Raw genomic sequence first — 572,837 nt, 5'->3', positions numbered from 1 at the left:
ATAATCCTCCTGCGGATTCCTCACTGAGGGATGGCCAGGGCAGAGGCCAGCAGCTGGAGGACACCCTGATCATGGCTGGAATGGAGCAGTGGACCTGGGGGATTGAGTCATGGAAAGGGAAAGGCAGAAGGTAGGGACAGGGAGTTTGAGAGACAAGAGAAGAGAAGGGAACTTTTATACCGACTTCAGCTACATTTCTGTGTGAACAAAAGGGGATTCTTGTCTCCAAGGGTGGGGAAGAGGACTGGCAAAAAGAGAGAGTGACATTCTCAGCTCAAGTGCCCAGGATATCTGCCTTGCTCTTGAATACCTAACACAGGAAGCCCGTGCTTTCTGTCATCATTGGAACTGCAGCTCGTACCATTTAGTGAAAATCCAATTATGAAGCCCTCATCATTAAAGTAGTGCAACAAAATTACATGAAGAGACACAGAGATACAATACAAGATAAAGCCCAACAGTAGACCGAAGGCAGTACTTACAGGAATATAGACTATCAGAAAAGGAGGTATCCCAAAGCAGGCATTCAGACACCTGGGCAATACCTGAAAACATAAAAAAATGTAGTCGTTTCCTCAAAATAAACATTAACGTTGGACACAAAGGAATCCAAAGGAGTTTGTACTACTAAATCAGTAGTGATTTAAGGATTAGAGAGATTTCATGGTGCTATACCCATGAGATCAAGTCTCATCAAATTATACCCTTTAATTTGAAGCTATTTGTTATATGTAAATTAAGCCTCATTAAAGATAGTTTCAAAACATAAAATACTAGAAAAAACTGTGGGAAAATTCCTTTCTAATCCTGAAGTCCATGGGTGATATGAGTCTCTCTGACCATGTCTCAAAAGTCCAAAAAAAATTAAGACATTTAAAAAATTAATAGTAGCAGAGTAGGAGGACCCTGAGCTCACCCTGTCCCATGTTTTCAACTACATAACATCCACATCCAAGTCCATAAACCAGAGAGCGATCCAAACACTGGCAGAACAAACTCCACAATAAATAGTGAGAAGCTGCATCTGAGAGGTTAAGAAGGTCAGAAAGGTGGAGGGTGAATGCCTGCAGAGAGGGCAGAGAAACTGAGTCCTCACACCAGGGAGCTCACACAGGGAAGACTAATCCCCTACCAGAGGGGCTGAATTCCTTGAGCTTGGATCCTGGAGCTTTGTGGTCAGCTGACTCAGCACTGGGTGATCCAGGAGGATGAGTGATAGCCAGGTCCTTGCTTGTGTAGAGAGGGAATGTAAACATGGTAGTTTACACAATGCCAGAGGCAACAGGAGACAGATCTGTTCATGCTGATTTCTGAGTGGTTGGGGACTTCTCCAGAAAAGAGGGATGCTCACAGGCATCATTCTTCCCCCGCCCCCAACCAATAAACACAGAAGCACCTACCATGGGTTGGGCTGCACAGACACTTGCTACTGAACCCACTAGCAGTGTGCCAATCCCAAGAGTTCTCTGGGGGACTCACTCACTCCGAGGCTGCTGGCCTCAGGACAAACTTTGTTAAATCCACATGGGTACCCTGTCTGGTCTGCTGCATGCAAAGCTGCCACTGCACGCTGTGCACATCTGCACTGCACCGAGCTGTGCACCCCCTGCTGCCCTCATATGTCTCACCCAGCCATGTGTCCCCAGCCACCAGCGCACTCTGTGAATAGCCTTGAGCCCCTGGCTGCCCTGGTGCATAGACACTAGCCACCAAAGGACAGCTACAGATTTGTCAACAGAATCTTGGCAAGCCAGAAGTGAGTCACATGACATATTCAAAGTGCTAGATAGAAAAATCAGCAGCAAAGAATACTCTATCCAGTAAGGCTATCTTTCAGAATAGGAGACCAAGAGTTTCCTAAGCAAAAACTAAAGGAGTTTGTCCTACTAAATCAGTCCAGCAAGAAATATTAAGAGGGATTCTTTGAGAGGAGAGACCAAAAGTGACAATAGAGAGGTAGAAAACACAAATCCAGTAAAAATGAATATTTCTGTAAAAAATCAGTCAAGGAACTCACAAAGATGGATATAAAATATAACATGTACCAAAACATAGGGAGGAGAAAATAATGGTTTCAAAGGTAAATGACCATCAACTTAAGACAAACTACTAAACACAAAGAAATTATGTGAAAACTTAATGGTAACCATATATCAAAAACCACTCATAAATATGCAAAGAATAAGGAGAAGGAAATCAAAATATATCACTAAAGAAAATCAGCAAAACATGAAAGAGAGTAAGACAAAGGATGGAGAAAAACATGAGAAACCACAACAAAACAGGTAATAAAATGGCAATACATACATACATATCAATAATTACTTTGAAGGTAAATGGAATGAATGCTCCAATCAAAAGACATAGGGTGTAAAAATGGATGAAAAAACAAAACAGATTTATATGCTGTCTACAAGTGACCCATTTTCGACCTGAAGACACCTACAGAATGAAAGTGAGAGGATGGAGAAACATCATGCAAGTGAATGTAAAAAGAAAGCTGGGGTAGCAATTCTTTTATCAGAGAAAATAGACTTTAAAACAAAGAACGTAATGAGACAAAGGACAAAACCACATAACACTAAAGGGTACAATCCAATAAGAAGATATAACAATGGTAAATATATATGAACCCAACATAGGAACACCTAAATACATAAAAGTTAACAACATAAAGGAACTAATTGGAAAATAAGACTTTCACACCCCACTTACACAATGGACACATCATCTAAACAGAAAATCAACAAGGAAACGATGTCTTTGAATGACATAGGGGAATAGATATATTTGACAGATATGTTCAGGACATTCCAGTGTAACACAGGAGAATATACATTCTTTTTAAGTGCACATGGAATAGATAGAATAGATCACATATTAGGCTCCAAAACAAACCTTAACAAATTCAAGCAGACTGAAATGACACCATGAATATTTTCAGACCACAATGCTATGAAACTAGAAATCAACCACAAGAAAAATTCTGGGAAGACCACAAATACATGGAGGTTAAATAACATACTACTAAAAAAATGAATGGGTCAACCAGAAAATCAAAGAAGAGATTTTAAAAATACATGGAAACAAATGAAAATGAAAATGAAAAAACAATGGTCCAAAAACATTTGGAATGTAGGAAAGTGGTTCTAAGAGGCTATTTCAGAACAATACAGGGCCTACACCAAGAAGGGAGAAAAATCTCAACTAAAGAACTGAACCTTACACCTAAAGGAGCTAGGGAAAGAACAACAAACAAAACCTAAAATGGCAGAAGGAAGGAAATAAGATTAGGGCTGAAATAAATGACATAGAAACTAAACAAACAACAGAAAAGATCAATGAGAGCAGGAGCTGGTTCACTGTGGAAAAAAAAAAAAAACATTGATAAACCTCTAGCTAGACTTCTCCATAAGAAAAGAGAAAGGACTCAAATAAAATCACAAGCGAGAGAGGAGAAATCACAACCAACACCACAGAAATACAAACAATCATAATATAATATTATGAAAAATTGTATGTCAACAATTTGGACAATTTAGGAGAAACAGATAAATTCCTAGAAACATGTAAATTACATAAATTGAAACAGAAAGAAATAGAAAACATGAACAGAACAATAACCAGTAAAGAAATTGAGTCAGTAATAAAAAAAAAAAACCTCCCAACAATCAAAACTCTAGGACCAGATGACTTCACAGGTGAATTCCACCACGCAGCTAATAAAGAGTTAATACCTAATCTTCTTAGGCTATTCCAAAATATAAAAAAGGATGGAAAACTTCCAAATTTATTCTATGAGGCCAGCATTGCCCTGATACCAAAACCAGATAAAGAACCACTAAAAAAGAGAACTCCAGGCCAATATCCCTGACAAATATGGATGCAAAATTATCAATAAAATACTATCTACCAAATTCAAAAATACCTTAAAAAAATCATTCGCCACAATTAAGTGGGATTTATTCCCAAGCTTCAAGCATGGTCCAATATTTGCTAATCAATTAATGTGATATATTATATCACCAGGAGAAAGGATAAGAACCATATGATTGGGTTTCCTGGTGGCTCATTCCTTGAAGCGTCTGACATTGGCTCAAGTCATGACCATATGGTTCGTGAGTTCAAGCCCTGTGTTGGGCTCTCTGCTGAAAGCTCAGAGCCTGGAGCCTGCTTCAAATTCTGTGTCTCCTTCTCTTTCCCCCCCTCTCCCACTCATGTTATTCATTTTTGTCTCTCAAAAATGAATAATCATTTAAAAAAAGAGCCATATGATCATTTCAATACATGCAGAAAGAAGCATTTGGCAAAGTACAATATCCATTCATTATTAAAACCAAAAAAAAAGTAGGTTTAGAGGGAACATACATCAACATAACAAAGGTTATCTATGAAAACCACACAGTTAACATCATCCTTAATGGGGAAAATCTGAGAGCTTTCCCTCTAAGGTGAGGTACAAGACAAGGATGTCTATTCTCACCACTTTTATTACACATAGTACTGGAAGTCCAAGCCACAGCAATAAGACTTACATACATACATACATACACACACACACACATAAATACATGGAATCAAAATCAGGAAGAAGAAAAACTTTCACACTTTGCAGATTACATGACACTATATACAGAAAACCTTAGAGTCACCCAATAACTGCTAGAACTGATAAATGAATTCAGCAATGTCACAGGATACAAAATCATTGTACAGAAATCTGTTTAATTTCTACACAATAATGAAGCAGTAGAAAGAGAAATTAAGAAAACAGTCCCATATTCAATTGCACACCAAATAATAAGGTACCTATGAATAAATCTAACCAAAGAGGTGAGAGACCTATACTCTGAAAACTATACAACACTGATGAAAGAAATTCAAGATGACACAAAGAAATGGAAGGACATTCCATGTTCATGGATTGGAAATACAAATATTGTGAAAATGTCCATACTTCCCAAAGAGATTGACACAATTAATGCAATCTGCATCACAATATCAACAGCATTTTTCACAGAACTAGTACAATCCTAACATTTGTATGGAACCACAAAAGACCCCAATCTTCAGAATAAACATCTTTTATGTGAAGTGATAATTATGGATGGCATTATGCCTCTGGATCTTCTCTCCAAAACACATTAATGCTGGTCTAATAATTTGAAACAAACATTAGACATAATCCAACCAAGAATCATTCTACAAAATGCATTCTACAAAAGTACCCTCAAAGCTTTGCAGATGATGAAAAATATGGAAAACCTAAAAATCGTCATGGCCAAGTGGAGCCTGAGGAGACAGGATGACTGAATGTAATGTGCTATCTGAGATGAGTCTGGAACAGAAGAGGTTGAAACCTAAGAAATATGAGTAAAAATAGAAACGTTAGTTAATACCTCTTCTGGATATTGATTGTGGTAATGTACCAACTGATATGACATCCATAGTCAGAAAACAGTCTGATGTATGTGGAGACTCAGTACTATCTTACCAATTTTTTTGGTAACTAGAAACCCATAATGAATGAAAAGATTATTAGTAATATTAGTAATCATGGTTTTATTTTTTCAACACATGATATTATAATAGTATTAGTTACTAGCGATTAACATTTACCTATTCTTATTGTCCTCACTATTGTTTAAATAATAGCACTCATGTTATAGAAAACTGAATGCACAATGTTATACAATTCATAGAAACATCTATTTTACATATTTTAAGATAATAACATAGGTACATAACACTGTAAGGCTAAGACCCAGAAGTACAAGAGGGAAAGACAACACTTTAGGAAGAGGTGACTTGGAAAGGGTGCTTCTGTGCCTAGGTGATGACTCAGCAGCCTGGCTGGGGGCCAAAAGGCCAGCGGTAACTTAGACTCACAAGTATCTTAGTAACTTAGATCAAAGTAACTTAGACCGACAAAGATCTTAGAGCCAAAGAGTTGATCTCCACCTATGATTAGAAGGTCATAGTTTCATAGAATACGAAAATCAGGCTGGCAATAGATGGCTAAAATGTTATTTAGGGCTTTATTTTTAACAAAAAAATGGATGTGTAAAAATTTGGGTTTGGAATGTTAAGAAAAATCACAGGCCCATGATGGAGACACTTACATTAAGGCCCCATGTCACCAAACCTAGTTTCATTCCTCCAGGAATGTAACCTTTAACCACTTAACATAGAATTTCCTAGTCAGGGCTAGAAATCTTACTGATAGAACCCTTCCATTCTCCTTAGGGAGGCAAATATGCCTAATAATGTATTCCTTGTCACTAAATTTTAAAAAATTTTAATTTTTTTAAAGTTTATTTTGAGAGAGACACAGAGAAAGAGAGCACATGCAAGGGAGGGGAAGGGAGAGAGGGAGAGAAGAATCCCATACCCACAAGATCTGTATCAAGAGTCAGACACTTAACTGAGCCACCCAGGCATCCCAAGAATGTGGAATTTTAGAAGTTAGCAGGCTCGGCTGAGATACAGTCCTGAGGGCACTGCCCTACTCCTGGAGAGAAGGCAGCAAACAACTTGCAGGTAGATGGCATGGAAACAGTGATCTCTACAACACCTGGAGCACACAATGGGGAGATTACACACTCTTCTTGGAGCACATTCCTGAGAGACAGGGTTCATAAAGATGCCTCTCTAGGGATGAGAGCTTGATGCCACCATTTCCCTCCTCTGCCCCCCAGCATAAACACAGAGCCACCTGCTGGAAACAATGCGCTACCCACACTGGCTACCTAACCTGCTTACACCAGGGAGGAGCCAAGATGGCGGAACAGCATGGAAGATTTTTGTGTATCTCGCATCCATGAAATACAGCCAGACCAACACTAAACCATCCTACACACCTAGAAAACTGATTTGAGGATTAACACAACAATCTACACAACCTGAACCATAGAATTCAGCAGGTACATGATGCAGAGAGGTGAATTTGGGGAGGGAGAAGCCGTGAAAGGTAGGGAACCACTTTTGTGGGTGGAAAGAGGACAGAAACTGGGGAGGGGGAGAGAATATGGGAAAAGCACCCCTCCCCAAAAGCAGCTGGAGAGAAAGTAGAAAATTGGAAACAGCCGCATGAACTAAACTAAAATGGGAGAAAGGAGAAAGGAGAGGGTTTAAATTCCATTAAGACTGTAAACAAGGGGAGCGCAAAGGCTGCAACTCCGCAGCTCGATATCTGGCGGTGCTCTGGTGGGAAGGGCAAATCCCCAGGAACAGAGTGGTGTCCGGGAGGTTCTCAGACCACATGGGGAAAAGCAGTTCCACTGCTGCAAGGGCATTTGGTAGAGACTGTTGAAGGCACCTGGTCCCAGCAGACCCCAGAAAATGGCCACATTCGCTGGTGCTGGAACATGGTCATTAAGGGTGAAGACTGGTGTCAGATGTGTGTTGTGATTTTCCATAATCCCTGAAATGCTGCTGCTACATTGTCTCGTGAACTTTTTCTGGGACAGACTGGCACCTGACAGCAGCAGGGTCTAGCAAGCATTCCTGAGTGCAGCCAACATTCAGCCATTGCTCATTTGGCCATTGCGTGGTGAGACCCTTGCGTGGTGAGACCCTCCAGGGAGGGGCAGAACAGGTCAGAGCCGCAGTCCTTCAGAAGTAAGGGGCCGGGGAAAACAGCTGCATCTGAGACAAAACTTGAGAGAGAGGTACTGCCTGGGTCTTGATCATGGCAGGGAGTGAATGAAAGCTGAAGACAGGACAGGTTCATGATTGCTGATCTGGGAGAACACACAGTGTAGCTGGGTGGCGCCATTTTCACTGCTCCCGCGCATGCGCATAGGCACCTACGAGCACTGCAACAATCCACCCCCAGTAGGCTAGCAGCGCCATCTAGTGGAGAGTGGAGCTGTTACACTGAGCCCTGCCCAACTGGGCCAACTTTGCTCTTCAAGAACACAAGTCTCACTGCCAGTTTAATTTATGGACTATAAAGAGCTACATAGACTGACTGCTAGGGGAAAACGAAGCAATTTCAGTCCTACTTCAATCTTTTAGCAGGTTCATCTATTCAATTTTCTTTCTTTTTTTTTCTTTTTTCTTTTTTTTTCTCTTTTACAATTCTTTTATTTTTCTTGAATAAAGAGAAAAAAATAATTTTTATTTTCAATATTTATTAAAAATATTTTTCTTTGATTTTTATTACTATGTTTTTTACTTTTGTGTAAATTTTTTCAAATTCTACTTTACTTCCATCATTTTATTTTAGTCTACTTCAGTGTATTAGCCTTTTCAAATTTTCAATTTCCTTTTTTTTCTTTTTTTCTTTTTTGTTTCTTTTCTAATTCTTGAACGCAGAAAGAGAAAAACTTCATTTTTACTTTCAATTTCTATTAAAAATATTTTTTATTTAATTTTTATTACTATATTTTTTGCTTTTATGTAAATTATTTCAAATTCTATTTTACTTCCATCTGTTTAGTCTACTACAGTGTATTCACTTTTTCAAATTTTCAAACGATTTTTTTAATCTTTTTTCTCTTGTTTCTTTTTTCTTACATACAGAAAAAGAAAAATTCATATTTATTTATTTTTTTAACTTTTTTTGACATTTATTTATTTTTGAGACAGAGAGAGCATGAACAGGGGAGGGTCAGGGAAAGAGGGAGACACAGAATCTGAAACAGGCTCCAATCTCTGAGCTGTCAGCACAGAGCCCGACACAGGGCTTGAACCCACGGACCGCGAGATCATGACCTGAGCCGAAGTCGGATGCTTAACTGACTGAGCCACCCAGGTGCCCCGAAATATTCGTATTTATTTTTAATTTTTATTAAAAACATTTTTAATTTTTTCCTACTATATTCTTTACTTTTGTATATATTTTTTCAAATTCTATTTAACCCCCATCATCTCATTTTAGTCTACCTCAGAGTATTCATTTTTTTCAAATTCTCAATTTCCTTTTTTTTTCCTTTTTCTCTCCCCCGCTTTTTTTATTCTCTAACCTGTCAAACCACTTTCTTTTTTTTATTATTTTTTTAACGTTTATTTATTTTTGAGACAGAGAGATACAGAGCATGAATGGGGGGAGGGTCAGAGAGAGAGGGAGACACAGAATTGGAAGCAGGCTCCAGGCTCCGAGCTGTCAGCACAGAGCCCGATGCGGGGCTCGAACTCGTGAACCACAAGATCATGACCCGAGCTGAAGTCGGACACTCAACCAACTGAGTCACCCAGGCGCCCCACCACTTTCAACACTTAGACCAAAACACACCTAGGATCTAGCATCATATATTCCATTTGTGTGTCTGGCATGTGTAATTTTTCATTTTAATATTTTTTTAATTTTAGTATTTTTTAATTTCGATTTTTCTACCTCATTAATTCCTTTTCTCCCTTCAAAATGACAAAACTAAGGAATTGACCCCAAAAGAAAGAGCACAAAGGAACGATAGCCAGGGATTTAACCAACACAGATACAAGCAAGATGTCTGAACCAGAATTTAGAGTTACAATAATAAGAATACGAGCTACAGTTGAAAATAGATTAGAATCCCTTTCTGCAGAGATAAAAGAAGTAAAAACTAGAATGAAATTAAAAATGCTATAACTGAGCTGCAATCATGGATGGATGCAGCAGCGGCAAGGATGGATGAGGCAGAACAGAGAATCAGTGATATAGAGGACAAACTTATAGAGAATAACAAAGCAGAAAAAAGAGGGAGATTAAGGCAAAAGAGCATGATTTAAGAATTAGAGAAATCGGTGACTCATTAAAAAGGAACAACATCAGAATCATAGGGGTCCCAGAAGAGGAAGAGAGAGAAATAGGGATAGAAGGGTTATGTGAGCAAATCACAGCAGAAAACTTTCCTAACCTGGGGAAAGACACAGACATCAAAATCCAGGAAGCACAGAGGACCCCCATTAGATTCAACAAAAACTGACCATCAACAAGGCATATCATAGTCAAATTCACAAAATACTCAGGCAAGGAGAGAGTCATGAAAGCAACAAGGGAAAAAAGTCCTTAACCTACAAGTGAAGACAGATCAGGTTTGCAGCAGACCTATCCACAGAAACTTGGCAGGCCAGAAAGGAGTGGCGGGATATATTCAGTGTGCTGAATCAGAAAAATATGCAGCCAAGAATTCTTTATTCAGCTGTCATTCAAAATAGAAGGAGATTAAAATTTTCCCAGGCAAACAAAAATTAAAGGAGTTTGTGAGCACTATACCAGTCCTGCAAGAAATTTTAAGGGGGACTTTCTGAGGGGAGAAAAAGATGAAATATATATATATATATATATATATATATATATATATATATATATATATATATATATATATATATATATATAAAGACCAAAAGCAACAAAGATGAGAAAGGACCAGAGAACACCACCAGAAACTCCAACTCTACAAACATTATAATGGCAATAAATTCATATCTTTCAGTACTCACTCTAAATGTCAATGGACTCAATGCTCCAATCAAAAGACATAGGGGAACAGAATGGACAAGAAAACAAGATCCATCTATATGCTGTTTTCAAGAGACCCACTTTAGACCTAAAGACACCTTCAAATTGAAAGTAAGGGGATGGGGAGCCATCGATCATGCTAATGGTCAACAAAAGAAAGGTAGAATAACCATATTCTATCAGACAATCTAGACTTTAAAATAAAGCCTGTATCAAGAGATGAAGAAGGGCATTATGTCATAATCATGGGGTTTATCCACCAAGAAGACCTAACAATTGTAAACATTTATGCATCAAATGTGAGAGCACTCAAATATATAAATCAACTAATCACAAACATAAAGAAACTCATCGAAAGTAATACCATAATAGTAGGAGACTTCAACACCCCACTCACAACAACTGGACAGATCATCTAATCAAAAAATCAACAAGAAAACAATGGTTTTGAATGACACATTGGACCAGATGGACTTAACAGATATATTCAGAACATTTCATCCTAAAGCAGCAGAATATACATTCTTCTCCAGTGCACATGGAACGTTCTCCAGAATAAACCATATACTGGGACACAAATCAGCCCTAAGTAACTACAAAAAGATCGAGATTGTACCATGCATATTTTCAGACCACAGCACTATGAAACTCGAAATCAACGACAAAAAAAAATTTGGAAAGGTAACAAATACTTGGAGACTGAAGAACATCCTACTAAAGAATGAATGGGCTAACCAAGCAGTTAAGGAGGAAATTAAAAAGTATATGGAAGTCAATAAAAATGATAACACCACATCCCAAAACCTCTGGGATGCAACAAAGGCAGTCATAAGAGGAAAGTATATAGCAATCCAGGCCTTCCTAAAGAAGGAAGAAAGATCTCAGATACACAACCTAACCTTATGCCTTAAGGAGCTGCAAAAAGAACAGCAAATAAAACCCCCAAACAGCAGAATACAGGAAATAATAAAGATTAGAGCAGAAATTAATGTTATCAAAACCAAAAAAACAGGGGTGCCTGGGTGGCTCAGTTGGTTGAGCGTCTGACTTCGGCTCAGGTCATGATCTCACAGCTTGTGAGATCGAGCCCCACATTGGGCTCTGTGCTGAAAGCTCAGAGCCTGGAGCCAGCTTCGGATTCTGTGTCTCCATCTCTCTCTGTCCCTAACCCACTCACATTCTGTCTCTATCTCTCTCAAAAATAAAAATAAACATTAAACAAAATTTTAGAAACCAAAAAAAACAGAAGAGATCAATGAAACCAGAAGCTGATTCTTTGAAAGAATTAACCAAATTGATAAACCACTAGCCAGCTTGATCAACAAGAAAAAGGAAAGGACCCAAATATATAAAATCAAGAATGAAAGAGGAGAGATCACAACCAACACAGCAGAAATAAAGACAATAATAAGAGAATAATATGAGCAATTATATGCCAATAAAATTGGCAGTCTGGAAGAAATGGACAAATTCCTAGAAACATATACACTACCAAAACTGAAACAGGAAGAAATAGAAAATTTGTACAGACCCATAACCAGTTAGGAAATCAAATTAGTAATCAAAAATCTGCCAAAAAACTAGAGTCCAGGGCCAGATGGCTTTCCAGGGGAATTCTAACAAACATTTAAGGAAGAGTTGACACCTATTCTCTTGAAGCTGTTCCAAAAAGTAGAGATGGAAGGAAAACTTCCAAACGTTTTCTATGAGGCCAGGATTACCTTGATTCCAAAACCAGACAGAGACCCCACTAAAAAGGAGAACTATGGACTGTTTTACCTAATGAACATGGATGCAAAAATCCTCAACAAGGTATTACCCAACCAGATGCAACAATACGTTAAAAAAATTATTCACCACGACCAAGTGGGATTTATACCTGGGATGCAGGGCTGGTTCAATATCTGCAAAACAATTAACGTGATTCATCACATCAATAAAAGAAAGGACAAGAACCATATGATCCTCTCAATAGATGCAGAGAAAGCCTTAACAAAATACAGCATCCTTTCTTGATAAAAACCCTCAAGTAGGGATAGAAGGATCATACCTCGAGATCATAAAGGCCAAATATGAACGACCCAATGCTAATATAATCCTCAATGGGGAAAAACTGACAGGTCAGGAACAAGACAGGGATGTCCACTCTTGCCACTGTTATTCAACATAGTATTGGAAGTCTTAGCCTCTGCAATCAGACAACACAAAGAAATTAAAGACAACCAAATCAGCCAGGAGGAGGTCGAAACTTCACTCTTTGCAGATGACATGATACTCTATATAGAAAGCCCAAAAGATTCCACCAGAAAACTGCTCTAACAGATCCATGAATTCAGCAAAGTTGCAGGATATAAAATCAATGCACAGAAATCGGTTGCATTCCTCTTCATTCCACCAACAATGAAGCAACAGAAAGAGAAATCAAGTAATTAATCCCATTTACAGTTGCACCAAAAACCATAAATACCTAGGAATAAATCTAACCAAAGAAGTGAAAAACCTGTACACTGAAAACTGTAAAAAGCTTATGAAAGAAAGTGAATAAGACACACAAAAAAATGGAAAAAGATTCCATGCTCCTGGATAGGAAGAACAAATATTGTTAACATGTCAACACTACCCAAAGCAATGTACATATTCAATGCAATCCCTATCAAAGTAACACCAGCATTCTTCACAGAGCTAGAACAAATAATCCTAAAATTTGTATGGAACCAGAAAAGACCCCAAATAGCCAAAGCAATCTTGAAAAAGAAAACCAGAGGAGGAGGCATCACCATCCTGGACTTCAAGCTATACTACAAAGCTGTAATCATCAAGACAGTATGCTACTGGCACAAGAACACTCAAATAAATGGAACAGAATAGAGAACCCAGAAATGGACCCACAAACGTATGGCCAACTAATCTTTGATGAAGCAGGAAAGAATATCCAATGGAATAAAGACAGTCTCTTCAGCAAGTGGTGCTGGGAAACCTGGACAGCAACATGCAGAAGAATGAACCTGGAAGACTTTCTTACACCATACACAAAAATAAACTCAACATGGATGAGAGACCTAAATGGAAGACAGGAAGCCATTCAAAATCCTTGAGGAGAAAGCAGGCAAAAACCTCTTTGATCTTGGCCACAGCAACTTCTTCCTCAACACGTCTCTGGAGGCAAGGGAAACAAAAGCAAATATGAACTACTGGGACCTCATCAAAATAAAAAGCTTCTGCATAGCAAAGGAAACAATCAGCAAAACTAAAAGGCAACTGACAGAATGGGAGAAGATATTTGCAAATGATATATAAGATAAAGGGTCAGTATCCAAAATCTATAAAGAACTTATCAAACTCAACACCCCCCAAAAAACCCCAAATAATCCAGTGAAGAAATGGGCAAAAGACATGAATAGACACTTCTCCAAAGAAGACATCCAGATGGCTAACTGACACATGAAAAAATGTTCAACAGAATTTGCACTACTAGGTATTTATCCAAGGGATACAAGTGTGCTGTTTCGAAGGGACACATACACCCCCATGTTTATAGCAGCACTATCAACAATAGCCCAAGTATGGAAAGAGCCCAAATGTCCATTGACGGATAAATATGGATAAGGAAGAAGTGGCGCGCGCGCGCGCGCGCGCGCGTGTGTGTGTGTGTGTGTGTGTGTGTGGAGTATTACTCGGCAATCAAAAAGAATGAAATCTTGCCATTTGCAACTATGTGGATGGAGCTGGAGGGTATTATGCTAAGTGAAATTAGTCAGAGAAAGACAAATATCATATGACTTCACTCATATGAGGACTGTAAGAGACAAAACAGAGGAACATAAGGGAAGGGAAACAAAAATAATATAAAAACAGGGAGGGAACAAAACAGAAGAGACTCATAAATATGGAGAACAAACAGGTTACTGGAGGGGTTGTGGGAGGGGGGCTGGGCTAAATGGGTAAGGGGCACTAAGGAATCTACTCCTGAAATCATTGTTGTACTATATACTAACTAATGTGGATGTAAATTTTTAAAAAATTAAATTAAATTAAATTAATTAAATTAAAAATATAAATAAATAAATAAATAAATAAATAAATAAATAAATAAAATGCCAAAACCCCCCACATACATGTAAAAACTTAATGCTCTTTAGAGAAGGAAGGGATTGTAGTACGAAAATGGCAGCAAAGGAGGAGAAGCCTGAGTGATCTAGCAGAGGCATGGAAGGAGGCAGCACTGAAGAGTGATATGGGCACAATTATGTGGTAAATGTCTTTATCCAAGATGTGCTAGAGGAAGGGCACCCTCAGGAGGGGTTAGAGGACAAAAAATTACATCCTGATGCTATGGAAGAGATGGTCTCAAGAGAAGGACAAATCCAGAAGGATAGAAAAACTGTGGATAACCAGGAAGAAGATACTTTGTCTATTTATCAACCAATCTATCTATTTATCAACCAATCTTTCTGTTATCTATCTATATAAAAGAGATCATATGACATAATTTGCTTTTCTCCATTACATGTGTATTAGAAGACTTCTCATTTTTAACAAATATATTTCTATGCCATCATCAATGTTAGTGACAAAATGTATGAATATAATTTTCTTTATCCCGTGACTTACTTTTATGTATTTAGACTGCTTCTTTCTTTTAAATTTTCTAACTGATAAATGCCTCAAGTATTTTTTTGAATGAATACACTGAATACTACAATAAAAATTCATTATATTAATTTTGACACATTTGTTTACTTATTTCCTTATGAAGGTGGAATGCTTAGGCAACTAGTATTCATACTTCTTAATTGCAGCACTTACAATAAGTAAAAACCCATTTATCAATTTGTTCTGGGTTTCAATGTGTGGATGACAATTGAGTTGAGTACATTCCTTAATTGGGAGATAAGATCACATTCAGAACATCTGGGGTACATTTGTAAACATACCAGCAGGATTTAACTCCTAAAAATTTCATCTGGGCTATGTATTTATTTAAAAAAAATTTTTTTTCAATGTTTATTTATTTTTGGGACAGAGAGAGACAGAGCATGAACGGGGGAGGGGCAGAGAGAGAGGGAGACACAGAATCGGAAACAGGCTCCAGGCTCTGAGCCATCAGCCCAGAGCCTGATGCGGGGCTCGAACTCACGGACCGCGAGATTGTGACCTGGCTGAAGTCGGATGCTTAACCGACTGCGCCACCCAGGCGCCCCTCATCTGGGCTATGTATTTAAAGTAAAGTAAAATTGCAGTTCTTTAAACAGTTATGAATAGAGGCCTAAAGTAGGTTTATTTTTATTTAAAGTTTTAGATATGAAATATAGACCTGATATATAAATTGAACAGAGGTTAAAAGCTAAATTGATCTGCATTAAAAGGTTAGCAAATCATGTTCAAATACAGACCAGCTGTTCTAGACCTACTGACAAACTATCATCCTTAGAACTCCTTTCACTGAACTTTTGAGTTTACTCTTCTCTTTCTTAGAGCCTATATTTTTTGTCTGGATATGACAGTAACAATTTCAGAAACAGTGCATATCAAGTAAACTTGCTGAGTGCTCGTGTGTTTGAAAATGTTTTTATCTGGCCTTTGTTCTTGATAATAGTTTAGCTGGATATATAATTGACAATTCAAAATAACTCTTTGATCTTTAAGACATGGTTTTATTGTATTCTACCACTAAAGCATTGTTAATAAGAAAAAGAAAAGAGAGAGGTATACAGTAATACAGACCTTCCTAAAAAGGAAGAAAGGCATCAAATGCACAACATAACCCTACACCTAAAGGAGCTGGAAAAAGAACAGCAAATAAAGCCCAAACATAAGAAGAAGGGAAATAATAAAGATTAGGGCAGATGTCAAGGATATCGAAATAAAAAATATCAGTAGAACAGATCAACAAAACGAGGAGCTTGTTCTTTGAAAGAATTAACAACATTCATAAACCCCTAGCCAGCTTGATCAAAAAGAAAAAGGAAAGGACTCAAATCAACAAAATGAAAGAGGGGAAATGAAAGAGGAGAAATCACAACCAACACTGCAGAAATACAAACAATAATAGAGAAATTATATGCCAACAAATTGAGCAATCTGGAAGAAATGGACAAATTTCTAGAAACATACAAACTACCAAAAATGAAACAGGAAGAAACAGAATATGTGAACAGAGCCAAAACCACTAAATAAATGGAATCAGTAATCAAAAATCTCCCAACAACCAAGAGTCCAGGGCCAGGTGGCTTTCCAGGGGAATTCTACCAAAAATTTAAGAAGAGTTAACACATACTCTTTTTTTAAAATTTTTATTTAATTTGATTTTTTTTAATTTACATCCAAGTTAGTTAACACATATAGTTAACACCTATTCTTTTGAAGCTCTTCCAAAAATAGAAATGGAAGGAACACTTACAAACTCATTCTATGAGACCAGGATTGCCTTGAGTCCAAAACTGGACAAAGACCCCACTAAAAAGGAGACCTACAGAGCAGTTTCCCTGATGAAACTGGATGCAGAATTTCTCAACAATAAATTAGCAAACTGAGTCCAAAAATACATAAAAATAATTATGAGGGGCACCTGGGTGGCTCAGTTGTTTAACCGTCTGACTTTGGCTTAGTTCATGATCTTCTGGTCTGTGAGTTCGAGCTCTGTGTCAGGCTCTGTGCTGACAGCTAAGAGTCTCAAGCCAGCTTACAATTCTGTGTCTCCCTCTCTTTCTCTACCCTCCCCCTCTTGCACTCTCTCTCTCCTTCAAAAATAAACAAACATTAAAATACACACACACACACACACACACACACACACATATATGAACTATTCACCACAATGAAGTCACATTGGTTCCTGGGATGCAAGGCTGTTTCCATATCTGCAAATCAATTCATGTGATACATCACATTAATAAAAGAAAGGATAAGAACCACATGATCCTCTCGATAGTTGCAGGAAAAGCATTTGACAAAATACAGCATCCTTTCTTGATTAAAAAAAAAAAAACAACCTCAAGATAGGAGGGATAGAAGGATCATGCCACAACATCATAATGTCCACATATGAAAGTCCCACAGCTAATATCATCTTCAATGGGGAAAACATGAGACCTTTCTCCAGAGATAAAAAAACATGACAGGGATGTCCACACTCGCCACTGTTACTCAACATACTGTTGAAAGTCCTAACCTAAGCAGTCAGAAAACAAAAAGCAAAAAAAGGCATCCAAATTGGCAAGGAGGAAGTCAAACTTTCACACTTGGTAGACTAGAAACTCGCATGGAAAACCCAAAAGGCACCACCAGAATACTTCTAGAACTAATACAGGAATTCAGGAAAGTCTCAGGTTATATAAAATCAATATATAGAAATTGGTTGCATTGCTATGCACCAATGATGAAGCAGCAAAAAGAAAAATCAAGGAATCAATCCCATTTACAATTGCAGTGAAAACCATAAAATATATAGGGATAAACCTAACCAAAGAGGTAAAAGATCAATACACTAAGAATAATAGAAAGCTTATGAAATAAATTAAAGAAGACACAAAGAAATGGAAAAACTTGAGATTATAGGTAGGAAGATGGCAGCGTAGGAGAACTCTGGCCTCACCTCGTCCTGCTGATCACATAGATTCCACCCACATCTGCCTAAATAACCCAGAAAACTGCCAGAAGACTAGCAGAAGGGACTCTCTGGAGCCAAGTGTAGACAAGAGGCCCACGGAAGAGGGTAGGAAGGGTGGAGAGGCAGTGCGTGCTACACGGACAAGCAGAAGGGAGCCAAGGAGGTGGAGGGGCAGACTGCCCTGCAAGGCAGAGCACCTGAAGTCTGGCTTGCAAAAGCAGAGAGGCTGGACTGTGTGAGTTCTGACAGCCAGTGGGACTTAACATCTGGAACGTTAAAGGTCAACAGGTCTGCTCTCAGAGAGCAGGGAGGGTGGGAGGGCACCGGGAGGGAGAGTTGCTGAGCCCTGGAGGACAGAGTTCAGCTTGGTGGGGAACAAAGGCACTGGCAAGCTCCATATCCCTTTCCCATCCCCCAGCCAAAATCCCAAAGGGAACCAGTTCCCATCACCAAACTTGCTTTCACTGTGCAAACACCCAACGCTATACTTCTGTGGATCCATCCATCTGATGGGTCTGCCTCCGTCCCGGTATTAGAGGGCCCTTACTGCAGGGGACCACCTATGGCAAAGTGAGCTAAGCCTGGCTCTCCCACCCCTGTGCACCTTGCGGCCCGGCTAATATGCCAGATCCCATCAAAGCAGCACCACAAGCCTGGCGGTATGCAAGTAGCCCAGACAGGGGCCACACCACTCCACAGTGAGTCCTGCTCCTGGGAGAAGGGAAGGTAAGGTACACACCAGTCTGACTGTGGCCCCATTGGTGGGCTGGGGACAGACATCAGGTCTGACTGTGGCCCTGCCCACCAACACAAGGTACACCAGACAGCACAGGGGAAGTGCCCTGCAGTTCCACGCCACCCCAGGGACTATCAAAAATGACGAAGCAGAAGAATTCTCCTCAAAAGAAACTCCAGAAAGTAGCGACAGCTAACGAATTGATCAAAAAAGATTTAAGCAATATAACAGAACAAGAATTTAGAATAATAGTCATAAAATTAATCGCTGGACTTGAAAAAAGCATAGAGGACAGCAGAGAATCTATTGCTACAGAGATCAAGGGACTAAGCAATAGTCAGGAGGAGCTAAAAAATACTATAAATGAGGTGCAAAATAAAATGGAGGTGACCACAGCTCAGATTGAAGAGGCAGAAGAGAGAATAGGTGAATTAGAAGATAAAATTATGGAAAAAGAGGAAGCTGAGAAAAAGTGAGATAAAAAAAATCCAGGAGTAGGAGGGCAAAATTAGAGAACTAAGTGATGCAATCAAATGGAACAACATCCATATAATAGGAGTTCCAGAAGAGGAAGAGAGAGAGAAAGGGGCTAAAGGTGTACTTAAATCACAGCTGAGAACTTCCCTAATCTGAGGAAGGAAAAAGGCATTGAAATCCAAGAGGCACAGAGAACTCCCTTCAGACATAACTTGAATCAATCTTTTGCATGATGTATCATAGTGAAAATGGCAAAATACAAGGATAAAGAGAAAATTCTGAAAGCAGCTAGGGATAAACAGGCACTAACATGTAAAGGGAGACCCATAAGACTAGTGGCAGACCTATCTATTGAAACTTGGCAGGCCAGAAAGGAATGGCAGGAAATATTCAATGTGATGAACAGAAAAAAAATATGCAGCTGAGAATCCTTTATCCAGCAAGTCTGTCATTCAGAATAGAAGGAGAGATAAAGGTCTTGCCGAACAAACAAAAACTGAAGGAATTCATCACCACTAAACCAGCCCTACATGAGATCCTAAGGAGGTTTCTGTGAGTGAAATGTTGCAAGGACCACAAAGTACCAGAGACCTCACTACAAGCATGAAACCTGCAGACATCATAATGACTCTAAATCCATATGTTTCAATAATAACACTGAATGTAAATGGATTAAATGCTCCAACCAAAAGACATAGGGTATCAGCATGGATAAGAAAACAAGACCCATCTATTTGCTGTCCACAGGAGACTCATTTTAGACCTGAGGACACCTTCAGATTGAAAGTGAGGGGATGGAGAACTATCTATCATGCTAGTCAAAAGAAGTCAAAAGAAAGCTGGAGTAGCCATACTTATATCAGACAAACTAGACTTTAAATTAAAGGCTGTAACAAGAGATGAAAAGGGGCATTATATAATAATTACAGGGTATACCTATCAGGAAGAGCTAACAATTATAAATGTCTATGTGCCAAATATAGGAGCCCCCAAATATATAAAACAATTACTCACAAACATAAGCCACCTTATTGATAAGAATGTGGTAATTGCAGGGGACTTTAATACTCCACTTACAACAATGGATAGATCATCTAGACACAGGATCAATAAAGAAACAAGGGCCGTGAATGATACATTGGATCATATGGACTTGACAGATATATTTAGAACTCTGCATCCCAAAGCAACAGAATATACTTTCTTCTCAAGTGCACATGGAACATTTTCCAAGAGAGATCGCATACTGGGTCACAAGACAGCCCTTCATAAGTATAAAGAACTGAGATCATACCATCCACACTTTCAGATCACAATGCTATGAAGCTTGAAATCAACCACAGGAAAAAGTCTGGAAAACCTCCAAAAGCATGGAGGTTAAAGAACACCCTATTAAAGAATCAATGGGTCAACCAGGCAATTAGAGGAGAAATTAAAAAATATATGGAAACAAATGAAAATACAACAACCCAAACTCTTTGGGATGCAGTGAAGGCAGTCCTGAGGGAAAATACATTGCAATCCAGGCCTATCTCAAGAAACAAGAAAAATCCCAAATACAAAATCTAACGGCACACCTAAAGGAAATAGAAGCAGAACAGCAAAGACACCCCAAACCCAGCAGAAGAAGAGAAATAATAAATTTCAGAGCAGAAATAAACAACATATAATCTAAAATAAACTGTAGAGCAGATCAATGAAACCAAGAGTTGGCGTTTTGAAAGTAGAAACAAAATTGATAAACCTCTAGCCAGGCTTTTCAAAAAGAAAAGGGAGATGACCCAAATAGATAAAATCATGAATGAAAATGCAATTATTATAACCAATCCCTCAGAGACACAAGCAATTATCAGGGAATACTAGGAAAAATTATATGCCAACAAACTGGACAACCTGAAAGAAATGGACAAATTCCTAAGCACCCACACACTTCCAAAACTCAAATAGGAAGAAATAGAAAACTTGAACAGACCCACAACCAGCAAAGAAATTGAATCAGTTATCAAAAATCTCCCAACAAATAAGAGTCCAGGACCAGATGGCTTCCCAGGGGAATTCTACCAGACATTTAAAGCACAGATAATACCTATCCTTCTCAAGCTGTTCCAAAAAAAAAAAAAAAAAAGAAAGGGAAGGAAAACTTCCAGACTCCTTCTATGAAGCCAGCATTACTTTGATTCCTAAACCAGACAGAGACCCAGTAAAAAAAGAGAACTACAGGCCAATATCCCTGATGAATATGGATGCAGAAATTCTCAACAAGATACTAGCAAATTGAATTCAACAGCATATGAAAAGAATTATTCACCATGATCAAGTGGGATTCATTCCTGGGATACAGGGCTGGTTCAACATTCACAAATCAATCAATGTGATACATCACATTAATAAAAGAAAAGAACAATGTAATCCTGTCAATTGATGCAGAAAAAGCATTTGACAAAATTCAGCATCCTTTCTTAATAAAAACCCTTGAGAAAGTCGGGATAGAAGGAACATACTTAAACATCATAAAAATCATTTATGAAAAGCCCACAGCTAATATCTTCCTCAATGGGGAAAAACTGAGAGCTTTCCCCCTGAGATGAGGAACATGACAAGGATGTCCATTCTCACCACGGTGTTTAACATAGCATTGGAAGTTCTAGCATCAGCAATCAGATGACGAAAGGAAAGCAAAGGCATCAAAATTGGCAAAGATGAAGAAGTCAAGCTTTCACTTTTGCAGATGACATGATATTATACATGGAAAACCCTATAGACTCCACCAAAAGTCTGCTAGAACTGATAAGTGAATTCAGCAAAGTCACAGGATACAAAATCAACATACGGAAATCAGTTGCATTCTTATACACTAATAATGAAGCAACAGAAGGACAAATAAAGAAACTGATCCCATTCACAATTGCACCAAGAAGCATACAATACCTAGGAATAAACCTAACCAAAGATGTAAAAGATCTGTATGCTGAAAACTATAGAAAGCTTATGAAGGAAATTGAAGAAGATATAAAGAAATGGAAAAACATTCTGTGCTCATGGGTTGGAAGAATAAATATTGTTAAAATGTCAATACTACCCAAAGCCATCTACACATTCAAGGCAATCCCAATCAAAATTACACCAGCATTCTTCTCGAAGCTAGAACAAGTAATCCTAAAATTTGTATGGAACCACAAAAGACCCCGAATAGCCAAAGTAATATTGAAGAAGAAGACCAAAGTGGGAGGCATCACAATCCCAGATTTTAGCCTCTACTACAAAGCTGTAATCATCAAGACAGCATGGTATTAGCACAAAAACAGACACATAGACCAATGGAATAGAATAGAAACCCCAGAATTAGACCCACAAAAGTATGGCCAACTAACCTTTGACAAAGCAGAAAAGAATATCCAATGGAAAAAAGATAGTCTCTTTAATGAATGGTGCTGGGAGAACTGGACAGCAACATGTAATGCAGAAGGATGAAACTAGACCATTTTCTTACACCATTCACAAAAATAAACTCAAAATGGATAAAGGACCTGAATGTGAGACAGGAAACCATCAAAACCCTAGAGGAAAAGCAGGAAAAAACCTCTCTGACCTCAGCCGCAGCAGTTTCTTACTTGACACATCCCCAACGGCAAGAGAATTAAAAGCAAAAATGAACTATTGGGACCTCATGAAAATAAAAAGCTTCTGCACTGCAAAGGAAACAATCAACAAAACTAAAAGGCAAATGACGGAATGGGAAAAGATGTTTGCAAATGATATATTGGACAATGGGCTAGTATCCAAAATCTATAAGAAGCTCACCAAACTCCACACCTGAAAAACAAATAATCCAGTGAAGGAATGGGCAGAAAACATGAATAGACACTTCTCTAAAGAAGACATCCCGATGGCCAACAGGCACATGAAAAGATGCTCAACATCGCTCCTCATCAGGGAAATACAAATTAAAACCACACTGAGATACCACCTCATGCCAGTCAGAGTGGCTAAAATGAACAAATCAGGAGACTATAGACGCTGGCAAGGTTGTGGAGAAATGGGAACCCTCTTGCACTGTTGGTGGGAAAGCAAACTGGTGCAGCCACTCTGGAAAACAGGGTGGAGGTTCCTCAAAAAATTAAAAATAGATCTACCCTATGGCCCAGCAATAGCACTGCTAGGAATTCACCCAAGGGATGCAGGAGTGCTGATGCATAGGGGCACTTGTACCCCAATGTTTATAGCAGCACTTTCAACAATAGCCAAATTATGGAAAGAGCCTAAATGTCCATCAACTGACGAATGGATAAAGAAATTGTGGTTTATACACACAATGGAATACTACGTGGCAATGAATGAATGAAATATGGCCTTTTGTAGCAACATGGATGGAACTGGAGAGTGTTATGCTAAGTGAAATAAGTCATACAGAGAAAGACAGATAGCATACGTTTTCACTCTTATGTGGATCCTGAGAAACTTACCAGAAGACCATGGGGGAGGGGAAGAAAACAAAAAGGTTAGAGTGGGAGGGAGCCAAACCATAAGAGACTCTTAAAAACTGAGAATAAACTGAGGGTTGATGAGGGATGGGAGGGAGGAGAGGGTGGGTGATGGGTACTGAGGAGGGTACCTGTTGGGATGAGCACAGGGTGTTGTATGGAAACCAATTTGACAATAAATTTCATATTAAAAAAAAAAGAAACGGAAAAACTTTTAATGCTCATGGAATAGAAAGGCAAATATTGTTAAAATGTCAATACTACTCACAGCAAGCTACACATTCAATGCAATCACTATCAAAATAACACCAGAATTCTTCACAGAGCTAGAACTACAATCCTAAAATTTGTATGTATTGCAAAGACCCCGAATAGCCAAAGAAATGTTGAAAAAGAAAAACAAACTTGGAAATATCACAATTCTGGACTTTTTGGTCTATTACAGAGCTGTAATCATCAAGATAGTATGGTACTGTCACAAAAACAGACACACAGATCAATGGAACAGAATAGAGAACCCAGAAATGGACCTTCAAACATATGGACAACTGTTGGGAATAAGCTTTGAAACACCCTGGGCTTACACCAATGGGTTAACAAGGCATAAAGAATTACAAAGCCATAGGATGCTCACACCCAAGTTTGGGTAAACAAGATTAGGTAAATAAGTATAGGGAAGGTGGAGCCGAAGCCCCAGTATAGAGAGGGCAGGGCAAAGGCCCCAATATAGAACATAGGTACATAAAATAAATAAGATTAGGTATTCAGGGCAGAAGCGCCCCCCCCCCCCCCCCAAGTTAGCACTATAGCAGAAAACTGCTTTCACAGGAAGAAAGGACTAAATTAGGTAAAAAGGTAACTCGGGCTATAGACCACTGCTCTGTGGGTAATGCTGCCGAGATGGGAGCTGATTAACAAAAGAAAAGGTGCCTTGTTAACCCTGAGGTTATTTTCTCTGTTTCATCCCCTAGGCTAGCTAAGATAAACAGAGGTGGTGCCTCACGTCTGCTGTCAACAATAATCCACCCGGCTTCCTGGGCCAGGATTTTGTTTTCTATTAACCCAAACCCCTAATCCCGAATATCTTCAAGACCCCCTTTCCCTCACGCCCATGAGTTAATGTTCACAGTTTCATTGTCTCTTTGTTCATGTCCATCACCATGTTTATAAGCCGTCTGATCCTAATAAAAACAGGGCAAGGACCCTTATTCGGGGCTCTTGTCTTTTCCTGGACATTAGCCATCTCCCGCATTTTAATCCTGCATCTGCTCTCTTGCTGGCCAAGAGAGAACTTTAGACAGAGTCTATGACAGACAACTAATCTTTGACAAAGGAAGAAATAATATTCAATGGAAAAAGAGTCTCTTCAGCAAATTGAACTGGGAAAACTGGACAGACACAAGGAGAAGAATGAACCTGGACCATGTTCTTACACCATACACAAAAGTAAACTCAACATGGATAAAAGATCTAAATGTAAGACAGGAAACCATCAAAATCCTAGAGGAGAAAACAGGCAACAACCTCTTTGACCCCTGCCACAGTAACTCCTTACTTGACATGTCTCCAGAAGCAAGGGAAATAAAAGCAAAAATGAACTCTTGGGACCTCATCAAGATAAAATCTTCAGCACAGCACAGAACACAATCAGCAAAACTAAAAGGCAACCAACAGAATAAGAGAAGATATGTGCAAATGACATATCAGATAAAGGGTTAGTATCCCAATAAAGAACTTATCAAACTCAACACCCAAAACCAAATAATCTCATGAAGAAATGGGAAAAAGACGAGAATAGGTACTTTTCCAAAAAAGACATCCAAGTGGCTGACATATGAAAAGATGCCCAACCTCACTCATCATCAGTGAAATACAAATCAAAACCACAATGAGATACCCCTCACACCTCTAAGAATGGCTAAGATTAACAACTCAGGAAACAACAGATATTGGCAAGAATGCGGAGAAAGGGAACCCTTTTGGACTGCTGGTGGGAATGAAAATTGGTGCAGCCACTCTGGAAAATAGAAGGAGATTCATAAAAAAATTTTAAAAATAAAAATAAACTAAAAATGGAACTACCCTATGACCCAGCAATTGCACTACTAGGTATTTATCCAAAGGATACACAAATGCCGACTCACGGGGGCATATGCATTCCAATGTTTATAGTAGTATTATCAACAATAGCTAAGTTATGCAAAGAGCCCAAATGACCAGCAACTGATCAATGGATAAAGAAGATGTGGTATGTGTATATACAAAAGAATATTACTCCACAATCAAAAAGAATGAAATCTTGCCATTGCAACAATGTGGATGGAAATAGACTGTATTACGCTAAGTGAAATAAGTCAGAGAAAGACAAATATACGATTTCTCTCATCTGTGGAATTTAAGAAATAAAACTGACAAACATAGTGGAAGGGAAGCAAAAATAAGACACAAACAGAGAGTCAAACGAGAAGAGACTTTTCAATACAGAGAACAAACTGAGGGTTGCTGAGGTTTATTGAATAGGGTGATGGGCTACATGGGTGCTGGGCATTAAGGAGGGTACTTGGGATGAGCATTGGGTATTTTATGTAATTGACAGATCACTAAACTCTACTCCTGAAACAGTGTTATATTATATGTTAAGTAACTTGATTTAAATTTAAAAAATATATTAAAAATAAATAAATAAATGTAATAACATATAAAAGAAGAGAATGTTTAAATGGGACTCTTTGAGTGGAAAGGAAAGACCAAAAGTGATACAGCTAAGAAAGGATCAGAGAAAACATCAAGAAAAAGTGGTAAAACAAATGATAAAATGGTACTAAATATATACCTATCAATAATTACTCTGAATGTAAATGGACAAATGCTCCAATCAAAAGATATCAGATAGGGTGTCAGAAGGGACCAAAAAAGAAAAAAAAGAAACAAACAAACACATACCTATCTATATGATGTCTATAAAGGCTTATTTTGGACCTAAAGTCACCTGCAGATTTAAAGTGAGGGCATAAAGAAACATTTATCATGCCAATAATGTCATAGAAAAGCCAGTAGCAATATTTCATTCAGACAAAACAGACTTTCAACTCAAGACTGTACTTTTGTACGATTTGGGTAAATACCTAAAAGTGAAATTGCGTGCACCCCAATGTTTATAGCAGCATTATCAACAAGAGCCAAACTATGGATAGAGCCCAAATATCCAATAACTGATGAAAGTATAAAGAAGTTGTGGTGTGTGTGCACGCATGTGTGTGTATGCACACACACACACACACACACGTGCACACACAATGGAATATTACTTAGCCATCAAAAAGAATGAAATCTTGCCATTTGCAATGATGTGGATGGAGCTAGAATTCATCATGCTATGCAAAATAAGCCGATCAGAGAAAGACAAATAAATGATTTCACTTGTGGAATTTAAGAAACAAAAAAGATGGAAACATGGGAAGGGGGCAGGAAAAGAGCATAGTGGAAAACAAACCACAAGAGACTCTTAATTATGGAGAACAAATTGAGGGTTGATGGAGGGAGATGGGTATCAAGGAGAGCACTTGTTGTGAGGAGCACTAGGCATTGTATGTAAGTGATGAATCACTGAATTCTACTCCTGAAACCGATATTGCACTATATGTCAACTAAAACTTAAATTAAAAAAATAAGTAAAACACTAGCAAGAGATGAAGATGGACACTATCTCATAATAAAGGGGACAATCAAACAATAAGAGCCAACAATTGTAAACTTTATGCAACCAACATGCAAGCACCGAATATATAAAACAATTAACAAACATAAAGGAACTCATTTATAATAACCTAATAGTAGGGGACCTTAACACCCTACTCATATCAATGGACAGATCCTCTAAACCGAAAATCAACAAGGAAACAATGGCTTTGAATGACACACTGGACCAGACCAACTTAACACATATATTCAGAACACTCCATAGTAAAATAGCAGAATACACAGTTTTTTCAAGTGCACATGGGACAGTCTCCAGAATCGATCACATACTAGGTCACAAATCAGGCCTCTACAAGTACACAAAGACAAGCTCAGACCAAGCATCTTTTCTGACCCAAAGCTAGGAAACTTGAAGTCAACCACTAACTAACTACCTACCTAACTAAATAAAGGGGTTGCCTGGGTGGATCAGTCAATTCAGTGTCCGACTTCAACTCAGGTCATGATCTCATGGTTCATGAGTTCAAGCCCTGCATAGGGCTCTGTGCTGACAGCACACACCCTGGAGCCTACTTTGGTTTCTGTGTCTCCCTCTCTCTCTGCCCCTTTCCTGCTCGCACTGTCTCTCTCATGTCTCTCAAAAATGAATAAATGTTAAAAAAATTTTTTTTAAAGACCACAAATAATGGGGGGTTAAACAACATGATACTAAACAAGAATGGGTCAACCAAGACCTCAATCAGAAAACACATTGAAACAAATGATAATGAAAATGCAGTGGTACAAATCTTTGGAATGCAGCAAGAGCAGTCCTAAGAGGAAAGTATATAGCAATAAAAGCCTACCTTAAAAATAAAAATCTCAAATAATCCAAATTTATAACTAAAGGAATGAGAAAAAGAACAATCCAAGACTAAAGACATCAGAAGGAAGGAAATAATAAAGATTGAAACAGAAATAAGTGAAATAGAAACTAAAAAACAAAAAAAAAAAAACAAAAACAAAAAACAAACAAAAAAAAAACACTAGACCAGATCATTAAAGCCAGGAGCTGGTTCTTTGAAAACATTAATAAAATTGATAACCTCATAGCCAGACTTATCAGAAAGAAGAAAGGACTCAAATAAATAAAATCACAAATAAGGGAGGAAATAACAACTGAGACCACAGAAATACAGTTAGAAGAGAATAGTATGAAAAACTATATGCAAAAAATTTGGACACTCTGAGAGAAATGGATAGATTCCTAGAAACACATGAACTACCAAAACTGAAATAGGAAGATACAGAAAATATTAAAGTAGAAAGAAATTGAATCAGTAATAAGAAATATCTCTCCCAACACAAGAGTTCAGGGCCAGATGGATTCACTGATGAATTCTACCAAACATTTAAGGAAGAGGTAATATTCTCAAACTATTACAAAAAATAGAAAAGTTAGGAAAACTTACAAATTCATGCTATGAGGCCTGCATACCCTGATACCAAAACAAATAAAGACTCCACCAAAAAACAAAACTTCAGGGGCACCTGGATGGCTCAGCTGGTTGAGTGTCCAACTCTTAATTTTGGGATGGTCATTATCTTGTGGTTCATGCATTTGGGCCCCACACTGGACCCTGTGCGCACAGTGCAGAGCCTACTCAGGATTCTGACTCTCTCTCTCTGCCCCTCCCTCACTTTTGTGTTCTCTCTCTCTCTAAGGAAATAAACAATTAAAAATATATTTAAAAAAATTTTTTAAGAAAACTACAGGCCAATACCCTGATGAATATGTATGCAGAAATTCTCATTAAAATAACTTCAAGTTAAATTCAACAATACATTAATAGCATCATTCACCATAATCAAGTGAGATATATTCCGGGACTGCAAGGGTGGTTCCACATTCACAGACCAATCAACGTGATGCACCACATTAATAGAAGTAAGAATAAGAACCATATGATGCCATCAACAGATGCAGTAAAAGCACCTGACAAAATGTCACATCCATTCATAAAAACCCTCAGCAAAGTAGACTGAGACTCAACATACCTGCACATAATAAAGCCTATCTATGAAAAACCCACAGCTAATGTCAGCTTCAATGGGGAAAAATTGAAAGCTTTTCCTCTAAGGTCAGCAACAAGACAGGGATGTCCCCTCTTACCACTGTTATTCCACATAGTACTGGAAGTCCTAGCCATAGCAATCAGACAACAAAAAGAAATAAAATGCATCCAAATCGGCAAGGAAGAAGTAGAACTTTCACTATATGTAGATGACATGATGCTCTATACAAAAAACATGAAAGACTCCCATAAAAACTGAACTGATATACGAATTCCGCAAGTGACAATATACAAAAATCAATGTACAGAAATCTATTACATTTCTATAGACCAATCATGAGTTAACAGAAAGAGAAATTAAGGAATCTATCCCATTGACAAGTGCATCAAATACCATAAGAAACTAGGAATAAACCTAACCATATCAAATACCATAAGATACTAGGAATAAACCTAACCATAGAGGTGAAAGACCAGTACTCTAAAGGCTATGAAACACTGAAGAAAGAAATGGAAGATGACACAGAGAAATGGAAATACATTCCATGTTCATGGATGGGAAGAACAAATACTGTTAAAAATGTCTACACTACCCAAAACAATCTACACATTTAATGAAATCCCTAGCAAACTAACAAAACATTTGTCACAGAACTAGAATAATCCCCAAATTTGTATGGAACTACACAAGACCCCAAATAGCCAAAACAAACTTGAAGAAGAAAAGCAAAGCTGGTGGCATCACAATTCCAGACTTCAGGTTATATTACAAAGCTGTAGAGATCAGAATAGTATGGTACTGGCAAAAACAAAACAAAACAAAACAAAGCAAAACAAAACAGACACACAGATCAATAGAATGGAAACCTAGAAATGAATTCACACCTGTATGGTCAATTAACCCTCAATAAAGCAGGAAATAATATTCAATGGAAAAAAAGATAGTCTTGGGGCACATGGGTGGCTCACTCACTGAAGCGTCTGATTGTGGATTCAGCTCAGATCATGATCTCAGGGTTCATGAGTTTGAACCCTGTGTCATGCTCTGTGCTGGCAGTGTAGAGCCTGCTTGGGATTCTCTCTCTCCATTTCTCTCCCCCCCCCTCCTCTGCATGCTCTGTCTCTCTCTCTCTCAAAAATAAATAAATAAACTTTAAAAAAGTCTCCTCAACATATGGTTTTGGAAAAACTAGACAGCAACCTGCAAAAAAACCAAAACAAAACAAGAACAACAATGGACCGCTTTCTCACAACATACACAAAAATAAATCCAACATGGATAAAGACTTATGTGTGAAACCTGAAACCATAAAAATCCCAGAGGATAACACAGGCAGTATCTTATTTGACATTGACTGTACACAATTCTTTGTAGATATATCTCCTGAGGTGAGGTAAACACAAGCAAAAATAATGGGACTTCATAAAAATTAAAAGCTTCTGTCACCAAGGAAACAATCAACAAAACTAAAATGCAACCTACAGAATGATAATTGCAAAACATCTGATAAAGGGTTAGTATCCAAAATATATAAAGTTATACACCACCCAAAAAATGAGAAATCCAATTAAAAACGGGCAGAAGACATGAATAGACATTTTCCCAAAGAAGACATACAGACAGCCTAGAGACACATGAAAAGATGCCCAACAACACTGATCTTCAGGGAAATACAATTCAAAAGTACAATCTGTCAGAATGACATCCGTCAGAATGACTAAAATCAATGAATGATGAAACAACAGGTGTTGCCAAGGAAGTGGGAAAAGAGGAACCCTCTTGCACTGTTGGTAGGAATGCAAACTAGTGCAGCCACTCTGGAAAACATTATGGAGATTCCTCCAAAAAGTGAAAATGAAAAGTGAAACTACCTTACCATCCAGCAATTTCACTAAGAGGGATTTACACAAAGAATACAAAAATAATACTTCAAAGGGATACATGCACCCTGATGTTTATAAGAATATTTTCTACAACAGCCACACTATGGAAACTGCCCAAGTATCAATCAACTGATGAATAAATTGAGATGTAGTATATGGAATGGAATATTATTCAGCCGTAAAAAATGAAATCTTGTCATTTGCAACAAGGTGGATGGAACGAGGGAATGTTATGCTGGGTAAAATAAACCTGTCAGAGAAAGACAAATACCATGATTTCACTAACACATGGAAATGAAACAAAACAAAGGGGAAGAAAAGGAGGCAGTGACAAACAGACTCTTAACTAGGAAACAAACTGGGGTTTCCACAGTGGGGTGGGGGAATGGGTGAAACAGGTGATGGGGATTAAGAAGTGCACTTGGGATGAGCACTAGGTGATGTGTGGCAAGTGTTGCTCTATATTGTACACCTGAAACTAATATTACACTGCATCTTTACTAACTGGAACTTAAATTGAAAAATAACGAAAGGTTTATTATACCTAGCTACCAGGTTTTCTCTAGTTTCCAATTACTTCACCATGTTGGGAAAATAACCATTAAATTTTTAAAAAGCACATATGATGTGGGGGACAGTTTGTGCCCTTACCTCTGTCTCTGGTTCCAGCAGGACGTGGAAAGTGGGTCCCAGCTCATTCTTCTAGAAGGTCCTGAGACTGAGCATTTCACGTATTCACATCCCAACTGAATGCAGCTTCCCGTTCTTCTGAATTTGTCAGGATTTCTCCCCGGAAACAAGCCTGAATCTGGAACAAACCGTCCACTGCATCTATGATGTTGTGGGGCCCCTCAATCCGCGGATCCTTTAGTAAAATGCGTCTTGTTCAAATACCGTCAGGGAAAGTGAGGAAGGAAACATGGGAACAGCCCAGAAAATGCAAGAGACTGTGCTGCTCACCAACCAGTGCGCCCAGGGAAGCCACCCAGCGCTCCCTCCTCAGCACTCAGCGCAACAAGGCAGCTTCTCTCTGGCGACTCAGGAGACGCCAAGTTGCTGCATAGCTCCCAAGGTCTCCCCTGGGGCGGGAGGTGGAACCTGCTGGAAACGCAGCTCTGAGTCTCTGTCCTGAGGCAGCGGCAGAGGCAGAGGCCCTGAGTCCTCTGGAGGCAACCGAAGCCTTTCCTTCTCTAAGGGGACCCTGGATCAGAAAAGCCCCTAGCGCGCCCTAGTCCGGCCCCTCCGGATTTGTGGTGCTCGAGCGCCCTCTGCTGGCCATCCTAGGGATTCCTGCAATTCTCAAGGCCATGGCCACTCAGCTGGAGGCACTGAAGGTGCTCTGGGCAGCTGAGCCTGTTCAGACTGGGAAGGGTCTTAGTGACAGGGCCTCGAACACAAATCTTTTCCTTCTCCTTTCTTCTGAGTGAAGAATGAAACTGAATTTATTAATGTAATGACATCATTTGTAATGCTTTAAGCAATGATCACAGAAAAATAGACTACCAATTTACATATGCTGAACAACAGGTAATTAATTGTGTTTACCACCAAAATACTTCGGTTAGATAAAAAATTTATACCTTTGAGAGAGAGATACCGGCTTCCCGCTATGGAATGAACAAGTCATACAGATACAAGGGACAGACTATGGAACATAGTCAATCCTGTAATAATAGTGTTACATGCTTTCACATGATAGATAGCTACACTTGTGGTTAAGTACAACATAATTTATAGACATATGGAATCACTAGGATGTATGCCTAAAACTAATACAACAAATGTGTAAAATTGTAATATTTCAATGTGAAATATTCAAATGTGAAATTGTAATATTTCAATTAAAAATTGATATCCTTTATACTGTTTTTAATTTCTCCTTCTTTGCCATTAAAAAGTCATTCCTGGGATGCCTGGATGGCTTAGTCAGTTAAGCATGTGACTTCAGTTCGGGTCATGATCTTGCAGTCCATGAGTTCGAGCCCCACATCAGGCTCTGTGCTGACAGCTCAGAGCCTGGAGTCTGCCTCAGATTCTGTGTCTCCCTCTCTCTCCACCCTCCACTGCTTCAGATTTGTCTCTCTTAGCCAAAGCATAAGCGACTCTTAAAAACTGAGAACAAACTGAGGGTTGATGGGGGGTGGGAAGGAGGGGGGGTGGGTGATGGGTATTGAGGAGGGCACCTTTTGGGATGAGCACTGGGTGTTGTATGGAAACCAATTTGACAAAAAATTTCATATATTGAAAAAAAAAAAAAAGATTTGTCTCAGGGTGCCTGGGTGGCTCAGTCAGTTGAGTGCCCGACTTCAGCTCAGGTCATGATCTCAAGGTTTGTGGGTTTGAACCCTGCATCGGGCTCTGTGCATCGGGCTCAGAGCCTGGAGCCTGCTTTGGATTCTGTGTCTCCTTCTCTCTCTGTACCCTCCCCCACTTGTGCTCTATCTCTCTGTCTTTCAAAAATAAATAAATGTAAAAAAATTTTTTTTTTAAAGATGTCTCTCTCTTAAATAAATAATAAATTTTTTTAAATCATTCCTAATTTAGAATATGTGAAATTCCATTTATACCAGATTCTCTAACATCACCATCTTGATGTTGACAGCTTATCTTAAAAGTCACTAATAATATCTTTAATGACACATATGTGACAAGGTCAGAATGCAACTTACAGGGAGCTATACATCTGTTATGAATTTACTGCATGTATCCTGGCTAATATTTTCAATGAAGTGTGCTTTAGGGATGCAGATGAATGAAATAATGTCCATCAGTCAATTTCCTATAGGACCATTATGCCTTTAGTTACTAATTGCCATCTCTTCATAATGAAAAGAAAGCTGGGAGAAGAAAATGTCTTCTAATTTGATGTAAGAGAAGATTATGGTGTTTAAAAGGGTTCACTTACTATTTGGCATCCTCCGACAGGAGAATAGCAACCCACTATTTTGATGCACATTTCAATTTCCAGAGGGAGAATATGGACCTTATTGTCAAATACTTTTTATCCATATCAGCAGTCCACCTCTGCCAGGTCCAGGCTGCAGGACCTGGGGGCAGCACAATGCTTGATGCCTGGGTTCAGAACATGAGGAAGGCCAGCTGGTGTGGGGGGAATGCAGCAGGGCCTGGGGCAGTGAGGGAGATGGCTCAGGGTCACCTCCCTACAGGGCAGGCTTGAGTTTACCTGTCAAAGAGCAGCACACTTTCCCTCAAGACATACCTCTCCATGACAGAATCTGAGGCTGAGCCCCACAATTTCAGGAGAAATGAGGCATGCCCATCTTTTAAAATGCAATGGCCTCTGCAGAACTTGGCCCCAGGGAAGTTGGAGTCTTGGACTCACAGAACTCTGATGCCCATGATACCAGTCTTTTCTGCCCCAACACTCAGAGCCACCTAATACATCCCCTCTTCCCTAGCCCATGTCACCCGTCCAAATACCTGGACCAGCTCCCTGCTTTCCTCCTTGCAATTCCTTTGTCTGTTTTCTTCTAACCCTGTCTCTCTCTCTCTGTTTCTTCCTTTCACTTTCTAGGACTTGCCCAATTCCCCCCATCACTCATTCAGTGTCTCTCTCCCTGGCTAACTCTGTCTCCACCTCTCACCAGGCCCTCAGGCTATCAGCTCTGTGCATGCAGCCCTGTCCAGGAACACAGGTCACTCCTGTCTCTCCCTCTGTCCTGTCATGTTTTGTCCCAGGCTCTGATCACAATGGAGGAGAATCCCCCGTACAGCAGCTGCTCATGTTGGCATTTGCTCTAGCAATGCTGGCAGCATGTGGACAGTCAGACATTCACCCTCGGTGGCCCAGCCATGACCCAAAAGCTGCTGGATGGCTGGCTGCTTCCCTCAACTGGGAGGAGAAAGGCCCTTACAGGGTTCAGGATCCCTGGGGGTAAAGTGGAATGGACTGGCAGATGTAGAAGGAGCCATATGCTTAAACCCAACTCTCCCGGGTGGTGTGGAAGGAACCAATCTCATACCATTGATCTTTGCCCTGCCCAGCCCTCAATAAGGAAACAGGGGGAGGTTTATGGGACATCATGTGACTCACTTGAAAATTGCTGCCATTTGCTCCCTTGGAGGCCACCTGGATTGGTGCTATTGGGGGAAGCTGGTAAGGTGGACAAGGGCACAAGAGCTGGATTAATACAGGGCCTCCTTACTGGTCTCCTGAATCCATTCCTCAATATCAGAATAGACCCTTGTCTGGAGACAGATACCTGCCCTGGTTATCAACACAAACCCCATAAACTAGCAGGCGCCATGTGCTCATGAGTATCTACAAAATTAACAACTACCGCCAGAGCTCCCTATAGGATGTGTCCAACTCCTCAGATGGAACTATGGGTCCCTTCTAGGCAATACAACCCCAAAGGATGATCTGTCTTCTTCCACCAATACTATACATTCTACGGGGACCCCAGAGTGTACACTTGGTGGAAAAAGTCAAGAATGTCAATCTTCTGGGAAGCAGACACTGACACAAAGACACAACTGTGACAAGTGTATTATGGGACACTAGGAAGGACAGCGGAGGGGACAGGGTGGACAAGGACAACATTCAGACCAAGGGGCAGATCAGACACCATCTCTAAATATATAGTCACCACAGCTGGTTTGTAATGGTTCAGTGTCCTCTTCAAATTTCAAACTGTCCTCTGTCAAAGATATTTTGAGTTATTGCAATGGGATCTTCTGTTCTCTATGCATTTTGTCTTCTACAATACATCGGTGGCCTTGGATGAACACCTAATTGTGTGTCTGCATCTGTGCGTCTATCTGTAATGGAAGAGGAGTGTCTTCAGATCATAAATATAGATCCCTGAATGTACACATTCTCATACTTTTCTCTTCCTTCTTTGTAAAGTAGGACCTGAATTTTAATAGAAAAAACACAGGGGTCTTTGCCATATCATTGAAACAGGGACTGCCAATCTCCCAGCCTCAGGCACTATACCCTTAGTTTAACGAAATTGAATGCACATCTTTAGATGATCTTCGGTGTGCAGATACATTCATTTACACACTGAGAAAGGTGAGTGCCCACTCATCCCATGTATTTTACAAATTCCTTATGTGCTTATAATCTCTTCATTGCACTGATCTCAGAAACCAGCATTGTCCCTGCTTCTCAGATAACAAAGCTGAGGCTCTGAGATGGCCCCACTGAAAGCTGGTATTAAGGCTGAGACAGCAGGAACACAGGCAGGCCTCAGGATATTGTGAGGGAAGTTTCAGAGATGCAAACCTTCAGGCAGGGCGGTGACAGCAGATGCAGTGGTGTGGTGATAGGAGTCCAGCAGGGGCTGTTCTTGGTCAACCCTGAATTCCCCGCTAAGAGTCTGACTCAGCCTAAAGGCCAAGGAAACCACAGAACTGATCTACAACCTTTCTTCGCATTTAGTCTCACAGAGGCACGCAAACATAGGCAGACAAGCATCCCATAAGAACCAAGTTAAACTACAAATCTCCAGGGCATTCTTTCACACATATCCAGAACCTTCAGAAAACCAAGGGAAACAACAGTCTCTATTTAGATAATGAACTAGGTGCACTTTGGCCACAATGACATTTGAGAGATGATAACTACATGAACTGTGCTTGAACCCATGCAGCAGCTCTGCAGACCTCACACTGCCCTCATGTTCCCTGCCCAGCCTGTGGGCCTCGCCAGAAATGGCCTCCAATTCCGTCTCACTGAGCTCAACACCCTCCCCCCTGCATCATCTCAGCTCTTCCTTCTCGTCCACAGCCTCCAATTCATTCCCATGAAATTCACGTCTCCGGCTCTTGTACTTGAAGACCCATTACTGGAGCTTCCACTATTGTAGCTCAGAAGTTCCGTGTGATTTAATGCATGGGACTCTCTCCCTGTTATGACACCTGAAGCCCCTGATGGTAGGGGTGTGCCTCATTTCTCACAGAGCCAGGAACATGGACTCCGTACAAGGCACATCTGCAGAACTGGTATGTCTGCTTTTTTATAAAAAGACACCTGCAGCCCAGCTCAGTCAGGGAAAATGACACAGCCCAACATATGTATGTCCCGAGAAACTTGAGGAATCTTAACAGTGTCCTCAGCCAGCCCTATCCTTGCATTGCAAAGCCTGTGAGGCCATCTCTACCCCTTCTCAAAGACTCAACAATACGGAAGCTGAACAAGTCAACTCCTACTGTTCAGATCATCTAACAAATAGTCGAGGTGGAGGTGGTGAGTCCTGTCCCAGAGAACACCAGGGTGCTAGAGGTGGCTCATAGAGCCCATGAATGGTGATAAAGGGGGGTCTGTGGGGAAGGGCCTGCAGGGTGGTCCTGGTAAATGAGGAGGTCCTCTTGCATCCATAGGGACCTACAGAACAGAAGGCACTGGTATATTGGTATGCCAGACAGAAGCAGAATGCCCACAGGAGCTGAAACCCAGTGAAGCAGATGACAGCACCTGGCTCCTTGTTCATTCACAGGTTTTAGGAGAACAGAGCATCAGTACCAGAAAACTCTACCCTCATATGAGGTCCCACCTACAGCTTAAGGGTACCAGATGCCATGAGGAGAAACTACTGTCACCACACATCACTGCCCATGTTTACAAATGCAGAAAGCCAAGGCATCCTGTTCTAGAAGATTGATGCTAGTCTAATAAAGGAGCATATTCCATAGATGCAGGCATCTATGTCCAGGACCCCTATGGTGTCCTCTTCCACCACATCTGCAGACTTTTTATTTGCACATTGAGAACAGACAGAACATGAAGGCATGAAAAGCCCAGCACCACACAGAGATTCAGAGTCACCCCAGGGTCAAAGCTCAGCGTGCCAGGCCATGCCTGTCCTTGCTCTGTTTCCCCCCCCCTGCCAAAGGCATTTTCTCTGCAAGGCCACCGAGACCTCTGAGGAGATGGGGATTCATGGAGTCCTGCAGGGGGCCTGGAAATGTGTTTTCTAAGAGAAACACGTTACCTGTACACATTCATTGGACTCAGGTATGTTTATCTTAATTCACAGGTAATTCTGAGTTTAAGTACAATATGAGTTGCAGAGCTATTTTGTCCCATTGTAAAAGGGAGGTGGAAATTCTACATGAAAGAATTAACAGAAACATGTCTCGATTTGAGGTGGAAAACTCCCATAAGGTATCATGAGACAAAGTACCAGTTACAACAGCTCCCGGGATACAAGAGAACCCGCTCATATAAACACAACTGAAGGACTCTGTGAGGTACTGGCCCTGCAGGTAATCACTGATTCTCTCCCTTCACGACTGCAGTTCCGGCATACATTTTCGAGTACATGTGCCGCTTCCGATAATTCAGTGTTTCCACCTACTGGACAACTGCAGAAATTCTCTATTGCACATTGACCAACACAGAAGGACCAGTAACGAATTCTGAAATTTACCTAAGAACAGTCAGCACTGCACAAAGCACACAATACAATGTTGGAAAGAGTTTTCATCTTTTCCAGTCCCAAGGCTCATAGCAGACATTCTGAACAAGTTCATCACCTACACTGAAACAGGAAAAAATGAAAATAGTAACAATAATCCCATGTAAAGAAGGTGCGGAAGGAGTCAGCCACGCCAGAAGACTTGAGTGTGGAGTGAATGTCATCCTCCTCAAGTTATTTCCACAACCACAAAGTGAGAGCCACGTGGTCCTCAGCCTCCACGCACCTGTGGCTTCCTGAGGCACCAGCTAACATGATGATCTTAAACTGGAGAAGCCTGGAGGCTTGTGAGGAAGAAGTAAATAAAATAGGAAAGATACCATAGGACATAGAAAACAAGACAAGGCCAGATAAAAGTTTCCAGAAATCATTACAACTGAAAAGGGCAACAGATTTTACTTTGTCTTTCTCTGCATCCTTGGTAGAGACACAACTGATGTTTCCCATGGGAGCTGCACCACATCCTGGGTCTCATAAAGGCTGGAGGTGGATGGAGGTTGATTCTGACTTGCACAGACTTCGTGGAAGAAAAACAAACCGTCCACAACATGTTTCATTATATTCAGCTCTTTCCAACTCTCGGGTCCCTTACCAGGGGCAGAGGGTTTTTCAGGTGACTCGGGTGACCCTTGAGGACAAGAGGGAGATCTGACCCTGTCCCTTGAGGTAGGTTCCACAGGGCCATGGTTCAGGTGTTTTTATAACTAATCAAGCAGCTGTGAACAGCTCAGGTCTCAACTAGCTAGAAATAAAGTTAGGGGTGTGTCTCATCCCTCAGAGAGCCCAGCACATGGTCTCTGTACAAGCCACATTGTAGGGAGTGCTATGTCTGTCAGCCTGTATAAGGCCTCTTTCCTTCTCTATAAGAGACACAGGCTGCCCAGCTCACTATGTAGAAATGACAGCCCATTTCATACATGTCTTGAGAAACTTGAAGAATGTTACAATGTCCTCAGTCAGGCTGACCTGAAAGCCCTGTGGTGACATCACTGCATCTTCTCCAAACACTCAACAAGAAAAAAGATGAAACGTGTTTTATAAGTCAACTCATATTGTTCAGATCATCTTACCAGATGGTAGAGGTGGAGATGGAGGGTGAGATCCAAGAGGCCACCAGGGTGGAGAAGGTGGTTGTGGCTCAGAGCCCATGATGGTGATAAAGGACAACCCATGGGGTATGGAATGGAGGGCCCTTCTGGGAAAGGAGGAAATATTCTTGTAGCCACATTGACCTTGCTGGACAGAAATTAAATTTCTGAGATGTGTTTAGGGTAAAAGGTCAAAAATCCAACACCAACACCAACACTAACATAGCTGAACCCCAATGAAGCAGGAACAGTACCTGTCTCCTTCCCCTCCATCTGGTTTCAACAGGGCAGTATCAGTGCCACAAAACCCCACCCTTCCAATTGGGCCTCACCAAGAGCTTCTAGGAGTTTGAGGAGACAAGGCAGTACATTGCTGGCAGCGTGCATAGTACTGGCTGTGTCTGCAAACGTAGGGAAGGAAGTGGCCGGTCCTAGAGGATCAGAGAGAGAATTCCAGACTACTAAAGAAAGTCTGTTCCACATACCCAGGCATCTATTTCCAGGACTACTCTCCACTCAGCCCTTCACCACCTCAACAGCTCCGTCTTGGCATAATAAGAGCTGAAATAATGAGGAAGAATTATGGTTTCGTATCATTCATTTACATCTTTAATCCATTTCAAGTTAATTCTTGTGAGTGGTTTAACATAAGGTTCTAAGCTTTATTCTTATACATGTAAATATGCAATTTTTCCAGCACCAGTTATTCAAGAGACCTCTTTTCTCTACTGTGTAATCTTGACTCCTTGTCAAATACTACTTGACCGTGTATGCATGGGTTTAGTTTGGGCTCTCAATTTCTGTTCCATTGTCCTGTGTGTGTGCTTATGCCAGTGACATAACTGATTAGTGTTATAATGCAGCTTGAAATCAAGAAGTGTGATCTTCCTGTCTTGTTCTTTCTTGCTTTGGGTACTTGGGGTGTTTTTGTGGTTCCAAATACATTTTAGGATATGTTTTTCTAACTGTGTAAAAATTGCACTGGAGTCTTGGTAGAGATTGCATTGAATCTCTAGATGGCTTTGGATAGTATGGACATTTTATCCATATTAACTCCTCCAAAAGATGAACATGGGATCGCTTTTCACTGACTTGTGTGTTCTTCCATTTCTTTCATCCTAATTGCATTTCTTCCATTTCTCCACACAGGTTTTATGGTTTTCTGTAGAGAGATCTTTCACTTCCTAGGCTATATTCCTATATATTTTATTGTTTTTGATGCTATTTAAAATGAGGTTGTTTACTTCTTTTTAGATAATTTGGTGTTAGTGTATAGGAATGCTACAGAATTTAGTATGGCAATGTTCTAGTTTGCAACTTTACTGAATGTCTTGCTTTTTATTTCATTCTTTTACCTTATTTTAAAAAATCATTTTATTTGGGAATAGCTGACACACTATGTTACATTAGTTTCGAATGTACAACATAGTGATTGGACAAGTGTATACATTCTGATATGCTAACACAGATGTAGCTATCATCTGTCACCATACATGGCTATTCCAGTACCATTCACTATGTTCCCTATGCTGTATCTTCTACCTGTGATTTATTCATTCCATAACCAGAAGCCTGCATCACCCAATCCCCTTCACATATCTAGGGCATATGTGCCTGATCTTAGAGGAAAATCTTTCACCGTTTCACTGTTGAGTATGATGTTAGCTGTGGGCTTCTCATACATGGACTTTCTTATGTTGAGATATGTTTCTTCTACACTGAATTTTTAAAGAGTTTTTTTTAGCACAAATGGATACCAAATTTTCTCAAATCTTTTTTCTGTGTCTGTTGACATGGTCATGAGTTTTCTTTTTAATTTTTAAAATTTATTTATTTTTGGTTTAAATTTTTACACTATTTAGTATTTATTTTTTCAAGTTTTTATTTAAATTCTAGTTGGTTAACATACAGTGTAATATTAGTTTCGGTATAGAATTTAGTGATTCATCACTTACATACAACACCCAGTGTTCCTCACTAGTGCCCTCCTTAGCCCATCATCCATTTAACCCATTCCCCTGCCACCTCCTGTCTAGTAACCCTCAGTTTGCTATTTAGAGTTAAGAGTCTGGTTTCTGGTTGATTTTTCTTTCATTCAATTATGTGAGGTGTCACATGTATTGATTTGCATATTCGGAAACATCCTTCCTTTACAGGGAAAAAAACCCCTTCATCACAGTAAATGATCCTTTTAATGTGCTGCTGAATTTGATTTGTCTGTATATTACTGAGAATTTTTCATCTATATTCATCACAGGGATACTGGCCTATAGTTTTCTGTTCAGGTAGCATCCTTTTCTGGCTTCCTAACACGGTAATTCCCAGTTTCATGAAATGGGTTTGGTGGTGTTCATTCTTCTTTAATTGGTAAGAGGACTGCTGTTAGATTCTTCTACAAACGTTCAGTCAAATTCACCACTGAATCCACCTGGGCTTTTCTTCACTGGGAGATTTTTGATTGCTGATTCAATTTACTTGTATTGGTTATCTTCTTGTATTGGTACAGTCTTCCATTAATTGGTCTGTTCAGACCTTCTATTTCTTCCTGATTCAGTCTTGGTAGGTTGTGTGTTTCTAAGAACCTATCCATTTCTTCTAGGTAGTCGGTTTGCTGGCATATAATTTCACCACAGTCACCTCTTTGTCTCCTTTAATATTTCTGTGGTATCAGATGTAATGTCTTCTCTTTCATTTATAATTTTTTTGATTTGGGTCCTCTCTCTGTTTTAGCATAGTCTATATACAGTCTTGTCAATTTTGTTTAACTTTTCAGAAAACCCACTGTTGGTTTTCTTCATATTTTCTATTGATTTCACGGTCTCAGTTTCATTTGTTTCCACTTTCATATGTATTACTTTCTCCATTGTGAGAACATTGGACTTAGATTGTTGTGGGTTTTTTTCTAGTTCTTTGAAGTTAATGTTAGGTTGTTCATTTGAGCCCCAAATCTCTCCTCCACACATGAAAATCCAGTGACTCATCAGAGAACCTTCAGTAGGTCTTTCCTGTCCTATCTCTGATTGTCAGAACTCTGATAAAAAGAACCAGAAAACTTATTTGAAGACATAATAGATGAAAACTTTCCTAATGCAGGGAAGGAAACAGATCCAGAAGCAGGAGGCACAAAGAACCCCCAATACATTCAATGGAAGCAGATCCACACCAGGTCATATCATAATTAAAAAGCAAAATGTAGAGAGAAGCGGCAAGATGGCGGCTTAGGAGGACGCTGGGCTCACCGCGCGTCCTGCTGATCACTTAGATTCCGCCTACACCTGCCTAAATAACCCAGAAAACTGCCAGAGGATTAGCAGAACGGAGTCGCTGGAGCCAAACGCAGACGAGAGGCCCACGGAAAAGGGTAGGAAGGGAGGCGAGGCAGTGCGCGCTCCATGGACTGGCGGGAGGGAGCCGGGGCTGAGGGGCGGCTCGCCGGCCAAGCAGAGCCCCCGAGTCTGGCTTGCAAAAGTGGAGGGGCCTGACGGACTGTGTTCCCACAACAAGCGCGACTTAGCGTCTGGGAGGTCATAAGTGAACAGCTCTGCTCGGAAAGCGGGAAGGCTGGAGGACAAAGGGAGGGAGAGCTGCTGAGCCCCCTGACGACAGAGCTCAGCTTGGTGGGGAACAAAGGCGCTCGCCAGCGCCATCTCTCCCGCCCATCCCCCAGCCAAAATCCCAAAGAGAACCAGTTCCTGCCAGGGAACTTGCTCACTCCGCGCAAACACCCAACTCTGTACTTCTGCGGAGCCAAACCTCCGGCAGCGGATCTGACTCCCTCCCGCTGCCACAGGGCCCCTCCTGAAGAGGATCACCTAAGGAGAAGCGATCTAAGCCTGCCCCTCCTGCCCCCCTGCACCTTGCCTACCCACCCTAGCTAATAGGCCAGATCCCCAGCATCACAAGCCTGGCAGTGTGCAAGTAGCCCAGACGGGCCACACCACCCCACAGTGAATCCTGCCCCTAGGAGAGGGGAAGAGAAGGCACACACCAGTCTGACTGTGGCCCCAGCGGTGGGCTGGGGGCAGACATCAGGTCTGACTGCGGCCCCGCCCACCAACTCCAGTTATACACCACAGCACAGGGGAAGTGCCCTGCAGGTCCTCACCATGCCAGGGACCATCCAAAATGACCAAGCGGAAGAATTCCCCTCAGAAGAATCTCCAGGAAATAACAACAGCTAATGAGCTGATCAAAAAGGATTTAAATAATATAACAGAAAGTGAATTTAGAATAATAGTCATAAAATTAATCGCTGGGCTTGAAAACAGTATACAGGACAGCAGAGAATCTCTTGCTACAGAGATCAAGGGACTAAGGAACAGTCACGAGGAGCTGAAAAACGCTTTAAACGAAATGCATAACAAAATGGAAACCACCACAGCTCGGCTTGAAGAGGCAGAGGAGAGAATAGGTGAACTAGAGGATAAAGTTATGGAAAAAGAGGAAGCTGAGAAAAAGAGAGATAAAAAAATCCAGGAGTATGAGGGGAAAATCAGAGAACTAAGTGATACACTAAAAAGAAACAATATACGCATAATTGGTATCCCAGAGGAGGAAGAGAGAGGGAAAGGTGCTGAAGGGGTACTTGAAGAAATAATAGCTGAGAACTTCCCTGAACTGGGGAAGGAAAAAGGCACTGAAATCCAAGAGGCACAGAGAACTCCCTTCAGACGTAACTTGAACCGATCTTCTGCACGACATATCATAGTGAAACTGGCAAAATACAAGGATAAAGAGAAAATTCTGAAAGCAGCAAGGGGTAAACGTGCCCTCACATATAAAAGGAGACCTATAAGACTCGTGACTGATCTCTCTTTTGAAACTTGGCAGGCCAGAAAGAATTGGCACAAGATTTTCAGGGTGCTAGACAGAAAAAATATGCAGCCAAGAATCCTTTATCCAGCAAGTCTGTCATTTAGAATAGAAGGAGAGATAAAGGTCTTCCCAAACAAACAAAAACTGAAGGAATTTGTCACCACTAAACCAGCCCTACAAGAGATCCTAAGGGGGACCCTGTGAGACAAAGTCCCAGAGACAAGCATAAAACATACAGACATCACAATGACTCTAAACCCGTATCTTTCTACAATAACACTGAATGTAAATGGATTAAATCCGCCAACCAAAAGACATAGGGTATCAGAATGGATAAAAAAACAAGACCCATCTATTTGCTGTCTACAAGAGACTCATTTTAGACCTGAGGACACCTTTAGATTGAGAGTGAAGGGATGGAGAACTATTTATCATGTGACTGGAAGCCAAAAGAAAGCTGGAGTAGCCATACTTATATCAGACAAACTAGACTTTAAATTAAAGGCTGTAACAAGAGATGAAGAAGGACATTATATAATAGTTACAGGGTCTATCCATCAGGAAGAGCTAACAATTATAAATGTCTATGCGCCGAATACCGGAGCCCCCAAATATATAAAACAATTACTCATAAACATAAGCAACCTTATTGATAAGAATGTAGTAATTGCAGGGGACTTTAACACCCCACTTACAGAAATGGACAGATCATCTAGACACACGGTCAATAAAGAAACAAGGGCCCTGAATGAGACATTGGATCAGATGGACTTGACAGATATATTTAGAACTCTGCATCCCAAAGCAACAGAATATACTTTCTTCTCGAGTGCACATGGAACACTCTCCAAGATAGATCATATACTGGGTCACAAAACAGCCCTTCATAAGTTTGCAAGAATTGAAATTATACCATGCATACTTTCAGACCACAATGCTATGAAGCTTGAAATCAACCACAGAAAAAAGTCTGGAAAACCTCCAAAGGCATGGAGGTTAAAGAACACCCTACTAACGAATGAGTGGGTCAACCAGGCAATTAGAGAAGAAATTAAAAAATATATGGAAACAAACGAAAATGAAAATACAACAATCCAAACGCTTTGGGACGCAGCGAAGGCAGTCCTGAGAGGAAAATACATTGCAATCCAGGCCTATCTCAAGAAACAAGAAAAATCCCAAATACAAAATCTAACAGCACACCTAAAGGAACTAGAAGCAGAACAGCAAAGGCAGCCTAAACCCAGCAGAAGAAGAGAAATAATAAAGATCAGAGCAGAAATAAACAATATAGAATCTAAAAAAACTGTAGAGCAGATCAACGAAACCAGGAGTTGGTTTTTTGAAAAAATAAACAAAATTGACAAACCTCTAGCCAGGCTTCTCAAAAAGAAAAGGGAGATGACCCAAATAGATAAAATCATGAATGAAAATGGAATTATTATAACCAATCCCTCAGAGATACAAACAATTATCAGGGAATACTATGAAAAATTATATGCCAACAAATTGGACAACCTGGAAGAAATGGACAAATTCCTGAACACCCACACTCTTCCAAAACTCAACCAGGAGGAAATAGAAAGCTTGAACAGACCCATAACCAGCGAAGAAATTGAATCGGTTATCAAAAATCTCCCAACAAATAAGAGTCCAGGACCAGATGGCTTCCCAGGGGAGTTCTACCAGACGTTTACAGCAGAGATAATACCTATCCTTCTCAAGCTATTCCAAGAAATAGAAAGGGAAGGAAAACTTCCAGACTCATTCTATGAAGCCAGTATTACTTTGATTCCTAAACCAGACAGAGACCCAGTAAAAAAAGAGAACTACAGGCCAATATCCCTGATGAATATGCATGCAAAAATTCTCAATAAGATACTAGCAAATCGAATTCAACGGCATATAAAAAGAATTATTCACCATGATCAAGTGGGATTCATTCCTGGGATGCAGGGCTGGTTCAACATTCGCAAATCAATCAACGTGATACATCACATTAACAAAAAAAAAGAGAAGAACCATATGATCCTGTCAATCGATGCAGAAAAGGCCTTTGACAAAATCCAGCACCCCTTCTTAATAAAAACCCTTGAGAAAGTCGGGATAGAAGGAACATACTTAAAGATCATAAAAGCCATTTATGAAAAGCCCACAGCTAACATCATCCTCAACGGGGAAAAACTGAGAGCTTTTTCCCTGAGATCAGGAACACGACAAGGATGCCCACTCTCACCGCTGCTGTTTAACATAGTGCTGGAAGTTCTAGCATCAGCAATCAGACAACAAAAGGAAATCAAAGGCATCCAAATTGGCAAAGATGAAGTCAAGCTTTCGCTTTTTGCAGATGACATGATATTATACATGGAAAATCCGATAGACTCCACCAAAAGTCTGCTAGAACTGATACAGGAATTCAGCAAAGTTGCAGGATACAAAATCAATGTACAGAAATCAGTTGCATTCTTATACACTAACAATGAAGCAACAGAAAGACAAATAAAGAAACTGATCCCATTCACAATTGCACCAAGAAGCATAAAATACCTAGGAATAAATCTAACCAAAGATGTAAAGGATCTGTATGCTGAAAACTATAGAAAGCTTATGAAGGAAATTGAAGAAGATTTAAAGAAATGGAAAGACATTCCCTGCTCATGGATTGGAAAAATAAATATTGTCAAAATGTCAATACTACCCAAAGCTATCTACACATTCAATGCAATCCCAATCAAAATTGCACCAGCATTCTTCTCGAAACTAGAACAAGCAATCCTAAAATTCATATGGAACCACAAAAGGCCCCGAATAGCCAAAGGAATTTTGAAGAAGAAGACCAAAGCAGGAGGCATCACAATCCCAGACTTTAGCCTCTACTACAAAGCTGTCATCATCAAGACAGCATGGTATTGGCACAAAAACAGACACATAGACCAATGGAATAGAATAGAAACCCCAGAACTAGACCCACAAACGTATGGCCAACTCATCTTTGACAAAGCAGGAAAGAACATCCAATGGAAAAAAGACAGCCTCTTTAACAAATGGTGCTGGGAGAACTGGACAGCAACATGCAGAAGGTTGAAACTAGACCACTTTCTCACACCATTCACAAAAATAAACTCAAAATGGATAAAGGACCTAAATGTGAGACAGGAAACCATCAAAACCTTAGAGGAGAAAGCAGGAAAAGACCTCTCTGGCCTCAGCCGTAGCAATCTCTTACTCGACACATCCCCAAAGGCAAGGGAATTAAAAGCAAAAGTGAATTACTGGGACCTTATGAAGATAAAAAGCTTCTGCACAGCAAAGGAAACAACCAACAAAACTAAAAGGCAACCAACGGAATGGGAAAAGATATTCGCAAATGACATATCGGACAAAGGGCTAGTATCCAAAATCTATAAAGAGCTCACCAAACTCCACACCCGAAAAACAAATAACCCAGTGAAGAAATGGGCAGAAAACATGAATAGACACTTCTCTAAAGAAGACATCTGGATGGCCAACAGGCACATGAAGAGATGTTCAGCGTCGCTCCTTATCAGGGAAATACAAATCAAAACCACACTCAGGTATCACCTCACGCCAGTCAGAGTGGCCAAAATGAACAAATCAGGAGACTCTAGATGCTGGAGAGGATGTGGAGAAACGGGAACCCTCTTGCACTGTTGGTGGGAATGCAAATTGGTGCAGCCGCTCTGGAAAGCAGTGTGGAGGTTCCTCAGAAAATTAAAAATAGACCTACCCTATGACCCAGCAATAGCACTGCTAGGAATTTATCCAAGGGATACAGGAGTACTGATGCATAGGGCCACTTGTACCCCAATGTTCATAGCAGCACTCTCAACAATAGCCAAATTATGGAAAGAGCCTAAATGTCCATCAACTGATGAATGGATAAAAAAAATGTGGTTTATATACACAATGGAGTACTACGTGGCAATGAGAAAAAATGAAATATGGCCTTTTGTAGCAACGTGGATGGAACTGGAGAGTGTGATGCTAAGTGAAATAAGCCATACAGAGAAAGACAGATACCATATGGTTTCACTCTTATGTGGATCCTGAGAAACTTAACAGGAACCCATGGGGGAGGGGAAGGAAAAAAAAAACAACAGGTTAGAGTGGGAGAGAGCCAAAGCATAAGAGACTCTTAAAAACTGAGAACAAACTGAGGGTTGATGGGGGGTGGGAGGGAGGAGAGGGTGGGCGATGATGGGTATTGAGGAGGGCACCTTTTGGGATGAGCACTGGGTGTTGTATGGAAACCAATTTGTCAATAAATTTCATATAAAAAAAAAGCAAAATGTAGTGATAAAGAACAATTTTAACAGCAGGAAAACAAAAGATGACAGTTACTTACAAGGGAAACACCACAAGGTTATCATTGGATTTTTTCAGAAGAAACTTTTAAATCAGAAGTGAGTACCATGGTATGTTAAAGGTGCTGAATGGAAAACATCTGCAGCCAAGGAGATTCGTCTATCCAGCGCACTATCATTCAGATGGAAGGAGAGATCAAGAGTTTCCCAAATAAAAACTAGGGAATTCACAACCAACAAACCACCCCTGCAAGAAATGTTAAAGGGGACTCTTTGAGTGGAAAAGAATCACCTAAAGTGACAGTATTAAAGTGCAAAACACTAAAGCAATAAAAATGAGAATTTCTGTAAAAAAAATCAGTCAAGATATTCACGATGTAAAAGGCTGTGTAATATGATACACAGGGATATGATATCTACAACACAGGGAGGAGAGCAGTAAGAACTGCTTCAAACTTAACCATCAACTTAATATAGACTTTTATACACAGAAGTGGTTATATACAAACCTATATACCACAAATCAAATACCACTAATACATATGCAGAAAATAAAGAGAAAAAATTCCAAATGTACTAATAAAGAAACCCAGCAAACCATCAAAGAGAGAAAGAGAAGAAAGGATCAGAAAAATTCAGAAACAACCAAAATCAAGTACTAAAATGACAGCAAGTACATATCTATCAATTACTTTGAATGGAAACAGACTAAATGCTCAAATCAAAGGCACTGGGTGACAGATAGGGGCATCTGGATGGCTCAATTGCTTGAGACTTCGACTCTTGATTTTGGCTCAGGCTATGATCCCAGGATCATGGGATTGAGCCCCATGTTAGGCTCTGCACTGAGCATGGAACCTGCTTAAGATTCATTGTCATTGTCATTGTCATTGTCATTCCTCTCTCTCTCTCTCTCTCTCTCTCTCACTCTCTCCTCCCCACTCCTCTGCCTTCCCATGCCTGTGCTTTCTCTCTTAATAATAAAAGGCACTGGGTGGTAGAATGAATAAAAATATAGGACCCATCTATCTTTTACCTACAAGAGACAAATCATAGAACTAAAGATACCTACAAATAGAAAGCAGTGGGATGGGGAAACATTTAGCATGCAAATGGGTATCAAAAGAAAACTGCAGCAGCAATACCTATATCAGACAAAATAGATTTAAAAATAAAACCGTAACAAGAGACAAAGAAGGACATTATAATTAAAAAAAGGTACAATCCAACAAAAAGAACAATTGTAAACATATATGCACTCAATGTGGGGGCATCCAAATACATAAAACAGTCAAAAACATAGTAGGGCACTTTAACACCCCAATTACATCAATGGAGAGACCATTCGATTAGAAAATCAACAAGTAAGTAGTGACTTTGAATGATACACTGGACCAGATGGACTTAACAGATATATTTAGGACATTCCATCCTAAAACAGCACAATACACATTCTTTTCAGGTGTACATGGAACATTCCCCACACTAGATAAAATATGTCATAAAACAAGCCAAAACAAATTCAAAAAGATCGAAGTCATACCATGTATCTTTTCATACCACAATGCCATGAAAGTATAAGTTTACAACAAGAAAAAAAATCTGGAAAAAGCACAAAAACATGGAAGTTAAATAACATGCTCCTAAACAATCAATGGGTCAACCAAGAAATCAAAGAAGAAATCCAAAAGGACATGGAAACAAATGAAAATGAAAACACAACAATCCAAACTTTTGTAAAGCACCAAAAGTGGTTCTAACAGGGAAATTTACAGCAATACAGGTCTGCCTCAGGAAAAAAAAAACAAAAAAACAAAAAAAAAAAAACTCAAGTAAACTACCTAATCTTATAACAATAAAAGCTAGACAAAGGACAACAAACAAAACTCCCAAACAGCAGAATGAAGAAAATGATTAAAAGCAGAGGAGAAATAAATGATATAGAAATTAAAAACACAGCAGGATAAAATAAATGAAATTAGGAGCTGCTTCCATGAAAAGATCAATAAAATTGATAACCCTAGCCAGACTAATCAGAAAAGGAAAAAGAAAGGACTCATATAAATAACCATGACAGAGAAGAACAACCAACACCATGAAATACAAACAATTTTAAGAGAATATTGTGAAAAACTATATGCCAACAAACTGGACAAACTGGAATATATGGATCAATTCCTAGAAACATGAAACCTACCAAAACTGAAGCAGGATGAAATCGAAAATTTGAACAGATTATTTACTAGCAAGGAGACCGACTCAGTAATCAAAAAACACTTAACAGACAACACACCAGGACTGGAGGACTTCACAGGCAAATTCATCAAACATCTAAAGAAAAGTTGATGCTTATACTTGTCAAACTATTCCAGAAAACAGAACAGGAAGGAAAATATCCAAATTCATTCTATGAGACCAGCATTACCCTGTTCCAAAACCATGTATAAAGACACCATGAAAAGACAAAACTACAGGTCCATATTGTTCATGCACACAGATGCAAAAGCCCTCAACCAAGATTTAGCAAACGGAATCCAACAACACATTTGAAAAATCGTCCATCAGCATCAAGTGGGATAACTTCCAGAATGCAAGGGTAGTTTTATATTAAAAAAATCAATCAAACTGCTATGGCACAGTAATAAGTGAAAGGATAAAATACATATCATTTCTACAGACACAGAAAAATTATTTGATAAAGTACAACACCCATTCATTATTAAAACTCTGTAAAAGCAGGTTTAGAGGGAACATACCTCAGCTTAATATAGTCTACCTATGTAAACCCACAGCAGACATCGTACTCAGCGGAGAAAACTGAGAACTTTCCTCCAAGGTCAGTAACAAGACAATGATGTCCACTTTCACTACTTGTATTCAACAGAGTACCGGCAGTCCTATCTACAGCACCTAGCCAACAAAAAGAAATAAAAAGGAATCCACACTGGGAAGGAAGAAGTACAATCTCACCACATGCAGATGACGTGATACTCTATATAGACAATTCACAAGAGTCCACAAAAAAAACTACCAGAAATGATACCTGAATTCAGTAACGTCACAAGACAGAAAATCAATGTGCAGAAATCAGTAGCACTTGTATAAAATAATAATAAAACACTAAAAGGGAATTAAGGAAACAATCCCAATTACATTTACACAATAAAATAATAAGATACTTAGGAATAAACCTAAGCAAATAAGTGCAACACCTTTGACCACTGTGAAACACTGATGAGAGAAACTGAAGACAACATAAATAAATGGAAAGGCATTCCATGCTCATGCACAGAAAGAAGCAGGGGCACCTGGGTGGCTCAGTCGGTTAAGCTTCCAACTTCAGCTCAGGTCATGATCTCACGTTTGTGGGTTTGAGGTCCACGTTGGGCTCTGTGCTGACAGCTCAGGGCCTGGAGCCTGCTTGGGATTCTGTGTCTTCCTCTCTCTCTCTCTTCCCCTCCCCCACTCACGGTCTGTCACTGTCTCTCCAAAATCAATAAAACGTTAAAAAAGATTTTAAAAGTTGGGGGCACCTGGCTGGCTCTGTTGATTAAGTGTCCGACTTCAGCTCGGGTCATGATCTCACAGTTCCTGCATTCGAGCCCCACAACAGGTCATGTGATGACAGCTCAGAGCCTGGAGCCTGCTTGGGATTCTGTCTCCATCTCTTTCGGCCCCTCCCCAACTCACGCTCTGTCTCTCTCTCAAAAATAAACAAACATTAAAAAATGTTTTAAGTAAATAAATAAATAAATAAATAAGCAAGAACCAATACTTTTGAAATATCTACACTACCCAAAGCAATCTACAGATTTCATGCAATCTCTATCACAGTACCAACAGCATTTTTCACACAACTAAAACAAAAATCCTAAATATATGTGGGACCAGCAAAGATCCCAAATTACCAAAGAAGCTTTGAAAAACAAAAGCAAAGCTGGAGGGATCACAACTCAAGACTTCAAGTTCTAGTGCGAAGTAGTAGGCAGTAAAACAGTATGGTCCTGGCACAAAAATAAACACATATGTTGAGGGAACAGAATAAATTATCCAGAAATAAACCTGTAATTTTATGTTCAATTCATCTTCAACAAAGCAGCAAGGAATATCCAATGGGAAAACCCAGGCTCTTCAACAAATGGTGCTGGAAAAACTGGTCAGCTATAAGCAAAAGAATAACATTGTACCACTTTCTTACACTATACAGAAAAATAAATTCAAAATGGATTAAGGACCTAATGTGAGACATGAATCCATAAAAATCCCAGAACAGAGAACAGGAAGTAATGTCTCTGGTAACTACCATCGCAGCATTTTTCTAGATATGTCCCCTGAAGCAAGGGATATAAAAGCAAAAATAAACTATTGGAACTACACCAAAATAAAAAGCTTCTGCATAGCAAAAGAAACAATCAATAAAAACTAAAAGGAAGCCTACTGAATGGGAGAAGATATTTGCAGACGACATATCCAAAAACAGGGTTAGTATCCCAAATATATAAAGAATGCAAATAAACCCACACAAAAGTATCCAATTAAAAAACGAGCAGAAGAAATGAACAGATCTCTCTCTAAAGAAGATACAGAGATGGCCAATAGACACATGACAGCAGAAGACGCCAATGAAACAAGAAGCTCATAGTTTGAAAGATTAAACAAAATGGATGCACCTTTAGCCAGACTCATCCCCCTTCCCCTCAAAAGAGGACTAAACTAAAAGCAGAAATGAAAGAGGATAAATAATGACAGACATCACAGAAATATAAAGGATAACAGAATATCATGAAAAATTATATACCAGCAAAATGGACAACCTAGAAGAAATGCATCAATTTCTAGAAACATCACATCTAAAAGTGAACCTGAAAGAAATAGAAAATTTGAACGGACTGATGAATAGCAATCAAATTCAACCAGTAATCAACAAACTCCCAAAAAACAAAAGGCCAGGATCAGATGGCTTCAGAGCTGAATCCTTTCAACCATTGAAACAGTTAATACCTATTCTTAAAATATTCCAAAATATGAGAGTGGAAGGCAAGTTTCCAAATTCATTCTATGATGCCATCATTACCCTGATACCAAGCCACATAAAGATATAACAAAACAATAACAATAACAAAAACAGGCCAATACCTATGATGAACATAGATACAGTAATTGTCAAGAAAATATTTGTAACCCAAATCCAACAATGCATTTAAAAAGTCATTCACCTCAGGTGCCTGAGAGGCTCAGTCAGTTAAGCATCTGACTCTTGGTTTGGGCTCAGGTCATGCTTTCACAGTTCTGGAGATCAAGCCCCTCACTGGGCTCTGTGCTGAAAGAAAAATACCATATGACTTCGCTTCTACATGGAATTTTGGAAACAAAGAAACAAAATGGAGAGAAGCAGACAGACAAAAAACAGACTCTTAAATATACAGAGGAAACTGGTGCTTACCAGAGGTGGGTGTGGGGATGGGTGAAAAATACGGGAAGGAGATTAAGAATAAACTTATGGTGAGGAGCAGGGAGTCATATAAGAATTGTTAAATCATTATATTATACACCTTGAAGAAAATATAACCCAATGTTAATTACATCGGGTTAAAAATTAATAGAATTGAATGTTAAAAATTAATATAAAACGGAAAGACTCTTACAGCAATAGAAGATAAAAGATTCAGTTTTATAATCTTGGAATAAAAAGTTATGTACTCAGCTTATGAAATCATTAATAAATTGGAAAAATGAGACATTGTCACAAAATTGCTCATAAACAGATACATAATTGAGTAACTACTGCAGGCATATAAAAACTGTATGCCATTCTTTCCCCCTGAAATGGTTATTCCCTGGCATCTTTCTCAGAAAATAGCCCTAATTTCACATGCAAAAATTCTACATTTATGAATTCAATATGCAAATCTTATAATTTTACATTTAGGATGTAAATTTTTCTTTCAAATTCAATTATATGTGGGATTTCCTCATTTTTAAAACATCTAATATGCATACACATAAGGTATCAAATGAAGAAATCAACTATAATGAAATGAAATCATACTGGTGCACATAGACTACATTTTTTATGGAACTACGCATGGTGGGATGGTATTTTCAACTGGGTGGAAAAAGTTAACAGACACCTACAAAAACAAATCTTGAGGTTACAGAAAGCTGCATGCTCATCAGAACGTCTGTCTTCTTTCTTACAGGGACAGAAAGGGGCCTTGAAACTATGTGTGGTGAATGTAAAACTCAGTCAGGTCTACGAATATCTGAATGAGAAATGAGCAAAAAAGAAAAAAATTTTAAAAAGTGGAAATGTATCCAACAGGGGATAGAAGCATCAATTTTAATAAAGACAAAATAGCATCAGGCTTTTTCTTCTAAAACTGACTCACAGTGTTTGCTTAGTACAATCTTCCCTACACTGAGAAGTGGCCTTGCTACGTTCTTTGACCAGTAGTAGTCACAGGGGGATCCTGTGAAGGAGCTTTTAGTAAAATCTGCTATCAATTTAAAAGTATTTCAGATTTTCATGAGTTTATGAGAAATTAGAAAACATGCCAAATCTCAACTGAAAAGGAAATAAGGTAACGAGTATGTTTTTAAGGTATTATTGATAAGATTTCTTCCAATGAAAACAAGAAAGGATAATTGTAACAAATTCTGTTGCAGGAATAATATTGAATATTCAAACAACGGGAGGTTCATGACACAATCTAAGTGTCAGGTTTTCAGTTGTTTTCAACGACTACAACATTGATGGAAAAAACTCCCACTGAAAATTAATAAAAGCATGTATGATGTGGAGGGCACATTGTGTTTTTACCTCGGTCTCTGGTTCCAGCAGGACTCGGAAAGTGGGTCTCAGCTCATTCTTCCAGAAGGTCCTGAGAGTCAACATTTCCTGTCTTCACTACCCAACTGAATGCTGCTCCCATTCCTCCAAATTTGTGTCAGGATTTCTCCCCCCAAAACAAGCCTGAATCTGGAACAAACCAACCCCAGCATCTCTGACGTGGCATTGCAGGACCCCCTGAATCCACGGATTCCACGGACTGAAAAACATCTTGTTCAAATATCGGCAGGGAAAACGAGGAACAAACCATGGAACAGCCCAGAAAATGCAAGTGGCTGAGCAGCTCACTGAGCATCAGGTGCCTCACTGACCATCAGGGAAGCTACCCAGCGCCCCTCCTCGCTACTCAGCCCCACCACTGAGGAGACGCCAAGTTGCTGCGAAGCGTCCAGGGTCTCCCCGAGGCCGGCGGCGGGACCTGCTGGAAACCCAGCTCTGGCTCTTTGCTCACAGTCACAGGCACTGGGTCCTCAGAAGCAACGGGAACCTTTCCTGCTCTGAGCCGCCCAGGATCAGAAAAGCCTAATTGGGGGGGCGCGCAGGAACCGGCCCCTCCCTGTTCGCGGTGCGTGCGCGCCCTCTGCTGGCCTCCGTGGGAATTCCTGCAATGCTCAAGGCCATGGCCGCTCAGCTGAAAGTATTGAGGGTGCAGCTGGTCCAGTTAAGCCTGTTCTCCAGATTAGAATGGGTCTTAGTCACAGGGCCTGGGACCCAGAAAGAATCTTTTCCTTCTCCTGTTTAGTGAGTGAAGAACGAAACCGAATTTATTAATGTCATGATATAATTTGTAACGCTTTAAGCAACATTCAAAGAAATCCAGACTACAAATTTACACATGCTAAACTACAGGTAATTGTGTTTACCACCAAAATACTTGGGTTAAATAAAAAATTGCCACCTTGGAGAAAGAGATACAGGCTTCCAGCTATGGAATGAATATGTCACTGAGATACAAGGTACAGCCTATGGAATATAGTCAATTCTATAATAAAGTGTTGCATGCTTTCACATGATAGCTACACTTGTGTAGGTATATGGAGAGCATAACGTATAGACACAGAATCACTATGATGTATACCTGAAACTAATACAACATGGTGTGTCCACTATATTTCAATAAAAAATTGACATTATTTTAAATTTTCCTTCATTAAAAAAATTATTTCTAATAAGAACGTATGAAATTGCATTTATACCACAGTCTCTAATGTCACCATCTTGATGTTGAGAGCTTATTTTTCAAGTTGTCAATAATATGTTTGATGACACAAATGTGACAATGTCAGAATGCATACCTAGAGGGAGTTACACATCTGTTATGAATTTCCTGCCTGTATATGGGTAATATTTTCAATGAAAGGTGCTTCAGGGATGAAGACAGATGAAATAATTTCCATGAGACTCATAGGTAGATAATTGTGCCTTCAAATGATAAATGCCATCTCTTCACAATCAGAGGAAGGCTGGGTGAAGAAATAGGTTTCTCCTTTCATGTGAGAGAAGGCTGTGCTGGTTTAAACTGCTCACTTACAATCCAGAATCCTGAGACCAGCAGTAGATGCAAGAATAGCAACCCCCTATCATGTTGCACATAACTAGTGCTAGAAGGAGAATATGGACCTTATTCTCAAATACTTTTGGTTGAGATCAATAATCCATCTGTGCAAGTTCCAGGCTATAGGCTCTGGGGGCAGCACAATGCCTGACGCCTGGCTGTGGAACATAAGGAAGGTCATGCTGGAGCAGTGGGGAAGGGAGCAGGGACTGGGGGAAGTGGCGGAGACAGATCATGGTTACCTCCCCATGGGATACACTCTGGACTTTACCTGCTAATGAAATGCATGCTCTCCCTCAAGCCATTTCTCTCCATGACCGTCCCTGAGACTGGGCCCCAACACGCCAGGCAAAATGAGGGGGACCCATCTTCCCAGGGGCAATGGCCTCTACAGAGCTTGCCCCAGTGAGGTTGGAGCCTTGAAATGAGGGAACTGTAATACCCAGGTTTCCTACCCTTTCTGCCTCCGACCCTAAGAGCATCTTCACAGAGCCCCTTTTGCGTGGCCTATAGCCCCCTCCGCACACTGTACCAGCTCCGTCCTTTCCTGTGTGCTTCATTTCTGTCTTTGCTTCTCCCTACCCCTGTCTCCCTCTGTTTCTTTCTCTCACTCTCTAGGACTTGCCCAATTCCCCTGTCACTCACTGTCTCTTTTCCTGCCTGTCTCTTTCTCTGCCTCTCCCCAGGCCTTGTGCCTTCTGTTCTGTGCAGCCCTGTCCAGGGATCAGGGCACCACATATCTGTGTCCCCCTCTCTCCTGTCATGTTTTAAGCCCAGGCCCTGATCACAGTGGACGAAAATCCTCTTTATAGAAGCTGCTCATGATGACGTTTACTGCAGCATTGCTGTTCCCAGACACTCCCGGGAAGCATGTGGACAGCCAGACCTTGACCCCTGGGTGGCCCAGCCATGATCCCAAAGATGCTGGAGGGCTGGTTACCTCCACAACCTGGGAGAAAGGAGGGCCCTGCAGGTGTCAGGGGCTCCAGAGAAGAATGCATGGGGTTTGAGGATCTGGAAAGAGCCAGATGCTTACAACCAACTCCTCCATGGTGGTGAAGAAGGAACGGGTATCATGTCATGGACCTCTGCCCTGCCCATCCCTCACTAAGGAAACAGTGGGAGGAGGGGAGCCTGCGTGGCTCAGTCAGTTAAGCGTCTGACTTTGGCTCAGATTTGATCTCGTGAGTCGTGAGTTTGAGCCTCTGGTCGGGTTCTGGGCTGACAGCTCAGAGCCTGGAGCCTGCTTTGGATTCTATGTCTCCCTCTCTCTCTCTCTCTGCCCCTCCCTTGCTTGTGCTCTGTATTTCTCTCTCATTCAAAAAAATAAACAAACATTGCAAAAATTAGAAGAAAAAAAGAAAGCACTGGGAGAAATATGGGACATCATAAGGCTCACCCCGAAAACTGCTACCACTAGTCTACCTCAGCTCCCACCTGGATTAGTGCTACTGTGAGGTAGCTCGTAAGTGGGAAAAGTCCCCAACACCTGGATTAATGCAGGGTTTCCTCATTGTTCTACCAGAGACACTGCTGACCCCTCATCCATTTCTTGTAATCAGAAATCAGCCACTCCCTGGGGACTGATGGCTGTCTTGCTGATCACCACACACCACTGTGACTAGCAGGTGCCATGTGCTTGTGAGTATCTACTGAGGAGTGAACACAACCATCACCAGATCTAGATGAAGGTTGTGTCCACCATCCCAGAAGGATCCAGGGGGACATGTGCAATCAATACAATTCAAATAATGACTTGTCTTCTGTCCCTATTACTGTAGATTCTACCTGTTTGTGACAGTGTATACAGGAGTCACACTGTGTGCATCGAAATACAATGACCGTAGGTCCTCCTGGAAGGAGACACTGACACAGAGGCAGAGCTATGATGGGTTTATTACAGGAAAAGAGGACACACAAAATAGAGGGGACAGGAATGGTCAGGGAAAGGATTCATTCAAATACGCGTATCAGACAACTTTTCTCAATATATCACATCGCCACAGCCTATTGGTCACAGTTTAGGGTCCTCTTCAAACTTCAAGTTGTCCTGAAAGGCAAAGAGATTTTGGGTTATAGCAATGGGATCTTCTGTTCTCCTCTATGCGTTTTGTCCTTGAAAATATACCTTGGACGAACACTTAATTGTGTGGCTGCATCTGTGTGTCTACCAGTAATGGAAGATGATTGTCTTCAGGTCTGAGATATAGATCCCTGAATGTACACTTTCTCATAGTTATCTTTTCCTCCTGTGTGAGGTAGGACCTGGACTCTAATAGGGAAAACACAGGGGTCTTTGCTGTATCTTTTGAAACAGGGATTGCCAATCTCTCAGCCTCAGGCATTATACTCTTAGTTTAATGGAATTGAATGAACATCTCTTGATGAGCTTCTGTGTGGAGATACCTTCATTTACACACTGAGGAGGGTGAGTGCCCACTCATCCCATTTATTTTACAAATTCCTTATGTGGTTGTCACCTCTTCATCATACTGATCTCAGAACCCAACACTATCCCTGTTTCTCAGATAACAAAGCTGAGGATCTGAGATGGCTCCACTGGGAGCTGGTATTAGGGATGAGACAGCAGGAACACAGGCAAAGCCTCAGGATATTGTGAGGGAAATTTCGGAGATGCAAACTTGCAGGCAGGGTGATGACAGCAGATGCAGGTGTGTGGTGACAGGAGTCCAGCAGGGGCGGCTTCTGGTCAACCCTGAATCCCCACTAAGAGTCTGACTCAGGCTGAAGGCCAAGGAAGCCGCTCAGCTGATCTACAACCTGTCATCACCTTTAGTCTCACTGAGACACACAAACTTCGGCATTTCCTAAGACCAAGTTTAATTTCCCAAATCTCCAGCACATTCTTTCATACGTGTCCAGACCTTTCAGAAACCCAAGGGAAACAACAAACTGTATTTAGATTATGAACTATGTGCACTGCGGTAATGTTGACATTTTGGAGATAATGACTGCATTGTACACTGTGCTTGCACCCATGAAGCAGTTCTTTGCAGATCTCATGCTGTCCTCAAGCTCCCTGCCCAGGCTGTGGGCCCTGCCAGGAATGGCTTCCAACTCCAACCTACTGTCCCCAACAGCCTCTCCTCCACACCTCCTCAAACTCTGCTTACCTTCCACAACTTTCCTTCTATTCCTGTGTGATTCAAGTTTCCCCCATTCCTTCACTGGTGATCACAAGATCTGTGTCACATAACGCATGTGATCCATTTCACACAGGACACCTGAGGCACCTAAATTTAGGGGTGCACCTCATCCTTCACAGAACCCACAACATTGTGTCTGTAAAAAACACACCAGTACCTCTGATACCTCTGCCTTTGTGTAAACATCCTCTTTCTTTTCGACAAGAGAAACCTATAGCTCACCTCATTACAGGGAAATGACACAGCCCATTGTATGTAAGTCCTGAGAAACTTGAGATATGTTACAGTGTCCTTAGCCAGGTTTGCAGGTGGGTTGCCAAGACTCAGAACCATCATTACATCATTCCCACCAAGTCTTTCATGAAGAAGATGCATGTGCTTTACCAGTCACTCATCCAGGTCAGGTCATCTTACCAAGTGGAGTAGGTGGAAGAGCTGGTGGAGGAGGGGAAGGTGGCCCACAGGCCATGGCTGGTGATAAGGGGCCATCCATGTGGTAGGGCCTGCAAGGCCATCCTGGGAAAGGACCAGGCCCTCTTGCATACATAATGGCCTGCAGAACAGAAACGAATGCTGTGTTCATAGGACAGAACAGAGCATCAACACCAGCAAAAAGTGGAAACCCAAAGAAGCAGTGCTCATCTCCAGCCAGCTTTCCCCCCACCAGGTTCCAAGAGGGCAGCATCAGTGCCAGGGAGCCTCTACCCATACTTTGGGTTCCACTTACAGCTTTTGGGGTGGGTAATGGATGCTATGGGGATAACCTAGTGTCCTCACATGTCTGCAAATGTAGAACAGCAAGGGCTCTTGTCCTAGTGGATTTATGGTGTGAATGCCAAATTAACAAAATAGCATATTCCCAATAGGAAGGCATCTAAGTCCAGGACCACCCGCCACCTCTCATCCCCCTCCACACACAGGCTGCTTATTCGTAAGTGAAGAACTTCTGAATGGGAAGGAATGACAATCCCAGGCTCCACACATGGACTCATAGCCCTCATGGCTCAAAGCTCTGCCTCTAAGCCCTCGCCTGTGCCCAATCTGCTTCTCTCCCGACAATGGGGTCTTCTCCTGTGTAGAAGTGCTATCCACGGGCACAGAGACACATAGAGGGGTGGGGATCCTGAGGTCCTGAAAAACATCTGGATGCATATTCTTAGAGAAACATGCTACCGATCTATACATGTTAGTTAAGCTTAGCTAATTCATTTTAATTCAGAAGTACTTCTCAGTTTAAGTACAGTACAATTTGCAAGGTAATTGTGTCCTTTAGAAAAATGAGCTGAAATTCTAAATAACAGAATTATCACAAATGCACATTTGTTTCTGCTGTAAATGTCCATGTTCCACCTGTAAGAGTGACCCAGGACACAAGAGAACCTGCTCATGGGAACCCAAATAAAGGACACAGTGCAGAATTACAATGCAGGTAATTATGGATTTTCTCTTCTTCACCACTCATATTCCAGTGCATGTTTCAAGGACAAATATGTCACAAAAATAGTTCAGAGTATTTACACCCGGGGCACACCTGAAGGGATTCTGGACAGCACATTCACCAAAAAAAAAAAAAAAAAAAAAAAAAAAAAAAAAAAGGCTGAAGGCTGATGGGTATGAAATTTAGTTTGTCTAAGACCACTCTAAATGACACATACAAAAATCTAAGTTGGAGTGAAGGCAGTTTGCATTTTCGAACCATAAGGATAACCTTAGATTTTGTGAACACGTTAATCCCCTAGACAGAACCAGGAAAGGAAGAAACAGCAAGAGCAATGATTCCACATTGAGGAGGTCCAGGAAATATGAGGCATGCCAGGAGACTTCCAGGTGAAGTGTGGGGTCATCCTACTTGGGTTATTTCCAGGAACACACTGGAAAAGTCCTAAGGTCCTCACCTCTAAATACGTTTGGCTTCTAAACTTACTATAAGGAGTTGACAGGCAGAAAATAGAGAAGCCCATAGACACTTGGGTTAAGGTTGTGCATTTGGTAAATAAGAAAAACAAGCAGACGTATCATACAACACACAAAACAGACACAGTGCCAGGAGAGAGCACTGAACAGAAAAATAAGAGTTTCCCAGAAGAGTTTTACTGAAAACGGCCATGGCGTTTACCTTATCCTTCTTGGCCCTTTTGGTAGAGTCTGTGTTGTTCTCACTCACAGGAGCAACTTTGGGATCTGCAAAAGGCCCTAGAAGGGATGGAGGTTTATTCTGATTCGAGGAGATTGTGCAGAGATTAAAAAAACAAACCCTCCCCTCATTCCTCAAGCATCTTAAACTCTTTGGCCCAGTCAGATCCCAAGGCACATGCAGAGGGTAGCCCCACATGCTTCAGGTGATCCCAAGGCAAAGGGGAGAACCACCCCTTAAACCTTGATGGAGACCCATAAACGCCCTGGTTCAGGTGTTTTCATAACTCATCAAACAACTACGGATGGCTGGTGGCTCACCTGGACAGATACACCTTAGGCTGAGCCTCATGCCTCCCATAGCCCAGCACATGGACTGTGTACAGCACACATCTGCTGAAGCCCTATGTCTGCTTTTGTGTATACAGCCCCATTCCATCTCCACAAGAGACACCTGTACCAACACAGGGTGTGGGAAATGACACAAAGATGATATGTCGATCAAGAGAAACTCAAGGAATGTGGTTATGGCGGCAAACGCTTTTCCCTCGCATTGCAATGGTCTGTGGTACCACCTCTGCACCTTGTCCAAGACTCAACAACAACAAAAATTAGATGAAGGTGCTTTGCAAGTCAACTCATACTGCTCAGATCATCTTACCACGCGCTGTAGGTAGAGAGGTCCGGGGTGGTCCCCAGGGCCACCAAGGTTCAGGAGGTGGACATGCCCTATAGCCCATGGGGGGACCTCTAGGGTAGGGTGTGCAGAATCTTCCAGTTAACAGAGGAGGTCCCCATGGATCCACGCTGCCCTGCAGAACAGAAGTGGCAGCTATGTGCATATAGCAGACAAGAGAACCAATACCAAAAGCAGCTGAAACCCAGAGAAGAATATGTCAGCACCTGCCAACTTCTCAGCCACCAGGATCCAAGGGAGTAGCATCAGTACCTGAAAACCCCATCTCTCCCACTGGGTACCGCCTACAGCTTAGGCAAATAAATGCTGCAGGTTAAACTACGGTCACCACACGTCCCTGCCCATGTCTTAGAATGTAGAACAAAATGATGCCATCTTAGAGGAATCAAAGAAGTAATTCCAGTCTAATGAAGTAGCATATTCCAGACAGTCAGACATCTATGTCCAGGATCACCCTGCATCCCTCCACTACAGTGACTATAGAAGCTCTGGTTTTGGCATATTCCAAACACAAAAAAAATTGAGTGCAAATAAACACCTGATTCTCTGCACACGAAATCACAGCTACTACTGGGGGTAAGTTCTTCCTGCTGGCTCCTTATTTTGTCCCCTCTGCTTCCCTCCCTGTGAAAGGGGTCTTCCCTCTCTGGAATTGCTGTCAAAGGCCACAAGACCACTGGGGAGTTGGGGATGCCTTGACTCTTGCCAGGGAACTGAGAAAGTGTTTGCTGTGAGGAACATGTTACTTGTCAATGACTACTAAGCCCACATGTGTTTACCTGAATTCATAAGGAATTCTGATTTTGAGCACAGTACAAGACACAGAGTAATATATACCCTATGGAAAAAAAGAGGTTGAAATTCCTGTAACAGAATTAATGCAAATGTGTTTTCATTTTGGTATAAATTTCCATGGATGTGTCATAAGCGATGGTATCAGCTCTAACACTGATTGGAGACAAACAGAACCTGCTCATATGAACACAACTGAAGGACCTCGTGTTCAGAATATTTTTACCTAAGATACATTTTAAAGGATTCCCAACAGTTCATTTACCAACAAAGATGTGAAGGTGGTGAAGGTGGTGAGTTATGACAATGTCTTTGTGCATTCTAAGTTGTACAAGGCACACAATGTAAAGATAGAGGGAAGTCTTTCCGCATTTCCAATTAACAAATAGCTTTAACATGTTAATCACATGACAAGAAAGAGGAAAACAACAATAACACTGATCCCACAGAGAGGCGGTATAGTAGTAGTCAACAAGCCTAGAGACTTTAGTATGGAGTGCAGTGTATCTTCCCGGGGTAATCTCCAGAACACATGAGAAAAGCCATAGGTCCCTCAACCTCTAAGTTCCTTTGGCTACTAACCGTTCCAGAAAACGATGACAGGCTGCAAAGAGAGGAGCCTGTAGACTCTTGGGTTAAGGCTGTGCATTTGGAAAACAGAAACAGGCAGACATATCACACAACACACAAAACAGGGAAAAGGCCATAGAGCCTGCTGTACTGCAAAAGAGAGTTTCCCAACAGACTTACAACTGAAAATGGCCCCAGCATTTACCTTGTCCTTTTCTGCATTTTTGGTAAAGTGCTTGTTGTGACTTACGGGAGCGACACCAGCTGCTGGATCGGCTAAAGGCTCTAGAAGGGATGGAGGTTTATTCTGGTTTTAATAGGCTGTGCAGAATTCAAACAAACACCACATTTTGTGACATCTTAAACTTTTCCCCACACTTCAGACCATGAGGAGAGGCAGAGAGTAACCCACAAGGCTTAGGTGACCCCAAAGATAAGTGGAGATCCATCCCATCTTGTTAATGAAGAAACCATAGGGCCCTGGTTCGTGTTCTTCATAATTAGTCAAATAACTTGCAACAGGTCAGTTCAAATAGAAATCTGGAAAGCGTCACCAAAATAGCCATTTCTCAATGTACATTAGGGGTAATAACTCACCATCTCATTACAGATAAGAATAAAAATGAGAGCACTGATTGGGATAACATCAAAAACCCTCCACAGAAGAGCATGGGTGTGTTTCTTCTGGCTCCAGGCGAATTGTTCAATCTTCCAGCTTATCTATAAGCTGCCTTCCACATGTGAGCAGGTATTATGTAACTATTTCTGAATAGAAATATACTTGACTGATATTATACTAATGAGAAAAGTAAAACTGTGGGAATTTAGCACTGAAGCTTCAGACTTGCACTGATAGCATCAGGGGACTAAGCTATATGGAACCTGAACTTAGGAATGTAGGAATATGGTTCAGAAAAAATAAGGCAAAAATAAGGGAACATAAAAAATAGTAAATAAATGACCTTCTCCCCCCAAAAACTAAAATAAAATTGAGTCAAGGTAGGAAGAAGGATGAGGCCCATGTGCCATGTGACATGATGGCATGTCACCCCTCCAGACTCATCTCTTTAGTTAGGGGATGCTGGAGGAGGTAGGAGGGTCTGCAGTTGGGGGAAGGGCATAAGCTCCACAAGTCACAGGGACAAGTGCCCCACTGCCTGGAGCACCCTCCTATCACCCCTTCAGACAACCTGATGTCCTTAGTGCTTGTGATTCTTTCCAGGCCCCAGGAACAGGCTACACAGAAGAAGTTAGGTTGCTGCCCATCACCATGTGCTCCTTACCTCTCCTTGGAGGGTTCAGGGTCTGTGGTCTTCCAGGCATTGGTTTCTGCCTCATGTATCCCTCAAGCAGCCTCTTTCCTTCCATCATGTCCAGTCTTGGATACAGAAAAAGAATGGACTTCCATAAGAGTTGCAACACCACGTCCTCTACAAGACACTAAACAGCACAAGTGTCATCCCTCGACACACCATTAAAAACACGTCAAGATCACCCACCTGTGTTTCAAGTGGGCCGCCTCCCTCCTCTCCTCTGCCATCGCCCTCTCCCAGATCTGAGTCTTGATCTGGGGGAGAAAAACACATCCACCTTCAGTCATGCCAGACTGTGCACCAAAGAGACAGAGGAGGAAAAAAGAAAACACTTGCCCAGTTGTGCTGAGCATTCTTCTCATAAACTGCGATCTGAAAAAGCCAACAACGAAAAGCCCATGTTTAGGGATTCCAAGGGCCACTACACTCGCCAGCATGAGGTGCTAAGGGTTTAATATGTCAGGCAGAACTCAAGTTACCTGGTGTCTGAAGGTGAGCTCTGCCCGTTGCAGCTGTTCTCGTCTTTGTTCAATTTGTTGCCTGTGAGTTACAATTGCGTTCGTCAAATAAGGCCTAATATTGCGCAGGATTTTAAATCATCTGCCCATGTTCCCATCAACTTCATATCTGTCTCCTAATACAATTTATCCTTACACATGAAACACTTTTCACATAATTATAAATGTACAGTAGGACCAAAGTGATTGTTCCATCCTTTCCTTACTCATTATTCCCTGCCTACAGAGTTCAGAGTTTGTTGAATTCCTTCCCATTTTCAATCTTTCATCATATGACAAGTGCCTTACATCATAAAGCTCTATTCTCCTTTAACTTTGTACTCATCATGTTTCCCAGGGTTGCAACAACCAAGGCCATCAAATGGCACTACCATGTTGATGGGTATGATTTCATCCTATAACAAACTGCTTTCCTATAGATTATGGCATTTGACACCACCCCTCAGGAATATTGGCATGGATGAAGTTTCCACATGGTCAGGCCAGCACTGGAGATGTGGAAATGTTTAGTAACTTAATTGTTTTATTCTTTCTAATAGTTATCTTTTTCTATCTGTTAATTCCCTATAGATATGTCCTCTGAATTTGTGTTTGTATACTACGTTAATGGAGTCCACCCATTGTACCAAGGTTCAAACTAAGAAATGAACAGGGGTTTCATGAGCTTCTGCTAATTAGTATCTGAACTCACTTGTACTTGTGTATTTCCTCTGTAGCTATTTTCAGATTTTCTTCTGCAGTTGCCATCTGATTCTTCACTGCAGCTAGTTCACAGTCCATCGCATCCAGCTTTCTAGGATGAGAAAGATATATACATAGTCCAGGAGCCAAGGTCCAGAAATTCTGCCTTTTAACTTCCCAGTTCTCTTGAAGGCCTAGATTCAAATATCCCTACACTGTCCTCCCATAGATGCACAGACTGACAACACAATCAGAGAAATGAAGACCCCATTTAAGGTTAAAGAAAAATCAACCTCTGTCTGCTGCCAAGTCACCTGAAATCAGAGCGGTCTTTCGAGGTCTCTGCTTCTACTCCATCATAAAGTCATCAAATAACATTGTACTTTGTGCCTTCCTAGAGTTGGTCTTTTGTTCGAGATGGTGAAGGCTCATTTCAGTTCAACGTGAAAAACTATGCCTGACCAGCTATACCCATTAGGATGAAGCAGGGGATCATTATTGCCTTATACCTCCAGGGGGCAATGCACTGAGTCTCAGTCCAAAAGTTGTACCCGGACACAGACACTCACTATGAAAGATAGCCTTCCAGGATATGGTTTCACCAGCATTGCAAATCGCTCCCACACAGGAGTTACAGGAGTGTAGCCCCTGCCTCTTCCTTCAAAGATCCTGGTGGAGGAAAAGGCCAATCTTAGAGTGGCAATATGTACTGAAATATAACATGATGTGAACTGTCCCACAGTCAGGCTGTTATCTCCAGGAAATAGATTTCAGATGGAAAACTATCAACTTCATGGAGTCAATCCAGTCTTTAACAAGACTGAGTTTATTGATAGTGAAGGCAGCAAAAGGCAATGCTTCAAAAGTCTGGTTTCCTGTGCTGCCCTCAGACTACTTAGTTCATGGTGTTGCTTTAAAGGGTTTCAACTTGGCACTGGATATACTCAAGAATCACATGCAAAACTGAAAGACTCTTAGAAACTGAGCAAAAGCACTAGACAGAGAAAGGCACATGCATTTCCTTCTGGCCTCTCAGGCAGTCCTTCAGCAAATGCTTTGGCTGGTCTGTGGCTGTAATGTAGTGGCTCTGTTGTAAGGGGGTAAAGATAGAGAGGTGGTCAGAGCTTACAAAGTAACAAAAACAAGATGTAAGTGAGACAGAGAAGCCCCCACCCCAGGTGTGAGAAGGACTAACACAAAGCTGAGTCTCAGGGAAGAGAAGGAAGAGTTTACTTTTCAATGTGAATGAGGGACTTTAAGGTCCCTGATCTCCTCCTGAGAACAAAAGGAAATACTGGACAAAAGAGGAAACATGTGAGTGGTGCACCAAATGTGTAATGAACCCATGAGACACACGTCCTGCAAATCTCACTTGCAGACTGGATGAAGGGATCCAGACTGATGGCATCCCAAACCACTGTCCATTGTTTCTACAGCAAGATAATTCCATTTTTGCCATAGATATTTTTGACACAAGTCTGGTGCTGAACAAAGATGACCTAATTCCCGGCTGATAGGACAATGTGATGGGATTGAAACCTATAGGACAATGTAAATGGATCCAGAGGGAATCCAGGTATCAATGTGATTAATGCCTTCCCTCGTCCACCCTAGGTGCATGACACAACAACGTGTGGCAAGCACTAAGGACAGAAAGGAAAATGCAGGTTACAGAAAGCAAGGTAGGAAGGGCAGGCACAATTCTACTGAATGCATTTGGCAAAAATACTCTGGATCCAATTCTAAAAGAAGTACATTTACCTATACTGGCCACCACATGCCTTCATACAACAGTACTTGGGACTCTTATCACATGAACATCTTACTTTTCTATAGCCACTTTTCTTTCTTCATAGAATTCTTCAAGGATGCCTGCTTTCTCCTTCAACTGTCTGACTTTGGCTTCCTTGGCTGCTTTCGCAGACCTCAACGCATTACACTTGTCCTCCAGGGCCTTCTTACTTTCTGTCAAGAAATGAATTTTATTTTTGTGTGTGCACATGACATGAGACTTGGTTTTGGGGTGACAGGAAAAGGGCAAGTACCACGAAGGCAGGAAGCTATTCCTTCCCTTCCCAAAGCAAACTCATTGCCACCATACGGGCATTTCTCCCCAACAGACAACATACCTTCCAGTTCACAGTTATTGGACATCACGGCTCTCAGTTCTGGATCCTCAAATTGACCGTTTGCATCTTGTGACTTTAAGACAGATATGAAAAAAGACATTCAAGAAATCCTGACCGCATAACAATGTGAGTGTACCTAACACAGCAGGACTATGCATGGCAACAAAGAAAGATCCCAAAGCATAAATATAACAATGAGAAGGCAAAGAACATGGAATATAGTTCAAGTCAAAGAGCTCACAAATGGCTTTCTTAGGGGAATATTCACACTGAACATTGTTCAGCATTAAGGGAGGAGGGCAGTGTACGATTTGGCTAGTGCCCTTCATCTCTCAACTGTCTTGGGGGATTTTCTCCATATGTTGGGAAGGCAGGGCTGAATGAGGTGGTAATTACCCAGCTATGAAAATAAAAGACACTTGCTAGTCCTTGAAAGAGCAAAACTCCTCAGGGTTGTCCTAAGTGAAATTCCAGGTCCTTGTGAGGATGGAGGTTTGGCTCCCAGAGGCCCACTCTCTACTGTGGTAAACAGCAAAAGAATATGCTGTGCTCACCTCACCCAATGAACAAAAAGCCTCCAAAGCCAAGTTACAGTAAAACTCAGCAGCCAACTCATCACTTCCGGATTCTTGACATTCCTCTCTCTCTCTCTCTGATTGCAAGGTAGCAAGTGCACTTTGAAGGGTGTCATTTAAATTTTAAATAAAGTGCTCAACTTTTTTTGATGTGCTCCTTCAACAAAACATGTTGAATGAGTAATAATAATTCATTATTTTACTTGTGTTTTTAGAATGCAATCCAGGCAAAGAAGGGATTCTTACTTTCTTTTTTTTTCTTTTTATTTTTTAACGTTTATTCATCTTTGAGAGACAGAAAGAGACAGAACATGAGCAGGGAAGGGGCAGAGAGAGGGAGACACACACAGAGAGAGAAGCAGGCTCAAGGCTCCAGCTGCCAGCAGAGTCCCACACAGGGCTCAAACTCAGGAACTGTGAGATCATGACCTGAGCCAAAGTCGGATTCTCAACTGACTGAGCCACCTGGGCACCCCATGGGATTCTTACTTTCAATTTAAGAGCTTCAGCGGAGTGAATGTTACTTCTTCTCTCAGCTTCTTGAAGACGTATCTTTGATTCACTGATCTATATATAAAACATATGAAAAAGGAATCAGAATTCAAAAATAGCATCATGTAGATAAACCTATCTCTAATGTGTGATTCCTTTCACAAATATAGAGGTAGTTCTTTACATTTGTGAAGCTTGTCTTGAATTGGGAGTGTTTCTACAGCACATGAACTAGGTCAGTAGGATGAACTACCAGAGGTGAAATAACTGAAATAAAATCACAAAAAAAATATTTGAAAGGGCAATACTACCTTCAGTTCCCAAATGGATATTGCTTCAGCCAGCTCTCTGTTTTCTTTCTTCACTGTGTTGATCTTTTCAGTTATTTGCTTTAAATTAACTAAAAAGAGATAAAACAATTTCTAAGGTTGTTACCAAACTGGTGACATCGAATAATCCCACTGTATTAGCAGCAGAGACACATTATCTGACATTAGTGGGTGTAGTTAGTGGGTGTAACTAACTTTTTTGCTTTCTTATTGTGCCTGAAGAAAGCAAGTTTTAGTAGCATTTTAAACCCAAGGAACCTTATTTCACTGAGATCACTATACATGTAAGCTCTAGAACACTGACTCCTCTAACAAGCTCAAAGTGCAAACTTCTCTTCCAGTAGCCCAGTGTGAGAGCTCTCATGCCCTGAGTTCGCTCTTCTCACCGCGACCAGTGCTGCATTCACAGTGATGAGCACCCGCCTTTGAGGGCTTACTAAGTGTCAGGCAGCCACCCTGGCTCTCAACACACAGTGCCACAGAATCACCACAGTCTATAGGGCCCATGCAGAATACATTACCCCCATTTGCATCAACGTTCACTTCTCATTCTCCCCTGGCATGAATGGCTCCCTCCACCTCAGACTCAAAACCATGGTTCAAACCTCTCTTGTGACACACACCCTGCCTGGCAATATCTGGCTTCTTCTCTAAGCTTAGGCCACTTGATAGACTCAAAGAGGGTTTTCTCATCTTCACATTTCACCAAGAGCCATGTCATGGCAAAGTACTCACTGCAAACCTCAGACTCATATCATCACTTGTTTCCTAACCATTCCTATGCAAAATTACCCTCATCCTGTTCTCCTTCCTCCTATGATGTTTTCCTCCCCTGGTCTCTTAAGAGATGCCAAATCCCTCCACATTGTCACTTAGCCTCCAAACAGGGAAGAGAAAGATTTTCAAGAGTTAACAAGTCAATTAGACATCAGAAGTCACCATATTTATCCCTAGTTAAAAAATTAAAACCCACATCAAACACCAGTACTGAAAAAAACTTACAAAGAATACTTAAACCTTAAATCTTACCTTGATATACTTGAGGCTCTATCTGAGAGAGGAAGAAACAAAATAAGTTTGAGGTCAAACATATTATTAGTAAAAACGTATTCTTTCTGATAAAATATTAAATGTAAAGCAATGAAATTACAATGATCATTTTGTTCAGCCTAATGAATTCATAATATTAAATATAAGCAAAAATTAGAATTTCATATATAGTAAATGATTCTTTATAAACCATTTCTGATAAAAGCATAAAGATTCATGGTGTATTTTCACTAAAAGATAGATTTACATTCTATTCCATAAACATCAACGTATTCAATTTTGTCAGTGCATAATGCAGACAGTTTTAAAAATATATAAATAAAATATTTGTCTGATTTTTTTCTCCTGTAGTCAAACCCAATATCCACACTGAAATCCAGAACCTAGGATCATTTGAAAGTGCAAAAGAAAGAAAGAGAGAGAGAGAAAGGGAGAGAGAAATAAAGAAAGAGACCCATGGTGGGGGGGGGGAGATGGAGGGGAGGGAAGGGAAGGGAAGCGAAGGAGGAAGGAAGGGAAGAGGAAAGAAAAGGAAAACCTTTGTAGTAAGATATGCCTCTTTCATTTTCTAGAAAGCTTTCTGAAATCGTACAGAGTTGGCTGCTCTCTGAATCAATAAACAATTACAACATGTCAGGTGCTATGATTTTCCTAGATCACTAAAAACAGAGGGTCTTCCAAAAAAAAAGTCATCAAATGAGAAAGAGAGTGGAACATGACTAGAGAAAAAGCACAGGCAACAAAAGAAAGATGGCTAACATTTCAAAAAAAAAAAAAAAAAAAAAAGGAAAAAGTGTTCCTCGTAAGAAGGTATAAGAAAAACAAAAGGAACTTCACTCTTGTAGAGGCAGTGGTCTGAGGCAAGGGTTAAAAGCTTCCATACCTCCTTCTGGAAACGTGAACAAAAGAGAGATCACAGGTATTAGGGAGTAATGGTTGTCTGGGCAAAATTAGAAGTAATAATTTAAAGCCTGACTGCACAAGTATTTCTGTTTTCTAGGAGCCCTAAAAGAATGTCAACCATGGAAAACCATCCTGTGATGGTCTTGTGTCCACTGAAAAGTAACAGCCACAAGATAATGACTGTGGGACTAAAGGATGCTTCCCCACTCCCAGCCCCTCACTCTTTGGAAAAGTGCCTCTATAAGCCTGGCACACTACCCCTTTAGGGAGCGATATGCCTCTTTCTTGTTGGCCTCATTGTATACGAGCTATCTCTAATAAACTCTACCTGCTTTGTTTCCCTTGAGTTCAGTGTTCATTCCTAGGACACTGAGACTCAAGAACCTGGTCTTGGGGATCCAATAACACCCAGACCCGAGTCATCCCCTGGTGAATTATAGCTCAGTAAAATCTAGGCCAGACTCTACTTTAACAAAAGGTAAAGACACATTTTCCTGACTCCTAGAATGCATATCCCTACTCAAAAGTTTTAAATGGGGCTGAAGCTAGCCCCAACATCTTGCCAGGATATTGGAATATCAATGTGTTATCAAAAAGCAAGTCATAATAATGTTGTCATAGGAAAGTGTATCTATGGAGGGCAAATAGAAAACCATGGATAGTCCTTTAACATCACATGTTTCCTTTCCTAAGCAGGGGAAATGGAAACAGAGATGGACTTACAAATACATAACATTTATATTTTCCTTATGAGGGGAAAGATTTCTAAATTGGCAGGAAAAGAGGAAAAACAGCCATTTAGACATAAACTCATGGTATTCTGTTCTTCCTTAGAAGGCCTGCCCTCAAGAGAAACTATTTCTCCAAAACCTAATGGGGGTTTTCCTAAACACAAGCAATGCAGATGAAGGGAAATACTCAACTACAGTGCTCTTCCTCCTTCCTGTCTCACAGGGGAGTAAACTCAGCCTAAAACCTAGCCAGGTAAAGACAAAACTTCACACTCAAGGCCTATTCACCTCAGTTTCTTTAAACAAGGATGTGACTCCCAGCTCTCAAAAACACTTACAAGGTACCCTAAAAGGAAAAGCCACATATTTTGAACACAGAACGCAAGCATTAGACTCATATTTCCTATGGCAGAGATGTTGGGATAATCAGGCTGGGAATTTAAAACTGCTCTGATTAATAGGAGAATAACTCTAATGGGAAAAGTGGTCAGTATGCAAGAAGAGGTGGTGAGTGTGAGCACAGAAATGATAACTCTAGGATCCAAGAGATTTTGGTTCTAGAAATCAAAAACACCATAACAGAAATAAGAAATGCCTTTGTGGATATATTAACACACACAATATAGCTGAGGAAAGACTCAACAAGCAGAAGGAAATATCGAGTAGAAACATCTGAAACAGAAACACAAAGAAAATAATTAAAAATACAACACAGAACATCCAAGACCAGTGGGACAATTACAAAAGGTGTAACATACACAAAATGGGAATACCTGGAGAAGAAGTGAAAAGAAGACATATTTGAAGTGAAAATGACCATGAGAATTTTCCAAAACTAATGATAGTCACAGACCAAAGATCCAGGAAACTAAAAGAATTCCAAGCAGGATAAATACCCCCCCCCCAAAACAAACCCTACCACAACAACTACAACAAAAAACTACCCCTAGACATATACTATTCAATCAACAGAAAACTGAAAACAAACAACTTGGAAGAAGGTAAGGGGAAGTGTTGAGGGCTGGCGTTACAGGGAGAAGGGAGAAATAACACCGTACCCAAGAGGAACCAGGAAAAAAAAAATACTCAGAATTCAGAAACCATGCAATCAAGAAGAATGAAATGTTTATATTGTTAAAAGAAAAGAACCCATCACCGAGAATTCTGTGGCCACTGAAATTATCTTTCAAAACATTCTACAAAGTAAGGAAAATTATCGGACATACTGAGGTCAATAAAAAAGGCTTAATTCTCCAGGGAAACATATTCCTTAATGTGCATGTATTAACAACAGAGTGACAAAATACATGAGGCAAAAACTGACATAACTGCTAGGAGATACAGACATACACATTATTATGGCTGAAAGAATTCAATACCCTCTATCAGTCATTGGCAGGTTGAGCACACAGACATTCAAATTTAAGAACACAGTTGGACTGAACTGCATCATCAATCACCTGGATGGCATTACCATCTGTAGAACACTTCAACAATAGACAACTACACATTCTTCTCAAACTCACGTAGAACATTCACTGACATGGACCATATTCACGGTCAGAAAATACATCTTAACTTAAAGTCAACAAAATCATAGACAATATGTTCTCAGAACACAAATGCAAGCTAGACATCAATAACAGAAAAACAGGTGGAAAACTACAAAAAAATATTAGAGATATTCTAATAGAAGATGGAGAATAGAGAAAAAATAGAGATATTGGAAAAGAAGTGGGTTAAAGAAGACAATTCACAGAATTTTAAAAATATTTCCATCTACATGATAATGAACATTGGAATTATTACAATTTGTGGCTGCAATGAACGCAGTGCTTAAAGGGAAATTTGAAGTACTGAATGCATACAATAGGTCTAGTTAAAAATTTGTGCTTACCAAAAAAAAAAAATTCTGCTTACTTATGATTACAAGCCTATCTATAAGGTACTTTAGTATACTCACAGCAAGGACAACTCTCCAGAGGTAAACCAGACATGCACAAATTGCAAGGGTGGCAGTAATAATGGTAAGCTTCCACAGAATCCCAAATACACGAGAGCCAAAAGGGAAATGGCCAGCCAAAATATGGACAAGCTGAAATATTTGAGACAATGAGGAATATCAAAGACATTTATAATATCTGTTACAAAGAATCATCTTTATAAACCTTCAACCAGCCTCCAGGAGGTTATAAGCACATCTCTCCAATGCCTCCTCATGAAGGACAGGGCGGACACAAGGCTTACAAAGGAGCAGGGGCAAACTTGTGGGAGTGATGACTGTTTACTTACTATGGCAATGGCTTCATTGCTTCTTACCTATATCACATACCAACAAACTGTAATCTTACAAAGGTCTTGTTATTATACATAAGTTATACCACACTGCAGCTGTTGGGAAATCTAATAGGCCCTCTTAGAAATTCTATAGTGCTGACAAACACACTGGAACAATTTTTAAATAGTTAGCAGAACTTAAGAATTTATCAGCCAACTTAAAATTGAAAAAAAAAACAAAATAAAAAAATAAATGCAAACTTTTAGTAGACAAGAAGTAAATGACTTCTGTTGTACATTCATGAAGTACCTGGATAAAATACTTTGGAACATTTCCAAAAACACACCAAAGTTTGTAGAAGGATGGGAGGAAGTAACAATGAAAATGCACTAGAGGTTCAAATGAGATTGTTATAGAGCCAGACGTTTACAGATATGGATATGACTGAGAGAGATGGGAAGCTGTTATTATAATAATATGGGATTATTCCAGCAAAAATAAATTTCACATTACTGTTTAGTTTCTAAAAACACGGAGGTTCTCTTTTTTCTAATGTTTATTTTTGAAAGAGAAAAAGAGTGGGGGAGGAACAGAGAGAGAGGGAGGCAGAAAACCCAAAGCAGTCTCCATGGTGTTAGCACACAGCCTGATGCTGGGCTCAAACTCACAAACTATGAGATCATGACCTGAGCCAGAATCAAGAGTTAGATGCTTCACTGAGCTATCCAGGTGCCTCATGAGATTTTACTTTCAAGGTTTACTTTGAATCTGAATCACAGCTCAGGTTGTCAGATTTCTGAAGTAAATAAAGATTTGCATAATCAGGTGATCTTGTCTATTTTGATGAAATCTATGAGATTTTAAGTTATTTGAACACACATCTCCAAATAGCCAATACAATAAAGTCAAGTTCCTATTTCATAGTGTTGAACCTAAATCAATCAATAGCTACTATGAAAATTACTTTCTAAAAGAATACAAAAGTCCTGAATATGGTCACCAAAACAACAGAACACATATCATTTTACTAAAACTAGGCTTACCAGTATTTTAGGAGAAATAGACTCAATACAATGCAATTCATACTAATTCACATACCAAACTTTAATTTTGTGCCAATAAATCTCTCTAGAAAGCAGCCTCCAAAATGGGTACCATTTGTATCTTCAGCTCTCAGAACTGAGGTCACTAAAATGTGTGCTGGTGGGAAATGTACACTGTCTTTGAGTGGCCACTGTCTAAAAGAAAGCAGGAGCTGTCCGCTCAATGATTGATCATGGGGATCAAATGCACCAAAGACAGAGGCCATCTTGACACCAATGGTAAACATTCTAAGTCCTGGGAACTCTTGATACCTCTGGCAGCTATATGGAAGCTGTTATCAGTAGTTACTCTTAACTAGATTAGATCCAATGGGGTCAATAACGCCAGGTTCTCACAGACGATGGCCATGACTAGGTGGAGGTGGGAAATGCAAGACAAGTTAGTTTATGGACGAATTCAGAGATGAAGGAGGGAGAGAGAGCTGAACTGATCTGTGAGATGCATTCTAGGTAGAGGGGGGAATTTCCAATAAACAGAACCAAGAAATTTCCTCCTTCATAGACTCAAAAGAAATAGAATAGATTCTGTTTTGACTGGAGGTATTCATGTAGGAGGATTCTGTCTCAATTTAGGTTGTTCCTGACTTGGGACTTTGTAGATCCCTCTCTAAGAATCTGGTGCATGCTAATCTAAAGAAATCTACTTCTCTCTATGGGTGTTCCCTGTCTCTCTGTCTCAGGCTCCTGGGAGTACAGGTTTTTCTTTTTAATGATAGAATGAAACATTCACACTGGGAACCAGGTATTTCTTTATAGTTGGACAATCATAAGGACATTCGAGACCTTTTTGGATTTGAGTAAATCAACCCTCTGCACATGTTTGGCTAAAGAAAGGACAAGAATTCATTCACTTCCTGATCACATCACTCATAGTGATTTTCCTATTATAAATGTCCAAGCAGGGTGAGGCCACTTCATTGATGTTGAGCTTCTAATCTACCTGTTTGGACACACAATTCTTGGCAGCAGCCTCCAAGACCAGGGGGAGAGGGCTGATTCACAAGATCCTAAAAGCGAACAAACCAGAAAGCACAGAGCACAAAGGACATTTCACTTTTTAACTCTCTAGTACCAACACCAATGCTTCAGATACCACTGTTCCCAGGGCTACCAAACTGCACAAATATGAACGATGTGCTGATAGGAAAACAAACTACATATAAGATGGACTGTAAGCTTACAAAGCTTGGAGCAGGATCTTGACAGCACTTCCAGGAGCCAGTCTAATACTATGAAATACTATTAATACTATTAAATAGCACCTATTAAATGTTTCTGACATTTTTAGAAACAGTTTTAATGAGGTATAATTCAAACATCATACAGGCCCCTTATTTAAGACAAAGATCTCAGTGGCTTTTAGTATCTTCACAGGTCCTTCTTTCTTGACACTATGAAGCTCAGGTTTCCATCCTGTCAATGTTACTCTTTTTGTACCAAGCGGCCCAGACAGGATCCACAGCTTGATGTGGACAGTTGTGGCCAGAACAAGCTGGTCGAGAAACCTTGGCCCTGAGGTCCTCGGTTTTCAGAAAGAACCGAGTTCTCATCAAGGATTCTATGGAAAAGCTGTTTTTTAACCACAGTCTCCAAAAATAAATAAATAAATAAGGAAGAAACCACTGATGTAGGATGTGTACTCACATTCGTGTTTGGGTAACCGGGATACCCAAGTAAGAGGATACAGAAAAACAGCTTCTGAACCATTATGTCCTAGTCCTTTCAGGGGGAGCTGGGGCGCCAGAGAGGAGGTGCAGATGGAGGTGGAGAGGAGGTGGGGGTGGGAGGGGAAGGGAGGGGGTGGGAAAGGGGGCGGAGTGGTAACTGAGGTTGGGGTGGGATTTAAATAGGGGTGGGATTGGGGAGGGGGGTGTGTCAGGAGTAGAAGGGAGTCAGGGACAGTGCCAGGAATGATCAAGTACAAGAGGGGAGGGAGGAGGGTTAGAAAGGTTAGTAGGTCAACAGATCAGTAAATCACTAGGTGAGAAGGACACAAGTAGCCGGTTAAGTAAACTGTCAGGAAAAGATGGAGCAGAGAAAGATCCCTCTCCGTCCAGGTCTTCACCTGTTTGAGCGTTGCCCTAGCAATCCGGATGCTGTATAGCCTCTCTCCACCAATCAGACGCCTGAGCCCCTGATAGATCACAATGGACACCCCGCGTGACCACATTTTTCAAAAGCCCCTGCCCATTATGTACGTTTTCAGGGACATGTGTGTCCATATGGGAGTGTCTACGTATATCTGGGTTTTGTATGTGTGTATACTAGTTACGCATGTGAATTTGCTGCCCCTTTGGGTCTTCCTGATTGTATCTGTGTGTGTGCGTGTGTGCGTGTGTGCGTGTGTGTGTGTGTGTGTGTGTTTTCCTCAGGGTGTCGTTGGCCATGTCTGCAGTGTGGGTCTGTGTGTGGGTCTGTCTGTAAGCCTCATACCTGAGTTCCCAGGTGAGGCTGGTGTGATTCTGTGCTTGTGGTGTCTGTTTATTTCCCTGTGAGTGTGGGTGTCTATGAACCTCAGAAATGAGCTGCCACAGAAGGGACTCCCCAGAGGTGACCCCCAGAGATGGGTGGATATGAGACAATCTATCTCTTCAATAGATACTGTTGGGGAACCTGTATATCCATGTGCAAAAGAATGAAAGTGAACCCTTCCCTTACACGACACACAAAAATCTACTTAAAATGGCTTAAAGACTTAAATGTAATACTGAAACCATCACACTTCTAGAAAAAATGAAAGAGGAAATTTGGCACCAAAAGCAAAAGCAACAAAAGCCAAAATGAACAATTGGCACCACATGAAACTAAAAAGCACAGGAAAGGAAGGGAAGGAAAGCATCAACAAAATAAAAAAGCAACCTACAGAATGCAAGAATATATTTGCAGACCATATCCAAGAAAGGGTTAATATCCAAACTATATAAGGAGCTCATATGAATAGTTTACTCTTAAAAATAAAACTGCCAGTTATGTTACCAGTTAAAAAAAAAAATTGGCTTATTCAGCAATCGCAGAGAACTGCCACTCGGGACAAATAAGCTATAGCAAGTCTGGAGAACAAAGGAGAGGAACACTTTTATAGACAAAGGGAGAAGTCAGGAGGGCTATGGTATATGAAAAGTCATTGGAGTAAACTAGGAGATCCAAGTAGAGTAGCTTTTCATTGCTTAAGTTGTGACAGTCTCTCATTGGCTGGGCTGTCATCAGGGAAGAAGAAAGACCTTTCTTCCTCTTGCTGGGGTAGTAAAGCAGTATGAAGTAGTATCAGTTTACAAGGTATGTCTCCTTCTGGTGGGTCTGCAATAAATGATACATAGTAGAGCCTCTGAGCTTCCCCCTTCTGGCCCCCTGACACCATTTTATTTTATTTTTTCTCTAAGTTTTTATTTTCTTTCCATTTGTTTCAAGTATACAATATAGTAATTCAACACTTCCATTTTAAATAAAGTTTCCTTTTATAATTTTCACAAACTCAATAGCAAAGAAACCATATAACATGGTTAAAAAGTGGGCAAGGACACGAGTAGACATTTTTCCAAAGAAGAGTACAAAAGGCTAACAGGTATATGAAAAGATGCTCACCATCACTAATTATCAGGGAAATGCAAAGCAAAACCACAATGAGCTCTTACTTCACACCTGTTTATTAGGATGGTTATTCTCCAAAAGTCAAGAGATAACAAATGTGGGCAAGGATGTGGAGGAAAATCGAACCCTTGAGCACTATTGTCGGGAATATAAATTGGTACAGCCATTATGGAAAACAGTTTGGAGGTTTAAAAAAAAATTAAAAATAGAAATATCATATGATTCACCAATCCCACTTCTGGATATATATCACTATCTCAATGAGACATCTGTACTCCCATGTTCATTGCAATATCATTCAGTCGCCAAGATATGGAAACAACTTAAGAAAAATGGCTTATACGTTTAGTGGAATATTATCCAGCCATAAAAAAGGAAGAAATTCTACCATTTGTGACAACATGAGTGAACCTGGAGGATGTTATGCTGAGTGAAATAAGTCAGACACAAAAAGACAGATATTGTATGATCTCTCTCATATGTGAAACTTCATTTGAAAAAAAAGTTAAACTTGTAGAGACAGAGTTGAAGGGTCTCAGAGGCTGGGGGATAGGCAAAAGGGGAAGATAGTGATCAAAATGTAAAAACTTTCCATTATAAGATGCACAAGTTCTAGAGACCTAGTGTATAGCACCGAGACTGTAGTTAATAATACCATATTGTATACTTGAAATTTACTAAGAGAACAGATCTCACGTGTTCTAACAATACCAGAGAAAAGAAAAGTAGGTATGGTGGTGATGGATATGTTAACTACTTTGATTGTGGTTATCATTGCACAATGTATGCATATATCAGCACATCACATTGTACGTCTTCTTAAATATAGAAAATTTTTATTCCTCAAAAATAAATAAATAAAAATCAAAATAAAGAGATAAATAAATAAAATTCCAATGTGTGGAAATAACTTCATATAATGCCTGAAGCATAGTGACAGCCAGCAGAGATACAAGAGGACCTAGGACATAGGTATGTAAATGTTGTTTCAATATGCCTGGAACAAAAAGGTGAGGAGAGAATGCAGGCTTATTTTAAGAGATGAAGCTGGAGAAATAACAAAGCCTGTTTCTGCAGGACCTTGCAAACCAGTTAAGAACTTTGTGCTTTTTCCTGAAAGTACTGAGAAGCCATTAAAGAATGTTAAGTAGTCACTGACTGATTGCTGAGCTTTCATTTTTAAAAGATCACTCTGAGCGGAGGTGGAGAATGAATTGACGTGAAATGGAAGTGGGAGGTAGTAAAAGCACACAGGCCAATTTTAAGGCTGTGCATGAGATGATGGTGGCCTATGTTAGTTGCATGAGAATGGAAATAGTGGGAAGATTCAGCAATTGTTTCCAGACATAGACCTGAGAGGTCTTGATGATTCGATATTGGGCTTGGGGGAGAGGGAGAGGTCTAATGGATCAGATGCTACAATGGGATTGAGAAGGTCAAGAACAGCTTTCACTGAGCTATGACAAGGTGACCTTGGTGGGAATGATACAAATGAGGTGAAGGCCAGAACTCAGATGACCATATGTTGAGGAGAGGGTGGGAAGTGAAGAGTGGAGTCAAGATTATTGACTTGATATCAACTATACTGTTTGTTGCCACCTGACATCCATTCCCACTTTCTTTCTCATAGTGAGATAATTCCTGAGTTTTAGTTGGCTACACGATTATGTAGAACATGGTATAAATTACCATGAAATTTTAACTTATGGTCAACAGAATGCAAATGGAAGTGATGTGTGCTATGGGCAATGGCATTAAGAGAAAGTGTATGCTCTCCCCTCCCCATTTTCCTTCCTTGCTGGCTGCCAACAGAGCGGATGTGCTTAGTCATTTTTGACCTTGTAGGTAAGGAATGACAGAGCAACAATACTGACTGAATCCTGGGTACTTGACACCATAGGGTAATCATTCCAGTGTTGAACTTATACCTAGACTGTTACATGAAAGAGAAATACACATTTTGTTGAAGCCACAGTTATTTACAGCCCCTGTTAGAGCAGCCCAAACTATATCCAAACTTTTACAGAATTTGGTACTAGAAGTGAGTGGCTGAGAGTTTAGAACCCAAAATAGGTAGATAGTTTGGTGGGCAGGCATTAGGTGGAGATGAACAGATATTAAAGCCTGAAAGTTTGGTGACTCTTTTTATGTTGTGACAAAACACTAAGCTATTGTCTACAGTCATTCTCATGGCAGATCGCATGCCATCAAAACCTGAAACTCAAGGAGAAATTAATAGAAACATTTGGAATATTGGTGTGTGTTGGATACATTTTGCCACTTTCACCAGCAACTTGCCACAAATAGATCTCAGGATAGGGTCAGCCAGCCTGCCAGCATCTATGCAAGGGAATACAGCTTTTCTAAGGGAGCTTTTTCTGCCTGTAGACAACAATCCAGTTTGGTGGAGAGTAGAGTGACTGGTGCCTCCAAGGACTGAAAGAGGCAAAAACTTCTGCACCCCAAACTGAAACAATTATAAGTGGCTTTCAAGAGATAGCCTGAGCAGGACAGGACACCCAAGCCTTTCTCAGTCATGTCCCCAATACGACTGACTTAGAGCAAATTGGGTAAGTGCAAAATAGCTGTCATTAATTTAGTAGGGAGGAGGCTTGGTCAATCCCAGGAGAAACTATATAGAAGACCAGAGTTTTCAGGCCCAAACACTATGCCTGAACAAAATATTTCAGTATGATTATTTATATATGGAATTTAACAGACCTAAAAGTAGACCAGAAGCCTAACTGTGGGAAGGATTTTTTTTTGCAACTTAAACCATAAGCCTGGGGAAACCAGAAGCCTGGAAAATGGGGAGGGGAGAGAATATCCTTTCTTTCAACGCCATTGCCCATAAAGCATAGACTAGTTTGACCTCTAATACAATCCCTACGATCCCCTTTCTGCATTAGCAGGAAGTGGGCTGCGATAACCATGCTATCTTCAAGAAGAGTATATTCTTCCAAATGGCCACTTCAGATTTATCCACAGAGCATGATGAACATGAAAGAATTTTCCAGAGGGAAAGACAAGAGCTAAAAATTACAGCAGAGGAATGAATGCCTCCCAGCGAGCAGAATCAGGACCTGCTGAATGAACTGAGACTCCAAACAGTGCTGGGACAGAGTGCTTTCATAATTCCTGCCCACGGGAGTTGGAGCATTGCTATGGACTTATGTTAGTTACCTCATTATTCACTCTTCTCTTTCCAATACTGGAGTTTTTAAAGCAATATCCAACTCCAGGGATGTGTGTTGGTTGGTTTGGAGAGTAGGGATAACTCATACTTTAGTTTATAGTTTGTCAGATAGGGAGCTCTATCCCTGTTGAATGGAGAGAACCACACAATAACAGACACTAAATTTTGACTCAGATGTAGCCATTCTATGACGCTTTGAGGTTATATTTCTTGAAGATGACAATATTCTATGTGTGGGGATAATGCTCTGTGTGTATTCATGGGTAGTTGTTTAATCAAAGGGGTAAACCCTGACAGAAACGGTTAGTGGCCACTCAGTAGTCATGCCCTCAGCTCTCTCATAGAAATGGAATCCCCCATTTCTGGCTGAATACATAACCACTCAAAAAGAAAGACCACATTTCCCAGCCTCTCATAAAGGTATGTACAGCCATGTGACTAAGTTCAGACCAATGAAATGTGAGCAGAAGTGATATGTGAAACTTTATGGTTATTCACTGAAGCTAACGACATGTCCTTCCCTTTCCCATGTTCACTTCCCACTCCCTGGATGTGGACGTGATGCTGAATCCTCTCATTTCTACCCTAGAGGTGATGGAGCAACTTCACAGAAGGAACCTGAGTCCCTGAGAGGGTGGAGCTGCTAAGCCAGCTATGGACTGCATATGCCCAGACAATTCAGGAAGGAAGGAATAAATTATTGTGTATCTTTGTTGAAGCAACCAAACCTATATCTAACCAGACATTACTGTAAAGAATTTATTCATATTAAAGAGTAGGAAGCTAATGACATCATTTGCACTCTCATGATTTGTTACAAGTATTTTTAGTTCTAATGTTGAGTAAACTTATGATATGCCAGTATCATCAAATCAAAATGACTAATCCTGAGTTTCTAGAACTTGAATAAATATATAAATAACCCAAAGCAGTCATTGTTTACTCTTTTCTATGTTTGCAAACATGGGTGGGAATTGGGATGAAGAACTCAATCACCTGAAACAGATAAATTTACACATCACACGGTTAGAAAAATAAAGTGAAAATTCCAAGAAAAGGATACATGTTCAGTATTTTTTTAAACACTGGGACTCCTTTGAAATGTATATTATCAACACCTCCTTTTAAATAACCTTTTTAGATTTTGCTAACTTGAGACTCTAAGGCCTACCTTTCCCTCTTCTGCCAAGTATCATGAGTTCTCTTCTCCTTATCTAAATGCCACAAACCTTCTTATGAGACAATCTCTAGAGGGCTTTAAATGTGCCAGTTTTTAAAAGAAACCCTGACATTTTCATGCATTCAGTGTTCAGAGCTCAGTGCACTTGTGACTGATGAGCAATCTCTTTCGTCAGTGCAAGGCTTCGTGATAAAATCTTACTTAACTTCTGTGTCTGTTATCTTATATTCTAACAGTTGGCATTATAGTCTGTGATCTATTTCTCCTCACATACTATTAAAAATCAAGATATACTCATTATTTCATTTTACCTCACAGCCCCCAAACCCCACCTTCCACAGGCAAAGGAGATTGTCTTTTAGGCCCAGGAGCCAATGAAAGTGATCCAGGACTTGGTTTGTTCCAAGGCTGGGAAAGTCCCTCTTGCCCCAGAGCTAGCACCTAAATTGCAAAAGGTAAACAGTTCTCAGAGGAGACAGAGACAATAGCCCCCCATCCTCTAATATCTGAAGTCCCTGAATAGAGTCTGTTCTTGAAGTTGGTAGATATTTGTGCTCACTTTCTTTCTCTCTAGTAGTCAACTTTTGTTTGTGTTCATAAAGAAACTGTTGGCCTTATGGATTCATTCCCAGCACAAAGATTATCTCTCTGAGCCACCTACATACACAATACCTTTTCTCTAATTTGCCTGAGGTGTTCCCCGTCTGAGCCAAATGTGGAGCCGGTTTCAAATCTTCTCTGTGACTTGGTGTGTCTGGTGCAGACCAAAGAGAAAAACTGCCACTTGGACCTTCAAACTTTCTGACCCCAAGACCCTAGGCCAAACAATTCCCCAACACTAAATTTTGCAAAGGATGTGCTAGACCAATGGTCCCAACTGGAAAAAGTAAAACAAAAAAAGTTTTTTAACTTTGAAATATTGGCAAAGACCCACTAGTAAAGTGTCTGTTGCATAATCAAAGATCATGAGATTCAAACCCCATCTATGCCTGGCACTAGAAAGTACAAACTCAGAGGAAAGATGTTACAGCAAAGTGACTAAAAACACAGGCTTGGCAGCCAAACAGGTTTGTGTTTAAATCCTCGCCCTGTGACTAAAACCGTATGTCCTTGTGCAAACTGCTTATGCCGTAGAACCTTAGTTTTCTTATAAATCAAATGGATATATTAATGATACCTGTTTCATAGTGTTGTTGAAAAGTTTAAATGAGATAATCAATGAAAAGTGCTTAGCACCGGACTTGACATCTTGCAAGCACTCAGTAGAAGCTTTTATTATTACTCATAATATTATTGTCAGAATGATATGATTTGTTTCCAATCAACAAACATTTTTGCGCCTCTTTTGGCACATGCAAAGTTTTAGAGGCCAAAGACAAAAGAGCACAAAATGGAGTGTTTTTGTTTTTGTTTTTGTTTTTGTTTTTTTGTTCTTTGGCTTTTTTTAGCAAAAGATAGTCACAAAGCGCTGAAGGGTAGGAAGTGGGGGTATAAAAGGAAATAAGTTTGCATTTGGATAATGGAATTTAGAAACCTTGGTACATGATATAGTATCTAGTGGATCCTGAGGAATGGGTAGGATTTCAACAAAATGATACAGGAAAAGGAGCTCCAGACAGAGGCAACTGTATGAGTAGACAAAGCAGTAAACACTATGAGGAGTATTCAGCAATGGATTGGCTGGATACGGGGTTGCACTCAAGAGTACTGAGTTATGAGGAGAAAAAGACAAGAAGCTGTCAAAGTTGGAAAGGCTCAGAAGACTGAGGTAAGGAGTTTGGAAGTGATTTGATGGACTGTGTTGAGCCACTGAAGGTTTTTGAGTGACCTGTGCACAGCTGCTGCATGAGTTACACAGGGATATTATAGACAGGGAATGAGAATTACTCCCACAGCCACAGGAATAAAATGATACCACAGATATTATCATCATTAGCAGTGCAAATCACAAACTTAAGGAAGCTTGCAAAGAGCCAGACCCATGACCTAGCCCCAGAATTCAACAAAAGGTGGTTGACAAGCAAATAGAAAATTAAACTGGCAGAGGGGATAGTTGTTTTTGCTGTTACTGCTCAAGTGAAGGAGAAGGGGTAGGGCTATACCCCCTTGCCCACCCCCACTTCTCACTGCTATAATGAGAGCTTCTAAAATGGTCAGGACAGAATAAAGATATTATGGGCTGCCCAAGGCAAGAGAAGAAAGGTGAAAGAGATGGAAGGAGGAGGGAGTTTGTAAAGGGAGAAATAAGGGAAGTCGGGAAAGAAGGGAAGGAGAGCTGAGGGGCAGGAATGAGGGAGGGAAGAAAGGAAAAAGGAAGGGAGGGGTCCTTTTTTCCTTGATCATCAAGGAAGAGAAGGACATAAACCTTTCAATTTGGCACAGAGAGGAAACCTCAGTTACAACAGAGATGCTTTTAAGGTTCTAGATATCTTCATTGGTGCCTTCATTAAGCAGTATTGGAAAATAAATAATTTCCTGATCAAAAGTTGCACCACTGAAAAATAAATTGCAATGGACGATTTAATAAGGTATGTTTGGCAGCAGGAATAGAGGCAGAATGGGGGAGGAGGAAGGCACTTTTTCTCTAATAACAGGATGGTGCCCTGAGAAGTCAGCCATCTTTTCAGAAGACCCTGTCCACATCAAATGTTGAGCACTCTTGGGACATTCTTTCTGAGAATCAGGACTGGCATTAGTTGAAACTCATTGTTACTGTCATGCCAGTCATTTAAACATTAAAATATTTCCTTATCAATTAAGGCATACTCACTGACTCCAAAATCCCAGACATCCTGGCCTTTCTTCAAGATCTACCCACTCAAGGGTGGTGTCTAACAAATAGGAGCCTCCTGTATCCAATGTTCATGCTGATTAATATCAAATATTTTGGATACCATCATGCCTAGAATGGACTCAGGGGACCTTACCCCGCACTCAGGGAGGTCAACGCCAATGGAGAAGAAGACAAATGGAGCTTTGAAAGGATGACTCATCTCTCCCAGAAAGTGGCCAGCATCCTCTCTGACACATCGGCCCTCAGCCATGGGGACCAACTGATGGTATTCCTGCCCCCAGCACCAGAAACTTACTGTAGCTGGCTGGCCTGTATGCAATTGGGTAAGACATGGGAGAGAGACCCCTGGGTCAGAGGCTCCTATGGGATTCCACTCTCAATCATTCACAGAATGTAGAGACGGTAAAAGGATGTCCATCCCATGTCCAAATTCTTCCTATAGTTTGGGGGTCTATAAACAGGCCTAAGTTTGACTCTCAGCTCCACCAGCTACCACCTTTGTAATATAATCCCTCTCTGAGCTTCAGTTTCCTTGTTTGTGCAATGGGCACAGTAATAGTTTCAGACTTACAGTGTTTTTGTGAAAATGAAAAGCAAATAATCCATAGAAAGTGCTTAGCTACCTTGTAGGCCATTTATCACCTCCAGGAAGTCTAAGCCTCTGAGCAGGAAAACCTTGCCCAATCTAGGTAGGTCTCAGCTTCCCCCCATAAAGGGGGTCCTTCCCCCATAAAGGACCATCTCTAAGGATGCTCTATACCAAGTATTGGAGAGTTCTCGAGGGTCACACTAAATGATCTCGGGATCAGATTTTGGATACTGTTAGGATAGAGCTACTCCTTGTGGGCATCCCATCCATGCCTTTGAGGCTCACTTCCACAACATAAATACCCCCAGCAGGGAATGCTTCAGTCATGAGCCACTTCCAGTAGTGAGAACAAAAGGATATTGGAAAGGAGCCAACCCCTAATATCAGTCCCTTTTGTCTGCTATGGTACATGACAGCTGTCTTCCCACGAATAGAGGCATAGAGCTTTTTTTTCTTTTCTTTTTCTTTTCTTTTCTTTTTTTTTCTTTTGAGGGGGGAATTGGGAAGCTCCTATGAAAGTCAAAGAAAGGACTCCTTCTCTGGTGTTTTCCCATTAATTTTTTTTTTGCCATTGTAAGTTGTCACAAATGGCTTAGTCTATTGCATTTGCCTACTAACAGGGACTCTAATTAAGGAAAACCCTAAAAAGTATTCAAAGAGCAGATGTCCCTAAGAATGCCAGGTGTGGGAGGCACAAAGAAGAAAAGACAGGAAGTAAACCATACTGTCATGCCTACTCAGACTCTCAAAGTTTTCCCAGGTTCCAATGGACTGAGTTACGCTAAGGGAAAAGTGATCCATGTCTTAGAAAGGAGATGGACCACTATATTCATTCATTCTTCTCCCAAGTTCAGTGAACATCTTTATGACCATTACTTTCAACTCTTTATCAGGTAGTTTACTTATCTCCATCTCATTAAAGTCTGAGGTGTTCTCTTGTTCTTTTCTTTGGAACATATTCCTCTGTCCCCTCATTTGCTTGACTCTCTGTGCTTATTTCTACGTATTAGGTAAAACAGCTACCTCTCCCAGTCTTGAAGGAGTGGGATGTAGGAGATGAAAGTTGTCATGCATCTTTGCCCTGGCTTTTGCTTATTTCTTGGACCTCTATAATTGCCCAAGAGCCTGATTTGCTCTTGACCGATCCCAGTTGTTGAGGGTGTGCCAAAACCTGTTACTGTTCCAAATGGAGAGATCTCAGAGATCATCTAGTTTTAGGCTAATTGTAAGCCAGATCCTCAGGCAGCAGCTTCTAAAGCATGTGAATATATACAGTCTTGCGGGTCCACAATTGTAAACCCTGCTGACTTCCATAACAGGAGATCTGGGGGTGTCCCCTAAACAACAGTAGCAAATATTGCGACTTTATACCTTATATAAGCTCCTTTCTGGGAGATACCACCGAACTGTGGCAAGGCAAAGGGAGGATGCTAATATGGCATCTTTCCGCTTATGTTCTCTGGGAACTCCTCTGTAGCCTCTGGACTAGTGGCAAACCTGAAGCCTGCCCCTCATGCTGAAGCTCCAGGGCAAGAAAATAGGCCTTTTCCACAAAGACTGGGAGTGTGTTTGTGCAGTGCCTTGGGGTGATAGCCTGTCAAGCACTATCTCTCCAATTGTTTTAGACCCATGGGGCCCAAGAATTCAATCCTCCCTGGCCACCAAAGCTGGGTGCCCAAGGGGCTGGCTGTGGAAGAACAGGCCATGACTGTGGTGCATGGGGACAGGGTGCTCATACGTGGCTGGTATGGCCAGCTGCAGCTGGGGTGTGTTACGTAGGGCATTCCCACGGAGCTAGTAGGCTGGGTGTGTGAGGGTTGCAAACATGGTGTCTAGAAGCACTGGCACCCACAAGGTGGAAGGAAAATGCAAAAAGAGTGCCTGCCAGTGTCTCCATCCCTACAGTAAGTCTCTACAAGTTTCTGCCTCTCTGGCAGAAGCTTTAAGATTAACAAATGAGTCTCCTTTGCTGGCTGGGCACCTTTCAAATTGCTGCTTTGGGGTTGAGTCTTGGGTGAGTGTGGGCCTATATGTGAACCTAGTAAGAGCAGGTTTTCTTTTCCTTATAGCTATATGGTTCTTTAGGAAGTAAGTCCTATTTTTTTCAAAGCCAGCTGTTTGGAGGCTCATCTTGGTGGTGTAGTTCCCATAAATTGGGGTGTCTGATGTAGGTCACAAACCCCTGACTCCTCATGGACAACTTCTATATTATGAGATCCTCCTGACTATGGGTCACCACACCTGGGGTGGGGTTTCTTGTGAGATTGTGTCTATGCCTCTCCTACCTGTTTCCATACGGCCCTTTTATCCTCTGTTGTAGAGACACTGTTCAGCTGTCTTTCAGGTTCTTTTCAGAGGGTATTGCACCATATGTAGCTCTTGAATTGTTGTGTGCATGGGAGGAGGTGAGTTTAGGATCCTCCCATGCTGCCATCTTGACCCCAGCTACACAGTCCATACTCTAAACCACATGTGAAATAATACGGTTTTAAAACCACTATTTGGGCAAATAACAACAATATTTTTCTTCTTAACATTTACTCTGCAATGTTACCAAAAGTCTAGAAAGGAAAATCACTGAGCTAGAAGCTGGTGTTATAAAGATGAATGAGACAAAGTTCTTACCCTCAGATGGGGCTGAAACATCCCTATGGGAGGTGAGATCAATGAAGGAACAATTTAATGGAATCAGGAAGGTCCTAGATAAATTGCCAAGGAGTTCAGCTAACTCCCTTCAGCTGAAAAGAAACTCCCTTCAGCTAAAGAATCAGGAAAGAATTCTGCAAGAAGCTAGCACAACATTCACATTCCCACTGCAAAGAAGCCATTCTGGGGGAGTATACCTTTGTTGTCATTGTATTGCTTCTCCTCAAAAATATTTTAGGATAATACTTGGGGAAAGGGTCACCAAGAAAGGCATACTCATTACCCTAAACTTTCTTACCCTAAATTAAACTAAGCTCTCATTACCCTAAATGTACTTTTTTATTCAAAAGTATATTTCCCAGTATGAGGTTTCAATATCCCACTTTCAATCATGGATAGTACAACTAAACAGAAGATCAACAAGGAATAGGAGAGTTGAACAACATTAAAACGACTATGTTGATTCAAAGTGAACAAAACTTTTAAAAAATTTTAGGGAGACAGAATAAGCTGAGGGTTGATGGGGGGTAGGAGGGTGGGGAGAGTGGGTGATGGGCATTGAGGAGGGCACCTGTTGGGATGAGCACTGGGTGTTGTATGGAAACCAATTTGACAATAAATTTCATATCAAAAAAAATTTAGGGAGAATGGAGAAGACTTGTATTTGATCCCAAGATAACTGCCCAGGATATACAATCTTCACAAAGAAGAAACTTCTCTGAGAGAGGAACAGTCAGTGCAGGGTTACATATATTTTTTCACATAAAGTGTTACAAATCATCATGACATTCCAGAAAGTTACAGACTTTAGCTTATGTTTTAGTATCTGCAAGACTGTATGACTTTAATCATATGGAAACCAGGGAAGTGTTTTTCTTTATGTTTGGAATGTTCCTTTTTTGGCTATTTATCTTTATTTTTATTTTTTGAAGCTTTCAATTTTTTTATTTTTTAAGATGAAATTAACAACACTTAAAATCCATCATTCTGACCATTTCAAAGTGGACAACTCGGTGTCTTTTAATATAGTCCTGATGTTGCACAACTATCACCACTAATTCTAAAATATTATTATTATCCTGAGAAGAAAGCCCATATCTCAATTCCTCCCTCCTCCATTCCTTGGCAACCAAAAATCTACTTATGTCTCTTGGATTTTCCTGTTCTGAAGATTTCATATAAATGGAATCATACAATATGTGGACTTTGGCTTCTTTCACTTAGCACAATGTTCTTGAAGTTCATCCACACATGTAACAGCACTGGATGCCTTTTTATGGCTAGACAATATCCCACTGTATGGTTATACCACTTTGATGCATCTGGTCATTGGTTGATAAACATTTGGATTGTTTCCACATTGTAGGAGTTATGAATAATGCTACTATGAACATTTCTATACAAGTTTTCATGGGAATATATGTTTTCAATTCTCTTGGGTATGTGTCTAGGAGTGAAATTGCTGTGCCATATGGCAACTCCATTTTTAACTTATTGAGAAATTTCCAGGATGTTTTCCAATGTAGCTGTACCATTTTACATCCCCAACAGCAGTGTTTGAAGGTTCTGATTTCTCCACATCTTTGTCAATGCTTCTTTTTTTCCTCCAAGATTTTATTTAAATTCAACTTAACATATAGTGTAGTATTGGTTTTAGGAGTAAAAGTTAGTGATTCATCACTTACTTATAATATTCAGTTGTCATCACAAGTGATGTCCATCACCCATTAAGCCCATCCCCCCAACCATCTCCCCTCCAACAACCCTCAGTTTGTTCTGTATAGTTAAGGTCCTCTCAGGGTTTGCCTCCCTTGCTGTTTTTACCTTATTTTATTTTTCCTGCCCTTTCCCTATATTCACCGTTTTGTTTCTTAAATTCACATATAGTGAAATCATATGATATTTGTCTTTATTTGACTGACTTATTTCACTTAGCATAATAAACTCTAGTTCCATCCACATCATTGCAAATGGCAAGATTTCACTCTTTCTGATGTCTGAGTATATATATATATATATATATATATATATATATATATAGTATATGTATATATGCTGAGTATATATGTATATATATATACACCACATCTTCTTTATCCGTTCATCATTCAATGGACATTTGGGATCCTTCCATAATTTGGCTGCTGTAGGCAATGCTGCTATAAACATCAGGGTGCATGTATCCCTCTGAATTGGTATTTTTGTATTCTTTGGATAAATACCTAGCAATGCAATTGCTGAATGATAGAGTAGTTCTATTTTTAACGTTCTAAAACTATTAATTTTGAGAGAGAGAGCATGCATGTTAGTGGGGGAGGGGCAGAGAGAGAGGGAGGGAGAGAGGATCTCAAGCAGGATCTGTGCTGTCAGCATGGAACCCAATGCAGGGCTTGATCTCACAAACATGAGATCAAGACCTGAGCTGAAATCAAGAGTTGAATGTTTAACTGAATGAAACACCCAGGTGGTCTTATTTCAACTTTTTGAGAAACCTCCATACTGTTTTCGAGAATGGCCATAGCAGTTTGCACTCCCACCAACAGGGCAAGAGGTTCTCCACATCCTCACCAACACTCGTTGCTTCTTGTGTTATGGGAACCATCAATTTTGAACATTGATTTTTTTTTAATTGTGCTTAAGATATTTCAATGTGAGGGGCGCCTGTGTGGCTCAGTCTGTTGAGTGTCCAACTTCGGCTCAGGTCATGATCTCACAGCTCGTGGGTTTGAGCCCCGTGTCGGGCTCTGTGCTGACAGCTCAGAGCCTGGCACCTGCTTTGGATTCTGTGTCTCCCTCTCTCTCTGCCTCTAACCCACTCACATTCTGTCCCTGTCTCTCTCAAAAATAAATAAACATTAAAAAATAGAAATAAGATATTTCAATGTGAGAAGCAAAAGACAAAGGTGGAAGATGTGACCAAGGCCAACACCAGCACACCAGATCTTTTTCCAAAGCCAATAGGTCTGTAATAGGGTATGTAAGCATTAGTACAACAGAGACATTGTTACCATCAGTTACTGCCAGAAGTATTCTAGTTCTCCAAGCCTGTGAAGTCAAGGGAAGCTTCTGCTTGACCCAATCATAGAACAACTTGGGGCAGACAGATGTATCCCGCATGTACCAGTCACATAATAGGCCCCAAATATGTGTTAAATTGGATGGAAGAAACATTACACAACAGCCAGAAAAAAGAGGAGGGCATTTGTGTCCAATGCAAATCCAGCAATCCATAGCAGCAGCTATTTTCATGCAAGAGGGAACAATACAGAGGAAGTTTCCACAACCCCCTTGCATCACACAGTTTCAAAATCAGGCTATATTTCAAATGGCAAGTAACCCAAAACCTACCCATATAAATTATTGACTGTTTGAGGGGAAAAGATAATGGCAACAATGCTCAGTGGGCTCAGTGCCTTGCCCCTACCATTTCTACCAAAGCTGCCATTCGGTTGCTGGCCCAATGGAGAGGTTACAGCCTAGAAGGCTAGTATTCAAAGAGACCTCATGTGCCTGCCAGGATGCTTGAGGAAATGTCATCTTTAAAGGAATGACTGAAGCCTTTTTATTTGGCATTTTCAGGAATCACCTTTGTGCCTGGAACCCTTCAACTGACTGTCAAGGACATTTTCTATTTCACACATCTAAGGCCCAGTGAATTGTAGTTAATAAGGCTATGGACCTGCATGTGGACCCTGTTGTGTCCAACCTATGCCCCCTTGACGACCAAGCTCTTGGTATCAGATAAGAGCTATGATGGGTGTTTAAATTTCAAGGAGTTGATTCAGTGAGTGGGAACTAAAAACAAGATGCTTAAACAAGAAATCGTCTATTTTGGAAGATGCGATGATGTGTGAGAAGTGTTCATGTAACTTGGGTGGTGTAAGAGGAGAGAGAAGGAAGCTGGACAGCAATCTCTAGTTCTTATTAGTTCTCAGTCTGAGTGGAAGGTCACATCTCCTAATTCATACCTAAGTGTTAATTCTGGGAGACAGCCAAAAAATAGTTGATAAAAATATGAAGGACCAGTAAGCATATTAGAAACAAAACCAATACTCATCCTCACCAGTAAAAGGGGGGAATACTTAATAGAGCAATGGGATGATGCCACCACGTTCACCCTTAGGTTAACCAAATATTGAGTTTGATCATTATAAATGTGGTCTCTAGTTGGAGACTCTGAGCTTATCTCATCCCTGAAATGCAGCCAGATCAGCACCAAATCATTTTGAACATCTAGGAAACTGATCTAAGAGTTAACGCAACCATCTGCATAACTTGAGCCACAGAACTCAGCAGGTATATGGTACGGAGAGGTGAACTGGGGGAAAGAAAAACTATGGAGGGTGGGGAGCTATTTTTGCTGTGAGGATAGAGAAAGGGAAAGGGGGAGAGTGCAGCTTAATGGGATCGTGCAAGAAAAGCACTCCTCCGAAAGCAGCTGGAGAGAAAGATAAAGAGTGAAAACACTCTCAGGGGACTGAACAACAAATCTGTTCCCCCAAAACCATTGAGGGGAAGACAAGAGAGGGTTTCAATACCACCAGGATTCTATAAACAGTGGAGCACAGGGCCTGAACATTCAGAGCTCAGTGTCTGGTGGTCCTCTGGTGAGGAAGCAGGGCGAATCCCCATGAGTAAGCAGACTAGTCTGAGAGTTCTATGTGCCACTCAGGGCGAAGAGGTTCTCCTGCTTGGAGTGCATTTCATAGAGGCCATACAGCATCCCCACAGGCAAAGATCCCAGCAGACCCAGGAGAGCAGCCACATTTGCTGGTATTGGGAGGAAAATGCCAGAGTGCAGTGAAATCTGCAGCCAGCTGTGTGTTGTGATTTGCCATAATCTCTGAACCTCTGCCACTGTGCGATCACAAGAACATTTTCTGGGGCAAGCTGGCACCCAGCCATTGCTCAGCAAGACCCTCTGTCAGACAGTCAGCATAGGTCCAAGCTACAGGGGTCTCTGAAGTGTGGGGTTTGAAACACACTCTGGATGGAGGTGCTGCCTGGCAGGTGGAAAGCTTGGACATAGGGTAGAGGTGGGGAGAGAACAGAGAGCTGAGACAATGGAGGGGTGCTTGATCATGGGTTGCTGAGAGCACAGTGTTCCTGTGCTAGACAGTAGGAAGCTGGATGAAGCCATTTCCACCTCTCCTGCACACATGCGTACATACACATGCATGTGCACCACAGTGATCCACCCCAGTAAGCTAAGTAGCACCACCAGCAGAGAATGGAGCCATTACAGCAAGCCCCACTCAGCCATGCCCTCCAAACATATCTGCTAGAAAACCAGCACAAGTTACTCCACCTGCATAGTTTATGGACTATAGAAGGCTTCATAGTTTCAGTTCTAGGGGAAACTGGACGTAACTTCATTCAGTTTTCATTCTGTTCACTGGCTCATTTATTTGTTTGTTTACCTTGTTTCTGTTTTTCCTTAAAATTTTTTCTCCCCTCCCCCTTTCTTTTCTTCCTCATCCTGGATACAGAAAGAGAAAATTTTACTTTTATTTTTATGTTTTTACTTTATTTTTTATTTTTTTAATTTTTTATTCTTTTTCATTTTCTTTATTTCATTTTATTTTATAATTTTTTATTTTTTTCTTACATTTTTTCCTTCTTTCCCTTTTTTCTCTATTCTATCAAGCTTCTTTCAACAATGAGACCAAAACACACCTAGACTCTAGCTTCCTTTATTTGATTTTTTGCTTTGTTTTTGATTTTTTAATTTTAATTTTTTACTTTATTAGTTTTTTCTCCCTCCAAAATGAGAAAATGAAGGTATTCACCCCAAAAGAAAGAAGAGGAAGAAAGGACAGCCAGGAGCTTAATCAACATAGAAATAAGCAAAATATCTGAACTAGAAATATGAACCATGGTAAGAATATTAGCTTGAGTTGAAAAAGCATAGAATCCTTTTCTTTGGAGATAAAAAATAAAATCTAGTCAGGATGAAATTAAAAGTGCTATAACCAAGATGCAATCTCAAATGGATGCCAAGACACCAAGTATGAATGAAGCAGAGCAGTGAATCCACTATTTAGAAAGCAAAATTATGGAAAATAATGAAGCAGGAAAAAAAGAGGGAAACAAAGGCAAATGATCACAACACATGACTTAGAAAACTAGGTGATTTGTTAAAAAGGAATAATAGCTGAGTCATAGGCATCCAAGAAGATGAAGAGAGAGAAAAAAGGACAGAAGTTTTGTGTGCACAAATTATAACAGAAGACTTTCCTAATCTGGGGAATGACACAGACATAAAAATCCAAGGAACACAGAGAACTCCCGATAGATTCAACAAAAGCTGACCATCACCAAGGCATATCATAGTCAAATTCACAAAATGCACAGACAAGGAAAGAGTTACGAAAGCAGCAGGGGGAAAAGGAAAAAGTCCTTAACCTATAAGGGAAGAAAGATCAGGTTCACTGGAGACCTATACGCAGAAACTTGGCAGGCCAGAAGGAGTGGCAGAATATATTCAACAGGCTGAATCAGAAAAATATGCAACCAAGAATTCTTTATCCAGCAAGGCTGACATTCAAAATAGGAGAGATAAAGAGTTTCCAAGACAAACAAAAACTAAAGGTGTTTGCGACCACTAAACCAGCCCTGCAAGAAATTTTAAGGGGGACTATTTGAGTGGAGAAAGACAAAACAAAACAAAAAAGACCAAAATCAATAAAGACTAGGAAGGACCAGAGAACATCACCAGAAATACCAATTCAAAAGGTGACACAATGGCGCTAAAATCTTATCTTTTAGTACTCACTCTAGATGTCAATGGACTAAATGCTCCCATCAAAAGACATAGGGTATCAGAATGGATAAGAAAATAAGACCCATCTATATGCTGCTTACAAGAGACTCATTTTAGACCTAAAGACACATGCAGATTGAAAGTAAGGGGATGTAGAACCATCTATCATGCTAATGGTTGTCAAAAGAAAGCTGGTGTTGCCATACTTATATCAGACAAACTAGATTTTAAAATAAAGACTGTAACAAGAGATTAAGAAGGGCATCATAAAAATTAAGGGGTCTATCCAACAAGAAGATTTAACAATTATAAATATTTATGCCCCCAAAGTGGAGAAGTCAAATATATAAATCAGTTAATCACAAACATAAAGAAACTCATTGATAATAATACCATAAGAGTAGGGGACTTCAATACCCCACTTACAACAATGGACAGATCATTTAAGCAGAAAATCAACAAGGAAACAATGGCTTTGAATGACACACTGGACCAGATGGACTTAACAGATATATTCAGAAATTTTCATCCCAAAGCAGAACACACATTCTTCTCGAGTGCACATGGAACATCCTCCAGAATAGATCACATACTGGGTCACAAATCAGCTCTCAACAAGTACAAAAAGACTCAGATCATACTTGGCATATTTTCAGACCACAACACTACGAAACTCGAAATCAACCACAAGAAAAAATTTGTAAAGACCATGAATCCTTGGAGATTAAAGAACATCCTACTAAAGAATGAATGGGCTAACCAAGAAATTAAAGAGGAAATTAAAAGTACACGGAAGCCAAGAAAATGAAAACATGACAGCCCCAAACCTCTGGGATGCAGCAAAGGCGGTCTCAAGAGGGAAGTATATAGCAACCCAGCCCATCCTAAAGAAGGACTAAAGGTCTCAAATACACAACCTAACCTTACACCTAACAGAACTGGAAAAAGAACAGCAAATAAGGCCTAAAACTATCAGAAGGGAAATAATAAAGATTAGAGCAGAAATAAATGATATTGAAATTAAAAACAAACAAACAAAAAAGCAGTAGAACAGATCAATTAGACCAGAAGTTGGTTCTTTGAAAGAATAACAAAACTGATAAATACCTAGCCAGATTGATTAAAAAGAAAAAGGAAAGGACCAAATAGATAAAATCATGAATGAAAGAGAAGAGATCACAACCAATACTGCATAAATACAAACAGTAATAAGAGAACATTATGAGCAATCATATGCTAACAAATTGGGCAATCTGGAATAAATGGACAAATTTCTAAACATATATAAAGTACCAAAATGAAACAGGAATTTGAACAGACCCATCACCAATACAGAAATTGAATCAGTAATCAAAAATCCCTCAACAAACAAGAGTTCAGGGCTGGATGGCTTTCCAGGGGAATGCTACCAAACATTTAAAGCAGAGTTAACATCTATTCTTTTGAAGCTGTTCCAAAAATATAAATGGAAGGAACACACCCAAACTCATTCTACAAGTCCAGAATTTTCTTGACTCTAAAACCAAAGACCTCACTAAAAAGAACTACAGACCAAATTCCCTAATGAACATGGATACAAAAATTCTCAACAAGATACTAGCAAACCAGATCCAACAATACATTAAAAGAATTATTCACCACAATCAAGTGGGATTTATTCCTGGGATACAGGGCTGCTTCAATATGTACAAATCAGTCAATGTGATACATCACATTAATAATAAATAGCCCCCAAATAGCCAAAGAAACCCTGAAAAGAAAACCAAAGCTGGAGGTATCACAATGCTGGACTTCAAGCTGTATTACAGAGCTGTAATCATCAAGACCATATGGTACTGGCACAAGAACAGACACATCGATCAGTGGAACAGAATAGAGAACCCAGACATGGACCCACAAACATATGGCCAACTAATCTTTGACAAAGCAGGAAAGAATATCCAATGGAAAAAAGACAGTCTCTTTAGCAAATGGGGTGGGAAAACTGGACAGCAACATACAGAACCTAGACCACTTTCTTACACCATGCATAAAAATAAACTCAAAATCGATGAAAGACCTAGATGGAAAACAGGAAGCCATCAAAATCCTGGAGGAGAAAACCGGCAACAACCTTTGTGATCTCAGCCACAGAATCTTCCTACTTGACATGTTTCTAGAGGCAAGAGAAACAAAAACAAAAATAAACTCCTGGGACCTCATCAAGATAAAAAGTTTCTGCACAGCAAAGGAAAGAATCAGGACAACTAAAAGGCAACCAACGGAATGGGAGAAGATATTTGCAAATGACATTATCAAATAAAGGGTTAATATCCAAAATCTGTAGGGAACTTATCAAACTCAACATTCAAAAAAACAAACAATCCAGTGAAGAAACGGGAAAAAGACATGAACAGACACTTTTCCAAAGAAGACATTCAATGACTAACAGACACATGAAAAAATGCTCAACACCACTCATCATCAGGGAAATAAAAACCAAAACCACAATCACATACCACCTCACACTGGTCAGGGTGGCTAAAATTAACAACTCAGGCAACAACAGATGTTATTGACGGTGTGGAGAAAGGGTAACCCTATTGCACTGTTGGTGGGAATGCAAATTGGTGCAGTCACTCTGGAAAACAGTACGGAGATTCCTCAAAAAATTAAGCAACCCAACAATTGCACTACTAGGAATTTATCCAATGGATACAAATATCCTGATTCAAAGGGGCACATGCACCCCAGTGTTTATAGCAGTGCTATCAACAACAGTCAAATTATGGAAAGAGTCCAAATGTCCATCAACTGATTAATGGATAAAGAAGATGTGATACACACACACACACACACACACACACACACACACACACACACGCACACACACACACACAGTGGAATACTACTCATCAATGAAAAAGAATGAAATCTTGCCATTTGCCACAACATGGATGGAACTGGAGGTTATTGTGATAAGTGAAATAAGACAGTCAGAGAAAAACAGATATCATATCATTTCACTCATACATGGAATTTGAGAAACTTAACAGATGAACATAGGGGAAGGGAAGGAAAAATAAGATAAAAAAAAGAGAGAGAGAGAAACCACAAGAAACTCTTATATACAGAGAACAAACTGAGGGTTGATGGGGGCTGGGCTGGAGGTGGGTTAACTGGGTGACAGGCATTAAGAAAGGCAGTTTTCGGGATGAGCACTGTCATATGTCAGAGGTGAATCACTGGGTTCCACTGCTAAAGCCAAAACTACACTGTATGTTAACTAATTTGAGAATAATAATAAAAAAGATTCAATTCTGAAAAGTAATGAAGGTGAAAAGAAGATGGAGGGAAAACTATGAGATCACATATATAAACTTAGAGAACTCAGTGATTCCATAAAGCACAATAATATCTGTTTCATAGGGATCCCAGGAGAGGTAAAGTAGGAAACATGGGCAGAAAGTTTTTTTGAACAAATTATAGCTCAGAACTTCCCTAATCTGGGGATGGAAACAGGTATTCAATTCCAAGAGGCACAGAGAACTCCCCTCAAAATCAACAAAAACAGGTCAACACCAAGACACATCATTGTGAAAATTACAAAATACAAAGATAAAAATAGAATCCTGAAAGCAGCGAGGGACAAAAGGTCCTTAACCTATGAGGGGACACATGTAAGCTTAGCAACAGACCTGTCCACAGAAACTTGTCAGGCCAGACAGGAGTGGCATAGTATATTCAATGCCCTAAATAAGAAAAATACGTAGCCAAGAATACTATATCCAGCAAGGCCATCATTCAGAATAGAAAGAAAGATACAGAGTTTCCAAGACAAGCAAAAACTAAAGGATTTTGTGAACACTAAACCAGCTCTGCAAGTAATATTAAAGGAAACCTTTGAGCAGGAAAGAGAGACCAAAAGCAACAAAGACTAGAAAGGAACAGAGATAATCCAAGGGAACAGCAACTTTATAGATAATACAATGACACTAAATTCATATTTATCAATAATTACTGAATGTAAATAGACCAAATGTTCTAATCAAAAGGCATAGGGTACCAGAATGTATTAAACACAAAACCCATCGGGGCGCCTGGGTGGCTCAGTTGGTTGAGCGTTCGACTTTGGCTTAGGTCATGATCTCACAGCTCATGAGTTTGAGCCCTGCGTTGGGCTCTGTGCTGACAGCTCAGAGCCTGGAGCCTGCTTTGGGTTCTGTGTCTCCCTCTCTCTCTGCCTCTAACCCATTTGTCTCTGTCTCTCTCAAAAATAAACATTAAGAAAAATTTTTAAAAAACACACAAAACCCATCAATAGGCTGCTTGCAAGAGACTAATTTTAGACCCAAAGACACCTTCAGATTGAAAGTGAGGGGGTGGAGAGTCACTGATCATGCAAATAGACATCAAAAGAAACCTGGAGTAGCCATATTTCTATCAGACAAACTAGATTTTAAGCCAAAGACTGTAATAAGAGATGAAGAAACACACTATATCATAATAAAGGGGTCTGTCCAACAAGATCGAACAATTATAAATATTTAGGCCCCCAACTTGAAAGAAGCCAAATATGTAAATCAATTAATCACAAACATAAAGCAACTAATTTATAATAATACAATAATAGTAGGGCTCTTTAACACCCCACTTATAGCAATGGACATATCTAAGCAGAAGATCAATTAGGAAACAATGGCTTTGAATGACACACTGGACAAGATGGACTTAACAAATATATTCACAACATTCAATCACAAAGTAGCAGAATACACGTTTTTCACTTGTGATGAACACCTGGTATTGTATGAAAGTGCTGAATCACTGAACACTAAATTGTACACCTGAAACTGATATTAAACTATATGTTAACTAATTTAAAGAAAAGCTTTTTTTAAAAAGTTCCATTTGCTCCACACCGTCACCAACACTTGTTGTTGTGAACCTTTTAAATTTTAGTCATTCTGGTATGTATGCCATAGTATTTCATTATAGTTTAATATAAATTTTTAAATGCTTATTTGAGAAAGAGAGAGAAAGAGAGTTTGAGCAGGGGAGGGTTAGAGAGAGAGAGGGAAACACAGAATCCAAAGTAGGCTCCAGGCTCTGAGCTGTCAGCACAGAACTCAATGTGGGGCCCAAACTCACAGACTGTGAGATCATGACCTGAGCCAAAGTTGGACATTCAACTGACTGAGCCACCCAGCCACCCCTATAGTTTAGTATGATTTTAAGGGCCACATAGTAGTTCATTCTGTCAAAATGGTAAAGTTTTTTACTTTACTAATCTCTTATTGTTGGACATTCAGAGGGCTTTTTTTTTTCTTTTTTAAAGTTTATTTATTTTGAGAGAGAGAGCATGTGAGCAGAGGAAGGGCAGAGAGAGAGGGGGAGAGAGAGAGAGAGAATCCCAAGCAGGCCCCATGTTGTCAGTGCAGAGCCCAACTCCAGTCTCAAACTCATGAACCATGTAATCATGACTTGAGCTGAAACCAAGAGTCAGACACTTAACCAACTGAGCCACCCAGCACCCTTGTTTTGTTTTTCAATTTTTTTACTTTACAAACACTCAGATGATCATCCTTTACCATAAAATTTTTGTTTGCCAAAATCAGAAAAAAAGGGGTTATTACTACAGATATCACTTACACATATTAAAAAGATAATAAGAGGGGTGCCTGAGTGGCTCTGTCGGTTAAGCATCTGACTTCAGCTCAGGTCATGATCCCATGGTTTGTGAGTTCAAGCCCCACGTCGGGCTCTGGGCTGATAGCTCAGAGCCTGGAGCCCACTTTGGATTCTGTGTCTCCCTCTATCTGCCCCTCCGCTGCTTGCGCTCTGTCTCTTGCATTGTCTTAAAAATAAATAAACGTTAAAAAAAAAAATTTTAAAAATAATAAGAAAATACTATGAACAGTTTTGTGTCAACAAATTCAACAATATAGATGAAATGGAAAGATTCCTTAAAAAATTTATAACTTACCATACAAAATAAAACAAAAAGCCTGAAAAATCCAATATGTATTGTAATAACTGAAATATTTATTAACAAACTTACCAGAAGGAAAGCCCTAGTCCCAAGTGGTTTTACTGGTAAATCCTATCAACAATTTATGGGAGAAATAACACCAAATTTACAAAAACTCTTTCAGACAATAGAAGAGCAAGTTACACAGGATATTATCAGATTTTAAGTTTTTGCCATGTGACAAGTGAAAAATATTGCATGCTAGTCTTATTTGTTCTTTGATTATTAGTAAGATTGAAATTTTTCTTATGTTTATTGGTCTCTCTCTCATTTTAATATATGAATGTTTGTCTTTTTCTGATTGATTTTTAAGAGCTTGCTACAAACTAAAGATAGTATCCCATTAGCTATCAAATGTGCTACAAACAGAAGCTACTTTTTAAAACTCCACATAGTATAATTCATATGAAAGTTATGTGTGCAAGAGATAATAACATAGGGTGATGTGGTGATTATGAAATTAAAAGTCCTTAATATACAGTCCTTCCACTTACATGCTATGACCTAAAATACCTGCTCGCCATTAGAGAACTTTGAGTACAGGTATTATTATCTCAAAGATCAAAACTGGGGGAGAAATGGATCATTAATCCAGTCATTTCTTTACATGATGAAATCACTTAGCAGATTTTCAGTAGTGCCCTGAGGCACAAGGAGACAGGATAGGTTGGTTTTGATGGAAAAGGAGACAGGACATGAAAATCCAGAATATAAAAACCATAACACTCCCACAGGACAGAAGGAGGCCTTATGCAGCCAGATAAGGGAGAGACAATGAAGTGAGACAACCCCCAAATGGGGAAATATTTCATTACAGACTAGGGCCTACAACATATTTGTCTGGGGCTTAATCTATAAAGGGAACCAGAAATGTAATAAGACAAAGAAATATGTAGTATTATAATTCCTCTCAGAGAGACTGAGAGTGTGTGGCTGGAAGTAATTTGGGATACTTTGTAAGAATCCTAATGTTTTCACTCTTATGTGAAACTTATCCTGAGAAACTTAACAGAAACCCATGGGGGAGGGGAAGGAAAAAAAAAAAAAGAGGTTAGAGTGGGAGAGAGCCAAAGCATAAGAGATTCTTAAAAACTGAGAACAAACTGAGGGTTGATGGGGGGTGGGAGGGAGGGGAGGGTGGGTGATGGGTATTGAGGAGGGCACCTTTTGGAATGAGCACTGGGTGTGTTTGGAAACCAATTTGACAATAAATTTCATATATTGAAAAAAATAAACAAAAATAAAACAAAAATAAATAAATAAATAAATAAATAAACATTAAAAAAAAGGAAAAAAAAAGAATCCTATAAAAGACAGATGAGAAAAAGCAAGTAGTTGCAACACACCCAACTACGGAAAGTAGTTCAGACCAACTGCAGAGCTTCCATTCTGGCTAAGAGGGGCATGCAAGTCTGGCGGCACAGCTGATTTGCTTGGAACTCTGGGGATGAGGCTGCATGCTGTCACCTACGCCCTTCTTTTTCACCTCCCCATACAGCAAACAGCCTTTTCCCCAAACAGATGTTGAACAAGTGTATAACAAATATTGGTTAAATGTTGGTTATAAAGAATACTGGGCTATCAGAGGGGCTACACATCTCAGTCTCACCCCGGCTGCAGGCGGGGGAAGGGAAGAGAAGGGGAGAGACACCACAGTTTTCATGGGATTCACTTGAATCCTCACGCTCTGAAGTTTGCTCCCTCCTCCCTGCCTTACAAAACGAAGAGAAAAAGAAGAAAAGGATAAAAGTCAGAGGATGTGTTTTGTTAACAAAGAAACAAACACCAAAACTCCTATCCCCTCCCTATAAAGAAAGGGTGATAGAGGTCCAACATCTCTTATCTACCATTCCGAAATCTGAGAAGCTCTGAAAATCAAAAGTGCTTTTCATATCTCATTTGGCAACAAAACCCAACCTATCAGGAAGTGAAACCATGTATAGTCTTTATTCGTTCTAATTAATAGGAATATTCACCAATGCAGAACTATTTATGAGTATGATCTCAAGATGCAGCTTCCGATCCTGCAAGGGGAGTAGCATGGCTCTAGATATCATTATCACCTTAATAAAAACTGAAAAATACTGAATTTTAAAACATGTTAGCCATGTAGATTTCAGGTAAGAAATAATATTCAAAGACATTTTATGAGCTGCAAATGAGAAAATGTTCAACCAGAACAGTGCCTGACAGCTGAAAAACATGAGTTCCATTTTCTTCTGCCCATATTTTGCTTGTGTGAATAGGAGCCCTTCTTCAGAAGTTAGCTCCAGGATGGTTAATGGGGGTCAGATATTACAAAGGAAGTACTGAGTAAAAATATTGACAAGTTACATAAAAATAGAGAGTTTATATCCCTGATATATCCAGAATTCTTAAAGAAGAAAAATATCAAACTTGATAGGAAATTAGGCAAAATACATGAATAGACAGTTTACAGGAAAAGATAAACAAATGTTCCTTAAACATTAAAAAAAAACCTGTAATGTTAATTTTGATTTGGAAATTGTTTTTCTCAGTTCTGTATGCTTAAAAGGTCCTCAAAACAATGGTGTCTAATAGTAATGAATCAACATAGAGCCTAGATCATGACTTCTAAATACCATTCCCTTTTCAAGGAGATCCTGTGAGAAATTGATGTTTCCAAGTGTAGAGCAGAGAAAATACCAGGTAAGCCTGCGACCTCTTGTTATATCAGAAAGTACAGAAGTAATCAAATAATGATGGGGGCATGTCAAAGGGCTGTCATTGACCTAACTTGATAAAATTTAGGCATCAAAAAGAATAATCATTGCAATTGGTTAAAAAACATTGTAGTTTTGGGCTGCCTGGGTGGCTCAGTCAGTTAACTGTCCAACGTTCGGCTCAGGTCATGATCTCACAGTTTGTGGGTTTGAGACCACAGTTTGTGGGTTCAGGCTTTGTGCTGACAGCTCAGAGCCTGGAGCCTGCTTTGGATTCTGTGTCTCCCTCTCTCTCTGCCCCTCCCCTGCTTGCACTCTGTCTCACTATCTCTCTCAAAAATAAATAAATAAAAAATAAATAAATAAATAAATAAATAAATAAATAAATAAATAAATACTATTAGGTGATCCCTAATAACCTCCCAAAGTCCCCACCTCCTAATATCATCACCTTGGGGGATAGGATTTCAAAACAAATTTGGGATGGGAAATGCAAATATTCAGACCACAGCAATGAGGAAACAATCACACACATGCAGTATGTGAGATATTCAACAAGATTACTCACCTGGATTCAAAGACAATGGCATGGGAACCAAAGCAGAAGGATTTGTCCAGGTTAGAAAAGACCAACAAAACATAACAACAAAATGCATCACATGGATCTTGTTTGAATCCTAGATCTTTAAAAAAAAAAAAAAAAAGACATTTTGAGACAATTGAGGAGATTTTAGTTTGGAATGGGTATAAATTGTATTAAGGAATTATGGTTAATTATTTTAGGTGTGAAACAGTACTATTGTTATACAGGAGAGTGTCCTTATGTTTCAAGGATGAATGCTGAAGAATTTAAATGTGAAGAGAGTAATGTCTGCAACTAACTTTCAAAAGATTTAGAAAAAAATGTGTATATACATATATATGTGCATATTCATATGTGTGTATGTATGTCTGTATATGCAAATAATGAGAGAAATAATGCAAATAGGGTAACAAGTTAAAGTACCCCAAAATGACTCTGATTCTAAAGATCCCCAAAACATACTTTGAAAACTATTAAGCTAGGCAATGTTCAAACTGGATTCCCCAAAGTAGTATTTCTGATGGTGGCTGGTAGAAGCTCCCAGAAGCCAAAGGATAATCCATATCCCCATGCATGTCTCTCTTAGTGCCTCAATTCAATCATGGTAATATCTGGGATTTCTTAATACACTTTCATGAATGGACTTGTTCCCACTGGCTTTCTTCTCTGGCTTTTATAATCTTATATTCTGCTTTTTTCTTAATCTTATAATACAAGGCTTTCCTCATCATGTATATCAATACAGACAATGTCTGATCTGCCTCAGAAATGTCTGTTTCAAGAGTCAGTAACTCTCAACTGAAATTGCAGTGTGGGAGCAGGTGACTTTTTCCTTTGATTTCACAACCTCTCAAGGCAAGTAGATATTATTTCCTTTTCTTTTGTTGGGTAAAGTGTCTGGAGCTCTATGGTGCCTTCTACTTCTAAACTTCTAAAGTTCCATCCTTCAATACTGACTGGTCCAAGAGAAAATTGTACAATGTGAGAGCATGAACAACTTCCTAAAACATGAAAATAAAATGCACACATTTTTATATAATTATTTAGAAGAGTAGGCTGGTACACTGGAAGAGGTCAGAATTTAGCACCAGAAGACTGATGAAAACGTTACCAGTATGATCCTAATTTTTACCAGTAGTGTGGCCTTGGACAACTTATACCTCAACTTCTAAGATTAGGTAGATAACTTCTAAATGCCCAGACTATGAGTTGACACTCTTACTTCTCACTTGAAACACAATTTCCTCCCTTAGAAGCAGAAGGCAACATCTAAGGCAGCTGGGTGTTCTCTTCCGTAAACAGGTAATTATGACCACCTAGGTAATGTGGCATGTACAAAGGGATAGAAGGAGGTAACTTGCAAGCTCTGAGACTGCAAGGATGTTTTCACAAAAGGCATCCCACATGTTTTCTCACTCATTCTGCAAACACCTGTATGCACTGTGATTAGTCCCGTTTTAGAAATGAGAAAATGGAGTCTAAGTGAGACGAAGCAGAAGGCACCGAGTATTTATACTTGACTAAGGGGGATTCTCATAGAAATACCTGTATAAAAGCAGTGACATTATTTCATCAAAATCCCAACTATTCATTTATTCAGGTGATCTGTCACCAAAAGCCTCAGTCATTTCTAAGTCACTGCAGCGATCATACACCGTGAACCATGAGGAAGCAAGAAGGACACTTTAAGGGAATTTGAGAAACAGACAGAGGAGTCTGGGGATGACAAGTAAAAGAGCCACCAGGTTCCCAAGGAGGGCAGAAATACAATGAACACGATTGCCTCAATAAGAGGCTTGGCTAGAGTATATTTATGGTCCAGAAGAGAGAAGGATGGAGGTAGGGAGACTGAGAAGGAGATCCCTTCCCCGATTCTTATACAATAGCAGGAGGGACAGAAAGAAATGGCAAAATTCTAAGTGGTATTTTGAATGGTACATCTTTTTAATGTATTTACTGAATCTTCACAACATACAAGGTAATTTTACCTATAGTTTCTCATTTTATTTTATACAATTTTTTTTTTTTTTTTTTTTTTTTTGTGATAGGAGCTATTAGTGTCCTGACTTCATTAACAGGCTCAGAGAGGTTACGTGGTTTCCCCTGGTAAGTTTCCGGGGCAAAATTCGAACTCAAACCTTTGACTTCAAGTTCCATGCATTTTCTTCTTCTTAATGATCACTAGAGAGAGGAGTTTAGGGAAAAGCAACTTCAATGCTTCCCAACCCAAGAAATCTTTGGAATGATGGTAACCAGCAAGAGAAAAAAAGTAGGTACAATGGAAAACTAAATAGGCTAAAGGTCATAGTATAAGATAGTAATAACAATGGATATGTATCCAGATTGTTTCTTTTTTCTCCCTATAACAAATAGTTAATATAAATTGTGTAAAGGAGCATGGGACATATAGAAGCTGCAAGACTTGCTCATAAGGAAATAATTGTTTTGTAAATACATCATAAGAATTTATTGTTAAAATGATGTTATATAATGATATCAGTGAACAGCAGACAAAAATAATTTATTGAACAAATGTTTATTTAAGTATCTCTTATGTCACATACTGTTCTATGCCTTGGGCATACTATAGTGAATAAATCGGATAAAGTCTTTACCTTTGTAGATCTCATATAATAATGAGAGATAGTCAAGGGCACCTGGGTGGCTCAGTCAGTTAAGCATAAGACTCTTGACATCAGCTCAGATCATGATCTCAAGGTTGGTGGGATCAAGCCCTGTGTCGGGTTCTCTGCCCCTCCCCTACTCACACTCTCTCTCTCAAAATAAATAAATAAATAAATAAATAAATAAATAAATAAATAAATAAATAAATATTTTTTAAAAACTCATTAGGATAGTGGTACCTGGGTGGGTCAGTCGGTTTTGCATCTGACTTTGGCTCAAGTCATGATCTCGCAGTTGGTGGGTTTGAGGCCCGCGTTGGGCTCTGTGCTGACTGCTCGAAGCTTGGAGCCTGCTTCAGATTCTCATCCTCTCTCTCTCTCTCTCTCTCTTTCTCTCTCTCTCTCTCTCTCTCCTGCTCGTGCTCTGTCTCTGTCTTAAAAATAAAAAATGTTAAAAAATTAAAAAAGAATAATTAGGATATAGGCAGTAAACAAGCAAATTAATCAGCAATAGCTCAAATACCATGAAGTGTTAGAAAGGAAATAATGGGGCGCCTGGGTGGCTCAGTCAGTTAAGCATCCGACTCCCGCTCAGGTCATGATTTCACAGTCCGTGAGTTCGAGCCCTGCGTTGGGCTCTGTGCTGTCATTTCAGAACCTGGAGGCTCTTTCAGATTCTGTGTCTCCCTCTCTCTCTGCCCCTCCCCCACTCATGTTCTGTCTCTCTCTATCAAAAAATGAATAAACGTTAAAAAAATTTGTAAAAAGGGAAATAATACAGGATGAGGGGTGATAATGTGACATTCTAAAAATGTGACATTTGAGTTGATAACTGGTGAACAAGAATCAGTTATATGAAAATTTGAGTTGAAAATTTGAGTTGATGTATTCCAGGCTAAGGGAACAGTGAATGCAAAGGCCCTGAAGTAGGAACAACTTTGGCATGTTCAATGAACAAAAAAGATGGCTGGAGCATGGTGGGCAAGGGAGCGAAAAGTGGGAATAGATAAGGCTAGAGAGGTAGGCAAGAGCAAGGATATGTAGAGCAGTGGTTCTCAGTCCTCTCTGCTCATTAGAGTCACTAAGAAGTACTTTCTAAATGGGGCGCCTGGGTGGCTCAGTCGGTTGAGCATCCGACTTCGGCTCAGGTTATGATCTCACGGTCCATGAGTTCGAGCCCAAGGTCAGGCTCTGTGCTGACAGGTCAGAGCCTGGAGCTTGCTTTGGATTCTGTCTCTGCCCCTCCCCCACTCACGCTCTGTCTCTATCAAAAAATGAATAAACGTTAAAAAAATTTAAAAAAAGAAAGAATTACTTTCTAAAAATACAGATGACTGTGTCCCCTCTCTCAGAGAGTCTGATTTAATTGGTCTGAAGTGGGACTCAGACGTAGGTGCTTTGAAAATCTTCCTGGAGATTCTGATAGATATTTAAGGTTCAGACTCTCTAATACTAAGACTTCTAGACAGTCTGAAGTAAGGAGAATATGTGTGGAAAGATTGTGGGTGGATGCAGAAAATTAATGAATTCTAAATGGAGTGAGCTGAAGAATCATTTCAAAAGAACTGCTCTTTCAAGAACATTCTCCCACAGAGAAATGTGAGCAATCTTAATTGCCAGCCCTCCAGAGAACATAAAAGCATTGTCTGCCAAGAACACTTAGCCCAAGAGGCACCAATTCATAAAATATTAAGACTTTTCCATCTTTCAAGCTAGCTAACAGGTATTGAATTGGTCCAAAGGTGTTGGACACCTTTCTACATAATTTCATTTTTTATTCACAACAATTTCATCCTGTTAAGCATTTTAGAAATTAGAATACTAATCTTAGAGACACTAAGGGGTTTCAGAGACACTAAAACCCCTAGTGTCTAGTTTAGAGACACTAAAACACTAAGACACTAAGTGTCTTAGAGACACTGTGGGGTTTTACATAATACCCCACAGCCACTATGCAGCAGAGCTGAAATTTGAACTTCATTCTCTCTGATTCCAAAAAGTCTACGGTTGTCACCACTCTACTGTATGTAAGATCTAGTTTGCTAGGTTTACAAAATGGTAAGTCTTTACTTTTTTAAGTATTGCTCCTCTGGAAAAGTTCTACTGGGTTATGTTATGAAAGACTTCTAAAAATAGAATGAATCTAACATATTCTTGAAAAAGGACAACTATGGTAGTCACTACCCAGCTATTCATCCCCCAAGTAATGTGAGAATATGCACTCTGGCCAAGGGGCGAGTTCTGACCAATGAGTAGGAATGATGTCCATCTTTTCTAGGCTAGAAGATATAATTGTTTACTCTTCCACATCTACTGGCAACCCTTGAAATAATTGTTGTTCCATCAGCCAGGTCACTGAAGACCCATCATGGACAAGTAGCAAGAGCAAAAAAATAAAAATAAAAACAAAAACCAAACAAACAAAAACAAAGCAAACCTTTGTTATGCCATACACCACCAAGATCTGAGTGATTATTTGATACACAGCATAGCATAGTTTATCCTGATACAAATTGGACCCTCTCTGAGTTTTACTAGGGATGACAAATTAATAGTTTTACTAGGAATGACAAATCACTAGTTCTATTTATGTAAGACACATGCCCACAGAAAACATTTGTATGTGTGTATATGTATGTGTATATGTGTGTATGTGTATGTTACTAATAAGTCCATTCAAAATTAAAAACTCCAAGTCCATTAGTGGAACACACTCCTCTAGGTATTTTGTCAGTATGACCGTTCAATCTGACAGGCAGCTGATAATGGAAAACCAAATAATAGTTGCATTCAGACCACAAACACCTCCTTGGAAGGAAAATTCATATGTGAGCCAAGCAAGGGCAAAAAGAATGTCTCTCAAAAAAGAGCCTATCCATGTTAATGTTTCTGTGGAAGATATACATTAATTCATTCAACAAACACTGGGAAAGCTACCTTGTGCCAGGCATTACCCAAAGTGCTAGAGATAGAATAGTGAACAGAACAGACAGAAACCCCTCCAAAGGGTTCTATTCCAAAGGAGTAAGGGAGGAAAATGACATAACTCCAAAAATATTTAATTGTGCTGGTACATTCTCTTCTTATTTTTCATGATCTGAACATCCATCTGAATAAATGAGAAATGCGGCAAACCAAAAACCTCCCTCATGCCTCAACATTTAGGGTAAAGTGTGAAACAATATGCATGTTAATCTAACCTACACTGTCTGAGGCCCTGAATTGCAGGTCACTAATTTGGCTTAAACTCTTAAATACTAGTTTTCATTTCCCTTCATAGGAAACAATAGCTCTTTCTTTTTCTGGCTGCACCTGGTGTCCTGCCCACTGGCCTAGAGAAAGAAGTGGAGTCCATGTTTTAATCATCACATCTGGCATCTAAGTTTCCTTTCATCCCCTTGGGAACTCCTGAAGATATTACTCTGCCTAGGGCAATTAGCCACTCAGGCCAGAAAGCTCCAGAGCTAGAGTTTAAAGTCAATGGTAGGGGTGCCTGGGTGAGTTAATCGGTTAAGCATTTGACTCTTGGTTTTGGCTCAGGTCATGATCTCAGGGTTCATGGGATTGAGCCCCGTGTCGGACTCTGTGCTGACAGCACAGAGACTGCTTGGGATTCTCTCTCTCCCTCTCTCTCTCTGCCCCTCACCTGCTCGTGCATGCAGTCTCTCCTTCTCAAAATAAATACACTTTTTAAAAAACAATACAGTCAATGGTAACAACATTTGTTACTCTAACTGGTATGTTTGCATAGAAAATACTGCAACTCATGGTCAACTATCATTTAATGTATGTGCCATCTCATCCAAGGGTGACAAAGACAGTAACAGTACCACCTCATTTATTTTATTTAATAGCTATGAGCTATACCCTTTCTGATATAGTGCACTATTGGCCAAAATGCCCCAGTCACTGTTCTAATACTATACTATAAGGCCAAATCTGATTAGTCAGTCATTCTTATATTAATAAAGCACAACAGCAAGTGGATGTTAATTAACTGGTTGTAAAATATCATTTTTCATTGAAAGAAACCAGGACTCCTTAGAAAAATGGCTGATTTTAGAACCTTGACAAGAAATGTACAAAATAAGCCTGGGACATCTCATTGTGCCAGAAAGCAAGCAAGCTTTCAAAGACTGATGAGGTCAGTCAACAGGTCATATCAAAAAAAAAAAAAAAAAAAAAAAAAAAAAAACAACAACAGAAGCCAGACTGAACGGGCTCCCATGAATCACTCTGAGACTATTCAAGCTATAAAAAAAAAAAAAAAATTACTTCATTAGACTGAAACACTGTGCGTGTGTGTGTGTGTGTTGTGTGTGTGTATACATTAATATATATAATTATATATTTCAGTTTACAATCTTATTTCAAAAATTTATTAGTCAAAAAAATTCGTTTGTCATCATTACAGTTTGCAAGAGCCCCAACTCATGATGCTGGAAATTGATGACAATAACAAAGAGAAAGAATCAAGCATTAAAATAATACGTAGGCTGAGGCAACTACTTAGCCTCTCAGAGTTCCAGTTTCCTCATTTATAAAATAGTACTAGTAGTGCCTACTTCATAGGCTTTTTGTGAGGATTACCTGAAATAATAGCATTTGAGATCTCAAGAAATTATAAAGTACTATATACATGTAAAGGATAGTTGTTATTACTATGTGGACAGTTTCCAAGCAAAACAGATCTCTGGGGGGTTTTAGATGCCTATCTTCTGGATTCTTATTCTTATCGAACCCTGAGGAGTGATTCAACATTCTCAGCCTCTGATCCAGTAAGTTTACCTAAGGGGTTAAGTGTAGATTGTCGATTCTGATATAATTTGCAATCTCCCCCTCAAAACCTATGCTGGATTATAAGTACTACCTCTCACTTGCCAGCGATGAAGTATGTTCCCAAAAGGCCTAGCTAATGGTGCAAGCTGCATGTCCATATACTCCCTGAGGTCTCCAGCATAACAAGGTCCCTGGTGATTGTCATCACTGGATGAAATCTTGGACCTTCCAAAGGAACCATTAGAGGGCTGGTGGCAATTTAACAGTGGTGGCTTGTTACCTTGCCTTCCTTGCTTAGGTAAAAAGCTCCCGTAGGACACTTGTGTAACCAAGTGAAAAAGCATAGAGTACATATTGCCCCTTGTAGGAAGGAGAATTCAGCTCTTACAATCCCAACGAAGCAAAGACCTCAGAGATGCTCAAAGAGACAAATGGATCCCAAGTGAACATGGTTGGATGACTGTGCCCCAAATTTTGAATGAAAGCAGTAAGGAGAGAAAATATCTGAGAAGTGGAATTCAAGAGCGAGTCGTCCAGGAATTAGTGATTGTTTTTCATGACATCCTTGAGAGAGAATACTGAGTACTGTCTCACAACCCCAGCTCCTGGCCCTGAGACTTGTGTGTAAAAAAACATGTAATAAGTGAGGCAGATATCTAGGATCGTCTGCATAACAACCAACTTCTTAGAATAGCCTATCTCCTCAACTATATGACTATCATGACATCATCCATGTGGAGCAACCTAAAAATCACTACCTCAGCCAGGTGATCAAGGTTAACATCATCAGCGACAGGTCAAGTTAATAGCAGGCACCCTTGATATGGCACTGCTGTGATCTTCTTCCCCAACAGCAGTGACCCCAGTCTAGCCAAGGAAATAACATTCCCTGGAACTCTCTGTACTGTCTTTGCAAGTTTTCTGTATATTGAAACTATTCTAAAATAAAAATTCTTATTAAAATGATATTCAGGTAAATAGAACAAAGAATGGATTCAATCTCTTTTTTTGATAAGAACTGTGTGAAAAGCATTGTGGAAGGGGATGATGGTGGCTATCACTAATATGATACCAAAGTTGAAAAGCTGTGCAGTGCCTAATCAGGAAATAATTGTGGTTATAGAGGTATGGAATAAAATATTTTTCTTTAGAAAAAGGAACTGGGGCGCCTGGGTGGCTCAGTCAGTTAAGCGTCTCACTCTTGGTTTCGGCTCAGGTCATGGTCTCAACGTTCATGAGTTCAAGCCCCACATCAGGCTCTGAACTGACAGTGTGGAGCCGGCTTGGGATTCTCTCTCTCCATCTCTCTGCCCCTACCCTGCTTACACTGCCTCTGTCTCTCTCAAAATAAATAAAAATTTTTTAAAAACTTAAAAAAAAATGAACTGAGGAAATGAATACAAAATAGGGTAGGAAATGAATATATAATGAATACAAAATAGGGTAGAAAAGCCAGATGAAAAACCAGAGTGAGATGAGTATATAAAATGTATGCCACAAAGACCTATCCATTTTCCAGAAGTGTGCCAGAAATTTGGCTAGAGCTTTCCTCCATCCAGATGAAAGAGGGAAAGAGGCATGATTGGGCACATGTAGTGTCCATATGACAAATACAGACCAGGTGTCTAGAAAAAAATCCCATTTTTTCCTGATATTCAGGTCAGAGAGAAAGTTTTCTCCTGCATCTTCCTGTGAACATCATATTTGTCATTCTACACTAAATTCAGCAATGAATTTCTCTTTGGTTCATTTCTGTGCCCGAGGCAATATACATCTCAGCAATACACAGTTTTGATAATAGCAAATTATTTGAAGGTTTAGAAGCAGACACATAACTATAACACAGCCACTAAGTCAAGATAGCCCATTGAGGTGGGAGTTGGACTGACATCCTCTTCAGAAATTCAAGGAGACTGATAAGAACCATATCAACTCTACACAGAGACAAGCCAAAGGAGGGGGGGCAGATAATTAGTTGACACTACAATATTGCAGGCTATGCAGTAGGAATGAAGGTGTCATGGATGAATAAGACATGGCACCTGTCCTGGAGGCCATTACATTCTGGGGAAGAGGTATTTAAAGAAGTTAGCCACCAAACTGTTGCATGTCATGTGACAAGTTTAAAGAGGGAGTAGTTGATTATACCCTAGTGGTGGTAAGGAAGGTGATGTGTGAGATAGGAAATGTTTTTTAAAGAAGAGGTATTTAGGATGGCTACCTGGTGATGTTGTAGTGGATCTATAGGAAGTGAAGATTCTGGGGCACACAGGAGTTGGGGGTGCCACCGAAGTGAAATAGATTGGTTGACTTCTAACTCCATTTCTAGCCCACAAACTGGAAGGAACCAAAACTATACTAGTCAATAACTTTTTTGATTGTAAGTAACTGAATCCCAAACTATATTGCTTGAGGGGAGAAAAGAATTTTCTGGCTTGGTGAATCAAGAATGTATGGATCAGCCAAACCACGGAAGATCCAGGTATAGCTGGGCCTTCTCCATGTTGTGGTCCATTTCTGAGATGCCTGCCTGCTCTCTTTTCCACCTACTCATAGTCCTGCCATCTTCCAAAGCCCAACTCAAGTTTCATCTCCTCTAGGAAACCTCTCTAACACACACCCCTACCCAGGGGGATGGAATGTGCAAGGGAGGAGATTGCCACCTCCTAATGAGCACTGTTATTGGTTGAACCAGTGCTATTTTCCAGGTGCTGTGCCAGGTGATATCAGCCTCTTATATTACATCACGCCCACCCAGATAAGCTAGGATAATCACCCCATCTCAAGATCCTTAACACCTGCAAATTCCCTTTTGCTGTATTAGGTAACATACAGTTTCTGGGGATTAGGACATGGATATCTTTGGAGTGCCTTTATTCAGTCTACCACCCTGGGCTCGGTCTTGGCCTTTATTCGTTAAAGGACCAAGGAGCCCTGTTGATGTCTGAGCCCATGAGAGATACTCTCTTCTGGATATCATGTGGGGTAACAATGAACTCTGAAGGTGAAAAATGTCACTGTTTGATCATTGTCATCAACAAGCAACTTTTAGCCACAGACTTCATGAAACCCAATCCTTGTTGCCAGCAACTGACATCCACAAAGGTACAAGCAGGCAAAGTTTATATTCAAACCAGTCAGTAACATTCTCTCAAAATTATTTCCAAGTGAGATAATGTCAGGACAGTCACCTAGTAGTGAGGTGTGACTTCAGATATGATTCCTTTAGCTGTCCTTTTCCAGGTTTGCCAAGCTACATCCAGCTATATCACAATAGTCAAGCATGCCAATGTTCTAGACTGTTTGGAAATCATGCCATGAGGCTCTGATTATAGGTCATCTAAGCACAATGGAACTTGATATTATCAACTCCATGGACAAGAATAATCCACTAATGTGCTGGGGCTTAGCACTGAACCATAAAGGGAAGTTGTTCCTGCATTTCCTCTCTCCCCTCCTAGGTGTCTCTTATAAGCTGCTGTCCCTTTAACCACAGGTTGTCCAGAGAAACGTCAACTCCCCTCCCAAGGGATTATGATCCTCCCAATTGTGCACCAGAGTCTCAGGACTACAATGGAACAGATGCCACCAAAAGAAAAGAAGGAAGGAACCAATTTCTTGGCTGATGCAGAGCTGAGTCTTATGAAGGAGTCGAAGGCCTTTCTGGAACAATAATACCATCTTTGGGTAAGAGAAATAATGCATGTTGTAACATGGAAGTGACTCTAATAATGAGAACTTGTGCAAGTGTGTTTAAATGTATAGAACAGCAGTAAGAGAGGTCACACTGCCTTGCTATAATCGGATAAGTGCTGATCCAACACTGAATAAAAGTCTCTTTGATGGGAAAATTGACTCTTCTACTTTACAAAGATTGATAGAAATATAACAAATATTTATGATAGCATTTCCTTGGATTGCCTTTGGAGACAAGAAATGCAGGCTAGAACTGATGCTGCTAGCTAGATGAATAGCTTTTGGTAAATCACTTACCTCTCAGTGCCTTGGTCACTTTATATGTAAAACAAAATGCCTGCGTCCAAGAGGTGTTAAGAGAATTAAACAAGATAGTGCATAAAAATACTTCACAGTGCTGAATGCACACCAATTGCCTAAACATCTTTCCACTGTTAAAGTTTCCCTTAACACATTGGAAATCACTAAGACTTTAAAAATCACCTATTTCGAATCTCTCACTTTTACAGATATCATCTGGAAATATTTTGTTAAACATGTGTATGTACTAATTTCTACATAGATAATGTCTTGACCTAAAAAACTCAGTGATTCTCATATTTGACCCTGGAATCATATGGACTTCCCACAGGATCCAAAGCCAGGAAATGGCTATGTTCAATGCAAAATGGCGGCTCCTCAGAGATTCGCGGTCTCCTTAAAGGCCTATCCATACAAATCTCAGAAAATCAAAAGCAGACCAAAGAGATAGAAAGAAGAAATGTTACTGGCAAAACAATTTTACAGTTTAACTGAAAAATTCTACTCTGTGATATCTTGATTTGTATTTTATTAGTAATGATTATGTTTGCATATGCAAGACCTATTTCACTGATTAGGCACATAACATGGGTAATGCTAAAGTGTATATTCAGATCAAATCTGTTTTATGATATTTAGTTTTTGATTTATTGTTAGTTTTTTATTTAGTTTTGATTTGTTGTTGCAATGTATAGCCTCTACCCACACCATCTAGATAGGTTACAGAGGTATGGGAAATCAGAACAATTCATGAAAAATCATTTTTCAATTTGGAGGAGAAGATGAAGGAGATGTGCATTAAAACTATCTGCTCTATTATCTGCACTATTCTTCTTAGGAAGCAAGAATGTTCCAAGTATCTCATGTCTTGAGAATCTTTCTAATTCATCATTAAACTAGGACCAAGAAAGGTCAAAATGATGGAAATGAAGGCTAGAATGCTTCAGACTGATGGGGGCTCAGTTCAGCCCCAAGAGCCTGAGCACAGTGACAGGGCATAAAAGAGGCAAAATAAGCCACCAAAATATCGATAGCTCCAATCCAACAGCTTTTCTAGTTTGGGTTTTTTGTTTTTTGTTTTTTGTCTTTTTGTTTGCTTGTTTTTTTGGATATCAAACAGCTAAAGCCTTCTGCCATAAATAATTTTGAAGTTTGATTCTTAATGTGAAGCATTTACTGAGTCCAAGCCACCCACCAGGCAATGTGCTAGAGTGCTCATTTTAACCCCACAGCCAGCCAGTGAAGAAGGTACTTCCATTACTCTCATTGCACAAATGTGATGAAACTTGGAAATGCTAAGCAATTTGCAAAGGGCATGCAGAGAGACAAGCATGGATGCAAGCATGTGGGGTGTGTGTGTGTGTGTGTGTGTGTGTGTGTGTGTGTGTGTGTGTGTTTGTGTGTGTGTTTAGGGGAGAAGTGGGGGTCTCACTTTCAGTAAAATGCTAAATCATAAACATGGCCCCCAATACTCTCCCTCTCCCTGCCCTTCTCTACTCTTTTTACATCCACCACACTTGCCCAGGTGATCCCTCGTCTGTCTTCCTTGACATAATGGAGAGTTTAATGCCAATGGTATTGCCATAATTAGCTCTTCCTGGGATACAGTAAATTGCATTTGCACCAAATAGGCTTTCGCTTCTCCAGACGTCTCTCTGAACAGCAAAGAAGGCTTGGCAAAAATGAAGGGATGGTACACCCTACACCCTTTGTTCTACTATTTATGTTATCACCATGTGGCAGACTCAGGCACCCTTAGCACCTGCAGATTTTTCCACTCCATACAAGGCAACTAAGTAGGACTGAAAGGCAATATTCATCAGCAAGAAACTTTGATCGAAGAAGGCAGCACAAGGGAGGCTGAATAGCAAAGAGGTTGAGGACACAAGCTCTGAGGACAGATCAAACAGGTCCAAAGTTTGCCTCTGCCACTATAAGATGGATGACCTTGGGCACACTACTTAAGTCTACATGGGTCTCAGTTTCCCCATCTTTAAAATGGAGATAATAATGACACCAGCCTCAAAAGCTTGCCATGAATGCTGAATGATATCAGGAGTGCAAAATGCCTGGTCTACAGCAAGCACTTAATAAACATTGGCTTCTGTTATTAAAGATGGCTCTGTAGGTCATGTTAAGTACCAAGGATGCAATGCGTAGCCTGTACCCACACCATTTAGGTAGGTTACAGAGACAAAGCCCATATATTGAAAACAACAATTAATAATATAAGCTAGAAACCTGTCATGTAAGGAATATTGATGCATATGATGGAAATTCAAAGGAAGAAATAACAGTATTATTAAAAAATGTTAAATTACAGATGGCAGTGGGAGGTGGCTTTACCAATGTCACAAAGCTAATTCTGAAAGAGTTCAGAGTAAAGTCCAGGTCTCCTGATTCATAAAGTAAAATTACTTCATGAACCAATGCCACCATAGTACTAATGAAAATAATCTTAAAGCGTTAGTTAACACTTTGAAGGTACTTTTTACATGCTGGTTATTTTACACACATTATCTTATTAAATCCTCATAATAACCCTAGGAGAGAGGTATTATATTCCTCCCCTCCTCCATTTTACACATGAGAAAATGGAGGTGCAGGAAGGGTAAGTGATTTACCCAAAGTCCTATTATCAGAAAGTTGCTGAGCCAGGACTTAAATCAAGGTTTCTAACCAATTATAATGAAGGACTGAGGGGAGAAGAAAGTAGGGAAGCCAGAGAAAAGGTGAATGACAGACTAAATCTTAGAGCTAGAAATAGGCATTCATGAAAATAAGTGGACTGCTTTAACTAGAAGAGGAAATTCAAGTAGAGGAGTTACAAAATACAGTTAGAATAGAGTACGAGGCAGACAGAAGCAGGGCTTGAATGTCTATTGAGGCAGCAAAATACTGTTTGCCTATTGTTTGGTTGGGGGAGAAGATAGGGACGAAAAATGGAAGCTTGACAATTCTATAGTTGTCAGCTTTGTTTTGTTTTGAAGAATAACCTGATCACAGACAGAACGAAGAGGAGAGGTCAGTGGTAGGGAGACTAGTCCATGGCTGACTGCCACAGCCCTGAAAAAGGATGAGTGTTTTTCAGGTGTTCCCCAACTCCCTGGGGAGCACACAGCCACAAGTCCACTCCCCGGTCTCACCACAGAGCAACCAGAGAGACTAACGCTCCCCCTACCCATCTCTCCCCACAGGCTACAGAACTTCCACATCCATATCAGTTGACAAAGCCCTTTGGAAATCATGATTTTTTTCCGCTATCAGATGTTCAGATTCATTTGGCTTGCCAAGCCAACTGGCCGGTACCTTCACAAAGATCACCAGCTTTGGGCACCTCTGACTCTTGCTGACTTTGAAGCCATAAATCGCTGTGAGAGATCATTGCCTAAAAACTTTAACTTTGCTGGGGATGTGCTGGACCAGTGGTCCCAAAAAGAAAAGGTATGACACGATAGGCTTCCATTGGATGCTTGGTATCCACCTATGTCTCAGCCTTCCATTTCCTTGTTCTGTGGTCCATTTGTCACTCTTAATTCAGTTCTTTCATCCCTCTGGGTCTCCTTTGTTTGTTTTCCACTTGCTCTTCTCTCTCCCCAGGGAAGATCTTTGATCCTCAACTCCACATACTGTCTTTCTCTGGATCTTCCTCAGACCCCTTCATGGTAGTTACTCACAGAGCCCTGCCTCTTTTCCTTCATTTTCTCTTTTCTTTCATTTCCTTCAGCAGCTCTTTGCTCTCCATTCATCTGTTCAGGCTAGCTACAGATTTATGGAAAAAACAGTAATTTGAGCTTTGGTTTAATAATAATAGTCATTTGCAAGGACCTGTGCCTCAAAAGATGCAGGTACTAGATATACAAAATATTAAATAACATTGAATCAATCTTTCCTATTAAATTAAGGGGAAAGTGTTCCTTTAAGTCCATTACATCTTTAACAGCTCTTTTACACTTGTTAAACTCTCTTTTGAACAGAAAGAGCAGGTAGAAGTTGAATATCTCTAGACAAAATTTAAGGGCATATTTTATTTTCAATATATTTATTTTTCAGTAACCTATTTTTAGCAAGCAGTACTGGTTTTACCAATAATAGCCAAACACATTTTCCTTCTTAAGTAAATGTATACAAGTAAAAAGGAGTGAATGTAAAGAAAAATACCAAGAACAATAGCACAGGTGTAAACAGATCTGACAAAAGTAGTGATACTCAAATGACTAAAGATTAAGAAATACTGACCTATATTATTTCACCAAATCCCCATCACCATGCTGGGGGATTGCAAATAAGGAAGTTAACCTCATAGAAGTTAAGCTCCTTATCCAAGGTCACCAGTCCCAAGAGTACATGAGTCAGACCCTAATCTTACACCCATAGGGTAGGGATTATGATACAATATAACACAGTCATCTGGCATCTGAGCACAATGCTGTGGGAATACAGAGAAGTCAGAGAAGAGAAGAGGAGGCTGAGAAAGGCTTCAGAGAGGAAGTGAAATTGAAATTGAATTTTGAAATACTTTTTTTAAATTTTTAAATTTTTTAAAATTTATTTTTGAGACAGAGAGAGACAGGGGAGGGGCAGAGAGAGAGGGAGACACAGAATCTGAAGCAAGCTCCAGGCTCTGAGCTGCCAGCACAGAGCCCGACGAGGGGCTTGAACTCACGGAGTGTGAGATCATGACCTGAGACGAAGTCAGACACTTAACCGACTGAGCCACCCAGGTGCCCCAATTTTGAAATATTTTCTAACCAGAGAAGGTAAAAAGAGAGTTCCAGAAAAGGGAAGAAAAGAGGAGTAATTTTTTTTGGGTAATTCACAAAGTGAAGAGGTTTTTCAGTATAGACAGTGTATTTTGTAGAATCATAGGAGAAGTTTCCTTCAAAAATCCATCGGTTGATGAGCCTCCCCCAAAGGCCCACCATCCTATTTTTTGTTTTCTCTGAAAACCATCCCTCAGTCTTTTGGGTAAAAAAAAAGATGTTGGGTACCTGGGTGATTCAGTTGGTTAAGTATCTGCCTCTTGATTTCAGCTCAGGTCATGATCACAGTGTCATGAGACTGAGCCCCAAATCAGGCTCCATGCTGAGTGTGGAACCTGCTTGATTTTCTCTCCCCCTCTCGCTGCCACTCCCCCCAGTCATGTGGGCACACGTGTGTGTGCTCTCCCTAAAAAATAGATAGATAGATAGATAGATAGATAGATAGATAGATAGATAGATAGACAGATAGAAAAAGATGCTTTGTTCCTAATCAACCTTAGTACAACCATTGGGGTTATTTGGATGGCACAGAATCTATTTTAAGCAAGAAAGAAATTTATTGGACATAGGAGTGCTCACAAAAATGGGTTGCAAGCTGGACAGTCAGTTTCAGCAAGAACAGGAACCAGGATAGCTCCCTGGAGATATAGAAGCACCAAGAGCTCATACACAGATTTTGTTTCAACTATATTCTATCTTTTTGTTCTTCTCAGAAAACTCAAAATCAGGGACAGAAGGTCTGATTCACCCAACATAGGTCACATGTCTCTCACTGGTGGGTGGACAATTACCCTGATGGGTTGTCTCACCTAAGCTATATTCAATAGGAGAGGAGTAGGTCCTCCAATGACAAACTAGGGTGCTGTTACCAGAATCCACCAGCACAGGTGCTGAGAAGAAGTAATGGCAGATGTCCCATCTATTTGGTGGACCAGTCATATAAGCCTTCTCTCTTTTCCATGTGCCCATGGCCAGACAGGAGAGAGACCAGCCAACCCAGCCCTATGGTGGGTGAATGGCAAAGGGGCTGAGGTGAAATGGAGCTTTGAAGAACTGGGCTCCTTGTCCCGAAAAGCTGCCAACGTGCTCATCAAGCCCTGTGGCCTAAAGAGAGGAGACCGAGTGGCTGTGATTCTGCCCCGTATCCCAGAGTGGTGGCTTATAAACGTGGCTTGTATGCGAACAGGTCAGTGCCAATATTTAACATTTCTAAATCATGCAGAAACAGAGAGAGACTGACATTTGAGGTTTTTCTGAATTGTTAGTTCCAACTGAAGCTCTGCTTACAGAGAACAGAGAAATAAGAGTTAAGATGAAGAGGAACCATGATGTAATAATAATAACAACTATTTTAAGAGGTGGCTAAAAAAAAAAAAAAAAAGAAAGAAAGAAAGAAAAGAAAAAAGAGGTGGGTATTATTGTGATGCCCATTTTGCAAAAGAGGAAACTGAGGTTCAGAGAGTTTAAGAAGCTTGTCCAAAGGTACACAGCTAGAAAGCTACGCAATTGGGATTTAAACAAAAACTCTATCAAAGCAAATGTGGACACTAATGCCTTTTCGCAGAGCTGGTTATGATGTATTTAGCCAGATAGTCCTGAATTTACTTTCTTGAATATATTTGGATTCTCCCAGATTTGAAAACACTAAAGGAAGAAAAAGCATTTTAGAATACAAGGACTTATAAGAATATGACTGCGGATCCCAGTTGGAAAACCTCTGCCTCGTTCCAGCCAAAAAGATTAATGTATTCAATGACACATTTTCTATAAAAATAATAATTTATATTTTACCCCAAATAAAAATTCTAGAATATTTTTTTCCACTCTAGGACAGAGGTTGGCAAAAACCATGGCCTACAGGTTGGCCATCTATTTTGGTAGATAAAGCTTTAAAGTTGTAACGGCATACAGCCATGCTCCTTCATCTGCATATTGTCTACAGCTCTTTTTGCTCTACAACAGCAGAATTGCTAATTGAGACAGAGATGGGATGGTCCACAAAGCCTAAAATATTTACTACCTGGTGCTTTACTGAAAAAGTTTCCAATACCTACTGTAGAGCATGACACAATGTCTATAAATCAACTAAAGGTAAATAAAAATACTGGGGCACCTGGGTGGCTCAGTCGATTGAACATCTGACTATTGATTTGAGCTCAGGTCAAGATCTCATGGTTGTGAGATCAAGCCCCATGTTAGGCTCTGCACTGGGTATAGAGCCTGCTTAAGATTCTGTCTCTCCCTCTGCCCCTCTTCCTGCTCACACCCCACCCCCAAATAAATCAATAAACATTTTTAAAAAGTAAGAATATTAAAGGATATAATACATAGAGAACACAAGATCTTTGCTACAATATCATTAACAAGAGAAAAAAATTGGAAACAACTACATAGAAATGATTAAATCAAGTTTAATAGAAGTGTTTATTGCTAGTTGAAATTATGATACCTCAAACTTGATGGGATATCATTAAAAAGATAATTATAAGGATTTCACAATGGTATTAGAAAATGCTCTTAATTACCAATTTAAATTTTATAAAAGCAATATATAAAGTACTTTTTGTATCTAGTATAAAAAGGAACTTGGAAATGTGAAACCAATTGTATGTTGGAAGGAGATTAAAAGTGGTTTGTGATTAAAAATGTACTTAATATTATTTAACATAATTTAAGCAATTTGTGAAATGCCAAGATTAAAAACAAACCCCCAGGCCAAATTATCAAAAACATTCAGTTAATTAAGTGTTAAGCAAGCACCTAAGGATTGTTTTCTAATTCAGAATTATTTCTGATTCATAATTCTAATTCAGAATTATTAAATCTTCTGAGTGAATATTGAGATACTTGTATTGCACCTAATGTGGCAAAATATTTCACTTTTGCTATAATGCTAAACTCTGAAATCCACCAGAAGAGAACGTTTCCTTAACTCCCGTGCTATGCACTGAACACATTCATGTCAAAAATCTACCAAGAGTACCAATAATTTCTGAGCCATTAAGAACAAGTATTTGCAAAATAAATAATCTTAATTTTTACATGGAGTGCACTATCTGAGGTCCTGTAAGGTATCTCCTTGATTAACTTCCTTATTGTCATATATTCATTCATTTTCTCAACAGGAGAATGACACATGAGAGCTTTTAAAATATATTCAATGAATAAAGTCTCTTTCTAGGAATTCAAGTCCACTTCTTCCCATTTAGCTGACTTCAGGAAACTCACCAAGAAATAAGTAGTCTGCTATAGAGTACAGGTCTGGTGAGTCTAGTAAATGTATCTTTGAATCCTGGTTGCCACTTACAGACTCTGTGACTCTTGGGCTAGTTGTCGTCTATACACTGGGACTGGTTTTAAGTGAGATAGCGGAGGCCTAATAAGTGCTCAGTGGCTGTTCGTAATGCTTTACATACACTCTGTTTTCCTTCACTGATTCACTTTAGAAAGTGCAAACCACCTTCCCTCTGCTTTTCATCTAATTCTCCTATATATGTCCTTCTCACAAGGAAGTGCTACTTTAAAATCAGGTCCATCTCAGGCCAGTGTTTAGAAGGAAGTGAAGAGGTGGGATAAACTAAACATTGCCAAAGGAGTGCCAAAGGAGTGTAGACAAACTTTGATGATTCCAGACCACTGAGAAGACCCAGGTTTGAGGGCTGACTCTGCCCCTCACTGGCTATGACTCAATCTCACATTCCATCAAATGTCAACAACTGCATGGACCTACATGGCTTTTTAGAACAGTGGTCTCCAGGCTCTTCTGATTGCACAAACTATCAATAAAAATATTTGGGACACACATCCTCCCATCTGGATATATTATTTATACTGTTCTTCTGTACTAATATAGCATGCATGTTATAAAATATATACAAAAATGAGATTAAAACAAAGAATTCTAATATCACAATAAAATTTGTTAATTCTAATTTTTCTTCTCATCCTCAGTAGGTTACCCTGCAAAACTCACTTTGGAGACCACTGGTTCAGAGGACTGACTAAGATAATGTTCATTAAAATATGTTATGAGCTGTAAAGTGCTATTTAAGAATCATATAATAATGATGCAAATGTTTCACAAAAATGTTATGCCATTATAATGCCTACTATATGCCAGACACTTACTATTTTCCCTCATTTTTCAGATAAGGAAAGGAAGGCACAGAGAGATCAAGTAACATGTTCAAGGTCACAAAGCTAGTAAGTTGCAAGGACAGAATTAGACCCAGGGACTATCAGAATCTAAAGCCAGTGCTCTAATGATCTCCCAGTGACCAAGGTCCTGTAGGATGTCCCTGGGGACCAAGACAGGGGTAGCTAAAGGCTATAATCCACAACTCCTCTCTACCAAGCACAGAGCCTATTTCAACAGTCTACAATCTTACCTGATGGACAACAGTTCTGCTCAGCTCAGGGCCCTCTCTCCTTCCCAGGGCTGGTCTTCATGCCAGGAACAACCCAGCTGACAGCAAAAGACATTCTCTATCGGCTGCGAGCATCCAAAGCCAAGTGTGTTGTGGTCAGTGAGGAGGTGGTCCCAGCAGTGGAGTCCATCATGTCAGAGTGTCCTGACTTAGAGACCAAACTCCTGGTGTCTCCACACAGCAAGAATGGGTGGCTCAGCTTCCAGGAATTATTTCAGTGAGTATTTTCCCCCGCCTCAACTGCAGTACCAGCAATAACACCAATTACAACTGTATCTCGGAGTCTCCTTGCCTCAAGGACTCGCAATACTATCACTCGATCCAGACCCCTTCCCATAAAAGAATCACCTAATATGGGGTGCCTGGGTGGCTCAGTGGGTTGGGCGGCTGACTTCAGCTCAGGTCATGATCTCTCAGTCTGTGAGTCTGAGCCTTGTGTCGGGCTCTGTGCTCGCAGCTCAGAGCCTGGCGCCTGCTTCCGATTCTGTGTCTCCCTCTCTCTCTGCCCCTCCCCTGCTTGCTCTCTGTCTCTTTCTCAAATAATAAGCATTAAAAAAAAATTTTTAAAGAATCACCTAATAAAATATTTTTAAGCACAGAAGAAAAGATGTAGCTCTGCCTCCGTTTCCCTACCTCCTACTGTGGCTTGTTATGAGTATACTGCATGGCTTGGACTTAGCCTAATCCTAGATCACCTCTCCCACTACTCTCCCTGCCTTGATTCCCTCTGGCCACCCTTTAATTCCTCAAACATGCCCCACTTTAGGGCCTTTGTATCTGCTGTTTCTTCTGCCTGGAATGCTTTTCCAACGTCCTCTTCACAGCTGACTCCTTCCTGTCAGATTTTAGCTTGAATGTTTTATTCTCAGTGAGATTGTCTCTGACCACCCTATCTACAGAATTCCAAACCACTCTATCACATCATCCTGTTTTCTTCATAGCAGTCATTACTATCGGAATATTGTGTCCAGTCATTTTTCCCTTATCTGCTATGTTTTTATCCTCTGCAATAGGGGTTGGCAAAATAGGGCCCATGGGCCAATTCTGGCTCAGCACCTGTTTTTGTAAATCTTATAAGAACTGAGTAGAGTAGTTGCAACAGAGACCACATGGCCCACAAATTCTAAGATATTTGCTGTATGGCCCTTTATAGAAAATATTTGCCAAACTCTGCCCTAAACTGTAAGCTCCAAGAAGACAGGGGCACTGTTTATCTGCTTGGTTGATCACTCTATCTCCAGTTCCTACCATACAGGTGATACTTAATAAATATTTGCTGAATGAATGAATGAACAAAACAGATCACTGAACCTTGGCTTTACTCATATGTAAAACAGGGATAATTACACATATCTCAAGTGTTGTTTTGGGGATAAAATAAACTAATATGTGAGAAAGTACTTCCTCAACTATAAAAAAAAAGAATAGAATGTTAATTAATGGTATTATCCTTCAAAGAGCTATTAAATACAATATTTTTTAAAAATTCTTCCAGAGAAGCTTAAAGAAAGAAGACATGAATAGGGCAGTGGTGTGTGTGTGTGTGTTTGCTGAAATGAAATTTTATCCTACTAATTAATGCAAACCAAATTCCTGTTATTAGTCAATCCCCAAATTCTCTCCCAAGGGCTATGCCAATGAATCCTGTTTGTGTCTTTTATAAGCTGTGTACCCTGGGATAAGTCAAGTAACATCTCCGAAACTCTCTCTTATCCAAAGAATGGGGATAAGGATAGTATATACTTCACTGGGTTGTAAAAGAATTAAATGTGATGAAGCATGTGAAGTGTTTAGTATAAAGCCTGGCACATAGTAATCACTCCACAAATATTATAGTAATTATAATTACTCATATTATTTTCAGTTAATAAAGTCATTCGGCAGTGTAGCGATTCCCTAAGGTAATAGCACCCAGAATATTTGAATATGCATCTCCGTCAGTAAAATATTTTTAACACTCCCACAAAACATGCATATTAATTTATAAATCATATACATGTGTTTTTGGTTATTATACAAATACCAAAAATAAATACTTTAAATAATAAATACAAGAATGCATATAATTTGAAGTCCTCTTAGTTTCTTCCCCATCTCGGGTATCTTATATACCCCTAACGGCAAGCACCCCTACTTCACAGGTCCCTGCCCTAACCAACTCTGCAATGTGCCATTGAGTCCCTTAAAGGTGCCCAAAAAATCAGAAGAAAAAGGACTTTGAATTCACTGAGAAGCAAGATATCCCAAAATTTAGTGGCATAAAGCAACATTTTATTTTCTCAAGATTCTGTAGGTCAGAAGTCCACGCAGGGACACCTGAATGGCTCAGGTGGTTAAACGTCCAACTTCGGCTCAGGTCATGATTTCACAGTTTGTGGGTTTGAGCCCCACATCAGGCTCTCTGCTGACAGCTCAGAGCCTGGAGTCTGCTTCAGATTCTGTGTCTCCCTCTGTCCCTGCCCCTCCCTCTCTCACACTCTGTGTCTCTCTCTCTTTCAAAAATAAATAAACAAAAAAAAAAAGTTCACGCAGGCCTCAGCAGAGGCAGCTTATCCTTCTCCATATCAGCTTGACTGAAGCTCAAGGACCCAAGGGGGTTCACTCACAAGTCTGAGGCTCTGGTGTTAGCTATTGGCTGAAGCACCTCACTTGTCCCATACATGCCCTCTGTCTCCAGCAGGAGGGTCTGAACGTTTTCCTATGGTGGCTGCATCCCCCCACCCCCGCCCCAGTGAAAGTGAAAACTACCAAGCCTCTTAAGACCTAGGCTGAGAAGTCAAAGAAATTCTGCCACACTCTGTCAATCAAAATTAGTCATAAGGCCATCCCAGATTCAAGGAGAGAGGACATAGGCTCCACTCCTCAGTGAGGGAAGGGCATTCTTGTGCAGGGTGGGAAGGAAATGTTGGAGCTGTCTGTGCAGATAACCTTACACAGATACTGTTATTATCTATTCATAGAATGCTCTTGGCTTTAGTAATAGGAGACCCAACTATAAGTGGCTTAAACAACACAAACTATTTTATTATGTGACAAGTAAGAAGTACAGAGATAGAGCCGAATGAGAGTTGGTTATTCAGTAGTTTGATGAAATTAGCATGGACCCAGATTCATTCATCTTTCCATCGTGCCATCCTCAGTGTGTCTGCTAATCTCTCCTGTGATCCCAACATGGCTAGGGTTGTCCCAGACATAATGTACTTTCACAACAATATCCGAAGTCCAGAAAACAAGATAGGTGGGGTGAGGAAAGGCAGCATCCCTTCCTCATGACTCTTTAAAATAAGGAAACGTTTTCCATAAAGCCTTTAAATCTCATTGACCATAACTGCAACATGTACCCATCCCTAAATCAGTCTCTGGTACAAGAATTAGCATGATTGGCTTAGGATAATCAAGACACCCCCTAGAGCTATATAAGGAACAGTCTCCCCTGCCTGATACCTGAACAAAATCAGAGTTTTATCAGTGCAAGGAAGAAGAATGGGATGCTATATGGTAAGAAGCTGTGTCTGTCAGCGATATTGAAGATGCTGAACATAAAGTATTAAAAAGTTTGATTCAAATGCCAAAAGATCTTCCTTTAAATCATAAAAACTCTTGAAATGTTAAAAATTCACAAAGATTCACTGATTTTTTAAAAAATCATAGATTAAAAGAAGCACTGAGAGAAAAAGGTTAAATACACATCCTTTTGCCATTGATTTTGAAAGTCTCTTGGTTATCTATGTGACCTATACAAAGGTGGCACTTAAAAAAACAGACAAGTGAGTTGTTAAAGCTTAGTACTTATCTACAAAGTCCCTTTAAGATTTCTTGATAATTTCCTCTCAAGAAGGCTTTGGATTAGGTTTTGTTCTATTAACTGTTCTCTGGTATCAAGAAGATATATATATATATATATATATATATATATGCAAATATATATATTTATATAAATAAATATAATATATTTATAAATTATATTATATATTATAAATTATAAATTATATATTATAAAATTATATATATATAATTATATATATAATTATAAAATATATATATATGATTTTATATATATAATTATATATATAATTATATATAATATATATATTAATTATATATATAATATATATAAAATTATATATTATATAAAATATATATATAATATATATAATGTAATATATATAATATATATTATATTGTTATATTATATATATTATAAATTATATATTATAAATTATAAATTATAAATTATATATTATATATATTATATAATTTATAAATTATATAAATAAATATAATATATAATATATAAATAAATAAAATATAATATATTTATATATATAAGTAAATATAATATATTTATTTATATAAATATATTATATTTTATTTATATATATTATATTATTTTTATATATTTTTATATATTTATATATTTATATAAATATATAAGTATATATATTATATTTATATAAATATAAATATAATATATATATAAATATGTATATATATATATGCAAATATATATAGAGAGAGATAAACTGGTCTGCCATCTTCAGCCACTATGTTGGGATCCATATTTTACAGATCTGCCTCTGCAGAGCACAGCTGTGTAGAAACAGGAAGTCAAGAACCAATGGCCATTTATTTCACCAGTGGGACCACAGGTGCTCCCAAGATGGCCCAGCACTCTCAGAGCAGCCTTGGAATTGGGTACACCCTTTGTGGAAGGTAGGGAGGAAAACTGTTTTTGTTAAATTCTCCCCTGAGCCGCCCACATGTGTATCCAACTGAGCTGACACCACCACTTGGAGGGTTATTGGATTTCTCCAATATAATGTCTACAAAACAGAACCCTTGATGCCCCTGCCCAACCCTAGCTCAGTAAATGGCACCATCTCACCAACTGATCAAGCAAGAACTTCTGCATTAAATAGGCGATGGGAATTAAGGAGTGCACTTGTGATGAGCACAGGGTGATGTACAGGAATCACCCTTGGCCACATCTCGATAACCCTATGTCTGGCTCCTTCTCATTGCCAGAGAAGCTCACCCACCCAGAAAGGCCTTCCTAGATATCTTAAAGCTATCACATTACCTGTTTTATTTTCCTCAGAGCACTTATCACTATTTGATATTATGATACTGTTCTATACTCATTCATTTTATTGTGTGCTTGTTAGCTATCTGTCTTACTGAAGTAAGAGCAGATATCTAGTCTATCTCACTATGCTAGGCAGAACAGTGCCTAGCATATATTGATACAATAAATATCTGTTGCATCAATGAACAAACCTAGAATATCATGCCAAACCCAGCCTCCCTATTTTCATATTACCTAGGATTCTGAAGAAGTTCTCTAACAAAATAACAAAAGTGGGAGGTAGAATAATAGCTCATCCTGCCTTCGGGCTTCTTTTGATCTTTCTCTGTAGCCCCTGATGTTCTGGCCAGTTCTCAAAGACACCAGTTTGTTTGCTTTTCTGTTTTTGTTTTGTTTTGTTTTTTGTTTTGTGGGATTTCTTTCTTTCTTTAGCTTTGTTTTGTTTTGTTTTTTGTTTTTTGTTTTGTTTTGTTTTTTTTTTTTTTTTTTGGTCTTGTTGCTTCTCCATATCACTTAGGTATTGGCTAGACCTGAAGTCCTCAGATATCATATGGAACATGTCTGACACTGGCTGGATCAAGGCTGCCATTGGCAGTGTGTTTGCATCCTGGCTTCAGGGAGCGTGTGTCTTTGTACATCGGATGGCCCAGTTTGACACTGACACTTTCTTAGATGTAAGTCATGACTTCTAGCTACATCTCTCCCTTGTCTCCTCTAAAACTACAGAGAAATGATTCTTCAGAATATAGTTTCCTGGGCTTGTGGAAATAATTCCTTTTTAAGAACTGAAGTCTCCAGGGACTTGGCCTTTGAATGTATTTAACAGAGAGGAAACACCCACAACACTCTCAGGCATAAAATCCACTCTTGTGCTTCAAACTGTTCAGGATTTCTAATGTCCCACTGAGCATGAGATTCTAAGTAACAGATTAGAAGTCTCAAGTCCAAACAAATCTTTGGTTTCTGACTCAGTGAAACAAAAACAATAGGTGATAAATCCCAAACCCTGTGTAGAGAAGACTAAAAGGTGGGGTCACCTTTCTCCCAGAGCAGCTCCTTCCATTCTCCCCTCACCCTGAGCTTCTCACTTTATTAATTCTCAGAACCCAATATTTGTCTTGAAATCAGGCATGTCCCTCCTTTTCAGCCAGAGACAGCTAGATTGAGGTATCAGATTGCTCTCATTTCTTTAGCCTTTAGAAAGATGTGATTCAGGCCAATTATTTTTCACCCATGAAAAATCAGTTATGCTTAACAAAATACATGTTATTAAACAAACACCACACCTGTGTGAATAAAAGCTATACTCACCCTGTTATTTTGCTAACTGGTCTGACGAGATGGCTTGAGGGTCTTAACAGAAATGCTGGGTAGCATAAGAACTAGGATCTCTCCATCAGGCTAATAAAGTGTCCTAAGTAGATAAAGTAAGTTTGCAGTTCTGAAACCTGCATTTTTAAAAATAAGAATAACAATTTTAGTAAAATATTAAATATTGTATAGTATTTAAGTAAGATACATAATATACTTATTTTAATCAATTTATTTAACATTATATTAAGACATAGTAATGCTAGTAATATGTTAATAATATTAATGTATTATTATATTATTAATCTATATTATTTAACATATTAAATAAGTTGATTAAAATAAGACTATTCTTATTTTACAAAGATAGTGTGTATTTTAAAATACACACAAATACACAAAGATGTGTGTATTTTAAGTGCTCTAAAAACTTTACGCTATTCTTAGGTATAAGCACTTACACCTATTAAGAATAGTTGGAATCCAGGGAGCAATTACACATAGTAGAGATGTTCACTTACAGATCAAAAGTTTTTCATGATCCAGAGAGACTAGAAATACATCTTGAAAGCCTTCTCTCAAATGTTTAAGTTTAATACAAACTGTCAATTTATCACTTGGCATAGTCGAACCTCTCTAGAAACAGGAAATCTAAAACATGAGTATCTCTCTAGATTTAACCTGCCTATGTCATTATTTTTCTTTAAGGAGCTAGAGGGAAAATGAGCCCAGCAAATCTGGGCCTGGAAAATGACTTCTGCATTTAATCAATCCACTCGAAAGGACTGGTATCTTTTATAGAAACAGTATTGGGAAAGTTTTGGTAGGTTAGCTCACATCTAGGGTGAGTACTGTGCAGGAATATATGGGCAGGAGGTTTCAAAATTCCACCATGAAAGGTAATTTGCACCCCTGAGGTAGAATCAACCAGTTCCTACTTTGGGGTTGGTCTCAAATTTGACAATTTACTTTTTGTTGAATTTGATTGTGTGTGTCTATTACTGTAACATATATGTATTCTTCCCAATAATTGGAAGTTTCCAACAGACATCCAGTCACTAGTGACAATAAATATTTGCTTTCTTATGCCTAGTAGTGATCATGAGATGAAAACATGCTAATGATAGACGTTGAGGGGTTGCAGACATCAGCTCTGGTTGTGGCCTCTAATGAACCACTTCTGAAACTGTCTTTCTCCATCATCCAGACGCTCACCACTTATCCCATCACGACCCTGTGCAGCGCTCCCACTGTGTACCGGATGCTTGTGCAAAAAGACCTTAAGAGGTACTTGGGCAGAAATCTCCATTTGAACCACAAACAAAAGCTATAGTCCCGCATCACCCCTTCTCAGCGCAGGATAGCCCAGGTTTCCTCAATCTTGCCACTAGTGACATTTGGACTGAATAATTCTGTGTTGTCGGGGACTGTCCTGTGCACTGTAGGATGTTGAGCAACATTCTGCCTGGCTTCCACCTACTAGATGCCAGTAGAACCTCCCTCGCAACCATCAAAACTGTCTTCAGATATTGCCTAATCACTTCCCAGTTGCCCCTAAGGATAGCCTCTAGGGGCAACTGAACATTTTCCCAAGGACAACCAGAACCCTGAAGTCTGAGAACCAACCTCCCTCCCCAAAATAGAGCTGCATTCATATTGTCTTGAAGAGAAGCTAATGAAGTCTTATGACTTGAAGATTATAATCAATTTATCCAAATAATCTGAACACCTAGTGGACTTGCAATGCATATTTACTTAACTAAAACAAATTGAGTACCTGAAGAAAAAGAGAAAGGAAGAGAGAAATAATTTAAGTAGTATAGGCTCACCCACCCTCTGCACCCTCAAGTGTGGATGCCCAGAAGGGAGAGTGCTATGAAACAAAATAAAGCAGATATGAATGTAAGCATCTTGCTCACATTTCAAGAGTAGTTCAGGGCTTTCCAGGATTATTTTGAATAGGCACAACTCCTGTCCTCCCCATTTGACACCTCAATGCACCGGAGCTGGGCTATTCCAGACTTCCTCACTTGAGAAAGTGGGCAGTGGAGTAGTAAAGCCAGTGGTTAGCTGACCAAGCTCCAAAGCCAAACAAGTAGGGCTCCACTATTTACTGATAGTGTGACCTCAGACACTCCAGATGACCTTACTAAGTCTCCTTAACTCCATCCACAAGAGAGGATTAAGGGCTGCCTCATGCGGTTGTGGAGAGAATTCAGGGAAATGGCCTACTTGGTGAGATACTTGACAAATGGTAAGTGCAGGGTAGTCAATTCAGCCCTTTATTCTATGTGAGGCCTCGAACAACCTCTTTATATTCTCTCAGCCTCAAGTTCCTGATCTGTATAATAAGGATGTGAGGATTATGAGAATGCTCCTAAAGCCCTCACAGCATAGTAGGTTCTTAATTAATGTTAGCTGTTTTATCACTTGGCCCATAATAAGCACTTAAGATCATTATTGGTATTTTCTCCTACCTTCTCCCCTCCTTTAATGATCTGCTAAAATGCAAGCTCTGTCAGGAAATTTTATTTGAATTACTAACATGCCCCACACACCTACAACCATGTCTGACAAGATAGTAGGTGCTCAAAAATATTTGCTGACTGAACTTTCCTACTACTTGTCTTTCCTAGCTCATTTGCTTGTTGCTAGAACATACTAATAATGTTTTAGTGAAAGCCACTCAGATTTCTCCCATCAAAGACCCTATATCTGTGTCTACAGATACAAATTCAAGAAGCTACGGCACTGCTTGACAGGAGGGGAGCCACTCAACCCCGAGGTGCTGGAACAGTGGAAGGCACAAACTGGACTGGAACTGTATGAGGGCTACGGACAGACAGAAGTGGTATGTTTAATGGGCAGTTTAGGTTTAGCATATTGGGAACATTTCAACCCCAGACTGAGCCCCTGAAGAGTCCCCTTGGTGTTCTAAATTTTTATGGAATTTCCCAGGATACCTTACCTTGCAAGTAACCACCAAAACCTCTGAATTGCCCAATTAGGTTTGGCTAGAGGGGAATTAGGATTACTCCTTCCAGTCTTCCTGCCTTCTTCCCATGCTGGAGAAGTCTCAAAGGTGTTAGGGGTCAGAGAGGGTCAGATTTGAGCAGCTCATCTTCTCAGCAACACTGAGGACCCCACAGAGCCCCAGTGGGGAATTTATCCCAAGGTGCACTAAGTGGTATCCTTAGTCTAAGCAGTAGTTTTCAAAGTGTGGTCCTCAAATCAGCAGCATCAGCTGCACGTGGAAATTTGGTAGCAATTCAAATTCTCAGACACCCCACCTGGCCAGACCTACTGAATCAGAAACTCTGAGATGGTGCCTGGAAATCTGTGCTTGAAAAATGAATGCTCCAGGTGACTCTGGTACACGCTTATGTTTGAGAAACACTGATCTAAAATAATGTGCATGTGTGTATGTGTACGTGTGTGTGTGTGTGTGTGTGTGTGTGTGTGTATAACTGGGAAAATCAGTCAATACTGAGTCTTATGTTTTATTGTCATGATATAAATAGCTACAGAAATTGAATTTTTACATCCTTATATAAAACATGTTCTCTCAACAGGGAATAATTTGTGCCAATCAGAAAGGACAAGAAATTAAACTGGGTTCAATGGGCAAAGGAGTACAACCCTATGATGTCCAGGTCAGTAATATCTGTTTCAATAAGGAAAAAAAGTTTTACAGTTTTCTACTAGTCATTGTACAACTATTTATAACCTGTTTTCACACTGTAAAAAAACAAATTTAGGAACCTAAATTGTTTCTTTCATTCTAGATTATAGATGAAAATGGCAACGTCCTACCACCTGGCAAAGAAGGGGAAATTGCCCTCAGACTACAGACTACACGGCCTTTCTGTTTCTTCTCTGAATATGTGGTACAAGAATGTAAAATATGCTAGTCACACTTTAATAGAAAAGGTGGTACAGGGAATCATACAGACTTGGGTCCAAATTTCATATCCATCACGTGTTGCTGTGTAAATTTGGGCAAGTCACAAAATCCAAGTCTATTTCATCAACTGCAAAATGGGGAGAATATCATCTATCTCCTAGGAGTTGTGCAAAGATTAAATTCTATGTGTAAGAAACCAGTTGCAGTGAGTGTCCTCAGAAAAGACAACTAGGCAGGCTGCAGAGGGCAGGGAGGGAGTGATAGGGAGTGGTAGAGGTGGAAGAGGGGTTTACTTTTTATTATATTCTTGAACCTTTTGTATTCTACACTAGGAATTACATTTCTTTAAATTAATTTCTTTTAGAAATAGAATGCACAATGTACAAGTCACTCCATGGGTGCCATAGCCCTTTGCCTATTCTGACCAAGAGTCATCTTTGATTCCTAGGACAATCCAGAGAAAACTGCTGCCACGATAAGAGGAAATTTTTATGTCACTGGAGACAGAGGAGTGATGGACAGTGATGGGTATTTCTGGTTTGTTGGTAGAGCTGATGATGTCATCATATCCTCTGGGTTTGTATATTTGCTACTCTTACTCTTAGGAAGTAATTGATTGTCAGGGGAGATCTATTGGGTGGTGTAGTGACCAAGGGCTCCTTTTCCTCTTCCAGGTACCGTATTGGGCCATTTGAAGTGGAGAGTGCACTAATCGAGCACCCAGCAGTTGTTGAATCAGCTGTTGTCAGTAGTCCAGATCCAATCAGAGGAGAGGTAGAGTGAATGTCATTAATGTAGCAATTTCATATTTTCAAGTTCTATCCATTAGACCATGTTAAGGAGTGAATCAGGAGTAGTCATGTACTTCTTATTATGAAGCACATGTGCCAAAAATGTATACTGGGCAATCAACTTTACAAATGAGTTGCATCTCAAAGGGGATGTATTAGCATTCTTTTAGAGGCAAATGACAGAAACTCAACTCAAACTGACCTAAGTTTTTAAAAAAAGGAATTTACTGGCTCACACATAAGTGAGGTCTTCAGGTACAGCTACATCCAAGGGTTCATGTGAAGTTAGCAAAACCGTCTCTCTCCATCTCTTGGCTGTTGTTCTTTAGGTTGGTTCCATTCGGAAAGGTTCTTCCTACTTGACAGCAACCACTCCAAATGCACACAGCTTAACAACCAGGAGAAGAGCTCCCTTTCCACCAGTTTCAAGCAACTCCCAGAATAATATTTGCCTATCTTAGATCACATATCCAACCAACGTGGTCCAGGGAATGGTATATGCTCACTGGCCAGACCTGGATCATATGCCGGTCACTGGAGGTAGGAGTTAGTGTCAACACCACTAAAGACAGAAGTTAGGGTAATGCTCCGTAGGAAACTCAGGGTACTGTTATTAAAAGAGGAAGAGATGCTACAGAAGAAAAAACAGCAGATTCTACTGTATGTACTATTGTCACAGAAATCAAAATACATTTCATTACAGGAACAATGCAAATAGGATGTTGTGGCCAGGTTCCCAAACAAGTCCCACAAGCCTACTTTCAACCTATTAAAGGGAATCTGGGGAATGACAGAAATAACCTTAGGTTTAGGAGGAAGCCATGTAGTATGAAAGGGAGAATTTCAAAATCAGTTTCTGTATCAGCATCCTCCCACATCTCTTTCTCTACTGCCACTCATATAACTGTGACCCTCTGCAGTGACTCTATGGATCCCACACTCAAACCTCTTGTACCACTTCCCCATTCAATGAATTCCATTCTTCAAAGTATTTTCCTCCTGCTACCATAGTCTCAATAGAGCTGATTTCAGGTGAACATTAGAAGTAAATACCAACTGGAATCAATGTAGGAATAATTAATAATTTATACTTAACTAACTTCAATAATTAATCAGTGAGTTTTGCACGGTATTCCAAAGAGAAGCAAAAAAAAAAATTCAGAGGTAGACCAATCCTTCCTGAGAATTCATCCCCCAGCATACAAAATCCCTCCACTAAGCCTCCCCAAACCCCTTTCAAACTGTATTCTCTGGGAACTCCATTTGTCCCCCCTACTGCATGTTTCTAACAGTGTAGGTTTGAAATAAGTGGTTATCGGTAAATCAAGGATTGCCTATTAGGATTAGTCTGACTGAAATGTCAGATACATGTGGACATGTAAATAAAACTCAACCTTTACCCTTAATGAAACACTGCACTCCTCACACTCCGAAACCATTTGTCTGGAATTAGATCTCAAAACCTCATTTGTAATCCAAGCTCTGTTCAGAGGTGATCTCTGGATTTGCATTCATCACTCAAGCTCCTGTTAATTACAAATACCTGTGTTCAGCATTGGCTCCAAACTCTTGATATGTCTGAAAAACAAACATCAATATAAATGGACTTTTCTCCTGCAGGTAGTGAAAGCTTTTGTTGTCTTATCTGCACCCTTTAAATCATCCAACCCAGAGAAATTAACTCTTGAACTTCAGGATCATGTGAAAAAATCAACTGCACCTTACAAATATCCAAGAAAGGCAAGTATTTTTGCCCAAAAGTTAATGTATTACCAAACAAGGGTCTAAGGTAGTAAGTACATAGAGTTTATTAGCTTGTGACTTTATGTTTGCTCAGTATGTAAGCAGAGGATACCTATTTCAACTTGTTTTGCCCTAACAATTTTGCTTTAGAAAATTTATTTTCAAATATTTGATAAACTAGTTTTGATCAACTCTGCAATACTGAGTAACTACTAAGGATCCTTATAAGACTAATCAGCCCCATTCCATGAGAAAAAAAAAATACTGGCAAATTGATTTTAAAAACCACCTGGGCACACCTGGGTGACTTGGTCAGTTAAGCATCCTATTCTTGATTTCAGCTCAAGTCATTATCTCGGCTCAAGTCATGATCTCACAGTTATGAGATAGAGCCCCAAGGCTCCATGTTGAGCATGGAACCTACTTGGGATTCTCTCTCTCCCTTTCTTTCTGCCCCTCCCCATCTCGTGCTCTCTATCTCTCTCAAATAAACTTTAAAAAATGTTTTTAAAAAATGAAAACAGCACCTAATTCAACAATCATGGCACTCTTGATCCATAATACCCTTACAAATTCAAAGCACAGGGCTTTAGTATCAAACTGACCAAACTTAAGGCTTAGGAAAATATTTATATACTATCCGAAGAAACTGTGGAATCTTTCCTGAGACCTTCTTCTTCAAGGGAGGATTTAAGAATAATTCTATAAAAGGGTGCCTGGGTGGCTCAGGCAGTTGGGCGTCCGCCTTCAGCCCAGGTCACGATCCCGCACTTTGTGGGTTCGAGACCTGCGTCAGGTTCTTTGCTGACAGCCTGGAGCCTGCCTCAAATTCTGTGTGTGTGTCTCTCTCTGCCCCTCCCCTGCTTGCACTCTATCTCCCCAAAATAAATATTTTTTTAAATTTTTAATAAAAAAGTAATTCTATATAAAAACATAGAGATGGCACTGCAACTTCCTTCCTTCTCATCCCAGAATACTATTGGTTGATATTGATCCTTAACATGAGAATTCCATTTCAGTTGGTATTTCAACCAAAAGGTAGTTAACTTTAAGAATAGTTACATTTTCTCCATTAAATTTACTAAATCCATGGCAGTTGATTTTCAGAAATGTTATTTGAGAAAATTTTAAAATACAATAGTTACATCTTGAGGAAGGGAAACGAAGAGGATTTACCATGGACGTAAGGGGAAAATTGTGTGTACTCAAAACTCTCTCTCAAAAATCTCCCTCAGAAACTGCAGGACCCAGTTCTTAAAAGCCCAAGCCCCAAGAATTAACTTGTTTCCTTGTGCATTTAGGTGTGGCCTCTATTTTCCTGGGGTAGTGGAGGCCTAGGTCCAGATGAACTTAGGAGTAAAGGAATTATTATATTCTTCTGACAAAGCACACAGCCTTTGCACTAAAAACCCATGATGGAGCTCCATTGTCAACTTTACTATATAAACACAAGAATTTCAATGAGCTTGGTGGGCTAAGACAACCCCTAGACTCAAACTCCATGCTAGAGTTGCATGAAAGCTTTCCCTATTGTACTGACAGCTGGGATTGTCAAAATGGAATCAAGTGTCTCATAATGTGTTTCTGTTAATTAGGTGGAATTTGTTCCAGAACTCCCAAAGACAATCACTGGGAAAATCAAACGCAACGTTCTGAGAGACCATGAATGGGGTAGAACATAGCCTGATAAGAGACGATGGCATTAAGTTGTTAATAGGGCTGCTTTTAGTCCTTGCTTCCTAACAATTTAGTGATTAGTCTCTTAAAATGCTGAAGATTTTTCCTGGTTGAAAAACTCAACTTTTTGTTTTGCAATTAGCCAAAAAATAAATGAAAATCTAAAAACATTTGGGAAGAAAACTGTTATAATGATCAAACTGACAAAGGCAATGATTTTAATGATTTGCAAGGGTTTAAAATAGCAAATAATTACTTAGAAAAGCACAGTGGACACTGAATTATCTTGTGAATGATTAAGCCAAAATAAAGATTAGAACTATTCTAAAAGTTCAAGACTGAATTTCTTGAAGGTGCTTGGGTGATTCAGTTGGTTGAGCATCCAACTTCGGTTCAGGTCATGGTCTCGCAGTTTGTTAGTTCTAGCCCCACATTGGGCTCTCTGCTGTCAATGTGGAGCCCACTTTGATCCTCTGTCCCCCATTCTCTCTGCCCCTCCCCTGCTCATGCTCTCTCTCAAAAATAAATAAATCTAAAAATAATAATTTCTAAGATCTTTTTATTAGTTCTTTAAAATATTAATATTTTATAATATTAATTTAATTTTATTAGTTTATATTTTAATATTAATATTAATATTAAAATAAGGAATATAAATAATCCAAAAACCAAATAAGTGCATTTAATTGACTACTGTATTACTTTACCTCCTTTTGAAGCAAATTCACTGCAAAATATCTAAAGTTTGGATTACTTAATAAGAGTAATTATTCAAGAGCAATTATTAAATGTTTTATATCTTTTTTTATATAACGACTTATAAAAATGATTTATATTTTAGGACAATGTATAATTTGACATAAAAACATCTTTTATGAGGTATCTATTATAAATCAAGAGATTTATGGGGCACTTAGGTGGCTCCGACTTCAGCTCAGGCCATTATCTCACCATTCATGAGTTTGAGCCCCACAGCCCTGCGTTGGGCTCTGTGCTGACAGCTCAGAGCCCAGAGCCTGCTTCAGATTCTGTGTCTCCCTCTCTCTCTGCCCCTGCCCTGCTCACACTCTGTCTCTCTCAAAAAAAATAAACATTAAAAAAAAATTATATATATTATACATATGTATGTGTATACACACACACACACACACACACACATAAATCAAGAGATTTACTAAGAGGCAGAAAGAAAGAAAGAAAGAAAGAAAGAAAGAAAGAAAGCAAGCAAGCACAGAACACCAATCTTTAGGGAACAAATTTATTTTGATTTTTCTGAAAATATCAGAAACTATGAAAAACAAGCTAAATATCTGGCCATAACAAAAGCAAAATACAAATAAAAAGAACATTTAGAAATCATGTTTAACCTTAAGCAAACATGTCTCAAAATAGCAAGTATAACACCCTATCCTCCACAAAGCAAAACAAATTTACTAAACCACAACACTGGAGTTTTTTTTAGCTGACGTAACTTAAAAACAAAAACAAAAACAAAAATTAAATGGAAAAAAAAAAAACAACACTCAATTTCCACCCTGGAATCTTGTCACTTATAAAACAACATGCTCAAAAGTCAGTGACAATAAAGTTATGAAACCTGAAAATGCATCAATGAATGAAATCAGATTCCAACAGAACACAGTGCTTTACAGCTGGAAAGAATAGCTTTTGTCGCAGGTCTTACCAAATAAAAATAAATACAAGAGGATTAAAAACAAACTACTAAATCAAAATCTTTCTGTAGAGTAGCAGCTTTCACAAAGTAAAAGGAACCCAGTTCCACAAACTCGGATGTTCTGTAAGCATGTGGCCAATTTTATTCCCAGAGTCCAAAGTCTTGCACTATCAAAATAAAAGTGTCTTTGTCTTGGAGCAAGTCTGATGAAGGCACCAAAATCCTATCCTCCGTGACAGTTAAAATGCTCTGATCATCCTTTTAAAATGATCTCAACCTATTAAGAGTTAACACTCTAAATATCTAAAGATCTAGAAGGACTTGCAGCCTCATCTGCATTACCAAGGTCCAATCTATAGTCTTTTCCCCTCCCTAATCCTTCTAGTCTGGTTTACCAAGCAGGACCACTAGTTTAGGAGGATAAAAATACATTACCACATTCCCTGGCCATTAAACAGACATAGACGTTGGTGAAGGAAGACTCAACATTTATAATACTTATGAACTTTTTAAAACTTAAAAATAAACCCATCTAAAAGTGAATTTCACAGCCTCTTAATATTTATTTTCAACCTGGACTTCTTATGCAGCCCTCTTTGGTGAGTCTCTTCCAGTTTTTTTCAGTAGTTTTACCCTGGGGGAAACCTTGAAAAAACTTTCAAATTAAGTTTCATGGCATGTGAGTGTCAGCACTAAGTTAAGAATACTCTTATTTCACAGAAATCCTGAACTATCAGACTATGACTCAGAGAGTTCTTTCTCTTCTCCTGGACAAAATCTCAGGCTGAGATTCAGAGAAGGGATTTCGCACCTAGTCATACACAGGTGTTGAGAAAAGGAGGGGAAAGGCTATTTGGTTTTGCAGTTCTTCACAGAGAGTTTTAGTTAAGGCCTCAGACTCGTTGCTATCTTTTCTTCACTCTCATGCCCAAGTGGGTGTGGAAACATTTCAAGAGTTCCTTTGGCGATGTGACTGTTCCAACGAGTCAGTTCCTATCAATCCAAGAATCTTATCACTTTTAAGAAAATACATTTTCTCCAGGACCTTGCAGGAACTTGTTTGTTCATGTGATTAAAAAAAAAAAAAAAAAAAGTCTGCTAAATAGACTAGTGTCTTAGCCATCCTTCATCTCCAAAGCACTCTGCAAAATCTGGCCTAATATTTTCTTGTAAGTACTCTGGCAATTGACCTTTCAACTCAAATATCCTGTTGAGAACTCTTCTGACAAGCCACTGGATTTCTGTATGTAGATTTATGTGCTCTTTGTTCAGATTTGAGCTTTATTTATTTTTAAACATTCCTGCATAAATGGGTCTTTAATAAAGTTAACCATTTCTGCAGCATTATCCAGAACTTTCTTCATTTCAACTCCAAGTGTTTTATATCAGCACCTCTCTGGGAAGAAAGCAGTGTGCTATAACATGAATGTCAACATTTCCTTTTACCAGAATGAGGCAAAACTGGTCATGGAGCCAAGGATGAGCACCAGGAGTAGAGATGACAGACCTTCAGTCTTCAGTTATAAAGACCCATTAAATTTATATTGCCTTTGTTTTGAGAGGCTCCTCGCAGCAGAACAAGCTTTCTTGAATTTCGTCATCATTCACCAACCTTACCAAGGCTATAGTAGGACAAATATTCATGGAATCTGTTGACTCATCAACCCAGACAGAGAAGTGGCTGCTTTTCAGTTAATTACCCAAACCTCTTTAGTATCAGGAGACATAAATCAATTTATTAAGCTGAAAGTGAAGGCTTTTCAATTTCTTATACTGCTTCTTGCCCTCACATTTTAATGTTATATTGGTATTATTACATTGGTATTATTATTATTATTATTAAATTTTTCTAATATAATGCTGCTACTAAAATTTTGCTTTCTAAAGCTTTTACTGAATGTGATTTTTTGTTTTTTTAAGATTTTATTTTTAAGCAATCTCTACACCCAACAGGGGGCTCAAACCTACAACCCCGAGATCAAGGGTCACATGCTCTACGAACTGAGCCAGTCAGGTACCCCTGAATGTGACTTTGTGTTTAAACAAAGTTTACTGTTTTGATATTCCAGGTGCCATTTAAAATAATCAACATCTTTACTTATCAAATGGCTATGATTTATAGTTACAATTGCTAGAGCAAATGCTAGGTTTGTAAATTGCATTCCACAATGTACAATGGAAGACAACAGCTTGGATTGTAAATCCGTAAGATCACTGAAAAGTAGCTTTCACTGTAAAGAAAGAATTTGTGTCCCTTGTTACACTGGCATACCAAAGTATCACAGAAGACTAATTCTTCATCACTAACCTCAACAGAAATGTCTGTATTTCTATGCCTAGAATGGTCCTCTTCTATCTTACACCATGACCTCAAAAATTGCAGCACTGGAACATCAGATTTGTTTAACAAATGTTAATAAAATATAAAATCTGCCATAGTAACTAAGAGTTACAAAGTAACTCTAAGAATCACAAAAAAATACAAAAACTTCACAAAAAACAATTCACTTCTCACCTAGAAGACCCATGTTTTTGCAATGTTTACAACAAAGTGACAGGGGACAGATGAGTTGCAACATGTAAAAATTCCTTCCTTAGAATGCTAATTTCCCTAGGAGTGTCTCTTACAGAGTTTGTTTACTCCAGTAAGTTAGATGGCAGTGCAGAAAGGGAGGCTGGGGAAAGTAATCATGAGGGAGAGCCCAACATTAGCCTCCTGTCACCCTCCCCTCCATGCAAGTGCTCACCAATTATCCACAGTTTCTCCCAGCTAAACAAAATTCACATAAGCCAAACTGCACCTGGCACATGGGGCTGAAAAGATCTCCAACATAACTGTTAATGGAGCTGCTCAATCACTGTTCACTATTGTGAGTACAGCATTATGCAACATACAAAGTTCAAAACCTGTATTTTCAGTCACAATTTTATACAGAATCCTACCAACATCTCACCAAATGCCACCAGAGAAACCTACCTGCAACATCAAATGATTTTTTTTTTCTCTATGAGAGGTCATTTTCATTTGGCTCAGATCCTTCTGTGACTTGACTTTCAAGTTCAGGATTAGCTCCTCCCTCACTCACCATCTTTGTCTCAGATCTTGGTTTTGTGTGCCCCAGCTCCTCATTATTTTCTGATACCACTTGCTGGTTATTTTTTCCTTCTGCTGGGTCATTTTGATTTGATTTGTCACCAGATTCCAATTTAGCTTCTTTCCCATTTCCTGCTTGTGCTGGCTGCTTTGGGTTAAGCTGTGATGGGTCCTTAGCACTCTTAACCACCTCCTGGAGATTATACTTTCTGAACAACATGTAATCTGTCACAACACTCAGGCAACAGACAGCTTTAATGATTTCTACTACCACTGTGTACTGTGGATTGGTAAGATCCACTTTATTTTCCGAATTGAGGCTGCCTACTATTCCTGTAACAAAAAGAATAGGGAAACACTTAGAGGGAGAAGGGTACCATGAAGCTTGACAGATACAAACACAATCTTTCATCTTTCCATTTGGGACTTGTTAAAAGCAATATACATACTAGTCTATGCTTCTACATGGACCTCAGTCAAACTCTGTGAACTCTTTCAATAAATAAATACAAATAAAATCCTGAAATATTTAATCAGAGTAATTTTTTTTCCAAAGAAAATTCAATCTTGATTTGGAAGATTTAATATCTAACTACCAGAAAGTCTCATATCCAAGTCTGTTAGGTCTGATATTATTTTAAGGACTTTTTTTTTTTTTTTTAAAGTAATCTCTGTCCCCAATGTGGGGCTCGAGCTCACAACCCTGAGATCAAGAGTCACATGCTCTACCAGCTGAGCCAACCATGCGCCCTTATTTTAAGGACATTTTAATATACTTGTTTTATATCCAAAAATATAAGCCTTAAATCTTAAAAAAAAATTCCTAAAAACAAGTATTTACTATTACATACGAACGTAAAAACACTAAAAGAAACATACCTGCCAATTCTTTGATAACTTCTTCTCTATTCATGTGGCTGTTATTTCGAGATTTATATACAATCTGAAATGTCCCTTTGTTTGGAGCTTTAAACCAGGGTTCCAAAAATGTTTCTGCATATTTTTTCATGTCTTCTAAGAAAGCCTTGCATGTGCCCGAAATAGGTAACATTCGTAGAATAACCCGAGTCTTCTTCTTCTTGGTTTTATACATATCCTGAAGAATATGATGTACCAATTTCTCAGGTTCTGAAAAAGAAAAAAATCAGCAAAAAAAGAACAAGAATACAAGCTCTCAGACATTTTAAAACCTCTTCAAACTGTCCAAAATGAATTTTCATTGTCAGCAACCTACATCAACAGTATAGAAGAAATTATCACGATGAACATTAATAAGTCTAATCAAACAGTTTTTCCAACTTTCTTCACTGCCTATGATTACTACTATATCTAATATGTTAACTCTTCAGCATTACTACTGCTTTCACTAAAAACATCGGTTCATGAAGACACTGGAGTTAACATTTTTGTGATGTCTGACTTGTCCAAATAAGACCATAGTTTTCCTATAACAAGAGCAACTACCAACGTATTGTTATTAAACAGCAGTGTTTTTGTTTTGTTTTGTTTTTTACAATAGTAAACAAAACAAAATCTGCAAGTCACTTTTTTTTTTTAATTTTTTTTTTCAACGTTTATTTATTTTTGGGACAGAGAGAGACAGAGCATGAACGGGGGAGGGGCAGAGAGAGAGGGAGACACAGAATCGGAAACAGGCTCCAGGCTCCGAGCCATCAGCCCAGAGCCTGACGCGGGGCTCGAACTCACGGACCGTGAGATCGTGACCTGGCTGAAGCCGGATGCTTAACCGACTGCGCCACCCAGGCGCCCCTGCAAGTCATTTGAAAAGATTTAATTCAGGGGTGTCTGGGTGGCTCAGCAGGTGAAGCATCTGACTCTTGATTTCAACTCAGGGCATGATCTCACTGTCATGGGATCGAGCCCTGTCTGGGGCTCTGAGTTGAGCATGGAGCCTGCTTGGGATTCTCTCTTTCCATCTCTCTCTGCCCCTCCCCTACTCACTCTCTCCAAATATAAATAAACTTAAAAACCACACATTCAACTCATCCATTGATCAAATTTGTACAAAAATCCAGATCTCAGAACTCAGAGGAGCCCCAAGACCATGAATTACACAAAATCATCATATGATCCTTAGGCCACATCCTGACGACATACAAGTCTATTTGGGGCTACTCAGTGTTTTCAATACTTTTAAATTAGTTAACTACATTAAAAAATCTACAAACTTCTCCAGATTTCCACCTTCTTTTCAAAAATCAAAAGACCTGGCTCTATTAGGACTACATTCCAGATGGCTAAAGTCATTCCAAATTGGCTGGAGCTGAATAGCAGCTGCTTCTTTTAGACAGAACTTGTACTCTTGTTTCACCTAAAGTTACATGCAAAGAAAGTGGCAAAGCCAGGTTTCCACTCTTAAGCCAATGTTATGTTCACCACACCATTCTACCTTTCCATATGCTTAGTGCTAAAACAGTGTGAAGAAGATCAATCAATTAACTGAGCCGTGACCATGAAGCCACTTTTTAGGCAGTGTTCACTAAGACAAGGAGATGTCTAGATATTATAGGCTCAATAATCTTAAGGCTTATTAGACACACCTATCCCAAGTGTCCTGATGAAGACTACGTTATTTGCTCCACTCTCCACTGATTGGAATCTTCTTAGCTTCATCTCCGTAGATGCTTTAATGTCACCAACTTCTTTCTTCAAGGCAGCCTCCATATCATCATCTTCTCCCTCACTTCCAGAGGGCTGCTGATCTTTGTCTGTAAACTGTATAAAATTAATGAGCAAAAATGCCAAAACAGATCATGTTAAAAGCTATAACTATATATTTATGTGAAACCTCCAGTGGCAGATGGATCAATACTGACAATAAAGCTTTTTATTAAGAAACTGACACATCACTCCCTACAAAATGTAGAGGAAAAAGGAAGTTCCTTCAGACTGGGGTATATATAATTTGAAAATGCTTTCAAAAACATCTTGACACTCTGGGACACAGGGAAATGTGCTCACCAAATGAATTACTTCAAGGTAAACCTTAAATCCCATCACTAGATATCTTTGTACCTAATGAGACAGTCTCCTTTTGGTGAGATTAGACCAACCTGTTATGGCATTAAAAACCCTTATTTCTATTCTACTAAGGAAGAGGGAACAAAAATAGTTTGAGAATTTGCTCAAGACACCAGTGGAGACAGGACACTAACTTGTTGCCTAGTTCTCTGCCCCACCAATGGAGTTTGCCAGTCAGGCACCAGTAATAATTATACCCATTTATGGAACCTTTATTATTTATCAGGATGTATTTATATACATAAGCAACTTGACAGTCAACATTAAATATACTATCATTTATTCTTTTTTATCTAGCTCAGCAGAATTAAATAATACGCCCATGCCGTAGATCTAGTTAATAACAGTACTTGAATCCAAATCCCCTCTGTATTATCTATCCTCCCCCTTTTAATTAATTCAGGTGTTTCTGTATTAGTCCAGATCTTATGCCAATAATATAAAGATTTCCAAACTGTGTTGAGACAATTAGATCTTAGATGGAATTGGTACAAAAATTTTTGCTTTTTAAAATGTATTTACACGTGCATTTGAGAAATAACTAGCACTAGTACTAAACCCACTATTTCAGACACAATGCTTAGGACACTTATTACAACCATGGCGTAAAGATGGTGGTAAGATATATAAAAACTATGACGACCAATGAAGTTTCCCCTGTGAATTTGGACCGTTTACTTAACTAACTTGAGCTCCAGTGTCCTCGTGAATATTACTTCACAAGCCTACCGTAAGAAATAAACGTTTCTTTGAGGGCTTCAGAAACACAACACATGGATCTCAGAAGCAATCTATAAACAGGAGCCCCTGTGATTAATAATGGGAAAAACCCCTCAAATGGGCAAGCTTTTCAAGCACGCGATCCGGCAGCGATCTACAACTCAGACTCCGCGAGAAGGCGGGAACACAGACCAGGCCACAAAACTCGCGCACGCGTAGAAGACAGGCGGCCTTCCTGCATTCCTTTCTTTTCTCACAGGCCCGCTTACCCTCTCTGGGGCTCGTACCTTTTCCGGCCCGTACATGTCGTCGCCGTATTCGTTGAGCAGACTGTAGGCCTCCTCCACGCACTTGCGCTCGTTCATGTTGCAGGTAATGAGAATGCCCTGTAGCCCGGGTTCCAGCTGCCGTGGCCCCCCGCCGTCGCAGCGCCGCGCCCGCTTGGCCTGCACATACTGAGCTTTCCCTTTGCGCTTTCCACCGCTAGACTGAGGAGGCTGCTGGACGGGGGCCGCCATGGCGCGTGAGAACCAAGGCTAGCGAGAAACAGCTTTCTCCTCTATTCCCGGCTTGCTCACCTCTGCTGACGCCAGCTGCTTTCGTCATGTGTGTGCGACGGCCTCTCTTAGTCCCGCCTCCCACGTTTCATTCCGTGCTGCGCCGGGTCCTAAAGCCTGGGTCCTAAAGCCGGCAGGTGGCCGACTGTGGAATGGTGGTGCGAGGCCCGCCCTTGGAAAGAGTGGACAGGCACTTTTTTTTTCTTCTTTGAGGTGGGGGAGGGACAGAGAGAGGGGAAGACAGAGAAACCGTAGAAGATGTGCGCTGTCAGGGTTCAACCCACAAAGGGTGACATTATGATCTCAGCCCAAGTCGGAAGTTCAACCGACTGAGCCACTTGAGGCGCCCTTGATGGGCACTTCTTACAGCTCACTATCCAAAAGCCAGGGCTTCCTGGGGAATTGGCCTGGATGGAGCGGGTTTGTAAATTTACATGCTGGCCTCCAGCGGGATGTAGACCATGCTTGTAAAGAACTGTTTTGTTTACCATTCATAGTCATTGATTCATTCTGGTAATATTTATTAAGCACCCATGCACTAGTTGTTGACCTAAGTACTAAGGTTGAGACCATTAGCAAAGACAGACACACTTCATACTCATGTTGCCCTTATAGGCCAGTGTTTCTTAGAAGTCAGTGTTTCTTCCAAACCACCCTACTTATTTTTTGCTCCTTTTGAAATGTGCATATGCAATGGACTTGACTTTAGCACTCCTGTTGGAGAACCCCAAAGGTACAAATAAAGAACACAAAGTATAAGAAACTCATTGAAGTCAGAGAGTTGATTATCAGAATAAGAAATATAAAATACAGGGAAACTTGGCCAAACTTCTTTTTTTAATTACTTTTTTAATGTTTATTTTTGAGAGAGAGATAGAGTGCAATCGGGGGAGGAGCAGAGAGAGAGAGGGAGAGGGAGACACAGAATCTGAAGCAGGCTGCAGACTCTGAGCTGTCAGCACAGAGCTCCACGTGAGGCTCAAACTCGCAAACCCTGAGATCATGACCTGAGCTGAAGTCCAGCGCTTAACCGACTGAGCCACCCAGGTGCTCCTGCCAAACTTCTTAACATTTAATTGTCACTATTCATACCCAAGATTCATATTCATACCCAAGATATTGTCCATATCAATTTCTTCACACAACTTTTGTTTGACGCTGATGTCATAACAAGTGATAGTAACATTTTGGTGAATTATTGTTCCGACTGTAGTTGGTCTGGACAGGAAATCACATCCTCACTTCTGAACAAAATCATGAAGAGCCAAAAGAAGGTTTGTCCTTTGTTGTCCTAGGAAGAATTAGCGAATCCAGTGGCCCAGAAATGTAGATTGTTATAGAAAGTCAGGAATAAAGAACTTCTTATTTGTTGTAAAGTCTTCATCTCTCAGATTCACATTCTTGTGACACCTATGAAAAAGTAATTCTGATATGAAATAATAGTCTAGAATAGTCTATACATATAAAAGAATTTTCACTACTAGGAAAATTATCCATCTTCTTTTCTCCAATTAAATATACCTTGCTATTTTCTTTTCTTCATATCCGTCCCCTAAAATGTTTATGAACCCACTCATTAAACTGGATAGATAAGCAATCCCTTCAGAGTTAACATCATAGTATTCCCCATACCCTAAAGTCAGGAATCCAGTTCCTTATACTTCATGCAATTAAAAGTCAACTTGAGGTGGCTCAGTTGGTTAAGCATCCAACTTTGGCTCAAGTCATGATCTTTTAGTGGGTTTGAGCCTGGTGTCAGGGTCTGCACTGACAGAGCAGAGCCTGATTGGGATTCTGTCTTCTCTCCCTCTCTCTCTCTGTCCCTACCCCTACCTCAAAATAAATAAACATTAACAAAAAAGTCAACTTGAACTTTATAAATCCCTTATGTTGGTTTTCCACCCATGACAGTATATTGCTTTGGTAAGCAATGCAGGAGTACTGTGCTTTTTATTGACCTAGATATTTCAATCTCACATTCCGAGATTTACTTGTAATGTATGAAACAACAAAATACTAAGAAGAGGAAAAGTAATTATCCTGATGTTGAACTTCATGGTTAACTGGGTTTTTTCTTAGTATATGTAAATATATATGTATATGTATGTATATTTGTATATATACATATATGTATATAAAGGTGTGTGTGTGTGTGTGTGTGTGTGTGTGTGTATAACCTTATCTTCCCTTAGGTTCTTTTGCTTAAATTACTAATATTAATACTAGAGTTCCTGATTAGTACTAGGTGTTAACTGTCCCATTCCACACTGTAGAGTAGGACAAATGGAAAAAATTCATTTCCCTTTTAGGGTGCTCCCTCTGGCCAAATATGGAGGCAATTTCATAAGAAATGGAATCCTTGAGGAAGTGATTTCCAATATGTCTTTTTTAATACTATTATCCTAGGGATTAAGGCAGAGAAATAAGCAGATTCTATCACCAGTGGGAAAACTGGGCTAGAATACATATCATGATCACCTATAACTACTTCCTTGTTAGTTTTTGTCTACCTTATGGGTAACATTTGTTGTTTTTGTTTGCTCAATAAATGAACCCCCTTTTGGGGAGGAGGTGTAATCCATCACTGGATGAGTCTGAGTGGAAGGCAGGGCTCACCTTGCATCATGGAAGCTTGACATGTCAGGTATCCCTTTTTCCCACTCTGTAATGTGAGCACATCACCTCAGCTTCATCAATTGGATGCATCTGTGAGGGACTGAGAATTGGAAGCAAATGTGTAAAGAGGAATGCCCATTTAGAGTTCATCTGACCAATGGCAGTGGCATTCCAAATCCAGTATCATCAGCTTTGCAGCCACTCCAGAAGTAGTGGCAGTACTAGACTTTTCAGAACATTGATGCTAGTTCTAGCCTCCTCACTCCCCCAGTCATCCTTGGTTCTCCTGACCCTGGATCTACCACTATTTCCAAAAATTTTGTCATCATCTTATTTTTTGCTTTCACCTATATAATCAGCATAGCCTTTACTTTTGACAATGGAGATTGCATAGCATAGATTTCTGGAGGTCCTCAGTTGATTGTGAAGAACAGTGGCATTGCTGTGGTGTTCAGAAGCATAGAGAGAGCTGACTGAAACTTGTTTTTACTTTTGTTTTCATCCTTGGTGCCTGCCATAATGCCGGATCCATATTAGGTGCTCAAAAAATATTATTGAACATTTGAACTCAACCCCAAGAAATGGTCAGTAAAGGAAAAAGGTTAAGACCAATGCTATTAAGAAGGGAAGTATACCAAGTCCAGACCCCATTAAGCCCCACCAAGAGGAGCGAGAAAAGAAGCTAGGAATTAAGAGAGAGATTTCCCTGGCAATGCTGGAAACACATTTGTATGAAATTTCAATTTGTGTGAACTTTCACCTCCTTAGGTTACCAGTCATGGTCAGAGGTCTGGTGTCTATCATTGGGCACCAAGGGCTCTGTGATGTGACTTGTAAACCCCTCTTCTGGCTCCTGTATACCAAGTGGATTTTTTGTTTTGTTTTGTTTTGTTTTGTTTTGTTTTGTTTTGTTTTGTTTTGTTTTGAGAAAAGGAATGTCGGCATTATAGAAAAATGTGCAGCGGATACTGTGGGTTTGGAATAAGTACTATGAGGAATTTGCCTTTTATTCTAATTAACCTAATTCTAATTCGCTTCACATATTCATGAGGTCTTCAGCCCAGAAAGGGAAGAATGATGTAAGACATTCTAAATTCTCTTTCTCTTTCTCTTCCTTTCAAAGTTACTGCCATTTAACTTCTACTTGTATGTTCAGTACAGAATCCATCCTTGCCCCGAACACAGGTAGGAAACACTGTTAGATTTTGTTCCTGTTCTGACTACACTATCCATCCAGGATTTCCTGCCTTATTCTCTTGTTACCCAGCATTTTCAGGTAATAGATGTCTTAACACTGAACCCTGGTCACCTGCTTATTTGATTTCTCTACACCTGCCACCTTCAGAGTTGGTAATATGTATATGATCATGGGCCCAAATTCTAAAGTCAAACTGTGTTTAAATCCCAGTTCTGCCATGTTCTGGCTGTGGAACTTCAAGCAAGTGAGAAGCTGAATTTCCTCATTAGATTAAAAAAACAAAACAACAACAACGTTTAAATGGGGATAATAATAATACCTATTTTCCGGGTTACTAGGAAAACTCATTAAGATAGGCATGACAAGTGCTTAGTTCATAGTCACTGTTCAGTCAATGTGGACTTGTTCATAGTCACTGTTGAGTCAGTGTGGACTTAAAAACAGCTGGTTTGGGGCTCAGTTGTGACTCAGTGATGTCTAGTATTTTTATTTATTTATTTATTTTTTAATTTTAGAGATTGAGAGAGTACGAGCCAGAGAGAGGAATGGGGGGGGGGGGGGCGGAGAGAGAGAGAATCTCAAGCAGGCTTCGTGCTCAGCATGGAGCCCGACACAGCCCAACACAGGGCTCAATCCCATGACCCTGGGATCATGACCTGAGCCAACAGTCAACCAACTGAGCCACCAAGGTGTCCCTAGTATTTTTTGTATTAGTATCCATTCCCCAACCCAGTCCCCTAAATGCATTATTTGTCCCCTAATGTCTTATCTCCATGTGTCACTTATTGAAAGCTAAATTTAATCCTTTGAGGAAGGAGGCCAGAAGGGAAAGAAACTTTAAATATAGTTAACTTAATATCGTGTATCATAAAATAAGATAAAATACATAACACCTTACCTCTGCCAACTGGCTCCTGCCTCACATTTGATTGAATGACACCTCAGGTCTTTCATTGGCTCTGTGCCCACAGCACTTGTGCCACACTTGCACTTTTATCACACCTACAAGCTGCATAAGAAACGTGCCCAACAGCCTGAGTTCCACAATGGAACCTGACTCTGAAGCCATGTGAACTTGGTCTATCCCTGGAGAAGCCACATTTGGTCTATCCGTTTGTTCCTACCTGCATCCTCACTTAGCCCTGCTGGGTGTCCTGAACTCCTGATCCCAGCCCCTCCCCGCCCCCGCCGCCAGTGTGCTTCATCCCACCACTGCTAGAGTCTAATTTTGACAGGTAAGGCAAATTTGGCATTTTATGGATGTTGGTTCTTGAGAGAAAAGGTGAATAAATCTCCTTCCCTCCAATTTTCTTCTCCAATTTCACACTCTATACATGCATGAGTCTTCTTAAAACTTTTCATGAGGTTTCACAGGTACTTCCTTCCTGCTTCTCTGAGATTTGAATAATCTATGTTTAAATTTCATTGTTTTACTATATAGCTCTACTTTTTTGAGTACTTGTAGGTCCTCCTCCTGCTTCTTACTTCACTTTTGTCAGTGCTCCTAAGAATGAATCCCTAATGGTGGAGTCTCAGACAGTTCAACAAGTTAGAAATCCATTTGGAACTGAAATCATCTGTGAACTGCACACTCCACCAAGGCATAACAATAGTATTGGATAAAGTACTAATGGAAGAAGTATAAATTTCAGAGTAGGTACGGCACATGCTTAATAGTCCAGGATGACAGAGGCTTAGAGGATCTTTCAGCACAGATGAGGCCTAAATAAGAATCTACATGAGTAGTCAGGTTGAATCATTTATATTTAAGTTAAAAATTGGAGGGAAGTTGGGGCCTGAGTGGCTCAGTCGGTTAAGCGTCCGACTTCAGCTCAAGTCATGATCTCGCGGTCCGTGAGTTCGAGCCCCGCGTCGGGCTCTGTGCTGACAGCTCAGAGCCTGGAGCCTGTTTCAGATTCTGTGTCTCCCTCTCTCTGACCCTCCCCCGTTCATGCTCTGTCTCTCTCTGTCTCAAAAATAAATAAACGTTAAAAAAAATTTAAAAAAAATTGGAAGGAAGTCAATGAGAATATGGCATTCAATGTGTAGATGAACAAATAGACAAACTGATTAAGAACATACATTGAGTCTCAGTCTTGTGTTTAAATACTGATTCCACCCCTTTGCTACCTCTATGACCTTGGGCAAATAAACTGCTCTAACCTCATGCTCCTCATCTATAAAATGGGAATAGCTGTAATATATACCTTATAGGAAGTTATGAGTATTGAATAAAAATAATTCATGGTAATCACATAAAAATATTCAATAAATGTTAGCTACTGCTGTTTTGTCATGGCTGTTGCTAATTGGAAGGTTTGGTAAGATTAATTTTTAAGCAAACAAGAGTTGAGGTGAAGACCCAGGCTTTTTCTGTTGCTCAGTTTGCTCTGAGGTGTCTCCAGTCACTCCTTACTGATTTCCAGTACTCAAGATAAGCCTTATTTTATCTAAATGGGTTAATATGGAAAGATCTACAAGATACATTGGAAAATGAAGGAAAAAAAGTGAGGTATGTGTAGTATGAACTGATTCATGTTTTAAAAGGGAATAATTAAGTGCATAAATATGTGTGTATATATACATATGTGACATGTATGCATACATATATGTATACATACATATGTGACACATATGTGACACATATTTATACATATGTGTATAGGTATACACATAACCTATATATTCACATATGTATGTTTTCATCCTACATGTGTATAAAAATGGTGCTTAGTAAGAGTTCAGGTGTCTCTTCACATTTCTCAACTAAAGCCCAAAGCTAAGGATTAAGAGTCATTATGTCCCTGCCCTTTCCATTCTAAAGAGAACTGTCAAAAAAGACTAAGAGGGGAGCCTGGGTGGCTCAGTTGGTTAAGAATCTGACTCTTGATTTCAGCTCAGGTCATGATCTCACAGTTTGTGAGTTCAAGCCCCATGTTGGGCTCTGCACTGACAATGCGGAGCCTGCTTGACATTCTGTCTCTCTCTCTCTCTCTCTCTCTCTCTCTCTCTCTCTCCCTCTCTCTCAAAATAAATTAAAAAAAAAAAGTAAGTTTTGTAACTCTCTCCAGGTTTGTGAAAAGGTGGCTCAACTGGTCCTGCTACACTGAGAGCACTCTACTTTTGGGCCTAAATCAGAAACTTGGGGATGGGAAAGAAGATAGTACATTCACACCCTTTGCTGAGAGGGACACTAAGGGAATCCATTATAAAGGTTAGTGGTTCCTGGAAGGAGACTGGCATCACATTACTGGGATGATGTCCCCTTCTGCCTGACCAAGTATGGAAATAAGCCAGAAAGAGAAGTAGAGACACATGGCAGAGCACAGAGAGTGAGGTGGGTGGAAAGACAACACAAGCAGAGGCCTGCAGCCTGAGACAAGGTGTTCTAAAGATGTGTGAGTATCTTCTGTGCCAAGTGGACTCCCAGAAGATACCTAGGCTTGAACAGCCAGGCCCAACAGAGGATTAAAGTCTTAGCCAGCATGGTAAACCTCCTTCTCTTAATCTTTTTTCCTTAACTCTGACAGTAGAGTGTCTAGAGGTTAGATAAGAGGGGGAAGGTATATGAGAGGCAGACAAGCTACATGTCTCTATTCTAGATACTAGTGTGGGAGGAGTGCAGAAGGGTGGCCAGTCCTGTCCACTGCTGGTCCCAAAAAGCACAGAGCAAGTCTGTGCTAGGGAGAGGGGAATAGGTGCAATGTACATTGAGTCTGTGATTAATATGTATTTTTATTTTTGAGGGGGGGGCAGAGAGGGAAAGAGAGAGAATGTGAGTGGTGGCAGAGAGAATCCCAAGCAGGTTCCACACTGTCAGCACAGAGCCTGATGTGGAGCTCAATCTCACACACATTGAGATCATGACCTGAGCCAAAATCAACTGAAAATTGATCAAAATCAACTGAAAATTAACCGACTGAGCCACCCAGGCACCTCTGTGATTAACATTTTTAAGTGGACAAACTTATAACTAAAAGTGATTGTGAATTGTGGGATCATCCCAGCAAGTCACTAAGGGATAGAAAAGGGATATTGGATACAGCAGGGGTGGGGGACAGAAATTGGGAGAAAAACTAAAGTTGATTTCAGACTTATTTGAAAAACTAGTTGCATATAATATTCCACCCACTTCCCTATACACACATATACCCTTGTTTTGCAACACATTTAGTAACTACTTTATATCATTCTGTATCTTTCATTTTTATCCATATGCAGACATTATTTTATATTATTTTTATATTAATATAGATTTTATATTATTTTATATTAATAAATATATTTTATATTAAGCTATCACTTTCTTTTTTTTTAATATATGAAATTTATTGTCAAATTGGTTTCCATACAACACCCAGTGCTCATCCCAAAAGGTGCCCTCCTCAATACCCATCACCCACCCTCCCCTCCCTCCCACCCCCCATCAACCCTCAGTTTGTTCTCAGTTTTTTTTTTAATTTTTTTTCTTTTTTTCAACGTGTATTTATTTTTTTTGGGACAGAGAGAGACAGAGCATGAACGGGGGAGGGGCAGAGAGAGAGGGAGACACAGAATCGGAAACAGGCTCCAGGCTCTGAGCCGTCAGCCCAGAGCCCAACGCGGGGCTCGAACTCACGGACCGCGAGATCGTGACCTGGCTGAAGTCAGACGCTTAACCGACTGCGCCACCCAGGCGCCCCTGTTCTCAGTTTTTAACAGTCTCTTATGCTTTGGCTCTCTCCCACTCTAACCTCTTTTTTTTTTTTTCTTCCCCTCCCCCATGGGTTTCTGTTAAGTTTCTCAGAATCCACATAAGAGTGAAACCATATGGTATCTGTCTTTCTCTGCCTTACTTATTTCACTTAGCATCACATTCTCCAGTTCCATCCACGTTGCTACAAAGGACCATATTTCATTCTTTCTCATTGCCACGTAGTACTCCATTGTGTATATAAACCACAATTTCTTTATCCATTCATCATTTGATGGACATTTAGGATTTTTCCACAATTTGGCTATTGTTGAGAGTGCTGCTATAAACATTGGGGTACAAGTGCCCCTATGCATCAGTAGTCCTGTATCCCTTGGGTAAATTCCTAGCAGTGCTACTGCTGGGTCATAGGGTAGGTCTGTTGTTAATTTTTTGAGGAAACTCCACACTGTTTTCCAGAGTGGTGGCACCAGTTTGCGTTCCCACCAACAGTGCAAGAGGGTTCCCGTTTCTCCACATCCTCTCCAGCATCTATAGTCTCCTGATTTGTTCATTTTGGCCACTCTGACTGGCGTGAGGTGATATCTGAGTGTGGTTTTGATTTGTATTTCCCTGATGAGGAGCGACGTTGAGCATCTTTTCATGTGCCTGTTGGCCATCTGGAGGTCTTCTTTAGAGAAGTGTCTATTCATGTTTTCTGTCCATTTCTTCACTGGATTATTTGTTTTTCGGGTGTGGAGTTTGGTGAGTTCTTTATAGATTTTGGATACTAGCCCTTTGTCCGATATGTCCTTTGCAAATATCTTTTCCCATTCCGTCGGTTGCCTATTAGTTTTGTTGATTGTTTCCTTTGCTGTGCAGAAGCTTTTTTACTTCATGAGGTCCCAACAGTTGATTTTTGCTTTTAATTCCCTTGCCTTTGGGGATGCGTCAAGTAAAAAATTGCTGCGGCTGAGGTCAGAGAGGTCTTTTCCTGCTTTCTCCTCTAGAGTTTTGATGGTTTCCTGTCTCACATTCAGGTCCTTTATCCATTTTGAGTTTGTTTTTGTGAATGGTGTAAGAAAGTGGTCTAGTTTCATTCTTCTGCATGTTGCTGTCCAGTTCTCCCAGCACCATTTGTTAAAGAGACTGTCTTTCTTCCATTGGATATTCTTTCCTGCTTTGTCAAAGACGAGTTGGCCATACTTTTGTGGGTCTAATTCTGGGGTTTCTATTCTATTCCATTGATCTATGTGTCTGTTTTTGTGCCAATACCATGCTGTTTTGATGATTACAGCTTTGTAGTAGAGGCTAAAGTCTGGGATTGTGATACCTCCTGCTTTGGTCTTCTTCTTCAAAATTCCTTTGGCTATTCGGGGCCTTTTGTGGTTCCATATGAATTTTAGGATTGCTTGTTCTAGCTTTGAGAAGAATGCTGGTGCAATTTTGATTGGGATTGCATTGAATGTGTAGATAGCTTTGGATAGTATTGACATTTTAACAATATTTATTCTTCCAACCCATAAGCATGGAATGTCTTTCCATTTCTTTATATCTTCTTCAATTTCCTTCCTAAGCTTTCTATAGTTTTCAGCATACAGATCTTTAACATCTTTGGTTAGATTTATTCCTAGGTATTTTATGCTTCTTGGTGCAATTGTGAATGGGATCAGTTTCTTTATTTGTCTTTCTGTTGCTTCATTATTAGTGTATAAGAATGCAACTGATTTCTGTACATTGATTTTGTATCCTATGACTTTGCTGAGTCATGTATCACTTCTAGCAGACTTTTGGTGGAGTCTATAGTGTTTTCCATGTATAGTGTCACGTCATCTGCAAAAAGTGAAAGCTTGACTTCATCTTTGCCAATTTTGATGCCTTTGATTTCCTTTTGTTGTCTGATTGCTGATGCTAGCACTTCCAACACTATGTTAAACAACAGCCATGAGAGTGGACATCCCTGTTGTGTTCCTGATCTCAGGGGGAAAGCTCTCAGTTTTTCCCCACTGAGGATGATATTAGCTGTGGGCTTTTCATAAATGGTTTTTATGATCTTTAAGTATGTTCCTTCTATCCCGACTTTCTCGAGGGTTTTTATTAAGAAAGAATGCGAATTTTGTCAAATGCTTTTTCTGCATCGATTGACAGGATCATATGGTTCTTATCTTTTCTTTTATTAATGTGATGTATCACGTTGATTGATTTGTGAATGTTGAACCAGCCCTGCATCCCAGGAATGAATCCCACTTGATCATGGTGAATAATTCTTTTTATGTGCTGTTGAATTCAATTTGCTAGTATCTTATTGAGAATTTTTGCATCCATATTCATCAGGGATATTGGCCTGTAGTTCTCTTTCTTTGCTGGGACTCTGTTTGGTTTAGGAATCAAAGTAATGCTGGCTTCATAGAATGAGTCTGGAAGTTTTCCTTTACTTTCTATTTTTTGGAATAGCTTGAGAAGGATAGGTATTATCTCTTCTTCAAATGTCTGGTAGAATTCCCCAGGGAAGCCATCTGGTCCTGGACTCTTATTTGTTGGGAGACTTTTGATAACTGATTCAATTTCTTTGCTGGTTATGGGTCTGTTCAAGCTTTCTATTTCTTTCTGTTTGAGTTTTGTAAGTGTGTGGGTGCTTAGGAATTTGTCCATTTCTTCCAGGTTGTCCAGTTTGTTGGCATATAATTTTTCCTAGTATTCCCTGATAATTGCTTGTTTTTCTGAGGGATTGGTTGTAATAATTCCATTGTCAATCATGATTTTATCTATTTGGGTCATCTCCCTTTTCTTTTTGAGAATCCTGGCTAGAGGTTTACCAATTGTGTTTATTTTTTCAAAAAACCAACTCTTGGTTTCATTGATCTGCTCTACAGTTTTTTAAGATTCTATATTGTTTATTTCTGCTCTGATCTTTATTATTTCTCTTCTTCTACTGGGTTTAAGGTGTCTTTGCTTCTCTGCTTCTATTTCCTTTAGGTGTGCTGTTAGATTTTGTATTTGGGATTTTTCTTGTTTCTTGAGATAGGCCTTGATTGCAACATATTTTCCTCTCAGGACTGCCTTTGCTGCATCCCAAAGCATTTGGATTGTTGTATTTTCATTTTCATTTGTTTCCATATATTTTTTAATTTCTTCTCTAACTGCCTGGTTGACCCATTCATTCGTTAGTAGGGTGTTCTTTAACCTCCATGCTTTCGGAGGTTTTCCAGACTTTTTCCTGTGGTTGATTTCAAGCTTCATCTCATTGTTGTCCGAAAGTATGCATGGTATGATCTCAATTCTTGTATACTTATGAAGCGCTGTTTTGTGACCCAGTATGTGATCTGTCTTGGAGAACATTCCATGTGCGCTCGAGAAGAAAGTATATTCTGTTGCTTTGGGATGCAGAGTTCTAAATATATCTGTCAAGTCCATCTGATCCAATGTATCATTCAGGGCCCTTGTTTCTTTATTGATCATGTGTCTAGATGATCTATCCATTGTTGTAAGTGGGGTATTAAAGTCCCCTGCAATTACCACATTCTTGTCAATAAGGTTGCTTGTGTTTGTGAGTAATTGTTTTATATATTTGGGGGCTCCTGTATTTGGCGCATAGGCATTTATAATTGTTAGTTCTTCTTGATGCATAGACCCTGTAATTATTATATAATTCCCATCTTTATCTCTTGTTACAGCCTTTAATTTAAAGTCTAGTTTGTCTGACATAAGTATGGCTACTCCAGCTTTCTTTTGACTTCCAGTAGCATGATAAATAGTTTCCATCCCCTCACTTTCAATCTGAAAGTGTCCTCAGGTCTATAATGAGTCTCTTGTAGACAGCAAATAGATGGGTCTTGTTTTTTTATCCATTCTGATACCCTATGTCTTTTGGTTGGTGCATTTAGTCCATTTACATTCAGTGTTATTATAGAAGGATATGGGTTTAGAGTCATTGTGATGTCCGTAGGTTTCATGCTTGTAGCGATGTCTCTGGTACTTTGTCTCACAGGATCTCCCTTAGGATCTCTTGTAGGGCTGGTTTTAGTGGTGATGAATTCCTTCAGTTTTTGTTTGTTTGGGAAGACCTTTATCTCTCCTTCTATTCTGAATGACAGATTTGCTGGATAGAGGATTCTCGGCTGCATATTTTTTCTGTTCATCACATTGAAGATCTCCTGCCATTACTTTCTGGCCTGCCAAGTTTCAGTAGAGAGATCAGTCATGAGTCTTATAGGTCTCCCTTTATATGTTAGAGCACATTTATCCCTAGCTGCTTTCAGAATTTTCTCTTTATCCTTGTATTTTGCCAGTTTCACCATGATATGTAGTGCAGAAGATCGATTCAAGTTACGTCTGAAGGGAGTTCTCTGTGCCTCTTGGATTTCAATGCCTTTTTCCTTCCCCAGATCAGGGAAGTTCTCAGCTATTATTTCTTCAAGTATACCTTCAGCTCCGTTCCCGCTGTCTTCCTCCTCTGGAATACCAATTATGCGTAGATTATTTCTCTTTAGTGCATCACTAAGTTCTCTAATTTTCCCCTCATACTCCTGGATTTTTTTTATCTCTCTTTTTCTCAGCTTCTTCTTTTCCCATAATTGTATCTTCTAGTTCACCTATTCTCTCCTCTGCCTCTTCAATCCGAGCTGTGATCGTCTCCATTTTATTTTGCAGCTCATTAATAGCATTTTTTTAGCTCCTCCTGGCTGTTCCTTAGTCCCTTGATCTCTGTAGCAATAGATTCTCTGCTGTCCTTTATACTGTTTCCAAGCCCAGCGATTAATTTTATTACTATTATTCTAAATTCACTTTCTGCTATATTGTTTAAATCGTTTTTGATCAGTTCATTAGCTGTTGTTATTTCCTGGAGGTTTTTTTGAGGGGAATTCTTCTGTTTTGTCATTTTGTATAGTCCCTGGAGTAGTGTGGAACTGCAGGGCACTTCCCCTGTGCTGTCTTGAATAACTTGCGTTGGTGGGCGGAGCCGCGGTCAGACCTGATGTCTGCCCCCAACCCACCACTGGGGCCACAGTCAGACTGGTGTGTACCTTCTCTTCCCCTCTCCTAGGGGATTCACCGTGGGGTGGCATGGTCTGTCTGGGCTATTGCACACTGCCAGGTTTGTGGTGCTGGGGATCTGGCATATTAGCTGGGGTGGATAGGCAAGTTGCACAGGGGCGGGAGAGGGAGGCTCAGCTCACTTTTCCTTTGGAGATCCGCTTCAGGAGGGGCCTTGTGGCACCAGGAGTGAGTCAGACCTGCCAGAGGGATGGATCCGCAGAAGCACAGCGTTGGGTGTTTGCGCGGTGCAAGCAAGTTCCCTGGCAGGAACTGGTTCCCTTTGGGATTTTGGCTGGGGGATGGGCGAGGGAGATGGCGCTGACAACCGCCTTTGTTCCCTGCCAAGCTGAGCTCTGTCCTCTGGGGCTCAACAACTCTCCCTCCCGTTGTCCTCCAGCCCTCCAGTTCTCCGAGCAGAGCTGTTAACTTATAACCTTCCAGATGTTAAGTCCCACTTGCTGTCCGAACACACTCCGTCTGGCCCCTCTGCTTTTGCAAGCCAGACTCAGGGGCTCTGCTTTGCTGGTGGGCTGCCCCTCCACCCTGGCTCCCTCCCGCCAGTCCATGGAGCGCGACCACCTCGCCGCCCTTCCTACCCTCTTCCATGGGCCTCTCATCTAGGCTTGGCTCCGAAAAGTCCGTTCTGCTAGTCTTCTGGTGATTTTCTGGGTTATTTAGGTAGGTGTGGGTGGAATCTAAGTGATCCTCAGGATGTGGTGAGCCCAGCGTCCTCCTACACCGCCATCTTCCCAGAAGCCAGCCTTTTTTCTTTAAGAACTTGTTACCAGCCACCACCTTGACACAAATGGAACCTGGAAAATGATGTTCTCAGAGATGCTTTTCTGTCTTCTTTGTTGTCCAACAGTGTGAAAATTGTTCAAAGATGGAACTTGAAAGGGTTCACCCAATGCCAGCATAGGACAGATTACAGCTGAGGCCCAGACATCACCCTCTCACTTCATGTCCATTGTCACCACTACCTCGCGGGTCAGGAAGACAAAGCCAGCATCAAGATTTCCTCATCTCGCGACAACTTTCTGACTCCCTGTAGGTGTGTGGTTCAGAATCAAGGGCCCGGTGAGCTGCCCCCTCCCCTAAGATATTTTAATATAGGAGATATTACTATGTGTTTGTGGCTGTCTCTTTGCAACTCCTAGTCCAAAATAAAAGGAAGAAATGGGTGGTACAGGAGAGAGGTAATTGAAGGAGTAATGTTCTTGAGTTGGGGAGAGCAGATGATGTCAAGGACACTGTGGAGAGGGTGGCCCAAACTAGGAACCTGACAACTATTCATTGTTACAGGAAGGAATGCAGAAGGTATGAACAGAATTGTAGGAGTTTAGGTTGATTAAGTACTAGGGGGTTGAGGAAATTCTCTTCTGGCTACTTGTAAATCTCAGTGAAATAAGAGGAGGAGAGGAGAGTTGAAGGTTTATAGAAATAGGAGAAAGTATGAAATGGTTATCTCCACCTATAGATATGTTATCAGGCAATGGGGAGGTTTATAGAAATAGGAGAAGGTATGAAATGGTTATCTCCACCTATAGATATGTTATCAGGCAATGGGGAGGACCTGCTTGGATTTTTTAAGACCATTAGCAAGTACCATCAACATCCTAAGTGCAGAACCAGGTTTCCGCAGAACCATTTCTCCAGAGCTATGTTAAGCTGCTCATGTGCAGTCACAATATAGGGAGATAGCTATCTGGAGTTTTGCAGAAAGCTGGGTTTTGTCGGTTGAGTATGGTGAGGGAGAGCAGTACAAAGGAGCTGTGTAGGACCTAGAATCCAAGATGGGCAAGAGGTAAGTGAAGGTATGAAGAAGACAGTGTTCAAGTCAATGGACTGAAGATTTTAGTGGAGTTAAAGGAATTACTGTGATAAAGATAGTAAAGGGAAATTTTAACTGGCAAGACAGGAGAAATTAGTAAAAAAAAAAAAAAAAAAGCGGGGTGGGGGATGTTGACACAGATTTTGGAGGTAGTACTGTTGGTGGTAATGAGAAGGTGTGGGGTGCAGTCACAAGAATGAGAGACTAAGGCTGGGTAGGATTAAGATCATTGGGAGATAGGATATTAAGAGAATTAAAGACCACAGTATTAAATGGGTTGTTTACATGAGCACTGAAGTTACTAAGATAGAACAGGGACTGAACTCAGGTCCCCTCAATCTTCACCACAAAATCCAGCAATCCTTGAGAGATGGATCTCTATGGTCTTACAGGAATGGGAAAACAGGATGCTTACCAAAGGAGGGACCCCACTACAAAGACTGGTGAAGACCAAATCAAACCAGTCTGCAAGATGGACCCCAGTGCTGACCTTTCACTGACTTTGTCCCTCATTATAATACTAAAAACCATGCCCAGGGGTGGAGATTTAACATGGTAATGAGACATGCGATGCGTGAAGAAGCATGTTCTGTCCACTTTGCCTATCCGCCCAACTTCCTGTACCTCTCTTCACTCCTACATGCTTAGACATCACTCCTTTCCCACCTTACCGTCTTTAAAAACTTCCTTGGCCTTTGTTCTGACAGCCAGCATGAAGGACCCTGCCTTTGTGCTGTCTCCCTTGTGCTCCAGCATAAGCCCAATAAAAGCCTTGCCTGGAAATTCCCATTTGGCCCCAGTCAATTCCTATTGCTTGGAGAGCCCAAGGACCCAAGTCAATAACATTACGACGAATGATGTAGAAATTATAATAGAGAATGACCATAAACTAGCATAACAGAAAAAGAATCTACAGAACAATAAGACACATTTGTTGTAGATAAGACCTGATATAGGAATAACAACATTAAAACACCTCTGGCTGAAGTTAATTAATTTGTGAATAAAGAAAAAATTACACAAGCACCCAGGCAGAGTAAGTGAGGCTCTACAGTGCTGCATTTCAATTCAGTTCTGACACTGTTGGGATAGCATCAGACCTCACAGCTTTAAAAGCACAGTCCCCAGAAAGACTTCCCATACTTCAGATGTTAACTGTAAGTTCACAGGTCCCCAGACCACACAAACCTCTGACCAACTGGCTACCACCCCCTCCTGTCCCTTAATTCACTAGATCTCACAGAACTCAAAAGAGTGCTAGACTTAGGATTACAGTTTTATTATAAAGGTTATATATCAGGACCAGCCAAATGAAAAGAAGCATAAAAGAGAGTCTGGAAAGTCCCAAATGTACAGCTTCCATGCCCTCTCTCTGTGGAATCAGGGCATGTCACCCTCCCAGCATATTGGATATATTCACCAACCAGGAAACTTCACCATTTTTATTGGGGTTTCATTATTTAGGCATAATTGACTGAATCATTAGGCATTTGACTCAAGTCAATCTCCAGTTCCCCTTCTCTCCCCAGAGCTTCAAAGCTCCAACCCTCTGATCACATGGCTGACCTTTCTGGTGACCAGACTCTTCATCCTGAGTCACCTTGCTAGCATAATCTCAGGTGGCATTTAAGGGGTTCATGAATAACAAAGGCACTCCTATTACCCAGGAATTCTAGGGATTTAGAGTCTCCAAGGATTTAGGAACCAGGGACAAAGGCCAGTCAAATTTTCCATTATACAACAGGCACATTCCAGGAGAACAGAACTTGTTTGACCTTGGGCTTCTCCAAAGTAATATTTAATGCCAAATAACAGTGAAACAGGTCTACAGTTTTCTGAGGGAAAGAAAATTTAACACAAGAAACTCTTACCTAGACTTTATATTCTCAGTATAAAGTCAGTAGTTAGGCATTACCAACTAAGCAAGGGAAAGCAGTCATTATAAGCCCTTGTGGGGGGAAAAAATCTAGTAGGTGTTAAATTCAGCTAACAAAGAAAAACATTAATGAATACAAGGAAAGACAAGCTATGTGTAAAGGCCTATTAGTAAGCACTGAATCCACTTAGACATTAGATCAGGGTTTCTCAGCCATAGCCCTTACTTTTAAAGTTGGATAATTAACTCTTTGTTGGAGGCTATCTTCTGCATTGTTTTTTAGGTTTTTTAATTAAAAAAAATTTTTTTTTAATGTTTATTTATCTTTGAGAGACACACAGAGCATGAGCAAGAGAGGAGCAGAGAGAGAGGGAGACACAGAATCCGAACCAGGCTTCAGGCTCTGAGCTGTCAGCACAGAGCCCCATGCAAGGCCCAAACCCATGAATCACAAGATCATGACCTGAGCCAAAGTCAGACATCGAACCGACTGAGCCACCCAGGTGCCCCATGGTATAATATTAATTAGGCATGGTGACCACTGCCTTATTCTCAATTAGTTGGAATGCTTCTAATATTTCACCATAAAATGTTTCTAATGTTCAATATCAAAATAATTTGTTGATATACATTATTTATCACATTAAAGAAATCTCCTTCCACTTGAATTTTACTTTTGAGGGCAATGGAGGTTATCATGAATAAATACTGAAATTTATACATTTTATGTGTGCACTGAAATGCTCATATTGGTTTTTCTCCTTTTACCTTTTCTTAGGATAAACTCAAACTTGTCATAATGGATTTTTGGTTTTTGTACATTGCTGATTTCAGTTTGTTAAAAATCTATTTTTGACTTTTTGTTTGTTCACAGTTTTTCAGTTTGCCTGTGATTTTCTTTTTAGCAGTGTTCTTGTCTTGTTTTGCTATCAATGTTATTCTAATCTCAAAAAATGAGTTGGAAGGACTTCTACTCTGGGAAGAGGAGGTAGACAGACTTTTCTCTTTTCTCCTGCTAAATGCAACTGAAATCCCTGGACATTAGATATAAAACAAACATAAGACTCTGGAAGGTATAGAGAGGAAGGCAGACTGGTTATAGAGTTTGAGACCTAAGGAATGACCCAGTGGTCAGTTCCCTGGGTTTTCTTTTTTTGCCTCATATATTGTAGACTTGGGAGATGAAAAAGCCAGAAACTTGGAAATACCAATGGTACCAACAATAAAAGCCCCAGAAAAAGCCTGCTGTCTTTTACCAGAGGACCATGAAAGGAGCAGCCTACCAAGACAAAAAAAAACTTTTAAATATTATCTGTTCTACTCCAGCCAAATACCACAGAAAAAATCACGGCTCCACATATCCTTACCTATGCCAGCAAAAGGTAGAGTGGGAAGCTTAGACTTCTACTCTCACCAGTCTATAACAAGGTATCCCAATACCCTCCACTGGGGTAGCATCAGAGAATGCCAAGTAGGGAACAGGCCAGTGTCAGTAGAGACCCCATGAGGAGTTGGAACTGCTATCCCCACCCAGCACTGCTCCCAATCCCAGTTTAATTGGAGACTTAGTGGACAACCTAGATTTCTATATTCATCTGGCATTAATGAGGTGGTGTCCTCCCACTTTCCCTGCCAGGACAATGTGGAACAAAGCCAGCTAAAACAGAAGGTTTAAATGAGATCTAGAATTTGATTACATAATACAAATATGTCCAGGTTTCAAATGAAAATCACTCACCATACCAAGAACCACAAAGATCTCAAACTGAATAAAAAAAGACAGTCAATAGATACCAACACCAAGATGACAAAGATGTTAGAAGTATCTGACAAAGATTTTAAAGCAGCCATAATAAAAATGCTTCAACAAGCAATTGTAAATATATATGCTTGAAACACCAAAGCCTCAGCAAAGTAATAGATTATTATCAAGAAGAACCAAATGGAAATTTTAAAATTAAAAAATACAATAAAAAATATAATAAGAGAAAAACTTAATTGGATAGACTCAACGGCAGAATGGGAGGAAGAAGAGAAAATAATTAGTTAACTGGAAGATAGAAAAATAAAAATTACCCAATATATTACTGGAGGGGTTGTGGGAGGGGGGATAGACTTAATGGATAAGGGGTATTAAGGAGTCTACTCCTGAAATCATTGTTGCAGTATATGCTAACTAACTTGGATGTAAATTAAAAAAATAAATTAAATAAAAATTTTAAAATAAATAAACATTTTTAAAAAGTAACAGTTTTGATGGTAAAATTTAATCAATGTAGGAGTCTCATATCTTTGTAGGGTTCCCACATATGTACATAATTAAAATTGTGGGTTTTTTTTTCTGTTTAAATAGAGTGGTCAATTTAGAAAATCTGAAAAAAAAAGTTCCCCAATATTAACAACAGAGAGAAACCAGGCTGACCAAAAAAAAAAAAAAAAAAAAGAGCCTCAGAGACTTGTAGGGCTATCATAAAAGATCTAACATTGTGTCATAAGACTCCCAAAAAGGGAGAGAGGGCAGGGCTAGAAAATTACTCCAAGAAATAATGATGGAAAACTTCTCAAAATTGGCAAGAGGTATATAGAATTCATCTATAAATATAAATATATATTATTTCAGGGAAGCAAGGCTGGTTCAATGATTAAAAAATCCACTTTATTAATAGGCTAATGAAGAAAAATCACATGATGATATTGAGACAGAAAAGGTATTTGCCAAAATTCAAGGCTTATTCATGATAAAAATTTTCAGAAAAATAAGAATAAAGGAGAACTTCCTCAACTTGATAAATGTTATCTACAAAATATTACAGCTGACATTACCCCCAAGCATGAAAGACTGAATGCTTTCCACTTAATATCAGGAACAAGGCAAGCATAGCTGCTCTCACCATTCTTTTTCAACATAGCCTGTAAATTCTAGCTAATGCAATAAGGCAAGAAAAGGAAATAAAAGGCACAGAGAACCAAAAGAAAGAAGTAAAACTGTCCCTATTTGCAGATTATGTGACTATCTACATAGATAATCCCAGGGAATCAACAACAACCAAAAACTCATAGAACTAAAAAGTGACCAATAAATCCCTCATTTTGTTTGAGTGAATTTGAATTGGGTTTCTGTCACATGTAACTGAAAAGGTCATTTACTTATTCATTTACCAATCAAATATTTATTGAATGCCTAAAAGCTGCCAGCAACTGCTCTAGACAATAGTGATGCATCAGCAAACAATACAAAGTTCTTACTCCTAAGGGTGATGGTAAGAGATGTAAAAAGTTAACACAGATTAAAGAGAAAAAAAAATGAGGGGTGCTGTTTTAGAAAATGTAGTAAGAGAAGACCACTTTGATGGATACCTCATAAAATGGGGATTTAGCCAAGGGATTATCTAAGAGAAGAGTTTTCCAGGCAGTAGAAGCTGTAAGTTCAAAGATCCCAAAGCTGGAACATGTGTGGTATGTTCAAGCTGCAGAAGATTAAGAGAAGGAGAGGTGGGTGGTGGTCAGAGAGGACCCTGTTCCAGATCACCAGTTCCTTGTAGTCCATGGAAGGACTTGAGATTTGACCTGGAGTAAACCAGGAAGCACTGAAGGATTTGAGCAGAGGAATGACCTGATAGCATTTATGTTTAGTCATCACCAGCTCAACAGATAAACACAGCAACAGGTTCCCTAAGACCTAGAGCAACCCAAACCCACCCCTTAACTTCTTTCTTTTCCATTTAAACCCCCTCTTTGTCTTCTTATGTCCTTTTTTCTTTGCTCCTTCTAAGAGAAAACTTCCTCTATTCCTTCATGGGACCCATCCCCCAGCAACTCCATAGACACTTTTCTTCCTGTGAATAAATTACTTTCCCAGCTCCCCAGCAAAAGCTTACAGGGTATTTAAATAATTAACTCTAAAAGGGAGGGTGGCAGAAAATTGTGTAAACTTTCAGCGTAAACTTGGCCTGAAACTCCTGCTCCTCCCTCTAGAATGTCTCCACCAATCCAGGAAGGGCCCTCTATGTCTTGCTTCTTCCAGTTGTCAGACTACTTCTCCCTCTTCTGTTGGCTACTACCAGGACTAAAGCAGAAGTGAGAGTTCAAGTTTCAGGACTGCTCTTCTAGGAAACAGGTCTGCCATCACCACCAGCTGTGTTGGAATCTTTCACTTTAGTGAGTACTACCTTATCTGTCTTCTTTGTAAGGTTTTCTGGGCTGGCACATGCACTTTTGAGCAAGAATAACAAACAAGCAAGCAAAACCAACAAATCAAAAGTGCTCTCATGAAAGTATTTCTATCAGAATTTCTCAGCTGTTGTGTAATTGTATCTAGTAAGTAGAAAGGAGTATGTACACACAAAAGGCTATAAACATAGCAGATAAGTTTTTCATTTTAAGTCTTTTGGTACTATGTAATTTTTTTTAACTATGTGCATGTGTTAACTTGGTAAAATGTTTTGGAAAAAACTTAATTGAGTTCAAGTACCAGCTGAGTTTTTCATTGTGCTGTCTACTTACCTCTCCACCCTGCTCAGTGGCAGATAGGAATCCATCTTCTACATCATCCAGAAAGTATGCATACTACCTCTAGGGAAACTTCAGGGAATGTATAAATGAAAATCCAAGGAAATAATCCAGGGAAGCCACTTTTCTCCAGTAAGTGATCAAGGGCAGCTCCAAAAATCCTATAGAGAAGGTTAAGTTTAGGGCTAGGGAGAATAGTAGGGGGCTTCACCTTGCTTTGAGGCTATATATGCTAAGCCACTGTTATTACTTGGATTACTTGGTAGGAGAGATACTTACAGAGATGTAGGGCGGCTAAAACCTCTTCTGCATTGCTGTTTATATAGATGTAGAGCTTGCATTTTAGATGAGACCTTAAATACTTTGAAAGCCCAGCTGACCAGGAATGGTACTTTCTCTCTTAGAGGAGTTTTCTGTAGCTCAGTATAAACATCTGTACTCCTAGCTCAGCTCCTTCACCTACAAAGAATATTGGAAACCTGGAAAATAGATGTTATGAAATGCTAAGATCACTGGAAAGAACGTCGCTGGGGAGAAGGCAATCTTACCACTTTGATGAGGAGGATGCTGATAAGTTCTTTTTGGTAGAGCAGAATGGTTAGGCTCATTTTAAGCTCCAAATGACTGGTCAATTTTCTTTTCATTATATGTTTGAAGGATTCTAAATGTGGTGAAGGAAATAGCTTCAAAATTTCATCTTAAATTCATAATAATGGAAACAATTCCTATGACATCAATAGAGGACTGGCTTAAGAAATTATGGTGCAGCTGTTCACTGGAATGTCATGCACTCTTTAAACAAAACAAAAACATTTTTAAAAAAAACCCAAAATGAGAAAGATACTTATGTACTGACATGGAAAGACCTTCAAGAATTTGTCATAAAAATGTTTTTTAATGGGAAGAATAGTGTGTACTCTAGGTTACCTGTTGTGTCAAAGTGGTGGAGAAAGAAGAATCTTTTGCTTAAATACACATAAAGAAATACTGAAAAGATACATAGAAGTAATTGTAGTTCCTTAAGGGAGTGGGGGGGATGAGACTGAGCAGCTGTGAGTTGGGGGTGCAGGGGGAAGATTTTTTCACTGTGTAATTTTTATGCTTTTTGCATCATTTGAAGACATGATCTAAAAAATTACAAATAAACAGAAAAGTTATACTAAAAGCTTAGTGTTTTTAACTACTACTTAATGTGGGGCTCTAACTCACCAACCATGAGATCATGGCCTGAGCCAAAATTGGAAGCTTAACCAACTGAGCCGCCCAGGTGCCCCTTATATCACCCACTTCTGAGCTATTATCAATATAGATCAGCACTGTCCACAAGAGGTGTTCTGCAGTGATAGAAATGTTTTGTGTCTGCGGTTATCTATATGCAGTAGCCAAGAGCCACAAGTGGCTATTTAAGTGCTTAAAATTCAGTTACTCTAAGAACTTATTTTTAAATAGTATTTAAATTAATTTAAATTTAAATAGCCACATGTGAACAGTCCAGGTAGTTATATAAATCTGATTAAGCAATAAAGGCACTGCTCAGGTCTACTGTTATCCTGAGCTATTGAAATAAACTGTATATAAAAGTTCTCCCTTCTGAGTCATTTCTTCATTCAACAAATAAGCAAATACTATGGGCCGAACACGATGGTATTTCCCAGGGATAGTCCCATGAACATAACAGACTAAATGCCTACCCTCATAGAACTTACATTCTAGCACCAAAGATCAGCAAACTAGAGCCATGAGTTAAATCCCACCCTCTACCTGTTTTTATACAGGCTGCAAACCAAGAATGGTTTTTACATTTTAATTTTCTATAAATATTATAATGTAAAAATATAAACATTTTTGTTTTTTGAAACATTTGAAGACATGATCTAAAAAATTACAAATAAAGAGAAAAGTTACAACACTGAAAACCTAGTGTTTTTAACTACTACTTAACAACTCCTTTCAGCTGAATGAAACCTGATGCTAATTCTGTAATAAGGGAGACAGCTGCCAAATGTATGGGATTTATCTTTATATAATATTTATAATTTATATTATATTATAAATGTTTTTTTTTCATTTTTGAAAAAGTCAAAAGAGGAATAATAATTCATGACACATGAAAAATATGTGAAATTCAAGTTTCAGTATCCATAAATAGGTCTTTTTGGGAACATAGCTATGTCTATTTAGTCATGTTATTGTCAATGGCTTCTATCTCAACCAGAGTTGAAGTAAGCAGTTGCCACAGAGATCATACATATGGCCCAGAAAGCCTAAATTATTATCTGGCCCTTTACAGAAAAGGTTTGCCAACCCCTGCTCTAGAGAGTAGTAATATGCTAGACACCATGATAAGCACTTTGTATGTATTATCTCATTTAATCTTTGGGACGATTCTCTCTGACAGGGGTTCTATTAGTCTCTACATTGGCAAAACAGAAAACCGGGTTCTGAAAATGTGCATTTCTAACTAGCTTCCAGGTTATGCTGATGCTGCTGGTTCACAGATCACAACCTCTGAATCAGTGATTCTCCACCTTGATTGCACGTTAACATCCTCTGAGGAAATTTTAAGAATATGCTGCCCAGGCCCCATCTTCCAGAGATTCTGATTTAATTGGTCTAATACCCAGGCATCGGTGTTTTTAAAAGAGCTTTGCTGGTGATTCAAATATACAGCCAGGGTTGAGAATCACTGCTCTACTGAAATCCTATTGAACACAGTAAAGAGAACATTCAAATGAGAATCCAAAGACGTGAGTTCTAGTTCTAACTCTGATATGACATATTGAAGCAAGTTGCTTCCCTTCTCCGGGGCTCTGTTTTCTCTGCAGGTGAAAAATGGGGAGCTCAAACCAGACGATCTCAGAGGGTTCAAGTTCAGTGACTTGTCTGGTCTTCACATAAACAGGTGGGAGGGTCAGAAGAAGAACCCAGATCTTATAATGCATTGGGTGCAGCAACATGGTGCCCAAACACCAGACCTATTTAGGATAAAATTGATGGCTGACATTATTAATTATTGTTTGGCAACATATCAGTATAGAAACTCTCCCACATGGCCATGCTGCCTTACACACCACATAGCTAGAATTGCAGTTAAAAATGATTTAATGATTATGAGAGTAGTATTTCATTGTAGGAAATTTGGAAGATTACAGAATGTATGAAGCAGAGAATCCTACAATCCCTAGAGCCATGTTTTTAATAACTTTGTTTATGAGACCTCAGCCAAGTAAATGACATCATGATCAAATGATTTCCCACAGAAGCAGGGGGCTCAGTGGCCTGAAGGGTCCTCCCCCACAAAAGTCCTAAAGGTTAAAGCCCTATTATTACATCTCCCGTAAATGCAGCTCCAAGCCTGGACTGGAAGGTTGTGTGGGCTCCTACTGGGAGCATGGGAACTATGGCCTATAAACCAAAGGACTTTTGACAGTTCTTTCATGCCTAATTGGTACTGGGATACTCTCAGTTTTCTCACTTATGGATGACCCACTGTGGAAATTTCTCCTGAACATGTCTGTACAACTCTTGAAATGACGGTGAAAGATTAAATTAGATAAGCAGGCTTGGCCCTTTGCTTTCACTGAGAGTAACTGAGTGACCCAGATCTTCACTTCTTTAGAAATGCATATGGGAGGCAATAGTATGTAGTACATAGTCAGGAGAATGGGCTGGGACCAGACAGTTCTAGGTTCAGATCCAACTAATGCCTCTGTTGTGGACTGAATGTGACCCTTCCAAATTCTTATGTTGAAGCCCTGACCCCCGAAATGTGATGGTATTTGGAGGTGGGGTCTTTAGGAGGGAATTAGGTTTAGATGAGGTCACAGGGTGAGGCCCCAATAATGGGTTTAATATTTTTATAAAAGGAGAAGAGAAACCAGAGCTCTTGCTCTCTCTACCATGTGAGGAAACAAAGAGAAGGTGGTCATCCACAAGCCAGGAACAGAGCCCATACTGGGAAAGTGAACTGGCCAGCACTTGGTCTTAGATTTCCCAGCCTCCAGAACTGTGAGAAATAAGTGTCTATTTTTTGAGCCATCCTGTCTATGGTATTTTGTTATGGTGGCCAGAGTTGACTAAGACAGCCTTGCTTCGTCATTTTTTCTTTCTTTAAACAGAAATGATAATAGTATCCATGTCACAGAGTTACTCTGACGATTTAGTGATAATTTGTATGTAAGTGAAACAAAGTACAGTGTTTAAAACATATTGAGTGCTCAGAGAATGGCATTTTTAGGATGATTGTTAGTAACAATAATAAAACTTAGCTATTTTGGGGTATAGCTACCTTTAGGAGAGAGACAAATACATATCCTTTTACTTGTCTTTTAGATGGATTAGTTTCTGCGGAAACCCTGAGTGCTAATACATCCAGCAAGACTGATGCTACCTCTTGTCACTATGAAGACATTACTTCGTGCCAAGTGTTTTTGGCGCCTAGCAATCCCTGGTTCTGTGAGAGAACTGCATAAAGATTATAGAATAGTGCCTCCTCAGAATTTTTCCAACTATGAATCCATGAAACAGGAATTCAAACTGGAGACTCCAGAGTATTTCAACTTTGCTAAAGATATCCTGGACCAATGGACCAATATGGAAAAGGTATGAAGCAAGGGCCAGTCCAACTACAGTTTCTCAGATAGAAGTGATTTTGCCCCCAGGGGATATTTGGCCATGTCTGGAAACAATTTTGTTGCCATGACTTGTGAGAAGGTGTGTGCCAATGGTTAGAGGCCAGGGATGCTGCCACACATCCTCTAATACATAAGACAGTTCCCCATGGCAAAGAATTATCTGGCTCAACATGTTAATAGTTCCATGGTTGAGAAAGGTGATGGTTATAAAAATGCATGATTATAGGTTAACTTCTTAAAAATCCAGAAAGGACTCAAATGAAAATGATTCCAAGAGTCAGAAATGGTAGGAAACAAGACATAGACATGTCACTGAGAGAATATAAAGGGATGCAAGAATTCTAACTTCTTGGAAAGAAAAGCAATCAGGCTAAATGAGAAATGACATATGCTGGAAGAAATAACATGGCTCCCAACAGCTAGAAATAAAGACTCTAGAGTTATTTCCCAATATTCCATGTGTGTCTTAACTAATGACCTGTGAATTTTATTCTGGAAAAAATATTCCATGAAGTCAGTTAAAATAGAATTTAGCTGCATAATGACCTTTAAATCCATGACTGGTTTGTCTTTCCTCAGGCTGGAAAGAGACCTTCCAATCCAGCCTTCTGGTGGATAAATGGAAAAGGAGAAGAAGTGAGATGGAGTTTTGAAGAGCTGGGATCTTTGTCTAGAAAATTTGCCAATATACTTACAGAAGCCTGTGCCCTGAAAAGAGGAGATCGAGTAATGGTGATTCTGCCCAGGATCCCAGAATGGTGGCTTGCAAATGTAGCCTGTCTGCGAACAGGTTAGTAGTGCTTGCAATCTGATTATATTTAAAATAGGCTAGATGGGAGAGTTTCCAAAACATCTAAGTAATCATGAGACATTCATTTGGGTAAATTATTTGAGGAACTATACACAATATAGTAGTATTCTCAGAAACCTTAGAAATGTGTTGGAAACATTTCCTATCTTTTGACTTAAACTATGAGTTGGGTTTTTCATAATGAAATTAAGTTTATTTTTTTAATTAAGTTTATTTATTTTTGAGAGAGACAGAGAGTAGAGAAGGGGCAGAGAAAGAGGGAGAGAGAGATTCTCTGTGCTGTTATCACAGAGCCCGATGTGCTGCTTGTACTCACAAACCCTGAGATCATGACCTGAGCCAAAACCAAGAGTCAAGACTCTTAACCTACTGAGCCACCCAGGTGCCCCATGAAATAAGTTTATTAACCAAATGCCAATCAACAATTGAATACCCTCATACCTACCACTCTTCTCCTCCTATAGACTCATGGCCATCTGAATCTCAATGCAGCCACAAACTCAAAGAACCTTCTTCTTTCATGCCTTTATTTCTCTCATGGTTAATTACCATTCATCTGGTACCCTAAGCCAAGCAGCTGCTACTCCTCCTTCCAAATCAGTTCCTGCATCTTGTAAATTTGACTTTCTACGTGCCCCTTGAGTCCCTCTTCTTCTCCAATTCCATCGCCATTGCCTTACTTCACATGTTTACCATCTCCTGAATGGACTTGCCCAAAAGTCTTCCTAATTCTGGTCTTGTGTGTGCCCACTTTACTCCTACGCAGTTCATTCTCCATAGCTACTGTTCTTTCTAAAATGCACATTCTATCCTGTCATTATGCTGCTTGACATGATTTAATAACTCTCCATTGCCTACCTGGTAACATCTGAACTTCTTTAGTTTGCCATGGAAGGTTTGAACTATCTTCCCTTCATTGTTTTCATACTCTGTGCTCCAGGAGTAGCAAGTGGTTTCCTATAAGGTTCATGATCCTTCCCATTTCCAGGCTTTTGTGCACATTGTTTCCTATGTGTGGAAAGCCTTTTCCTCACACCTAACCTCCTGGACAACTATTGGATTTTCAGGTCTTAATTCTAATGTCACTTCTCAGGCAACCCCACCCTGATGTCCCAATTAGGTGCTTTCTTTTTTGAGCTCCCCTAAAAAACATGTATGCATTTTTATTTTAACCTGTACTATGTTGTCTGGGTATATCATTTGTTCATAAATTTGTCATTCCCATAGGACTATGTATGTTCCTAAAAGGCAATGACTATGAGATAGTCATGTCTGTACCTCCAATTGTTGACATATAGTAAATGCTCAGTAAAATATTGGTTGAATTAATTCATATCCCTACCGTTATAATAAATCATTATATTAAGTAAGCATTCTTAATTTATCATAATAATTACTTGCAATTGAGGAGAGTTATACATTCCATATCATATATACATATAAATTATACACTGGAGTAGCAGAACCCACTTTTACAGTTTTTCTTTTTTAACAAAATGATAGCTTTCATGAATGCTGCTATACTCATTGTCTTAGTAAGGGGAATGTTGGATTTCCAAGACCAGAAATCCATTCATATTAGTTCAATTAAGGAAGGATAATTATTGGATGTCTACTGAAGAATCTCACAGAAAAAAAAGTGCAGAAAGAGCAACTGGCCTCTGCAAGGGAGGCGGGCAGCTTCTTTCTCTATTTCTTTTGCTTTAAAGCCATAGGGCCTCTTGTCTCTGCCTCTCTCAAGCATCTGTTCTTTTGACATCTGCTAACACATGATTTCTTTGCTGCCTTCATTTTGGCTGACATGTGGCTTTGGTTTGCCACACAGATGCCTTAAGTCCTAACTCTGTATGTTCTCAGTCTCTTAAATCAAATATTTGAGGCAGAATCTGATTGGCATGGCTTGGGTTAGGCCAGTCAGATGTGGTCAGAGGCAAGTTCATCTGGTACAAACATGGTTACTGAGGTTACAGAAAGTAAGGCAGAGTCTCTTAGAAGGGAGGATGAAAGGGAGGCAATAAATGGTAAATCTAATATACTAACAATTCTGAAAATAAGCATTACCTACCACCTAGAGGGATGGGTAGATGGACTAGGCTTTCAAATCCTGTTGCAAACTGAATGGTGGGAGTTACTTCTTTTGTCCACCAAACAAACTTCTGTAAAAATTTTGTCCTTTAATGTAGATCTGTTAACAGGGAGAAAAGGGGCTACGAGTGTCAGTCTTTTGACCCTTCATGCAAAAATTGGTAATATCATCTTATACACCCTATATCACAAACATGGTAATGAGAGGCCTCCCCCAAGATTTAAAGTAACATTTTGTTCCCTGACAAGAAATAATGTAATCCTTCCCAGAATGATTAATTTGGACAGGAAGCAGTTTTAATAGGTAAGATTGATCACTATTAATAGGTTCTTTTAAAGATAGGATATGAGGAGAGGGTCCAACATGGCAGAGAAGTAGGGGGAATCAATACTTCCCATGCCTCTCAAACAAAGAAGTGTAGAAACTAAAGGACTTTGAACACCAGAGCCTGGGAGGAAAAGAGACTGAATCTACCAGGAAGAAAATGGGAAAGCTGGAAAAAAGATAGGTGGGTAACTGCGAATTGGGGGAGATAAAAAAAAGGCTGCATGGGCACGGAGGGGAGGGACCCCCTTCTGCAAAGAGACAAAGGGAAGAGAAAGAGTGGCTAGGGAAGTGCAGGACAGTATCTAGACAGGAGAAAGACCTCGGACTAGGATTGAGACTGAGAGGGATCTGATCTCTAACTGCAAGGCTTTCTTCCGACTGGGGCTGGCTCCCTGTTCATGCACCTGGGGTGGAGGGGAGCCAGCCCTGGATGTGGTGGTAGGCCAGAGCTCAGTCCACAGTTGGAGAAAGTGGTTCCCTCCCTGGAGGGCTGCATGATAGTACAGAACCTGCCTGCATCCTCCACCCCTTGGGCACAGTGGCTGGGCCAAGGGCGCAGTCTGCAGGAGAAAAAGGCAGCTGTCTCCCTGGAGTGCTGTGGGAAAAGACAAAGCCTGCCTGCATCTGCCACCCTGTGGGCTCACAGTGAGGGCAGCAACTGAGTCCACAGTAGGAGAAGGCTGTCCTCCCTGAAGTGTAGAGGCACAGACAAAGCCAGTTGAGACCACATATCGCCGCACTGAGAGGCGCTTCCCCAGCGCCAGAGCGCACTGAGCTGGACTTTGAATCCTAGCCAAGCACAGAGTCAGGGGAGTTGACGGAGTGGAGCCAGAAGGACCCCCCCCCCCCCGTCTGCGCCCCGGCACAGTGAGGACTACTCAAACTGAGTCCACCAGGTCTGGCTCTGTGGAGAAGAGACTGGGGAATCACCATTCCCTCCCCCCCCCCCAATCCCACCACCACCACCAAAGTGAGGCCTCAAGGATCACTCCCAGGGCCCATAGTGGAGGTGGGTTCAGAATATGCCAAACCATGCCTCCTTGCACTGGGTAACTGCATATCCAATTGATTGGCACAGACCCTGCAGACAGCTCCTCCCAACAAGCAATGCAGCATTGCCTGGATTAACTCTAGGTCAATTATGGATATATAGATATATTCTCCCCCCACCCCCAATTTCTTCTCCTTATCTCTTCTCTCCCCTAGGCTGGTTACTCTGGTTATTGGGCTGTCTAAACAGACATATTTAATCCATTGTCTTGATACATGTTCTACACCTCCTTTACACTCCTTTCTCTCTCTCTGGAATAATCAAGCCATATAATTTCTCTGTCTGGGTAACTTTATCTTCGTTTCATTTCCCCCGCTTCCTTCTTTATTTTCCTTTCTCTCTCTCTGGATTAAGCCTTTTAGTCTCTCTGCCTAATCAATGTTTATTTTTTCTCCCCCCCCCCCCGCCCCCACCACACATTCCTATCATTTCTCTCTTTGTATATGCTTTTCCATCAGCACTGCCTCCACTTTCTTCTTTACCTGTAGTCGGTGCTTTTGGGTTTTTTGTTTTTAGTCTTTAAGTTTTTGTTTTTGTTTATTTGCTTGTGTTATTTGTCTGTGTGTTTGCATGTTTTTGTGTCCTGTTTGTCTATCTGTTTTCCTTTGCAGGGCCACTCCAAGGAACAAATCAAAGCACATCTGGTGGAGGGTCCAAAATATTATTACGAATAGGGTAATAAAATAACCAAAGTCACAACAATAGAGAGCAAGTAACAATCTCTGAAAAAACACCTCCTGAAGGGCCAGGCCCTGGGCAGTGTATGACCCTCCTTTAATATAGCAGTGCTCGCAGGTACAGGGCAAACAACAAACATTTAAAACGCATAAGGGACAGAAAACTAGCCAAAATGATGAAACGGAAAAATTCTCCTCAAAAGAAATTACAGGAAGTAGTGACAGCTAATGAATTGATCAAAACCGATTGAACAATATAACAGAACAAGAATTTAGAATAATAGCCATAAAATTAATTGCTGGGCTTGAAAAAAGCATAGGGGACAGCAGAGAACCTATTGCTACAGAGATCAAGGGACTAAAAAATAGTCATGATGAATTAAAAAATGCTATAAATGAGGTGCAAAATAAAATGGAGGCTGCCACAGTGTGGATTGAAAAGGCAGAGGAGAGAATAGGTGAATTAGAAGATAAAATTATGGAAAAAGAGGAAGCTGAGAAAAAGAGAGATACAAAAATCCAGGAGTACAAGGGGAGAATTAGAGAACTAAGTGATGCAATCAAATGGAACAATATCCCTATCATAGGAATTCCAGAAGAAGAAGGAGAGAGAGAAAGGGGCTGAAGGTGTACTTGAACAAATCATAGCTGAGAAGTTCCCTGAGGAAGGGAAGGCATCAAAATCCCTCTGGGGAAGGAAACAGGCATCAAAATCCAAGAGGCAGAGAACTCCCTTCAGATGTAACTTGAATTGATCTTCTGCACGACATATCATAGTGAAACTGGCAAAATACAAGGATAAAGAGAGAATTCTGAAAGCAGCTAGGGATAAATGGACCTTAACACACAAAGGTAGACACATAAGGGTAGTAGCAGACCTATCTACTGAAACTTGGCAGGCCAGAAAGGAATGGTAGGAAATCTTCAATGTGATGAACAGAAAAAATATGCAGCCAAGAATCCTTTATCCAGCAAGTCTGTCATTCAGAATAGAAGGAAAGATAAAGGTCTTCCCAAACAAACAAAAACTGAAGGAATTCATCACCACTAAACCAGCCCTACAAGAGATCCTAAGGGGGACTCTGTGAGTCAAATGTTGCAAGAACCACAAAGGACCAGAGACACCACTACAGGCATGAAACCTACAGACATCACAATGACTCTAAACCCATATCTTTCAATAATAACACTGAATGTAAACAGACTAAATGCTCCAACCAAAAGACATAGGGTATCAGAATGGATAAAAAAACAAGACCCATCTATTTGCTGTCTACAAGAGACTCATTTTAGACCTGAGGACACCTTCAGATTGAAAGTGAGGGGATGGAGAAAAATCTATCACGCTACTAGAAGTCAAAAGAAAGCTGTAGTAGCCATACTTATATCAGACAAACTAGACTTTAAAGGCTGTAACAAGAGATTAACAAGGGCATTATATAATAATTACAGGGTCCATCCACCAGGAAGAGCTAACAATTATAAATGTCTATGTGCCGAATATGGGAGCCCCAAAATATATAAATCAATTAATCACAAACATAAGCAACCTTATTGATAAGAAAGTGGTAATTGCAGGAGACTTTAATACTCCACTTATAGCAATGGATAGAACATGTAGACAGAGAATAAAGAAACAAGGTCCCTGAATGATATATTGGATCAGTTGGACTTGGCAGATATATTTAGAACTCTGCATCCCAAAGCAACAGAATATACTTTCTTCTTGAGTGCACATGGAACATTCTCCAAGATAGATCACATACTGGGTCACAAAACAGCCCTTAATAAGTATAAAAGAACTGAGATCATACCATGCACACTTTCAGACTATAATGCTATGAAACTGGAAATCAACCACAGGAAAAAGTCTGGAAAACCTCCAGAAGCATGGAGGTTAAAGAACATCCTACTAAAGAATGAATGGGTCGAGGTGCCTGGGTGGGTCAGTCAATTGAGCGTCTGACTTTAGCTCAGGTCATGATCTCACACTCCGTGAGTTCGAGCCCCACATTGGGCTCTGTGCTGACAGATCAGAGCCTGGAGCCTGCTTCAGATTCTGTGTCTCCTACTCTCTCTGCCTCTCCCCCGCTCATGCGCTCGCTCTCTCTCTCTCTCTCTCTCTGTCAAAATTAAGCATTAAAAAAACAGTTTTAAAGAATGAATGAGTCGGGGCGCCTGGGTGGCTCAGTCAGTTAAGCATCAGACTTCAGCTCAGGTCATGATCTCACAGTTTGTGAGTTTGAGCCCCGTATCAGTCTCTGTGCTGACAGCTCAGAGCCTAGAGCCTGCTTCAGATTCTGTGTCTCCCTCTCTCTCTCTCTGCCCCTCCCTTGCTTGCAGGCACACTCTCTCTCTCTCTCTCTCAAAAATAAAATAAACATTAAAAAATTTAAAAAAAAGAATGAATGGGTCAACCAGGCAATAAGAGAAGAAATTTAGAAGTATATGGAAACAAATGAAAATGAAAACACAACAATCCAAACGCTTTGGGATGCAGCGAAGGCAGTCCCGAGAGGAAAATACATTGCAATGCAGGCCTATCTCAAGAAACAAGAAAAATCCCAAATACAAAATCTAACAGCACACCTAAAGGAAATAGAAGCAGAGCAGCAAAGACACCCCAAACCCAGCAGAAGAAGAGAAATAATAAAGATCAGAGCAGAAATAAACAATATAGAATCTTAAAAAACTGTAGAGCAGATCAATGAAACCAAGAGTTGGTTTTTTGAAAAAATAAACACAATTGGTAAACCTCTAGTCAGGATTCTCAAAAAGAAAAGAGAGAGGACCCAACTAGATAAAATCATGAATGAAAATGGAATTATTACAACCAATCTCTCAGAAAAACAAGCAATTATCAGGGAATACTAGGAAAAATTATATGCCAACAAACTGGACAACCTGAAAGAAATGGACAAATTCCTAAGCACCCACACACTACCAAAACTCAAACAGGAGGAAATAGAAAACTTGATCAGACCCATAATCAGCAAAGAAATTGAATCAGTTATCAAAAATCTTCCAACAAATAAGAGTCCTGGACCAGGTGGCTTCCCTGGGGAATTCTACCAGACATTTAAAGCAGAGATAATACCTATCCTTCTCAAGCTTTTCCAAAACATTGAAAGTAAAGGAAAACTTCCAGACTCCTTCTATGAGGCCAACATTACTTTGATTCCCAAACCAAACAGAGACCCAGCAAAGAAAGAGAACTACAGGCCAATATCCCTGATGAATATGGATGCAAAATTTCTCAACAAGATACTAGCAAATTGAATTCAATTGAATATAAAAAGAATTATTCACCATGATCAAGTGGGATTCATTCCTGGGCTGCAGGGCTGGTTCAGTATTCACAAATCAATCAATGTGATACATCACATTAATAAAAGAAAAGATAAGAATCATATGATCCTGTCAATTAGTGCAGAAAAGGCATTTGACAAAATTCAGCATTCTTTCTTAATAAAAACCCTCAAGAAAGTCCGGATAGAAGGAACACACTTAAACATCATAAAAGCCATTTATGAAAAGCCCACAGCTAATGTCGTCCTCAATGGGAAAAAACTGAGAGCTTTCCCCCTGAGATCAGGAACACGACAGGGATGTCCACTCTCACTGCTGTTGTTTAACATAGTGTTGGAAGTTCTAGCAATCAGACAACAAAAGGAAATCAAAGGCATCAAAATTGGCAAAGATGAAGTCAAGCTTTCACTTTTTGCAGATGACGTGACACTATACATGGAAAACACTATAGACTCCACCAAAAGTCTGCTAGAAGTGATACATGAATCAGCAAAGTCGCAGGATACAAAATCAATGTACAGAAATCAGTTGCATTCTTATACACTAATAATGAAGCAACAGAAAGACAAATAAAGAAACTGATCCCATTCACAATTGCACCAAGAAGCATAAAATACCTAGGAATAAACCTAACCAAAGATGTAAAAGATCTGTATGCTGAAAACTACAGAAAGCTTAGGAAGGAAATTGAAGAAGATATAAAGAAATGGAAAAACATTCCATGCTCATGGGTTGGAAGAATAAATATTGTCAAAATGTCAATACTACCCAAAGCTATCTACACATTCAATGCAATCCCAATCAAAATTGCACCAGCATTCTTCTCGAAGCTAGAACAAGCAATCCTAAAATTTGTATGGAACCACAAAAGACCCCGAATAGCCAAAGTAATATTGAAGAAGAAGACCAAAGTGGGAGGCATCACAATCCCAGACTTTAGCCTCTACTACAAAGCTGTCATCATCAAGACAGCATGGTATTGGCATAAAAACAGACACACAGACCAATGGAATAGAATAGAAACCCCAGAATTAGACCCACAAACGTATGGCCAACTCATCTTTGACAAAGCAGGAAAGAATATCCAGTGGAAGAAAGACAGTCTCTTTAACAAATGGTGCTGGGAGAACTGGACAGCAACATGCAGAAGAATGAAACTAGACCACTTTCTTACACCATTCACAAAATTAAACTCAAAATGGATAAAGGACCTGAATGTGAGACAGGAAACCATCAAAACCCTAGAGGAGAAAGCAGGAGAAAAAACCTCTCTGACCTCAGCCGCAGCAATTTTTTACTTGACACATCCCCAAAGGCAAGGGAATTAAAAGCAAAAATGAACTACTGGGACCTCATGAAGATAAAAAGCTTCTGCATTGCAAAGGAAACAATCAACAAAACTAAAAGGCAACCGACGGAATGTGAAAAGATAATTGCAAATGACATATTGGACAAAGGGCTAGTATCCAAAATCTATAAAGAACTCACCAAACTCCACACCAGAAAAACAAATAATCCAGTGAAGGAATGGGCAGAAAACATGAATAGACACTTCTCTAAAGAAAACATCCAGATGGCCAACAGGCACATGAAAGGATGCTAAACATCGTTCCTCATCAGGGAAATACAAATCAAAACCACACTCAGATACTACCTCACGCCAGTCAGAGTGGCTAAAATGAACAAATCAGGAGACTACAGATGCTGGCGAGGATGTGGAGAAATGGGAACCCTCTTGCATTGTTGGTGGGAAGGCAAACTGGTGCAGCTGCTCTGGAAAACAGTGTGGAGGTTCCTCAAAAAATTAAAAATAGATCTACCCTATGACTCAGCAATAGCACTGCTAGGAAGTGCAAAGGGATACAGGAGTGCTGATGCATAGGGGCACTTGTACCCCAATGATTATAGCAGAAATTTCAACAATAGCCAAATTATGGAAAGAGCCTAAATGTTCATCAACTGACGAATGGATAAAGAAGATGTGGTTTATATATACAACGGAATACTACTTGGCAATGAGAAAGAATGAGATATGGCCTTTTGTAACAACATGGATGGAACTGGAGAGTGTTATGTTAAGTGAAATAAGTCATACAGAGAAAGACAGATACCATATGTTTTCACTCATATGTGGATCCTGAGAAACTCAGCAGAAGACCGGGGCGGGGGGGGGGAGGGGAAGAGGGGAAAAAAGTTACAGAGAGGGAAGGAGGCAAACCATAAGAGACTCTTAAATACTAATAACAAACTGAGGGGTGATGGGGTGGGGAGTGGGTGATGGGCATTGAGGAGGGCACCTGTTGGGATGAGCACTGGGTGTTGTATGGAAACCAATTTGACAATAAATTTCATATAAAAAAATTGAAAAGAAAAGAAAAGAACAGAAAAAGGAAATTTAATAAAATAGGATATGAATAATTTTTTAGCAGAAATTAATTATCTAAAGGTAATGTGTTTAAACAAAGTGCTCCTACTAGGCATCAAATACTGACTGTGAACTTGTCATTAGAGAATGCCTTTAAATTATTAACAGAAGACTGTTAGGCCATGGCAGGAGAATCACTTATCCCCAGGTGGAACATCTCTAAGGAATAACCTTGGAGATAAAGCCTCATAAATATTGCTGCATTGCCTGATTAGAAAGGAAAGATATTCTGAAGAGCTTTGTGTTTTGGTACTGATTGTCTGCTTCCTGAAGAACTCCACTGAGGGGCTTATCCTTTCCAAAATGGAAAGACGAGTCAGTGTCAAGAGTCCAGGAATGAGCAGGTATGTATTATTCAATCTTCCTTTCCTGCTGTGATGCTGGGAAGAGCAAAAACCATTGTGAAGTGTATACTTTCCAGCCCTCTCCTGAGGGTCTGGACCTCAGAGTGGTGGAGTCTGAAATATAAATATGGATACATGTAGATATAGAGATACAGATATAGACATATTCTTGAAAGTCCATTAATCCTTTGAGAAAATAACAGCTAAAATTTGGTCAGCACTGTTCTATGCTCTTTATACATTTTAACTCATTTACTCCTCATTAATCTTATAGAATCCTCATTTTACAGTAGCAGAACCTGAGACTCATGGAGATGAAGTGGCTTGTCCAAGGCCAAGCTATAAGACTATTTGGCTCCAGGACACACTCTTAACCCTTACACTACACTTACAGTGTAATTTACAGCAGGGAGAAGTAGAAGTACATTAAAGATGAATGCCTTGATCCTTCCCTTTGGAGAGAAATCATAAAACATTCACGTATGTTTTAAAAGGTGCTGGACTGAAGTAGTTAAGTGTACAGCTCTGGGGTCAGGCTACAGGGTTCAATCTCTGCACTGCCACTTTCCATTTCAGGGATCTTTGGCAAGTTATTCATAGATTTTGTGTTTTGTTTTTTTTGGGGGGGAGGTAGGGATTAAATAAGTTAAAACATGCAAAACACTTAGAATAGCATCTGACATTTAGCCAATAAATGTTGGGTAATATTACTCTACAATCCAAACTCTCTTAAAAAAAAATGGGGGAAAAAAACTCTCTTCAAGCTGAACGTTATGAATGGTCTTCAGATAGAAGATCATTATCCAGCATTTAACATGCTTTCATAGTAGGTCAAAAGGGTCACAGATTTTAAGATCCCTTGAAAGGCAAAAGCCAAATAATTAATGGAAGATAAATAGATATCTAGACTGTTAAATGGAATGGTAAACTCATCCTGAGACATAAAGTACACATGAGCTATCTACACTAGCTAACTACCATGATAAAGGAAATCCTTCCTTCTATACATAGTTTCTTTTCTGCCCCTGTAGGGACAGTTTTAATTCCAGGAACCACCCAGCTGACCCAGAGAGACATTCTCTACAGACTACAATCTTCAAAAGCAAAGTGCATTATTACCGACGAAGTTTTAGCCCCCGCAGTAGATGCTGTTGCATCTAAATGTGAAAATCTGCACTCCAAGCTAATTGTGTCTCAGAAACCCAAAGATGGATGGGGGAACCTAAAGGAAATGATGAAGTGAGTAGCCATAATTGTTGTAGAACAGCTTCCCCAGAGGAAGGCAACACTGAAAAGATATTCAACCCACCAAGTGATCAGAAAAATGAAAAGTAAAATGAGGCAAAGGGAACAACTAGTAATTATGGCTGCACCAACAATGCAAACTCTGAGGCAGGAAAGAGGTTGGAGTGTTTTTTAGAGGTTAGGATCTCCAGGAAGCAGGCCCTGAGATAGAGATTAGTTGTGTAAGAAGTTTATTAAGGAGTTGTCTTGGGGTCAACACCTATGAAGGAAGGGGAGGGATGTGCAATTGGGCAAAGGAAGAAATGTATCTGCCATGCGCTCCCACTGGGACCTCTGGGGCATGGATAGCCCCTCAAAGCTATTCCCAGATAAAATAAGAGATCCTGGCCTTTATATACCCATACTGATCAGTAACTGGGTGTGGCCTATCCCTAGAAGGAGAGGTGAGTGACCTTGAGCAAGGCAGCTGTCTTCAGCCAAAGCAATCCCTAAAAGAGAGCTGGCTCCCAGCAGCTGTGGGAAGTAAGTCCTTCATTCCTGCAGCAGGATCTAGGAGGTGTCTCACAGCACCAACCACAGAGCTGTTATCATCTCCCAGAGAAACAGAGAAACACAGTGAATTCTTCTGTGTAGGCTATATCATTACCTTGCTAATAACAACACTTCTGGTTAGAAATAAGATGGGTGCCATTATAAAACTGAGTTACACTGATGTCCATCCCTGCTATGGAATGCTTCCAGGGGTCACTTGGCACTATGGCCATGTACTGGTTCTATCTTAGCTTTAGGCTGGCAGCCAGTTCCCTCTAGAATGAACTTCCTACCTTTACTCAAGGATTTGGAAGCATGCTTGCAACTATGGATTTGTTCCTACTGCCTCTAAAATAGCCATCATTTATTGAGTTCTTACCAAAAGCCAAGTACTGTTCTAATTAAAATAATGTTATAATTGCAATAACGGGTAACATTTATATTGCCTTGGTTAGGTGCCAAAAACTGCTCCAAGCGTTCATATATATTAACTCATTAAAATGTCACAATAACCTAAGGAAAGGGTGCTATAGTAATACAGATGAATAAGGTCAAATGCTATGATCTGGCAGAGCTGGGTTTCAAACCCAGGGAGTCTGGCTTCTGAACCCACACTCCTAAAGGCTATGTTTACTGCCTATAGTGGTGAAAGATTGGTATGATAACCCCACCTTAGTTTTCAAAAGCAACTGTATTTACAATGAAGTGATAAATACACTGCTCTAGGTAATATTTTTAAGGAAGAAAATTATGAAATCATAGGCTAAGTACCTAGTCTACCTGTTAGGCTTTGAAAACAGCTTCTTGGGAGCCTGGGTGGCTTAGTCATTAAGCATCCAACTCCAGCTCAGGTCATGATCTCACAGTTGGTGAGTTGGAACCCCACTTCGGGTGAGCCCTGCTTCCCTCTCTCCTCCCTCTCTCCCTCTCTCTGCCCCTCATGGGATTCTCTCTCTCTCTCTCTCTCTCTCTCTCTCTGACCCTCTCTCACTTGCTCCCTCTTGAGAGAAAGAAAGAAAGAAAGAAAGAAAGAAAGAAAGAAAGAAAGAAAGAAAGAGACTCTGACCCTCTCACTTGCTCCCTCTAGAAAGAAAGAAAGAAAGAAAGAAAGAAAGAAAGAAAGAAAGAAAGAAAGAAAGAAAAGGAAAACAGCTTTTCTACAATTCTCGTGGCCTGGATTTTCTAATTCATTCATTCTCAGCCCAGTACTCCCAGATAAAATCTCTGTGTGCAGTGTTTACCTCCTCTTAGCTGTCCTAATGTGGGGCCTGTTAGCAGCCCAGTTATCCTTCAGAACTACAGCTGATCCTTGAACAATGTGGGAATTACCAACCTGCCTTATACTGTTACCCATGACTTCTATTAACATACTCAATTTTTTAAATGCTTATTTATTTTGAGAGAGAGAGAGAAAGAGCACATGCAAGCCGGGGAGGGGCAGAGAGAGAGGGAAAGAGAGAATCCCAAGCAGACTGCACACTGTCAGTGCAGAGCCTGATGTGGGGCTCGATCTCAAGAACTGTGAGATCATGACCTGAGCTGAAATCAAGAGTCAGATGCTTAACCATTGGACTGAGCCACCCAGGCACTCATATCACTTTTAAAAAAAGAAAAGAAAAGAAAATCATATTTGAGAACATCCACAGTGAAGGGGATGGGGCAGTTCTCACATAGCCATCATTATGAGATCATAGAATCCTCATTATGCTGGTGTTATGATCAAACTCTTGAGTTTTTTTATCTATTTATTTTTTTTTAAATTTATTTATTTATTTCTGAGAGAGACAGAGAGAGAGCATGAGCAGGGGAGGAGCAGAGAGAGAGGAAGAGAGAGAATCCCAAGCAGGCTCCACACTGTCAACTCAGAGCCCCACATGGGGCTTGATCCCACAAACCATTAGATCACTACCCTAGCAGAAATCAAGAGTCAGACACTTAACTGACTGAGCCATCCAGGCACCCTCTTCAGTTTTTTAAAATGCATCAAGTCTTCTTTTTTGTATAGTAGAAAAGCTATGAAACCAGCCCATAAGTGGGCTTTGATGACAAAATTTAGTTTGATTCCAGAAAGCACCTAAGAAGATAGAGAAAGAGATGGTTTTTACCTTGGAATTCAACCCAAGTCACTGAGGCCTGACTCATAAGGTGAAGAGGTCCGAGTAGATGGTTTTTCGAGTACTTGGCTGTGGTTAACAGTTCATGGTGCTGTGTATCATGTGCAGAATCATTGTAGTTCTTTCTTTGTAGACAGGCCAGTGACAACCACACCTGTGTGAAAACAAAACACGATGAGATGATGGCCATTTACTTTACCAGTGGAACAAGTGGAACTCCGAAAATGACCGGACACACCCATAGCAGTTTTGGTTTAGGATTATCTGTAAATGGAAGGTACCTTCACGGAACTGCAGCTTGACATGTCAAAACTGCAGAGGTGACGATTCATTTATTGGTCTTTTAAATTTGTTTTTCCTACATATATCAGGATGATTCCTTGTTTTCCCAGGTTCTGGCTGGATTTGACACCTTCAGATGTGATATGGAATACCTCAGACACAGGCTGGGCAAAGTCTGCATGGAGCAGCGTCTTTTCTCCATGGATCCAAGGAGCATGTGTATTTGTACATTACTTGCCACGTTTTGAGCCAACTTCCATCTTTCAGGTAAGGCAGAGAACAAGAGGTCACCATTTAGAAATGCTTTAGCAGCGTTCCTGACAGGACTGATGAATACAGTAGCTTGCAGAAATCAGAGTGAACAACATGATTTAAGGTATTTCACACCTGGTAAGTCATTTATCCTGAAAAGATATACAGGCAAAAGGTGTGAGTGCATTTATGTTAGAATAAACAATGTTTAAGTTGTGCTGTGCCCTAAATAAACATTTAGCAACTTATTAAAGTTGTAGTAAGACTAAGAGTTTACTTCTAAATTGCAGACACTTTCTGAGTTTCCCATCACCGTCTTCTGTTCAGCGCCGACTGCATACCGAATGCTTATACAGAATGATATGACCAGGTAAGAAATGTTGGTAAATAGGCACTTAGTGGGGGTAGGAGAGAGGAAGAGTAAGCCATAAAATAAAGGATCTTTCTGCCTAAATACAAAGTTCCACACTAGTAGGTACAGAATTTAACAATCTCTTCACCCCCTTCTCCTTCTTGCTTTCATTCTTTAAATCATAATTATTACATCCAGGGCAGGCTCCCCCAAGAAAGGTGAGAAAAGGGAGGGTTTAATCACAGGTATACCCCTGAGCCCAGAGGTTATGGATAAGAAAGTGTTCAATCTTTTGGATGATGAATGTTTCATGAGCTGAGAAAGTAGAGAAATTACTCCAACTTGGAGCCCTGTCCCAGCAAATAGGAAAAAAGGATGAATGTCTTTTACTCTTGATTCCATTTGAAAGGGCACATTGGTAAATATTTTTAAATCCTTAAAATTGCTAAAACTTTTTGAATAGGAAATACTTCATATGACATATAATTCAATAGGTATATAAGATTATAGAATGGAGTCTCCCTCCAAACCTTGTCCTCAGTGTCAGTTCTCCTTCTCCCTGAAATCTGTGCTTATACAAACCAATATGCCAGTATTCTTCCCCCATTCTTTTATACACATAAATGGAAACATAGTATGCTCACAGTTCTGCACCTTCCTTTTTTTGCCTAACAGTACATCCTGGAACTGTGTGCTATCCAGTGCTATCCAATATGGTAACCACTAGCCACATGCAATTATTTAAATTTAAGTTTAATTAAAAATTCACTTCCAAAGCTGCACTAGCCATGTTTCAAGTGCTCTGTAGCCACATAGGGCTAGGTGATACTGCAGTGGATAGTGCAGATAATAGAACATTTTGATTGTGGCAAAAAATTCTATTGGACAACACTGTCCAGGAGCTTCCTTACTTTTTTTTTTTCCTTTTACAGCTCTATAGGATTCCACTGCATAAATATTCCACAGTGAATTTAACCATACAATTGGTAAATTCTTAATCACTGATTTATTTATTTATTTAAAATTTTTTTTTTCAACGTTTATTTATTTTTGGGACAGAGAGAGACAGAGCATGAACGGGGGAGGGGCAGAGAGAGAGGGAGACACAGAATCGGAAACAGGCTCCAGGCTCTGAGCCATCAGCCCAGAGCCTGACGCGTGGCTCGAACTCACGGACAGCGAGATCGTGACCTGGCTGAAGTCGGACGCTTAACCGACTGCGCCACCCAGGTGCCCCATTAATCACTGATTTAAAATGTTATTATGAGATACCTTCCCTGAGGATGACATAGCTTGCTTGCTTGCTTTTTCTTTTTCTTTCTTTCTTTCTTTCTTTCTTTCTTTCTTTCTTTCTTTCTTTCTTTCTTTTTTTTTTTTTTTTACAACAAATCACACACTCCCAGAAAATAAGAGGGGAAAAAAATGGATGTCTTGGGAGTCATTTTATGATGTTAGAAGGGTTTGTTCATTTTGTTTGTATTGAAGAGAGGAGTAAGGAAGGAACTAAAACACACTTCATATTGAATTTCATTAGAAATAACACTAATTTTCATTTCTCTCTATTCTTGTCTCCTAAATTTAACTTACTTGTTTTCTGAGAAGCTATAAGTTCAAAAGCTTAAAGCACTGTGTGAGTGCTGGGGAACCAATCAATCCTGAAGTGACTGAACAATGGAGAAACCGAACAGGTCTGGATATCTATGAAGGATATGGACAGACAGAAACGGTATATGACCTCATTGAAAAGACAGGGACGGACTCGAGTTAGCTGGATAAATAAAAAGTGATTTATATAACTGATAAATTTTAAAAATAAGTGTTTATTATATCCTTACAATTGTTTGAGGGATAGGGCAGTAGAGGAGTGGTTAGAAGAGTAGTTTAAAGAAAGTTGGAGGGAAACCAGTTACAAAAAAAAAAAGTTACAATTGTAACAGATACAGTTGTTTAAGTAGCCATTCACTGAGAAAAACCACTATAGACCTGATCAGGGCAAGGGCATCAAAATATATTTTAAATGAAAGAATGCTAGGTCAACAGACAGATTTCCCCTTATGAAAGAGCGAACTTTCTTACAGCTGCCTCAAAAATAGAAAATTCTGAGTTCCTTGCTACTTAAAACATTAAGAGTTCACTTAGATAACTCCTTGGCAAGTATACTCTAAAAGGGGTTATTTAAAGAGCTTGTAGACATAAGAAGAAGAAATTCTAGAGGAAGTGAATAAACTCATAACAAAAGTGGTTATTATGTAAGGAAAAGGAGGCATACAATGGAGCAGAAAAGGGAAAGGCTGAAAGAAATTTTTCATAGTGTCTTTTTATAATGCTTCTATTTATAAACCATAAGAGTGGTCAAAAATTAATATACCAAAAATAAAATTTACAAATGTATTAAATAGAAAGAGCAGAACAAGTATCATGCTAATATAGGTATGTTTTCATAAATATGGACATTTTAGTAATTATCAATTTATTAAGTGTTATAACTTTACTGTATGTCTTTGTTTAGTGTCTATCTCTACACTCCCTGAGAGCAGAAAATTTGTTTTATTTTTGAGTCTGGTTCATCATAAATTTTCGATAATTATTTGTTGAATGAATGCATGTGGGTGAATAAAATAATTTTAAGTTAGTTGTAATGTTACTTTATTCTTTCTTCTTCTTAACTAGGTGCTAATCTGTGGAAATTTTAAGGGAATGAAAATCAAGTCTGGCTCAATGGGAAAGCCATCTCCTGCTTTTGATGTTAAGGTTTGCACATCCCCTTCCAGGAGAATATTTAACAACCTAATCTGTTTACCACCTACCCCTACACTCCTAGTTTTGGTGATGATTTCATGCTACTTCCATGATATCTTAATTTCCACATATTAGAAATGGATTAGAGATATTAGTTTAATGGTCTCCATTTTTTTTTTTTTAGCAAAGCAGTGGCTTGTGCCTGCAGTTCTAAGCATTTTATAAGTACTAATCCATTTGATTCCCAGAAAGAACCTATAAGAGACATACCAATATAAGAACAATTTTACAATGGCTGAAGGGGAATGAGAGATACAAGTTTCCAGTTATAGAATGAATAAGTTATAAAGATAAAAGATACAGCATAGGGAATATAGTCAATCAATACAATACAATATAGTATTGTAATCATAATGTGTGATGACATATGGTAGCTACATTTGTGAGCACAACATATATAAACTTGTCAAATCATTATATTGTAAACCTGAAACTAATATAACATTGTATGTCAACTGTCATTCAATAAAGAATAAAATAAAAAAGAACCATTTTACAGATGAGGCACAGAGAGGGATCAGGAATTCACCAGAAGTCACATAGCTAGTGGCTACTAGTGCTGGGATTCAATTCCAAGCAATCTGGTTCCAATATCTATATTCTTAATCACATCATCACACTGTGCCCTTTCTGATGAAGGAGGTCAAGACCTCCTGAGGGGTCAAGTAGGCCAAAGGAAGTTACAGTTTACAGTGGCTGAAATATTTTTATCTTTCCCTAGTCCTACCAGGCCATTTCCTGGCTTTCTTTAACCATGGCCATTATTACCACCTGATCCCTAGGGAGCATCCTATTCTCCTATCTGCACACTTTTTACAGGGTTAGAAATGTTCTCAGATCAACATACCCAAAGCCAGGTATAGCCAAAGGAACTTACACTAATATATAAGAGAAAACCATAGCATAGCAACAAAAACACAAAATGGATGAGCTTACAGAATGGAGAGCTTAGAACCAAACTAAATGAGGGTTAGTTATGGATTAGATCAATGCTTCCAAAGCTTTTCTGATCATAAGAATCACCTGGATACTTGTTTTAAAACACCAATTCTCAGGCCCCTTCTAGATGAAAATGAAATCTTTGTTTTAAACAAGTGCCCCAGTTCTTATGATTAGGTAAGTCTGAGAAAATTTAGATGAAATTGATTGCTGATGTCACTGTTTATAGAATAAACCAGATGCTGGGTTCTTTCCCTTACTTTAACGTTGCTGAGAAACTTGTTTAAAGATAAGTTTGCCTCAGGGTGCCCGGGTGGCACAGTCAGTTAAGCTTCCAACTTTGGCTCAGGTCATGATCTTGTGGTCTGTGAGTTTGAGCCCTATGCCCAGCTCTGTGCTGACAGCTCAGGGCCTGGAGCCTGCTTCACATTCTGTGTCTCCCTCTCTGTCTTCTTCTCTCCTCCTTTCACTCTCTCTCTCCTTCTTTCTCAAAATAAATAAACATAAAAAAAAATTTTTTTAAAGATAGGCTTGCCTGATGGCTCAGATCTGGCTCTACTATTCACTAGCTGAATGTCTTTGGGTAAATTGTTGAAGTCTCAGTTTCCTGATTTGTAAAATAGGGACTATGGTGAACGGCTTGGGACTTACTTGGTTGTAGCACTAAAAGTCATACATCCCAGGGACACTCTCCTGCCTTTGTCCTGGGCAAACTGAGATGGTTGGTCGCCCTAATAATGAAACTGATATCATAGGTTTCTTGTGAGGATTAAATGAGATAATATCCCTAAAGAGCATAACAAAGTTCTTGGCACATAATAAAGGCCTAAAAGATAGGTGCCATTACTATCATTCAGCTCTCCCTTGCATTCCCTTCCTTTGAAAAGCTTTTCTTTTCTTTTTTTCTTTTCATGTTTATTTATTTATTTTGAGAGAGAGAGTGCGAAAGGGAGAAGGGCAGAGAGGGAGGGAGAGACGGGGTGGGGGGGGGAGAGGCAGAGAGAGAGAGAGAGAGAGAGAGAGACAGAGACAGAGTATCCAAAGCAGGCTCTGCACTGATAGCAGAGAGCCTGATGTGGGGCTCGAACCCACAAACCGCAAGATCATGACCTGAGCCAAAGTCGGACACTTAACCAACTGAGCCACCCAGGCACCCCTGAAAACCTTTTCTAAGAAGAGATGGTCAGGGAGCCCTGGTTACATTCTGTAAACAGGCTTAATAATAGTTCATTGGTTTATAGGATGCCTTAGGTTGGAGAAAGAAATATTGATAGTTGAGCCTTCTCTTGTCTGCATTATATGCAATCAGGTTGGCATTTCACAAAGTTGTGTTCCTTTCTTCCCTCTTAATGACAATTCCCAACATGCATTGCTATGAAGTTCTCACAGTACAGCTGTACTCACATGAATCCCAACAGCAATGTATCACCACTTCCCCACTAACCAGCAATGTATCACCACTTCCCCACTAATTTAAGCCCTGTGGATTTCTTTTTTTTTTTTTTTTAATTTTTTTTTCAACGTTTATTTATTTTTGGGACAGAGAGAGACAGAGCATGAATGGGGGAGGGGCAGAGAGAGAGGGAGACACAGAATCGGAAACAGGCTCCAGGCTCTGAGCCATCAGCCCAGAGCCTGACGCGGGGCTCGAACTCACGGACCGCGAGATCGTGACCTGGCTGAAGTCGGAAGCTTAACCGACTGGGCCACCCAGGCGCCCCAAGCCCTGTGGATTTCTCGAGCAACTATATTTGAATGCACAAAGGATGTGGCCAAGAGGAAAACTGCTCTATCATGCATCCCCACTCAGCATCATCACCTTCATTTCCCCCCCCAATTTTTTATTGTAATAAAATACACATAGGAGCGCCTGGGTGGCTCAGTCGGTTGAACGTCCGGCTTCGGCTCAGGTCATGATCTCATGGTTTGTGAGTTCGAGCCCCGCGTCGGGCTCTGTGCTGACAGCTCGGAGCCTGGAGCCTGTTTTGGATTCTGTGTCTCTCTCTCTGCTCCTCCCCTGCTCATGCTCTGTCTCTGTCTCTCAAAATAAATAAACATTTAAAAAAATAAGAAATTAAAAAAAATAAATAATAAAAACACATAAAATTTATCATCTTGACCATTTTAAGTGCATAATTCAGTGGTATTAAATACATTCATAATATTGTGTACCTATTACCACTATCCATCTCCATAACTCTTTTCATCTCGTAAAACTGATTCTATATCCATTAAACAGTAACTTCCCATTCCCCAATGCCCCCAGCCCTGGCAACCATTCTACTTTCTATGACAACTCTATGTTGTGCTTATCCCAACAGGTGCCCTCCTCAATGCCCATCACCCACTTTCCCCTCCCTCCCACCCTCCCATCAACCCTCAGTTTTTTCTCAGTTTTTATGACTACTATTTATAAGTGGAATCATAGTGTTCATCTTTTTGTGATTGGCTTATCACACTTAGCATAATGTCCTCAAGTTTCATCCATGTAGCATGTGTCAGCATTGCCTTCCTTTCTAAGGCTGAATAATATTCCACTGGATTGGCTATAACACATTTTGCTTTTCTATTCATCTGTCAATGGGTGCTTGGGTTCTTTCCACATTTTAGCTATTACAAATATCTCTTGAAGAACATGATTTTAAATCTTTTGTGTATATACCCAGAAGTAGAAATGCTAGATCATATGGTAATTCTATTTTTAATTTTTTGAGGAACTGCCATACTGTTTTCTACAGTGCCCATACCATTTTACATTCCCACAACAATGTCCAAAGGTTCCAATCCCTCCATATCGTCACCAACACTTATTTTCTGTTTTTTTTTTTTTTTGATAGTAGCCATCCTAATGGGTGTGAAGCGGTATCTCCTTGTAATTTTGATTTGCATTTCCCTAATGCAGCTATCTTCATTTTTAACTTCTCCCCAAGAGCTCTTATTACTGCTTTTGTTACCTAGATAAGAGCATCTGCAGTGACATCCTGGAATCTGGGGATATACTCCAACCAGCTGGATATGAGATTCTTGCAACTTCAAAGCTCAAAGCCCATAATTTTCATGATTTTAAGAACACTTGAATAAGGAACATGATTCTCTCCAGAAATAGAACATTTTGTCTCTTTCTCATCTATTAAAGAGTAGTCTGTGAGAAGTATTTAGAACTCTTAAAACATCTCCTTTCCATCAGTAATTCCTTGATACCGGAGCCAAATATTCTTTAGATGACTGGGTGGGAATTTATATTTTTTTTATTTACAAGAACTTAAAAGTAAGATTTTACATTTAGAATTCCTCTGCCTTTCAAGTTTCTTTTTGGAGACATAGCTCATTTCCATCTGGAAAGTGCCAAATAAGTATTATACCCTTATTTTCCACACAAGCCATTTCACACAAACCTGGGTTTGAAGGCTCTTGGAGGATATATGTAAAAGTAGAGTGTTCATGTTTAAAAACAGCTAAAAGTTACTTAAAGCAAAATCTGGCGCATGAGTTAAGCAATCAACCTGAGAAATGTGCATGTGGATTTTTAAAAAGTGGACTAACTCCCTAAAGAGATTCTACAAAGAAGTGTAATGATGAAAAAGGATAAGATCTGGAGTGTGGTTGTTGAGATTTGAATTCCAGCTCAGTCATGTACTTTGTTGCTTAAACTTTGCACCTCAGTTTCCTCATACGTAAAATGAGCATAGTGATAGTGATAACCAGATAGGATTGTTGTAAGGACTAAAGAAAACAATACATGTGGAGTACGTAGAGCTCTAGCATTTATTACTTGGAATGCAGTCAGTGCTTACGAAATGCTAGGCACTTCAGAGAATCAGGAGGACTGGGGAGAAGGTAAGAAAGCAAGACTTTTGACATATCACCAGTGTCTCCACCAGAGAACATTCCCCTTTCCTCGCTTGTAATGGGCTCCTGAAGTAAGGTTTTGTTTGTTCCACAGTTAAATTTTGAAAAACTGGTAATGAAATATTTACTTAAAAGATAATCAAGATATGTTGCCAATTGATAAAAGCAGGCTGTAAAACAGTATATATAAAGTGATTCTATTTTTTCTATGTCTATATTGTCTCAAAAAATATCACCAAAAGTGTGATTATTGGTAGATAGTGAAATTAAAGACATTTTTTATTCTTCTTTCACGTTTTGCTAACTTGCATTTTAAAATATATTTTGCAGTAAGAATTTAAGTAAAACATATTTCTTCTGGGAATTAAAATATACTTAAAATACAAAACAAAACATGCAAAGTAAAAATTTAACATGTTGGCACATTAAATAAAATATTCCCTTAAATAAATCATTCTATTTTATCCTAGATTTTAGACATAAATGGCAATGTCCTACCTCCTGGAGAAGAAGGAGATATTGGCATTCAAGTCCTACCTAATCGACCACTTGGCCTTTTTGCTCATTACATAGTAAGAGATTTATTTCCTATTTAATTCTCAAAAGGAGAGCCTGGGTGGCTCAGTTATTTAAGCACTGACTCTTGATAGGGGCTTAGGTCATGATCCCATGGTTTGTAGGATCGAGTCCCACAACAGGCTCTATGCTGACAGTGTGGAGCCTGATTGGGATTCTCTCTCTCCCTTTCTCTGCCCTTCCCCTGCTCTCCCTCTCTCTCTCAAAATGAATAAATAATACAAAAATACATATTTTAAAAAGTGCTTGGTAACTATCCCTATTTGCCACAAAACACACGTAGGATAGGTGCTTGGCTTTTTGAGAGACTCATTGTCCTGAATTGTAATCCCTCAGGTAGGAAACTGAAGAAACGCCCAAATGCTTATTCTCCCTGGGCTAGATCACTGCTCCAGGCCCATGAGGGTAAGAGAAGGGAGCCCTAGAAAGACAGCCCTCTTTGTATACACTGATCATCTCCAATAGAAGACAGCACCCAATCATTTTCCTGAAATGTGATTAGTGGTTTCCCTTCTGAACAGCAGTGAGAGGGAAAGAAAGTGGGGCAGTGGGATTCAGTAAATGTCTTTCACTAGAGCCTTTACAGGCTCCCTACTGTTTGCAGACCTATTTTCATGTCTAATTGAAGTATATATATTTTAAAGTTTGCATCAATATAATCAAAAGTCCAGGTTCTACTTGTCAGTGAATTTTACATAATGTAACAATCCTTCATTTTTCCTCCTACCAAGTTGCAGAACCGGTTTTGTTTCTAAAACAAAATACAAAAACAGAAAAACTGCTCTTTGAATTATTAGGTGCTGGTGCTTTCTTTTAACTCTAAGCATTCACTTCTCGCTTTTCCTACCCGTATTAGATATTAACCACTTAGCAAAAGACTTAATTAGCCCATATCTTGGAGCTCTGAACTCTTGCAGAGAGTTTAGTGATCATCATAGACAATTCTCAGGATGGCAGCATGCCTAGTCTTTGTAACTGTAGTTTACCTCTCTTTGATTGGGCTAGCTCAATGCTGGAATTGCATCCTTACTTCCTGCACTGGCTTCTCTTCATTCCAAGGCTTCTCAAAGAAACCAAACTTTTTTTTTTCTCCTTCAACACTTAAAAATCCGACCGAACAGAAGAATCACATTCACAGTAATATTAACAAAATGCTACTTGTTTCACAGGATAATCCTACAAAAACAGCTTCAACCTTACGAGGCAATTTCTATATCACTGGGGACCGGGGCTATATGGATGAAGATGGGTATTTCTGGTTTGTCGCAAGATCAGATGATATCATATTATCCTCTGGGTAATTTTCTTTTTCATCTGTGCATATGTCTAAGTTAATTGATCGTCAGTGTTCTAGAGTGAACCTGCTGCTCACCTTTATATATTCCTGTCATATGTTTATTTCCCAGTTACAGAATTGGACCATTTGAGGTAGAAAGTGCCCTGATTGAGCATCCTGCAGTTGCAGAGGCAGCTGTTGTCAGCAGCCCAGATCCCATCAGGGGAGAGGTAAAAAAAAATGGATTCATCTCCACTTTATAATTTGTTGGCTGTCTAACACATACTTTTCAACAGTTTATGGAAACACAATTAAGTGATTCATTCACTAACTTTGCAAGTCACATAGTCATTAGTAAATATGCTAGTCAGGAAAGAATTGCTAAAGACTGAAAATATATATAAGGAATTTGAATTCTTTCCACGCAGGGATGGTGTGAATGCCAACAACTCAGGTTCACAGTAGGATAGGATGTCAGAGGTCAGCTAGATAGAATCGCGTTATTCCCCAGGTTTGGAAACAACATGGTCCCGTATGTAGTTGAGGAGGATAGGCTGGCATCACATATCAGGGGTGGGAGCAAGGTCAAAGGTAGGAACCGAGGCAGCAATTAAAAGTAGGCTGGGTAGGGGCGCCTGGGTGGCGCAGTCGGTTAAGCGTCCGACTTCAGCCAGGTCACGATCTCGTGGTCCGTGATTTCGAGCCCCGCGTCAGGCTCAGGGCTGATGGCTCAGAGCCTGGAGCCTGTTTCTGATTCTGTGTCTCCCTCTCTCTCTGCCCCTCCCCTGCTCATGCTCTGTCTCTCTCTGTCCCAAAAATAAATAAAAAACGTTGAAAAAAAAAAAAAAAAGAAGTAGGCTGGGTAGGTAGCCAAGTAGAGAATTCAAAAAAAGCTGTGAATAAGACAGGAGTCCTGAAAGCTCTTCCTTTTTTTTTTTTTTTTTTTTTTTTTTTTTAAAGTAAATGCCCAATGATGGGCTTGAACTCACGACCCTGAGATCAAGCGTCACATGTTTTACTGACTAAACCAGCCAGGCACCCTTGAAAGCTCATTCTTATTGGGGTTGGTCAAATGGTAGTTTGGGTTTAAAGTTTCCATGCCACTCTTCAGGTCCCCTTTGCCAGGCAAGGCCCCCAATATTCCAGATAGATGAGAGCAGGGAATTGAGCTGGTGATTAAAATTTATTCCTTCACTCTGAACTCCACCAGTAGGATCACACAGCTTTTTGGAATTTGAAGGACATTGGACATAGACTAATGCAATGACAGACATAAATATTCTCTATCTGCACCATCCAATACAATAACCACACATGGCTATACAGCACTTGAGATATGGCTGGTGTGGCTGAGAACATTTTTATTTCATTTTAATTTAAATTTAAACAGCTACATGTGGCTAGTGATTACTATATTAAATAGCACAACTGTAGGCTCTTCTCATAAAAATGCAAAATTTTGCATAGAATTTGAGAGAAATTCTGAAGCCCACTTAAGGATTTTAATTAAAAAAAAACAAAAAAACAAAAAAAAAAACAGGGGCGCCTGGGTGGCTCAGTCGGTTGAGCGGCCGACTTCGGCTCAGGTCATGATCTCGAGGTCCATGAGTTCAAGCCCCACGTCGGGCTCTGTGCTGACAGCTCAGAGCCTGGAGCCTGTTTCAGATTCTGTGTCTCCCTCTCTCTGACCCTCCCCCGTTCGTGCTCTGTCTCACTGTGTCTCAAAAATAAATAAACGTTAAAAAAAATTTTTTTTTAAAAACAAACAAAAAAAAACAACAAACAGATCATCTAGGTGGCACAGTTATTAGACATCTGGACTCTTGATTTCAGCTCAGGTAATGATCCCAGCATCATGGGATCAATTCCCACATCGGGCTCCATGCTGAGCATGGCACCTGCTTGAGATTCTCTCTCTCTCTCCCTTTGTCCCTCTCCCCACTCACACACTCTCTCTGTAAAACAAAACAAAACAAAACCCAAAAAACAAAAAACTTGTACTTCTAATACTACAACTAATACTTAATATTTCTGATGACTTAGCATGTTCCAGGTATTATAAGCCCTACACAGGGCCTGTATATGTAAGCTTATCTAATTTTCACAACCTCTTTTTTTTTTTTTTTTTTTTGGAGAAGGAAACTGAGGCACTGAAATGTATCCTAACTTCCCCAAGATTACACAACCAAGTGTGATTCGAACCCAGGCTGTCTGATTTTAAAGTTCATGCTCTTAACCATGTTAGGGTGTTCCTTATTAGTTTACCATCTTATGTAATGATTTATAAAGACTTTTATAAAAATAAAGTAGACCTTATCCAAGGTGTACAAGTCATCAATATGCAAACTAATAATTACAAATATTAGTTCTCAATGTGCATCTGAATTATTCACTTATAACAAGGATAAATTTAATTCATGAAAATGTTGATAAAGCAGAAGAGTAGGTATAAACACAAAAACATTTTATGAAATATCAAAAAATGGATAGGATAAAATTGTATAAATGCGTATATATATGATCCAAAAACTGGGCAGGATTTTCCAGAACACTTCAAAGAAGAGTGAATTTAGAAAAACAGCATTTGTGAGCATAAAGTGATGAAGTCTTCCCTGTCTTCTGTCAATTAGAGAACTACGGTCACTATCACTTTTGCTCGTTTCTCAGGGCCAGGTAATTGGTCAGAGTAGTAGCAAAGTGGCTGTTGGAATCTTCACAGTCTTACATCAACACAAGTGTCTCTGGAATAAAAAGTGTGCAGTCTCAACTATTCCCTTCCACAAGGATATGGCAAACTAAGTGTGAATACTCTTTATAAGGGCCATACTGAGGGTGGGGATCTAGAAAGTAGGCTAGATAGGCTAGGTTGTTATCCAAGAGACTGTACTTAGTACATTGTCAAGTTTCTAAGAAGAAATTTTCTTGAAGGAAATAAAAGATGAGGCAAGAAGTCAAGAGCAAAGACAGCTCAGAAACACAAACAGGTCAGAAAGTAAAGTTCAAGATGTTTTTAGGTAAGAAGTTTCAAGTTATTGGCAAAGCAGGGGTCCCAGAAATTCTTGAATTAGATACAGAACAGGAGGTGTGGGACTCAAATGGCTGGCTTAAGAGCACAGAGCTGGGATCAAACCCTATGAGGCCTTCTGCCCCCAATCCCAGGCACTTAGATTCCCAGTTAGAAAAAGTAAACAAGACACACTGAAACATAAAAATGCATAACATATCTTCCTGGTGTTTCAAAAATTTTTTTTTTCAGGTAGTAAAGGCTTTTATTGTTCTGAGCCATGATTACAAGTCACATGATCAAGAACAACTAAAAAAGGAGATTCAGGAACATGTAAAAAAAATTACAGCACCTTATAAATATCCCAGAAAGGTAAGTATTCTAATTATGATGACAATTTGCTTAGTGTTCTGAAAAACTTCAGCTGTTTACTTTTTCCATTTTAATGAATATTCTCCTCAAACATGTCACACCAAATATTCCAAACTGAACTAATGACATGGATAAGATTCAGAATCTTTGAGATTAAAATGAAATTCTTGACATAATTTTCTGGGTCATCTGGCTAACTGGACTTGTAGTAAATACTAAATACCAAGAAAAAACTCCTCAACAATACCTCTGCTGTTTTGGTTGTTACCAAAACCCACCCAGATGGGTACCTTAATTCTTTCACTTAGAGATAATAAAACTGCTATATAATTGGATTTGTCTAAAGATGAAAACTTCTTGGCTAATTTTTTTCCCTTGATACCAACAGGTAGAATTTATTCAAGAGTTGCCAAAGACTATCAGTGGGAAGATAAAAAGAAATGAACTAAGGAAGAAAGAATGGGAAATGATTTAAATCCATTCCATTCTATTATTTATCATAGTATCTATAAAACAAAGACTGTACAAATACAAGATTATGGAGAGGTGATTAAAAATATAATAGTATACTTGTAAATTGTTGATTTAAAATGACTTATGGTTGGGGTGTCTGGCTGGCTTAGTCAGTAGAGCATGCAACTCTTGATCTCAGGGTTGTACGTTCGAGCCCCACATTGGATGCAGGGATTCCTTAAAAAAAAAAAAATCTTTAAATAAATATCTTGTGGTTATAACATCAGAGGCTGAATTTTGAAATAAAATATTCGGTAAATTCCTCTGCATTAGTGTCAATGTTCTCATGACTTTGGTAATATAAAAAGAATACCATCAATTGCTGAGAAATTTTTAAACATGTATTATCCAAACCAAGTTTCTGATGTGTTGGTTTTCAAACTCTAGTTGAGTAATTCTTCTGGTATGTTGATGTACAAATCAGAACAAATCTTCAAGCTTTGAAGTAAAACTAAATAACTTATTATAAAAGTTTTTAGGGGTTCCTGGATGGCTCAGTCAGTAAGTGTCCAACTCTTGATTTCAGGCTCAGGTCATGATATCACAGTTCATGAGCTTGAGCCCTGCTGTCAGACTCTGTTCTGACAGTGTGGAGCCTGCTTGGGATTCTCTCTCCCTCTCCTCCCTGGACCCACCCTCTCGTGCTCTTTTTCCGTCTCTCAAAATAAATAAATAAAAGTTTTTAGAAAAATAAAAAAATATATCAGATTTCCTAATTCTTAAAGTACAAGCGTCTACCTGAAAATAGACTAGGGATTTTTAATAGTCACATTTTTATTCAAGTAATTTAAAAACAGTTTAAATTTATTTCAAGGTCTACCTGTAAAAGAAGGATGTTATATACTATTGTTGTTTATTATATCTAATCTAATAGAATATACAAAATATTTGTGGTTTTTGATAAAAGTATGATAAATTTGGCACGTTAATATATGACAAAAATAAAAGTGTAAGACGATTATCAGAATATTCATGATGTTTGGAAATTCAAGGAACAATCAGGATTCATAGATGAATGAATACAAGAGAAGTGTTAGGTAACTGATCAAGGAAATTTAAAGTGTGTGAAATCAATTTTTTTCTCATTTTCAGTGTGTGTGCATGAATGTGTGTTTAATAGCCCCAGTGCAGTCTACAGAACTCAGATATGCTAAGTCCCCATGACTTGTAGCCCTATACACTTTTTTCTCTTTATCACACAAAAAGTCACATTAAAGTAAAAACACAGTTTAGTCATAGGGAAGGTTTATCAATTCCTCATTGAAGGTCTGAGTCTCAATGAATTTTTAGTAGAAAAATTTACATTTCTGTCACAAATATGGCTTATTTCTGGGGAACTAAAAGTGGGTCCCCCCGGAGAATGAGACAGAATGCTGCTGTTGGCTCTCTCCTTTCGAAGTGTTTGTTCCCACTTAAAATAACCACAACATTTTCTATTTTCTTGGTATTTCCCATTTGGGCAACAAAAGAAGACTTTTCCATGGTTTGGTCCATTATTAGAAACAACAAGTCTCTTAGATCTTCGGCCACACTTGCATAATGGAGGTGTCATTTTCCCACTCTTCCAAGATCCTTCTAGGTTAACTGTAGAAGCTAAGACAGAGGGGAGGACCTTCTGGGAACAACTTCTCACTGGGAAGCCATCAGGTGATGTAGGCTTTTCTTCATGAATAGTGAAGGACTGTTTTTTTGCTGGTGGGAAAGCTGGGAGACTGGATGGATTCCTTTTAGTACTACCTAAAAGGAGGGGGTATTTCCCCAAAACTGAAGGATGAGACATACTGGCATTAATACTGTTGGAGCTACTTGATTTGCATTCAGGTAATTTAAAGTCAGAAGCAACTGAACCTTGATCTTTGGCATCTTTTACATGATAAATAGTAGTATGTGGACTCTTATAAACAATAGACTTAGAGGTCTCAGAGTTTTGAGGAGTTTCTTCTGTGCCTTCCTTTAAAATCATTAATCTTTCTATGGAATTAAGTGAAGTGTCTAAGTTTGAGTCATTAATGGGAGGTATACAATCTATATTTTGCTCAGGCTGAGATGCTGGCAGTAAAGCTACATCCTCCCAATCAGCCAACATAGGTAAACAATCAAGAGCAGAACTCATTTCCATATCAGAAATATGATTAACAGATGAAACGGTAGTTGAAATAAGTACCAATTCTGAACTAACTGTTGAAGACTTAGGTTTGGTACTAAATGCAAGGTGTTCATTTTTTATGTGCTTCTGCATAGGTGTATTCAAGCTGGGAGACTGCAACTGCTCCAGGGAAGTAGAGGGCTTTGTATTAAAAAGAGATAAATAGCCTTTGCCACCGTGAAGACCCACTTTTACATTGCTCTTTAGTTGGAACTGATCTTGTCCCTTTATAGGAGAATTCACACCAGCTGACCTCAACTGAACTTTTTCATGAGAATTTACTGTATTTTTAGGCTCCCTATCATATGTGCTCAGACCCCAAATGCTACTGTTGCAGGCCGATGCTTCTTCAACTTGATTCGTATTCAAATTTCTGGCCAAATTTTTGGGATTCTTCTTAGTGGGAACCTATGATTCCACAGAATAGCTTTAGAAACTGTACATTCATAATTTATTTATTATACACTATATGATTTGACAAAAAAAGAAAAATGTCATCATTCATTGATTTATCAATGATTGCATGCAATGGTATCTGTATTTCCATGAACCTATGATTACTTCTGGAGTTTGATATAACAAAATAAAGAGGCAAGATACCACTAACCTTGTTCAAGGACCTTGTAATTTTCATTAAGCAACCATCCCTGATCATTTTCCAAGCAAGAAGGGCAGTATTCCGAGAATCATCCAACCCTGAGTAAATAGATATCAAACACTGAATTTAGTAGTACCAGCATAAAGAAGTATAGCAAAAATAAGAAATCACAATTTAAATTGGAGCATACTATTTATGATCATCTACTAATTTTAATCATGATAAATTAGACTAGCAAAAAGCTGTGGCAACTGTACCAATAAAAGACAAGATCACACACATTTATAGAGAAGATGATAAAAATCTATTACAGTTCGCAAAACTGTAAGCAACATTCTGTAGGGGCCATGTTTTGTGAGTAATCTAATGATCTTGTTTGGTTTTTTCACTAATTCAATGTATTATCTGGGCATTTGTTAAATCTCCATTTGGTTTAGCTAATTTCCATTCTTTTTAGCAACTAACCCACTAGATGGCAGTCTTTATCCTACAATACTAGTAATTTGAAAGTCAGAAATAATTTGAATGGTATAGTATAGATTAGGAGGTTTTTTTAGGTTGAAGGATATTCTTTATTAATGACATCACCAAAAACATGAGATTCATATGAAAGATTTTGTAAAAATCAAATGACTTAGATAATAAAATTATTTTTAATTTATACTAACCAGAATGTTCTCTTCCCAAGAATTCTATTCCCACTTCCTGCAGGGCACCACTTAGTCCTTTTGGTTTTCTTCTATAGAAAATCTAATCAAATAAAAGAAGACATATCCAAAAAAGGTTACTATTAGAAAGTCTATACATTAACCACTTACTTTTCATAATTTTTAGTTCTATTAGATTTGGAATGTGTTTATTATGTTGTGCTGTTTTACAGACTTTAAAAAATGTATTTATGTAAAAGTTTCAAAAGAAAACATTTCGCTTATAGTAACCTATAGCCATGCGTGGGATGAAGTTTCATCATTTTTTCAGTAGAAGAAAAGTGAACATGCCCCCATCTTTGACGCTTACCTTATAAGTTACTCTGAGATCAATCCAAGAATTTAAGAACACAGGTTTTAACAGCTGTTTTCTTTTACACTCATACTCCAGGCAAACCCCCAAGTCCCAGTCTGCATTAAGTATATTAAAATAGAACAAATTCAAAGATGCCAAGCAGTTTTTACTTACGCTATCAACATTTATAAATAAAAGGTTGAAAGATGATATAAAATAAAATACTAAAATTTATAAAAACATAATATAGTGCTCGCTTCGGCAGCATATACACTAGAAAAACATAATATACATAATATACAGTATACCACCAAAACATACTATATTCTATAGTATATGTACCATATATAGTGTATAAGCTATAATGTGTATGCTGTAACAATATACTATATAATATAAAATAAAATTTCATTGCTGTTAATATCTAACAATTATTCACTTTACATAATTTACTATTAAGAAATTAAGTTGGTAACTAAATTTCAAAATAATTTCTTAAACACCCCAAAAAACACACTAAATATTTCAGAGAGAATAAGGTGTCAAGTTACAAGGCCTACATGGAGAAGGTTATCTGTTTTTAAAATTCTAGGAAAAAACTAATGTAACTGAGAAACCAGACATCTTACAGAAACCTAAAACCAAATATGACTATCAATGCTATGCTATCAATGGCACAGCATTGCTATCAATGCCTATTAATGGCAATGCTATATCACAGGCATACAAAACATCTACTTTAATAACCCATTTTTTCCTAGTGTGAAAACAAAGGATGTGAGTTGAATTAAGATTCTTTTTATTCAAGATTGTAGAAAATAGCATAAGAGTTTTCACTAAATCATCTTTGCCTGGAACCAGAACAGAGAGGAAAAATCTAAAAATATTCTTAAAGTCTTAAAATTTTAAGATATCCCAGAATGGTAATTTGAAAAATATGAATAAACTTACTTTCCTTGGTTAACATCTGTTAGGCACTTAGATTTCTTTTTGAGTCCCAAATGGTTAACAAGTATAATTCTTACTACAGATGAAGAATTACATAGTAGTAATCCTACTCATTTATGATTTATAGATATTAACTTATTTTTTACCTGACCAAGTAACAAATGCACATAATTTTACTTCGGAATTAGACAGATCTGAAATCCCAGTAGCAAAAATAATTTTCTTCTGTTGCTGAATCTTCTGAATCCATTTACAGAACTGAGATAAGCATATCCTCAGAGGGACTCCTTCATCAACTTGAGCCTGAGTAAAGCCACAAAATTTGAATTCAACAATAAAATTCTATAATTACTGAACACATCATTAGCACATAATTATGCACTATAGGGGGATATAAAAAAGAAGAGGTTTGGACTGGCAAAGAGTTTATTTAGTGAAAAAGATATTAAAACACATGCAAGAGAATATAATGATTAGAATGCTGCAAGATAAGAAAAATTAGGTTGCTCTACCTAAAATCACACAGAAATATAGTAATTAAATCCTGAATGACAGAAATTTGATGTCACTTAATTTCCATAAAATAAATTTGATATTCATTTTTATACTATTCTTTTTCATTTTTAAAGATTCTGACAGAGTTCTAGAGGGAACATTATTTCTCCTAACAGTGCATAAATCTAATTCCAAGTGGTATATAGTTTTCCCTTTCTTTTTAAAACTGATTACTGAATTTTATGTTTTTTTTTTAAGTTTATATATTTTAAGAGAGAAAGAGAGAAAGTGTAAGCAGGGGAGGAGCAGAGAGAGAGAGGAAGAGAGAGAATCCCAAGCAGGCTCCACACTGTCAGCACAGAGCCAGACACGGGGCTCTATGTCATGAAAAGTGAGGTTATGACCTAAGTCAAAACCAAGAGTTGGATGCTTAACCAACTGAGCCACCCAGGCAACCCTTAACTGATTGATGAATTTTAATATTTGCATCACACTTACTTGTTTCTGGGGGAGAGGGGTAGGATGAGAAGAGAGAAAGGGAAAAGGGTAGGGCATACCTGTTTTATGCCTGTCAGTTCCATGCAAAACTCAGAAAGAATCGGATGTTCCTGAGGCTGAACGTAAGTATGGAACTCAGATTCAATCTCTCCAGTTGATGTGCTCAGCAATACTGCTGGAAATTCAACTATATGAAAGAATCACCAATTGACACTGGAATGTATAATTGTTATATTAATGATGTAATCACTCTAAATTAAACATAATGTACCATCATACAGTATTGTATACATTATATACATAAATTATATATATATATATATAGCTTATAGCATCATATACCATCGTTTCAGTAAAAGCATATTAAAATGACCTAAACAGCGTGATATAACAGTTATAATAAAACTATGCCAAAGAATAAGTCAGAATATTAAAGTTTTGAGTATACCTACTTAAAACTCTTGAATACCACAATTAAATAAGAAGACCACACGGAAGTTGAAATGTACTCCTTTTTGCAAAGGTATTTTTTTCAGTTTCTATACAACTGAAATTTTGTATGGAATTCTAAAATCATTTTATATGATGATACATTTAGATATTAGGTTTTTGTTCTCTTCTTTGGTCAAGTCAGGTTTTATAGTAAACTACCAATTCATAAACTGTTTTCTTTAAACTGTTGAAATGACATATTACTCAGCCATCAAAAAGAATGAAATCTTGCCATTTGCCATGACATGGATGGAGTGAAATAAGTCAGTCAGAGAAAGACAAATATCATATGATTTCACTCGTAGGTGGAATGTAGAAACAAAATAGATAAATATATGGGAGAGGGAAGAAAAAAGAAAAAAACAGAGAGGGAAGCAAACCGTAAAAGACTCTTAAAAGAGAACAAACTGAGGGTTGATGGAGGGAGGTGGGTGGGGGACGGGCTAGATGGATGATGGGTATTAAAAGAGCGCTTGTTAGGATGAGCACTGGGTATTGTATGTAAGTGACGAATCATTGAATTCCACTCCTGAATCCAATATTTTACTGTATGTTAACTAACTAGAATTTAAATAAAAATTTGAAAAGAAAAATACACTATTGACTGATTTTATTCTATAAACTTTATTTTTTTAAGTTTATTTATTATTTATTTTGAGGAAGACAGCGTGAGTGAGCAGGGGAGGGGCAGAGAGAAGGAAGAAAAGAGTATTCCAAAAAAAGCTCTGCACTGCCAGTGCAGTGCTTGACATGGGGCTTGAACCCATGAACTGAGATCACGATCTGAGCCAAAATCAAGAGCCTGACACTTAATCAAGAGAGCCATCTAGGTACCCCTGTATCTATAAACTTTAAAGTGACTCCTCTAGGGCTAGCTTTGGTCATTAGCAGTCCAGACTTACTTATTTCTTGGCTCTGGTGGCGTTTCCCATCATTCCAACATGTTGATTCAAAATCAATGACAATTAAATAGTCAAACAACTGCTCTGAAAAACAAAGGGTATCCTTATGCTTTACCGGCGTTAAAAGTGCAAGGATACAACATGTAAAGAAATGAAGCACACTACTTACTGGATTTGCTTCTTCCTACATTTCCATTTGTTGGTGCAACTGACTTTCTTCTAATTAATCCAAGCTGCCTAAAAATGTAAAACAACCCAGTATGTTCAACAAACTCATTCACGCTCCTGTCTGAAAATGCTAACAAACTAATGATATAACCCTCATTATTAATGTATCAATGTTAGAGGAAATTGAACTAGACTTTGAGAGCAAAAGACCTTGGTTCTTATACTGACTGTCACCCTCTTTTGATTTTAGTAGTCATTTTACCAGCATGAGCCTCAAAGTTCATATTTGCAAACTTAGACTAATTCTTTCTGCTCCCCTTATTTTACAGTAAATACTGAGGAACTTGATTGATTGCAGAAGACGCATTGACAAACTTATTTTTGCCTTTGCATTTTTCATGCCCTTGCTATGTGCAAAGCACAGTTCTGAGGAGATTGGGCTGATCCAGTCTTCTAGGAGATCAAAATATACCTGCGTAACGAAACTGGACATTCATGGTAAAAGACTGTAAGGTAATACTGGAGTCCACAGAAAGGGCTGGGCTTAGTGAGATGTTAAGACAAACCACTCTGACAATTGGTAGAGTTTAACCAGGCAGACACTTCCTGTTGTAGTTTTTAGTTTAAGAGGTGTGATGGGGGAAGAAAAAAAAGATGAAACAGGAGGTGTGATGGAAGTGCAAAGAGCTGGGAATAATTGCTCATATTTATTTGATTGCTTACTAGATAGTAGGCACTGAACTCTGGTGATCTCAATCCTCAACAATGGTACGAGGTAGTCACTTTTGCTACCTCTACTTTATGGAGAAGAAAACACTCGGTGATTTGCCAAAGAACACAGATTTGGTGTGTGAACCTAGGATCGTCCAACTCTGAAGCCCATGCTATCTTCTAATACATTATTACAGTACATCTAGAAATCGGAAATGTGCACAGCGTGACCGGGAATCAGGGAGAAGGCCACAATTAATTCACATTATGAATTAAACGTATCACTAGGAAGTGATAGGGTGAACCGCTTGACAGGTGTAGTGGGGGCTGTCTGAGACCTCGGAATGGCCTACCAGGCGCTGTCACCTTTAACCCGTTTCCCGAGGTCTAGAATGGGCAGACACGGGCTCAACGCCACACAGTCGCGAACCCGGTCCTTCCACCCTCGCGCAGAGGGCGGCCTGAGGCTCGAGACCGAGGTCCAGACAGAGATCTTTCAGTCCGGGCCAGAGAAGGCAGGTCGGAGACGCCGGGATACAGAGCATGAAGCCTGACACCGCGGATGCCCATTGCCTAGCCCTACCGCGGTCCCCAGCGCCGGACCAGGAGCCACCCCGAGCCCCCCAAACCCCTCGCGTACCGCGCCAACCTCTTGGTAGCCATTCTCCGCGCTCCTTTCTCCTCCCAGCCCAACTGCCGGAAGTCGTCAGACTCCCACTTCCGGTCCGTTCAAAAGCCTGGCGCGGTTGAGGCGGCAGCCTGGGCTGCGGTTCTATTTGCGACTGAGGCGGAGGTAGCTGCGCCCTGTTTTCTCTGCCCGGCTTCTCTTCGGCATTTGCGGGGTTCGGGGGGGCGCGGGGAGTGGTTTGGCAGGGAAGGCTCTTGGCAGTAACTTTCCTCTTTTCCAACGGGCGGAGGCGCTGTTTGCGCCGTTGGGGAACCGTTGTAGAGCCGTTGGACAACCGTTTAGAATCTTGCCTCTGGAGCGGACGGTAAAACCGTTGGTCTCGGTGCAGTTTTCTCCTCCGTGGAACGGGGAGGAACGTTGGCAGCCTTGCTTTTAAGGGAGGTCTGGGAGGTCTCCGTACACGCAGTTGAAGAGAGGATTTGAGGGAGGCGGTAGGCTGTCGAAGCCCCAGCTGTTTCCCCGTCAGGAGGCGGCGTTTATTCAGCTCTCGTACATCTTTCTCCACAGACTCATGGAACCCCAGAGGGAGAGGGCCGGGAGGCACCTCAAGAAGGGCAGGAAGAGGAGGCGAGGCCCGAACATGCTGGTCGGGGCGGCTGAGGCGATGAGAGCCCGTTGGGAACTTGAGGAGAGTCAGCCTGAGGCCAAGGTGAGCAACGGGGAGCCCGAGTGGGCGGTCCCGGGGCTGGAGCCTCCCCAGCCGCCTTCTGGGCCCCAAATCCTCCCTGGACACTGGTCGCCCTCACCCACTCATTAGGCTTTCTGTAAAATGGGAATGATAGTGGATTACCACCTGCCTCAGGGCTGATACTGGCGGTTTAAACCTAGTAAGGTGCCTGCAACCCTAAAAGAATGTTCACCCAACAAGTACTTCACTCAACAATTTGCTCTGTGTACCAGAAATTGTTCTAGGTTTGGGGGGTATCCCAGTGCAGAAAACCAAAACTCCCTGCGCTCGTACAACTTACATACCAGTAGGGACATAACAAAGCTGATGATCATCCCTGCCATTTATTGAGAGCCAAATATATGTGGCCCATCTCTTCAGTCATCAGATTTCTCTTGTCTGCCATATGCTGGGCACTGCCCTAGATACTTGGAGAATCAGTAAATAAAGGTTCCCCCTTAGTTGTAGTGGAAAGACAAATAGAAGTTATATACAGGTTTCCCCCACTATCCAAAAGTAGAGCGTTCCTGTGAAATGTAAGCTGAAATGGTGTAAAGTGAAGAAGCATTTATTTATAAAAAAAAATTAAGCATTTTCATACCCCCTAAATAACCTCTGTTAAGCTTTCAGATATCTCAGGACAGATCTTGCTAACTAATACACAAAATAGAGATAAAGTGTAGATGCTCACAGACACAGATCAAAGCTATGGGGGCTTCTTGTTCAGTGTAGTCCTTGGAGAAGGAGCTTGGCTGTGCCAATTTAATTGCGAGGGGTGCCCGCTTCTGTAACCGGCTTGTTGTGAAACATGCTGAAAATAAAAGTGAAAACAGGTACAGTGATTATACAGATCTTTTTTTTAAGAGGGAAGTGGCAGAACACAAGGTTTCAGAAAGCTAGGGATACCTGTAGTATGTTAAAAGGGAATTAGTGCTATGAAAACATTTGTTAAAAACATCTATTAAAAAGGGATTCTTTGTTTTTTTCTTTTTTTGCCTATCAGATTGGCAGAACAACTTTTTAAGGGTTAATGTGGTGAGAAGTTTAAGGAAATAGACAATCTCATCACTTTTTATTTTGAAACACTCTCAAAGTTAAAAGTTGCAAAAACAGTACCAAAAACATCCCCAGCCAGCATTTGAAAGTAATTGCAAACAATGCTTCATGATCACCACCGCCCATATTTTAGTATGTATTTCCTATAAACAGTCCTACGTAGCCACAATGCAGCCATCCAAATTAGAAAATAACACGGATATATATACATTTACAGCACTATTCTGTATTTACCAAAAGTGATCCACATATAAGTGGATCCACACAATTTAAACCTGTGTGTAAAGGTGTGAAGGATCAACTGTAGGTTTTATTTTGATCAGGAGCTTATCTGGAGAATTTATCCACGTGTACAGGGAATTTTAAAACAATGCTCATAATTTATTACAAAAAACAGTGTCCTCGATGATGAATTTTTTCACATAAATTTTAGGTGTTGAGGTAAATTTAGAGAATGGACTATTAAAATTTGTATTTGTTATATTTAACTGCTATGGAAAGATACAAATTTTTATTTTATTTATTTATTTATTTATTTATTTATTTATTTATTTATTTATTTATTTATTTATTTATTTGGCTGGGGGGGAGTTGGTTACCAAACAGAATGTATAGTATAATCCTTTAGGGGCAGTATAGTATAGAGATCAAGATTTTGGCTTTGGAGCCTGTCTTCCAGTCTTCGTTCTACCACTTACCCATTCCTTCATTTCTTTATGCAAAATGATGGTAAAGTAGTAGCCACTTAAAAGACCTGTAAGAATTAAATGAGTTAATAGATGTGAAGTGCTCAGAACTGTTAAATGGCTAATTAATAGGTGCTCAACATTATCTTTAAAAACTCATGGGAACAATAGCAATAATAATGTCTGGTGTTTATTAAGTACTTATGATAATGTCAGTCTTACTATATTGCATTTGTACTACCTCGTTGATCTTCCCAAAATCTCATGAGGTGGAATTATAATTGCTCTGTAGATGAAGAAACTGAGTCTTAGGTTAAGGTACTTGTCCTACATAGTAGAGCTTGGTATTTGAACTCAAGTAGTAGGAGTCTGGGACTTAAGCTCCTAACCAGTCTACTCTGCTGCCTCCCAAACCAAAATGAAAGTGGTAATTATCTCTGACTTCTGTAAGTACAGATGACTTTTATTTTCTTTTACCTATTGTCTTTATTTACCTTTCTCAGTTATCTGACTCTTTTCACAAGCATGAATTGCTTTAATAACCAAATATAAGTGCATAGCTATTTTAGGAGGGAGAAGCTTCAGTGAACTCCTTGTTTCCCCAGAATAATGTCAGACTCTTTACCGTAGACCACATTGAACTTCTATGATCTGGCTCCCTCTTCTGTATACTCTCAAATCTCCTCTGCTCTGCATCATGCCATCTTGGCTCCAGCCAAATAAAACTACATGTTTAGACACAATGTTCCCTCCTATCTGGCTGACAAATTATTTCCAAGACTCAGCCCCAGTATTCTCATCTCCATGAAGCTATCCCCCAAACTCTCTAACCCCCAAGGCAGTTAGCCTTTTTTACTCCTATACTTTATAATAGCACCACATTGCATTGGAATTACCTATTTTTGCATTTCTTTTACTTCAGTAAAATGAACATGAGAGCATGAATCTTGTTTTATTCATCCTACTATCTCTAGTATGTAACCAAGTATCTATAATTAAGGTTCTGTATCATTGTTTCTTAAACACTATATTAATAATGTCCTATCATAGGTTGTTGTTTTAGACCTTCATTTTCAATTAGACCCCTCATTTGCATATATGCTAAAGTAATCAGAAACTAGAATGTTTTAATAATTTGCTTTGCTTTATTGTTATTCCCAATAGTCATTTGTTATGCCCTGATTTATCTTTTCAGAAAGCCCGCTTATCTACCATTTTATTTGCTGAAAACTGTGAAGTAACACATGAACAGTTATGTGAATTGCTGAAGTATGCAGTTCTGGGCAACTCCAATGTTTCTAAACCCAGGTATGAGATGAACTTAAATGACCCGAGGTTTCAAACTCGTGTCTACAGGGCCATACACTCTTAATTTACATTGTTTATTTGCCATACAGAATATCCTAAATTTTTCTTATACTAGTTGCCAATATTTAATTTGGAAATTCCTTTATTAAAATCCAGATACTTTATTCAAAAAACTCTTAAGATCTGGCAGCTGTCCCTGTATTCCCAAATGGCAACAATTTGTCAAATCTGAATAGGGGCATGTACTCTTTAGTGTCCTACCTGACCTGCTTCTCTTTTTTGCATTATCTGTCTGGCTGCTTATTGGTTTGCAACCTTCTTTGGAACTTTCTGGGTGAAAACTGAAACCAGTTCCCCTTACTTGGAGGGCAGGGAGAGACTAAAGAATGAGGCAGGCCATTTCAGGTTGGTAAGTGGCAGTTTTAATAATAAGCAAAGGGAACTTGCATATACAAAGCTGGTCTTGGGTAGGAGCAAAACAAATAGATCCCTACACCTACCTGCCAAATCCTAAAAGTGTACATACAGGCCTTAACTGGATTCAGTCACATATACCATGCTGGTGTTTTCACCACCACATCACTATCTCAAGGCTGTGTCCTTGGAGCAGCTCACAGGTCAGCTGCAGTCATGTCTTTTCAATGACCTTCCCCAGCACCACTATAGGTATTTTGGTTTATAACCCCCAGTGGAGACCCGATTGAAATAATATGATTAAATATTAAGAATCCCAGTCAATCTTTTTTGTTCCCTTTATGTGAAGGGTGAAAGAGATTTTTTTCTGATATCTTCACTGCCATTGTTAAATATCTAATGAAAATTGCTTTTGATATATACCAATACAAATTGTTTCAAAACTTTTCAAAGTTTTTCAGACATCTATCTGAGAGAGATTGGCTAGATACCTCAAAAGCCATCTTCTACATTAACGCATATTGCCATTAGTCTGTCAGTTTATCTAAAACTGGCTTTCTTGAGGTCAGTCATGTGATTACTTGTTTAGGAAGGACTGCAGAGCATCTTGGGATCTTGAGGATATGCCTTTGTAAAATTACCTTATTTCCAATTTAAAGCAAATCTTAATAGGATTTTGGATTTGAATGCAATAAATAATTATCTCACGAGATCTTTATTTGAATTCTGTGCATTAAAAGCTGTTCTTTACCAGGCAGTCAGTGAGTGATGATAAGCTCCATTAACTGTTGCTTGCTGCTTTTTTTCCACACTTTTCTTTTGTATGTCTGAACTGACCTGATGGTATCACTTTTAGCTGTTTTGGTTTGATTTTTCAACAGTTGGTGCCAGCTTTTTCACCAAAACCAGCTGAACAACGTGGTGGTTTTTGTACTGCAGGGAATGAGCCAGCTACACTTTTATAGGTTCTATATGGAGTTTGGATTTCTCCGAAAGGCATTCACGCATGTAAGTTAAGAAAACTTTGTATTAAGGCCTGAATTGAGTCCTCTTATCCAGAGATTAGTGCACGTCTCTCAAACTATGCTCTTTGGCAACCTGATAAAAGAAACAGTAGAGGTTGTAGAAAGCAAAAAAGAGATCTCATGTTGAGATTAGGTTTGTCTCCGATTTTCTTTGATGATCTAGGCAAGACATTTATTACCAGATTACAATCTATATGTAGTCCCCAGGTTGATATTATTCTATTTTATTTGGGTTACGATATTTTCAAAAATTATACAGTTTATGTAAAGTCTTATGTTTTTTGGCCTCTTGACAATATCACAAGATTGGACATCCTTAGAATAGTATGTGCAGCTGAATAGCAGCTGTTATCTCTAGAAGAGGCATGTGCTCTCCATTTTCCCATAGCCACCTCTATTCTTTATTGAACTGTTTCATCCATTTACCCTGAGGGATTGGACTTGGTGAGTACTAATTTAAATCCTTGAGCCTCTATTTTCTTTTTTATTTTCATTTATTGAACACTACATATGTGTTAGGACCTACATCAGTCATTCTGCATGCATTATCTTTAATTCTCACAGTAGTTCTGTGAGAGGTACAGGTGTCTTCTATAAATAAGGACACTGTGAGTGACTTGCTCAGGTTATAACTAGTAAGTGACAGAGCTGGAATTTCAGCCCAAGTGAGCCTAAGGTTGGAGCCCTCAAACTCTAAGCCTGGCTGTGTCATCTTTCCTACCTGGCAAGCTGTCCATTAACATAATAGATAGAAGTGCTTTGAAAAATATAGGGGACTTTCCTCTGTAATCAGAGAAGCAAAGAAAATTTGTGGAATGGGATGAATGTGGTCTTACTTCCTTTGTCACTTTTTTTTTTAATTACCTAGTCACTTTTACACATTAAGGAAACTTCTCATTTTGCAATACAAATAGTTAAGGTCTAGACCTTTCATAGTACTGAGTGGGGGCGCCTGGGTGGCTCAGTTGTTTGAGTGTCCTGAATCTTGATTTCAGCTCAGGTCATGATCTCACCATCTGTGGGATGGAGCCCTGCTTCAGGCTCTGTGCTGACAGCGTGGAACCTGCTTGGGATCCTCTCTCTCCCTCTGTCTCTGCTTGTGCAAGTGCACACTGTCTTGAAATAAACATTAAAAAAATTTAAAAAAAAGTGCATGCCTAAATAAATAAATACATTGCTAGACATAGAATTAAGTAAAGTGCAAGTCTTTGACATTATCTTAACTGCTTTCAAGCATTTTTATAAAAACTTGTTAATGTATTTTCAGAAATTCCGCTTGCCTCCTCCATCATCTAATTTTCTAGCTGATATCATTGGACTGCAAAAGAAACAAACAACTGGGGATCTATCCAAGATGGTGGAAGGTATGGCTGTGACTCTGGTTTGATGATTTGCTCATTCTAAAAGATATTATGGAGGGGCACCTTGGTGGCTAAGTCGGTTAAGCATCTGACTGTTGTTTTTGGCTCAGTGACCTGATATTACGGTTTGCCAGTTTGAGCCCCCTGTTTGGCTCTGCGGTGGTGGTGCGGAGTCTGTTTGGGAGTCTCTCTCTCTCCTTTCTTTTCCCCTCCCCAGCTCATACTGTCTCTCTCTCTCTCTCTCTCTCTCTCTCTCTCTCTCTCTCTCTCAAACTGTAAAAAAATTTAAATGTATTAAAAAAATAAAAGATATTACGGCTATACTTATAAGTAGGTTTGTCAATCAAGTTTATTCTTGCAAACAACAAAGATTAATTCTAACTAAACAGAAAAACAATTTTTTTAAGGAGAACATGGATCAGTACTTAGGGAGATTAGACAGCAGGAACCATAGGTAGCATTCATGCCTCAGAAACCATTTGGTTAGGTGAGATAAGTGAAGGCTGTCCCTGGATATCAATAACATTTGACTCTTACAGATTACTGTGAATAATTTTTAAACTGTCAGTGGGTCTTTGTAGCCATGAGTATACAAATGGGAATGAAGATCTTGCCTTTGACTAATGTAAGGAACACCCATTAATACTATTTAAGGGGCGCCTGGGTGGCTCAGTCGGTTAAGCGTCTGACTTCGGCTCAGGTCATGATCTTGCGGTTTGTGAGTTCAAGCCCCACATCGGGCTCTGTGCTGACAGCTCGGAGCCTGGAGCCTCCTTCGGATTCTGTGTCTCCTTCTCTCTCTGCCCCTCCCCCACTTGTGTTCTGTCTCTATCAAAAATAAATAGATGTAAAAAAAAAAAAAAAAAAAAACTACTCAGAGTGGGGAATAGGCAGGAAGTTTAGATGCTAGCCAATTGAAAGAGAAATATCCATGATGGCAGTAGTTTTCAAACATATGGGTTGTGTCCATGAGTAAGTTGTAGTTAACCTTCTGTTTTTGTGAGGGGAAGGAGGTAGATGATGGAATAGAACAGAACTTACTAGAATTCATTGGACCTAGGTAAGTATTAATCAGTGATACTTTTTTGTGTGTGTTCAGCAATAATAATTGAATAGTTATACTGAGCTGACATGAAAAGGTGGTGAGGAGTTGCCAGTGGCTCCTTCCTATCTCCTTTAGGACTGTGTTTCCTATTATCCTCTGTCTCAAAGACCTCTGCTTCCTTCCTTTCCATTGTTCCCCTGTCCTTCCAATAGATGCCTGTATCTGACCTGCAGCTGTGTTTGATTTGATCTCCACCGTATTTTAAACCTCTTTGAGTGGGGCTTCTGGGTGGCTCATTGAATTAAGCATCCAACTTTTGGTTTCGGCTCAGGTCATGATTTCATAGTTTTGTGAGATGGAGCCCCTTCTTGGGCTCTGTGCCAATAGTATGGAGCCTGTTTGGGATTCTCTCCCTTGCTCTTTGCCCCTCCCCTGCTCATGCTCGCACTTTCTCTCAGAGCGCGTGCCCTCTCTCTCTCTCTCTCTCTTTCTTTCTCTTTCTCTCCCTCTCTCCCTCCCTCTCCCCCCGTCAAAATAAATTTTTTTAAAATATGAGAAATCTTAAAAAAATTTTTTTAAGTAATCATGGAGTAGTCATTATTAGATTCAAAGGTCATGTAAAGACTTAGTATTGCAAAAGAAATAATCAGGCAAAAGAGATTTGATGTGGCTGAAGAATATAATTGTTGGGGATAACTGGAGGATGATGAGTTGGAATAAGAGGAAGTAGTGGTGAGAGACAAGACAGAGAGGTAGGTTAAAGCTTTGTCCTGCAGGTTGTAAGTGTTATGCTAAGGACTTTGGATTTTATTCTGTAGGCTGTAAGAAGTTAGAGAGTTATGGTTAGTTCTTTGTTCTTTAAAGGATTTCATTTGCTTCCCATCCTAAATATCAAAGTCCCAAAGCATAGCCTGTAGCACTGTGATCATCCTTCAATTCAGTCTTTCCTTCAAAATATTTATCTTCCCAATTGACCTATTACTCTTCTTTTGATAACTCCTGTATCTTTATCTCTGGGTCTGATGTCCGAGATTCTAGGCTTGAATTTTCAACCACCTGCTGGATGTTGCTACTTGGATATTTCCCAGTTCCCTCAATCATGAAATAGCTAAAAGCATTTTTCCTTAAATTACAGGTTCCCATCTTCAAATCGCCTTTTCTGTTGGTACCATTTTTCTCTAAGGTAACAGCCCTGAATTTTAGAATTACTTTTCTTTTGGCTCCTTATACTCAGTCTGCATGACTCATTTCTCATTTCTCTCTCTTCTCCATTTTCCCCATATCTTTGAGGTTGATCTTTCTTAAAGTTATGGTTGTGCCATTTCCCATCTTAGGAATTTGCTGTTACTCTCCATTATGTACTGAATTATGGACTAAAGCCTAATCTCTTGTGCCAGGCATTTGCACTGCTCTACAATTCATTTTTATATTCCTCTCAACTGTTTCCTACACTACTGTCCTATTTAAAGGATGCATTTAAACTAGAAAGCCACCAGGAAACCAGGTGCCCTTTCAAGGCATCTATCTTCTCTGTTTTCTGTTTTCTCATAACTGGTCAGTTCTCTGTATTTCCTGGTTTGATTCTGGAAGCAAGCAATCTGATCAGCCTAGCTAATTACCATTATCCCTTTTGAACATGTCTTGACAAGGAATATCAAGTTGCTGGTCTGCTTGTAGATATGTCACTCTAAAGCCAGGTTCCCACTCTCAGTCCAGTCAGTGACTACTCTTGCTTAAAGAACAGGCTGATGCTTGAGTAAGTGGCTAGGAGTGGAGTAGATTTAGGTAGAATGCGCTGTTAGGAGTGGCAAGCACTGTGATGGACAGGTGTGATACACCAACTATCTGAATTCTGCCTTTTCTTCAAGACTCAGCTAATCTTTTCCTCTGTTGAACCATCTCTGACCACCCCAACCAGTGTATTCTTCCTTTCATTTTTATAGCTTTTATTATTATAATTCATTTCAGACTTACATTCTCTTTGTTTTCCTATAACTATATCAGTACAAGCTCCTTTGAGTTGAAGCTGGGTCTTAATACATCCTTTGATCTTCACTATGCTTACCCTACACAAGGTTAAGAAATATGTCCTCTGAGGTCTCTTAAACACATATTCTGACAATGTATATTTGTCCTTTTATTTTTTTTTTTTCAGGGTCTTTACCTTCTACCAGTTCAAAAGTCAGCATCAGCCTGCAGAATGCCCCTATTATTCAAAAATATGGCTCTAAGAAAGTGGGCTTAACCAGATGCCTTCTCACAAAGGAGGAAATGAAAACATTTAATTTTCCATTACAAGGTTGGTTTAGACTTAATCTGATGTTGGTAACAATGTAAAAATATTTAATAGTTTATTTAAAAATACTGCTGTTGAGGGGCGCCTGGGTGGCTCAGTCAGTTAAGCGGCCGACTTCAGCTCAGGTCATGATCTCACGGTCAGTGAGTTCAAGCCCCGCGTCGGGCTCTGTGCTGACAGCTCAGAGCCTGGAGCCTGTTTCAGATTCTGTGTCTCCCTCTCTCTGACCCTCCCCCGTTCATGCTCTGTCTCTCTCTGTCTCAAAAATAAATAAATGTTAAAAAAAAAAATTTTTTTTAAAATACTACTGTTGAAAGTTCTGGTTTTTTGGCTGCTTTCCAAATGACTTAGTCCATCTTCTATTAATAAGGAAACACTTTAAGTACAGGGTTTCCTAGAGTATAGGATGTGCAGCACATAAACATGACCTTAAATATCATTGAAATATTCTGTGAGAAAGTTACTCCTTTTTCATTTTTCTTTCATTCCTTCTTAGTATATTAAAAATAAGTCAATATGTTTTTAACACTTCTTTGATACTTCTAATTCTCCTCCCACTCCACCATACCCCATTTTCATTTTTGTCAGTGAAGGTCTGGGCTCAGAGCCTTGGTCAGTTATGTAACAGGAGTTTATGAAAAATGCTTTAATTTTATTTTGTTACCTCTTAATCATAGCAGTAATGTTAAGTTTCCTTTAAAAACAAAAACAGCTCGGGGCGTCTGTGTGGCTCAGTCAGTTAAGTGTCCAACTTCGGCTCAGGTCATGATCTCACGGTTCGTGAGTTCCAGCCCTGTGTCAGGCTCTGTGCTGATAGCTCAGAGCCTGGAGCCAGCTTCTGTTTCTGTGTCTCCCTCTCTCTCTGCCCCTCCCCTATTCGTGCTCTGTCTCTGCCTTTCAAAAATGAATAAATGTTAAAAAAAAAAAATTAAAAAAAAAAAAACAAAAACAGCTCTATTTAGATATAGAGTTAAACTACCATACAGTTCACCCATGTAACATACCATTCAATAGTTTAGTATATTTGCAGAGTTTTACAACCATCACCACAATCAATTTTAGGATACTTTCATCACCCCAAAAGAAACCCTGCACTATTATTTTTCACACAACACTACCTTAGCTCCTAGGCCTTCACTACTTTCTGTCTATACATTTACTGATTGTGGATATCTCCTATAAATGAAATTGAACAATATGTGGTCTTTTGTAACTGGCTTCTTTCACTTAGTTTTCAGGTTCACCCATGTTGTAGCTTGTATCAGTACTTCCATTTCCTCTTCTTTTTTTAAATTTCTTTTTATTTTTAAATTTAATTTTAGTAAGATTAAATATAATTTAGTTTTGGGGGGTGCCTGGCTAGCTCAGGTGGGAGAGCATGTGACTTTTTTCTTTTTTTTTTTAACATATATTTATTTATATTGAGATAGAGCAGGTGCATGCATGTGCAAGCAGGGAAGGGGCAGAGAGGGAGGGAGGAAGAGAGAGACTCCCAAGCAGGCTCCACACTGTTAGCATAGAGCCTGATGCAGGGCTCAATCCCATGAACTGTGAGATCATGACCTGAGCCGAAATCAAGAGTTGAACGCTTAACTGACTGAGCTACCCAGGTGCCCTGAGCACGAGACTCTTGATCACAAGGATGATTTCAACCCATTGAGTGTAGAGATTACATAAATGTTAAAATTGTATATGTATATATGTGTATGTGTACATATATGTGTATGTATATTTATACACATGTATATATATGTAAAATATATACACATACACACACATATATGTTCATATATATTATTTAGTTTTCAAATAATATGCATGGTACCATCCATATCTTGTAGTTTATCCTACTTATTATAACACTTATATACTTTCATTTTTTTTTTTTTTAATTTTTTTTCAACGTTTATTTATTTTTGGGACAGAGAGAGAGACAGAGCATGAACAGGCGAGGGGCAGAGAGAGAGGGAGACACAGAATCGGAAACAGGCTCCAGGCTCTGAGCCAGCAGCCCAGAGCCCGACGCGGGGCTCGAACTCACGGACCGCGAGAGCGTGACCTGGCTGAAGTCGGACGCTTAACCGACTGTGCGACCCAGGCGCCCCTACTTTCATTTTTTTAAGATTTAAGAAGCAAGGGTGCTTGGGTGGCTCAGTCGGTTAAGCGTCTGACTCTTGATTTTGGCTCAGGTCAGGATCTCACAGTCATGAAATCAAGCCCTGAGTCGGGCTCTGTGCTGGGTGTGGAGCCTGCTTGAGATTCTCTTTCTCTCCCTCTGCTGCTACCCACTTGTGTGCATGTGCACATGCTCTCTCTCTGTCTCTCAAAACAAAAAATTAAAAGATTTAACCAGCAATAATTTTATTTTTTTTGTTGAAGTATAGTTGACACACAATGTTACATTAGTTTGAGGTGTAGAACATAGTGATTAGGCAGCTCTGTAATTATGCTGTTCTCATTAAGTGTAGCTGCCATCTGCCACCTTCATTTATTTTCATTCAAGTGATATTCTATATATGGATATACAACATGTTATCCATTCATTAGTTGATGGACATTTGGGTTCTTTCCACTTTTTGGCTCTTAGGAATAATGCTGCTATGAACATTCAGTACAAGTTTTTGTGTGGACATATGTTTTCATTTTAGGAGAGTATATACCTAGGAGTAGAATTTCTGGGTCATATGGTAACTCTGTTTAACCTTTTGAAGAACTCTGAGGTTGTTTTCCAAAGCAGCTGCACTATTTTACATTCCTTTCAGCAATGTATAAAGGTTCCAGTTTCAGGGTGCCTGGATGGCTCAGTAAATTAAGCGTCCAACTACGGCTTAAGTCACGATCTTGCGGCCCTGGAGTTTGAGCCCCATGTTGAGCTCTGTGCTAACAGCTCAGAGCTTGGAGCCAGCTTCAGATTCTGTGTCTTCCTCTCTCTGTGCCCCTCCCCCAGTTGCACTCTGTCTCTCTCTGAAAAATAAATAAACATTAAAAAACATTTAATAAAAAATAAAGGTTTTAGTTCCTGCACATCCATACCAACAGTTGTTATTCTGTCTTTTTGATTATATCCATTATAGTGGTGTAAAGCAGTATCTCGTGATTTTGATTTATATTTCTCTGATGGCTGATGATATTGAACATCTTTTCATATGCTATCTATAAAATGGAGTTAATAGTTCACGTATCATGGATTGCCATGGGGATTAAATGAGTTAATGTACAGAAAAGTGCTTAGCATGGTGCCTGGCACATGATGCTTTTAAGAAGTTATTTTTTGTTATTATTGCTACTAATAAAATAGATAATATCTGGGCAGCAAGTATAAACTCTCCCAAATTTGGGGATGCTTCTCTTTTCTGGTCTAGATAATATTTAATTATTTTAATTGTAACTAGTTGGAAATTTTAAGGTACCATGATACAGAAACTAGTCAGTCTCTCAGACTTCTCTGTTTCTTGTCATACAAGATCTAGATATTTTTATTTTTTTAGCCTCTGTCTGAAGGTAGGAATCTTTGTTGGTTCAAACACTTTGGGGCCTCTTAGCTGAACATGCCTGGTTATTGACACCTGGTTAGGGTACACGATGGAGTGGGTGCCTTAAGCCTATAGCTCTGGGCCTCTATAGAGAATTTTCACTCTTTGATTCCAGAAAAATGCAGGCATCTCAGAGAAGTCTCAAGGGTAGAGTTCGGTGCATGGGTGCACATGATGAATGTCACTCTGCCTACAGTAAAATCCTTTTAGATCTCTAGTATGGTGGAATCTTACTGTTACTTTTTCTTTATTTAGGAAAGAAAGATGCCACATGCAATTATTGTATACTTTGTTTATCCTCCCTCAATGCCTAACATGAAAATGTCCATTGACTTTGGATTTAGCCAAATTTTAGTTAAAATCTCTGTTCTCATAAGAAGGAAAAATTGTTATTTGATAATTGCCAAGAAGTCCAGGCCCTAGTATCCCTTATAACAGCAGCCTGTATTTCCCCAGAATATAAAAAAATGAGTGGATGGAGAAAGACTAGAGGACAGACATTGTCTCTTTTTATATTTCGAGTGTCTAACATAGAGAAGGTGCCCAGCAATTACAGTATTTCAGTTTTCCCTGGGTGAGTGAATCTGAGTGATGTTTACCATCTCTAGTTTTAAGGGCAAATATTTTATTTCTTTTCCTTCTAGGTTTTCCAGACTGTGAAAACTTTGTACCTACCAAATGTCATGGTTCTATAACAGACAACAGTCCTCTCTTTGGACTTGACTGTGAAATGGTAAGTACTACTTTTGATGTTTCAACTGGAGTGTTACAAACTAGAGTAGAAGATGATTTCTTGAGTCTAATGTACCAGTGAATCAGTCCATTTCATTCCAGTATTCAGTTTAAATAACTGAAAGTAGGCACTTTTACTCACATTTTAGAAAACTTAGATATATGCTCCAGGATGAAGAATAAATATCACTTAAGTTTTCTAACTAGTGGTTATGTTTAACCAGATGTCTATACATTACCAGAAGTTTACTCCTTCTGTCTTTTGAACAAGTATTTTGTTCCCCTAAGGACTACCTCAGCTACCACTGGTTTGGCTTGGTGTTACACATTTAAGATCAGAAGTAGGATTTGTCTCAAGCTCCCTTTGTGTTTCACTTTGTCTAATTAGTAAGTCTCCTTTCAAAGACAGGGCATCCTCTCTCACTCAGTACTCAGGTAACAGTCTCTCATTTCTGAACAAAGTGGCAAAGAGCTAAAATTTTAGAGTCTCATATCAGGGTGTGTATATGCTGGCCTTGCCTGTTAATGGCTTTGTCACCTTGGACAAATCCCTAACCTCTCTCAGTCTCAGCTTCTCTTTGAAGTGGGGATAATAACAGAGGTACCTCATTGGGTTATTATGAGGTGGTATGTATAGAATGCTTAGTATTGCATGAGATGATAATAGAGCATGCTAATTAAAATTACTAGTGCTATCCAGGGGCCCCTGGGTGGCTCAGTCAGTTGAGCGTCTGACTTCAGCTCAGTCATGATCTCGTGGTTTGTAGGTTCGAGCCCCACATCAGGCTTTGTGCTGACAGCTCAGAGTCTGGAGCCTGCTTGGGATTCTATGTCTCCCTCTCTGTCTGCCCCTCCCCCGGTTGCCCTCTGTGTCTCTCTCAAAAATACATAAACGTTAAGAAATTTTTTTTTAAATTACTAGTGGTACTCAGCTAATACTGGAATGTAAAACACTCAATAAATGGTAAAATGATGGCTGATGTATTATTTCCATCCATCTTCCTTGAGCACATCCTTTTCAGAGCAATTAAACTGAATCGGTTACCTTAGATGAAAGGTTCAGCAGTCTGCCCAGCTTTAATTTCATTCATTCTGGATTCTCTAGTTAGCAAAAGGTTGTGCCATTGTCAGTGGGTCCCCAGTAGGTTATAGTCGACAGCAGTTGATGTAGTCTGAATAATGAGAGGAAGCAAGAGCTTCCACCGTTCAGCAGTCTGACTCTGGCCTGGTCTTTCAGTGCCTCACATCCAAAGGGAGGGAGCTAACACGCATCTCACTGGTTGCTGAAGGAGGCTGCTGTATTATGGATGAACTTGTTAAACCTGACAACAAGGTTCTGGACTACCTTACCAGGTATTTTTCACCTTGCCTTCTGCTTTCCCTTGAACTGGCAGACTAGAGTGGAATGTGAAAACACAAATAGTTTGTAGTTTCTGTTTAGTTAGGTATTATCTACATCTATATTATGAAAGACAAAGCTGGGGTACCACAGGTGTAAATTTTAATACTGAAATTGCACAATGTCTGTATATAGCTCTTAACCCTTCTTGCTCTCTAATCTTCCTGTGACCTTAAGGAAGCACAATATTTTCCTTGTCTAGAGTCTCTGGTTGTAATCATGATCTAGCAACTGCCAAACAGCTGGAACTTTGCTGTCTAATAAGACCTCATGTGAAAAACCTGCAAATCATTATTTATCAGTCAAAGGATTTTAGAGCTTAAGCTGCCTTGACCTTGAAAACCAATACAAAACTAAGAAATTTGAAGCTCAAAAATTTTTGTCTGCCTTTTTAAGGATTATCATGCAATTTTAGAATACACATTTTATCATGATTAGGCAAAAAAAAGCTAGTAAAACATTACTCTTTTTTGCCCATTGAAGTTGCATCTATAAATTGATGCAACAGAGAGGCCATGATAGTGATAAAGATTGTCCTATTAGGAGGCATGATAATTAGTATCATCAGTCATTTGTGGCAAAGATGTATGTATAAGTTTGTTTGTCACAGTATTTCAAATATATGGGAACATATGAAAGTAGAGGATTGATTAAAATATGTGAAATCCATATAATGGAATACTCTGTGACCATTTAAAAGGATGTGTTAAAATAGGTTAATTGATGTGAAAACTTGTTAATGATATATAGTAAATGATAAAATCGTGTTATAAAGTAATATGCATTACGATTGAATTTTTATAAATGAAATATATACATGAATATGTGTATCAAAAGTATGAAAGGATATTTACTAAAATGTAAAAAGTGATCTCTGGGTGGTAGGATTATTGGTCATTTTAAATTTCCTCTTTGTTTATTTGTATTTTCAGCCTTTTTACAGTTAGCACATATTAATTTTCAAAAATACTCTTTTTTAAATGACTTTTCAAGGAGGAAACCTTATTAATATCCTGACCTGTCCATTTCTCTTTTTTCATTGAAAGCTTTTCAGGAATTACAAAGAAGATTCTTAACCCAGTGACAACCAAACTCAAAGATGTACAGAGACAGTTAAAAGCACTGCTTCCTCCTGATGCTGTGTTAGTGGGCCATTCATTAGGCTTGGATCTCAGAGCGCTAAAAGTGAGTATCTGGTTTAGAACTTAGTTTTTCCAGTTTATATGCCTGTTCCACTCATCTCAAATCTAAAATCTTGGGTTCTTCTGTCCCCCAGCCTAGTTGTTTTTTACTTTAGCATAGGATGCTACTCATTCTATTCTCTTTCCTCCTCAGATGATACATCCATATGTTATTGATACATCATTGCTTTATGTCAGAGAGCAGGGCAGAAGATTTAAGCTAAAGTTCTTAGCCAAAGCTATTTTGGGGTAGGTTGTTTGCATCTTATAATATTGTCCTGATAAGTCACATATAAGTTAGCATGTAATATCTTATTTAATGCAAATGGCAAAATTGAGGATCTCTGCTCTTCTTCTTAGTCTGTAGACATTATTCCTTTCATTTCTTATGAATCCTGGGATGCTAATTCCAGAGAAGTATGACTAACAAATGGAAAAATCGTGGGAATACAAAAAGGGGTTTACATTCACAGCTGAGGTTTAATGGATAGATCGGGACAGGGAGGGGCAGAAAAGTTAATCAGAATTTGAAAACATAATGTTCCTATATTAAATGTACAAGCACATGTGCATAAAGATGTTCATTATAGTATGGTTTAAAATAGCCAAAAACCCTGCAAATATTCTGTAGTACTGGTTAAATAAATTACATTTATCTGTATTATTGAATGCTTCATTATTGTTAAGAGAACATGATGAATCTATATATGTGCTAGTAAGAAAAACTCTTAAGATGTTACTGAGGATAAAATGGAGATGCAGAACAAGGATCTGTATATCCCCAGATATCAATATGATATAGATTAGATTTAGATGTATCTATAGACACAAATATATATACTTTTTAAAGGTTTTTAAAAATGAATCAGAAAAGATGTATGGAACTATAAATACATATAGACACTTGCATGCAAATAAAAAATTTCTGGAAGTTAACTTTAAAAAATGGTTACATCTAAAAAATGAGACAAGGGGTTGGCTGGGGCATGGTCAGAGACTTTATTGGGTAGCCTAATGTCCAGATAATATGCTTGCTGTAAACAAAGCCATTTCTGATTGTTGTATATCGTCAGTCCTCTCACTCCTGGTACTCTCATGGCACTTAGGAATAAAGGAATCTTGATTGTTATGATGAAATCTGATTATCAGATTGCTGAAATTTTACATATAACCAGAATATTTGAGGTAGCTGAAAGAACCTGTCGTTAAAAAATGGTCCCAGGTATGTCCATTTTATCTTGACTTTCCAGGAAGGATATACAGTGTCCAGATAGGCTTGGTCATGATGCCACAGAAGATGCTAGAACAACCCTTGAATTGGCTCAGTATTTCCTTAAGTATGGCCCAAGGAAGGTTAGTATCTTTGACCTGTGTGTTTACTTTTCTTAAAATTATGGGACTAGAACAGATAGTCACAGACTGCCATCCCCTGTTGTTACCTTTCTTTACAAAGATAGGAGTGTAATTCAAGCTGAGCGTTCAGAATTAAGGCCTATATTACTAGCATGATGTAGTAGATAAGTATGTGGTCTCTGAAGTTGGACTTAATCTGTTTTTAAATATAGGATAGAGGCCCCTGGCTGGCTCATTCAGTATAGCACATGACTCTTGATCTCAGGGTTGTGAGTTTGAGCCCCATGTTGAGTGTAGATATTACATAAAAATAAAATCTTAACGGGCACCTCAGTGGCTCAGTCTGTTAAGTGTCCGACTCTTGATGTCAGCTCAGGTCTTGATCTCAGGGTTGTAAGTTCAAGCCCTGCATTGGGTCAGTTTCTTTGAACAACTTTAGTTTCTACACCTGTAAAATGGGAACACATTTCTCTAGTTTGTTGGTGGTGGTAAATGAAATATCTTTTATAAAGCTGTTAATATAGTGTCTTAAATATATTACGCACCATAATGTGGTGGTGATCATTGTATGTTGATAATTGTAATAATTAAAAAATCGACATAGGCTTTTGTTCCTTTGGGGTGGGAGGAGCTTACCATTTTTTCAGTAGCAATTCAGTGGGTGCTAAGTTAGAATAGCACATAAGGGAGACATTGAAGAAGACACAGTTTCTGACAGGCCTTATTACAATACATTCTAACCTATTAGATTGTCCCATTGCATATGTTCTATTATGACTGCACTATGAAATAAATTGTAGTCCATTTAGAGCCATGAACATCCAGAATAGTATTTTGTGTCATGGTGGTAGAAAGACATTCTAAAATATCTTATTGGACATATAAATAATAGTTTGTATCTCACTCTCTACATCACAACTCCCAAGTGGTCTCCCCTCTTTATGGAAGAATAATAAACTGATTTTGTATTAAACCAATAAAAGGTCTTTTTTGATGTTGCTGTAAAAGCCATTCTTTTATCATTTACAAAAGTTGCATGTTCATAAAGAAGTAAATTTTAAATGACTGACTCCATGGGGTCAGTGATGAGTCAAAATTGCCATCCCTTTTTACTTAGCCCTACTTGGCCCTTTTTCTGTATTCATATAACAACACCAACAGCTGGTAACAGATTGCCATTCTTGGCTAAGCAGCCAGAAACAATCTGGTAACTATTGAAGCCAGCCTGGGTCTGTGGCAGTGACAAAGCCACTGTCTGCAGAAGCAAAGAACACCACTTGAATGGGTTTTTCTTGGATTTTTTTTTTTTTTCTGTTTTGTTTTTTTAAACCTCAAATGCTTTGCAGGAAATTAGATGGTTTTTACTACTTTATTTTCTTCAAGATTGCAGAACTAAATCTGGAGGCACTAGCTAGTCACCAAGAATTGCTAGCAGCAGGCCAAGGGCCAAGAAATACAGCAGAAGTAGTTCAGCAGTCAAACACAAGGTAATATTTTTCAGATCTAAACAAGAACAAAGGGTATATGGTTTGTGACATACAAAACTTGGAGTTTTTTGTTTGTTAAGTCTATTGAAAAATGTTTACCAATAGTATGAGTAACATTCTTCCATCACAGAAACCATGGAGGGAAAAATACCACCTTCTACCCTAAGTAGCGTCTATTATTATTTTCTAAATCTCGTGACTGCTATTAAAATAACTGTCTCACCAAACAAACAAAAAAAAAGATATTGAAATGAACTAAGTAGCATTAGGGGAGATGATAGACTTGTGGGTATTTTGATTTCAACAATCACCTATAGCCTTGAGGTATTGCCCAGGTTAGAGGAAAACGAAAAACAGGTTCAGAAGGAGTTTGTCACCACACCATAATAAATGTATCAGATCCTTAGAGTATAACCTAAACATTGAGAATTTTTCTTGTTTATCCTTCCTTCCCTTAAATATAGAGCACTACTGTCCAGTATGATTTCTACAGTGATGGAATTGTTTTATATCTCTGCTGTCCAGTAAGGTCCACACAGTACAGTACATGTGATTAATGCAATTGAGGAACTGAATTGTAAATTTGTTTAATACTAATTAATTTTAAGTAAAATAGCCACATGTTGCTAGTGGCTCCCTTATTTGACAGTACAAGTATAGAGAAATAACTCTGAGGTTAGGGAAAATGGTGGTTCTTAATCTGATATCTTCAACTTCTTTACAGTGTTTTAGAATGCTTGGACTTAATGGGTCAGAAACTCCTTTTCTTGACCCGGGAAGCAGAAACTAGTGAACTTTCTTCTTCCAGAAACTGTCAAACTATTAAGTGCCTTACAAATAAAGAGGTGAGTGACCTACTTTCTCTTTGAAGGTTGTGTTCCGGTTGCCCCACAGGAGCAGGACTGTCAGCTGACAGTGTCTGCTTGCCGAGCCCACCTTCGGCATCGTACACCACTTTGTATTTCTGGTCTTCTTCTGGTTTATAGAGATGTTTATCTTAGTTTTTAACCTGACTGTATTTTTTTGGTTGTCTCTTATATTTTTTTCTATTATTGCTGTATGTGTAAAGTAGAAGGGATAGATCACAACATGAATTTAAGTCATCTTGTTCAGAAGACCTATATATATATTTTTTTTTCAATTTTATTTGGAAAGAGTTTTATAAACTTAGAGAAAATTTACATGAATGTTCGTCTATACCTTCTAACTGGATTCATCTTCTGTTAGCACTTTGTCCCATTTGCTCTATGTGTGTATATGCTGGCATGCTTATCCTCTCTTGCTATTTCTTTCTACCTCTTTCTATATGACATTTTAATTTTGAAACTATTTGAGTGTAAGTTGCGTATATCATGGCCCTTCCCCCCTCTATACTTCAATGTATATTTCCTGAAAACAGAAATATTCTCTTATATAACCATAATAAACTTCAGTAAATTTAATATTAACACAGTACCTTTCTCTAATTTCATCTGTATTTCACTGTTTTTAGTTGACCCAATAATGCCTTTTAGCATTTCTTTTCCCTTCCAGGGCCACATACTGCATTTAGTTGTCCCATCTTTTTAGTTTCCCTTAATCTGAATACATCCCTCAACCTTTCTTTTTTCATGACAGTGGTGGTTTTTAAGTAATACATGTTGCATATCACCTCACCCAGAATGTTCCTCAATTATGAGTTTGTGTGGTGTTTCCCCATGATTAGACACAGGTTATGCATTCTTTGCCAGACTACTTATAAGTCATGTTTACTTTCCAGGGTATCATATCAGAGGCACATGTTGCCCATCTGTCCTGTCTTTTGTGCTGTTTATTTTGATGACCTTAGCAAGATGTTGTCTGCTATCTCCACTGTAGATTTACTACTTTTGTCCCTTACTTCTAATAAGTAATATGAGGAGATACTTTTTTGAAAAACTGATGATTCTTAACCTGTTGTACAGTGGTTTCCAACTCTAGCATTTCCTTCATACTTACTAGTTGTTACTCAGCATTCCATAAGCAAGAGTCCTCCCTTTACCTTATTTATTTATTTATTCATTCAGTGTGGACTCACAGATTCCAGTTTAGTTCAGGACTCATAGATTCTTGTTTAATTATAAATTATAATATATGATTTTACTACATTGTTTTGGTTTTCAGACTTCCCAGATTTAGCGAATGGTAGCCCCTTCAAAGTGGCTTCTTTGTCCTTGTGACATGCACCCATAATTTTTTTTTTTTTTTTTTTTTTTTTTTTTTAGCACTTTTTGTTACAAGATATTTAGTTTCATCATGATATTAGAAACCAAGATCTGGGCATTGGGTATGCATATTGCTACTGGGGTGTCTTTGTTTCTAGACCCTTAAAGCAGACAACAGGAAATAAATGCATATAGATATACATACATGTGCGTGCACACACACACACACACACATATAAATATAAATGTATATATATATGTATATACATATACACACACATATATATGTATACACATATTTTAGAAATCATATGTCTATATGAATACCTTTAATTTCAGCCTTTTCGTATAGGGGTGTTCCTTGATTTTCCTCATTCTATATTTGAATCTCCCTTTATCCAGTGTGGGAACATTGGCTCCCAACAACATCAACATTTACTCATTGCTCAAACCTAAACTATATCCAAAATAGTTGTAGAATTGTTGCACCCAAATCACTGTAGAATTAGTTAAGAATTTGAAGTTCAGTCTGTTCCTTATCCTTCACCCCATTTACAACTGAATATTGGGTATTCAGTTGGAATATTTTTCATTTATAAGTTACTTGGTTTTTCTCACCTACAGGTTAGCTGTATTTAAAATATAGTTCGGTTCAATTGTTTCATTTTGCTTTCAGTTTTAGGCTTTTTTCCCTCTTGAATCTTTATTGATTTATTTTTGGGATCTGTAGAACATTAATGTGCCTCCCAAGGCAAAACTACCAAAAAGTATATACTCAGAGAAGTAGAATTCCCTTACATATCTCTGTTACCTAATCCTTCCCACTACCTCATGTAAGTAAATAACTTTGTTATTTTCTCATTTATACTTCACTCCCCCCCCTTTTTTTTTTTGTAAAGAAAAGCAGATATTTCTCTTTATTACACAGAAGTTAACATACTATATAAGCTCTTTTGCAGTTGGCTCTTTCTTCTTAACAACATATCCTAGAAATCATATCAATTTGTTGAGGATCTTCTTTATTCTTTATTATAGCTACATCATACTCCAGTGTGTTTATGTACCATAGTTTTATTTCTCCTTTTCCAATTCTCATGTCCCTAATTTTTTTTTTCTAAATGCTTTGGCTAATGCAGCCAGAACAGTGTTAGGTGAGGTCATTGATTTGCAACTGTTCTTTTTAACTACAGGTATTTTAGAGCTATAAATTTCCCTCCAAGTTCTATATTTAGCTGCATCTTAGATATCTTGATAAGTTTTGTTTTCATTCAGTTCAGAATTCTTTTTAATTTTGCTTTTGATTATTTCTTTGGCCCATGGCATTTTAGAAGTGTGTTATTTAGTTTCCATTTAATAATTAGGTATCTTCCTGAGATCTATTACTGACTTCTTAAATTATCTGTCATCCAAGAATGTACTTTCAATTACTTGAATCCTTTTAAATTTATTGAGAGGTGGAATCTCCAACTATAACTGTGGATTTGTATGTATACTCTTGGAGTCTCATTAATTTTTGCTTTGTGTATAATGAAGCTTTGCTATTAGACCCATAAACATTATGCATTATGTCTTCCTGATGAATTGGCCCCTTTATCATTACAAATAGGCCTTTATCCCCAGAAGCATTTTCTATTCTGACTTATACTTTGTCTAATATTAATATAGCCCCTCCTGCTTCCTTTTGATTACTGTTGTCATGGTACATATTTTTTATTTTGCATTAGTCTATTTGTATCTTTATATTTAAAGTGGGTTTTTTGGGGTCCCTGGGTGGCTGGCTCAGTATCTGACTCTAGATTTTGGCTCAGATCATGATCCCAGGGTCATAGGATCGAGCCCTGCCTCAATCCCATGCAGTGAGCATGGAGCCAGCTTAAGAACCTCTCTCTCTAAAAAATAAGTAAATAAGTAAATAAATAAGTTAAGAAATCTATGTTTAAAAAAAATAAAACAATAAAGTGGGTTTCTTGTAATAATCAATTAGGCTTTGCTTTTTTGTTCAATCCAGTAATTGTTGCTGTTTAAATGGTGTAGTAGGGTTATTTGCATTTAATATGACTATTGATATTGTTAGGTTTAAATCTCTTATCTTGCTGTGTTTTCTATTTGTCCCATCTCTTTTTTTTTCCTATTTCTTCTTTTTCCTTTGAGTTAATGTGGTATTTTTTATGATCATTTTATCTCTTTTGGCAGTGTATTAACTATGACTCTCTGTTGTGTTATTTTAGTGGTTGCTTTAGGATTTATAGTATATCCTTAACTTGTCCCAATTTACCTTAAGTGATCTTCTACTACTCAACATACAAGAACCTTACAATTGTATATTTGCATTTTCCCCTCCTGGCATGATGCTGTTGTTGTCATCATTCATTTTACTTCTACATGTTATTATTTTACTTTAAATAGTTATTTTTATTTATGTTTAATGTTTGTTTATTTTTGAGAGAGAGTACAAGCAAGGAAGGGGCAGAGAGAGAGAGAGAGACACAGAATCTGAAGCAAGCTCTAGGCGCTGACCTGTCAGCATAGAGCCCGATGCAGGGCTCAAACTCAACAAGCCATGAGATCGTGACCTGAGCTGAAGTTGGACACTTAACCGACTAAGCCACCCAGGTGCCCCTAAATAGTTATTTTTTTAAAGGGATTTTAATTTTTTGAGAAACTCCTATAAGTGTTCACTCACCATAGTGGTTGCGGCATTTTACACTCCTGCCAACAGAGTTCATAAGAGTTCCAACTTTTCCACAGCTCTGCCAACACTTTTACTTTTTTTATTAGTAGCCATCCTAATGGGTATGAGGTGATAGCTCATTGTATCTTATAATTAGTGATGTTGAACATTTCTTTTGTCACTTGTATATAATCTTCTAAGAAATGTCTATTGAAGTCCCATTTAAAAAAAATTTTTTTTTAACATTTATTTATTTTTGGGAGATGGAGAAAGAGCATGAGTGGGGGAGTAGCAGAGAGAGAAGGAGACACAGAATCTGAAGCAGGCTCCATGCTCCAAGCTGTCCGCACAGGGCCTGATGGCGGGGCTCAACCTCACAGACCGCGAGATCATGACCTGAGCTGAAGTAGGACACCTAACCGACTGAGCCATCCAGGTGCCCCTGAAGTCCCAGTTTTTAATTGGTTTTTTTTTTGTTGTTAATATTTTAGGATTTTTTTTTAATGTTTATTTATATTTGAGAGAGAGAGAGCATGAGCGGTAGAGGGGCAGAGAGACAGAGACAATCTGAAGCAGGCTCCAGGCTGTGAGTTGTCAGCATAGAGCCTGATGTGGGGCTCGAACTCACAAGCCGTAAGATCATGACCTGAGCTGAAGTCAGACGCTCAACAAACTGAACCACCCAGGTGCCCCTACGTGTGCGCGTGCATATGTGTATGTATGTATATGCATATATATATACATATACATATATACATATGTACATATACATATATACATATATATATGTGTGTGTGTGTGTGTGTGTGTGTGTGTGTGTGTATATATATCCAGTATGTTTACTTCCCCATCAGATACATGATTCGCAAACATTTTCTCATTCCATAGGTTGCCTTTTCACTCTGCTGATTGTGTGTTTTAAGGAACTAAGTAGTCCCATTTGTCTATTTTTGCTTTTGTGGCCTGTGCTTTTGATGTTATACCCAGGAAATCATTGACAAATCCATTATTATGAAACTTTCCTCTATGTTTTCTTCTAGGGGTTTTATAGTTCTGGACCTTACCTTTGGGTGTTTAATCCATTTTAAGTTAATTTCTATAGATGGTGTAAGGCAAGGTTCCAACTTCCCTCCTTAGCATGTGGATATCCAGTTTTCCCAGTACCATTTTGTTAGACTATATACTTTTGTCAAAGATCATTTGACCATATACTCAAGGTTTTACTTCTGAATTCTATTCTGTTCCATTGTTCTAGATGTCTGTCTTTATGCCAGTGCCATGTCCCTCTTTTCCTCTCTACTGTCCTCCTTTGTGTCCTTTGTGATTTTTTTTTTGTAGTGACATATTTTGATATCTTTATCATTTCCTTTTGTGTATATTCTATAAATATTTTGTTTATAGTTATTACAACTACCTAAAACATCTTAAAGCTTAATTTCAGTTGCATACAAAAACTCTACTTTTATAAGCTCCACTCTCCCCATTTTATGTTATTGATGTTATAAATTGCACCTTTATGTAAAAGATGTAGCATAGGGAATATAGCCAATGATATTGTATTAGCATTGTACAGTGATAAATGTAGTGAGTGTAGCATAATGTATAGAGATGTTGAATCACTTATGTTGTACACCTGAAATTAATGTAACATTGTATGTCAGCTATATTCAAATTAAAACATTAAAATAAAAAACAGGAAAAGTTACCAATAGAGTTTGAAAATGATTAAGTGAATGCATTTAATAATTAGTCAATCACATCTATATAGATTATATATTCATTAACATAGGAATAGTTATTTTTTCATGTTTTTGTCACTTAAATTTTGAATAAGAATTAAAAGTGAATTGATACACCAAGATTACAGTAATAGAGGTTACTGTATTTGACCACGTGTTTGCCTTTACTGGAAACTTTGTTTTCATGTGGTGTCTTGTTGCTGTCTAATGTTCTTCCATCATGAAGGACTCCCTTTAGCCTTTCCTGCAGATCAGGGCTAGTTGTAATGAATTCTGTCAGCTTTTTTTTTTTTTCCCCTCCATTTTTGAAGCAGAGTCCTGCTGGCTGCAGTATTCTTGATTTTTTTTTCTTTAGCACTTTGAATATATCACACCACTCTGCTGGCCTGCAAGATTTCTGCTGAAAAATCCACTGATAATCTTAAGGAAGTTCCCTCCTATGCAAGGAGTTGCTTTTCTCTTGATGTTCTCAAGATTCTGTCTTTGATTTTTACTTTTGACAGTTTGATTGTAATATGTCTTTGTGTGGGTTTCTTTAGATTTATTAGATTTATCCTGGTTGGAGTTCTTTGAGCTTCTTGAATTTCAAGGTCCATTTCTTTTTTTCAGATTTGGGAAGTTTTCAGCCATTGTTACTTCAAATAAGCTCTCTGTCCCTTTCTCTCTTCTTCCAGGACTCCATTGTATGTACACTGGTCTTCTGGATATTGTCCCATCTTAGGATCTGTTTGTTTCTTTTTTTTTTTTACTCTGACTTGATGATTTCAAATGATCTGTCTTTACATTTGTTAATTCATTCTTCTGCCTAATCAATACTGATGTTGTACTCCTTTAGTGAATTTTTGAATTCACTTACTGTGTTTCCAGCTCCAGGATTTCATTCATTTTTTATGGCTGCTCTTTGTTGATATTCTCATACTGTTCATGCATCATTTTGCTGATTTCCATTAGTTGTCTGTGTTGTTCTTTTAGTTCATTCTGTGTTTCTTTAGGTTTAGTTTCTAGAATTTTATTTTGTTCATTTGGGCCATTTCCCCCTATTTTTTGTATGCCTTGTGATCTTCTTTGTTGAGATCTAACCATTTGGAAAAGAACCAACTATCTCTGCCATCATATGGCTTGGCATCATGGAGCAGAAGACTTTCGGTAAATAGCCTAGCTAGAGGTTCCAGGACCTCTCAAACCAATTTGAGGATGTGTCTTCTCGGAGCTTATGTGAGTACTTTTAGTTATCTCAGATTCCCTAAGGAGCTTGTCTGTTTCTTCTCAATGCTCATAATCTCTTACCCCCTTTGGCATCTGCCTATGAAACTGTGGCTCTAATGTGCTATGGTGATTGCATTTGCTTTCACTGGCTTCCAAACAAGGCTGCCAGTCCTAGTCCTGTTAGTTCTCTACGTCAGGTGAGACAGAAACTAGTCCCTCAGCGACCCTAGACTAGCCATAAAATTGGATGAAGAGTCCACTCTTATTTCCATCCAGTGGGAGGATGTCCAGTGGATCCTTCCTAGGATGGGGAGGAACATAGGTAGGCACATAAAACTGCATATTTTCCTTTCCCTTTTGCTGAAACCCCTGGGTTTTTTTGTTGGTCTTGATGCTGTTGCTTCTCAACTGGTTTCTAGAGTTCTTGCAAAGGTATTCTGGTCTCTTTGTTATTGTTAACTTGGTGTCTTTGTGGAAGAATGAGGGCCTGAAGCTTCCTACTTTATGACCTTACTGACATCACTCCTTTTCAGGAATTTCTAAACAATGCTGCCAGTGCCATCAGTGCTTTGAGTCAAGTGAGACAGAAACTAGTCCCTGAGGCAGCCTCAAGACAAGCCAAAATGTTGAATCTCCCAGTGTGGGGAGGTTTCCTCTGAGTTGTACTGTGCTAGGTTGGACGGGGGGAGGGGTATGAATGAGCATGCAAAACACCACAAATTTTCTTACTCCTTTCCATAGAATCCTTTCTTGATTTTATGTTGGTCTAAATGCTGTGGCTTCTCAACTGGTTTCTCACAGAATACACAAAAGTATTCTGGCCTATATTGCTAACTTGGTATTTGTGGGAGAGTAAGGGCCTGAAGCTTCCTTGTATTGCACTTTGCTGATGCCTCTCTCTCTCTCTCTCTTTTTTTTTTTAAGTGCTTATTTTGAGGATGATACTGTGCTGGAAAGAATAAGGAGTTTATAATACTCTTGGGAGAGGGTGGCATTAGTCTTATTATCTTTCTGCCAGGATCCTTAATTTCCTCCCTTATTTCCTTCTTTCCCTTCACTGCAGTGTCTCTAAGGAGGCATTACCTCTTCTCTATAGATCTTATCTTCCCCAAAAGCATTTCTCTGAGGCTGCCAAGCTTCTTCCCTTTAGTCAAGTGTTGTGAAATATCAAATTCGTGACATGTGTTCATTATTTTGGCTTTCAGTTGTGCTTTTTCTTTTCGGGGGGGATTTTGTTTGTACTTCATCTAAGACTTTCATGCCTCTTGATTTCTTTCCAGTCTCTTAAGCCTCCTCTCCTTGCTGTCTTTACTCACAGGCTTTAACAGTATGAAATGGTGGGAGCTCTGTTGGGATTTAACTTATTTCTTAGAGATAATTTGGTTATAGTAGTCTCTTTTTCTTAGTAATCCTAAAGGCATGAATCCTGTGTGATGTTAATCATTCTCTTTACTGTTTTCTAGAAAGTTGTATGGGGTCACCATTTTCTTCTAGACCTTAAAGTCAGCCCCATATTGCTTTTTAACATGGGCAAAAAAGGCAACCTTGTTCATATTATTGTGGCTCACTTCTAGGAGCCACTAGGTTCCTGCCTCATCCAGGCTTTGCTGTTCTCTGCAGGTTCTTGAGCAGGCCAGAGTGGAAATCCCTCTGTTTCCCTTCAGCATCGTCCAGTTCTCTTTTGAACCTTTTTCATACAAACTCACTGAGGAGATGAACAAGAGGGTAAGTAAATGAGTTGTGCTAGATGATTTACTTAATGAGTTATAATCTCTCTGCATAAAGGAAAGTAATGCATACTTTATTATGTTTGCTCTATATTTCTCCATTTTCTTTGTATTAATATTTTGGAAAACACATTTTTATAAAAATGGGAATCAGACTATGTATACTATCATGCAGCTTTACTTTTTCATTTAAGTGTATCATGTACATCTTTTCATGTCAGTACACAATCTTTGTTTTTAACGGCTGTATAGTATTCCATTTGTATACCTGTTCTTTTCATCATTTGTGCTTTATAAATTTTTGCTATTCCAAATAGTGTGGTCATGAAATCCTTGTATACAAATCTTTGTGCATTTGGCAAGTGTTTGTGTTGAGAAATTTCTTGAATCAGAGTTATCCCATGTTTTGACTCACGATTTTTTTAGATTTGATTTAATTCTTTTACCACATTCACCTCCTTGCTGTATTGTTTTTCTTATAGATGAGGAGCAAGTGGACAGAGATGTCAACTGTTTATGCTGGGCCATTTAGCAAAAATTGCAACCTCAGGGCTGTGAAGAGGCTTTTTAAGAGCTTTGGCCCAGTCCGGTCAATGTCTCTTGTTCTTGAAACCCATCAGGTAATGAAACAGGAAAACTTAGATTTTCACCTTTGGATTAGTGTTGGAAATTCAGGTGTCTACTGGGGCCATTCAGGTAACAAATATTACTGATGTGAGCTTGATTGTCACCAACTGGAGTATGAGTCATGCTCTGTTTGATGAAGCAGTTCTTGACCCACAAGGATGTGTACCTAGTATTGCCAACCCTCTGATTTTTTTGTTTTGTTTTGAGAATCAAGAAATCTACCATCTTCCATGGGGCACCTGGGTGGCTCAGTAGGTTAAGCATGACTTCAGCGCAGGTCACCATCTTGTGGTCTGTGAGTTCAAGCCCCACATCGGGGTCTGTGCTGACAGCTCAGAGCCTGGAGCCTGCTTCAGATTCTGTGTCTCCCTCTGTCTCTGCCCCTTTCCCACTCACATTCTGTGTCTCTCAAAAATAAAACATTAAAAAAGTTTTTTTTAATAAAAAAAATCTATCTTACAAAGTGATCTAAGTACAGAATCCTAGATACTTAAAATGTGCTTTTTCCTAATCTTTTATTAATGTCTTTCCTATACCTAAAAATATAAATAGAAATATCCCCCGGAAAGATAAACCTAAGGGATAAAAAGGATATGTCAAGGGACTGTAATTTCTTGCTAGAAGTCTTGATTTTTGTTTCTTTTTGGTAAAATCTACATAAAATTTGCCTTTTTAGCTGTTTTGAAATGTACAGTTCTGTTACTAAGTACAGTAGTACCTCCTTATCCACAGTCCAGAAGCACTTGATCTTCTTCCTAACATATGTATCGTCAGAATATCAGTAGTAACCTAACACTACCTCACAATGCCTGTGGAAGTCATTCACCTCACTTCATCTTAACCAGTAGGCATTTTATTGTCTCACATCATAAGAAGGATAAATACAGTAGAGTATTTTGAGACAGAGACCACATTCACATAACATTATTACAGTATATTGTTATATTTTATTATTATTGTTTTAATGTTTTACTGTGCTTTTGTAAGTTAAACTGTATCACAGATATTTATGTGTAGAAAAAGACATAGTATATACAGGGGTTCAGTACTATCTCTGGTTTCAGGCATCTACTGGGGGTTTTGGAATGTATCTAGAACTTTTTCATCACTCTGAACTGAAACTCTGTGCCCATTAAACAAGAATTCCAGTCCTTCTCCCCCAAACATGGTAACCACTATTGTGCTGTTTTTATAAATTTGACTAGTCTGTTATACATCACATAAGTGTACTCATACAGTACTTGTCCTTTTGTTTCTGGCTTATTTCACTTAGCATGGTGTCTTCAAGGTTCATCCATGTAGCATGTTTCAGAATCTCATTCCTTCCAAAGCTAAATAATATTCCATTGTATGGATGTACTACATTTTGTTAATCCATTCATCTGTTGATGGACATCTGGACGGTTTCCTTTTTTTGGCTACTCTGAATAATGTTTCTGTGAACATGGATGTACAAATATCTATTTAAGTCTCTGTTTTTAATTCTTGTGGGTATATATCCAAAATTGACAATTCTATGTATAGTTTTTTGAGGAACTGCCATACTGGTTTCCCCGGTGGCTCCACCATTTTACATTCCCTGAGTGCCAAGGGTTCCAGTTTCTCCATATTCCAGCTGACACTTATTTTTTCTGTCTCCCTTTTGCATTTCTATCTCTCTTTTATATGTCTTTGGAGAAATACCTATTATCTATTCAAGTCCTTTTGCCCATTTTTAATTGGGTTGATATTTTATTATTGAGTTTTATCAGTTTATGTATTTTAGATACTTTTTTTTTTTTTTTTTTTGAGAGAGAGAGAACAAATGCAAGCAGGGTGAGGGGCAGAGGGACAGAGAGAATCTTAAGCAAGCTCCATGCTCAGTACAGAGGACGCAGGGATCAATCCCATGACCCTGGAATCATGATCTGAGCCCAAATCAAGAGTTGGATGCCAAACTGAGGGAGCTACCCAGGCGCCCCTAGATATGAAGTCTACACTAGATACGTGATTTGCAAATATTTTCTCCCATTCTTAGGGTTGCTTTCTGACATTGTTGACAGTGTCCTTTGATGTACTTCTTAATTCTGATAAAGTCCAATTGTTTTATTTTCTTTTGCCAAATTAGTATCATGAAGCTTTTCTCTGGGAGCACTTTAATCTCCATGATGATGCTATACCTCAATCATTAAGCAGAAAAGCAGTCAATTTGAAGATGCAGCCTATCCAGTAGAAGCACTTAACCTCCCCAAGCTTATAAGAAAGGTGCCTGTGTGAAATTAAGCTAACAAGACAAAATTAGTCTCTGTGACTTGCAATGAAGACTTTAGTGGTTCATAATACATAATAAAAGCAAGTTGGGTACTAAAGATTTATTAGTGCTTTGCTGACACCACCCAGGAAGAGAAGGCTTCAATTTTAAATGACTAATAAAGGTTACTTATTGTCTGAGAAATCACTTAACGAACCTTGGTGATTTTACCTAAAGGTGATCTGCGATCACTGTCTAGCCCAGCATAGCAGAGAACATTTATTCTGATGGCTCTGGCCAGTAGTTTAGGGCCCTTTCCCAATCCCTTCTTTAATAGTTTGAGCCTAGAAAGCAAAGATAAAATCTTGTTTTTTCTGCAGCCACATCTGTGTATTCAGTATGAAGTTCTGGAAGCTGCCCAGCTGGCCATAGAATCCTTGGATGGCATTCTGGTAGAAAGTACCTGCATCAAGGTAGGGTAGTCAGAGAAAGCAAAAAGCAGCACCCTTCAATCAGCCCTGACCTAGCATGACCTGTATTTACAGTACCCTAGTGTATACCACCACCTTGAGAAATGCCCTCAAGAGGCCCAACAAACACAAGACTTTGTGTTATGGAAAGCCTTCAGCCAAGCCCAGCATTCTTCTAGCAGTGACCGTAAAACATGACAGCTTTTGTTCTTGTCATAATCAGCCTGGGCTACATTGGGGTCTTCTTGTACTCTTTATCACTACTTAGACCTCAAAAGGCTTATTCTGGATGTTTTTCCATAGCTGCCCTTTCCTTTAACTTTTAAAGAGATCAAATGGTGTCTTTAAGTTTCTTATGCAAATAATTTCATTGGGGTAGAAATCAGGGAATTCATGGGGCGCCTGGGTGGCGCAGTCGGTTAAGCGTCCGACTTCAGCCAGGTCACGATCTCGCGGTCCGTGAGTTCAAGCCCCGCGTCGGGCTCTGGGCTGATGGCTCAGAGCCTGGAGCCTGTTTCCGATTCTGTGTCTCCCTCTCTCTCTGCCCCTCCCCCGTTCATGCTATCTCTCTCTCTGTCCCAAAAATAAATAAACATTGAAAAAAAAAAAAAAAAGAAATCAGGGAATTCATTTCCATTGCAGGGTGTTCGGGGGAGGAGGAAAGGAAGGAGAGTATGTTTACACAAAAATATTTTCATTTATGTATTATTTATCTAATACAGAAGTCTCTACCATAGTCCTCTGCAGCATTTATCATTAACCTCTTTATATAGATAAGGAAACTGCAGAATTAAGTTACCTGCTAGTATATAATAGGCCTCGAAGTTGAAGTAGTGACTTGCTACCACTAATACCATCTTCCTTGGTTAGGTGCAGAGGCCCGTGACGGAGCTCACTCTTGACTCTAGCACTCTTGTGAAGGAGCTAGAACAAGATTCTGAGAACCGAGGTACTATATACCTGTCTGGAGTGAACCAAACCTTTAAAGAACACCTATTGCAGCAGTCCAACATTTCCCTTGGCCTGGAAGCTGTGATCTTGCCTAAAGATCTTAAAAGTGGAAAGCAAAAAAAATACTGTTTCCTGAGTAAGTCTAAACTACGCAATGTAATCTTGGGGTAATGAGATTAGGGATGGTGATAATGGGAGGTCAGAAAAGGTAAATGTTCACCACATAAGCCCTCCTAGGGGACTGGACCAGGTCAGCAGCTGATTCTGCCCTCTCCTGGCCCTGGCAAGCTCCAACCTGGATGGGTACCATGGGGACCAGGCTTTTTAAAGTCCCTTAGTGACAGAAGGGGGTATTCTTGCTTTCAGAATTCAAAACTTTTGGCAGTGCCCAGAGGGCTCTCAACATTCTCAAAGGCAAGGACTGGAAGCTGAAAGGCAGGCATGCCTTAACCCCCAGGCATCTCCATGCTTGGCTCAGGGGCATACCTCCTGAATCAAGGACCCCAGGGGTTCGTGTCATACCTCCCCCTTCAGAGCAGCAGGCCTTACAGGTGAGTGAGTGAGTGAGTGAATCCTGGGGTCAGAGGGGAAAGGTAGCGGTCTTGGTTCACTGTCTCTAGGCATTGATTGGCCTTCTGATGTTTACGGAAGTTAGGAGTCCAGCTCAAGTGACACTTAAAGCCTTTGAGCTTTTTTTTTTTTCCTTCCCTGGCACTAGTTTCATTTCATTCTCCAGCTTCTTCCAGACCTAAACACATTTTTCTTCAAAATGTCTTACACTTTTGCCTCCTCCATACCTGCTAAAATCAGGCTTTTAATCCTCCAGATGGCTCTCAAGGTACTTTGAGGGCCTGCTAACATAGGAGGAGGTTAAAGAGCTGGGCATGTCTTTAGTAATTCAAGGCTTTTCTCAAAGTGTAGTTACATATACAAGATGATTTTTAGTGGTCATAGATGGACTTTTTATCCCCCCACTTATATATTAAGATCTTGTTTTTCTAACACTAAAGTATACACGGCAATCACACTGAACCTGTGACTTCTAGATAAATTATTTCAATGAGGTGAGGGAACAAACTCACTGTTAAAGAAAAATATTAGAGGGATACACAAGCAGAAGGGTGAAGATAGAAGGTGAATGGCTGAAGTTTGGGGAACTCTATCCTAGTCTAATCTCCCACGCTTAAGAAATAGAGGCCAGAGCTGGTGAATGACTTTCCCAGGTCACAAAGATACTTCATGACAGGAGCCAGACTCCTTAGTCTGGGCCTCTCATTAGTGAGGTGGTTCCCCAAAGTCAGGGCCCTGGAAGACCCACACAGAATACTCCTACTAAACTGACCTGTGGACTAGGGATGCAGGGATGGACAAAGAACCCTTAAGTATGGGCTTTAGCTTCATATAGAGGATTTCCGTAGAGCCTTTCCTGGGACCCCACAGTTCAAACCCTGAAAAGTTGCAGCCTCTCCACAGGTGAGCATAGGGTACTCTGGCTGAGTGTTAACACATGACTTTTATTGTAGGTTCTGAAGGTGGACCACCCAAAGATAGCAGCCTGGCGCTGGGGCCGGAAGATAGGAAAGCTCTACCACAGCCTGAGCCCGGGCACTCTCTGCCTCATCCTATTGCCAGGAACCAAGAGGTAAGGACTGAAGGGTTGTCCCTTCATGATTCTGGCTCCTGGACTTCAGCCGTTGGCCTTTTGTTGATGTTCTCTTTATCCATTTTACATGTATATGTCCTACAATTACTGTTTTTAGTCCCAAAGGAGATAGCTCATCCCAGTTTAAAGCCAAAGGTCTTAGGGCCTGCAGCCTCTATAGGACAGGAGGCATCTGCCTAACCCCACTTGAGTAAAAAGTCAAAAAATTCTAGGGAAAGGCCTAGACCAGATATGATCTTTCTCACATTTCAGGTGTTCCTGCCTTCTCTACCATCTCCCTCTTTGCCAAAGAGAGCCTGTTTTGCTGATTCTAAGCCTGAGGAATAATGGACCAGAACTCTGGGTCCAGTCCCAGCTCTCCTGATAGGTGGTCAAGCCACTCATGTATCTCCTGACAGGTGGTCAAGCCACTTTCCCATTCTGGGTCTCAATTTCCCTTTGGTAAAATGAGAGATTTGGAGTAGATCAGTGTTTTTCAAACCTTCCAACTATAAAACCTTTTCGTTAAAAGAAAAATTGCTGTTAAATCCTAATGCTAAAGATAGGCAGTTCTAGAATGAGTGAGTGGGTAGTTGGATGAGCATATATATTGGGGAAGGGGGCAAGGGGGGCTGTAGCTCTTTTGAGCGGTTTGAAAATCACTAGATTGTATTTACTTCTGAAAAATTTCCTTAAAATTTTGACATTCTAGGATTCTTTTCCACCCCCAAGGTCCCAGATGGCAGAACATGAATGCCTCAGGCATTAAAACATGGGATCAGACATTAATTTCCTGTCATAAAATTCTTGTAACATGCATCTTAGGGCCACTAGTGAGATGGGCTACCTTTTGGGCAGCTTGAGAGAATTGCTTGAGAGGAACAGAAGCTGCCATTAAGTCTTTACGTTAAAAAAAAAAAAATCTTAGACTGATATACTTTAAACAGGCTTTTGTGGAGGTTAACAGCACAAGGTGACCATAAGTTGCCAAAAAAATCTTTTTGGTTAAGAGCAGAGACTCTGAAGAACAGACTGACTTGCCCTGAGATAGTTTGTCAGAGCCAGTATGTGGAGGTGGGGGTAGAGTAAGGGTCTTCTGTTCTAGGTAGAATTCTTAGATTCTCCATTGTGTATGTAAACTAAGCTAAGAATAGGCCAAAGCTTTCTCCTTCCAGAAGTGGCCAGGATATTATTCTACAGTGGATGAGAGCTTGAGGAAGGGATCATTGTGGTCAGGGAGCAAAAAAGGCTTCGGTTCTAAGGCAAAAGGTCCTAAGACACATCTAACAAGTCAGGAAAAAACTCTGGAAATAGCAAAAAGCCTACAGTAAGGAAACCTGATGTTACTTCTTTCTTTTAAAAGTTACGTGTTAAGGGAGTGCCTGGCTGGCTTAGTCCAGTCCGTACAGCATGTGACTCTTGATCTAGGATCAGGAGTTCAACCCCCACACGTGGAGCCTAAAAAAAAAAAAAATTTTTAAGTTACATCTTGATTTCTATAGCCATGTTGAGCATGCATTTCCTTAAACTATAAGCTTGCTGTGTGACTAAGTTCTCTGGGCCTTGTTTTGGCAACTGTCTCCATGATCCCAATGCCCTGGGAAAGGGTTAAAAGCACAGGAAGAAGGAGTAGCAGAGAATGTAGGCTTCCTCATGCATGGAGCCTGACTCAACTCTTAATCCTTGTATTTCCAGTAGATGCTAAAATGAAGATTTTAAATATTGCAATATTTGCCATAATTCATCAAACCCTTAATGTCAGACACTGTGCTAAATGCTTACATGTGTTTTCAGTTGAGGTTGTTGAGTGCTCATTTAACAAGTGGAGAAAATGATTCAGGTTAAGCAACTTGCTGAAGGCCAGACAACTAGCTAATACGTACATTTTACGATTTGAACCCTGATGGCCTGACTCCAGAGCCACTCTCCAGCACTCAAAGCTCCAGTCTTCCATGCCCAAAAGGCTAGTGCTTGTTAGCATAAGTTCAGACATCAGGTAGTGACAGATTCTGTGTTTGTTTTTGCTCATTTCCACCTGATTTGCCTTGGATAGCTCCTCAGCCCTCCAACCCAATTCTTTGAATATTCACTACAAGGTGGCAGGGAACTAAAATGTTGACTCCTAAATTCTAAACTGTACCAAGTGTTTTACAATATGCATTATTTTGTCACTCAACTTGTTGAGCGAGTTTTTAGGTCTATGTGCCTGGTTCTTTCTGAAAAGTGGACGTAACAATTGTACCTGCATCAGTACCTACGTTAGGTACAGCAGCTCTTTTGAGGATTAAATGAGAATGCATATAGTGCTTAAAATAATGCTTGGTACATGGTGAATGATCTGTATGATATATGAGGAAAGGATGTATTTTATCAATCATTGTCTAAAGTCCTCACGAAAGCCCTGTGAGATCCTAATTTAAGTATTTAATGGTTTTATAGTTGAAGACAATAGCCTCAGTTTGAGGTTATTCACCTTTTGTTGAGATGTGCCTCACATCTGTTAAATGGCAGAGCTGAATTGATTCTAGGCCTCTGGGACTGGTCAGTATTCTTTCTGTTGAATCATTTTCAGTAGGCAGCTTTCCATAAACTGTCTCCCTGCTTGTCCTCTGCCCCATACATATATCCAAAATAACTTACCACCTCTTACCTATGAGTCTGTAACCATTCTTTCAACCCTGTGGATTAGAAACCTATCTTCACTCATTTGTTGCAGCACTCATGGATCATTCTCTGGCCTAGGACTGATGGGAATAAAAGATGAAGAGGAAAGCACCACCCCAAAAATATGTTCGTGAGTCTGACCATCATTTTCCATGTGCCATTTATCATCCTTTGTGGACAGTGGCAGAGAATGTGGTCAGGCTGCAGCCTCTCCAGCAGACAAACTTTTGTGGAAATGGTATACTACCTAAGAAGTTTAGTCCTAACGTTTATATGGCATGTACAAATTTTCAATAAATGCCTACAATTCAAGCATTCCTGATCTTAAGATGGGGTGAGGGAAGGAAACCAGTTTGTACTTTTCTTTGTGTCAGTGGAAATTGTAGTACATGCTCATCCTAGGTAGCACTCCTATTAAATGGTAATATGTAGGTAAGGAAACCAGGAAAAGGGACTTGAGTATGGAGAAAATTCAGCCCTTAATGCAGGTTGTCAAAGTTATACTATCTATGAAGCAAATTTCTCTAAGGCACACTTTTCTCATTGACAGCTGTTAAAAAACTGAAGGGAAAAGAGACTGAACTGAAAATCTGGCAGACCCTCCCCCCCCAACACAAGAGAGGAAGACTAATTAAGCTTTTTACCAACACTGGAAGCACCCTTCCAATTCCATTTTTAGGAATGCTTCCTTCCCTTCAGTGAGACTGCAGTGTCACCCTTCACCAATAGGTGGCCCCATCACACCAGATCTTCCCCTTAGAACTGGAAGCTTCAATTTCAGTAAAAGCTACTGCTCTTTTTTATCACCTCCTAAAATATTAACATTCTGTGTTGGAAAGGACATGGGTACAGGCACACACAACTCCAAAACAGAGATACTTAGCTGCCCTCTAGAAAAGATGAACTAATCCAGTATACAGTATGTATCACACCAAAACCCTTATAAATTGTTTCATAGATGGGGACCCAGCAATTCCACTTCTGTAGGAATATCCTATCATTATAGGATAGTTTCACATAAACACGTACGGAGCAGATATCAGAGTGAGCACAGTGGAATTCTTGGTAGCTATTAAGTGGAAGTGGACCTCTGGATACAGACTGACTCTGAATCCTAGCTTTCCTACATATTGTATGAACTTGAACATATTGTATGAACTTTCTGTGTTTGGGACAGTAATGGTACATACCTACCTTATGGGATTTTTGTGAAGATGTGATTATGTATTCCCAATATATGTTGTAGGAAATATAGAGGGTTACTGAATAGTGTGTGTAGTTTGTAGAAAAAGGTACACCAAGACATGCCTAAGTTTGGAACAAAACCTGGAAGACCGTATGCCAAATGTGAACAGTGTTTTTCTCTTACTAGTGAGATTGGAAGATTAGGTTTTACCAATTGCTTTTTTGTGTTTGGTTTTAAATCACCATATATTACTTTCACAACAACAAGACTTAAATTACCTCTCAAGGTTGGGCATATAAGGCAGTGTTTAATCCTTTAACTTCTGTTAAGAGCTGGCCCTCTGTAAAAGTTGGGAACCAGGAGCCAGAACTTAAGAGCTTTGATTTAGGATGGAGACACAACACTTAAAGCTCCCTTGTAAAGAGGAAAACTCTCCAGGTGTACTGTGAGGCCCTGAGACCATCTTGAAGTTAATGCTTCTGGATTCTTTCTCCACCTCCAGCTGAGCTCCAAAGCTATAGGAGCTTAACTGCTGTTTACTTTTTGAGACTCCAGTCCTGAGACAAATTAAGTGTCTGCCTTTGGATATGGACAGACTTCTGCTTCTGGGCAAGCCACTTAATCTCATCTGAGTAGAGTTCCACAGCTTATAAAATGAGGCCATATCTTTTTAAGGATTATTGTGAAAATTCAAAGATCCAGCTTGTGGAAAATGACAGAATAGTGGGCTATATATAACTTTCCCTCTCTGAGCCTCAGTTACCTCACCTTTAAAATGGGGACATTAGTACCTAACATAATAAGGTTGTTATGAGGATTAAATTAGGGAAAACCCACATTAAGTCTTCAATAAATGACATGTTACTGAGAAACATTTTCCAAGTGTGGGATCACAGAACAGATGAGGCTCCATGTGCCAAGAGCACTGCCTTTGCTCCTAGGAATAGCCAAGATCATTTCCTTCTCCTGGATGGGAGGTTTCCCAGTGGGCCCCCAACTCCAGAACTCAGCAGAGTTGGGCCTAGACCATAAGGTCTCTGAGGCCTCAAGTCTGCACACTCTGTTCTTTCAGCTGATGCTCCCACCTTTTGGAAGCCAAAGCTGCCAACTTGGCCTCTTGCAAAACACACATTCCATTCATAAGTGCATTTGTGCATTTTTCCTCCCACACCCTTCTAGGCAGCCAATGCAGAGCTGCCAAGGCAGCTGCTGGAGAAGCAGCTTCTCGTTTGTGGGGGAAAAAAGCAACTCCCAAGAGTTTTTACAGAACTCTTGGTTTAGGCTTTGAACATATTACTCCCAAATTTCTAACCTCCTCACCCATAGAATTATTCAGGACACTTAGCCATTTGCAATTTCCTTTTGTACCCCCTTTTGTAAAAAACCTCTTCCCTATTATAAAGAGGACCAATTAATGGCAACTTGGAAAATCCAGAAAAGTTAGTCACATCTGTTCCCACCACTTAGAGTCAACAACTGCCCCTATTTTAGTCTATCATCCTTTTTCCATTATATAAAAGCAGAGATTTTAACAGCTGCATAATATTCCAACATGTTGATATGTGCCATAATTTCTAAAACTGCCCCCTGTTGTTGACACTGAAGTTGTTCCCAACTAATGCTATCAATTATATCCTTGCACAACATCTTTGACAGATAATATTTCTTGAGGAAACATTCCTAGAAGTGAAATTATTGGGTTAAAGAGTATGGACACTTAAGGTTTTGTTTTTTTTTTTAATTCCATATAAGCTTTTACCTTGTGTTTACTAACATGGATTTGTTTCAAATCTTGCCAGTTTGATAGATTAAAATAAAAATTAAAAAAAAAAAACTTTTCAGTACAGCTTTAATTTCTATTTATTTGAATATACTGTAGATTCACATCTATTTTTTTCAGAAGTTTTTTGGCCAGTTGTTTTTCTTTAAGGTCTCCCTATGGATTAAGTACAGTGTCCCATTGGTTTATTATTGTAAAAATGTTTCTACTTTTTAAAGATAGTTTTAGAAGTCTTTTATGATTTGTTCTATTTGCTCTTGTATTTAGAAAGTCTTCTTGATTCAGAGATTAATAGCCACTGACAAGTGTGTGTGTATATATATATTTTTAAATAATTTAATTTTTACACTTTTACTTTTATTCTTCCTGTAATTTATTTTGGCATGTGACAACTTTTCCCCAAATATTTAGATTTTACCCATTTATCTATCTCTACTTACCCAATCACGGAGGATGTGTCCTTTACTATGTAAGGCCATGTATGCAAGAGCCTGTGTCACTGTTTTCTTCTGTCTTTTCTTACAAAAGGTGCCTTTCCATTTTGTAGCTCTATATTTTAACATACTAGCAATTTCAGCAGCACCACCCCAGATAAACACAGGGCCATGGAGAGTCCCCATCAGCATGGATTATACAACACTACAGTCAGATGCTTTGTTGTTGACTGCACTGCTGCCATATTTCACTAGGACTTTTTCAGCACCCCTAAGGCAAGAGAATCAAGGTTGGAACATTACATAGGAAGAATATTAAGCCCAGATAAGAGCCTTATGGCTTTCAAAAGACAGGGCCTCCTGAGAAGTCATAGCAAAGGAAAGGAAATGGGAGAAGTTGGGCTGGCTCCCTTACCTTTCCTTTCCAGGCAGACTAACCCTTTTGAGCCTAGATCAAAACCCAGAGCTAAAAGAGGACTTCTAGAGGCAACCCAGCCATGTGCTTTTGGCAACTGGATTTGAGAAGAGAGAAGAGGCCAGTGCTAGGGTGACTCTTCTGTACGTCTCTGGACCCTTAGCACTACCTTCTGTTGTATCTGTCTTGCTACGAACTGTCCATTCTATATGCAGAGTTAAGCTCATCTCTGGTGTGAAGAAGTTGCTTGCCCCTCATCAAAAAATAAATTGGATTTTAGCCCTATATTATCTATACAGCTGTATAGCACCATAACAACACTTTGAATAGCTCCAGGCTCTATATAAGCACCCAAATCAGTATCTTTCACTGTGTAATTCTCCAAACCTCTGTTTGTTAAGGCCCTGGCTGGGCTCAATACCTCAGAAAGGCCAAAGCACAGCAGACACAAGCCCAAGAGCCAATTGGGGAATAAGTACATGTTTTGGAGATGCACTTTAAGTGAGGGGAAAAAAGTCACCACTCCTCCCCTAGGTTTCCTTCCAGCCTCCATCTGATGCTAACCTTGGTAATAAGGGTAAGAGAAGAAAAAAAATTCCAGTTCATTGAGGAAACCCTATAACCCTGTCCCTAGCTAGAGGATGTAGCCATGACTCCCAAATCCTTTCCAACTGAAAGGAAAAACAAAAGCACATCTAGTCCCACCACTGTACTTACTTATTTTTAGGAGATACCAACATGAGGCTGGAAGTCTTTAGGAAGGTCATTAGGGCCTCCATCAAAGAAGTGAGTAAGATGGCTGGCCAATAGCTTTCCTGAATACAAACAATAACAAGACAGAAAATACAATGAAAGGAAGCTAAGGGTCATAACTGGTCTACCATAATCAGACTTCTAGGATGTATGAGCCAAAGAGAGCCATCAGGAATCATGTTAGTCTAAGCACTCCCATCCCCCCACCCCCCAATTTGGCACAGAGGGACGTTAAGCCCCCAGGAGGGGTAGTGACTTGTGAAAGGTCATGTGTGATCATGCCAACCCCCCCCGCCCCCATCTCCTCTTCTCTGGATTCCTTGCCATTACTCACCTGACATCCTTTTGGAAACCTTAAACTTACGTGATTTAGGTGCTTTTTATAAAGACTCTTTTAAATCCTAACACTCTGATGGAAATAGTCTCTTGAGTTTACAGATGAGTATAAGGAAACTCAGAATTTCACTAACTTGCCAAAGGTCACACAGCAGTGGCACTTGACAGTTTCAGCTGGTCTCCTTTGCCTTAATCACTGCCAACCTGATGTAGGAGCCATCCATTAGCACAGTGCTCACATTCACTTTTTGTTCCTCATGGGAATCCAAATCAGTTGTTCTGGTAAGACTATTTAAGTAGTGGCCCTCTGAGGACTCATTTGCCTTTTGCCTACAAGTATTATGACCCAAAGGCCTTTAAGTTTGTGAGTGGGAAGCCAACATCCATGTTTGAAGTCTGAGGATCCTGTACCATCTGGATTATTTTCCAAAGCATAGAAACTGCTATCCAATATCACGTTGGAAGAGGCTCCTGGTGGGTAAATCTTGCCCCAGAATTAAGTCACTGGTTTTGTTTTGTTTTGTTTTTTTCTCTCTCACAATTGTCAACAGTCAAGTAAACAAATTTATTAAATCCAACAGCAGGTAACCTTTCAAATAAAAAAACAAAAACATCAAAAGAAAAATGTAGACAAAGACCAAAACGTGTGTAACAAGTTAAAAATATTCAAGGGGCCATTTGGAGAGTGCAACAGTGCAGAGAATACAAACAAAAGTATTGACCTTTGTCAACAAGTTTGTACAACCTCAAGAAACAGACCGGTCACAAACCAAGAGGAATCCACAAAGGTGGAGGGTCACATGAGTAGTGGACTCATCACCTCAGTGGGTTAAGGCAGGGTATCTGTAGGACCAATTCATCCAAGCCCCATTTGCCTATTGCTTCAAATTCCCCCTTTGAAACCCAGAATTATATTCATTAGTGCAACAGGTAAGAGGAGTTTATTACAGATTCGGGGCTGGGGACCAGAGTCAGAGGGAAGACACGTCCCCCAGAATAAATGGCAGGGGCGGTGGGTGGGGGGAGGTGTGCTTCTGTTGAATGGCTTCCTTTGGCATTATCCAAGATTATACTGAAAGAAGGGAAGGTGCATGGTGGAAAAAGGTATCTATGAAAGCAGGCTTAGTTTCCAAGAGGAATAGGGAGGATGTGATGCCGCAGTACCTGACGGTTACTCAAAGCTATATAAATCATCTTGGCGTCTGCAACCAGTGCTCAAGTCTGTCTTTCAGTAAGAAAAAACACCTGCAGATCCTCACTAAAACACGGCCCCCAGTCCAGATTAAACTGGATATATGCTATAATTACAGCTTATAGGAATAAATTCTGAAAGGGGTGAGTGGGAACCACCCTGTAAGATTCAAAAAACAGATTATGGAGTAAGTTGAGGATCAATGTGAATGTCCTCAAGTGAGTCTCAACATACTGTACTAACTTTTAATAGTCCTTTCTAAACAAGATACTGCTAGAGCCCACCACTGAAGACCTTTGTCAGTTGCCAAGATGTTCAAGTCATCACTAATCAAACATTAGAGACACAAGAAAAAGGCGAAAGCAGGCAGCTAAAACAAAACAAACCTAGCAGCATCTTCTCTCCAGCCCTTATAATTGCATAATTGGGTCTACTTCTGGGCTTCACTACACTCAAGACTTCACTTTAAATGTGGCAAACCAAAGTCCTAAATACGGATATTTTGGTTCTTCAACTTTTAGACCCAAGTCCTTATCCCAGTAATTTCCCACTATTGTTTAATGCAATTTGGCATAGTGTAGAGTATTTGAGGCCATCACACGAACTATGGAGTCCCACATCCTACAGGCTCCAGCAATGAGGGCTGAATTTGGCATCAGCCTCTGGGAAATCAAGACTGTTTCAAAGACTGATTAAATACTTTGTGGCTTAATCCCTTCTTCCTAAGAAGGCTAGTTTGTGCCTTCCTTAGGAAAGTTTTAATGTCAAAAACACTGCCCTGTACATTTTCAGTTGGATTTCTTTGGGCCTATGGGCTTGGTTGAAATTGGGATCTTTACCCAGCTCTAATACTTCTTATTGGAAGGGTAGACATGGTGTCTGGGACCTATCTCACATCTCACAGATGTGAGCACATCTGGCACAGATGAGGAAATACTGTTGAGGCAACCAGCTGAAGCACAGCAAAGTCATTACAATAGGTGGGGTTAATGATACATTCAAATATGGCAGGGATGGGGGAAGAGCATTTCAATGAAGCAACACTTCATCTCATACAGCTTTCTAATCACTAACCACAAACTCAGCCATTTGCTGAAAACCAAGAATTCCCCAATACGTATTCAATGTATTGTAGTTACCCTCAAATATTTGCCTATTTTCAAAATTGCATCCATATCCTGCCCCTCTTCACACCACCCTGGTGTTACATTGTTAAAGTGAAGAGTGCACTGGCTTACCTGAGGGGCACGCATTTGGCCTCTTCCACACAATTACTGCTCACCCATTAAACAGAAAACCTGTTTCTAGGTTAAAAGGACCAGAGACCTTTCACTTCCCAGAAATGACTACAAATCCTACATACACACCCATCTTCGATCCCTTTGCAAAATTGCTTTTCCTGTAGTCAAACATTGGCGCAGAGCTACTGTGGAAGCTTGAATTCCTTGCATCATGAAGTCAAACCTGGAAGGACCCTTTAAGTCCTTCCCTAACGGCTCCCTTTTCTGGTTTCTCATTTGCATTTCTGTAACAAATACATCATTAAAAATATAACCAAAAATAAGTTCTTTACTGGCCCTTTTCTGGAGGGTGGGGAGGCTGAATAGTTAATTTACAAAATCCACCCAGTCTAGTACACCTCATGCATGGAATGCTACCTTGTAGGCTGGGAAAGGAATCCAGTTTCTCCAGAGTCCTCAGGATCCTCAGTGCCTCCCTCTTTTGTGCACTTCTCTCCATATACCCTTGTCATCTAAGAAGAGAGCCTTACCGGACTAGGAGAAGCAGCCTGCCTTTCTCCCTTTTCAACCTTGACCGAGTCCAGAATCAGGAAAAACTAGACGTCGCAGACTGGCTGGATAAAAAGGCATTCCCCCTTTAAGACCTCAGTCTGGGCACCCTGACTACAGTTGAGCCCACAAAACCCAATGGGCCCCTAAAAACTCTCTTTATTCAAGGAACTTGTGTCTTAGGCTAGAACAAAAGCCGGACATCTGGCCTGAGACCCTCTTCAGCTTTCCAGCAGTACTGCTAACTTGCTGTGGCTGATTTGAAAGTTTCCCTTCTAGTCCTCTAGAAGAAGCAACTGTAAGGTTTAGGGGCTTTAAAAAAAAAAAAAAAAAATCAACCCCCCAAGTACATTTCCTAGGTCATTGTCAATCTTAGAAAACATCGACTGCAGAAACTCTTTAAATAATCCTCTTTGGAAAGATGGGAGCCTGGAGCCATAGACTACTAATAAAGGAACTCAAAATAAGCAAATTCTGCCCAGGCTGAGAAACATACCTGGGAGGCAGATGGGAGTAGTTAGGGAAGAAAACTCCAAATGTTTAATAGACAAACTCTCATTATCTCAAGAGTATAAATATTTTAAAAGTTTTTATTCAAAGATTCCCTTTTCAATCTATTCCAAAGTGTTGGAAGCTGAACTATACAAGTTCCTGCCACCCACCCTTCCAGTACAGTTTTTTGAGGCCGTTTTTTTAAATGGAAAAATACCAAGAGGACCCTCTACTGAAACTGGGTAGGACCAGAGTCAGCTCCCGTGTGGCAGTATGGCCAAAGCAGACCTTATGGAGCGAGCACGTAAAGGAGTCTGGGGAACTGGCCCTCCCTCGTATGAGGAAAGGGCTGAGAAAATTCATCTTCTCTTTAGTGAAAATGGTCCAAATTCAGGTTCAAAAGCCTCCATTTATGACATTCCCTGGCACTCTTCTTATGCTTTATATATTGAAGGCAGCTCCCTCTTTTATGGCCAGTTTTAGCAGGCAAAGAAATAAAGGAATATAGATACATATATGTGTATATATATATTTTATATAGGTAAAATATATACATATCTTATATATGTATATATACATATTTGGGGGTAGGGAAAAAGAGAGGAGGGTCATGTAAACCTAAACAGTTATCACATTACCCCAAATGAGCTTGACATTAACAAAGAAGGTAATAAATAACTCCTGGGGATTAAGTGACAACATGGGTGCAGCAAGAAGGGAAAGGGCACAAGTTTAACTATTAAATACACTTCTATATTTGTTTGGCAGAGTTCAGGCCAGTCCCAGGCTTCTGCACTTGCCAGACAAGTAAGCTGATGATAATCAAAAAAAATATTAAAAAAAAAAAAAAATTCAAGCAGAGCTCCATACCACAGTTTTCCTTCAAGTCAGTTGGCCGGCAGGCACAGTTTTCCGACCACCAGGAACAGAAACTTTGGCTCCAAGGCAAATGAAAAAAAAAAAAAAAAGGTATTTTCACCTACAACATGAAAATACAGAAAATTCATAAAAAAAAAAAAAAAAAAAAAGAAAACTATCAAAGTCTACTTCCAGCAAAACTGAGGTAGCACTGCTTTCTCTGCATTCAATGCTTAAGTGGTTCTCAGTACAATGTGGTATAAAAAAAAACTGCTCACTTGACTGACAGGTGCAGCATGTTGATGGATAAATGCAACATGAAATGAAATAGGTCAAAGAAGGAATGAGCAAGAAGTGAAGAAAAGGGGTTCGGATAAATTAGCTTAAAAGGGGGTTGTCACCAGACTACAAATGCTCTTGGCTGGCCTTGGCTCTCCAAGAGCTTTAAATCGCCTGGGAATTAATGCAATATGGTTAACAGTTAACACTGCTATTCAATTCTGTGTAAATCTTTTAAAATAATTATTATAACCTAAATCCAACCATGTAAACAGCACTACACACAGTACAGACCTGCCCTGAAAAACAGAATATGCAAAACTGAGATCTGGCACTGTATCATCTTGTAATGTTAATTCAACCTAACCATCCCATTCCCCCCTCCCTGCTCTATACCCTCCCCCACAAAAAAAAAAAAAAATCTAATTTGTGCAAGAAATGGCAGGCTTATTCTATCTGAAGGCTTCAAAAAAAAGATACACAACATGTAGCCAGGTTCAAATATTTTGGGGGAACCCCCCCAAAAAAAGAAATAACCAAAATAACCAAAAAGTGAAGAAAGTGCCTAAAACATGATACAGCATTTTAGAGCCCTTTCAGATACAAGGCAGAGAAAGGTGTAAAGTAGAAAATATCTGGATCTTCAGTAATTTCCAGAAAGGTCCAATCCCTCAGTTGGCTACAGAGCAGCAGGCAGATCCTTGCTGCGGCTGCTGCTGCTGCTGCTCCTGGGATAGAGCCACTAAGTCTGCTCCTCGGGACACAAGCCCTCGGGCCCTGAGCTGAGTGCACCTCTCCCTTCCCCTTCTCTTTTCCTTCGCTCCATTTCCCACTCCACAAAGGTATCGAAGAGACTTGGCCAGGCCTCATCTTCACTGTAGTTGCTGAGGTCTGGGCCAATCACCTGAGTGAAGTTAAGGAACATGTTCCAAGTGTCCCGGGAGATGCCCTTGATCCCCGAGGGGTTCTCCGTTAGGAAGTTTAGCCATTGGTCCAATACTGGAGGATTGTTCTGGGTAAAGACTAGTTTCCACAGGGCAATGGCTATTTCCCGATGCAGTGACCGCTGCCCTTCTTCAGAGTCCAGGCCAAACTGAAATGTAAACCGGTACAGATCCTTGAATTTATCCTCTTGTTTGGCTTCTGTTAAGAGGCTAGGGAACCGTGCACAGATCCCATCAATGCTGTCTGCACTTATTGCTTTGCAGCCATCAAAAAACTCCTTCCTGCAACAGGAAGGAAGAGGCACAATTAATAATTGTAAACACTATCATCTGCTGAGAGGCAATATAGCATAGTAATTAAGAGCATGGCTTTGAGTCTGGATGGCCTGGATTTGAATTCCAGCTCCTCTACTAATTAAATTAGTCCTATTTCTTCATCTGTCAAATGGTGAGATTACCACCTAACTTCTAGGGGTTTGGTGAGGACTAAACAAGTTAATACGTGTCAACTGCATCTAACAGTGCCTAGCACATGGTAGACAGCTAATACTGGCTCATTCATTCACTTACTCATCTTTCCAAAGATGAAACTCAAGGCTCCTGCTCAATGCCCTATTTCCCATTTGGCAGTAGTAATTAAGCTGCAGACGCCCCTCCCAGACAGGAAGTCTTCCTGCTTTCCTTTTGATTCTCCATGGGTTGTTTGTTTTCGGAATATTTTTGGGGACTGCCAAGGGAGATTTTTGGAGTCAAAGATTCTGGATAAACCTAGGTAACTCTGCCACCAGAGGCCAAAGTTCTGTTATTAAAAAATGAAAACTGGGGCGCCTGGGTGGCTCAGTTGGTTAAGTGTCCGACTTCAGCTCAGGTCACAATCTTGCGGTTTGTGAGTTCGAGCCCCATGTTGGGCTCTGTTCTGACAGCTCGGAGGCTGGAGCCTGCTTTGGATTCTGTGTCTCCTTCTATCTCTGCCCCTCCCCAGCTTGTGCTGTCTCTTTCTATCAAAAATAAAATAAATGTAAAAAAAAAAACAAAAAAACAAAAAACTGTGGGGGTGCCTGGGTGGCTCAGTCGGTTAAGTGTCCAATTTCGGCTCAGGTCATGATCTCATGGTTCATGGGCTGGAGTCCCATGTCGGGCTCTGTGCTGACAGCTCAGAGCCTGGTGCCTGCTTTGGATTCTGTGTGTGTGTGTGTGTGTGTGTGTGTGTGTGTGTGCGCGCGCGCGTGCCCCTCCCCTGCTCATGCACACTCTCTCTCTCAAAAATAATTAAAAAAAAAAAACCCACAAAAACTGAATATGTATTTTTAATATCTATGTAGCATTTTTAGGTTCCAACAAGGTTTCTCACTGATCATCTTCTCAGAGACTGCTGTATCAGCTAAAGATATAAGGCATCTAAAGTCTGTCGGGTAATCTACCCAGGGGCTGGAAAATGGGGGGTGAAGGTGGGGGGGGGGGTCTCAAAGTCACTTCTTATTTATAACCCAGTGCTCTGGAAACCACACCTTGAGGTGACCCTGCCCCTCCGTCCCCACAAACAACCTCTACAGGGACGCATGACCATGGAGATGTGCACAACTACTGCTTGGTCACGGGGGCCCACTGTCCTTTTTGGTGCGCATGCTGGCTAAGGGGCATGTATGCAAAGCTAGAAGGGGCAACTGGCTTCACGCAGTGACAGAGGCAGACACCAAAGGTGCTCCCCAAACTGGCACTCACAGCGCCTGGCACAGGAGAGGTGCATGGTAAGTATCGAGTGAGTGAGGAAGTGAGGGAAACGACAAGTGAAGGAGTGAAAGAAGAGATAAACATCTGGGGCAGCAGTGGGGCTGGGTAGCAGAGCTCCACATGGGTTATTCCTCACTTAACTTTAGGCAAAGCTGAATTGCTTTAGAGAAATCGGTCAGAAAAAGACAGACTTACCCAAAACCCTAAGAAGCCAACCCAGTTCTACCCCAACTGGGCACTACTGCCCAGTACTACATTCTCCCTCCTCTGCTCACCTGGTGACATTAAGTATTTGTGACTAACCTGGTGAATTTGCACATGGTAGCAGCCTGGAACTTCCAAGCCAAGAGCAGCACTCGAAATTCCGTGGGGTCAACACATAAGTCATTGCAAAAGCGCTCCATGCCTTCCTCCAAAATTGCATCCTCCCGCTCGTCCTTGTAACGCCTGAACAGTTCTTCCAACCTCTGCAGGGAAGACTCCTCGGCATTGGACTTGGGCTCCCTCCCAGCATCTCCAGAGGACGTTGGCAGCTGGCAGGGTTCGGTGACAGCCTCTGCCTTCTTGGTCCCATTGACAAGGATATCCCCACCTGGCTTGCCACAGGCTGGTGGCTGTTCCTCGCGATGGCCTGCACCCCGCCTGCTGTGTGACTTGCTGCTGGGGTCACGGTCTCCATTCTTGCTGCCCAGGGTTGATGAGGGATTCTTGCACTTGGTGACGCACTGGCCCATGGTGCTGGTGGCCTGGCCTCTAGAGTGGCCCCCTCTGGATCAGATGCCCTCGCTGCCACTGGCCCATGTGCCTCAACATGCCATCAGCCAGAGGAGCTAGCCAACCTAGAAGAAAATCAGAGAACAGTTACCACTGGATAAGGAGACAGGAGTACAGGGACTGCGCCCCGGGGCCCCATTCTCTTTCATTGAGCCAACCATGAGAGGCCCAGAGTTCATCACCACCTCCCCATAAGCTCTGTACCTTCACACTGGAAATGCAGGGCTGGGTACATATGGAGAATCAATAAGGAAAATTCCTAAAATTCTTAAGGTAACATAGGTTACAAAGAGGTTGATTCATGCGCAGAACACATCAGGGAAGACTGCAGTTTTGCCAGAAATATTCCAGAGGAAATCTGTCTTGCCAACTTGCCATCACATAAGAAAGTTGTTTGGTCCTGGATTCAGCCAGAAGGTGCAAATAAAAAGTTCATCTCCTAGTTTCTAATGTCAAAATTCTCAGATTTTCTTTTTAAGTAGGATGAGTAGGGAGAAAGGGTAGCCACATTTAAGAGTTTCATAATGGCCTGAAGATGAGGTAAAGGATTTGTGGAGTCAAGACTACAGTGTCCTAGCCAAATAGCTAAGTAAAATCTGTCTCTGATCTCTTCAAATTCCTCTCTGGGACTCTCTCACGCAGTAAGTGAAATGCCCTTTCTCCACCCTTCCTCTGCCCACCCACAGGAGCCAAACATCAAGCCTGTACTCCATGCCAAGGTTCCTGGTCTTCCAGTTTCTCTCTCTCCCCACTCAGGTCCTCCTCAAGGCTGTATGTAGAGTGCAAGCCAAGTCCACACTAAAATGGAAGGTCCTAGAAGACCTGCAAGCTCAGTCCTCCAAGAGGAGGTCTCCATCTTAAAAGAAGTGCTGATTTACCTCAATATAATCTCTAAATAGTAGGATAATTGCTAGCTAAAAAACAAGAGTGTGCGCTGATACAAACTCCTCATGGTGGTTTATTACTTACGTTATTTAAAAGTGTGTTTTGTGTGTTTTTAAAACATTGTTAGAAATTTCCTGGCCAGGGGTGAGGTGATTTCTCTGCAAACTGTGTCTTAACTAGTCCACAAGAAGATCCAGCCACAACTTAGTATCTGTAAAATACTACCACCTGCCATAGTAATTGCGGCCACCAAAGTTACAATGTTAACAGAACTTCAGACCAGGAGCCAGAAGTAGAGCAGGTAAAGTGGACCAAAATCCATGTCAGTCCCATGCCTGCTCCGCTCTAGGAAGCGTTCATGGACCTTTATGATCCAAATTCAAAGCTCTTAGGAGACAGGCAGTGGGGCAGAAGGGTGCTTTTCATGGAAGGTTGGAGCTTAAACTTTACCTAAAGAACTTTCCTCTCCTTCAAATAGTGCCTAGATACATTTGGGGCTATCTTCATAAGGAATTCTACAGGTAAATTCTGGATGTACAAGTTTAAAATGACCACCAGGATCACTCTTATAGTTATCGGAGACTCAACTGTATCAGGGTGTGTCCTATTCTCCACCCTCAAAGAGAATAAATTGACAGAAAGACATGCCCATACGTGCCCTCAAAAGACTTGCAGTTCCACTTAGGCTTCAAAAAAAACACTGAAAGGCTGAAGGGTTTTGGTGTGGGGAAAGATCCAATTAAGTTTCCTTAAGTCTTTCTGTGCCTTAATAGTACAGCAAATAAGCCGTAAGAACAAGCTATTTAAAATTTTAAAAGGCAAGGGGTTAATTCTTGGAAGACCAGCATGCAAGGAAAGCAACTGTTGGAGCCGAATTATCTCAAAACAAGCAGGACTATACCATGTGGAGGGTCTGGTTTCCAGATTGGTGTTTCTAAAGACTACAGTGCTAAAAGAAACAAAAGGCCCAAACTCATACAAACCCCACATGCTCACAGACTGGCAGCTCTAATTCCCAGGCATGCTGACTCACCAGGGTTTGCTGCTCAGCTCCTGCTGCAGAGGGAGGCCCGGGTACCTGGCAGAGTAAGAGGATTTCCTGGCCTCTGTCTGACCCACCTACCCCAGGCCTCTCACCCTCATCCCCACCCCCACGGGACAGATGCTTCCTTGTACCAGCTTCCTCCAAATCCTGGCGCCTAGGCCTTCAGGTAAGGACAGAACAGATGGGCCTCCCAAAGAGGCCCTAATCCCATTTACCCAAACGGCCCTCCACATAAGAGCATCTTTGATGACCTGACACAGCAGAACCTGAAGGCTTTTAACATGCCCAGCAGATAAGGAGGGGAAAATCAATGTAAACAGATGATCCATCAGCAAATGCCAGAAGGTCAGATCTCTTTCTTCCATTCTGGTCCCCTTCTGTGAGATGCCCCCATTCCACAGGAGTGTAGAGGCAACTGATGACCTCAAGCCAGAGCACAATGTTTTCAGATCTGATGGGAAGTCCAGCCCCGATTATTCAATGGTCCCCCTTCTTTTGTATCTACCTCTTTCCTTGGGAAAACACTTATGCTCTCAGAGCTTTCTCGAGGCTGAGTCTCACAAGCCCTATGTCCCAGGCTGGCAGCACTTCAGATGTTTGAAAGTCATAAGTCTCCCTGGACTTGCTAGCTGTTGGCTAATAGCTAATAATAGCAGCTGTCAATTATTGAACACTTGATAGCATGCCTGGCACTACACTAAGCACTTTATGGACATTAAAACTCGTATATGCTCACCACAACCCCACTGAAAGATGGGGACACTGAGGCACAAGGTAAATCATGCAACATCACATAAAGAGGACCTAGTGTGTCTGGCTCGAGAAACCTAGCCTTTACCACTAGGCTGGGCGGCTGAGTCCACCTACATGAGAGCACCCAGGGAAAGCCCACCAATGGATGGGTCCTGAGCTCTGAAGTCACCACACTGATCTCAGAAGAGTAACTTCTACCATCAGCCACTGGAAAGAGAATAACAAACTGTCCCTGCCCAGTGCTCAAGAAGGGTGTCCTGCCCACTGCCCTCTCCCAGTGAGCCCTGGCACTGTGATCCAGGCAGTCAAGATTCCTTGGGCTCAGCCTCACCAGAGATGCCCTAAAGCAGTGATGTTTCAGTCCATCGACATGGTTCAAAGCTCCAGGTTTGAAATCAAAGGCCAACTCTGCCAGTTATTATTGCTGATCCTGACTGAAACCTTTATTTCCTCAACCGGCAGAATAGTATCTGCCTCACAGAGCTGTTGTTAAGGATTCAGTCAGGTAATACAGATAAAGAGTACCTGCCACACAGTGCCCCACTCCCCAGAAAGAAATGATAGGACAGCTATCAGTCATTATTATTAACAGCAAAGTAATATCTGGTTACCTGATGAAAACCGTAGCTTGTCCCATCAGAACAATGGGTGCCAGGCTTCAGCTTTTCCAGATCCAGCCAGGACGCCTACCCCTGCCTTGAGTCACATGTTTGGGTCTTGCTCAAGAATAGTCTCTTGAGAGGCACATGTGTGGCTCAGTCGGTTAGGTTAAACAGCAACTCCTGATTTCGACTCAGGTCATGATCTCACAGTTCAGGAGTATGAGACCTGCAGTGGGCTCTGTGCTGACAGTGACGAGCCTACTTGGGATTCTCTCTCTCCCTTCTCTGGCCCTCTCCCGCTCGTGTTCTCGTGCTCTCGTGCTCTCTCAAAATAAATAAATAAACTTAAAAAAAAAAAATTCTCTTAAACCACAGCACTGACCCTGCTCAAATGTACCACTGCCCAGAAACACCTGGAGGGTTGAGTTCTCCACAGGATAAGACTGCCTTGTGATTGACGCTGAATAAAATCAAGCTAGGTATCTGCTGTGCTCTACGGACACCACGAATCCAATGGTTACCCCCGACCCTAACCTGGGGCAAGCTTCCAGCCAGTTCCAGATTTCTTCCCCTTTCTACTTAGTCCCAGATCTGTAGGTTTAAAAAAGACAGAATTTCTGGCTTACTATTTATTTATACTAATTTAATGGAACTGCCTTTCCAGCTGGTCATCCCAGCCACCTCTGAAGTAGGCAGCCTCAGCACAATCTGGGCACCCTCAGAGGCAAATTTGATCAGCAACAAAGCACCACTGTGTATTTAGTAGGATATTATAATAGCTATAAATGTAGCTCTGTGAAATGGTTATCCCCATTTCATAGGAAAAGAAATGGAGGCATACCAAGGTCAAGGAGCTATTCCAGGAAGGGAAAAACAGGAGCAGAGTAACGAAGAGGATGAGCTCTTGGAGCAGACAAACCTGGATGTGAATTACAGTGATGGCACCAACTGTGACTGTCAGCATTAACTTTAAAATGGGGCAGCTGTACCCCAAGTTAGAGTAAATGAGATAATCCATAGATGTTCTGCCCACACAAAGTATTCAGTACATGTTAACCTTTATCGTAACTGCTGCTGTTATTGCAAAGACAGTGACAGAATCAAGCCTCCCTGCTCCTAGAACAGTGCTCTTTTCAGTGGCCAGTGCAGCTCTTATGGGGGTGGGGGCAGCTCAGGTAAGCAGGACTCCCCAGGTACCCACAGCAGCAACCTGTTCTTGCAGGGATTCTGCTCTCCTGCTTTAGCTAAGAGGCATTAATGAGTTGAACAGAGCCAGGGACGAGGAGGGGCACGGAGAAAGCAAAGGCAGGAAGAAAAATGAAGAAAAAACAAACACACATACACACACACCCCTGGAAACCTACTTCTAGCACAATTATAATTTTGGGGTTTACCTGAAAGATTGATGCCAGTTATCTCTCAGCTCAGTTTATGCTGGACCACAATCAGCCTCCAGCTTTTCTCCTTCAATCTCGGCTCCAAATGATTCTGTCACCCTCCCTCTCTGCACATCAGCCCTAGTCTCCCCTCCCCCCCTCACAGTACCAGCCCTGGCTGCTGTTCATGGGGATGGGCTTGGCTGCCTGCCTGGCCCCATGCCTGGAGCTGGCACTGCTGGCCAGGGGCGATCCCAGAGGCTGTGGTCCCTGTGGATGCTCTGGCTCCAAAGAGGGATCAGGAGCTGATCTATCCTGTAGGCAGTTTCGTGAAGTGAGATCAGGTAAGTCCCTGGGTCAGGTAAGTCCCTGGGTCTTCCCAGGTTTACTATCTACCTGTTATGGAAGATAATGACCATGACGGGCTAAACCACACAAGGACACAGGGTGACTGGAGACAGGAAAAGGAGAGAGGTGTGTGAATTAGTGTTACGGAAAGAAAGGTGGAGGGCTGACTAAGGGGAAGTGATGTGTGTGATGTGCACAGGGCTGCACGCTTCCTATGTATCATCCGCCTTTGACCTCACAGACACCTAGAGCTTGTCAGAGTTTTTACAGATGAGCAAACCGAGGTTTCTTAACTACTAAGCAGGGGAACTAGGAAATAAAACCAGCCTGTCAGACTCCAAAGTTCACCCTGTGGGAAAGTTTCAGAGAAGCGGGTCTTGTTTGGTCTTTAAATGACTGGAAACACCACATGGAAAGGAAAGAGTCAAGAGTCAAAGGGTCAATCTGGTTGGTCCATGTGGAAAGGAGATTTAAAACATTTAGTAATAGTGGTATCTTTTAAATTACACATATGTACTGAGGGGATTCACATTAACTGTCACATTTAACCCACTACAAACCATATGAGGAAGATACTACAATTCTTTTTACAGAGAAGAGAACTCAAGAGTTTAGGGGATTTGGCCTCCAGTCCCAGAGCCAGTCTACAAAGGAAAACGGATTCAAATCCAGGCAGTCTGATTTCTACACTCTCCATTCTTCATCACTGGCCTCACTACTATTCTCTGCTATGACGTGTCCCAAAGATACACCTTTCTCCCATGGAGATGGGTACATTAGCAACACCTAAGTGTACCAGAGATACAGAGTAAACTCCCAGGAAGCCTTGGTTCTGGTCTGGTATCTCTAAGCAGTGTGGGACATTGAACAAGTCACTTAACCTCGCTGAGTCTGTGTGATCCCAACATTAAAATGAGGAGTTTAGACTAGTCCTTCCAAGTTTAATGTTCTGGGACCACCTTCACTTTTTGGCATGCAAAGAGGCTAACGATCAAAATTTGCAAGACTGCTTAGTAAACAGTTCTCTCTTGCCCAAGCCTATCAGACCCAAGAGAAAATAAGACAAGAAGTCGTAAAGGAGGAGAGAGAAAGCGGGGGCTACTCCAGTCTGAATAAGGGGTGAAAGATTATACTATTTTTGCAGGTCTGCCTCTCTGTAGTCATCTTAGTTTGATCTCTTCAGGGTCAGCAATAGGCCCTGGCATATGGAAAACAGACCAGAGCGAGCTGGCTCATTGCTGCAGCTGGTTGGGTCAGGAAGGCTCACTCAGAGGAATGCTGTGTTGGCTGCTAATGGGGAGCCTGTCACCCAAGGAACAACCTTGTGAAATGAGGAGCTAAAACACAGGAGGCAAATGCTGGCACCAAAAATCAGTGTCAACAAGGCACTTGCAATCTACTTTGAGACTTCCTGGAGAGAAGGGACCAGTGTGATTTAACCATCCCATTCTGTTCCCAACTAGTGTCTATTCAGAAGCAAGAAACCACTGACAAATGCTGGTATTTCTATATAGTGACAATGAGAAACCCCTTTCCAACTTTCATCAGTCTGTGGAGCCAGCTGGGTGCATGTTTTTATGTCTTACTATATACGCCAGACACCCAAGGGCCAGAGAACATGATTTCCTCAGACAGCTTTTCTCCAACTGCCAGGGGCTAATGCGCTGTACTTGCAGAAACCATCCCCCCCTTGGGAGTCTCAAAGGAAGCCCACAAGAGCCTCTTGATCCCACCTGGCAGCTACAGATGCTGAATGACCTGAGAAAAAGATAGGAAATGGGTGGTGGCCATTTGTAAACTACTTCCTAGAAAGTAAACTTGCAAAAATAACAAGGAGGTTAAGAGTGAAGGAGTACTTTAAATGCAGAGTCGCCTGCTGTCACTTGGAACTTGGGCCTTACAAGATCACCTTTGGAGATTAGGTCTTACCCAGAGCTACTTGGGAGGGAAAGCTGTTCCCTCTGCCAAAGCAAACGAGACCCGTCTGCTGCTATTTTCATGCTTTTAAAAGACTTTTTGTCCTAAAATGTACTACAGCAGCAAGCTAAGACAGCACTTCCAGTTAGGGTTGGACAGGAACACATGACTTTCTACATCAACAAATCTCAAAAGCGCAAATGAAAAGAAAAGGGCTTAAAGAAGGCGTTGGGGGGGGGGGGGACTTAAAAAAAAATAAACCAACTGGTTATATTTCTATAAAATAATCTTAGGTCACATGACTAAGACCAGCCAGCTTTCCACAGAGTAATTTTCTTTTTAAAGTGTTCTTACTGTTCCTTACCTTGCATACTTCAAATATACTAGAGTAAGAATATATATCCAACTAAGGCCAGAGGACTGAGGCCAGTATGGGCTGGCTAGAACAAATACCACTTGCCAAATGCAACCAAGCCAACACACGCATGTACTATAAAGTTTCCAAATACCAAATAATGAAGCATTTTTGGTCTCTGAGCTCCAGTAATGAGCTACATGTTTAATCCCATATGACTCAAAATAACCAAAAAAGGGCCATATCATTTTACTGACCCACGCTTGGAATCTTTTTGCTGTCACTATTGATCAGGACAGACTACCCACTTATGTGCAAAGTGGGCATCATTAAGGGGCACCAGATTTCTAGGTTGACTACTCTGTTTCTGTACAAACTTTTTCAATTTCCTTCCTGGTTTAAGACCTGAGGGCTGTCTTGGATCTGTGCTCTGTGGCACTGTAATAAAAATGGCATGCCGGCTTGCACTCTTCATCTCTGGCTCTACGCTACTTGTTTTCTTTCTTAGGACGCAGCAGCCTCATTAGGCCCTGCTGAAGGTAAACCAGTGATTAGGCACTAATTCCCGGCTTCCAGTTAGCATATGGATACCAGCCACCCTAGAGGCTTACCTGATTGTGGTCGATTAGTCCTCAAACACCCAATTACCACATCACCTGTGCACTTTTCAGTCTCCTTCTGAGGAATTCAGTAGTCACAAATTGAAAATTAGTTAACTAGAGATCAGCTTTGTTTTTTGCCCCTAAGTAAAAGAAAGGCAAGAAAGGAAACTGAAATGAGTCAAAAGATGAGGAAGCAACCCAACATAAAGATGATAAATGACTGCATCCAAACGTCTAAAGGGGCACCAGAAGTACCACAAATGTATAGATGTGGTTTCTACAGCCACATTTCCTCTAAGAATGCCTCAGGTTCATCATGTGGTAACTAATCAATCTCTTAAATGTCTGCTAATTCTTTAAAAAAAAAAAATCCAAATCCATTAAGGCCACATTTATCAGTTTTTTCCTAGAGGCCCATGATGGAAGCTGACTGCTAATGCACAGCAGACGGGAAGAAGCAGAAGGAGAGAAGAGCTGTATAATAAAAGAATATCTGTTTTCAACCACATCAGTAAACTGGTCAGAGAAGTGAGGCCACTAAGGCTTTCCTTCCTGCTGCCAAATTCAAAAATATTACATAGTTAGTCTGTAAAGTTTAGAAAATAGAAGCATAAAGATAAAAAAAAAAAAAAGAAGCCCCTAGTATCCCACTACTTACAATTAATATCTGAGTATGTCTTTTCAGTCTTTTATATGAGCACATATGGATGGCACAAGTAAAATACATGCATGTCCATATTATGCACATGGACTTTCAAACAAATGTGGGGTCATACCGTACATTCTATTTTGTAATCGTTTCCATTGAACATTTTTTCATATAAATCTTGTGCTCTCATCCAACGCTTTTAAAGAGCAGCAATTCAATGGTAGTACTGGTATCACCACTAACACACTAGTTACGTTATGTAACCCAGAGACTATTTATAGCCTACTATTCATTCTGTCAAAAATTCGGTGCTGTACTGCAGAGGGTGTGCAAAAAAAAGGTTGAGAGGGGCACCTGGGTGGCCCAGTCAGATAAGCGTCCGACTTCGGCTCAGGTCATGATCTCACAGTTCATGGGTTTGAGTCCCATGTCAGGCTCTGTACTGACAATTCAGAGCCTGGAGCCTGCTTCATTTTCTGTGTTTCCCTCTCTCTCTGCCCCTCCCCACTTGTGCTCTGTCTCTCTCTCTCTCTCTCTCAAAAATAAATAAACATTAAAATTTTTTTAAAAAAAGATTGAGATTCTCTGTTGAAACATATTTAATATTCAGATAAGTCTTCCCCTGAATGAAGGTACCATAATAGGCTGATTTATGTCTCATTGTTGGACATTTAGCTTGCTTCCAATACTTCACTATTATAAATAATACTGTGATAATAAACAGAACAGGCAGTTAAAACTCAGCACATTTATAATTATTTCCTGAGAATAAATTCCTGTAAGTGGAACCAACAGATCAAAGGATTTGCAAACACACACACACACATATACAATTCCAATCTGAATTCCAAAGAATATCAACTTGTATAATGGCAATGTACTGGGAGTGTATTTCTCCCAACATTATCTTGTGATATTTGTCAACTAATTCAACCTCTTTTGAAAAATCCTTACCAAAAGCACATTAAGACATTATATTGAAGGGGAAATATCAAACCACCAAAGGAGAATGGAAACAGGTAAAGAAAGATCACTTGCTTCACTGTAAATCACATCAAAAAGGCTGACAAATCCAAGGATTCGGGCTTCAAGGATTTCAAGACAGTGTTGTTAAATGATGCGGAGTGGGGGACAGAAAAAGATTACTCGTAAGGACACCTTTTAATTCTATCTAAATTGACACCCACTTGTCTGCTTCCCCAGTACCTAGGCTCTGCATCAGGTGATTACCTAGTTTTCACTAGAAGAGCCTTCTCTTGAACTCTTGGCCACATAGTTCAGGGGCTAAGAGTTCACCCAAGAGTTGGGTGGGGTTCATAATGGACTATGTGACTCAGGCCCACCAGAGCCTCACATGCCCTTGGCTTCAACTGACTGGGTTAGGGTTATGCAAGAGACCTAAGCAGACAGTGAATCTTAGCACTGCAAGTATGGGAAGTTGGAGCTGCTGTAGTCATCTTGAAAGAGCCACCAGAGAAAATAATAATGCCTATCAAAGAGTCACTGTGAAGATTAAATGGTCCCTTCTTATCAAATGGGTCTCAACTTAAATGTATATAAGACTCAAGAATAAAATCACTGCCAAGAGACAAGGATAAAATGAGTTTTCAAGGCATTATCTGTACCCAGAATCCAACTGTACTACCTAAAGTCAGATCAAAGCCTGAACTCCAGTTATGTGAGCCAATAAATTCTTTTGCATAAACCGGGTATCAGGTTTACTGTCACAACAGAAAGAGTCCCTACCAACACACTGCTATGTCACTCCAAAGAAAGAAGGTCTGATACCTAGGCTCTCTGATTCATCATCCAGAACCAATTTACTAGGCCACAATTTCAACCCAATACATCAAAGGAATCCATTAGCTGAACACCAGGACCAATAATCCCAAACTCAAGCAAACTGTAAAATTCTATTACAAGTGGGTGGGCCACTAGGATGCCATTTAAAAGCTGATGTTACTAATGAGCAAAAGAACCTTTCCAACTGCAATTTTTATCACCTTTGGCCTCCTTCAAGCAGACAGGCCACAGAGCACTTAACAGCTGCTTTATTCTGTTGTGTACACTTTCTGTCATCTTCATGTTCCCAAGGAGGAACCTCCTCCCAGCACTCAGACGCCACGTGAAAAGCTGTAAAGCAAGAGCTCCTGGAAGTCTTCCTCTGTATAGTAACAACATGATCAATCTTCCAGCTGAAATAGGTATCTCATCTAAACCACATCCTATGAAACTGAAAGACCAGATCTGACCAGAATTTGACTGCCCTCTTGGTTTCAGTTACTATTGCTGAAACCATTTCTCTTTGGTTTCAAGCACTGAAGAGCCTATTTAGAAAGTATTCCGGTTTTTTGACATCGACCCCCTGTTGGGCTCCATGCTAGACTGGAGCCTGTTGAAGATTCTCTCTCCAGGGGCACCTGGGTGGCTCATTCAGTTAAGCATCCAACTCCTGATTTCAGCTCAGGTCTTGATCTCACAGTTAGTGAGTTTGAGCCCCACATGGGGCTCTGCACTGATAGTATGGAGCCTGCTTGGGATTCTCTTAATGGATAAAATAAACTTAAAAAAAAAAAAAAAGATTCAGGGTGCCTGGGTGGCTCAGTCAGTTGGCATCTGACTTCAGCTCAGGTCATGATCTCACAATTCTTGAGTACAAGCCCCATGTCGGGCTCTGTGCTAACAGCTCAGGGCCTGGAGCCTGCTTCGGATTCTGTGTCCCCCTCTCTCTCTGCCCCTCTGCCACTCCCGCTCTCTCTCAATAGTAAATAAACATTAAAAAAAAATTATCTCTCTCCCTCTCTCTGCCCCTCCCCCGCTCATTCACACGTGCACCCATTCTCCCTCTTGAAAGACAGCAAGACAGAAAGCAAGAAAGAATTCAGGTTTTAAAAACTGTGACAGTAAATGCTCATTTTTGTGTGTCTTTATTGGAAATCCATTCCCTGCAGGTTGAAACTTGAGGCCCCAAGGTTTGGGCTTTTTTTCCCCCCAGTTACTTATTTCACAGATGCGTACTCACATGGCATGAAGCCAAAGTATTCATTAACACGTGTAAAGATAAGCAGATAATTAAATCAAAATAGACCCCTATACCTGATGGCTGGGATCACAGTATTAGAGACTTGGTAAAAGACACATCTGATGATTCCAGCCCAGTTCTTGCCCACTTCCCGCCCATATTGACCTGCCAAAATTGCTACCACCACATGGTCACTGCAAAGCTATCAAAACTCTGCCCTAACAGCTAGGCCCTATTTTCATAAAACCGATTATGAGGAAATCCTAAAATAAAGCAGCAGTACCATAAGCTCTTTTGGTCATCAGTATCTTTGAAAATCTGATAGGACAGCTTTGGACCCAGAATAATCTGTAGATACATACAAATACACGCAAAGCTTGCATCCAATGACTGAGGTCTATGAAAATACATGGAACTTTTCCAAAATCCATCAGGATTTTATCTACACTGCAACCACATTGGTTCTGTCCATCCAGAAAACCCACTTGCAGATAGTGTAGCTCCTACAGCTGCCCCAGTACAGTCTCATGCCTTCGGAGAAAGGCAGGACATGCTCTGCACACAGATGACTGAGTCTGTACAGTTCAGCTCTGTCTGCGCCCAGCACATACTTAATCACCCGTGCCTCAGTTTTCTCACCTAAAAACTAGGAAAATCAAAGGGTCACCGTGAAGAATAAATGGCTGCTTCGCATCAGGTGGGACTCAGTTCTAATGCTGAGATGCCTTTACTGTTCAACCAACCTCAAATTCCATCTCCATGCAATCTGACACACTATTTTATTTCTTCCCAGCACATTCCACTCTCTGAAATTTTTGTTAACTTACCTGTTGTCTGCTCCCACTACTAGAAGGCAAATGTCACAGGAGCAGGGATTTTATCTTATTCACCTGTTTGTCCTGTGCACCTAAGTTGTGTCACATAAGCAACAGTTTGATAAATATCTGTTGAGCGAATAACAGTCGCTGAGATCTACTGAACACTTCTATACAAGGCACTCACTAGTCTATGTACATTAAGTGTATTAACTCATGATTGAATAAATGAGGAGTCCAACATACTTAGCACTGTCCCTAGCACAAGTTAGAACTCAACAACTGGTAGCCATTTATACCAATTCTATGATGTTACCAAATACTAAAAGGGGGTTAAGCCCTAAGTATGGAGAATTTAATTTCACTTCTCCAGGAATGCTTCCTAAGGTCTAACTTCTCCTGGACTCCTCTCCTCCCAGTACTTCACTACCTTCAGAGAGAAGAGAGAATAGGAACTGTCCCCTTATTCCCTACCTCATCATTTCCCAGATAATGTAAAACACAGCTTCTCAGCCAGCATATACCACTCTCCACATGCCACAAGCTAATTTTCACCTCAAACCCAACAAGAGCCAAAGTTGAAGTTGAAATAGAACATGTTCATCCTGTCGAGCCTCTCTTTAACCTGCACCCCAGTCCCTTGGAAAAAATTCACATTAATGATGGATATCAATATCACTCCGGCCTCTCCTTTTAGCAGGGGAGAAAGTCCAAAGAGTTCATTCAAGCTACTGCCATGTGGCACTCTAGGAAGCTCCAAGGGTTTGCCAATCAAGTGAACTCCAGTAAAAAGCCTTCTGGTGCTGGTCTGAACTAGATCTTCTCTACCTCAGTAAACTAAGGCATCACACATTTAAGGTGTTTGGAGATGCAAGAGCAAAACCCAGCAGTTTTCTTGAATACTGCATACTGAACACGAAGGACACACAGCCATTTTATACTGCTATTCCACTGTTGTATTTACTAAAAGTCGCTTGATGACACAGTGGCTTTTAACTCTGAGGGTTCAAGAGCATACTTCACTAAGATAGTAAGAGATACGGACCATCAAGGTCCTGCATCTCGTTAGAACCACAGGGGACAACGGACTATGTTTTAGATGACAGCAAGAAAAGAAAGGCCAAGAACGAAGGGCCTTCAAAGCTAGATGCATTTGCCAAGAAAGCAAAGGGCAGATTCCACCTCCGCTGGCTGGCAGGCAGGCCCACACATTCTGCTTAACCATGTGAAACAGCTAGCTTTTGCTCTCTCCGCCCCCGGGCCCAGTTATGATATTTGGGTAGCAACACCAGTGACTTTTCTAGGAGAGTGTTTTATAAAAATAGAGCTTCCAATTTTAGGTCTAAAATTGAAAAGAAAAATAGCCAGAATTAGAAATCTGTTTTAACACAATACATTGAAAATTACAAGTTTAAGTGCTGGTAGCTAAGGACGGGGATCACACCACCACATGACTTCTCAGTGAGTCACAAAAAATAGTACAGGTTTGTTGAACAGTGGACACCGGTAATAAGAGTTAAAGAGGTCCACTTGTGTCAGATGATGGAAAACCAAACGGACACTCCTGTATTTGTTTCAGCAATAGCAAAACAGACACAAATGAACGGCAGCAGCAATTTACAAGACAGAAATGTTCATACACCTTTTGTGAGGCTAGTCAAAGAGGAAATATTTGAAACCCTGAATATGACTCATTTTTCAAAAGTTAAATCAGTTTAACAAGAAAAAAAGTCCTCTACACTATTAATAAATCACTAACTGAAACATTTCTGGATTTCTAATAGCCATTCTTGATTAACATACCTTTGTGTCAAAGCAAAAGCCAAGTGCAGGCATTTCACAGCAAACTGCTACCCTTTCAGTTATGAGAACCACTCTGGTGGAACTAGATGGGAGCAACAAGAATTAATCTTCAGGCCTAGATGGATACTGTCTTGATAATAAGACAATAAAGACCTCCCCAAAGGGCTTCTGGGTGCCATAAATTATATAACAAATCCACTTCTGCCAGGCAGCCAGGATTAACTCCTATTCACCCAGGGCACTACTCCTCAGTATCACCAACTGGCTTATCAAAATGAAAGTCATCATCCACCACTGCCCTGAGAAAGGCACAGCACGTTTCTCACTGCTCATCAGTTGGCTGACACCAACTACTCACTGCAAGAGAAATCAACCTAACAATCTTATAAACAAATTTGATACTTGTTTCTTGCAGGCCAAAAGTTTTTTTAAATCCAGAAAGGAAAGTATTTTGTTGGTTTCTCCTCCAGTAAGTTCTCCTGACTGAATTTTTATAGGAACTGCCTATGCTGACATTTTATTATAGTAGACAATTTGGTTTTTTTTTTAATTTTTTTTTTTATTCACTTTTGAAGGAGAGAGAGACAGAGCATGAGCGGTAGGAGGAGCAGAGAGAGAGAGAGAGAGAGAGAGAGAGAATTCGAAGCAGGCTCCAGGCTCTATGCTGTCAGCACAGAGCCCGATGCAGGGCTCAAACCCACGAACCATGAGATCATGACCTGAGCAGAAGTCAGACGCTCAACCGACTGAGCCATCCAGGCGCCCCTATAATAGACAATTTGTTATTTCTATTATGCATTCAAAGCTTGAATGCATTATGTATCCTTTACTCCTATTGAACATAAACATTCATGACACCAAAGCAGATAGCCAAAAATAACACGTGCACAGAAGATAAAGGATATTATTATTATTACATCTTAGATTACGAGTTCTAAGAAGGCAGGGAGTGTGCATGGTAACGTGGAAAGAGCTAGCTGGCACCTAACAAACATTTTCTAAAGAATAAGCACCTACTTTGTACCAAGCACACCGCACAAATCTACCTACATGCATGGTACTAGCCAGTTTTACACAATCACGTCCACAAATGCTTACATGAGTTTTACAATGTACCACCCAACATTTTCAAAACATTTTACACTAATCCAACAATCATACCCTAGTAGGTAGGTATTATCACTGTTTTATAGATGAGAAAACTAAGACACAGAAAATACCAATAACTTATATAAGGGCACACAGCTAGCAAGTGGCAAAGCTAAAATTCAAACCCATGTTTTACTATTTTTCATAATTAAGGATAACGCTTTTCAAACCCACAGTTTTTAAAATATGGAAATTTAAACTAACTCTTTCAAAAACCATACTAAAATAGTTTTTTGGGGTGCCTAGCTGGCTCAGTAGGTAAAACATGCAACTCTTGATCTCAGCGTTGTAAGTTCGAGCCCCAAGTTGGGTACAGAGATTACTTAAAAATAAAATCGTTAGGGGTGCCTGGGTGGCTCAGGCAGTTAAGTGTCTGACTCTTGATTTCGGCTCAGGTCATGATCTCACAGTCCTGAGACTGAGCCCCGCGTCGGGCTCTGCACTGGGCATGGAGCCTACTTGGGATTCTCGCTCTCCTCCCCCTCCCCCGTGTGTGCTCTCACCTCTCTTTCCAATAAAATAAAATCTTAAAAAAAATTTTTTTTAATGTTTATTTATTTTTGAGAGAGAGGCAGACAGAGTGTGAGCAGGGGAGGGGCAGAGAGAGAGAGAGAGAGACACAGAATCTGAAACAACTCCAGGCTCTGAGCTGGCAGCACAGAGTCCAATGTGGGGCTTGAACCCACGAACCATGAGACCATGACCCGAGCCAAAGTCAGACGCTTCACCAACTGAGCCACTCAGGCGCCCCAAAATAAATTCTTAAAAAAAATTTTTTTAAATAAAATGAATAGTTTTTTGTGTGGTATGTATAAGCTTTCAGTTACTGTGAAATGAGAGACAGGACAAGATCAGTGCCTTCCACTTTAACTGCAGCCTTCAGTGAGAATGAACACTACCCCCTGACCAAATACACATGTAAATACACATATAACTCAAAAGTTCCATGAAGCAATATTTACCTTACCCTCACTTCTAGGATGCACTATAATTTATTCCTTTTCTTTAATTTGGTTTTTAACTTTTGATTATACTCACTAGATATGACCCACAGTGAGAAACTCTCAAGATCAAACTTAAAGGTCCCCTTCAATAGCCTTATTGTGCCAGACAGAATACTAGGCATTTTAGAGTCATGACAGCAGTTAATCCCCACATCTACCCTACGAAGTTGGTACTGCTGATACACTGAAATAATCTCAGAAAAAACCCACTTTACCCAAATCCCTACACTGTGGCACAGAAAAGCTCACCAAACTGTCCATCTGCTCCCCCAGTTTCCCAGGTTCTTTTCAGTGAGGTGGGGAAATGTGTCTATTTCTGGCCAATGAGCTGTAGGCAGTTGTGATTCTTATCGTTTCTAACCCTAAACACTGAGCTGGCATGTGACATCTCAGCCATCTTTTCCCCTGCCATGGTGACCAAGATAGTACACAAGAGTGGAATCTTCATTAGCCTAGGCCTCTGAGTGACTGTATAGAACAGGGCACCCTTCAGCCTACTGACCCATGCGGGACATCCAAACAATAAAGTTTTATCAGATTAAGGCAGACTTTGTAAATTCTTACTCTTGACTATCTACCCATCCTCAGTAATTCTACAGTTCAGGCCCCTGACATCTTTATTGGAGCACCCTCACAAATAGTTTCCCTACTTCTGGGATTGCTCCCTCCAACCTCTTTCACACTGTCACTGGAATGATCTTTTACACACACACACACACACACACACACACACACACACACACACACACACACTTGACTATGCTGCGTCCCTACTCAAAATTATTTAATAGTTCCCCTTCACCTACAAAACACAATCCCAAACTCAATAAGGCATACAAAGAAAGCCCTTCTGAGTCTGGCCTCAACTACTGTCATTCTCCCCATCTCATATATTCCCCATCCCTCAGCCATAAACACCTGCCATTCCCCAAAATGCCACGGCTTCTCATGCTTAGGTTTACACATCCTGTTACCTCTACTGAACGCCATCTCACTCTCTGGTCTATGTCTGTCAAGCTCAGCTGAGACTTTTACCTCCCACAGGACTCCTCTCCTGACTCCTTCAAGCTGACCTAGAGCCTTTCTGCCCCTCCACATCTTCATTTATGGCACTGATATTTTTTGGCAACGGTTTTACATTTTCTACTTGTTCTTATGTCACTTTTCCTACCACATCATAAGGGCCTTAAGAACAAGATACACAAAAGGCACTTAAATGTACCGGAATGAATAGCTGGCAACCTATAAACACATGTTGTGCATCCAATCCTAGTGTCAGTCCTTTAAGAAAAATTCAGACCACACACACTTCATTTTGAATACAATGGTGAAAGCATCTAATCTGAAGGCCAAATTTTTCTAGGTTACAAAGCTAGTTTTGAGTTTCAGAAGTTCCCTATGAATGATCCACATTCTGTCTGGGAAAGCTGGTCCCCTTCTCATATACGTCTAATTTGAAAACTATATAGGATGGTTCTTCTTAGAATATCTTGCATCTGTTTGGAAACTGAGAGTGCTATTAACAGTGTGTTTTTAAAAGTTTTGTTGGGGCGCCTGGGTGGCTCCGTCAGTTAAGCGTCGACTTCGGCTCAGGTCATGACCTTGCGGTTTGGGAGTTCGAGCCCTGCGTCGGGCTCTGTGGTGACACCTCAGAGCCTGGAGCCTGCTTCCAATTCTGTGTCTCCCTCTCTCTCTGCTCCTCCCCTGTTCATGCTCTGTCTCTCAATAATAAATAAACATTAAAAAAATTAAAAATAAAAGTTTTGTTCTGTTAAGCTGCTACTGTAATCAAAAGCTCTTTCACTTCAGTGGGCTGAGTCAGAAGCATTAAATGCAGGAGACCTGCAGAACTTGGTGTTGAGTGAGTCAACTTAAGCATTGTATGCAAATGGTAAAGCGACAAATCAGACTGAGGGGAAACTTAGGCCAAACTACACAGAGGGAAGGAAAAACTGTATCCTTCCAAATGGGGAAAAGGCAACTGGAAAGATTTTTACCTGTTGCATAACATTTTATTATCTCTTTCTGCTAGGCTGAGCAATGGTTTTGAGCTGGAACTTAGAAAAAGCAAATGCCCTGACAAACTAAGTAATTCTGGTTCTTTGATTAGGGAGGTTTAGAGTTAAGAGTTAAAGCCGGCAATTATTATTTTTTTTTACTTCAAGTTACCATGAAAGTTCAATTTCCAACAAGAATTAAAATGTTAGTCTTCCATGAGAACACCAGAGTAAGTCGTCTTACTCCAGTAAGTGCTGGAAACATGGAAGAATGACTTGAGAAGGTTTGGAACTCTACCACTGTTTGTACATCTTTCATTCTGACTCTAAATTACATTTTATCTTTTTAAATGTGTGATCTTGAATACTTACACTTCTGTGGAGATTCTACTACCATGGAGATAATTATTTGTATGACTGGGAAAGAATAGTATTTCATGGGGCTCTCATCTTTAAAGGCCCAACGACTCAGCTGCCCACAAGATATCTTAACCAAGACTCATTGATCCAATGGCAATTTTCCAAGAAGAGAAAGAAATAAACAACCTCACTCTAGCTTTGCAAATCCTAGTCTACAGACCAAGGGCAAATGTCACGACTCCTCTCCATCCCCTTTTAGGATTTCCCCCGACTCACCAGCAATAATATATAAGTAATGACTAAACTCTGCGCCAAGGAAAATGGACTCTGAAAGACATCTACAATGAGTAAGGCAGTCTTGTGAATCTGCACAAAGGATGAATGTCATCTATGTCATGAAACAGATTTTACTGGAGAAAAAAAGATTTTTTAATCCTGTAAAATTATAGGCCTGAGTAAAGGCTTTTTCCCTTTCCCAGTGTGCCCAATACCGCAAGTCACCACTTCTCTCAGGAGACAAAACTGTATGAATGACAAAACGAAAATTTACCAAGTATTGAGGGCTTGTGGCTTGGAACGTTAGATTTACCTCAGTTGGGAAACATCTGAAGAGTTTCTCATTATGAAATCAAGTAGAAACTCTGTATTAAATAAATGAAGGAGGAAAATCATCTTGGGCTACATCATTGTCACCACTGTGCTCAATTCTGACCTCATCTTGACTAGATAACACATAGCACGAAAGGTAATAGACACGGAACCATCTTTATAGTAATTCTTTTAAATTACAATTTGAAACATTAAACTATTACACGGAACTATACCAGATGCATGGGCCTTTATGCTGAAGTAATTACAGAACACTATCACTTGCAGAACACTGGCCAACAAGCAAAGTAGATAATGAAAGATGACAGTGTGAAGATACACAGAAAATGTCAAGGGAACACAGGTAATTAAGGTTCAAAACAAAACAAAAAAACAATCTCGAGAAAACAGACTACATGTGAAAGCAACTTTCTTGGCTCTTATTATGCAATCAAGATTTCAGTTTTATTCTAGGGTTTTACTTAAAAAGAAAGCACCTCCCACAATACTTTTGTTTCTTTTTTTTTTTTTTTTACCATTGCTCAGTTTACTTCTCAAGACCCCCATTGAGTTATGAGCCAATAAAACAAAAGTGAAATAAGATTTTAAATAAATCTTGTCTCAGTGTTTAACTTCATTTTAGGGCAAATGTCACACTATACCTTTAAAGAAGTTACCAGTAAGATTAAGATAGGACACAGCCTCAGCCTTCCAGAACCTAGAATACATGCACTAGCATGCATTCAAGAGAGAGGGCTGGCAATAAATAAATAAATAAATAAATAAATAAATAAATAAATAGTAAGTAGATAGATCGATAAATAAATAAGAGTGAGAGAGAGCACGAGGGTTGGCTTTTTCTCCCTCCCCAACAGAATAGGTCAGAATCCTAGCTGCTTCTATGGGGAGTCCCAACCCCAAAACGTGAAAGGAAAAAAGATCAATCCAGGTTGTAGGAAAACTGCTTACAGTGAAAGAGAAAGCATTACTACTTATTTTTCATTCGTTAAAAAAAAAGCCACCACTACTAACATCTACAATATTTTAAATTCTATACAGCCTACTTACGGATATCTTCACCATGAATGCAGAAATAGAAATTTGTCAATTTGCTTGAGTGAGGCAAGTCTTTAAATCCACTCAAATTTGAACCTGTTCTGCTGTGTCCCCCAGAGGACTTCATGAAGGTGTGGCACTGGAGAATTAATGAACCTTAGAATTACAAACTTCAGCCTTTCCTAGACAGCCTTTATGATCTTACATATCCATTTACCATCAACTATTGTTCACCCAATATTTTTCTTAAAAGCATAAAAAAATCATATCCACTTTAATATCATCTTAAGCAACACTATCTATGAAGTCACAGGTCTGGGCATGCTAGTTTTGTTTTCATTAATACACAGTAAAATACAGAACTAGTAAACAAAAAGGTCTCATCTGTGTACCACCAAAAATCTTATGTACCATCAATAGTACAAAAAAAAACCACTTTTGCGTGCTCATTTCAGCAGCATATACACTAAAAATATAACCAAAGCCACACTTTGCGAAACAGTGATTTCATCTCAAATCTTTTATGTCAGTTAAGGAAACAGACTCAAAGAGGGCCTGTTAACTTGCTCAAAAATACAGAATAACTGGTGGTGGAGCCCAGACTAGGATCTAAGTCCAGTGGTGGTCCCACCAGAGTAGAATCTCCAGATGGGTGAGCTACAGGGAGAATTAGAGAGCTGGCCTTAGGGGAGTTCACCAACAACTGAACCTCAAGCAGCTGGTAAGCCCTTTACCAGTGTATCTGGGCTTTTCACTTTCTCTGAGAAGCACACACACAACATAGTACTTGGCTAGCTGACTCTCCAAGGTTTTTCTAGACTGGCTGAAATAGACTCGCTGTTTCCTTCCCAAAGTCTCATGTGATTATGCCCAATTCAATGCACTCAAGGTATACTGCAAAAGATAAAAATGTCTCCTGGATCAGTTTCCCTTTTTTTTGGTTTAACAGTACCTTTGCTACTGAGCCCCAGTGCCCATTGCTAGACTCCTGCATGCTCTATAGTTTCAGGGAGATTTTCCATCTCTTAGTTTTAGGCCAGCTCTGGAAATGGGCTGGAAGTTTCCATCACAGAGCCACTCCTATACTTCCCAGATACCCAGAGCAGGTTTTATTTTCAAGTGACAGATAACCTGTGTCTACTGTGTGCCCGCAACGTTTTATACGCTGTCCTATATGTCTCCCTATAAAAGGAAGTAAAATGATATAGTTCCTGGCCCCTTGGGACGTGCCAACCCAGGTGAGCTTAGCTATGTATGCACATAGCTAATAACAGCTGATGTTCTTAGATGTGTGTGCGTGTGTGTGTGTGTGTGTGTGTGTGTGTGTGTGTGTGTATATATATATATATATATATATATATATATTCGCATGCCAGGCACGGTGCCAAAGCCTTCAAATGGACTGTCTTACTGACTTACAAGTATTTGCTATGATTATCCTCCCTTTATACATGAAAAATATAAAAATGAGACTTAGAGATGTAAGTGGCTCATCCAAGATCAACATTTAAGTAGGTGGTAAAGTTCAGACTAAAACCCAGACTAGGCTGACGCTCTTAACCAGTGCACTATGTACACCTGAATCTTTTTAACGTCACACCAAAAGAAAACATGAATATTGTGTAATTGATTTCTTATTAAGGGAGCTCATTTCTTGCACTAGGCAAGTCTAGAGCTACAGCACCTGTGAAATCCAAGAAACTATAACACATTCTGAGAATGCCATTTCATATTGACTGAGGGAGAAGTTTGTTCTTTTGTAATCTGAAGCTATTTAATTTGCACTCTCTTGACCAAAACCTCCATCAAATTAACAATAAATGCATACTGTTACTTCTCATCTAAATTAACTTTAGGTAGCCTTCTCTAGGTAGCATCTACTTATGGAATGCAAAGCTGGATTATTAGTGTAGTAGAATAAAAAAATATATTTGGTCTTTGTCTCCAGTTTGTGCCAGAGCTCCTAAAACTCTTGGTATGTTCTTACAGATAGAAGTGTCCTTTGTTATTCGTAAGGATCCTGGTTGGACCACACTGGAACTTATGCTAATGAGGTGACTCAGGGTGGGCCCTTAGACACCTTCACGGCAGAGGCTGGCCTCACCAGAAAGAGCAGACACAAGATTAAAAGGTTGGAATTTTCAGCCTCATCTCCAGACCACAGGGAAGGGGCGCAAAGGGTGGCTGGAGTTTAATCACCAGGCTGATGATTCAATCAGTTATGACTACATCAAGGAACCTCAACTGAAACTAAAACCAGGCTAGGGGAGCTCCAGGCTTGGTGAACACACTGATGTACTGGGAGGCAGCAATAACCAAGGGGGGACATGCAAGCTGTACCAATTCAGATCTTGTCTTATGCCCCTCTTCCAATTGGCTGTTCCTGGTTTGTATCCTTTATAGTGAAACTGTAATCATAAATACACTTTCCCCAGTTCTGTGAGTCAAATGTTCTGGCAATTATTGAACCTGGGGGAGGGAGGTTGTGAGGAACCCCAAATTTTTAGCCTGTCAGACAGAAGTGCAGGTACTCTGGGGCTACCTGATACTTGTGGCTGGTATCTGAAGTGGGGCAATCTTATGAGACTGAACCATTAACTTGTGGGGTATGCACTCACTCCAGGCAGTTTGTGTCAGAATTGAATTGTTGGACACTCAGGTTGTGTCAGAGAATTGTTGTTGGAACATAATTAATAACCTCAGAAAAAGAGGTTTACGTTAAAACCAATCTAACTGGTGCTCAGAAGCCACTTCCCTGCTTCATCTAATCATTAAATCTATAGCTGTCACCAATTCAGAGCACTACCTGACATTTTCAGTGCAAGTAGAAAATATGGCTCTATGGACAGATCTGCAAGTACCTGGTAGAATAAAATTTCTTTTAAAAGAAGAAAGCTCATGGACTAATTTGACCTGCTAAAGAAAACATGGAATGTTGTAGAAATTGAAACCAAAAATGATTATCCTTTAATAATTTAAGTTGTGATTTATTCCACATTTATTATAGTCTCCATGAGATTCTCTCCTATGAGAGAATCACGAATTACCTCGATAGTTTGCATTAACTGTTCCCTCTGGATAGCAGATGATGCTAAATGACAATCACCACCGCCTAGTATTTGCTTCATTTGTACTTTTACCCAAACTCTAATGTGACCAGGGACATTACATTCCCTCCTGTTTACCAACTTCTGATTTGTCAAAAGTAAAATCAAAAGAGACAGAGATCTCAAAAAACTTAGGCCACACTCAGTAAGCAATCTTTAAGACCAATCTGGTCAAACCAGATACTGCATCCCTGCATTCACCCCTCCCCATCAGAAATATACTTTCCAGTAATGGGAGAGAACACTTGTGGTCAGAGACCTGGTCAGGGCCCCTGGATTACCCAACTCCACAGGTTCCCCGTCCCTCTCCTTGGGAACACTGTTCCCTGAAGTTGGGCAATCTTGTGGGCCTGCTCCTTCCCTACCCACTCCTCCCCCCCTAAGTGCCATCGTTAGCATTTTCTACCCTTTCCCAGTTGGACCACCAATGGGCATTTCTCTTCACCCTATATATACACCCAGTCCACAATACCACTACCACCACCCCGACCACCTCACCTTCCCAAAGTCCTTCCCTACACACCCTCTTCTTCCACCACTGAACCCACCTATCTAAATGCCTTCAGGGGGCACTTCAGTGGCTCAGTCAGTTGAGCTTCCGACTCTTGATTTCAGCTCTATTTCAGCTCGGGTCATATTCTTGGGTTTGTGGGACTGAGCGCTGTGTTGGGGGAGGCTGCTTGGGATTCTCTCTTTCTCTCTCTCTCTCTCTCTCTCTTCTCTCTGCCCCTCCCCCCCAAACTAAATAAACAGTAAAATAAAATAAAATAAAATAAAATAAAATAAAATAAAATAAAAGCCTTCATAAGTCTTTAGACTTTTCTCTTTCATAAAATGTTAGGAAACCCGCAAACTTTTCCTTACCATAGGCATTAGCCATAACCAACTGTTTTGAGTAAATGACTGAACAAATGACTAGTTGTTTCAAAAAAAACTAATTTACTAGAGAAAAAGAACCATGGAAACATTCTAAAAAATGGAAACAGGGCATTCACTCTATCACTTCTCACTTTTGAATTGTACTCGGAAGCAAGAAAGTGTCATTCGAACTGAGAAAAATGTCTCCTCTGAGGACCTGGGAATTCCAGCGTATCCACGATCCTGCCACCTAGAATCCAGGCTACTAGAGTGCCAGCCCTCACTGCAGTGGATTCTTACCCTTCCCTTTCAGTTTAAAGAGCAGCCACTAGGTAATCAAGTAGATATAAAGCTAGAGTTTAACTGAAAACAAATTTGCTTCACAAAGAAAAAAAGAAAAAAAGAAAAAAAAGAAAAAAAGAAAAAAAGAAAAAAAGAAAAAAAAGAAAAAAAGAAAAAAAAAAAGGAATGTGGCCATTGTAGTTCTTTCCCAGAGCTGTTCTAAAACTGTTCTGTCAATGGATATACCCAGGTTTTCCTGTTCGGATTCCAGGGCAAGTCACTGGGAAAAGGAAGTAGTGTATTTGGTTCAGCATTTTGAATAGGTATTCTCTACAGCCCACTGGCTTAAGAAATTACAGAGATAAAGCCTCAACTCCTATTTGAGAGAACTACTGTCACTTTCAGGAATACTGAAGAGAAAGGGCCAGCTACTTACAGGTGCCATTACTCACTTATAGCCTCATTTCGCATATGCTTCAAAGGTGGTTACAAGGAGTCTTCTCTGAAAGAACAGCAGTTTGTGACAAAATGTTTGAGTAAAGAACTAAGAATATATAAAAGACCAAGCAGCAATGATTTCAATTCAACTCAAACAAACTAAGTGTCTACAAAGACACATATGAAGTAAAGTAAATGAGAAAACAAAATTAGCACAGAGAAGGCCCGATTCTAGTCCTATAGTTGCCAGTACTCCGCTCTGTAACTTCAAGCAAGTTTACTGTAACCTTTCTAGATTTCCATTACCTGACTAAATCACCGCTTTTCAACCTGTTTTTGGTCTCAGAACGTTTTGTTCCATTGAAATCTTCTGTGGAAGCCCAATATAAGAGAATATTAAAGTTAACTTTCACAGAGTGAAGCACAGTGGGCTGAAATGGAAGGGAGACAGCAAAACTCCCTCATCCCAACCACAAATGTACTCCAGCAATGACCCACAAGAGTTCCACAGAGCCCAGTTTGAAACAAACACCACACCAGATAGTAAGGTTCTTTGAGGGTCTTTTTCCAGCTTCTTCCTAAACTGGAGAAAGAGGAATGAACTGCATTCAATACATTAAATGCTATTACTTGACTCTTACTCAGAATCAAAATTATAGATCACACACCAACCCACTTTAAGCCAACTCTGGAGAGACCAAACCCTTCATCAACCAACAAGAACTAAAAACTAGAACCAAACTCTGCTGTCCTGATAGGGTGGAAGCAATCTATTAATAAAATAAGGGGAGGCAAGTCTTTCCAGCACACTGTCTCCTAGAATGACAAGCAGAGACTGGGGCAGTAGCTACAAAAGATGCTAAACAACTCTCCAAAAACAAAAGTCCTACACTATGCAGGGGGTACTATCCAAGATCCTCTGTCAGTCATACCTGGTCTGGCCTCAGTTACAGAATTATTTCTGGTCCTCAAGTCCTCAGGTTGAGCCCTCCAGCAGAGCATGGCACAACAGGGACAAAGAGAATGTTTCCTATAGCAATCTAAGCTTCCACACTGCAATTCAGCCCAAAACCCAACAACACAGCACAGCTCAAAGGATAGTCCTGAGCAAAGCCACACCCTCAGGAAGTCAGGAGGAGTCATTAACATGATGCCTACCTTTCCATGCACTCAGGCTGGTATATGGGCACTGGCCATAGGTGGCTTATTTTGCCACAAGGGCTAATCACCATCTCAACACTGACTTACTGATCTTCCCTATTCTGATGTACAGTATTTAAATAAAGTTTCATTCACACACATCTAAAAGAAGATCATGTGGGACTTTCTTTCCCCCTCCCATTTTTTCCTTTCAGCACATCACAACTTCAAAGAATTAGAGTTTGAGCTTCCAACCCTTTTTCTCATTATTTTACTAAATTAATATGTTGAGTTATACTTTGTAATCGTTAATTAAATGGTGAGGTACTGTGATAATCTCTTTGTTCTCCCAAAAGAAATAAGACCTTCCATCACCTAGAAAAACAGACACAAGAACCAGTGAAACTAGATTTGAAGTGAAAGACACTAACTCAAACTCACTGGTCCTTTGTACAAAGAGCTTCAGAACACTGTGCAACATTTAGGGAGAACTGATCCTGGTTCACTGGTATCAACATCTGTAAAGAGACACAAAGAAGTAATTGTAAGTTATCAAGAGCTGGGGAAATAGGAGTTACCACGTAATTACCATTGTTTCAATCTGAGTTACCACATCTTCACCTCAAAACAACTGGCAGCCAGTGTACAATTAACTCTTACTGCAGCACAGATACCAAAACAGCAAAATCAGATTAATTTTAAGTCTACTGCAATACGACTCCAAAACTAAGTGGCATCAACTGGCCTCCTAGGTTGCCCACCTCTCAGAAGAGTTTGTCCAAAAGCCCCAAAGTTCAAGAAAGAAATCAACTGGTACCCTAGATTAAAAGGCCAGCTCAACTCCAAGACTCCACATTCATTTAGATTGGTGGATTCTTTCCCCAAACACAATCAGTGGCCAACGTAGGAGTTAATGGCTTCTCCCCATGTTCAAGTCCCCTCCTACATATCCACCCCCTTTCAGAAATTAGAAAAGAGCCACTAGTCTACAAACTAGCTGATAATATTTCAACCTACAGGATATTTTCATACCTGAGTTATAATAAGCCATTGAAATGAAGATGAATAGTAGACAGCTTAATAATCCATTGGCCAGAGCATCTGAAGCCCAGCATTAGCATACAAAGTCCAAAACTCTTTAACCTAGACATACATATATATATATATATATATATATATATATATATATATATATATTTAACCTATATATATTTAACCTATATATATTATATATGTATATATGTATATATTTAACCTATATATATTATATATGTATATATTTAACCTATATATATAATATATGTATATATTTAACCTATATATATTATATATGTATATATTTAACCTATATATATTATATATATATCATCAGTTCTCCAATCTTTGACTTAGTCTGCAGTACAGAAGAGTGGAGTCTATTGTTTTCCTGGTCCTAGCTGTTCACTTCAGTCACTTGCTTGCTAACTAAAAGACTTTCCATTGGTATTCAAGTCGGAATTCAGTAATTCAGTACCAGGCTCTATTCCACCCCCCTCATTACCCTGAGGACTGCCCAGCAAGCCCTATTCGTTAGTTCTGGCAATCCACCTACCAATTCCACTAAAGTAGCAGAACTTAAAACAGGTGACAAGTCCTCAATTTCAGATTTGTTTTCCCCCAAACACTAAAAGGTTTTACTTAGCATTTCTAATACCGACTTCTACTACAAACAGCCCAAGCAACATTTAAGTCTCTCAACCACATGGCTCAAAGGGCCAATTCACTCAAAGAACACACTAGTCACTGTTGTGGGGTTCAAAAGAAGAAAACAGCGTATTCTTTCTGTTTCAGCCCACTGTGACATGGCAGAAGAGGGCCAAATCAAGGAGGAGTCCTGATTGGGCTTCTCAAGTGGACAATCTGGTCAAGGTGAGGCTGAAAAGCAGCTGACTATTGGAAATGAATGGCCCCAACAGAAGGCAAAAGTAGGTTACATCCCCTGGTTACATGCCAGCCCAAAGATGCCGACATAGTGGGATTCAGCCCACAATGGTCATTTATCTACTGTAATCCACCGAGTGAACTTTTAGCACCAACCTACACCTCAGCTCAGTATTATTAGTCATCAGGCAGACCAGACAAGAGTGGAAATGTTGCAACATAAAACCTGCCTCCCTACAAAAAACAACTTCAAACTTAGATCCTGATGGACATCTTTGTAGACCAACGGGGTTATATTATTATCACTTGCCCAACCTTCAACCCTAAATTCATACACAGCTGGAAGCGAAAGAGGATTCATTTACTAGAACATATTCAGGGTACCCACTATGCAATTTTAAATAGCATACAAGACAAAATCCTCTAAGGAGAAAAAGTGTGCTCTCAGTTGAACATTTTGTTGAATTCTGAACACAGCTTGACATTTATCTGCCAGAAAAGACCCAGGTGACCACAGACGGCTCCTCTCCCACTCTCAGCAGGGCAACTTTTTTTTTTTTTTAATTGCCAACAGTCCAACAGTACCTGCAAAACAGTAAGTGATAATACTCTACGAAAGGAAATAGAATTGATCAAAAAGGAGCATCACTTTCTATTTCCTTCTTCTTGCTCTTATTTTGCCTACCTGTTCTGAGCCTAGCCTGTACCTCTCTGACCTAGACTTTTTTCATTTCCTCTTTGCTCACCAGGCTCTGGCTGTTACTGCCTCCTCTTTCCCATCCTCCCTCACCTCCCTACCCCCTTTCCACCCCACCCCTTTCTTCCCAGACCCTGGAACTTGCCAAAGTCACTTCAGCCAGTTTCTGCACTAGCTAGTCCGAGAAGCTGGAAGCCTTTTCCCCTATATTTGCATGGCTGGCCTCTTTGTATTTAAAGCTCAGCTTGAGTGTTACCTCCTCAAGAAAGGTCTTCCTTGACTGCATCCCAATCACTTTCTATCACATCACTCTACTTCCTTCAGCATTTATTAAAATCTGATTTATTTGCTTATTTATTCTCTGTCCCCACACTCTCTAATGTAAGCTCCATGAAAGCTCAGACCTTATGCTTGTGTTCACCTTTGCCCACCCAGAACCCAAAATACTGGCTAGCACTTACTTGCTCGTCAATAATGCTTGCTGAATGAATGAATTTTGGACTTTTTATACAATGGTTCCAAATCAATTGTGAGAACAGTAGTCATTCTTTTTGTTACAGTTCTGTGAAACACATAAACAAGCTGTTACTTGTACAATCAAGGCATTAAATATTCTGTTTTATCAGGCTTGAAAGCCCTAATGAGTCGGATGGGACCCGTTATGATAATTCTCCTAGCAATACGCACATAAACTCAGTTATAGAGGGCCAGGATTTATGGACACTTTCTAATCAAAGGATCCCTAATATTAGGCACTATCTATTAAAGTTCTTCAGAAAACACAGTTCAACATTCAACAGATTTCCAAAGAAAATATCAACACCAAAATAGGAATTCTTACATTTCACTCTAAAACTTCTAAGACAAGCTAAAAGAGCACTACTTGGTGATTTTTTTTTTTTAAACCAAGAGAACATCCATAAAGAGATCTTTCCAGTCATTATCTGCCTTGTTCAAATAATTTTTGCACATCCGTTATTAGTTTGTATTCTTCTTTAAAACAACACACCACATTTTCTCATTTAAGACCACCTATACACAAAGAATCAGCTAAATAAGATGGAAATCAGCACAAATCATATGTGCCACTAAAGACTTGTGTGACCAACAAATGTAGAAAAAGATTAAAAACCTATTGTCCAACTGCAGAAACAAAAAAGTAATATGGGGTTTTCTGTTCTCTGAAGTGCATCATGAAGTGTGGGTGGAGAGAAACACAGAAATCCAGAATTAGCCTAACATCAAATCATTTTGGGAAGAGTTGACAACATGTAAATTCCTCACACATAAAGTATTTAGAACAAGAGACTTTGATTCCTGGGCTATGATGCCATTTAGGAATCCTTGCAAGGCCTTAGGAATTCCAGTATTCATAGGAGAAAATGCTCATCTTAATTTGGAGCTACCAGGCATTGAGAGGTACTCCCAATGTGACACAGCCTGTAACTGAAGTATTACAAAGCTTGCAGTAAGATCTGGGATAGAGGCTGAACACCAAATTCGAAAGAGGTAATCAAGGTACCAAGTGACATAAAGGGGGGAAAAAAAGAAAGAAAAAAGAAAAACCACCATGATTACCACCTAGCCACAGAGAACTGAAGTGGAAACGAGGGGTGTATATGGGAGAAGAAAAGGGGTGAAAGGGAATGGAAAAAAAAACAATACATTTGTCACCCCGTACCACTTCCTATACAGGACACGGGCAAAGCTTCCAGCCCCATTACCTCAGGCACAGATGGTTATCGTTTGTAGCAAAGGTGCATAGAAAAGCCTTCAGGTCTGAGCCCCTTAATTCCAGGGCTGTTAATGATTAAAGAGAAGGATGGGGGTGGGGAGTGAAATGAGGGAGGAGGGAGCTGGAGATTCACCCACCACCTCCCGCTTGGACTCCTACCTTACGGCGCTTACCCGGGGCATAGAGCCAGAGTCTGCACCCTCTCCAGGGCAGCTCCAGCCCCCAGATCCCCAGGCCTGGGTTGAGGGGTGCTGGCGGTGGGGAGGCAGGCACCGTAGGTAAGTTTTCTTGAGCCCTGCGGCTGACACGCCACAGGCTCCCCTCACAGCCTCTTCCTCCAAAGGGACCAGTCCAGACAAGGCGCTGATTTCCACTCCTCCCCTTCCACCCCCTTTTCTCGAAGGTACCCAACCCCCGCCCCTTCATCTCTCAATGCTCCCCCCTTTTCCTCAAAAGCCCCCCCCCCCAAACTCACAGCTGCTCCAGAGGTTCCTCCAGTCAAACCCTTTCTGGAAACGACGGCGGCCCGGCGGGTCCAAACCACCTACCATCCCCGCTCGCGTTTCCAGGCTCCCTACCCGCGCCGCCGCCGCCTCTTCTTCCACCACTGCCGCCGCCTCCTCTTCATCTGCGGCCCACCGGCGGCAGCCGCCCCCAAACCCCGCCCCCTCCATCGCCTCCTGCATCATCACTTCCGGTAACCCCGCAGGCCGCCGACTCCAGGAGGGAGAATTGAAGAGGGGCGGGGAGGAACGGGTGGAAGATTGCGTCACGACGTACGCAAAGACGCACGAAGCTGTAGCCAAGTAAGGGCAAAGACCGAGCGAAGAGGAGGGAGGGCTAGGAGGTGCTGGACTGGACCATTTTTTTGACTAGAGTGGGGGGAACGATAGCGGAAGGGGTAAAGAGAAACTAGGGAGAGGATGAAGTTGGCTATATTGTTTGTATACGGCGGAATATGGGCTACAGTATGAAGTGTAAGGGAGACTCGTGGCTACTCCCGACCTGGCACTAATGCTCCCACAGAGGTCCTCCCGGTGGTTTGGTCCGGCCTGGCCTACCGGACCTGCCCGACCTCCGTCGCCCGCGGCTCAGCTAGGCTCCTGGCGCCGCCTCCTCCTAGCCCGCGGTAGGCTGCGGAGCTTCTGTGGGTGGGGGAAGGCAGGACTGACGCAGAGTGAGTGTAGGGGATGGAGACGCTGACTCCTGGCGCGGGAGACTGGGGGAAGGGGTTGGTTCCCCAGGGGTAGGGATGGGGTGGGGGCGGGGGTGCGACGTTGCTAGGAGACGTGCTTGTGTGACCCCTACCTCGCGAGGGCGGCTCGGTGTCGTCGCCCCTGGCCTCGAGAACTTGCCTTGGGAAGTGGCCCGAAGGCCAGGAAGGGAAGGCCTGGTTTGGGGACTCTGAGATGCCGATTTGGGGCCCATCTCAAACTTTGCTGAATCGCTTGGATCCCCGAATACAAATAGGAGATTAACAGGGGCTATTCTGGGGCGAGAGGCGTCAAGCTGGGGAAGGTTGACCCAAACGAGGGCCCGTACAAGCTACGGAGACTTTCTAGGATACTGAGAACCAGCTTCTTATTGCCTCTATTTACAAATGAGAGCCAGAACGGAGGCCTTGCTCGGTGACTTCGAGTCCGGAAGAAAGTTAAAATGTACAGTTAAAGTTAAAATGTAAATCAGGAAGGAAGATATCCGCAAGTAAGACAATAGTACCGGATGAAGTGATAGAAGATGGGGGGAGGGCCACTCTAAAATGGGGTAGAGCACTTCAGAGAAGGCCGGGTTTCACAGAGATTCGAGAAAAGAAAGAAGCTAGGGAATGGACTGTCTAGGTGGAGAAAAGAGCCAACCGACAGGGTTCTGAGGAAGGAAACGGCGAGAAAGCCAGGTTGCTGGAGCAGAAAAAACAAGGGCCAAAGTGGTCTGTGATGGAGAAATGGCAGGGCCTGAACAAGCACAGCATTTTAGCCCAAGGTAAGGGTTTGGCTGTTGTGTTACCTGAGGGTTTTGAGAAGGGGAGTGACCTGACCTGATTTACATTTAAAAAAAAATCACTTGGTTGCTAGACAGAGAAGGGTAGAAGTTGTCAGAACTGTTAGGACCCTGTTACAGTAGGCCAAGAAGTATTGTCAGTGGAAATGCCGATCATTAAATTCAGAATGCATTTTGGAAGTAGAGTTTGCAAGACTTAATGCCTGATTGGGTGTGAAGTGTATGGGAGGAAGAGGAACCAAGGAGGACTACTAAGGGGAAACTGTTTGGAACGGAATATCCTAAGTTCTCTTGAATATACTAGGTTTGATAAGTCTACTAACCATCCAGGTGAAGATGTCGGAGAAGTTAGATATACAAGTCAGGGGAAAAGTCCCAGAGAAAATACACAGGAGTTTTTAGAGACATTCAGAGATTCCCCGGAGAAGAACAGAAGCCAACAAAGGAGACTTGATACAGATAAGGCCTCAGAGATAAAAGCAGGATCCCTTAATATCCTGCAATAGTGAGACTCACTCTCATAATCCGTGAGACTCATTCACCCACCAGCCAGCTTCTATTCATCCTCTAAGCCCTGGCTCAAATCTCTTCCTTCCCTTCCTCCCCCAGCTGTCATTGCTTTTGGACTTGTGTGCAGGTGATTTGTGTCCATTACAGCAAGCCTGACTTTGCTTGTTAATTGTTATGTCTGACTCCCCTGTGGGCTATTTCTTCTTTGTGTCTTGCTTCTAGTATAGAGCTTTGCCCAAAGGGCCCAATATGTGGTTATAGCTAGGTAGGAATACTGTATTCATAAGGTATCAGTCACGGACTTCAGCAGCTCTGACAAAGGAGCTTTTGTCCTGCTGATGCTGCCACTGCCAGCCACAATCTAGATATGGTTAATCTCATAAAATCTAGAAAGAATATCAGAAGTATCAGAAGGCCTGGGTTTCAATCTTGGATCTGCTACTGATCAGCAGTGGCATTCATTGGAGAAGGTCTTTTTCTTTGAGCTGAAGGGGTTGGCCTAAATTAGAGATTGCAAATGGAAATACAGCTATTGCCTACAAACATATCATTCAGCCCCCAAAACGATTTAAATTTAAATTCTTTTTAAAATTGACTTGCCAACATTTAAAAATTAGACATCAAAATCCAGATTTTCAGCTTCATTGAAAAAAGAATCTGGCAACACACCTGGAGCCAATAAAGCTTCTCCCCGCCACCGCCCCCCCCCTTTGTATGTGGCTCAGTGCCAAAGGCCTCCTCTCTTTTCAGCTGTCTGCCTGACCCTTGTGGGCATTTGATTTGCAGTTCTTGGTCTTGAACTGTGCTGTTCCCCAGTAGCCACTGGCTACATGTTGCTATTTATTTTTTACATGTAGGTACTTAAATACACTTTTAAATGCCAGTTTCTCAGATGCAGTAACCATATTTCATGTGGCCAGTGGCTAGCTACCCTGCTGGACATCACAGTTATAGAATATTTCCATCATTGAAATACATTCTGTGGGGGTGCCCGGATAGCTCAGTTGGATGAGCATCCAACTCTTGATTTTGGCTCAGGTCATGATCTCAGGGTCGTGGGATTGAGCCCTGGGTCAGGCTCAGCGCTGAGCACAGAGCCTGCTTAAGATTCTAACTCCCTCTGCCACTCTTCCCTGTTCATGCTCTAAATAAATAAACAAATAAATAAAGTAAAAAGGAAATACATTCTGTGGGTCAGCACTGAACTGCAGGAGCTTGAAGGTATTCTGGGTGCAATAGTTCCACACACATAAGGATGGACAGTCATTGCTCCTGCTGTCAAGGGATTTTGTCTAGTAAGGAGCTCTGTTGCCTCTGCAGATGAGAAAAGTTGCTCATTTGGTAGTTACTTGATAGGTGGAGGGTATTTGGAAACTGTTGTGAAGGCAGGGACCACTACTCAACGTGAGGTTATTCATCAGATGGTTGGATCAAGGGTCAGGTGCTAGAAAACTCCAGCTGTATCTAATGTCATAACCAAAGCCCTTTTGTCAGTTTCCTAATCCATTTCCCTAGGAAATTATCACAAAGGATTTAAATGCTAATTTAAACTTAAGTGTTTCTTGCTCTGACTTTCCTAGTTCCTATGAAGGGGTGAAATTCTGGGTAGTTATGAATGAATGACTGGGGTTGATTTTTAGCGTTGACCTAGTTTTCATCTATTTCCAGCACACACACACACACACCCACACACATCTAACACCTCATCCTACTTCTGCTAACTGGTTCTTACCCCCTCTGACTGACCCTTACTTTTGTCTCTTAAAATATGCTGATAAGGAAACAAATACTTCCATTTCTTTTGAATTGAAGGGCAGAAACTTGGTTTCCATTTAGAATTTCTGTCTGAGGGGAAAAAGAGCTGTATCTCTCTTGGTTACAAAAGCCTAATTGGAGTTCCCCCTTACAAGTATAATCTTGTGTATGCTCCTATGCTGGTATATTTAGAATGAGCATACTTGCCTCATATGATTTTGTTTTGGATAATTTAGAAGCCTTTCAGACATCAGTATTTTTGGTTTTTCCCTGTGTTCTGGAGATTTCCCATATTACAGGGCCTAACCTAATTCTATTCCTTTAAGTAAAATGAAAACACGATCTACCTTCCACTCCCTGCCTCCTATCTCTGACACAACATATTGTCACTTTCTGTGTAAAAAGATGCTGTTTCAGAGAATAGCTGTGGTATGATTAAGTACACCACACAAGCATATCCTGAGATTTGCAGAACAGTGTGTGGCATTACACTTCCCTTTTTGGATTCTAGTAACCAAAAACTGAATCCAGGACAGGAAACAAGTCTGTGGGGGGTGTGTGTCTGCCTGTCTGTTAATTGAGAGGAGTGGGGGATAGAGGGCAGTGATGTGTGGGGCACAGCTTAACTTGAAGGTTATTCGATTTGGGTAAGGATGATACTGTATAGGATATGGGTGTACACCAGAAAGTAGGAAATATAAGAGATGTAGGAGAAAAACAAGCCAAAGGATAAGCAAGGAGTAAGAGATAAAGGAAGAAAAATAGGAAGTCTGGTCATGCCTTCAGTGTTGGCACCTGCATTATATTTCCAGTAAGAAGTATGTGCTGTGGTCTGAAGATAAGCAGTGCATCTGACTGGGTTATTTGCTCATACTGAAGAACAATAGCCCTTTACTGTACAGGGATTATTAATGATCAGAGGGAAACAGCTTTAGGAAAATCCATCAGTATCACAAAGCAATAAATTTGCCAACAGGCAACACGCTTCTTTCCCACCTCTGCAGACAAAGCTTAGCATAGATAAAAGAGGCGTCATTGTTCCTCCTTTATTTCCTCCTATTTAAGTAACATTTGCCTTTGTTAACTCCCAATGCTAAGTGATTTACATGGATTATCTCATGAGTAATCCTTACCCCAACTCTTTGAAGAGGGTTCTATTGTTACCCCATTTCACTTTTTCAGAAACTGAGGCTCAGGAAGACTTGACCAATGTAGTGAAGTCGGGATTGAAACCCACTTTTGACCATTCCAGAACCCATTTGTTCAGTAGTTGCATTTTATCTTCTGTTCCTTACATATGTGGAAAAACTTTGAATGCCTAAAACCAAGACAATCATTCTGTCCTCTGCTTTCCTGGGCAAGAAAATCTGTTTGCTTGTTCCAAATAACAATTTTGGAGGTTGGTTTTGATCCCCGATCATTTGGTTGCAATAGATCTTATTCCCAAGAAGGATTTTTTTTTTCCCAAGAGAAAATGTGTCCGAGCCATATTTTTTCTATATGTTCGGTTCTAAGCTTCATGAAAACATAGTAAATCATTTCATTCCAGTGGACCAACACTTACTGGCTTTTAAAGAACTTAAGAGTATGGGTTACATTATTATAACTGTAAGGATGGAACTGATAAGGCCTCCTCCCCAAACCTGACACCCACAGCACCACTCTTAAAAACATCATTGTGAGGGTTAATTAGTATTTTTAAATGTTCTAGGGTCTTCACTTGGGAAACCTGGCCCACATACCACTGTGTGTGTTTCAGAATGAGAATGGACATTACTGGTGACTATTCTTCGTGTGTAAATGTATTATTCTTCTAACAAATATATTTCAAGCTCCAACTTTGTGCCCAGTCTTAAGAGTGTGATGAATGAGGCATAGTCCCAACCTTCTTTCTCCCTCCCCAAAACACACACAGTGGAAGAAGAAAGGTAAGCCAGCCAGAAAATTACACTAGAATAGAATGAACTTATGATACAAGTGTGCTGGAGGTGCCTGGAGTACACATAGCAGAGTCACTGAACCTGTTTCAGCATGAAGATGGCACCCTATGAAAAGTAGTGGAAATCCAAGAATGAGAATCAACAGCTACGCAAAGAAAGAATATTTCAGTTGTGTGAATTTGGACCTTCATTTGGCAAAAAGAAGGGGTGCCAGATCTAAGGAGATTGGGCAGCAGGACAGGGACCGGCCAGCATGGGTGCACAATGAACACATGAGACAGTGATTTCATTTGGGTGAGTTTCATAATCTCCACCACCCACCCAATCATAAAGTACTTGGGAGAGAAATTTAACTCTATTACATTCATTAGTTATGATGAGAAAAAGAAAAATTCCACCTAGGAGCAGATACTGCAAGAATGGCAAGAGTCTTTCCTTCTGCCTGGGGCTGGAAAGTCAGTTAATTCCCATTGCCTTTTCTGTCCCTTGTTTATACTGCAACACTTTTTCTTAAGTAGAAGGCAAAGCCTCATGAGAGTCCAACACTGGGAATTTTGACATTCCTGAGACCAGAGTCATACTTCTATAAATTTCATCTGGAGAAGGAATTTTCATCTCTGCTCTTAAACTCCTCAGTGTTCATGCTGTGATGGTCTTTCCAAAGGTGGGGGAAAGGGTGAAGTGGATAAATCCCCTAATACTAGCATATCTTCACGCAGACATCCTGAAAGCCAAACCTAAACATGCTGTGTGTCTACACGTGCTGTATAGAGTGGGTTCTTGGAACCTACCCAGACCTTTCACTATTTCCACTCATCACGGAGTAGAAGAGTGAGTAGGTGGTGTGTTTCGTTTGGTTTTAGGAGATTAATTACTGCCCCATTACTGACTCCAAAATAAAAATGGGAAAACTTGGTCAGGGAAATAATCATCTAGGTTTATTGGCTCTTAATCCCAAATCTCCTGTCAATTAGGTGGCATTAGGCAAAACTTTTTTCACCATGTGCAAGATACAATTTGAAATCCAGCACATTTTTTTTTAGTGTTTGTTTTGAGAGAGAGAGCAAGCACAAGTACAAGCAGGGGAGGAGCAGAGAGAAAAGGGAGAGCAAATAACCAAGCAGGCTCCACACTGTGGATCAGGCTGTGGAGCCTGACATTGGGCTCAATCTGAAACCTTGAGATCATGACCTGAGATGAAATCAAGAGTTGGATGCTCAACTGACTGAGCCACCCAGGTGCCCCCAAATCCAGCACATTTTAAAAGATGTAAATTAAGGGCATCTGGGTGGCTCAGTCATTTGAGCATCTAACTTCAGCTCAGGTCATAATCTTGTGTTCACGGGTTTGAGCCCTGCATGGGGGTCTGTGCTGACCGCTCAGAGCCTGGAGCCTGCTTTGGATTCTGTGTCTCCCTCTCTTTCTGCCCCTCCTCTGCTCACTCTCTGTCTCAAAAAACGTTAAAATTTTTTTAAAGGATAGAATAAATGCAAATTAGACCATGGTACTCCAGCTTGCTTAAAATCAGCCAATGTCTTCCTTTTGTTTTGTTCTTAGATTACAAACTGAACTCCTTTCCAGGGCCTAGGCTCCCAACCTGTCCTAGATTTCTGCTCACCTGTGGCCCCACCTTCCCCACAGGTTCTTGCTGCATTAACATTGACTTGTTTACCACCTCTTAGCCTTTGTTGGTTGCCACCCTCTTCCTGAACCACCCTTCCCTTAACTCTTCCCTTGAATAGGCTCAGGCTCCCTCATGTCATTCAGGACTCAAATGGCACTAACTACCCAAAATAAAATAACCCTGCCTCTGTTCATTTGAATCGTATTACTGTTTCATTCCTAGAGAGCACATACCACCATCAGAAATTGTTTTTCTTGTATGTCATCTACTTGGCCACTAGAATGTAAGCTTCAGGAAGGCAGGGACTAAGGCTGCTTGTTTATCAAGGTTGTGTATCCCTAGAATCTCCTGTGTGTGGTCCCAGTGGGTACTGAAAGGATAGAGGCTTGGGAGGGACCAGTAAGGCCTGCAGAGTGGTAGCACTGTAATGAGCCCTGGTGAGTCTTCTATGATGTCCACTCCTTTTGGAGTGATGGAACAGAGTTGCCATAGCGAATGGAAGAGCAGCCCAGTCCTGACAGGTGCACAGCATCTTTTAATGTGCTGATGTGCAACACAATTATTAAGGAAGGACAGTTGCCCTTCCCCCAGTCACTCATGTACACTCTTACTCTCTCAAAATAAGTAAGTAAACTTTTTTAAAAAGTCAGAGTGGGGGGCGGTGTGCCTGGGTGGCTCAGTCAGTTAAGTGTCCATTTCTTGATTTCTGCTCAGGTCATGAATTCGAACCGAGTTGGGCTTCGCACTGACTGCTTAGGATTCTCTCTCCTCCTTTTCTCTGCCCTTCCCCTGCTCACAGTCTCTCTCTCTCAAAATAAATAAATGTAAAAAAAAAAAGGCAAGGGCAGATGGCATATGGAAAACCTTATTAAAAGGTTATTCATATCAAGGTGCAAAACAATGGTTTTTTGCTGTTTGTGAAAAGGGAATAAAATTGAGTTCCCTTTGTCACAAACTAGCCAAGCTCTTTAAAGCAGTTAACAGACATTCAACCACATTTACTGAGATTGAGCATCCTATTTAGTGATTAAACATTTGGGCTGGACTCCAGACTGTCTGGGTCTGGGTTTGAATCCTGGCCTCACCTCTTTTTTTTTTTTTTTTTTTAATGTTTATTTATTTTTGAGAGACAGAGTGAGAGTGTGTGAGGTGCAGAGAGAGAGGGGAGACACAGAATCTGAGGCAGGCTCCAGGCTCTGAGCTTTCAGCATAGAGCCTCACGCGGGGCTTGAACTCACAATCCTTGAGATCATGACCTGAGCTGAAGTCGGATGCCAATCGACTGAGCCACCCAGATTCCCCGTTTTTTTGTTTTGTTTTAAAAAAATTTTTTTTCAACGTTTATTTATTTTTGGGACAGAGAGAGACAGAGCATGAACGGGGGAGGGGCAGAGAGACAGGGAGACACAGAATCGGAAGCAGGCTCCAGGCTCTGAGCCATCTGCCCAGAGCCTGACGCGGGGCTTGAACTCACAGACCGCAAGATCATGACCTGGCTGAAGTCCGTGACCTGGCTGAAGTCGGACGCTTAGCCAACTGCGCCACCCAGGCACCCCTGTTTTGTTTTGTTTTTAAGTGAGGTCTACAACCAACTTGAGGCTTGACTCACAGCCCTGAGATGAGTCTCTGGTGACTGAGCCAGAGAGGTGCCTCCAGCCTTACCTCTTAATATAGCTGATGTGACTTTGGGCAAGTTACTTAACCTCTCTTTGCATCAGGTTTCTGCTTTGTAAAGGGGTAATGGTAGTTACCTACCTTATAGAATTGTGATTTGGGGAGTTAACATACATAAAGCACCTAGCAAAGCCTCTAGCACAGTTAGTACAGAGCAAAGTGTAGTATTATTATAATTACTCTAATGTGCAAAACAGTCTGAGCTCTGCAGGAATTCAGAGACTGTGAAGAAAAAGACACAATGAAATAGCAAAATATCAATAGCTGGCTCAGGAGAGAAGCAGAGAAAAGGGGGCTGCAGAAAAACTTGGGAGCAAATAGGTATCTAGTAGGTGGGGTGTGATAACTAGCAGAAAGCAAGCATTGTAAGTGGATGATAGAATAAACACCAAGGCATGACCCTGCAGGGTGCCTTAGAGCTGTAGCTTTAAAACTTGTGTGTTTCACACTCTGCATCACAATTTTTACTATTATTACCCATATTTTAGGCCAGCTTTAAAAACTTTTCTAATACAGGGGCACCTGGGTGGCTCAATTGGTTAAGTGTCTGACTCATGATTTCAGCTCAGGTCATAATCTCACAGTTCATGAGCTGGAGCCCCACATCAAGCTCTGTGGTGAAGCACCAAATCTGCTTGGGATTCTCTCTCTCTGTCTCTCCCTCTCCCCCCTTCTCTCTCCCCATCTCTCGTTGCCCCTCCCCTGCTTGTGCATGCTCACTCCCTCAAAATAAACATTGAAAAAAACTTTTATAATACGTTCATCTCAAAGAAACTGTATATTATTGCTGTGAAATCAAAATCATGCTATTAAATTATGAGTTTGATAGGCTATTACAGTACATTATAAAATACTTGTACATCCAAAAAATAACCTCCCCAACCAATCTTTGGGACACCTGCTGTCGGGAAAACTTCTCCCAACTGTGACCAGAGACCAAACCACACTAGCAGCAACATTTATCAGCCTTTTCTTAGTGGCCCAGGCTTCACTTGGAAGATGCTTAGTTGTGAATTTTTTCTTGGTACTATGTATATATGGGGTACGATTTTAAGAAACGGCCAATTTCGAGGCACCTGGGTGGCTCAGTTGGTTAAACGTCCAGCTCTTGATTTCGGCTGAAGTCATGATAGTGAGATCAGGTTGGTAAGATAGAGCCTGGTGTCAGGATCTCTGCTGACAGCACGGAGTCTGGGAGTCCCTCTCCCTCTCTGCCCCTCCCCTGCTCACGTGCACGCTCTCTCTCTCTCTCTCTCTCTCTCTCTCTCTCTCTCTCTCTTTCAAAATAAATAAACATTAAAAGAAGAAGAAGAAAAGGCCAGTTTCTAGTCACATTTCCTCCCAGGAACACTTCGTATCTCTTACCTTTCCTCATTCTGGGGCTTTGGGGTTAAGGAAGTAAAGTGAAACAGTTTGACCAAATGTCAATCTCATAATCAAAGTTATAAAACTTTAAAAATTCTGTAAGATTTCATGGCCAGTTGAGTGAGACTGGTTCAGTTGTGGTCCTCTAGGAGCACCTGGCTGGCTCAGTCAGTGGAGCCTGCACCTTTTGATCTCAAGGTTGTGAGTTCGATCCCCGTGTTGAGTGTAGAGATTACTTAAAAATAAAATCTTTTTTAAAAATGTGGTCCTCTAAATAATTTGATATTTCTCATGTTGCCTGTGGGAAAATCCCAGCAGACCTCAGTACATTGGATCAACCCATGAAACTAGTAAAGAAAAGAGCCATCTCAGCCTTGCATCAGTAGTGAGAAATCATTGATAGTTCCGGAGGAATAAATGTTGGTTTCAAGTCATTGAATCCATAGGAAGGAACACTCTTAGGGAAAAAGCACTTTTTCTAAACAGGTTGCTTCCTAGGAACAAAGACAAAAATATAAACCAAAGGGGAAAGAGCTTGGAAAAAAATTTTTTTATATGGTCAGTTTTGTTTCTAGAATCCCAAGCTTTCTGTATCATGAGATATTTTTATTTATTCAGCATTTGTGGAACACCAATTACAGACCTGGGTAGGTGCCAAGAATTGAGCAGTAAATAAGATGGATGTCGTAACTGTCCCCATAAACGTAAGGATCAATTGGGAGAAGACAGGCACTAACAAACCATAATTACTTGAGTGGTAAGTACCACAAAGAAGAAATTCAAGAATCCATGGGAAGGTTCAACAGACCTGACCCAGTGCATGTGGTGACAGGAGGGAGAAGGATTCTCTGAGGTGTCCAGGTTTTCACTGGGAATTGGAAGGATGAGTAGGGGTTGGTCAGGTAAAAGAGAGAGGGTCAGGAAAGAGCCTTCTAGAAAGAGGGAACAGCATGCGTATATACCCCTACCTACAGTAAGAAAAATGTGATTCCCTCAAAGAACCGAAAGAAATCCAGTAAGAAAACAACAAAGGAGGCATTTTTCTTTTCTTGCCTATTCTCTGAAGATTGGGAAGTGTTGTTAAGCTAGAGTTGCTAATAGTGCACAATGGGGAATACAGCCTTAGACCCTTCTCCGGAAATCTTTCAGACTTGGGTTTTCTGGGTCACCTGATGGTGGAGAGGAAGATATCAATCTCCCTTTCAGGATTAGTTTTCAAAACACTGTATACGTTAATTAAAGTGTTTTGAAAATAGACCTATTAAGTACTGATTGTTGGTACTGCCTATGACCTTGAGTACCCTAATTGCAGGGCTTGTGTATCCGATTATGGCATATGACCAGTTACAGTTTGAAGTTGTGGCTCTTTCGAGTAGTAGAAAAAAAACAAAGGCTTTGGAGAAGGTTGCTACTGCTTTAATATGCCATACCTCCGTCACTTTCCTCAAGTGTCATGCAGTCAGAGAGGTTTCATCTGTTAAGGAAGTGAAGCAATCATTAATCGTAGTTACAGACTCTATGCCCCTCACAGGAACTGACTCACGTATTTTCATATGAAACCATGGAGTTTTAGGGAGAACCAGAAACTCAGAAACCTGTTTCCTTACCAGGAAAAGTCATCATGTCATGGGTTTTTATTACGATTAGCCACAAAGAATGATGTTCTCTCCTGGTTTTTATGAATTTCTTCTAAGCATTTTTTTCTGTGACGTATCCATGGACATCAGAATTGGTGTTGATTATAACTTTCATCTTAACTTTGAATTGGGTGAAGCAGTGCTTTCAACCTTTTCAGCAAGTGATTAAGCCTTGGTTCATTACTCATTGCTTAAGAAAGGTCACCAGGGACAGGGGGCAGGGAGGCAATCCTATTCAAAAGAAATTCTAAGGTAAATACCTTGCAGGTACTTAGAACTTCTAGATGAACTCACTCTTCCCAGCTCCCATCTGCATTTAGCTGCCCAAGTCCTCAGGAGCTCAGGACCACCCTAAAGCATACAGTCTCCGTATGTTACACCTCTACCTTGAGTTGGAAATGGGTCCTCTTCTCAAAGGGCAGTGAGCAGCCTACTTCCCCATCCTGATGAGCCTGTTTGAGGAAAGCCCAGTACTCGTGAGGTGTTCCAGTGCCTGGCCCTGCTACTCACCAGATGTGTTCTTGTCTTCCCAGCCTACCCTTTTGTTAAAGACCGTACAATATATTCATTCTCTAAAATGTGACTAATCAGAATCTTCTAGTTTTGAGACTTTTTTCTGTCTTCCCTGAATTTCTTTTAGATATAGTAGTAAATAGTAAAGACATAGTCTGAAGTTTTTGCATAAGTAAAAAGAGAAAGAAAAAGGAAAACACCTAATGTCCCATCATTAGAACATTAGCAAGAGAAGAGACAATATACTGGGACTGAATTGCAGTATTGAGAATATATGAGCTAGGGTTACATGTAACAACATTGGTGAATCATACAAACATGAGCAAAAAAAGCAAGTTGCAGAAGGACATAATACCTTTTACATAGAGAGTTGACCCTTAAACAACATGGGTTTGAATTATGCAGGTCCACTTAGACACAGATTTCTTTTGCAAATACAGAACAGTACTATAAATGTATTTTCTTTTCCTCATGATTTTCTTAACGTTTTCCTTTCTCTAGCATATTTCATTGTAAGAATATAGTATATGATACATATACATACATATGTGTTCATTGACTGCTTATGTTCTCAGTAAGGCTTCATGTCAACAGTAGGCTATTAGTAAAGTTTTGGGGAGTCAAAAGTTATTGTAGATTTTTGACTACGTGGAGGTCAGTGCTCCTATGCCCCATATTGTTCAAGGGTCAGCTGTATAAGGTTTGTAAACTTGCTAAGCAATACTATAGAATGTTAAGTGTAAAGATATGTGTGAGAAGATTAATAACAAGTTCAAAACAGTGGTTCCTTCTAGCACAGAGGAAGGGAAATTTGACTGGAAGGGATACAGTAGGGATATATATATATATATATATATATATATATATATATATATATATAAATAATTTATTTAAGATCCATTGTGAATATATGGCTGTTTAATTATATTCTCTATATCCTTTTGTATATCTGAAATATTTCATAATAAAAATAAAAATGACAGGAATTTAATTTTTTTTAATGCATATAGGGGTGTCTGGATGCCTCAGTTGGTCAGACATCTGACTTCAGCTCAGGTCATGATCTCATGGTCCATGGGTCACGTTGGGCTCTGTGCTGACAGCTCAGAGCCTGGAGCCTCCTTCAGATTCTGTATCTCTGTCTCTGCCCCTCCCACTCTCTTTCTCTCTCTCTCTCTCTCTCTCTCTCTCTCTCTCTAAATGAATGAATGAATGAATGCATTTAGCTTTGGGAATATACTTAGGTTGGGACTCACTTAGCCAAGTTTCCTGAAATTAAAACTGATGTTTCAGAGTAAAAACCCAAAGAGGCCACAAGCTCTTTAGTCATCATCAGCAAGATCTTCCGTTATACTTACTGTATGGTTCTCACATGGACAAGGAAGCAGACCAACAATTTTGAGAAATATTTTCAACAAGGTTATGATGAACTAAAAGAGAGGTTGCAACCTGCCAGCCTCTGGGTAGAATTGAGCCTGCAGACTCAATGTGTTTGGCTTTCATGATACTCACACTTTCGAAAAGAATGAATTAGTGTCTTGAGATTTCACATTTTAAAAATATGGATTGCTACCTACTGTTAAACTATCAGGAAATCTGGCATTCCTAGGCCCTCATTTCTCCATGGCAGTAGCTGCCTGATACTGAGTAGCAACTGTACCTTTTGAGGGGACCGGGGGGATGTCCTCTCCTGGCCATTGTCTCTACGTAGCCAGGTTCCCTCATTTTGTTACCTGCCAGACCCTGGATGTGCTTGAATTTGAGATCCCTGCATTAAACTCAAGTTACTTAACTAGAAATTTTAGTTATTTGGGGCACCTGGGTGGCTCAGTTGGTTGAGCATCTGACTCTTGATTTCGGCTCAGGTCATGATCTCACAGTTTATGGGTTTTAGCCCCACGTCAGGCTCCATGCTGACAGGACAGAGCGTGCTTGGGATTCTCTCTCCCTCTATCTTTTCCCCTTTTCTGCTCATGCTCGCACATGCGCGCTCTTAGAATAAATAAACTTAAAAAAAATTAGTTTTTCAAAATGTGCCTTTTCCAGGCACTCTGGTAAGTACTGCAATCTTATAAAAATACACACTAAAAGCATCATTCCCAAGATATTCTGGTAAAAAATTTACTGCTTTAAAGTATAGTAAATTTGAATTTTGGTTTGCCATGTTTGTAAAAATTGCCATCGTAGCAAACATGAACTCTGAACCATGGGGTGATATACCAGCACGGCTGAGAGAGATCTGGTGTTCCTATAGCACATTCTGGCAATGCTACCAAACAGATCTGTTGAGAAAGAGCAATTATTTCCAGACTAATTAAAAAGCTTGATTAAAAAAAATGTACATCTGCCTAGCTGCCTACTGTCAAATTGAATTTTCATGCAAATTTCCCCTCTTCTATTTTGGTGGGTCTGAGGATGACAACAGCAACACGACAAGAAGTTCTTGGCCTCTACCGCAGAATTTTCAGGCTTGTGAGGAAATGGCAGGCGGCATCAGGGCAGATGGAAGACACCATTAAAGAAAAACAGTACATATTAAATGAAGCCAGAACGCTGTTCCAGAAAAACAAAAATGTAAGTAGGCCCCAATTGGAAACTGTAAGGAGGAGGGCAGTGTCTTGTGATACTTGTTCTTTTTCGTCCTAAAATTGAGAGGACTGAGCAGCACAGGTCACAGTGGCAGAGTGTGGGGCAGGAAGGGCTCAGAGGCACGGCCCAGCTAGCTTGCCCAACTACTGGGAAGCAGAGCCCAGCCTGGGTTCCTCCCGTCATTTGTTTCAGGTCTCAGTCCAGCCTGTCAGTGTCTTAGTGTCCTCGTCTTTGTAAGACCCCATGAGCCAGGTGACAGGAGCCAGGCCAGTGAGGGTTTTCAGGGGAGGAGCAGTTCGCAATCACTGTGCCTGTTCCCGGCCCCTCCCACAGGAGGTGCACAGTGAAACTTTTTTTTTTTTTTCTTCAACTCATAAACTATTCAAGGCCTCTAAGTATAAACCCATTCAGAAGAAAGAGAATAGGATAAAGACACAGGGTTCCCTTCACAACTTCACTCTGAACTCAAGCCTCTTTGGCTAGCAGAGTGAGTTTGCCCTTTGAGACCACAGAATTGGGTAAGAAAGTGCCTCCATTAAGTAGTTTAACGGAACTGCACACCTAGACATCAGGGAGCCAAAAACCATTTGTAAGAGGCTTGATGTGACCCATGCCACAGACTATAAAGCATTGGCTCTTAGCTCCTTACAAAGACTGCCTGGCACTAAGCATGGAAAGAGGCTTTCAGCTTCTTACTTTCCTTGCCTCCTTCTCACTGATCTCATGAAGTCAGTGCTGTCACTGTTCCCCTCATGACACTTCCTGACAATCCACTCTCTTTACTTTTCCTCTCTGACCCCTGTCTCTGTGTCCTTTTGGACACCCCCTCCTGCCACACACCCTCCTGCCAGCTGTAAGGATCCTCTGAAAGTCAGCCCTCCGCACTGAGGCCCAGAGACTGTGCAACCACTTTATGGTTTCAGCTCCCACATCTGAAAACCCAGCCTCAGCCCCTCACCAGCCTCCTGAAAGGCCAAGTGTAACAATCCAAAGCAGAACACCTCTTTCCACCAGGATGCCTCCCCTCTCCAGCTTGCCTATTTCTGCCATAGCTCCCATCACCACTCTGCAACTCTCTACTCTCATTCTTTCATTCAGCAAGTATTTGAGTGCCCACCATGTGCCAAACATTGGACTAGATGTTGAGGACATAAAATGAGCAAAACCAAGACAGGATCCCTCAAAGATGTTTCAGAGTTAGATGGTAAGAAATTAAAAAAATTACAATTGGGGTAAGCACTACAAAGAAACCCTCCCAAACAACACTATCTTCCCCATCTCAGAATCTGAATCCTGTCCGCTTCATAAAACCAACCTGCTCATGAAGCTTCTGCCTTTCCGGCCTTCCTCCAGCTTCTCCAAACTTTTCCATGCCACACATCACAATGTATATGCCCAATGAAGTCCTTAAACAGTTCTCTGAGAAATGGAAATAAAATACTGCAAGTGCTATTTCTCTTTATTTTTTATTGCATCCTTTAAAAATGTCTGTTCATGGGGTGCCTTGCTGGCTCAGCTGGGAGAGCATGTGACTCTTGATCTCGGGGTTGTGAGTTTGAGCCCCACACTATGTGTAGAGATTACTAAAAAAATAAACTTTAAAAAATAAAAAAAATTAAAATGTGTATTTGGTGTATACTTATAAGGTTTTTGATGTATTTAATGCACTTAATATATTTTATAAATCAGTATGAGTACATGTATAGGAGCTATGGGCTCAGAAATTTTTACTGAAAGCAGTAAATAATCAAAAAGTTGGGAGACTACTATAACCTGTGCCTGTCCCTATGTAGTTGGTCACATTCCTTCTTGTTTGTTTCATTTATGTTGGTGTGGTCTCCCCAACCAGACTGCCACTTCCTCGAGCAAAGAGACAATGTCTTATACTTTCTTATATATCCCATGGGACCTGCCTTGTGGTTGTCACTAAATTCATGAGCCTTCACTCAACTCTGTGACAGTGACCTATTCTGAACTCCTCTAGAGCAGTCTGCAGCAGTCACTGCCCTGTTGATTACATGCCTCCATGCCTTTTCTGTAGCTTTATGCATCAGAGTTGTTCTGCCCAGGTAATAACCTTGATAGTTGAAGGCAAGAATCATGGCCTCACAGTGTCTAGCCCGGTGCTGGAGAGATATCATAGCAGGATGTGCCCAGTAAACCTTTTCAGGCTCACTCATGTGAGGACTGATCAAGGCCCTTAGGGTTTTCAGTTATGGCAGTAATCAATCCTTCCTTTGCCTCAGCTTGGGCTGGCCCAGTGTGGTGTGAGTCAGAGGGAAGTGTATGTGCCAGTGATGTGACATAAATAAGATTATTTTGTTGTGTCTGGGGAGAAGGTACATGGGTTTTTAAGATACGTATTTTGCCATGTGTTAGAAAATAGCATATCAGATAACGCCACAAATATTATGCTTAGGAGACAGTACATTTAAAGAGAAAGCTTAATGTTAGTATAAATGGTGTGTGGATATAGCAGAATCATGAAGGCAGCCAATGAATGACTGAATTTGGAGAGCTCTAACCCAGATTTGTTCAAATGGACAGCTGCAGTCCCAGGAGCCCTCAGCCCCCTTAACCATACGTATCTTTATGACGGGCTTCTTTCTCCCCAGTCCCTTACGCAGACTTAAGTCGTTTCTTAGAACTTCACTTGCTGTGAGATTTTAATAATAATTCAGAGGTATCTCATGAATTGCTCTGAATCCTAATGGGCAAATGGGAACATGGAAATCTATTCCCAATGTGGACATCAGAGCAACAGCTTCTGAGAAGCAGAGGTCAGAAGGCAGACCCTCTGCCCCAGGGGACCCAGCTGTAGTTCTGTGCACTGCAGTTCCTAGAACTCTTCTCTGCTCCAAAAGGTGCCATAGAATAGGCACGCCCTTGGAATTTCCAAGCCTTGCTGGCCCAGACGTCACTGTGGGTGTCATCTGGGACTGGTGCAATCCCAGCTCTGCTTTGAGGCCCACTTGCAAACTCTTAGCAGAGCCACATGTTGACTCATTTTCCATCCTTGAAATGTAAGGGTTTCTCCCCTTCTACCTGGTGTTCTGTTTTTTAGAATGAATTTGTCATCCCTTTACTTGAAACTGTACTACCACGATTTGACTATTTGGGAATTTAAAAAGCCATTTCTTCCCCTTACCAGTGAACAAGGCAGTTTACAGTTCAAAATAAAAAGTGGATCATTCTCCAATATCTTCCTTGGGGGGTTTCTGGACAGCACTTGCTGAAACAGTTGGGTTCAAGTTTGATCCACATGGAGAGGAGGTGGAGAAGCATTCTCATCAGGGTGTTGGTGGGACTATAAATTGGTACACTCTTAGAGGGTAACTTGAATCTAGAGGGAATATCTGAAAGAATTAAACATGCATGAACATACACCCTTTAACCCAGCAGTTCTCTAGGAATTTATCTTTTAGATATATTTGCGTGTAAGCCAAAAACAACTTTAGTGGGATCCATAACAGAATTGTTTATAATGGAAAAAAACTGGAAATAACCTAAATATCCATCAGGAAAAGACTGATTAAATTATAACACGGCCTTATGTTTGAATTTTGTGCAGCTCTTAGAAAGAATGGGCAGCTCTCTGGGGCGCCTGGGTGGCTCAGTCAGTTAAGCATCCGACTTTGGCTCAGGTCGTGATCTCATGGTTCTTGGGTTCGAGCCCCGCGTCGAGCACTGTGCTGACAGCTCGGAGCCTGGAGCCTACTTTGGATTCCGTGTCTCCCTCTCTGTCTGCCCCTCCCCTGCCCATGCTCTCTCTCTCTCTCTCTCTCTCTCTCTCTCTCTCTCTCTCTCTCTCAAAAATAAATAAACATTAAAAAAAAAAAAGAATAGGCAGCTCTCTGTGTAAATATAAAAGGAGCTACACATTGTTAGGGGAAAAAGCAAAGTTCAGAACAAAGAGAGCTATTGTGTGTAAGGGGGAAAAAAGTGTATATATACACGTATGCTTTTATCTACATAGAATATCCCTGGGAGGACAAACACTGCCAATAATTGTGGTCCTTGAGAAGGGGGAACTGTGAGAGGGGTAAAAAGGAGACTTTGTTTTTATATTATATCCTTTTGTGTTATTTGAATAATGTTTTACTGTGTGCAGGTATTACCTATTGCCATAATTTTTTAAAAAGTTTAATCCACAGTAAATTTTATACTAAATTGCTTTTGATTTTTCAAAGTATCAGCATTGAATTTACTGGCTGGTGAGCTGAGAAAGTTGAAGAAGATGTACACCTCTACATAAGGAGCATTAGAAAGATGCTAAGAACCTCACCTGTTTTCCTCTTTTAATAGCTCACAGACACAGACCTGATTAAACAGTGTATAGATGAATGCACAGCAAGGATTGAAATTGGACTGCATTACCAGATTCCTTATCCACGGCCAGTAAGTGTGACAGTTAACATGTGGCGGGTACTTCTCCTCACCAACCCAGTTATTTCCAAGAACGTGTACCAAGAGGGCCAGTGTTTGTCGAGCAGTCTAGAGCTTCTGTGGGAGGCATGTTGGAAGTAAGCTATCCTTGCATGCCGCCAACCCATCACAACAAGCTAAAATGTCAATGAATGCCTGATTTCTCCTACTCATACAACTTTCCCACATATAGAAGGGAAAGCTAGCCCATATTTAGATAGCTTTCTCTTTTTGATTTTCACCTTTTTTTACGGAAGTATTTTTATTTTCCTTATAATAAAAGTAAGGTTTGTTGTTAATAGCATTAAAAGAGTGCATGAGGTAGAAAGTGAAAATGGTCCAAAATTCTCACCCTGTGGAAGTAACCACTGTAACTGTTCGGTTGCACTATATGAAACTGCCAATATTCTACTCTTAACCTATAATACAAAAACAGCAATTTTACCCGGTATTGGCTCAACCTAATAGTTTGGTAATATCTTGTCTTTTTTTCTATATTCGTGTACCTACGTTTTCTTAAAGTACATGGGATCCTGGACATACTGTTTGCTGCTTACTTAGTTTATGTCATCTGTCCTGGCCATCTCTGCCTCCCATGTTTTTAAATGGTTGTCACTGGATCCCGTTACAAGAATATACCATAATTTACCCAGCAGCTTTTTAGTAGGCATTTAGATTACTCCCAGTTTTCCACTCTGCGCAGAATAGCTTTGTCTACCCAAACTTTTTTTCTCGCCTTCTTTGGATTCTCATCTCACCATGTGATCTGTGGTCATTGTTCCTTCCATGCAGGCAGTATGACAAAGAAGAGCACAAGCTCTGGAATGTGATCTGGAATGCAAATCTTGGCTCTACCACTTAATGTGTATATAAGATTGAGCAAGTTATTTAACTTCTGAGCCTCCATTGTCTCATCTATAAATATTATCTAATTCCTTATGAGATTATTGTAAGGATTAATGTGTGTAAGGATTTTAAGGATTAATGAGTCAGTGTAGATTTAGTGCTTAGCAGGGAGCACGGTACTTAGTAAATCCTCAATGAATAAGCTGCTCTGGTGATTATAATTCTTAATATTATCATTATTCTTATTCTTCCTATTCAGATTCATCTGCCTCCAATGGGCCTTACCCCACTACGAGGCCGGGGACTTCGAAGCCAGGAAAAACTGAGGAAACTTTCCAAACCAGTATATCTCAAGTCTCATGATGAGATTTCCTAACCCAGAAGAAAATTTATTTCTCAGAATGATGAGCCGACTAGATCTTGAATGTAAACCAGATGATGAAACCCTTCTCTTCGATTAGGGGTAAAAATTTAAATATCTTCTTAAAAACCTCTAAAATATTGGTATTCACCCCAAGATCTGTGCTCACTCCTCCTGACACTTCATCAGGGTCTTGTTGCCTAAAGTGGATGACACTAACCCTAGAGGTCATGGACCTTATATACCCTCACTGAAGCATCTTTGGAAACAAGGCCAAGGCCTGTAGAAGGAAGATAAGGATGACAAAGATTTTCATGGAAATGTCATTTGCCAGTCATGTCAGCTGATAGGAAGAAATCAGCCAGCTGCTGAAAGTCTTCATAGCTACCATAAAACTACACTGCCTTCAGAATATTTTTTGGCTTCTTTCTCCCGAATTTTTGCTTAAAAAACAAAGGTTTGCTTAAAAGTGGGCTTCTTTGTATATGTTTTGCTGTCTTTTGACCATCCCAGTTTCCAGATAAACTACCCTTAAAAAGTACATCATTGGATTTATCGTGGTTTTTCATGGAAATTTTACATGACACCCTGCCCCTGACATATACATACGTAAAAGTACTTGTCTTAGGTAAATGCGTATGTTTACTTTATCTTAAAGCCTGTGATTACTTAGGATACACTTAGGATTTGAAAGGCTTACTTGAAACTCATACTGCATTCATTATGAATATTTTATCTTAACATAATTAGGAAGTACAAGGGCCAAGCTGGTTTTCAAATTATGTCTAAACAGCAATGGCACAAAGAGAAAACACAAAGGATTTATACTCCTGCGTGTGTGGAATCCCATGGCAAGTCACACACACCTTGTTAACATTCCTTCTGACTTCCAAAGACGATGAGCATCACCAATAAAAACAAATTTTTATCGATTTTGGTCTCTCTGTATTCTTTTCCAAAATGGCTCTGAGACCCTCAAAAGTAGCATATGGTAACTTCCAGCCCATACCTAGATTTAGGATTCTCTTGTCACACAGCTCCTCTAATTCAAAGTAAGCATTATATTTCAATCTCAAAGCCTGCTCCTGTGAGCAGAAGCATACACTTTAATGCTGAGGGTAAGTATTGCAGAGTTTGGCAATGATGTGGAGAACAAATATATCACTGTAGTAATAGCAAATGCATATTTAACATGGTTGCCACATAAACCCCAGCTTGGCTTCAACTGGGAGACATCTGCTGTTCCATCAGTAACTCTCCTTCTATCTGGTCTCATTGTGGAAGCATCTCCCTGTTAAGAGGTGGTTCTAGTGTTTACACATTTTGTCATGCAACATAGGGCCTGTGAAATCAAGTCAAGTACTTCATCTGGGGGTCAACCATTGAAACAGTGATCTGTTCTCGCATTGGTGGAAAAACTGGCTCTGCTGGACCAAGTGAGACGTGACTTGCCTATCTCTGTCCTCGTCCTTTTCTAAGTAACTCAAGGTGATTTTGACTGTGCAGTTTTTGTCTTTAACTCTGTTGAGTGAAGAAACCAACCTTCCCACCCAGCCTCTTCCAAAATGGAAGTTGATCTAATTGCTAGCTAGCCTCCTGAGTATCTTCTATGTGCCAGGAATCTTACCTAACTGAATTTTATATGACTAGCCTCCTTTGCAAAGGTGCATGTCCTATTACACAGTAACATAATTACCAATTTACTAGCAAAACTTTCATATGAACAATGTTTATAATAGCTTTTATTTCTCCCATTTTCTCTCCAAGACTATAAAATCTCCATCTTCGTTCTTCTAAAGGCCAAACCTATCTTCCCTACATCCCCTCTTTCAATGAAATTTTCTTCCAATACTGACAAGGACTGAAAATTCTTTACCCAACAGCTAGATTTTTAAAGAGAAATGACTAGCTTGGTGACAATGTTTGTCTGATGTCATCTGCTGCACTATTTATTGGCAGGAACTGCAGCTTCTCACCAAACTGATCGCTGGCCATCTCTGCCCCAAGACTCCAGCCTCTAACTTACCAGGATTTCTGAAAGAACATACAGCTCTTTCCCAGGGGGAAACATTAAATACCCCATTGGCCCCAGTAGAAAATGACCTCAAATTTAGGGCACTGTTTCTTTTCAAAGTGGAGGAAATTTTTTAAATTACAAAAATTTAATCCATCATACAGAAACATTCTGTCCCTTGACCCCTGAGGAATGAAACAGTCAGTCCCTGCCTCCTTCAGCTTTTTGTTGCTGAATCTGGGAGTTAGACAACTAATTAAAATCCAATTGTTCTCTTAGCAACCCCCTCACTGCCTTAAAACTTAACAATACAACTTAGCCTAACCAGTCCAAGATTCAGGCAGTTGGGATCCTGACCATCTTTCCATCTCACATGACCAACAATCTTACTTGGAATGATAATGCAGTTTCAGCTCTCTCTTCATTCTGATTTTCTTTCCCTCATTGGAAAAAGTAAAAATTAAAAAACTGTCTTTCTCGAAAAAATAACTATTAAGCTACCTGCTTTGAGTTGGAAGAGACTGCTCCTCTTTATTGCCTCCTGGCAAGATTTGGAGAACTCCCCTTTTGCACTTAATGTCTCAGATCTCTCAGATATTTCTGCTGATCTCAGCATTTAGGGTTCTTTTTAAATTTTTTAATGTTTGTTTGTTTTTTGAGAGAGAGAGAGACAGAGCACAAGAGGGAGAGGAGCAGAAAGAGGGAGACAGAATTCGAAGCAGGCTCCAGGCCCTAAGCAGACAGCAGAGAGCTTGACATGGGGCTCGAACCCATGAACCGTGAGATCATGACCTGAGCCAAAGTTGGACGCTTAACCAACCGAGCCACCCAGGCACCCCTAATTTAGGGTTCTTAATCAGAATTTTATCAACTCCATGTTTCCATGAAGAGATTTCTGGAGTATGTATGTTTGGTTCTCTGAAGCTTCCCACATTCAGGAAAAATAAAAAACCCTGAGGACCTTTCTTCTAGTGAAGAGGCAGAGAAACCGAAAGACACATTAAGACCCTCAAACAGCTCTTAAAAAATGAGAACAAACTGAGGGCTGATGGAGGGTGGGAGGGAGGAGAGGGTGGGTGATGGGTATTGAGGGCATCTTTTGGGATGAGCACTTTGACAATTTGACAATAAATTTCATATATTAAAAAAATACATTCAGAAACTGTATTTGACAACAAATTTCATATATTTAAAAAAATACATTCGGAAACTGTTCTAAAAAAAAAAAAGACCCTCAAACAGCCTTATGTCTTTGCTCAACTATGAACTGACCACTGGAATGCCCTGAAGTCACTTAGAGCCAAAGAGCTAAATGAAAGAGTTAGTCGAGAAGTAATATATAAAGAATTTGATTTTTATATTCCTTAGGATTCTCTTTTAGCTGGCGCTGGGGGAAAACAGGAAAGTGATAAACTAGAAATTTTTTGGACATGGTTGTTGGAGCTACACATTTAAGATTCTACATCATAACATAGCCAAGTCATTGGCAGGGAGGCAGCATGTGGCAGTGAAAAATGCATGGGTTCTAGAGCCAGACAGACCTTGGCTCTGCAATGTCAAAGAGCTGGATGATCTTAGGCAAGTTACATAATCTCCAGAGGGAGAGACAATGGTACCCACCACATAGGAAAAAACAAGATATCTAAAGGATATCTTGTCACAACCCATGGCACATAGTAGGCATGCAACAAATGCTGGTTTTCTCATGTCTCCTTCCTGAAATTTCTGCCCATTTGTCGCAGGCTAGTAGAGAAGTATTTGGGTTCCATTTCTATCACTGATGAGTTGTGAAACCTTGAACTAGTTGGGTTTTTTTTTTAATGTTTTTATTATTATTATTATTATTAGAGAGAGAGACAGAGTGGGAGAGGGGCAGAAAGAGAGGAAGACACAGAATCTGAAGCAGGCTCCAGGCCCTGAGCTGTCAGCACAGTGGCTCAAGCCTTTTTGAACCTGAGAGGCTGTGATGTTAGTGCTAGGAAACAGCACTAGGAAAGCAGCAATTAAAGTTCAGTGGAAGTTACAGCAAAACAACAGGAAATAAAACACAAAGGAGTTTAGCCAAATGGCTAAAGGTCTAGGTTGAAGAGTCCCATCATCTGTGTTCAAATCCAGGCTCCACTATTTTAGTAGCTATCTGATTTGGGAGATCTTACTTACCTTCTCTGTATCATGGTTTCTGTGGCCATAAAATGAGGATAATAATAACCTACTTTATAGGGCTGCTCTGAAATACTGACTCGTAGCAAGTGCTCTATTAATATAACTGCCGCCATCATCATCATACCATGTGTCTCTTATGAAAGGAAAGCTAGGTTGTGGTTGAGAATGAGATGCCTTTTATTTTCTGCATTGAGATGGATGCCATCAATTATCCAGCTGGCACAGAGAGGCTACCCCTCGGTTTATCCAGTGCTTCTGGGGCCTGTCTGTTGGGAGTTCAATGGAGAGGACATAGTTGGTGGAGTGGCCTGTGGTGGAGAGGATGCCTCTTCGGGCACTTGTTTTGTAGACTGGACATACATAAATGTTCTGATGTGGAAACATTGCACTTTCCCCAGGTTTCAGCCAAATAATGGGCAGTGGATCATAGAGAATTTTGGGGAAAGACTCCTCAATCTGCACTGTTTCCCTGTCCCAGCGGGCACCTTCTAAAAAGAGTCCTTTTATGTAGGCCCCATCTTCTGGGTTACTCTCCATGACTGTTTCTTGTGTGGTTACCTGGAAGAGAGAGAGCTGTAAGTTCCATTACCTGCAATTTCCCTAAATGGGGCAGCATCAAGAGATCAGAAAATCTGTTGCAATGTCTGCCTTTCCCAATATACATTTCCCAGGACACTGTGGCTTCTGTGATAATACTCCTGCCTTCACAAATGAACCAGGTCTGATTCCTAGTCAGCATGCTGTGCTCCTATATGGTAGGCATAGAGAATGCACTAAAGTAGGAGCTGGGGGATCACATTAACTGTAACTAGCTTAGTGACCTTGCACAATTGGGACCTGGATCCATAAAGTGAGAGGTAAGATTCAGATGCATGCTGGTAAAACAGCTGTCTGGCAGGGAGAAATAAAGCCTTGATTTGCAGTTTTTGTCAATTTCTATTGTGTACATGTTTCAGGCTATTAAAACTATGTAATAACCAGCTCCATCCGGGTCTGGTGAGTTGATATGAGCCAGCTCCAGCACACCACTGTTTAAATTCAGAGGTAGTAAAGTCAAATTCCTTAAGGTGAGTGCAGAAAATGGTCCAGGTGTAGGAGAATAAAGAGTGGTGGAGAGAAGACAAGCTCCATTTAAAATCATTCAAATTCTCTTTCTGTTGTTGTGAATAGAATATTTTTCTCATTTTTACTCCTAAGTACTTATTGCTAGAATAGGAAAGGCTGTTGGTTTTTGTATATTTAACCAGTATCTGAGTATCCAATCACCATATCAGTATTCTGATACCTATTATCTATCAGTATTCTGACAGGTGTAGTTTTAGAGTCTTTAGGGTTTCTAGGTATACAATCATTTCAACATCAAAAAAGATGGATTTATCTATTTTCCAATATTTATCCCAGTTATTTTGTTACCTTATTGCATTAATTTCAGCTTCATGTTGCCTTCGAAGATTATCAAGTTCATTCATAAACTAAATTAAGACCTATCAACCAGTCTGCAACCTCTGGACAAGATGATCTTACTCTTTTCTCTCCATATATGGACAAAGGTGATACTTGATTATTGGTCATTACTTTGACTTCACTCCAAGGAAAGCACTACCCAAGACCATTAACATCTTTCCAAATGAAGAGTCCAGCATGATGAATAAACAATAGGGAAGTATGCTTTAATTTTTCTTGGTATAATGGTGGCAGAGTTTTTCTCTGGAAATATTCTTTATGTATACACAGCAACAAAGCCTTGGGAATTCTCTGATTCTGTCTGGAATAAATTTTGGAGCTATTTTTAAGTCATACTAAATACTTCACTTGTACCATCTCAGAAGCATTTGGGCCTTAACACATCCAAATGTTTGGACTCATTAAAAAACAGGCAACATTACTTTCTCTGGTTGGTCCCTTGAGCTGGCCTAACCCAAAGTATGTCTACCTCAAACTCAAATCCGATGTGGTCAATGGGGATGGTGTATTTCCGGGCATAATTCTGAGAAACACCGGTCAAAAATGACTGTGTGAAGTAAAATCCAGAGATCCAAAAGACCACAGGGGGCCCGTGGTCAATCCATTCCTGGAGAGTCACAGAAATAAAAATTCAAAATCAACAGCACATCAAAGATAGTTCAAAGGCAGGTAATGTAAATGAGTTCCGTTAAGAAAGATGTTTTTTCTCTTTTTTCTCAAAACAGGTAGCCCTCTCAGTTTAGTTTGTATTTTCCCACTTTTTTCCCCCACTTTTGAAATGAAGGTACAAACATATATTTCTACTTTAAGAAAAGCACAGGTGCAAGCTGGTGTCGGGGTATAATAGACACTGGCAGGGAATGTAATGGTGGAAACTATGTGCCTTGCCTAAACTGAGCAACAGCCACTCATCTCATAATAGTTGCCATGCAGGAATGCAGGCTCATTGTTTCAGCTCTTCCTTTTTTTGCAGGACAAACATCTGGATTGTTATGTGTAATAATTCAATGTTTACATGCTATCTCAAAAAATTTTAAATTAGGGGCACCTGGGTGGCTCAGTCAGTTAAGCATCTGACTCCTGATTTCAGCTCATGTAATGATCTCACAGTCATGGGAACAAGCCCCGCATCAGGCTCTGCACTGAGCATGGAGTCTGCTTGAGATTCTCTCTCCCCCTCTCTCTCTCTGCCCCTTCTCTGCACACGCTCACACATGCACACACACTCTCTCTCTCAAAATAAATAAACTTAAAAAAATTTTTTTTAATTACCAGGCAGCCAAACCAAATATATCTATTAGTCAAATCTGGCCCATGAGCCACTAGTTTGTGACATTTATTCTAGTTCCGACTCCTGCCCTCAATTCTGGCAAGACTGTTTCCAGTAGGTGCTCAATCCATTTCAGAATGTCCTCTCTACCTGAATGCGTGTGCCAGGTGCCCAGCTGCCCTGACTCCCAGGTACCTGGAAGAAGGCCAGGCGGGCCAGCAGGTCAGCCACATAGCCCCCCAGGGGCTTTAGGGATGGGTAGGATTTGGCCATCCACATGGCTGGCACTTTACCCACAATCACGCTACTGAAGACATCCTCCAGCTCTGAGGACATCAGGACCTGTCCTTTGATGGCTCGGCCAAGATCAATGAGGCTTCTGCGAACGACCTTGGTCAGCCTGCAAGAACAAAGGAGCTGGCTCAGCCAGCTTCTCCAGCTTTACCCTACCCAAATACCCTGACTCAGGTCTCCTTTCACTTTTCCCCTCTTTGAAAGGTCAGACAAGTAATATACATTCATGATGGAAAAATTATAAAGATGAGAAAAAAATGAAATCACCTGGTATCTCACCACCTAAAGATAACTTTGATGTTTATCTTTCCAAATTTTTCTATATGTAAACATAAATTATTTTTAATGGTATTAACTATATTACTTTTTTGTAATCTGTTTTTCTCTCAGCGTATAGGGAGCATCTTTCCAATTCAATAGAGACCTAAATCATCCTTTTTTAATGACTACAAGGTATTTCATTTTATTTAACCATTTCCCTATTGCTGAAACATGTTATTTCTAGGTTTGTTATCACTGTTAACAACATTGCTAGGAACATCCATCCATATCAATCTTTGTGGAAACTTATAATGATTTTCCTATGAAAGGTAGAACTTCTAGGTCAAAAGGTAATACAATTTGAAGGGGTTTGATCCATATTGCCAAAGTTCTTTTCATAGATTATGAGGTCCATGCCTGAGAAAAGGCAGCCTGGGAGATGCCAAGATTGTCTGCCTCTCTCTCTGGCCTCTACGTTTTGAGGCCTAGCTAAGCCCAGAGGGAATTCACCTGAGAATGCCAAAGAATATGCCACCAGAAATAACTTGTCATCTCTAGCAATTTTTGGAATCCCAGCCAAGTGGATATGAGAATGATCATATGCAAGAAAGGGATTCCTAGACGTGTAATCACTTAATATTCATATTAAGAGGAATTTAAGGGTCAGAACTTTGGTTCATGTGCTTGGCTAAAGAGTCAAGGGGCAAAGTTACTATCTGAAGGATTATTCCACAGACCTTTGGCTATTACACCTAAAGACTTACTTGTAAGAGTTTTTCTATTTTTTTTTTAACTATGTGCTCTGCTAGTTTCAAGGTTTTAGGAAGTAACGTTTGCCTCAGAAGACACAGTAATGATTCCCCTGAACTGGAAACTGAACTGTCACCTAATCATTTTGATATTCTCATACCACATGGTGAACAGGCCAAAAAAAAGTGATTGGTGAGGATGTGGGGGTAGATTACTCAATGTGATTAATCCTGACCGTCATTGGAAAATAAGATTGCTATTACCCTGTTCTCTTCTATTACAATGACCAGTGGTAAAGGCTAGTGAAGGCCCCTACAACCACTAAGGAAGAGTTCCTGTGACCTTAGGAGAGGATGGATGGCAGAAGAGCAAAGCCATTAGGCTTGGCATCTGGATGAATGACAACTACATCCCATCATGCAAAGTATCTGACTCACAGCAGTGCTGCTGCATCCTTAGCTCACACCCTATACTTTGCTTCATTCCCCCATATGGTCAACTGTCTGTTGACTCTAGAGTTGATTCTAATCCTAACACTGAGAAGGCAAGGAATACTTAGATGACATTCTTCCAGTTCTTTAGTACTTCAGAGTTTAGGGATGTCCCTAAAACTAAGCAATGATCAATGAGGCAAAATGGAGACAGTAACAGATGGAGAGCTGGGAGCAGTGAGAACCTTTGACTTGAAGACAGAAGTGATGAGTTTTCTCATTTGGTATATATGGTCTTTGAGAACCCTTTCAGTTTTATTTAGAAGTCAAATCAAGATGATCTATTGGGTTCTCTGCTGTAGTAACTAGAGAAGTAAGGAGGGCCAGAGACCCTTAGCTCCATGGCCAGCCCATCACACCCCTTCTCTACCTGTGTGGTAGGGGCAATGGGATAAACTTCTCTCCACCCTTTTCTATATTCGCCCTGATTTCACATATTGGGTAAGTGTATGGGCTCTGGAATCAGACAGCCTGGGTTCAAACTCCATTCTGTCACTGAATTACTGTATGACCTTGTGCAAGTTGTATAACTCTTCTGGGTCTGTTTTCTCACCTTTAAAATGGGGGCAGAGGGATTAGTAACTGTTCCTATTTCAAAAGACTATTATATGGTTTGAATACAAACACATACATGGTGCTTGGAGCTATACCTGGCACTAAGGGCTCAAGAAAAGTGGCTCTGATAATTACTTTTACTATGAGTCTGCTTGGTATTGGTTTTAAGCTGATTTTACAGGTGTACTATCAATGAGTGGAAGAGAATGACTAGAAAAATTGAGTTAAACTTGGGTCAACACATGCTGGGATGGTCCTATTCACAGCCCTCCCCATAGGTGGGGCAAACCACTTATCAAGTGCACATGTCAGTTACTGCCCATGAGATCATACCCCTACACTCCCACTCCAAGGATCCAAGTAAGACCATCTAGCCCACCTGTTGAATCTGATGAGCTCCTGCCTTAGGACAGTGTTCATGGATTCCTCATAGACCACAGGGTACAACTTCACGACCACTTCCAGGTCAAAGTCTTTGGGAAGCTTGGAGAGTATGTCCTGAGCCAGCTCCTCAATGACTTCCTTAAAGTACAGATGTAGAGAGGTGAATGAGAAACAAGGCCTGTGCACTGTGGCTTTGTCTGGGTAAACCTGAAGCAGTGAGCATTGGTCTTTTTAATCACAGCCTACAGGACCTTCCTGGGAACTCTCCTACAAAAGCCAATTCTGCCTAGGGGCAAGGAGGTCACTTACCTCTCTACCAGTCTTCTTGAAGGCATCACCTCTTGGCCCAGAAGGTAAAAAAACCTAAGCAATAAGAGCCCTATTCTTACACCCGAAGCAAGGTTCTGACGGCTGGATAGGTAGCCTCAGGCAGTGCTGAACCCAGCCAAACTCCTCCTAGGAGAGCATCTCCCACAGCTCTCTCAGCCAGCCCCTCATAACCAGCTCATGGTACAGATGGGACTCTTGCTCAGTGCCAGTGACCGTATAGGACACCTGGAAAAGTGGTAAGCCATTCCTCAGCATCGAGCAAGAATAGCCCAGGGCAATGGGGTTGGCCAAGTAGGGGAGGGGACAGGCCTAGAGGAGCAAGGAGTAGGACCTGGGTGTGGGAGAGACACACAGCTCTGCCATCCTGTGGATCTGAAAGGCTTGGAACACACACTTCCTTCCCGCTTCTCACAGTGAGGGGAATTTCCATCCCTAAACTGAAACCAAGCAGGCTGCTCTATCTTTATACCTATTATCATTTATGGCACTATGAGCCAAATCAAGAGAAACCCACAGCTGAGAGGGCTTGAACATGGAGTAGCTAAGAAGATGGAGAAGGGAAGGGAAGGATAGGAAAGAAGAGGGTGTGGTGGAGTCAGGAGATGGCAGTCCTGGATCTGGCTCTGCCTCTGAGTTGATGAATGCTTTGAAGCAGGTCTCTTCCTCCCACTGGGCTATTTCACCCCCATCTGTAGACTGAGGATGGTGGACCAGGTCTGTGCCTCATAAAGCATGGACTGCAAGAGGCACCCAAGCTGTTTCTAGGTGTTTCCAGGACATGGAACACATCATGTTGAATCACATGGTGATAAAGTCATTCTCTTTCCAAGTTTCAGCTGCCTTTCTCTTTTCATTCTTCTCAAGGACAAAGTCTCAGATCAGTGCTAACTAAACGCTCTGTAACACTGGCTGATCCTCCTCTTTTCACAAGCAGCCAGCAGGGCCTCAGCAACATAATCTGCGAAGAACCTAATAACCGTTTAGTTTTCATTTTCTTTTTGTGGCTGTTGTGACTTTATGTAAGTGACATTGGGTTTCCATTTATGGTACTGATGTGCAGAGCTTTTTAAAATATTTTATTTTTTAAGTAATCTCTACACCCAATGTAAGGCTTTAACCCATGACCCCCAGATCAAGAGTCGCATGATATGCAGTGTTTAAAAGAAATGTTCTTAAGAGATTTTGTTTTAAATATTATGTAAATGTAGTATAGATGACATATGGGTAGAGCAATGACTCCTGAGGGTTATATAGGAGCAGCTGACAATCCGGAAACACTGCTGCTCTTCCAGCTCTGTATTTAAGGACTCTCAGCAGGAAGACCAGAGCACCCATGCCCCATGGAGTCTGCCAAGCCTCCGATCGTCGGCCTTCTAGGTTATCACCCACAATCCTGCATGACCACCAGACGGACAAATGTCTGTGAATGGAATTACGTCTCCCACCCAAAGCCCAATTACCTGAGGGGACTTGCCACTCCCTCCTGACTGCCTAGGGAGGGTCAGCAGCACTCCTTGAAACAGCTGGTTGGTTTCCTGGTTGTCCTTGGTGATGTCAGCATTCTCATGGAGGCCAAAGACTTCTGGGTGGGTTGTGATGGGTAGGTTCCTAAGATACTCGATATAGGACTGGAAAGGAAATGTTCAGTTGACACAAACCCAGGTCCTCTGGGGTCCCAGAGATCACTCAGGGCTTAGCTGTACCCAACCCAAGCAAGAATCACATTGGATTGGTAGCACAGGCCACATCTGCCCACCACCCCCCACACCAACCAACCACACACACACACACACACACACACACACACACACACACACACGGTGAACACACCCCAAGCTGTTCCTCATACAGTCTTCTGGGGAGTGAGTATGAAGGCAGAAGGACTGAGTATCTCCCCTCCCACCCCTAGCTTCTCCCTGCTCCCCCTGCAGTTCTGGCTTTACAGTCAGACTGAACTGGGTTTGGATCCTAGCTCTACTGAAAACTAACTGTGTAACCTTGACCCCCAGTTTCCTTATCTGTAAATGGGAAGATAAGTGAACTTACAAAGTAATAGGCCTTGGCATATAACAGGTGTTTAATAAAAGAAATCCCTCTTAAAGCTCTTACAGATTTCCTTTTTTCTTCTTCCTGTTCTCATTCTCCCATCCAGTTTTTCTGTCCTTCCCCTTTAGCCACTTTCTGAACCTTTGTTTTCAAGTAGCAATTTGCAACCAGGTTACTACCAAGGCTTCATTTTAACCATCCTTCCCCTTAACTCCCCAAGATGGGCCCCACATTTTGAAAAGATCTTGTCTATCAAATACCCAGTTTTCATTCAATAATAATAATGTCTCTCTTAGAGGCTTTTTGGAATATTGGAAATAACTTATGGTCCCAAGTCAGGAAGCCCAAAGCTACCCCTGGCTCTCCTTGGCTATGCCGCAGCCCCTAGCCACATGGAGACTGCCAAGCCCCTCACCTGGTAGGAGCCATGAGGAGGAATGTAGTAAGTGTCTCCAGGAGCGAGGGAATAATGGTCCTGCTCAATTTCCTTACAGTAGAACGTGGACAGAAGGGATAGCAGGAGACGCCTGTCTTTGTCATCAGTCACTCTGCCCCCGTAATTACATTCCCCTGTGGACAACCAACAGGAAGAAGTTGAGCTCAAGGAAGGTCATAATGAACTTGGTCATTAACCTAAAACAGAGGATTCTTCCGGCCAAGAAACTCTGCTTAGATGCAGGGTTGCTGAAACCAATGCTCACATTGGGATGAGATCAGGCCTTTTTGGTATTATGTTTGCCACAAAAATAGTACTTATTCACCACATTAGAAATTAGGAAGTAAAAATAAACTGAAAGAAAAAACCAATACAATCACCAATAATTCCATCAAAGGTAACTGTGAACATTTAGGCATCTTCTTCATGTGTGTGGTTGTGTGTGTGTGTGTGTGTGTGTGTGTGTGTGTGTGTACATACACGAAAGGCATTACATAAAGGTGGTTCAGGGCAAGCACTTTGGCATAAGACAGTCCTGGGTTCCAATCCCAGCAGTTTCTCATCTGTCGAGAAGCAGAGATAATTGCAGTACCCATCTTACAAGGTTGTGGTTAATAATGCTTATAAAACATTTAGCACAATATATAGCACACAGAAAGTATTCAATTTATTACAGCTATTACAAATAAATATATTTTTGAAAATTGTGATTATCCCATACATACTGCTTTGGCATACTCCACCCCCATCATTAATATCATTCTCTGAGACTCAGGTTTCTACACTCAGATTTCTACAAAAATAATTAGGTAATTCTTTGGAAGCCACATCAAATCCATCTCGCCAAGCCCATGACGCATTTTCTAGCTGGTCCAGATTCCATAGTATGTGGGTGCCACCTGGTATTTGGTAGTTAATGGACAACACACTAGTCTTCAAGGAGGAAACGCATCTGTGTGTATATGCGTGTGTGGACACACATATGCAGGCTCATTTCCAATTCCAACCATTCCAGGAAGACACAGGTCTACAGACAAGAAACAGGAGGTTGGGGGCAGGAGGCCTCAGCTTCTCTTGGTCTCGGAGGGGTCTAAATGTGAAGGAGGAGGATATGGGTGGCTCATTAAGGGCAGAGTAAGGGTCTATTTACTTTTTGAGTAATTTGAGCCCTGCAGATGCTGTTTTACCTTAAGCCAGACCATCTAGATTTCTGAGGCTCTCTCTATGGACTTTTCCAGGCGTTTAGCAAAGTTCAGTTTGAACATTACGGTTGGTCTCAGCTATAAACAAGCTTTTGATAGCACTATATTAAATATAACAATTAAAAATATAACATCAAAGGCGCAGTGGTTTTCCCTCACTGAAGTCAGCATGGCAGAGCTCGAGGGCACCCAAAAGTGAACCCAAGTAAAGGTAAATCTCAGGCACAGAGTCATAGTGCAAGGTCCTGCCACCACACCCTTATCAGCAAATTTTCCTCCAGGGGATACCCTTGCAGGCTTTGGGTTTTATGTTTGTGAAGGAAGGTGGATTTCTTTATAGCTACTTATAGGTCTATTCTGGTATCAAGAGCACAAGTTCCTATGGGAGCCAGGATGTACTTTTGTCTTTTTTTAATATTTATTTTTAATTTTTTAATTTTTTTAAAGGAGCCCAACTATTTTTTAAAATTTTTTAATGTTTATTTATTTTTGAGAGAGAGAGAGAGAGAGAGAGAGAGAGAGAGAGCATGAGCAGAGGGGGGGCAGAGAGAGAGGGAGACACAGAATCTGAAGCAGGCTCCAGGCTCTGAGCCGTCAGCACAGAGCCCGATGCAGGGCTTGAGCCCACCAACTGTGAGATCATGACCTGAGATGAAGTTGGACACTTAACGGAGTGAGCCACCCAGGCACCCCTACTGTTTATTTATTTTTGAGGGGGGGGTGGAAAGAAAGCACACATTCGAGTGGGGGAGGGGCAGAGAGTAGGGGTGGGGCAGAGAGGGAACAGGGGACACAGGAGCCAAAGTGGGCTCTGTGCTGATAGCAAAGAGCACAATGTGGGGCCTGAACTCATGCACCGTGAGATCATGACCTGAGATGAAGTCAGAAGCTTAACCGACTGAGCCACCCAGGCACCCCTTGCTTTTGTCTCCTCTAAGGTCTCTACTCTCCCTGCCAAGGCTGGGGGTACCAGATGAATAATGCATTGACTTCGGCCCACTGAATGTGATAACCATTGTTCAAACAAGACCCGTCTCTTTGGTTAGTGTCAGCACAGAGTTCTAATGATCATCCACATCTGGTTTTTCTTTCCTTCCAGGCACATAGGCAAGTTACACTTCTCTGGGTCCCTTGCGGGGGCCAGGTATGGGAGACAACTTCTTGTGCATTTAATTCCTGGCATGAGCCCTTCAGTGCTATTCCTGTGGCAGTGACCACACAAGTATGTGCTGAGACATGGCATCAAAAGTGGGTGGAGCTTCTGCCAGCTGGTAGATAGATAATCACAATGAGCACAGACCCCTGCCATTTCACCCCAGACATGTAGAGTGGCTGAGAAATGGACCTTAGATGTCTTACACCCTTGAGATGTGGGGGCTGTTGATTCTCCTGGCCTAATTAGCCTATGCTGACTGGCCTAGGTGGGAAGTGAGTCTCCTCCAAGTGGGCTGACACGGTCAGGGAAGGTTGCTTTATGGGCTCCAGGAAGTCCCATACTAAGACCTTATCCTAGGGCAAGTATGCACTCATTCTCCATTCTGAAGAACAGCCCTGGCATATGCTTCTGTGTGACCTGAAATGAGAGGAAAATGACTCACTTCTTTAGAGAAGTTCTTTCACCAAACTAATATCCACTGAGCTTATGTTGTGCATGTCACTTGGGGTTTCATTTTAGGGGACAGCGTACTGCGTTAAGTAAGGTCTATGTGACCTTTTACAACCGAACTTAATCACTCTGAAGTACGATTTCTCAATCTTAGCAGTATTAACAGGTTGTACTGGATAGTTCTGTGTGGTGAGGGCTGTTCTATGCATTGTGGGTTGTTCAGCAGCATCCCTGGCCTCTACCCAGTAGCATCTCTATTTAGTGGTGGCAAGCAAAAATGTCTCCAGACATTGCCAAATGTCCCCTGGGGGACAAAACTGCCCTTTGTTGAGAACCACTGCTCTAAGGCCTCAGTCTCATTGACTCTAAAATGGGGTCACTAACATGAAGCTCATAAGGTTACTGTGAAGACTCAAGGTGATGATTGTGTATATATGGAGCATCTGCCACACAGTCGGGGAAAGGATCCACACAAACTCCTTAACATATGGAGCTGAGGAAGGAACTTGTATGTAATCTTTAAAAAAAAATTTTTTTTTAATGTTTTTATTTCTGAGACAGAGACAGAGCATGAGTGGGGGAGGGGCAGAGAGAAAGGGAGACACAGAATCTGAAGCAGGCCCCAGGCTCTGAGCTGTTAGCACAAAGCCCGACAAGGGGCTCGAACTCACAAACCGCGAGATCATGACCTGAGCCGAAGTCTGACGCTTAACTGACTGAGCCACCCAGGTGCCCCCGTAATATTGAAGACACCAGGGTTTTCCAACTGTGCTTCATTTTGACCTTCCGCCATGGTATTCCACTCGCTTTACCCATCTATATTTTATCTCCTATCTCTGGGCCTACATGATGTGTTCCATGAGGGAAGCAACCAAGTTCTATCCATTTACATTCTTCTATATCACGTACTAGTAAATATCTGAGTGACTAATAAAAGGTCACTGTAGACTGCTTTAATATAAAACAGCAAGTGATGTTTTCACTTTAGGATACCTGTGCTAGGAACGCTCTCCTTCTTTTTTCCCACTGCCTACCCTGCTTTCTTCTTCCACTTGTAAAACTCCTATTCATCCCTCAAAACCCATCCTTTATGCCTTCAGGAAGTATTTCATGATCACCCCCTACCCCATCCCTGAGATTTAATCACTGCATTGCCTTTCGACTTTATAAATGTTTCCCTTGCTGAATTTATGACTGTACTGTCATTTATTTCTTTATATATATTTTTTCCTTTGTGGACTGTGAGCCACTTGAAGGTAGGAATCGTATCTTCGTTTTTTATAACATCTGTCATGGTGACCAGCATTAGTAAGAGCTCAATGTTTGTTGAAAGAATGATTGAGTAAGTAAATGAATGGAGGTGGAACCAGAAGAGCAGAGGGGTGGAGTAGGATACTGGACATTTATAACTGCAAAGCTTCCTCCCAGAAATACCTGTCAGGTAAGTCAGGGCATCAAATGGCACCTCCTTGTAGTCGTTCAGAAACATCTGGATCTGCCGCATACTAATCCGCAGGTCAGATTCATTGAATTCATAAGGAATATTCCAGCCTGCACAAAGCATAGAAGAATTAGAGACTTCAGTGCCAAGAGCTCATAATTCCACTCAAACATTGAGCTGTAGAGTTAAGCATCATGTGGAGCAGCAGCCTCTTTCAGTCCCATGAATATCAAGTACCAGGCCAACTATTAGCCCTGACATTTACTGCCAATGTGGGAGCCATTCTGCCTGAGAAAACATCCATTCTAAAATCAATTTTCTTATGGATCTCCCCATTTGTTAAGGTAGATGTTAATATGCTGGGATTTGTGGAATGAGAATAATTCACCCTGGCTGGAATACTGTGGTAATGCACAGGGTTCCAAAAATAACACTAAAGCATAGCTAGAGAGCAATATCTTATGATTAGGCAACAGAACTAAATCAGCTTGGAGAATTCCCCTCCTCATGCTCATGGGAAAAATGGGATGGCCAGCCTTGAAGAAACTATCAAGGGTATTTTCAAGGGTATAATGATAAATGCCCAGAGGGGCTGGAAAAGTGACATAAATATGTGAAGTGGGCACAGTGTAAGACAGCAGAGTTCAGTGGGATGTGTGCTCAGCAGGGACATTTAATTTCCTCCTGCACATTTACATTCAAATAAAAATTTAGCAAAATAAAAAATTTGTGTTCTGGCAAAAAAAAACACAACTGGCCTGTTGGCTCCAAGCCAAACTCTTACATGGATTTTTGGAGATCTGGCATGGGTGGGAGAATAGTGGTGGGAGAATATGGTATATGAAACACAGATGTGGTGGGAGTGTCCAGTCCAGGCTGTGTCATCCCTGTACCCCTCAGTGGAATGGTCAGGTGGTCTGGGAAGCTAACAGGGGCTGTGGGTGGTGGGAGGAGGAAAGGAAGAAGATGCTCAGAGAGAATCGCCAAGAGGACAGTTTGCCTCCATATTTAAGCCAAAAGAACAGCTGAAAATGCATCGCCTTGGGCCATTTCAAGGCTGTTGAACAAAATCAGAGGTAGCCCAACCTTTAAACCATGTGGATATGGAATCTGTATTTAGCAGTTGGATGTTCTGCTCTAACAAGAGCATTAAGTTAAGATAAAGTAGTAAGTTAGGCCATGGACAGGATATGTTAATAATGAAATTTATTTTTAGTTTTTCAAGAAGAAACACAGGCAAATGTCCCAGTTGTACTTCCTTCATTGTTATGCACATGTTTAGAGAACTACTCAAAATTTCATAAATTACCTGGTGACAACTCCCTGGAAAATGGCCATTGTACCTAAGATAGGCAAATACTCACCAAAGGGAAGGGCTTACAATTTTTTCATTAACATATTACTTCAATAATTAGGAGACCTCTAATTTTGGAGCAACATCTCTTTTCTTGACATTGATAGTGACCTAATTATAGGGTTGTCAAATTTATCAAATAAAAATACAGGACAGTCAGTGAAATTTTAATTTCACTTAAACAAATCATGTTTAGTCTAAGTATGTCCCAAATATTACATGGAATATACTTATACAGCATTTTACTGGCAACCTTATCGGAGTATAAACTTGAACACATATCTGCATTTGTCTGTGATCTGTACCCCAGCAGCCCAGGTACACTGTCATCGCTTACCTAAGGGTCCAAAGTTTCTCCTTTCTTGAACAATGGCGTGGAAGAAACATAGCCCGAACAACAGCTTCTGCCATATGACTGCCTTTGTACAGCTTTGGAAAAACACGGGGTCCGAGATGGGGTCATTGAGATAGGAGCGCAAAAGGTTGGCCCGCAGCCCTTTGGGGGGCTCATTGGTCATTTTGATCCCATTTTGGAGAATGCTGACTGGAAATTTCTCTGATGGATAGCTGGTTAACCAGAGTCTGGAAGAATAACAGATCTAACTATTTAGAGCAATGCAGTAAGTTATATTAAAAAGCGATAACAAAAAATAATAGCCACCATTTATTAAGCACTACTGGATGCCAAACCCCATGATAAGAATTTAATATATGTCCCTTCCTTGACCCTCTCAGCCACCCTATGTGAAGGGATTAGCTATTCCCTTATACCAGGGAGGAAACGGAGGCATGCAAAGGTCAACTGGATTTTTCAAGGACACACTACTTAGAAGCAACTGAAATGGGATGTGAACTCAGGGCTCCTTGACTCCAAAGGCCATCTTAAACACCACACCATATTCCTCCCCTGCAAGACTACCTGAGAATCTACTAGGTCAGTACGATACCTGGCACCCCAGGAGTTGCCAGGAGGGAAGGGAAGAGGCCATAAACAGGTAGATTGAGGTCCGACTTCAGGCTGCAGTTAGGTGATATTTAGCTCATACCATGCAAACCAACACAAGGCTACAACATAGTTTGAAGTAGCTGCCAACTTTTAAAAAAACTGGGACTTTCTTTTAAAATTCTTGATTCCCATCTTCCCTTTAAAATAATGAGAAAATCTGAACACAAGGGGCCTGCACTCCTGCATGGCAATAGTCACTTGGTATTAGGTAGTCACTGCTCTTCTCTAAAGGTCATGCATGGGCCTCTAGTTCACTGCAGTCCCCACCACTCTCCGTTGATGTCCAACACTGACGCTGACTGCCCATGATGACTGCCACTGTACTGTGGGAACTGGAATATCTCCTGTGGCCAAGTCCTCTTCATTCATATATGTTATTCCTGGCTCCTATAGGCACTTGGGGTAATAACTTTTGTGTTAGGATCATATTACAGAAGACCATAATATCAGCATAAATAATTTTTTGTTCAATGTTCATTGTATCATTGATGGTGCTTAATCAAGCCACCATCCCAAACCAAACAGAATTCTTGAAACTAATTGGATTCCTTTAAACTCTTCTATGGATTTTATAGGAGTCTTACATGTATATAATAAACCATTGCCTAATCTGGCTTTGTAAATAAACACCAAACACTTTCCTATTTTCAGGCAAACATGACTAAAATGAAAATAACCAGGGGCACCTGAGTTAAGCATCTGACTTTTGCTCAGGTCATGATCTCATGGCTTGTGAGTTCAAGCCGTGGGTCGGGCTCTGTGCTAATAGCTCAGAGCCCGGAGCCTACTTTGGATTCTGTGTCTCCCTCTCTCTCTGCCTCTCCCCCACTTGTGCGCTCTCTCTCTCTCTCTCTCTCTCTCTCTCTCTCTCTCTTTCTCAAAAATAAACATTAAAAAGAAAGAAAGAAGGAAAGGAAGGAAGGAAGGAAGGAAGGAAGGAAGGAAGGAAGGAAGAAAGAAAGAAAGAAAGAAAGAAAGAAAGAAAGAAAGAAAGAATAACCAGCAAACTTTGTAGCCTAAAACAGGAGTTGGCAAACCTTTCCTGTAAACGGTCAAAGAGTAAATTTTTAGGCTCTGCAAGCCATATGGTTTCGGTTAGAACTACTTATATTGTGAAAGCAGTCACAATAGACAGGCTATGAATGAGCATGGCTCTATTTCAATAAAACTTTATTTATGGACACTGAAATTTGAATTTCATATAATTTTCATGTGTCACGAAATATTGTTGTTTTGATTTTTTTTCAACCATCTAAAAATGTAAAAACTCTTCTTAGCATATAGGCCATACAAATCAGGTAGCAGGCTGTATTTGAACTACAGCCTGTAGTTCGCTGACCTCTTGCCTGGAATAAGAGAACATTTGAGTTGAAAAGGGCTTTGAAGTCTGTCTGGTTCATCTCATCATTTTGTATACGCAAAAATTGAGGCCCAGTTTTGCTAGGCTTTAAAATTCACACAAAAAGTAGGTAGCTCTTTCCAGTATTGATTAAAATTCCACAGAGCCCAAGAAATACAGGTTAGAGCAGCATGGACATTGGTGCCTACACTACAGGTGAGATTTCTTCCATGACAATTTTAAAAATCAGATTTACTGACATTTAATCTACTTTCCCAGACACATCTATTATATCCCCCAACAACTTCTCATAGTATATACCCCGTATTCATAGAATAACTTCTCAGTGTTTCCTTCATATGCATCTTTGCTTTTATAGATGCTATCCCTTCCGGCTGGAATGTCCTTCCTGCAAAACTATCATCTTTCAAAACCCCAGGCAACTGTCAGGCCTCTAGGTACTCCCCAGCTTTCCCTTCCCTTTTCTGTGCTCCATGGTTCTTATTCAAACGAGTACAGCAGGTACTGCATGGCATCAACATCATTCATCCATGGTCTGTTTTCTGCTAGATGAGAACTGCGTTTGCTCATCTTAGCACTCCCAGCCACCAGCATGACATCTGAAGCTCAAGATTGGAGCCCCGAAACAGGTAGTGGTGGGGCAGCACCTCACCTGAATCTGATGTTAGTGCTTTCAGGAACAATCACCTCCTCACAGATCTTCTCCAGTGTAGGCATCCAGCTTGTGGCCAGGTGGCAGTTCTGTAACACCACCCAGGTCCCATCTTTGATGGCAGTGTTGATCATTTTGGCAGCAATTGAGCCTTGGCCTTGGCCAAGGGAGATGGTTTGTGTTCTGGTGCCTCCCATGCCAAGATCATCAGCAAACTTCAGCAGGCCTGAGACCAGGAAGAAAAGGGTTTTTTTTGAAAGAGGACAGGCTAGCTAAGACCATATTAACAGGGACTATGCAGAAAGAAGGGCTACATCAAAATTCTGGACTCGGAAAGAAACTCACCGGCTTCTGTCAATTACAAAAATAAGCATCTCTATGGGGAAGCTTTAGACTTCTTTTAAGAGGATGAATGAAGCTACTATTGATTCCTCTTTTGTTCTGAATACATAGACATTCTTTTTTTTAAGTTTTAAAAAAATGTTTATTTATTTTTGAGAGAGAGAGAGAGAGAGAGGGAGAGAGAGAACATGAGAAGGGGACGGGCAGAGAGAGAGGGAGACACAGAAGCAGGCTCCAGGCTCTGAGCTGTCAGCACAGAGCCCAGCCTGGGGCTTGAGCCCACAAACCACAAGATCATGACCTGAGCCAAAGTCAGATGCTTAACCAACCAACTGAGCCACGCAGGAGCCCCTCTAAGTTTTTTTTTAAAGTAATCTCTACCCCCAGCATGGAGCTTGAACTCATGACCCCAAGATGAAGAGCCTCATTCTCTTTGAACTGAGCCAGCCAGGTGCCCCAGGCATTCTTTATTTAAAATAATTACAAACTGAATTATACAATACAAACAATAACAAAAAAAAAAAAATAGAGTCTGACAGAATTTCCCAGGTGCCAAAAATGAAGAGGGAACTCAAAACTAAAGAGATGAACACACAACCAAAGAACTAGAAACTGGGTTGTTACAAATGTATTTTACTAGAAAAATAGGCATTTGTACAGTGAAATTTCAAGTAAGTCTCTTTCTCTTCTCTTTTCCTCTGAGGCAGCCAATGTTACTAGCTTTTTGTGAATCCTTCCAAACATATTTTATGCATTAAATAAATGCATATATACTATTATGTGAACTGCAGAATACTACATTTGCTTCTTTCACTTAGATGTTTTCCACATCAATACAGGCACAGCTCAGAGATATTGCGGGTTTGGTTCCAAACCATCGCAATAAAGTGAATGATGCAATAAAACGAGCAAATGATTTTTTTTTGGCCTCCCAGTGCATATAAAAGTTATGTTTACACTACAATATTACCCATTAAGTGTGCAGTAGTATTATGTCTAAAAAACAATGTATGTACCTTAATTTAAAAATATTTTATTGCTAAAAAATGCTATCATCTGAGCTTTCAGTAAGTTATAATCACTGATCACAGATCACCATGAAAAACAATGGAAAAGTTTGAAATATTGCCAAGAATTACCAAAATGTGACCCAGAGACATGAAGTGAGCAAATGTTGTTGGAAAAATGGCACCAATACTCTTCCTGTCATCTTGGAGCCTGTGGCGGCCTGCTGGAAACAGGACTCCTAAAACGACAAATATGTCTGGAAGGCTGTGGTCCAAGGCCAATTTTCTTTGGAACCAGAGGGAGCACACGGCACTTCTTAAAATTGAAGGTGTTTATGCTCAACATGAAACTGAATTCTATCTACGCAAGAGATGTGCTTATGTGTACAAAGCAAAGAACAACACAGTAATTCCTGGTGGCAAACTGAAGAAAACCAGAATACTCTGGGGAAAAGTAATTCATGCTCATGGAAACAGTGCCATGTTTTGTGCCAAGTTTCAAAGCAACCTTCCTGCTAAGGCCACTGACCACAAAAATCTGTGTGATGCTGTACTCCTTAAGGATTTAAACTTAACTGAGAGGTACCCGGGTTGCTCAAATATTCGACTTCGGCTCAGGTCATGATCTCTCAGTTCGTGAGTTCAAGCCCCACATCAGACTCTCTGCTGTCAGTGCTGAGCCTGCTTCAGATCCTCTGTCTCCCTCTCTCTCTGTCCCTCCCCTGCTAGTGTGCACACATGTGCTTTCTCACTCTCAAAAATAAACATTCCTTAAAAAAAACTCTCCTTAGTTAGACATTCTGTCATTAAAAAAATACATACATACATACATACATACATACATAAATGTGTAGATTTGTTCTCTTAAAAAAATAAGAAAAGTGGAACTGATAGGTTGCTTGATGCAGGGTTGCCACAAACCTTCAATGTGCAAAACAAACAAACAAACAAAAAACCGGATCTGCAAAGTGCAGTAAGGTAGAGCACAATAAAACAAGTTATGCCTGTACATACAGAAAAGTCTTATTCTTTTTCATGGTTACATAGCATTTCACGATTGGAATATACCATACTTTATTTAACCAATCTGGATGTTGGGTGATTGTGGACACATAACTTTTGCACTCATAAGAAATGGGGGGCTAGAACCGAGACTTTTGTAGACAGTTGGGACCTTCAAAGCGCTGCACCTTTACGTTAAGGTGGCCAGAAATCTGGCTACTGGTCTAGAAGCAATGCAGAAGCTCATTGGTGGAAAAAATAACTCTCTGCTGAGAACACAAAACACTAAGCCTTTGCCACATGTGGATGAAGGGTGTGGGTTTATAGTACCTGTGGGTGGGATTCCCCAACTGAGAAATTTCCCATAAAATTGATATAGAATGGGGGCACCTGGGTGGCTTAGTTGGTTAAGCACCCGACTGTCCATTTTGGCTCAGGTCATGATCTCATGGTTTCGTGAGTTTGAGCCCCATGTCAGGCTCTGCACACGCCTCTGTGAGGTCACGCACTCCGTGTGACAGTGTGGAGCCTGCTTGGGCTTCTCTTTCCCTCTCTGTTTGCCTCACCCCTGCTCATGTTGTCTCTGTCTCTCTCAAAATAAATAAATAAACTTAAAAAAAATTGATCTAGAGTGGCAACCCCCCCTGGGGCATCAGTGTTTGCATATGCAAAGTCGTTCTGTTAGGGCACTCCTAAAACCCAAGGTATTAGGAGACTCCCACAAAAGAACACAGAATTGCTTATTGTGAACTCACAATAAAAAATTACAAGCTACATGAGGAAATATATCACTATAAGGGATAGCACATAAAACAATCAGGAGAATTAATACTCCACAGATTATATATGAACTCTGTTATGAGCCCAATTATGTCTCTTTCAAATCCATATGTTGAAGCCCTAATTCCCAGGACCTCAGAATGTGGCTGTATTTGGAGATGGGGTCTTTAAAGAGGTAATTAAGTTAAAATGAGGTCAACAGGGCAGGTCCTAATCCAACAGGACTGGTGTCCTTAAAAGAGGAGGAGAATGGAACAATGACATACTCACAGAGAGAAGACCATATAAAGACATAGGGAGAAGATGACACAGGGAGAAACTGGCCACAAACAAGCCAAGGTCTCAGAAGAAATTAACCCTGCCGACACCCTGATTTTGGATGTTTAGTTTCCAGAATTGAGAGAAAATAAATCTCTCTTATTTAAACCACTGAGTCTTTGATATTTATTTATAGCAGCCCTAGCAGATTAATATAATTTCTGAAAAAGACCATGAACGGGGTGCCTGGGTGGTGCAGTCGGTTAAGCGTCCGACTTCAGCCAGGTCACGATCTCACGGTCCATGAGTTCGAGCCCCGTGTCGGGCTCTGGGCTGATGGCTCAGAGCCTGGAGCCTGTTTCCGATTCTGTGTCTCCCTCTCTCTCTGCCCCTCCCCCGTTCATGCTCTGTCTCTCTCTGTCCCAAAAATAAATAAATGTTGAAAAAAAAAATTTTAAATGAAAAAGACCATGAACGAAATACATCTAAAAATCAATAAAGGAGGACCACAAAGCATAATAAAATTCACAGTCCTACGAGAAAAGAAATACATGGATTTGGAATAAAACAAATAAAACTTCTAGAAATGGAAAGCACTGTCACTGCAGATAAAAACTCAAAGTACTGATTAAAAGCACAGGGTAGAGACAGCCAGAAAGAATTAGTGAGCAGTAAGGTCTGCAATCAATGATCCATCCAGTAGTACTCATATTGTGGTTTCCAAATCCTGTGGCCTGTTTTGAAAGAACTGGAGTTCCTTAGAGAAATGTCTGTACAAGATGAGCCCAGAATACATGCTAATTCTATACGGCAAGGATGCTATATAAAACCACCGGGGTTATGTGAAAACTACTAGGCATGAAGGGGCCCCTACAGGCTAGAGACTGAATGATTTGAAAACCAAAAAGAATAGTAAATAATAAAACACCACCATGTTTGAAACACCCACTATGTTAAAATCTATGCATTCACAATGGCACAAAGAAAATCTTATTGCTTAAGTAACTTCACAGGATGCCAGGGCACTAATTTATTAATATGAAGTTTGAGAAATCAAGAGAATGAACCAAGTGTCTATTCTGCTGGTCCTTTTTGAGCTATAGTCAGAGTAAACCAAAGAGTTGACCAAGGAAATTTTTCTTCATAGAGGAGTTCCAGCGAATAAATGCAAACATAGTTGACAGAATTAAAATACCATTTTGTAGCCCCTAATGAAATAATGGATCTGGGGATTGATTTTTTTAAGACCACTAAAATCATCAGGTCAGTTGTTTCCAAAACATACTGGAATTATCTGAAAGACTTCTTTTTTCTTTTTTTAATGATTGTTTATTTTTGAGACAGAGAGAGAGAGAGAGAGAGAGCAAGAGAGAGCATGTAAGCAGGGGAAGGGCAGAGAGAAAGGGAGACACAGAATCTGAAGCAGGCTCCAGGCTCTGAACTATCAGTACAGACCCTGACGCTGGGCTCAAACCCAAGAATCATGAGATCATAATCTGAGCCAAAGTTGGACACTTAACCAACTGAGCCACCCAGGCGCCCCTACCTGAAAAGATTCTAAAACACAATGCCTGGGCCTCATTGACAAAGATTTTAATTTAATTGGTTGAGGGTGTGGCGTGCACATGGAGGTTTTTCTTAGTCTGCCCCCTGCCCCTCAAACTAGGTGATTCCATTGTGCAGCCAAGATTGAGAACCATCACATTAGCTGTGAGGCCGATGGGAAACTTTACAAGGGAAGCAGAATGGGAAGGTGGATCACAATGACAGTGCCTGAGTCCACTGATAAAACTTAATCAGAAAGGGAAAGACAATCAGATAGTATATGCTTCCTGGTGTGAGGCACTACAAGGGACACAGTACCCGTGAGGTCTCCTGGGAAGTTATCCAAGTTAAATCTGATCAGGCCTCTAGCACAGACAGACAGGAATATGCAACATATGCCACTGGACACAACTGGCCCATCCTTTGCCAGCACATCATCATTTTACAGACCATAGTATGACCTTTCCTCCATTTCTCTTTACCTTTCCTGGTTTACCCTCATTGCTCTAATTTAAATCTGCCACATAAAGGACATAGGGGTTAAAATAAAGCTACTAGAAAGGGACCATGAATTTATCTTTGACAATAACACTGTGGTATGGGAGCGTGGAAAGGGTACTAGTTCGTTTCAGCTCCCTCCTCCGACTTCCTCCCTGGTGCACAGCTGCCAGCTTTCCATCCAGGTCAGGATAAGTGTCAAACACCTCAGGGGTTACAAAAGAATGGCAACCTTGTCATTTGCATTTCTGGTACTTTTCTTCATTCAGCCACAGAGAAAATGAAAGCTTTGAGATCCAGCGGAACAGAAAACAAATCTATTTCTGTCAATAACTCATACCTGTTAATATGCAATAATTGATTTCTGGAAAGATACACAAACCAGTAATAATGGTTACTTCTGGAAGGGTTAGGAGGAAGATATACCTTTCACTCTGCACCAGGGTTTCTCAACCTCAGCACTACTGACATTTTGGGCCAAATAATCCTTTGTTGTGGGGGACTGTCCTGTGCACTGCAGGATGTTTATTTAGTAGCATCCTTGGGCTCAATCTACTGGATGCTAGTAGCACCCCCTACTTGTGACAAAAAACGTTTCACCACTTTGCCAAATGTCCCTTGAGGGGGCAAAATGGCCCTGGTGGAGCCACAGTCCTATACTTTTCTACATTGATTTTTTTTTTTTTTTTACTATATACAGTTATACACAGTATTAGTCATTACACTTTAATTGGGGGCACCTGGGTGGTTCAGGTGGTTGAGCATCTGACTCTTGATTTCTGTTCAGTCATGATCTCACAGTTCATAAGTTTGAGCCCCACTTTGGGCTCCACACTGTCAGTGCAGAACCTGCTTAGCATTCTCTCTCTCCCTCTCTCTCTCTGCCCCTCAACTCACACACATGCATAGGCACACACTCTCTCACTTTCTATGTTTCTTCTTTTTAAAATGTTTATCTATCTTTTTGAGAGACAGAGAGACAGAACACCAAGTGGGGAGGGGCAGAAAGACAGGGAGAGACAGAATCTGAAGCAGGCTCCAGGCTCTGAGCTGTCAGCACAGAGCCTGGCATGGGGCTTGAACTCCTGAACCATGAGACTATGACCTGAGCCAAAGTCGGATGCTTATCTGACTGAGCCACCCAGATGCCCCCTCTCTCTCAAAATAAACCAACATTTAAAAAAAACCTTTAATTTAAAAATTAAAAGAAAAGAGAAAAGCCTAATTTAGAGAGGCAATAGTATTAGAAAATGGTTTAGGATGAAGATGATAAACTACCACCCAGTAGGCTAAATCTAGTCCTGGTCTGGCCCTCACAATTTTTAGGAAAGAATTTGAATGAGTTATCAGGCTGTAAAAATGGGTGATTTCTGCATTTCTGATTTCTCTTGAAAAATCAGGTGACCTAGCCTTCCTGGGCTCACATTATCAGAATGGCATGGTGCTTCGGGGCTGAAGAGGGCTTTCTTTAGGTGGGAAAAGAAATATTCAGTGGCCTCACCCTCACCTTCACCTGTTAACTGTTCACATTTCAAAGCATCTGAGTTTGAGATTCTTGCTGGAAGGGACACGCTGTTGTCATCCATTCATGCATCCTGGGGTATTTATGTTCTTCACACAACATTCTGCCCTTACCTGCCATTGGGTCCGCACCTGGAGACAACACAAAAATCAACGGTGCACAACAACTGGAATCATTGTAGGACTCCTGGAGATCAAAGGTAGGGGCTTCAATGTATACACTGCCCATGTGCTCAGCGATGAACTCCCGAATGGCTGGAACCATTTTGTCAGGCCGCAAACATCGTAGGATTACCATCCTCTCCAATCCCTGAAGGAACTTCCAAGATCCAGGGAATGTCTCCTCATGGGGCCAGGTGGAGTCATAGATAAGCTTCCACTCATCAGCATTTTGTTCTAAATGTTCCATCAGGCCTTTCAGTTTGGGCAATGCCGAGGCACGAACCACTTCCGCCCACGCCTTCTCGGACAGCCATTCAGGAACTGGGTTGGGGAAGGGGTTGTCCAGGGCGACACCTCCAGTTAGAAGGAAATACCAAACCTCCTCATTAATTTGCTTTTTCTCTTTCATGATGCCGATGGTGAGGAGGAGAGAGAAAAGTAGCTTGTCCTTCTCAAACAGAGAGCGGCAGACATTGTTGTAGATGCTGAGGGTAAAATGTTCGATGATGTACTCAATGCGACGGTCCAGTTCTTCACTTTTATTGCTATGAGCCAGGGAATGCACATAGAGGTTTATGAACCATGTCAGGGAGTACTGGTACATTGGCTCGATGTGGGCCAGGTCAGAGATACAGAAGAAGATGGTGGCAGAATGGACAGCCACTGGCTTGTAGCCCATCCGAGTCTGATCGATCTGTGTTTCTGTCACTGAAGCAATTTTCTGTTTCTCAGATATCTCCTCAGACAGCATTTTGGAGGAGGACAAAACTTTGATGGCAGTCTCATCCTCGAGGATGTTGCCCTCAGACAGGGAGAGGACTTCCAAGATCTTATCTTCAATTTCTTTTAGCTGTTTCTTGTTCTTGGCGCTTTCCACAATCAACTCGTTCTTCTTCTCTTCCAGTTCTGGCTTCTCCTTGGCGGCCACAATGCCAAGGAGCTGATCCTGGAGACCTAAGGGTGTGATCATGAAGTTGAGCAGGCAGACTTTCACAGCGACTTCAGGGAGGTAATGTGGGTTCCTCAAATGGGTTGTGATATATAACTTAAAATCCCTGGAGTATTCAATGATGTTTTCACCCAGCCTCATGTACTCAACCCCTTGCTGCTTAAATGTGGACTTGAGCAAGATGGGTTCAATAAATGCATCCAGCTCCTCTCCAACATTTTCTAGCAGGACAGGGGTGCCAAACTGCAGGGCGTTTTCCAACGTCCTCACATAGCTGGCATCTGAGAATTTGATGACGGAGAGCTTATTTGCTTTCTCCATATTCTTGATCCACTTATTGGCCTGCCCCTGAGGGTCAATCATTAAGGCCCAGCGTCTGGAATTGGACACAATGATGCCATTGTCAATGGAGAAGGAGTCAATGGGCAGCCCAGCAATCTGCCAGGCCCGGATTTTTACAGGATCTCCTAATGTGTTGCTGAGACTGAAGTCACTAGAGCCAGGGATGACCTTGTCCTTACACTGGGCCAACCACTGCTTCTGACACCTTGCCCGATAATCCACTGTAAAGGCCCCCAGGTAAGCCACAGTCCCTGAGGACAATAGCACATCCCCTGTTAGATTGGTATAACGGATCCCCAGCTGCCGGGTGGCTTCTGTCCATCTGTCCTTCTCTCCCCCAAGACCACTGATCAGCTTTTCTGCTCTGATCAGTTTCTGGGAGCAGATCTCAATGTTTTCCTCCAAGGTCCTTTTCTTGGTGTTCATCTCCTCAAAGTCAAGATTCAGGGCCTGGAGGCGGTCTTCCACCAGCTTCAGTTCTGCTCGCTTCTGGTTCAGTTTCTGCATCTGTGTGTCCAGCTTCCCCTCGGCCTCTCTCAGCCGCTCCCGTTTGGGAGCCACCACTTTGGCCACGCGATCATACACCTCCATGGCCCTCACCCACTTGCACAGACCTTCGCAGGCAGATGACACATTTTTAATGACAGCTGGCTGGAAATCTGGGTGATCGATGAACCTTTCCCGGATCCGCTTCATGATCGTTGGAGGGATGTTGTCTTTGTCATATGTCTTAAGACTCTCCAAGAATTTCAGATCTCCAAGAATCTTTCTTGAAACTCCCCAGTAATCCTCTATCATTTTACCTATTTGGAACAAGAAATGGATATTGGACTATTATTAAGACATTCTGGCTGAGGGGCGCCTGGGTGGCGCAGTCAGTTAAGCGTCCGACTTCAGCCAGGTCACGATCTTGCGGTCCGTGAGTTCAAGCCCCGCGTCGGGCTCTGGGCTGATGGCTCAGAGCCTGGAGCCTGTTTCCGATTCTGTGTCTCCCTCTCTCTCTGCCCCTCCCCCGCTCATGCTCTGTCTCTCTCTGTCCCAAAAATAAACAAACATTGAAAAAAAAATTAAAAAAAAAAAAAGACATTCTGGCTGAGACTTCAAGATTTGCAATGGCTACTCATATTTGGGGAAAAAAATCCAAGGTCCTACCAAACATTTTTAGTGCAGGAAAATACTCTGTTTAATAACCATAATGATGGATATATGTCATTATATATTTGTCCAAATCCATAAAATGTACAATACCAAGTGTGAACTCTAATATAAACTATGGACTCAGGGTGTTAATGATGTGTCAAAATAGGTTCATCAATTTTAACAAATGTACCACTCTGTTACAACAACAGGGGATGCTATGCATGTGTGTGGGTTAGGGGTATATGAGAAATCTCTGTACCCTTCTCTCAATTTTGCTGTGACCTTAAAATTGCTCTAAAAATATAAAATCTAAATTAAAAAAAAAAAAGAAAAATCTAAGTTTCTTACCATGGTCCAGGAGGCCCACTGAACTCATCTACCTCATCTTTGAGGCCTTGCTCCTTGGACTTTAGTCAGGCAGAACCTTCTTCAACTCCTCAAAGATCTTAAGTGCTTCCCTACCATAAGCCCTTGACCTAGACTGTAAATAGCATCTGCTGGCTCTCAACCAGACTTCAGTTCAATTGTCACCTCCGCTGAGGGGCACCTGGGTGGCTCAATGGGTTAAATGTCAGACTTCTGCTAAGGCCATATCTCACGTTTCATGAGTTCGAGACTCGCATCAGGCTCTGTGCTGACAGCTCAGAGCATAGAGCCTACTTCGGATTCTGTGTCTCCCTCTCTCTCTGCCCCTCCCCTGTTTGCACTCTGTCTCTCTCTCCCTCAAAAATAAACATTAAAAACAATTTTTTTTAAAGTTACTTCTGCTGAGAGCTTTCCCCAGATTTCTATCACTACACTGGGCTACTCTATCCCTCCCCCAGCATTTTCTTTCATCTCAGCTGCTGGAATGTCGATTCCCTTTACATCATTTATCCAACCTGTAATTTTAATGTTTTATTTATTTTTGAAAGACAGAGAGTGACAGAGTGGGGGAGGGGCAGAAAGAGGGAGACAGAGGATCTGAAACGGGCTCCATGCTGTGGGGCTCCCAATGTGGGGCTCAGACTCACAAACCATAAGGCCATGACCTAAGCTGAAGTCAGATGCTTAACTGACTGAACCACCCAGGTGCCTCTGAATACTCCTTTTGAAGACTGGGAGGTGGGCTAGATGGTACCCAATCAGTCCCTGTGAGTGAGTCTCAAGAGAAAGAGCAAGGGTGGGGAAGCAGCATGTAACTATAGAAAAGGCCATCCTTGCCCTGTCCAGAAACAAAGCAGGGCCCTTATTCTCCTCAGCACCCATCCTGCCAATGACTGAGCGAGTCTTGATCCCACCTGGGGCTGCATCCCTTTTGTTGACATGCTGGAAATGAGTTAGAAGCCCTTTTGGCTCACAGCATTGTAAACACCTGCCAACCTCAGGTTAATCAAAAAAAGTTATACTTGAGAAATCATATTAAGTACAATAGGTCAGATGTGTCCTGTTTCTAATGCAAGCACAGTAACCAAACAAGTATTTCTCATGAAAGTTTTTGTCTGCATTCAGGAAAATGATCTGGTTCATTTAAATTCAAGGTACCCAAAATGAATTAAATGGTCTTATGCTCCGTCTTAATGTTCTGGCTAAAGTTGTGTGGGATAAATGAATAATACACACAATTGACTTCAATTTAAAAAAAAAAAGAAAGGAGAATGGTGGGTTCTGTGCTGATCAAGTGATCCAAGAAGAGAATGAACTTTCGTGACTTTGGCCATACTTTGCGTTATCTTGGCAGTTCTCCACCCTGGCTGCACCTTAGATCACCTGGAAGCTGAATACACACACACACACACACACACACACACACACACACACACACACACAGCTCAGTCTGTACCCAAGACCAGTGGAGTAAGAATCTCTAGGAACGGGCTTCAGCATTCTTTACACTCCCTAGGTGGTTCTAGGGTGCAGACAGGGTGGAGAGGTGCTGGACTAGCTCATTCTTACTCAGTCAACTTATTACACCTCAGCTGTTTCCCTAAGGGATTCTCCTGTGAAGTCCACTTCCTGCCTGTCCATTCCTGATCACCTCTATCTTCTTCATGTGGTTTTTGGCCTGCCACCAATCAGGGAAGAAGAAATGTTAGTCAGTGGGAAGCAGAAGCCAGAGGCTCCTGAACGAGGGATCAGGGATTTAGAACCTTTCAGAAGGAATGGAGGAAGATCAGGGCTGTTCCCAGGACAGGAGGATTCAAAAGGCAGAGAAATTACTGAGATGGGTTCTTAAAGTCCTTGTTTAGCTCTAAGACACCACTGTTATTAATAATACAAAGTTCTACATGTAATTTGGATTTTAAGGAGGACAAATACTCACCTACTAATGCTTCTAGGTTTAATTATATGAGGAGCTTTCTTTCCTCCCTTATGCCCAAGTCTCTGATTCCTTGTCTTCTTCCCTTTGCCCCTTTCTCTCTGCCTTTAACTGTTTCTAGCTCTTCTTCTGTTCCCTCTGCCTTCCTCCCTCCTCACATCTCGCCCAGTTCATTATCTCTTTGTGCACATATGCATGCCTGAGCATGTGCGTGTGAGTCCAGGTGCCTATCTCTTTCCATCTCCCTGTATCTCGGTCTCATTCTCTGCGTTTCCTTCTCTGGTTTTCTCTCAGTTTCTCTCTTTCTCTAGCTCTTTCTGTTTCTCACCCTCACAACCACACACTACTCTGTGTCAGCCTTTTGTCTCTGCAGCCTTCATTTTTGTAATGATTTTCAGTCAGGGGCCTTGACTAAGCTCAGCTTTGCCTAAAGACGCCTGCCTTTTCCCTACTGATTGAGAGAAGTGAGAAAGGAGAGAGCTGTGTGGATGAGTATGCACCTCCTGGCACCTTTCTGATCTCTTCTGGGACTCCAGACCCTGCTTGCAGGCCTGGGGCGGTGGGTGGGGGCGTGGTACCCCTCCTGCCAGGGAAAACAGCCTGTGAAGGCTGCTGGGAGGGATGGGAGCTGAAGGGGTTTACCGCTGCCACTGGAGTCCGGCTTCCTCTCTGGCTTTAGCCCTTTCATGACGCAGATGCTCTCCATGACCAGCTTGACAGGGCCGGGCGGGTTCTGCATGGACTTCACCAGTGAGATGTCTGCTGGGTTCAGGGTATCCAGGGCAGCAAGTGCAGCCTCCAGTGCCGGCATGGCCTCTGCCAGGTCCCCCTCACATTCATTCTGTGGGCAGCACAGGGACAGAGAAGGATGAGTGCCTGGCACACCAGGCGCTCACCTCTTGGAGGAAGCTGGAAGAGGCTCTTCCTGCCCCTCCATGTCCTTCCAGGATGGTGCCCCCTCCTGGAGTTCTGCACAGGAGGGTGGCTCTAACTACTGAGTGGCAGCAGGCAGGCATCCATGGCTTTTCAGGGCTGTGGTTTTGATACCTTGGACATTTGAGAATTCACCTGATTTGTGGTCTAAAAAAAAAAAAATTAAGCTTTGGATTCTAAACAAGTTCCCAAGAGATATATGCAGTGGGTAACTTCACACCCACTGATCAAGGATGGGTTGAGAAATGGAGTAAAGGATGAGGCCCAGGGGTTGAGTGACAGCTGGGAAGGGGATTAGGGCAAGCTTGGGGGAAAAATAGGCAGGAGGGGTGGGGGAGGGTCAGGGATGGGGTGAGGTCCGGAATGTACTGTAGCTCAGAGATGAGGCAGGAGTAGAGTCAGGGATAAGGTGAAGCTTGGGGATAGGGTGGAGTTTAAGGCAATAGTTTAAGGATGAAGAATGGGAACGGAGATTAATCCAATGAAATATTATTCAGTCATAAAAAGGAATGAAGTATTGATTCATGTGACAACATGGAAAACATGCTAAGTGAAAGAAACCAGACACAAAATGCCACCTGCTATATGGCTCCATTTACATGAAATGTGCAGAAAAGGAAAATCCATAGAGGCAGAAAGTGAGTTAGTGGTTGTCAAGGGCTGGGGGAGAGAGAGGAATGACGAGTGACTGCTAACGGGTTTAGGTTTCTTGTGGGGTGACAAAAATGTTCTAGAATTAATGGTGATAAGTGTATACCTCTGTGACTGTACTAAACACCTCTGAATTGCATAACTTAAAAAGGTGGAGGGCACCTGGGTGGCTTAGTCAGTTAAGCATCCAACTCTTGGTTTCAGCTCAAGTCATAATTTCATGGTTCATGAGTTCAGGCCCCACATCAGGCTCTGTGATGACAGTGCAGAGCCTGCTTGGAATTTTCTCTCTCCCTCTCTCTCTGCCCTTCCCCACCCTCTCTGTCTCTATCTTTCAAAATAAATTTTAAAAAGGTAGCTATTAATGGTATGTGAATTAAATCTCAATTAAAAAATTTTTTTAATGTTTATTTATTTTTGAGCCGTCAGCACAGAGCCTGATACAGGGCTCCAACCCACAAACCATGAGATCATGATGTGAGCTGAAGTCCGACGCTTAACTGAACGAGCCACCCAGGCGCCCCTCAATTTTTTTTTAAAGAAAGCTTAGCATTGTAAGATTTTAGAACTGGAAGGGACCTTATAGGGTATTTAGTAATCCAATTACCAAATAAACAAAAATAAAAACAAGGTCTCAGTAGGCAAAATGAGTTAGCCCCGGTCATGAAGCTCCAACTTTGGGAGCCTGGTTCACACTCTGTGAATACTCTGTTGGTTGCCCTGCCCTACAAATGGTCACACAGCCACAGCTGAAATGAAGCTTCACAAGAGAACAACAATTCTCAGGCAAAGCGGCATGTGTTGAAGTCCATATCCCACAGGTGTATTGTAGGCAAACAAAATAAAGGTGGCATCACCTTCTTGCATGCACTTGTATGTATCTTCTTGTGTGTATATCATGGATTCTTTATTTTAGGTTTTCTGATTTTTAAATAAACTTGCATCAATGCTTTGTTTGGCTTTATTACACTAAAACAACACCCATGCCCTCCATGAACCACGTCAGATGTTCCCAATATCAAAATGAAATGCTCCGCTTCAGATGGCAAAAATGGCCCAGTCCCAGGGGTAACTCAGTTTGCTCCCTCTTCAGTCCTAGGATAAGTGCCAGAGTGCAATGCAAGAGGAAAAGAACTGAAACCAAAGCCTGCTGTTTCTCATGGTCAGCTTCAGATAAAGTTGGTGGCAGAGGAGAACAAAGGTGTTGGCTCAGCCACAGCTTTGGATTCTTGGTGGAATTTCAATAATCCCAGGTTCCCACAGGTGCCACCAATAGTTCATGTTCCTTTCTTATCATGTGCCAGACAACCAGTGGCCCGCACATGCTTCTTGTCCTCCAGTGGCCCAGGAGCTCTGCTCCCTTTCCTAAAGAGCAAGGCCTGGGTACCAGCAAGCTTGTTTGTCAAGTGATGCAAAAAGGCTCTAATTATAAGACTGTGTGTACAGTGATTCTCAACGCTGGTTCCGCCTCAGAGTCACTGAAGAACATTTAAGGCCATCCTCAGGGTCAGGCCCCACGCCCCGAGATTCTGATTCATTCAATCTGGGCGAGGCCTCGGCACCGCCTTTTTAAAACTCCAGAGGTGATTCTGACACACAGCTCTGTTGAGAGACTCCAGCTTACACTCTCGAAACCGAAACCATGGCAGGAAGGAACAGACTTTGGTGTCCAATGGGGGAATGGCTACTTGATGAGAGAACTTACTTAAAATGGTCACTGAAATGATTATATGACATTTTGAAAAAACAGGTGTGATAGGATGTTAAGGAAATAAATAAGCATGATGCAAATTGCAATTATGTTATGACTGCAATAATATAAAACTATCCATGTGTATAGACAGGGGCTAGAAGGAAACTTGGGAAATCAAAAAGATGTTAAAGCTGAGTTCTTAAATAATCTTTCATACGTGTTATTACTGTTACATCATTTGTTTCTATGATAAAAAACATTGATTAAAAATGACCCCAGTTGCTTAGCAATTCAAGGAGCAGCAGGGCCCTTTGAAAGGTATAAAGCACGGTACACTCTCAAGAAACACAATCAACTCTGCAGCAATTCTGGAATCAGTTATTATCCTCATTAGGGGGAAAAGAAATGATTCATTCACTTAAAAGAAATGACTGCTGTAAGTGAACTATTGTTCTTGGGAAGCAAGTATTTGGGCCTCTTTCTCTGCCAGTCTCCTCACTGTCCCTGGATAGATTCCACTTGCATGGCTGAGCCTCTCTGCTGCAGGGGCCACCACACTGGGGGCTTTCCCAGGTTACCTCCTTTCTAGGGGTGGGAGGAGATAGGAGGAAATTATAATCCTTGTATAGAGAGGGACTGTAGCTCTGAGAAGTTCAAGGAGGGGTTCTGGTCCTCAGGAAAACTCAGAGCAAGCACAGCATCTTCCTCCTTCCTGGGTACACCTCCTGACTCACCTCCAGGGTGTCATTTCCGACACTCAGGGATGACATGACAAAACATCAGACTTTACCCTTGACACTGAAACCCAAAGTAGCAGTTTACTGCCCAGGAATGGGTGTGGTGGGCCGTCTCCATGTCACCTCCCTCCCTCCTGCTCCAGCAAGTCCCTGTTTTCCCCTGACATTGTGGAGTAGAATCCAGTGATGGTACCCATATTTGGAAAGAGGCTGTCCTTTATTAAATAGGTAAATCCATGGGGCACCTGGGTGGCACAGTCGGTTAAGCGTCCGACTTCAGCCAGGTCACGATTTCGCGGTCCGGGAGGTCGAGCCCCGCGTCGGGCTCTGGGCTGATGGCTCAGAGCCTGGAGCCTGTTTCCGATTCTGTGTCTCCCTCTCTCTCTGCCCCTCCCCCGTTCATGCTCTGTCTCTCTCTGTCCCCAAAAAAATAAATAAACGTTGAAAAAAAAATTAAAAAAAAAATAGGTAAATCCACTTGGTACAAGGTAAAGAACAGTTTTGGAGAATATGCACCACTAAACTCTGTGTGCTGGACATGTGCTACAAAATTTACCTGTTTTTCTCTTAGCATCCTCACTTAATAGGCAAGAAAACTGAGGTTAGAAAAGGGACAGAAAAAATACTGAGCCTGATGTGCCCAATTATGATATTAAACCATGGAGGAACTGCAAATTCCTGTGCCTACAGGGGCCAGGCCCATGATGTGACTGTGGGAAGTGGGCTGGGTGGGGCTTTGGGGAACTGGAAGACACATGGGGCATCATCTATTCAATACTGCTGATGGGTGTAACCCAGAAATTCAGGTCCAATGTTGCCAGAATGCTTGATTTTTTTCCCCAAGAAAAACTGAACATTCACAATTTTTACTTGAAATCTCCTAATTTTTAAAAGTTGAAGATTGCTTCAGACTTAAAAAAAATACTGTGTGTGTCACAGGGTAAATATACACTCCCAAATTCAGTCACTTGGTAGCCACATGACCTTGGACAAATCATTTAAGTTCCAGTACCATAATTTCCTTATATGTAAGCTGGGAATGGTATCATTTGCCTTGCAGGGCTGCTGCAATGATAAAAGGCAATGGTATATCAAGTATGAGAGAATACAGTCTCCATGAGGGAAGGGATTTTGTCTGTCTTGTTCACTCTTCACCCCCCACTGCCTGGAAAGGCACTAGCACACAGCAAGTGTTCAGTAAGTATTTGTTAAATGAAGGACTACAAGAAACCACCGTGGTGCTTAAGAGTAGTAGCTATTACTATCATCTTGTCACAGAATGGCAAAACACCTGCTGGATTATGGTTCCTGGTGGTCACCATCTTCTATGGTTCCAGTGGCCTCTTGTCTATGCCACTGGGACATGAATGAGCACACCTCTCTCACCCAGGGCCTTCACTGTGTGACTCTGAGATCAGGGATTGGATCTAAAGGAACCTATGAGAGGCCAGGTCTCAGGACTCACTGGAGAAAAGCCAGTCTATAACACCTGTCCTTTTCAAGAAGGTGCCCCATGATGTATTTAACCTAGAATCCAGACATAAGCTACTTCCTATTCAAGCTCTTTTACGAAGAATGGTCAAAAGGATTTTCTAATTCTGAATAGGGACAATTATCTTGAGCTAAGTGCCAACAGCGCTAAACCCACTAACTAGCTGTGCAACTCTGAGAAATCACTTCACCACTGAACTTCAATGTCATTAACTCTCAGATACTGATACCTGTCATTCCCAAGTCCAAGGCAGTTGTGACACTCAAATGGCATTGTGCAATTGAAAGGGCTGAGAAATATATAGCATCACATGAATGTTAATCAGATTTTCTTCTAATATCAGAATGTAGGTGAAGCCCTGCCCAGGGCTATTCTTTGATACAAGAATCACCTTCAAGTGGCATCTTCTAGGTTCAACATTCTGTTATTTGACAATGATTTATTCCACCCCTGTAACATACCAGGCACATCTGAGCAAAAGATGATGGAGGTGGAGGAGACAGGCAGGGGGACATCCAGTGCAAGGGCCCTGGGGTGGGAGTGTGTCTTTGCACTTATCCGAGGAATAGTTAGGACGCCAGAGTGGCCAGAGCAGAGTGAATGAAGGGAAGGTAATGAGATGAGGTTAGATCATGTTGGGTCTTGTAGGTCTTGACTCTGAGTGAGATGGAGAATATTCCGAAAACAGTAATGCTTCCTGGAGAGAGCCAGGTGTCACAAAGACTTGCTTCACCATTTACTAGCTGTGTGATGTATGAAAGTCAGTTGTCTTCTTCAGACCCCACTTTTCCCTGCAGGATGGGTCCGACCACATACACTGTGCAGGACTTTGTTAGGCTCTTGTGAGATCATGGATGAACCCAGAAAATGCTGGTTCCCTCCCTTTCCTCTTTGGCTTTTTATACCTTGATTCCTTGAGCAATGGCAGCAGCCGCGTTGGCTTCTTTTTCATCCGCCTGCACCAGAAGTTTCTTGGCATCAGCCTCTTTTGTCTCCTCTTCAATTTTCACCATCATCTTGGCGGTCTCCTCGGAGGTATGGATGAGCTGAGGCTGGAGAGCAGTCAGTTCTACTTGCATAACTGCCACCTAGCAAGAAGTGGGGGGGGGGGTGGCAGCGTCAGCTCTATCATCACTGAGAATGGCATGGTTGGCAAGAGTTGAAACCATTCTCCAACCTATGATATATGCAGAAAATACTAATGATTTTAACATGGTCCTGGGTATGTATTTGTTGGCTGGAGTCTCTCTCTTTGATCTTTCAATACTTAGTTACTGAATTCATACTATGTACTGTAAATTATCAAGTACAGGTGCTAGGCACTAGACATAAAATGGTAAACTTAAAATTTTTTTTAAAAGGTACAGTTTCCTCCTGTGCTCTTGAACCTACATTTCAGTGTTGGGGGAGGGAGAGATAAAACAGAAGCAAGTTAGAAAAAAAAACAAACTCCTACTTTTTTTTTTTTTTTTTCAGTCTGTGAAGGAAGCATACATGAGATACCTAGGGTAGAAGAAACTTTCAAGGTCATTTTTTCCAAGAGTCAATGCCTTCTAGAGCATTCCTGTCAAGTAGTTTTCTGACCTCCGTTTGAGTTCCTCTAATGGTGGAGGGCTCACTCCCTCTCAGGACATTTGTGCCATTTTTCACCTACTGGCCCTGATTCTACCTTCTAAGGCAGCTCAGATGCATATCTGAGGAAGGTTTCATAATCCTGCTACCACAAGCATGTGGGAGAAGCACAGCATGCTAGCCTGATTAGGAGCACAGGTCCTGGAATCATGCAGAACAGGGTTTCAGTTTTGGCCTGACTGTTCACACTGGCTAGTCACGAGCCTGCATGTGTGATTTTGGCAAGTCTCCTGGTCTCTCTGCATCGTGGTTTCTTTGTGTGTAACATGGAAATGGTAACAGTACTTTCCTCACACACAGCACCATCATATGGAAGGGCTCAAGGAATGTTAACTGGCACCATCATTCTCTTTTCTGGTCTAGACTGCCTTGCTGCTCCTCTAACAACATGGTTTGCTCACCCTTGCCTGGACAGAATCCAATTTTCAAAACCTCTCTAAGAGCCAGGGACCCCCAGGAACAGAACGAGGGAGGCCACCTCTGCTGTTCTCCCCCATCCTTGTGTCGTAGTGCTAGTGGGTTTGCTGTACTCAGTGGCAGGTCAACCTACTGCGAACCTCAATTAGCTCAGTTCTTTATTGGTGCTGAAAATCCATCCATTTATATAGCTCTCATTTTAGATGGTTTTTCAAGTGGCTCCAAGCACAAATTAATTACTAATTCATATGCCAGGTATTTTGCTATGAGCTGCACTTGTGTTAGCCCATTTAACCTTTGTAATAGCCCTATGATGTGAAAACTATTATCCCCCCTCAGATCAAACTGAGGCTCCAAGGGGTGAAATAATGCATTCAGGGTTCATCCATGATGAACAAGATATCAAGATCTTAAAGAAAGACAGAATCTCCGAGGGCTGGGTTTAGGCTGAGGCAAGCAAGGTAAAGCTCTACAAGAAGAGGTGCAGATGCTGTCCTTATGTAGTGACCTCCTGAATTCTGCACCTGAACAAGTGCCTCACTGTACCCACCTAAGCCTGGACCTCTTTGTCTCTCTTCTACTTTGGCAGTGCTCACCTGTGAAGATGCAAATTCTAGTTTCTGCAGACCTGTCAGGTAACGGTTCCTCATCATCTCAACCTCGTGTCTCTTGGTATTCAGGAGCGTCTTGAAGGTTAGGATCAGTTCGAGGTAGGAAGTGGGGGTGACATAGTTGTGTCTGCGAAGTGTGTTATAGTAATCAAGTGACAGGTCCTTCACACTTTCCTGGAAATATTTGCACATGGAGATGACCCTACCAAGGACACGAGGATGGTTAGGCAGGCCCAACGTCCTCTAGAGAGACCTACCACAGCTTTGGCTACAGATGTGAGGATGTGAGAAGGTACACACTGACTTTCGCCTGCTAGAGTCCCAAATTCTCAGAGACAGGCCAACAGAGCTGCAAGAAGGTTTGGAGAGATATATATTCCTACTAGAATGATTTTCGAGCAAGTAATTTCTATTTCTGGTCACTTTGGGGAATCACCAGGGCTTTGAGTAAGAGTTCTTAATCTTAGGTAGTCTGGTGAAGCCTCTGGATTTTGCAGAATGATAGTCTCAAAATCATAAAAAAATACATAAAATTACAAAAGGAACCAATTATGTTGAAATCATTTTCAAAATATTGATTTTTTTTTTTTACCGTTTTTCAGTTTTGAGAGAGAGAGACAGAGCATGAGTGGGGTAGGGGCAGAAAGAGAGGGAGACACAGAATCAGAAGCAGGCTCCAGGCTCTGAGCTGTCAGCACAGAGCCTGATGCGGGGCTCAAACTCACAAACCATGAGATCATGACCTGAGCCGAAGTCAGACATTTAACCAATTGAGCCACCCAGACGCCCCCATTTTCAAAATATTTTAAAAAACAAATTTGCGATATATCAGTGGTCAGCAAACTTTTTCTGGAAAGGGCCAAATAGTAAAAATCAACGGGTCACATGGTTGAGTAGTGGTAACTACTCAACTCTGCTGCTGTTGTGTGGGGAAAAAAATGGCATGGCTGAGTTCCAACAAAACTTGATTTATAAAAACAGGCTGTAGACTGGACTTGGTCAGTGGATCATGGCTTGCTGACTCTGCATTAAATAATAAGATGAGGCAACAGGTCTGAAAACTACCACAACTTTGAAGGAAATGATACACTAATGCATCTGTAAAGACTGAATGTGTTATTTAAAACACACACACACAACTGGGACTCCGATTGGTAACAAGTCCTGCTAATCCTACTGGGGTTTACTGCCTACATTCATCATTTAAGGAAATGCAAAATACCAGTTGGATGTCAATGAAAATGAACATATAATTTTTCTCCATTCACATTAACTGACCCTCTGAATTCTATCCCTGAGCCCATGGACCCAAGTTAAGGGTCTTGTGGCCTAGAGAATAAAGTTCAAAGTTCTTAAGGAGGAATTTATAGGCATCAATACTCTGACCCCTACCTACTTTTTCATTTTCCATTCATTCATTTACTAAATAGCCATTGAATTACTATGTACCAGGAACCTGCTAGGCACTAAGGATATAGAGTCAGACAAGGCAGATAATGTGACTACTGCCTTCATATGGGGCACCCAGGTGGACAACATTCTCATCTCTTCCCTTACTCTAGCCAAAATTAAGGGCATTTTGGGGTTGTTTTTTGTATATCTGTGCTTTATACATAAAAGAGTAAGTTTTTTTTCACTCTCAAAACAACTGGTTTTCATCCCCTTGGTAGCAATGTCATCCCTACCGAGAATGCATGCTCTAAAATGATTGAAATAGCTATATTATTAGAGCAAGGTTCTCATAGCTATGACAACAGTGCATCCCCAGGACAATTCTGAACAATGAAATTTCATTCTTTTTCAGCAAAGGTGTTTTATTAAATATCTAAATAAATGTGATTTTCTCTTTTTAAATCTTTTTTTTAGTTTTTAATTTTTAGAGAGAGAGGGAGAAAGAGTAGGGGAGAGGGAGAGAGAGAGAATCTTAAGCAGGCTCCACGCTCAGCATGGAGCCCAAAGTAGGGCTCAATCCTACAACCCTGGGATCATAACCTAAGTCAAATTCAAGAGTTGGATGCCCAGCCAACTGAGCCACACAGGGGCCCCTAAATGGGATTTTCTATATATAAATCAAGAAATCATAAAACAATAGTAACAATACAGCCAATATCTGGATTTTCAATTTGGAATATTTGGTTGGGGTACTAAAATGCAGCTAATGCTTACTCTATCCGAATATTGTCATCAAGCTCCACATCTTCCAGAAATTTGTTGGCTACCAACTCCAGGGCATCTGTGGGCCAGGACTGGAACCAATCAATCGTACAACAATTGATCAGTGAAGGGAACATCCGCAGGCGGTTCCGGAAGGCGTCCCCAATTGGGCTCATGGCTAATGAAAAGCAGACTTGGTTAGTTTCCTTCCTCCAAGGCAAAGAGGCAGGCAGGTTTTTCCAAGGATTCTGGTGGGTAAGGGGTTGGTTTCCTGTTGGTACTCCAGGGGTATAATGGGAATAGTCACAATGAGTGCCTGAGAAGCACCGCAGAATCATCGGATACTTCCATGCAACTTTGTGATGGGAATTTAGTATATTATAATAGACTTCTGACTGGCCTCCCATACGTATTGTTCTCCTTTCCAGATCTTTTGCATCACTTAGCCAGCATGGTTTATGCCCTTTGATCCTCTTTCTCTATTTGTGCTGACTCAGATATAAGGGAATCATGGATGACCCATACACAGTTATTTACGGAAGTTGAGTGGGGCCATCGGCTTGTTTCTGACCCCATCTCCACCCAAGCACAAATTTTGGATAAATTCCATTCATTTTTTATTTGGTTTCAGTGTGGTAGGAGGAAGCATGATGCACAGGTGGGAAGTGTGAGGAGGTCATTGTAGGTGAAGAACAGAGACAGAAGGGGGAGCTTGGTTTGAGAGGAGAGTGGAAAGGATACAGGGGACAGTATGGCAGGTGGCCTTATAAATCCATAGATTAGGAATTTTGGTGTTTATCCTGATAGAAAGCATTTTAAGTGTTTTAATGTGTGTGTGTATGTGTGTGTGTGTGTGTGTGTGTGTGTGTGTGTGTGTACACAATGTTCATATTTGCAGCACATGGGAAAAAACCCATTCTGGGTCAGTGGAATAGAAAGGTTTGGAATGGACAAGAGTGCACATAGAATAGTTAGAAGGTTGCAGAGATGAGGCTGGGCAAGATGCTGGCAGTTTAGCTAGTGCAAACGTAGTGGAGATGGAGATAAATGGGTGGATATGAGAGAGACCAAGGAGGTAAAAATTGACAGGACATGGTAACGCGAGAGAAAAGTATTAAATAGAATGCCTCAGTTAAGTATTAAATAGAATGCCTCAGTTTCTGGATAGATTGGGGATGTCATTCACAGAGAGAACTCCAGATGTGAGGCCACCAGGGTAATGCACTAAAAGGAAGGAAAAGGTTCAGAGAAGAATTCAGAGAATTGAGAAGAGTGAAACAGGTTTAAAATAGTTGTTCAAGGAAGGGTAAGTTTCCACAGAAATTCAGCCATAAAGCCCTGGGTGAGTGCCATGGCTGGATCAATCCTCAGACCACTGTAAGAGGACCAAATTTAGGCACAGGAGACCCTGAAACACCCCGAGGAAAAGGGCAAAGTGAGTTTACTTCTTCTTACCAAGGACAATGTGAAGGTTCTTTTTCACCCTCTCAATAAAGAAGTTATACAGCGAAAGAGGAGTGACTTCGATCTTCTCGCCTTCTGTCCTAGCTGCCATTTGCATCTTCTCTACAAGGTCAGCCTTTTCATCAGCCGGGAAGATGTTGGGCACATCTCCTGTGTTCAGAAGCATGTTGATGTCCTCGACGAATGATTCATCCTTGATCTGGTTATCGGCAAAGAGGAATACGGTACTTTTGGTGGCCACTCCGACCTGCAGCATGATCTTCTTCAGATCCTCCCGCCAGTCGTGGGTTGAGTAGTTCTTGGTGATCTCGATCTGATAAAGCTCGTATGAGTTCATGAATGTGGACAGTTTGCTGGCACTCTGCCTCCCACTGCCCCCAATGCCCACCAGAAGCAAGTGGCCTTTGTCCTGTTTCAGGACCCTACAGATCCTGGAGATGTGCTCAATGGCAAACCTGAACATGACCAAGGACATGGGGGCCTTGCTGATGTTGTTGAACTCTTCTAGGTAGTACTCCATGACCACCGTGAGCTGTTTCAAGTCAGTGATCTCATCATAGATTTTTGGGTCACTTTCTGGCTTAAAGAAATCTCCAAAGAAGAGGCTACGGATATTATCATCAACAATCTTTCCAGTGGGTGACAGGTGAATGAGGACCTGTGGGAAAGGTAAATCTCAGCCAGGCATTCAGCCAGTGGCCCAACCAAGATGACGGTGTGAGGTACAGAGGGAGGGAACAAGAGATATGAGTGGTTCCTCTGAGCATATTCTCCAAAGTCAGCATTCTTTAATAGTTTTTTAAAAACATAATAGATGGATCTGCTGGTTGTAAAGACTTTAATGAAAGGACATTAGAGAAAAAAGCATGAAAGTGAGAGTCAATCTGTTTGCCAAATGGCTAAAATGTTGGTGGTCAGATTGTGAGATCCCAGTGGTAGTTGAAGGATGGCACCATTTTTTCAATAAACTTGCTCCTTCACCAAAGAGAGGTACAGGTGCTACCCCTGATCCCCACTCTGTGGCTAGAGTGGGAATGTTCTAGGTGCTTTCTCTTCCTGATATTAGAACCTGACAGTGGTACAGCACTTGGCCTCTAGATACAACATGAAACACTCACAATTTTTCTGTGGAGAAATCACAGCTTCTTAAAAATAGAGCTAAAACTAGACTATGTAAACACATAGGCTTAAAAACAACTTTTCTTACATCAAAAGGGAAAAGAGAAAATATTTACAAATGGGAAACTATGATAGTCTTCTACCTGAAGATCAAGTAGGATGTTGATCAAACCATAAAAATTTCACGGTTCATTTCTCAACTCACAAATTAATTAACCTTAAAAATGTATTTTAAGTTAATTATAAACAATTACATCAGATCATAAACCACTTTGAATGGATCCAAACGTATATGTTATCAGGGAAGTGAAGCAAAATTGGGCCAAATATAATATCACCAAATCAGGTGACTAGTTGACTCAATCCCATCACCTGAGATTCAGAGAGCAGAGCTGAGTCTTCATGAGGAAGGAAACCTGAAATCTGAGACTAACATAGTCAAATATTTGGGGCCATTTCTGAGGCCAAATGCTCAGAGGGTCTGGCTTACCTTCTCCACAGTCTGCTTGAAGCAGTTGGATGTGGTTTCCTTCACCATGTTGAAGAAGACCTGTCTGTCCTCATCGTCAATCAGACGGTCATAGAAGACTCGATAAACCTCATGAATCCAAAGCCGGATAAATTTTTCTATATCCTGAAAATCCAGAGTTAATTATTTGAGTGGTACCTGAGGTGGTAGTTCTTAGTTTCTAAATCCTGGGGTTGACTGAATATTAAACAAGATAATGCTTATAAGATACTTAGCACAATGCCTAGCATAAATAAAAGCTTAATAAAAGTTAGCAATTACTATTATCACTACTGATTCCATGTAGCCAAGGATATTGCTGAATGAACTGGATAAGAGAAATGATAGTGTCTGACCTGCAGGTGGGTGTGAGGGCAGAGCAGTACCCCTTGGATAACCCGTGAAAAGTCCCGCAGGTTAAAGACGTAATGTGACTTAGAGGGAGTTGGCAAGAAATTCTCCACCGCAGCTTTATAAATTGTCATAGTAGCTTGTACCAGCATCTTTCCATACCTTAGGAGGAAGGGGAAGGCAAATCCATCAAAGAGGGGCTAAAACTGAAGATCCCAGGCCAATATTGTGGAAGACACAGGAATCTCTTACCTTAAGAACATCACGTCAAACCCTTTCCCAAAGTGCCAGTCAGCAATTGAACTGAAAATCTTGGTTAAAATGTCATCCTCAAAGGCGTTGATGGAAACAATATTCAGATGGCGAGTGAATCGTCCTGGAAAACACACAGACTCACACCTACCTCCTGGGCCTTGTGATCCTGGGATATGGAAGAGTAGGTTTTCTTCTGACTTCATGTTCTAGAGCTGTGTTGTCCAATATGGTAACCTCTAACCACGTGTGGCTATTTAAACTTAATTAATATTAATATTAAATAACATTAAAAAATAATTTCCTTAGCCTCACTAGCCACATTTCTAACATGTGGCTAGTGGCTGTTGTATTGCACAATGCAAATGCAGAACATCTCCATGATTGCAGAAATTCTATTAACAGCACTAATGTTCACGGTTGCTTTTAAAAGTGAAGGCAACATGTGATCATTGTAAAATAGTCAATTCAGAAATAGTTTTATAGAAAGTGAGCATCATCTTTGGCTTACCTCCATTCTTTCCCCAATTAACCACTATCAATGTGGTATCCTTACATATCTATCTATATTATGCCTGTCTAATGTTAGATATCTATATATTTATGTCTATATATCAGCTTTATTGAGATATAATTTACATACTATCCAATTCAACTACGTATACAATTCAATCATTTCTTAGTATTATAGTTGTGCAACCAATACCACAATCAATTTCAGAACATTTTAATCACCTCAAAAAGAAATCTTGTAACCATTAGCAGTCACTCCCCATTTCCTTGGAGTCCTTGGCAATGAATAGCCTATTTTTCATTTCTCTAAATTTGCCTGCATGTCTTTTTTAAAAAAGCATTTGATTATACAAAATAAAACACAGATACAGAAAACCATACAAAAACAAATATAAAGTTTAGTGGATCATCATAAGATCAATACTCATACATCTACCATCCAAGTCAAAAAACAAAGCTTTGCTTACCTTCCACAGGTGCCCCTCTGCATATCCCATCTCAATCTTAGCTTTCTGTCTCTTTCCAAAGATTACTATCTTGACTTTTATAGTAATTTGCTTTGCTGTCTTGATTTATGTCTTTTATCACCCAAGTGTTCATTTCTACACAGCACAGTTTAATCTTCCCAATTAAAAAAAAAAAACTTGATTATGTCTGATAAATCTCTTTTAATCCATAGATTCCCCTTATATTTCTTTCATCTTTTGCCAGATGAGTATGAGGGCTGTTTGATGTGTAGCTTCACAGTCAGGATTTTGCTGACTGTATACTCATGGTGAGTTAATTCTGTTCCTCTGTCCTTTGTATTTCATACTAATTTGCAGCTGGATCCAGAGACTTGATCAGATTCAGATTACATCTCTGACCAGATGGTAGGTGGTGGTATATGCTTTCATCAGAGACATGATGTCTCTCCTTTTGTGATGATGGTAGCTACTGATGCTCAATTGGCTAGATCTATTAATTTATTGGGGATTGTAAAATGGTGATACTCTGATTCTATCATTTCTTTTTCATTTATTAGTTGGAATATTTTTGTAAAGAGATACTTCCCTCATCTAGGATTTGCTCACACTGTGGTACATTTCATATAAGAAAGTCAAGATAAATGTTTGATTACTTCCATTTATTTATCAGTTTTTAAGATAATAAATTGGTTCCTTACCATCCCATGAAAATGGCCAATTATCATTTTTATTATAGACTTGTGGATTTAAATATATTTTGATAAATTTCAATCCATTAAAATTGCTATCATTGTTGAAGCTCAAATTTTCCCATCTTTGGCCAGTGAGAGCCTGCTTATGTTGACAACTGAGTCCTTTTGACATGACCGTTTAAACTGAGAGCTTTCTCATTATCTGGTATATCAAGAAGTTACAAGCTCATTTTGTATTTTCTGCCCCAGATATGCAATCAGCCATTTCTCAAGAAGCTCTGGTTTCTTTCAGCAGGAAGTTGGATTTCAAAACAATCTGGGTGGTAGGCACGCTCATTGTTAGCGAGTTGGCTATTATTTCCTAGACCTAGTACATCAAGGGACATCATGAGTTATTACTACTGATATTTCTAATTTAGAACTACAGGGTTTTCACTTAATTTCATCTATATTACATCTTGGTATTTCATACTGACACTTCTGATTCTCAAGGACACAAGGGTCAGTAGAAATAAAAAATTCCTGGGTGCCTGGGCAGCACAGTTCGTTAAGCATCCAACTCTTGATCTTGGCTCAGGTCATGATCTCACAGTTCGTGAGTTTGAGCCCCACCTTGGGCTCTGTGCTGATTACATGGAGCCTGCTTGGGATTCTGTCTCTCCTTCTCTCTGCTCCTCCCTTGCTTGTGCTCTCTCTCTCTCAAAGAAAATAAATTTACTTAAAAAAATAAAATAGAAAATTCCACAATAACTCATTTGTATAATCCTACTCTATGCAAGTCTCTCAGAATAAGAATATACTCACTACCAATTATGATAACTGAAAACGATTTGAAACTTTTTGTATTTGTTATTCTCATCCCCCCTCCATTTTCAATTGTTCTGTGTCTACAACACTGGGTGTTACAGCCTTTACATATTATAATCTCTCCCATGTAGTCTTAGTCCAACAAATAACCATATATTTAAAGCTTATGACCAGTTGTGATATCTATTTATTTTCAGTCATTTTGATCGTGTGAAACTCATTTTCTAGTAGGTTCCCAAGAAAGTGCCTGTGGAAATAAGTCTGAGTTCTTGCATGCTGATAACAGTTTTCCTTTTATATGTCAAGGTCAGCTTTGCTGGCTATAAAATCCTTGCCTCTCATTTTATTTCCTTGAGTATCTTAAAAATGTTATTTCATTTTCTTGTGGCATAAAGCATTGTGGTAGAATAGTTTTAAGATGATCTAATTTTATTTTTCTTTTAAGTCACGTGCTCTTTTGTGCCTAGATGTCCAAAAGAATTTTTCCTTTTTTATAAAGTCCAGCAATTTTACTAGTGCATGTCTTGGTAGTGGTCATTTTTGAGTCTGTATTCTTAGGTACACAATGTGCCAAATACGATTATCCTGTCCATTTTCCTTATGGAAAATTTTACAGATGAGAAAGCTAAATGCCAGAGGGGAGAGCAAGGTCAAAGAATCTTAAGTCTGGAAATGGTATTAAGATTCTTAAGCAAGGATGTAGCTCAGAATTAAATGCAGATCCTTGATGAATCCAGTTACACCAGAAGCAAAATGTATTCCTAAACTGTTGGATGATGGGAGGAACTCTTACTTGTTTTGTTTGTTTGTTTATTATTATTTTGCTTAGGCCACTTTGGGTTAGTTGTTCTATCTCCGGCAATCTGAATAATTGTAACAAACACAACAGGTGAATCTTTTACCACCCCTGGTTGAACCTCTGATCTAGTCTCCCTCCTGGCACCCATGCTGGCCACACTGAACTCTCCTTTTCACAGGAGACTCTCTGTTTCTCCAGGGCCTAGCCAAAGACTTTCACATTCTCTTTCCACATTCATGTCCTATTTCACACAACTTCCAACATGAAGACTTCAAATTCCACTCCCTGGAGCTAGCCCAACCCCCTCTGGCTATAGCCTAAACATACTTTTCTCTACCTTCCATCAGGACAGAGTGTCCTGTACCAACTCTCCATCCATGAAGGTGGTCTGGTTCTGCTGGAGGATGAAGAGGAATGAAGTTTCTTTGTCACGTACCAGTAATGTCATTCCTTCCTCCCCCAGGGGGGCCCATGGCAGTCACAAGCAGCATATCCACGAAGTCCAGCCTGTTTGTGTCCTTCTTGTCAAACCAGTAACCATGGTCAATCCACTGCCTCAAGAGCTCAATGGGGGGCTGGGCCCCATACACTTCTTTGGCTGGCATGTTAAGGTCATCTGGGGAAAGAAGCCACACATTCTAAGTCTAGGGGAGACAACAGATAACTATTCCCTCCATGGGAGAGGAGTCCCCTCTCCACTAGTTGTCCCCTCTCCACTCCAGGAAGAGCTCAGCCAGTGGACATACTGACCATATGGGAAGAAAATTTCTGGGCTCTCCTGACTCATTGAGATCTCTGCCCATTGTGACATTAAGGATGCATGGATTGGCATCAACAAACAGGCATTTAATTTTTTCCCCATTCCATCAACCACACTATATTGAATGTCTACTATGTGTTAGACACTGTTAATTTCTGGGGATATGATGGTGAGGAAGACAATCATACTCCCAGCCAACAGTGTGTATAATTTTACTGGCAGGTAACAATTGAACCTCAGTGGGAGAAAGGTTTTAAGCAAGGGTTTTTGAGGAGCAAAACCAAAATGGCAAGAAAAGATAGTGACTTTCTCAAGGGCAGGGGTTGATTTTCCTCAAAAGCATATTGTGTGACCTAGTCACTGCACATAGAAGACACTCAATAGAATGAAAGCCTTTTAATTTTTCTCTAACGAACACTAACTGAATGCCCAGTTTATGTCACATAACATTTTAGTAGTTTTATACACACTATCTCACCTAATCCAAATGATGACTTTATAAGGAAGATAGTATTACCTTTATGTTAGAGGTGAGGACCTGAGGGTCACAAAAGTTAAGTCACAATATGCCTAGGGTTAGAAAGTGAGATTTGAACCTAGATCTGTTTGCTGCAAAGCTTAAATTGTTTCCGGATAGGAGGGTCTGGGTGGCTCAGTCAGTTAAGTGTTGGACTTCGGTTCAGGTCATAATCTTGCAGTCTGTGGGTTCAAGCCCCACATCCGGCTCTGTGCTGACAGCTTAGAGCCTGGAGCCTGCCTCGGATTCTGTGTCTCCCTCTCCTTCTGCCCCTCCCCCACTTACTCTCTGTCTCTCTCTCAAAAATAAACTAGCATTAAGACATTTAAAAAAATGTTTCTGTATATACCATAAAGATAGGAAGAGGGAACAGTCTGGAGGAAAGGGGAAAGGAAGAAAAGAAAAAGAAAACAAAACAAAATTGGATCTCTGCCTTTAAGAAGGTAATGTTAGTGGGTAAGGATATAAATACATGCAATATTCACTATCAATACATGAATTTTAAGGACAGGATATGAGATAACCCAGACGACTAGGGCATTACTTTTACTAAATGAAAACCCTATGAGTTAGCAGTAAGATAGTGAAAAATATCATGTATTTGGCACCAAGAAATCTGGATTTGGGTTATGGCTCCAGAATTTTCTAGATGTCTGACAGAGAATTTAACCTTCTGGAGCCTCAATTTCACTGGTAAAATGATAATGATGGTTAATAACCTCAAAGGGATAATAGGCTCAAATGAAATAAATGAGGAAGTGCTTTGTAAACAGGTAAAATCCTGGGGATATTCAATGTGCTTATTTCAAAATACTTATTTAGCAAATATTAGGTTTCTTCATTTACTGATAACATTTATCTGACAAAAAAAAAATGGAATAAGGAGTTTATCACAAAGTGAGTGTTGCTTTTGGAGATCCAAGAGGGTAAATACCCTTCTGGAACGAATTCTCACTACAAGGTAACCTTGCTTGATCCAAAGGCTCATCTTCCTCTCAAGAGAAACTTGGAAGTTACCTCAGGGCAAAAAGGCCTGGACTACAACTTACTTACTGAAGATATGACATATAGCACTTAATCAACAAATACTTGGTAATGAAAGAAGGAAAGGAAAGTCAAAATTAAACATGGGAGAGTGGGAGGGAAGGGGGAGGGATAAAAATGGGAGGAAGGAGGGAAGGAAGGACAGAAAGAAGGATGGAGAAGAAAAAGGGAGGGAAGGAACACTACATTAACCAGAAATATATTATGTCTCAGAGAGAGTAAAAGAATTGTACATTGGCCCTACAAAGGGAAGTTCTGGTTTGCTGCAGCACAGAAGCATCTGGTTGTTTAGATTCAGGCCAATGCCTTACCCACAAATACCACTGCTTTCTTCCCTATGGGAGGCCCAAAAAGACCCTTCCGCCGTCGATCCAGCTTGGACATGATGATATCTTGAGTTTGACTGGCTGAGGTTCTGGCAGAGAAATTGATGCAGTTGGGCAGGTAGGTGCTTTTGGGAAGGTGGAGAAGGAAATTGTTGGTAATGGCTGATTTGCCAGTGCCTGTGGGCCCCACAAATAGCACTGGAATTTCATGGTCCAGGTATGTTTTCAAGAAGAAAGACTGCCTGGCTGTCTCCATTGTGGAGATGATGAGTTCTGAGACCTGTACCGCAAAGATATGAAACAGTCTTATTACTGGGCCAAAGATGCTGGGTTTGGCATTCAGGATACTTACTATCCATTCAGCTCCATCCCTTACTACCTTTATGACTTCAAGTGAGTATTGAACCTCGCCAAGGGCCTCTGTTTCTTCACCTTTTAAATGCGATAATAATGGCATCCAGTTCACTGACATGCTTTGAGGATTAAAATGAGATCATACATGTCAAAATGGGCATTATTGGCACTGTTTTGTAGGTGAGGAAACTGAGGTCCAGACCTTTTTGGACCTTGCCCAAGGTCCAACTTGGGCAACTTGCGCAAGTAATACAACAAGTAAGTAGAAATACAAGGACTTGAATTCTAGCTTGTCTGATTCCAAAGTCTATATTCTTAACCACTGAACTATCAAGGAATAAACACCAATTACATTAATGATCAGTTTATAGTTGTTGCCCTCTGAGATCATTGCTCTGAACCAACCTGTCTGCCTTGCCCCAGGCAAGGAAGGTCCACCTCCCATATGTCATCTTCCATACTGCTTGGCTCAGGAGGGTGGGTTGTGACACTTAGCCCCCTTCCCTGCACTCACTCCTGTTCTGCCTTTTTCCAACACTTGGATCCTTGGTTCTAGGACCCACCCCTACTTAACCCTTTTTCCAATATGGGGATTACAACACTCTTCCTGGTTTTCAAACCCCAACTGGACTCTAAGGGCTTGGTTTGGAGTCATGGACTCCCTATTACTTTGAGTAGAATACCTTACCTTAGCTTGGCTTCTTTGAGCCTGAACACTGTCATTGGCCATTTGGTCACATTTGGTCCTTCCATGGGGACAGAGGAAGGGACTGGAAGATGTATATCATATGCTGACATCTCCTTATGTTTAGGCTGGAAGGGGCTAGTGAACATGGAGCCAGTGTGTTGCACAACTCCAGAAAGTACCATTCCTACTGTGTTTTATGTAAGTGGTGCCACTAAAGCAAAGCTAGACCACAATGCCAATGGCACCAAGTGAGTCTGTGCAACAAGGCAGCCCTGTAAATATCGGCAGAAAAAGGCTGGGCTTCTTTTGATAAGTAATTTGCTCAAAGGAAAAGGGACAAGGCAAGGGAATTGAAGTATAGAGGAAGAGCATTAATAGGTGTTGAGCTTAGGAGGCTTTGCCTATATTATCCCCTGCAGTTTTCCCAGTAACCCTCTGAGGTTGGAAGATTACTGGCTCATTTGTCCAAAGTCATGTGGCCAGTAAGTGGTGCTGAATACAGGGCCAGGTGAAAAATGCTTATTTTTCTATCAAGATGGAATTTAAAGCAAGTTGGGTTTCAGAGATTTTTATTTTCAAAGACCACAACACTTTGACAAGGGGAAATTTTTCAGCACAACTTAAAATCTTCTCTGCATAGGACTCTCTTATTTGTATGAATTCAGTGTGATTTCAACCCCCCCTGGAGGTTCAGGTGACTAAGCTCTTTAAGGAGAATTCAAGTTTTGGACCTCCATGCTCAGGGCTTCTGCACAACACTCAGCCCCCAGAGTGTGCCCAAAATTCAGCACACATCCACCTCTGCTTATCACACCATCTTCAGGAGCAGCTGTCACCCTGCTGGCTGCCTGACTTGACTGTCAATATTCCCACTTTTCTATACATTGTCCACTACTCCATCTGGGGCCTGAATGATCTGCAACCACCCCCAGAAAGGTAAAGTATGTTCACTAGAAACTACTAATAGAGGCAAATTTTCTACAAGGAGAAGTTGGAGCTGAGAAAAACAGCTAGACTTGTTTTTCTGAGAATTCTGATCAAGGAAATCTTTCTCTGGGAATTTTGAAAAAAAGACAATGATCCTTTTTGGCTGAGATGTCTGAGAGGTAAGACTGATGACCGCCCAGCATTGGACTGATGACTGCCCAGCATTGATAACTGACCACATGACAATGATAATAATTAAAATAGCAATCAACATGGATCTAGCACATGATGTGTGCCACGTGTTCAGGTATATTACCTTCAATTCTCTTGAACATCCTTCAAGTATTTTTTTTGCTATTGTGTAGCTGAGTAAACTGAGGCAGAGAGTGTGAGGGCCGAGTAAGGAATCTGTGCCTCTAATTCTAAAGTCCAAGCTTTTGAAGGCTGATCCAGCTCATGTTTGAAACTTTTTCTAAAGAAAGTTCTTAAAAATGCTAATAAAGAGTTGACGTTAATTCCTCCACCTTGGAGAAAGTTCAGGTCATTTTAGAAACCAAAGTTCCATGACAAATACCTCTCTTTTACCTTGGCATTAGCTGGGATATTTTCCTCTTCTTTAGTAATATACTCTGTCCATGTGTACCAATGTCCACTACCTTCCTTGAGGAAATAAAAATCATAGATGCTCCCTGGATTCAAAGAAACAAAACAGGTCATTAGCACCCCAGGGGTTTACATTTCATATTTGAGGTGTTTAACCACCTCAGTTATAGACATCTGAAAATGTGTATCTACCAGTATTAGCCAAGTTGTGGTAAAACTTACACATTTAAAAAAAATTTTTTTTAACGTTTATTTATTTGAGAGACAGAGCATGAAAATGGAAGGGACAGAGATAGGAGGAGACATGGAATCTGAAGCAGGCTCCAGGCTCTGAGCTGTTAGCACAGAGCCCAATGCGGGGCTCGAACTCACAAACCGCGAGATCATGACCTGAGCCGAAGTCGGACGCTTAACCGACTGAGCCACCCAGGCGCCCCATAAAACTTACACATTAATGGTAACTGTATAAATTGGAAAAATATCTTTTAGAGAGTAATGACTCTACAGTTTGCATAAAAAATGATAGGTACTAATTATATAAATAATTATTTTAATATGTAAAATGGGAAGTACTGAAAAGGACAATAAAAGGAGGCAATAAATCAGATCTCACATCCAGAAATAGCTTTTAAAAAAAATTTTTTTTAAATATTTATTTATTTTTGAGAGAGAGAGAGAGAGAGACAGAGCGTGAGCAGGGGCAGGGGAGGGGCAGAGAGGGAGGTAGAGACACAGAACTCAAGGTGGGCTCCAGGCAGCACAGAGCCCAACAGGGCTTGAAATCTCACAAACTGTGAGATCATGACCTGAGCTGAAGTCAGATGTTTAACCAACTGAGCCACCCAGGCGTCCCTCTAGAAATAACTTTTGATGGCAATCCTTCTAGCTTTCTCTTTAGACACACAAGCACATTGAACATGGAAGGACAGATGAAAGGATTTGATAAGAATAAGATCATTTGACATTATATATTATACTATGATATATAATTATATGTGATATATTAATATAGAATTATATTCTATTAATGTATACCATATATTATATACTTACATATCACATATATTATATGTATCACATGTTATATATATCATCTATTATACTATTTTAAAATAAAGATGTTAAATTTCTTTTTTTTTAATGTTTATTTATCTTGAGAGAGAGCAAGCAGGGGAGGAGCAGAGAGAGAGGGAGAGAGAATCTCAAGCAGGCTCCGTGCTGTCATCGCAGAGCTGAATGAGCGGCTTGATCTCACATATAGTGAGAGTGTGACCTGAGCCAAAATCAAGAGTTGGACACTTAACCAACTCCCTTTCCTTTCCATTCTCCTTTGTTTGTGTGGAGTCTTGTAGCAAATCCTGACATTATATTTCATTTGTAAATACATGTGACTCAATGTTAGACCAATTTCCCTGATTCATTCATAAGCTATGAGGTGATTAACTCACTTTTCCTTCCATCTCCTCTCCTCTGACTCCTTTTGTTGTTGATGATGACCATAATTCTCCCATTCCTTAGTCTTAGGTCTAGTTTCAATAGATTCATTGCTCAAATTCATGGCTTCTAACACAGCCCATTTAAAAGCTCTTTGTTTTGATCGATCTGTTAGTCGGAATATTTATTTTCTTTCCTTTTTTTTTTTTTTTTGTTTCCCCCAAGAAGGGACTTACGGTGCTTCATTCTCTCAGCTCTTGCAAGTTTGGGAGTATCTGCCAACTGATTTTGTTTTTGAACAATGACTTGGCTGAGAGTGATATTCTCAGGTCACATTTTCTTTCCCTCAGACTTCTGACTGTTCTCTTATGTTTCTCTGTATACTAAATTGCTGTGTGGAAATCTGAGGTCCATCAGATATTTCCCTCTTCACTGACTTTTTTTCCTTATCTATATGTATCATGTAATTTCTTTTATCTGTAAATTTAATAATTTAATCAGGCTATATCTTTTGGTCAATTATTCTTTATCACTTTTTCTTGAAACATGGCATACTCATAATCTGTAGAAACAGTTGTTCATTTGAGGAACAATTTCTCATTTATATCTTTTTAAAATTTTTTATTTTATGTTTTATTATATACATAGAAGAGTAAGTGGGGGAGAGGGGCAGAGGGATAGAGGGAGAGAATCCAGGCAGGATCCATGCTCAGCAGAGTCGGATGTGGGGCTTCATCCCACAACTCTGGGATCATGACCTGAGCTGAAATCAAGAATCAGACACTCAATTGACTGAGCCACCCAGAAACCCCTCCTCTCATATATACCTTTGTATACATTATCTATACTATTTACTGGGTTACCCACTTAAGGAATCAGCATGGTTTGACCTCTATATCAATCATATTGATAAGTGCTTTAATGTATTTGGTTTTTTTTTCTTCTATAGTAAGTGTAGTTCTCTCAAACCTCCCCTCTAAACCATTTATGAGATACCTAGATTTATGCATTTTATTTCTTGCTGTTCCTAATGTATTTATTAGACCACTAATGGTACTGTCTCATTGTCAGTTTGTTTTGTGGTTTTTCAATCCCACTTTTCCTCTAATTCTGTGATTTTTTTCACCTCATTTACAAACTTCTAAAAGATAGCTTTACTAAAAATGTATATGTGATGTACTAATATTCATAGTTGTGCAACTATACTACAACCAATTTTAAGACATTTCATTACATGAAAAAGAAACCCCATATCTCCTAGTTGTTACCCCTCATTTCCCCCTCCTACTCTCAGCACTAAGCAACCACTAATCTACTGTCTCTACAGATTTGTGTATTCCAGATGTTTCATGTAAATGAAATCACACAATATATGTTCTTTTGTAGCTGTCTTACTCATTATGATTTATATATATTTTTAAGTTTATTAATTTATTTTAAGAGAGAGAACGCATGCACGAATTGGGGAGGAGCAAAGAAAGAGAGGGAGAGAGAGAATCCTAAGCAGGCTTGGTGATGTCAGCATAAAGCTGGATGCAGGGACCATCAGATCAAGAGTTGGATGCTTAACCAACTGAGCCATCCAGGCATCCGGGAGCATGATATTTTTAAGGTTCATCCATGTTGTAGCATGTATTATTACTTCAATTTTTTAAATTATTGAGTAATATTCCATTACATGGATATTTTTATTTATTCATTTATCTATTGATGGACACTTGGATTGTTTCTACTTTTTGGCCTTTATGAATAACGCTGCTATGAACACTTGTGTAGAAGTTTGTGGGTAGACACGATTTTGTTTCTCCTGGGCATAGAACTAGGAATAGAATTGCTGGGTCATATGGCAACTCTATGTTTAAGTTTTGGGGAACTGTCAAATACTGTTTTCCAACTCTGCTGTACCATTTAACATTTCCATTATGTATGTAAGGGTTCCAGTTTTCCCATGTTCTCACCAACACTTGCTGTTTTCTTTTTTATTATTCTCATCCTAGTTGTGAAGTGGTATCTCATTGTGCTTCTGATTTGCATTTCCTGATGGCTAACAATGTTATCACGTATTTATTGACTCTTTGTGTATCTTCTTTGGAGAAATGTCTATTCAGTTACTTTGCCCATTTTTTAGTAGGGTTATCTTTTTATTATTATGTTGTAGTACCTCTTTATATATTCCAGATAGAAGTCCCTTATCATACATATGATTGTAAAAAGGCTTCACCCATTTTGTGGGTTGTCTTTTCACTTTCTTGGCATTGTCCTTTGAAGCACAAAAGTTTTTAATTTTGATTAAGTCCAGTTTACCTATTTGTTGTTATTGTTATTGCCTGTGCTTTTGGTGTCCTAAGAAACCAATGTCTAGTCCAAGGTCATGAAGATTTGCACCTATTTTTTTCTTTAGTAATTTTACAAGTTTTAATTCTTAAATTTAGGACTTTCATTCATGTTGAGTTAATTTTTGACTATGGTGCAAAGTAGAGGTCCAAATTCATTATTTTATGACAAATATTCACCTGTCCCAGCACCATTTGTTGAAAAGATTATTCTTTCTCCATTTAATTATCTTGGTACCCTTGCCAAAAAGCAAGTTACCATAAATGTGTGAGGGGCTTGTTTCTGAACTCTCAATTATATTCCACTGAGCTAAATATCTATCCTTTTGCCAGTACCACATGTTCGTCTATGAACTTTTTAAGAAATTAAATTGTTATAACTAAGTTCTTTCAACAGAAATATTTTATGTTTCTTAGGTAATTTTTCTTTTAGATTCATTCAGTCTGTCTGCCTCTCTCTCTCTCTCTCTCTCTCTCTCTCTCTCTCTCTCTCATGTTTGCAATTTCCATACCATTCTTGCTCTGTTACAATCAGGTAAGTTCTTGACATCTTTCCTAATGTTATCTGAGGTCAGTTTATCTCCTCCACTTTCCTGACCACAATTCAAGGATTAGTGAGTGGCTTTCTTTTTTGTAGCATGAGGTTACATGGACCGGGTAAAAGAAAATTCTCAATTGCCCCTGCTAGGAAACCTGGGCTCTACACTCTCTTTCTACAATTTGGCCAAGGTTCCTGAACTATGGTGCCACTCCCATCCCAGCTAGCAAAATGTCCCACATTCCTGTATCATCATCTCACAACCCTGACGCAGCATAGACTGTGGAAGGTGCAAACCCTCATAGTTTCTCCCACTTGTATTAAGATTCTACAGAAGCATGCAGGTGCTTCATGCCCAAGGATTTCTCATAGACATTCTTTGCATCTGTAGGCCACTGTAATCCACTTCTCTCCACGGGGGTGATTACCAGTGAGAACTCTCAGAATTTTGTCAACTCACCACCTTTCCTCCCAAAACCACTCTTAGGAGGACAGGGGGGTGGTGGGGTCTAGGTTGGAAGATGCAGCATGCCAGATCTTAGTTTTACTTTTCCTGTCCATCACTTCTTAATGTTTATAGACAGAATCAAGATGGAACATTTTCTATAATTATTGCTGGGATATTTTTAGGCTTAATTTTGTTGTTGTTTTTGTTCATTTCACTAGGTATTAAAGGAGGGAGCTCTGTTATCCTACACCCCTCTGCAGCTTTACCTAGAAGTTAATCTAGCAAAACACTTTTAGAAAGCAATCTGGCATTATGCTTACAGAGCTACAAAAATGTTCTGTAGTCTAAGCCAGAAATCCCACTTCTGGGAATTTATCATAAGGAAATAATTCAGAATGAAAATAATCTCTATACATGGCTATGCAGCACCATCTGTGATGGCAAAAATTTGGAAATAATTTACATGTCTCACATTAGGAGACCAGTCAAAATTATGTCTTATGAGATGAATGGAATATTTTGCAAAAACTAAGTATCAACATATCAAATTGCTTTCAAAAAGCAATGACAGATGAAAATAGAATAAAAAATAGAACATATGTCATTATGCTAAAGAGGTAAAGAGATTAAATCAGGTAGACAAAACAGAGAAAAGTTTTTCTGACATACTTGGGACAGGGTGGTATGAACAAAGAGATATTTTTTGGTCGTTTTTAAAAAATAGAACTGAATTGTTTTACAACAAAAAAGGAGACACTAAAAGCATGATTCAGAAAAGCATTTGTCTCCCTTCCCTGGATATTATGATTCAATAGAGCTAGTTTGCTGCTTGACACAGGAAGATTAAGGCCAAAGAGGAAAGCCTCAAGTGAGTAAAAGTAGATTTGTTAAGCGATGTGACCTTGGCCAAGGTTACCATTTGTACACCTGTAAAATGGGCCTGATTTTATGTGAAGCTCAGAGAGTCACTGTAGAGGGTAAATGAGAGATATATGTGTCAAACATGTAGCATAGCTCTGAGCACACAGGCACTGAGAAGATTCAGCTCTAGGTCTCTGGTTCTTATCAGAGTAATGGCTCTTGTTCACTCTGCACTGTGATTTTAATTCAAACTCTGTTCCAAGTACAAGGGAAGAAAAGGAGAGAATAGTAGAAATCCAGGAAGGCATATTCTGTCTCTATTACCTCTGACCTCCCTCCCCCCCCCCCCCCCCACTTCACCCTGTGTTCTTCTCCAGCACTTGGGAGAATAAGGTTAACTTTTTAAAAAATTTTTTATGTTTATTTATTTTTGAAAGAGAGAGAGACAGAAAGAGACAGAGCATGAGCAGGGAATGGGCAGAGAGAGAGGGAGACCAGAATCTGAAGCAGGCTCCAGGCTGTGAGCTATCAGCACAGAGCCTGATGTGGGGCTCGAATCCACAAAGTGTGAGATCGTGACCTGAGCCAAAGTCAGACGCTCAACGAACTGAGCCACACAGGCACTCCAATAAGGTAAACTTTTCAACAAAGGAGTGAGGTTTCAAAGGGCACACACTGATGAATGAATAAAGAATATGTGAGATACACACACACACACACACACACACACACACAATGGAATACTACTCAGTGATCAAAAAGAATGAAATCTTGACATTTGCAACGTGGATGGAACTAGAGTGTATTATGCTAAATGAAATAAGTCAGTCAGAGAAAGACAAAATACCATGTAATTTCACTCATATGTGGAATTTAAGAAACATAACAGATAGGGGCACCTGGTGGCTCAGTTGGTTAACCGCCTGACTTCGGCTCAGGTCATGATCTCATGGTTCACGGGTTTGAGCCCCTCATCGGGCTCTGTGATGAGAACTCAGAGCCTGGAGCCTGCTTCAGATTCTGTGTCTCCCTCTCTCTCTGCCCCTTCGCCGGTTGTGTTCTATCTCTCTGACTCAAAAAAGTATATATTTAAAAGAAACACAACAGATAAACATAGGGGAAGGGAAGGAAAAAATAAGATAAAAACATAGAGGGAGGCAAACCCTCAGAGACTCTTAAATACAGAGAATGAATTGAGGGTTACTGGAGGTGAGGTGGGTGGGGGGATGGACTAAATGGGTGATGGGTGTTAACAAGGGCATTTGTTGGGTTAACGAGCACTGGGGGTTATATGTAAGTGATGAATCACTAGGTTCAACTCCTGAAACCAATACCACACTGTATGTTAACTAACTTGAATTTAAATAAATAAATTAAAAAAAGATAAAGGGCATACAGTGAATAGATGAATAGATGGATAAATAAATCTCTTAGTTGACAAACAAGGATACATGTCAGATGATGTGAACCCAACCCTGAGAGAATCCCTCAAAGGTCTGTTTGCTTTCCTTAACGTATGCTCCCTAGTGTAGTTCCTCCATCATTTATCTCAGAAGTCTACTTATCCCACAGCTCCTGAATGTGAAAAGCCCAGAACACAATGTCCCATAAGGTCAGGGAAGCCTCCCTGGAGGTCTTACCATGAGAATTTTAACCTTGGCTCCTTGTGGAAAGCCTAGAAAGGCATTTAAAGCTTTTTAAGGTGGTAATAAGAATGTATACTCAAAGCTAGACACAAGAAGTCACATACTCCATGATTTCATGCATATGAAATACCAGGAAAAGGCAAATGTATAGACAGCAGGCCAGTGGTTGCCTGGGACTGAAGATGGGAACAGGGATTAATTGGAAATGGGCCTAAAGGATCTTACCAGGGTGATGAAAATGTTCTGAAATTGGATTATGGTGACAGTTGCACAACTATGCAAATTTACTAAAAGCCACTGATTTGTACACTCACATGGGATAATTTTATGATATGTAAATTATACCTCCATAAAGTTGTTATATATAAAAAAGCATACTTAGTACTTAAAACATGTCTTTGATTCAAATGGGTTCTGGCTAGGCACTTTGAAATTTTACACTAAAATACTTATTAAGCCAAAAGAAAAAGAAGTGGAATGATGTCATTGAAAATAAAAACTGAAAAAAAAAAACTGAGCAGCATCTCCAGCTGGAATAAGAAATCTTACCTCAAGAGATTTCATGAGGGGGGCGCCTGGGTGGCTCAGTCGGTTAGGCGTCTGACTTTGGCTCAGGTCACGATCACACGGTTCGTGGGTTCGAGCTCCATGTCAGGCTCTGTGCTGACAGCTCGGAGCCTGGAGCCTGCTTCAGATTCTGTGTCTCCCTCTCTCTCTGCCCTTCCCTTACTCACGCTCTCTCTCAAAAATAAATAAATGTTAAAAAAATTTTTTTAAAAAAGAGATTTCATGAGGAAAGGCAATAAAGGCCACTAGGATGCAGAGACTCAGGTTCCATCCCACACAGAAAATTGTGTAGCTGTTCCTTTGCCCTACCAGGTATTAATCCAGGAGTACTGTCTCATTTTCTCCTTATCCTTGCCTCTTATTTTTTTCTTTTAATTTTTAAATATTTATTTATTTTTGAGACAAAGAGAGCAAGAGAGAGAGAGGAGGAGCATGAGTGTGGGAGCTTGAACTCACGGACTGCGAGATCATGACCTGAGCCGAAGTCGGACACTTAACTGACTGAGCCACCCAGGTGCCCCGTATAGCTGAGAAGTGCAGTAGGGTCCCAGACTATATGAGTAAGGAGGAGTCAGTCAGAACACCTTAAATTCAGTGAGATACGGTCTTCCAGAGTAAAGAGCCACAAATGCCCCTCTGTTGAGAAACTTCCCTTTTCTAGAATGTTCAGAGATGAAACAAATAGAAAAGGCTGCCTCCAACAGATGGCATTAGTTGATCATATGTGGTCATTGGATCTTGGCCATCCTATTGCTTCTTACTCTAGAGCAGAGTTTATAGCATTTAGGTTTATTTTAAAAGTGTTATATGAATATTATTTACCCTGATCATGTCCAAAAGCTGTGACAATTTGGAAAACTAGCAGAAAGAGAGATGTGGGATTACTATGAAGAAAAAGTAAAGCTTAACTTCCCATAGACAGGTTTGCAATGATCACTTGCAAGGTGTCATTTTAGTCTTATGAATGGTCTTTTCAGAACCAAATTGGCTTTTAAGTAAAGTAGGTGCTGCAAAAGAAGATAGACAAAGAAGCCGTATATGTGGAATTTTTGTTTTAAATAGCGCATCAGTTGAGTAGGATGTGGAGGGAGGACACAGGCCATCACAGTAGATAGGAGATGTTATAGGGCAAAGTTACCTAGAAACTGAGTGGGAGTTGTATGTGTATGTGTGTGTGTGTGTGTATGTGTGTGTGTATGTATGTATATATGTATGTATATATATATATATATATATATATATATATATATATATATATATATATCACTAGCCTGCTAGCTGCAGAAGGAAAGGAAAGATGTTGACACAAAGTGGGCCAAGAGTGGGGTCAAGGGAACTTCATGAACCATCTTTGTTGACACAAAGCATGAACAGACTGATCTGGAAGGATAGAGGAAGCAGAAAACAGCATACGGAAACTGTGAAAAAATACTGCAATATAAAGGAATATAATATGGAGATTATACTTCAAGAGTATATCCTTGAACCTTGTTTAATGCAAGACTCAAGACCAAATTTCAGGAAACTGTTTGGAATCCTAAACAGACTACAAAAAGATGATGATGATGATGATGATGATGATGATGATGATTGCTACCATTTTTTTAATTTAATTTTTTATTTTTTTAAATTTACATCCAAATTAGTTAGCATAGAGTGCAACAATGATTTCAGGAGTAGATTCCTTAGTGTCCCTTACCCATTTAGTCCTTCCCCCCTCCTACAACCCCTCCAGTAACCCTCAGTTTGTTGTCCATACTTATGAGTCTCATCAGTTTCATCCCCCTCCCTGTTTTTATATTATTTTTGTTTCCCTTCCTTTATGTTCATCTGTTTTGTTTCTTAAAGTCCTCATATGAGTGAAGTCATATGATTTTTGTCTTTCTCTAATTTCACTTAGCATAATACCCTCCAGTTCCATCCACGTAGTTGCAAATGGCAAGATTTCATTCTTTTTGATTGCTGAGTAATACTCAATTGTGTATATATACCACATCTTCTTTATCCATTCATCCATCGATGGACATTTGGGCTCTTTCCATACTTTGGCTATTGTTGATAGTGCTGCTATAAACACGGGGGTGCATGCATCCCTTCAAAACAGCACACCTGTATCCCTTGGATAAATGCCTAGTAGTGCAATTGCTGGGTTGTAGAGTAGTTCTATTTTTAGTTTTTTGAGGAACCTCCATACTGTTTTCCAGAGTGGCTACACCTGCTTGCATTCCCACCAACAATGCAAAAGAGATTCTCTTTCTCCACATCCTCGCCAACATCTGTTGTTGCCTGAATTGTTAATGTGAGCCATTCTGACACGTGTAAGGTGGTATCTCATTGTGGTTTTGATTTGTATTTCCCTGATGATGAGTGATATTGAACATTTTTCATGGTCGGTTGGCCATCTACACGTCTTCTTTGGAGAAGTGTCTATTCATGTCTTTTGCCCATTTCTTCACTGGATGATTTGTTTTTTGGGTGTTGAGTTTGATAAGTTCTTTATAGATTTTGGATACTAACCCTTTATCTGATATGTCACTTGCAAATATTTTCTCCCATTCTGTCGGTTGCCTTTGAGTTTTGCTGATTGTTTCCTTCACTGTGCAGAAGCTTTTTATTTTGATGAGGCCCCAGTACTTCATTTTTGCTTTTGTTTCCCTTGCCTCCAGAGACGTGTTGAGTAAGAAGTTGCTGTGGGCAAGATCAAAGAGGTTTTTGCCTGCTTTCTCCTCAAGGATTTTGATGGCTTCCTGTCTTACATTTAGGTCTTTCATGCATGTTGAGTTTATTTTTGTGTATGGTATAAGAAAGTGGTCCAGGTTCATTCTTCTGCATGTTGCTGTCTAGTTTTCCTAGCATCACTTGCTGAAGAGACTGTGTTTATTCCATTGGATATTCTTTCCTGTTTTGTCAAAGATTAGTTGGCCATATGTTTGTGGGTCCATTTCTGGGTTCTCTATTCTGTTCCATTGATCTGAGTGTCTGTTCTTGTGCCAGTACCATACTATCTTGATGATTACAGCTTTGTAGTATAGCTTGAAGTCTGGGATTGTGATGCCTCCTGCTTTGGTTTTCTTTTTCAAGATTGCTTTGGCTATTTGGGGTCTTTTCTGGTTGATTGCTATCATTTTAATGAAACAGGAAAGAAAGCCGTAAGGAGAAAACAGGCTAAGATAAAAAGGCCACATGAGATAAAAAAAGGAAGATGGATGAGCTAATAGAATGATGGTGACAATGATAAGACAGCAATAAAAATTGCTGATATTTAACATCTTCTATATACCATGCTTTTATTCCAAATATGTTTACATGTATTAACTCATTTAATTCTTGTAAGAACACTATGACTGCATACTGTTATTATATGCGGGGGGAAGGGGCAGAGAGAGAGGGAGAGTGAGAGAGTGAGAATCCCAAACAGGCTCCATGATGTCAGCACAGAGCCTCATGTGGGGCTTGAACTCATGAACCCATGAGTCATGAGATCATGACCTGAGCCGAAACCAAGAGTTGGATGCTTATGTGACAGCCACCCTGGTGCCCTGTCCCCATTTTATAAATGAGGAGACTGAGAGGAGATAAGGAACTTCCTCACTACTAAGTATTGAAGGCAGGATTCAAGCCCTGACAATGTGACTTGTTTTTAATCATTACACTAAGAAAGGATCATAAGGAAACAATAGGTAACAACAGCAGAACCAACACCATGCAAGGCACTAAAAGCATAACTGAAGTTGTGGGTGACATATTAAAATGAAAAAAAAAAACTATCTTAAAAAGGCAAAAACTCAAAAATAAGGAAAGAGATGATAGATATGGAAGCCAGACAATAAAAATTTCCCTCGATGATGGAAAGGCCTCATCACATTCCAGGGAAAATAGACAAAAGGAGACATACATCTAGATATAGTATGTTAAAAAACAAAACAAGGGGCGCCTGGGTGGCGCAGTCGGTTAAGCGTCCGACTTCAGCCAGGTCACGATCTCGCGGTCCGTGAGTTTGAGCCCCGCGTCAGGCTCTGGGCTGATGGCTCGGAGTCTGGAGCCTGTTTCCGATTCTGTGTCTCCCTCTCTCTCTGCCCCTCCCCCGTTCATGCTCTGTCTCTCTCTGCCCCAAAAATAAATAAACGTTGAAAAAAAAAAAAAAACAACAAAACAAAACCCTACAGTAGAATATTAAAAAAAGAACACAAACCATTCAGAACATAGGTGAAACAAACAGTTGCTTTATATATGTATATAATTAATTATTAATTATATGATTAATATAATCTTAATAGTTATCAATTATAATATAATTATATTAATAATTATATAATCTAATAATTATAAAATAATATATAATCTATTTCAATTTCTTCTCTTTTTAATTGTGAGATTTAATTATATATAATTAATTATCAATTATTTATTTATTATAAATGATAATTTATAATAGAATTTATAATAGAATTTATATTACATTATAAGTATATGTATTTATTATATTGATAATAATTATTATTAATTAATAATAAATTACATATAACATATAATTAATAATTAATTATATATATATAATTCAATCTCACAGTTAAAAAGAGAAGAAATTAAAACTAGATACTATTTTCGTACTACAAATGTGAAAAGAACACCAAAATACATAAGGCAAAACTGATAGAATTGCAAAAATTAATAGAAAAATCCAATTATTATAGTTGGAGACTTCAGTCCCCCTCTATCAGCAATTGACATTGGGTAGAAAATGAGTGAGGATATAGTTAAACTAAACAGCACCTTCACCATCAATTGGACCTCACTGACATTTGTAGATTACTTCAACAACAGCAGAATACATCCTTTTCGAGCTCACATGGAACATTCTCCTAGAGAGACCACATTCTGGGCCATAAAACACACCTTAAAATTTTTAAAGAGTAGAAATCATACAGTGTATACTCTCAGTCCACAATGCAATTAAACTAGAAATCAGTAACAAAAAGATAGCTGGAAAATCCCCAAATACTTGAAGATTAAGAAAAAGACTTCTAGGGGTGCCTGGGTGGCTCAGTCATTAAGCATCTGACTGGCTCAGGCCATGATCTCATGGTTTATGAGTTTGAGTCCCACGTTGGGTGAGCACAAGCCCCACTTCGGGTGAGTCCCACTTCTCTCTCTCTTTGCCTCTCTGGGATTCTCTTTCTCTCTCTGCCCCTTGCTTGAGTGCCCTCTCTTTCTCCTTCTCAAAAAGAAAGAACAAATGAACGAAAGAAAGAAAACACAACTTTTCAAAATCTGTGGGATGCAGTGAAAGAAATGCTTACAGAGAAATTTAGCATTGAATGCATATATTAGAAAAGAAGAAAGCTCTAAAATCAATAATCTAAGCTTCCACCTTAGGAAACTAGAAATGAAGAGTGAATTAAATCCAAAATAAGCAGAATAAAATAAATAATAAAAATTAGAGTAGAAATCAATGAAGTTGAAAACAGAGAAAATCAATAGAGAAAATCAACAAAACCAAAAGCTGTTTCTTGGAAAAGGTTATAAAACTGATAAACCTCTATTTAGGCCAACCAAGAAAAAAGAGAGAAGACACAAATTACTAATATCAGAAATGAAAGAGGAACCATCACTACTGATACCAGAGACATTAGGAAGATAATAAAGGAATATTATGAACAACTCTATGACCACAAATTTGATAACTTAGATGAAATAAAACAATTCCTCAAAAGACATGATCTAACAAAACTCATATAAGGAGAAATAGATAATTTGAAGAGAACGATATCTATTAACGAAATTGAAGCAACAATTAATAACCTTCCAAAAGAGAAAGTACCAGGCCTAAATGATGAATTCTACTAAACATTTAAGGAAAAACATTTTACAATACTCTACAATCTTCTCCAGAAAATAAAAGCATATTTATTCTATGAGGTCAGCATAACCCTGATCCCCAAACCAAAGATACTACAATAAAGGAAAACTATAGATAATATATCTCCTCAAAACAGATGCAAAAATCCTTACCAAAATACTGACAAATCAAATTAACAATATACGGAAAGAATTACACACCACATTCAAGTGGGATTTATTCCTTCCAGGTATATAAGGCTGGTTCAACATTCAAAAATCAACTAATGTAATCCATTAGGCTAATGAAGAAAAAAAAGAATCAAAAGAAAAATAAGAGAAAACAAAAACACTGTAGTAGAAATGAAGAATGCATTTGGTAGGCTTATTAATAGACTAGATGCAGCCTAGAAAAGAATCTATGAGCTGGAATATATGACAATATAAACTTACTAACCTGAAATAAATGGAGGAAAAAATTTTAAAAAAGAACAGATTATTGGATAATTGTGGCCAATTGCAAATGGTTTAAGATATTAATACTGGGAATACCAGAAAAAGAAGAGACAGCAAAGCAGAAATATTCAATGTAATAATGGCCAAGAACTTTTGAAAGTTAATGATAGATATCAACCTATAGAACCAGGTAGCTCGGAAAATATGAAGGAAGAAAAACACCCCATATTCAACACCTGGGAATAATATAACCAAACAACAGAAAACCAAAGACAAAGAGAAAATCTGGAAAACATCAGTTTATTGGGGAAGATCTTACCTATAGAGGAACAAAGATAAGAATTATAGCAGACTTTCCATCAGAAAGTATGCCAGAAAGAACAGAGTAGAGGGAAATATTTAAAGTGTTGGTGGAAAAAAACTCACCATGATAAAATTCTGTATCCACTGAGATTATATTTTCAAACTAGAGGAGAAATAAAAGCTGTCTCAGAAAACAAAAAAATGAGGTAAATCATAATCAGCAGGGCAGCCCCACAGGAAATAGAATTTTTTCAGAGAGAAGGAAAATGATATAGGTCAGAAGTTTGGATCTACATTAAAAAAAAAAAGGAAATCTTTTGGAGAAATAATAAATGAAGGTAATTTTTAAAAAATCAATTAATGTAATCTATTACAGAAACAGGCTAAAGAAGAAAACTCACATGATTATCAATAAATTCAGAAAAAGCATTTGACAAAATCCAACACTCAGTAAACTAGGTATAGAGGGGAACTTCTTCAACTTGATAAAGAATATCAACAAAACACCTACAGCTAATCTCATACCTAAGGCAAGGAACTAGATACTTTCTCCCTAAGATAAGGATGCTCCCTCTAATCATACCTATATAAATCATACAGGAAGTCTTAGCTTATGCAATAGACTACAAAACAAACAAACAAACAAACAACAACAAAAAAGGAAATAAGATTGGGAAGGAAGAAATAAAACTATTTTTGTTTGTTGATGGCATGATTACCTATTCAGGAAATGGATTGGGAAGGCACAAGGGAAATGGAGCAATCAAAGCTTTAAAATTTTATTGATCCTTGATTCAGTTATTTTAATTCTAGGAAATTATCCTAAGAAAATAATCATGGATTAAGCAAGCAGGTGGCTACCGGAATACTGTTCATCACAGTGTTGTTAATGATAACAAAAACTAGAAAATAACTAGGAAAGAAGTGCAGAATGATCCCATATTTGCAAAAATAAATCCATATGCACATATATGCACAGGGAAATGTCTAAATGGATGGTTATCAAAATGTTAATTGTGGTTATCTTTTTAAAAATATTTATCTTTTTTATTATATGACCTATTCATATTTTTTCTTAAAAAATCAAGAATGCACTTCACACTCGTCAGGATAGCTATTCCTAAAAAACAAGACAAAACAATACATGAGAATGTGAAGAAATTGGAATTCTTGCGCATTGCTGGTGGGGATGTATGATGGTACAAGTACTATGAAAAACATTGTGGCAATTCCTCACAAACTTAAACACAGAATTACTATATGATCTATAAATTCCACTGTTAAGGGGATCCTGAGCGGCTCAGTCAGTTAAGCATCAAACTCCTGGTTTCGGCTCAGGTCATGATCTCACAGTTTGTGAGCCTGAGACCCACGTCATCTCTGGGCTGACAGTGCAAAGCCTGCTTGGGATTCTCTCTCTCCCTCTTTGCCCCTCCCCCACTTGTGCATGTGCTTTCTCTCTCTCTCTCAAAATAAACTTAAAAAAATAAATTCCACTTTTGAGCACATAGCAAGAAGAAATGAAAGCAAGAGACTCAAATAAATATTTGTACACCCATGTTTATATCTGCATTATTCACAGTAGTCAAAATATGAGAGTAACTCAAATGTCTATCAACAGGTGAACAAAGGAACAAAATGTGGCACATACACACAACAGAGTATTATTCAAACTTAAAAAGGAAGGAAATTCTGACACATGCTTCAACATGGATGAATTTTGAAGTTATTACTAAGTGAAATAAACTTGTCAAAAAAGGACAAATACTATGTGATTCTATTTAAATGAGGTACCTAGAGTAGTCAGATTTATAGAGACTGAAAGTGGGATGGTGGTTGCTGGGGGTGGGGGAGCCAGAAGGAGGGGAGAAATGGAGAGTTAGTGTTTACAGAATACGGAGTTTTAGTTTGGGAAGATGAAAAAAGTTCTGGAGATAAATGGTGGTGAAGGGTGCACAACAATGTTTAACACCACTGAACTGTATACTTAAAAATGGTTAAAATGGTAAATTTTTATATAATGCATATTTTACCAAAATAAAAAGAATCTTCTAAATCAAAGAAGAAGTAAAAGAGAAACGAGGAGGAGGAGAGGAGGAGAGAAGGAAGGAAGGGGAAGAGAAAGAAAAGAAGAGAGAAGAAAAGAAAAAAGAAAAGAGAAAGAAAGAAAGAGAGAAAGAAAAGAAAAGGAAAGAAAGAAAGAAAGAAAGAAAGAAAGAAAGAAAGAAAGAAAGAAAGAAAGAAAGAAAGAAAACAGAATGATTGTACTACAATCTAAATATTGGATTGGCCCAGGGCCTCTATGCAGTTCACTGGGACAGATGACCATATCAGATAAAGTGTGCCTCATGTGCTGAGGAAGGACTGTGTGTACAGGGGCAGTGGATGGCCCCTACTTGTTCATTCATTTATTATTATCATTAGGAAAAATTTCAAACATAAATACTGAAAACACTGTACAGCAAACACTTACATACCCTTCTCCTAAACTTTATGATTAGTTTTTACTTGTTTTATCATATACCTGCTCATCCATCTATCAAGTAAGCCATCTGATTTTTTGACAGACTTCAACGTAAAACATCTATACACTTCCCCGTAAACTTCAGCATTTATATCATTCACTGTTCAGTATTTGTTTATGCTTTTTCTCTTGATCTAAAATTTACATGCAATGAAATGTACACATCCTAAGTGCACATTCACTGAGTTTTGACAAATGCACATATCTGTGTAAACCAAATCTTTCTCAATATACACATTACTATCACTCTAGAAGTTATTTCATCACCCTTTATCTACTATTTTATAATCACAAAAAGTAAAGCTATTTGGAAAGTGTTTATAGTATGATCTCTTTTTGTTACAGAAATATAGAAAAAAACTTGAAGAAAAAAATTTTAAGTGTTTATTTGTGGGTAGTTGGATTACCACTGATTTTTATTTTCTGCTATTCTCTGTTTTTTCTAACTTAACAGAAGACCATGGGGGAGGGGAAGGAAAAAAAAGAGAGAGAGGGAGAGAGCCCAACCATAAGAGACTCTTAAAAACTGAGAATAAACTGAGGGTTGATGGGGGGATGGGAGGGGGGGGAAGTGGGTGATGGGCATTGAGGAGGGCACCTGTTGGGATGAGTACTGCGTGTTGTATGGAAACCAATTTGACAATAAATTTCATATTAAAAATAAATAAATAGATAGATAACATGTTTAAATGTAAAATATTAAAAAATAAATTTTATATATCATTATGGTGTTAAGAAAAATAATAGTGAAAGCCACTTAAAAAAAATTTTGATCTTTTAGTAAATGATGTCATACATAGAATATTTATAGATCATTAAAGTGATCACTTTGAAGAAAACGTATATGGCAAAAATGGAAACATTTCAACATGAAATTAGATTACAATGACAAAATTACTATGAATATTGACCCCATAATCAACATAATACGATGAATGTAAACACACAGAATAAGGCTAGAAGGGAATAAGAAAAACAAATGTGCTATATTTCTCATTCTGTCTCCTGGAGCCTGTTTGAATGATGGAATTATGGGTAATTTTGGGGAAAAAAAAGTTATATCAACTTTTCTAAATTAAAACAATAGTTAAAACATCCCATAAGACCCTGACTTTGAGCCATCCATCTCTTACACATGTGGGCCAGCTCTGAAGACCTTGAACCCACTCAGGCAAGCTACATAATGTCACCTGGCCATTGTAAAACCCTTACTTGGACCACACATTTTGATTGGATTTTGGAACCATATGATCCAGATTATTATAGCAAGACAAAACAAACAGGTACTAAGTTACCTCTTTCTGGAAAGATGTTGTTTTTGGTAAGTTTGACGCTTTTGGGCCTTGGATTGTTATCATCCATACCCATGATCAGGTTGCGGAAAAACAGATCAAATTTCTTTCTGCTGTCCGCATTGATGGTGCCGGCCACGGTCCACACCAAGGCAAAGAGGAATAGACCTTGCAGCCAGAGAAAGATCTGTTGGCTTGTTGGGCCTTCAAATAATTCACTTTCCTCCTTGTCTATTTTTCTGATTTCATCTAAAAGCAAGAAAAAGGAACCTCAGGAAAAGCTGCAAATATCTGCTTATATACAGATCTATAAACAATGTGAGCTGGGTGGTCTTGTCTGTGAGGGCTCTGGAGAGGGGAATGATAGTGGCTGAGTGGCCATCACCTGCCAGATCCTTTATCCACATATTTCTTTGTGCTAGTTTTAAAAACTTTTTCTAATTTTGAAAGGACATGGGCACCAACCTGAAGGAGCTCTCAACGGCTGAAGACATTTGAGCAACAAAATAACTATAGCATTGGATTATAACCCATAGGATAAAATACATATTGTGAGTTCATACTTTAATCAGCAAATAACTGAATTAGCAAAGAAATAGGGAAGAACAGTTTTTCCTTACAGAAGAATTCTAATTAGTAAATATAGAAGGAATACACAGAGAAACAGAAAATTAACATTAGGCAAATGCCGCCATAATAACCGTAGTAGGCAAGATCCAATAGATATTAAAATCAGTGGGTGAAAATTTGAGGAGCAAATAGGATATTTGCATGGTTTCAAATTGTCTCCCCTCCCCCAAATACTTATTAATTATGAAGGAAAACATAGTAACACTTCTCTTACAGTGGAGAAATGTGGCTCTGATCAAAGCTAACTTTGACCAGAGCCTTCACCAGTCATAACATATAGAACATCATATGCCCCATGATGATGTACAGAGAAGGATACATCATCACTTTCGTGGTATTCTTACTGAAAATGCATAACCCCAATCTAATTATGAGAAAACATATCTCTTAAATTGAGAGATATTCTATAAAATAAATGACCATTATTTATCAAGTAACCAAGTTATAAAAGACAAGGAAAGGGGTGCCTGGCTGGCTCAGTCAGTAGAACATGTGACTCGATTTGGGGGTCATGAGTTTAAGCCTCATGCTGGGTTTATTTAAAAAAAAAAGGCAAGGAAAGACTGAGGAGCTGTCATAGATTGAAGGACACGAATGAGATACAACAATTAAAAAAAAAAAAGTGACCTCCCGAAGTGCATCCTAGAACAGAAAAAGGACATTTGTGGAAAAATTGATGAACTGCAAATAAAGTCTGTAGTGTAGTTAATAGTTTAGTATCAGTTTCAATTTTCTCATTTTGATCATTGTGCCTTGGTTATGTAAGATGTTAACTTTAAAGGAAGCTAGGTGAAGGGATACGTGACTCAACACAGTCCTTTAGCAATTTTTTTGCAAGCCTGAAATTATTTTAAAATAAAAGGCTAACAAATGTATTTAGTATTCCTTAGCTCAACGCCTTGCTGATTGATCATAGTTACCATACTCCTGCATTTTAGCACTGACAGAGGAAAAAGTCAGGGCTCTGAAATCAGACATGTCTGTGTTCATGTCCCCAGTTTTTAGTAGTAGAGTGTCTTTCAACACTCCTGATAGGACTCATGGCTATAGATCTGGGAAGGCAAGATATTAGGGTACTCAGCGCTGGGGACAATGAGTCCATTTCTCATGCGATGCCTTTTTTCCTGGAGGAGATACAACACGAGGACAGGAAACAGGGCTTGGGAAAATATGCAAAATTTGCAACTAATGATGCAAATATATGGCATTGTATGCAGTTAGTGTGCTTTTGAAATTGCCTGTAATTTTAATTTCAGAAAAATCACATAATATTTAGCCAAAGAAAGTCTCCACTCAACTGTTCACCATATTACATTTTTTAAATCTGTTCCTATAATGCCTTTGGAAGCAATGAGCTGAGAAAATGTACATGTAACAGAAGTTCTGGGAAGATCCATCTTGAGCCTGAATTATGTGAGATATTGAAAAAGAAATGTCATCCAGGAAGAAGTTCTCCAAATGGACACATGCTTTGCCATTTCCCACAGAATTCAATGAAATTTGATTTATATGAGATGGTTACAGGGAACTTCTCTAGGACCTTTAAACAAATAGTTCTATGATTTAGGTACTTCTCATGTCCTGGAGAAGTTCCCTAGTTTTGTAGCTGATGTGGTCAGTTCTCTTGACCGTGTAACTATGTATTTTGTGAAATCAGATTTTTATAAGTTTTCTTAACACAGGAAAATCTCTGGTCTTATTTTTTGTAGAATCTTTTTTTTCTCAGATACATTCATATGTATCATGTAAATTCATTTCCCTCCAGGATATCCTAGTTAGGTAAAGAGAGACAGAGATTTTTATCCTCATTGTGTGGACAAGAAACCTAACACAAGAAAAGATGGGGTAATTTGCACAAAAACATCCAGGAAATCAATCTAAGATTAATGTTAAAGCCCTCAAACATGGATTCTTTCCGCTAAATTCTACTATCTCCACTCCAAAGGCTTGTTTGTTCTAGACTAAAATGCCAGTCTCGTTGTGACTCATGGGTGGGGCAGGAATAGAAGGGATGGGGAAGAGGAAGAAATATCCCACATATACCCCACCTTCAAGAATCATAGTAGCACGTACCAAGCAGAGAGGAGTACAGTCTCATCATTGAGGAAGCAAGGTGGATGGGAGAAGTTTGGACCACAAATTTACACTGAAGGTGAATAAACTCCAGGCAGGGCTGGACAAGCCACATGAACATATCATTGACCTGAAAGTAGAAACGAAATTTGAAGATGTTATCAAAAAATGAGTTTAAGACTAAGGGTTTGGTACACTTCTGGAAGGCCTGGGATGCTGGTAAAGTTGCTGATTATTTTTGAATGTAGGTGTATTGGGGAAAGGACCAAAGGTACCCAGGGCCCTGACTTAAACTTCCTACTCAATGGACAGGCAGCCCACAGACCATCCCTACTCCTCCCATTTTACTACCCAGAGCTGGATACTCAGAGGCTTGGAGCTACTGTGGGTCAGCTACAAGATGCATAAAGTAGTTTTAGGACCCAAACTGGGCATCTGACTTGTTTGTATAAAATCATTAGGAACCCTAAACAAGATTTTCAAATGACTTTAGGCTGGACTCCTGTATAAAGTGGCCATAGGAAGTGCAGACCTAAGTTCAGGGCTGATTTTCAGTAATTATCTGTATGTATGTATGTATATATGTACTTATTTGTAGGTATAATGATTCTCGTCTCTGCTTTTCACCCCAGTTACTCTTTCCAAAAAATTTTTCCTTTATCCTCTTATTTTGGATATTTTTTCATTTTTGTTAAAATATTTGTGGCTGTCACTGTAAATTATCTTAAGTCATTTTTTGGGAAGTAGATAGGTCATCACTAAATAAATACATGTGTGTATATATATATATATATATACACACACATATATTGATATATATCTGTATATAAATATATAGATGCATTTATATGTATATATGAATACATACACATGAACATATATATGAATACGTACACATGTGTACATGAATACGTGGTATATTCATCCAGCCAACAAATATTTATTGAGTATCTAGTAATTACAGTGTTGTAGGTGCTGAGGATAAACAACTCACAAGATAGACAAGATTCCTGCCCTCTCAGAAATTACTGAAGGGAAGGGGAGACAAAAAATAAATAACTAAACAAGCAAGGAAATAAATAAAATACTTACAAATCATGGAAAGTACTAGCAGGAAACAAATAAAGATGCTACAATGGGGAATAATGGGAAGGGCTTAGTAGGGTGGTCAGGGAAGGCTTCTTAGAGGAGGAGGCCTTTATGTTGAGATGATGAAGGTGACTCATCCCTCAGAAGATAAAATGGGACAACATTTCCAGGAAGAGGAAGAAAAGGTGTGAAAGTCTTGAGGTGATGAAACCTGGGGTCTTCTAGGAATGGAAACAAAATACAAGGGCTGCAGGGTAATAAGTTGAAGAAGAGGGTAGTGATGAGTTCAGAAAGGCGACACGGTCAGATTGAGGCTTCAGAGGCCCTGATAAGAAGTTAGACTTTGTGCTAAGGACACTGAGGAGTCGCACTGAAGGCTTCCTGTGCACCTGTATAGATTGGTCTCTTGATGTGCATGTGGGCATGTATCTGTATAAGTATGTGATTATATACATGGTACATGCATATAAATGTGACAGGAATGGGGCCATCCTACATAGCTCGTCAGAGTATTTCCACAGTAGGAAGAGAGCCCAACTATACCTTTCTTGGCTTCTTTGGTGGGAAACTTTCCTAGAATTCTATTAATGCAGGGAAAGACAAAAGCCACCAAAAGCTTGGGCTCTCCCTTCCTGATTCCCCAGGCTGAGAGTGTGCTCATGTAGCCATTAACCTGAATGTTCACACCTCTTTTAGAAAGGGAAGAAGGGGACATATACTCTTAGTACCTGCAATACAAGCTTTTCTAAGCTGGCTCCAGCTCCCTAGATATGAGAGGTATGAAGTCGAGGTCACCAGGATGGGGAGTGGCAGTACAGAGAGGAACACAGCTCTTCCTAATCTGGCCTATCTCTAGAGCAACTTCTAGAGATATTTCTGCTAGTGGAGCAATGGGAAAAGGAGTGACATTCCAGCCACCTTATAGAATGTTCTCAAGCATCAGAATTCTCCACTGGGGAGATGGGGAGTGATGGAGAAGGTAGAAGAAAAGTGGAAATTGACCATATCCCATCCTCTCCACATGGAGAACAAAGTTGGAAAAATGGCAGGCAGCCAGGAAAGAAGACAACTAGAGGCAAGCAGGGAAGCCACTGCCTGTTCTTGCATCCTGGAATTAGAAGGTAAAGATGTGTCTAGAAGGCCTAAGAAATGAGGAGCAGGGAGACAGGGAGGGAGGGGAAGTAAAGGAGTCTGCTGGCCTCACCAATTCCTTGTGCTCCTCAGTGAGACTGGTGGGCAGGGTGTCCATATAAGAGTCCTTCAAGGGCTTCCAGCCTAGTTGATGGGGCTCCATGTAGATCATCCCACACCTGGCAAGCACAAAGAGAGAACCAGCGTGGTCCACATCTAGGCTCCCAAGCACACAGGGGCGAGGTAAATGCAGGCAGTCATGGCAAGGTAAGGGGCTGTAGCTTGGGGTGGAGCACAGACCCTTGCCTGCTCTAGGCCAAAAGGAAGGTGCCCAGATTTTGTCAGCAAAGGATGGGGACCAGTGATAACAGCTTGGTCTTGGGAATAAGAGAGACCTGGGTTCAAATCCCAGCCCCAGATTCTACTATCTGAGTGGCCTTGGGCAAGCTTTCTTTACTATCTCTGAAATTCTTCATCCTTGTCTATAAATCAAGAAACAAAAAATACATAGTTCATACGGCTGTTATAGTGGTTAAATAAGAAAATGCCAACAAATAATTCAGTGCCATTTCCAGGATATAGAAAACTCTTAATCAATGGAAACTATTATCATTAGCATTAATAAGTACTGATATTTTATATAGTACATGTTTTTTTTCCCCCATTAAAATATGGCTGCCATTTATTTAGCATCTACTGCATGTCAGGCACTATGCTATGTCCTAATGACCTTTATCTTTAAGGATATCTTTATGGTCATGTTTTAAGACATGAGGAAACTGGCTCAGAGAGGCTAAGTGACTTGGAAGAGGCCACACAGCTAGATATTGACATGGCCAGGGTGGAAGACCAAGTTGGTCTAATTTGCCATTGCTCTTTCTACTCCCTGACATTGCCTTTTGGAATGTGGGCTGACTTTATTTTTTTTATGAACCTCAGGTGCACAGGATTGGATTCATTGTCATCCTTGGCACACTATCAGTAGCCCATGCAGGGCCTTTCTTATTTCTTAGTTAAGGGTTTTCAATAATTTAATGAGTATCCATGAACCCACTACCCAGACAGAAGCTAGGATCTTGACAATAACTTTCATCTAACCCATTTGGTCTCCCTTATCCTATACCCATGGCTTTCTCCACCTGATGTAACTCATTATCTTGAATTTCATGGTCACCTGTCTCTTGATTTCTTTCTTTCTTATATAGTTTTATAGTATTTCTATATGTTCCTATCATGTAAATTTATTTATGTTAGTTGTTTTTAGCAGTTTAAATGGAGACACCGCACTATATATACTATTGTGTGCTTATTTTTATACATAATATTGCTAAGATTTTATAGTTAATAAGATTTATCCATAGAGTTCTAGGTCAGTATAATTTATTTATTTTGAGTGATATATAAATATTACAGTTTGTTACAAAAACACTAATTCAAAGGGATACATGCACCGCTATGCTTATTGCACCATTATTTACAATAGCCATATTGTGGAAGCAATTCATAGATGAATGGATAAAGAAGATGGGTATATACATACAATTCCCTCAGGGTGCCGGTATGAGGCTGACTGACCTGCTCACAGTGGCTGGCGAGGCCTGCTCCAGATCCGCTGGCTCGAAGATCAGACTCATCTTGGGGCTCATCTGGATAATCTCTCCACTCATTAAACACAGCTGAAAGGGCAAAGCAGAGGAGTGGAGGGCAGGCAAAGGGGTTAAATTCTATCTGCAAGTGAAAGGCTTCAGTGGAGACAGAGATGGTTTAAATTCATTCAGTACTTCTTGAGCACTAACTATATGCATCAGGCACTGTTCTAGATATGTAGAATAAAACAGACAAAAATCCCTGTGCTCTTGGGATTTACATTCTGCTGGGAGGAAACAGATGATAAAATACATAGCATATAACATGATGAAAGTGCTTTGGAAAATAATTAAGTAGAAGAGGAGGCTGGAAAATGCTCAGCCAGGACCAGGTGATTTTAAATAGTGAGGTCAGAGAGTCAATGAATTGCAGCCTTAGATGAAGGATCAAGAAGTTATCAGACTACATCAAGTTTCATGGTTCCTTCCTTAGCATTTAATATAGATGTAACTGCACACCTTTCTCCTGTTTTATTTGCTCAAGTTTCCCATGAAGGACTCCTTTTGGGATCTCCCATGAACTGGTGTAAGTCTACAGGGACAAGAACATCTCCACAAATCCTTTCTGGAATGGAAGGAAAGACCATTGGAAATCCTAGTGTTTAGAGGGTATGTCCCTGTAGAAAGTAGTTCAAACACACAGGGGAGACTCAGTGTATGTACAAAGTAGTGGTACTTCCTATTTGCCAACATGGGTTCAAGTGAGATCTTTAAGTCTCACTTGAGATTGCCCGAGGCTTCGGTCTCTCAGTGGCAAAGAGGAAACCCCATTACTTCCTGCTGTTCATTCAAAGTTGTGCTTAAAAAGTTCTTTGTACATTACCTGGCCCACACCTGGAAACAGGTCACTAGAATCAGGTCACTACATGCATCCCCAAGAAGGTCAATAGCCATTATGGGGCTGACACCACCAGCAGTACCATCTCTGAATATCAAGAAAAGTAAAAGAGACCTATACCTCTGACGGTAGTTTGATTTACACCCAGTGACAGGAAGAGCCATCAGGAATTCATGGTTTATAACTCTTTATACTTCTTATCTCAAAACCAACAAATACATTTGTACAATTAGTTTATATCACATAGCCTATATAATATAATAAAACACTTCAATTTTTATATGTTATGTAATCAGAATTATGCACATATTATAATTAGCGTATGTGTGTAATTTGGATAATTAGGCCTTCCATTGAGCATGACTTACTCATAGTCTTGTGAAATTTAAATGTAGTAGGAAAGTATATTTTGATTCAATAATCATGTATATTCAGTATAGAAACGTCCTTAAAATGGTGATAAATTTCATTTCATTTTTCATCACCACTAAACCAGCCCTACAAGAGATCCTAAGGGGGATCCTGTGAGACAAAGTACCAGAGACATCGCTACAAGCATGAAACCTACAGACATCACAATGACTCTAAACCCATATCCTTCTATAATAACACTGAATGTAAATGGACTAAATGCTGCAGCCAGAAGACACAGGGTATCACAATGGATAAAAAAAACAAGACCCATCTATTTGCTGTCTACAAGAGACTCATTTTAGACCTGAGGACACCTTTAGATTGAAAGTGAGGGTATGCAGAACTATCTATCATGCTACTGGAAGTCAAAAGAAAGCTGGAGTATCCATACTTGTATCAGACAAACTAGACTTTAAATTAAAGGCTGTAACAAGAAATGAAGAAGGGCATTATATAATAATTACAGGGTCTATCCATCAAGAAGAACTAACAATTATAAATGTCTATGCGCCAAATACAGGAGCCCCCAAATATGTAAAACAAGTACTCACAAACATAAGCAACCTTATTGACAAGAATGTGGTAATTGCAGGGGGCTTTAATACCCCACTTACAACAATGGATAGATCATCTAGACACTGGTCAATAAAGAAACAAGGGCCCTGAATGATACATTGGATCAGATGGACTTGACAGATATATTTAGCACTCTGCATCCCAAAGCAACAGAATATACTTTCTTCTCGAGTGCACATGGAACATTCTCCAAGATAGATCACATACTGGGTCACAAAAGAGCCCTTCATAAGTATACAAGATTGAGATCATACCATGCATACTTTCAGACCACAATGCAATGAAGCTTGAAATCAACCACAGGAAAAAGTCTGGAAAACCTCCAAAAGCATGGAGGTTAAAGAACACCCTACTAAAGAACCAATGGTCAACCAGGCAATTAGAGAAGAAATTTAAAAATATATGGAAATAAACGAAAATGAAAATAAAACAATCCAAACGCTTTGGGATGCAGCAAAGGCAGTCCTGAGAGGAAAATACATTGCAATCCAGGCCTATCTCAAGAAACAAGAAAAATCCCAAATACAAAATCTAACAGCACACCTAAAGGAAATAGAAGCAGAACAGCAAAGACACCCCAAACCCAGCAGAAGAAGAGAAATAATAAAGATCAGAGCAGAAATAAACAATATTGAATCTAAAAAAACTGTAGAGCAGATCAATGAAACCAAGAGTTGGTTTTTTGAAAAAATAAACACAGTTGGTAAACCTCTAGCCAGGCTTCTCAAAAAGAAAAGGGAGATGACCCAAATAGATAAAATCATGAATGAAAATGGAATTATTACAACCAATCCCTCAGAAATACAAGCAATTATCAGGGAATACTAGGAAAAATTATATGCCAACAAACTGGACAACCTGGAAGAAATGGACAAATTCCTAAACACCCACACACTTCCAAAACTCAAACAGGAGGAAATAGAAAGCTTCAACAGACCCATAACCAGGGAAGAAATTGAATCAGTTATCAAAAATCTCCCAACAAATAAGAGTCCAGGACCAGATGGCTTCCCAGGGGAGTTCTACCAGACGTTTAATGCAGAGATAATACCTATCCTTCTCAAGCTATTCCAAAAAATAGAAAGGGAAGGAAAACTTCCAGACTCATTCTATGAAGCCAGTATTACTTTGATTCCTAAACCAGACAGAGACCCAATAAAAAAAGAGAACTACAGGCCAATATCCGTGATGAATATGGACGCAAAAATTCTCAACAAGATACTAGCAAATCGAATTCAACAGCTTATAAAAAGAATTATTCACCATGATCAAGTGGGATTCATTCCTGGGATGCAGGGCTGGTTCAACATTCGCAAATGAATCAACATGATACATCACATTAATAAAAGAAAAGATAAGAACCATATAATCCTGTCAATCAATGCAGAAAAAGCATTTGACAAAATTCGCATCCTTTCTTAATAAAAATCCTTGAGAAAGTCAGGATAGAAGGAACATACTTAAACATCATAAAAGCCATTTATGAAAAGCCCACAGCTAATATCATCCTCAGTGAGGAAAAACTGCGAGTTTTCTCCCTGAGATCAGGAACATGACAGGGATGTCCACTCTCACCACTGTTGTTTAACATAGTATTGGAAGTGCTAGCATCAGCAATCAGACAACAAAAGGAAATCAAAGGCATCAAAATTGGCAAAGATGAAGTCAAGCTTTCACTTTTTTCAGATGACATGATATTATACATGGAAAACCCGATAGACTCCACCAAAAGTCTGCTGGAACTGATACAGGAAATCAGCAAAGTTGCAGGATACAAAATCAACATACGGAAATCAGGTGCATTCTTATACACTAATAATGAAGCAACAGAAAGACAAATAAAGAAATTGATCCCATTCACAATTGCACCAAGAAGCATACAATACCTAGGGATAAATTTAACCAAAGATGTAAAAGATCTGTATGCTGAAAACTATAGAAAGCTTATGAAGGAAATTGAAGAAGATATAAAGAAATGGAAAAACATTCCGTGCTCGTGGGTTGGAAGAATAAATATTATTAAAATGTCAATACTACCCAAAGCTATCTACACATTCAATGCAATCCCAATCAAAATTGCACCAGCATTCTTCTCGAAGCTAGAACAAGCAATCCTAAAATTCATATGGAACCACAAAAGGCCCCGAATAGCCAAAGTAATTTTGAAGAAGACCAAAGCGGGAGGCATCACAATCCCAGACTTTAGCCTCTACTACAAAGCTGTCATCATCAAGACAGCATGGTATTGGCACAAAAACAGACACATAGACCAATGGAATAAAATAGAACCCCAGAACTAGACCCACAAAAGTATGGCCAACTCATCTTTGACAAAGCAGGAAAGAATATCCAATGGAAAAAAAGACAGTCTCTTTAACAAATGGTGCTGGGAGAACTGGACAGCAACATGCAGAAGAATGAAACTAGACCACTTTCTTACACCATTCACAAAAACAAACTCAAAATGGATAAGGGACCTGAATGTGAGACAGGAAACTATCAAAACCCTAGAGGAGAAAGCAGGGAAAAACCTCTCTGACCTCAGCCGCAGCAATTTCTTACTTGACACATCCCCAAAGGCAAGGTAATTAAAAGCAAAAATGAACTACTGGGACGTTATGAAGATAAAAAGCTTCTGCACAGCAAAGGAAACAACCAACAAAACTAAAAGGCAACCAAAAGAATGGGAAAAGATATTTGCAAATGACATATCAGACAAAGCGCTAGTATCCAAAATCTATAAAGAAATCACCAAACTCCACACCCAAAAAACAAATAATCCAGTGAAGAAATGGGCAGAAAACATGAATAGACACTTCTGTAAAGAAGACATCCAGATGGCCAACAGGCACATGAAAAGATGCTCAACATCGCTCCTCATCAGGGAAATACAAATCAAAACCACACTCAGATATCACCTCATGCCAGTCAGAGTGGTCAAAATGAACTATAAATGCTGGCGAAGATGTGGAGAAAAGGGAACCCTCTTGCACTGTTGGTGGGAATGCAAACCGGTGCAGCCACTCTGGAAAACAGTGCAGAGGTTCCTCAAAAAATTAAAAATAGACCTATCCTATGACCCAGCAGTAGCACTGCTAGGAATTTACCCAAGGGATACAGGAGTACGGATGCATAGGGGCACTTGTACCCCAATGTTTACAGCAGCACTCCCAACAATAGCCAAATTGTGGCAAGAGCCTAAATGTCCATCAACTGATGAATGGATAAAGAAATTGTGGTTTATATACACAATGGAGTACTACGTGGCAATGAGAAAGAATGAAATAATGGCCCTTTGTAGCAACGTGGATGGAACTGGAGAGTGTGATGCTAAGTGAAATAAGCCATACAGAGAAAGACAGATACCATATGTTTTCACTCTTATGTGGATCCTGAGAAACTTAACAGAAAGCCATGGGGGGAGGGGAAAGAAAAAAAAAGAGGTTAGAGTGGGAGAGAGCCAAAGCATAAGAGACTCTTAAAAACTGAGAACAAACTGAGGATTGATGGGGGGTGGGAGGGAGGGGAGAGCTGGTGATGGGTATTGAAGAAGGCATCTTTTGGGATGAGCACTAGGTGTTGTATGGAAACCAATTTGACAATAAATTTCATATATTAAAAAAATCATAATTTGAAAGTGATTCAAATACAAAAAAAGAAATAAATCCATTTAGCTATCTTAAAAAATTTTTATTTCATTTTAACATATAGTAAAATAGCACTTATTATATGCTAGGTGCTATCAGAAGCATTTTGAAAATATTAACTTATCTAATCTTCCTAATTAACAGTCCCCCTTTACAGATGATACAGCTGAGACACAGAGAGACTAAATAGCTTGCCTGAGTTTATACAACTGGTAAGCGGCTATGCAGGATTTGAACACAGCCTGTCTGGCTCCAGAGTCCAAGTCTTTAGCCAATATGCTAACTGTGGCAGAATATATTTTCCAAAGACTGCTGTAGCAGTAGCTTCCATCACATGAATGCTGTTGCAATGTGACCTTGCCCTGCTCCATCAAGAAGTGGAGTCTCTTTCTCCACTCCCTTGAATCTGAGTAGGCCCAGTGACTTCTTCAACTGCTAGAATTCAGAGAAAGTGATGCTATGCCAGTTCCAAGCACAGCTCTTAATTTCCTGGAAACTTTCATTTCCTGCCTTTTGGAAAATTAACCACCATGTAAGAACTATCACTACCCAAGACCACTAAGTGAGACACCTGACACATGTGGAGATGCTTGGAGGATGAGATGTCATCTGAAGAGAAAGAAAGACAGAGAGACAGGCCAAGGAGGAATGAGCCCCAGACACTGAGTGAGGAAGCCACCTTGGTTGTGGATCCTCCATCCATGGCTGCCCTAGCTGACATCACAATGATTACCTGAGCCCAGCTGACCCCTTCCAAAATTTCTAATCCACAATATCATGAGCAAAGTAAATGGCTATTTTAAGTTTTTAAATATACCGTAATGGATAACCAAATACATTCCATATATCAGTGACTTTGTGCATGCTTATTTAATTGTCAATATCCCTATTTTATTACTACTTTTTTACAAATGTGGAAATTGAGATTTAGAGAAGTTATGTGACTTGCCCAGTACAAAAGCTCAGTTGTAGAGCTAGTGGTCCAATATGATGCCAACACCAATGCTTTTAACCATGATGCAACATTATCCCTAAACAGACAGAGCTTACCCACAAGTACAAATAAAAGCATAATTCATAAACTTAAATTTCTTGTGGGGCATTTATTCTTCATGTAACAAATGTATGTATTACATAGTTTGGGTCAATTACTCACTTGAAAAAGAGAATTTATAACCTACCTATATAAAAGAGATATGAGACTCAGTAGGTACCTTTTTATTGTCATCCAGAACTGTGTTCATATTTTCGATCCAAACAGCATCTACTGGCCCATCAAATATAATCCATTTGCGTTCATCAGACATTGAAGATGCTTGCTCCCGGAAAACATTGGCTAGGACACCATCTGTCCATTCATGGCTCACTTGGTCAAAGCACCCATAGAGCTGCCCCATGGTGATGGCCTTGGGGTTGATGATCAAATACTCTACAGCAAATTCTTCCATCTCTTTGGCTGAGCAAGAAGGTTCAACATGAGTTACAAAGGCTCTGGAGAGACCAGAACATTAGACAAGAGACAATGCCACCTCAAAGACCAACCAACCTTTATGATTATGTCATCCATGCAGAGTCCTTATAAAATTTGTACTCAGTTCTTATAAAGGTTAGGATATCTGGACGGGCAATGACTTAAATTATTAGGTTATTATGCCCACTAGTTTCTCACCAAATTTTCTTCTGAGTCTCATTTCAAACAGGGCAAATGTTCTGGTCAGATCTAAAGAAATCTGTCTGGGTCTAAATGAACTCAAGCAGTAAGGGAGAGAGGTCCATGTTATCAAGTGTCTTTATGTACCTGACTCTCACAGCTACCCTAAGAACCTTGGCTTTGACTTGAAATGAAGGAATAGCAGACATGTAAATGATTCTGGAAAATATTGACTACTTTTCTTTTCTCTATCTGAAGGACTAGTTTAGCCCTGACACCTCTTCTTTAGCTGCTCAGCAAGTATCCGCTGAGAAATTCACACCAGGAGAGTACAAGGACCCAACCGGAATACACAGGCTGATAGATGGCACATCAGATGCATTCAATAACAGAAAATAATCACACTTTTATATGATCCTTCAAAGTAAGGAAAAGTTGGAATGCTTGAACCATGAGCTAAATAAAGAACCATTTCTGCAGAATCCCAAGGCAAAAACGATGGGATAGCCTCTTTTCTCATTTAGTTTCCTAAACTGTATTCAAATGTTGAAAATAGTAAGTTTGAAATGCTTAGTTACTAGGCCCTAATTAGTTACTAGGCCCTAATTAGTTACTAGGGCCAAGTTAGTCCCCAAAACAAAAGCCTCAAAAATCCAACAGCAACTCAATCATCAAAAATTATTAGAAAAAAATATGTCAGTCAGTTAAGCAGCCAACTCTTGATTTCAGCTCGGGTCATGATCTCATGGTTTGTGGGATTGAGCCCCATGTCAGGCTCTGTGCTGACAGCGTGGAGCCTGCTTGGGATTCCCTCTCTCCCTCTCCCCAGTTCATTCTCTCATTCTCTGTCTCTCTCTCTCTCTCAAAAATAAACATAAAAATGTTACAAAAAGAAAAAAATATGTTGAAGTACTGGAAGGGATTGTATAAATACAAGGCATTGTTTTTCAAAACCATAGGCTTACGTTTTATAAAAGAAAAAAAAACCCAAAACTCTTTCTCTGGCAATAAACACAGCTTCCATTTGTTGATCAGAAACTGTGCTGGATTACTTTCCTGCATAATCTCACTTAATTTGCGCAACAATCCCATTTCACAGCTGAAAAAGTAGAGGCTGAGAGAGGTTTAATCACTGGTCCAAGGTCTGGGTCTGACTCAAAAGTCTGAGGTCTTATGTTCTACATTAAATAGAAGTAAGGAAGGGGAAGAGGGAAAGGAAAGAAGGAGGGAAAGAAGGTAGGGAGGAGAAAAAAAAGGGAAAAAAAAGGGAAAGGGAAGCAAAGGAAAGAGAAGGGGAAAAGGGATAAAAGGGAAAAAGGAAAAAAGGAGAAGAAAAGAAAGCATGCAATAATCAGCTTTTAAAATAATTTGTTCAGGACACTGATAGGAGTTTCTCTCTCTCATTGGGAAACCTTTGGAGAAGCCCCTATTCAGCATTTGAGAAATCTGAGAAAATTCCTGTACTTAATGACAGGCATATAAAATTCCTGTTAGAAGCTCCCACCCCACCCCCCTTTATTTTCTGCCTGCAGACATCTGTGTGCCATGTGCTATTTCTGGCTCTGATGTCACAATCCAGGGATGGCAAAACTAATAGCCTGGCATTATCTCCATGGAGCCAGCCAACTGACTGGGGAGTTCTGTGCTCCCAGGAAGCCAGGGATGTGAGCTTTACCTGTGTATAAATCACCCAGAGCTGCAGCCAACACTTTATAAGCACAGGTCTTGCCACCCATGGGGTCTCCAACAATCATATAGCCATGTCTCACCAGCATCATCTCGTAGATCTGGGAGGAGACATATAAACAGTTAATCACTGCAAACCTTCCAGAGCTACAAGTCAGTCAGATGTCAGTGAGGAACGAGGGACTAAAAGGGGATTTCCATAGTCCCTTCAACCCCTGGTGAACTGTGGTCCTTTTTATGATTTGTAGTTTAAATACCTTTGGGGCAAATAAATACATGTGTATGTCTCATATATTTAAGGAATGGGACCTTCTATTTGCTCTGCACCTACCCATGGGTTAAGCATCGAGTGACTTACATAAATTATTTCATTTAATGCACTCAGGTATCATGAACTACCTTCCAGTGGTAGGAATGCTGAGCCCCAGAGAAGTTACGTAACTTGCCCACACTCATCAGTGGTGAAGCCATGATTTGCACACGTGACTGTCTAAGTTTAATGCCTCAATTTTTTTCATTAGGCCATTTCTATTTGCTTCTATTTTTCATTTTTTTAATGTTTATTTATTTATTTTAAGAGAAAGGGAGGGGCACCTGGGTGACTCAGTCAGTTAAGCATCCAACTTCGGCTCAGGTCATGATCTCAAGCTCGTGAGTTTGAGCCCCGTGTTGGGCTCTGTGTGGACAGCTCTGAGCCTGGAGCCTGTTTCAGATTCTGTGTCCCTCTCTCTCTCCCTGCCCCTCCCCTACTCATGCTCTCTCTCTCTCTTTCAAGAATAAACACTTTTAAAAACTTAAAAAAAAAGAGAGAGAGAAAGAGTGTGTTTGTGTGTGAGCTGGGGAGGGGCAGAGAGACACAGAGAGAGAGAGAGGGAGGGAGAGGGAGAGGGAGAGGGAGAGGGAGAGGGAGAGGGAGAGGGAGAGGGAGAGGGAGAGGGAGAGGGAAAGAGAATTCCAAGCAGATTCTTCGCTGTCAGTGCAGAACCTTACTTGGGGCTTGATCTCATGAATCAAACCATGAGATCATGGCCTGGGATGAAATCAAGAATCTGACCCTCAACAAACTGAGCTACCCAGGCACCCCTCTATTTGCTTTTAAAGGGGAAAGGGAAACAGCAGTCATCTTAGCACCCTGCACTTCAATCGGAAACTTCCTTTTTTGAGGCCTAAATGCAGTTCTGACTTGATTAGAACTCTCAACAGATAAAAGGTATTTTCCAAGCCAGGCCCATGCTGCAAAATATAAATGATCTTCCTTGTAAGTGATTCCAGTGGTTTTGTGACTTTACCAGCACAATTCAAAGTTAATCCTGAGACCTTTACTGAAGCCATTTGGAGAGCGATGCTCTTTTTCCTTCTGGGCTTGAACCTGGGACAATCTAAGTCTGAGGCTGCTGGAAACCCAACTAAGAATGAAGTTTTAACTCAGAGACAGAGCCCAGAAATGAAGAGAAAGTTTCCTGGATCCTGCTGTTCCTAAGGCCAACACACATCTGGGTTTTTCAAGTTAGGTAAGTGAACAGACTCCCTTTTGTTGACTAAGGCAGTTTGAGTTGGGTTTCTGTCACTGGAAACTGATAAAGTCCTGACTAGTTCAAGCCCAGTGCCCCCAAAGGTTTTGTTTCATCCCCAAATTTAAAAAAAGGAACCCCGAAGAAGATGGTCAGAGGAAAAACATTGGATTTTAACTTCAATTCCTGGAAATGAGACCTGAAGGCACTTCCATTTCTATTTTGGCTCCTGTGGTTGCCATCACTCTGCTCCAATCAACCACAATTCTAATTCCTGACTTCAGCGAATAGAAAAACACGTGCATTCTCATATAGATACAGGGAACCAACCTGGATAATTTTCCCAATAAACCAAGGTACCGGCTGGAGTTTCATCTTTTTGATGTTCTCATTCAGCACTTCCATAAACACTTCATAGTCTGGCTTTGGAAGAACAACTCCAGGAAACAAATCTGATATAATTCCCTGTTAACAAGAATTCGAGAGAAGATGGAAAGGGTGAATTGTCAGGGGGTGTGACCTCGACATTTTCTGAAAATGAGATTCACAGACAGCAGAAGTCTTTGTAAAATTCCAAACCTCATTTTTCTATGCCAAAACTCATCCACAATTGCAAATTCCAACACAATCTGTAAAATATGATTTCCCTCCCAAATAATTTAAAAAGCCCTCAAATATTTAATAAGTCTGTATTATCTTCCAGTTATTGTACTAGGAATGAATTATATAGTCATAATTTCTGTCTCTATGGAGCTCACAGCCTGATAAGGAAGAGAGGAATTAGAATAATTACAAAGGAAAACTACATTTGGTTAAAAAAAAAAAAACCTACCCCAAACCAATGGCAGATATTATTCTATCAGTGAAATCATTTTTATTAAAATCAGGAACTAGGGGAGCCTGGGTGGCTCAGACAGTTGGGCATCCAACTTGGGCTAAGGTCATGATCTCACGGTTCATGAGTTTGAGCCCCATGTCGGGCTCTGGGCTGCCAGCTCTGAGCCTGGAGCCTGCTTGGGATTCTGTGTCTTCCTCACTCTCTAACCCTCCCACCCCTTCACAAAAATAAATAATAAAAACATTTAAAAAATTTTAAACCAGGAACTAGACAGGGATAGTGCTATCACATTATCTAACTTTTGGGGGAGGGTATCTGGTGGTGGGAGTGCTGGCTGGAGATGGAGAGGGTGCCAGAGAAATAGTTCATCTTCAGAAACTGAGTCCCAGCACTTGGCCAAGGTCCCAAAGCACTGCATACCTGAAACAGAGGGACATCTTGAGCCAAGAACTTGGCCAGGTTGACATCAAGCAAGGCCCGGAGCAACAGGACACTCTCATCCTCCTCGGGATACTTGAGCTTCAGGTTGCCAGCAGCAGTGAGCACAGACTTGACTGCACGCATGCCATAGTCATAGTGATGCTGTGAGGACAGCTGCTCCGAGCACAGACGGTAGGTTGCGACAATTTTCTGGGCGAGACTGGGAGGGCAGAGACATGTCTGCAGACCGCCAGAGAGGACCAGCTCCTGCTCATCAGACATTCCCAACATCCCTGTATCCTGTCCCTTCAGGAACCAGACCTATTCATGGACTTGATGGAGAAGCCCCATCATCTGAAGTCCTTTTAACAGTTACCAGGATGAGCTAAGGAAGAGTTCTCTTTCCAAGTTTGGAGGAAAAAGAGTAAGCATACACACATGTGTATACAATCTACTATACAAGAAATTGTATGGGTATATACTTTTATGTGTATATGTGAATATATGAGCACACACACGTGCACAAACATACATTTTGGAAGAAACATCAAACTATCAACAATATTAACCCCTGGAGAATGGAACTCAGGGTCACTGAGAAGAAACTTGCTTTTTTCACTTCTATAACCTAACAATTTTTTCCCATATCCATTAAAGTCAATAAACGGGGGAGCCTGGGTGGCTCAGTCAGTTAAGTGCCTGACTTCGGCTCAGGTCACGATCTCACAGTTCATGGGTTCGAGCCCCGCATTGGCCTCTGTGCTGACAGCTCAGAGCCTGGAGTCTTCTTCAGATACTGTGTCTCCCTCCCTCTCTGCCCCTTCCCTGCTCACACTCTGCGTCTCTCTCTCTCTCTCAAAAATAAAATAAACATTTAAAAACATTTAAAGTCAATAAATGTTATGCTGTTGACAATGTTAATTCTAAATCATATTAAAAATTTCCTCTTTAATCTTGGAATAATTTCATGTTTTAAAGTCTTACCTTAAGCTGTGTGTGTGTGTGCGTGTGTGTGTGTGTGTGTACACAGGGTTGGGATAAAGAGAAGATGAGTGGCCGATTTCTTTAGCAGAAGTCCACGTATATATAAAGAGAGAGGAGGCTCTTTCTTGGGAATTTGGACCATTTCCTGGTCAGAACCAAAGCCAGGGCTAAGTTGCTGTCACATCAACAAGGGAGCCAAAGTCCATTTCTTGTTTCTTTTTTTCTTCCAATGGGCAACCTAACTTGAATCCACCACACAAAAGGCACTCTTTCAGGACCTTTAGAACTTACTGGAAAGCCAATATCACATACCTTCTGGAGTCCAGAAACCCCATGGAATAGAGGGAAATTTCCCCAATGAGGGCATAATCTGGCACCATCATGGCAACTGTCCGGAATAAGGCCTAGAAAACAAATGGCCAGAAAAGAAAAGAAAAGAAAAGAAAAGGCCACTGAGAACCTGAACACATACAGTAAACTCTGGGAGAAGGTGTATTTACAGATACAAGGAGAAGCAGGAAAGTCATTCACACCATTCCAGTGAAATCAAGGAAAGAAAAGCAGGAGGACAAGTCAATGCCGAGAGACCGTCTTTGTTGGGCAGGTCCACTGCCCAGCTAACCTCCCCACTGGCCCTGTCTATGTACATGTTGCCACAATGGGTCCCTCAGTGGTTACGTGGAAGGCCTTAGGTGCTGGTATTCTAATAACACCTCATTTCCCTATGCCAAATGAGTACTATTCAACTATCAGACCTTTCCTTTGTTCATTAAGGACAGAGGAAGTCATTTAGGAATGCAGGACCAATATATATCTGAAGAATCTTGAAGTCAGACAGATACTGATCTGAGTACTTGTACTGCTGCCTATTGGCTGTGGGCAAGTAATTTCCCTCTAGTTATTTCACCTCAAAATGGGCCAACAACTGTATTGTTCTCATGAGAACAAATGATATCATATGAGTGAAGTGCTTAGAACAGTGTGTGGCACATAAGTTAGTGTTCAATAAGCATTAGCTATTGTTATTACCTTAGATCTTACAGAAGTCCAAACAGTCAGTTACAGGTAGAGCCAGGACTAGAACCCAGGCTTCCTGACACCACCCCCTGGTGATTTCTGCTATACCACACTATCTCACGAAAGCTGCTTATACAGACTTGACAGGGTTGCTGGCTGGGAGGGGTGTGGCGGGGGGGTGGGGATTACAACTGTTGGGTGGTAAAAATGAGAAATGTGGGTCCAAATTGCACTTTGGTGCTCATTGGCCTATCCTGGCTTAGACGGGAGGAGTCATTACTAAGGATCTCCCTGACTCTTTTCCATTTGGGGGGCAGTGAGAAGAAGTGTCTGAATAAGATTGCAGAGCACTAATCAGACGCGTTTCTGCCACATGAAGTACTCATATGGGTTTGTCTGGGTCTCTCTTGTGTCTTCCACTCTTGTGTCTTGTGAATTCCACTCATGGAATTAATAACGTAGAGGAAAATCCATAAAGAAGCAGGCCTAGAAGTCTCTCTCTGGTCCTGGTCCCTCTTTTCATGCAGTTGGGGTGCTAGGGTCTCCTTGTACAGGAGATCCAGCCATTTTGTACTTTGAGGTTTTTCCTTCCATCAGAGCACAATCTACAGCCTATTCCCTTGAAGATGGCCTGGTTGACTTTCCCTTCAGAGGCACCTTCCTTCTCTACTAGCAGCAGGACCAGTAGCTGTTACCATGGCTGCAACTCAGGCCAGCTCAGCAGTAGGCACTGGGGACATACATACTTCCTTGTCCTCTCTGCAGCTGGTTGGAACAGCCTATTTTGATATGGACACCACTTCAGCTTAAGCAGGCTGGTAATGAAGAGGACCTCCACGTGGTTCTGCCTAGGTTTCCCAGAGTTCTCTGTGACTACCTTTGATGCTGTCTTATGAGATGTTTTTGTTTGGCCTACAGTGATTTTTTTTTTTTTTTTTGCATTTAGCCAGGATCACAACAATCAGATTACATGTAAAAATCCAAATGTCTGGCTTTTCCTGAAAAATGAGAAGATGTGACAATTCCTGCTTGGCAACAGTAGGCTGGCGGCTAAGTAAGGGCTGCTCCCTCTAGAGGGGGCATTTGTCAGAGTCCCTACCAAGCCCAGCTGGTTCCTCTCATTGACCTCCTGTAGACAACAGAAATAGTGACTCTTGTTCTAGTGTTCATTGTCTTCTAATTGCCATTGTTCATTATGGATATATGGCCCTCCCCCACGAGACATTGTTGGGGTAACAGTTAGGTTCTGGGGACTAACTTACTACCATTGCTCCACTATTAATTCTCACAGCTGAAAAATGTCACCCATTATTTGCCTTCTCTGTGAGATCTTCTGTTACCTCCAGAGGTTTCTACACCATAAAATACACGCAGAATTTATACACGCTCACGTTTACCTTGAGGTTATCTGGCAGCTCAGCCCTGCCAGCATATCCAGGGTTCATGGTGATGAAGACAGCGCAGGTTGGGTTCAGAAGGAGCTCGGTGCCTTCAAAGATGAATGTCTTTAGCTTCCGGATAATGGCTTGTTGAATGCTGAGAATCTGCTGAGCCACCACAGATAGCACTTCTACCTGGATTGAGAATAGTGGGCAGATGTGAGCTCTTGCTCTGACAGCCACCACCCAACTCTGCCAGAGTCTCCTTCACTTAGCAATGAAAAAACCCAATCACCTAAAAACCAGACCTTCACCTTCAAAATTACAAGAATGATTTGGGGTTTTGGTAAAGAAAAAGAAAATTGATGTGTGTGTGTGTGTGTGTGTGTGTGTGTGTGTGTGTGTGTTACTAGTTTCCATAGTATTTTATCTCTGTTCCAGCACCTAGCATAATGCTTGACCCATAGTATGTACTCAGTGTTTATTGGTTCCCATTGCATGTTTACATTTCCTGACCTAAATTCCCTACCCAAATAAAATTAATCACCCCCTCTCTTTTGTGATGCCTCTTTTGTACCACTACCATAGACTTCTATCATATTCTATGTGCTTCACTTACTTTTTATTTCCCTTTGCTAAATTCTAACACTCAGAGGGCAAAATCATTTCTTACTTATCTTTGTGTCATGAACAATTGCGGAGTATCTGACATATACTAGCTACTCAATAAATTTTTGAATGAGGGAGCGAAGGAATGAATATACTGAGGATCCATATGTATACAAAATATGCACTTTGTCTCCTTGGGACTGTTTTTGTTTAGTTCATTGAGTACTTACTCTGTGCAACAGTCTTAGAGGAGACATAAGGCACTGTCACTGAGCACCTAAGAGCCCAGAAAAAGGCCCCTGCATATCCAATCCCTGCTCTGTAGTCCCGTTGCAGCATTACCTCAATTCTGTTGAACTCATCAAAGCAGGCCCATGCTCCGGCCTGGGCCAGTCCCTTGAAGAACTTCCCCATGGCTTTGTAATCCAGACCATCTGAGCAGTTGAAGACCACACACTAGAGAAGGAGAATGTGGGCACCATTAGGGGTGGGTTCCCTCATATTTGAATTACCCTGCACCATAAAACACGGGTGTGGCTCTTCTCTTCCTATTCCACTGTAGGAGCTGGGGCCCAACTCTGCCTCTCTCACCCTTAACCATCTTGAACTTAATGCCCACTCCCCTGATAGGAGTCTAGACAGGGATGACAAGAGAGGGTGAGAACAGACAGCATTTCCCTACCTGCTTGGCCAAAGCTTTGGCCAGATCTTTTGTGGTTTCTGTCTTTCCTGTACCAGCTGGTCCCTCCGGAGCTCCCCCAAGGTTCAGCTTCAAAGCCCCCATCAGTGTCCTAAGGGAAGAAAATAAGAATTCGGTGCCCAAGTCCTAAGACACAGGGAAGAAAGAGACTTTTGCTTTATTTTGTTTTGACTCCTACAAATAGCTTTAAATTTTTTCCCTGATTATATGACCAGGATATCATCATTGTGAAAAATTCTGTTTTACTCAGTACTGTAATCTTAGAGCCTGGTGCATGGGTGGCACCCATAAACATTTGTTTTAATGAATGATTGAATGGATAAATGAATACATACACAAATGAATCAAATAAAGGTAAAAAATCTTCATAAACTCCACACATGAAAGATCACCAGTTCTAATGGAGTGGTGAAAATAAATCCATTTCTCCCACTGGATTATGAACTCTTGAGTTCAGGACCTGTATTTGATTCAGTTTGATACAGTAGGGGCAAAATAAATATTAGAAATTAATGATGTGTTAAGTGTGGCGCTACAGTCCATTGTATGGGCCTCTATAGTTTCAGTTAACACACCATCTTATAATCATCTATCTCTCTCCCCTGACCCCAATAGATTGAGGGTTTCTTGAGGTCATGCATGGGGCACAGGAGACTTTAAGAAATGACTAGTGAATAATGAAACAAATGAATGAAGAACAAAAATCACCGAACACAGAAAACAGGTGTTTGAGGACTTTCAAAGGACAAAATACTCAAGAATTGTCTTTTTAATTTAAAAAATTCCACTTTAAGGAATATACAAAATCAAAGAAAATCTAAACATCACAAAGTTGACACATTCACAAAGTTCACATTTCTAATGTTATGAATACCAAGGAAAGTGGAAAAGCACTTTGCTGAGCATAGAATGACTACGTCTCTCCATCAGACTGGCTGGCTGAGCTTGGAGACTCCTTGCCTGAGTCCTTCACCTGGCCCCTTTTGATTCTTTCGTCTATGGGATCTCCAGGCACCATCTTGATTCCTGCCATTGGAGAGCTTTCTACTTAAATACTGTGGCATTTTTTTTAAAAGTTCATTTATTTTGAGAGAGAGAAAGAGAGAGAGAGAAATACAGCACAAGCAGGGGAGGGGCAGAGAGAGACAGAAAGAGAGAGAGAGAGAACCCTAAGCAGGCTCTGCATTGTCAGTGCAGAGCCCGATATAGGGCTCCACCCCATGAACTCTGAGATCATGACCTGAGCTGAAATCAAGAGTCGACGCTCAACTGACTGAGTCACCCAGGCACCCCAGTACTGGGGCATTTTTAAGGACAGGCATCAACATTCTGCTTGTTGGTTTGGCCACATTAATTTGCATTAGGATTCCTACTGGGTTCTCATTTCTGGCCTAAGGGCTAATTTCCACGCCTGTTGTGGGACCATGATAATTAAGGACAAAATTCTACAATCTGAGTATCTGAAATGTAGAGGGTAAAGGTTACAAACTCAAGATGCTCCACACCTTCTTCCCCAGAAGGTTTTCCTTCTGGCATTCTATTCACCCTTCAGGTCTTGGGGGAGGCCCAGAGGTTACCTGTAGCAGCGGTCGGTGAGGGGTGTAATCACCAGCCGGGGGGAGTTCCCCAAGTACTCATAGCCATATAAGACTTCTGTGGTGATCATCTGCACCTGTACATCCTTTGAATCCCAGTAGTAACGCAGCTGGGAGATCCACTGGAAATCATTTAGATCACAAATATTATCCTCAGATAACTTGGCCACCACGTCGCGAGCTATTGGAACAGATGCAGATGTGGAAACACACAAATGCAGAGCCATCAGCATACTCATATGTCCAGAGACTGCTCAGGATGTCAGGACATTATCCAGGCCACCCTTCACTATCCAAACAGTTTCAGGCTCAACTAGCTTCCCTGCCCACTCCTAACCTACAGGCAGCAATATCTTTCAGAAGCTGGACTTTGCTTCTCCCAAGAAGCCTGGCAGAGAACATGCTACATTGTCTTCTCTCAGACAGTACAGCAGAGGCATTAAAAGTGTATACTCTGAAGTCAGACTGCCTGGATCCAAATTCTGGTTCTGCCATTAACTAGCTACGTGACTTTGAGCAGGTTACGCAACCTCTCTCTTGAGTTGCATAATCTGTAAAGTGGGGATAACATAGTACCCACCTTCTAGGGTTATTAGAAGGTTATTAGGAGGATTAACTGTATATACAGTTTACCTTTGAACAACGTAGGGGTTGGGGTGCCTAACCACTGTAGAGTCAAAAATTTGCTTATAACTTTCAACTCCCTTCAAACCTAATTACTAACAGTCTACTCTTAGACTGGAAACCTTACAGATAACAAGGGGCCAATTAACACATATTTTGCAAGTTATATGTATCATATACTGTATTCTCACAATAAAGTAAGCTAGAGAAAATATTATTATGAAAGTCATGAAGAGACAATACATTTACAGTACTGTATCGTACTTATTGAAAAAATTTGCTTCTACGTGGACCTGTGCAGTTCAAACCCAGGTTGGTCACAGGCCAACTGTATACACAGACATGTATATACACACATATGTACACATATATGTGTACATATATAAATATATATCCACATATATATGCAGATACAGATAGATGAAAGAAAGAAAAAAGGAAAGATTATATAAATACTAGCTATTGTTATTGTTCCTAAATTCTGGGGGGACTGGCCCAGAGAGATTTGCAATATGTAGTTACCCCAAATGCTGTCAAATCCCCAATATGGTCCTTTTGACCCTGTTCCAGGCTTCTAGGATATCCCAGGAGAATACAGTCAGCTTGGCCTGATGCAGTTGGCAAGGGAAGGGGTCCCCAGAACCCATGGTTACATATAGTCTTTCCATCTCAGGGCCTGAGAAAACAGATGGGAGATATACTTCTGGGTGTCCTTCTTTCTCTCATAGGATTATGAGCCTAATTTAATTTTCTCACAGTTATGGGAGCCTTGAAGTTGAAGAATAAATAAAGGTTTATGAGAATCATTAGTTATTTTTTATGGAATGCTTGGATGAGAGCTATTGAGATCTCATAACTAGGACAGTAGCCTGAATTTAGTATCTCAGAAACATAACTTTGCAAAGGATGCTTCTGTTAGTCTACTGCCCCTCTGTGAAGAGAAGTCTTCTTCATAACAGTAAAATCCAAAACCCTCCGGAGAAGAGTCCTTGAAGATTACACCAATAGCTCTTCTGTCCTTCCTGAGGAATGTAATTCCCCTCCAGGTTCTTCAGAGAAACCACAGAGTAGTAGCAGGAATAGGGGTCTCCATGAGGGATCCAAGAGGAAGATGACTCTCAAGGGACTGAGTATGGGGAATGCCTGCATGATGCAGCATGTGTGTGTGTGTGTGTGTGTGTGTGTGTGTGTGTGTGTGCGCGCGCGCGCGCGCACGCGCGCACACGTGTGCGTGCCTGAGTGTGTATGTGCAAATGTGTGAACACAACCATTCTGGGGAACCCTGGGCAGTAACCACACATGCACTTCTTACTCCTACTAGATGAAGTTCACATTCTCCCTTCTCTCTCCCTGATTTCATGCTTGTCTATCCAAGCAAAATTAGATAGAAATGAGCATCAATCTTAAGGAGAACAAGATGCCACAAAATGCCAGGAGGCAGCTGGGTGTATGAACAAGAGAGACACTGTTTCCAGGCAACCAGCTAGTCCAGCCCTAGTTTCCTTGGTGGTGATGGAGTGAGGGTGAGGGGGTGGTTTGTTTTATATAAAGGCCCCAGTTCTTCCTCCTCCTCCTCTCCTTTTTTTTAAAAAATTTTATTTTTTATTTTTTTAAATTTACATCCAAATTAGTTAGTATATAGTGCAACAATGATTTCAGGAGTAGATTCCTTAGTGCCCCTTACCCATTTAGCCCATCCCCCCTCCTACAACCCCTCCCGTAACCTTCAGTTTGTTCTCCATATTTATGAGTCTCTTCTGTTTCGTCCCCCTCCCTGTTTTTATATTATTTTTGTTTCCCTTCCCTTATGTTCATCCGTTTTGTCTCTTAAAGTCCTCATATGAGTGAAGTCATATGATTTTTGTCTTTCTCTGACTAATTTCACTTAGCATAATACCCTCCAGTTCCATCCACATAGTTGCAAATGGCAAGATTCCATTCTTTTTGATTGCCGAGTAATACTCCATTGTGCATATATATACCACATCTTCTTTAACCATTCATCCGTCGATGGACATTTGGGCTCTATTCCATACTTTGGCTATTGTTGATAGTGCTGCTATAAACATGGGGATGCACGTGTCCCTTTGAAACAGCACACCTGTATCCCATGGATAAATGCCTAGTAATGCAATTGCTGGGTTGTAGGGTAGTTCTATTTTTAGTTTTTTGAGGAACCTCTATACTGTTTTCCAGAGAGGCTGCACCAGCTTGCATTCCCATTTTTTTTAAAGGAATTGCTGGAAGGCATTATCTCTCACCCGTTCTCTCCCTGCATACACTGCCCATTTCCAGTCTCTTGGGTTTGGAATCAGACAAAGAATTACCATTAAATCAATGACATCAAATTACAAAACAGCTTCTGCTACTTAGTAGCTGTATTCCTCTCTGGTGAGTTATTTAACCCTCTAAGCCTCAGGTTCTTAATTTGTTAAGTGTGTATAAAAACAAGATAATGTATGTCAAGCACTGAGCACAAAGCCTCGTACCTGGTGGGTATTCAAAAATATTAGCTATGGTCAGCCTCAAGAAAATGTTCCAAGTTGGTGAATCTTAGAAATGGCTTTGGCCATCATGGTCTCAGTGAGAGGGCCCTGCTTAGGGGTTCCCTGGAAATAAGGGTGGGGATGGGAGAGAAAAGGAGGTGGAGATTCATAGAAGCCTTGACTTCTTACTCCCTCACCTTACTTACAGTTAGAGAAGCCTCTCCCTAACAGGAAAGGAGACCCTGAATCACTCCATCCAGGAGAATGGAGAGCAGCAAGCCTGGTTGCTCTTCCTAGACAGTCAGAAATGCCAGAGAAGCCTCCTTGCTCACCATGGACATCGATGACCGTGAGGGCCCCGAGGGTGAGTCGAGCCCCACTGCTTAGCTTCCCTCGAACCAGCTGGACAATCTGTGCGATCTGATTGTTGCTCTTTTTCAGAAAATCCTGGCAGGGGCACAGGAGGGGACATCTGGTTAAACTGGATTCTTCTCTGTAATCCCCTCTTGGGGAATGGCACCATCCACCAGCCCATGGCCCAAGCCATCCCTCCAGCAACCTTTCCCTCACTCTCTTCATCAACCTCAAGACAAATTTCAAATGCATTATGCTAACTGAAGGAAGTCAAATTGGAAAGGCCAGATATCTTGATTTTATTGTTATGATACTGTGGAAAAGACAAAATACAGGAGCAGACAACAGCTTGGTAGTTGCCAGAGGCGTGGAACAGGGGAAGGGATCGCTACAAAGGGAGTGAGGGAACTTTGGGGGGCATGCAACTGTTCTGTATCTTGACTGTGATGGTGGTTACACGAATGTATGTATGTGTTGAAACTCAGAACTGTACACTAAAAAGTGTGAATTTTACTGTATATAAATTATGCAGTAAATCAGAATTTTAAAAAATGGAAACTTTTTCAGATTAAAGGAGACACAGGAGATGTGAAAAGTAAATGTATGTAAACCATGATCCTGGAACAGATTAGATAAGAATGTATCTTGCATCAATGTTGGTTTCCTGATTTGGATAATTATAATCATATTGTGGCTATTTAAGATGTTAATTTTGGGTGAATCTGGATATGAGAACTCTTTGCATTATTTTTGCAACATTATTTGTGAGTCTGACATTACTTCGAAATAAAGAGTTAAAAAATACAAAATACATTTTAAAGAGGAAAAAAAGTGAGACCACCTTAGGTCCATAGCTCACCTTCCCCACTTCCTAGCTATGCAGTTCTGGGCAAAATAGAGTAACCTGCTGAGTCTTAGTCTCCTGTTCTGCCGAGTCTAGATAATTTCAGCTATCTCTTGGAGCTGTTTTGAAGATTAAATGAAATGGCGAAGCACTTGGCACAGTGTGAATAAAGCATCCAGTAAATACTGATGGTTGTTATTATTATTAATAAGGTACCTGACACATAGCCAAAAAAAAAAAAAAAAAAAAAAAAGCCTTTTCAATGCCTCCCCATTGCCCTTGCTGTGAGTCTGGAAAACTCTTGGTGATGCATCTTTTTTTTTTTTTTTTTTTAAGATTTTATTTTTAAGTAATCTCTACACCCAGTGTGGGGCTCAAACTCACAACCCCAAGATCAAGAGTCCCATGCTCTGCCAACTGAGCCAGTCAGGCACCCCTCCCCACATCTTTCTTAACCACACTCATTCCACAGCTATTCTGGACCAAAGCGCCTTCAGTTGCTGGAATGCACCACATTTTTCATCTTCAGACTTTTGCACATTGTGGTTTCTCTCTCTCTCTCTCTCGAACACTCTTTCTCCTGTTTTTTACTTGGCTAATCCCTGTTTATATTTTAGGTCTCCTCTTAGGCACCATTTTCCTGGGAAATCATCTCTAATCCTAACCTCTCTCTTCTCTCCTTCCTTCCCATGCTTCTTGAATCCCTAAGCTTTCCTTATCACACTCCTACTGAAGAGACTTTTTATCTCCCCCACTAGACTGTAAATTCATGAGGACAGGGACCATGTTGCTCTGATTCACTTCTAATTCCCTTTGCCTAGTAGCATCATTTCAGCACAGGGCAGATGTCAAACAAATATTTATTAAAGGAATACTGGATGGATGGATGGATGGATGGATGGATGGATGCATGGATGGTGATCCTGTACCAACATTTGCTTCCTTTAAGACACTGAGCCACATCATTCAACACACAGGTACTCTATGGCACTGATGTGTGATGGGAAGCAGGCTCTCCTTTTTACAGGTAGGAAAACTGGGGCACAGAGATGCAGTCACAAAAATCATAATTTTTTAGTGTTTCAAAAGTGTGAAATGAAATACATGAAAGTAGTCAGCAAGTGTAAAGTATATTTGTAGGAATTATCAACATGGAATCTGTAGAAATTTGAATGCTGGTTAAATACTAATGTTCTAATTTTAAGGTATAAAACAAAATATAATAAACTAAAATATTTTCTTGTCTGCAGCCAGTCATCTACAGGGGGAATAACAGAAGGTCTAATGGGATAAACATGGGAAAGTATGTTTATGGTAAAAAGGTTGGGAATGGAGTTACAATTCATTTGTTCAGCAAATATTTAGCACCTACTATGTGCTCAGCATTGCAGTAACCCCTGAAGATATAATAGTGAGAAAAACAGACATAGCCTCTGCACTGTGGGATTCATAGCCTGGTCTCTAGCAGTGACTCATTTGCTAGTATTTCCTTTAACTCTCCCACAGAAGAGTATGATGTTGTACTACAATGTGGTGCACTGTGGTGCATTGTAGAGCCAAGGAGACCAAGACTTAGATTAAAAAACTTGCCCATGGTCACACAGCTAACAAGGGAAAGTACAAGATATGAACCCAAGTCCATCCAGGTCTTTTTTTTTTTTAACTTTTATTTAGAGAGAGAGAGAAAGAGAGAGAAAATGTGTATACATATGGTGGGGGCGGGGGGGTGGGTGGGGAAGGACAGAGAGAGAGAATCCCAAGAAGGCTCTGTGCTCTCAGTGCAGAGTCCAACATGGGGCTCAAAGCCATGAACCATGACCTCAGCCGAAATTAAGAGCTGGACGCTTAACCGACTAAGCCACTCAGGCACCCCCCAAGTCCATCCAGGTCTTGAACTCTCAAGCATTGGCCTCCACGGAAGGAATTAACTGGAAATATGCATGTCTGGATCTGAGGACAAGGAGGACTTCAACATTCTTGGTCTTAAAAGAAAGCTGAATGAAGAGTTGTAGGTGGGTTTGTGTTGAACTGCAGGTGGCAAGAAGTGGTTATGGTAAAGGAGGAGGGGAAAACAGGACCAGGTGATATTTGGGCCCAGGAAGAAGATAAGAGGTCTCTGTTGATAGAAATTTTGCCAAGCTGACCCCTGGAAGTGAAGACTGATAAAAATTTAGTATATTACAGCCTAGTATTTCTACCTGGGAAGGATCATGAGAGGTGTTACACTAGAGAACTCCAGGATAGCCTCAATTCCAAATCCATCCCACCGTCCCCATGAAAACCCTGGCTTTCCCAATGTCAGAGTTGGATGCTATGATTTTTTCTTGTTGTTGCTCAGAAAATAGGGCTATTTTAAGTATATGTCATTCAAAGCTTAATCGAGCTTGAATCTCCTCTACAAGCTTCATGACAGGCTCACTTACCGGTAGGGTCTTTTCGACCAGGGCTTGGGACACCTCCTTGGTCCAAAAGATGGAAGAGACACAGATAACCACCTGGCCAGGCCACTGCAAGACCCACTGATTACGAGGGACCTGGAAAGGTGGGGGGGGGGCAGGTGGTAGGGTCATTTCATCTTGTGTGACTTAAATCAATGTCTGAAAAACATCCCCACCACCTTACCCCCTCAAGAAATACAAAATCCTCCTCCACCCTCAGAAGCTACTAGGCTTGACATCTCTGGGATTACTGATTTATGTCTTCCTCACTGAATTTTTATGAAAAAGAAAAAAAATCATCAGCAAGCTCAACTAATTTTTTTTTCTTAAATTCCCAATCCAAGAATTTTACACAGTTATAATCAAGGAGCTGTTTAGTGAGTTTTTATACCCATTCTTTTTGATGTCTATATAATATTGTAGTGCTGTGCCAGGTTCCTTAGCCATGCCCAGCAGCTCCTCAAACTTGTTTTCAAACTAGATTTTACAAACTAAGACCAGAGGGCTGAATCTGGCCTTGCTTCTGTTTCTGAAAATAAAGTTTTATTGTAACACAGCCATACCCATTGTTTACCTATCATCCAAGGCTGTTTTTTTGTGGCCCACAGAGCTGAAGACACTATAAAAACATTTACATTGCAGAAAATGTTTGCTGACTCTTGCTATATATATATATATATATATATATATATATATATATATACGCAATTGCATGAAATATTTCATACTGGTAGCCATTTTCCTTAGTTTTTTAATTTAAAATAAATCGCAGGACAAAGGATAGGCCTTTCATTTACAATGTACTACTACCAAGAGGGACAGCAGGGTCAGTACCCTGTACTTTAGTGGAAAGGTATTAACTGAATATTCTTTGGTTTGATGGAAAGGGTCATGGGGGTGGGGCCCTGAAAAGTAAGGCAAAAAGGCACCCGAATCAAGGAGCACAAAGACCTGATCTGCCTACATTTAGCCTTGCTAGGAGCTGGCTGAAGAGTGATTGCCACCAGCTCTTCTTCTTTTGGCTTTCTTCGGTCATACCTTCTTTCCCTAAAATTTTGGGAGTTTAATGAGTTGTACTGTTTAGGGCTTGTGTAATGGAACCTAAAAGCCTGGAAGGGAAAATGCTTAATTGGAAGGGGCTCTAAAAAAACCTCCTACCATCAATTCATTTCACAGAAAGGACTTGGCAGGGAGCAGCCAGAGGGTTAAAGCTAACCATGTTGTCTTGTCCCAGCTGCTTCTATTTCATCGGAAATATGTACATCACCCCAAGATTCACAGGGAAGGAAGAGAGGGCACAGAGGGGTCAGGTGTTACCCAACGGGATTAGCGTGGGTTTTGGTAGAAGACAGAGGGGTGGTTATAATTGATCCATTTAACCCAGAGTTGTGGTTACTGTACCAACACCCTGGCATGTATATCCCAATTCTCATTTACCTGGACATATGCTTCGATCCCAAGTCTAATAACTTCCTGCATACTGGCAAGCATCATCTGCTCCACCTGCTGGAGCCACTTTTCCACCATGCCCTGTGGGGCGAGACAAAAAAGGAGCAAGCTAGCCAAGCCCAGAGGGACACATCACGGGCAGAACCCAAGCTCTCTCTGGACCAAGGCTGGAGGGAGGCCAAAGGTCTGACACCCCTTCAAGCCAATATTCTCTAATTATATGTTTTATATTTATTTAATTATTTATATTTTTTCATTCTAGGAAGTATGTGTCACGTAAAAGGGGAAATGGGGGATTCTTGACACACATTTCACATAATTTTCTGAAACAGACAACTTCTCAGGAAGCAAATGACACATTTATGTTTCAGTTCATAAAATAATTGCTCATTTCTAATGAGCAGTTCTAATTCTTGCCTTATTCCAGTGGTTCCCAAACTCTGTCGTGCACTGGAATGATTTGGAGATTCTTAAAAAATACGGATACCTGATTTCCACTCCCAGCTGTTTCAATTTGTTATGGGATGCAACCTGGGCATTTGAATTTTATTTAAAGCTCTACAGGTAATTCAAATATGCATCAAATTATTCAGTTTTAGAATTTCAGGTAACTTCAGGCACCTGTGAGCTAGCTGGTGTCTATTTGGTAACGTGATTCCTGGTTATTACAACTTATATGTGTGGCTGGCAAAAATGGTTAACAAAGCAAAGCTAAGAGTGCTTGTCTACTTCTAGTTGATGCTGCCATCATGTTCAGCAGAAGAGGGAGTAATTTACATCTTACTCATTATATAAGGACACTTGTATCAAAACCTGAGTAAAATGGCATTGATTCCATAATGTTTTATTGACCTTTAAAAACACCTGCCCCAGAAAGCTGTCTGACTAGATCACTTTTAATCGGGCTTTGATCATGGAGATCTGAACAGCATCGGCTGTTGGGTCTGATGCCTGTTATTGCCTCCACATGAAGTTTGGTTGAAATCCTTCCATAAATTTAGTGTGTCACTTGGATTGCGGTAAAACCCTCATCTTAGAGATGGGCAAATGGAGATTCAGAAAGATTAAGCAATTTCCCAAAGTCACATAGTCCTTAAGCTGTGGAACTCAGGTATTCCACACCCCGGCAGTACGGAAGTCGAGTCCAAGTGCTTAACCTATCAATATGCTCTCTGCTTCTCTCTGTAGTGCTCTGTTATGGAGAAAAGAATGAAAATGAGTAAGAGGAGAGTTACTTTGGCTTGAGCTGGGTAGATTTTCTGTTTGAATGGAATGGTTTCTTTTTCTGAGCTTATCATGCCTACAATCTCCAGGCTGTCTGTAAACTCTAGCTTGGCAATTCCTTCGAAGCACTTCTTCAAGTGTGGCTGCACGCGGAGGGGGTCCTTGGTCTCTGACAAGATCTCCAGCAGCTCATCGTTTGACAGGAAGAAGAACCTATTTTAAAGCAAAAGAAGATGGCAACTGGAATCTCTTTTGAGAACCTCTTTTCCCAAGAAGGTGATACTCCCCAACAGATAGATGACACCTGTGAACACCAGATATATTCTAGAGTCTTCTGTAAAGCATAGAGGGTGGAGACAGTTTTGACTCAGAGCAAGACAAAGGATGAAAGCTGGTATATGTGAGTTTAATATGGCTTGGGGGCAGGGTGCCACCTTTTGGAGGAAACTTGGATACAGCAGTGGTTCTCAACTTCACACTCTAGAATCACCTGTGGAGCTTAAAAAACCCTCCAATGCTAAGGTTCCACTGCCTCGAGAGTCTAATATAAGTGACTTGGGTTAGGTCTAGGGATCTATAGTTTTAAAATCCAAGGTGATTCTAATATACAATCAGTACAGAACCATTATTAGAAGGAGAAAGAAGACTTCCTTGTCTTTCCTTATCTCCAGGTATGACAGAAAATGTTAACAGTGTGAAATAAGAAGTACATTATTGACCTATCTGATGTGGAGAACAAAGGCAAAAGGAAATGTAGATAAAACTAGATTTCCTTACAACTTGCAGTCCATTGCCAAATACTTAAGACAGGCAGAGTATGATATTCCTCCAGGAACTCACAACTGTCTTAATGTTAATACTTTTCTAGAGGCAAAGGCAACCTTCACTTGACAATAGCCAGACCTCCAGGATCCTGTTAAGTCTTCTTTAACATATGAAAATCCTTTTGGAAACTTCATTTGTCTCTACTCACCTCCCCTCTCCCAGCTCCAAAATCAATTGCTCCTCCCAATTCCAGTGCAGCTCTCTCTGCCCATGGGTCCTGTCCCTGTGCTTGCTCGCTCTTTTCTTTCTTTCTTTCTTTCTTTCTTTCTTTCTTTCTTTCTTTCTTTCTTTCTTTCTTTCTTTCTTTCTTTCTTTCTTTCTTTCTTTTAGAGAGAGTGAGTGGGGGAGGGGAGGGAAAAGGGAGAGGTGGGGAAAGGGAGAAGTGGGGAAAGGGAGAGGGAGGGAGAGAGAGCGAGCGAGCGAGCAGGCTCCACACTCAGTGCAGAGGCCAATGGAGAGCTCGATCCCATGACCCTGGGATTATGACCTGAGCTGAAATCAAGACCCAGACACTCAACCCACTGAGCCACCCAGGGGCTCCTCCATGCTTTAATAAAACCACATTTTTTCCACTTGAAACATCTCAAAAATTCTTTCTTGACTGTTCACTCCCAGACCACACATCACATCACTATCTATATGGAGAGGACTTTACTTCATGTTTTAAGTTAGAAGATGGTAGAATCATTGTCTTGCTCAGGCCCTTAAGTCAGCAACCACAAACTTTTAGCAAATGTTCAATAGACAAACCTCTATTTTACAGACAAATTGTAACCATCAACCTGAAAAGTCCCATAATTGAGGGACCATATATTACAATCTTCACTGTATATGGTCATGATATTTATGGCCATGATATTTATGGTTCCTCTTTACAAGAGGTCGAATCTATTTTTACATGTCTCAAACTTGGCCGGGGTCTGTGTCCTGCTTTGGCCTACAGACTATAGCAAACATGCATTTGTGCAAGTTCCAAGCCTAGACATTAAGAAGCCTTACAGCTTCCACTCTTGGCTGGCCTTGGGAACCCTGTGACTACCACCATGTGAATAAATTCAGGCTAGCTTTCTGGAGGATGAAAGACATGTGGCCCAACTATCCTGGCTGCTCCAGCCAAAAGGAAGCCAACCACTAGACAAGTCATTGAGGCTATCAATTGCCAGCTGACCAGGCACATAAATGAGCCCTGATGAGACCAGAAGAGCCACCCTGCTGATTCCAGCCCTATTTGCAAGGCCACAGGATTATGAGCTAGATAAACAGTTGCTGTGTTAAGCTTCTAAGTTATGGGGAGGTTTGTTATGATGCAAAGCAAACTAATGTATTATAGCTGCAATGTTGAGCAGATAGGAAGAGTGCAATAATTATTTGTTGGCTGACTAACATACCAATATCTAATGAGGATATCAATTTCTCTCACTGCCAAGGGAAATTAACACAGGTGATCTCTATGGACTCATCAAGTGTGACAATGAATAAGGCTCAAAGGCCATAAGAGTAATAATTAAATTACTTGGATAACTTAACATAAAATCATTATTTAGCACTCCATATTTTCAAGACAAAATTAATTTCAAATATGTGAAATTATTCATTAACATTTTCAAAGTGTTTTCTGAGAGTGCATGACTTTATAAAAATGCGTAAGGAAACAGATATTCATGGTGAGAGACAGAGAGAGAGAGAGAGAGGGAAAGAGGGAAGGAGAGAGAGAGAGAGAGAGAGAGAATAGAGTGTGTGTGTGTGTGCGTGTGTGTGTGTGTGTGTGTGTGTGTGTGTGTGTGTGTGTGTGTGTAATTTAGGGAGAAAAGCAGTCTCAGAGAGATTAAATAACAGGGTATCTTATACAGACTGCCTGGATTGAATTCTAGCTTGTCCATTTACCAGTCTTGTGTCTTCTGGCAAGTTACTGTTTCCTTATTTGTAAAAGGAAATAATAATAATGCTTCCAACTTCATAGGATTATTTTGAGTTTAAATAAGTTAATACATGTAAGGCACCTAGAGAAGTGTCCTGGTATATGGTAAATGCTGTGTTAGTGTTGGCTATTGCTCATATTTTTATAAGGAATAACAGGACAGGGTATAGGACTAAAAGCCCAAATCTCAGGGGTTTCCTCTTCCTAAGTTTTGTACTTCCAAGTTCAGGTTCCTTCCATGATTTGTGCTGTATTTGTGTTGTCCAAAACTGAAGCCATTAGCTGTACGTGGCTATCTACGTTGCAAAATTAATATTAAATACATTAAAAATTCACTTTCCTAGGCACCCTAGCCACATTTAAAGTGCTATATAGCTACATGTGCCTAATGGCTACTGTATGGGACAGCACAAATACAGAACATTCCTATCATTGTAGAAAGTTCTATCACACAATGCTGCACTGCATAGACACAAGGACATTTGTAAATCCTAAACAAACCATTTTTAAAAAATTTCTGATGGAGGGGCACCTGGCTGGCTCAGTCAGTAGAGAATATGACTCTTGATCTCAGGGTCATGAGTTTAAGCTCCACACTGGGCATGGAGCTTACTTAAAAAAAATTTTTTTTAAGTTTGTGGTAGAAAGCAGGAAACTAATTTTGTCTCCATAAAAGGGAACACAAAAATTTACTTTTCCTAAAAGCAAATTTGGATCAAACCAACATCCCAATTCAAGTCAAATGACATGGATAGATATCAGCAGTGAGAATCCTCTTTCTGAAACCAACACTCTAAAATGACTTTGACTTTTACGCAGAAGCAAAAATATATTTAACAAGAGTCAAATATTTAAAAACATACCTACCAGAAACTGCAAAATTTGATGTCAAAAAACATTTAACTGTTTAAATGGCTAAATGCTTTACATGCATTATCTCCTTGATCTGCACAAATATATGAGGTAGGAGCCATTATTATATTTCTATTTTACAGTGAAGAATCTGAGGCTCAGGTAGATTTGCTAAGTCTCAAGATTAATAAGTGGAAAAGCTGGGACTCAAACAGAGGTCTGTTTAACTCCCAAGTCTAGGCTCTTATTCAGGACTACTATATCCCTTCAACTGGGTATTTGACCATGATTTGGTCCATTCAACCTCACTCTAAACAATGACCAGAAAGACAGGCCCTACTCCTGAAAGCTGTCTTGTGGGGAATGGAAAACCAGGAAAAAACTATGAAAAAGATTGGTAGAAGCCAACCCTCAGGATGAAAAATGTAATTCTAACTATACATGGGTCAAAAAGGTAACTCCAAACAAAAGAATAGTACTGAATACCTGGGGAAAAATAGTCTCTTCTTCTCCAAGTAATCATTCAGCCCCTTCTGGATGTCCTCTAAGAGGAGGTTGGCTTCCTGAAGCCTCTCAGCCATCCGTGGCTGGTCTGCTGCCACCAGAACCCTGGTATCTTTCACCTAGGTTCCATAAAAGAAATGAGAATCACCACGGGGTTCCTAGATTCTGAGACTGATCATTGAGTATATGACCAAGCCCATCAATTGCTGACTTCCCTGCCCAGCTAAGTGCCTCCTAATCCCACAAGGGTGAATGCTCATACAACATGATCCTCTTCCTCTGGACATGGTCAACTCCTCCTTCTATAAAAACCTTCCAGGGCTCCTGAGTGGCTCATTGGTTAAGTGTTCAACTTTGGTTCAGGTCATGATCTCATGGTTCATGGGTATGAGTCTCGCATCTGGCTCTGTGCTGACAGCTTGGAGCCTAGAGGCTGCTTTGGACTCTGTGTCTCCCTCTCTCTCTGCCCCTCCCCTGCTTGAGTGCTCTCTCTCTCAAAATTAAACATTAAAAAATTAAAAAAAAATAAACTTTCCATTTTGTACAACTCCTTTGAACATCCTATTATTTGTTAGATGGGATAGAGCCCAATTTATGAATTCTTTAAAAAAGCCACTTTGATCTTTAAAATTTATTCAGTGGAACTTTTGTTACTGAACACTTGCAACTGAAGAGTCTGAATTAATATGGAGTTGGAGGAAGCAGGATATCATGAAAACTGGCTCCACTGTTTGGGCAATATAAATTCCCACTAACACAGATAAATATTCTTGAGATAAATTCTTTATAAGTGAGCCCCAATTTCAGTACACTTGACTTCAAAAAGGAAAAAGATATCATCTCTTAATGGATACCCCTGATTGCCCTGTATGCCCAGGGAACTCATCCTAAAAGGCTTGTTTCTGATGGTGCCCCCTTTGCAGCCTTTATTGACACTCCCAGGCAACTAAGCCACTCTTCTGTGTTCTAAAAGCTGTTTATATATACTTCTTTTATAGCTCTCTTATTTACCTCTGAGTCTCTCCTCACAACACAGTGAATTTTATGAAGGCAGAAATCATATACTAGTCATCTTCAAGTTGTTTTCTGACTGTTAATTCAATGCTGGGTATTTAATAAACATTTGTTAAATAACTGAATGTGGAGAATGATTTGAATTCTAAAATGATCCTCAATCTATAAAAGTTCTATTGCATTATCATGTGACACAGTCTTCTACCTCATTAGGAATGAGAACTAAATCATACAAACTACTAACAGTTGCCTCTAAGGAGGTAGGCTTTCAAAAGGCCTCCACTCTCTGTGTTACATGTTTCTACATTTGAATTTTTAGTAACAACTTTCAAAATTAGAAAAAATTTTTAAAAATATCAAATTTGAAAAAATCTAGTTTACTTATAAATTTCAAGGGACATGGCTACGATGTGCAGTGAGGAACATCTGTACAGCATCCCACATTCCTGATGGAGAGATGTGCTAGGGAGGAAAAACTTACCGCTTGGGACATGAGTGATTTCCAGTAACTATCAACGGTGGCAAATTTCCTGCCCTCTTCTGGCATCTGGGCTATGATGTCCTCTGAGCTGAAGATCGGTTCCAGGTACAGCCAGGTGGCTTGGCATTTCAACCAGGCCTCCAAAATTTCCTGCACACGAACCAGCTTTTCTTCCCATTTCTATGAATTTAGCATTTCATATCTGAATCATTAACCTGCCACTCTGCAACACAGACCCATTGCCTGAACAAACTGGATGGATTTATTCATTCATTTGCTCATTTACTTGTTTGAGAAAGTACTTATTATTTGCCCCCAGTGTTCTGGTCATTACTCTAGGCAATGTGGATACAGCAATGAAAAAAACAAGAGTCCTTGCCTTCATGCAGTTTTCCCAATGGAATAATATTAATAGCAGCTATAATGCTTACTCTGTGACAAGCGATGATCTGAGTGCTTTACATATATGAAACCAGTTTAATTCAACAGATTTATGAGGGAGATACTATTACAAATCTCACTTTACAGATGCAGAAAGGGACATAGAACAGTTCAAATAACTTTCCCAAGGTCACACAACAAGGTACAAAGCCAGAATTTGAACCCAGGCAGTCTGGCTCCAGAGTGGCCTTAGCTTATGCCACTTCCACAAACACTGAGGCAAGAAAGGAGCCTAAACCCCTACCCTTATGTAGTTTATATTCTAGATTACTCTAGCGCATAAAATACTTTACAAATGTATTTTTATTCAGTGCATTAAAATCATCTCATCTTCTCTTTTGGCAGACTACTGTAAAGGCTCAGAGTGCCATATGCTTACTTGGATGGTTATTGCTTTCAGTCTTGAGTTATAAATTTTTCCCAATCAGGAAAAAGTGAGCTTCTTTGTTAACTGAACTTAAAAATCTTCTCCCTCCTCCAGCAAACCCAGAGCTAATGAGACATCAAGAACCCTCAATCTCATTTCCTCTTACCCGGCATTCTGCTTCTATTGGTTTGATGAATGGGGAGCCACACATAGTCTGGGTCTTTATCACGTGATCATCAAGTAACAGCTGAATGTCATCAACCGCACACAAGATGCTTGTACCCTATGAATAAAGATTCCCCGACCGTTCAAAACCACAAGCCCTCCCTCCCCGCCCCCCACTTTTCATGCTGATCTTCAAAGGCCCCACAGCTCAGATCTCCACCCAAGTGGGACAGAAATCTGTCTCACAGGGCATGAATTTCTATTCTCTTCCTCGAAAGTGTTCTTAAAGACATTTATTTATTTATTTTTTTTTCAAAAGCAAAGAGCCTTTATTCGAGCTAGCTCGAGCTCAATCCCCTACCTGCACCGACGCAGCGGTGAGATACCAGGGAAAGAGAAGACATTTATTTTCTACCTCCTTTGCAGAAATCAAACATGGTCCCAGCCCAGACCTACAACTAGTAGCTGTTGGGGACTGGGTGGGGGAAGGACATATTATTCTAGTCCCTTCTCTATGTTCCTACTTCCACTTGCTTTGCTGGTTCTCTCTCAGGTAGGATGAGCTGCTAATCTGACTGGTTGGACCTTGACCTGTGGTTCCCATACTGTGTGCCAAGGTACCCCTGGGCACTGCAGCAAACTAGCAGCAATTAATTGTGGTTATTTAAAAATGAAACACAAATGTTTTTTTCTTTCCATTTATATGGGTTAAAAAAAACAGTTGTTGAAATGACACAAATACTTATTAAAGCTGTTTGAACCTTATTACTTCATAAACAAAGCTGTTAGGTGTTTCTTTCAGCCCGGGGAGGGGAACTATAAAAAAACAAAGGTACTGAGACACAAAGGCGCCACACACAGAAAAAAGTTTGGGAACTTCTGCCTATACATTTACTGGGCCATATTTTACTAGGAGCTCAGGTTACTGTGCCTTGGAGGTCAGCCTCTGTGAATGGCACTCTTCTTCCTCCTGGGCCACTGTGGTGAGCAAGCTGATAAGGGTCTGCCCCTGTCTGGCAGGTCTGGCCTTTCTGGGTCTGTTTTCACTTCCTTCAAGCCCACATCTGGGTGGTTAAATTGGAGCTAGGATATATTCTCTCATGTACCTTCTACCAGTAGCTCTGCATCAGAAGGTGTGTCTAGCTCTTGATAAAGTGCTACTGTGACTCCCTTTTGCTGTCGATCCTTGTCTATAGTTGTATCAGTCCCAAACTCTGAAGATGGGCCAGGTGCAACTGACCTGTTTCCAGGTTCCCCAGGTTCAACCTCTCACCCCAGCCCAACAGCCCCTAGCAGTATCCAATCCCATCAGGTGATGTAGCACCAAGCTACTGGCACTGTCAGTGGCCTGGTCTTGCTGAGAGAGGCCCCAGTTCTCTTCTGGCTCAGCTATAGTTCCTATCCACGTGATCAGGGTGCCGTGACCATTCAAGTTAAAGCAGTGGAGAGTCACAAAAGATAACATGCAGCCTGGGGGACAGGGAGTTTCTTAATCTGTACTGCACGTTAGAAAAAAAAACCAAAACAGGAGTGCTTGAAAAATACAGATTCTGTGGGTAAGAGGAGCCAGAAAGAATCAATTGCGGATTTTTTTTTTTAGATGCTCTAAGCATTGTTTACCCAGGTATGCTTCTGAGAGGCCTGGGGCGCCCTCCCTGGGAGATGCTAACTCAGCACGCTTACTCAGTTTCTTTGCACTGAGAAAGCCTGTAGCTCTCAATCAAAAGGCCTTTCTCATTTAAAAATGCACCCTTCCGGTGGGTGGGCTGGGGAGGAAGAATGACTGGCACGTGAAGGCAGATGGGAGGAAACAATCTAATGCACAGGATAGTGATTATAGACAAGTCGGCAAGAAAAACTCCAAAGTTGCTAAGAAACTGGATCTTAATTGTTTCTACCACAAAAAAGAAATGATAATTATGTGACATAACAGGGCTGTTAGCTAACACTAGGGTGTTGATCATATTGCAATACATAAATGTATCAAATCAACACGTTTTACATCTCAAACTTACACAATGTTGCATGTCAATTATATCTCAATAAAAATAAATTAAAAAACAAGACGTTAGGGATCCCTCCTTCCCAAGTGCTGTTGCAATTCTGAATGACTCCCCTCTGTCACCTGCTACATAATCAAGGGGCTGCTGTCAGGGAGCTGGGCAGTTGGACTAAAACTCACAGTGTCCCTGTACTTCACAAAGTTGAACGTCATGTTAACCCAGTCTAACTTCATTTTTTCCAGGTTTTTCTCCAGAGAGTATTCCTTACTGGCGGCTGCACCAATGGGCTCCAGTCTAGAGAGAACACAGCAATAGCAACATCAACAGGAGGAAGGAGGGCAGTGAAAACATGGCAGAGGAGTAATTTTGGTTCATCCTTAAGACAAATTCAAAATGCCCTTAATTTTACTAAAATGTTTAATAACACGCGGCTCTAAGACGTGCTGGTTACCTCCAGTGTTTTGCAGAGTTTCTTACCCTCAGCACCAGTGGCGTACGGGCTGTGTTATGGGCTGAATTGCATCCCCCCCCAAAATTATGTATTGAAGTCCTAAACCCCAGAATCTGAGAATGAGGGGTATCCCGTTTGGAGATAGGGTCTTTACTTTTATTTTTGAAGTTTATTTATTTGAGAAAGACAGGGGACATTGTGAGTGGGGGGAGGAGCGGGGGGGGGGGCAGAGAATCCCAAGCAGGCTCTGTGCTGCCAGCTGTGGAGAGCCCAACGTTGGGCTCAAACTCACGAAACCGTTGGATCATGATCTGGGCGAAATCAAGAGTCAGACGCTTAACCCACTGAGCCAACCCAGGTGCCCCAGAGATAGGGTCTTTAAAGAGGTAGTTTAGTTATGTACAGAGTTGTTGATCACTATATTGTACATCTGAAACTAATATAACACTAATATACTGGAATTAAAATCTTAAAAAAGAGGGGCGCCTGGGTGGCGCAGTCGGTTAAGCGTCCGACTTCAGCCAGGTCACGATCTTGCGGTCCGTGAGTTTGAGCCCCGCGTCAGGCTCTGGGCTGAGGGCTCAGAGCCTGGAACCTGTTTCCGATTCTATGTCTCCCTCTCTCTGCCCCTCCCCCATTCATGCTCTGTGTCTCTCTCTGTCCCAAAAATAAATAAACGTTGGAAAAAAAAATTTTTTTAAAAAAATAAAAAATAAAAAAATCTTAAAAAAGAGATCAGTTAGAGATAGTTCAGTTAAAATGAGGTCATTAGGATGGGTTCTAATCCAATATGACTGGGGTCCTTACATGAAATTAAGACAGACACACACAGAGGTAAGACCATGTGAGGATACAGGGAGAAAGCAGTCTTCTGCAAACCAAAAAGAGAGTCCCCACAAGAAACCAATTCTGCCAATGCCTTGATCTTGGACCTCCAGCATCCAGAACTATGAGAAAATAAGTTTCTGTTGTTTATGCCACCCAGCCTAATGTATTTGTTATAGCAGCCCTAGCAAACGAATACTAATTAACTCTGTTGGGAGAGGGGGCTGTCCTGTACATTGGAGGATGTTTAGTAGCATCCTTGGCATCTACTCAATAGATGCCAGTAGCAGACTCCCCTGCTCCCACCTCTTGCCAGTTGTGGCAATCGAAAATGTCTCCAGATATTGTCAAATGTTTCCCAGTGGGGGTGGGGTGGATTGTCCCCAGGTGAGAACCATTCTTTCAAAGCCATTAAAATAAGACCCCCTTTTCTCTATTTTCATTTACTCCTTATTTCCCCCAGAATTATTATTGACTTCCTATTTAGATGTTAGAACTTCTATTAATTTACACGATGGCTTTGTTCCACTTCCTGTCCCTGCTTTTTTTTTTTTTTTAAACATAATCTGTATACCCAATATGGGGCTCGAACTCACAATCCCAAGATCAAGAGTCACATGCTCTACCAAGTGAGCCAGCCAGGAGCCCCTGCCCTACCTTTTTAATTTTAATGTTTACTTATTTTTGAGAGAGAGAGAGAGAGAGAGAGAGAGAGAGAGAGAGAGAACATGAGCGAGGGGCAGAGAGAGAGGGAGGCAGAATCTGAAGCAGACTCCAGGCTCTCAGTTGTCAGCACAGAGCCCAACACAGAGTCCATGATCTCATGGACCAAGAGATCATGACCTGGGTTGAAGTCGGACACCCAACCAACTGAGCCACGCAGGTGCCCATGTCCCTACCTTTTTAAAAATCACTGCTATTTTCCTGATATGCTGGGTTCACATCCATAGCCCCTCTGTTCCACAGAAAAGGGGAAGACAAGTTCCTTTCTTCTTGCTTCCACATGGAGAGTTGGGGTCCTAAACTCAGGTGTGGCCTGGGAATTGGGAAGAACCAGGAAGCCAAGTTCTTGGAAGGAGAAGGAGGGATTATTCTCTCTGCCTCGGCACTTGTCTTTCATTGCAAGCTTGACTGGAGATGACACTATCTGGTCTTTGCATATAAGCAACTGAAGCCCAGATGAAGCAAGTGATAACCCCAAAGCCTCAATTGCAGCCAGGGAGTGCTGGAACCAGGTCCAGACACTAGTTCCTCTGACTTCCAATCCAGTGTTTCTTCCTCCTCCACTATGTGCCTTTTCTCTTCTCCTTATCAGAAGGAGCAAGAGAATTGTCCACACATGGTCAGCCAAATAGGGTCAACTAAACAGAGCTGAGAACCTTTGCTCAGCTTCCTTGAGGGTAGTGGATGAGGCCCATTCCAATGAATGACTGATCAAGACTTCAGCAGCATGGTCATCATCCTAAACGTGGCCTTCTTGGGAGATGACAAAATGAGTGTGCATTTAGGGAATAATTAATAAAGGCAGGTGCCAGCCCAGGTGGGAGTGAGACAAAGAGGCTGTCTGCATGTCTGTGACCAAGTCACTCAACAGGCCGTAGTGGGTCTGCCTCTGCACATATCAGGGGTTGTTGGTATAATTAAATAAGATAAAATGTTTGCAACATGCTTTATGACTTATAATTATGCAAAATATTACACAGGAGAAGCATTAATAAGTTTGGGCATCCCTGAAGCCCAGCAACAGTTGACCTTAACCAAATGTGCTAAAGGAGCCCACTAACAGTGTGATGTGACAAAGTTGCATTAACTATGGGATGATGGAGACCTGGGACTGCACGCCTCATTAACAGGTTGTGGCTGAGAACTTAGACGTTAACTCAGCTCAGGTTATATGTCTTACCTCATAACACTCAACATGACTCTAATCGCCCAGCTACTATTCTTCTTCCCATTTTACAGATAAGGATACTGAGACACACAGAGGCAAACAACTTAGCCAAGGTGTCACCACTTCTGGGTTTGTCACAGTGGGGCCAGCTGGCATGGAAAGTGGCAGAGTTGCTGTGTGTTTGCTTGGTTTCCGTCTCCTTAGAGGAGTTTATTTTTTAGGCAGTACAGGGTAACAATACGTTAGGCTCTCGAATCAGCCAGTCTGGGCTCCAGTCTTGGTTCATTGAGTTACTAGCTGTGACCTCTGTCAAGTTACCTAAACACTCAGATCAACTTACTTCCTCATCTGTAAAATAGGAATAATAATAGTAGCTACAACATTAGGTTATAGTGGTTGGTTAATGTTTATTAAATGTTGGTGCAGCATAAATGTTCTATAGCTGGTCTCTCTTAGAAACATCTATCTTATCGGGGAAAATGAAGCCTTTTCATGAAATAACCTACACCGTTTCTGTGGGTTTTATTTCATAGCCAACAATCTCACTAATCTGTCTCTAGGCTTCCTCCTCACAAAGGGACTACAATGGTGGTATTAGGGGGTTGGGAATCAGAGCATTCAGATGGCAGAGAGATTTGGGGGCCTATCCCACAGGGATGGAGAAAGGGGTTCCAAACTCTGGCATGCATCAGAATCACCTGAAGCAGTACTGCCCATTCTAAATAAAATAAAAGGTGGGTCACATGTCACTTTAAGGTTTCCAGTAGCCATATTTTGAAAATGTAAAAAGAAACAGGTGAAAAAATTTTTAATAATTTATTTAATTCAGTATATCAAAAATATTCATTTCAACATAATCAATATTAAAACTCATTAGACATTTTGCTTTTTTTTCTTAATAAGCCTTTGAAACCCAGCCTCTATTTATATTTGCCTCACCTCTAATTCAGAATAGTTACATTTAAAGGGCTCAGTAGGATATGTGGCTGGTGGCTTCTGGACTGGACAGTGCTGATCCGAAAAGCCGGTTAAAGCATAGATTGCAGGGTCCACACCCAGAATTTCTGATTCAGCAGACTGGGGTGGGGCCCGAGAATATACAATTCTAATAGGTTCCCAGGTGATGCTGATGCAGCTGGTCTGGGGCCATACTCTGAGAAGCATGTGTCGAGTTAGACCTGAACCCAGCTGTCTGACAGGGACTCCGGTCCAGGCAATACAGTATCTCCCATCCCCTGCCCTGGAGGTGTGGACAGTCAAGGTCCAACGAGTCTCTGGGTCCTGAAAACAGCAATTCAAAGAACACAATTTCTTGCACACAGACTCTAGGGGCATTTGGAGAAAAGGAGAAAGCAAGTGAAACATTCTCTCACTGGACCATGTTTCCCGGACTCTAAGAACTCAGAGAGATGCTCCTGTTTATTGTTGGTTTTTTGTTCAAAAGAGGAAACTGGGGGTGCCTGGGTGGCTTGATCGGTTGAGCATCCAACTCCCACTCGGGTCGTGATCTCATGGATCATGAGTTTGAGCCCTGCATTGGACTCTCTGCTGTCAGTACAGAGCCCACTTCGGATCCTCTGTCCCTCTCTTTCTGCCTCTCTCTCTCTCTCTCTCAGGAGGGAGGGAGGAAGGAAAGGAGGGTGGGAAGGAGGGAGGAAGGGAGGAAGAAACTGAAGCCCAGAAAAGGTGGAACAGTTTTACCTGAAGTCACTGAGACCTGGGCTTGGAGCTCAGGTTCCAAGAGCTTTTTTGTTTGTTTTTTGTAATTTCCCTTTAAAATAAAATCTCTGATTCAATTTTCTAGTTATAATCCATCATCAACCCAGCAGCTGAAAGTGAGTTTCACCAGTAGCTAATCACCCAAGGTGGAGGTTATTAAAAATGCTTAAGTTACCCTGAACCATAAAGAGAAAAACAGCCTGAGGTCAGTCATATCCTGTAGGAACTTAGATACTTTGATGGAAAAGCTTCCCGAAGGAGAGAAGGAGTCTTACTTGTCAACAAATTTGCCGAATCCGTATTCCAGCATATTTGAAAGGCAAGTTGTTTCTGTGAGTTTTATTTCATAGCCGACGATCTCACTGATCTGCAGAAAAAAGAAGAAAACAAGTGTGTACTGTCCAAGGTAGCACTGGCCAGTAGGCTTTCCATGATGTTGTACTCTGCGCTGTCCCTTACAGTAGCCACCAGTCACATTTGGCCATTGAGCCCTGGAAATGTGGCTACTGTGATTGAGGAGCTGATTTTTTAAATCTACTTTTACTTAAAATTGAATAGCTGTGTACAGCTAGTGGCAAATGAATTGGATGGTGCAGGTCTAAAAATGTGGGAGGCTGCCTAGGGCCCGCACTTCATTCCATCTGGCTTACTGGGGGTCTCTACCCAGCAGCACTCGGTGGTCTTTGTGAGGACCAGTGGTGTCAACTTGTGAGCATCCTGGGGGTGCAACCGGATCTGGTTTGTTTTCGTGCTCCTAGTGCAAAGCCTGGTCCGTGACAGAAGCTTCAGTGTTTGCTGAGTAAAAGGAGGAAGTCATGAGTACACAGACCCCCTCCACACAAATTCTGTGATCTGAGGATGCCGAGAAGGAAGAAATCCACTCTGTCCAAATATCTTCCTTTCCACCCCAGTGTGCTAACTTGTTGGAACAGTTCGCAACTGTGCCCATTCCTTTGGTGTAAATACTACCCCACGCTTGTCTTTTAAGTGAAAATATCCCTGAAGAAGGTCTCACTTGAAATCTCTGATGGCTTTGAATACTCTTCTCAAAGACAGAGATCTGGGGGAGGATGAGGGTTACATGTGCTCAAGAGGAGGAGCAAGAAGACTGAAGGATAATGAGGCTCTGTAAGAAATCTCACCTACTGCCCAATTTTGTCTCTGTTCAACCCCAGGAGGACTACAGAATGTCAGAGCAGAAAGCAATGTGAGAGGTGCAGGCTGTTCTGTCCTACTTAGCCCTGTGTCCCCAGGGCCTGGCAGTCAGTAGGCATCAATAAGTATTTGCAGAGCAAAAGCATGAGTGAACCAGCTAATTCAAATGGCTTCCAATCTGGGTCCTGAGGACACCTGGAGGACCACTAGCATAGTAGAAATCAGAAGTAATAAACACTTACTGAGGGCTTACTATGAAGTAGGCACTGTTTTAAGACTTTTATACACTCATTTCATTCCCTCAATATGATGAGGAAGATACTAATGTACTATTACTCTTGTTTTACACATAAGGAAACTCAGACAAAGAAAATAAGTACCTTGTCCAAGACCATCCAACTAGTAAATGGCAGAATTGGGACTTGGATCCAGTTCTGCCTGAAAAGCTCTTCTTCATCACATCTAGTGGGGCTCTTAGGTCTTCTATGTACAGTTGTGAAGGTTATACACTGCATAACTCTAAAAAGTACAATTCACACTGTAGCACACACGAACAGCATTCCCTAGAGTTGTGAATTGCAGTCTGCACAACTTTCCTGGTGGCCCTGGACTTTGATTTATTCTCAATACCTGAAAATACGGCTTAGAACACACACTATCTCTAGGATTAAATGACATAACTACATAAAGCATTTGGCATAGGACTTGGCCAACTCAGAGATTGGTAGTTTTATTTATTATTAAAAAATTTGTTTCAACATTTATTTTTGATAGACAGAGCATGAGTGGGGGAGGGGCAGAGAGAGAGGGAGACACATAATCTGAAGCAAGCTCCAGGCTCTGAGTTGTCAGCACAGAGTCCTATGCAGGGCTTGAACTCACGAACAGCGAGATCATGACCTGAGCCAAAGTCAGATGCTTAACTGACTGAGCCACCCAAGCGCCCCTATTTTTTTTTTTTTTTGTAATTGCTTTTGTTAATTATAGAGACTAACAAAACATCTGGCTTTCTAATTCTAAGAGCTTGCAGCTGCCCTGTCTACTATGGAGCCACTAGCTTCTTGTGGCTATTAAGAACTTGAAATGTGACTGGCCCAAACTGAGATCCGCTCTAGGTGTAAAAGAATACCATGTTTCCAAGACTTAATATGAAAAATATGAGATCACATTAACATTTTTTTACATCGACTACCTATTGAAAAAATATTTTGAATATGTTTGGTTAAATGAAATGTAAATTTTTTTCATCTGCCACTGCTTTTAAAAAACATGGCTACTAGAAACTTTAACACTAGACATACGGCTTGTATTATTTTCATTGGGCAGGATGGTCCTAGAGGGCTAGCTTTAGTACACATCACCGTGGTTTCTTCCTAAGTCAAATGTCACCCTGTTCCATCTTGTTTTAAATCACAGTAGCAACCCCTTTGCTGATATCAGTGCCTCAAATAAAGGGACTAGCCCTACCTGCTTAAGTTCTGGGAAATGGTCAGAAACCACAGCACAGCCACCCTATGACCCCAGAAGTTACATTTGGTAGCCTTGACAGCAAGAGGTGGTTTAGCCTTCAGAGCCCCCTGCCTGAGCCAGAACCTGTACAAATGGATCTCTTGAGTTAGGCATTTGGGCAGAGAATGGTTCCCCTCGGCCGGTGGCTGTCACTAGGGTGGCTTGTGGTTTGACCTACAATGCAGGCAGGACAGGCCTCTGACTGTGGGCACCCCTTTTATGTATCTGGTGGCCTCTTTCCTGTCTGAGCTCACTTGTAACTGTTCAGCCCACTGGGGTTCCACTTTAGGGGCTCATTATTCAGGAGCCACCTTCTTGGGGCTATATTCCACTCTTACCTACAGCTTACTGTCCCCTCTGACCTGATATTTCTTTCCCCATTTCCCCCATCTAGGCTGAGTCATAGACCTAGATTCCAATTCCCTCTCCCACCACTTACTAGTCACATGACAATTTACTTATTCTCTCCAAAGCCTCAGTTTTCTTATCTGTGGAGATGATCATCCCTACTTCAAAGGGTTGTTGAGAGGATAAAATGAGGGAATCCACACAAAGTATACAACACAGTGCCTAGTTCATAGTTGGTATGAACTATGTTTGAGCTATTACTGTTATTATTCTTCTAAGGAATTTTTTCCCATTCTGTCCATCTAAGTGATCTGTAAATGAGAATTATGAATGTCTAGGAATGGTTGGGATTTTTAAAGTGTCTACATGTGGGAATAGCATCATCAAAGGGAAAGGACCAGGTGGAGGAGATGGCTTTCCGAGTCTCCTGAGGGGTTTTTTAAAGGCCATTGATGAGGGCACTTTCTATAGCGCCATCTCCTGGAGAGACCTAGCACTACACCAAAGGCCACTTGTCTATCCAACCTCCCCAACCCTCCAAATGGGCCAATGTACTAGTCAGGCTAGGTCCATAGGGGCACCCTATGAGCACCAAGTGGGGGCAGGTGCTCCTGTGCAGCCCTCTCTGCTGAGACAGCCCAAGACCATAAGTCTCCTAAGAGGACCTCTCCCCTGCCCTCCTTTACACCCTTTACTTAGGTGTTGAGTTTCAAGGCTTTCTGGGAAACTGAAAGCAGTTCTTCTTTACAGAAAAATCCAGAATCTCTGACATATCAAGATCTTGGTCTTCCCAGAGAGATCAAAATGCTCTGAGCTCAGACTTCATTCTCTGGAAGGTAATGGGTGTGCTCTCAGATTAGGTCCTTCCAGAGACATGTCCTCAGTCTCGTGCATGTTTCCGAAAGAGGGAATTCTAGGCCAAGTCACAGAGAAATCTGCCTATGGAGAGGCAGTCTCAACTCCAACTCCCTGGTAGAGGACGTTTCAAGGCCATTTCTAGCCCTTGAATGTGATGATTATTTTAGAAACACAGTCAGTTTTCTTTTTTCTGCTTAGTGTTCACACCACACTTATCACCCTCACACTTAGTTGCTTATAAAAGTCCCAACTATTTTTAGAGGAGAATATTTATTATTCTCATTTATAGACTCAAAGGGCTGAAAGAAGAGTGAGGTATTATTTCCGAACATAGCCTGCTGGACGATGAAGCTCTACAATATCATTGGCCCAAGCAGGAATCATCTGGCATTGTCAAGAGGCCCCAGGAAAAGGCATGGCTTTCTCTTTTGTGTGTCCTTCATCAAGGGACAAACCCAGGCCCCTCTCACTGTAATTCAATGCCCTTATCATCCTTTAGGGTCCTGAGCAGCCACTTGCTTACAAAAGCAGACTACAAGAGTCTTTCTAGCCACTGGCTGAAGCAATATTCAATCATCAATAATGGGATCTCCAAAGAAAGGGGTCAACCTGTTTATGTGGAGAGGCAGGCATTTCATCCTGTATCCTGCCTATTTCCTTCCTTTAAAAGACTTTCCCTCCCATTATTAACCCCTTGGCTTCAAGCAGATTTTCCTTTCAGAAAGGAGAGGCTTGACCCAGTAATGGTTCCTGCCTTCCAAAGGGCGACCAGGACCAGGTAGGCATAGGCATTGACTGGCTGGCTAGAGGTGGACAGTGACAGTCACCTGCTGCCAGTGCCGGTCTTTCATCCCTGGGTTGCAGGAAATGCTGAGGATAGGGATGTGTTGCTTGAATTTCTCAATCTTCATTTTCACATTCTCTGCTAACCGCCTGGGTGCAGGTACATCAGCTAGAGTCTTGGTCAATTTATATATCGTTCTCCACATATTCCCTACTTCCTCTGAGATTTCCTCAGCATTCAGCAAAAAGAGGGGTCCTGAAATAGAAATCATGAGAGAAGGGTCAGACCACCAAGTAGATGTTAGTCATGGGTACACCTTTAATTCCCTGAATTTAGGATTCTGCCTATCTATGGTATGGATATGGGAACAAGCATAGGCTTTGGAGTGGGGTCTGGATCTAAAACCTCTCCTTAGCCAACGAAACATTGGGCATGTTTGTCTCAACTTTTCTAAGCCTCAACAGTATAACCTACGATACAGGGGTAATAACGGATACCTTGGCAAGTGACCGTAAGCAAGGTAAGTAAAGTGGCAAGCACAACATAACGCCTGCTGTGTAATGCAAGTGTAGTCATGGAATCAGTTGTTAGCCCTGGTTGTAGATGCCATTACAGAAGCAGTAAAAGGTGCTCCACAAATACTGTGAAATATTAACAACTGGACAATGTGGGTGAACGAGGATATGGGAGTTCTTTGTATAGCTCTGGCAACTTTTGTGTAAGTTGGAAATTATTGTAAAAAGATTCTTTTCAAAACAAAAATTGACCCCTCATTAAAAAAAAAAAAAAAGTGCGCCAAAACATTAATTTCCTTCTCCTCCTTTTCTTCATAGGGATCCTATAGCATTTGGGTTTCACATTTGGTCAAAATCCTTCCACGCTGCTGCTTTCTTCCCTTCCCCGAGGATATATCAAATCGGTGTTAACTCTTGTGTCATGATGTTGCTAATTTACTCAAAAACTCTCTTATTTCATGGCTACCAAGACTAAATAAAGCTTCGTTAATTTAACTTGTTTCATCAGCCCAACATTTGTGAGTTGAGTGATCAAAAATTAAAACTCTTTGGAGCACCTGGGTGGCTCAGTTAAGCATCTGACTTCAGCTCAGTCAGGTCATGATCTCACAGGTTGTGGGTTTAGGCCCTGCGTCAGACTCTGTGCTGATAGCTTGGAGCCTGGAGCCTGCTTCGGATTCTGCATCTCCCTCTCTCTCAGCCCTTCCCCTGCTCATGTTCTGTCTCTCTCTGTCTCTCAAAAATGAATAAACATTAGAAAAAAATGTTTTAAATTAAAACTTTTTGAATTGTACATAGTGTACAGGAAATATATAAAAATAATAATACATCATGTCCAATTGGGGTTTTTTATGGTAATGTGAGGCTTGTTTAATATTTGAAAATCAAACAATGTAATATACTCTATTAACAATCTAAAAAAATAAAATCACATGATAGTATCAACAGATGTGGAAAAAGCACTTGAAAAAATTCAGTATCCATTTATGATAAAAACCTCTAAACCAACTAGAAATAGAAAGAAGCTTATCAGCTTGATAAAGGGCATCTATGAAAAACCTATACTACCACCATACTCTTGTATATTGGAAATATGTATGGTTTTTTACATGTCAATCATACTATATCAAAGTGATTTTAAAAAACAAAACCAGAGGTGCCTGGGTGGCTCAGTTAGTTAAGCTTCTGACTTCAGCTCAGGTCATGCTCTTGTGGTTCATGAATTCGAGCCCTGCATCAATCCCAACTTCAGATCCTCTGTCCTTCCTCTCTCTCTGTCCCTTCTCTGCTCATTCTCTCTCAAATGAATGTATGAATGAATGAATACATAAATAAAATTTAAGGCTTTTCTATAAAAAAACAAAAAAAAAGGATAAAGAATAGAAAGAAAGAAAGAAAGAAAGATCCCTAACAGTTAATGGTGAAAGATGGAATACTTTTTCCCTAAGACAAAGCAAGAATTTTCACTCTCATAATTCCTTATCAACATCATACTTAAAATCCTAGACAGTACAATGAGGCATGAAAAAGAAAGAGGAGGCATACAGATTGGAAGAGAAGAAATAAAATGTCTTAGTTTCCCTGATGACATGACTGTTTATACAGGTGATCCAAGAAATCTAAATAACAACAATAACGAAATCTTTGCTGGAGAGCAAAAACACTGTAACAGAAATGAGAATATATCTGATGGGTTCATTAGTAGACTAGACGCAGCTGAGGAAAGAATCTTTGAGAATAGATTTGAGAAAAGTTTGAGAATATGTCACTAGAAACTTGCAAAGTTAAAAAGAAAATAAGATGGGGGAAGAAATGGAGCAGAAAGGCTAGGAACTGTGGGATAGCTACAAGATGTGTAACACACTGGTAATGGAAATACCAGAAGCAGCAGAGAAAGAAATGGAAAAAATATGTGAAGCATTAATGACTGAGAATTTCCTCCAAATTAATGTCAGACACCAAGCTACAGATCCAGGATAAATGCCAAAAATGACACTTAGGTATATGATATTCAAGCTGTAGAAAATCAAAGTTAAAGAAAAAACTTGAAAAATGCCAGTGGTGGGGCAGGGGGAAACACCATACCTTTAGAGAAGCAAAAATAAGCCTTACATTCTACTTCTCCTCAGAAAACACACAAACAAGAAGAGAGTGGAATGAAGTATTAAAAGTATTGAGAGGAAAAAAAAACCCAACCAACCTAAAATTCTCTATCCTGAGAAATTATCCTTCAGAAGTGAAGGAGTAACAAATACTTTCTCAGACAGAGAGAAATTGAGGGAATTTGCCAGTAGGTACCTTGCAAGAAATGTTAAAAGAAGTTCTTCAGAAAGAAGGAAAAATATTTGTCAGAAACACAGATTTACTTAAAGAAAGGAGGAGCATTAAGGAAAGGACAAGTGAAGGTAAAATAAATACTTTGATTTTTCTTATTCCTAGATGATCTAACAGTTTGTTCAAAATAATAAGAGCAACAATATATTTGATGATTACAGTTTATATACAGGTGTAATGAAGAACAGAAATGACACAGCAGATAGAAGGGAAGAATTAGGAACACTTTGCTTTTACAAGGCATTTTTGAAATGAAGTTATATATAAACTTTAAATATGGCCCAGCAATCTATTCCCAAGCATTTATCCCAGAAGAACAGAAACTTATGTTAACATAAAAACTCATGCATGAATGTTTATAGCAGCTATATTCATAACAGCCTAAAACTGGAAACAGCCCAAATATCCACCAGTGGATAAATGGGTAAACAAACTGGTATATCCATGCAATGGAACACTACCTAGCATAAAAGGGAAGGACCTATGGATATATCCAAAAACTTGGATGAATCTCAAAGTAGTATGCTGTGTGAAAGAAGCACTCTCAAAAGGTCTCAAAAAGACAAAACTATAGTAATAATGAAGAGCTCAACAATGCCAGGTCTTCTGGCTGAGGGGAGAGTGTGACTACAAGGGGCAGTACAAGAAATTTTACTGAAATGATGAAACTTCTGCTCTCTGATCGTGGTGAATCTATACATGTGTTAACATTTATATACCAAAAAAGTCCTTTTTGTTGTATATGAATTAAAAAAATTAAGTGTAAAAAATTTAAAAAAAAATTTTTTTTTATTTTTGAGAGAGACAGAGTGGGAGCAGGGGAGGGGCAGAGAGAGAGAGGGAGACACAGAATCCTAAGCAGGCTCCAGGCTATGAGCTGTCAGCATAGAGCCTGATGAAGGGCTTGAACTCACGAATGTGAGATCATGACGTGAGCCAAAGTCAGACTCTTAACTGAACCAAGTGCCCCTAAGTGTAAAAAAATTTTAATACAGTATCTCTTTCTAATAAAAAGACTTGGTCAACTATAAATATTTCTCTGACACCATAAAAATTTTGTATCTTAAACCAATGAAAAGCATCATGTTTAAAGGTGACACTCTGCAGGAATTCCCATGAAAATCAGGAAGAAGACAGAGATGCCCATTATTACCACTGTTTATTTTGGAAGTGCTGGTCAACACAGAACAGTGAATAAATAAAGGGGTATGAAAATAAATAAAGAAGGTAAAATATATTGTTTAGATATGACTGATAACCTGGAAAGTTTAAGAGCATCAGTGAAAATGCAAGTTTTTTAAATGAAAAAGAAAATGCCAATTTAAACATAAAATCAACAGAGGTGCCTGGGTGGCTCAGTCAGTTATAAGCTTCTGACTTTGGCTCAGGTCATGATCTTGCGGTTCATGGGTTCAAGCCCCACATTGGGCTCTGTGCTGACAGCTCAGAGCCTGGAGCCTGCTTCGGATTCTGTGTCTCCCTCGGTCTCTGCCCCTCCCCTGCTCGCGTTCTCTTTCTCTCAAGTAAACATTAAAAAAAAATTTTTAATGAAAAATAAACATTAAATCAACAAAACTAAATTAAACAAACAAACAAATAAATAAAATAAATCAGCAAAAAGTTTTCAAAGCTATTATTTCCCAGGTTCATTGAGGGTTTGAAGAATGGGCACTCAAGTGCTGCTAGAAGGGTAATAAAACAACTTTTCTGGAAGACCATAACAATATCATCATCATCAACAACCAGTTTTTAAAATCCTAGTAATTTTCATTACAATAGCTTTGATCTAGCCATTTCACTTTCAGGAATTTATCCTAAGAAAACGATCAAAATTGCATCCAGAAAACTGGTGCAAAGATGCTCATTACAGTTGTGCTTGAAATAACTGCGGCACTGGAAACTGAAGGCTCACCTCTAAGGGTCCCTGTGTTTGTCCCCTGCTCTTATGCCCTCTCCCCAGGTGACATCATTCATGCCTTTTACTTGTAATCTATACTCAATCATTCCCCAATATAAATCACCCCCCGCCAAACCTATAACTTACTTCAGGCTGATTTTCTCAAATGTTAGTTAATGTTCCCATTTGGATGTTTGCAGACACCTTAAACCCAGTATATTCAAATTGATGTGTCTTTTTTCCCAACAAATTTGTCACTTCTCTCATTCAGTGATGGCAATATCCACCAAACTGCCTGGGCTAATAATCTGGAAATCACTCCAGTTTCTCCCCTCTCCCTCCTTGCCCCTTGCCCCTTTGAAATCAATCATTAAGTCCTGTTGACTCTACCTTAATTTCTCTCTAGCCTCCAGGATCTAAAGAAAAAGGAGTAGTTTACAGTTATCTGTGGCACTCTGGCCTTTCTTGAAGCAGCACAGTAGTGCAACTGCCATCTTATTCTCCTCTCACCTGCCTCTCCACAATCCACAGCTCTGGGTGGCTGCCCCTTCCATTCTACCCTAGCAAAAGGTCTTGGCTCTTCAATCCCCACTTCCCATCATTATCACATTGGAAAAATCCGACTGTGTGGCTGCGTTACTCTAGAGTATAAGAATATGATAAAAAGTCCAGCCTGAAGCTAAAGTCCAAACCCTATTCTAGAACTGGCTAGGTTGGATCCACTATCTCATCCCTACCCTGTCCCAGTAGAGTGAGCCTGCAACATACCGTTCATCCACTCCTCTGACTTGATGCTAAACTCGTATGTTGTCAGCCACAGCTGCTCATAAGGCCCTTTGTTGGTCAACACGGTTTGCAGGAGAGGGAAGGTACTCTTCTCCTTTTCCAACAGATCCTCTTCCTTATTGATCAACTGCAGGGCAAAAGGGGATGCTGTTTATTGGGTGGCTGGTTTTCTGAACCCTGGAAGCCACCATGGCAAATTCCTCAGTGCTTTGAACACCAAGTTGAGGAAGATGCTTGTTCATCTAGAGAGCGAGAGAGAAAAATAAGGCATGGACTCAAGTAAAACGGTCCCTCTGCTACCTCCGAGGGCCACGACAGCTAAGATCTAGCTGGATGAAACCCTGGGATAATTTGCCACTTGCTCCATCATCTTTGATCCTACTCTACCATATCCACGTCCCCATTTTCACAATTTTCTTATGTACATTAGCTGTCTACATGATATTGTCTTCTTATGTGGACTTACCTCAAAGATAAGGACTTTAATGGTTAGAGAACTTATTTGCTGACCTTCAGGGAAATTGCCTTAGCTTCTCTATGCCTTAGTTCTCCCATTTTAAATAGAGATAAATAGGGACAATAACAATGCCTACCCCAAAGGTTTGTTATGGCTGTTAAGTGATATATTGCATATGAAGCCCTTTGTATACTGTTGAGCACATAATAAATACTCAAAATACGTGAGCAATTATTCTACTGTAATTTCTTCTTTGTGCACTCAGCAACTAACAAAAAAGCTGGTATAATGTAGGGATGTAGAAAAAGGTAGCTGAAAGCACCAATGAAAGAAGTGGTCAACCAACCAATCAACAGTATCTACCTGACAGGTGATGTTAGGATAATGCAGAACCAAGAAACAGAATGAAGAGAGCAGGACAGAGTCATAAGTCTCCAACCCAGACCCCTAGACCCCAAACCTCAAATTCCACCAGTGCTTGATCTAGGTTCTTTGAAAGCTCATGAAGCTTTTCAACATTGTTCTTCATTTCTTCTGTAGTCATCACTTCACGTTTCCTAAACCCTTCCAGTTCCTTGCTGTATCCCTCAAGTTTCGACTCAAATTCTGAGCACCTAAAAGCAAAGGACATCCCAATCACATCTGGACTTTCCAATTTGATTTTCAGAGTATCAGCATTGCTCACTCATATTCAAGCCTGGGGAGAATCTGATATGATGTATGATATAATACAGTATATTAACTTATGATCCTACCTCTCAGAGATGCCTGCTATGAATCTATTGGTGGTTAAACATTTCCAGATGTTTTCCTGTATCGGTAAATACATACGTGTGCACATATATGAAATCTATATACTATATACATATATATAAAATGTATGTATACACATTATTGTTATCCATTAGATATTTATTACTGAGGGCTTAATGCATTCCAAGGACTGCTCTAGGCATCAGGGACATATTTTTGATGTACACTAGCCTCATGGAGCTTGCATTTTAGTTTGAGGAGACCTAGACAAGAAATACACATGGATGGATGGGTGGGTGGGTGGAGAGATGGATGGATAAATTCACACATAAAGATAAAATGTTGTGTTTCTGATGGTGATAAATACTTTGAAGAAAATAAAACAGGGAAGAGTGCCTAGTGGATGGAAGTACAAGGCTACTCCAGCTAGAATGATCAGGGAAGACCTTTTAGCAACAAAGCAGGTCACAAATTTATTTTTCCCTTTTTCTAACAAGGTAGATTATATTATATAGTATTGAGTTATAATTGCTTAGCACATTATAGTTTCCAAAGTATTTTCATGGCCATAATAAATACATAGGCATATATTTCATATAATAATACAGTCACTAGTAAATAGTAGGCACTGGGGAAACTAGGTTGAGTAACTGACTTGTATTTGTGGGACCACCTGGAGTCTAAGAGAGGATAATTTAGGGATTTCAAGATGGTGGACTGGTCAGAATTCTGGCATGAAATGGAACTTACTCCAATGTCCGCAGAGAGAGGCTTTAATGAAGAGACTACCTACAGAGGTGAGATATGGGTAGCCTTACAGGGAAGCCACTATGACCCCTTGGGCCAAGGGAACAATGGGAACTGAGATGGGGACAGCAAATGGAGAAAAATTAGCACCAAAGCCAAAAATTAATGTGGGCTGGGAAAACAGGTCAAGTTTCTTAGAGAGGGAATGGGGTTGCTTTCACAGACAACAAATGAATCAATGAATATTGCTCAGCCCTCCTCACACATTGTTCTCAGCACTAATGCAAGAATGATGGACGTGAGTTTTAAGAGTTCACCAAAGAGAAGGCTGGACCCAGGGCTATGGGGTTCTCCTAGAGGTGCTCTTGTGCTGAATCCACTGTTGAGAGCTCAGGAACCAGTCATGCCATCAGGCTAAGAGTCGCCCCTCCAATAGTGTTCTCCTCTCACCATAAATGACAGTTCACATTTCTCCCAGAGCCACCCGTCACTCCTCTGAACTTTAACAGCATTTGCTGCCTCTGAATAGTCTTAGAGCACTGAGAGTATGCTTGCAAGGCTGTGGTCTGGGGATTTTTTTCCCCAAAGAAGTCATTGTTCAAAGGATGAAGGAAGCAGATGGTTTCTGAATACCTACCATGTTCTGGGTACCACTCAGGCACAATATCACATCGTCTCATTTCATCCCTCTGCACAATGATACGTCTCAGGAAATGAGATGATCTGAGATGGACTCTGTTATCCCATTTTCTGGATGAGGACACTAAGGCTCAAAAAGATAAATTTGCTCCTGTTCACGAACCTGCAAATCAGTTCCATGGTGGAGGCTGTGCATAAGGGGCCATGGGGTAAATAGGAACTCTGTACTTTCTCACTTTTGTTGTGAATTTTAAAACTGCTCCAAGAAATAAAGTTTATTGATTAAAAATTTTCAGTACCACCTACTGGGCTAGTTCTAGGTTCTGAGGACAGTATTCATTTAGGTAGAGAGAAGAGGCCACTGGAAGAAAAAATTGTGTGCACGTTTTCTCCTTCAGCCCAAACTCCCATTCTATGTAGAAATTTCTTTTATCTACATTTTTCCTTCCTTCTAAGTATTTTCAGGGACTATAGGACCTAAGGTTGGGCAGTGGGCACTTCACACGTGAAGGGGATAGTAACTGGTATGACCACAGTTCACAAACCAAGTGTTAGAAGCTGGGATGGGTATGTGTGCCTGCGTGCATGTCTTTGCCCTGTACGTGGCACTTGGCCCACTTCACTCAACATTGTTTGATTTTTCAGTATGCCTATATTTTCTCTGCCTCTGGATTAAAATCTTTATTTAGTAGCCAAACAAACTTACATGTCTAGAATACAGCACAGCCCATAGTAAAAATCCTTAATAAATACTGGTTGAATTGACAAATAATGAATGAATAAATGATACAGCCACATTAGCATTGAACAAGACCAGCTGCAAAATAGGCAATTTCTCAGCCTCCTACCATGCCTCTATTATCCCTGTCTTGATAACTCAGAGATCTGTGGTCTCCAATGTAAGGCTGACAATTTTGCTATTATTATTGTGAGGCCATTATTACATGCCACTATTTTTGTCTTTTTCTCTCTGTACCACCAAATTCCAATTGTTCAAAGCAGGGAGAGAAGGCATTGGCAGGGTCACCACAGTGAAGCAGGCTTAAAGAGAACATCCCTCAGTGGGAAACAAAAGGAAATTTCTTCTCCACCATTTGTCTTCAGCCTTCGCCCACGCATTCCTGTGGGGGGTGGGGGGGGCTCTAGGCAGAACCAGAAACATGCAGTGTGTTACAAAGCTGGGTATCATTTCTGAAATAACCTCAGACTCTCCTTGTACCTTTTAATGAGGTCCATCTCAGCCTGATCTCTCTTGCTAAGGAGCAAGTTTCGGCTGTTTTCAAAGATATCTTCAATCTGGTCTGGCCAGAGGAAAAGAGTGCTGTTCAGTTTGATGTCCTCTTCTGCAAAACACATACAGTCTGCTCCAGGACACTGTTCAGCATAGGTCAGCATTCAGGGAATTAATTCAGCAGAACAAGAAGTCAACAGAAGTGGGTGTGGGGGTGGCAACGAATGGATGGGCCCATTATGGATGAATGATAGCCAATGTTTATCGAGCACTTACCAAGTGCCAGGCTAGAAGGGCAACAGTATTATCATCCTTGTTCTTACAGATGGGAAACAAAGTTTAGCCAAGTAATCAAGGTCACACCACTAGAAGGCAGCAGAGACGATTTCAAACCCAGGTCTAACCAACTCTAAAGCTAATGTTCTAACCATTAGGTTTCATTGCTTTCCCAGGGTGCATCTGAGTAGAGTAGAAACTTGGGCTGAAGTTCCATTTCTTTAAATTGTCACCTCATCTGAGACTCAGTCTCCCTTCTAGTTAAATGTCAGTAATAAAATCAGTATCACTCTAAGGCTCAGGTCAGCTGAATGTCCTGGGCTCTCTCTGTACCCTGAAGAACGTAGGAAGCAGAGGTCCAGTGTGTGTTCACATGGTCAAGGGCACAGCTCATGAATGTGCAGGGGGATGGTTAGGGCAACCCCTCTCTCAATCCCAGTACCCATCTCTCCCTCCCATCACTCTTTCCCCCAAATACCATGAACACCAGGTAAATTCACAGGTATTTCCAGATGGAAGGAAGATCTGAAAACTTGGCTTGTGGAGAGTGTATCAGTTTTTCCTTCAGAACCTGGTCCTTACAAAACTCTAACTTGGCCCAACAAGCCTTGAAAGGGCTCTGGCCATTTCTTTCCTTTAAAGATATTCAGGAGCATGAAGGAAAGTGCCCTGGCCTCTCCTCAAAGGTAAAATTGTATTAAGATTATAGATAACTGAAATCTATCCATTTATAAAAGGACTCTGCATTTGGAAGTGATTTTTTCCAGAAACCAGACACAAGATACCAGGACAGGCATCTAAGAACTCAAATCCCTAGATATTTCTTCTTTTAGTCTAACAATAAGAAATCCCTTTGTTTGATTCAAATTCCTGAGGATAAGACCATGGAATTGGTGCCTGTAACGTATAAGGACACTTGAAAAGCAGCACTCCCAATATTGACATTTAGAGGTAGGACTGCCGACTCTCCTTCCTGACTCCTTACCTCTAAAAATATAAATATACATGTACGTTTGCACACAAATCTACATGTCATTGGACTTACGGGGCAAGTCTGCATAGTCCATCAGGAACTCTAGCCGTTCACTTGCATCTCTAAGTTGCCTCCGGAGTTTGAACACCGTGACATCACTGGATTTCTTTAAGAATTCAATGAGGAATACCAGCTCCTCAGTGTTGGCAGGAATTTCACTGACTTTGTCTGCAATGGTGCTGTACTGATTGCAAATGCTACAGGGAGAGGAACAGCCATCATCATCTCTACCATCTAAAATCACTTTCTTTTAAGACGTTTATGCTAAACAGGTATAATTCTCATCTGGAGACTAGAACAATGGTTTCCAACTCTTCTCTACCTGCAGATCTGTGATAGGTAATATTCATGTGCACACCACACCTCAAGAATACAAACAATAGTAAAGGAAATAACATCTCATAGGTTTTAAGCCCTTTACTACGTGCCATGCCCTATTCTAATCAGTGAATATATATATATATATATATGTATTTATTATGTATACATACATACATATATACATAATATATACATATATGGGTGTATGTATATATATATACACACACACATAAGATATATATATATATTATATATATATATATATATATATATATATATATATATATATATATTAAACTTCACAACAATTCTAAGGGGTAGGGACTGTTATTATCAACATTTTATAATGGAAGAAAGTAAGGCTGAGTAACTCTGTCCAAAGCAACATGCTGTGGAGGTGTCAGGGACAAGATGTGACCCTGGCTCAAACGATTCCAAAGCTTGTACTCTTAACAGATATGCCATGGGTAGAATCCAGATTTAGACCCAAACAACAAGCATACCACCACCACCACCAGCAATAGCAATTCCTTGAATTTTACACTGAAGTAGAACACTAAACTAATGGTAATCACTACTGTTTATAGTATGTCAGCAAGTTTATCCTCATGTGCTAGAGGTAGTTCCTGGTTGGCAAAGAGAAAGTGACATTCAACCACTGGGACCACTAGACCTAACTGCCTGCTTCCCAAACACAAGACTATGAGAAAGGATGCTATCTTTTTTTCAAAGTTTATTTATTTTGAGAGGGAGAGAGAGAGAGCGAGCAGGGGAAGGGCAGAAAGAGAGAGGGAGAGAACCCCAGGCAGGCTCTCACAAACTGAGATGACCTGAGCAGAAACCAAGAGGCAGGTGCTTAACCTACTGAGCCACCCAGGTGCCCCAAGAAAGGATGCTATTTAAGGATAATTTGAATGTCCCTAACTTATGCAAAAGCCAGCGATGACCATCATCAGTATTTTAATTATAATTAGGAACAAACTGCCTGTAATACATCCATGCCTAGCACATAGTAGCCCTTAAGAAATGCTAGCAATAGCTATCATAATTTTTATTAGTAATTGATTATTACATGTTGACATTCATGCATTATAAAAACCACTCATTCCAATATTTTCAGTCCTCAATATTCCTTCTTTTGTTGTTTTTGTTTTTTCAATTGAAGTATAGCTGACACTCAATATTCCTTCTTAATGTATAGAGACCCCTCCATAGTGAAGCTAATTACATCAAACTGAAGAAAAAATGATTAAAACATCTTTGCAGACACTTCCAGGATCTTAAAAATGAATTTCTACACAATTTAGAAACTTTCTGCAGAGAAAATTTATCTACTGTACTACATAGGCTCAATATTACATAGCATTTTCCACTTTTTGGACTCAGAGCCACATTACACGTCCCAGCCTCCTTTGCATTTTTAGTCGGGTATTCTAACAGTAAGCTTGGGCTACCATAACAAAACATCACATACTGGATGGCTTAAAAAACAGGAAATTATTCTCTCACAGTTCTTAGAGGCTGGGAAGTCCAAGGTCAAAGTACCGACCAATTTGGTTCCTAATGAAGGCTTTCTTTCTGGCTTGCAGACAGCTGCCTTCTCACTGTGTCCTCATGTGGGGAGAGGGGGAAAGAGCTCTGGTGCCTCCTCCTCTTCCTACAAGGGCAACAGCCCTATCGGATTAGGATCTCATCCTTATGACCTCATTTAACCTCATCATCTCCTTCAAGGGCTAGGCTTCAAATACAGCCACACACTGGGCACTAGTGTTTTTGCTACAGGCTGAATGTTTGTGTGCCCCCAAAATCCTTATGTTAAAACCTATTCTCTAATGTGATGGTATTTGGAGGTGGCCTTTGGAAGGTAAATAGGTCATGAGAGCTATGCCCTCATATATGGGTTTAGTGCTCTTATAAGAAAGACCCCAGATGGTTGGTCTCCCAGCCTCTTAGCATCTTTCCCTCTTCTGGGAACTACACCCTAAGTCTTGGGGTACCCCCACCCCAAATTCACATGGTTCACATAGGACAGACATCCACCCCAGAGATGGGATTGCCACCCGATCTAAGCCATCTTCTTCACCATGGCATTTGGTTCAGTGCTGCACAAAAGACCCAAGTCAGGCTAGTGTCACACAGGCCAGGACTTTTTGAGGTAACTGGAAAGACAGAAACCACTGACCCCTCTGGATGGGAATCAGGGAGGATGTAAGCCTGGAACTGCTGGGCCCAGAAACAGGAGAAACCCTGAGAGAGAATGAAAGCCCAGTAGAGGGAGAGAGACTGCATCCTAATTGTAGTGTTGATGGCCTGAAGCTAGCAATTCTTCAACTTTTCAACACGTGAGACTCAAATTACCTTTTCCACTTTGGCCAACCTGTCTGGGCTTCTATTCCTTAGAACCAAAAATGACTGGACTAATATATAGTCATCAGTGAAATGAAGGTATGACATAGAGCTTAATTAAGACCAAATGACAGAATCCTCAGATCTGTACAGCAGAAGCCTGCATAGGAGTGGTTCTAGGGGGGTGCCTGTAAGCACCCTGTGTCTCTGAAAATGTACTACATGGCCAGGGAGAGGACCTCTGATGGCCAAACCCAAGAGGCAGCATCTCCCTGACGGTGCCTCCAAGGAAGCAAACACTGAGAGATCAGAGATGGATAGCTGCAGGATGCTTTCCACACTCCTGTTCCAAGCCCCATGTAGTTTTTTCCCTACTGATCACCTTCTAGCCTGAACCTGAATTCCCTGCCACCCTCACTCTGGGGGCAAAAACAACTTGAGCTAGAAGTTCTGTCTGGTCATTAATAGAAGGTGCAAGTTTTGTCCACTTTTCTATTCTCCCGTTCATGCCAAATACTGTTGCTACTTCTCTACCCACAATCACGATACCTGGTATTGGTGTGCCGGTTTACATCCACTTGGAATTGAATCAGACGGTCTTTCAAATTTTGGGCTCGCTCACACAGGTCATAATTCAGGGTCATGGTGTCAAGGCAGAACATGGCCAAAGGCACGGTAATGTGCATGGAGGCAATTTCATTTCTCCGCTTTTTTATGCTACTGATCCTCTGTAGAAAGGAGCACAGTCAGTAGCTTGATTTGCCTTTAGCCTCCCTGCTTTTGCCCCAGCCTCACCCCCAGCCAACCCAGTCCAATGTTGAGCACAGCACAATGTATCGAAATACACTGACTACTCATTGGACTGTCTGCAGCACACGTCTCCAAGATATATATCAAATTACTTTCCCTACCGTCACAAAATCCTCGATATCATGATTTTCTTTCAGGAACGCAGTGATGCTTTGTTCAGCCGTGTTATCCAATAAGTCATCGTATTTTTTGTATACATTTAAGTATCTTCCATAATCGAAGAGTGGAAAATCAGACAAGCAAATACAGGTCACCAAATCAGATTAGGCAGAGGGGAAAATGAAGACATAAATATAGTAAAAATTAGCCCTAGCCAGGAAAGGGAAATATAACGTTGCAAAAGGTACAGTGAACTGGGAATTCAGAACTTTGGCTTCAAACTCCAATCTTGCCACTTCTTAGCTATATGAACTTAGACAAGATATTTCTCTTTTTTCCCAAATATCAGTATCTTTAAAGTAGAAATAGTAACACCTCATAGGATTGCTGTAAAGCTTACCTACAATAATATACATATAAAGCAACGAATGCTTTGCCCAACATATTAGCTCCTATCCTTTCTTCCAGTTCTAAAACCCTATGTCTAAATTTTAAGATGAAAATTTGGAACTAATGAACCTAACATCTATGGGATAAATTTAGTTTTCTGCTCTGTCATATCATGCAAAAATAGCTGGACAGTTTCTCCCAAATTGGAGGAGGATGTGTTTGGGATGTTCTGACTTAAAATACGTTTGAATTAAGGATGCTTGGCTCAAGGAGTCAGTAGAACGTGTGACTCTGGATCTTGGGGTTGTGAGTTTGAGTACCATATTGGATGTAGGGATAACTTAAAAATAAGACCTTTTTAAAAAAAGTTTGAATTAAAATAAGAAGGTATTAAGTTAGCAGAATTAATTTTTGGGCCACAGTGGTATACTTCCAAGAGTTGGCCAACACTTCAGAGATTCTAAATGTTTATTATTTTTACTTGTTTTGAGGAGAGAGGAGGAGGAGCAGAGAGAGAGAGGAAGAGAGAGAAAATCCCAAGCAGGCTCCATGCTGTCAGTGCAGAGCCCGACACAGGGCTCGAACTCACAAATTGTGAAATCATGCGCTGAGCTGAAATCAAGAGTTGGACGTTTAACTAAGCCACCCAGGTGCCCCAACACTTCAGAGATTCTAAAACTGAGATACAATCTAAGGAGCAGTCAGTCCAAATCTGTCAGTCCAGAAAGACAAACTGTGTCAGACTCCAAGAACAGGGAGAACAGAGGTTTCAAATAGATGTCCCCAAATCAAACTCATAAGGGCAGAGCTTCCAAATCTGAATTTATGATTCTCAGACTAGATCAGAAGTAGTTCTCAACTGAGGGCAATTTGACCACTCAGGGGGCATTTGGCCATGTCTGGGGATGATTTTGGTTGTGGGAAGATGGGTATAGGCCAGGGATGATGCTAAACATCCTACCATGCACAGCAGCTCCTCACAATACAGGATTTTCTGGTCTAAAATGTTGACAGAGCTGCAGTCAGGAAACCCATATATCCTGGTTTTCCTGGGACAGCTTCGATTTACACTTGTTGTACCATGGTAATTGTTAATACCTTTTCACTCTCAAAGTGTCTCAGTTTGGAAGCAGTATTATATAAATGATCACCCTAAACTAGGGACTGCTTACATGAGCAACTGTGAGATATTCTATAGTATGATGATTTTAAGTTTATTTATTTTGAGATAAAAGGAAGGGGGGAGGGGCAGAAAGAGAGAGAGAGAGAGAGAGAGAGAGAGAGAGAGAGAGAGAGAGAGAGAGAGAGAGAGAATTCCAAGCAGGCTCTGCACTGTCAGTGCGGAGCCCAATACGGGGCTCAAACCCATGAACCGTGAGATCATGACCTGAGCTGAAACCAAGAGTCAGACCCTTAACCGACTGAGCCACCCAGGTGCCCCCCTACAGTACAATGATTAAGGAGCATTCAGATAACTTGTCCTCAATTTCCTTTAATTCCTAAGTCCAAAAGCTCTGAAAACAGAAAGCTGCTTCAAAATTCATTTGATAGCAAAAGCTGGTGTAAACCGATGTGAGGATACTTGTGTGAATAGTCATATTTTTCACTCCAGAAATATCAATAGATTTAATGAAGGGGTGCAACCTGAGATCTTGCTGAAGCTGCATCATAATATCTGAAATATGCATTATGTTACTTTGCTAAAATCCGGCAATTTCTAAATGCCAAAACTTATCTGGCCTTGCAGCTTTCAGATAGTGGAGGCACACCTGTAATTGAATTCTGGTTCTTTTATTTATTTGCTGTATAACATTGGGAAAGTTTCCTCATCTGTAAGATGGGGATAAATAGTAATTCCAATGTAAGTGTTGGCTGTTCTTACTACAGTGTGTTTTGGGTGCATGGGAACAGCAATTATTTATTTGATGACAAACAAACCAATGCCAAAATGGCTAAGTTACAACTAAACCCACTTACTTGCGGGGGCCGACTTGATTTTTCTGAAATACCTCAAAGGTTTGATTCACAAAATCAGAAACCAGTTTTTCTTCAGGGTTAATGGTTCCAAGAATCAGATTATATCCTTTCAACTCCGGGAACAGGATAGATTCCACCTAAAGGATTAGAAACCACTTTTATGTAGTGACACATCCACAAGACACAGGAAGGGAGATGGTACCAAAGGTAAAATCTTCTGCAATGGACTGCCTTCCAGAGACACCAGTTGCATTGACACTTGTTTCCCCTTGGATAGTGCCAGGATCACCCTCCTGGTCCCTTTACCTCTATCGTCTCTTCTCTCCCTCTTGGGTTACTCATCTTTCCCTGCCCCTTTCAGGTCTCCTGTCCCTGGAGAGTCCCCTGGGCTTCTAGTTAGGATGTTAAGTTTCCCTGCTTAAAGCTCACATTCTGAACTCTTCCCACTCAGCACAACTGTAATGAAATAATGTATAATGAGCCGTTTTAGGTTTGTCATGGGATATAAATACCATGAGGGCCTGGATCGTGTCTGACTTCTTCACTATTGTGAAGAGTTCAACAAGAGCTTGGCACATAGTGGGGCACCTGTGTGGCTCAGTCGATTGAGCGTCTGACTTCGGCTCAGGTCATGATCTCACAGTTTGTGGGTGCCAGCCCTGTGTTGGGCTCTGTGCTGACAGCTTAGAGTCTGGAGCCTGCTTCCGACTCTGTGTCTTCCTCTCTCTGCCCCTCTCCCACTCAGACTCTCTCTCTCTCTCTCTCTTAAAAATAAACATTAAAAAAAAATTTTTTAAAGAGCTTGGCACATAGTAAGTGCTCAGTAAATATGGTGTGACTGAATGAGTATTATAGTGGTGGCTCCCTGTCCCCCTGATCAGCTTTTACTAATGAAGTTATTGGAGACATGGGTTCTAAATCTGATTCTGCTGCTAATTGACCATGTGACCTGAGCTAAGCTACTTCTCTCTGAACTTCCATTTTCTCCCCTGAAGAAAAGGAGAGACACTAGATTCTTCTCTCAGATCAGAGGGGGAAAAAAGTCTATAGCTAGAACAGTATCTTTTCTGATAATTCAAGTACTCCTTTTTTTTAAAGTTTATTTATTTTTGAGAGAGAGAGAACATGAGTAGGGGAGGGGCAGAGAGAGAGAGAGAGAGAGAGAGAGAGAATCCCAAGCAGGTTCCACACTGTCAGTGCAGAACCTGATGTGAGGCTTGATCTCAAGAATCGTCAGATCATGACCTGAGCTGAAATCATGAGTTGGAGTCTTAACCGAATGAGTCACCCAGGCGCCCCAAGTACTCCAACTTCTAAATGGCATGTGTGTATCCCTGGGAAATGTTCTCACTTGCATGATTCAAGAAGACTGCCAAGTCTGCGCTGGGTACCCAATGCCCTCCCTAAGAAAGCTTATGGTGATGGGTCCCAGAAAAGACTGTCAGAGTGCTCTAGTTGATTACAGCAATTATACACCATGGATGAGAATACACTGATTTAGAAGGAGGGAAAGCCCAGTGCAAATGGTCTGTATCCTCCTTCTTTGGACAATTCCAAGGTTTTTAAGCCAGCAGAGGAACAAACAGCTTCTTTGCTGTGGCCATGCTGCAGACAGTGGAGGAGTGATCCTTCTCCAAGGAGATGGAGGATAGGGCATTGGTCAAGCATATGGATTAAATGATTTAGGGAAGGGTGCCTGGGTGGCTCAGTTAAACGTCCAATTTCAGCTCAGGACATGATCTCACAGTTTGGGAGTTCGAGCCCTGTGTCAGACTCTCTGCTGTCAGTGCAGAGCCCGCTTCTGATCCTGTCTCCTTCTCTCTCTGCCTGTCTCTCTCTCTCTCAAAAATAAACATTACAAAAAAAAAAAAAAAGATATGGTTTAGGGACACACAACTGGTACATCCAGGCCACTCAACAGATCACATGTGGACAGCATAAGGGATTGTTTCTTGAGAAGTCTTCAGTCAAAAGAGGAAGTAATGCCTTTTATTGCCCTTTAAATGTGGCAGGTTCTCCCATGCTCCGTAGTAGTCTGTAAAACTGAGCTGAGATCAATGGTGCCCTTCCCAGGTAATCACTCTTACTATCTTCTTATCTCCATGGCTCTCTGATCCCTGACTTCCTGGTCCTGTCATCACCCTCAGTGCTTATGACTGCACATTTCTCCAAGTTTGGGATTTCCCTGGCACTCTGAGTGAGAAAAGTCTCCCATCAGGGAGACTCCATAGTAATGTGTGTGTGTGTCTGTGTGTGTATTCCTGATTACGAAAGTAATGTCTTGACATGGCTGCTAATGCTGATTTTTTTCCTTACTGCATTTTTAGTTTTAGAAAACCCTTCCTTATTTCACCCCACCTCATTTTATTTATGCCGCTCATTCACCTCTTTTCATTTCAATCAGTATTACAACATCTATGTCTTAATTTTTTTGCCAAGACAAATACTTTCTAATATGTACTTTGCTTTCCTTTAGTAACTTTATCATAGGTAGGCTTCCCTTCTATACCTTGAAACTTATTTTCAAAACTTCATGCTGACATTTTTCCCAACTTAAAAAAATTTATGTTTAAGGGAACCTGTGTGGCTTGTTTGGTAGGGCATGTAACTCTTGGTCTCAGGACAGTGATTTTGAGCCCTACACTGGGTGTAAAGATTACTTTGAAATAAAACTTCCAAAATAAATAAAATGAGGGACATCTGGGTGGCTCAGTCAGTTAAGCATTCATCTCTTAATTTTGGCTCAGGTCATGATCTCACAGTTTGTCAGTTTGAGCTCCACGTCGGACTCTGCCCAGACAGTATGGACCTTGCCTGGGATTCTCTCTCTCTCTCTCTCTCTCTCTCTCTCTCTCTCTCTCTCTCTCTCAAAATAAATAAACACTTAAAAAATAAAACTAAATGAAATAAAATATTTATGTTCAACCATAAAAAAAGGCAGAAAAGGTAGGGATTAGGTGTAATGTCCGTCTGTTGCAGTTCTTAGATATACTTATTAGATACTCAACCTGAGGGGCTATTCTTTTAAAGTTTCAATACCCAGTTCATGAGGCACCTGGGGCACCAGTTCATGGGGCACTCAGTTTCAATACCCAGTTCATGGGGCACCCAGTCAGTGTTTCAAAAACAATAAATTGTGTTTCATAAATAAATAAATAAAACACATAAATAAGTTGTGTTTCAAAAACAATAAATATTAAAAAAAAATTTAAGTTTTGGGTGCCTGGGTGACTCAGTCAGTTAAGCGTCCAACTTTGGCTCAGGTCATGATCTCATGGTTCATGGGTTCAAGCCCTGTGTCGGGCTCTGTGCTGACAGCTCAGAGCCTGGAGTCTGCTTCAGATTCTGTATCTCCCTCTCTCTGCCCCTCCCCTGATCATGCTCTGTATCTCTCTGTCTCTCAAAAATGAATAAATGTTAAAAAAAAAAATTTAAGTTTCAATACCCAGTTCAGAGACAGAATCGTGTGAGGAGTTTGACACAGGAGCCAGTGCTGTGGGCATGTCTAGATAGAGAATGCTGAGACTGGGCTGCTTTTTCTCACAGTCTGATAAAGTCATTGGCATTCACTTGGGCCTAGCTTTCAAACCTGGTACACACTATAACCTGTGACTACATCTTCTTGCCATGGGAATCCACTAAATTCCACCACCCCTGCTGGGTGTTTGCAGGAGCGATCACATGAGCCCTTGGCTCTCCCGGCCCAGCTGCTTGCAAACATTGCTAATCAAGATCAGTGAAAGAGAACTTGAGTGGTATGTATTTTATCTGTTCCCAAGCCCCACACTTATCCTTCCAAATTACAGGGTCTTCTCTTTCATTTCCTTTCTAGGGATATCGATTGTAGGAGAGTTGCCCACTGTTTCTTTCCCTTCCACACACCCAGTTTTCTTGTTAACTAGGCTTGGTTGGGTTCGAAACCCCAAATTTAGAGTTATCTGGTGAAATAGACTACAGCATTTTGGCCTCACATGTTTCCCTACAACACCAAACTCTACTCTTGAGCTCTTGGAACCCTCTAAGCATAGGACTGCAAAGAAAAGAGTACTTAAGACTACCTAAGCATCACACATAATGCCTGGGCAATGAGGGAGGGGGAGAAAAATAGAGAAAAACACCCCACAGTTCCCTTTCCTGTGTGGCTCTGGACACTGGCCTTCTTGCCACTTCAGCCACCCAGAGGGAGTACAGAGTACAGAAGAGTCACACTCATGTGGGTGATCCTGCCCAGCACTAAAAGTCTGCTACGTGTCTGGAATATGATTACCAATCCCACCCTGGAAAGGAAGCTGGAAAGGTCTTGGATCAGGAAGAGAAGCTTCAATCTCTCCCCTTGATGTCTTCAGTGGTTAAACAAATGGAACTTCAAGAACTAAATTAGGTATCATTTCATGAAGATTCTTGGTGAGTTCATGGCGTTGCTCCATCGTGGATTGTCAACCCAAGTTGGTTATGGCTTGGGACACATCTGTCCCTTTGAAGTTGGCGTCATGTTGAGGAAAAGGGGAACTCTACTTGCTGACAAAATAATTCTTAAAAAAAATTTTTTAATGTTTATTTTGAGAGAGACAGAGAGACAGCATGCATGTAAGCAGGGAAGGGGCAGATAGGGGGATAGAGGATCCGAAGTGGGCTCTGTACTCACAGCAGAGCTGGACGCAGAGCTTGAACTCATAAACCGTGAGATCATGACCTGAGCTGAAGTTGGACGCTTACCGGACTGAGCCACCCAGGCGCCCCATTAATGCTTGTATTAGAAGCACAATTCTCTAATGCGTGGACATTTCTTTATGGCCCAAATCTTCTGTCTGGGGTCACGGGAGGCATACTCAGGATTGAGCTCTCAAAATAAAAACTCTTCTGACTACCTTGTACAAACAGTCACTTTAAATATATTTTATTCGATAAGTAAATAAAACTATAAATGAGTAAGTCAGTACTATACCTTGGGGATCTCCCTAGAGTTTTTAATAATTTCCAAGAAAGAATTGTGTATTAATTCCCAGCAGTCATCAAAAGATGGATTAAAGATGATAATGGGTTCATGGACTTCAAGTTTGATCATGATTAGCTGAGGTATGAAGAACTCCATCTCTTGGTAGGGCTCCTTGTAATCATTCCCATCCTTCAGGAGATACAAGATATGGCAGCTGTCACAAGATGGGGCCTTCCAGAATCAAAGGAGTGATTTTTACCCATTCACAGTATTACATGAATACCAGAAAAGGAAATGCAGGGTACCAGGCACTGTTCATGTTCACATAAGGTCTGGGTATGGCTTAGCCCACCCTGAGCTTATCCACTCCCCCATTCCAGAAGTTTTAATTCAGTATATTTTCTTTGCTTAGATATTCCTGCATTAATTATTTCCAAATCCTTCCCACCCTTCAAAATTCAGCTCAAAAGCCCCTGCTCTAGGAAGCTTCTCTGTTCTCTAGCAAGATATAATCTCTTTCACTTCTGAACTTATGTGTTTCTATTTCCTTCATGCTATTTTAGCTTTCTCTGTTGCAGAGATTTATAGGTACATCTTATTTTCTCTACTCTAACCTCAAGGGCAGGATCTGTCTGAACCCTGTACTTCCTCTGAAATCTCCAAGGTAGCATTTAATACATAGTTGATGCTCAATAAAAATCTGTTGACAGAATCCAAAAGCATAAATAGTTATCTGTATACCTCAAATGGAGCTAATGAGTGTATAGTCTATTTTAAACACTCAAAATGTCAACACTCCTACAACAGAAATATTGGCATGGAGATATCTACAATTCCCTATGAGGGTAGTAATAGGAGATACCTCTCATAAACTACCCTGCCTAATGAAATTGTCACAGGGTAGCTGGAAAGTATTTGCCTAAGTCAGTGATGTTAGACATCTCTAGATCTGTTTAAGGATGATTGATAAACATTTGCTGAACAGCTACCATGTATCAAATACCCATAAATCTCCCCTTCTTTCAGACATATAAAGATTTAACTTTTCCCTTTGTGGGGAATTTTAGAGTGGGATTTGTTCCACATCTGAGCCTCTTCTGCTTTAGCAAAGTGGATGATTACAGTGACATCTATTGATTGGTCCTTGCTACAAAGCTAACATCACAGTCTAAATTCAGCAACACTGGCTTCTATACTTTTTTTGAGCAAAAGGACAATTGTTCATCTTTACTTCATTTGTAAAAATACTTAGAACTTAACCTTTTATAACCAGGCAATTATATATTTTTATTCCTCCTTTTTAAGGCAAAATGTGCACGTGGCATAAAATGTAAACAAATCTTCCTTGGTCCATAGGTTATCTAAGTTTAGGGGATGCTACGATCTTTTGAAATCCAAGACTTCGTGTTTTTAGCTTTTATTTTGACTTCACTGAAGTAGTTTCATGAAGGAAGTTATTAATTAGGTCAACAAAGCCTTTTGTTTTCAGAGATGCCCTTCAAAGACCAAAGAACCAAAAGCCAATGTTTGCAATGATACACACAACACTCCCTAAATATCAAGCCAAAGATTGATAACAAAATTTTTTCAACACCTTCCTTCACAGAGGATGAAAAAGTGACCCCATTCCCTCTCATAGGAGGTATGAATTCCATTTTATTCTATCTTCTTTCAATTTTTGTAACAACTTCTCCACTTCTGGAGATCTTTGGCAATTTAGTATAGGCAATTACCTCAGGAAAGCTTGCTGTGACTCACAAAACTCATTTTCATGAACTAATGTAGCTGAAGACCTACATGATGGAATTCTGATTCTGTCTTGGTTGTTTCCCCTCAAAGGGCCTACTGCTGGTCCCCTACATACCTTGTGTATCATGAAAAAGGAGACGAGGTCCTCGAGAGACTTAATGACCAAGTCCCTCAGCTGGAGGGACATGAAGGAAGCAACAGAAGCAAAATATTCCTCAATGTTATGAGAGGAGTCATAGTCACTCTTGGGAGCAAAATGGACCCACTGCTCCTTCTGTGAGATGAACAGCTGGGCACAGGTGGGGATCCACCTGTGAAAAAAGAAGGGCAGAGAAGTAAGAAGCTCTTCTGAGCTCGGAGAAATCCTATCAGATGTTCCCCACTCTCTGTAACAAGGAAGGTGGCTCATTCCCCACTAAGCAGCTTTCCAAATCGGTACTTTCATATCCCTGGCCACCTCCCCTGCCAACACCTCTTTCCTGGAAAGAAAGTAGTAAGATTTGAATTGAGAGACTATTCATCCAAAGGCACAAGGGATGCTGGTGGCATGTCCTGCTCAAAGAGTCTCTAGTTTCTTCACTATAATCAGAGATTGGGGTGAAGGGGCATAAAGAAATGGAATGTTCTGTCCAACTTCTCTCCCTGGCAAATGCCTGGCCTCTGATTCAGACTTTATAGGGGGAAAGTGAGGAAGAGGAGAAAAAGAAGAAAACTTAAGAGAAACTCCAGTGTGGTGATAGTTGCTCAGAAGTTGAGAGTGAAAATAAGAAAAGAAAAAGAAAAAATGGATGTCTCATTGTTCTTTCTTCCTACTTCCCCCAATTTTTAATTCCCAGTGGGAACCACTGGCCTTTTCATCCTATCATATCTCTTTTATGATTGCTAGGAAGGTGCTACTCTAACAATCAGAGAAGTACTAGTAACAGCCAGAGTTGTAAAGACAATAATTATGATATTTATCAAGCAGCTACTACGTGCTATGGCATATACATTTTCTCTGATAATAAAAACCCACTGGTAGGTATTACCACCATCATTTTACATAAGGGGGTTTCTCTAGCTGTGGACATCATCCTGCATGCATTTGCAAAGGGAAAAGGAATAGTCTAAGTGACTGAAAACTCTCTAACCCTGGAATCTTGCAGCTGTTTATCTGGGCCACCTGAACACAAGTTATTCAAACTCAAGTCATGTAACTTAGCAAGAACTCACAGATTTCAGAGGGAAGGTAAGGAAGTGGTAGCCCAACAAAGAATGGTAATGAGAGTTTCAAAAAGGCAGAGGGAGAACAGGAATGAGGGTTGAAGCATGGACCTGGGGAGACACAAATACTGGTGGGATGGAATGTAGAAGGAAAGGGACAGAGAAAGATGTCAGTGAGAAGTCAGCAAACTGTGCAACCTCCAGGCTGGGAACCAGTTTTCCCTCCTGAGAGTTTATGATGTTGTGACGAGGTCCCATTCTGAGGCCAGATACTGACTTGTTGAGAAGAATTTGGCGTGCTTCCATGCAGTGTTTCTGGATCACATCCCAGTACTCATGAGGCTGCAAAGGCAATCTTCCTGCCAGTAATTCTGCTGTTCGAACAAACCTGAGGTCTTTAAATCTGCCAAAAGAGAGGGAGAACCGTCCTGGGCTGAGAAGACAATAATGAATTCTGGAGGATGGGTTCAAAGGGCACACATCCTCACTTTTCTTATCTTTTTGTTTGTTTATTTTGGGAGGGAGAGAGAGAGAGAGAGAGTGCAAGTGCGAGTGAGTAGAGAAGGGGAAGAGAGAGGGAGAGAGAGAATCCCAAGCAGGTTCCGTGCTCAGTGCAAAGCCTGATGTGGGGCTCAAACTCACGAACTGTGAGATCAGGACCTGAGCCGAAATCAAGAGTCAGACATTTAAACAACTGAGGCACCCAGGTGCCCCATCCTCACTTTTCAATGAGAGTAAAACCATTTATATTTGAAAAATATGAAAGTCTGAGGAGGGGTAGACAGTCCACAAGAACCTTGCAAAGAGTAGATAGCTGAGCCAACTGAATAGGTGTTTGCTGAGCCTTCCTGTCTGTCCTGCTCCAAATAACCCATCTGAGGAGTGGGGTTTTGGCAACAACCTGGTTATTTGCCTGCCTGGGAACTGGGATATCAAATGGACAAATCAAAGTTCTTTACAACAGCAAAGACAGAGAAGACAGGTCAAGCAAAGCACCACCTTCATGATCAAGTGGGTTCCATCTAATCCTCAACGTGGCCCCCGATAAGCTACTCAGGACAACTTGGAGGACTGCTTTGGTCTAAACAAACAAAAAAAAACCCTTCAGACCTACTACCCCTGATGGCTGGCAGACTCACCAAGACATGCACAGCATACCTTGGCACAGTCCCTCACACAATGCAGGCACCCAATATTTGTTGAATGAATACACGAATCTCCTTCCACCTTCTCCTGTGAGGCTCTTATCTTCTCCTATTTCTCTCAGATCAATGGATGTGTTGCCCTTTACCACATTCCCCAAGGCCTCTTTTAGCTCACAGGGACACCATATCTCTTCCTGATATCTATTCCATTCATTTATAAATCACTCTTTTGATTTTTTTTAATGTTTATTTATTTTTGACAGAGAAACAGAGGATGAGTGGGGAAGGGCAGAGAAAGAGGGAGACACAGAATCTGAAGCAGGCTCCAGGCTCTGAGCTGTCAGCATAGAGCCCGACGTGGGGCTCGAAACTCACTGACCGTGAGATCGTGACCTGAGCTGCAGTTAGACGCTCAACCGACTGAGCCATCCAGGCACCCCTATAACTCATTCTTTTAAATAATCACTGCCTTTCACTTCCTCAATTAGACCTTTGCTCACTTTCTTAGCTCATCTCATGTCTTGCTTCTCATTTTCATTATCCACTGTAATGACCTCTTGGGCACTTTTCTCACCTTTCTTAAATCCCACAGCCTACCCTATTCCTATTCCTAATCCCTATTCCTCCTTGGTGTAGGTGGTGAACTTGGTCCCCATCTTGTCTGGCCAGTCACAAAGCACTGTTAGGGGAGGACAGAATCTGAGACCTCCCTCACCACACCTTTGATATTCAACCTGAGTATGGCCCTTGTCACCACTTGGTAATTATGCTACTTATCTTTAATTCAGTTCTAACAAACTTCCGACAATGGCTTTTTAGACCACAACCCTATTTGAGCCCCCAGGTCCTTTACCCTTTGCCAACCACTAGGTGACTCCTTAGAATTTTTAAAATTAATCACGCAGGCCATAAAGAAGAGCAGTCTGCATCATTTCCTTAACAAATCTTTCTCATTGTTGATTTTTTTTTTTTTTTTGGTTCAGCTGACAAAGAGCTTCTAAATGGCTTTGTCTTTTTGTTGCCTACGTAATCTTTAGGAAACCCCTAAAAGCAGGCGGTAAGAATTCTTTCTTTTCAGAAGCTATGGGTTCAATAATTTGCCATCTTCACTACACGATCAAATTAAATGCACATGTACATCTTTTTGGCTTTGAGCATTTAGCAATTTACCATCCCTAAGACTGACCTTTTTTGTTAATTTCTAGGTTATTTTTTGAGGCCATAAACATGCTTATAATTAAAGCAGCACCTTCATTTATTGAACAGCTATATGCCAAAACCGTTCTAAGCAATTCATCAAACAACCCATGAGGTAACTGTTATTATTCTCACTTCACATATAAAAAAATAGAGTCCTAGAGAGATTAAGTTCCCCCAAATCACACTGTTTGTTATTAACAGAGAGAATCAGAATGTAGGCAGTGTAGTTTTGGAGCCCATACTATAAATTATTACCCTATATGCTTCTGCCTCATTAGAAAATGACTGTTTCTTTTCAGACTCCTGAGTGGCACCTCCAATGACTTAGAAAACTGAATACAGTCCAAAGAAGGGAATGTGCTTATTTAACATTGGTGGGCTCCATGCTAGCTTGACTTCCCTTTCCATTCCCTTTTAAAATATAAGTAAAACAAAGAATGTGATAAACAAGGAAGTTCTCCAGGTAACAAGCCTCCCTTAAAGACTGAAGACACTCAAAGCTACAGAGCCTCCCCAAAATAAAATATTTGAGCTACTGGCAAGTTTAGCCAATCAAAATTAAGTAAGCATATTTACCTTCAATTTTTCTTTTATTTTTTAAAGTTTATTTTATTTATTTTGAGAGAGCGAGAGAGAGAGAGAGAAACGGGGGGGGGGGGGGGGTGTTGACAGCCGGGGAGAGGCAGAGAGAGAATCCTAAGCAGGCTTCACACTGTCAGCGCAGAGCCCTATGTGACCTAAGATCATGACCTGAGCTGAAATCAGGAATCGGACACTTGCCTGACTGAGCCTCCTGGCTCTCTACTTTTCATTTTTTAAGTAGGCTTCATACCCAGCGTGGAGCCTAACAGAGGGCTCAAACTCACAACCCTAAGATCAAGACCTGAGGCAAGATCAAGAGTCAGACACTCAACCAACTGAGCCACCCAGATGCCCCAGCCTCTAATTTTTCTAATAAAGAACTCAGATGATGGCAGCTCATCATGTCATCAGCCTGACCTTTCAGTGAAATCTGTTGGCCTCATGTTCCCACCAGGATTGGCACCTCCCTTGATGGACTCCCCCAAAATGACAGTCTTTCTCCACAGCTGATGAATGGATAAACTCAACAGGGTGTAGCCTTTCAATGGAATAATATTCAGTCACAGAATGGAATGAAACACTGATACATGCTTCAGTGGTGGATGAACCTTGAAAACCTGATGCTGAGCAAAAAGCAACTAGACACAAAAGGTCACATATGGTGTGATTCCATCTACATGAAATGTCCAGGATAGGTTAAATCTGTAGAGACAGAAATCAGGTTAGTGGTTGCCAAGGGCTGAGCGGAAGGGGGATGAAGGAGTGACTGCTAATGGATATTGCATTTCTTTCTGGGTTGTACAAATGTGTGAGTGCATTGAAAACTACCGTACTGTGCACTTAAGAGGGGTGAATTTTATGGTATGTGGATTATATCTCAATTTAGAAAAATGACAGAAAAGGGATTCTTGCATCCTCTAAACTCCTCCACTTCCTATGGCCAATTCAGTCACTGATGAACAAATTTTTTTTTTAACTTTATTTATTTATTTTGAAAGAGAGAGAGAGACAGCACGCCAGCTAGGAAGGGGCACAGAGAGAATTCCAAGCAGGTTTCCCACTGTTAGCACAGAGCCCGATGCAGGGCTTGAACTCATGAACATGAGTTTATGTCTTGAGCTGAAATCAAGGGTCAGACACTTAACTGACTGAGCTCCCCAGGCGCTCCACTGATGAACATAACAGACCACTGTTTGCCATCCCTGTGCGGGTAATGAGTTACCTAAGGAATAAGACCCAATCTCCCATACATCTCGTAGGCTAGAGAAAAGACAAACTAGCAAACACACAGTTGTAATTCAGTGTGGTACATGCCCTCGCAGAGTTAATGGCTCATTCACACTTAATGGGTCGGGCACTGTTCTGAGTACTTTGCATGTATTAAGTTATTCATTCCTCCTACCAGCCCAATGAAGCAGGAACTCTTACTGTCCCTAATTTAGAGATCAGGAAAGCAAGACCCAGACAGATGATGTAACATACCCATGTTACCTAGGAAGCCGCAGAGTGAAGATATAGCCCTTAGCAGGCTGGCTCCAAGTCTGTGCTCTTTACTGGTACGCACCAGGGCTTAGAGACTGGCACTGGGTGTCATGCAAAGAAGAGTACCTTCACTGTGCACAGAGAGCTGTCATTTACAGTTCATATGCACTTTTGGTCCAGGATTTTCATCATTTCCTCTTAAGGGCTGGGCTACCCTAACTGTGCCCAGCATAGGTAGTCTCTTATGTGTGTAAACAAGAAAGAAAGGGAAGAAAAGGGAAGGGAGGAAATTCTTACTCTGTAAACCACAGTTCTTTCAGGCTGAGCATCATGGGGTTCACTGTGTGCAGATGTTCCTCGTTCCACTTCTTGGCATTCCTGTAGACACTGTGCCAGGGCACAGGCGCCCGGATCACTCTTTGAGGAAACATACGGGGAATATTCTCAATGAAGAGTCTTTTTCTCTCTATTGGGTCCATGAGGATGTAATCAACTATAACCAGCAGAACAAATACTTTGTTAGTAAGGCAGGCCCTGGAACACTCTGTGCTCTGAGCTGCAGCATTTAGAATGTAAATGAGCCTCTGACCGGTTACACTGATAATACCCATTATGTTGATAATCCCCTGGGTATAACTAAATTGGGGAAGCTCCTCTCTGTTGGTTTGTTTTCTTTCTGAAGATATTTCAGGGAGAAGGAGGAGTGTAACTTCACAGTCTGGAGCTTAGAACCTGGGGTTGAGACCTATTAGGATATCTAGCATCATGCATGACAAGGAGCTACTATTTGATGATACCTCATTCATCATTAATTGATTTCTCACACCTAAATAGCCATACACAAAAAAATCAACATAACAGATGATACCATATACTTAGAATTGGAAATTCAGAAACCAAATATTTTACACACTAAGGAAAGAAAGATTGGTAAAAGGTTCACAGAGGAAGGGACATTTGAGCTGGAATGTGAATAATGAGTAGGCATTTGCAGACAGGATAGGAAGGAAAGAACATATAACGTCCTTTGGAAGAACCAAAGAAGTAACAGCATATAATGAAATGCAGTTCTATGACTTTTGTAAAACATGCTGCAGGATCTGGGAGTTATTTTGTAGCTGAAATATCAGATGCAAGTGGTCGAGTTTAAGGTGATAAGACTGCAGAAGTACATTGAGGCTGGAATTTAAAAGACTTTTACAGGTTCAACCTTATGAGTTTGGTTCTACCCTAGAGTGGACAAGGAGCCATTACCCTGACACCATTAGAAAGTTAATTAGGAAATTAAAAATAACTAGATAACTTGGTAAACACAGCTATTGGCCAGAGAAAATAGAAAGATGAGGAACTAATATCATTATGCCCCTTCGATGTATTTCTCACATTACTCACCATCATTAAATATTTCCCAATGACCTACTGTGTGTATAAGACATGGGCCTAAGGAATGAAGGGGAGCTAGGATCAATAATATGTCCTTCACGGTCAAAGAACTGACAGTCTAATAAGGGAGCCAAGACCCACGAGAAATGAAAAGATAATGCCAGTGTGAAATGACAGAGGAAAAATAATGGCCCAGAGATGGTCCAAAGTAGGGTGAGTTAAAAGTAGAGATAAGAAGTGCTGTGCATGCAGAGGGTGGAGGGACCACTGTGGGGTGCAGAGAGCTAAAAGTACTTAAGAGGCAGGTCTTGAGCTAGATTTTAAAACTTAGGTAAACCCTTGCTAGTCCTAGTGTTGCCCAGAGGTGAGCAAGCATCCATATCTCCTGGTAGCTTGTTAGAAATGCAGACTCTCGGGCCCTACCCCAGATCTACCGAATCGGAATCTGCTTTTTGAGAGAGAGAGAGAGAGAGAGAGAGAGAGAGAGAGAGACCGAGCGCACGAGCAAGTGCAAGCGGGGGAGGGGCAGAGAGAGCTGGAGACACAGAATCCAAAGTAGGCTCCAGGCTATGAGCTGTCAGCATAGAGCCTGATGTAGGGCTTGAACTCACAAACTGTGAGATCATGACCTGAGCTGAAATTGGATGCTTAACCAACTGAGCCACTCAGGCGCCCCCCGGAATCTGCATTTTTTATAAGATTCCCAGGTTATGTGGGTGCCCATCAAAGTACAGGAAGTGCTAGTGTAGACCTTAGTGATGGGGGGAGAGCATCTGAATGAAAAGGAGGAACCAGAAGGTGGACTGATAAAGACAGTGCCCTCCACATGGGAGCCCCTTGAACCACTTATACCCAACCTTACCAATGCTTTTCATGATGCTACTATAGTAGTCATTTTCCTTCTCCTTCACCAGGATGATCATCAGGGGTGCCAGGAAGGGACTTGTCAGCAGTGTGTTAGAAATCAGCTTTGAAATCCGAAACATCACTTCATCCTCCTCAGGGGCAATCATATCTTTTCGGATGCCATTGGTCAAATAGTAATAGTATCTCTTCCATAAACAAACCACCAGCAATACAATGATAGTGATTGGTTAACTGTGCCCACCTGCCCACACCCATCAGCCTCCAAGGGGCCCTGTTCACACAGCACCCATCTCCACCCTTCACTTGCTACAATCGGGTTTTCTGGGACCATCACCACACACTCTCTGCAGTGTGATGGTGGGCAAATTTTTCCATGACTCTGGAGGACTGACCCAGAGCCAGAAATTTCAGTGGGTTATAAGGAAGGACTTGTCAAAAGCCATGCAGAGAGGAACAGTGGAACGACTACTGAGGCCAGGACAGAGGCAGCCCATCAGTGAACTTTAAGAACATAATTAATGAGCTCCTCAAATGGACCAGATAATTCACCGTCCTCAACAACAATGGTGGTCTACAAAGGACTTTGATCCTGTGGCTTGTAGCGGCCAGTAAGGGGAAATTCCCCAAGTCCAAGTGAAACTTACAATAGTTCTGATCAAACCATGGGCTTCTGAGTTTAGGAAAGCAATACAAACACACAAACAAAAATAGCCAATGTGGTGGCGCCTGGGTGGCTCAGTCAGTTGAGCGTACAACTTTGGCTCAGGTCATGATCTCACAGCTCGTGAGTTTGAGCCCCACGTGGGGCTCTGTGCTGACAGATTGGAGCCTGGAGCCTGCTTCGGATTCTGTGTCTCCCTCTCTCTCTGCCCCTAGCCCACTCGCATTCTGTCTCTGTCTCTCTCAAAAATAAATAAACATTAAAAAAATTTTTTTTTAAATGGCCAATGTGATCTGGTTGATTTCAGGAAGTTTTGTTCGTTTAGGGCTCTAAGCTGCCAGATGGCTGAATAGCTCTAGAAACAAATACTTTAAGATGGGTGAGAAGCACAAAGTGTAGGAAATCAGTTTTGAGCTTTTGTGACAACTGTCTGTAGTCAGAAGAGGCTGAGCTCACCTTCCTCCAACCTTAATGGAAGCTGCTTATAGAGAAGAAACTTCCAAATACAGGATGCATTGGGATATACTTATACTTTTAGTATTTTAGTATAATTTTTAAAATTATTTATTGTATATCTGAAATTCCAATTTAACTGGGTGTCCTGTTTTTTGTTTCATTTTTCAAAATTTTGCAACCCTAGCTTATGGGTCACCATTTTGCAACCATTGGTTGTTTTTTTTTTTTTAAGTTTATTTATTTATTTTGAGAGACAGAGAGAGAGCATGGGGGGCAGAAACGGAGGGAGGGAAAGAATCCTAAGCAGGCTCCCTGCTGTCAGTGGAGACCCCAACGTGGGGCCTGATCTCATGGTTCATGAGATCATGACCTGAACTAAATCAAGAGTCAAATGCTTAACTGACTGAGCAACCTAGGTGTCCCACAACCTATGTTCTATAAGGACTCAAAGGTTTCTAAGACCTACTAAAACAATTCACACACACACACACACACACACACACACACAAATACACACATACCCTTATTCAGTAGTCTGTCATGGGGTCTGGACTTTGATATTTTTAAAACATTCCCTGGGTGGTTCTGCTATTCTCCCTGAGTTTAGAATCCCTGAGCTGTCAAGAATAATTCTTAGCAAACTGAGAGAAAGGAAGCAACAAGAACATACCTCTAAGTCTGATTCAGATGGTTGGGTTTCTTTACCTTCTATTTCCATCTCCTGCTGTAACATCACACCAATCTGTTCTTCTGGACTCATTGGTCTGCTTCCTGGCAGGGTCAAAGATGTCACTGCCTCCTTCTTTATGGATGATAAGGCTGAGATATTGTGGGCCAGCTTGGTCCTGAAAAGTAGACACATCTTTGGTTCTCTGCAGAGGTGCTCTGTGTCAGGCCTACTGTCTCCAAGCTGCTGAGTGTCGTTCTGCAATGGAAACCCCTCTCCTCTGTGTCATCTAACAGTATGGATGTGCACTGCAGTGACAGCCTCTAACCATGGAACATCCATAGGTATGCTAGCATTGGTTTTGCTCAGGTGGTAAATTTATTTTTTTTTATTTTCATTTTTTACTTAAAATTTTTTTTAATGTTTATTCCTTTTTGAGACAAAGAGAGAGACAAAGTGCAAGTGGTGGGGTGGCGGGCGGGCAGAGAGAGAGTGAGAGACAGAATCTGAAGCAAGCTCCAAGGCTCCAGCACAGAGCTTGATGCCAGAGCTCAAACCCATGAAGCGCAAGATCATGACCTGGGCCAAAGTCAGATGCTCAACCGACTGAGCCACCCAGGCACCCCTCCTTTTTTTATTTTAGAGAGAGAGAGAGAGAGAGAGTTCGGGAGATGGGTAGAGGGAGAGAGTGAGAGAATCTTCAGCAGGCTCCATGCTCAGCACAGAGCCTGATGCAGGGCTCAATTCCAGGATCCTGGGATCATGACCTGAGCTGAAAACAAGAGTTGGCAACCAATGAGCCACTCAGGTGCCTCTGCTCAGTTGGTTACTTTAGTTTTATTTAGAGCCTTAAAAAACTGGGTTAAAAGAGAGCGCGTGGGTGGCTCAGTGGGTTGAGTAACCGACTTCAGCTTTGATCATGATCTCATGGTTCATGAGTTCGAGACCCACATTAGGCTGTGTTGACAGTTCAGAGCCTGGAGCCTGCTTCGGATTCTGTGTCTCTGTCTCTGCCCCTCTCCTGCTTGTGTTCTGTCTCTCTCTCTGTCTCTCTCTCTCAAAAGTAAATAAACATTTTAAAAAATTGAGTTAAGAGCACTGGTGGAAAAACACATGAGTTACTTGGAGTCTGGGAATGCTTTGAAGTCAAGAAGCAGAGCATGGTTAATGAGACCACAGCCTTCTTCAGTTCAGCCAGGTGTCCTACAATCTCCTGCACCCACAGGGATACTTACCTGGTGGGATTCTCTTTGTCTCTAGAGGAGAACTTTCTTTTCTTCTTGTTGGGTTCTGATGAGCAGTTAGTTGCTAGAAGAGTGGAGAAGAAACACATTAGGGTCATCCTCTGTCCACAGGACAGTCCCAGAGCATACTAAGGGGAGTAGACTCGGTGCAATGGGGATAAGGCAGGAGATGGGCCGCCTGGTTCTACATGCACCACTAATCACCTGTGTGACTCTGAGGCAGTGACTTCATCACTCCAGGCCTCAGTTTCCCCAACTGTGAAATGGGAATGCACATACCTTCTATTCACCCATACAATTGTCAAGTATTAATATCAGTCCTACTCGATTCACTCCCTAATCCTGTATGCCCTATTTTCTAAACGTTGGAAATTACTGTTTAATATTTCTAAGTAGGTGAAGACTTTGACACTTGGCATATTTATTTTAAAGGAAACATATGATTATCACAAATAGAAAAACCAGTATCATGCACAATACAAGGTAACTACAAATGAATTCAATAGTTGATATAAAACTAGATTATAAAGCTTTAACTAGATACTGTTACTTAAGTCTCCAGCCTAAAGGAATTAACAAGTAACAGAGAAGTGTCGAAGACATAATATTAAATTGACATTTTGAGAGGCTCCTGGGTGGTTCAGTTGGTTAAGTGTCTGACTCTTGATTTTGGCTCAGGTCACGATCTCACAGTTCATGAGATCAAGCCCCACCTCATGACCCACGTCAGGCTCCGAGCTGGCAGCACAGAGCCTGCTTGGGGTCCTCTCTCTCCATCTCTCTCTGCTCCTCATCCTGCTCATGCTCTCTCTCTCAAAATAAATAAATGATCTAGGTTCACAGCACAAAGCCAGGACTGAAGCAAGGCTGTCCTATCCATGAAGACAGCACTGTCATGCAGATAAAGCACAGGGATCCTCAATTCTTATGTTGGCCAGAGATAACAGAGACAGCCCAATAATAAGGAGGCCAAGTTTCACGCAGCCTCAGTGACCACATCTACAAGATCTCCAAATATCACCTAGCATGGGAGTCCCAAGCCACCAATATAAGGTCTGGTACTAATTTGGGGTCCTAAGAGGCCAGATGAAGGCATAAGAATAAAAACGTTAGATTAAGAAGTATGTGTCAAAAAGGTACACTGATTACATTTCTAAGTGAAAACAATCAAAATTAATCTATGGTGACATAAATCAGAAAGCAACTACCCTAGAGTGGGATGGTTTTGGGTAGGGAAGAGAACTCACTGGAAATAAGCACAACAGAGCTTTCTCTAGGGATGGAAATGCCCTATATCCTGTTTGGGTGGTGGCTACATGGTATAAACAATGGTCAATGCTCACTGAACTGAACACTTGAGACCTATGCATCTTATTGTATGTAAATCATACCTCAATAAAAACAATGGTGGGGGGGGGAAGCAAGTCACAAGAAGGGAAAAAACTCTCAACAGAAGCCTGCAAATTAAAATCCCAGACCAGACCATATGAGAAAAACCAATAGTAAGAAAGACAGTTAATTGACTCAACAAGCAAGGGATAATTCTGCAAAGTAAAAATAATACAGCAATCAAACATTGCTCCAAAATAAATGTTTAAGATCTTCCCAGGAATATTGAAAGAGCTAAGCCTATAAGAGTAAAATGACAAATTGGCAGGTAGAATCAATTAGAAAATCTGAAAATGAGGGGCACTTGTGTGGTTCAGTTGATTAAGCATCTGACTCTTGATTTCAGCTCAGGTCATTGTCTCATGGTTCATAGGATCAAGCCCCGAGCAGGGCTCCACATTGACAGCATACAAAGCCTGCTTGCGATTCTCTTTCTTTCTCTGTCTCTGCCCTTCCTGTGCTTGCACCCACACTCTCTAACATAAATGAACTTAAAAAAACTTTTTTTTTTAACGTTCATTTATTTTTGAGACAGAGAGAGACACAGCGTGAACGGGGGAGGGGCAGAGAGAGAGGGAGACACAGAATCGGAAGCAGGCTCCAGGCTCTGAGCCATCAGCCCAGAGCCCGACGCGGGGCTCGAACTCGCGGACAGCGAGATTGTGACCTGAGCTGAAGTCGGACGCTTAACCGACTGAGCCACCCAGGCGCCCCTAAAAAAACTTTTTTAATTAAAAAAAAAAGAAAATCTGAAAATGAAAAGATTTTGTCATGAAAGTAAAAAAAGTTCATTAGACATGATAAACTCAAGGCTCAACACAGTTGAGCAAATTAGTGAATCAGAAGATACATCTGAGGAACTTACCCAGACCCAGCACAGAGAGAAAAATGAAAAATATGAAAATGAGTTTGAGACAGAGGGCAGACTGAGAGGCTCCAACACACATGTAACAAAAATTACTGAAGGATAAGCAGACTTGTGTGTGCCCAGCAGGATTAAATAAATTAATACATATAAAGTACTGTGGTAAACAGCTTCCAAGATGGCCCCCAATGATCCCCACCTCCTGGCATCATGGCCTTGTGCAATCCCTGTGCGTGCAGGCTAGACCTGGTGACTCACTTCTAACAAACAGAATACAGCAAAAGTGATAGGCTGTCACTTCCAAAATTAAATTCCAAAAAGAGTGTGGTTTCTGTTTTTTTGGCTCTCTTCTGTCTCTTGCTCTCTCCCCTGTTCCCTATGAGGGAAGCCAGAAGCCATAATGTGAACTGCCCTATGGAAAGACCCATGTGGCAGGAAACTGATGTCTATGACCAACAGCCAGCAAAAACCTGAGGAAATGAATGAGCTTGGGAGAGGATCCTTCTCTAAGTGCCCTTAGAGGACTGTGGGGCTAGCTGACACCTTGATTGCATGTTTGTGAGAGACTCTGAGGCAGAACTATTCGGTTAAGCCATGCTCAGATTCTTGATCCATAGAAACTATGAGATAATAAGTGGTGGTTGTTTTAAACCATTAAGTTTTGGGAATAATTTGTTATTCAGGATTCAATAACACAAGTACGCAGAAAAGTGTTCGGCGTGTGGTAAATGTAAGGGACACGGCATACAGTAAATGTAATGCTAGATATTACAATCATTCCCATTTCATAGATGAAAAGACTGAGACCCTATGAGGTTATCCAAGGTTAGCTTCAGCAAGCAATGGAGCCAGAACTAGCACCCACGACTAAAAATCTCACTGCAAAGCCCCATTTGGATCTGGTATGGCACACTGCTACAATTACCTAATGGCAGCCCCTTTCTGGTCCTTTCCCTGGGGACATTGATAGTGACTGGCTGGTAAACCTTCAGCAGGTCCTTCAGCTTCAGGTCCTGGGCCATCAAGGAGTAGTTGTTGGCAATGGAGTCGCTGGGTCCACGGTAGTGGTGCTGCTCTTTGAAGGGTGCAGCCAGGGTCCACGATGTACGTTGCATCAAGGGGGGATAAAAGCTGTGCGACATGATGGTCTACAAGGAAAGAAATGCAGAGTATGACGAGGTGAAGGACATCTCTTGGAGGAGCTTAAGTTCCACTCACATGGAGACTCAAGAGAGTCCTGCATGCCCTACGCTGTTTCTACTTCCTGCAAACTCAGCCATATGCTTCCTGGATGTTCACCAATTGCACTTCTCCAACCACCATGAGCATGATTTCTGATGTCAAGGACAAAAGCTGGCTTTCAATAAGCAGTATGTTTGTGCATCAGGCGATTTACTTCTATTGTCTTTATTCTTTATGGACATGGCTGTAAAGTAGAAATAATCATCCTTATATTTTTCACAACCGAAGATGCAGAAGTTCAGAAAGTCTCAATAATACAGCAGGGAAGTGAGAAGGCTGGATCCTAACTCACCTTTGTACTACTAGATAGCTCTTTCTCCCCACACTACCATAGCCTTTTCTGGTGGCAGAAGTGACCAAAGCCATTGATCCCACTCGTCAAGCCTAGCTGTTTGTCTCCCACTAATATCAGTAGAATAGCAGCAGCCCAGTGAACATACCTGGTAGAGCGCAGATGGTTCCTCATTAGCAGAAGCAGGCAGAGGGGGCAGCTCTGGCCGCATCTGGGAGTGGCTCATGTGATGTATTGAGTCACTTTCAGGGATCTGCGGGAAATGGGAACAAAGCCGCTCTTCAGGAATCGGGAAAGATTTCCAAGCCTCTAGGTTGGCAAGGAGTAAAAAGATCCCTAAGATAAGTTTTAGGGACAGAGTTATGCCCACTAAACACCTTCTCACCCCCATCCATAGTGTAGGTTTCATTTTTAAATCAGTGATGTCTCTCCTCCAGCATCTTCTCCTTGGCTACCCCTAAATGAGCAAATTTAGGGTAATATTTTCCCCCTGGGAAGACCCCAAATTCTGAGGGAAGTTACCCTATCCTGGGTTGTGATTAAAGGGGTTAACTTTAAACAAAAAATAGACCCTTGCACTTCACAAAAACACAATTCCAAATAGAAATTTGCTTATGTGGTGGCATTGCACTCTGTGTGTTTAACACACACATGAGCAACTCTCTGTTCTGCCTGCTTTGAAAAATAAAAAGAGTCACTTAAATAGTATGGGTGTCTGAGTCCACCATTCCATTCAGTGAGGGTGCACTTAGGGGTGAGCCTCAGGTAGGGGTGAACCTGCGGCTCCCATGGCCACTCTCAGTTCCCAAGTACCTCTTCTGAGCAGAGCTGAAAGTGACAGCAGTATTGAACAATTCTGTGTATGTTTCTGTCCTAGGACCCAGCCTCTATGTGCACGACAACTACTTATCTGGGGCTGTGACAGAGAAGGTACAATTTGTTCCAAAACTAAAGGAAAACTGTGGGTTGTACTTACTGAGACATGTTGCTGTATAGCATTTTAAAGATGGTCTAAGGGGCTTTCAAGGGCAATTTTGGCTCTCCATGATTTTTCACCTAAGGCAATGACCTTGGACTAAACTGTGTAAGACGAGACATTACTGGATTCATTTGATTTACTTGAATCAGCAAATTATGTCATGCAGGGGAACTGGCAGGGGGTAGCAGATAGGGAGTATATGAATAGGATGTCAGCCACCCTCACACCCTAACCAACTGCTCACTGATGACTCAACCTCATAAAATAACAATACCACTATAATTTTTTTTTTAATTTTTTTTAACGTTTATTTATTTTTGAGACAGAGAGAGACAGAGCATGAACGGGGGAGGGGCAGAGAGAGAGGGAGACACAGAATCAGAAGCTGGCTCCAGGCTCTGAGCCATCAGCCCAGAGCCCGACGCGGGGCTCGAACTCACGGACCGCGAGATCGTGACCTGAGCTGAAGTCGGATGCTTAACTGACTGAGCCACCCAGGCGCCCCACCACTATAACTATTCCAAATTGTTACATGCTAGGCACTGTACAACCTTATGAGAGGTTTTTTTTTTCTTTATGAGAGTTTTTGATAACCATGTTTGACATGAAGAAACTAAAGCCCAGAGAATATAAGTAATGCATCCTGGCCACACACAGGTGCTTTTAAATACACATGACTCTGGGGGCATTTGGGTGGCTCAGTTGGTTACGTGTTCGACTTTGGTTCAGGTCATGATCTCCCATTTTGTGAGTTCAAGCCCTGCATCAGGCTCTGTGCTCACAGCTCAGAGCCTGGAGCCCGCTTCAGATTCTGTGTCTCCCTTTCTCTTTGCCCCTACCCTGATCACGCTGTTTCTCTCTCTCTCTCTCTCTCTCTCTCTCTCTCTCTCTCTCTCTCTCTCACAAAAATATATAAACATTAAAAAAAATTTTAAATACACATGACTCTGCATCCCAACACATTGGAAACAGCGAGTACTGACAACATGGCAAATTACTTTAGGAAGGTGTTGATCTTAAAATTCAACAAAAACATGCAAACCCATAAATAAAGATGCACACCAAGCCTGAGATCTTTAAAAAACATACAACAGGCCCACTGGTCTAATGGCGTAATCTAGTTATTGTAAAAAATTGTGGCACATCACACTCACCAATAGAACTTTATTAAAAATAGGGATGCTTGGGCTCCAACTTAAACGGGAGGAGTTTGAGACCTGCAGACTTTGCTGTTTTTAGAGAACTCAGTTTGTTGAGTTAAATAACCGTGTCTATCTCTCTTTTTTTTTTCAATGTTTATTTATTTTTGAGAGAGACAGCATGCAAGTCTGGGGATTTGCTCCCGGGGAGGAGCAGAAACAGAGAGCGAGAGACACAGAATAGGAAACAGGCTCCAGGCTCTGAGCGGTCAGCCCAGAGCCTGAGGTGGGGATTGAACCCACAAACCACAAGATCATGACCCAAGCCAAAGTCAGACGTTTAACCAACTGAGCCACCCAGGCGCCCCTCTCTGTTCTTGACCTCAGTTTCAAGGACCTAAGAATTGATCAATTATCTCCAAGATGATTTTTCGGTACTGAAATTAGTATCAGATTTGCACTAATCAGGTGAACAAAAGAATAGAACTCCAGCATCAGCCTGAAAGGAACCTGGTCATCCAAACTGGGTACCACACCATCTGAGGTCGATTCTGGCAGTGGTACTTTCAGCGCTATGAAGTCATTCATGATTTCCATCAGGATCCCAGATGTACAGCATATAATGATTGATAAGTTCTGGCTGCCTGTTTTTGTTTTTTGTTTTTTTGTCTTTGCAAGCAAGAAAGTTTTATGGTCACTGGAAATCTTTCCCTTGGCCTAATTTTAAATATGTTTCAAATAAAAATCTTCATTAAAAGAGCAACAAGCAAACACCACAAATTTCAGACATCTTGAGTAAGTTACAACAAAAATGGAAATGAGTAGTTAAACCAAAAAACCTTGAACTTTTACAGTCAAGTAGGACGTTAACATTATTCAGGAGGTGTCTTGCTTCTGCTCATGGCTGGGGTAAACCTGATGTCATCTCTGACACCAATTGGGAAGTTATTCTCCCTACCAAAATTAGTAGGGCACAGCCCTAGTGGACAAAATCAGCTCTTCTCCAATTTCAGTCCGTGCTATACAGTCACCTGATCCCACCCAGTCCCTGGCTCCAGGAAGCACATGTGACATAGGTCAGGCTAATCAGGGTTCTCCACCCTCCTAGACACAGTGCTTGGCTCAGGGACAGGCATGTGACCTAAGCTGGGCTCATCAGTCTTTCCTGACAGTTTCACTAGACCTATTGAGAAAGAGGCACTCTCAATAAACATCTTTGCCTTATGTGGAAACAAAGCTTTCATTAGAATACAGCCAACATAGAAGCAAGACTCCCAGAAGGCAAAAGATAGACTCCCAGTGACATCGGCTGGACTCCTGGATCTCATTTGGACCTCTCGGTTACTTGAGCCCAGAGATTCCCTTTTGGGTTTGAGCTAAATTATATTTATGCTCCTTCATACTGAGAGATGTTCATCCAAGGGGCAGACACAGAGGCAGCTGAATCATCATACAAAGACATAAGCCATTCTTGGGAAAATAAAGAAACTGAAACATTTTGCAAGAAGCAAGCCAATATTAAGAATTTTACAGCATATAATAGAAGCAGAACCTTTGGAGAACAAGTTAAAAATTTGAGCTTGTTCATAGGCACAGACTAAGACACACAGAGCCAGAAATACGGAGAGCAGAAAACATCTCAGTGCATGGGACAGGGATACATGGAACACACACAGGATCACCAGATCTAGAAATCAATTCCAGAACAGAACATGACCATACCTAAGAATGCTCTGTGGCATCTTGAAGGAAAAAGAGATTGATTTTTGTAAGAACCACCTTCATTTCATAAAGTTTCAATTTAAAATGCTCCTCTGGTTTGGGGTGCCTGGGTAGCTCAGTCAGTTAAGCTCAGATCATGATCTCACCACTTGTGAGTTCAAGGCCTGCGTCTGGCTCTGTGCTGACAGCTCAGAGCCTAGAGCCTGCTTTGGGTTGTGTCTCTCTCTTTCTCTTTCTCTCTCTCTACCCCTTCCTTGTTCATGCTCTGTCTCTCTCTCTCTCTCTCAAAAAACAAATAAACATGAAAATGCTCCTCTGGGCACTTTAGGGTATGGCAACCTAATGGATCTTGGCTTTGAACACCAAGATTCTGACATCTAGATGGAGTAACACTATTACTTTCAGATGGATAATTTCTGACTACACATCATGTTTGCATGTTCTTCTTGGAGGCCGATCTCAAAAGCTCACCTGCTGCAGCAGAATCACTCAATTCTTAGTTAAAAATACAGATTCCGGGACCCCAATCAAGTCTTCTGGATCAGAACCTTTGGGAGTGAGGCCAAGTCTCTGTTTTCAAGATGCTCTCTAGGATATTCTGATATACATCTGGGAACTGTTGGATGGAATATATGGTCTAAAGGCCTCGGGAAGGGAAGGGAAAGGAACAACAGGTATCTATTCCTGAAGTTTTCACAGCAAAACCTGAGGCTTTTAGTCCAAAAGCCTAATTCAGCAAAAAGCATATTTCAAAGGACAAAGCATAAAAATGTTAACACAGTTGCTCAGTCAAGGGGATCTAACATGGCAATTAGTCTATGATTGAAACATCCCCTTCCTGCCCACTCCCAAATTCCCTACATGTTGAAAATACAGGTTTAAAAGAAAAAAAGAAATACACCTTAAAATTCACACCTACCTTCTGAGATGAGCAATCCACGTCACTCATGTTGTCCATTTTAGTTGGGTCTATTACAAAATGAATAAAGAGCTCTCAGTTTCTCTAGGGATGATCCTCTCGTACCAGTGGCTCTGAAATTCACACTTGCTTATAGCATAGTGAGGTGACACAGAAAATGGAACTTTCTAAGTGTTCTGAAAGCTCTGTTCACAGAGCTGTCTCTCTGAGGTCATAGACTTTGGCCCCCTGAGGAGTTCTCTGGTAGAAGAAGAAAGAAAGAGAAGCTAGAGAATGAAGAAGGGAGAGCATTGGGGTTCTGCAGGGCTTTTCTGCTGTGGTTGCAACGCCTTCTGCTCTGGCCGCTCTTCCCTTCCACTGAGCAGCTCCTCTCTTAGAACTTTTCCAGGAACACACCGAGTTCACTATAGAGGAAAAATGGAAGCAGAGTTACATGTTAATACAGATAAGAGGGAAGAAACACCTCCACTAAACAATACCCTAGCAACCTGAACTCTTCTCTCTCCTCCTCTCTGGGCTGTTTTAACATTGGAGGTGCCTGCACCCAGGCCTTGGGGCCGGTAACCAGGCTTCAGCGTCTGTTGCTAAGGAAGGAGGGGCCTCAGCTGTGCCCAGATACAAGACTGGGCTTGACTCAGCTGGTGTCTCCCTTTGCTGGAGGCCTGGCTGGGCAGCAGAAATTGGTGGTGACAGAAGGGAAGATGGGAGGGTGTTTAGCAAAGATCCGGGAATGTAGAGATGAGTGGCAATAAAAGACTATGCCTTTGGTAAAGTCTAAATGCCTATAGCACGGTGGCTAAATTCTCAGGCTGGACCCAGCTGGGTTCAGATCCTGCCCTTCCCATTAATTAGCTTTGTGGCTTGACGAAGTTGCTTAATCTCTCTAAATGTCCTTCTTAAATGTAAAATGGCAACAAACGTGAGTACCTACCTCACAGGGTAGGTTGGAAGGTTTAATGAGATAATGTCTGTAAAGCAATCTGCACAGAGCAGGAGGATGACCAACTCATCCCAGTTTGCCTGTGACTTTCTGGGTTTTAACACTCCAAATCCTGTATCCGGGGAACCCCCGCAGTCCTAGGCAGTGGGATGGTTTGGTCACCTGATATAGGAGGCACTCTATAGATGTTGTGGCTAACATAATTCTTTTTTTTTTTAATATAATTCTTATTATAAACACAGAAACACACATACACATACTCACATACATGTATACTTGTGTACACAGGTTACAGTATTAGCTGCTGTCCAAACATTCAAAGCACACATTATTTGGTCGCTTGAGTTCCCTCAAAACCAAGTTAGACTTATTGAGCTCTTTTGGGGTGCCATGCTTGCATATCTGTTATTTCATTCAATTTTCCCCAAAAGGCCATGTTGTTCCCATTTTATGGAGGAGAAAACCAAAACTGAGAAAAATACATAACTTTCCCAAATTGATGCAACTCATAAGAGCTAATAGAAGTTGAAGCCTGTCCTTATGACTCCAGAGTCCATTGCTCTTTCCACAAAGGACCTATCCAGAAAACAAACATTTCTGAGATCCCACCAGCACAGCACCAAGTACTTCTGTTTCTCCTTTTTCTTACTTTTTTATTTTTTAAGTTTATTTATTTTTATTTTGAGAGAGGCAGAGTGCATGAGCAGGGGAGGGGCAGAGAGGGGGAGAGAGAGACTCCCAAACAGGCTCTGTACTGTCAGCCCTGATCCAAGATCAAGAGTCAGATGTTTAACCAACTAAGCCACCCAGGCACCCCTCTCCATACTTTGAAAATAACCTTGTGCTTCCCCATCTCTTTTATTTCTACTCTCTACCATCAAACATATATGTAGAGTCTGCTTTTAGGCAAACAATCTTGAGCAATGGAATGTAGAAAGGGCTCACAGCGACCTCCTGGCTGAATATAGACAAGACCATCAGGGGACTCACCTCAAAACATCCATAGGCCCTAACTAACCAATGGGTTACTTACAACCAGACACAGTTACCATAAAGTCTCCCTTTTTTCCATACATCCCCATTCCTCCTCACATTTCCCTTTTAAAAATAGCCCCCACCCACTGCCTCTCCTTTGCTGTCCTGCCCCTCCCAACCTCCCTTGAGGTGTATTTGGTAAACTTCTAGCTTCCTTGTTCTGCCTCAGGTGAATCCTTCACTGCCCTTGCCACTGTTTTCCACCTGATCGTTACCCCACAACTGGGGGCCCCCATCTTCTGGACAGACACGACATTTAGATAACACAATATATACAATTTCAAATAGTATCTGGAATAAATGAACTAGTGACAGGGTTTGAAACTTTGGTTTAGACAGAAATGGGGTTATTACCAGGCCTCCTATAATGGGGCATGAAACCCAATGTCACACAAAAACCAGCGGCTGTAGCCCAACAAAGTGAAACAGTAGAAAGAGACTGGTATGGTGCTAATAAGCCCCATGACCCTGTGCGTGAGGAGGAGACATGCCTCCAACTGAAAGTTAGTGAACTCTAAGTCTACATGTGTTCAAAAACATCAAAACAATGATTATGACTTCCATGTATTGAGCTATACTATCTGCTAGCACTGTGCTAAGCATCATCTTTCCAAATCTTCTCAACAACCCAGAAAATAAATACAATTATTATCCCAAGTTTTATGGCTGAGGAAACAGACACAGGCAGGTTAAATCACTCGGCTAGGTTGGTGGCAAAGTTGGGACTTGAACCTGACTATGGAATCTGTTCCCTAGCTTTAACCAAAAACCTACGTGTGGTCTGTTAACGTAGAAAATAAATAAATAGGGCGCCTGGGTAGCTCAGTCGGTTAAGTGTCTGACTTCAGCTGAGGTCATGATCTCACTGTTCAGTTCCTGAGTTTGAGTCCCAGGTCAGACACTGTGCTGCCAGCTCAGAGCCTGGAGCCTGCTTCAGATTGTGTGTCTCCCTCTCTCTCTGTCTCTCCCCTGCTCATGCTGTTTCTCTCTCTCTCAAAAATAAACATTTAAAAATTAAAAAAAATAAATAAAATATCTACTAAGGAGAATGAAAATGCCATCTCCCCCCCAACACACTCCCCAGCCACCTCATCTGCACCAGAATTGTCTGACTTAATCTTCTGTCTGATAAGTCCCAAGAGGGATGCAGGCTTCAAATCCCTCAATCCCTCAACTCTAAGTACACAGGGTTGCCAGATGTAACACAGGATGCCCAGTAAAATTAGAATTTCAGATAAACAACAAATAATTTTTCTAGCATAAGTTTATCCCATTCGGTATTTGGGACATAATTATGTTAAAAAGTTATCTGTTGTTCACTTGAAATTCACTCTGAACTGGGTGTCCTGGATTTTTATTTGCTAAATCTGGCAATACAGGGAGAAGAGGTCAGTTAGAGTCTGGTTTGTCCCCATCTCTGTGATATAAACAGCTTAGGATCTCAGTGTGTTGTGGGGAAATTTTCAGACATTTCTTATTCAGAGCCCAGGGCTCCTGGCAGATCTTTTCTAAGACCCGAAATGGTTGCTCACCCAGAGTAAGTAATCTCTGAAAAGCATAGAAGAGGCTGCATATGGATATATCTTATTGACCCATCACTGGTCATCATAAGCCAAGTCCTGATGCTATGGAGAGAGCTAAGATCCTAGTCATCAGAGTATACATAACATGGTGTAGAAGGCAGCCAAAGCACAAGGATAAAACAAAACCTGGCTGTCCCTACAATGACAGAGGTGGAGGGGGAAGTAAAGGATTCACAAAGACGCCCCTAGATGGCACTCTTGAACAATCCCACGGAGGACCCAGTTCAACTTTCGAAAGGAAATAAGAATGATGGTTGTAATGTTTTGTTCTAAAGGAAAAAAACCCACAACCTTTTCTTAGATGGGGCACCCATCATACTGCAGCAAATCAAAGTGCATGAAGCCACACAGGATTGCCTGAAACTTAAGGATTTAGGGACACTTATCCCTACCATTAGCTCCTCTTTTCTTGGCTGTTGTGGAGGTAGAGCAGGATTCCTTAGCTTTTTTTTTTTTTTTTTTTTTTTTTTTAAGTTTATTTACTTGGAGAGAGAAAGAGAGAGAGAGTGAACAGGGGAGGGGCAGAGAGGGAGGGGGAGAGAGAATCCAAGCAGGCCCAGCACTGTCAGTGCAGAACCTGATGCGGGGCTCAGACTTACAAATTATGATATGAGATCATGACCTGCTTAACCAACTGAGCCACCAAGGCGCCCCCTTTAGCTTCTTTTTATTCTTACTAACCCCAAGCTTATGTCTTTATCCACCAGCCTGTTTATTTCTAGAAACATTAGTTGGTAAAAGACTGTGCCATCCAATCTTTTTGAGTCTCTTTTATACTCCAGATAGGTATTAACTTCTTTATAGCTATTATTGCACATGTCCTCACTAAAACCCTGTGACTGTCATCCAGGTCACAGAAGAAAGGTAGGTCAACATAGGTCCCTGGATGGAAAGTGCCTGAAAACTATGTAGTAGCAGGCCAATGCACGGGCCTATCATTTTAGAGACAAAGCCCAGGCTTAGAGAGGTAACTCACCGAGGTCACACTGTAAGCCATGAGATCAGAGCCCAGAACTGTTGGGATCCCCCTCCCCCAGCCATGGTGTTTACGGATACACTCAACCCTCAATCAACCCTCAATCTCAGTGGGTCTCAGCTGGGGACGATTGTGCCCCTTCACAGAACCTGTGGCAATGTTTGGGGACATTTTTTTGGTTGTCACAACTGGGAGGAAAGGGATTACTACTGGCATCTAGTGGGTAGAGGCCAGGAATGCTGCTAAACATTCTTCAATTCACAGCCCCTTAATACAGAATTTTCCCACCTACTAAGTCAATATTGCTGCCATTGAGAAACCCTGCTCTATGGGTTTGGGGCCAGGGAACGTGTCTGGCTCTGATATAGAACTGAGGGACTTAGGTTTAGACTTTTTCATCCATAAAAAAAAAAAAAAAAAAAGAGATAATAGCTGAACTCATCTTTAAGGATCTCGTGGGTTCGTGACTTCTGCATGAAAAGTAATGGCTAACACCTTCCAGTAAAGGCCATACCTCATTGTTGGGTGTCCTGAACTCCAGGAATGCTTCCAGAAGACTTGGTAGAGGTGTAGGCATTTAGGCAGGGGAAGCCCTAAGACTCTACACAAACCCGTGCTCAGAGGCCAGCCCACCTGTGTTGGCGGTGGCATGGGCACTCTCACCTCAAGCCAAGGGTGGGGGACGGGCAATTCCTTTTGGGCCTCAGTTTCCTCATCTGTAAAGCTCTCAGGGCCTGTTGGGATGGCTCCAAAACGCTGAGGCAGAGAGCGCGCTCCGCGGAGCGTGGTGCGCGAGGCCAGCGCGCGCCTTTGCTGGCTCCGGCTCCCTCCGGCAGCAGGCGGGAAGAGCCGAGCAGAGCTAAATTGGGGTAGACGTCGGCAACCGAGGGGCGGGGGAAGGGGCGGGGCGAGGGCGGAGAAGGGGCGGGACGCGGCGCAGGGAGGTGGCCGGCCGGGACTGAGCAGGAAGCCGGCCGCAGCTCCCGCCAGTGCCGAAGAACCTTCCTTCCTCCTCCTCCTTTACCTTTCCGCCTCTTCCCATCTCCCTCAGCTCCGGTCGCAGACACCGGTAAGTGTAGCCGCCGGGCCTTGGTGAGAGCTCGAAACTTGAGTGGTAGAATACAGCATGCCTGGGCTGGCTAGACCCCCTCGCGGGGAAGGGCAAATGAGAAGGCAGTGGGTGCCTTGCGGTGTGGTCCCCTGTCCGCTGTTTAGTGAAAAGGGACGTCTTACCCCTTCGAAGCCTTAAAACGGGCTTGGAGTGCACACACACCCTCACATCCACCACTAGATTTGATAACAGGCTTGCCAGTCCCATCCCACCCCCGAGACCCTGCCCCTTGGGGAGACCTGGCTGGGGAGTCTCTAAACCCTTTCCGCAGGATTAATGAAAATGGGTGCCCACATTCTCAAGGGGTCCCTCCTCTCTACTGAGGGACCCTCTCCCTTGTCACTGCAGAGAGGGGAGCTCCAAGTAACAAAGGTGTATTCTTTCCCCCCAAATTAATGACAAGAGTACTCCACTCGCCCCTGAACTTCCCTTTCTCAGCCTCCGTGCTCTCTCGTAGGCGGACCACCCTCTCCACCTGCATCCCTGCCGCTTTCCCCAATGCCCATGGATCCCTAGAAGCAGGGCGCCTCCTCCCCCTCGCGGCTTCGAAGGCTGAGAGACTTGGAAGCTGATGGGGAAGCGGCCTGGGTAGGCCCGAGGCGCCCCGCATTCCTTTTCCCCAAAAAGAGATGCGCCGCCGCCTTTCCCTTCTAGAACGCTCCGGGTGGCCGTTAGCCCCGGGAGGGGCGGGAGTGGAAGAGCCGTGGCTGGGGGAGGGGGACTGGAAGGTTGGTTAGTGATCTCTTTGGTCAGCCGGGAAGGCGGAGAAGGCAGGTAATTTATGGGCTGCGCAGGGTTAAGAGATTGCCGCCTTCGGTTTGGAAACTTCTGAGTGCCTGGGGAGACCCCTCCGTAGAGTGAGTGATTAGGCAGTCTGGGGATTGGAAGCCAGGTGGATGTATTTCACGGCAATGGCCCACGGCCTTCTACCCACGCTGGTTCCCATCGGACTTCCCTAACCGGTCTGGGTGGCCCTTGGGTTCCCTAAGGCCTCTGGAGACCAGTAAGGGGAGCTGGGCTTGTTTCTGCCCGCTGCAGAGATGAGATTAGGGGAGCTGAGTCCTGGGAACATCCCAAATCCAAAATCTGTGCGAGTAGCAGCTTCAAAGACAGAATATGGCTGTAGAGGGGTTAGTCCTTTACTGTGCAAAGCGTTCCTGTTTCACAAACGGGGTTGTAGCAGAAACACTCTAGCTGGGGTAATTAAAATGGACTTTAATTTTCATTCTAGGCCCTAGTGGTATTAGTAAGTAACCCCTCCCCCCTTAACTCACATAATTACCATATGGTATAGTCAATATGATAAACAAATGTCGGCATCACTCAGTTAATTTTGGCCACTGTGACAGGATCTTTGAGGCTTTTTTACTATCAGTAGCAAGAGGTCATTTGTAAGGAAGAAATTGTGTCCAGCCCTCCAGTTTTGGAAAATACAAAATAAGAACAATATGTTTTTTGTATGAAAATCCAGTAAGGGTTAAAAAAAATAGATATCTAATTGAACAAATTGGTTTTATAAATTATATGTGATTAGGACAGTCCTGGAAATTAAAGGCTGTTGAGTCAGGGAGTATATTGTAGCTAGGTTTCCCCTTGAGGCACCTCTTGTTAGGAGATTTACAAGTAAATAGAGAATGATTTATGATGCTGTGTAATTGGGAGCCAACCTGTTAATGTGGGTAGTGAATAAAGAAATTGACCACCATCATTGCTTAAGAAAAGCTTTCTGGGGGGAAAAAGGCAGTGGGACTTAAAATAGTGTTTCACCTTTCACGTTTCTTTGCAGCAGTTTGTCAGGCTAAAAAAAATAAACGTAAGCCCCCAGAGATAATATCATTAATATTTTGGTATTATATGATACATATCCTTCTAGGTCTTTTATTTTACTATGGAATATAGACGTAAAATACTAAGGTTTACGTAACAGTATGGGATATCTTGTAATTTTTTTTTACTTATTACCATGGATGTATTTTCATATCACTAAATGTCCATATTATCATTATTTAAAATGTTTATTTGTTTATTTTGAAGGGGGTGGAGAGGGGTAGGGAGAGGGGGAGAGAGAATCCCAAGCAGGCTTTGTGCTGACAACACAGAGCCAGATGCAGGGCTGGATCTCACAAATTGTGAGATCATGACCTGAGCCAAAAGCAAGATTCAGACATTTAACTGACTAAACCACCCAGGCACCGCTCCACACTATCATTTTAACAAGTAACGAATACTCCATTTTATGAATTTATCGTTATTTAACCAATTTCTTACAGTTAGCTTCTTTCCAATGTTTTGCTGCTTATTACATACTATAAATACGATTGCACTGCACATCCTTTTTGTATGTTTTGATATACCTATTTGATTATCTCCTTCAGATTCTGGAAAATGAATTGTTGGAAGAAGGTGTGTGCACTTAGAAATTTTGATACATACGGCCAAGCTACCCTCCACCTGCACACCTACCATCAATGCGTGAGGATAGTAGAAGCTTTTGTTGAACTGGCTGGGTGAATACTACTAATGGTTTAAGTTACTTCTTGTTTCACCAGTGACAGCAAGAGACAGGGTGACATGAGAGATTCGACTGCACCCTGCCCTGGACAGCTTACAGATAGAAGAATTAACCCGTAAAGAGACTGAAGTGGGTTTCAGGATGGCAAAAGAAGACCTCCCGAGTACCACAAAGGACTTGCAGGAACTGCAGAGGAAGCTGTCTTTGCTGATTGAGTCTATCCAGAATAACTCAAAGGTCAGTTTCCAATCAGGGTATGTAATGGAAAAATCCCAAAATAACACCAGCTTAAACAGCATAGAAGGTTATTTCTCTCTGAGGTAGAAGAAATTTGGAGTAGGTCAGGAATCTTTCTAATTCACCACTCTGACATGCCTAAATTGTGATCTTCAAACTCATTGTCCAAGATGGCTGCTAAAGTATCAGCCACTGTATTCACATTTCAGGCTATGGGATGGAGGAGGGAAGGGGAGAAAGACTTGCAAGCCACTTCTAATTTAAAGGGCCTTCCTAGAAGTCACACACAGGCAGCACTTCCAATTATATCTCATAGACCAAAATTTAGTTGCAGTTCTCCCCTAGGGGTAAATGCAGTTCTTAGATATAGAGGGTGGCTCTCAGTCTTTGCCACAGATACCTTCCTGTTTTGTTTTGTTTTGTTGTTAATTTTGCCCTGTTATCCTGAGACTGAGGGGCTAAAGCCTACTTTAAGATTTGAGTCCAGTTTTCCACTAGAAACCCAGTGTCCAATAGAAGTATGACAGAAGCCACATATGTAATTTACAATTTTCTAGTAGCCACATTTAAAAAGTAAAAAGTAGGTGAAATTAATTTTGATGTATTTAGTCTCATATATCTAAATATTTCAATATGTAATCATTATAAAAAATTATTAATGAAAAAAGTCATTGAAACGTTCTACATTATTTTGTAGTAAGTCTTCAAACTCCAGTGTGTATTTTACACTTAATGGCACATCTCCATTTGAATTAGCCACTTTTCAGATGTTCAGTACCCATCCAATGGCAATGGGACTTGAGATGGTATATTCTGCTTTCTTGAATTTTTATCTTTCTTGCCTTCTTCTATGTGTCACTCAGCATTTTGTCAGGAAAAAAAATAACAGCTCTCAGAAATAATATTAACATTGTGTTGTATTTCCCTCCAGACTTTTTTTTTTCCCATGCAGTATACCCATAAGGTACATAACATATATGTAACGAAATGAACTAGTTTGTGATCTGTTTTTTGTATTAGACAGTACAATTCCCCTAGGGTCTATTTGAAGAGCTACCACTTTGCAGTCTAGAGCAATATACTCCGTAGCGATCTTTCCTGGACTCTTCCCAAAATGCCTCTGGCCCTCTTGGTGGATTTACCAAGCTATTTTTAAATTGGCCAAGCAGCTTTCTAGTCAGCAGGATGAGACTCTTGTTACTAAAAGTTAGCTTAGTAGGAAAGGTCCTTGTGCTCATCGCCATGTGCATTTGATTCTCATTAGATGTGTTAGTTAAGATGTGAAAAGGTATTACAGAACCTTCCATCAGATTGACATAAGCATAATTTATAGAAACATCTACTTGTTTGGAGCATATTTAGATGATTCATTTCTCCCAAATAAGTTTTAGCCTTTCCTCAGAGTTAATCAGCCCTTTAAATTCCAGAAAAGAATAGATTGGCTTCTACACAGAGTATTTGTGAAACAACTCCCATCATTTCTTCTAGGAAGCCCCTGGAATGTCAAGTCTTTGTTGTCTTATTTTTAGGCTGAGAGAGTCAGAAACCTGCTCAAAATAGCTTAAGCAAATGAGTAGTGAGGCATGCTGGGACTTTGGAAATGGGAGGCTATCTTAGAAGCCAAGGGCAGGAAGTGAATCAGGATCTGGCAGGTCACTGGGGTTAGAGGTAACTCTCAACACCTTCTCTTGGGCCATGTTGCTCATGTTGCTTCCAGTTACCGTTTTTCCTTGTGCATCACCTTCATTCTCCTCTCTCTACAGCCTGGCTTTCTTGACTCTTCCATTCACATGGGCCAGTGTGACTCCCCAGGCTGGTACCTTCAACTCCCTATGTCCCCCTCCCTGAAGCCCTTTAGGAGCCTTCTCTGGGAATGTCTGATTCCTAGGATCAGGCTTGACCAAGTCACCTGTGGCCAGGTTGGTGACAGCTGGGCATGGGCTTCTCATTTCGTGGAGAGAAACATGGCTCCAGGGGCCTACCCCTATTGTGGGAAGGGACAGTGTTCAGAGAGGTGGGAAGAGAGAAGGAACATGGGCTGGGCAGATGCCCCCTGATGGCATTTTCACTTGTGGATTACCTATGACTAACTAGTTTTGCTCCCATGCTGGCCCACAAGGGATGTTTTTGAACTAACCTCTGAATCACGTACCAGTGGGCACCCAGGGACTGTGGTCTGGGAGAAACTGTTACCCAGCACCTTGGAGTTGTCTTTACCACTGGTTTGTTTTATTTATTTATTTATTTATTTATTTATTTATTTATTTATTTATTTATTTATTTATTTATTTATAACATGAAATTTATTGTCAAATTGGTTTCCATACAACACCCAGTGCTCATCCCAACAGGTGCCCTCCTCAATGCCCATCACCCACTTTCCCCTCCCTCCCACCCCCCATCAACCCTCAGTTTATTCTGTTTTTAAGAGTCTCTTATGGTTTGGCTCCCTCCCTCTCTAACTTTATTTTTTCCTTCCCCTCCCCCTTGGTCTTCTGTTAAGTTTCTCAAGATCTCACATATGAGTGAAAACATATGGTACCTGTCTTTCTCTGTATGACCTATTTCACTTAGCATCACACTCTCCAGTTCCATCCACATTGCTACAAAAGGCCATATTTCATTCTTTCTCATTGCCAAGTAGTATTCCATTGTGTATATAAACCACAATTTCTTTATCCATTCATCAGTTAATGGACATTTAGACTCTTTCCATAATTTGGCTATTGTTGAAAGTGCTGCTATAAACATTGGGGTACAAGTGGCCCTATGCATCAGCACTCCTGTATCCCTTGGGTAAATTCCTAGCAATGCTATTGCTGGGTCATAGGGTAGATCTATTTTTAATTTTTGGAGGAATCTCCACACTGTTTTCCAGAACGGCTGCACCAGTTTGCATTCCCACGAACAGTGCAAGAGGGTTCCCGTTTCTCCACATCCTCTCCAGCATCTATAGTCTCCTGATTTGTTCATTTTAGCCACTCTGACTGGGGTGAGGTGGTATCTGAGCGTGGTTTTGATTTGTATTTCCCTGATGAGGAGTGACGTTGAGCATCTTTTCATGTGCCTGTTGGCCATTGGGATGTCTTCTTTAGAGAAGTGTCTATTCATGTTTTCTGCCCATTTCTTCACTGGATTATTTGGTTTTCAGGTGTGGAGTTTGGTGAGTTCTTTATAGATTTTGGATACCAGCACTTTACCAGTGGTTTTAAATAATCCGATGCCTTTGTCCTCCTTCTCTCTGGTAGCAAGGGACACTGATTGTCCTTTGCATTCTGACACCAGGGAATTGGCCTGTCTCCTAAACAGTTCCATATGGAGCCTTCATGTCCTTAAATACCGGCCACATCACCCCTACTTTGGAACCTGCCATACTCAGGCAGGTTTAAAATAAATTGTGTGCAGTTTAAAATAAATTTCCTTTGACCTTGGGCAAGTTGCTTAGGGTCTTTGAATCTCCATCACCTCTTCTCTAAAATAAGCAATGCCAGGCTCATTGGTTTGTTGTGAGGTGATCTCAGAAGCTGTTTAGAAAAGCTGTGGCACAGAGCCTGGCACATAACAGTGCTAGTCTGTCCCAGCCTGGCATTCCTGAGTTCTTCAGCACAGCACCCTCCCTGTAAAATCCAGGTTGGATGACATGTGCCTGCTTCCAGGATAGGGATGGAAAATTGCAGTTCATGTTACTGAATAATAAGCTGTCCCACTTTCCATCCTCCCATTGTATCCCCCTCTATTGCCATGAGAATGAGAAGTTAATTGCTATGTTCCAATTCCCTGGATTTAAATAAAGTTCCTCCTTACCTGCCTGTGAGTGTCTTAGGGGGAAATAAATGAGGAAATACATTGAAAGCACTTAAAACCGTGCTTGGTGCCTGAGTGTTTAATCAATGTTCTCTATTATTTTTTTTATTTCCTTTTTTTATTTTAGAGAGAGAGTGAGTGGGGGAGAGGGGCAGAGGGAGAGAGAGAGTATCCTAAGCAGGCTCAGCAGGACCCCGTTGCAGGGCTTGATCCCACAATCCTGAGATCATGACTTGAGCTGAAATCAAGAGTTGGATGCTCAACCGACTGAGCTGCCCAGGTGCCCCTCTATTATTATTAGGTGTAACTGAATCATATCCTCCTCTTCTATGACAGACTGGCCTAAGTAGGGCCGTACTTCTTAGGGGAAGACAATTGCTGGGCTTAACTGCATCTTAAAATGGTCTCTCTGCATATCTGAATGATTCTGTTTGTTGGTTACAGGGCCCAGACTCAGAAGAGGCTAAGAAAAAAATAGATTCTTTTAGGGTCTGGAAGAATAGTCCTACTTTTCTCCTTTTGGATCCCCAGGCCAAACTGTCCCCAAGTCCTATTGATTTTTCTTTTGTCATTCCACTTTCATATTGCCACCAGCCTAGATTTGCCCATCAGTGTCTCTTGCCTGATTTCAGGCGAATTCTCATAATTGCCTTTTGCACATGACTGCCAGGTTCATATATCTTAAATTAGTACTTTCATGATATCATAGTCCTGCTCAAATGCCAGCAGTTTGCCTCCTGTTTTTTTTCTAGATAAAGTTTAAACAAGTGCTTTACAGTGGAAGTACTGTGCAATGTGTGTATGGAGTTTTAAATTTGCTAGTAGTCCTATTAAAAAGCATGAAATGTGAAATTACTTTCAATAATATATTTTATATAACCCAAAATATCCAAAACAATATCATTTCAATATGTAATAATATAAAAAATTAGTGGCGAAATAGTCTACATTTTTTTAAGTTTATTTTTTTATTTTAGAGAGAGAGCCAGCGTGAGCAAGGAAGGGGGGCCGAGGGGGAGAGAGAGAGAGAGGGAGGGAGGGAGGGAGGGAGAGGGAGAGAGAGAGATCTCAAGCAGGCTCCACACTTAGCATGGAGCCCGACTCAGGGCTGGATCCCACAGCCATGAGATCCTGACCTGACCTGAGCTGGAACCAAGAGTTGACACTCAACTGACTGAGCCACCCAGCCACCCCAGTCTACATTTTTAAATATACTTAGTGCACAGCTCAATTCAGGTACTAAATATCCATTGAAAATACTTGATCTCAGGGCGCCTGTGTGGCTCAGTCAGTTGAGCGTCCGACTTCGACTCAGGTCATGATCTCACACCCTGTGAGTTTGAGCCCCGCATCAGGCTCTGTGCTGACTGCTCAGAGCCTGGAGCCTGCTTCGGATTCTGTGTCTTCCTCTCTGCCCCTCCCCTGTTCATGCTCTGTCTCTCTCTCTCTGTCAAAAATAAATAAACATTAAAAAAAAAGAAAATACTTGATCTCTTCAGATTTCATGAAATTTACATTTGAAAATTTATTTGAAACCTACCTGACCTATTTGAAATGTAATTAAAAATATTCCTGTGACTGAAGCATATATCCATTTTTAAATTTAAGTTAAACTAAGTTAAAAACCTAGTTCATCAGCCATATTTCAAGTCTTCAGTGGCCACATGGGGCTACTGTGCTGGATGGTCCAGGTGTAAACTCATGAGCCTGGCATTCAGGTGTTCCAGCCTCATCTCCCCACTGTGGTTACTGGGTCTCTTGATTATAAGGGTCAGAGAGAACAGTTCAGTCTGTCAGATGATGCCTTGGGTGGTTGGAGGAGTTAATAAGAATGTATGTGGACTAGAGCTGGAAAGCAATCAGGACTTAAGACAGATCCAGGGACCAGCCCCACTCCCGTGACCCGTTCTCTCACCTTCAGCTGACTTAACAGGAGAATCTCATTGGGTTCTGATTATGTGAGCTCGCATTCCTACTATAGTCACCTCTGGCTAGAGAAGTTGAATAGCCAAATCTGGTAGCTTTTCTCAGGAGGAGCTAGAGGCAGTGTAGCTAGTGGGCATTGTGCCATTTTTGTGGCCTGACAGGAAGTGAAGTTGTTCATGCCTGGAGAGTTCTAAGGAGGCAGTGCTGAAGCCCCAAGACCAAGGGCAGTGGCTTCTTGGAACAACAGCCTTTTCTGGTTAAGCAGCATGAACGCTGTATTTTGATCACTATCAACTTCAACTGCAAAACCCTATTGCCTTCTAGCTTGCCTCCAGATCCCCACTATTGGAGTCATTAAGAGGTACGTGTGTTTTGTGTAGTGGCATCCATGATCACTGTAGCTTGAATTTCCTCTTCATTTCAGCTGCTGGCCTGTAAGGCACTGAGCAATGAGACCTGGGAAGGACCAGTTTTGATGGGGAAAAGTTCTTGATGGAACATTGTAAGGGAACTGGAACCAACATGTCAGTAGTGAGGAGAGAGACAGCATAGGGCTTAAGAAGAGGGGCGAAGCCCATCCTTGTGGGGTTGTCTAGGGCCAGTTCTCTATTAAAGTGGCCCTTCCCCATTGAGCCAGATCCAAAAAAACCCTTTTGCCTGGTGAAGGAAGTTAGCTTGTTTATTAACACAGCATAAGCTTTCAGGTGTCATCGGACTATGTCCTGACTGTGGTATCCAAGTTGATGACATAAAAGCATTTTTTCCTAACAAGGTGAAGCCATTGCACGCATTAGACATTCAGAATGAAGAGATTCAGCTTTGGATGCCTAGATTTTGCCACTTGGAAACCGCGTGACTCTAGGCAAATGCCATTGCTTCTCAGACTTTAATGTGCGTACAAGTCACCTGGGATCTCATTAAAAATCAACATCTGGGGGATGGGGGCGCCTGGGTGGCCCAGTCGGTTAGGCATCCAACTTCACCTCAGGTCATGATCTCACGGTTCCTGAGTTCGAGCTCCGCATCAGGCTTTCTGCTGTCAGCGCAGAACCCACTTTGGATCCTCTATCTCCCTCTCTCTCTGCCCTCATCTGCTCATTTTCTCTCTCTCTCTCTCTCTCTCTCTCTCTCTCTCTCTCTCTCTCTCAAAAATAAACATTAAAAAAAATCATCTGATTTAGCAGATCTGGGGGAGGGCTTGAGATGTTGCATTTTCAACAAGCTCCCAGGTGATGCCAAGTAGCTAGGACTTAACCTCTCTGTGCCTCAGTGGCCTCAACTATGAAACTTCAGCTGTGAAGTAGGAGATAAATGGTGTGTACTTTACATCCATGTGTACACATGCTGAGGGCCTCTTCTGAGAGGGTGTGTGTTAAGCAGTAGAGCCATGACCAGGTCTTTCCTACTTTCATAAGACTTAAAGTTGGGTGGGACCCTCAAACCTGCCATCTGCCTATAGCTACCTTAAGCTGTTGCCAGGGTGATTCATGTCTTGGGAGAACTGTTAGTGTTGTTGACTTGTTACATTACTTATGAGCCATCCAACTTCATGGCCTTTGCTTATATACTTCCTGCAGCTCAGGTGGGTCCATCAACCTGGGGGTCAGATGTAGCGTTTAATCCTGGCTCTTTCTCCTTTGCCTGCAGGTGGTTGCCTTTATGAAGTCTCCGGTGGGTCAGTACCTGGACAGGCATCCTTTTCTGGCCCTCACTATGCTGGTGTTTGTTGCTGTGTCGGCCATTCCTGTTGGATTCTTCCTGCTCCTTGTGGTGCTTACCTCCCTGGCTGCTCTTGTGGGAGTCATTTTACTGGAAGGTATCCTGCTCATCTATTCACCCCCTTGGAAAATGATTCAGTTGGGAGCACAGTATTTATTTGGCACCTGCCACTGATATCAAAGTTTCCTCTTATTGAAAAAATCAGAATGACCAAGGCAGATTGTCAGAGTAGTTAAAAGATGGACTCTGGAGTCCACATTAGAATCCTACCTCCACAGGGGCGCCTGGGTGGCTCAGTCGGTTAAGCGTCCGACTTCAGCTCGGGTCATGATCTCACGGTCCGTGAGTTCAAGCCTCGCGTCAGGCTCTGTGCTGACAGCTCAGAGCCTGGAGCCTGTTTCAGATTCTGTGTCTCTCTCTTTCTCTGACCCTCCCCTGGTCATGGTCTCTCTCTCTCTCTGTGTCTCTCTCTTTCTCTGACCCTCCCCTGGTCATGCTCTCTTTCTCTGTGTCTCAAAAATAAATAAACGTTAAAAAAAATTTTTTTTTAAAAAAAAGAATCCTACTTCCACCAACACAATTTTGGACAAGTTATTTATCCTCTCTGAACCTCAAACTCCTCATATGTAGAATGGGGATGATATAATAACTGTCTCGAAGCATTATTGTAAGGATTGAAACTCATAGTTCCATAAAGTATTTAGCACAGCCCATGGCACCTAGTAGCTTCTACATGAATAGTAACAGTGTATTTCACAACTAGTTACTGAATATCTGTTGCATGCCAGGTACCTTGCTAGGTAGTAATGTTTCCTCTTCGCCACCTTTCCTCCTGAAGTCACACTGCCAACTGTCAACTTCTCCTTTTGTTGCTAAGATAAAATTACTGAGAAGGCAGATCTGACCAGCTCAGTTTGCCTTTTCATATCAGATCACAAATCACAAAATACTGGCCAAAGAGGTGGTTGCCATTGGGTCAGGCAATCACCTCTGTTTATCCTACGACTTCCCAGGGTTAAGATCACGCAGAGTTGTTTCCCTGCCCGGGGAACTGTGGATAAGGCAATTTATACTCAAAGGAGAAAGTGAGCATCATAGGCAGATGAGCAAAATACAGCCTGGCAGAGTAGCTGTTCACTAAATATTGATGGATAGAGAGACGGATGAATGAATGAGTAGAGGAATGAATGAGTACTGTAGCAAAAGTAAATTTAAGGAGGGGAAGAGAACCACTGCATTTTGGTGTATCATGCAAAGTTTAACAGAGGACAGGATTTACAGATCTGTAACAACTCTTGTTTCCTTTGGGGAAGTAAAGACTTTCTAAACAGGAGGAACAGCATATATAAAGCCTTTAGAACAGTAGTCTGGAACTTGAGTGTGTTTAAGTCTTACTTGTGTTTTTGAAGATACAGACTTCTAGGCATCATCCAGAGATCGTTAGTAGTTCTGGAGTAGGGTCCAAAAATCCGAAATTTTACAAGCCTTCCTGATGCATCTGATTCTGATACAGTGGTTGTTGGCCAACTTGGAAAAACACTGATCCAGGATTTTGCAAATCTTTGTAAAAAGGCAGCACATCCATTTATATTGTCTGATTTCCTTTCTTTGCAAGGTCCGTCCCTGAAATTATATCGCTGTAGCCATGAGGATGGAGTCCTGAGTTATTTGACCACTCCCAAGGCAAGGAAAAGGGTATTTGCCTTGCAGTGATGCCCACTTGGGTGGTTAGATTACCTCCTTTTTTTTTTAAATCTTTTTTTAATGTTTTATTTATTTTTGAGAGAGAGAGAGAGAGAGAGAGAGAGAGAGAGAGAGAGAAAGAGCGAGCGAGCAAGCAGGTGAGGGGCAGAGAGAGAGAGAGGGAGACACAGAATCCAAAGCAGGCTCCAGGCTCTCAACTGTTAGCACAGAGCCCGACGAGGGGCTCAAACTCACAAACTGTGAGATCATGACCTGAGCCGAAGTCAGACACTAAACTGACTGAGCCACCCAGGTGCCCCTAGATTACCTTCTTTTAAAGTGATGCTGGAAACCTGGATCTTTATGGGAAATCTCACTTAAAAAGTCTGAGTTAACTGTCATAAGCACAGTGGCCTTGGGTCTGGTAGCTTTCAATCTGTTTTAGCTGAATGCTTCTCCTAACTATGCTTTCTTCTAGGACTGGTCATCTCTGTGGGTGGCCTCTCACTGCTTTGTGTCCTCTGTGGCTTGAGCTTTGTGTCACTCGTCATGTCAGGGACAATCATGGTGTCCTACGTGATGGTCTCCAGCCTTCTCAACTACTGGTTTTCTCCCAGGTAAATACATGTCAGTGCAATAATTTAATCTTTACCATTTGGGGGATTTTCACAAATAATACCTTAACCCTATTTGGTTAGTAAAATTGTGAGAGGCAGGTGTTCCTTATTCCATATACATCAGACATCGCATGGGAATTTACGATGGAGTTTCAAACAACCACCACACACAATTACTCATTTTGTTGTCGTGGCAACTCTGAAGTAATTGTTACTGATTCCTTTTAAAAGATACCATTAAATTTACAAAAATTCAAATTAAGGGTTTTTGCGGGGGGCAACCGGAAATACTCAGCATGCATGTACCTCAGGATGATGCAGGGGGCCACAAATCTGCTGTTCCCAGAGTCTGTCTTCATTCCCTTTGCTCTTCAGAGTGTGTGTGTGTGTGTGTGTGTGTGTGTGTGTGTGTGTGTGTTTGTGTGTGTGTATCTCACCATACTGAGTGTGTTATCTTGTGTTTGATTACATGGATTATGTTCCTACATTGTGGCTCCTAAATGCCAGCTACACTTCATCTGGGCCTTCACTGAAGGAACAGTGATGTATTTAAATGCTAGAGGGAAAACCAGCCATCCTGAGATTAGTGTAAGACAGTATGTTTGTCTATAATGGACTGCCCTCCTAAGGGATTTTCAGAGATTTTTTTTTTTTAATGTTTTTAAAATTTATTTTGAGAGAGAGTGTGTGAGAGCACAGAAGGGGCAGAGAGGGAGAGAGAGAATCCCAAGCAGGCTCTGTACAGTGCAGGGCTTGATCGCACAACCATGAGATCATGACCTGAGCTGAAATCAAGAGTCAGATGCTTAACTGACTGAGCCACCCAGGAGCCCCTAGAGATGATTTTTTTTTTTAATGCTTGATTTTTATCCATTCTCCTTGATGAATTTAGAATCTAAGTCCCAAGTGGGCTGTCCATTATGCTTCATTTAAGCTCTTGCTTAATTGATGACAGCAGCTACCCATCAAGCACTTGCTCTGTGTCTGGGACTCTGTTATGTGCTTTCCAGGCCTTAGTTCATATAATCCTCACAACCACCCTGTGAGGCAGGTACTAGCTCCAATCTATGACAACTAAATGAAGCCAAGTCCCAAAGCAAAGTGTGGCAGAGAAGGGACTTATACAAGTCCCTTAACTCTACAAGTTACTTAACTCTACAAGTCACTTAACCCTAAAGCTTCTTAACCAAGATTCCAAAGTGACTCCAAAACAGGAGTCAGCAAACAATGTCTGTAAGGGGCCAGATGATAATACTTTATTTTAGGCTTTGCAGACCATGTGGTCTCTGTTGTAACTCCTCACCTGTGCTGTTGTAGCACAGGTGGCTACATGCCTACAAGTGAGCATGGCTGTGTTCCAATAAAACTTTATTTACAAAAACAGGCAGCAGGCCAGATTTGGCCCAAGGGATTTGCCAACCCTTGCCCTAAAAGAACCTACATCCTGAATATTTTTCTATAGACTAGCCCTTGAACTTCTTACCAAAGTGTTATCCTCTTGTTACTCATGTTGGAAAAAAAAATGTGAAGTAGGTATAATTTAAAATACCTCAGGGGTGGTTGTCATAGACTTGCCTGGTTGATGTCCCTGGAGTTACATTCAGCTTCTCTAAATTGTTTTGATGACTATCAGTCTCAAAGGAGATAAAAGGAAAAATATTAGCCAAAATGTGGCTTATTAAAGCTAATGTTTCTGAGCCAAAATTTCTCCCCACCTCTGAACCCTGCTCTGCTATACCGCAGGAAGTAGCAAAACCTGAATACCACCTACTTGTCAACAAAGAGAGTAAAAAGATATCCAAGAGGGACGCCTGGGTGGCTCAGTCAGTTGAGCATCCAACTTCGGCCCAGGTCATGATCTCAGCGTTGTGGGTTCGAGCCCCATGTCAGGCTCTGTGCTGACAGCTCGGAGCCTGGAGCTTGCTTTGGATTCTGTGCCCCCCTCTCTCTACTCCTCCTCTGCTCGCACTCTGTCTCTCTCTCTCAAAAACAAACAAACAAAAAAAGATACCCAAGATTTCTCCTTTATCTCCTTACAGCCCTCTTCTCCTCCCAACCAAGACCCCTGGACTGATTGTTTTCATTAGGGCAGTGGTTCTCAAGCTTTTTCCCTTCTTAAAATGACCCATTTTACCTTCTTAAAACTACTGAATCTCCCCAAGTTTTTGTTCATGTGGTTTAAATGTACCAATAATTACTGTAGTAGAAATTAACAAATTCAAAAAATATTTATTCCTTTAAAAAGAGCAGTTTTACCAGTTGATGTAAATAACATCTTTATAAGTAACATTTTCCCATTACAAAATGAAATGAGTAAGTGGCATTGTTTTACATGTTACAAAGATCTTTAAGGTCTCCTTAATAGAGGTCAGCTGGGTTTTGCAGACCCCCGCCTCACAAATGTGTGACTGACAAAGAGAGGAAAAGCTTTTTCAGATGACTGTGGATGTTCTTTGATGGTACACCAAAACTCAATACGTGGTAGTTTCTCAAAGGTTAACTGAAATGTGACTTTTTGTAGTTCATTATATTAAAATCTACTGGTCTGTCTTGCACTTTTATTAGATCTTCTATGGTGCGTGTTTTTTAACTTCATGCATTGCTCATTTGGAGAATATTGGTTCATGGAGTCATGCAGATGTTCCACATATACTGTGAAAACTCCACTGTTGGGGCACTTGAGTGGCTCAGTCAGTCAAGCTTCTGATTTAGGCTCAGATCATGATCTCGCGGTTTGTGAGTTCAAGCCCCGCATCGAGCTCTCTGCTGTCAGCACAGAGCCCCCTTTGGATCCTCTGTCTCCCTTTCTTTCTCCCTCTTCCCCACTTATGCTTTCTCTCTCTTTCTCAAAAATAAGCTTAAAAAAAAAAACACTCCACTGTTCCTTTGTGGAGAATGAGAGCAACAAAGGCATTGAGCATATTATATTACTATGAAAATAGTTGTCACCTGAAAACCCTTGCACTAGTGAATTCTTAAACTCAAGAAACTCTTACTGAATGTTCCAAAGCATAGGGGGAAGAAAGAGGAACTGTTCACTTTAATCCATGATGCAAATGGGATCTTGACCTTAAAACAAAAGATAATATGCAGCTAAAATTTTTGAAAAAGAAAAAAGAGAATAAAACTGTAAGATGTCCTTAAGAAAATGGATTAACTGCCCGGTGTCATCTACATACCAGCCACCTTATGTCTTTTGGTGTTGCCATGCTTAGCCCATTGGTTTGTGACCTCATGGCCACAAGAAAGCTGTTGTGGCTCTGGCTACACCAAGAACATTCAAAGCAGGATGAAGGGAGAAAAAAAAAAATGAGACCTCCCTCACCACTTGAGTCTGACGATTTTTATCAAGTAAGTGCAGTTTTTCCTAGGACCTCTCCCCATCCTGCCCAAGCTGACTTCCTTGGCTAGAATTGTGTCAGTTGGCTGTTCTAAGCTGGCAAGGAGGCTGTGAGATGGAGTGCTGTTTTCTCAGCTGTGTTGGTCAGCCAAACTCTGGTATATGCCACAGATTTCCGCACTGGGGTGTCCATGTTGGCAAAGGTATTTGAAATTCAAAGATAACCTATAGATGTACTTAATATCGATAATGCTATCTCCACTCTCACTCCCCTCAGAAACTTGCCATCACAGGGGCTAAAAAACACCTATTTGTCTTTCTTTTTGCCCCCTACCTCTCTTCTGTTGAAGTTGTCAAGAAACAGCGGATTAATTGGAATCAGAAGATATGGGTCTCAATCCCAGCTCTGCCATTTTTTAGCTGTGTGATCTTGAACAAGCTGCTTAACTTCTCTGTTCTCAGTTTTCTTTCACTGGTAAAATAGGGCTACTCCAACAATCACTGGATTATTGCGAGAATGTGAACAATACACTGAGAAAATGCAGTGTCCAAATTAGACTAGGGGGAAGGGCCATAATCCCTACCCCTAACTCTGTCATTTTAACCTCTTGTGCCCTCAATTTCCATCTGTAAATGGTAAAGCCTCAAATCTGGTGTTTCAAGAAGCAGCTAAAAACAAACCAACAAAGAAAGTCCTGTATTCAGTTTTGTGCATGCTCAGCATTAGAGCTCTTTAAAGAGGCCCTATGCCTGGGTAGCTCAGTTGGTTAAGCCTCTGACTTTGGCTCAGGTCATGATCCCATGGGTCATAGGTTCAAGCCCCGCGTCGGGCTCTGTGCTGACAGCTCAGAGCCTGGAGCCTGCTTCAAATTCTGTGCCTCCCTCTCTCTCTGCCCCTCCCCCACCCATGTTCTCTCTCTCTCTCTCTCTCTCTCTCTCTCTCTCTCTCTCTCTCTCTCTTTCTCCTTCTCTCTGTCTCTCACAAAAATAAATAAGCATTGAAAAACAAATAAACATGGGGTGGCAAGTGGTTTAGTCAGTTAAGCATCCAACTTCGGCTCAGGTCATGATCTCACTGTTTCTGAGTTTGAGTCCTGCATCGGGCTCTGTGCTGACAGCTCAGAGCCTGGAACTTGCTTCAGATTTTCTGTCTCCCTCTGTCTCTGCCCCTCCCCCACTCATGTTCTATCTCTCTCTTCCTTTCTCAAAAATAAATAAGCATTAAAAAATAAACATGGGGTGGCTGGGTGGTTTAGTCGGTTAAAGCATCCAATTTTAGCTCAGGTCATGATCTCACTGTTGGTGAGTTTTAGTCCTGCGTCGGGCTCTGTGCTGACAGCTCAGAGCCTGGAGCCTGCTTCACATTCTGTGTGTGTCTCTCTCTGCCCCTGCCCTACTCATGCTCTGTCTCTCTCTCTCAAAAATAAACATTTTAAAAAATAAAAAATAAATAAAGAGGCCATAGGGCTAACCATTTCCTCTTGTTACCAAACAGACTGTTAACACAACAAAACTCCGGTGGCGACTGTCAGCTTGCTATGAAGTCCGCAGACTTAGAGGGGCTCTACCAGGAATGATCGGCTGAGCGGAGCCAGAGCTTTTGCAAGCACTTCTCGAAGTCTGTGGATCATACTCAACCCTTAGGATTGACTCAGATGGGGGCTGGGTGGTCAAACACTCCCTGTATGTGTCCTCTAGCCTTTTCTCTTATTTGTAGGATCCTGCGGGGGCAACTTGAGGCCACTTGGTGATCAGTTGCTCTTGAGTCCCTGTGGTTCTGTTGGCTGACCCACCCTCACATGAGAATTAGCTGAAAATTGCAGTGGCTTGGCAGCTCCTCCCACCTTTCACTCCTCTCCAGTGTGCGGTCTTGACTTTGGCCCCACTCCTTACAGCCAGCAGCTTGACCCCAAAGACTCCAATCTTGTGTCCAAGGGCCCAACTGGGGCAACTATGGTTTCTTTTTTTTTCTTCTATCTTCCTTCCCTCCCTCCCCTTCCTTCCTTGCTTCCTTTCTTTTTTTCTTTCTTTCTGAAATGAGGAAGCTGTTTATTTCTTCACTTCCTTGAAACGAGGTGGCAAAAGTGATCGAAAACAGAACAAATTCTTCTGCCTTATTAGCTTTGTATCAGAAAAACTAGCAAAATTTGGTAATTATGGCCTCTCAGACAAAGCTGGAAAATACAGTCTAAAGTTAACTTTATGGCCAAGGGCACTTTTGAAAAAGTCTAAAGGCTTAGTTCCCATGTTGAGTACTGTTAAGTGCTGTTACTTTCTAAAATACTTGCACTTGACACTTTTGTATTGTTTTAAGGAACTTGTTAAGCCACATCTGTAAAAAGTCCTATGGAAATGCTAAAGGATTACACAAACTTTTAAAATCCCATGGGATTTCTACTTCGGTGGTCTGCTATGGCATTTTATTAAATATTTATCTAGACGAGCTTCTTAACTCTTTATTTCACCCCCAAGACATCATACCTGCTTATTCCTTCTCTGTTGATTTCATGTCAGATCCCAGGTAATAGGGTTTGTGATAGACACTCTACCCAAAGTGGCTTCAAAAAGTGGGGTGCAGAAGGGGGAAGTTCATTTCACTCAACTAAAAAGCCAGGGGTTAGATTTTCATGTACTGCCGGATCCAGTGGTGCTTTGAGGCATCTCTCTCCCTTCATCCCGCAGCCCTACTTTCCTCCGTGTGAGCTCCTTTTCCAGTCAGGCCCTCCTTACCTGGGGTCCCAGCAACTCTGGCTTTACATCAACCCTACAGTCAGCACTCTGCACTGGTAAGAAAGCTGCTCTTTTCCAACAGTACAAGCAGATGTTCTGGGCTTGGCTCTGATTGGACAGACTTGGGTCATGTGAGCAACCCTGAACCAATCACAGTGGCCAGGAGGTTAGACTCTGCTGATAGGGCAGGGCTGGGACATAGGTTCATGGGAACCAGGGATGGTTTAGGTCAGGTCCACTGGTTTCACATTGAATGGTGTGCATACTCCCAAAGGAATATGAGAAGGAGAGGAAATATTTACTGGGCAGACAAACTAAAATAATAAGCCTGCTACTTGTGATAGGGCATAAAGGCCTTCATCTGGAAACTTCTGAATCCCTTGACTGTCATGCCTGTCCCTAAAGGTGGTTTTACCTCTACTTGAGAACAAGAGGTGCCCTTTCTTGACAGTATTAACAGTTGGTATTTATTAAATGTTTCTTTTCTTCATGCAAGGGTCTGCTATTTTCTGTCGATGGTATCTACCCAGCTGGGTTCTGAGGCTCCAGTAATGGAAAAATGAAAAGGTCCCCAGTCCTGAAGTTCACTTTCTAACACAGGAGTTGTTTAACAAGTGTATTAAATGTTGCTGTATAGCAGTTTACCACAAAGTATAGACTTACAAGAGCATATGTTAACTCACATTTTCAGTGTGTTAGGAGTCCTGGCTCAGCTGGGTCCTTTGGAAGACTACAAACACAGTGTTGCCAGGGCTAGGTTCTCATTTGAGGCTCACCTGGGGAAGGATCCACATCCAAGCCCACATGGTCACTGGCAGCATCCAGTTCCCTGCAGTCTCTATGGAACTTCACACCTGGCAGCTTGCTTCTTCAAAGCCACTGAGAGAGAGAGTCTCTTAGCAAGGCAGACATTACATTCTTATGTAGCATAATCACGTACATCTTGTCACTTTCACTGTATTCTGTGGGTTAGAAGCAATCACAGGTCCCAACCACACTTGAAAGGATGGGATCGCACAAAGGCATGTGTACCACAGGTTGCGATCATGGGCTCTGCCTTAGAGTCTACCTGCTACAACAAGCAGACAAAGTATTAGATTGTGGCAAGCATATCAATGAAAGTAAAGGGTGATAAATAACTGTGGGAGGCCAGTTTAGTCACAGCAAGCAGGGATTTCTTCTCTGAACCAAAGAATGAGAAGTTACTGCCATGCCCTGAGCTGGGGCTGCGTGTTCCCAGCAGAAGGCACAGGGACACAAAGGCCCAGAGACTGGAAAAATCGAAATGTCAGTGTGGCTGGGCCTGGTAAGCAAAGGGTAGATGAAAGAGAGAGGAGTCCATCGTGCACTGGTCCATATAGTAAGAAATTTACACCAATGAGTAAAGGGAAGACCATAAAGTTTAGAGGGACATAGACTTGGATGTTAAAAGATCACTCTATAGGCAGTGGGTTGGGAGCTGAAAGCCATTTAGGTCTCCAGAGGCCCAGAGCAGAGGATGGTTGTGGCACCACACTGGGATGGAGGTAATGGAGACCTCCCTCCCTTGGAGAGCCGGCAGCATCTGGTGGTTGATTGCATGTGGATGATGAAGGAAAGGGGGACATAAGCATGGTGCCTAAATTTTTTTAACTTGAGCCGGTGGGTAGACAGAGACACTATTTTTCTGAGGTGGGGACTGGGTGAATATTCAAAATCTGCTTTGCTTATATTAAATCAGATATGCCTTTAACACCAATAGGATGAATCAAGTAGACTGTTGGCTTAGAGTGTAGGTCTGGGCTGAGGATATAATGTTTGGGAATATTTTCAGTGCTGAGAGCTTTACACAGACATCTTATGAGATGGTCTCCTAGGAGTAGCCAAGAGATCATTTTAAAACACATTTCCGATTATATAAACATCCTTACTTCAAACTCTGCAAGTACAAGGTGCTTTCCCACTACACTTGAGTGAGACCCATCACAAGCTGCCCTTCTGGCTTCTCGTTTTTTGTATGCATCAGCCTCTGGAGTTTAGAAATGAAACTAAGGTTTAGAGCAGAACTGACTCACTAATTCTGCCAAGAAATGTGGCATCTAATCATAGCTTTGCAATTCAGGCTCCCCATAATATTGCCTGGAGCCCAAGGCCTTTGCCAGTCAAACAAAGTAAAATAACGTACAGAACCTAGCAGAGTGCCTGCCACAGAACGGGCCCATAAGGCACAGTTGTCAAAATGCACAGTGCACCATCATTTAAAACAGTGCAACAGGAACGTGTAAGAGGCCTGTTGTTAGCCAAGCTTGGAGGAATGTTAGGACTCACCCATTATTCAAAAGGTGTCTGCTTTTTAGATATAGTTCAATGTGCAGCTCATTTGGAAAGGTAATTTATCCTCAGAGCATGAAAGCTGTGACTTTATACAGCCAGAATGTTAATTTATCAGTATGTCTCTGTTTTTGCCACATGTTGGGTGCGATCTTGAAACCTCTACAAATCAATACACGTTTTCAGTCCATCCTCACTACCATCCATTTTAGAGATGAAGAAGCCAAAAGACTGAGTGGTTAAACTGTTTTAAGGGCACACAGAAACAAGTGGGATTCAAGCCCAGTCTGCCTGACTACAAAACCCACCTGTGTAACCCGTGTACTATTCAATATCCACTCCTCCAACCTGCCTTTGAGGCCTTCTGAAATTTGGACCCATGCCCTAATAGATGCCGTCTGCGACCGTACCCACATCCTTTGCTGCCGTGGCACTGAACTCCAGAGATCGCCGGTTTCATGAAACGGAATGTGAGCGATTGGCTTCCCCTAAAATTGTCCCCATTGAAGTAACCATTTCAACTACCACTTGAGTGCAGCTTCTGCAGTCTGCTCCGTGTAGAACAGGGTGTCGTAGGTAAGTGATGAATCCCTGAATTCTACTCCTGCAACCGATATTGCACTGTATGTTAACTAACTAGAATTTAAATAGAAGTTGGAAAAGAGAGAAAAAAAAGGGAGATTGAGCCCAGAAGTTGGGGCATTCTGGCAAAGGCAGATCAGGTGTGAGTTGTCCCAAGAAGGTTGAGAATGACTAACGGTACTTTCATGAGGTTCTGCTGTACTTCCTTGAGCAGGAGAGAAAAGGTGGCGCTAGAGAGAGGACGTAGAATTTGAGAGTAACCTTACCTATGCCATGGCATCCCCCAGAACCCCTGTACGTGCATGCATACACATATCCTGAGTGATTAAATTATGCGTGCACGCATGTGCGTGCGCACACACACACACTGAGTGATTGGTAAGAGCTGTGACAATTACGAATTATTAAAGTGCTTTCTTTGCCTTCCTGAAGGAAAGGAAGGGGGTAGGGATTACATACAAATTTGGTGTGCCTCTTGGGTGTGTTGTTAGGGTGGATATTATCCATCATGTGTGTGGCAGAAAAGTTGAAAATCAATGGTGTTGGGCATCCCCTTTCCAAACCTCCCTTTTTGAAACATTTCCACCTTCCACAGTCCAGCTTAAACTGAAGTCATGTCTTGCTGTTTGCACTGTCTTTATATGTACAGCCCTTGTGGACCAGGCATGGTGAGCAAGTGACAACCTCTCTGTGTGTTGACTTCCTCAGTCTGTAGTGAGAATGCTACCCACCCAGAATCTTTGGGAGGTGGAGGCAAGTGATCTCTAGATTATAAAAGTGCTACAACACAGTGGAACAATTATACCCTTGCTCAACGAAATTGTCTCGTTTGGTGCTATTCTCTTGCATTTGTCCTTCCTCCCACCCTGCTTACGTGCCTCCTCTCCACCAGTGCTCTGGGGATGGAAACAAAGTCTGTCTATTCACTTTGGGTAGCCTATAACCTTATACATAGAAGCCCCTGAACAATATTTTCCATTGACTAGAAAGATCAAGAAGTCTGGATCTATAGCCTGTTCCCGTCTGGCAGCATCTGGAGGCATTTTTGATTGTCATGACTGTGTGTGTGTTTGGAAGAGGGGGTGAGGCTGGCATCTGGTGGGTTGAGGCCAGGGATGCTGCTAACCATCCTACAGTGCATATGACACCTCCTTACAAAAAGATTATCTGGGCCCAAATGTTGGTGCCAAGGTTGAGAAATCTTGATGTAGACAAATAATGAGAATTAAGAGCATTAGGCCAAGCAAGGCACAGCTCGTCTGGGATCAGAGGCTGCAGTTGGCCAGGTCTGTGCTAGAGCAGCCAGTTACAGTAATGGCATCAGGAAAACACCTTCATGTTTGTGAAACAAACATTTCAGGTTTTCAAAGACCTTTCACATCGATTACTATTTTTGACCTTTCACAACAATTTTGCAAGGTCACTCTGTTCCAACTTCATGCGATATTCATCAGCTGGCAGAAGAGGAAACTAGGCCAACAGTTTGCCAGAGGTCTCAGGGATGGCTGGTGACTACCCCATCACCAGCCTGCCAGGTCAGGCACTGTTTGTTCATCTCTCCCTGCTTTGTTGTTAAAGCAGAAATGACATGGGGCACCTGGGTGGCTCAGTCAGTTAAGCTCCAACTTCAGCTCAGGTCATGATCTCACAGTTCGTGGGTTCGAGCCCTGCGTTGGGCTCTGTGCTGACAGCTGGGAGCCTGAAGCATGCTTTGGATTCTGGGTCTCCCTCTCTCTGTCTGCCTTTCTCTCTTTCTCTCTCAAAAATAAATAAAAATTGGGGCGCCTGGCTGGTTCAGTCGGTTAAGCGTCCGACTTCGGCTCAGGTCATGATCTCGCAGTCCATGAGTTCGAGCCCCGCGTCGGGCTCTGTGCTGACAGCTCAGAGCCTGGAGCCTGTTTCAGATTCTGAGTCTCCCTCTCTCTGACCCTCCCCTGTTCATGCTCTGTCTCTCCCTGTCTCAAATAAAACGTTAAAAAAAATTAAAATAAATAAATAAATAAATAAATAAATAAATATTACCAAAAAAAAGCAGAAATGACAAGGCTGAGTCACGGGGAAAGTGGACTCCTTGGCAGGGGGGAATCCGAGCCATCTAGGTTGGAGAGGGCATGGCTCCCCCCTGCTCCGGGCTGTAGGCATTGTTCAAGTTTCCAAAATGCGGGAGGAGACTCAAGGTCCTATACATATGCTATGCCCCTGTTTAGGTGCTGGAGCTAGCTTCAAGCCGCATTTGAAACCCTTAAAAAAAACAGCCCTTATGCCCCTGTTTAGGTGCTGGAGCTTCAAGCCCCATTTGAAACCCTTAAAAAAAAAAAACAAAACAAATGGATCAGAAGTGTTTCCTAAAGAAAGCGCTTAATTTCTGAGCCAGAAGAGGGAGCTCACGTTCAGGCAATATGAAGCTGGGCCAGCAGGGAGTAGCGCTAACTGGAAGAAGCTTTTGACTCACACATCAAATGTTAACTTGCATCCATTAATGTGCATTGTTAATGTGCATTCGTAACAAGGAGTCCTGCTACAGGGCAGATTCTGAATCCTTAGGTCTGGAGCAGGACCTGAGTTTATGCGTGGCACACCTTGGGTAACAAGGTAATAAATAAATTGCCTCTTCAGTCCTCTCCTGAAGATGCACACCTGAGGCCAGACACTGTAAGTCTGCAGTACCAGGGCTAGAACCCATGTTTCCTGCATCCATGCTTGCTTCCTGGCATCTTCCCTGCCCCTGTGACCCTAACAGAATTAAGGGAGGAGGATCCATTCCTAAGTATGGAAGAGAAGAGACCATACTGTCTGCTTTGAATTGGTAACCTCATAGATACTGCCAGTTATTTTACCAGAAAAAGATGGGTTTATTTGTGAATAAAAGAGAATTGCAATTGGGGACAAACAGCAAAACTGTAGGTAAGTCCAGGTTACAAGGGAGAGGCATGCTTTTTTTTTTTTTTTTTTTTTTTTTTTAATGTTTGTTTTTGAGAGAGAGAGACAGAGTGCAAGCTGGGGAGGGGCAGAGAGAGAGGGAAACACAGAATCTGAAGCAGGCTCCAGGTTCTGAGCTGTCAGCACAGAGCCCAGTGTGGGACTTGAACCCACCAGCTATGAGATCATGACCTGAGCTGAAGTTGGATACTTAACTGACTGAGCCACCCAGGTGGCCCCCCTCTTTTTTCTGAGAGAGAGAGAGAGCACGTATGCGTGAGCATGCAAGCGGAGGCAGAGGGAGAGAGAATCCCAAGCAGGCTGCATGCCCAGTGCAGAGCAGGGTTGATCCCACAACCATGAGATCATGACCTGTGTCAAAATCAAGAGAGGGACAGCTCAATGGACTGAGCCACCCAGGTGCCCTGAGGAACGCTCTTTTTAGGAAGAGAAGGGGTAAATTGGGAAGGCTGTTATGAACTAAAAGTCCATTGGAGGAAACTGGGAGTTTGAAGTATAGTGGCTTCTCATTGGTTGAACTGTTGCCTGGTGGGGGCGAGGGGGGGCAGGAAATGAGGAAAACATCTCTACTTCCACCTGGAAGAGTAGAGTGGTTCCATATTCACAGTAAAATTCATCTCTTCTGTTGTGTCTGCAATTGGTTTGGAGTGGTAGGGCATGGGAACTCCCCATGCCAAAACTTCCTGACTCCATTTTAGTGATGTTTCCTGTTACTAATTTTCATAGAATCAAACTTCTTTGTACTATATTTTTGGTCAACCACTTCCCCACGTGAGGACCAGTGGGAATTCAAAGATGAACAGAACAAGACTCTGGTCCTCTTGGGCCTTGTGGGAGCCAAAACAAAATAAGTGTAACAGAAGGTGTTCTTCTTTGTGATTTATACAAATTTGGCTATTAATCCAAAGGACAGCTTACATATAACTTGGGGTGTTCTTACAGATGCAAATTATACCCATAGTCATTCTCCTAAAAATAAAGGTTCTTTAATCCTGAATCATTTTGAGTGCTTTTTACCTACAAGAAACAAACTGCCTCCCTTTAAAAATAGGAATCCTTAGAATCTCACTCAACGTCAAAGATTGTTAAAATTTCAGCTGAGTAAATTTGAAGATCTAATTGGTTGTGAGAAATAAATCCACTGGCCCAATCAAAGGAGGGACTAGGAGACTTGGAGCACAGTGAGCAAGGCTTCAATCAAAGTTCTTGCAAGAGCAGGTATCTGATGGACAGGCACAACTCGGGGCAGTTATAGCATGCAATTTATCTTCTAGCGTGCACGTTACTCCCCTGGTTCCTCATTGGCTGAGTACTACAGAGGTGACAGCCTTACCTGGAAGTCACCTATGGCCATGTAGTCTGATTGGAACAAATGTACACTCCTTGAGGTGACCCAGAGAACTTCAGTTCTTTGGCACATGCTCATTGCAGAGCCCACAAAAAATAAGCCTGGGGAAATGGAGAGGGGAGGAATAACCAGGAAGTGAAGTGTCCAAGCGTTGGGGACTCCATTGTTGCAAGGGGTCGGGGAGGGGTGTGTGTGGGCAGCTTGTACATATTTCCAATAGGTTGTAAACCTATGGTTAACTAGACAGCACAGCTTTTATTTGGTGTGTTTGAAAATGAATCATCTCACTTCTCACATTGGTTTTATGAAGCAATTCATGAATTCCATCTAGCAAGTAGAGGGGATCTCTGAGGAGCTGTACAAAGTGGAAGGTTTTTATAGGAAAGAGGGTAGGGCAAAGAAGTTATTAGCAAAAGAAAAAACATGTTTTAGGCAAGGTCACTCTCCCTTAGGGGAAGAGCAGGAGGTCTTACACAGATAAAGATGATCTCATCTTATTTTGGGGAATGGAGAGGGCCCATTGGTGCTGATTAGAAAATTCCTGATTTACCAGTTAAGACTACATTTCTGGGATAGGTTGAAACTGCAATTAGATTAGGTATTAAGCTCTGTTTTGGTAACTTGGCCTAGCATAAGTTATTCCATTTTGGGGCCTGTGGTTTTCTTTTTAAAAGATCCAAGTGACTCCAGGGTTGATTGAGGAAACACAATGAAGTAGTCAGGAATTTAGGTTTTCTGTTTTTACTCCATCATTCTCAGCGTCATTAGGTTTATTTCCTCATGGTCACAAGATGGCTGCCACAGCTCAAGGAATCACAATGTCACACAACCACATCCACAGGCAGGAAGAAAAGGGGCTAGAATTACATAACTTTTTTTTTTTTTTTAAACAAGGAAGCAAAAGACAGAAGCCCCCTTCCAATATCCCTCAATAAATGTGATTGAACAGAATCATATGCTTGCTGGTAGCTGATCTGCAAGAGGAATGAGACTTTATCTTCATTATTTAGCCCAATCTGGGTATATCCCCTGAGGGATATACTACCCCATTCCAGAACAAGGTCAAATTTCTCTTATTGGGGAAGAAGGGAGTGGGGAGAGAAGAAGGAGGATTCTGGGACCAACTCCAATGTGTATGTCCGGGCGGGGTGGGGGTGGGGAGTTTCCCATACCACCAAGCAATTCTGACACCATCTCGTGTCCTACAATTTAACTGAATTCTGTGACTATCTGATGTCACTGTGGCATCAGATCCCACACACAGGTTAAGGTCTAGGTCTTATAAGACTGACTCCACCCCAGCCCACCCTGCTTCAGGTGCCAGTCACAAGTACAGGTTGTCACCTGTGCTCCTCCTAATGGACTGGCTACAGATAGGAGGTTCTGATGAGACCCTCCTTGGGTTTGATGAGTTTGTCAGAGTGTCTCATAGAACTCAGAGAAACAGTGTACTTACTAGATTACTGGTTTATTATTAAAGGATGTAATTCAGGAATAGCCAGATGGAATTGATGCAGAGGCATGGAGAAAGGACAAGGAACTTCCATATCCTCTCTGAAAGCATCACTCTTCTCAAATCCCCACCTGTTTGGGTTTTACATTCATGATTGGTTAAGTCCCTGACCACTGGTGACTGATTCAACCTCTGTGCTCTCTCCCCATCAAGGGGGTGGGACTGAAGGTCTCTACAGTCTATTTGAGGTTGGTGTCCCTGGCAACAGATCCCCTTCCCTGGTTATCTAGGGGCTTTCCTTAATTCATCTATTAACATTACAAAAGACTCCTTGATTGCCCTCTTCACTTAGGAGATTCCCAGGGTTTCAGGAGCTCTGTGCTAGACCTGGACAAAGACGAAATATGTATTTATTATAAATCACAGTATTACAGTAAAAGAAAGGGGGAAGAAAACCCTTTCTGATTAAGCAGCCAACACTACGCTGTCTGTTCCAGTGCACTCATGACTGTTCTAGTTGTGTTTATTCACAAAATAAAGTTCTTCAGGTGCCCTGTGATCAAAGGTCAGGACCAAGAAGCTTAGCCAAAATGCTAACCTCTGGCAGGGAAATCTACTCTCAAGAGAAGAAGTCGTTACTCCTGCCACCCAGTAGCCCACCCTATGCACACTGGAGTCCATTGACTCATCAGGTGGAAGCTGCTATGACCAAGACCATGGACACTGCATGTTCTACTGTTGGAGAAGTGAATAAAGTACGCCAAAATGGCTGATGGCGCTAAAACAAACTCTGGTCTCTAGTTTAAAGACCCCCTCCTCCGGGTTCTTCTTCCTTTGTTTGCTGCGCGTGTGAAAACCCCCACAGATGTGGAAGCTGACAACTATAAATTACCCTCCCCACTTGCATTCAGCGCTCAGATCTTTGGAGAAACGGTCTCCTCTGCGCCCGCCGGTGTTAAATAAATCTCCGATCCACCAAAATCTCCAAGTGCTGCTTGGTGTTTCCACCAGCGTTCCAGCCTGGTTACATAACACTACCTTCTGCTGACCCCCCTGTCCTGCCCTTCTGCCCACAGTGAAGTGGCTTGCCTCTCCATGCACCACCACCTTCAAGCCAGAAGCAATGTAACTCTATGTATTTTCTGCTTATTGACCCAGTAGTGACAACCATAAAAGGAAATTCGCATTCTGGTAACTCAACGGGTTACAACTTAAATTCCCACATCAGGATGGACTTCTGTTCTCTGCAATTCTTCTATTTCACCAGGATATACTATGGTTTAGAAACGAGGCTGGTTGCTACTTGAATTTGCCAAGTCCTTGAGATGATAAACTGTTCCCATGTTCTTCGACTCTATATAGGAGCAACCATGTGTGTTTGTAACACGTCTATGACAAAGTTTGCCACCAATCGCTTTGTTTAACACAGCGATTCTTACCCAGGGGTGTATGTCAGACTCACAGGAGGAGCTTTGCTTTAGTTTCCTTTTGCTGCTGTAACAAATTACCACAAGCTCAGGGGCTTAAAAATAACCGATTTATTTTGGAGGTCAGAAATTTGAAATCAGTTTCACTAGGCTGAAGTCAAGATGCATGCAAGTGAGGCTATTTCCTTCTGGAGGCTCTAGGGGAGAGTCCTTTTCCTGGACTCCTTTAGCTTCTGGTGTCCATTTGTTTTCCTTGGCTGGTAGCTCCTCCCTTGTGCTCACTGTGCATCATTCCAGTCTCTGCTGCCATCGTCACATTGCCTTGTCCTCCTGTGGTCAGATCTCACCCTGTTTCTCTCTTACAGGGATCCTTGTGATTGAAGTTAGGGCCCACAGGGATAATTCAGATAATTTCCCTATCCAGGACCCCGAAATTAATCATGTACTCAAAATCCTCTTTTCCCATGGAAGGTAACATTTCACATACTTCTGAAATTAGGACATGGATATTTGAGGGCCATTCTTTGGCCTCCCACAGAGCCTAAACATGCTTAGACACCCCTCCTTAAAGATTCCAGTTTAGTAAGTGGGGTCAGGACATGTTTATTTTTCAAAATATATGCCTGATTAACTACCTGTTACCTAGTACATAGTTATATCCTACCTTCAGTTGCTTATAATTTTATCTCCGAGGTTTTATTTAGATGGCTCCAATGCTGATGGGGCAGCACATACACAAGAACTTGATGATTGACTATCTTATTGAATGCTCACGTGCTTTCTAAGTAGGCTTTGTTTTTTTAAGATTTTAAGTAATCTCTGTGCCCAGTATGGGGCTGGGACCTACAACCCCAAGATCAAGAGTCACATGCTCTACTAACAAAACCAGCCAGATGCCCCCAAATAAGTTTTATTCCCATTTTACAGATGTGGAAGTATACTCAGAGATTGTGTTCCATCTGCCCAAAGTCATGCAGCAAGAGAGAGACAGAACTAGAACACAAACCTTATTCTAGCCCTTATTCTAGAACCCTACAAATTTCATAAAACCACCCAAGTCAGCAGAATGGCAGGAAAGAAAAGTTCAATGTTAGAGGGGACTTCCCAAGGCTCATAGGTCCATTACCAACCCCTGTAACCTCCACCCATGGAACCGTTGGGCTGAGTGTTAGAATCCCACATGCCCTTCATCTACCTCCTGAGACCTGTGTCACAATTACAGCTTATGCTTACTGGATAAGGTAGATTGCAGACACTGGGTGAAGGAGCAGCCTCTTGGGATTTGAGCTCACTCCCCACACAGCTAGGCTGCTTCCCCCACATATGGCAGGATGCGTACCACCCAAAGTTGAGAACGTGACTTTCTTCAATCACTCTTACACTTGTTCCAGGTTACCATGGCAACAAGTATTCATCCTAGCAGCTGTTCCACAGCCGGTTAGCTTTTCTGAGTTCTGCCCAAGCATTTGTGGCAAACATCAGAAACAAGTCTGTGGCGGCACCCTGGAGCCCAGGTCACCTTGATCCTGACTCTACACAAACAGACCAATCTGGGGATGAGAAGCTCCAGCTTCATGATCAAGACACAGTGATATCCTGGACAAGCTACACTAGGGTTCAAGTTGCTCTTCTGTAAAATGTATGCATTTCTAGCAAAGTGTTGGCTGTAGGGACGCATTAGAGGTTATATTTGTTTCCTATTGCTGTTTTAAGAAATTAATACAAACTGAGTGGTTTAAAACACAGGTTATTTTGCAACTTGAAATCAGAAGTCCAAAATGGGGCATCAGGGCTGTATTCTAGGAGAGAATATATTTGCTTGCCATGCCCCACCTAATATAGGCTGCCTGCATTCCGTGGCTTGTAGCCCATGTCATTCTGATTTCTCCCTTTGGGACATGATGTGATTCTGATCTATCTACCCTTTTTATAGGGACCCATGTGATTGGACCCTATTGCATAATAGCCCCTTGTCAGGACCCTTACCACATTTGCCCAGTCCATATAGACTTGGGGAGATCAGGAAGCCACTTAAGTGGCCAACTCTTAAGTGCCATTTTACAAAGTACAGCATATGCAAGATTTCTGGTTCTCATATGTAACACTGTTACAGGATAGTCACAGAAAAGTTGGACTCTAACACCATTCGTCATTAGTAGGTTAAGGCCGTATTCTCTTATCAAGCAGTATTTAAAGAATGGCTTTGATGAGATAACTTGAATTTTTAACCTCTGTTACTCTAGACAGACAAGACATTTCCTATAATGGTGTGGGGTTTCCTTCCCCACACCAGGGATGAGTTCTACCATCTATATCTAATGAATGGAAATTAATATTGGATTCCTCCTTCCAATATATAAGACCTACATTATACATAGCCTTCTTGAGGAAACAACACTTAACAAAACCAGATTATGACATTTCCCAATTGAGGGTTGAAGAAGTCCACAAAACACTGTTTTCACCTCCCTGCCATGTACAGATATGTAATTTTTCTTTTGAGAGAACACACATGTAAGTAGGGGCTGACCAGAGGAAGAGGGAGAGAATCTTAAGCTGGCTACATGCCCGGTGCATAGCCCAACTCAGGCCTCAATCCCACCATTGTGGGATCATGACTTGAGCCAAAATGAAGAGCCAGATGCCCAGTTGTCTGAACCACCCAGGCACACCCCTGTTCAGACATTTAAAAGCTTTATGACTTTTTTCCAAAACAAGTTCTCGTTTAGACCTAGGCTTTTTCTAGTTATAGAAATGAACTCGCTTATATTCTCCATTAGTTATCTTGAAGATGGTCTGTTAGAGCTTCAGTGTGAAGCAAACACTAGTCATACTGATTTTATTGCAGCATAGCAGAAGCTAGGGGACCCTGAGGGAAAAAAGGCTCAGGAAGAATGAACAATCATGTGTTGGTAGTGGGGAAAGCCACTCTCCAGCTCAGCTAAGGGGCTGGTGTTCAGCTGTGGAGTCTTAATGAGACTAGAAATGTTGTAATTGCACTTATGTAAACTAGAACCTTCTAATTTTATCCCTCCAAAGGAGATTGCTGGTCTTGAATTGCATGAGGAATACAGGGAAGAATGTGACTGAATACCTCAAGTTCTCAGGTAAATTTTCAAGGAATAATTTCCATTAGGCAATGTTGGAGCAGAACACTAGATAAATCCAATTAATTCCTTGGGAACACATGGTTTCCCTGCCCATCTAGACAAAGAAAATCATGCCAGTGACTAGGGGTGATTTCTTGTCTTTTAGTCTTGCATAGATGAATGGAGGAGTTTAAGACTTGTCTCTGTAGTCAAGAGCCACTGTTTAATTCTCTGGCTCTACCAGTTTTGGTTAAGGACGTCAAAGCTGCGTTGATAGTAAGCACTGAAGTCACACATTTCCTTATTCACATCCACACAGACTAAAGCCCATTGGGGTTGTGGAAAGGTCCTACGGTTACCATTAAAGCATGACTATAAGAGAACACTCCATGTAAGGTTAATGAGGTAAAAAGCAAGTAGCTTACTTCAACCATTTTATTTGAAAATCCTTAGTGATTTATCATGGTTCTGTTCTTGCGCAGGTAGGTGATGAAGCCTAGCGTTGCCACGAGGCCTGCTAAGGCAGCCACAGCTACCACAGTCTTAAAAGCAACATATCCGGCAGCCCCATACCCTTTTGAGTCCACCACATCTGGGAAGAAAGCAGACATTCAGGTCTTAAGATCATTTCAAATCTCAAGGCTTAAGTTCAAGCCTTAGGCTCCCCAGAGAAGTTAAATTATGCCTCTAATGTCTCCTTTGGGAAGCTTGCAATAGAGTATTTAGTCTTACTCTTTGAGCCAACCTCCTCCTCCACAATTCAGAGATGACCTCGAATGTACAATTTCTTACACTGTCTTAAGTCCCTAACAAAACTTGCAATTTCCAATTTTAAGCCTAAAATTAAGACCATTTGTGATGAGGATATGGGATATGACCAGGAACACCATCTAGTACAGACTCAAATTTGGCAGTGGTAAGGCACATTCATTCTGATCTCATAGTTTCACTTCTAGAAAGATATCCTGAATTTGTTTAATTGGCAAAGATTTAAGAGTATTCTACTGTGACATTATTGACAGAGCTTGAAGTAACCTACAGGTCCTTGATTGAGGACTGTGGCTAAACTACAGCTGTATGCATGCAGTACTATGTAGCTGTTAGCTGTGAGGTGCCCTCTGTACAGATTTAAGTGTTTAAGTGTAAAATCATAGAAAGCAGGTAGAAAATATGATTCCACTTGTGTTAAAGGGAGATTTTTTTTTAAGGGGGATTTTTGGAAGAGTACACAAGAGACTTAATGAAGTATAGCTAGGAAGAGATACTCCTTTCTCTTCCTTAGAGATTCTTTCACTGCTTAGAATTACTATAATCATGTATTACTCATGTATGGTTAAATTCAACATAAAAGGTATGAAATTGAGTTCAGGAAGTACCCTAAGCTTTAGCTCCATACCTCTGAGTGAAGAGCTATCTGACAGCAGGAGGATGGGTCCTGGAAGACTCACTATCATTTTCTCTTCTTCAGTGGTGCCTGTGGCTGGAGGGAGAAATTGGCATTTGTGTCTGTCTGACCTCTGAAATAGCGTGTAGTAGAGAGGGGTGTTGATGGACTCTTTTGAGCACATCTCCATCGAGTCCCCTGTTCTATGTGGGTTTTCCCCACCTTTGCAGGAGAGGACATACACCTTAGGGTAAGAATAGGATAAAATCTCTGAGAATATTCAAAGATTAAGTTCCGAGTCAACCTGGACTCCAGCATAGTAACTTTTGGGAGTCATGTTTGTAAAACATCAGGCTCCAGAACATGTATAAAACCAAATTTGCCCATAGTCTTATCAAGAACTGGTCATCTCAGTCTTATTCTATTGGCAGGGCAGACTGGGCTAAGAAGGTTTCTTGGAACTGAATGAAGAGTCTCAATCAACCCCCCTCCTTTTTTTCTTTTAACTTTTTTTTTTTCATGTCAACTCTTCACCACACTTGGGGCTCAAATTCACATTCCTGAGATCAAGAATTCCATGCTCTAGCAACTGAGCCATCCAAGCACCCCGAAGCCCTTATTCTTAGTTTCTAGTTCTATAAAGACCAGTCTTGCTTTGATAACTCATGGCAAAAAGGACTTCAAGTTATTACCTCTCCTGTGTCTGAATGACACAGGGCAAGTCACGGAACACAGAGGGGAGTCAGCAGACAGTCGACTGCAGATTAAGACACTGCAGTGGAAGTAGACCTGGGGATAGAAGAAGAGTTAAGTGGAACTGATGCACTCACTTTTGACTTGTCCCAGGTGACTTAATCACTTACCAGACTAGAAAGCACTTGGGCCTCTGATACAAAGGCAAAGGTCTTCACATCAAACCTCCGATAGTGAGTAGGATAGGTCACAGAGGAGCCAACTGGATGGAAGGTGGTTCTGTGGTTGTCCAGGTTGTATTCACAGCTAGGAGGCACACATCAGCAAAGATTATCAGCTTCATTTTCCCTGAAGTTTAACTCAACATCTGCCCATATTCAGCTATGTGTATTCAAACACTTTCAGAATTGTTCTACCTTCTACCTGTACATTTTTTTTTACTATACTTCTGACATAGCGTCTCCACCAATATTAAGTCATGAGTTGTATATGCTAGTTCTGTTTTTCGAAGATGCATTAGTAAAATTTAAGTACCTATTTGTTTGCCAGCTAAACTTATCAAGAACCTCACGTTTTATATGTGTGTTTTCATCGGACATTGGCTTAATCCTTCCATACTCATCTGAGTACCTATTTTATCCCAGGCAGTTTGTATAGATCAGGGACAAGGAAAGTAGAGAATTGGGGTGCCGGAGTGGCTCACTTGGTTGAGCAACCAACTTTGGCTCAGGTCATGATCTCATAGTCCAGGAGTTTGAGCCCCACATCAGGCTCTGTGCTGGCAGCTCAGAGCCTGGGGCCTGCTTTGGATTCTGTGTCTCCCTCTGCCCATCCCCCCTCACTTCTCTCTCTCCTCTCTCAAAAATAAAACAGTAAAAAAATAGAAGAGAACTACTGCTATTTTAACTCTGATCATACCAGAGGTTGGTAGCTGTAGAGAAAATCTTATGTTAGGTGGGCTACATGTAGTCCTGGACCAAGAGTGTACCTGGAGTTTAAGAGTTTAGGAACAGATTCTAAGGGCTTCAAGGAAGATAATCTATGGTTTCTATACAGATGAAGACCCTTGAGGGCAGAGCTGGGAGGACAGCCACCAATTCACATGTGTCTAGTCACAGCTTCAGAGCATTATGGCTCGAGTCAGATAGGCATTTAAATCCCACTATTTACTACATCTTATTTTGGCTAGTCATTTAAGCAGCCAGCTTGGGTTTTATCATGAAGTGGGGTGGCTAGTGTCTTTTCATAGCGTGAGGAGGTTCAACTAATGCATGTTGAGTACATAGCACCTTGCTTGGAACATGGGTGAATAGGAACTGGCAATCTCTTCTCTCTAGATCAAAAGTATTAGAGCCTGGCATCCTTGGAGAGGAACCCATTCTTTTATTTATTTATTTTTTTCAACGTTTATTTATTTTTGGGACAGAGAGAGACAGAGCATGAACGGGGGAGGGGCAGGGAGAGAGGGAGACACAGAATCGGAAACAGGCTCCAGGCCATCAGCCCAGAGCCTGACACGGGGCTCGAACTCACGGACCGCGAGATCATGACCTGGCTGAAGTCGGACGCTTAACCGACTGCGCCACCCAGGCGCCCCGAACCCATTCTTTTAGATTCAAGTTTAAGAGCAAAATGTATCATCCTACTGGACCAATGACTGGTTACTAATGAGTACCAAAATCAGCACTTTTGTGACCTAGTGCTCTTCTGAAACCCTAGAGGGTTTTATCTTCTCACTGGCCTTTTTTTTTCCTAAACTTTTTAAAAGTAATCTCTACACCCAACACGGGGCTCACACACAATCCTGAGATCAAAAGTCACATGCTGAACGGAGCCAACCAGGAGTCGCTTCACTGGTGTTTTGATTAGCTGAGCTACCTTATCTATAGAGAATACCTACCCATCCATGATAATATTCCACTGGGGGACGGAGGCTGGGTCCATCGTGGGTGTTGCCCAGCAGTCATCTAAGACCAGCTTGATGTTGGGGTCAGACCTATTTAGGACTCTCACTTCCAGATAAATTGGTTGGCGGAGGTATCTCACCACAGGGTATTCCTTCTCCCCATAAGGTTGGAGGTAGGATTTATCTGAAATGGAATTGAGACCTCTTCAGTATTCAAGTGGTTGATGGTTGCAATAGGAGCTAAAGCATCACTAATGTTCCATTAGTCTGGCATCATCACAAAGTTCAGGTTAGGGAAGATTTACCTCAAAGGATTTCAGCAGGTTTTTTTAAATTTTTTTTTCAGTGTTTTTTTTTTTTTTTTTTTTTTTGAGAAAGTGAGGAGGTGAGCAAGGGAGGAGTAGATAGAGGGAGACAGGATCCAAAGCAGGTTCTGCACTGTAAGCAGAGCAGGGCTGGAACTCAGTAACTGTGAGATCATGACCTGAGCCAAAGTTGAACACTTAACCAACTGAGCCACATAAGTGCCCCAAGCAGATTTTTTAGGTTGTAACATCTCACCTGGGTAGGTTTGCAGCATTAAGGCAAGTGGACCTGGCCTCACTGAGGCCTCTGGAGGAGGAAGACTTTGGACTCTGGTATTTATTAGCAGGTCACCTTTGCTGTAATGGCACTGCACTGTCATTCTGTAAGACATTAGGGGAGGGGCAAGGTGGTACAGAAGAATTTTAGGTTAGGATCCTGCTTGAATTTCATCTGGAGCTTAACAAGTAGCAATTTAATCATACCTGAATTCACTATCTCTAGAAATTGTGCTTGGAGGAAGATCCGCCCAGACAGCATGTATTTCATTTTCATAGATGACTTTGCCTTCCTTGAACTTAAAGTTGGATAAAGATTAGAAGCTACTAACAAGTGACCTCGAAGTCAAGCCCTAGCATTCCATAGTCTGCCAGCACTAACCTTATGTCTTGTCCCGCATCCATTCAGGGGTATGTGAAACAGAATCAGCCCTTGAGATGCAGCCTGGAAGGTAGGTTGGCAGGATGAGTCTCCCACCCTTAGGGTTTCTAAGTTGAGAGCTGGTTTTGTCTGGTGACTGTAGACCTTTATGTCCATAAACCCATCCTGAGTACACAGGTCACCTGTAACTAGATGGTGGTCAGAGTTTAAAGTAGTTTGTCTGCCAGGTGAATGGTATTTACCAATACTGAAGTGCAGATGAGAACATCTAGGAGAAACCCTTGAGGGGCTGAAGTTATTCATGGATCAGATTATGGCTTAAAGTGTAATGCCTTGTATCATCATGTCCCTTATTTCAAGACTCACAAATCCTGAGTGGTTTGGGGAGGGCAAGGATGGAGGGTAGTGGATGCAGGAGCTAGTTTTCTCATTGGCTGGACTGGATACAGGTTAGTAAATAAGAAGCACAGGGGCAGAGGCAATACTTAAGAAATACCTACTCCCTGTTTTTGAGCCACTTAGCAGCATTTGGGGGAAGTCTTTTCAACTTTTGTAGCCCTTATAGTTACAGGTTTGGATCAATCTTATTTAGATGGTGGGCTCAGGCTCCTAAGCCACAATATATCCAGGCTACTTAAACATGGATCCCTTATACATACAGGTACCTATCACTGTCTTTTGGAGAGCTTATCTACTTAGGATGCTGTTTTAGTAGCTATACTGAGATTTCTGATCTGATCAGTTTCCTCAGTAGAAGCAATACAGAGTCCGAACTTCTGTACCCATTCTGACCTACAGAAAGGCTAAGGGAGAAATAATGTAAAAAACCATTTTTCTTGGAAATGTTTTTACCTATAGAAACTGGTGACTCACAGACACACTCAGGATAAAGCACCGTGGATATAGTCTCTTGATTAAAGGCAAAGGTCAGCTTGAGTGAAGCTAAGTAGAACTGATAGGGTAGGCATTTTTCAGAGAACTGCAAAGAGAGAGGAATATAAATTAGCAGCCACAGCCTTGGGGGCCCAGAACAGTCCCAGTGAAGCAGGAAGGAAGTACACTGAATACCTGTAGGGCACACTCTAGAATTAATCTGGATTCCCTTCAAACCACAACAAGCAAGATCCTATCACTTCTCCAGATCAGGATGCTTTCCTAGGCAGGAAATTTATTGCTTTAAACTCATGCCCTGAAATACCCAGCTCTGCATGCTCTTTGTACTTTTCACTGAAGCCTGAATTTACAGATCAAATTCCAAAGAGTGGAGTGCTCTGCCAAGCTAGGTCTGATTAATCAAGCATTCTACAAATGTTGTCAGATGTTATTGCGAAACACACTACCCCAACCTAAGATTACTCTCTGGTGTCCCTGGCAATTCCATCAGTCAAGACTGGCCTCCAAGTTAACAGTTCAGGACACTTTTGTTTGGATCAAACTGTCCTGCTTTTAGTAGGGCATAGGAGGGTTATCAGTAACAACTTATAATCAGTTCGATGAGCTGAGTTACACACACACACACACACACACACACACACACACACACACACACACAATGAAACAAAAAACCCCACACAGGAATACTTCCATTGCAGCGGTTTAGGAGGCTGTATATTTCAGAGTAAATTTCAGTTACTGGAGAATTCGCTTAGGCCAAGTGATCAAATGAGGCCTTCGATTTTGCATCTATTCTACTGACAGTTTATGGACCAGTCATGAACTGTATCAGGGTTATTTAACGACTGTGCTTCAAGTCTGGCTTCCTTTAAGCCTAGCTGTTCATGATAGGAACATACTTCCATTTTGAGAAGAGTTTTGCTGAAGTGCAATGTCAAGCCACTTGATTCTTCTTTATCAATCCCATTGTTGTGCAGCTGGCTTACAGCAAAGTTCCTATTTTCAGAGCTCACAGATTTTAACTTCCCAGGAAACTCTGGTATGGTCAGAGTCACATGTGTGGCATTACAGGTCACAGCATCTAGAAGGAATGGCCAACACAATGCCCATGATCAGCTTTAAGCCCCTAGAACAGTGTCTCCCACAACTGGAGTTGCCCCTTCCTGTATGTCAGGGCCTTACCTGACATACAAAGCACTCGTGTTGTTAAGATGATCTTCTGCCCAAGAGATTCATGTATCAACTTCAGAGGCACCATGTAGAGGTGACTGTTACCTTGCTGAGGGTGGGGTGGGAAGAGAACATTTTTCCAACATTGGTTTACTTGAATTTCTTACAAATGCTCTAGGAGTCATCAGGGCAAACATATACTCAAGTATTGGGCACTATTTTGGCCCAACTAGAATTTAAGCAGTTTGTCCAATGACTGTTTATCAAATGTTCTAGTTTTTAAATCTTATGTCTCCTAACCTCTGGCCAGTCAGTATTGTCTACTGGTAGGACCTATACGTCACTCCTAGGCAGATGTGAACAAAAGCTGGTTTTATCTTAACAGCATTCAGAGAAAATGTTTGTAAAACTCAGCAATCTGTTTATATTCTATGTGTGACAGGACTGTTCTTGTTAAAATGGCTGACATTTAAGCCCTTATCTGCTAGGACCTGTTTAAATTACTTTCACACATTAACTCATTTAACTTCATGTCTTCATTGTTGGCCCTCAAAGCACCAATTTCTACAAGCAACCATTGTTCTATGATGTTTAACAACAACATCTTAATTGCTCAAAGACCTTCATGGTACCCTAGATCACATAGAGTAGATCTAGATAGATCTATGGGAAGAACACATCTGTTTTGTTCATCCTTTTATCTTTCATACTCAGTGCAGCGCCTAGCACATGGGAGGCATTAAGATACCTGTTCAATCAATTGTATTCTCAGTTATTTTGAAGACATGGTTGAGACCACGCTTAGACTTAGAATATTGGTCTGTCCTTTGGTAGTGGTACAAGAAGATTCATACCTACCATGTAGTGAGTCACTCCAGTGGCATTGAATGACACCTGGAAGGTGATCTTGTGGTTATCAAACAGGATATTGTATCCTTGTCTCAAGACATCCTGAAGAGTCAGAGTTTTGGCTTTTGTACCATCACCAACCTCAATGCTCCATCCCATCGGATTCTTGATATCCTAAAGATACAAGTTTGATTTAGAGGGCTGGTGCTCACCTTAACTCCAAGACTATTTGTCTACTTAATATTTTAATCAAGATTGAAGTTAGGTCACTTCTACTATAGAACTAAAGGTTACTTAGGTCTGTAATTTAACAGGTGACTTTCATACCGTATTTTCATCAGCCAGGCCAGGAATGACATTAAAGGTAAACTAGAAAGAAAAAGTAAAGAAACCATGATGTGAGGCTTTGATTTGGCAGAGAAGGTTTCTGAAATCATGCCACCTGTCAATATGTGTAGAACACCCAGAGCAACGGCTGTGTACTTCTACCAAGAGGTCTGGTTGTGGAGTAAGAAGAGGCACAAGTCCAGTCATGAAAACTAGCTGTGCCCTTAGACATCATTTCATCTCCAGGCTTCCGATGACAAAAAGCAATTGCAAGATCACAACTCTCCTCCAGTTTTAAATTGGGACACTAAGTTCTTAGATGCTCATTTTTTCCCTTTGTCCACAGCAATCAAGCATTCAGTCAAGTCATGCCTTTTTATCATTGTTATAATCAAGGATGAATTTATTTTTCCATTGTTGATATTAGTTATGTCAGACTATAAAATCCCAGAGTAGGAGATTGGGCTATTTTGCTTTTTTACTGTATCTTAGCATCTGGCACAAAACCTGGCACATCATGGGCATTCAATTTGTCACATGTTTTTTAATGTGATTGCAGCTACCAATGTAATCCTTTCTACTGCCAGGTATGATGTGCTGAGCACTGTATATACCTTCTCAGTTAATTCTCAGGGCCATTCTTTGAGTTAAGTACTATTGTCTCCTGCTTAAGACTTGGAAACTAAGACTCAATATGGTCAAGAAATGAATCCAAAGCCACATCATCAATTAGTGGTGAATACCAGATTGTAATCCTGATCCTGTTCCTAACACCAGCTCTGTGTAGACCACCCCATTTCCCCTGCAGTAACAATGAGAAGCCATCAGTCTGCTTCACTCACAGACATGGAATCCTTTGTGCAGATAGTGGATCCTGCATGCTCATGGGTTTCTTCTGCTTGCATAACTGGACAGTTGATCTGATACATCAAACTGTTATGTCTTGAAGCAGCATTGTGGTCCTTGAGTCTGATGATCATCCGGTGCTGGCCAAGCTGTGTGCAAAGGCATAGTAACAACAGTAAGTGCTGGTACCTTGGTGGGAAAGGTGATTCCAGAAGACCATTGGATCCAGCTGAATGGCCAGACTCTTGAGGTTACTAGTACCACAGGTTCTGGAAAGTAACCATTCCTATACAAAGATAGGCTATAGCTAGTGCTTTCAAATATCCTAGGTAAGACTCCTGTCTTGGCAGAAAATAGTTTATTGAGCTTCAGGGATTAGAGTTCAGGTTTTGATTTGACATTTACCTTTGAATATCGTGGTTCCAGCTAATTTGGCACCTCTGCCCAAGTCAAACAAATATTGAGCACGTATTTATCAGCTATTGTTTGGGTGCTAGACAGGGCCATCTTTGGTATTTTCCCCTCGTTCAGGGAACTCAGTCTCAAGCAAAGGACAGCCACCTTTTTTCTATTAACTATTAATAAGTATTTTAGGATTTTAAGGCCACATACCATTTCTAACATGTACTTTTTAAGTCTTTAAAAACCATCCTTAGCTCAAGGACTATCACACACATGCATACATGCACATCATGGGCTCAATGTGGCCATCCACAGTTTGTAGTTGGCAGACCCTTGGTCTACAGCAAACTCTAGCCTCTCTCCAAGTTGGCAGAGGCCATCTCCGAAAGGAAAAATTAATTACTGGAGGATTTCACTGCAGAGTTAGATCAAGTAGCCAGTTAAGTATGCAGATTTCTAAACTGTACCTTAGACCTAAGTCATCAACTTAGATCAATGAACTAAGTGTATACAAAGTTCCCCAAGTGATTCTTGGCTACTTGACAGGTTTCCTTTACTGCTCCCAATAACCTTGATTGGGCAGTACTGTTGCTTGGCAATAGAGAAAACCCTATTGCTCAGCTGCTGCTTGCCTTCCAACACCTGTTTTTATAGCATAGCAGTTCTCTTTGCCAGCACCAAAATAGCCTTCAGTTGCCCATGGAGGTTACTGATCAGAATAACCCGTTTTAAACATTTGTTGTATCTTACTGCTGTGCCAAGTTCTTCATCTGTATCTTATTAATTTTTAGGTGCCCTGTAGAAAAGGTACCATAATCCTCCTTTTGCAATGAGCAAGCCAAGGCTTAGAAAGGTTAGTTTACTTGCTCAAGATCACAACTCGAGAGTGGCAAAGCCAGAACTCATACCAAGGCCCTAACTTCAGGGTTTTTCATTTTCAGCATTATTGACATTTCAGGACTGGTAATTCCATGTTAAAGGGAGCCACCCTGTGCAATGTAGGCTTTTTAGCAGCAACTGTGGCTTGTACCTGCTGGATGCCAGTGGCAGACAGCCCCCTACACCAGTTGTGACAGCCAGTAAGGTCTTCAAAAGGTCTCCAAACATTGCACAATGTCCTCTTGGAAGACAAAACTAAACAACTCCCCCCAAGCCCCAAAAACAGTAACAAAAACCAACCAACCAACCAACCACCACCACCACCACCAACAACAACAACCACCACCAACCACCCTTGATTGAGAGTTACTGCTCTACTCTAAAGCCAAATCCTTAACTAGTAGGGTTACTATTAGTAACTACTAGGTTACTATTTCCCACCATCACTCCTCAAAACTATTACTTACCGTTCTTCTGGTACAGGTCTCATATGGGGCCTTTAAGGTGAGATTTTCTGGATCCAAGATGTAAGTGCAGTTCAACAATTCAAAACTAAAGGGATCTATAGAAGCCAGAGCAAATGGCCAAGAAGTACATTACAGTAACAAAGTAAACCAAAGCTACATAGCCAAGAGTATCAATCCATTTCTAAGCTCCATCATTTTACTTTTTATTGTCCCAGATGGGTGATAGGACCCAAGCTTTAAAAGATGCTGTGGTTTGCTACTAAAGATTTCTCAGGAAATTCTGAGATAAGACAGGTTTCTAAGGCAAGATGAGGTCTCTCACTCTTACTGGCATCATGCAAATCAGGGACCCCTGTGGCATCATGGGAATTGGGTGTCAGTTACTCTAAAGTTTGCGTACTCTGCTCACCTGAAAAATAGGGCTAGCCTTGAACTAAGAGCTTTCTACTAAGACTAAGATAAGAATATACACATTACCTACCCACCACAGATGTATGCCATTTTTTGGTGCCAAAATCACTTGGAAATTCCACTGCCATTCTAGTTTCATAGCAAGTGACAGTACCTGAAGAGGAAAGGAAAAGTTTGGGGCCTCCTTGAGCTGCAGGAGGCAGGATTCCTAAACTTATGGAGTCACCTCTCCAACAGGCATCAGGGAAGAATACCACTTGCAAGAGGCAAACTTTGATCCCTACCTTCAGAGAGCTCACAGATTGGTGGCAAAGACATAACTAAAATGCAAGTTACCAACTGTAGGGAAGTTGTCAGTTAAATGCCTGGGGCTTTCTGGAACTCTCCAAAGTTAAGCCCAGAATAGGCCCCAGAACAGGGACCAGGCTAGAACCTTGACAATGATGCTGACAGAGGTGGGGATGGTAGGTCTGTGAAGAGCTGGAGAACAAATGTTCTATCTAAAGACTTTTCAACTTGAAGTTTAAAAAATGCCCAACATGGGGTGCCTGGCTGGCTCAGTCAGAAGAGCATGCAAGACTCTTGATCTTAGGGTCCTCAGTTTGAATCCCGTGTTAAGCATAGAGATTACTTAAACTTAAAAACTTCACCCTACATAAGCCCAAGAACACTTTTTAAAGGCTAAATTCTACCTATAATATGCTATTTTACATCCCCTTGCCCACGTGAAAGTTTAAAAAACTCATAAGCAGAGCAGCTCCAGTTTTGTCTGTCATGTTGATGCTTTCCTTAAGCATAAGCTTGTGTTGAAAAGGACTACCCTTAAAGATGGGGATTTAGTGTTGTGTTCTGCTGTTTTGGGGGTACCGTAAAGCTTGAGGCAGTAAGGGAATAAAAACTAGTGTAGGTGTTTTGCAACATCTTTTCTTTAGCTAGTATAACAAGTCATGGGTAAGTAATAGCAAAATCTACTGACTTGATCAAACTAAGAAACGGGGTAAGTGGAGATTGTGGCCCATGTTAATGTTCCCTGGCCATCTAGCTGCAACCTGTTTGAAAGATGCTAAGGGCATTTCCCCTCACCCAACAGACATACCTGGGAAGACAGGATTCACCAACTGCAAAACACCTATGGAATTCACTGAAGTCACGAGGATAAAGAGTAGAAAAAGTGACCTGTAGGTGCTAGAAGGAGATTGGGGAGAGAGTTAAGGAGGAATGAGCTTTAGCAAACAAGGCCATTGTGTCTGTCCCTACTCTGCTGCCAGAATTACTCACCTCCAATCTGCATTAAACCAGCTTGAAGGACTCCCACTATCTCCTTTCTGTCTGGAGCCCATGGCCAAAAGTATCACCAAATCAACCAGATAGAGGAATGGGTTGTTCTGTGCTTTTTTTATAGCAGAACATAGAACATGACCCCGCCCTCTCCCCATTGGAGACACCTGAGTTTTCTCCAGCTTTCTCACCTGAGAGGAGGGATTTGGGACAGGAAGGACTTTCTGGAAGGCCTGAAGGAAGCATAATTCTGCCCTTCCTGATTTGCCTTTGGGTTATTCTACCAGCTTCTCTGTGGGCCAGCCATGAAACCAGAGGTCACTAAAATTGGCTCCAGGTGAATGAATTGGTGTTTTTCTCCATAACACTGGGCAAAATTAGTATCTTTTGGGAAAAATACAACTCCAGTGTAGAGTGAAAGAGGGTGGTGGATTTTATTGAAGAAAGAACATCTCTTGTTCATACCATGTTCAAGTAACAAACCTTTCCTTTAAGTAACCCCTAGTTTCCTGGCTGTTATCACTACCTTGGCAATGTGCATGAAGTACCTTTACAAAAAATGATGATATATTATTTCCCCCAAGTATAAAAATTTAAATTAACTGCAAAAATTCAGACAATTACAGAAGGATATAGAGAAAAGGAAAAAGTCACCTGTAATCTTGCCACTGCTAATATTTAGATATATAGCTTTATGGGCTTTTTGTACAAACACCACACACAAAAACCAATAACCTGGGATCAAAGTTTAGGTAATGTTTTGTAACCTGATTTTACGACTTTACATGACATGGGCATTTTATATGTCAAACATAAAGATCTCCATTACCATTTTTAAGATTGCATAGTATTCAATGTCCAGATAAATCAGCCTTTATTCCTAATGATGGACATTACAAAGACTTCTAATTTTTCATCATCATAAACCATAATACGATGGACATTCTTGTATATTCCCCTGACTAACCCTTGGTAAGTAGAAATTCTGGGTCAAAGAGAGTAACGTTCTAAATAATAACGTTATAGTGCATACCAATTGAGAGTTTACACATGGGGAAATTGAGGCAAAGCAACTTTGCCCAACCTATTAACAACTGAGTGTCAGAGCCAGGTTGAAGACTCAGATTTTGTAAGGCCCAATCAAGATATTTTCAGCATCTCTTACTGCAATTTGAGATACCTAGATTTCTGCAGTCATGTTCGAATTCTGTGCAAGTGGCGGGGTGGCACTTGTAATTATTGATTTATGGTGTTGTCTTTGTAGTGTAACTTGAGGGGTAATCTCTACTCCCTGTTACAGGTGTCTGAAATACCATTGTAGGTTAGAGCAGTGTTTCCCCAACTTTCTTGATCAAAGGATTACATGGGGCTCTCATTAATAGCACACATTCCAGGCTCTCACCCAAAAGCTGCTGAATTGGGCTCTCCAGGGGAGGGTCCTGAGTTAATGTACTATTTAACAAGCACCACAGGTGAATCTTATGATGGAGAAAATTTGGCACGTACTTGGAGGGAAGGCACGAAAATGAGTGATTGTTAGTGGTCAACCTCTTCAATGGGAATTAACCCATTATGTTATATGGAATTGGGGAGAGGGAACAAAAGCCAGGATAAGCACGTTTCTGGGATTAGAGACAGTGAGAAGATTTAGATTCCAAGCAGAGGCATGGTAGCAATAGTTACTCCTTTTCTCTGAAGCATATTTTCCAAAAAGTGACAACTTTTCTGCAAATGTGAAGGTAATTTCCTACCATGATTGTTAAGACTGTGATGGGAAGGCCGTAGAGGATGCAGTGTGGAAGCAAGGTTCAGAGACTGATGTGTCGCTCCACTTTCCCAGGCCCCACCCCCAGGTTCGCTTCTCTACCAATATTGTGCCTTTTCTCCAAAGTAGGAGGTCTTGCCTTGGAAAGGACAGATTTGATCCCAGCCCCAAATTCGGGGTTCTGGGAGACTAAGGGCAGCACAAAAGCCCTGAGCAGGAGGCATGGAGAGAAGGAGGACCACTGTGGGAACTGGCAAAGGTGGTGAGTACACCAAAGACTAATTTCTTTTATTTCTTTATTTCTTTATTATTTTCTTTATTTATTTTTAGGGTATACTTTTTTTCTTTTCAATGTTATTTATTTATTTTATTAAAAAAAATTTTTTTTTAACGTTTATTTATTTTTGAGACAGAGACAGAGCATGAATGGGGGAGGGTCAGAGAGAGGGAGACACAGAATCTGAAACCGGCTCCAGGCTCTGAGCTGTCAGCACAGAGCCCAACGCGGGGCTCAAACTCACGGACCGCGAGATCATGACCTGAGCCGAAGTCGGCCGCTTAACCTACTGAGCCACCCAGGCGACCCTTATTTATTTTTTTAATAGATGAAATTTATTGTCAAATTGGTTTCCATACAACACCCAGTGCTCATCCAAACAGGTGCCCTCCTCAATGCCATCATCCACTTTCCCTTCCCTCCCACCCCCCCATCAACCCTCAGTTTATTCTCAGTTTTTAAGAGTCTCTTGTGGTTTGGCTACCTCCCTAACTTTTTTTTTTCCCCTTCTCCTCCCCTATGGTCTTCCCTTAAGTTTCTCAGGATCCACATGAGTGAAAACATATGGTATCTGTCTTTCTCCGTATGACTTATTTCACTTAGGCTACCACTCTCCAGTTTAATTCACATTGCTACAAAAGGCCATATTTCATTCTTTCTCATTGCCAAGTAGTATTCCATTGTGTATATAAACCACAATTTCTTTATCCATTCATCAGTTGATGGACATTTAGGCTCCTTCCATCCGATTCAGTGATCCGCTTCGGGAGGGGCCCTGCGGTAGGGGGAGGGAGTCAGACCCAACGCTGGAGGGATGGATCCGCAGAAGCACAGTGTTGGGTGTTTGCGCGGTGCAAGCAAGTTCCCTGGCAGGAACTGGTTCCCTTTGGGATTTTGGCTGGGGGATGGGCGAGGGAGATGGCGCTGGCGAGCGCCTTTGTTCCCCGCCAAGCTGAGCTCTGTCGTCCAGGGCTCAACAACTCTCCCTCCCGTTGTCCTCCAGCACTCCCTCTCTCTGAGCAGAGCTGTTAGCTTATAACCTTCCAGATGTTAAGTCCCGCTTGCTGTCGGAACACACTCTGTCCGGCCCCTCCGCTTTTGCAAGCCAGACTTGGGGGCTCTGCTTTGCCAGCGGGCTGCCCTTCCGCCCCAGCTCTCTGTGTAGTGCTCACTGCCTCTCTGCCCTTCCTACCCTCTTCCCTGGGCCTCTCATCTACACTTGGCCCCAGAGAATCCATTCTGCTAGTCTTCTGGCGGTTTTCTGGGTTATTTAGGCAGGTGTGGGTGGAATCTAAGTCCTCCTGCGCCGCCGTCTTCCTTCGCGACTAATTTCATTAGCACTCTTTGTGCTAATGACTACATGGTATTCCCTCTACTCTCTGAGTGGGTCTCTACCTGATGGTCCTGAGGTCACTTCTTACTTGCTCATCACCAGGCATTTCTTGAAGGGAGTTTTAAGTTGTTATGCATAACAAGGCAGTATTGTTGCCTCATTTGAGCATGTGCCCTCCTTCTGAAATACAGTTCTTATAAATAACAGTTTACAGTTCTTTTTCTTTTATGTTTACATATTTATTTTGAGAGGAGGGTGGAGGAGGGGCAGAGAGAGAATCCCAAGCAGGCTCCACACTGCCTGGACCCTGACGTGGAGCTTGATACCAAGAAGCATGTGAGACCATGACCCGAGCCAAAATCAAGAGTTGGACGCTTAACCAACTGAGCCACCCAGGCATCCCAACAATTTACAATTCTTAAATTCCAAGCTTGCTTGCTGTCTTATTTTATACAATATAAACATATTAAAAGACAACCTAAATGTCATCATCAGATTGTTAGGTAAGTATGAATATCTTCAAATTCTAAAATGCATCTGGATTCATGTGGATCTATGGATGGTAATATTAAAGATGGCCACAATAAAATTGGAGTTTTGGAGTTGTATAATTAATGTTTTTATATTGTACTTAAAAAAAGAAAAAAAAAACCTGTGTATGTCTATACATTTTTGTGTCTGTGTATATAAATGTATATTTGAATTGAAAGTACAGGAAGGATGGGGTGCCTGGATGGCTCAGTTGGTTGAGTATCTGACTCTTGATTTCAGCTCAGGTCATGATCCCAGGACCATGGGTTCGAGCCCTGCATCAGGCTCCTCGCTGAGCATGGAATCTGCTTAAGATTCATTCTCTCTCTCTCTCTCTCTCTCTCTCTCTCTCTCTCTCTCTCTCTCTCTCTCCTCTCTCTCCCTCTCCCTCTCCCTCTCCCTCTCCCTCTCTTTCTCCCTCTGCCCTTCTCCCCTGCTTCCATGTGTGTGCTCTCTCTCATGGAAAAAAAGTCCAGAAAAGTATTTCCAGAGAGCTAATTGTGTGACCCAGGGGAAGAGACCGTGCAGATATACAGGCAGTCAAGCCTAGTCCAGCTATGCCGGCCATTTACAACAATTGTTGGTTCTGGTTTGTCTGTGCTCTTCTTCTACTACTGGTTATAAATATATGCACAATATTATCCATAGGAATACGGAGGTGGGGAACTCCTGTTTTACTGACTCTATTTTTTTTCTGTATTGATTGAGTTGTCTTGGTGACAAAACAACCAATTAAAATAATTTTAAAGTGCAAACAGAAGTAACAGTAAATCTGAGTGGTATTTAAGTGATCAATAGAAGGTATACAATCAAAGGCCCATGGGTTCAAACTTCATGATATAAAGGTATAGCACCCAAGTGAGTGGATTTGGTACGTGAGGCTTCCAAAGTCCATCTCCCTAATGTAAAATGAAGAAATTACACCTAAGAGGTTTAGTAACTTGCTCAAGATCTTACAGAAAGTTAGCAGCAGAGATCCAGTAAGGAATCAGGTCCTGATGTCCATTCCCAAGCTCTTTCTAATTCATTATGATTTTCCCTTTCTCTCTCTCTCCCCGTGTGTGTGTGTGTGTGTGTGTGTGTGTGTGTGTGTGTGTGCGCATGAGGAGGTGTTTTAAAACTCTGCTTCTCTTGCAGATCAGTTAACTTTAGAAGTACAAGATGGCATTAATTAGAATTTAGCAGTATAAGATAAATAAGAAATCTAGAAACTTCTACCAGCTATGCTAATATAGCTTAAAATAGCTTTCAAATGTCAAATATGAATTTAACTTAGGAAAACAAGATAGATTATGTCAATGAGAATGTTCTTTAACATCATATGGTAATTCCTTTAACAGTGTAACTATACAATATTAATATCATTTTCCTCTTGGGATCTTTAGACAGATCCAAGTTGAATAAACCTCTTGATAGTCATGGGCTCAGAAAGAACTAGAACAAAGGCATACAAGACTTCATTGATCTGTAAATATAAAGATAGGGCAGCTTAGGTAAATGGATGACAGAGAAGGCTCAGAAGTTCTAAATAAAAACCCATTTATATAAAAGTATTATTACAGATTACTCCATAGCTAGTAAAGAGTGCAGTAGTTACCACAGAAATAGAGAAAAGGTTTTCTTGGCAATGCAGCACATTACTTTTAGTTGATAGAATATATGTTAAATATTAAAGTTCTGAAGCTGATGTGAAGATTTGTTGTAAAAGTCACAATCTTCCACCCCTCCCTGTATTCCCATCCCTTGCAGTGTGCTTCGAGGTCTGTTTCTTCCTGTGTCTTCACTTCCCCCTTGAGTCTGGCTGGTTTGGCCAACAGAATGTGGTAGAACTGGCACTATGCCAGTTCTGAGCCCAGTTCTTGAGAGGCCTTGTACTTAGAGATAGATCCTCTAGCTTAACTTAAAATGAGATCTTTAGGGTGGGCCCTAATACAATATGACTAGTGTCTGTAAGAGAAGAGGAAATTTGAACAGAGATGTATACAGAGGGAAGACAATATGAAGACACAGAAGAAGATGGCCATCTATAAGCCAAGGAGAGAGGCCCCAAAAAAGATCCTTCCCTCATAGCCCTCAGAAGGAACCAACCCTGCTGACACTTTGATCTTGGACTTCTGACTTCCAGAACTGTAAGAAAAAAATTCTGCTGATTAAGCCACCGAGTTTGAGGTACTTTTTGGGGCAACCCTAGAAGACAAATACACATTCTCAGATTGAAAGACAACTCTGTGTGACTATAAAATATATACTCTTTTTACTGAACCATGATGAAGGATAGGACCAAAAAAACCCAAAAACCCAAAAAACAAAACAAAACAAAAAGCCAGTTCCTTGTTGTTACGGAGAAGAAAAATGCAAAGGAAAGAGAAGGTTTAAGAAAATGCAGTTATTATACATTTATGATTGACCTAAAGAAGGGAGAGAGTTCCTTCCTTTCTTTTTTTAATTAAAAAAATTTTTTTAAACACTTTTATTTATTTTTGAGAGACAGAGTGTGAGCAGGGGAGGGGCAGAGAGAGAAACACACAGAATCAGAAGCAGGCTCCAGGCTCCAAGATGCCAGCACAGAGCCTGACGTGGGGCTTGAACCCACCAACTGTGAGGTCATGACCTAAGCTGAAGTCGGATACCCAACCAACTGAGCCATCCAGGCACCCCAAGAGTTCCTTCCTTTCTACTAGTAGTACTGCTACTTCTGCTTGACTTCAGCTTCTACTTCCAGTGGGACTACTACTAATTTACATTCATTGAGTACTGACTACAGACCATACATTGTGTGAAGTAACTAATTACTTGCATCAGCCCTGTGAATAATATTACTTGCAATAACTCTGTGGGGTTTTCTCTTCATTTTACTGGTGAGGAAATTGAAGCTCAGAAGTAATCTGCCCAAATTAATGGTGGGATTTAATTTCTGGGTTAGTGTCTGTCAGTCTCTGACTTAAGAATCTGTGTTCTTAGCTATTACCATACTAGGGCTTTGTTTCAACATAATGCATGCTGCTCACAATTGCATAGCTTCCAGTCCAACTATCAGCTTTAAGAGTGGTGAATGGTTTTGATGGTATTTGATGATCTGCTAACAGGCACCATAACATCCCTTCTTTGTGGTAAATTCTATCTTGAAACAAAATGGCAGCTAATACAGGTTTTCCAGTGATCATTGTTCTTACAACTTTTATACGAACTTAAGCTTTGAGTGAGGACTTGGTCATATGATTTTATTGATTGAAATCTTCAATTCACAGAGCCAATAATAATTAGAAAGGAGTAAGGGCAAAAGAAAAAGGAAATTTGTCTAGATAACAAAGCCAGTTGATTCAAGTGCAGAATTTAAATTCGTAGCCCCTGCTTAGACTATCCAGTATTCACATTTTAAAGAATTTGTTTTTGGAAACCTTTATAAAACTCTCCACTGTTACAATGTAATGCCATCTGGGATTTAGCATTTATAAAATATGCAGTTAAGAGATGCCAAGAGATTCTTCATGCAAACCAGATGGTACAATAACAGTTCTGTCTGTGTTTTTGGCAGAAAAATAGGGCTTTGAATGGCTTGAAACTTATGTGAATAAATTAAGCCCAATCAATACTTCAGGGACATTATAATTTCAATAGTCAACTTACCCACCTAAATATTTTCATAAATGTTTTCATTTAGAGAGGAAAAAAACAAAAGGGCAGACAGTGGTTCCTTTCATTGCCTCATGTTTGTATTTAACAATGTTTCTAAGAAAAACACCACCAGTGACCTTCAATGTGGGAAAGAAAGTTTCTCTGTATTTTGAGTGATATATGTGTTTAAATGAGAAGCAGGGTTGTTGAATCTCTTTTGAAGAGGAAAAATCCACATCAAATAGGTTGAAGAGTTTTGTTGCTGTGCTCGAGAGGAAAACGTACATAAATAACTAAGTGACATTTTCTGAGTAATGGACTTAAAAATGTCTTTACCTCAAATGGTTTGTTTCTCACAAACCCAAGTCCAGCACATACAGTAATGTGTTAATGACGCCTATTCTGTCCTTGCTTACTTCCTATAAGTTCCATGTAACAATAGGACTTCTGTAATCCTTTATAATTTTTTTTTACTTTCTGTTAATCCTTTTATTTTCATTAAAATTCATAATAAGATGCTCATTAGATGAAACAATCTTGTTAAAAGCAACGTTCTGCTTGGATCTTTTCTTTTTCCTTATTAGGTAAAAATGTGCTTCCCTACCATACAAGTGAATTTCCTCTATAATTAGGCGTAAATAGCTTTGGAGAACAAATACAGGCTGCTTTTGAAAACCAGGTCTCTTGGGTTTAGGGGGCAATCTCGTTAATAAAAATAAGTGTTTCTGGGCTTCACATTGAATTTCTTTCCCAATTAGCAGTGAATGGTTTTTCAGAACAAGGAAGAAGTTGGGTTTCCACTTTGTTGGCATTGGTTTTTCTTGGGGGTAGACTGGAGGTATCAACTACCACTAATCTTTGTTCCTTCCATCTCTCTCTCTGAGCAAAGGAACACACAAGACTCTGTTTTATAGATAGGTCAGAGTCCTAGGTAAATTCTCCATCCAAGGGCTACTACTTCCTTTCATCCAGGATTAGACTCCATGGTAGATGGACAGTTGTTTACAACATCAAGCTGTCAGGTGGCAAGAGAGACTGCAAAATTATAAATACAACAATGAAGAATGGACAATGCCATTGCTTTGTGGGGAGGAGGAGACCCTTTAGGGGGAGAATCTTTCTAAGTGTTGCCCCTGGGGGTGCCAATTAACCCTGTTTTCTCTGGGTCATTGGCAGAAAGAAGTGGTGTTTGGGTCTAAGGGGCTCTCAAAGTGAAATGGTTAAATGCATGGGGTGTCAGGTAATAAATGAGTTTTTAAGAAAACAAAGGAGGAAATAAAGCCTACCCCCTCTGAACCTAAGTGGCAGCAGAGGGACATAGAAGTCACTAGCAAGAGTTTCTAAAGTTATTCTAATATTGCAGGTGTATAGGGAGATGGGAGCAGGACAGGGTTGGTTACAACAGGAAGGTGATGAGCACCTGACTTACTCTGGATATTTAAATGGACATTTAAATCTGACCCTTAAAGTCTATCAACCAGTGTGTAGGGAAGATATTCTTTTCTGACCTTCAAAGAGTCCAATAGCATACTGTTGGGGCAGATTCAAATACTTATTTCCACAAGGCCAATACTGTCAAAACATACAGTCAAAAGCCACAATTGCCCCATAATTATCTAGACTCCTGATGAGCAGTTAGTGCCTAAATTATATGCAGATCTGTCTTAGGTATTTTCATTAATCTCTGCCCTTACCATCTCCTACCAGTTGTGTCTCTCCTTTGTACTTTGAGAAGTACAGTAGAAAATAAGAAAAGAGACCAATTACTAAGTTTTAGAGCTCTCTCTCTCTAACTGCACTCTTAGCCACAATCACATGGTTTCTTGGCTCTTCCAGTTTGTAAAACCATACTTCACAGTTTGCAAGGAATTTTATATCATTTCACCTTTACTACTGTAAGTTTAGATGATAATATGATCATGAGCAATATCCTCCAATTTTATTCACAAAGAAATGGAAACTCAAATAGATGCAGTAAGTTCTTCCAGAATATATGGACTTCAGGTCTTCTAGGTCTAATTTCAACCCTCTCTGTCAATCTCCTCTTGAGGGAATGGTGTAAGGAGGATCTTCAAGTTCAGGATCTGTTTCTGCTTCACCTCACCTTCCCAACACACTCTTCTTTTTTTTTTTTTTTTTTAATTTTTTTAACGTTTATTTATTTTGAGACAGGGAGAGACAGAGCATGAACAGGGGAGGGTCAGAGAGAGGGAGACAGAATCTGAAGCAGGCCCCAGGCTCTGAGCTGTCAGCACAGAGCCCGACGTGGGGCTAGAACTCATGGACTGCGAGATCATGACCTGAGCCGAAGTCGGCCGCTTAACCGACGGAGCCACCCAGGCGCCCCCCCCAACACACTCTTCTTTTAAGGAAGGGGTTTTCCCAAGGAAATGCCAAAGGGTGCCAGGATATTTAAATACCATTTAAAAATATTAAAACAAACAGCTCAGGTGTCTTACCATTTCACAGGAGAGTTTGAGTCCAAGTCATGAGTGCTACTGGAGTTGAGAAACTCTTCCTTCTCCTCCATTTCTAACCCTTCTTCCTATATGAATGATTGCTCTGTCCTCCTTTATCTTTGCTTCCATCCTTATCTTTATCATTCTCCTTCTCCCCATCATTATCACATTATCTTTATCATCATCTTCATCTTGTAACAGACTCCTCGTTTGATTGGCACTTAGCTTTCTATAAGCTAATAATATAGTTTATAATTATATACACGATAATTAATCGATCTTTGAGAAGCCCTCTGTCAGATTATATATGATTTTCTATTTTAGAATATATTCATGAATGTAATTGTGTCTAAATTAAAGTAGCTCATGAAAAAATTAGTTGTTCTCACAGTATCCATAATCACGTTTGAATATTTCACTCTCTGCAGTCTTAAAAAAATTCTTTTTCCCTCCTTACAAATAAATAATAGTGTCCTCCAGGTTGCTTCTACAGCTTCTACTGGTTCTCATAGAAACCAGAAAAAGGAACAAACATTGACTCTTGGAGCTAATTATCGTGAGAAACTTGCAGATGAAAGCTTTGTGCTTTCTCAAAGTTGACAGATAATTTATCTTGGAATAAAGGCTTAGACAAAAAGAGATAAGAAGAATAAAGAGTTATAGACTTTGAAAATCGATCTTCCTCACCTCAATTCCATGGACTATTATCCAAACATATTAAAGGTTTTGTAACAATATGGGAAATACTTATGGTGGATTAAAGAGAGGAAAAGACAATGCAAAAATGTATGTATTTGATGATAAAAACTATGTAAAATATATACTTCAAGAGAATATCTATACAGTTTATCAGTTGTATCAGGCGAGGGGTTCTAATTTTATTGCTGTGTCTTCACAGGACATGGTCTGCATGAAATCTATCATTTGATACTTATTGAGGCCTGCACTGATTTTATTAGGTGGGCAATTTTTTTTTTCCATATATGAAGTTTATTGTCAAATTGGTTTCCATACAACACCGAGTGCTCATCCCAAAAGGTGCCCTCCTCAATACCCATCACCCACCCTCCCCTCCCTCCCACCCCCCATCAACCCTCAGTTCTCAGTTTTTAAGAGTCTCTTATGCTTTGGCTCAAAGAGAGCTTTGGCTCTCTTCCACTCTAATCTCTTTTTTTTTTCCTTCCCCTCCCCCATGGGTTTCTGTTAAGTTTCCCAGGATCCACATAAGAGTGAAAACATATGGTATCTATCTTTCTCTGTATGGCTTATTTCACTTGTCATCACACTCTCCAGTTCCATCCATGTTGCTACAAAGGGTCATATTTCATTCTTTCTCATTGCCACGTAGTACTCCATTGTGTATATAAGCCACAATTTCTTTATCCATTCATCAGTTGATGGACATTTAGGCTCTTTCCACAATTTGGCTATTGTTGAGAGTGCTGCTATAAACATTGGGGTACAAGTGCCCCTATGCATCAGTAGTCCTGTATCCCTTGGGTAAGTTCCTAGCAGTCCTATTGCTGGGTCATAGGGTAGGTCTATTTTTAATTTTTTGAGGAACCTCCACACTGTTTTCCAGAGTGGCTGCACCAATTTGCATTCTAGGTGGGCAATTTTTATAAATATTTCTGTGTACTTGAAAAGAACACGCTTTTTCTATTGAGTATAGAGTTATACATAGGATTGTTAAGTCAAGCTTTTAATTGTGTTCAAATATTTTATATTTTTACTAATCTTTAGCCTAATATATATGTGTGTGTGTGCGTGTGTGTGTGTGTATGATATACAGAGGGTGAATTAACATTATCATTATATGTATAATATTAAGAGAGTTAATTAAAATCTCCTACTGTGATTGTGGATTTGCTCTTTCTGTTCCAGTTCTATTATTTTTTGTTTTCTCTATTTGGGGGCTATGTTATTAGGTACACACAAGCTTAGGACTATTATATTTTGTTGATGAATTGTTCCTTTCATCATCTCTCTTTATCCCTAGTAATTTTTTGGCTTAAACTATATTTTGTCTGATATAAATATAGATATACCATTTTTTGTCAGTATTTTCTTGATAAAACTTTTCCATTTTTTGCTTTCAATCTTTCTGCAATTTTATATTTTAGCTGTGTCTGTTGTGAATAAGATATAGCTGGGTCTTCCAACTGGTGAATTTTGTCCATTTACACTTACCTGTTTTACAGAGATATTTGGACCATGTTTTTGGTCTTACATTTTGTTCTTTATTTGCACTAATTTTTCCATGTTTTCCTCCTTTCCTTAAGGTGGGAGTTTAAGTTATTGATTTGAGATATTTCTCTTTTTTTTAATACAGGCATTAAAAACTGCTAATTTCTCCCCCAAGCTCTGTATTATTTAATGTTTACATTTTTTATTTTTATTTTATTTATTCTCAAGTTAACATACAGTGTAGTCTTGGAGTAAAATCCAGTGATTCATCACTTACATATAACACCCAGGGCTCATCCCAACCAGTCCTATCCTTAATGCCCATCACCCATTTTCCCCACCCCTGACCCCCATCAGCCCTCAGTTTATTCTCTTTATTTAAGAGTCTCTTATGGTTTGCCTTACTCTGTTTTTATCTTATTTTTCCTTCCTTTCCCCTATGATCATCTGTTAGGTTTCTCAAATTCCACATATGAGTGAAATCGTGTGATATCTGTTTTTCTTTGACTGACTTATTTCACTTAGCATAATACCCTCCAGTCCCATCCACACTGTTGCAAATGGCAAGATATCATTATTTTTCATTGCTGAGTAGTATTCCACTGTGTGTGTGTGTGTGTGTGTGTGTGTGTGTGTGTGTGTATACATACATATATATATATATAACATCTTTTTTTTAATGTTTATTTATTATTTTTGAGAGAATGAGACAGAGTGTGAGTAGGTGAGGAGCAGAGAGAGAGGGAGGGGACACAAAATCCAAAGCAGGCTCCAGGCTCTAAGCTGTCAGCACAGAGCCTGACATGGGGCTCGAACTCATGGACGGTGAGATCATGACCTGAGCTGAAGTCAGACACTTAACCAACTGAGCCACCCAGGCACCTCATATATACCACATCTTCTTAATCCACTCATCAGTTGATGGACATTTGGGCCAAGCTCTGTTTTAAAATTCTGAGATGTTGTGTCTTCATTTTCATTCAGTTCAAAATAGATCTGATAAAGGATTTTTGTTCAATATATATAAAGAACTCTTATAACTCAATAATAAGATAATAACCCAGTGAGAAAAATGGGCAAACAATTTAATAAAGATAAGATGTAAGAATGGCTAATAAGCACATGAAAACGTGCTCAACATCATTAATCATTAGGAAATGCAAATTAGAACCATAATGATACCACTTCACATCCGCTAAGGATGGCTATAAGCAAAAAGGCAACAAAGGCTGCAAAGATATGGAGAAATTATCACCAATCATTGCTGGTAGAAATGTATAACAGTACAGTGACTTTGGAAAAACACTGGCAATTTCTGAAAAAGTTAAATATTAATCATCATGTAACCCAGCCATTCCACTCTTTGCTATAAACCCAAGAGACATAAAGATATATGTCCACACAGACTTGCGTGTGAATGTTCTTAGAAGCATTATTCATAAAAACAAAAAGGGGAAACAATCTAAATGTCCATCAGCTATTGGATGAATCATGAACATTTGGTATATTTCTATAGTAGAATATTATTCAGCAATAAAGAGGAAGTACTGTTATATACTGAAAAATGAATGTACCTCAGAAAATTATGTGAAGCTAAAAAAAAACCCTAAACACAAAGACTATATATTTTATGATTCCATTTATATTAAATGCCCTTAAAAAGCAAATCTATAGAGACAGAAAGCAGATTAGTAGTTTCCTGGGGTTGGGAGGGGAAATGGGGATTAACTACAAATGAGTATGAGGGATATTTTGAGGGTGATAGATATGTTCTAAAATTGGATTCTGGTGATGCTTGAACCACTGTGTAAATTTACTATCATTGAATTACACACTTAAAAGGGGTAAATTTCATAGTGTATATACCTCAATAAAATAGTTTCTAAAATAGACCTCCCCAGTGAACTAGACTAGTTCTGAATTGTTTGGAAATTATTTTGTACATTCTGTGCCTAGATGACCAATACTACATTCAAGACATGCTAATGGACAGAAAAAATTAAATGTGGCTTAAAACACTCAAGATGAACCCCGCATTCCTTACTATTCCAGGTCATGGCCATGCCAGAAAGGAAAGGTCCAAGTTCAGTGCTGTGAACCTTTCTGGCTGCCTTCCATGGAGGAGCCTGGAATGACCTTTGTCCTGAGGTGACACTCTTCCTTGTTACTGATTAACCAGCTTTGCAGGAAGGCTACTTCACCAACAACCTGATCTGCCTGGAGAGCAATATCCGGCTGGGCTTAGGTGGGCAGGAAAAATGTCCACTCGCTACCACCAAGCTGCTAGTGATAGCTACTTAGAACTTTTGAAAGAGGCTACCAAGAGAGATCTGAATCTTTCTGATGAAGATGGCATGACTCCCACACTCCTGGCAGCTTACCATGGGAATTTGGAAGCCCTAGAAATAATCTGCAGCAGAGGGTAAGTTCAACCTGATGGTTTCTACTGTAAACAGTGTTTATGGTAGGAGTTTACAGACAGCAGCAAGAGACAGGGAAGTCAGTGAAAATACTTTGTTCTTTATGGATTGTCTAAATAATTGTCTTTTTAGAGAAAAAGAGAAAACTGCCTAGAGATGCTCTTTTCACATTAAGAACTGGTACCATGGGGATGGCTCATCCCTTATGAGCCACACATAGAAAGATCCTGAACTCTAAGGCTTTGTTATCTGCTCGGAGCAGGGGGATAGGGGGGAGGATATTTTAATTTTGTGTCTTTAAAAATCTTTTACATAAGGGCACCTAAGTGGCTCAGTCAGTTAAGCATCTGACTCTTGATATCAGGTCAGGTCTTGATCTCAGGGTCATGAATTCAAGCCCCACATTGGGCTCCATGCTAGGTCTGAAGCCTACTTTAAAACAAACAAACAAACAAACAAACAAACAAACAAACAAACTTTTCCATGAAATTTAAATGGTTGGCTCTTAAAAAGAAATCACTGTTTTACTTGACTTTAAGATGTTAACTTTGATTGGAACAAATGATGCGTTGTTTTTTTTTATCTATTCCATTAAAATCCACAACCCTATTTATTAATTATTAATTAATTATATAATTATACATATATAATTATATATTATATATAATTAAATATATAATATAATATATAATAATATAATAATTATTAATTATTAATTGTGTATTTATTAATACACAACCCTAATGCAAGCCATGATTCTTAGATGAAATAGTTGGCTTTATAAGGGACCTTCAGCCTGTCTTATCTCTCTAGCTGTCAGATATATACACATGCATACACACTTCCCCCAAATTCTAATGCAGGAATTACCTATCTCTTTTCTTCTGCATGTTACCAGAAGGGCTAGGCAGTGTTGGCAACTATAACCCGATGGCAGTAAAGAAAGGAAAAAAGAAAACATTAATAAAGGAGCTAAGTGAATCAATTTCAATTCAGTAAATATTTACTTTTACATATTTGCAATGTACCAGCCATTTTATTGGCCACTGGGGATGCTCTGATCAACAAGAGAGACCCAATTCCTCTCCTCATGGTGATCAGATTTGAGAGAGGAAGACAGAAATTAAATAAGTTAAGTCATAGATGATATTGGTTATAAAGGGGGGAAAGAAAGGGCGCTACATAAATAACACAGGCATCTATCCCAAACCATAGAGTGAGGATAGGCTTTCTGGATCATTGAAGCTGTAACTTGAAAGGTGAGAAGAAGCTGGCCAGAAGATGGAAGGAAGAATGTTTCCCAAGTGAGAGCACTTTACATTCTAGGCACTGAAGTTGAGTATGGCTGGATGCAGCTTTAATGGGGAGAGGCCAAGTTATAAGAAACGACCAGATCACAAGAGCCTTGTAAACTCTGTTTGGGAGTTGAACTTTATCCTATCGGCATGGGAAGTCATTGTCAGGTTTAAGCAGGGTAGCCACCTGGTAGATTTGTGTTTACAAAACTTGTTCAGGCAGCTGTGTAGCAGTCACAGAAAATGTTCAAGGGCTATTTTAATGGTTGAGATGAGAGATGAACTGGACTAGGGCAGTGGCAATGGCAATGGGGAGACAGGGATGGATTGGAGTGGCAGTTTGGGTGTAGGATCAATTACAGTTGACTGGATGTTTTGGTGAGTAGAGGAAGAGGAAGGTAAGACCCCATGTTCCACCATTGTGTTAAGTTGCCATGGAGTACATAGGCTGAAAAAAAAATCTTGTACAGGTTTTCTTAGGCTCCCATACTGACCACAGCCAATTTTCAGGAGCTGTGAGAGATCAATTGCCAGTTATATACTTAAGGGAGTTAAAAAGGGAAATAAATTAAAAATTGAATTTAGAAGTTAATCAGTCATTGATCACTGACAGTGGATCATGTGGTAATTATTAATACCCAAACTCTGGCTTTGTTAAAAATTGTGTTCCTTTCTTTTCAAAATTTAAAGATGAAAAGCAATAATTACATATGTTCTCCTACACTTGGAAGATGGCTCCAATTATACAAAATTTCATTTTGCCTTCAATGTGTATGTGAATTTTTTTTGTTTTGTTTCACTTGCTAACCTAAGTTATCTTCCTCCCTGATTCTTTGAGGATACTTACTGCAAAATTTTACATCATATTACAAAGATAAATTTAATAAAGTAAAAATCAAACCAATTTTCACAGTCATTAACATTTGGGCTTATATCCTTCCAGACTTTTTCCTTTGAGAACATGTACATACACATACATTTTTCCCCCTGAAAAAAGGCAGTCATATTATACAAACTGTTCTGACACCTGCTTCTAATTATTTAACAATAGATTATGGATCATTTTCACTTTCAGTTTTTTATTTGCTCTTTGAAGTAGAAATCTATACCACTGGTGTTTTGTTTTGTTTTGTTTTGTTTTGTTTTGTTTTGTTTTGTTAATTAGAGAGAGAGAGAATTTGCCTGAATTTAGCCCAGGCAAACACTATAGCATCAATATTGGATTCAGCTAATCAAATGAGGGGAACCAGTTTGTGAACACCTGGGCAGGTATGTGTAATGGTTCTATCAAGAAGTATGAAAGACACCAAGGACTAAAAGACAGAGATTGGATTTAGAAGAGTGGGGAGAGGGGCAGATGGAGAGGGAGAGACAGAGACAGAGAGAGAGAAAGAGAGAGAGAGAGAGAGAGGGAGAGAATCTTAAGCAGGCTCAGCACAGAGCCTGATGTGGGGCTTGATCCCATCATCCTGGGATCATGAACTGAGCTGAAATCAAGAGTTGGACAGTCAGCTAACTGTGCCACCCAGGCATCCCATACCACTGTTTTTTAAAAAAATTTTTTACTGTTTTTGTTTATTTTTGAGACAGAGAGAGACAGAGCATGAGCAGGGGAGGGGCGGGGGGGGGGAGACACAGAATCTGAAGCAGAGTCCAGGCTCTGAGCCATCAGCACAGAGCCCGACATGCATCTCGAACCCACGGAGTGTGAGATCATGACCTGAACCGAAGTCGGACCCTCAACCGACTGAGCCACCCAGGCGCCCCATCATGTCACTGGTTTTTAATGACTATATGGTATTCTGTTTTTACGGTTTCATCATAATTTATTTAATCAGTTGCTTGTTCATAACACTTAAATTTGAATCCAGTCTTTCAACTGTTATTAACAAGTTGGGATGAACACCCTTGCTTACTCATCTTTACACAAGGGTCTAATATTTCCTTAGGATAAATTCTTAAAGGCAGAGTTATTGATTCAAGAGGGTGCTATGTTTTAAAAGCTTTTGGCACATAATGTGCCAGGAAATTTGAACTACTTTATGATTCCTCCAGCATTGTTCATTTTCCCATACTCCTGCCAAAACTGAGTATTACTGTTCTTTTTAATCCTTGCCTATCTGATGGGCAAGAAAATGGTAGTACATTGTTTTCATTTATATTTCTTTGATTATTAATAAGTCCAAATATTCCTTCTTATGTAGAAAAACATTTTTGAAAGACTGATTTTTTTTTTCTGAGAACAGCTTCACAAAAAACAAATTAACTTCAAAAGAGAAAAAATGATGTGGACCAGATGCTCAGAGTAAGTTAATATAAGCAAGTTGCCCATTTAGTGACTATAATACCAATCCGGTTTTAAAAATTACTGCCCAAATGCACTGACCTACAAAAAAGCAAGAGCAAAATGGGGATTATTTTAAAATCTCTTCAGTGAGTTTCTCTTTTGGAAAAAAGAAATAGGAAAAGAAACCAACCCAAGACTGAATTTAGCCTAGGCAAACACTATAGCATCAATATTGGATTCGGATAATCAAACGAGGGGGACCAGTTTGTGAATATCTGGGCAGGTATGTGTAATGATTCTATTAAGAAGTATGAAAGACACCAAAGACTGAAAGACAAAGATTGAATTTAGAAGTACTCCATGAGGGTCGCCTGGGTGGCTCAGTCAGTTGGGCGTCCGGCGTCAGCTCAGGTCATGATCTCACAGTTCACGAGTTCGAGCCCTGTGTCAGGCTCTGTGCTGATGGCTTAGAGCCTGGAGCCTGCTTTGGATTCTGTGTCTACCTCTCTCTCTGCCCCTGTCCTGCTCATGCTCTGTCTCTCTCTCTCTCTCTCTCAGAAATAAATAAACATTAAAAAAATATAAGGTCTCCATGAAATTTGTCATTAGAAAATATTTTAAGTTATACACAAATTTGGAAAGTTGCTTCATTTAAAAATTTTTTTAAAAGTTTTTATTTATTTTTGAGAGACAGAGCACGAAGAGGAGAGGGAGACACAGAATCTGAAGCAGGCTCCAGCTCCAAGCTGTCAGCACAGAGCTTGTCGCAAGTCTTCAACTCACAAATTGCGAGATCATGACCTGAGCTGAAGTTGGTTGCTTAACCAACTGAGCCACCCAGGTGCCCCAGAAAGTTGCCTTAAAATAAAATAAACATTAAAAAAAATTTAATTTTTGAGAGAGAGAGAGAGACAGAGAGGGAGCTGGGGGAAGGGCAGAGAAAGAGGGAGACACAGAATTTGAAGCAGACTCCAGGCTCCGAGCTGTAGCACAGAACCTGATGCAGGGCTCGAACTCAAGAACTGTGGGATCATGGCCTGAGCCGAAATTAAGAGTCAGATGCTTTGAAAAAAAAATTTTTTTAATATTTATTTATTTGAGAAAGACAGAGTGTGAACAGGTGAGGGGCAGAGAGAGGGAGACACAGAATCTGAAGCAGGTTCCAGGCTCCAAGCTGTCAGCACAGAGCCCGACTTGGGGTTCGAACTCACAAACTGTGAGATCATGAAGAGTCAGATGCTTAACCAACTCAGCCACCCAGGCACCCAAGAAAGTTGCTTTTAAATAGAATTTTTATAAGTGGAAATAACTTAAATACACTAGGGACTTTTAAATCATCTTACTGACAGTTTCATCTATAAATTTGGAATTTTGCATTTGAAATTTTCTTAGAACAAGACACATCTTTGGGGTCATCTCAAGGTTTTCTTGATGTTCTTCCTTCCATCTTGAAAGGGACATTTAAGCTCCTTTAAGTTCCAAAGCATGTAGATTTAACCTAAACTCCTTAAGACCCTGAACATCCCCACCATAGCTCACTCCTCTCAATAATTTCTTTTTTAACTTATACAACCCAACAGTTTCAAGCAAATTTAACCAGTATGTTTTTGTTTATGTTTGTAGTACCATCTTGGATGTTTTTACAATCCCTCTTTGATGTCTAGAGTACTTAAGGAGTCTTTTGAATATAGTGCTTGGTTAAAATAAATAAAATGTAAAACGACATCTTTGGGGGTGAGGCACTGTGCCCCCCTAAGATACACAACTGCACTAAGACTGAAAGAGGTGTTCTTTGATCCAAAACAATTAAATCAGGCATACTGAGCAGACCTCTTGGAAGTAGCAGCCCGACAGAATGGTCTTATTTAATATTTGCTTTCCTTAGATTAAATTTCATTTTCTTACTTTCCTCTTTGCACTGATTTCCCTTGCCCCATCTCCATGCACTCTGGTCAACCGAAATATACTCCTGGTTCCTCAGATATGCCATGTTTAACATCACCCATATGTGCATCTGTTCATGCTGTTCTCTGCTCAGAAGGAGGTTACCAACTGCCAGAGTATGGGCTGGATCCAGTCCAAAACTGTGTTTTATTTGGATTTCACTGTATTTTTCTTTTAAATTGGAGCCAACGTTTGAAATTCAAAAAATTCCACATGAAATCCTGGATGTCTGGCTTTATGTGGAAAATGGAAGCCCTGGCCAAATTGTGCCTGCTTTTATTCAAGGTGGCAGTCAGCTGCTGCTGAGCGACAGCTATCCTTTCTCATTGAAGTTCACACTCAACTATGACTTTGTTGAAAGAACAAGCTTGGCTCCATTCAGCTGCTTAAATGACCTGCTTGGTTTCTTTAAGTTGAGTCTGAGACTTCTGCTAGGAGATGTGATACAAAGGACAAAAAGACACAGGTTTGACCCTCTGAGGCATATTATCTCATTAGGGAGTTGGGACATAAATATTGGGCAAATTAAGTACGACTGTAAGTGTTAAAAAGTCGCAAGAGCTAGGGCGCCTGGGTGGCTCAGTCAGTTAAGCGTCCGACTCTTGATTTTGGCTCAGGTCGTGAGTTCATGGTCACGAGATGGAGCCTCATGTCGGGCTCCACTCTGAATGCAAAGCCCGTTTAGGATTCTCTCTCTCCCTCTGTCCCTCCCCTGTGCTCTCTCTCTCAAAATAAATAAACATTTAACAAAAGTCACAAGAGCTATTATAATGCTGTGGGGAAAATAAATATATGAAATTAGGGATTATGAGTTTAGGGAAAAGAGAAATGATGATAGGTAATGTTTATTGAGTATTCACTATGGACCAAGCACTTTTCTAAGGCTTTATGTTAACTTATTCACATAGCAACTCCAGGAAAATTATTCTCATACTCATTCAGATGAGGACACTGAGTCCTCAGTGAGTTAAGCTTGAGGCCTCATAGCTGGTAAAGTAGAAAAACTTGAGGTCTGTTAACATAAGACTATATTGTGCTGGAGACCGTTAGGCCTGGAGGCAAGCCTGATCCAAAGTATGCTGCCTGTGTAACAGGCTTAAATCAGTTAACCATTCTGAGCCTTATTTTACCCCTCTGATAATTATCCTGGTCTTTCTTTAAGAAGGAGATGGTGATGGTGGGTGGTGGTGATGGTGTTGAAAGTATAAACCTTCACCACTGAAAAGCCTGAGGAGACCAAGGCTTTCCATGGAGGAGTTACAAATTCGATTCATCAAATTACTGGACATTGGTTAGGCTCCGTTAACTAGCGCAGCTCTTCTCAATCTGCAGGGAACTTACATATCACCTTGGGATCTTGTTAAACTTCGGATTCTGATTCAGGAATTCTGGGCTGGAGTCCAAGATTCTGCATTTCTAGCAAACTAGCAGCTGCAGCTGCAGCTGCTACTACTGATCCAGGGACCAAACTTTGAGTAGCAAGCAACAGAGGAAGGGTCACAGGGCATTGATGTGGCAGTTGCAAGTGCATGGATTGTCTCTCCTGTTTCCACATCCTACTCACCAAGAATGTCAAGAGGCCTTCTCTCGGAACCTGTCTCCTGTCCTTCCATGGGTCCAGACTGGGGAAAGTTTAGAGAGATCCTCGTTTGGGGGTCTAGTCTAGGGTGATGGAAGAATGCCTCTTAGTACCTGTATTATCAGAGTTCTCATCAATGGCTTGGGCTTGGGGCCAGAGCCATATTAAACAACATGACTGCCAGTAACTCACAATCTCATGGGGGAGTGGGGTTGTGGCCTGGGGCAAGATTCCAGTAGGCATTAATTCATCCCACAAATCTTTATTGAGCAACTACCGCATGACTGTTTCCATGCTGGCATGGGGTCTCTGGCCTTAATCCCATCTAATAGTACCCCCAATTACACCATAAGCCATTGCAGAACTGATCACATATATGACACTGTAATTACATGGAAGTAAGTTGGGGAATCAATGGATATGTTCTACCCTTTGTATGAATAATGGTTGTAGTAGATACTGTTTGGTACCTACACAATATCCATTCTCCTCTTCTTTCTTGTTGGTGGGAACCCGGTTCTGTTCAGTTCTTTATTTTCCTACATGTGACTCCAGTGTGGTAACACTGTTAGAGTGGGAATGAGCTCTTACCAGCTCATGAGAGATGATTGCTAAATTTTCAGGAAGTTTCAGTCTGTTAAACAGAGTCGTTATTAAAAATAAGGTTATTTAACCTATCAGTTAATAAATTATATTTTTAAATACTCAAAACTTCTCACTTCCTAATTATTTAGTGCATTTTACTATTAACTATGTTCTTAAGATTTTGTACATCTGCAATATCTACATATATGGTGGGAATAATTTATAACAGTGTGTTACTGTACATCTCTTCCAAACTGTGTCCAGTAATATCACATTAGTAGCTTGAATTTTGCCATGATGGGTGTATGTACAACACAAAAATTGGCACATGCCATAAATCAGAGCTTTGATCTTTTTCTTGGGTAAGCCAGTTGTTAAACATTTACAAGTATGCCACTGGGTAATCTTATCCCTAGCTTCAGGGAAAATTTTTAGTTGGCCTAAGTTATAGTAGTTCTATTTCTCTTCCTATAGACATGTGACCCAATTGGAAACAATGAAACATGAAAGTGGCTTTTTTGGGGGGAGGGGGATGTTTCTTGAGAAGCTTTTCTTCTAAAAAGGAAGCAAAGGGTAGAGATGGGCTCTTTCTGTTTCTGGCCATGTTGATTTCTCTATGTGTTCAGACTTTCACAAGTTATAACCAATGCCAAGGCAGGATTAACATGTATTTTGTTCATCTTGGTTTTATTTATTTATTTATTTATTTATTTATTTATTTATTTATTTATTTATTTATTTTGGACCTCATGTTCTAAGAAACAAAAATTATGTGTATTTTTGATATTTTTTCTAGAGGGGACCCTAATAGATGTGACATCTGGGGAAATACTCCCTTGCATTATGCAGCCTCCAATGGTCATACCCACTGTGTTTCATTCCTGGTCAACTTTGGTGCCAACATCTTTGCCCTGGACAACAACTTACAGTCTCCACTGGATGCTGCTGCTAGCAGAGAGCAGAATGAATGTGTTGCTCTCCTGGATAAGGCTGCCACTGCCCAGAACATCATGAGCCCCAAGAAAGTTAGCAGGCTGAAGGAGCAGGCTCAGAAGAATGCCAGGAGGCAGATCAAAGAGTGCGAGAGGCTCCAAGAGAAGCACCAACATAAGATGGCTCGCACCTATAGCAAGGAGGAATCTGGGACTCTTTCTTCTTCCAAGGCTACTTTCTCCAGGTCATCCCTTTCAAATGCTTCTGCTTCTGGTACATTTGGGTCAGCAACTAAGGGCCTTAAAGACACCTTCAAGATAAAGTTCAAGAAGAACAAAGATACAGAAGAGCTGGTAGGGAAGGAGAGCAGAAGTGGGCAGAGGAATGTGATGGAAGTGTTCAGAGAAGAGGAGGAAGACACATTCTCCCAGGACTTCAAAGAGAAGCTCCATTTCTCAGCAAAGGAGGACGGAGGTGTGCAGCACGAGTCCATTCTTAACCGTCCGGGTCTAGGCAATATTGTTTTTAGAAGGAACAGAATATTAAGTCCCGAAGACCTCTCAGACAGCAAGAGGGTGTTGGGATTTCAGATGCACAGTGAATTGCTTCAGAGACAAGGAGCAGCAGAGGCCGAGGAAGCTGAGGCTAACAAAGAGGGAGTGGAAAACAGCCATGAAGATGATTTGCCTTGGGATGAGGATGAAGTGGAGTGGGAGGAAGATGTGGTTGATGCTACTCCTCTGGAAGTATTTTTGCAGTCCCACCACCTGGAAGAATTCCTTCCCATTTTCATGAGAGAGCAGATTGATCTAGAAGCTCTGTTACTTTGCTCTGATGAGGATCTTCAGAGTATACAAATGCAGCTTGGTCCCAGGAAGAAAGTTCTTAATGCTATAAATGGAAGGAAGCAGGTGCTACAACAGCCTGGGCAACTGACTGACACCAGTCTTTGATGGATTATTGGGTCCACAGGGTGAACCTGCAGCAATGGGGCAATGCTGTGGCCCACTGGAAACCCTCCAGTCGACACCCTCTGTATGCCCAATGCCAGGCCACTGGGAATTGTTCCTAGGGTTTTGGAAATGCGCTCCTAAGAAAGAGGCCCAGACTGTAGTCTGAGAAATATTCTGTACCAGTCCAAAAAAACCACCAGTGACCAACTCAAAGAGATCTGGGAATACAAGAATGCAATTTTCTCTCCAATTATCTTTTTGATATTTTTGAATATAGAAAGGGTTAAATGAATGGCAGACAAGGGAAAATCTCTTTAATTTTCCAACTCTGAACTTAAAAATTATAATCTCTTGTCACACAAGCGTGCTGCTTACTTTCTCATCCTTAGAGCCTGGGGATTCCAACTCCAGTTCTGTCCTGAGCTCTATGACTTTGTCTGTTGGAAGAGATTTGAGTTCTTCCGTTGGCCTGAGGCTTCATGTCCAACTTAAATGTGTTTAACCCCTCAACAGATGTTTACATGTTTATAAGTAATGGAAATGGGTTTATAATATTCCTGCCTGGGAACAGAGGCAGAGCAGCATGTAGGGAGAGTGAAGAAAGAAATAGAATACCGGGTACCTGATGTAATATGAATCGTATCTCCCTAAAATTTGTATGCTGAAGCTTTATGCCTCAACATAACTATTTTTGGAGATCAGACCATTAGGGAGGTGATTAAAGTTAAATGATGTCATAAGGGACACAGATGGATGGTGTCCTTATAAGAAGAGACACTTAGGGTTGCACACACACACACACACACACACAGAAGAGGCCACATGGGGACACAGCAAGAAAACAGTCATCTGCAAGCCAAAGACAGATGCTTCAGGAAAAACCAAACCTTCCAATACTTTGATCTTGCACTTCCAGTCTTCAGAGCTGTAAGAAAATAAATTTCTGTTGTTTAAACCACCCAGTCTGTGGTATTTTGTTATGGCAGTCTTAGCAGACCAAGACTAAGGAGTGGAGAGAAAATAAGGATGCCGAGAAAAAGTCTGGACTGTTTCATGATTTTTCTCAAGGTAAGTGCCTTCTGAAACTTAAAAGAAGGGTGGGGGGGGGAATCTAGGTCATTTGTAGGGAAAAGTTGATTATAAAAGGAAATTTTACATTTTTATGTGCATGTACATATCTTTTTTTATGTGGTTTAAAAAAATTTTTATTACTTTTTTTATTTTTGAGAGGCAGAGAGATAGAACATGAGAGGGGGAGGGACAGAGAAAGAGGGAGACAGAATCTGAAGCAGGCTCCAGGCTCTGAGCCGTCAGCACAGAGCCCGATGCAGGGCTCAATCCCATGATCTGTGAGATCATGACCTGAGCCGAAGTCCGATGCTTAACCGACTGAGCCACCCAAGAGCCCCTATTATGTACGTATCTTTTATTTATTCTTGTCTGTCACCATGGCCACATGTCTGAATATGTGTAAGTTCTACGATATAAACTGGCAGCATTGCAGCTGACATTTTTGAATGGCTGTCCCAATTCAGATTGAAACCCTACTGAACAGCTAAGCTTCCTTGGATTTTTATAGCCAGACTTACATCAAGTGGAATTTACTATTGACTGTGTGTATAATACAGAAACAGCTGTTCATCTTCAGCATGGTTCCTCATGCACATCTGTTTGGGTTATTTCAAGAGGCACCCATGGAGACGATAAGCTTCAGGAGGATACAGATGTGTAAATCTGATGAACAATTGGCTCATTCTTCCTCAATGGATAGATTCAGAAAGATTGTCAGTCATGGAATAAATATGTTGCACTAGGGGATGATCATGTTTACAAATACTGCATTTTGTTGGTCTGGAATAGACTGAAGCTGTATTTGCTTTCAAAAAGTGTGCACAAAAGCATTTGGCACATAAAAGAAACCCAGATAAAGTTTGTTGTGTCTGAGCCTGCGTGTATTAGTACTTCATTATTGTAGATGCCAGGATCCTCTCTCCACTTATTCTCCAGAATCTGCCTAATGAGACACTGGTTCCTAGGATATATGAGAAGTATAAGTCACCAGGGTTGGGGGGTGGGGAGGAAGTGCTGCTGTTAACAAAAAGGATGAGTTCTAGTAGTACTTTGTACATGACTGTCAGAGGTAAAAGTAGTATAGAAAGCCTGGCGATACATTGTAGCAAATGAGAGGCTGTGTGAGGTGGTACAACGAATTGTGAGCTGGAAACCTGCATTGCTGCCTGGATAGAATATCACCTTATGGACGTGGAAAGATACCTCTTTGGGAGAATGAGAAAAGGCAGGTCAGTGGAAATATTACTGGAACTCTCCGCCTTAAAGGATCTCATTCAAAGTGCTTCGTGGGAGTTCCTCATTTCCAGCTGGAATTCTCCATGCTGGAGAATTCTTCTTTCTACTGGAGGGGCAGCATTTGGCTCAGAAAATACAGGAAGGAGGATGTTTGTTTGTCCAGTAGAACTGGAAGCTCTCACCATGACCATCCCCTTGGACTTCATGTCAATTTTGCAATGAGAGAAGGGGATATGATTTTGAAGGACATGTGGATTGTAAAATGTCACATGAAAATGCCATCCAAAATTGCTGGATTAAAAAGAAGGGACCAAACCTAATCCCTTTCTGTTATCACGTGAATAATCATAAACCTCTGTGAGGCCACAATGGGTTGTCAGAGTTGCATTTTTTTCAACAGCTGAATTTTATTTTTATTAAGGTAACCCAGCTTGTAGGCTCCATTGGCTCATCTACCATTCTCTGAACATCTCCTGTTGTTCCATTTAAAGGGTAGATACCAGGGCGCCTGGGTGGCGCAGTCGGTTAAACGTCCGACTTCAGCCAGGTCGCGATCTCGCGGTCTGTGAGTTCGAGCCCCGCGTCAGGCTCTGGGCTGATGGCTCAGAGCCTGGAGCCTGTTTCCGATTCTGTGTCTCCCTCTCTCTCTGCCCCTCCTCCGTTTATGCTCTGTCTCTCTCTGTCCCAAAAAAAAAAAATAAAAACGTTGAAAAAAAATTTTTTAAATAAAAAAAAAAATAAAGGGTAGATACCATGTCTGCAATTATCACAAAAATTAGATCAAAATATATGAACGAAACAGTGAGAATTACCTTCAGTCTTCTGTATCAGGGAGCAAAAAAGTTGAATTAAAAGTTTCCCACTACTGAGAACTCTGCTACGCCTACTTCCCTATTGGAGAAGCCATGTTCTGCCTTACAATGTAAGCTCCTTGGAGACAGGGAGTTTTCTCTGTCCTATGTTCACTGACACATCCCTTGCACCAAATTCTGGTCTGTCATATAGCAGATGGTCACTATTTATTGTTGCATAACTAGATGGGAGGCCTAGGCTGGAGGCAAGATGCAAATTATGCTGGGCTGTTGATTCCTAGGAGTTTCACTGAATGTAGTGTCTCACATGGCATCTAAGGGTCAGGGTGGGTTATGTGACGTCGAAAGGAGTGACTCTGAAAGGAAAAACTTTCTCCCCATTGCATAAACCATTCTCAATCCATTTTCTGCCTCAAGTGTAACATAGTTGTAGTCATCAGTCATGTTGGACGACTCTCACCTCTTTTGGGGAGACATTTGCTATTGGGGATCTCACCAGGCACCTTTATGCTCTTCTTGTGGGCTCTTGGCCTCTTATGAATTATTCACAGAATCAGTATGTGAATGTTCTCCCAACTTATCATGAAGGATATAGCCTCTCCATCATGCCACATTGCTGTAAAAAAGTCTTATACCATATTATAAAAGGTTATAACTGTTATAAGAATTCTAGATGTTTCAAACTAAATGAAACAAGAGAGGCCTAAGGGAGGAAGCTAGAGCAGTATAAATGCCTTGTCTAGAGACAGACTGGAGGATTATGAGCCTGGATGAGTTTAAATACTCACTGTATTCAGACCTCCATCCCTTAAACTAGATGCTTATCCAGTGCTATCAAACTCCCTAATGCCCTTGGTTCTCTCTCTGTCTCCCTCTCTTTGTAGTCTAACATAAAAGTCAGTGAGAAATAAAAGAAAGAACATTTCACTGAAGGAGTTTGGTGTGTCAAACACATACCGTGCTTATATCTCAGGCCGTCAGGCTATACACATCAATTGTATGCTTGCAATTCCAAAATCTGAGTAACCAACCCAGACCATTGTTTTGAGCTCCAAATCCATAAGCCCGAGTGCTTATCTGACGTCTCCCCTTGAATGTCTCACAGGTACCTCAAACTCAATATGCCCAGAACTAAACCCATCTTCTCCCAAGTCAGTGATTCTTAACTGGGATAATTTTGCCCCAGGGACCTCTGGCAATGTCTACAGGCATTTTTCATTATCGTGAGTTGGGGGCCAGGGGTTGATACAGGTATCTAGTGGCTAGAAACAGGAATGCTAAACATCCTACCATGCATAGGACAGCCTCCTACAACAAAGAATAATCTGAACCCAAATGTTGATAATGCATAGACTGAGAAACCCAGGGCTCTATCTATACTTCCTCTTTTGAGAATGGCATACTTAACAAGCCTCTGATCTCATCTCTGGCCCTTCCTCTCTCTCTCTCCTAATGGCAGCCACACCAGGTTTCCTGTAGCTTCCTGAATATAGTGTGCCTCTCCTATGCCTGTGCCCCCGCACACCATCATCCCTCCTCCTGGGAAACCCTTCCTCCATGTAGCCAACTCTCTTGGGAGACTCACCCTCTCTGCCTGCCACTAGTCTGGGTTGGACCCTGTAGCTGTGCAGGCCATCTTCTGTTTAACCTCCAGAACCTCTCTCTGCTACTCTCCACCTTCCTCTGTGTCCCATTGGTGACCTCCATGGACTCTCCCTGGACTTCTGATTGGGTTTGGCCAGTGGGAGGCACCATCAAGAGACCAGAGAGTGGGAGGAAAGAGGGGCTGAGACATTTACTCCACCTCTCATTTCCTTGTGGGGCTGCGGCTGCCTCCCTTCATCCAAGCCCACAGCCCCTGTCTGCCTTAGCTCCAGTGCTTGCTGGGTTCCCTAACTGCTCATGCCAACTCAGCGAGTGGTGGTGGCAGCTTCCTACTGTGGCTGGCCTTGGCATGCTTCACTGTCCCCTCTGCTTTCTGTAACTCTCCCCTCTCCTTTCTTAAAGTCCCTTCATTGAATTCTCTTCAGTCACCCCTGTTCCTGCTGGGACCCTGACTATATGTTCCTGTAACACTGAAGCATGGTACTGTAATCATCTTTTTACATCTCTCTTTTCCTAGACTGTGCTTTTGGGGGTAAATACTGCTTTTTTAAAAAATTGAAGTATAGTGGACATACAATATTAGTTTCAGGTGTACAACATAGTGGTTCAATAATTATATACTTTATGAAATGCTCAACCATGATAAGTATAGTTACCATCTGTCACCATACATTACTACAATATTATTGACTATATTCCCTATGCTGTACTTTTCATCCCCACAACTTATTTTATAACTCAAAGTTTGTATCTCTTAATTCCCTTTACAATGACTGTTTCTTTTCTATTGTGTCTTGGTGGCCTAAAACAGTTATTGTATGGGCTCTTATGGAAAGATCAAAAGAAGAAATCTATGAATTATTTCAGGCACTTAAAAATTTTTAAATTCCAATATAGTTAACATACAGTGTTATATTAGTTTCAGGTATACAATATAGGGATTAAACAATTATGTACATTACTCAGTGCTCATCATGATAAATATACTCTTAATCTCCTTCACCTCGTTCACCCATTCTACTCACCTCCCCTCTGGTAACCATTAGTTTGTTCTCTGTAGGCAAGAGTCTGTTTTTTGATTCTTTTTTTTTTCTTTGTTCATTTGTTTCTTAAATTCTACATATGAGTGAAGTCATATGGTATTTGTCATTCTCTGACTTATTTCACTTAGCATAATATGCTATGGATCCATTCATGTTGTTGCAAATGGCAAGATTTCATTCTTTTTAATGGCTGAGTAATATTCATATATATATAGTCTCCATTCATCTATTGATGGACACTTGAGCTGCTTCCATAATTTGGCTATTCTAAATAATGCTGCAATAAACACAGGGGTACATATATCTTTTTGAATTAGTGTTTTTGTTTTCTTTGGGTCAATACCCAGTAGTGGTATTACTGGATCATGTAGTAGTTCTATTTTTAAATCTTTTGAGGAACCTCCATATTCTTTTCCACAGTGGCTGCACCAGTTTGTGTTCCCACCGACAGTACACGATAGTTCCTTTTTCTCTGCATCCTTGCCAACACTTATTGTTTTTTGTGTTTTTTATTTTAGACATTCTGACAGGTGTGAGGTGATATCTCATTGTGATTTTGATTTGTATTTCTGTGATGATTGATGATGTTGAGCATCTTTTCATGTGTCTGTTATCCATCTATGTCATCATTGGAAAAATGTCTGTTCATGTTTTCTGCCCATTTTTTAATTGTATTGTTTTTCGGTTGTTGTATAAATTCTTTCTATATTTTGGATACTAACCCTTTATTGGATATGTCATTTGCAATATCTTCCCTATTCAGTAGGTTGTCTTTTAAAAAAATTTTTTTTCAATGTTTATTTATTTTTGGGACAGAGAGAGACAGAGCATGAACGGGGGAGGGGCAGAGAGAGAGGGAGACACAGAATCGGAAACAGGCTCCAGGCTCTGAGCCATCAGCCCAGAGCCTGACGCGGGGCTCGAACCCACAGACCGCGAGATCGTGACCTGGCTGAAGTCGGATGCTCAACCGACTGCGCCACCCAGGCGCCCCTCAGTAGGTTGTCTTTTAGTTTTGTTGGTTGTTTCCTTTGCTGTGCAGAAGCTTTTTATTAAAATTTTTTATTATTTATTTTTGAGAGAGAGAGTGTGTGAGTAGGGGAGGCATAGATAGAAAGAGAGGGAGACACAGAATTGGAAGTAGGCTCCAGGCTCTGAGCTGCAGCACACAGCCTGAGGTGGGGCTCAAACTCATGAACTGAGAGATCATGACCTGAACAGAAGTCAGACGCTTAATTGACTGAGCCACCCAGGTGCCCCAGAAGCTTTTTATTTTTATGTACTCTCAATAGTTTATTCTTGCTTCTCTTTCCCTTGCCTCAGGAGACATATCTAGAAAGAAGTTGCTATGGCCAATGTCAGAGAAATTACTGTAATTGAGGTACTTTGAATAATCCCATTATCACACATCCTTCTCTACACATCCCTTAGGGTTGTGACCATTAAGTTCCCCCAGAAGGACTTCATCGTCACTTGAGATGTGCAAAAGCAGATTGCATCAATATTTTATTCCAGTGCAAAGGCCCCTATCCAGACAGCCTGGCAAACATGATAAACTTGTGGCTAAGCCATATGATTTCACTCCTATGTAGAATTTAAGAAACAAATGAACAAAGGAAAAAAAAAATAACCAGAAAACAGATTCTTACCTACAGAGAACAAACTAATGGTTACCAGAGGGGAGGTGAGTAGGGGAATGGGTGAACTTGTGGATTCATTCTATAGCATGAAGAAGAACTGTTAGGAGTTTGTGTAGGAAAACAAAGCAATAGAAAATGTTTTTCTTTGCTGTTGACTTATCTCATAGCCAGAGTAGGAGTGGGAGTGGATTCGGATGGGGGAGGGGTCTTTGGCAGGACAAGAGCAACATAACTCTGCTAGTGAATTGGGGGAGCTGGGGAAAACACACCTCAGTTTCTTCATCTGGAAGACGAGGAGGTTGGACTAGATAATTCCTAATGAACCTCTCAACACTGATACTTTAGTGACATCTGTAGATTTGTCCACCCAATACCCATTCCTCCCTCTTTATGCTAAGAGCCCCCTTCTCTTCTGTTAGCTCATGTGGTCAGGTGGACTAATTCCACTCTGGACTTCAATGGGGGCATGTGACCCAGGTCCGGATAATAGCAGCATCAGAATAGTGGGAGGATGTGTTTGTTTCAGGGACAGGCACATGGCACTGGACTGTGCCAGAGTATTCCGTCTCATTTAGCTACAGTGTTAGGCACAGAAATGGGCACATCACCTAGATGGTCCTTCGAATTGTGGGATAATCTCTATTTCTGCTAGCGTTGCCGAAGAGGACAGCCAGGGGAAAAGTTACTCGGTAATGGAGCCAACACTGAAGAAAACAGAGCTGAGGGATGGAGAGAGCAAGACTGGGTCCTGTGGATACTTGGAGCCCTGGATACAGCTGTAGCTGTGAGCAGTTACCTGTGTACTTCTGAATTGTAAGAGCCAATATATTCCATTCCTCATTCATTCGTTCTTTCAATCATTGTGCCTAGGGTAGTTTGAGTTGTGGTCTCTACCACTTGTGACCAAAGAAGTCCTGACCAATATAGAAGCTCCATTGTTCCTTGAAATTTAAATAATGAGAAGCCAGAAACAAGTCTACATAAAGCATGATTCCATTTATATGAAATGTCCAGGAGAGGCAAGTCCATAAAGATAGAAAGCAGATCAGTCGTTGGCAGAGACTGGGAAAAAGGGGAAAAGGGGAGTGACTGCTAATGTGCACCAGGTTTCATTTGGGGAATGATGAAATGTTCTGGAATCAGACAGTGGATGGTTGCACCCTGTGAACATACTAAAAACCATTGAACTGTATACTTTAAACTGGTGAATTTTATGTTACAGGAATTGTATACTAATTTAAATAATTTAAATAAATTTAATTATGGTCATTGGAACTCCCCCAGGGAGTGAATGGGAGCACCTGCTTTCCTCACTTCCTCTGCCATGGGGGACAGAAAGGACCACAGTGAGAACTGCAGACTTGGAAAATGCTTTATTTCAAGGAATTACAAAATGCAGTGAAATACAGGGGAAAACAGAACATCACTATAATCTGGTGTAACAGAAGAAATGGCCACCTAGTTTTGCTTTCCAACTACACACACAAATGGGGATCTCATTATTTAAGGTAAGACATGATAAGCTCAAAACTATAGCTCACTGTACCTCGGGTTCCCTCATTTGATCTAGAGATTGCAAGGGAGCTGGTAACAACATCCCTTGAGCTGTTGCATCTACCTCCACACAAAGTTCCTTCGTTTCATTTGCCAGATGACCAGGAATCGTACACTAGTTTGGCTGCAACCAGGTCTTCCACCGCCATTCCTGGAAGGGGCAGAAATGTGGTTCACTTTTTGTCAGAACACCATTCCCAGGAACAGTCCAGGCCCTGTGACTGGCAGTTTCCTGACTCACTGTCTGTGCTGCTAACCATGCCCATTGGGGTAAAACGTACTCATATCCAGAGGTGAGTTTAGGCTTGGAAGGTCTGCGAAGGACAGGGTGAAGCAGGGAAAAGATGCTAAGCAAGAAATGCCCACCAAACACATTTTAAATGTCCTTCAAAGTTTAATTTAGTGTGCTTAAAACTTTCTGTGAACAGCCAGATGGTCAATATTTAGGCTTTGCAAGCCCTATGGTCTCTGTTGCAATCAACTCTGCCATTGTGGGGCAAAAGCAGTCATACATGATAGGTAAGCAAACGACCCTGGCCATGTTCCAGTAAAACTTTCTTTATGGACACTGAAGTTTGAATTTCATGTGATTTTCATCCGTCACAAAATATTCTTCTTCTTTTTTGTTTTCTAGTCATTTGATTAGAAACTATTCCCAGCTTGAAGGCAGGACAGAAACAGGAGGTGGGCCGAGTATGGCCCACAGGCTATAGTTTGCAGACCCTTGGTCTAGTCCAAACCCTGCATCCTTCAGCAACCCCACTTATCTTATTGCTTTGGATATGAAGCTTAACCTCAAGTGGATATGTGTTTTTAAAGGACAGGGGCTGATTTTTACTAATTTTTGTAGTCACCACTACATCCAGTACGGAGTCTGATACATAATAGGTGTTTAATATGCACCTGCTAGATGGAAAGCTGTGCCAATAAACCAATCCCCAAAGCAAGAAAACAAAAATTGCTCAGAAGGGCACAGCAGATTTCTGCAGTATGGTCTGCTGAAGGGGTTGCTGACCTCTGATCTCTGAACTCTGAAATTTTCCATCACAACTGGATCAGTGTGATGTCTTTGAACCAAGCTTTGGGTAAAGTTTACACTGCTTTTTCCTGTCTCCCTGTGCATGAGAGATTTTGAAAATATATTTAAAAGGCAGCAAGGCATGGATACTGACCCATTGGCATGGATGCTAGGTGGCCAGAGTACTCTTAATGTTCTGCCAAGCATTAAAGCTTTGGGTTCTTGATCATAGGAAATAGGCAAGATCTTGGGAGAAGAGTGGAAGACATTCTTGGGGGCTCAGGGCAATAACTACTTATCAACCAGTTTGGGAGTATTTCAATATTTTAGGTGTATCAGCTGACTATCAGCTCTGTTATCATGTGCGTCCATTTCCTTAACTCCGAGTGGGGGGTTAAGTTGCTGGGCTGAGGGGCAGACTGGCCACTGGGAGCCCATCCTTTGTTGGGCTTCTGTCGGTAATGGGGCTCCCCATGGAAGTCCCTATCAAATCAGCAAGTAGGAGGGTAGGGAAGGAAGGACAAAAAGGGGTCTCAGGCTGTACTTCCTGGGTGGGTCTCTTCTGGTAGGTCTCCCTGCCATTTCCCTTAAGCTCCCTGTCTTAAAAACAATTTTTTTTTAACATTTGTTTACTTTTGAGAGATAGAGAGAGACAGAGCACAAGCAGGGAAGGGGCAGAGAGAGAGACACATACGCACAGAATCTGAAGCAGGCTCCAGGTTCTGAGCTGTCAGCACAGAGCCTGACGCAGGGCTTGAACCCATGAACTGTGAGATCATGACCTGAGTCAAAGTCAGACGCTCAACTGACTGAGCCACCCAGGCGCCCCAAGCTCCCTGTCTTTAAACATCCTTACCCCCACCTCTGAAGGATACCTTCTTCTGACTTTCATTTAGATCTAAGTCCAAATGATTTGCTGCTGACACTTGCTGTATACAAATCATTTTACACACATACACATGTCACTTAATTCTCATAAACACTGAAGGGAACAGGTAGTGAAGATACCGTGGCTCAGATGGAGTGAGGTCACTTGCCCAAGGACGCATATCCAGGGAATGGCAGAGAAGGGAATCCCACCCAGGACCACCCAGTTCCAGAGTTCATGGGCTTACTACCTACTGTGCTAACACACATAAATAATTGACTCAAATGACAGATTTCATGACTCAAATACAGAGTCCAGTGACTCATTCCCCTTTGCACCAATGGGCAAGCCTGCCCTTGTGCTCTGGCTGGAGTGTGCCCTGGGAGCAACAGTCCTTACCTAAAGACTTGAACACTGTGGTCTTGTCGCAGTGCGCTGGCTTGACTCCCCTCACCACTTCTCCCAGCTCAGCAAAGATCTCAGCCTGTGAAATGAACACACACTGACCCGGGGGCCATGGAGCCAGTGTCTGCTCTGGCCAGGTTCTGAAGCAGGGGCAGGGAGAGCACCCAGAACTGGATGAGGTTCTTGACAAAAAGACCATTTGTAAACTGGCTCCCCCCATTAAAAAAAGGATATATATATAATATATATATGTGTTACATATGTGTATATATATATAATTATATTATAATTATTACATATACCACACATATCTATTATATATAACATATATAATATGTGTTATATGTTATATATAATATAATTATAATTATATATAACACATATGTATTATATATAACATATAATATAATAATTATTATTGTATAATATATAATCATAATATAATTATACACACACACATATATATTTATATTTTTTTTTGCATAATATCTGCCTTGTGATATACCGTGAATGCAGAGATACAAGTTTGTAGCCAGGAGAATGTCCAGCCAAGACAGTCTGTCAGTGAGGAAATAAGCATATTCTTATCTTAACGCTCATTTTGGCAGCCCTCTTCTTGCTCCTATGTTCTGATTACAGAAGAATAAGGCCAGAACGTGGCCAACCCCAGTCTTACTTTGTTGGCCACATTGGGAAGGTTGCCAGCCACTTATCTCCCAATCTTACTGCTTCATAGGACAGCTCAGTCCGATGGGAAAAATCCATCAAACCGCTCTCCAGGCAAAGGGGACAGGAAAACACATGTCATTAACATAATGGCCACATTATTCCAGAAGGGAATTAGAAAGGGTTGAGAGATGTTTAGGGGCTGTCACCCACAAAGAGGTAGGAGTGACTGAGGTCTGGAACAGTCCAAACGGCAGGGAAAGTTAATGAAACCCTGGCATCCAGGTGAGGCCAGCTGGACAGCAGCCCACCAGGAGGAGAGGCTCACCCCTGACAGGAGGACATCTCCAGACTCTTTCAGGGCAGCCTCTTGGGAATCCACATACAGCACAGCCTGTTTCATCAGCTCGTCGTCCAGCTCTCTCCAGTCGGGTCTGCTCGCTCCAATGGCTAAGAGACAGCAAAACGGACCCTGAACCCAGAAATAGAGGCAAGGGACACTACACGTGCCAAAAAGTGGAGGAGGGGTGGGGAAAAGGAGGTGACACAGAACACAGGGGAACACTCAGATTTGGGATGCCTCATTTCCCAATGCCAGCCCCCCCAATCAGCAAGACTGAACACTCATCAATAAGAATAATGCCTGTCTTTTTTTTTTTTTTTTTTTTTTGCATTTCATACCAAGATCTTTCTAAGAGATTTTGAGGCAACTTAACATTCATTTATTGGCTGCCTGCTATCTGTGGGATGTTTCGCACATTTTATTTATAATCCTCACAAGTACGCTTCATGTCTGATTTCCATTTACAAGGTGCACAAAGGAGGCTCAAAGAACCGAAGGTGTTGGCCATGGTTGTGTATCTAAGACATGCTCCTGGGCCCTTTGATGCCTTT

The 572,837-nt window shown here is 40.7% G+C and overlaps 13 protein-coding genes across 102 annotated transcripts in view; 6 read left to right on the top strand and 7 right to left on the bottom strand.

Annotated features, from left to right (window-relative positions):
- Window positions 1–59,343: 59,343 nt before the first annotated feature.
- On the bottom strand, window positions 59,344–79,112 carry LOC102901082 (transport and Golgi organization protein 1 homolog). Of its 13 annotated transcripts, none has more exons than XM_023246914.2 (17): window positions 78,992–79,111; window positions 75,509–75,640; window positions 71,891–71,912; window positions 70,844–70,932; window positions 70,530–70,607; window positions 69,466–69,538; window positions 69,163–69,301; window positions 67,347–67,448; window positions 66,617–66,677; window positions 66,474–66,509; window positions 66,324–66,391; window positions 66,108–66,202; window positions 65,030–65,109; window positions 63,427–63,577; window positions 62,749–62,825; window positions 61,047–61,185; window positions 59,344–59,515 (listed from the first exon to the last, which is right to left on the bottom strand). In XM_023246914.2, the coding sequence occupies exons 1-17, from the start codon at window positions 79,094–79,096 to the stop codon at window positions 59,499–59,501; spliced, it is 1,464 nt and encodes a 487-aa protein (XP_023102682.2). In that variant the 5' UTR covers window positions 79,097–79,111; the 3' UTR covers window positions 59,344–59,498. The 13 variants fall into 13 exon arrangements, 12 of the variants coding, with proteins under 12 accessions (XP_023102682.2, XP_044903374.1, XP_023102684.2 ...); XM_045047439.1 differs by lacking the exon at window positions 63,427–63,577 and adding an exon at window positions 63,087–63,219; XM_023246916.2 differs by lacking the exon at window positions 78,992–79,111 and adding an exon at window positions 78,571–78,985.
- A 42,351-nt stretch (window positions 79,113–121,463) lies between these two features.
- On the top strand, window positions 121,464–142,356 carry LOC101083228 (acyl-coenzyme A synthetase ACSM4, mitochondrial). The gene is made up of 13 exons (XM_003998788.5): window positions 121,464–121,802; window positions 124,097–124,307; window positions 127,558–127,765; window positions 132,118–132,261; window positions 133,152–133,308; window positions 135,153–135,232; window positions 136,673–136,796; window positions 137,518–137,598; window positions 137,731–137,832; window positions 138,298–138,425; window positions 138,524–138,623; window positions 140,261–140,380; window positions 141,979–142,356. The coding sequence occupies exons 1-13, from the start codon at window positions 121,605–121,607 to the stop codon at window positions 142,063–142,065; spliced, it is 1,740 nt and encodes a 579-aa protein (XP_003998837.4). The 5' UTR covers window positions 121,464–121,604; the 3' UTR covers window positions 142,066–142,356.
- On the bottom strand, window positions 133,946–151,326 carry THUMPD1 (THUMP domain containing 1). 2 transcript variants are annotated; one of them, XR_006590947.1, is made up of 6 exons: window positions 150,879–151,326; window positions 149,391–149,565; window positions 147,709–147,957; window positions 146,713–147,162; window positions 140,184–140,218; window positions 133,946–134,082 (listed from the first exon to the last, which is right to left on the bottom strand). XR_006590947.1 is itself a non-coding variant. In XM_019820859.3 (5 exons), the coding sequence occupies exons 1-4, from the start codon at window positions 151,107–151,109 to the stop codon at window positions 146,741–146,743; spliced, it is 1,077 nt and encodes a 358-aa protein (XP_019676418.2). In that variant the 5' UTR covers window positions 151,110–151,325; the 3' UTR covers window positions 137,433–140,218; window positions 146,713–146,740. The 2 variants fall into 2 exon arrangements, 1 of the variants encoding a protein (XP_019676418.2); XM_019820859.3 differs by lacking the exon at window positions 133,946–134,082 and having other exon boundaries at window positions 137,433–140,218; window positions 150,879–151,325.
- Window positions 151,327–152,205: 879 nt separating this feature from the next.
- On the bottom strand, window positions 152,206–215,592 carry ERI2 (ERI1 exoribonuclease family member 2). Of its 13 annotated transcripts, XM_045047434.1 has the most exons (15): window positions 215,256–215,590; window positions 213,906–213,973; window positions 213,737–213,820; window positions 212,402–212,529; window positions 211,496–211,652; window positions 210,417–210,517; window positions 210,068–210,149; window positions 209,409–209,497; window positions 192,433–192,595; window positions 180,398–180,517; window positions 173,436–173,548; window positions 173,167–173,346; window positions 172,882–173,048; window positions 153,765–153,864; window positions 152,206–152,558 (listed from the first exon to the last, which is right to left on the bottom strand). In XM_045047434.1, exons 1-10 carry the CDS (start codon window positions 215,276–215,278, stop codon window positions 180,507–180,509), a joined length of 906 nt encoding a protein of 301 aa, XP_044903369.1. In that variant the 5' UTR covers window positions 215,279–215,590; the 3' UTR covers window positions 152,206–152,558; window positions 153,765–153,864; window positions 172,882–173,048; window positions 173,167–173,346; window positions 173,436–173,548; window positions 180,398–180,506. The 13 variants fall into 13 exon arrangements, with proteins under 13 accessions (XP_044903369.1, XP_044903368.1, XP_023102676.2 ...); XM_045047433.1 differs by having other exon boundaries at window positions 173,436–180,517; XM_023246908.2 differs by lacking the exon at window positions 173,436–173,548 and having other exon boundaries at window positions 173,167–173,366.
- On the top strand, window positions 177,271–214,394 carry ACSM3 (acyl-CoA synthetase medium chain family member 3). 3 transcript variants are annotated; one of them, XM_045047437.1, is made up of 13 exons: window positions 177,271–177,489; window positions 178,101–178,311; window positions 189,583–189,790; window positions 192,575–192,718; window positions 192,834–192,990; window positions 193,266–193,345; window positions 194,930–195,053; window positions 195,998–196,078; window positions 201,385–201,486; window positions 202,660–202,787; window positions 202,897–202,996; window positions 206,023–206,142; window positions 214,234–214,394. In XM_045047437.1, the coding sequence occupies exons 1-13, from the start codon at window positions 177,271–177,273 to the stop codon at window positions 214,234–214,236; spliced, it is 1,677 nt and encodes a 558-aa protein (XP_044903372.1). In that variant the 3' UTR covers window positions 214,237–214,394. The 3 variants fall into 3 exon arrangements, with proteins under 3 accessions (XP_044903372.1, XP_019676409.2, XP_044903371.1); XM_019820850.3 differs by lacking the exon at window positions 214,234–214,394 and adding an exon at window positions 208,897–209,029; XM_045047436.1 differs by lacking the exon at window positions 214,234–214,394 and adding an exon at window positions 206,531–206,924.
- Window positions 215,096–253,271, top strand: REXO5 (RNA exonuclease 5). 5 transcript variants are annotated; one of them, XM_045047430.1, is made up of 20 exons: window positions 215,096–215,338; window positions 215,811–215,952; window positions 218,908–219,020; window positions 220,316–220,442; window positions 221,727–221,823; window positions 225,021–225,164; window positions 229,339–229,427; window positions 230,664–230,779; window positions 231,872–232,010; window positions 232,161–232,255; window positions 233,257–233,359; window positions 234,743–234,846; window positions 235,571–235,691; window positions 244,266–244,370; window positions 244,855–244,992; window positions 247,610–247,702; window positions 248,570–248,786; window positions 249,017–249,201; window positions 250,174–250,292; window positions 253,009–253,271. In XM_045047430.1, exons 2-20 carry the CDS (start codon window positions 215,815–215,817, stop codon window positions 253,088–253,090), a joined length of 2,325 nt encoding a protein of 774 aa, XP_044903365.1. In that variant the 5' UTR covers window positions 215,096–215,338; window positions 215,811–215,814; the 3' UTR covers window positions 253,091–253,271. The 5 variants fall into 5 exon arrangements, with proteins under 5 accessions (XP_044903365.1, XP_003998832.2, XP_019676402.2 ...); XM_003998783.5 differs by having other exon boundaries at window positions 215,096–215,408; XM_019820843.3 differs by lacking the exon at window positions 215,096–215,338 and adding an exon at window positions 215,663–215,680.
- Window positions 253,272–258,406: 5,135 nt separating this feature from the next.
- On the bottom strand, window positions 258,407–297,566 carry DCUN1D3 (defective in cullin neddylation 1 domain containing 3). 31 transcript variants are annotated; one of them, XM_045047449.1, is made up of 8 exons: window positions 296,899–297,038; window positions 295,150–295,250; window positions 294,402–294,576; window positions 293,104–293,214; window positions 292,503–292,589; window positions 273,813–273,943; window positions 265,450–265,985; window positions 258,407–263,697 (listed from the first exon to the last, which is right to left on the bottom strand). In XM_045047449.1, exons 7-8 carry the CDS (start codon window positions 265,878–265,880, stop codon window positions 263,214–263,216), a joined length of 915 nt encoding a protein of 304 aa, XP_044903384.1. In that variant the 5' UTR covers window positions 265,881–265,985; window positions 273,813–273,943; window positions 292,503–292,589; window positions 293,104–293,214; window positions 294,402–294,576; window positions 295,150–295,250; window positions 296,899–297,038; the 3' UTR covers window positions 258,407–263,213. The 31 variants fall into 31 exon arrangements, with proteins under 31 accessions (XP_044903384.1, XP_023102693.1, XP_023102687.1 ...); XM_023246925.2 differs by lacking the exons at window positions 294,402–294,576; window positions 296,899–297,038 and adding an exon at window positions 297,429–297,566; XM_023246919.2 differs by lacking the exon at window positions 294,402–294,576.
- On the top strand, window positions 296,570–318,592 carry LYRM1 (LYR motif containing 1). 14 transcript variants are annotated; one of them, XM_045047466.1, is made up of 5 exons: window positions 297,677–298,403; window positions 302,398–302,614; window positions 311,865–312,013; window positions 316,334–316,426; window positions 317,559–318,592. In XM_045047466.1, exons 2-5 carry the CDS (start codon window positions 302,554–302,556, stop codon window positions 317,673–317,675), a joined length of 420 nt encoding a protein of 139 aa, XP_044903401.1. In that variant the 5' UTR covers window positions 297,677–298,403; window positions 302,398–302,553; the 3' UTR covers window positions 317,676–318,592. The 14 variants fall into 14 exon arrangements, with proteins under 14 accessions (XP_019676436.1, XP_006942314.1, XP_006942311.1 ...); XM_019820882.3 differs by lacking the exon at window positions 302,398–302,614 and adding an exon at window positions 307,908–308,046 and having other exon boundaries at window positions 297,680–298,403; window positions 311,854–312,013; XM_019820877.3 differs by lacking the exons at window positions 297,677–298,403; window positions 302,398–302,614 and adding an exon at window positions 296,570–296,701 and having other exon boundaries at window positions 311,854–312,013.
- A 3,404-nt stretch (window positions 318,593–321,996) lies between these two features.
- Window positions 321,997–491,473, bottom strand: DNAH3 (dynein axonemal heavy chain 3). Of its 6 annotated transcripts, XM_045048191.1 has the most exons (63): window positions 491,080–491,473; window positions 486,032–486,435; window positions 485,584–485,728; window positions 481,421–481,525; window positions 480,664–480,886; window positions 477,476–477,548; window positions 476,244–476,418; window positions 474,452–474,641; window positions 472,504–472,699; window positions 468,075–468,200; window positions 466,710–466,905; window positions 464,855–465,034; window positions 459,910–460,046; window positions 457,545–457,650; window positions 457,183–457,361; window positions 453,979–454,163; window positions 452,646–452,769; window positions 449,748–449,901; window positions 448,813–448,957; window positions 443,342–443,553; window positions 438,920–439,011; window positions 433,938–434,052; window positions 431,757–431,873; window positions 430,783–430,962; window positions 429,270–429,406; window positions 425,200–425,401; window positions 423,953–424,045; window positions 422,501–422,611; window positions 419,212–419,326; window positions 415,752–415,950; window positions 414,157–414,265; window positions 413,817–413,930; window positions 412,884–413,060; window positions 410,782–410,873; window positions 409,486–409,705; window positions 408,558–408,692; window positions 406,706–406,817; window positions 404,594–404,835; window positions 397,834–397,934; window positions 396,332–396,437; window positions 394,039–394,168; window positions 391,339–391,584; window positions 373,078–373,181; window positions 370,509–370,803; window positions 368,313–368,492; window positions 364,599–364,722; window positions 364,352–364,508; window positions 363,978–364,121; window positions 362,360–363,026; window positions 360,917–361,082; window positions 358,736–358,952; window positions 356,996–357,178; window positions 351,227–351,425; window positions 345,807–347,948; window positions 338,740–338,965; window positions 336,059–336,303; window positions 334,361–334,477; window positions 330,098–330,252; window positions 329,097–329,264; window positions 327,302–327,444; window positions 324,767–324,971; window positions 323,771–323,908; window positions 321,997–322,395 (listed from the first exon to the last, which is right to left on the bottom strand). In XM_045048191.1, the coding sequence occupies exons 4-63, from the start codon at window positions 481,496–481,498 to the stop codon at window positions 322,042–322,044; spliced, it is 12,153 nt and encodes a 4,050-aa protein (XP_044904126.1). In that variant the 5' UTR covers window positions 481,499–481,525; window positions 485,584–485,728; window positions 486,032–486,435; window positions 491,080–491,473; the 3' UTR covers window positions 321,997–322,041. The 6 variants fall into 6 exon arrangements, 5 of the variants coding, with proteins under 5 accessions (XP_044904126.1, XP_019676384.2, XP_044904125.1 ...); XM_019820825.3 differs by lacking the exon at window positions 485,584–485,728; XM_045048190.1 differs by lacking the exon at window positions 485,584–485,728 and having other exon boundaries at window positions 491,229–491,473.
- Window positions 491,474–491,486: 13 nt separating this feature from the next.
- LDAF1 (lipid droplet assembly factor 1) lies at window positions 491,487–559,048 on the top strand. Of its 11 annotated transcripts, none has more exons than XM_045048199.1 (8): window positions 491,510–491,634; window positions 494,052–494,079; window positions 494,226–494,425; window positions 501,803–501,971; window positions 504,036–504,174; window positions 523,344–523,411; window positions 537,754–537,889; window positions 550,082–550,211. In XM_045048199.1, the coding sequence occupies exons 3-8, from the start codon at window positions 494,330–494,332 to the stop codon at window positions 550,179–550,181; spliced, it is 708 nt and encodes a 235-aa protein (XP_044904134.1). In that variant the 5' UTR covers window positions 491,510–491,634; window positions 494,052–494,079; window positions 494,226–494,329; the 3' UTR covers window positions 550,182–550,211. The 11 variants fall into 11 exon arrangements, with proteins under 11 accessions (XP_044904135.1, XP_044904129.1, XP_023102809.2 ...); XM_045048196.1 differs by lacking the exon at window positions 491,510–491,634 and adding an exon at window positions 492,341–492,450; XM_045048200.1 differs by lacking the exon at window positions 494,052–494,079 and having other exon boundaries at window positions 491,487–491,634; window positions 537,757–537,889.
- On the bottom strand, window positions 523,817–535,973 carry ZP2 (zona pellucida glycoprotein 2). The gene is given in 18 exon segments (NM_001009875.1): window positions 523,817–523,985; window positions 524,790–524,873; window positions 525,470–525,566; window positions 525,641–525,776; window positions 527,371–527,560; window positions 527,938–528,062; window positions 528,165–528,256; window positions 528,340–528,527; window positions 529,192–529,318; window positions 530,133–530,314; window positions 530,416–530,512; window positions 531,262–531,426; window positions 531,580–531,621; window positions 532,422–532,574; window positions 534,174–534,268; window positions 534,655–534,738; window positions 535,681–535,769; window positions 535,863–535,973. Coding segments are annotated over 18 exon segments (2,151 nt in total). The 5' UTR covers window positions 535,925–535,973; the 3' UTR covers window positions 523,817–523,842.
- Window positions 550,288–560,983, top strand: ANKS4B (ankyrin repeat and sterile alpha motif domain containing 4B). The gene is made up of 2 exons (XM_019820832.3): window positions 550,288–550,451; window positions 558,936–560,983. Exons 1-2 carry the CDS (start codon window positions 550,288–550,290, stop codon window positions 560,023–560,025), a joined length of 1,254 nt encoding a protein of 417 aa, XP_019676391.3. The 3' UTR covers window positions 560,026–560,983.
- Window positions 560,984–568,790: 7,807 nt separating this feature from the next.
- The window catches only part of CRYM (crystallin mu), a 15,246-nt gene continuing 11,199 nt past the window's right edge, over window positions 568,791–572,837 (bottom strand). Inside the window, exons 6-8 of the mRNA XM_003998778.6 lie at window positions 572,272–572,393; window positions 571,272–571,356; window positions 568,791–569,137 (exon numbers count right to left, since the gene is read on the bottom strand). Coding sequence (XP_003998827.1) covers window positions 569,073–569,137; window positions 571,272–571,356; window positions 572,272–572,393 — 272 coding nt within the window. The 3' untranslated portion in view covers window positions 568,791–569,072. The remainder of the gene's footprint in view (window positions 569,138–571,271; window positions 571,357–572,271; window positions 572,394–572,837) is intronic.

Source organism: Felis catus, chromosome E3 (assembly GCF_018350175.1).
Source record: "Felis catus isolate Fca126 chromosome E3, F.catus_Fca126_mat1.0, whole genome shotgun sequence".
Lineage (NCBI taxonomy): Eukaryota > Metazoa > Chordata > Mammalia > Carnivora > Felidae > Felis > Felis catus.
The sequence above is the reverse complement of the archived record's forward strand: the minus strand, read 5'-3'. Positions and strand labels throughout refer to the sequence as shown.

Bases quoted from the DNA above. Each gene is read 5' to 3' on its own strand.
- REXO5 (XM_045047430.1), top strand. From the start codon at position 215,815: ATGGAACCCCAGAGGGAGAGGGCCGGGAGGCACCTCAAGAAGGGCAGG. The intron at 230,780-231,871 runs GTATTTTTCACC...TTTCATTGAAAG, and splicing joins GTTCTGGACTACCTTACCAG to CTTTTCAGGAATTACAAAGA. The intron at 249,202-250,173 runs GTGAGTGAGTGA...CTTTTATTGTAG, and splicing joins CAGAGCAGCAGGCCTTACAG to GTTCTGAAGGTGGACCACCC.
- DCUN1D3 (XM_023246925.2), bottom strand. From the start codon at position 265,880: ATGGGCCAGTGCGTCACCAAGTGCAAGAATCCCTCATCAACCCTGGGC. The intron at 263,698-265,449 runs GTTAGTCACAAA...TTCCTGTTGCAG, and splicing joins ACCATGTGCAAATTCACCAG to GAAGGAGTTTTTTGATGGCT.
- LYRM1 (XM_019820878.3), top strand. From the start codon at position 297,438: ATGCTCCCACAGAGGTCCTCCCGGTGGTTTGGTCCGGCCTGGCCTACC. The intron at 312,014-316,333 runs GTAAGTAGGCCC...CTCTTTTAATAG, and splicing joins TGTTCCAGAAAAACAAAAAT to CTCACAGACACAGACCTGAT. The intron at 316,427-317,558 runs GTAAGTGTGACA...CTTCCTATTCAG, and splicing joins AGATTCCTTATCCACGGCCA to ATTCATCTGCCTCCAATGGG.
- ANKS4B (XM_019820832.3), top strand. From the start codon at position 550,288: ATGTCCACTCGCTACCACCAAGCTGCTAGTGATAGCTACTTAGAACTT. The intron at 550,452-558,935 runs GTAAGTTCAACC...TATTTTTTCTAG, and splicing joins GAAATAATCTGCAGCAGAGG to AGGGGACCCTAATAGATGTG.
- ACSM3 (XM_045047436.1), top strand. From the start codon at position 177,271: ATGCTACCTCTTGTCACTATGAAGACATTACTTCGTGCCAAGTGTTTT. The intron at 177,490-178,100 runs GTATGAAGCAAG...GTCTTTCCTCAG, and splicing joins AATGGACCAATATGGAAAAG to GCTGGAAAGAGACCTTCCAA. The intron at 201,487-202,659 runs GTAAGAGATTTA...CTTGTTTCACAG, and splicing joins GCCTTTTTGCTCATTACATA to GATAATCCTACAAAAACAGC.
- LOC102901082 (XM_023246914.2), bottom strand. From the start codon at position 79,096: ATGTGGTCACGCGGGGTGTCCATTGTGATCTATCAGGGGCTCAGGCGT. The intron at 75,641-78,991 runs GTGAAGACCTGG...CAAATATTTCAG, and splicing joins CTAGGGCAACGCTCAAACAG to CTTGTCCATATTTTGGCTGG. The intron at 66,510-66,616 runs GTAACTTGAGTT...TGGCTTTTTCAG, and splicing joins AGCTCACCTTCAGACACCAG to ATCGCAGTTTATGAGAAGAA.
- DNAH3 (XM_019820825.3), bottom strand. From the start codon at position 486,070: ATGGACAACATGAGTGACGTGGATTGCTCATCTCAGAAG. The intron at 454,164-457,182 runs GTATCGTGATTG...CTCTCCCTGTAG, and splicing joins AACCGGCACACCAATACCAG to CATTTGCAATCAGTACAGCA. The intron at 449,902-452,645 runs GTACAAGGAGAG...CTTTGCTTTTAG, and splicing joins GAGATGGACCTCATTAAAAG to GTGCTCAGAATTTGAGTCGA.
- LDAF1 (XM_045048194.1), top strand. From the start codon at position 494,330: ATGGCAAAAGAAGACCTCCCGAGTACCACAAAGGACTTGCAGGAACTG. The intron at 501,972-504,035 runs GTATCCTGCTCA...GCTTTCTTCTAG, and splicing joins GGGAGTCATTTTACTGGAAG to GACTGGTCATCTCTGTGGGT. The intron at 523,412-537,753 runs GTAAATTTTCAA...TTTTCTCCAAAG, and splicing joins TGAATACCTCAAGTTCTCAG to TAGGAGGTCTTGCCTTGGAA.
- LOC101083228 (XM_003998788.5), top strand. From the start codon at position 121,605: ATGATTTTTTTCCGCTATCAGATGTTCAGATTCATTTGGCTTGCCAAG. The intron at 135,233-136,672 runs GTACTTGGGCAG...CTGTGTCTACAG, and splicing joins GTGCAAAAAGACCTTAAGAG to ATACAAATTCAAGAAGCTAC. The intron at 137,599-137,730 runs GTCAGTAATATC...CTTTCATTCTAG, and splicing joins TACAACCCTATGATGTCCAG to ATTATAGATGAAAATGGCAA.
- ERI2 (XM_003998786.5), bottom strand. From the start codon at position 215,278: ATGGCTACCAAGAGGTTGGCGCG. The intron at 213,974-215,255 runs GTACGCGAGGGG...TTACATTTTTAG, and splicing joins GCTACCAAGAGGTTGGCGCG to GCAGCTTGGATTAATTAGAA. The intron at 210,150-210,416 runs GTAAGCGTCAAA...TTATTTGATTAG, and splicing joins ATCTCAGAGTAACTTATAAG to ATTTTCTATAGAAGAAAACC.
- THUMPD1 (XM_019820859.3), bottom strand. From the start codon at position 151,109: ATGGCGGCCCCCGTCCAGCAGCCTCCTCAGTCTAGCGGTGGAAAGCGC. The intron at 149,566-150,878 runs GTACGAGCCCCA...AATTTTATACAG, and splicing joins ACATGTACGGGCCGGAAAAG to TTTACAGACAAAGATCAGCA. The intron at 147,958-149,390 runs GTGTGTCTAATA...TTTCTTTTTCAG, and splicing joins CATCAGGACACTTGGGATAG to AACCTGAGAAATTGGTACAT.